Here is a 576,716-nt window from a genome sequence, read left to right as displayed (position 1 = left end):
TGTGATAATTCTTCCCCTGAGCCATAAAAGTTTTCATTATATTAAAATTGTCTTGATGAATTTTACATTCTCACAGAACATTAGGATCACAACTTATGTTTCACAATTAATTTACAGAGCTGATTCCTGTAGCCATTTCATGTTCTATCATATTTCTGTCAATTAAAATGTGTGCGTATGCAAATCACTAGAATATTGTAATGCCATACTGAGATACCAAAAGTTTGTGGTGAGACAGGGTAATGTGGCCCCTGCTCCTAGGTGTCCACCCAAAAGTGAGATTATACTGGCATTGATAAGCCTAGTGTGTAATGCAAAATCAAGAGGCAGAATAGCTTATCTCAGTCCCAAACACATTGATTTCTGTGCTGTGGTTAGTCGCTCAGTCGTGTCCGACTCTTCATTACCCCATGGACTGTAGCCTGCCAGGCTCCTCTGTCCATGGGGATTCTCCAGGCAAGAATTACTGGAGTGGGTTGCCATGCCCTCCTCCAAGGGATCTTCCCAACCCAGGGATAGAACCCAGGTCTCCTGCATTTCAGGCAGATTCTTTACTGTCTGACCCACCAGGGAAACCCAAGAATACTGAACTGGGTAACCTATCCCTTCTCCAGGGATCTCCCCAACCCAGGAATCAAACTGGGGTCTCCTGCATTGTAGGTGGATTCTTTACCAACTAAGCTACCAGGGAAGCCCAAACACATTGATTATTCTCTTGTAAAAGAATAAAAACTTCAGGGTCCATTTTTTATCCTCTACCAAAATGTAAATGAATACACTTCTGCTGTGCTCTTTTCTTGACCATAACCCTATCCCACTCGCTCCCTTTCACCATCTCCAACAAGTAGGTAATTTTATGATGTGTGTATCCTGGCTCTGTTTGCTTTCATATCCTTTCCTTGCTCTTCCCCTGGTCTGCTCTTTATTAAGAGGTAACACTGGTTCCCATGCTTTGCTGTCTTCAGACTGGATTGTGGAGGAGGTGGTGGGGAGCAGTAAGCCAGGGTATCTCTCTCCTTCTTCCCTGCCAGCAGCTTCATGAATCCAACTCTTGGCAGGCGGGCCAAATGATAGTTCCAGCTTCCACTAGTGCTGGGAACACTGCCTTTGCCTTTTATCCCATCAGTTGTGGGCGAGGGTGGCTTCCTGCTGTTGTTAATCTTTGGATTGCCCCAGTGTCCTTGTTTAGTATCTCAGCTCTTTCATCACCCACGGAATCAATTTTCTGCATTAAAGTCTCTTTAACTACTCAGGTGGTTTCTGTTTCCTGGCTAGACTTTGATGATACACATAATTTCTTCAGTACATATGAAATAACCTTTCAGGCTTTAAAAAAATTCTCTATAAAGACTGAAAAATTATTCAGTCACCCACAGAGAGCAAGTCCAAAAATACAACTGTAACTGGGGAAGCCCAGGAATGTGCAACTTTTTAATTTACTCTAATACATCTGCTGACTTGCTCTATTTAGAATGTATTTATTTAAGTATTTTTTCATTAAAGATGGTGTAATAAAGGAATTTGTACTTTAATAAAATTCAAGAAGTTGTAAAATAAAGTTTTACAAAGAGAATTATTTCAGGAGTTTGTGGAGAAGCGAAAATCAGCATATAACATTTTGCATTACTTTTCTCTGATTAGCTGGTACAAAATATGAACCCAGTAACAATGAAAGTAGTTTCCAAGGTTTCTCACTTAATTTGAAACTGAAACAATGACTTAGAATAGAGCCCTTTCAAAGCTATGTATGGAAACATGTATTATTTAATTATAAATACTGACTTTCAGTAAATTGCATCTTGACGTTATTCCTCTGTTTTATAGTGTGAGATGCCAGAAATTTGTATAAAATAAGGAATAATATTGGGCATGTATGTGTGTTTGTATGTGCACGCCTGTGTGTCACACTTCCTGTTTGTTGCTATATATTCCCCTTGAAATAAATGATGAGAGTTCCAAGGAAAAGATGGCACTGATGAGGAGGACTCAGACATGACAGTGTAATACAAATAATAAGAGTCTGAAATAACATTTTTAACTATTTAAATTGCTTCCATTCTCCCTTTTTATTTATTTATAAATCAAAAACTCTAAGCCTAGTTTTTTAATTGCCACATCGCTCTTACAATAATGAAAGCACATGCCCTGTATCAATGCCTGCCATGGGCTGTATGTTTTACTTGCCTATTTCTGATCTTTATTATTAATGTTAGACATTTTTACTCTCATTTTACAGATGGAAAAGCTGAGGCTCAGATGTAAATTATTAATCACGCAACATACAGAATTTAGGTGGCAAAGCCAGGATTCAAGACCATGTAGTACTCCTTTCATTTCACTGAATTACTTCTCTGTGAAAGGATGAAAACAAACGGAAAGCATTTTTTGAACCATTTATTTACACATAAGATTCCATTAGGATTTTTTGAAAACTTTAAAGTTGAAAATATTAACCATATTCAACAAAGCTTACAATTTAATTTGAATAATAAAGTGTCCCAAATCACAAGCAGTATTAGGATAAATGGTAATCCAAACTGTGACCTTGAGTGTGTCAGAGTAGTGTGGATTAAAAAAGTAATCTCTGGATAGTAGGGTCATATTAATCAGGGATGTTTTCTTTGAAGGATTAAATTATGAAAGACTCTAAAGATAACAGAAGATGCAAAGTACTAAAAGAGAGAGTTAGGGGATTGGTTTGATCAAACCGAGTTAGTAAATACTGCATAAAAGAGAAATGGAATACAGAATAGATAAATTTTGAGAACTAAGCAGACCTTACCAGGGCAATTAGGTAAGAAGGTGACATAAAAACATCCAGATGGAAAACAATAAAATAGGAATAAACTTAACAAAAGAAGTACAAAAGTTGTACTCTGAAAACTATAAAACATAGTTGAAAGAAATTTAAAAATACCTAAATAAATGGAAAAACATCCCATACTCATGGATCAGAAGACAATATTATAATAGCAATATCCTTGGAATTGATCTACAAATTCAGTGTAGTCCCTGCCAAAATCTATCTGGGATTATTGCAGAAATTGACAAGCTGCTTCTAAAATTCATTTGGAAATTCAAGGGATCTAGAATAAGCCAAAAAACAAAAACAAATCTTGATAAAGGCGAATAAAGTTGAAGGATTCACATTTACAGATTTCAAAAGTATTACAAAGCTATAGTAATCAATGCTGTGTGGTACTAATACATATAAATCAAGGGAATAGAATTGATAGTCCAGAAATAAACCCTCATATTTATAACCAGCTAATTTTTGACAGAATGCCAAGACAATTTAATAAGGAAAGAATATTCATTCAACAAATGGTGCTGGGACAACAGTTCACACAGACCACATAGTTCTCCATTGTCTTTCTCTTGGCCCAGTTTACACATTTCTCATACCTGCTTTGTGTCTGTAAGCATTTGATTTTTCAACCTTGATCAAATCCAGCCATTAACCCAGTGCTTGAATTCTGCCTACCATTTTTGTGCAGAGGTTCTAGCATATGCTTGAGTATGTCTTATGGTAGGGATCTCCCTTACATTGAGCTCCATTACTTAAACCAGTAGTTCTTTACAGGTACAATTTTTAAGTGATATGATTGTTTTAATTTTTCATAGCAAGTGGAGGATGATGTTGGTTTTTATAGGGTGTGAGTAGACAGAGATGGTAGCTGTCCCTCTATACATATGTCAGTTTTACCAATAGAGAGTTATGGTATATGACTTTCAAATTTTTGGAATTTGAAATTAATATTTGTGTAGGGGAAAATGGTTTACAATTATTTGAGAGACTGGAAAATAATTTTATACATCACAGCAAAATTTCTTCCTTACATTTATAAACTCAAATTTCCAGGAATGTGATATGGTTTATATCACAGGAATATTACCGTCTGTTTTCTGAGTGCAGTTTGCCATTTCAGAAAATCACATCAACAAAGCAATGCCACTCATTATAATTGAGTCACCAATATAACATACCAGCATCAGTTGGCATATTTAGCTGCCACGTGCAAATATAAAACAAAGGAAATCTGAGACTCATTTTAACAGACTTAGAATTAATGATTTTTAAATTAGTGAAGACACACAAAATGCAAGGATCTCAATGGATGTTATTAATAAACATTGTTTTTATATTTCATGTTATTGCTATCACATATATTAAAAAATGTGAATAACAATAATAAGAAATCAAGATTATAAATTACATGTTGCAGTTATTTATTCTGAGGGTTGTCTGTGTTTGCCAGTGTACACAGATTCTCTATCATAGTTGTTCTGTGGTTTCTTGTATTTCTGCTTCTTTACACAGTGTACCCTCCATTCCCCATAGCGTACCAAAGGATATGATCTCCTGGGACTTTCTAAGTGCCAGAGACTGATTGTGAGCCTCAACATGTGAAGGAATTCAAGGCAGGAGATATGTTTTCAGAGATACTTTGTCACTATCCCGTCATAACATTGGGAATTATTTTGACATTGTGCTTATAAATAAGGCCCGGCTCATTTGTGCTAATATCATACTTCATCGTTTTCTCTGTTTCCAAAGTCTGTAATTTGTCTTGGCATGTTATCCTTATTTCAATTAAGATTATTTCCTTCTTTTTCTAATAGACAAACAAGTCTGGTCTATTAGAACTTATTTTTAGTTTAGTGACCATTAATATGTCTACTCTTTCATCTTCTGAATTTCTTTTGATGATAGATTTCTGATTTTAACTTTCTTAAATCTTGAATGTGTTCATTACCAGTAAATGCAAGCATCTAACTACATCATCAAGTCTTCTGGGTTAATCTTGACTGAGTATCTGCATATTGAAATATATAATATTTTATTATAAATAATGTTTTTATTCCACTAACGGTTCTGTGCTGAGCCATAGTGGAACTGAGGCTTCTTCATGCTACTTATTAATATTATTGGCTTCTGAACTGGACCAAAATACAAGCATTCCTGAGCTCTGTTCATATCTTTGTTTATTCTCTCCCACCTTGCAGCCCAAAGCAGCCTCTGAAGTCTGGCCTAGTACAGCAACAAAAAGAGTCTATCCTTGAGTTTTCTCTTCATGGTAAAATTCCCAGTTCCTTTAGCCACTCCTTGTGTGATGTAGTTTCAACTGATGAAATATCAGTAACAAGGTGCTTTCAACTCTGTCTCTACAATGATTTTTGAGTCAATCCCCTAATGCTCTCTGATGTATTCTTAAGTTTCATGTGAGTTATTTCAATAACATCCTAATTCATGTTTTCACTTATTTCTCCACTTTCAATTCTGCTTCCATAGAAGCTAGGTTACCTCTGAAACACAAGTGTGATCACATAACTTTTCTACTTAAAGACCTCCTATATATATATATATATATTGAATGTATATGCATATGTGTAGATATAATGTATATACTGCATGTAACATATAAGTACGCTTCCCTAGTGGCTCAGACAGTATAGAATCTGCCTGCCAATGCAGGAGACAAGGGTTCGATCCCTGGGTCTGAAAGATCCCCTGGAGGAGGAAATGGCCACCACCTCCAATATTCAACAGTTAGAACTGGACATGGAACAACAGACTGGTTCCAAATAGGAAAAGGAATACGTCAAGGCCATATATTGTCACCCTGCTTATTTAACTTATATGCAGAGTACATCATGAAAAATGCTGGGCTGGAGGAAGCACAAGCTGGAATCAAGATTGCCAGGAGAAATACCAATAACCTCAGATATGCAGATGACATCACCCTTATGGCACAAAGTGAAGAGGAACTCAAAAGCCTCTTGATGAAAGTGAAAGAGGAGAGTGAAAAAGTTGGCTTAAAGCTCAACATTCAGAAAACTAAGATCATGGCATCTGGTCCCATCACTTCATGTCAAATAGATGGGGAAACAGTGGAAACAGTGTCAGACTTTATTTTGGGGGGGCTCCAAAATCACTGCAGATGGTGATTGCAGCCATGAAATTAAAAGACGCTTCCTCCTTGGAAGGAAAGTTATGACCAACCTAGATAGCATATTCAAAAGCAGAGACATTACTTGGTCAACAGAAGTCCGTCTAGTCAAGGCTATGGTTTTTCCAGTGGTCATGTATGAATGTGAGAGTTGGACTGTGAAGAAAGCTGAGCGCTGAAGAATTGATGCTTTTGAACTGTGGTGTTGGAGAAGACTCTTGAGAGCCCCTTGGACTGCAAGGAGATCCAGCCAGTCCATTCTAAAGGAGATCAGTCCTGGGTGTTGTTTGGAAGGAATGATGGTAAAGCTGAAACTCCAGTACTTTGGCCACCTGATACGAAGAGTTGACTCATTGGAAGACTCTGATGCTGGGAGGGATTGGGGCAGGAGGAGAAGGGGACGACAGAAGATGAGATGGCTGGATGGCATCACCGACTCGATGGATGTGAGTTTGAATGAACTCCAGGAGTTGGTGATGGACAGTTAGGCCTGGCATGCTGCAATTCATGGGGTCGCAAAGAGTCGGACATGACTGAGTGACTGAACTGAACTAAACTGAACATATAAATACATATATAAAAATGCTATATTACACCTCTGTTTCTCATTTTTCCCCTGAATTAAGTCCAGATCCCTTATTATTTCACTCATGACCTAATGCTGATTACAAATAACTTTCCCAGTATCATTTCCATCAATCTCCCATGCACAGACTTTGCTTCTGCCATGCAGGGGGTTTGCAACTCCTTGAATCCATTCATTGGCTTCATATCTTCATACTTTTGTTCAGGCAATTCTATTTGCCCGGAATGATCTTTTCACATCTGTGGGCATCTTTGCTACCCTTCAAATGCACATTCAATTAGTGTTTCTCCTGAAATTTTGAATTTGATTGCCAATCTGATTGCCATCCCTGTCCACTGAGTTCTGAAGCCTCTTTTAACTTTTACAGCACTTAGATGACATCATGTACATTTTTTATTTCCTTTACAAAAATCCAAGTTCCTTGGTGAAGCAGCATGGCATAGAATTAAGAATGTGAGTTCTGGAGCCAAACCTACTGGGCCCAAATCTGGACTCAATCACTTAACAGATATGTGGCTTTGCTAATACTAGTACTATGCCTCTAGGGTGTATTGCACACTTATTTTTATTCTGAAATGATATGTGGGACCCTATTGGCACTGGAGACCTACCTGCCCATCCCAGAGCTAGCCTTCAGAGCATTAATGTAATTAATGTAATGTAATGTAAATGACTGGTCTATGAGTGTGTCCCCAATCCAAAGCCTGCACCCTCTCCTGCCTCCTCTGTCAGTCTCTTACAATGCAGGCCAATTTCCATGCCTCAGTCATATCAAGGCCAGGCATCAGGCAACTTGGGATAGCCCCTACACCCAAGAGCTCCCTGAAATCATTCAAACTAATCAAAGCCAATCTTAAGCCTGTTTACCATGCCTTGCTTGTTTCCCACAATGGAAACCACAGTAAAGGCTCTTGTCCACATTCTCCTTCTACTTGTTTTATCTTCTGGTTGATCCTGGTGCTCCCTCCACAGTGTGATGAGTTCCCCTCTGTTGGGAACTATGAGTAACAAACTGGTCTTTCAGTGGCAGTCATCTGCTGATTTGTTGGCCTCACTATACCTGAATAATAAAACCTGCTTATTAAAATGTAGGGATTATTGGGAGGGCCAAGTGAGTTGATGTTTGTTACCACATAGATCAGTGTTGGACACACAGTTGGTGCTATTTGAGCATCAGCTGCTATGAAGAGAAGTGATGGTGTAGACAGCACTCTGTGTTCTCCCACAATGTTGTGCACATAGTAAATTCTCATTAAATCTGTGATTAACGAATAAATACAGCTGTTCTTCTGCTGTCCTCTCTAAGAAGTCTCCATTAATGAAGAGCAGGAGCAAGTTCATGAATGGTTTATAGAATAGAATAATCAAAAGGGAAATAAAACAATAACTGAAGGAAAACATTAGAATTGATCATTTAAGGCAGAGTTTGAGAGGGAGCAAGGGAGCTGAATAAATAAAGCTGAAATCAGAGTAGACTGCTGTGAAGGAGGAGAGGTAAGAGCTAATGGGAGATAAAAATCTAAGGGATGTGAAACGTCAGAGAGGAATCCAAAAGACAAAAATCAGCACATAGGAAAATTAAATCCAAAGCTTTTATTGTTACAGCCTAATTACAAACTACTTAGGGTATTCAGGTGTGACTTGCCCATCTGCAGACTTTGATTCTTACAAAACAGGGGGAATGAAGAGTGAAGTTATTCATTGCATGTGCTTGGGGCCAAAGTAAGAACTGTGTGAAATGATTCCATTTTCACTACATGAATTTTCACTTATGAAAAATTAGACTTTTGCAGAAACTATGAATTTGATGAGAACTAAAATCATGTCATTTCTACCACAAAACAGTAGGTTGTCACAGCACAGAAAATAAATACAAGTGGCAAAATTCCATGTCAGTAATACATCCAGAAATCGCTAATATTGCCCCTGGCAGAAAAATTTGCTGAGCTGTATAACGTTAGAGGAGAAAGAACTCTTGAGGAAAAATGACAGATTTCACCTGTGAGAAGTCACCTGTCATGGCAGAGGGAAAGAATCTAAAAACTTCCAGAAAAAAAATGCAAGTTGATTTTGTTAGGCATAGATCACATTTTTCTCACCAACAGTGAGAATTTTTTTTTCTCACAGTTCTAGAAGAGAAAGCTGAACCCAGCCAAAGTGTCCTGTATGAAAAACAACAACAACAATGAAAAACTGTGTCCATAAGCTTGGAAAAACACAGTGTTTAATTTTCTATTTTTTTTTTAAGAAAATATGACAACTACAAAAACAGAACAGATGTTATGTCTCTAAGCAACATCATCTTTGACACATCTTGAAGCTTTGTGAAACCTGCTTTATTTTATTTCCTACTTTTTAATGTCATAAATGGAGGAAGACGGAAATGTTTGGTTTTCCCATTCCCGTGGGCTGTTAGTTAATTCTTTGCTCTTTTTCTACCACACCACAAGCGTATACTTGCGCTTAAGCTTTCTCAATCTATAATCAAAGGGTCGTTTGAGTGCAGTTACTCATTTTATTTAATTTAACTGTGTAGCATAATTATTATTTATAGACTGTGAAGAAATACCTAAAGAAAACTATGCCAGTGCTAAGCATATTATGGTATGGTATAAATGTATTATTGTGTCACCTCTGCATCCCTTTAGGCAAAATTACTGTTTATTTTCAAAAATAAATTTATGAGTCACAAAAAGAAAATATACACAGAAAATTTGAGTCTTTACCTGGCACAACAAATCAATGCTATAGTCAACAGCTTTGTTCTTTATTTATTAAGATCTACCATACAATGATGAAATTATTAGACAACGTAATGAGTCTCTATCAATCTGTCTTTAGTTTTATAAAACCCAGGTTTACTCTGTCAGCCTTGTCAATGCTACTGAATATTAATGGGAATAAGTTAATTGCTGGGTGGAAAAAGGTCTTACTCAGAGTGAAAAGGAAGCACCTTGTTGAAATGTGTCATTTTTGACAAGCCATAATTTATTTCTACCTAGTGATATGTACCGACAGGTTTCAAACCTCACTCTTATCTTTACCACAAATCTAATTATTTTCATTCGGAATGCTGTTGGAAGCCTTTGACCACTTTCATCATTTAGAAATAAATTATTTCATGAAAGTTAGTAACACATTGTTAGCAGAAGGAAGTTTGTGTAGAATATAGGGAAGCAACTGCCTTCTGCAAACTACAGAAAACATATAAATGTATTTATTATATTTCCATAACCTCAGAGAGGAAAGAAATGACCTGCAGAACAAGAAAGGGTTACATGTGAACATAATAACTTGCTAGCATAGCTCCATGCTATTTAAACCATTTCATTCAAAGAAAATGAATAATGAATAATCACTTAGGGTTCATCTTGATTAGATTGTCACCTGATTGGAAACACAACACTCAGTTGTGTTAAGAATCTTAAGCAGTTTCCATTAACTTTAAACAGTTATAACTTTAAAACAATACATATTTTACATCAGTAGCCTATCAAAAGCAATACCTTTCATCACTCAGTAGAATTTAGGAAATAAATTAACCTTGGAAATAAGCACTGGCCAGCTTATAAAGTTCCTATTCCAAAGGACCAAATTAAAACAAGGTGGTAAGATGAAAATACATCGAGTATTGCCCATTTCCCTTTCATATATTCTGGTAGTTGCTTTTTATGAGACTCTGCATTTATTGTTGGAAACTTTGAATTACATATCATTAGCTGAAGGTTAAAGATTTCCAGGAAAAATATCAATAACCTCAGATATGCAGATGACACCACCCTTATGGCACAAAGTGAAGAGGAACTCAAAAGCCTCTTGATGAAAGTGAAAGAGGAGAGTGAAAAAGTTGACTTAAAGCTCAACATTCAGAAAACGAAGATCATGGCAATTGGTCCCATCACTTCATGTCAAATAGATGGGGAAACAGTGGAAACAGTGTCAGACTTTATTTTGGGGGGCTCCAAAATCACTGCAGATGGTGATTGCAGCCATGAAATTAAAAGACACTTCCTCCTTGGAAGGAAAGTTATGACCAACCTAGATAGCATATTCAAAAGCAGACACATTACTTTGCCAAAAAAGGTCCGTCTAGTCAAGGCTATGGTTTTTCCAGTGGTCATGTATGGATGTGGGAGTTGGACAGTGAAGAAAGCTGAGCGCTGAAGAATTGATGCTTTTGAACTGTGGTGTTGGAGAAGACTCTTGAGAGTCCCTTGGACTGCAAGGAGATCCAACCAGTCCATTCTGAAGGAGATCAGTCCTGGGATTTCTTTGGAGGGAATAATGCTGAAGCTGAAACTCCAGTACTTTGGCCACCTCATGAGAAGAGTTGACTCATTGGAAAAGACCCTGATACTGGGAGGGATTGGGGGTAGGAGGAGAAGGGGATGACAGAGGATGAGATGGCTGGATGGCATCACTGACTCGATGGATGTGAGTCTGAGTAAACTCCGGGAGTTGGTGATGGACAGGGAGGCCTGGCGTGCTGCGATTCATAGGGTTGCAAAGAGTCGGACACGACTGAGCAACTGAACTGAACTGAGCTCAAGGTTCATTGTGGTCCTTACAAAAATAATTAAAAAAAAAAAAAAGAAAACAAGGGAGAGAAGAAACAGCTAAGAGGAAAGGGGTAGTTCTATGAGGTCAACACATGATTTTATTTTTAACAATTAGACTTTGTGGCCTGATGATTTTAGTAATGGTTTAATAAATGAAATTCATCTGTCCTCATGACTTGGTCTCTGATAGTTGTCTGTAGATTCTTCATTATATTTGACATCTATATCTAATAACATTTCAGGAACCTGCTCTTTTCCCTTGACTGAATGTAAGTGCCACATGTGACTGGCCAACAGATTGGGTGGCGTTTATGTTGTGGTTCTTAGTCATCCCAATTTTTCTCCACCACATCCCAGTCACAATGGGGAAAAATGAAAAGCAGCTGCTAACAGCCTCACAACAGTTCTGTAATTACTTTCCTGGGCTGGCATTATATGATTTGACAATGGCCTGGGGATGTAACAAATAAGAAAAACCTTGTCATTCAATTTAAAAGGCTTCCCACCAGGCCAACACACTCCCCACTTCATCAGAATGACAGTACTCAACTCTGACACAGCCAGTGTGTTTAGTGCTGAGCGATGTAACTGCAGCCAGGTGGTGCCAAGCACAAACAGCCAACTTGCTCTCCTAGTGACACTGCCATTGAATTCAAAGAGGAATCCTAACTTAGGCCAGAGATTCACATCTCAGGTCCAGAAAGCAGCAACCTATTTATTCCAAGAAGAAATGCCAATATATTGGAGCATTTTAGTTAAAAACAAAGATTTTTGCCAAAATATTTCAAGTTTCCTTCATGCTAACACATGTCATTTTCATAGCTTTAGGTAATCAAGTTTCATACTACCTTTCCGAGATGATGTGAGGAACTGACTCTGTTGGCCATGTGGACTAGACCTAAAAATCAACCCCAATTATCAGTACATTAAAAATATAAAGATTTTAGCCATCATTCATTTCATTGTCCAATAAAGAGTTTGGTGAGACATCTTCTACCCTGTGATTTAGAGACTCAGCCTCCTTTCATGCAGTGATTCCATCAGCTTCTACATCGTCTGAATCCTCCGCTGCATCCTCTCCTTCGGAGCAGGGACCAGAAGGAGAAATCAAAAGGGAAGTTTCAGGACTCAGCCTGAAAAGTGCGATTCTATTCTATTGAATGTCTACTTCTACTGTACAGAACTACTCTCATGACCTACTTAAGACTGCCGTGGCTGAGAAGTGGAGTCCAACTGTACACCAAGGATACAGTGTCACCCCTGCCATGGTGCAATGCACAATAAGGTAAAGGACCATTAATCACTGCAGCTTACAACCGCTTAACAGTAACCTTTCCGAGACCCATAAATTGTTGTGCCCCTCAGCATACTCTGAAGCTGTTCTCTGCTAGTATCAGTGATGAGGTCTAGTTTTGAAGCCAATTTTTGGTGTTATACTAGTCATAATTATATATCAATTGGTGAGATCACTAGAGGAAAAAGAAAAGTTATTTTTGCCTTCAGAAGCTATTGCTATGCTATGGTATGCTAAGTTGCTTCAGTTGTGTCCGACTCTATGTGACCCTATAGACGGCAGCCCACCAGGCTCCACCATCCCTGGGATCCTCCAGGCAAGAATACTGGAGTGGGTTGCCATTTCCTTCTCCAATGCATGAAAGTGAAAAGTGAAAGTGAAGTCGCTCAGTCATGTCCGACTCCTAGCGACCCCATGGACTGCAGCCCACCAGGCCCCTCCATCCATGGGATTTTCCAGGCAAGAGTGCTGGAGTGGGGTGCCCTTGCCTTCTCCATCAGAAGCTATTAGTCTAGCCTTAAAAGTTAGACAAAGCATTCATTCACTTAACAAGCATTCATTGTTCTTGTTGCTTGAAATGCATCAGCAACCAGATAAAATTTCCTGTCCTCACGAAACTTATATTCTGGAGGAAGAAGGTAATAGACAATAAACAAAGGAAAATAAATACAGTATATTGTATAAATAAGATTGTAGTACAAAATAATGACTATTTAGAGGAGGTGTTGATGTAGGTTGGGATAAGGCTCATTGAAAAGTGAATAATTACTCAGACTTGAAGGATGAGGAGCTAGAAATTGCAAGTATCCGGAGAAGAGGCATTTTGCTACTGCTGCTAAGTCACTTCAATTGTGTCTGACTCTGAGTGACCCCATAGACATCAGCCCACCAGGCTCCCACATCCCTGGGATTCTCCAGGCAGGAACACTGGAGTGGGTTGCCATTTCCTTCTCCAATGCATGAACTGAAAAGTGAAAGTGAAGTTGCTCAGTTGTGTCCGACTTTTAGCAACCCCATGGACTGCAGCCCACCAGGCTCCTCCGTCCATGGGATTTTCCAGGCAAGAGTACTGGAGTGGGGTGCCATTGCCTTCTCCAAGAGGCATTTTAGGCAGAAAGAAAAGTGGTTTCAAAGGGCCTAGGGCAAGGGAAAACCTGACACATTTGATAAATGTTAAGAAGAGATAAGAAAGCCTTTTTCAGTGATCAATGCAAAGAAATAGAGGAAAACAACAGAATGGGAAAGACTAGGGATCTCTTCAAGAAAATCAGAGATACCAAAGGAACATTTCATGCAAAGATGAGCTCGATAAAGGTCAGAAATGGTATGGACCTAAAAGAAGCAGAAGATATTAAGAAGAGGTGGCAAGAATACACAGAAGAACTGTACAAAAAAGATCTTCACGACCCAGATAATCACAATGGTGTGATCACTGACCTAGAGCCAGACATCCTGGAATGTGAAGTCAAGTGGGCCTTAGAAAGCATCACTACATACAAAGCTAGTGGAGGTGATGGAATTCCAGTTGAGCTATTCCAAATCCTGAAAGATGATGCTGTGAAAGTGCTGCACTCAATATGCCAGCAAATTCGGAAAACTCAGCAGTGGCCACAGGACTGGAAAAGGTCAGTTTTCATTCCAATCCCAAAGAAAGGCAATACCAAAGAGTGCTCAAACTACCGCACAATTGCACTCATCTCAAACGCTAGTAAAGTAATGCTCAAAATTCTCCAAGCCAGGCTTCAGCGATATGTGAACAGTGAACTTTCTGATGTTCAAGCTGGTTTTAGAAAAGGCAGAGGAACCAGAGATCAAATTGCCAACATCTGCTGGATCATAGAAAAAGCAAGAGAGTTCCAGAAAAACATCTATTTCTGTTTTATTGACTGTGCCAAAGCCTTTGACTGTGTGGATCACAATAAACTGTGGAAAATTCTTCAAGAGATGGGAATACCTGATCATCTGCCTCTTGAGAAATTTGTATGCAGGTCAGGAAGCAACAGTTAGAACTGGACATGGAACAACAGACTGGTTCCAAATAGGAAAAGGAGTTCATCAAGGCTGTATATTGTCACCCTGTTTATTTAACTTATATGCAGAGTACATCATGAGAAACGCTGGACTGGAAGAAGCACAAGCTGGAATCAAGATTGCCAGGAGAAATATCAATAACCTCAGATATGCAGATGACACCACCCTTATGGCAGAAAGTGAAGAGGAACTCAAAAGGCTCTTGATGGAAGTGAAAGTAGAGAGTGAAAAAGTTGGCTTAAAGCTCAACATTCAGAAAACTAAGATCATGGCATCTGGTCCCATCACTTCATGTCAAATAGATGGGGAAACAGTGGAAACAGTGTCAGACTTTATTTTGGGGGGCTCCAAAATCACTGCAGATGGTGACTGCAGCCATGAAATTAAAAGACACTTCCTCCTTGGAAGGAAAGTTATGACCAACCTAGATAGCATATTCAGAAGCAGACACATTACTTTGCCAACAAAGGTTCGTCTAGTCAAGGCTATGGTTTTTCCTGTGGTCATGTATGGATGTGAGAGTTGGACTGTGAAGAAAGCTGAACGCCGAAGAATTGATGCTTTTGAACTGTGGTGTTGGAGAAGACTATTGAGAGTCCCTTGGACTGCAAGGAGATCCAGCCAGTCCATTCTGAAAGAGATCAGCCCTGGGATTTCTGTGGAAGGAATGATGGTAAAGCTGAAACTCCAGTACTTTGGCCACCTCATGCGAAGAGTTGACTCATTGGAAAAGACTGTGATGCTGGGAGGGATTGGGGGCAGGAGGAGAAGGGGATGACAGAGGATGAGATGGCTGGATGGCATCACCGACTCGATGGACGTGAGTCTAAGTGAACTCCAGGAGTTGGTGATGGACAGGGAGGCCTGGCATGCTGCGATTCATGGGGTCGCAAATGTTGGACATGACTGAGCGACTGATCTGATCTGATCTGAAGAGGACATTATGGCTGGTGTGAAGCTAGTGACCGGGCCACTGTAAAGAAATTAGATTTTACTCTACATGAGGTGAGGGCATGGGAAGATTTTAAGAAGAGAGATGTTATATTAAGTTCTAGCAACTTTACTCTGGCTGCTATGTTATTAATAAACTGTAGAAAGATAAGGGTAGAAAAGGGGCAGTCAGAGGAACATTAAAATAATAATTTAAGTGAGAGATGATAGTGGGTTTATGAGTATAAATCAGTGGAGATAGAGGAAGTGGTTGGATTCTGATTACATCATGAATCTACTTTATATTTTGAACAACAAATCTGTGTAGATTTTATATGGGGTGTGAGAAAAAAGAAGAAGCCAAGATAGACTATGATTGGTGGCACAAATGACTGAAAGAATGGAATTGCCATCATCAGAGATGGAGATGCTATAAGCAGAGCGGGTATGCTGGCAGGATGACTTCAGCTTTGGACATAGTGAGTTTGAAGTGTCTATTTCACATCCAAGCATATTGAAATGGCAGTTAGATATGTGAGTCTAAAGTACAGGAGAGGGGTCTGGACTGATGATATAAATTTTGGAGTCATTAGCATACAGATGTTAAGGCCAAGAAATTGGATGAGATACCAGAAGTGTGTGAGTGTGTGTGTGTGTGTGCATGCGTGCATGTATGAAAAGAGATTCAAGGATACTCTCGTATGCTCAAATATTAAGAAGCTAAAGAAGAATCACCAGAAAAGAAAACTAGAAGGAGTAACTAGTGAAGTGAAATGAAATTGAGAAGAGTGTGCTGTCCCGGAAGGCACGTGTATCTACAAGACAAGAGTAGTCAACTGTGTCACTTGCTGTTGAATGGTCAAGAAAGATGAAGCTTAAGAATTGACTGTTGGAGTTAGTAATGTGGAAGTTATTTAATAACCATGACTAGAACATTTTGAGTGGAATGGTGGAGTGAGAGTCAAATAGGAATGTGTAGGTAGGACTTGGTGAAGGGAATATAGATATGTTTCAAGGAATTTTGTTACAAAGGGAATAAAATCTTTTGTGCAGCATCTGGCAGATAAAATGGGCTCAACAGTTCTTTTGAGATGTGCAAAATAAAAGTATCTTTATTTGTGTTGCTGGCAATGATCCAGTTGAGAGTAAAAATAGGAATATCAGGGAGGGATATTGGCTGAATTAGAGGATTTAGGGTAGAGAGTTACAGACAGGCTTTAGATAAAGAGACTAGACAGTATAACTGTGGTAACATTCAAAAATAGGAAATATTGGGGAAAATCTAGGAAAATCTTTGGAAATGCCCAGCGAAGTAGAAAGAAGAAACAAAAGCATCAAAGAATAATCAAACAAATCTCAAAACTGTTGAAGAGTTCTAGAAAATATTTCTAATACTTCAAATTTATGTAGGCTATTTTGGGAAAGACACCTTTGGAATTGATTAATATGGTGTTGCATCTGCACAATGAATATTTATGACCCAGGTCTCATGATTTCCATTTTCATGATTATCATCATTTTTTCCGTAGTATATGTCCTCCATTTCATTCAGGCTAGTTTCCTAACTGGATTTGTGTGGGTTGAATTGTGTCTCCCAGAAATATTTGTTGAAGTCCTAACCCCTGGTTAGGGGCTTCCCTGGGAGATCAGATGGTAAAGCCTCTGCCTGCAATGTGGGAGACCTGAGTTTGATCCCTGGGTTGGGAAGATCCCCTGGAGAAGGAAATGACAACCCACTCCAGTATTCTTGCCTGAAAAATCCCGTGGACAGAGGACCCTTGTAGGCTACAGTCCATCAGGTTGCAAAGAGTCGGACACGACTGAATGACTTCACTTTCACTTAACCACTGGTACCTGTGAATATGATCATGTGTGGAAATGGTATCTTTGCAGATGTTTATATGAGTTTATACTGAGTTAGTTCTTTTGGCAAAACTCTATTAGCCTTTGCCCTGCATCACTCCGTACTCCAAGGCCAAATTTGACTGTTACTCCAGGTGTTTCTTAACTTCCTACTTTTGAATTCCAGTCCCCTATAATGACAAGGACATCTTTTCTGGGTGTTCTAAACGGTCTTGTAGGTCTTCATAGAACCATTCAACTTCAGCTTCTTTAGCATTACTGGTTACGGCATAGGCTTGAATTACCGTGATATTGAATGGTTTGCCTTGGAAATGAACAGAGATCATTCTGTCGTTTTTGAGATTGCATCCAAGTACTGCATTTCACTCTTGTATACCATGATGGCTACTCCATTTCTTCTATGGGATTCCTGCCCACAGTACTAGATATAATGATCATCTGAGTTAAATTCACCCATTCCAGTCCATTTTGCCTTTTCATACTGTTCATGCAGGTCAGGAAGCAACAGTTAGAACTGGACATGGAGCAACAGACTGGTTCCAAATAGGAAAAGGAGTTCGTCAAGGCTGTATATTGTCACCCTGCTTTTTTAACTTATATGCAGAGTACATCATGAGAAACGCTGGACTGGAAAAAGCACAAGCTGGAATCAAGATTGCCGGGAGAAATATCAGTAACCTCAGATATGCAGATGACACCACCCTTATGGCAGAAAGTGAAGAGGAACTCAAAAGCCTCTTGATGAAGTGAAAGAGGAGAGTGAAAAAGTTGGCTTAAAGCTCAACATTCAGAAAACTAAGATCATGGCATCTGGTCCCATCACTTCATGTCAAATAGATGGGGAAACAGTGGAAACAGTGTCAGACTTTATTTTGGGGGGGCTCCAAAATCACTGCAGATGGTGACTGCAGCCATGAAATTAAAAGACGCTTACTCCTTGGAAGGAAAGTTATGACCAACCTAGATAGCATATTCAAAAGCAGACACATTACTTGGTCAACAAAAGTCCATCTAGTCAAGGCTATGGTTTTTCCAGTGGTCATGTATGGATGTGAGAGTTGGACTGTGAAGAAAGTTGAGTGCTGAAGAATTGATGCTTTTGAACTGTGGTGTTGGAGAAGACTCTTGAGAGTCCCTTGGACTGCAAGGAGATCCAGCCAGTCCATTCTAAAGGAGATCAGTCCTGGGTGTTGTTTGGAAGGAATGATGGTAAAGCTGAAACTCCAGTACTTTGGCCACCTCATGCGAAGAGTTGACTCATTGGAAAAGACTCTGATGCTGGGAGGGATTGGGGGCAGGAGGAGAAGGGGACGACAGAGGATGAGATGGCTGGATGGCATCACTGACTCGATGGACATGAGTTTGGGTAGACTACGGGAGTTGGTGATGGACAGGGAGGCCTGGCGTGCTGCAATTCATGGGGTCGCAAAGAGTTGGACATGACTGAGTGACTGAGCTGAACATACTGAGTTAGAGCCTTAAATCCAAGAATTAGTATCCTTATAAGGAAAAAGAGATTTGGACAGACACAGACATGCAGAACAAAGACAACCTTATAAAGACAGAAGCAAACTTGGAGTACTGAAAATCAAAGAACATGAATTGCCAATTACCAGAAGCTAGGAGGTATCAAAGAGCCTCTTGATGAAAGTGAAAGAGGAGAGTGAAAAAGTTGGCTTAAAGCTCAACATTCAGAAAACAAAGATCATGGCATCTGGTGCCATCATTTCATGGTAAATAGCTGGGGAGACAATGGAAACACTGACAGACTTTATTTTGGGGGGCTCCAAAATCACTGAAGATGGTGACTACAGCCATGAAATTAAAAGGCGCTTGTTCCTTGGAAGAAAAATTATGACTAACCAAGACAGCATGTTAAAAAGCAGAGACATTACTTTGCCAACAAAGGTCCATCTAGTGAAAATATGATTTTTCCAGTATGGATGTGAGAGTTGGACTATAAATAAAGCTGAGCACCGAAGAGTTGATGCTTTTTAACTGTGATGTTGGAGAAGACTCTTGAGAGTCCCTTGGACAGGAAGGAGATCAAATCAGTCAATCCTAAAGGGAATCAAGCCTGAATATTCATTGGAAGGACTGATGCTGAAGCTCTAATACTTTGGCCACCTGATGTGAAGAGCTGACTCATTGGAAAAGACCCTGATGCTGGGAAAGATTGAAGGCAGGTGCAGAAGGGGATGATAGAGGATGAAATGTTTGGATGGCATCACTGACTGGACGTGAGTTTGAGCAAACTCCAGGAGATAGTTTAGGACAGGGAAGTCTGGTGCTCTGCAGTCCATGGGGTCACAAAGAGTTGGACATGATTTAGTAACAGAACAACAACAAAGATGAGATGGAAAAGTAAGCTCTGGCAAGTTGAAATTAAAGCAGTGTATAATATTTGTTATCAAAGTCATTCTAAGAGCTCACTGCAAGCAATTTCTGAGTGTATATGCCTTAGAAAAAGTCCAGCAAAGTTTTTGGCACTTGAGGAATAGAGAAACTCACTTAGGAAGAAACATTATATTATAGATGTCAGTCATTGCCTTCATTGCTGGTCTCTGCACCTTCCTAACGAGATCTCCACCACATGGCCCCTGATGAAAGGGTGGCCATAGAAAGTCATAATTACATAAATAGCCTTGACCCACTGGCCAGAGACTATTGACCCAAAGTGGATGAATCAGATTTTTTTCTTTTGAGAATTGTAAAGTGAACACTAAATGACTAAGTTAGTTTTTGAAGAAGAGCTGTAATATCTGTAAAGATGGGTAAAAGTCAGTTCTTGCCAAGCCAAAGTCCTGTGGCCTTTTGTGGGAGCAGAGAGACCATGAGCTAACAAAAAAAAACTGGTTTATAGAGGAAAGTAGGCAGACAAATGAGATAAGGGGAGAAGCAGAGACCCACTAGCATGAACCTACATTAAAGCCAGGGTGAACAGCCTTGTCCTGACCTTTTGGATTTCATCCCCTAAATCCTGATGTTATTGTTTCCCATTCTTGAATTCCTGTGAGCCTGTCTGTTCATCTGTAAGCCAAACTCCTCTATTGATCCCCTTTCAAATCAAACGCCTACACATTTTTGCAGAGAATAGGCTGACATGCTGTTTTTCATGAGGAATATGTGTTTCTGGAAGCAGACATGGAGCAGAACTAGGACTATTGGGGGACAGAGATAGGTAACCCCAAGCTTGAACAGCAGCAATAATCCTTTCTCTTAAAATTCTCAGCAATCATATTTTATGTCTTTTTTTTAGCCACCATTTCACACAATTACTGGTCAGTGCTTCTGGGTTGCTATGCTCTTAGTGTGCCATAATGTCATGGTGCCTTTCATAATAACAAGGATATTGTGAATCCCCATTAATAATATTCCGATTTTCTAGCCTTTACCATCCTTGATAGACCCTTTACTAGTCCCAAACCACTGATAAGGGAACTTACCTATAAAATTTGCATTTTGAAATCCATCATGATTCTCTTGCTTTGTTTATTTGGGACAGGCTCAGCCCTGTCTCTTGCACCACTGTAGTCAGGCATATGTGTCAAAATTGGCCCCCAGGACAGAAACTAGATGGTGAAAAAGGGGTCCACTGTAGAATAAGGAAATGCATGATCTGAAGGTAGAACTCTGAACCGTGGGGGAAGGAGGAAGTCAGCAAATCCTATTCTCAAAAGCTGATTGTAAAACTGTACCAAGTTGTCAAAGCCCCCAAGTATTTCTGGGCTTTAGAAATCAACCAAAGGCAAACAATAAAGAGAGATCCATTTATTTATGAAAAGCTGTTGGAGTTTAGGTAAAAACAATGGGAGACAGTGGCCTTCTTGCCTGTGGCTGCTTGTATCTCTCTCGCACCCCAGGTCAACTGGCACACTGTTTAGACAAGGATAAGATTTTCTATGAAACCAGCAACTTCCCTGCCAGAAGGAGTGAAATTGGTCTGTAACTGAAAGCAAAATCCCACGGCTGAGAGGTGTTTTCGGAAAAAGCAGCAAACTTGGTAAGAAATTAATGAAACAAGCTTCTAGCTTTGCTAGCCGGAGTTTGAGGTCCTTCCTGACTGTGATGGGTGGCAGGCCCACAGACCAGTCAAAAATTTAACAGGGAGATCTTTGAATTGAGAGAACTGTAGCAAGGCTATATATGTTCTCCACACACCCCCAGCTGACATCTGTGTGAAAACGCAGAGGGACTCCAGAGAGCTGAGAGGAAAATAAAATCTGGGTCAGACATTAAAACTGTCTGAACTTTGAATCAGTTCAGCTCAGTTCAGTCGTTTATTTGTGTCCGACTCTGTGACCCATGGGCTGCAGCACGCCAGGCTTCCCTGTCCATCACCAACTCCCAGAGCTTGCTCAAACTCATGTTCATAGAGTCGGTGATGCCATCCAACCATCTCATCCTCTGTCATCCCCTTCTCCTGCCTTCAATCTTTCCCAGCATCAGGGTCTTTTCTAATGAGTCAATTCTTTGCATTAGGTGGCCAAAGTATTGAAGTTTCAGCTTCAGCATCAGTCCTTCCAAAGAATATTCAGGACTGATTTCCCATCTTCTTCAAATCACACAGAGATCCATTGGCAGAAGAAAAGTTTATGGGCTTAAAGTATTTGAGCACAATATCTGACCACTAACCTGTAGCTTATTGACTGGCCACTAAGCTATTCAGGGTGACCCCTGGGAAGCCAGGCTCACAAATAGAAATAAGAATTTAAAAATCTTAGCAGAAACATTAGTGCTGGCACATTACAGAAGAGATAGCTACTACAGAATAAATTCAACGAAGTTACATATGAAAAGAGCGAAAGGGAAGGAAGGAGAGAGAAAGGGAAGGGAGAGAGGGCTGAAAGAGACAGAAGAACAACTCAAAAGGGAAAATCAGGAAAACAAGAATTGAGAGTTGCTATATAATATAATAATCAGATTGATTATATTCTTTGCAGCCAAAGATGGAGAAGCTTTATACAGTCAGCAAAAACAAGACCGGGAGCTGACTGTGGCTCAGATCTTGAACTCCTTATTGCCAAATTCAGACTTAAATTGAAGAAAGTAGGGAAAACCACTAGACCATTCAGGTATGACCTAAATCAAATCCCTTATGATTATACAGTGGAAGTGAGAAATAGATTTCAGGGACTAGATCTGATAGATAGAGCGCCTGATGAACTATGGACAGAGGAGGTTCATGACATTGTGCAGGAGACAGGGATCAAGACCATCCCCAAGAAAAAGAAATGCAAAAAAGCAAAATGGCTGTCTGGGGAGACCTTACAAATAGCTGTGAAAAGAAGAGAAGCAAAATGCAAAGGAGAAAAGGAAAGATATAAGCATCTGAATACAGAGTTCCAAAGAATAGCAAGAAGAAATAAGAAAGCCTTCCTCAGCGATCAATGTAAAGAAATAGAGGAAAACAACAGAATGAGAAAGATGAGAGATCTCTTCAAGAAAATCAGAGATACCAAGGGAACATTAGAGATACCAAGGGCTCAATAAAGGACAGAAATTGTATGGACCTAACAGAAGCAGAAGATATTAAGAAGAGGTGGCGAGAATACACAGAATAACTGTACAAAAAAGATCTTCATGACCCAGATAATCACGATGGTGTGATCACTGACCTAGAGCTAGACATCCTGGAATGCAAAGTCAAGTGGGCCTTAGAAAGCATCACTACAAACAAAGCTAGTGGAGGTGATGGAATTCCAGTTGAGCTATTCCAAATCCTGAAAGACGATGCTGTGAAAGTGCTGCACTCAATATGCCAGCAAATTCGGAAAACTCAGCAGTGGCCACAGGACTGGAAAAGGTCAGTTTTCATTCCAATCCCAAAGAAAGGCAATGCCAAAGAATGGTCAAACTACCGCACAATTGCATTCATCTCAAACACTAGTAAAGTAATGCTCAAAATTCTCCAAGCCAGGCTTCAGCAATACGTGAACCATGAACTCTAAGATGTTCAAGCTGGTTTTAGAAAAGGCAGGGGAACCAGAGATCAAATTGCCAACATCTGCTGGATCATGGAAAAAGCAAGAGAGTTCCAGAAAAACATCTATTTCTGCTTTATTGACTATGCCAAAGCCTTTGACTGTGTGGATCACAGCAAACTGTGGAAAATTCTGAAAGAGATGGGAATACCAGACGACCTGACCTGCCTTTTGAGAAACGTATATGCAGGTCAGGAAGCAATAGTTAGAACTGGACATGGAACAACAGACTGGTTCCAAATAGGCAAGGAGAACATCAAGGCTGTATATTGTCACCCTGCTTATTTAACTTATATGCAGAATACATCATGAGAAATGCTGGGCTGGAAGAAGCACAAGCTGGAATCAAGATTGCAGGGAGAAATATCAATAACCTCAGATATGCAAATGACACCATCCTTATGGCAGAAAGTGAAGACGAACTAAAAAGCCTCTTGATGAAAGTGAAAGTGGAGAAAGAAAAAGTTGGCTTAAAGCTCAACATTCAGAAAACGAAGATCATGGCATCCGGTCCCATCACTTCATGGGAAATAGATGGGGAAACAGTGGAAACTGTGTCAGACTTTATTTTTCAGGGCTCCAAAATCACTGCAGATGGTGATTGAGCCATGAAATTAAAAGACGCTTACTCCTTGGAAGGAAAGTTATGACCAACCTAGACAGCATATTCAAAAGCAGAGACATTACTTGGTCAACAAAAGTCTGTCTAGTCAAGGCTATAGTTTTTCCAGTAGACATGTATGGATGTGAAAGTTGGACTGTGAAGAAAGCTGAGCGCCAAAGAATTGATGCTTTTGAACTGTGGTGTTGGAGAAGACCCTTGAGAGTCCCTTGGACTGCAAGGAGATCCAACCAGTCCATTCTAAAGATCAGCCCTGGGATTTCTTTGGAAGGAATGATGCTAAAGCTGAAACTCCAGTACTTTGGCCACCTGATGTGAAGAGTTGACTCATTGGAAAAGACTCTGATGCTGGGAGGGATTGGGGGCAGGAGGAGAAGGGGATGACAGAGGATGAGATGGCTGGATGGCATCACTGACTCGATGCACATGAGTTTGGGTGAACTCTGGGAGTTGGTGATGGACAGGGAGGCCTGGTGTGCTGCAATTCATGGGGTTGCAAAGAGTCGGACACGACTGAGTGACTGAACTGAACTGTACTCAAAATATGCTGTCTAGAATGTTTGGGCTTCCTTGGTGGTCTAATGGCTAAGAATCTGCCTTTCAATGCAGGGAACATGGGTTTGATCTTCTATCCTTGGTCCAAGAAGATCCCACATGCTTCGGAGCAGCTAAGTCCATGAGCTACAACTACTGAGACTGCTTTCTAGAGCCCAGGATGCGCAACTACTGAAGCCCAGTGCTATTCAGCCCATGCTCCTCAGCAAGAGAAGCCTCTGCTCTTTAACAAGAGAAGACCCCACTTTACGCAACTAGAGAAAGCCAGTACACAATGAAGATCCAGCACAGCTGAAATAAATAAAATAGATAAAATCTTAAAAAAATAAAATATAATATCCTGTACAACAACAACAACAAATAAATAGGACATGCAAAAAACCAGGTAAATGTGATATGTACAGAGGTGATGGTGAACAAGAAGCAGAAACTATCTTTGAGTGAGCTTATACAATATTTTGGATTTACCAGATACAGACTTCAAAGCCGCTGTTATAAATGCTGAAAGACTGAAAGAAATAATGTTCAGGTAATATAAATATAAGTGTTTAAAAGAAAATATGATGACAGTGACACACCATGAAGCTCAGTAAAGAAACAGAAACTATAAAAAAGAAACAAGTGGATGTTCTAGAGATGAAAAGTAAAATAAGCAAACTAGAAAACTCACTAAGCCTTCCCTGTTGGCTCCGTGATAAAGAGTCTGCCATGAGTTTGATTGCCTGGCGGGCTACAGTCTATAGAGTCACAGAGAATTGAACACCACTGAGTGACTTTCACTTTGGGAAGATGCCAAGTGCCCGTGGAGCAACTAAGCTTGTGCACAGCTACTGAACCTGCCCTCTAGAGCCCAGGAACTGCAAGTACCAAAGCCCGCACATGCTAGAGCCTATGCTCTGCATCAAGAGAAGCCACCTCAGTAAGAAGCCCACGCACCACAGCTGGAGTAGCCCCCGCTTGCCACAACCGGAGAAAAGTCCACACATCAGTGAAGACCCAGCACAGCCAATAAATAAAATAAATAATTATGGTTTTTAAAAAAGTAGAAAATTCACTAAAGGGATTCAACAACAGATTTCAGATAATAGGAGAAATAATCAGAGAACATGAAGACAATCAGTAGAAAAACCAAAAAAGGTTTTTTGAAAGAAGAGAAAAATGACTCATTACATACAGGGGAAACAATATGATTAATAACTAATTTCTCATCAGAAACAATAGAGGCCAGAAGATAATGGACTGGTATTATCAAAGTAGTGAAAGAAATGGAAAGCTACTCTCTACATATAATTCTACATCCAGAAATGTTCTAAAATTGATTGTGGTGACAGTCACACAACTCTCTGATTATACTAAAAGCCATTGACATATATACTTTAAATGGATAAATTATGTATAAATTATATCACAATAAAGCTGTTAAAAACAGACACACAAATTTCTATATACAGCAAAATTATCCTTCAAAAATGAAGGCAAAGCAGATATTTCCTCAACAATGAAGACTGGAAGAACTCATTACTAGCAGATCTTCCTGACAAGAAATACTAAAGCTAGTTCTTCAGGCTGAAAGGAAATGACACCAGAGAGTAACTTGAATCCACAGGAAGAAATAAATAATGTCAGAAATGGTAAATATGTGGGTAAATACAGGACCGTGCAAACATTTTTTTTCTTCTTTCTTCAGTTTTTCAGAAGGCATAAGATTATGTGTAAAACAGGAATGAATGATGTCAAGCACACTCAGTTTAAAAGGGTACAATAGAGCTTTCATTGAAAGCCGTGGAATCGGGATGTGCTGTGCCCACCGCCCGATAGTTTACATGATAGTTTGCCTTAAAAGTGCTCATTAACTCAGAGAAAACAACTCAGAACATGAAAACATACTATAAATGTTTATGAATATACCTATTTGATGTGCATTTAATTGTTTGAGGCTACCCTGGTGGCTCAGTGGTAAAAAATTGTCTGCAATGCAGGAGACGTGGATTCAATCCCTGGGTCGGGAAGATCCCCTGGAGAACAAAATGGCAGCCCACTCCAGTACTCTTGCCTGGGAAATCCCATGGACAGGGGAGATTTAAATGGACAGTACTAAATTTCTAAATACCTATTAGGATAGCTAACAGGTATTTTACCGGTGTCTACAGTCCACGGGGATTGCAAAAGAGTTGGACTTAGCAATTCAACAACAACAACAACATAATTGTTTCATATGGTTGGGCTTCTGTATCCATGGGTTCGACATCCTCAAACAACCAAAAACTGAAAATATTCCAGAAAAAAATTATAGAAAGTTCCAAAAAACAAAAGTTGAATTTTTGGCAACTATTTATATAACACACTGTAGTTGCAACTATTTACATAGCATTTATATTATATTAATATTAGATATTAAAAGTAATCTAGAAATGATTTGACATACAGAGGAAGATGTACTTAAGTTATATGCAAATACTAGGCCACTTTATTTAAGGGACTTGAGCATTCTCAGATTTTAGTATCTGCAGGAGTCCTGAAATCAATCCCACATAGATACCAAGGATGACTAGATTCCAGCTTCAGGAACTGGACTGTCTGATTTATCACCAGCTGTCTTCTCAGGGCAGGGATCTGAGGGAATGGGACACAGGAGGGGAAAATGTTGATGGAAGAAAATACATGGAGAAGATTGGGAACGTGAGTTAGTGCCAAAGCCCTCAAAATCTTGTGTGGTGATAGAGGCATGGGAGATGGTGATGATGGTGGTGGCACTGAAGCCTAGGGGAGCAGCCACAGGTAACAAGATGGGAGCTCTCAAAACCTGTAGAAGTCTTCTAAAAGTAACTCCTCATATTTTCTAGTTTTGCCTTGGGATGACCTTATCGATAAAGTTTGATGACAATAATGGTAGTAGGCAGGTGAGTAAACAGTAATTGTAAGCTCAGGTAGGGAGTTGCAACACCTTTTACCCCTCATGAATAGGTTCTTGCGCTTTTTTCCCTCTATGAAGTCAGTAAAATTGACCTATTCAGGGCTTTTCTAACTTTAACAAGTGTGATTTAGTCATACTGTTCTGAATTCTTGTTCCTTTCCGTACATCATCTGTCACCTTGGGGAGAAGAAAGAATGGAGCCATTAAATAGGAGAGGGTTTATCCTTAACTACTTCTATTCTCATCTCATCATCAAAGAACTACACACCTCCCTGACTAACAACAGGAACAAAACAAAGTGGATATGTGACATCAGGCCTTTCTGGATGTTAAAAGGGATGGATTGAGCAAAGATGTTTTTCTGGCAATTATTTGCCTTTGTTTCTTTTTTCTCTGTTCTGTGAAAGTGTCCTAACAGCAGTCATTAACAATAAATATCTATGTGCTAAACAAATGCCTAATAGATAGCTAATAGGTATTTTTACTATTGAGAATATACCCTTTCCTTTGCATCCCACTTTAATCTGCTTCCCTAAGGCAGATATGCAGTGGCAAACCAAAGAGGAGGGAGTTGGGAGAGGATTAGAGGCCTGCCCTGGGAAGGAGCAGTATTCTATCACCTATGTGATTTAGAAATGCATGGTGGTAAGAAAAAGGAAGCAGATTTTTAGTTGGTTTTATTATGATTTTTCAATTCCCTATAGACAGTGTGCCTCCTTACAATCTATACCTGGGGGAGACCATGCTCCTATCCCACCCTCACCTTATTCTGCTGCTGGCATTAAGGAGAATAGACAAGACACGCATATAGAGTCCCAGGAGAGTAGACACTTCATATGCCCCTTTATACAAATGAATGTGCTTTACACATGAAAAGACAGTTGTTTTAATAGAGCTACATATCTATAAATGAACTCTTTCATTGTAACCTCTAGTTCTGCTTCTGAGAAAATATGTAATGTATGGACACATATATATCTTATATTTGTAACTGTACACACATTCAAAGTTAAGTGCAAAGTTAATAATTCTTATTCCTAACTATCTATCTAGGAAGAGGAGGGAGATAATTAGAAAGCCAGCAGTCGGATAAACTAGTCCCAGCTCTTCATGTATAAGTTGTATCATTTTCACATCTCAGTGTCTCATTTTCCTCAGTGGTAAACTGCGGATAATAGTCATGCCTGCTCATAGAGTTATTAGAGAACTCAGTGAAATGATACACATAAAGCGCCCACTGCAGCAGAAGCCTATGTCCAATAATCATTAACTGTTATTATTATATTATATAGCTCTGTATTACAGTGAATTGGGTGTGTTTTTATATGCTCCATTTTTCTCTTGCCAGATTTCCTCACACTGCATATTTATTCATCAGGCAGAGGAAGGAAAAGTAGAAGCATTCCTTCGTGCCAAAAGAACTCATGTGTGTGTGTACAGGCCCACGCCAGGGGCTACTTCAGTGCCACCGTGCACCACTGCTGCTCGGAGAGGAGCACATTTTCTACGGGCCATGCATTTTTCTGAGTGTTTTATCAATATCGACTACTTCAGTCCTCCCAACCACCTTATGAGGATGAGGAAACAGATGAGGAAACTGAAACCTAGGCACAGGCGTTTTGCTGGAAAGCACGCTAACACGTGACAGAGGCAGGAAGTAAGCACAGGCAGTTGGCACAACCAGCCCCCTGCACTGCCTCACATCCTGCAGAGATACACACTGTGCAGGGACCTGTCTGTTTTCTCAGGATGTGGACGCTTAGACAGAGATACTAATAAGGCAGGTTAAACAGTTCTGAAGACAGGGCAGTACCATAAAGCGAGTGCCTCTCCACCTTATGAGCTGCTGCTTCTGCTTGTGAGAAGCACTGCAGAATGCTTCACCACAAGAAGGGAAAGAAATCCCAACTCACATTTTATTATTCCCAGGTGTGAGAAGTACCATTATTGTGTATGAAATAGGAGACATTATTTCCTGGACTAGATTCTCTCCTCTTTGTCTTAAAACAGCCTGTCATTTTTCTAGTCATCACTGGGCCTTTTTCTGAGCCTTTCTTTGGGAGGAATTCCTCCAGATTACACCCCCCTCTTTAACTCCCCTAGGGAGAAAAACAAAATAAGAGCAAAACCCTCTTTAGTATTATAAACTAAACTTCAAAAGAAAATCCATCCCCAGAGAGTACAGTAATACAGTAATATCTTACTTTGGGGATCTATTTGCCTTCTCTAGGCTAGAGCTCTCCTCACATTTCGGTTCAGAGTACATTGCTCCTTTTTATGTGACCACCTGCATGGCTCTGTGCACCTTTAGTGCCAAGAAGCATGAGAAGATTTTATAACAAGAGTAATTGTAATAGGATTTAATCATGTTGTTGGCAGCAAAGGGCCAGCAACCCTAATGATAATGTTACAATAGAGAGCCTGGAAATGGTATAAGTAGGTAAAATACTGTAAATTGACGGTGCCTTATGCCTGTAATATACACTTTAATAGCCATTCAAAGCCAGGCATCATAAAAATATGCCCAGCGTTCTATATAAGGCATTAAACATGAAGCAAACCTCTGACAAAAATCCAAAGCCCCAAAGGATGCCATCGTGCTAAAACCCCATCTGTGAGAAAACTGAATTACAATGCATCAAGAACAGTTAAGAAATCAACAGTGAAACAAAGGGAAAATTATGATTCACAACTTATTAGATGATTACAAAATTCTGAACAAATGAAACTTCGTGGCACATTAGTTCACCTTTCTAGATGGAGTGGGTAGACTGGCATCATGAGTTTAGATGGCAAAATAGATATATATGTATAATCTTTTGGCAAATGCTTTGGGTGACTGAGAGTCTGGTATAAGCTTAATACCAGGTAGATAAGGAAGATACCACTTGTAGGTTTTCTGCATGTTCTTTAAGGGATAATTTATGCATTAAATAATACCAACACTGTTTATTCCAACCCTTTCAGTAGAATATTGCAAGTGTTATTTCATCAGCCTCCACAATACCCTTTTGGAATAACATAAAAAGTAATATTAATAGCACTTTGGGCTTATCTAGTGCTTTTATCTGAAAATCCCAGAAGGCATCATAAACATTAATAACATGAACAAAAGTCCTAATAATCCTAGCTGGGTCTCAAACAGAAAAGATTCCTAACCTCATTTTGTAGATGCTGAGATTTAGTCACAAATAGGCTAGGAAAATTGCCTCTGACTACAGAAGCAGTCACCAGCTGAGCCAGCAATAGAAATCAATGCTTTTTGATTCTCACGTCCCCATTCCAGACACTGGACTTTTTCCTATAGAAGCAAATCGATCTTTACTCTTGAATGTAACATTTCACGTTCACAAAACTGTCTAAAACTGTCTTGAACTCTCTTTCCTGCCTACATCCGTCATCCTCAGCATCGGGAACTGCTTGGAAGTTCACTCGAGGTGTCTGTTTTAGGAATGGACACAGATATTGTAATGGCTGTCTTTCATGTTCCCAGTCATACTTGCCTGTACTAGATCTTGTAGATGCTTCAACTTTAACAAGATTAGGAACGGTTTGGTTCTCTTTTACCACACCTAAACTTGGAGCCTTTATTAAATTTGAAACTTGCTTTAGCAAGTTTCACACACACACACATACACACACACAAATCTAATTCATTAGATGATCTTACTAAATAAGATTTTTTTTTCCCCTACAAACTTTTGGTAAATATTTACCTTAAACTTTATTTGTGTTAAATCCAACTTGTACTCTGAGTGTCTAATATCTTTCAGAGCAGATCCAAATCTACTGAAAGTCAGCTAACTAGTTTCTTCTCCCATTCTAGGTCTTGATGACTTTTTAGTATTTTCCCCTTAGAGCTGCTTTTATGAAAGGATATGGAGCTTTTCAGCTTTACTTTTGAAGAAAGGTGATGCTTTGCTTCCCTTTCATATTTGTCTGAAAGCACCTTCGCCATCCAGCTTGCATCTGTGCTACATGTGAACTTTTCTACAGAATCTCCCAAACAAGGTGAAAAAAAAATCATTAGTAGTCCAGATTTCAATCTTCTGCACAGCTCAGGTAACAATAAATGAGTAATTTGCCGCCCTTCGCTTTGGCAAGCTGATGCCTAATGATTACCCAGGGACAGGATAATGGTACCATAGTGATTACACTATGTTTTTCTAACCACTTTCAAGGCCTTTGCTTTCAGACCTGCTCTAATGAAAAGAAAGCTCTGAAATTGGGCCAGGTTTTTATTAAAAATGTTCTGATAGGCTCTGCTTAGATAAAATGTATTCACTTCTTGGATTTGAACCTTCTTCAGAGGATTTAGAAGGCCCGGGCTTCAGAGTGGGTATGATTGCCTGAACACTTTCATAATGGGGAAATGAGGTGTTGGTTAATTCCAGAAGCCACTGAAAAGATTTATTTAAAGAAGATATAATGATAAACCATCTCTAGACAGTTTACTGGATAAGGGAAGACTACACAAGACAAGGAGTCAGAAAATCATAAAAATCTGATCTTTGTTTATATTACTGAGTTATTGTGTGATTTCACAAAAGTTAATTAATATTTCTGAGTTTCTTGGTCACTGTGGGCAGTCAGCACAGATGTTAATAATCTATTTTATAGTTAGAAGAGACTGATAGCTGATAATGATAGGAATACAGGTAGATTTACTATTGACAAGGACCACTATCTGTGTATGTAGTGGTACCTTTAACATTTTTATCTTCAAGAAAACATGTGGGCAACATTTAGTCAGCCTCTAGTCCAGCCTGCAGACTGCTTCCTGAACTTTCCAAAGCACAATGTTATATGCAACATCATTGTTTAACACTTCACCAAGAGCCAGTATTTATCAGACAGTAGTTTACTTGATAATCAGCTGGGAAATTTTTAAAATGCAGAATATTTCTATCCCCTTTCTTACTCAATATGTTTAAGGTGGGAGACAGATAGGTGTACAAATAACAAACCTGTATTTTTAAATAATCTTCCTCAGGTTCTCTGGGTAAATCAGATTTGGAAACCACTGACTACAGTATATATCCCAAACTCTTTGGAGGACTAAAGACCCTTTAATGGAGGCCTCTGCTGCTGCTGCTGCTAAGTCGCTTCAGTCGTGTCCGACTCTGTGCGACCCCATAGACCGCAGCTCACCAGGCTCCCCCGTCCCTGGGATTCTCCAGGCAAGAACACTGGCGTGGGTTGCCATGTCCTTCTCCAATGCATGAAAGTGAAAAGTGAAAGTGAAGTCGCTCAGTCGTGTCCGACTCTCAGCGACCCCATGGACTGCAGCCCACCAGGCTCCTCCATCCATGGGATTTTCCAGGCAAGAGTACTGGAGTGGGGTGCCATGGCCTTCTCTGAATGGAGGACTCTAGGAAACTATTATAAGAATCCACTCTGAAGTAGACGAATAAAGACATAAAAATAGAGGACAAAGGTAGGAGGAGATCTGGATATTACTCAGGATTTTGGATTAGGGGATAGGAGAATAAAAAACAAAGCAGGGATGTAAAATGAAGTAGAGACATCTTTGAAGGATGAAGTAGAAAGCAAATGTATGGGAAGAGGGGTGAGTTTAACGTGTGCAGAATCTGAAGCACTTGGTGATAATTAGTAGCCCGTCAGGATGAGAGATCTGGAGCTCAGGGAAAAGCTCTGGGTAAGACATATGCTTTAAGAGTCAGCATTCATGGAGTATGGATAAGAGGACCTAAGGAACATAGCTGAGAATTGAACCCTGAGCAGCTCCCAACATTCAGGGCAGGTAGAGGATAGCGAGCAGAGGAAGACATGACTGAAAACAAGTGGTTGGAGAATTAGGAGCTTGCATGTAGGGATGTGGAGTTGACAACATCCCATGTTCTAGAGGGCCCCAGGATAGACTGAAAGGCCTACACTAGGTTTGATGAGAGCCAATTTATTGATGTATGTTGACTGATTGTTGCTGCAAGTCACTGAGAATGAATGGGGCTGGAGGATATTTAATTATTCATGTATTTGTCTTTACTAAAGTGTAGTTGATTTATGATGTTGTTTATCACGTGTAGAGCAAAGGGATTGAGTTATATGTGTGTGTGTGTGTGTCTCTGTGTGCATGTGCATGCTAAATTGCTTCAATTGTGTCCGACTCTTTGCTACCCTATGGGCTTGCAGCCCACCAGGCTCCTCTGCCCATGGTATTCTCCAGTCAAGAATACTGGAGTGGGCTGCCATTCCCTCCTCCAGGAGATCTTCCCAACCCAAGGACTGAACCCTTACCTCTTATGTCTCCTGTATTGGCAGGCCGGTTCTTTACTGCCAGCACCACCTGGGAAGCCCGTGTGTGTGTGTGTGTGTGTGTGTGTGTATTCTTTTTCAGTTTATGTATATCTGTATGTTAGTTGCTCAGTCATCTCTGACTCTTTCTGATGCTATGGACGGTAGCCAGCCAGGCTCCTCTGTCCATGGAATTCTCCAAACAAGCATACTGGAGTGGGTAGCCATGCCCTTCTGCAGGTGATCTTACTGACCCAGGGGTTGAATCCAGGTCTCCTGCATTGCAGGCAGATTCTTTACCACCTGAGCCACTAGAGAAACCCATATATATGTGTATATATAGATATGTATATGTATATATGTACACATATATATGTGTATATACATATATATTGTATGTATATATATATATATTCTTTTTCAGATTCTTTTTTCTTATAGATTATTGCAAAATACTCATTTATTTCCCTGTGCTACACAGTAAGGCCTTGTTGATTGTCTGTTTTATATATATATTTTATATATAGTAGTATGTATATGTTGATCCCAAACTTCCTTTTTTATTTTCCATTCCTGTGCCATGTTTGTTTTCTTTTTAAAAAATTAATTAATTTATTTTTATTGAGGAATACTTGATTTACAATATTGTATTAGTGTCAGGTGTACAGAAAGTGATTCAGATTTATATACATATGTATCTATTTTTTTCAGATTCTTTTTCCTTATAGGTTATTACAAAATACCAAGATTAGTTTCCTGTGCTATACAATTGGTCCTTGCTGATTATCTATTTTATATATAGTAGTGTGTATATGTTCGGAGAAGGCAATGACACCCCACTCCAGTACTCTTGCCTGGAAAATCCCATGGATGGAGGAGCCTGGTGGGCTGCAGTCCATGGGGTCACTAAGAGTCAGACACGACTGAAGCGACTTAGCAGCAGTAGCAGCAGCAGCAAAAGAAAGGGCCCTTCTTCTGCTTAAGGTGCATGGCTGTGTAGATAGAATTCTTATCTCAGATGCTTTGATAAGCACGACTGGGGAAAGGTTAGGTAGGACCTTGAAAATAGCAGTGAAATGTGGAACAGCTTCTCTGTGAATTGAAAGAACAAGGCTGTGAGATTCTAGGCAATATTAATAATCCACTGACAGTTAAAGACAATGACAATATAACAGCAGAAATCTCATCTGCCATGCGGTTTTTATCCCGTAGTTCTCAGAAGAATATACAGTAGATTCAGAGCTGAGTTTTTTTCCCAGGGAGGAAATGGCAGAGCAATAAGACAGAACTCTAAAGATAATAAAAAGTGGGAGGTTTTATACATAAAGCTGATACTTTGTTGTATAGCAGAAAGTAACACAACATTGTAAAGCAATTATACTCCAATTAAAAAAAATAAGTGGGAGGTTGGAAATTATTATTCTGAGCTTTAGACTGGAAATATAAGCCCTATCAACGTAGAACAGAAGTGAAAGTCCTTGAAATTAGGAGTTAAAGGAATTTTGAGTTTGTGGGGAATAAAGCCTAAAATTAAGGCTGAATATGATGTGCTGCCTTGACATCTGGTAAAATAAGAAGGGCCTCAAATACCCTAACCACAAACTCCCCCCACCCGCACTCTGCTCTCAGAGCCAAGAGCCCCTAGCCAAACAGCTATCCTTATCATGAAGACCAGATGCGGTTCCTGCTTATCCCTGAGTAGCAGATTTCGGTTCCCTGCCATCCCATAGAATTATTCCAGCAAGTCAATCACTCTCTCCTAGGAACCATGGGGTACTAGCCCTCTAGCTACTCTCATGGCTGCTTCCCCCTGTCCCTGGAAGTTCACTCTGCTCCCAAGCACAAACCCGTGTGGCCCGGCCTGGCAGGTAGTGTCACGCTTTCCTGAACTGTGAGGACCAGGAGTATCATATGTTCTTTGGGACCATCCTTACAACTAACTCCATGGTGGGAGTCCCTCCCTCATCAACAGGGTTCTGAATAGAAGGTGATTAAAACAGTTAGTTGTATTGTTCACCTGGACAAGATGATACCCAGTGAATGGAAGTGGTGTTTTTTCCTGAAGGAAATGAATGTTCCCACGGTCAGTCATCCAGAGGAATGATTAATCTTGGGGCAGAAATTAAGAAAGCTTTGTATATCAAACTTTGAAAGATGTAAAGTTACATAGCTCACCATGATCATTCACATTTTAATTGTGTTAACCTGGAGATGGTAAAGGGATGAAAGCAGTCAGGTTTATATGGCAGAGAGGAGGAAAGAGTCAGCAGGTACATGGGAGAGAGAGTGGAGAGAGTGGAGCCCTGAAAAGTTGAGGCAAATCATGATTCTGGTGGGAAAAGCCAGATAGACAAGAAAAGCATGTGTGATATGACATCAGGACTTGAGTAGGAGGGAAATTGAGAGTCAGAGGCCAAAGTTTTAGTAAATGTTGGAAAGGAATTTTGAGGCAAATGGAGCATTAAGATAAGAGCAGACAGATAACAGGTAACATGAGCCATGTGCCTGGGGTCTAAGATTGTCAGAAACTGCTGACCTTCTTAATCCTCAGCTGAGACATATAGCAGAGTTGTAGGAGGTAGGAAAAAAAGGACTTGGGTCTTAAGAGACAGATCTATGCCAGATGTTATCCTGAACACAGATACTTCACTTAATTCTTCCCCAAACCAATTAAGATGGATATTATTGCCTCCTTCTTTTCAGAGGTGGGAGTGAGGCCCATAGAGATAGGGAAACCTGGCCAAATTCTCAAAGTCTAGACAGAGAACTTAGAACATTAATCTCCTGAGTCCCACTTCTGTCCTACTGTGACCCCTTCAATTCCTATCATTGAACATTTTATTTGGAGATGCTATCACGTTCAAAACTACTTTAGACACTGAGGATATAGGACATCCGTGGATACAAGAGTTCTTGGCTTTCAAAGAGCCTCCAACACAATGGAAAATGTTGTCATTGTCATTCCTGCAGGAGAAACAATGGCTTATGCCAGGTCTGTCTTTACTGAATACTGGATTATGTTATTTTCAAGCCTAGTGTAATAATCCCTTTGCCAAACATGAGAAGAGGGATCACTTTTACCAATGAATATAGAAGCATCTATATTTAATCACCCTTTTGTTTTTGGATCTTGTACCCACCCATGCAACTTAAAGCTGTGTCTGTTTCTCTTATAAGCAGCCTAGCTACAGGCATTTTATGTGATTCTTTAAGAGCCTTATGATTTTTTATTATCCCTTTGTGACAGTTTTCTCAGAGTTATGCAAATGGTATGCCAAGTGTAGTAGACTGAAATTTCTTCCATTTTATCTCTGTCCAAATAGAAGTTGCCTCATCTGCATATAACAGTTCCCTTTGCAACTCAGTTGTAGCAGAAAATTGGAATTCGTTTGTATTTGCATTTCCTGGGGATACAGACAAGAGCAGATGCCAATAATGGATGTCATAATTTGCTGCCTTCTCTTTGCTGCCTATAAATCTTTGAATATTTTTCCTACAATAGCAAGTAAAGAGATTCAGCAAGCATAATGGGAAGAGAGGAGATGTAAATCTCAGCAGTGGTGGTGGACTCCAGCTATGAATATTTCAGAAACAAGACACTCTCTCTAAATGAAACACTAATGGTTTTTAAGATGTTGATCGGCCTGATATGCTTTTGATTTCACTTAATAACCAAAGCTTCTGACTGTATAGCACTAGTTCCAGGTTGGTAGCTTCTAAAGAAAGTCTTTTCTCCTCTTCTAATTTCAAATGCTGGCCTTATTGTGGTGTTAAATCTTGATTACCTACACATTACACCAGAGATACACAGGTATGCACAGTTCAAAATGGAGATTATTTGTATTTGGTTTTGAAATGGCACAGATGCAAAAAGTCTCTCTCACTTCACAGACAGTCATACAAATATGCGCACTCACCCAACTGCTATGTCACTTCAGTCGTGTCTGACTCTGTGTGACCCCATAGACGGCAGCCCACCAGGTTTCCCGTCCCTGGGATTCTCCAGGCAAGAACACTGGAATGGGTTGCCATTGCCTTCTCCAATGCATGCAAGTGAAAAGTGAAAGTGAAGTCGCTCAGTCATGTCTGACTCTTAGTGACCCCATGGACTGCAGCCCACCAGGCTCCTCCGTCCATGGGATTCTCCAGGCAAGAGTACTGGAGTGGGGTGCCATTGCCTTCTCCGAATGCACCTGCAAATACCTAGCCTTGAGTCTTTCCTTCCCTGCCCCTTTTCCCAGAAGGCTGTAACTCAACTGAATGATGGTGATTATCTGAATATCTATATGAAGGACAGCATTTTTACTCAAATTATCAGTCCCAAATGTGGAGATTTCAAAATGTAATGCTATTGGTCAAATGTCAGTTTTGTGGTTTTTCTTATGTGCTATATCTTGCAAGTAATAAATTGGGATAATCCAAAAGTATACAGTCTCCTCTTTTTCTAACCCAGTTTGGCCATTTTGCTACAGTTTTACTTTAAATATAAACTTTTATATACTACACTGTTTCAGAAATTCTGGAGGCCCTGGCAAGACTACCTCCCATACACAGTTTTTCCTTTTTAACATCTGCCAAAGTATACAGCCTTTCTATACGGTGTCTATTATTATTCTAGTGAGATGTTTAAATACCTTAATTAGTATAAATGTTGTAAACTAACCCCAGCATACCTCATTAACTAGCTGTATTCAGTAATACTACTGCCAGGAAGAATTGGCAGCCTATAGCTTAAAGAAAATAATCCAAAAAGGAAAAAATGGAAAAGAAAAAGAAACAAAGAAAAGAAACTAAATAAAAATAAAAATTAACACCTAGTAGACGAGCTTCCACTGAGTTCAGAAGAATGTTGAAATCAAGTACATATGATTCTGAGCACAAATCTCCTTCAGATTTGAAGTCAGTGATCTTGTGCCTGAATTACTCTTCACCCCCTATTTTGGCTACTCCACTTTTAGCCTAATTACATTACCTCTTTTCTCTTCCTAACAAGACAAGTGTCATCTTCATGACAAAATCTTTTCTAATTCCTAGCAAAGAGTTTCTCATTCCTCCTATAGGAGAGCTGCTGGTGCCCAGACCAGATCCCTTTTATTAATACCAGGAGATTGCATCCCACCAACAGAATCCTTCTCACTCAAAAATATCTGAAATGTCCTCAGTCCCAGAACTGATGACATGGGGAGATGAAAGGCTACCCTCTTGCCTCAAGGTGGGACTACTTAGCATGCCCTTCATGCTGTAGAGTTTACCAGGTTATTGCTAAGGCTAGACCTCTGCTATCTCTCTGCCTAGCTTCATTCTCTGCCTTATTCTGCTTTCCTCACTAACTTAAGGTTTCTTCTGAGAGAATTTCCTCACCAAATCATTTGCACAAGAATCCCTATCTCTGGCTCTGCTTTCAGAAAAGCCAACTTCAGATAGTCGGTACCAGGAATGATCTTAGAAAGTAGTCTCTAAGGATGGGAGGCTGAGGTCAGATCATTCACCAGCCAGATGGCCACAGTGTCTGACCTTCTGTAACAATACAACTGCTAAGACTTTCACTTCTGGTGATCTTGGATGGGGTACAGGTGGACATAGCTTGTGTAATGTTCTGAGGCTTAAGAATTTCAGGTCAGTAATAACTACAAAGATTGAGGTATTGGGAATGGATGCTAAGCGCCGTTAATGCCTTAAAGAGAGAAATGACAGGCTTAGACTCCATCTCCAATTTAAAGTAAAACATACTTCCTTGACTCCAGTTAGAGACCTATGCCTCTTGTTGCCAAAGTGCAGGCTGAACTGACAACCAGACATAGGATTTAACTGTTAAGAGTGGCAAACATTTAAAGGAGGCTAATTTCATAGCCTCAGCAAGCCTGTGGTACGAGTCAGAGCCCTGATAGGGATGGGCCCGTTAAAACAGGCTCCATCTCAGCACAGTTCATCTGGCTACTACCATGGCTGACTATCTAACTCGTCAGCCCCAAAGACCAGCACTGAGCCCCCAATCAATTTAAGCAAACTGATAAAAGTGGACCCCTTTCACCCAAGAAAGAGAAACCATTTAATCTGATGGTGATTCATTCATGTTCTGGATATAAGATTGCATCTCCTATTCACTGTGCTTCAGCCAGCACCCACAATTCAAAGGTCTGATCTACCAGCATGAAATCCAGTATGATATTGCTGTGAACCAAGACCCATATATGACAAATGAGATGTATTGTTCCTACTATGTACTACCATTCAGAAGCTGCCAGCTGGACAGAGTGCTGGAATGGCCTCTTGAAGGTGAGCTGAGGCTTGAAGATGACACGCTGTGACATGGTGCTGTGTCCCCAACAGGTGGGATATGTGGATCTGGTAATCAAGGCATGGAGGTTAAGTGGGAGTCAGCCAACACCTGTAACTGACAGTAACCCACTTGACGAATCTGTGCTTTCTGATCCTGCATATTCAGGCTTTGTGTGTCTAGAGGCCTCAAGAAGAGGACTGCTTTTTAAGTTTTCCACTGAAATTAAAGCTGCAGCTGCCACTGGTTAATCTGGGCTCCTTGTACCAATAGACCAGCAGGAAAAAAAGGAAATTTCCATACTGGGAGGGATAACAACTCTGATAAGCAGGAAGTAAGACATGTTGTGCTGTGGGGTAGGGAGGGATATTTTTGGTACACAAGTGACCCCATGAGTCATCCCTTGGTATTCCCATGCTCCACTTTAATAGTGCATGTGTGACGGTAAGTGGGTTAATAAAGCAACCATGACCTAGAATGGTCAGGGTAACCAGGGATTCAGATCTGCCAGGGCTGACAGTGTTGGTCACCTTACTGGCAAGCTACCTGAATCAACAAAAATATTATCCAAGGCAGAAAGGACTCTAGAATAGAATGGGTGAGTAGAGAAGGCAACTGGCCAGTACTAGTACAGTGGGGACTGTAGTTTGTCTCACTAACCCTCCTCCTGGAAGTTTCTCCAGGACTTTTGAACAACCCAGATCCTGGAGAAGTTGTGCCATCGTGATATGAATGTAATGTGAGAACCAAGTGGGTCTGAATGGTGTAAATAGTGGAATGCAGTAGACACAGATTCTATTTCCTGGGCCAGTGCACCCATCCCCCATCGGCTGTGAGTGATGACAGCTAATGGACTACAGGGATATGCCTGAGTTGTCCCTGGTCAACAGAAGCCTCCACATTTGAAAATGCCTGGGTGCTTATGCCCTCTCCCCAGGGCCATCCTGGAAACTGGGCCTTAATGATACAAGGTCTGGGCCTTTATTTGAAGGCGGGATAACTTTATCACACTGCTCACGACCCAAAGCTTCTTGAAGAATCAGGCAAAAGTGAAACTATTGAACTTACCTCTTTGCCTAGTTTCTTGCTGCCCTCACTGTACATTATGCTTCACTTGAACATACTCCCTCAATAAATCACTTGCACAAGAATCCTTGTCTCTTAGGCTCTGCTTTTAAGAAATCCACCCTCAGAAATTCTCTTTTGTGTTCTCATAGCCCCTTTCACTTTGTATCAAATGCCTCCTATCATATTGTGTAAGACTTCATATTTGTCTTCATTACTATGAGTTCCAGAAGGAATTTGCCTCTGGGTATCTATTATCTCAAACAATTCTTGACATAGACTACATAAAAGTACATCGAATGAACCAAACAAACAACTGAACAAGTGAGTAAATAATCATTGTTGTAGGATTTTGCCAAATCTGGGCTAGACTATGCTTTGAATCTTTATGTCTTAATTGGAAAAAAAATTCAAGATATTAATACTCACTGTGACTGATCAATAGTTTCAATGTATGTAACTCTCAATTGGATGTAATTTCCAAGTAATAATAAGGCATTTTTCTTCTTCATTTTTAGCTCTATACTTGGAGGTGGCGAAATTCAACCGATCAAACTGTACTAGTCTCAGGAGCTACAAATTGCTCCCTCTGTGATGGGAGGACTATACCATACTCCTGCAGCATAGAGGAAATCCTCTAGGGTAAGTAAATTGTTTTTTTACAATTTCTGCTGATGGTAAAATCCCCCTAGGCTTTTTCTAATGGGGAAATCCCACTAGCTTTTATTTTGATTTATTAAGGAAACAATGGTTCCTGCCTCTTCCAAAATAGTTTAGGCATACCTATCAAAAGGAGCAAACAGTACCAAACAAAGGTTTGCAAATTTTCTCCATATTTCCTTTGTGCAGATGTTACAGATATCTTATCGGAAAATCTCAGAGACTTTATTTAGCAAAACTACTGTGTGAGATATTTTCTATTTGGTCCCTCAGATTCTTTCTTCATTTTCTCACCCTTCTCTGTGACCTAAGAGTCTGACTTGTTTGAACTGCATCAATGATAGAAATTTTTTTCTTAAATCATTCATGAGGATAAATATTTTTCACATCTTTATTAGATATGTGTATTTTATTGATAATCTGTTCATGAACTTATTCCCTTGGAATGTTTAGTTTTATCTTAATGATTCATAAGTTGTTTTTATTTTAGGGTTATTAATCCATCATCTTACATATATGTTACAAATTATGCCTAGTTTTCTGTTTATCTTTCAGTCTTTTCAAACAGTACATGAATCTTTATTTTTATTTTCTTTAGTGGTTTATGTGTTTTATATCTGACTTAGAGATGTGTTATCCATGAAAAATTCTGGTTATGAGTCAAATAAATGAAGGATCCCTAATAATATTTAGCTGCCAGGCACAGTGCCTGTTGTTTTAAGGGGCTACTTGGACACTAGAAGACAGAAGAGTATCAGATTTCTTTCATTCATCTGTCGTAGGATAGGTTATATTCATTCATTTTTTAAAATAACTTTATTTGTTTATTTATGACTATGCTGGGTCTTTGTTGCTGCATGAACTTCTCTCTAGTTGCAGGGAACGGGTACTACTCTCCTGTTGCAGAGCACTGGCTCTAGGGTGAGCGGGCTTCAGTAGTTGTGACGCATGGGCTCAGTAATTGCAGCTCCCAGGCTCTAGAACACGGGCTCAATAGTTGTGATGCTTAAGCTTAGTTGATCTGAGATATGTAGGATCTTCCTGGAATCAGGGATGGAGTGTGTGTCTTCTTCACTGGCAGACAGATTCTGTACCACTGAGTTACCAGGGAAGCCTGCCATTGATTTTTCTTTTGAAAATTATTCCCTCTGTTTTATTGGAGCTATCCAGTTGCAGTGCTTTCCCGTTATTTTGTGGAGGCTGAAGGCAAGTGCACCTATGAAATTCCTCAAGCACTTCATTCCCTAATCCACGATTACTAGCAACTTTTCAGATCACTCAGTAAATGGGCCAGAATAACACACCCAAGTGTGGAATATGTTTCTTCAAAATTCCAAAGAAGTCCACTAGGCATTATGTCTCTGTTTCAGTTGTTGCATAACTTACCCTTCATCTTCAGTTCAATTCAGTTCAGTCGCTCAGTTGTGTCCAACTCTTTGTGACACCATGGACTGCAGCATGCTAGGCTTCCCTGTCCATCCCCAACACCTGGAGCTTATTCAAACTCATGTCCATTGAGTCAGTGATGCCATCCAACCATCTCATCCTCTGTTGTCCCCTTCTCCTCCCACCTTCAATCCTTCCCAGCATCAGGATCTTTTCCAATGAGTCATTTCTTCCCATCAGATGGCCAAAGTATTGGAGCTTCAGCTTCAGCATCAGTCCTTCCAATGAATATTCAGGACTGATTTCCTTTAGGATGGACTGGTTGATCTCCGTGCAGTCCAAGGGACTCTCAAGAGTCTTCTTCAACACCGCAGTTCAAAAGCATCAATTCTCCGGCATTCAGCTTTCTTAGAAGGCATATTTCAACATGGCCTACAGTAATGAAGCCCTAGAAATTTCACTGATGTAGAAGGTCCCTGAATTCCTGTAGGATTTATTTTCACCCTCTGACACTAGTGTCTTACCCATAAGTCTAGAGTAGTTGTTATTTTTTGCTGACTAGGTCCAATCAGCTTAATGTTATCAATGTCGTAAATCAGAGTGATTTCTTGTGGAAAGGAAAGGCAGCCAAGATTCTTGCAAACTAAATTATGACATAGGATTGGAGAGTTGATGCACCCCGAAGGTAAGAAAGTGAAATTGTATTGCTGGCTTTGCCAACTGAAAGCAAGCTGCTTCTGGTGATCTTTATTGATAGCTATGCAGAAAAAAAACATTTGCCAAATCAAAGCTGTATACCTGATTACCAGATACCAGAGTGTATTGGTAAAACAATGAAACCCCATCTGCAATTGGAGTAATTACTCAGTTAAACGTACCATAATCCACTAACTTTCCCATGATCCCTCTGACTTCTTCACAGATCAAGTAGGAAAGTTGAATGGGAATGTGTTGGAAATAAGCACATCTGCATCTTTTAAGCTACTGATAGTGGTGCTAATCTCTGCATTCTCTCCAGGAATGTAGAATTGCTTTTGGTTGACTATTTTCCTAGGTAGAGGCAGTTCTGCTGGTTTCCAATTGACCTTTCCCACCAGGACAGCCTTCTTACCACGGATCAGAGGGCCAATCTGAGCAATCTCTCAGCTGCAGAGTATGTTTATTTCAATTATTATGTTCCAGAACTGGAGAAATAGCCTTAGTATAGACATGGGGGCCCACATCCATATCTAGCTTCACTGTGAGTCACACCTGAACTAAAATTGATCACCTGACCTCCATAAGGCCTTACTCTAACTGGTGGACCACAGTGATGCTTTACTCCTGGAATGAGTGTCAGTTCAGAGCCTGGAAAGTTCTGATTATTTCTTTTCCCCCAGTGCACAGCTATCCTGCTAAAAGGCTATAGATCCTTTGAGGAAAGGACTGAGATAAAGATTAGCAGTATAAATTTCTAGCAGTGTATCAGGGTCTTTCTGAAGACTCTTGCATTTAAAAGGTTCTATGTCTGTAAAATTTAGGCTAAAGTCTGGGAACTGATTGAAGGGCTGTGACTGTTTTTATATTCAAATTAAACTTTTAGTCACTTAACATAGACTTTTTCTGCTTATACAGATCAAGAATTTAGTAGGCTTGCTATTTAGTTCACATCTAGGAATACCCTGGTCAGCTACTTGATTCGTACTATTCCAATTGCTGCTTCGACTCTGCTGTTCACTGCAGTAGCCACAGTTACTTTCTTTGGCAGCTGAGTGGTGTCATTTGGCCCCTGCCACTGGGATTCATTCTGTTCATCCTCAAGTTCCAGGAGCTGGTGATGGACAAGGAAGCCTGGCAGCTGCTGCAGTCCATGGGGTCACAGAGCCTAGTGACTGAACTGAACTGAACCGGGATTCAGTTACTCTTGCATTTAGGTTTCAAAATGACAGCAGATCCCAATGTAAGGTCTGGTTTAGAAAGATGAGCAAACAGAGCTATTCAGGGCTGTTGGGTTCACCTCACAGATTTATTCCTTGTAGCTGTGTTGAAAAGTGTGTCTTCCAAACGTTTCTATGGTGAATGAATAGCTCTTAAGTGACAAATCCACTCTAGCAGTCCAGTCTCCCTAAGCCTTTGGTTCCCTTCACCTACATTAAACCAAAGTTGGTCCAGCATTTCTAACTTGCTTACTGTAGGCCACTTTTGATCTGTTTTAGCCAACCAACCAACCAACCAAATTGTTAGATCCCTATCTAACTCCCTAAGATGTATAATTAAATGCAGAATCTCTGCTTAGTCAGCCCATATTGATGAAGTTGGCCTGATCCAACTTTGTATTTCTGACGTCATTACCCCACATCCTTATCCATTCCTACACATGTTATCCAAATTTCTGTCTGTACAAATTGGAAAACTATGTCTGTTTGTTTGCTTTTGGAATGAAGTGCACATCCTCATGGGTCACACTTTGTACTTCAGCTTCAGGGGCCTTGGGACTTGAGTCTAGTTGTAGGTCTGGAAGCATGGAGGAGTAGAGAACAATCTGCACTGTCCTGTGTGCAGCCACCTCAGGGTAGGCCTTTACTGTTTCATCAGGCCTTGCAGGGTTAATCCCCTCAAATAGGGATGGAGAGGCTGCTTCTACTGGGGTTGAAAGGGCCTCTTCCATTGTGAGTAGAGAGACTTCTTCCTTTGGCAAAATGATTCATCAAAATTAGGGACTAAGTGTCCCTAGCTTCATCAAGATTTTTTTGTGTGTCCCCATTCCACCTTTCAGTATCCGGATCCCTTCCAATCAATGCCCTTTAATAGTAGACACCCTACCAGGCTGGGAGTTGTAAGGCAGCTAGCTGCAAGTTGAGATTCTGCTTTAGATTTTCAGCCCTACAGCTAAAGGAGCACACATCGAGCTTTCAGATCATCTCCGTGGCACTTGAGTTAGGAATTTGAACCCCTGAGCTCATTCTTTTCTTTTCCCATCTTGTCCACCAACATTAGGAGCAATGAGTCCATCTCCTTATATTTGTTAGTTTGACAAAAATGTTCAAAAGTATCACATACACAGATACTTAGATCCTTGCTTCTTGTAAGTGACTGTTTAGGAGTCTCCAGTGGTGATACTTTGCTTATCTTTGTTGCCAGATCATGCCTGATCATGAACTATCAGTGCTGTCTTTACTGATGGAGATGGAATCATTAGCATCTTTAAATCTAATCAGATTAGAAAGTCAATTTCAGAAACCCCACAACCAAATCAGCTTATTCTATTCAGTCGTGTCCTCGATTATGCAACCCCATGGACTGTAGCCCGCCAGGCTCCTCTGTCCATTGGGATTCTCCAGGCAAGAATACTAGAGTGGGTTGCCATGCCCTCCTCCAGGGGATCTTTCCAACCCAGGGATCAAACCAGGGTCTCCTGCATTACAGGCAGATTCTTTACAAGCTGAGCTGCCAGGGAACCCCAAAATCTAATCATATTAGAAAGCCAATTCAAGAAACCCCAGAACCAATTCAATTTATAATTCTATTCCTCTAGAACCACTGTTGGTAAAATCTGTTTTAGTCCGAGTTCCCCAGAGAAACAGAATTGGTAGGATAGAGATACAGAGGGAGATAAAGATGGATTTAGAGATTCAGCTAGAACTAGAGTGAGAGAGAAATCAAGAGAGAGAGAGATTGAGAATGAAAGAGATTTATTATAAGGAATCAACTCTCATGAAAATGGAGGTTGGTAAATCTCAGATATGCAGGGTTAATCACACAAATGGAGGCTTAGGAAGGCAACTGTTTAGCTTCAGTCTCAATCTGAAGGTCTGAGAGCCTGAAATACTGATGGTATAGTTTTAGTCCAAAGCCCAGTGGGCTTGAGACCCCAAAAGAACTGATTGTTTCAGTTTGAGTACAAAGGTAGGAAAAAAAGCCAATATCCCAGAGCTCAAACTTTTAAAAACTCTTTTATTCATTGGAAGGTCAGCCTTTTTGTTCTAGACAGGCTTCAAATGATTGAATAAGGCTCATTCACTTTAGAGAGAGCAGTCTGCTTCATCCAGTCTACTAAATGCTAATCTCATCCAGAAATACTTTCATGGGAATATCCAGAACAATGTTGACTAAATATTTGGCTACTCTGTGGTCCAGTCAAGTTAACACATAAAATTAATCATCACATCAGACTTTCCCCAAATAAAAAGGCCTTACTCTTTAATACCACTCCAACTTATATGTTGTTTGTTGGGTATTTAAGCTCATTTGTTCTTTTCCTCCTCCCCAAATTAATCATTATTATCCTTATATTAAAAAAGTCAGTACTCTTTTAGATTTATCTACTTTTTACCTGGTGGCTCAGATGGTAAAGCATCTGCCTACAATGCAGGAGACTTGAGTTCGATCCCTGGGTTGGGAAGATCCTCTGGAGAAGAAAATGGCAACCCTCTCCAGTATTCTTGTGGAAAATCCCATGGTCAGAGGAGCCTGATAGGTTATAGTCCATGGGGTCGCAAAGAGTTGGACACGACTAAGCAACTTCATTTTCACTACTTTTTACCAATTTATTTGTTCACCTTCCTTTTTTTGATCTCAATCCCTCTTTAAAAATTCAGTATTCTTTTCTTCATGACGAATAGTCATTAGCAATTCCTTTAGTGATAGTTATGAGCTTTCCTGGTGGCTCAGATAGTAAAGAATCTGCTTGTAATGCAGGAGACCCAGGTTTGATCCCTGGGTTGGGAAGACCTCCTGTTGAAGGGAATGGCTACCCACTTCAGTATTCTTGCCTAGAATATCCATGGACAGAGGAGCCTGGTGGGCTACAGTCCATGGGGTCACAAATTGTCAGACATGACTGAGTGGCTAACACTTTAGTGATAGTTATTGATAGTAAATATAATCCATTTGGATATCATTCCTAAATGATGTTACATGAGCGTAAAATATTGATTTTTGTGAGAATTTAATTTTTTCTCAGCTCAGTGAAGGAGGTAATTTACTGTCTTTCCTTTTTTCATTATTGCTACTGAGAAACACGTGTCTAATTGTTGCTTCTGGTCTGACTATTCTCTTGGTTTAAAAATCATTTATTTGCATTTGCTGCTTTAGAGACTGCTTGGGATTTACTTCTTAAATCTGAGGACTGAAGTGTTTTATAACTTCTGGAAAATTCTCAGCCATTCTTTTAATAGATAAGTTTTTTACCATTTTCTCTCTATTCCCCCTGAAATTTCTTTTGCAAATATCTGTGACTTTCTCATTTTACTTCACATCTCTTAATCATTTTTTTATATTTTTCTCTCTCCTTGGTCTCTCTGTGTTTCTTCAAATTTATCTTTCTATTCACTAGCTCAATCCTTAGCCATATCTAATCCCTTTTTTAAAAAAATTTCAGAGACTAAATTTTTAATTTATTTTTTCCTATAATTTTTATTTGTAAAAGTTATTTTCCATTATTTTTTTCAAATTTACCTGGCCTAATTTTTTTCATTATAAATCATCTTGCATTATATTTTAAAATTGTAGGGAGCAAAACAATTGACTGAGGCCAAATATAAGGAAACTGAACGTCCTTTGTGGTGAAAAGTGAACTCTTATGAACATTTGGTGGTATTGTAAATTGGTGTAGCCACTGTGGAAAAAAGTATGGAGGTTCCTCAGAAAATTAAAAATAAGACTGCTATATCAATCAGCAATTTGACTTCCGGGTATCTATATGCACACCGATGTTCATTGCAACATTATTTACAATAGGCATGATACAGAAACAACCTGAATGTTCATCAATAGAAGAAAGGATAAAGAAGATGTAGTATATATATATATATGTATATAATATTACTCAACCATACAAAATGATATCTTGCCATTTGGAACAACATGGATGGATCCAGAGGCTATTATGCTAAGTGAAATAATTTAGACAGAGAAAGACAAATCCAATATGATCTCAATTTTATGTGAAATCTAAAAAACTAAATAAGTAAAACAGTATGAAAAGAGACTCATAGATACAGAGAAAAAATGGGTTGTTTAGAGGGGAGAAGGGTTGGTTGGGGCAAAATAGGGGAAGGAAATTAAGAGGTATAAACATCCAATTATTAAATAATAAGGCACAAAGATGTAGTATACAGCATAAGGAATATGGTCAATATTATTATACTAACTTTGTATAGGGACAGATGGTTACTAGATATTGTGGTAATCATTTCATCATGTAGGCAAATATCAAGTCATCCTGTAGAATATCTGAAACTAACATAATATTGTTCATTAATTAGTTCAGTTCAGTTCAGTTGCTCAGTCATGTCTGACTCTTTGCAACCCCACAGTCAGCAGTACACCAGGCTTCCAAGTCCATCACCAACTCCTGGAGCTGGCTCAAACTCATGTCCATCCAGTTGGTGATGCCATCCAACCATCTCATCCTCTGTCATCCCTTTCTCCTCCTGCCTTCAATCTTTCCCAGCATCAGGGTCTTTTCCAATGAGTCAGTTCTTCTCATCAAGTGGCCAAAGTATTGGAGTTTCAGCTTCAGCATCAGTCCTTCCAATTGAATATTCAGGACTGATCTCCTTTAGGATTGACTGGCTTGATCTCCTTTCAGTCCCAGGGACTCTCAAGAGTCTTCTCCAGCACCGCAGTTCAAAAGCATCAATTCTTCAGTGCTCAGCTTTCTTTATGGTCCAACTCCCACATCCATATATGACTACTGGAAAAACCATAGCTTTGACCGGATGGACCTTTGTCAGCAAAGTAATGTCTCTTTGTTTATTAATTATATTTCAATAAAAAATTTTCAAATAAAAAAGAGAATGAATATCCTTAAAGGAAACAGATAAGTGCCTTTTTAATTCTTTAAAACAACAATGTATTTATACTACATGATGCTTTTGTAACTAGCATTTTTATAAGAAAATTTGGAGATCTTTATAAGCATATATAGATCTACCTAATCTTTTTTTATTGCTGCAAAGTAATCTATTATATGCATTATTGATAGTATTTTATTAATTTCTTAGATATTTTAGTTCTATTTATTTACTTTTTAAAATTTACTTTATAATTGAAGGAAAATTGCTTTATGATGTTGTGTTGGTTTCTACCATGCTGTGCTGTGCTTAGTTGCTCAGTCCTTCTGACCCTTTGTGACCCCATGAACTGTAGCCTGTCAGGCTCCTCTGTCCAAGGGGATTCTCCAGGCAAGAATACTGGAATGGGTTCCCATGCCCTCCTCCAGGGTTTCTACCATACAACAGCCATAATTATACATGTATCACCTCCCTCTTGAGCCTCCTTTCCCACCCTCCTCTATTTATTGTAATCCATTTAAATGTACTTATTTTTTTAGTGTTTTTCAATCTTATTATCTAAAGCACCCAGGGTCATATTCTGCAATTTGCTTTTTCTGTGGATGCAGATTTTTTATAGACTTTTTTTTCCTACCTAGATCCCAGGTCAACCAACAAAATTTCTCTCATTTCACTTTGCCAGTACACAAACTTTTCCCTAGCTACTCTTGCCCTGAGAACATAACCCTTCATGTGTCCTGGACTTATATATGCATCTGTGAGGGGAAAGTTTGCTGGTCCAACTCCCCAACTCAAGCATTTCCAATGTTTTGGTACATAATGTTCATTAAATTACTTTCAATAACATAAGTGACTAATGTTCCTCACTCCCTCAAGCTGCTGAACTATCAGCACCAATTCACTAATCTGGTTTCCAATTTTCTCTTTGCTTTTAGCCCCTAGGGATTTTACAACTTCTCTATGAATTTGACTATGCATTTTCAACAGCATTTGTTAAGTTATTATCTCATACTTATAAGTGTTTGCAGTTGAAGATTTTCAGGGTCTCTAATCTGTAATGTTGCTAGACACAAAGTCCTACTGTTTCATCAGTTAGGCTTAGAAATGTCTGGGTGCTGCTTGTCTCTGAAACTCTCTAACTGTGAACATCCCTTGTCTCTATATGTTCTCACTGATATGTTTAAGAAGAGGTGGATTAATTTAAGTCTAAAAATTTGACATGGGTTAGTGATCGCCTTGTTTGAATTTCAAAGTAAAAGTGAATATGCTTAATGTACAGTAATAAGAACATACCTGGCAAATATCTTTATTCTTCCTTACTTGTCTTCCCTTTTTTCACATGACAATAGCTCAAGCTCCCTGTTTCAATTTCAAGTCCAATATCTATTTTATAATTACATCTGAGGCAGTGCAAAGTAGTAGAAATAATAGTGACTAGAGCGAAACAACTTGAATTACAGTTTAAATTCTACCACTAAATTGTACGTCCTTGAATTAAATTATTCTACCTCTTAGTGCCACTGTTAATCTGTATGAAACCCTGCCGCTCTGTCTATGATCATGTAATTCTAGAGCTTATTACTTCTAAGAATTACTTCTAGCCACCAGAAATGTAGAGTGATTAAAAGCTGGGAGGTTTTATGTTTTTAAGTTTTTTAAATTATAATTTTTAAAGGAGTTCAATAAAAACTTAATTAAAGGGTAACTCAATGTCTGGGGCTTTCCTATAAATCAGGAGAAAGTGATCATTAGATATATTATATCAAAATTATTTAGGGTGAGAAAATAGACTGCCATGATTTGAATAGGAAAATCTAGGCATCTGAACATGTAAGTCTCTAGACATCTGAACATGTAAGTCCTTGTAGGGCTGGAGCTAACCATTCTGATCCAGAGCATAGATGAAGGAATTAAATAGAGTCAAAAAGAATGTAATTAAACAACTGACTGTGGTGTTTCATTCTTTGCAGTCATTCAACATTTCAGCTGCAGACTCAGTTTATCCTGTCTTCTTCCCCATTACCCTTTTCTGTATTCACATAATTCGCTAAAGCCCAGAAATAGACAAAAGTCACTAGAGAAGGCTTCAGAATCCTGACTCCCTTGATCTTAAAAGCTACTTGTAATAGTTAGGAATTGTATACACATATTCCTATGGCCAGAACACTTCCTTTAATACAAATGCTGGGAAGGAAATTTGTAGATCTTTTTGCTCATGGCCTTTTTAGTACTTTTGACATTTCAGATGTGAATCTCTAGCTTGCCTACTCAAATTTATATGGGTTCCTTCTGTATTTTCACCAGTGATGAATGAGGTTATTTTAATTTTCTTTAAAGGACCTTAAAACCTGTGGTATGATTTCCACAAATAGCACTGAGAGCCTTTTCTAGACTGCTCTCTTGGAGGCCTTGAGTTGCTAGTGGCAAAATGTACCTCCCATAGACTTCCAGTAGATGGCAGGTACAGTACTCCAAACCTCGCAGAATATGAAAAATATCCAAACAGCTCAACGTGTAAATATAGATTGTTACTGTGTTTTAAATCTCAAGAGCAAGGAGAAAAATGAGTAAAACTTTTGTTTATGGATCTAGTATCATATTACCATATAAGTATCTTTTTATTTTTGTCTTCTACTAAAAATACAAGTGCAACAAATGAAAATATGTCTTTATCAAGGAATGCCTGCAATTCCAGATTGCAAATTAAGCATTTAAATGTTGAATAATATAATCACCATGTTATAGCTGTTAATTAAAGTGCTTAGTGAACAAAGATACATTTAGCAATTTTTAAATATAAATTTTAGAGGATGAGAAACTATTGTTTTATAGCAATTATAGTTTAATAAGCTTCCATTTACACTTTATTTATTCAGGTTTTTTCTTTTACAGATTCGTAGATGGCAGAAGTGTAGCCATAGCTAGTTAAATACATACATATGTAAATGCATATGTATGTATACACATACGTACAAAGACAGATTGCTCAATCTGTTTTTTGTTTCCTTTGACTAACTAATCCCATAGTGTTTCCTTCAGTTTACTATAGAAATTAATTTTTACAGTCCCTTTGGAAAGAAATTCCTCTCTACTATCTACGATAAAAAAACAGAGAATGCTTAAACTGGCCCCTTATAGATGGGAAATGAGTACTCAGGCAGATCATACATCTCCTGATTAGTATGACAGATGTTTGTTCTGAGATGAATAACTGTGAAAGCTGCGAAATATTCCATTACAAATTCAGATGCACACTTTCATTAAAAGTATATCCAGGTGTGACACATCTAAGATTCCCAGGACTTTCAGAAGTATTTTTTATGAACTCAGTAAAGTCCTTTCAAAGGCTTTAAAAGTAGTTTTAATTTTACCATATAACTTGATTCCTTATAAATTTATCATATCTGTGTAACACAGAAGGTGTTCAATGTGACTTGTTTGAATGAAACTTAGCCAAAATAGACTTTGGGCTGTTTACTTGATTTTTCCAACTTTAATACTATATGTTTTACTATGTTTATGTTCTATCCTTCCCCTTAAATTGTTAACAATTAAGAAGATTCTAAGGCAATTAGTGCATACAATAATGTTTGAGAAGCACTGATCTGAGTCATTGTGTTTCTTCTTCCACATGTCCTAGATTTCCCCCTCTCTCTAATCACTGTCAGAGAGAAACCATCTTCCAAGTCAGTTAGTTCACTTGCCTCTGAACTGTACAGCATACCACAACCAGATTTAACTTTGTATACAAACATTTGGTCACAATACACCTTTGCTTAAGGATCTACAACTCCTTCCTTTTATCTGGTTACAGGAAGTCCAGACAGCTCCTGTCATTCTCAGCTCATTCTTTATATCCTAATCTAGAACACGTTTTTATTTAACCAATTTTTTTATCTAACCAAACTCTACTCATCGTTCAATGTTTAACACAAAAAACTGCAACTCTAAGATCTTCCCTCTTTGCTGAAGCCCACATGGATTTCTCTGTTGTTTACTGCACATAATTATACCGCCTAATGTTCATTATGGAATAAGCTGCATTGTTTTAGAGAGTTTTGTTCGTCTGTTTCCCTAATAAGATTTTATGTTAATCAAAAGCAGAAATTTTGTGTCTTGATTTCTTTGGTGTCAGTCATGAATGATTTAGATACTTAAGTAAATGCTTAGGTTCCACTTTAAACTAGTCAACTTACAGGACTCTCTGGGTTTCCAGAAATACAAAGCAAAGTTAATCGGCTTAAGTATAAGGAAGTATCTCACAGAACCAAAGGACAGTTCTGTAGAGCCTGAAAGATATAGGAACTACAGCGTGCAAAGCTGTGCAGAGTTCCTTCTCTGCTCAGATCCCTTTTCTTTCTGCCTAGTCTGTTAATTTGCATATACTTGCTTCACACTTTTCGCTTTCTGCCTGTGTGTTTGCTGTCTCTGCTTCTCTGATCTATGTGGAAGGCCGATCACGCTCACAGGTAGCTCGATCTTTGAGCCTGCGTATTTCAAGACTCAAAGAAATTGAGTCAGGCTCCTGTCACCCCAATCTCAAATTCCTGATTGTTCCAGCTTAGACCTATCCAGTCAGTCAGTGTCAGAAAGAGAAATAGTTGCTTCCAGGGCTTCAGTGTTTTTGTGATAGAGAGGAATCATAACTTAGGAAGTTGTTTCAAGTACGTGCATTATAACCTGCTAAAATAGAGTCATAGCCTATTTCTATTTAGGTAAGAAGAGAAGAAAGCTTTTTTTGTTTTTTCCCCAGTTAGTATAGAAAATATAATTAATTCAATTTTGTAGACTTCTCTTTTCTCAAAATCTTCCATGATAACTTTTGTTTAGTCATTTCATCAGTAATATATATGTTTTATTCTCTATTTAATCAGGGCCATAGGAAAAAAGTTCCAGGAGTCACTATGCCATCCTGCTTTCATTCGGAAAAATCTGCATTTTTAAAAAGCTTTCTAGGGTTGAAAATCTCTCAGCTTCAGTTAAGAATCTATGGTACGATTCCAAAAACCTTAAATATACTCTTCTGCTACTTAAAAAAAAAAAAGGTGACAGAAATAGTTTTATTCATAAAAAAGTGTTGCAGGAGGATTTTTGTAATACTTAGAACTTTGAAGTAGGTGAACTCTGTTGTGACTTACACACACACAGGCACATACAAACACACAGAGAGACTGAGGTCATTGAGTGGGGAAAAATGAAAGCAGGGGTTAACCCTAACGTGTGGGCTTCTTCATTAACTAAAAAATGTAATTATGATTTGAAGCTGTAGTCAAAAGAAGTACTTTGGGATGATGAAAATGTTCTAAAATTAGATTATGGTGATGGTTACATAACTCTGTAAATACATCAAATGATACTGGATTACATGCTTTGAAGGGTGAGCTCAGTAAAGTTATTAAAATGCATTGTATAAGATTAAAAATAAAATTTAAAGAAACCTGAAAAGTGCAGGTGCAAAGTTGTTTAGATCACTCTTTGTACACCGAAATGTCACTTAGTATGTATGACTCATCGTTTTGGTAATGTCGTAGAATTACAAGCAAAATTGTTGACTTGCTTTTAGGTTGTTGAATATTTGAAAAAGGTGAATTATTAAATAAAGGCTAGAGATACAGGAAAATTATAGCTGTGCCATTGTAATGGGTGGTATAAATGAAACAATTGACTTGTTTCAGATGACTGAAACAGATGACTTGTAGTTTTCATTAAAGTGATATATGAATGAAGCTAAGTATAAGGTTAAGGAGCAGCTGGCTCTTACTATCTGGATACACGAGGGTTGAATATCAGGGGACATTGAGCTAATCATAGAAACAAGCTCTTCAAGAAGAATTATATGTAGGTGTTTTGTGTATGAATTATCCTGAATGACCAGCTACTTTGAATTTGGTTGATTGATTATTCAGTTTTTCATTTCACTTTGCTCACATAGTCTCAACTTCAGCAATCAGTGCTCATAGACTAAGTGAAAAAGATCTTAACACTGGCACTTACTTAATGCTTCAGTGAAGCTCTAACAAGGCTGTTACACTGGGTCTCTCTCTGGATCATTAAACAGATCATACAACCTTTAATTCCAGTTATCAGTGTAGGCAAATGAAAAATCTTGCAGACAAATGTAAAAGAAAAAAAAAATGTCCCTCGCTGTTTTACAAAGTGTTTTCTACTCTGCAGTATAGTGGTGCCTTGTTCTTATGCCATGCTCTTCAATTCTGTAAACTGATTTTCTATTTTCTCATTGTTCACCAGAGATAATCCTGGGTCTAGTGATTTCCGGTTTCTTCTGATAGTATAACCTGTAATTGTCATTGACTACTGCTTCTCAACAGGTTCCTCTACATTTTTCTTCCTTCTTCCATCACTTCGTAGAGGAAGCCGCATTTACTTGCATGCCACAGCCTGTATTTACCTGTCTACTTCATCAGTGTCTATGGACCATGCTATCTGTTCTTTTTTTTTTTTTTAATCTGTTCTTATTTATTCCTTCAATAGCCAATGCTCTACCCCCACTGACTAAATGAGCCAAATTTATGTGTTATCAGAGAAACATGTGATGCCCTGTAAAAGTTTATTTGAATACTGTACTTACTGAAATATTTTTATTGTATACTTTATTTTTGTTTAGGGCAAAAACAAAAACAGATAAATAAATTGTGTTATAGTCATAGAGTAGGATACCATACAGCAGTGAAAAAAAAAGTATGCTTTTCACACACAAGATCATTAAATGTACACGCATAATATTAAGTGAAATAATTATTCCATTTATATCAAGTTTTAAAAGAGGCAAAACTAAGCTATGAAGATAAAAGTAAAATAGGTATACTCTTTTCCCATTGGGTAACAAGGGCAAACAGACATAAGGGATGTTTCTGGGTTGTTATTTTAATATTCTATTTCTTCATGTCGGTATTGGTTTCACTGGTGTATCTCTTTGTAAAACTCATTGAGCTGTACACTTTACTTAATATTGTGTACTTTATGTGTATTATATTTCTTTCTCCCCACTCTTTCTCTTTAATATTATTTCATACAAATAATACTAATAATGTTATTTTATATTCATCAAGATGGCCCACAAAGATGTGGTTTCAGATAGCTTTTTATTTATTTATTTTTTCTTTTTTTAATTTAATTGGAAGCTAATTATTTTACAATATTGTGGTGCTTTTTGCCATACATTCACATGAATCAGCCATGGGTTTACATGTGTTCCCCATCCTGATCCTCCCTCCCACCTCCCTCCCCATCGCATCCCTCACGGTCATCCCAGTGCACCAGCCCTGAGCACCCCGTCTCATGCATCGAACCTGGACTGGCGATCTATTTCACATATGATAATATGCATGTTTCAATGTTATTCTCTCAAATCATCCCACCCTCGCCTTCTCCCACAGAATCCAAAAGTCTGTTCTTTATATCTGTGTCTCTTTTGCTGTCTCGCATATAGGGTCATTGTTGCTGTCTTTCTAAATTCCATATATATGCATTAATATACTGTATTGGTGTTTTTCTTTCTGACTTACTTTGCTCTGTATAATAGGCTCCAGTTTCATCCACCTCATTAGAACTGATTCAAATGCATTCTTTTTAATACCTGAGTAATATTCCATTGTGTATATGTACCACAGCTTTCTTATCCATTCATCTGTTGATGGACATCTAGGTTGCTTCCATGTCCTGGCTACTGTAAACAGTGCTGCAATGAACATTGAGGTACACGTGGCTCTTTCAATTCTGCTTTCCTCGGTGTGTATGCCCAGCAGTGGGATTGCTGGGTCGTATGGCAGTTCTATTTCCAGTTTTTTAAGGAATGTCCACACTGTTCTCCATAGTGGCTGTACTAGTTTGCATGCCCACCAACAGTGTAAGAGGGTTCCTTTTACTCCGCACCCTCTCCAGCATTTATTGTTTGTAGACTTTTTGATAGCAGCCCTTCTGACCGGCATGAGATGGTACCTCATTGTGGTTTTGATTTGCATTTTTATCTGATAATGAGTGATATTGAGCATCCTTTCATTTGTTTGTTAGCCATCTGTATGTCTTCTTTGGAGAAATATCTGTTTAGTTCTTTGGCCCATTTTTTGATAGCTTTTTAGTATTAAATTTAAATTTCCTTTCTTAAACCTTTGACCCCATTCACTTGTTTCTCTCAACTTTTACCTCCACCTTTCCCCTCTGCCTCAACCCTCAGCCACCTCTGGCATCTACCAATCATTGTGTGTATCTGTGAGCTTGGTTGGTTTGTTTTAGATCCATATATAAGAGAGATAATATGCTATCTGTCTTACTACATGCCTAAACCAGTGCTTGGGAAACAAAGGGAAAATAGCTTACCCCTAAGCTCAGAGGAATCTGCCTGCAATGCAGGAGACCTGGGTTCAACCCATGGATCAGGAAGATCCGTGGAGAAGGAAATGGCAACCCACTCCAATACTCTTGCCTGGAAAAATCCCACGGACGGAGAAGCCTGGTAGGCTACAGTCCATGGGGTGGCAAAGAGTCAGACATGACTAAGTGATTCACTTTCACTTTCTAATCTCAAGAAGTTCACAATTAATTAGAGGAGACATTTACAATCAGATAACATGAAGATATGTGTCATGCTCTTGGTTCCCAATCCCACGACTCTATATCCTTCTATAACTTTAGATGTGAAAGCACAACCAAAACTTCTTGCCTTTAAGCACTGTTAGTTGAAAAGCATGAAATCCCAGATAATAGAAATGTTACTACATGAGGAAATTCCTTAATCAGCTAAAAGAAATTAGGATTCCTGGCTATCCAAAGTGACTAATCAGACATTTAATCCTTTGGTAAAGACGGTCATAAAATACTACTTCTAAGAACTTTGTCAGAATTAAAATAAGTATCCCCCCAAATTTGGAATAAATGATTACTTTACTATAGTACAAATACATATAGTAGTTCTAAGTTCGGTTCAGTCACTCAGCCGTGTCCGACTCTTTATGACCCCATGAATTGCAGCATGCCAGGCCTTCCTGTCCATCACCAGCTCCCGGAGTTTACTCAAACTCATGTCCATTGAGTTGGTGATGCCATCCAGCCATCTCATCCTCTGTCGTCCCCTTCTCCTCCTGCCCCCAATCCCTCCCAGCATCAGTCTTTTCCAATGAGTCAACTCTCTGCATGAGGTGGCCAGAGCACTGGAGTTTCAGCTTTAGCATCATTCCTTCCAAAGAACACCCAGGACTGATCTCCTTTAGAATGGACTGGCTGGATCTCCTTGAAGTCCAAGGGACTCTCAAGAGTCTTCTCCAACACCACAGTTGGAAAACATCAATTCTTTGGCGCTCAGCTTTCATCACAGTCCAACTCTCACATCCATACATGACCACTGGAAAAACCATAGCCTTGATAGACAGACCTTTGTTGGCAAGGTAATGTCTCTGCTTTTCAATATGCTATCTAGGTTGGTCATAACTTTCCTTCCAAGGAGTAAGCATCTTTTAATTTCATGCCTGCATCACCATCTGCAGTGATTTTGGAGCCCCCCCAAATAAAGTCTGACAGTTTCCACTGTTTCCCCATCTATTTCCCATGAAATGATAAGACCAGATGCCATGATCTTCGTTTTCTGAATGTTGAGCTTTAAGCCAACATTTTCACTCTCCACTTTCACTTTCATCAAGAGGCTTTTTAGTTCCTCTTCACTTTCTGCCATAAAGGTGGTGTCATCTGAATATCTGAGGTTATTGATATTTCTCCCGGAAATCTTGATTCCAGCTTGTGCTTCTTCCAGCCCAGCGTTTCTCATGATGTACTCTGCATAAGTTAAATATGCAGGATGACAATATACAGCCTTGACGTACTCCTTTTCCTATTTGGAACCAGTCTATTGTCCATGTCCAGTTCTAACTGTTGCTTCCTGACCTGCATATAGGTTTCTCAAGAGGTATGTCAGGTGGTCTGGTATTCCCATCTCTTGAAGAATTTTCCACAGTTTATTGTGATCCACACAATCAAAGGCTTTGTCATAGTCAATAAAGCAGAAATAGATGTTTTTTTCTGGAACTTTCTTTTTCCATGATCCGGCAGATGTTGGCAATTTGATCTCTGATTCCTCTGCCTTTTCTAAAACCAGCTTGTACATCTGGAAGTTTATGGTTCACGTACTGCTGAAGCCTGGCTTGGAGAATTTTGAGCATTACTTTACTAGCGTTTGAGATGAGTGCAATTGTGCAGTAGTTTGAACATTCTTTGGCATTGCCTTTCTTTGGGATTGGAATGAAAACTGACCTTTTCCAGTCCTGTGGCCACTGCTGAATTGTCCAAATTTGCTGGCATATTGAGTGCAGCACTTTCACAGCATCATCTTTCAGGATTTGAAATAGCTCCACTGGATTCCATCACCTCCACTAGTTTGTTCCTAGTGATGCTTTCTAAGGCCCACTTGACTTCACATTCCAGGATGTCTGGCTCTAGGTCAGTGATCACACCATAGTGGTTATCTTGGCCATGAAGATCTTTTTTGTACAGTTCTTCTGTATATTCTTGCCACCTCTTCTTAATATCTTCTGCTTCTGTTAGGTGCATACCATTTCTGTCCTTTATTGAGCCCATCTTTGCATGAACTGTTCCCTTGGTATCTCTAATTTTCTTGAAGAGATCGCCAGTCTTTCCCATTCTGCTGTTTTCCTCTATTTCTTTGCATTTTTTACTGAGGAAGGCTTTCTTATCTCTCCTTGCTATTGTTTTGAACTCTGCATTCAAATGGGGATATTTTTCCTTTACTCCTTTGTTTTTCCTTCCTGTCTTTTCACAGCTATTTGTAAGGCCTCCTCAGACAGCCATTTTGCTTTTTTGCATTTCTTTTCCATGGGGATGGTCTTGATTCCTGTCTCCTGTACAATGTCACGAACCTCTCTCCATTGTTCATCAGGCACCCCGTCTATCAGATCTAGTCTCTGAAATCTATTTCTCACTTCCACTGTATAATCATAAGGGATTTGATTTAGGTCATACCTGAATGGTCTAGTGGTTTTTCCTATTTTCTTCAATTTAAGTCTGAATTTGGCAATAAGGAGTTCATGATCTGAGCCACAGTCAGCTCCTGGTCTATTTTTTTTTTTTTGCTGACTGTATAGAGTTTCTCCATCTTGGCTGCAAAGAATATAATCAGTCTGATTTTGGTGTTGGCCATCTGATGACGTCCATGTGTAGAGTCTTCTCTTGTATAATTGTTCTAAGTAACTGTAAAACAAATTTTAATTTCAATTGTATGAATTTAAAGGTAAAATATGGACAGAAAAATCACATATATGTTGTTTTTTAAGCATTTAAGTAATCTGTTATATTTGTTCCCATTATCATTGTTTGCAAATGTATTGCCTGTTTTTAGTCTTCAAAATCATGAGCATGATATCTAGGTAATTTGGGAAAATTCTCTTTTTCCATTCAGTTATGATTCTAAGCCTCCAACCTGGTGGCAAGATTCCCTTCACCCTCTAACTAGTCAGTCATCTTTTACAATACAGCCCGGCAGCCAAGATTGCCCTAGACAGATTCACTCTATCATCAGGAAGAGGAAAATGCTCAAGTCTGTAGGAATCACTGCAAGGATAGCAGTCATCACAGGAATCTAGCTATATTTCCACTGTCACAAGCTGTGCAACCTTGGATATATTTCTTTGAAACTGTGATTTCTTGCTTTTAAAATGAGGAACAATGTGGTTTTGCCATAAATAAAAATGCCAATTAAAAAAGGTACATACCAAAAATTGTTTGTAAATGTTATTTTAGCATCCTCATTTCATTTAGGCCCTCTGGACACACAAGTTCACATTATTTTGTGTTGCTGGGTTTATTGGAGATTTAGTGTGTCCTGATCATAAGGTCTTTTTCCAGAGTCCTGGTGATTATAAGAATTAGATATTTCTTTGATAAATTTTTGCTTACTTATTAATTAATTATATTATACATTACCTGATTCTGTACTGTGTGCTTCATATAGTTTCTACAGAATTTAGCTTGTAAGTAGTAGGCAACTAAGAAAAGATGAATGAATTATTGAATAGAAAACATTGTATCCTAACTGTCAAGAAACTGGCACATAAGGTGAAAGTATTTATGTCCCTGCATTCCCACCCCATATGCTGTGATTCCCCTTGACCAGGCTCTACCCACCCACATAGCACCTTTGTGGTAATTAGAAAAAAACACACTTCTTCCTCAAGGAAAAAATAGGTATGTCATATAGTTTCTCATTTATCAATAGCAGATTTACCACAGATTGAATCATTACCCAATTGGACTTGTTACAAATAGATTGTTGTTATTAAGTATTAGTTATGAAATATAGGAGAAGGGGACAACAGAGGATGAGATGGCTAGATGGTATCACTGACTCGATGGATGTGAGTCTGAGTGAACTCCAGGAGTTGGTGATGGACAGGGAGGCCTGGCGTGCGGAGATTCATGGGGTCGCAAAGAATCGGACACGACTGAGCAACTGAATTGAACTGATAATTACATATGAATCATGTCAACATGAAAGCACTTACGGATTTAAAGTGGAAACTTAGCATACATTCTGGTGGGGTAAATGTAGATGATATTAACTGCAAAATGAAACATTAGAATTATCTGGATTAAACCATCAGGCAATTTTTAAAAAATATAGAGGTATGCCCCCTAACTAGTACATCTGTCAGAAAAGAAGCTCCTCTTTTAGAAGCACAGATTGTAAGAATGTTGTCAGATCAACAGGACTTTTCTTGATTTCACATCACCCTTGCAAGTCAAAATGGAGAAATCAAGACCAACTCTATAGGAATAAGCCTAATCATTTCACTTATTTACTATGATAAAAGCCAAAAAATTGCCATAAATATACAGATTGCCCATCTGTAGATTAAATAATTATAATGAAAACATGAAAAAGTGAGAAATATTAAAAACATGAATTATGACCCATTGATATGGTGCTTTTGTGCGGTACACAACCGGAACAAGTGTTTGCCACAGGCCTGTCTGACACGTGACTGTCTCAGCAGTCTCACATGCAACGCCCTCTCTTGGAATGCTATGACAACCTTCATAATTCTGACACAAACTTTTTTTCCTCTTTTGGCCAAATCAAACTCAACTGATCTAGGAGGATATTCTGGAACTTTCTTTTCCTGATTGGTTAAGCATTGTGTATGCTTCCACAGCACTAGTTCATTTTGTATTGCAAAATACTCCTCAGGTTGTTTTATAGGGTAGTCAATAGTATGCTAATAAATAAGCTCCCTGTAGGGTGTGGAGAAGCCCTGATTAGTAGTATTTGTTGATTTCCATGGTGTAAGTTCTCCCACCATGGCCAATTTGAAGCTATCAATGGTTTAACAACTGGCTGGCAAAAATTCCCAAATGTTTAACAGTTGGCACTCATGAGCCTGTATCAGCCCACTCCAGCACACCAGTGCATATCATTGTTTTAAATATCAGTCTCCTCTACCAGATTGTGAATTTCTCAAATCCAGAAAGCCTATATTATGTTGCTGCTGTTGCTGCTGCTGCTAAGTCACTTCAGTCATGTCCGACTCTGTGTGACCCCATAGACAGACGTCAGCCCACCAGGCTCTCCTGCCCCTGGGATTCTCCAGGCAAGAACACTGGAGTGGGTTGCCATTTCCTTCTCCAATGCATGAAAATGAAAAAGTGAAAGTGAAGTCGCTCAGTCATGTCCGACTCTTAGTGACCCCATGGACTGCAGCCCACCAGGCTCCTCCATCCGTGGGATTTTCCAGGCAAGAGTACTGGAGTGGGGTGCCATTGCCTTTTAAGCTAATAAGGTGCTTGGTACAAGATATCGCTTAATAAATATGTTGAGATGTTAATTTAGAATAATTTTCTACCTGGAGTTCCCATTTTCTATTCCACAGTTCAGGTAATTGACTTTGAGTTCATTGATTCAAAGAATATGTTATAGGGTATAAAAAAGATATAAATGCATGTGTCTAGTTTTTATAAACAAAAAACTTATGCTCCAGAGAGGGGAAAGGATTTAGAGTGCAGAGTGAATGTTAATATATTCAATCTGGATAAATTTTATAAACATTTCCGTATGCTTAAAATATTGGTTACAGTTGTTAATTGTGTTGTCCAAATTTCCTGTTGCCTCAGCCTTTTTTTTGTTTGTTTGATTTATCAGTTATTGGTAGAGGTGTCTTAAAGTCTTCATCATAGAAAATCAGTTCAGTTCAGTCACTCAGTCATGTCCGACTCTTTGTGACCCCATGGACTGCAGCACGCCAGGCTTCCCTGTCCATCACCAACCCCTGGAGCTTACTCAAACTCATGTCCATAGAGTTGATGATGACATCCCATCCCACCGTCTCATCCTGTGTCATCCCCTTCTCCTCCTGCCTTCAATCTTTTCCAGCATCAAGGTCTTTTACAATGAGTCAGTTCTACACACCAGGTGGTGCGAAGAGATCATAGAGAATGGATTTGCCAATTTCTCTTGAAGTTCTTATCATTAAAAAAAATCACCTTTTCAGTTATATAATGTACATAGAAGAAAGTGCACCTGTTACTCATATCAAGCCATAGTGTTCAACCTCATGAACTTTGACAAAGAGAATACACCCAGGCTAAGAACCTCAGAAGTCCCCCTTAGACCCCTCCTTATCAGTTGCCCATCTTCTTTTTCAAACCACCATCCAAGCTTATAATACCACAGGTTAAGTTCTGTCCATCTTTGAGATTCATGCAAATGAAATCTGTTTTATATACTGATCTTTTAAATCAAACTTATGTTTTTGAGGTTCACAAATGCTATTACATGGAGCTTAATTTTTAAAAATTTTCACCATGGTGTAACATTTCCTTCTATGAATATACTATACTATATTCCTTGTACTGTTGATGAGCATTTAAATTGTTTCTAGTTTGAGAAAATTAACAAAAATGTTTGTTCTTTGGAACACATTTCTAAACATCTCTGCTGGATATGTATACTAGAGTGAAACTGCTGGTCATATGGCATACATATGTTCAACTTCAGTGGATAATGCCAAGTAGTTTCCCAAAGTAGTTACACCAATCTACAATCCTACCTGCAGTGTAATGAAAGTTTCAGTTCAGTTCAGTTCAGTTCAGTCGCTCAGTCGTGTCCAACTCTTTGCGACCCCATGAATTGCAGCATGCCAGGCCTCCCTGTCCATCACCAACTCCCGGAATTCACTCAAACTCACGTCCATTGAGTCATTGATGCCATCCAGCCATCTCATCCTCTGTCGTCCCCTCCTCCTCCTGCCCCCAATCCCTCCCAGCATCAGAGTCTTTTCCAACGAGTCAACTCTCCGCATGAGGTGGCCAAAGTACTGGAGTTTCAGCTTAAGCATCATTCCTTCCAAAGAACACCCAGGACTGGTCTCCTTTAGAATGGACTGGTTGGATCTCCTTGCAGTCCAAGGCACTTTCAAGAGTCTTGTTTTATATCCTTAGAGACACTTGATATTTTCAGCTTTTTTAGTTTTAGTCATTCTAGTATTATGTATTATTCTCTCATTTTATTATACTTTTTATTTTGAGATAATTGTAGATTTATATGTAGTTGTAAGAACTTAAAGAGATCTTGTATTCTCTTTGTCCTGATTCCCCCAAAGATAACATCTTCCAAAACTATAATATTGTATCACAGTGCAGGTATTAACACTGATGTGGTCAAGATGAAGAACATTTCCATCACTATAAGGAAATTGCCATCACTACTCATTCTGTACTTCTATAGCCATATCTGATTCCTTTCTACCCCACCTCCTCTTTAACCCCTTACAACTGCTAGTCTATTCTCCATTTCTATAATTTGTCATTTCAGGAAAGCTATATAAATAAAATCATTCAGTACATAATCTCCAGAGATTTGCATTTTTACCCAGATTGTTACTCATTCCTTTGGGAGGGGGGCGAATAATAGTTCCTAGTACATATGTACCACCGTTTGTTTAACCATTCACCCACTGAAGGACATTTGTTTGCAATTTTTGTCTATTACAAATAAAGCTGCTGTAAACATTCATGTGTAATTTTTCATATGGATTGAAGTTTTCAGTTCTCTAGGGTAAACACCCAGGACAGCAACTGTTGACTCATGTGACAGTTGCTTGTTTAGATTTTTTAAGAAAACGAACTGTTTGCATAAGTGATCCAGTTTCTTCACTCCCTTGCCTTTGTTTCTGTCATTATTATTTTTCAATCATACTTATTTGTGTCTAATGATATATTGTTGTGATTTTAATGTGTTGGCCTTAGTGATTAATGATGTTGGACATTTTTATGTGCTTATTTGCCACCTATTCATCTTCTTCAGTAAAATATCTCTTCAAGTCTTTTGCCCATTTTCTAATTGGATTTTTAGTTTTTATGGTGAATTTTGAGAGTTCTGTATATAGTCCTTTATTAAATATGTGATTTGCAAATATTTTCCCCCAGTCTGTAGTTTGACATCTTATCCTTTAATAGGATCTTTTGCAGAGAATTTGCCTGTTACTGGTTGAATTTATTGCCAAATTCAGACTTAAATTGAAAAAAGTAGGCAAAACCACTAGACCATTCAGGTATGACCTAAATCAAATCCCTTATGATTATACACTGGAAGTGAGAAATAGATTTAAGGGCCTAGATCTGATAGACTGCCTGATGAACTATGGAATGAGGTTCATGACACTGTACAGGAGACAGGGATCAAGACCATCCCCATGGAAAAGAAATGCAAAAAAGCAAAATGGCTGTCTGGGGAGGCCTTACAAATAGCTGTGAAAAGAAGAGAAGTGAAAAGCAAAGGAGAAAAGGAAAGATATAAGCATCTGAATGCAGAGTCCAAAGAATAGCAAGAAGAGATAAGAAAGCCTTCTTCAGCAATCAATGCAAAGAAATAGAGGAAAACAACAGAATGGGAAAGACTAGAGATCTCTTCAAGAAAATTAGAGATACCAAGGGAACATTTCATGCAAAGATGGGCTCAATAAAGGACAGAAATTGTATGCACCTAACAGAAGCAGAAAATATTAAGAAGAGATGGCAAGAATACACAGAAGAACTGTACAAAAAAGATCTTCATGACCCACATAACCACGATGGTGTGATCACTGACCTAGAGCCAGACATCCTGGAATGTGAAGTCAAATGGGCCTTAGAAAGCATCACTACGAACAAAGCTAGTGGAGGTAATGGAATTCCAGTTGGCTATTTCAAATCCTGAAAGATGATGCTGTGAAAGTGCTGCACTCAATAGGCCAGCAAATTTGGACAACTCAGCAGTGGCCACAGGACTGGAAAAGGTCAGTTTTCATTCCAATCCCAAAGAAGGGCAATGCCAAAGAATGTTCAAACTACCGCACAATTGCACTCATCTCACACACTAGTAAAGTAATGCTCAAAATTCTCCAAGCTAGGCTTCAGCAATATGTGAACCATGAACTTCCTGATGTTCAAGCTGGTTTTAGAAAAGGCAGAGGAACCAGAGATCAAATTGCCAACATCTGCTGGATCATGGAAAAAGCAAGAGAGTCCCAGAAAAACATCTATTTCTGCTTTATTGACTATGCCAAAGTCTTTGACTGTGTGGATCACAATAAACTGTGGAAAATTCTTCAAGAGATGGGAATACCAGATCACCTGATCTGCCTCTTGAGAAACCTATATGCAGGTCAGGAAGCAACAGTTAGAACTGGACATGGAACAACAGACTGGCTCCAAATAGGAAAAGGAGTATGTCAGGGCTGTATATTGTCACCCTGTTTATTTAACTTATATGCAGAGTACATCATGAGAAACCCTGGACTGGAAGAAACACAAGCTGGAATCAAGATTGCCGGGAGAAATATCAATAACCTCAGATATGCAGATGACACCACCCTTATGGCAGAAAGTGAGGAGGAACTAAAAAGCCTCTTGATGAAAGTGAAAGTGGAGAGTGAAAAAGTTGGCTTAAAGCTCCACATTCAGAAAACAAAGATCATGGCATCTGGTCCCATCACTTCATGGGAAATAGATGGGGAAACAGTGGAAACAGTGTCAGACTTTATTTTTCTGGGCTCCAAAATCACTGCAGGTGGTGACTGCAGGCATGAAATTAAAAGATGCTTATTCCTTGGAAGGAAAGTTATGACCAACCTAGATAGCATATTCAAAAGCAGAGACATTACTTTGCCCACAAAGGTCCCTCTAGTCAAGGCTATGGTTTTTCCTGTGGTCATGTATGGATGGGAGAGTTGGACTGTGAAGAAGGCTGAGCACTGAAGAATTGATGCTTTTGAACTGTGGTGTTGGAGAAGACTCTTGAGAGTCCCTTGGACTGCAAGGAGATCCAACCAGTCCATCCTGAAGGAGATCAGCCCTGGGATTTCTTTGGAAGGAATGATGCTTAAGCTGAAACTCCAGTACTTTGGCCACCTCATGCAAAGGGTTGACTCATTGGAAAAGACTCTGATGCTGAGAAGGATTGGGGGCAGGAGGAGGAGGGGACGACAGAGGATGAGATGGCTGGATGGCATCACTGACTCGATGGACGTGAGTCTGAGTGAACTCCGGGAGTTGGTGATGGACAGGGAGGCCTGGCGTGCTGCAATTCATGGGGTTGCAAAGAGTCGGACACAACTGAGGGACTGAACTGACTGATTGACTTTGCAGAGAAAAAGTGTTCAAATTTGATGGAGTCAAACTTATCAATTCTCCCTTCTACAGACTGTACATTTGGTGTCAAGTTTAAGAACTGTTTGCTTGGCGCTAGATCAAAGATTTTCTCCTATTTTTTTTCTTGGTAGAAGTTTTATAATTTTACACCTTATATTTAAATTCATTCAAATTACGTGTTTGTATAAGTTATGATATTTAGGTTGAGATTTTTCTTTTTATTTGTCTATGGATTGCAACTGCTCTAGCACTATTTGTTGAAAAGGTTTCCTTTCCTTCACTTAATGTTTTTTTCACCTTTGTCAAGAATCAGTTGGGCAAATTGGTATGGTTTATTTCTCTTTCTCCATTTTGTTCCATTAGTCTATGTGTCTATCTCTGCTAGTGGCACACAGTTCTGATTATTATGTGTGCATGTTAAGTTGCTTCAGTGGTATCTGACTCTTTGCAGCCCTATGGACTGTAGCCCACCAGACTCCTCTGTTCTTGGGATTCTCCAGGCAAGAATGCTGGAGTGGGTTGCCATGCCCTCCACCAAAGGATATTCCCAACCCATAGACTGAACCTGAGTCTCTTGTGTCTTCAGCATTGTTTGGCAGGTTCTTTATCAATAACACCACCTGGAAGGTCCTAATAAGTCTTAAAATTAGGTGGACTGACTCCTTCTATTTCATTTTTGGTTTCATAATTGTTTCTTCTAGTCTAGTCCCTTTGCCTTTCCAAATATGTTTTTTTTAAATAATAATTTTGTCTGTAATATATTATATATATTTAATTTTGGATATAAAATATTTTGGGGATTTTGATAGCAATTGTGTCAAACCTATGTATAAATTTGGAGAAAATTAACATTTTTACTATGTTGAGTCTCCTAATGAAAATTATACTTCTCTTCATTAATTTAGATTGTCTTTGATTTCTTTCATCAGTTTTGTGTGGACTTTAGTATATAAACCCTCTATATTTTAATGTTTACATCTAAGTATTTCATTTTAATGATTATAAATGGTATTATATTTTTAATTTCAGTGTTCATATGTCCTTTGTACTATATAGAAATACAACTGGTTTTTGTAATCCCCTAACCTTGATGATCTCACTTATTAACCAGTAATGTTTTTGTAGATTTCTTGGAACTTTTTTTGTGTGTATAGACAGTTATGTCATTTGCAAAAGGGAAAGTTCTATATCTTTTTTTCTAATCTGTATGTATTTTATTTCCTTGTCTTATACATGGGCTAAAACTTCTAGTACTGATTTAATAAGAGTAATGAAGCATACATTGTTATTCCCAATCATGGGAGAAAAGCATTCGTGTTTCAACCTTTCTCTATTAAATAGCATTTTCTGTATGGTATTTGTAGATGCTCTTTATCAAGTTGAAGTTGTACCTAGACCACTATTTAGGATATGAAGGTAAATTGCATAATTTACATCCTCAAGGAACTCAAATTTTAATGGAGGAAATAAATGCAAACAGACAACTAAAATACAGTGATGAAAATGTGTAAGCCATTACAGGAACTCAAGGAAATGGCAAATGGTACTGTTATACTCAGAGAAGGTGATGGCACCCCACTCCAGTACTCTTGCCTGGAAAATCCCATGGGCAGAGGAGCCTGGTAGGCTGCAGTCCATGGGGTCACGAAGAGTCGGACACGACTGAGCAACTTCACTTTCACTTTTCACTTTCATGCATTGGAAAAGGAAATGGCAACCCACTCCAGTGTTATTGCCTTGAGAATCCCAGGGATGGGGGAGCCTGGTGGGCTGCCCTCCATGGGGTCGCACAGAATCAGACACGACTGAAGCGACTTAGCAGCAGCAGCAGCAGCAGTGTTTATACTAGAGTGGAGATAGATATGAAGGTCAAGAAGGATATGTGAAAAGGCCCATGCTTTAGTTGATTTCCCCTCCCAACGTTTTATTATGGCAATTTTCAAATATACAACTAAGTCGAGAGAATTTTAGAGCTTTCACCTCAAGAATCTAGAAAAAGAAAAGCAAAGTAAACCCCAAGTAATCAGAAAGAAGGAAATAATTAAGATTAGAAACAAAAGCAGTAACATTTAAAACATAGACTGAGTCAATGAAACCAAGATCTGGTTCTTTGAAATATCAGTAAATGTGACAAATTTCTAGAAAGACTAACAAAGGAAAAAGAGAGAAGTCACAAATTACCAATATCAGGAATGAAACAGCCTATCAGTACATACCCTGCAGACATCCAAAGAATAATAAAGGAACAACAATATTATGGAACAACTCTATACAGATAAATGTGGGAACTTAACTGACATGGATTATTTCAATGAAAAATACAAATTACCTCCACTCACCTAATATGAAATAGATAATTTACATAGACCCATAGCTATTAAAGAAAATGAATTAATGATTTTAAAACTATCAGAAATCTCCAGACCCATATGGTGAATTCTGCAAACTCTTAAATAATTAACACAAATTCTACACAGTCTCGTCCAAAAAAATAGAAAGGGAAGAAACAATTTACAATTTATTGAATGAAAAGTATTACCATCATATTGAAACCAGAGAAAGATAATACAAAAAAAAAGAAGAAGAAAACTACAAACCAATATCCCTCATGAATATGGACAAAAAATTTCTTACTGTAGTATTAGCAAAAAAAGCTAACAATATATATAAAGGATTACACACAATAACCAAGTAGGATTTATCTCACTGGTGTCTCAATATGTATTTTCTTGAAGAGTAAAGTTTAAGGACCTTCTTAAATATTTATTTTTCTGTTGTAGTGTCTGTCTTTGGTTACTGATTGATAGGAGTTCCTTTTATATTCTGGAAAAAACTCTTTACCATTTAAAGGTGTTACAAATAATTTTTTCCCTGTGACCTGCCATATCCCTCTCTTAATGGTGTCTTTTGTAGAAGAGAAGTGCTTAATTTTAGTGTATTAATAGTATATTGGATTGGCCAAAAAGTTTATTTGAATTTTGCTGTAAGATCTTACAAAAAACCTGAATGAACTTTCAGGCCAACCTAAGAGTTTGATAATCATTTCCCTTACCATCAGTATTTTTTGTATCCTAGTTAAGATTTTTTTTTTCTGTTATTAAGATATGTTCCATTACTATTTTCTAGGCTTTTTTTTAAACTTTGCCTTTATTATTTAATTTGTACTCCCTTGATTCTTGTATGTGGCTTGAAGTAGAGGTATCTTTTTTCAAATTAATATCTAATTGCTCCAGCACAATTTATTGTATATACTACTTTATTCCCGCTGCCTTTCAGGCTTCCTTTGTCATTATATGCATGGGTCTATTTCTGGATTTGCTATACTGTTCTACTAGTCCATTAATCTACCCTGTGACAATTCCACAAAGTCTCTATTTTTTTTCTTAAAAATGGTCTTGCTATCTTTAATCCCTTACATTTCCGTGTAAATTTTTGGATTTTCTTGTCAACTTCCACAAAAAAAAAATATATATATATATATGCTTCTGTCACCTGGGTTGAAATTATGTTTAATCATATTTTATCATTTTATTTGGCTTTTCTCTTATTTTTCTCAGTAGTGCTGGCATGTATCTGGAAGTCTTATATATCACTAGATTTATTCTTAGGTATTTAATTTTTTTATGTTATTATAAATGTATCATTAGTCACTTAAATTTTCAATGTCATATTTTCCATATTTTTACCCCATGTGGTGGGTACAGCTACTTTAGATGAAGAAAAGAAAGCTGAAAACAACAACAAATTAAGGAGGTTGATTATCTTATGCAAGGTCACACTTCTAATAATTGGTGGAGTTGGGATTTAAATTCAAGCAATTTGACTGTGGAGCTTATACCCTTAACCACCACCTTGTAAGGTCTCATCGGTCATTGCTTATTTCAGAAATACCAGTGGACTATGATGAGACTGGCCATAGAGAGTCCTACAAAATGCCGTGTAACTCTGGGCATATGTAAGATGGCAGGCACAGAAAAGAAGAAAAGGAAATGCAGCCTTATCGATTTGCTGACAAAATTAAATTCTCAGATTCCCAAGAAAATAGCTTAAAAAAGAAGGATTAAAGGTGATTTTTAAAACCTTATTTTCAACTCTAAGGTTTTTTTTTTTTTTTTTCCCTTAATGTGAGGTGGAGTAGTACCAACTCAGTAGTACCAGCTCAGGCTCTAATACTTAGATGGATTCTTACTCAGTTAAAAGTCCTGGGTGGCATTTTTCTGGCTTAATGGGAAGCCTGGTGGAGCAACCACAGAGCTTTCAAGGCTGGTCCAGGGCAAAGGGACTCATGGGTTTCTCCACTGTACAAACACTAAATTTGTTTTCCATGGGGTGGCCTGGGGCACAAATGCAGAAACTAAGACCAAGGTGAGAATTCCTCCGGGGAACACTGCTCATCCTGATGGAATAATATTTCTAAGATTTAGGGAAGTGGAAATACTCCTCTTTTTGCTTTGATTACGGAGAAGATGAGTAATTTTTATGGTCAGCAACCCTCTTCAAAAGACTGCAGGGCTGCAGCATGGATTTGTTGGTTGGTGAACAGACTGTAGATGCTGCGATTTCTGATGTGTTGATACAGTGGTTGTGGGGATCTGAAGAAACCAGAGCTGAAACAGAGCCCCAGGGGCCCCAGGGGCCCCACAAGAGCCAGGCTGAACCAAATCTGTTTGCTTCTTGTACCAGATGTCTGATCTATGAGAAAGACTAAGTAATGCGTGATGTCAGTTTGGAGAACTGCTCATTGGTCTTCTCCAGTTCTCTGCGTCACTCTCTCACCAATTATGTGAAAACTGCTGCAGGCATATCCCAAACAAAGAGCATTCCATCTGCCCCTCTAGCTTAGCTTCCTGGAAGGCAAGACTGAGACCCTCCAAGGGACAGTAGTGACCCACAAACAAAGGAAAAAAGAGATCTATCTTAAATGAGACTCCCCTACTCCACCATTAGGGAAAGATTGCCACACAGCCAGCCAGTGCTAAGAGAGTGGGAGTTATAGTCCTCAGAACCCGCTGGGGATAAAGACACAAGTTCTATACTCCAGAGATGGAGGTTTGGGGTGATATCTGGATGAAAGAGTAAATTTATTTGCAGAAAACAGAGAATTTCTAGAAAAATATATCAAGTTGAAATTTTATTCTGATATTTACTTATATATCCTGTTCAAGTATTTCCTCCCTCCATTGCCCCCATTGAGACAGAAAAAAAACAAAAATAGTCTTTATAGCCTCAGGGAAGGGATAGGAGAGGTTTTAGGGCACATATTAAATAGCTAAAACAGAAACATGAGAGAAAAAATGCCCAGAGACTATAAAAAGTAGATGGGAGGAGAAAAGGAGGTTACATCTTTCTGAAAGCATGTCTAAAGACAGACAGGACCCCAGGTAGCCTCACATAGGGTTCCCAGAGTGGCACAGAAGCTAAAGGGGTTTTCTGGACTCTAAGGCCTTGCTTGACTGGATCGATGAGTTTCTTAGAAGCAACTTATGTATCCCTTTCCCTCTGCCTTGTTGCCACATCACTTGGAACATAACCTGTCCCTGGGACATAACATATCCCTGGAGAGGATTATTGAGACAGATGCTAGAATTTCTGAACACGACTCAGTGTAACAGGGTTTAGAAAGTTCTGTTTTATTTCTTGGACCTCTGAGTTTGTGGTCTGAGGCACATTAACTATTACGTTCTATTCTACCATACCTAAAAAGACTAATATTTCCTATAATGTGTCTTTAGGGTACAAATGGGGGTTCCCCGATTAAACAGTTCTGTGGAATATTGTTCAACTGTTCAGTGGTTATTTCTATTGTTCATGACCAGGTAGTTGTTAAAAGATTAGTACTGGAATTGGCTCGGGTCCATTGCAGACAAACAAAGGCACTGGAAGTTCATAGTCTGAATTCAGAGAAAGCTGGCTATCAGGGCCAGCCATCTCTCCAAAGGCATACTGAGAAGTGGTTCTCAATGGAACCCAAGGAAGTCAGCCAGGACTTCCCCTTCTCCAAGCTGTCAGTTCCCCAGGAAGACTGAAGCTCAAGAGTTGGCCACAATATGTAGATGAGACTGGGGCTCTAACCTCCCAGGGGACCATCACAACACAACACAAACACATTCTTCAGAGGAAGACAATATGATGTCGCTAACCAAGAATCAACACAAAGATACAGCTGAGTCTCATGGACCACCAAAGCCAGAAGCTGATGGGAGGGAGTCCCTCAACTGGGGCTGAGAACAAGTGGAAACTTCCCCAGCAGTTTAGTCATTAAGATTCTGAGCTTCCACTGCAGGGGGACTGGATTCCCTTCCTGGTTGAGGAACCAAGATCCTGCATGTTGCACAGTATGACCAAAAGAGAAAGAAAAATAGAGATGATGAAAATAAGCTGGAACAGAAGTTATAACCACTTGCAAGGCAATGTATTAAGCACCTTCTTTTTTGAGGAAGGAAGGTAGAAAATGGTGTGAAGACAGATTGTGTTTCTTAAAAAATAATTTCATGGTCAAAGACATTTGGGTGCACGCCTGCTCACTCATGTACAACTCTTAATGACCCCATGGACTATTGCCTGCCAGGCTGCTCAGTCCATGGGATACTCCAGGAAAGAATACTGGAGTGGGTTGCCATTTCCTTTTCCAGAGGATCTTCCAACCCAGGTCTCGAACCCACATCACCTGAGTGTCCTGCATTTGCAGGCAGATTCTTTGCCACTGAGTCACCAAGAGCCCCAGAAACGTTTGGGAGACATTATATTAAGCAAACTAAAGCTTCTTTATTGCACTGCTTCTGGGAGCAATTAATCACATGAAAGAAATCCTGAGAAAGGTAATGTTATGCACAATGTACCAAACTCATTTAGCCACCTAATTCTTTTTTCATGCCTGGTATAAAGGTCTAGTGAACTGCTAAACACCTTTTGAGAAATGTTATTTATAGACAGTGAGCAGCAGGGTTGAGGAGGTGTGTTGTTTCACAGAATACAAGGGAAATATCCAAGTTCATGCTAAACCTGATTAAAAAGTAATTAGGCAAGTGTTTTTCTCTTCACAGCTGAAACGGTAGTAAGTTTCAAAAGGTTGAAAGTCCTTTCATCTGCGTATAGTCTACAAATATTTTAGGTCTTCCGTAGGTTATCAAGTGTTTAAATGACCCTGTTTTCCAGAACAAAACATTCTGGAGAAATATTTCTTTATGAGCCTTTGGGTGCTGTAGAACAAGATAAACAGGTTTCATTGACAGAGATAAAAGGTAACTTTTATTTCAAGAAGTCAGCACATTAAAAAACAAGTATATTTGTTATAAAGAATGTCTAATTGTATTCCAAACTTCAGTTTTACAAATGTATTCACATTTATTTCCCATTGGCTTTTCTACCTTACTGTGAAACACTTTTTTTTTAAGATAAAATATTTTGCATAGTCAATTATTCCCCAACATGTTTTTATTTTTAGCATTGTTTAAAAATGTGAAGCATTTTTTGTCTTTATTGAATTTGTTACAAGATTGTTTCTGTTTCGGGTTTTGTTTTTTGGTCATGAGGCATGTGGGATCTTAGCTCCCTGACCAAGGATTGAACCTGCACTTCCTGCATTGGAAGGTAAAGTCTTAATCATTGGACCCCCCGGGACGTCCCTCCCCAACGTACTTACACACACAAACATACCCACACACTTATCTCTGTCTCTCTAAAAATCCATATAAGGTCATTTCTTACCATCAAACCCTTTCCTGTTAAGAATCGGTTGTATTCGCTAACATGTTTGTCGCCTGGACAAACATATAATTAAAAGTGACCACTTATTAATTATTGGATTCCTGAGAGGGAAGAGTTCATCAGTGTAAAGCCTTCTACTTAATCTGTTGTTATGTACAACTTTGTTGAAAAGACACAAAGTCAAGCTGCAACCATTAATTTGTTCTCATTTCCCGAACTTCTGGGATTCAATGGAGGTGAAATTCTGTCTGTACAGCACAGTTTTCAATCATGTGCACTTTACTTATTGTTCCCATCAAAACACACAAAACTCTTCCCAAGGAAGAGTTATGGCTGGAAGGACAAGTCTTCTGGTACTCAATCGGTTTTTATCCGTGAGTGACATGTCACTTTGAAAAATGGTGAACCAAACAATTGCCAAGAATGATAAACGGACCATAACATACACATTGTACATGCTCATCTCTGATTTTCAGGTGAAAATATCAGAGAATAAGATGAGAGAATGTGCAGTGCAGTGTAGAGAAGATTGGCAAGTGTCACATCTTATCTTAGGGCAGCATCTCTCCTTTGAAGCACCTCTGTCCCTTCAGATGGCTTCAGCGTCTGAGTCATCTTAATAAACTGAGATGCATTCAACACACAGGAAAGCACAGGATTTCAGGCATGGGACCACCTTCCCACTGTTTCTCAGTCACACCATAAACATACACAAGGCCCGATCTAGTGGTGGAAAGATGGAAAGGTGTTACACATCTTACTTATCAGTTGTCATTTTTTGTGCTTTTCTTTGATTTGTCTGCTAATTTTTATAACTTATTATGGCAGCTACTCAATTATTTCATAGTCAAGAAATAAACTATGACTGGAAAGACAAAACAGATCGTTAATATCCAAATTGACTACTTATCCCAGCATTGATAGATTTTTTTAATTGACAATTTTAGAGTGGAAAAAAATCAAAGTGGGATGTAACGAGCTGACACATTGAGTAAGTCCCACAAAATAATATGGCCACAAGAAACTCAACACACAAAAATGTCTGTTTCGTATGACTTGCTCTAATAACAAAGCACACAACCCTTGTCTAAACCAACTTGTTGCTGCCCTTCCAGATCCCAAAGATGAAGAGCCCATGTGTAAATGAAGGCATTCTGAGGGACTTCCTGTAATTGTAAAGCTCTGTAATGCAGAACCATGGTAACAAGGATGATGGTAGCTACCACTGTGTGTGCGTGCACACATGTGCTTAGTCACATCTGACTCTTTGCAACCCCATGACTGTAGCCCCCCAGGCTCCTCTGTTCACGGAATTTTCCAGGCAAGAATTCTAGAACAGGTTGCCATTTCCTACTCCAGAGGATCTTCCCCATCCAGGGATCAAACCTGAGTCTCTTGTATCACCTGCATTGGCAGGCAGATTCCCAGGCCACTACGCCACCTGGGGAGAAGCCCAGCTATCACTTATCACTTACCAAGTGCTACTACATGCAAGGAATCTTTTCTTTTTTATCATATTTAATCTTTACATTTTTACATTTAATATTTTCCATTTTTATTATATTCAATCATTACAAAACATTGGCATATCCATTTTGCCAGTAAAGCTCAAAGAAGTTAAATATTTTGCCAATTCACACTAGCAAGGAGGTTGTAGTGGTGATGATTTAGTTTTGCCTAAAATGTGCATATCACAGTTCCTTCCTCCTACATTAAGTTTGCCATTATTTTTCAGTTTTTTTCTGAAAGACAATCTGTTCTATTGTGTTTTCAAGGTGTCAACTTGAAGTTAAAAATAATGTCTTCTCATTCACTGCTATAAATGTTAACAGGAAAACAAACAGGCAATAGTTGAAATATGAGTTCAAAACGAAATTAATAGTTGGAAAACTTATCTAACCTAACTAAAATGTAATAGAAAGTGAGAACAGTTTAAATTTCCACTTTACTCCCTGGTTTCCTCTGACTGTGGTTAAAACTGTCACTTGCAATTCTTCAAATGACAAGTAATAGAGACCAGCCTAAATAATCCCCTTTTTCGAAGTACTTTTTAGTATAGATTCTGGTGCGCTTAATGGTTTTAAAAAAACAAAAACCCTCTAGATGTCAAGGGTAGCCAGGTAGAATGCCTCTTTGAAGTTTACTCTTTTCTTAAGGTTCAGTACTTCATAGAAGCAGCCAGGGATGCTTCTAGGCTTGTACTGTCTGGCCCAAGTGTGATCTGTCAGAGAAAGTGCACATCACAGTTCCTGTAAAAGTGCCGAGGGAAGGAACTACAGAGAGCCACCATACACTTTCCAATCAGACGTATATACACTGCATTATTAACAGATTTACCTCAAGAATCTTGCTGCTGCTGCTAAGTCACTTCAGTCGTGTCCAACTCTGTGCGACCCCATAGACGGCAGTCCACCAGGCTCCCCCATCCCTGGGATTCTCTAGGCAAGAATACTGGAGTGGGTTGCCATTTCCTTCTCCAATGCATGAAAGTGAAAAGTGAAAAGTGAAAGTGAAGTCGCTCAGTCGTGTCCGACTCTTAGTGACCCCATGGACTGCAGCCCACCAGGCTCCTCTGTCCATGGGATTTTCCAGGCAAGAGTACTGGAGTGGGGTGCCACTGCCTTCTCCACCCAAGAATCTTACTAAAACATTATATCACATAATTTAAGGAAGCATATGTTCAAAATGTCTATTATCACTTATTCCTCTAAAATATTCTGAGAACTATACATACTATTTGTGTTTCTAGTATAACAATGAAACAATTTAATTTGAATCTTTAATATCCCTCTGATGCCTGTCTTATTTAATGTCATCATCCCCACATTTCATCAATTCTAAAGCACACTCCCACTCATTTTAACATCTCTGAAATCAGGATGCTTCTCATAATTAATGACTTCTAATTGTTGGCCCAGGACACAGTTGTAATATAATTTTCATTACCGGTCCCCGAATGAACATCTTAATTATTCCTCTCAGTAGAGCTGGACAATGGCAATTCCCTGACCTTTTAGTCAAGAAAAATTTTAAGGATCACTTGAAGGCATATAAATCCTAGACATTGTCTAAAAGCCTTCCTTTGACATGCTCTTATAATATCAACAAAATGCCAGCTTCAAAGCTTACAACTTCAAAGAAAATTTCAAAAACAATAGTAGAGGACTCTTGTTGGCCCAGAAGACAATACTGTATGAAAAAAATGAATTTTGACAATTTTGAGTAGAAAAAATGATTTATAAGAGTTAGAATTCTGATTGGGAAAATAGTTTTAGAAATGCCTTAAGCAATCTATTTTGCTTATGTTTTCCTTTTCAGAAGAGTAAACTATGGTTTTTAAGTCTTCTGTCTAAATACATCTGAAGTAACTTTTTCAGTTGCTTCAAAATAAAAAATTATAAGAGATTAGAAAGCATTATGTCATAGTTTAATGAGGGTTTTTTTCCTTCCTTAGTGACAAATCAAATAATGGTGCATTCTACAACCAGAGTGGACATAGACTGGTAATAATATAAGCTAAAGACAATCAGAGGCTTCCACAACATTTTCACTCCCATTTCACTCTAATTAATTATAAGCTTTATCAACTTTATTTGTGGAATATGATTTTAATCCAGGCATCCTCCCCCATTTCCACTGTTTCTTCCCTAATTATGATGATCATAGTTTCTTCCAAGATTGTTAATAGTGTTTCACAGATCCTTTGGTCTCTGGTCTCTTCCCAGCCCAGTTTGTCCTTCCCAACAACTGAGCAATCCCCGTGAAATACAGTTACATTCAGGTCACTGCTCAAGTTGTTGCTGTTGTTCAGTCACTAAGTCGTGTCCAACTCTTTGTGACCGCATGGACTGCAGCATGCCAGGGTTCCCTGTCCTTCACTGTCTCCTGGAGTTTGCCCAAGTTCATATCTAGTGAATCAGTGATGCTATCCAACCATCTTATCCTCTGCCACCCTCTTCTCCTTTTGCTTTCAATCTTTCCCAGTATCAGGTTGCAACCCCTCAACAGCTCCCCGTGTCCTAAAGCATAGTTAATGAGTGTTCTGTGAAAGCATATATTCTCCCCAGTGTCCATGGCTAATCAATCAAGGTTTTTTTCCCCCTCTCCTTTAGTTTATATACTCAGTAAGGACTGTTGTTTCTACCTTGCCAACCACTAAATTCCATATCCTTAGCATATCGCTAACATACAATATGATCTCAATAAATTTTTGGTGAATGAATAAGTAAGTCAAATAAGCTTCATAATTCATCTAAACACCAAACTCCAGGTAGCAACTATCTGTCTCTTGGAGTTGGTGCTTAAAGTTAACAAAGCCTAACCTTCAGAATGAAATACTAAACTCTTTAAAAATAATAATTAAGGTCATTCAAAGTCTATTCCTCTGTTTTTTTTACAGTTTCATCTTTTGTCTCTCTCCATCATGCATCCTTGTACTCCAACTTCATCCATCATACCACTTGACAGTACTTGAATAGTCTTGCCAAAATTCATAACTTCTGCCTCTGTGCTCCCCTCATATTGCAAATTCAACATTATTTCCCTGAGTTAATTGAATGTGTCTGCTTGCCCTTTTAGAAAATGAAGGAATTATGCCATAGTCATTTTTTATGCCCTGAGTGCCTAGCATCATTTCCACCAGAAAAATGTGCTGAAGTGAGATGTTTATGGATGTCTATATTTGTTTCCTAGGGCTGCCATAACAAATCACACAAATTTGGTGACTTAAAACAACAGAAATTTATTCTCTCACAGTTCTGGACGCCAGAAATCTGAAATCAAGTTGTTGGCAGGGCTGTGCTCCTTTCAAAGGATCTAGGGGAGAATCCTTCCTCTCTTAAGAGTTCCTGGTGGCTCCAGATGTTTCTTAGGCTCCATCTTCATTGGCCATCTTGTCTTTTTTTTGTATCTCTCCTCTAAGTATCTCTTTTTGAGATAATTTCATTTGGAAGTTCTTAGTTTAATTACATCTGCAAAAATCCCTTTTCCAAATAAGATTACATTCACAGGTTCTGGAATGTGGATGTATCTTTTTGAGGGCCACCATTAAACCCATTAAATTACTTTCTAGCATATACACTGTCCCCACAAATATTTTTAAGGGTGTGAAATCAATAAAATGTAAAGGTAGATCTTAAAGTGACCACATACAAAAAGACTGCACAGTTTGAATAATACTAATATGTACTCATGCTGTTTAAATCTCAGGCTAGTGTTGACATTGGCATTAAAGGATTTTTATTGATGGTAAAGTTATGGCCATTCTATGGTATCACTAAAATGCAAGTAAGTGATTCTATTACAGACTTTTAAATATAATCTTGTCTCTCAAAGTAAGCATGTGTTTTATTCATGTACTTTCCAAAGACAAGTCAGTTATCTGTCTAAAAGCTATATATGTATAGTTATACAGATATCTATCTATCTATCTGTCTATCCATCTATCAATGAGTGTTATCAGCTTCCTGCTGTTTGTAACCCAAGGAAACATTACCATCTCTCGTTGGTTTCCCTTAACCTTGCCCACAAATTTTAAATAGTCCCTGCAGTAATTTCTCTTTAGTCTCTCATGCTTTTAAAAGATTTTTTTGATGTGGACCATTTTAATGTCATTATTGAATTTATTACCTTATTATTTCTGTTTTTTATATGTTTTGGTTTTTTGGTCCCGAGGCATGTGGAATCTTAGCTCCCAAAACCAGGGATCAAACCCACACCCGATTGAAACCACTGGACCGCCAGGGAAGTCCCTAGTCTCTTGGTTTGAATTTGACATTTTTTTTTTCCTTCTAAGATTCTAAAAAAATGATTGGCATCAAGAGTGATCACAGGAAATAAATCTTTGAAATGGGATTCTGTAACTGAGTTGTTAACACATTTGTGAAGGGTGCAGATAACCTCCTTATCATAGGGAAATGTGACAAGTAATTGTGGCATGTCGTGACATCACTATTACTCAAATTATCACCCTTGGTGGCACAGAAGAGAGAGTATGTCAAAGGCAAAATATTTGAAGATCAGGTGACTTTGACACTTGATCACTTTGGGGACAATGGTGATTACAAAATTGTGGCTTGAGCTGGTTATTTCTCACTGTTCTCTGGTGTTTAAAGTATGTACATATGTACTAAGTTGCTTCAGTCATGTCCGACTCTTTGCCACCCTTTGGACTGTAGCCTGCCAGGCTCCTCTGTCCATGGGATTTCCCAGGCAAGAGTACTGGAGTGGGTTGCCATTTCCTCCGCCAGGGGATCTTCCTGACCCAGGGATCAAACCCACGTCTCTTGTTTCTCCTGCTTTGGCTGGTGGGTTCTTTACCACTAGCGCCACCTGGGAAGCCCAGTGTGTAAAGTGCAGAGGACAGATTGAAAGGCTTGAATGCTGGAGTCCTTGCAAAAAGGAAAATCACAAAGCCTGTATGGTTAAAGGAATGTCTATCACCTATTGCTGCAGAGCAGACATGGCAGAGGACAAAGCCCATGGCCTGACTCTAAGTTGCCAAGTCGCGGTGCCAATTAAATATGCAGTCTTATTAGGTCTTTTAGGCCCATTTGATCTGGTGAGTAGGAACTGGCAAGCACCCTAAGTGCTTTACTGAAACACAGATATGCCATAGGATAGGAGGTCAACCCCATGAAAGTGCTGGTTTCTTCACATAAGTGAAGTTTCTAGGCCTTTGTGTTATCTTAAGCATGTGGTGAGAACCTTTCTAAAATGAGAGGCACATCACCCACCACAAAGAAAAAGGCACAATTTAGTGAGTCTCTTTGGATTATCAGAGGCTACCTATAACACATTTGGGCATGTCGTTCCAGTTTAATTACTGAATAATCTATCAGGCAATGTTGAATGATATAATTAGAGCCTAAAAATATTCTAATACTTGTAATATTCTAGTTACAAGTGTGGTGTAAACGGTTTCGCCACCTAAGCCTTAGGACTCAGCAGACCAATTTGTATTCAGAGAGTTTGTGGCAGATGGAAAGGATCTATGGAGTATTGATAGGAAAGCTCTAGGATTTTGGAGTAAGGTCATGTCCTCTTCTGCCATTAACCATTTTCCATTTGAAAATCAGTTCCTGACTGGCTTTAGTTGAGACTGAAGATCTGAGCATGGGACACTGAGCAATTATGGACTCCTAATTGCCCGTGTTAAATTCCACTGCATCATAAACTGGTATATGTACAGACACATTCCAGTGTTAAATCAAAATGGTCTGAATGAGACAGAGTTTCAGCAGATCCAGAAGGCTCTGCAAAAATGAATGAGTGGGCAGCTCAGAATCCCATGGTATCTATTTCTGCCACCTTGTCACTTCTTTGTTAACTTGCATGTCTGGCTCAGCACTGTGTGTTAACAAATGTCTGAAAATTGACAGGCATTGCATTATGGTTCCACTCAGGTGGCCCTGAAAGACAGTGGCTGAGGAAAATCCTTCAAAAGAATAGAACATCTAGTTGTCTAGTTGGTAGGGAAGGAGTGATGGCCTGAGATGCAGATCTATGTTGAGTCATAAGAATAGCTCGCAAGTTTATCATATGAGTTGGCAAGGGACCTGGAAAGAACAACATTGGAAGAATGGTAACAAAGAGGAATGGGGAGAGACATGTGGATGAGCTCGTCACAAGTTGGTAAGTAAAGCTTTTAATAAATCAATGAGTAAGATGACCTGATTCATGAATATCAGTTTTTAATCCGAGCCACTGTTAATGCTTGTTGAATGAGCCCCTGAACAAAGTGCCAAGGGGGCAGGGATAGAGGCCTTACCTGGAATTCTCAATGTGGACGTTCCCTCACTTATGCTGAACACCAGATACTCTAATCTAATCCTGTACACCCCACACAGTCTCTCATTTCATCCCTGAATCTCATCGCATCCCTGGGAGAAAGGCCTCCCTCCCACGGCAGATAGGAAAATTTGAAGCAACAGAAAGACTGGTGTTTGAAAGACAGATGCTACCCACTTTGAAGTATGCCCAGAATCATATCCCGCTCCCTGCCAGGTCCTTAAAGTGTTATTTTATAATGATAGGGGATCGGTTTTCTACTCAGTTCTACTCATTTCATTCATAGAAGATAAGAATTCAAGTCTTTTTAGAAGAAAGCTGTTTTAGTGAAAATGACAACTCTTTGGTGAGTCATCATTTTTAAAATTTATTTAACGTACTGCTATAAATATCTGAAAAATTCAGCAAGTTGAAGAATAAATTTTTCTGCTGATGTGAACCCTGAAGGTGCTCCAAATATCCCACTTAGCATTCTGAAGCCCCTGCTCTGACTCTGCCTTTGTGTCAACTGGAATGCCTGTATCGTAGTCCAAAGAAAACTTGAGATTGGGAAACACCGCTGTGGAATTAATCTAGATGATGGGCTTCATTTACAACTAAAGAACCTGGATCTCAGTCAGATACCACTGGTTTGATGAAGGTCATATGGATTTGAGAGTTAGGATTTAGCCCCACTCTTCTGTCTCCAGGCTACTCAGGGTAACACAGGCAGGGATGTTTGGCTGGCTTCTCTGGAGCATACTCCACAATTTTTATGAACAAACCAACAAATCCAACTAATCAACAAAAAATTAATAATGAAGAGAAAGTGCCAGGTCTTAATTAGCGACATGAGAATCCAGTTTCACATAGTCACTGAACACATCAGTGTAACTTTATCCTTTCTCTGAGCGTAAATGCCTGCGAATGTTAATGTCTGATGTATTGCCCGCTAGCAGCTCTGCCCCTTCAGAATTCAGTGCTTCTCACATGAACAGAACTGTCCATGAAATCCACTGATAGATGGGTATAGTGCATTCATTTGTTTGCCAGGAAGTTAGAAAATTAGAGTTTGACAGCAGGTGCGGGGGGTGTTAAGCACTCACTGTCACTTTTGTCTGTTGAGTTCAAGATATATAGTGATGCTGCTGCTGCTGCTGCTAAGTCGCTTCAGTCGTGTCCAACTCTGTGCAACCCCATAGACAGCAGCCCACCAGGTTCCGCCGTCCCTGGGATTCTCCAGGCAAGAACACTGGAGTGGGTTGCCATTTCTTTCTCCAATGCATGAAAGTGAAAAGTGAAAGTGAAGTCACTCGGTCGTGTCCGACTCTTCTGGACTCCATGGACTGCAGCCTACCAGGCTCCTCCACCCATGGGATTTTCCAGGCAAGAGTACTGCAGTGGGTTGCCATTGCCTTCTCTGATATAGTGACGCTAGCCTTGCATAACTTTATCTTTAATCTTTTTGTTAAAATTCAAAGTCTTATAAGCTAGCAAAAGCAGAAGAAAAATTTTTATCCATTTATGTATGTATTTTTAAAATTCAGCATCAGAAACTTCATGCCAGTTTCCTCTCCTTGAGCCTTTATTTATTGGTCCCATAGCATCTTCAGTTTCAGTCTCCGTATTTAGGTTTCCACAAGCTAGTCATCATTTAGAGTCTGCATTTTTACTTTGTGAGAAGGTCCTATGATTCTTTTTAAATTTAGGTTGTTTGAGCTGTGAAAATGCTTACAAAAATAAACATGCTTTGTTTAATCTGCTCTAGTTGTTGGAAAACTGCACCCGATTCATGCTTTTGTTTTGTTCATTGTCTTTGTTTATTTTTCTGATGGAGTAAAGCCTATGATTTCTAGTCTAAATTTTTTTATAATAAGCTTGTGATTATTTTGTCTCCATTATAGTCTATGCTCATCTCATTTAGCTTGCAAAGGATCTTTTGGGATATATAGGGGCTAAAAACTAAATATTAAATGGGAATTTAATTTTCATTCTTGAATTTGTTGACAAAATATTTGTTGACAGCTCAAATATTTTTTATTTCCCTGTGTCCATGTCAAATAATTAAAATAGTTTAAGTTATTGATTCAGAGAAGGCAATGGCAACCCACTCCAGTACTCTTGCCTGGAAAATCCCATGGATGGAGGAGCCTGGTAGGCCATGGGGTCATGAGGAGTCGGACATGACTGAGCGACTTCACTTTCACTTTTCACTTTTTATGCATTGGAGAAGGAAATGGCAACCTACTCCAGCGTTCTTGCCTGGAGAATCCCAGGGACAGGGGAGCCTGGTGGGCTGCCATCTCTGGGGTTGCACAGAGTCAGACCCAACTGAAGCGACTTACCAGCAGCAGCAGCAAGTTATTGATTATGTCCATTTGAGCAATATAAACTGAATTATGTATACTTTTAAATAAATCTCTTTAGCTGTCAATCCTGATTTAAAGTACATATATTAAATGAATTAATTAAATCATATTATTAGACTTAGCATAAGCAATACAGATCAGTTTCCAGATTTCCAGAAAGACTCTCTTGGTTACTACTTCATGCCAGATAGCCTCTTAAGGACAAATGAAAACATCCACCTGATATAGTCAGAAAATTTGTTTCTAATGACAGTATGTCTGCTTAGATTGAAAACCCTGTAATATTCATATGTCTGAAAGTAATTAAGAACAATTCCCCAGAAGATCATATGCCTTCAATTCCATTTTTTTCCCAAACACACTAGAATATTAATATTTATTTAAAAGAATTTTTGAAATGGTTTCTTTTAACTTAGCTTTCCAATCAATTATTAAAGCGTGCATAATTGTTCAAATATTAGCATATGCAAATTTGAATATGTGGCGTATGGAATAAGCCATTTACTCCAACATTTGGGGAGTAATGCATGTAAAGTCTAGTGCTAATTCTAACTTGATTAATATCTAGCTCATCAGTCTAGACATTTCCATTTTCAGTGTTGATGTGTATAAACAACAGGTGCTATGCCAATACACATCCAATAAATGTTTTTTTCATTACACCGTTACTCTCATCATAGAAGAGTTGTGTCTGTCTACATAAACACATGCACATTCACTAGCAGTTAAGGAAAATGATTTTAAACCAACTAAAATAGAGACCCAAAAATCCTTTAGTAACAGCATTTGAGATAAAGAGGATGCATTAATAGAAGAGTGTTCTACTGATTACCAATTGCACTGTTGTTCAATGAAATTTTTTAAATAGAATGCAATGGACAACTATGAATAAAAACAAATTTGTTTAGTTTCTGTCAATATAATAGTTAGCAAGCTAAATGGCACATACCATGATCATTTCTGGAGTCAAGTCTCTCATGCTCATGGTTAAAAATCAGAGATGAGAATGAAGTTGTCGAAATACACCAGAAATCAATAGCTGACCAAAACTAATTTGGCATTATTTATTCTCATCACAAAATTTTAGGTGCTTTTTTTTTATTCCTTTGGGAAAGTCTGACTAAAAAAAGTAAACCCTGTTTCAAATTTAGAAATTCTGAGGAGTGGGGCTTGCCAAATTAGAGATTTATTTAAAAAAAAAAAAAAAGACTTGCGAAAAATCACATCCTTGGGATCTCAAAGCATACATTTGGTAATTGTATACTGACCTTAACCCCTTTGATTCTCTCTGGAATATTGCCTCACACATCAGTCCCTGTTCATGGGCGTCTTAAACCTGTTCTGCCCCAGGAGCTCTCTTCTCTTTTCTTTCAGGAATGTGCTATATAAGTCTTCCTCATCTCGAAAATATCTTTCCTCAACCAGTCTTCTCTCTAGATACTTCCGCTGCTCTCCTGTTCCCTTCATTAACCAGCCTTCTTGAAAGAATGTCTATATTGGTTGCTTCATTTCCTCAGAATTTATTCTTTTTATCCCCTTTCAATCTTGGCTCTGCTTCTACCACTTTACTGAAAACTGCTCTCCTTAGGGTCACCAAAAAGATTCTTCAAGAGGTTAGGAGGGGTTACTCTTGAAACCTCAAATAGGATGGTAATTGAATTCAGACCTCAAATGGGGCAATTTAAAGAAAGACAACCTAGCTTTTCACTGGGGCTTGTCTAGAAGTCATGAAACAATCTGTACCGCCCACACCCCACAAAGTTAAGGAGGCACTTTTAACTTTCTGAAATGTTATGTCCTCTAACTCAAAGAGAGGTTAAATTTCAAGAGTGTTACCCAGTCAAGTTAAGGCGGCAGAGAAACAATTTGAAATATATAAGAAATCTGAAAATAGAAATGTCACATATTTTATGGAAAAAAATATTATCCCAAAGGTACATAATTTCAACTGAGAAATGAAGGAAAATTAACAGCTCTTACAGTTCTAATGAGGTGGATGAAACTGGAGCCTATTATACAGAGCGAAGTAAGCCAGAAGGAAAAACATAAATACAGTATACTAATGCATATATATAGAATTTAGAAAGATGGTAACAATAACCCTGTGTACGAGACAGCAAAAGAGACACTGATGTATAGAACAGTCTTATGGACTCTGTGGGAGAGGGAGAGGGTGGGAAGATTTGGGAGAATGACATTGAAACATGTAAAATATCATGTAAGAAACGAGTTGCTAGTCCAGGTTCGATGCACGATACTGGATGCTTGGGGCTAGTGCACTGGGACGACCCAGAGGGATGGTATGGGGAGGGAGGAGGGAGGAGGGTTCAGGATGGGGAACACATGTATACCTGTGGCGGATTCATTTTGATATTTGGCAAAACTAATACAATTATATAAAGTTTAAAAATAAAATAAAATTAAGAAAAAACTTACATTCTTAAGAATAAAAAAAAAGAATAAGGAATTTGTAATAATTTATATAAAATGATAAATAGTGAAACAAGGGAAAAATAGAACTAAGTCTAAAGATTTAAAATTTCATTGCAAAACTAATATCAAGGGCTTCCCTGGTGGCTCAGTGGTAAAGAATCCACCTGCCAGTGAAGGAGACATGGGTTCAATCCCTGGTCAGGGAACTAAGACCCCACATACCAAGGAGCAACTAAGTCCATGTGCCACAACCGTTGAGCCTGTGCTCTAGAACCTCGGAGCAGGAACTACTGAAGCCCGTGCCCTAGAACCTGAGCTCCACAAAAAGAGAAGCTGCTGCAGTGAGAAGCCCCTGCCTCACAACTAGGAAGTAGCCCCTGCTCAGGGCAACCACAGAGAAGCCTGCACGGCCGCAAAGACCTAGAACAGCCAAAAAGGAATAAAATAAATGAAATTTAAAAAATCAAAAATGAATATTGCAAAAGAAGCTATGTAATATATATTATTTTATATGTATATGTATATATATGTATATATAGACAGAGGCTCATAACATTGTAGAGGAGGCAGTGATCTAAACCATCCCCAAGAAAAAGAAATGCAGAAAGGCAAAATGGTTGCTGAGGAGGCCTTACAAATAGCCGAGAAAAGAAGAGAAGCTAAAGGCAAAGGAGGAAAGGAAAGATATACTCATCTGAATGCAGAGTTCCAAAGAATAGCAAGGAGAGAAAAAAATATCCTTCCTAAAGTGAACAATGCAAAGAAAGAGATGAAAAGAATAGAATGGGAAAAACTGCAGATCTCCTCAAGAAAATTATCCAAGGGAATATTTCATGCAAATATGGGCACAATAAAGGACAGAAATGGTATGGACCTAACAGAAACGGAATATATTAAGAAGAGGTGGCAAGAATACACAGAACTATGCAAAAAAGATGTTAATGACCTAAATAACCCTGATGGTGTGGTCACTCACCTAGAGCCAGAACATCCTGGAATGTAAAGTCAAATGGGCCTTAGGAAGCATCACTATGAACAAAGCTAGTGGAGGTGATGGAATTCCAGCTGAGCTATTTTAAATCCTAAAAGATATGTTGTTAAAGTACTGCACTCAATATGCCAACAAATTTGGGGAACTCAGCAGTGCCCACAGGACTGGAAAAGGTTAGTTTTCATTCCAGTGTTAAAGAGAGGCAATGCCAAAGAATGTTCAAACTTCCACACAATTGCTCTCATTTCACATGCTAGCAAAGTAATGCTCAAAATTCTCCAAGCTAGGCTTCAACAGTACGTGAACTGAGAATTTCCAGATATTCAAGCTGGATTTAAAAAAGGCAAAAGAACTAGAGATCAAATCGCCAACATCCGTTGGATCATAGAAAAAGTAAGAGAGTTCCAGAAAACCATCTACTTCTGCTTTATTGACTACACTAAAGCCTTTGACTGTGTGGATCACAACAAACTGTGGAAAACCCTTCAAGAGATGGGAATACCAGATCACCTTACCTACTCCTGCGAAATCTGTATGCAGGTCAAGAAGCAACAGATAGAACCGGACATGGAACAGTGAACTGGTTCCAAACTGGGAAAGGAGTATGTCAGGGCTGTATATTGTTACCTTGCTTATTTAACTTATATGCAGAGGACATCATGTGAAATGCGAGGCTGGATGAAGCACAAGCTGGAATCAAGGTTGCCGGGAGAAATATCAATAACCTCAGATATGCAGATGACACCACCCTTATGGGAGAAAGCAAAGAACTAATGAGCCTCTAGATGAAAGTGAAAGAGGAGAGTGAAAAAGCTGGCTTAAAACTCAACATTCAGAAAACTAAGATCATAGCATCTGGTCCCATCACTTCATGGCAAATAGATGGGAAAACAATGGAAACAGTGACAGACTATTTTAGGGGGCTCCAAAAGCACTGCAGATGGTAGCTGCAGTCATGAAATTAACAGATGCTTGCTCCTTGGAAGAAAAGCTATGACCAACCTAGATAGCATATTAAAAAGCAGAGACATTACTTTGCTGACAAGGGTCTGTCTAGCAAAGCTATGGTTTTCCCAGTGGTCATGTATGGATGTGAGAGTTGGACTGTAAAGAAAGCTGAGCACCAAAGAATTGATGGTTTTGAACTGTAGTGTTGGAGAAGACTCTTGAGAGTCCCTTGGACTACAAGGAGATCCAACCAGTCCATCCTAAAGGAAATCAGTCTTAAATATTCATTGGAAGGACTGATGCTAAAGCTGAACCTCCAATATTTTGGCCACCTGATGCAAAGAGCTGACTCATTAGAAAATCACCTGATGCTGAGAAATATTAAAGGCAGGAGGAGAAGGGGACAACAGAGGTTGAGATGATTGGATGGCGTCACTGACTCAATGCACATGAGTTTGAGCAAGCTCTGGGAGATAGTGAAGGACAGGGAAGCCTGGCATGCTGCAGTCAGTGGGGTCACAAAGAGCCAGACATTACTGAGTGACTGAACAACAACAATATGTTTGTAATGGGCATTATCAGTGCTTCACACAGGTCTACTCAGATCTATTACCATTTCTGTGAATGGCCTGCCTCTATAATTCCTCTTCTAGAAGCTGACTTTTCAGCTAATGGAGCCACTTAGCCTGCAGATGCAAAGAACCAAAATATCTGAAAGTGTACAGCTGAATCCCAGGGTGGGCTTTAGCCAGTGTCTGTGGATATAAAAATACTGATGCCATCTCTCTCGCTCCCTTTTCCTGAGGTGGGAAAACTCTGAGGTTCAGTTTATCTTCCAGAGATCCTTCAGGGTGAAACTGAGGCTGTTCTTCTTCCAGGTCCAGCCTCCCCACCCCTTTCTTGGCTTCTCCTGGAAGCACTTTTAAAATATACCACTTGTATAGGAATCTTCACTTCGAGTGTGCCTCTGAAGGAAATCAGTCTCAGACAATGCCATCATCGAGTTCCTTCTCAAGAATTCCGAGCCTCCTCTGCATTCAAGAAATTCTGTGCTGTGGATTGACTGATGGAGCCATGGCATGGAGGCTCAATTCTGGACTCTGTTTTCTATATGGAGGTGGTGGTGTTTGTTTCTTTTGCTTATACAGATAATGGGGTACTTTAGTGAGTACATAACTTTTTTCAGAGCCAAGCACGTCCTAATCAATCAGCAAGGCAAAGTGACGGGCATCAAATGACTGATTATCACTATGTGGGTTAAGTGCTGCTAATGGGGTTCATATTGATGGCAGCATCTCTCACTATTGTTTTCAGCTTGCAGAGAATAGACACCACTTACTTTCAAAGATAGCTTTGTCTATTTTTCTGCTTTTTTAAAAAAAATCATGAGTTTTCTTTTTTCTAAACCCATATCTAAAATTTTGTCTCAAAAAATGATTATATTCCTTTTTTTTTTCTGATTCAGAACCTCAGAATCCATCCTCACATATACTCCTGCGGGTCTTTGGCAATATAATTTGGCAATATACTGCATTTTTTTTGGTGTATAAGCTTTTTATTCATGGGTTTAATTTCACAATAGTATCTTGGAGCTTGCTCCTCTGACACTGGTTATGAGCCTAAGGCATTAATGGTATTGGGAATAGGTTGTGAGAAAATTTATACTACCTTGCAAGGTAACTGCCCCCAGGCAACATGCTTACACAATTCTAGGAGGGCAGGAAAAGCTCATTAAGCACTGGTGGGAAAGCTTTTTCTTCCAGTAAGGGATGTTTAGTGACTTAAAGTATTCAAGATGCTCTGAGTTTTCAGGGGTTTCCCATTTGTCCCAATTACAACAGGAATTTCAGTGTCTTAACTTTCAACGAGCGACGTGGTACTGACTGAATTCAACGGATGCAATTCAAAAGCCACAGGATTAGACTGTTTATCTAATTTTCAGTTTCATCAGCTCTGTAGAGATGAGAGCTAATTTTAGGGTAATCATTTTGTCACCCTGACTTTTTGACTCTCTAAGCCTAAACACTTAAAAGCATAAATATGTCATTTCCTTTCTTTCAAAGCTCAGCACTTTTAGAAGTAGTTGACTCATGTTAAAACTCTTGCATTCTTCAGGCCCATTTTACTGTTCTAAAGCAGCAGCCATTCATTCTTCCCATTCCTGGCCTTTAATAGTCACTGTATTCCAGGTGCTCAGTGGCACAGATGATAAAATAAGGAATTGTTTCATTACAGTATGCACCAGGTACCAGTGCTTTTCTCGCTAAGATTAACTGGATCCTCCAAACCTTTACACTCAATCTGCCAGATAATGAATCCCAAATATCCATTTCCTTGAGGGTTCCTTGCATTTCTAATACAAAGTATTCTATTGTTAAGAATCTAAGTTTCAAGCAACAACATTCATTCTGCTTAATTTAAGCAGAAAAGGCTTTATTTATTTATTAAGGTACTAGATAGCTTTTACATTCATTAAGAGGGCTAGAAGAAGAAATGGGCTAACCTCACCAGGATGTTACCCATAGTCTATTACCAACTTCTGAACTCCTTTAAAAACAGGCCCAAGGGAAAAACTGCTTATGGCACTGCCAATTCCACAATCACTAGGAAAAAAAAAGAAAAAAAAAATGCTGCTCTTCAGAGCCTGTCCTTACTTAATTACTTCCAAACTGGAGACTCATGTGGATGCAAATGATTGCCGGTGTCTGGTTTTTAATTGGTATCCTGTACTTAGACTGTTTATATTTAACATAACTTTTGATATGTTAGGGATTTTTTTTTCAAGTTTTATTATTTGCTGTCTTTTTTTTATCCTTCTTCTCTTCTTTCATTATCTTCTTGTGAGTTACCTGAAGATTTTTGAGGACTCCATCTGGATTTACTTTAGTGTTTATTAATATATGATTTGTATAATTTTTAAAGTTATTTCCCTTGATCGTATGTACACACATAACTTACCATAACCTACTATTACTCACATGTTACTCCTCTGAGGGGAGTGTATGAGACTTACTTCCACATAGGTCCCTACATTCTCCCAACTTTTAAAATATAATTGTCTCAAGTATTTCCTCTATATTCATTGAGTACCATATCATATACTGTTATAGTTTTGACTTCAATCAAGTAAGATTTTAAAAACTCAGGACTCAGGACTCAAGTAATAGAGTCTATTATATCAATCCTTCCTCTTACCCATTCCAGTGTTCTTTCTGTTCTGAAATTTCGAGTCTTCAGTTACAACGTCGTTTCTTTTCAGAGAACTCCTTATAGCCATTTTTTACAGGTGGGTTTCTTGGAAACAAATTCTGTTTGTTTTTTTTTTTTAATTTATTAGGGTCCCCATACCCTCTTCATTCACGTTTTTGTAGCTAGCCTTTTATCAGCTTTAGTGAAGTATAATGATAAAATTATAAAATATTTAAAGCAAAGAATGCATGATTTGATAGATGTATATGTTGTGAAAAATTCCCACAATTGAGTTGCAATTCTCAATTGGAAAAAACCTTTCAGTGCTTTAAAAATGTTGTACTGCTTCCTCTGGCCTCCATGGTTTTTGATGAAAAATCTGCTGTCATTTGAAATTGCTTTTCTCCAAAGGTAAAGTGTCATTTCTCTCTGGATGCTTTCAAAATACTTTCTTTGTATTTACTTCACAGAAATTGAATTATGATATGTTTTGGTATGAAATTCTTTGGTTTTATTTTACCTGGGGCTCATTCAACTTCTTGAATCTATCTGTTTGTGTATTTCACCAAGTTTTAAAGGTTTTTAGCCATTATTTCTTTGAATACTTAAGTTTCGTTTTCTCTTTCTAAAAATTGTGTGATCGAAGTAGTAGCTCTTTTGAATTGTCCCAGCAGTCTGAAAATTTATTTTTTTGTTTAGTCCTTCTTTTCTTTGTTGTTCAACATAAATTGTCTTGATCTACCCTCGGGTACAATGATTCTAGCCTCTTTGATCTCCACTCTGTAACTGAGCCCGTTAAATAAGTTTTTATTTTTGATATTACATTCTTCAGTTCTATACTTTTCATTTGCTTTTTTAAAGTAATTTATTTTTTTTGCTGAGATTGTCTGTCTTTTCATTTGTTCCAACAAAATTTATAATAGCTTGTTGAAGCATTTTATAATGGTTGCTTTAAAATTCTTGTCAGATAATTCCAATATCTGATTATTTTTAGTATTGGAATCTATTGATCATTGTTTCTCATTCATGTGATTTTCCTGGTACAATGAGTGATTTTCTATCGTATCCGGGCTATGCTGGGTACTATTTAATCTTCTATTAGAAACTAATCTCCTGGTGAGATATAGCCCAAGAGTTGGCTGAATGTGTACATTCACCTTCCTGCTGGGCTTCACTGACACCACCCAGACAAAAAGAGGAGCACTGACTCACACTGCCTCATCTGTCACGCCAGAATTCTGTATCTAGTGAAAATGTCTTTTAGGAATTAAGGTGAATAAAAATAGTCTCCAGTGAAGGAAGACTAAGAGAAAATGGGAGTAGTCAATGGACTTGTTCTAAAAGAATTGCTAAAGGAAGCTCTTCAGACAGAAGGGAAATGATTCCAGAAGGAAATGTTAAACACTTGGAGAGAAGGAAGAGCAATTAAATCCATGGAGAAAGTTACACAGAAGCTGGGGTTGTGGGGGCAATAAGAGACAGTGGAGCCACACGAAGTGCAGGCCAGTGATAAGAATGTGAAACTTAGGGAGACAGGGTGAGGGCCTGAGCCAGCAGGCTCTGCAGGTAAGAGTGCAGGTAATGAAGAAGGTTGGGAGGGCACACAGAGATGGACCAGCAGGCTTTCTGGCCAAGGACACAGTGGTGCTGGTGGCACTGTGTGGAGGTGGAGGGCAAGCCAGCATAGTAGAGAGGCTGGTTACATTGGGAAAAATGAGTGATTTACTTGAGCAAATGAATAAAGATATTGAGAATGATGGGAACCAAGTTTTTCATGTTGAAGCCCACATTAACAAACTCAGAAAAGGAGAAAATTAGAAAACCATGAAAGGCAGAAAAGTGGATTATAGTTGAAGGTATCACAATAAACTGGAAAATTCTGAAAGAGGTTGGAATACCAGACCATCTGACCTGCCTCTTGAGAAACCTGTATGCAGGTCAGGAAGCAACAGTTAGAACTGGACATGGAACAACAGATTGGTTCCAAATAGGAAAAGGAGTACTTAAAGGCTGTATATTTAAGGCTGTCACCCTGCTTATTTAACTTATATGCAGGCTACATCATGAGAAACGCTGGGCTGGAGGAAGCACAGGCTGGAATCAAGATTGCCGGGAGAAATACCAATAACCTCAGATATGCAGATGACACCACCCTTATGGCAGAAAGTGAAGAAGAACTAAAGAGCCTCTTGATGAAAGTGAGAGAGGAGAGTGAAAATTTGGCTTAAAACTCAACATTCAGAAAACTAAGATCATGGCAACTGGTCCCATCACTTCATGGGCAAGAGACGGGGAAACGGTGAAAACAGTGGCTGACTTTATTTTCCTGGGCTCCAAAATCACTGCAGATGGTGACTGAAGCCATGAAATTAAAAGATGCTTACTCCTTGGAAGGAAAGTTATGACCAACCTAGACAGCATATTGAAAAGCAGAGACATTACTTTGTCAACAAAGGTCCATCTAGTCAAGGCTATGGTTTTTCCAGTGGTCATGTATGGATGTGAGAGTTGGACTATAAAGAAAGCTGAGCACCAAAGAATTGATGCTTTTGAATTGTGGTGTTGGAGAAGACTTTTGAGAGTCCCTTGGACTGCACAGAGATCCAACCAGTCCATCCTAAAGGAAATCAGTCCTGAATATTCATTGGAAGGACTGATGCTGAAGCTGAAACTCCAATACTTTGGCCACCTGATGCGAAGAACTGACTCATTGGAAAAGACCCTGATGCTGGGAAAGATTGAGGGCAGGAGGAGAAGGGGACAACAGAGGATGAGATGGTTAGATGACATCACTGACTCAATGGACATGGGTTTGGGTGAACTCCGGGAGTTGGTGATGGCCAGGGAGGCCTGGCATGCTGTGGTACATGGGGTCGCACAGAGTCGGACACAACTGAGTGACTGAACTGAACTGATTAATGTGAATTCATTGTTTTATAATATATACTGCTACTGCTACTGCTAAGCCGCTTCAGTCGTATCCGACTCTGTGTGACCCCATAGACGGCAGCCCACCAGGCTTCCCCATCCCTGGGATTCTCCAGGCAAGAACACTGGAGTGGGTTGCCATTTCCTTCTCCAATTCGTGAAAGTGAAAAGTGAAAGTGAAGTCACTCAGTCGTGTCCGACCCCCAGTGACCCCATGGACTGCAGCCTACCAGGCTCCTCCGTCCATGGGATTTTCCAGGCAAGAGTACTGGAGTAGGGTGCCGTTGCCTTCTCCGATACAAACGAGTATAAATAGTTATAGAAGTATGAGTGTATTTATGCTGCTGCTGCTGCTGCTAAGTTGCTTCAGTTGTGTCAGACTCTGTGCGACCCCATGGACTGCAGCCTACCAGGCTTCTCCGTCCAGGGATTTTCCAGGCAAGAACACTGGAGTGGGTTGCCCATTTCCTTCTCCAGAATGTATTTATACTCATGTGTATATATATATATATATAATGTGTATATAAATATATACATAATGTATTTCCTAGCTCTGTCTGCTAAGAAAGACTAGAGGGAATGACCCAATGGACACTACCAGACAGGGCCCTAATCTTGATTTCTAGCAACTTATTCTGCACTAACAGAACCAGAACTTCTTGGAGAAATAACTAATTCCAGGGCTGAAGATGGAGGAGAAAGTGAGCCTGGATTATCTTCTTGTGCCAGAAGACTAGTCAATGAGCAGGATACACCAGAAGGACTCAGGCATCGACTGGAAAGGATTCACTGGCCAAGTACAAGAAAATTTGAGCATCAGACTAAATAATAATAAAGAAAAGGTTTCAGTATCATAAAGAAATAAGAAAATCCATGAGCTCACAGTCATAAATTTTAAAAAATTGAATAGAGTACCTTCTAGGACAAAAGAAAACATGACTAACAGTGAGCTTTATTAAATCCCTTGAGAGGAAACCTCCATTAGTGTAGTGCAGTCGCTCAGTCGTGTCCAACTCTTTGCGACCCAATGGACTGTAGCCCACGAGGCTTCACTGTCGGTGGAATTCTCTAGGCAAGAATACTGGAGTGGATTGCTATTTCCTTCTCCAGGGGATTTTCCTGACCCAGGGATCGAACCTGGGTCTCCAGCATTGCAGGCAGATTCTTTACCATCTGAGCCACAAGGGAAGCCAAAACTTCCATTAGAGGCACGTAAGTTCTTTTCCATAAATGTTTAAACCTCCATTAAAGGCGCATGAAAACTTATGCAGAACTTCCTGAGGTCTCCAGAGCTGAGATAAACTTTTACATCTTCGATTTGAAGTTGGCAAAATGTGACAAACACATCCATTTATCACTCTTTAATATATATGAATTTTATTGAGAAAGAAAATTCAGCTCTTTAAGAAGCTGATTTTGTAGGGTTTTTTCTAGTTTTCTGTTTTCTGCTTTTTATTATTTCCTTTCTTCTGCTTGCTTTGGATTTATTTTCTTGTTTTTCTAGATTCCTGAGCTTGGAGTTTAGATTATTGCTTTGAGATTTTCCTCTTTTCTAACATATACCTTTAGTGCTATAAATCTCTCTCTCAGCAATGCTTAAGCTGTATCCAACAAATTGTTAGATATAGACATTTTTTAAAAAACTTAAATCAGTATGCTTCTTGATCTCCCTCACTTGTTTGGTTTCCGAGTATTGTGAACTTTTCATGGTATTATTCTGTAATTGATTTCTAGTTTGATTCCATTATATCAGAGAATGCCATCTGTGTGATTTTGATTCTTTTAAGTTTGTTGAGCTGTGTCTATGGCCTAGGACATGGTGGATCTTGATAAATGCCCTATTAATATTTTAAATATTTCAGAAAACTAAGATCATGGCATCTGGTCCCATCTCTTCATGGGAAATAGATGGGGAAACAGTGGAAACAGTGTCAGACTTTATTTTTTGTGGCTCCAAAATCACTGCAGATGATGACTGCAGCCATGAAATTAAAAGACGCTTCCTCCTTGGAAGGAAAGTTATGACCAACCTAGATAGCATATTCAAAAGCAGAGACATTACTTTGCCAACAAAGGTTCGTCTAGTCAAGGCTATGGTTTTTCCAGTGGTCATGTATGGATGTGAGAGTTGGACTGTGAAGAAGGCTGAGCGCCGAAGAATTGATGCTTTTGAACTGTGGTGTTGGAGAAGACTCTTGAGAGTCCCTTGGACTGCAAGGAGATCCAACCAGTCCATTCTGAAGGAGATCAGCCCTGGGATTTCTTTGGAAGGACTGATGCTAAAGCTGAAACTCCAATACTTTGGCCACCTCATGCGAAGAGTTGACTCATTGGAAAAGACTCTGATGCTGGGACGTATTGGGGGCAGGAGGAAAAGGGAACGACAGAGGATGAGATGGCTGGATGGCATCACTGACTCGATGGACGTGAGTCTGAGTGAACTCCAGGAGTTGGTGATGGACAGGGAGGCCTGGCATGCTTCGATTCATGGGGTCGCAAAGAGTCGGACACAACTGAGTGACTGAACTGAACTGAACTGAATATTTTAAAAGAATGTGTACTCTGTTCTTGTTGGGTAGAGTGTTTTACAATTGTGAATTCATTGTTGTTGGTTGATAGTATTGTTTATTTCTTTTATATACTTGATGATTTTCTGCCTAGATGTTCTATCATTTCTTAAGAGTGGGATATTGACATCTCCAGCTCTCTAAGTGTGAATTTGTCTATTTCTCCTTTCACTTTTATCAGTCCTCTTACCCTACTCATTTTGCAGTTCTGATGTTTAGACCCTCCACCTTTAGGACTGTTATGTCTTCTTAGTGGACTGACCTTTTTATTATTATGTAATGTCCCTCTCTGTCCCTGGAAATTTTTTTCACTTTTAACTCTAAGTGACCTGATATCAATATAGTCCCTCTTTCTTTTCATTAATGTTTGAATAAGATATCTTTTCCATCCTTTTACTTTATATTTTTCTATAGTATTATAACTAAGTCAGTTTTGTAGATAGCCTATATTGAGTGTTGATTTTTAATTCACCCTGCCTATCTCTTGTCTTTTAATTAGTATATTTAGACAAACTACATTTAATGTAATTACTGATACATTAGGGTTTACATTTTCCATTTTATTTCTCATTTTCCGTTTTTCTTTTCCATTTTATTCCTGCTGTCCTGTGTGTTACCTAAACTTTAAAAAATAACTTTATTTTGATTTATCTGAATAAAGTGTTTTTAAGTGTATATATTTGTAATTTTAGTGGTTGCATTATATTTTATACTATACATGCATAACTTATACAGTATAATGGTATCAGCCTTTTGATACCAAATACCAAATGATACCAAATGATACCACTGATACTCAAATGATACCAAATACCAAATGATACCATTGATACTCAAATGAAGCACTTCACTTCATTTGAGTGAAGTGTAATAAACTTGAAGTGAAGCGAAGTGTTAGTTGCTCAATTGTGTCCAACTTTTTGCAACCCCATGGACTGTAGCCCACCAGGCTCCTCTGCCCATGGAGTTCTCCAGGCAGGAGTGGGTAGCCACTCCGTTCTGTAGGGGATCTTCCCAACCCAGGGATTGAACTTGTGTCTCCTGCATTGGCAAGTGGGTTCTTTATCTTTGAGTCACCTGGGAAGCCCTTCCTTTAGTACTTAAACAATGTTGTGCTTCTTTCTTCTAGCTTCCATGGCTCCTAAGGAGAACCCACTATCAATTGAATCATTTTTCTCCTAGAGGTGAGGTATCATTTTTCTCTGCTTTCAAGATATTTTGTCTTTAGTTTTCAGAGGTTTGATTATAATGTGTCTTGGTATGAAATTCCTTGGGCTTATACTTTTAGGAATTTGCTTAGTTCCTTAAATTTGTAGGCTTATGTCTTTTGCCAAATTTGGGAAACATTCAGCCGTCATTTCTTTGAATACTTCTCAAGATCTACCTTCTTCTCTCCATATGTGACTCCATTGAATAAACGTTAGATCTTCCTCTCTTTTCATGGATAACTTAGTCTCTGTTCATTTCTTTGTTTCAGTCTGTATTTCCTCTGGTTTAGACTGGGTAATTTCTATCTTCAAGCACACCAGTTCTTTCCCCTGACCTTTTTAATTCTGCTAAGTTCATTCAGTGAAAGTTTACTGGATATTCAGTTAATGTTTCTTTCAGTTGTAAAATTTTCATTTTTCTTTCTCCTCTTCTTCCTCCTCATTGTTCTTCTTTTATTGTTAAAGCTTTCTGTTTCTTTTTGAGTCTTTCTATTTTTTTCTTTTGTTTCAAGCATATTTTTAGTTGTTCATTGAAGCCTTTTTATAGTGTCTCATTTAAAAATCATTGCCAGATACTTTCAGTATCTTTGACATCTGGGTGGCATTATCTGTTTATTTTCTTTTCTCGTTTATGTTAGGGTTTCCTGATGCTAGCTATGACAGTGATTTTTAGTTGTATCCTGGACATTTTGAGTATTGTGTTAGGATACTCTGGATCTTATTTAGATCTTCTATTTTAGCAGACCTCCTCCGGCACTGTGTGAGAAGAGGGAGAGGCAGTGTAATTACTGCTAGGTAGAGGTGGACGTTCGATTCCCTGGTCAGTCTTCACTGTTACTACAGTGAGGAGGCTTACCTCATTGCTGGATGGGTGTGGAATTTCACTCTTCACTAGGCTTCTGCTAGTGCCACTGTAGCAGTAGGGAAAGGGATGCCTCATTACCATTCAGATGGTATGGAAGTCTAGGCTCACCATGTGCTCTCTACTGATAGGAGATTGTGGAGAGCTGGAAGAAGAGAAAATCCAAGCTCTGCATTGGCTTCCTCTGATATCATTCCAGGGGTAGAATGGTGGATATTTTATGTGTACTGGGAGTGTTTCTTGTTACAGTGGGGTGATGAGAGTTGAAGTCTAGGCTTTCTGCTCAGCCTTTAATGATGGATGTGGATCACAGGTTTTCCATGGTGTTAGACTAGAATAAGGCAGTTATTATCTCAGAATTTGCTGTCTCATTGGGCTTCTACTTTCCTGGTCTTTTGGCGACAGAAAGCAGGCTTTCCTTTGGGCTGTTATGTTTATATCTATTGGTATTTCCAGGCTGGAGGCCTCTCTAGCACCCAGTCCAGATGTATGAGGCAATAAAACGACAGTGAACTGAATTTTGTGTTATTTCTTGGCTGTCAAAATACCTAGTTGGCCTGTTTTCTTCTCCCTACTTTACAGAGTCCCCCTTTGTTTCATTAATATATGATGTTCAGGGGTTTTAGTTGTAGCAAGAAAACTATAGAATAAGTGTTATCCAGACCTGGAAGTCCTGTTTGTAAATGCTCTTTTGAATTTCTATTTTTGTATACATTTTACACTAATCATATAACATTAATATAAGTATACATATATTAAGTTACAAGTAAGTATGCAACCACATGTATAGAAGGTACATGCCCTTCTACTATGTACTAATGGAGTACATAGCCGAATTCAGATTGCAGACCACTGGTGGGATGAAAGCGCTGCAGCATGAAGGCACTCTTTCCTTGGCCCTTCTACTAACTTATATGACCTAGAGTATTCCTTTTTTAACCTCTAAAATGAAGCAATTGGGTAAAGTTGAAGTTTGTCAGTCGTGTCTGACTCTTTGTGACCCCATGGACTATACAATCCATGGAATTCCCCAGGCCAGAATACTGGAGTGGGTAGCCATTCCCTTCTCCAGGGGAACTTCCCAACCTAGGGACTGAACCCAGGTCTCCCACATTGCAGGCGGATTCTTTACCAGCTGAGCCACAAGGGAAGCCCAATTAGGTAGGATGGTCTATAATACCACTTCTACCTCTAAAACTCTTCAAATAAAACCAGCTAGTATCAATTCTTGCCTGGAAAATCCCATGGACGGAGGAGCCTGGTAGGCTGCAGTCCATGGGGTTGCTAAGAGTTGGACATGACTGAGCAACTTCATTTTCACTCTTCACTTTCATGCATTGGAGAAGGAAATGGCAACCCACTCCAGTGTTCTTGCCTGGAGAATCCCAGGGACGGGGAAGCCTGGTGGGCTGCCGTCTATGGTGTCACACAGAGTCGGACACGACTGAAGCGGCTTAGCAGCAGCAGCAGCAGCAGCAGTATCGATTCTAAAAGATGTAAAATACCACATGAAAATCGTTTCCCTCTTTCTTTTTTTTTTAAAATTATATGACATTTTTATTTTAGGATGAAAAAACAAAAATGAGAAAACAAACAACAAAAAACTTGAAATAGGCTTGTCAAATGATGTAAATTCATCCCTTCCATGGAAGCAGAAGGTAGATCAGTGCAGGTTATACTCAGGCCTCATACATCCTGCTTCACTACTGCTTGCGCTCTGCTGGGTTTTGATCCTTCTTTGGGTCATAGTCTGGATCATTTTCCTCATCTCCTTCTTCTTCCCCTTCCTCATCCGCTTCTTCACCTTCTTCATCATAATCGTCATCATCTTCAATAGCTTCTCCAGTAAAGCATAACACTGATCTTGGGATTATATGCTCACGTAAAAAGTGACCAATTTCAAAGTCTGCAGTGAGGATAGCTTCAGAATCATCATCCACATCTCCACTCTCAGGAACTTCGGGAGGGGCAAAAAAATTAAAGAAAGAGTCATTAGAAACTGTTTTGGTCACAGTACGAACTGTCCCATGTCCCTTGTGTTTCTGCTTCTTCTTAATCATTTTCAAAGTGACATTCTTCCCTTTTTTCCAGTCTATCTGGCACCCTGTACAACCCATAATTTCCGGTCCATCAAAAGAAAAGGGATCAGAATCATCTGGTTCTGACCTCATCCTGTATGTCTTTGTCAACACTTCATTTGTGATATATTCATTGGGTTCAAAGTGAAATTCTAAGACAAAACTCATAGGTTGACCAGCATCTGAGAACTTCACTTTAATATCTTTCAAGTGCTTCAGAATAGGCTCATCATGTTCCTAAACCATATCACTGAGCAAGTCAACATTCTTAAAAACGGTCAACCAAAACTCAGGAAGTCCCTTGGGATCTTCTTTTTCTTCATCCTTTTTCTCATCTTCAATCTTGGCCTTTTCTTTTAGCTCTTCCGAAATTTCATCTTCCTCATCTGGTTTCCATTCACATTCTTCTTCCGTAGGTTCATAAATGGCATTAATGATCACAAATCGTTTATCAAACAGAGGCTGATAAAGAACAGCGTACTTTTCTTTCAAGATCATGAACTTCCTCATAGAATTTGGCTTCTATCTGTGCACATTTAACTTGAAGGTTTTTGAGAGCATTCACTCGTCTTTTAACTACCCTAGGCAAGTTGTCGATGTGCGCCATGTTGTACAAATGCCAAGTATCGGTGGCGAGGGTGGGGAGCCGAGCGGCGGAGCTGCGCAGGCAGTGAGTGACTCAGGGCTGCGGCGGGAGGAGCAGGAGGCGGCACCGTGAGCAGATGACACTAAAAGAGCCGTTTCCCCTTTTCATATTTTATTTAAAGCACTTTTTAAATCCTGAAAAGTATTCATTCCCTCAGGGATAAGCTTTTATCCAATTTGTAATTACAGTAATAATTAAGATTGATATCAAAAACAGCAAAATTAATTTTCTTAAAAAGAGTCTATTATTCTATTCAGTAGGTTGTCTTGTTTCATCGATGGTTAACTTTGCTGTGTGAAAGCTTTTAAGTTTAATTAGGTCCCATTTGTTTATTTTTGCTTTTATTTCCTTTGCTTCTGGAGAAGAGATCCAAAAAAAAATTGCTTTGATTTATGTCAAGGACTGTCCTGCCTTTTTTTTCCCTCTAATTTTATAGTATCCAGTCTTACCTTTAGATCTTTAATCCATTTTGAGTTTATTTTTGTATATTTTTATTAGATCATGTTCTAATTTCATTCTTTTGTATATAGCTGTCCAGTTTTCCCAGCACCGCTTATTGAAGGGACTATCTTTTCTCCATTCTATATTCTTGCCTCTTTTATTATAGATAAATTAACCACAAGTATCACACTGTTTGGTGACCCTAGCTTTGTAGTACAATCTGAAGACAGGGAGCATGATTCCTCCAGCTTCTGATATTTGCAAATGATATGATTGATAAGGGATTCATATCCAACATATATAAACAGCTCATACAACTCAACATCAAAAAACTAAACAAGCTGATTTACAGTGGATAGAAGAACTGAATAGACATTTTTCCAAAGAGGAAATTCTGGTAGCCAACAGCCACATGAACAGATCAAGAACTCAGCATCGCTAATCACCAGGGAAGTGCAAATCAAACCTTCACACTGGTCAAAATGGCAATCACCAAAAAAACACAAATAACAAACGTTGGCAAGGATGTAAAGCAAAGGGAACCCTCTGGCACACTGTTGTGCATGTGTGCTCAGTAGCTTCAGTTGTATCCAACTCTTCACGGCCCCATGAACTGTAGCCCGCCAGGCTCCTCTGTCCATGGGGTTCTCCAGGCAAGAATACTGGAGTGGATTGCCATGCCCTCCTCCAGGGGATCTTCCCAAAGCCAGGGATCTCTTATGTCTTCTGCATTGGCAGACGGGTTATTCACAAGGAGCGCCACCTGGGAAGTCCCATACACTATTGGTGGAATATAAATTGGTGCAGCCACTGTAGAAAGCAGTATGGAGAGTTCTCAAAAAACCTAAAAATGGAACCACCATATGACCCAGTAATTCCACTCCTTGGTGTGTATGTGGGGGAGGAAAACCCCACTAATTCGAAAGGATCCATGCACCCCAGAGTTCCTAGCAGCATTATTTTCAATTGCCTTGGTGTGAAATCAACCTAAGCATTCATGGACAGATGAATGGATAAAGAAGATGTGGCATGGAGTGGAATATATATAAAGGAATTCTACTCAGTGATAAAAAGAATGAAATTCTGCCGTTTGCAGCACCAGGGATGGACTTGGAGGAAGAGAGCTACTGTATGATGTCACTTATATGTGGTTTCTAAAAAGTACAACAAGCTAGTGAATAAGAAAAAAAAAAAGAAGCAGACTCACAGATACAGAGAACAAACTGGAATTACCAATGGGGAGAGAAATGGAAGACAGGCAATATGGAGGTAGGGGAAAACAGAGTTATTACGGGATTCCATTAAATCATGTGTGTGAAACCTTTGAAAATTGTTAAGCACTGTAGAATTTAAAGAGTCTCTCATTCAACTAAAAAAAGAGAAAAATTAAAGAGTCTATTATCCTAATTATCTGTGAATTGTTAAGTTCAGGGTTATATTATCTTATTAAGTAATTTCATATTTTTCCTTGACATTTTTCAGTAACATGCTCCCCTCCCACACTTTTCTGATTAAATTAAAAAGGTCAAACATCAGAAAGAGAGGCTATTGTACTGTATGTCTAGTGGTCCAAGAAAAGAGACTTTTGTTTTTTGGCTCTGTATGTACACATGAAACATATTCATTCTATCCTAACGTATTATGTGTGATTGTGTTAGTTTGCTAGGTCTAGCATAGCATAATACTGTAGACCGGATCGCTTAAGCGATATGAATTTATTTTCTCACACTTATGGAGCTAGATGGCTGTTCTCTTGCTACCACTTCACATGGTGGTACCTCTGGGCATGAATGCTCTGTAGATCTTTCTACTTAGGACTCTTCTTGTTAGGACTCCAGTCTGATTGGATTAGAGGCTTCCCTAAAGGCTTAATTTTTAACTGTAAGGCCCTACCTCTAAATGCAACCACATCCTGAGGTCCTGGGGGTTAGGGCTTCAATATAGGGATTTTAATGGGAAACAATTCATCCCATAACAAGTACATTCACCATTCTGCCATTAAAAAGTAAATTCTTTAAGATTTTGAGATTATACCCAAAAGGGCTATTTTGTAATGACCCTAGTTTTAGTTTTGCTAATACAATACTGGAATGTATGTGTATGTGTCTGTGTATGTGACATATTTATTCCAAAGAAGCTAGCTTTCCTCAGATTGTTTCAAGGCTATGGACGGTCAAAATGCTCCACAAACATGCAGTTTAACAGTGACTACTGGTGAACTGCCGTCTATGGAGTCGCACAGAGTCGGACATGACTGAAGTGACTTAGCAGCAGCAGCAGCAGCAAAAACATAGGTCAACATTCAGAAAACTAAGATCATTGCATCTGGTCCCATCATTTCATGGGAAATAGATGGGGAAACAGTGGAAACAGTGTCAGACTTTATTTTTGGGGGCTCCAAAATCACTGCAGATGGTGATTGCAGCCATGAAATTAAAAGACGCTTACTCCTTGGAAGGAAAGTTATGACCAACCTAGACAGCATATTCAAAAGCAGAGACATGACTTTGCCAACAAAGGTTCATCTAGTCAAGGCTATGGTTTTTCCAGTTGTTATGTATGGATGTGAGAGTTGGACTGTGAAGAAAGCTGAGTGCCTAAGAATTGATGCTTTTGAACTGTGGTGTTGGAGAAGACTCTTGAGAGTCCCTTGGACTTCAAGGAGATCCAACCAGTCCATTCTAAAGGAGATCAGTCCTGGGTGTTCTTTGGAAGGACTGATGCTAAAGCTGAAACTCCAATACTTTGGCCACCTCATGTGAAGAGTTGACTCATTGGAAAAGACTCTGATGCTGGGAGGGATTGGGGGCAGGAGGAGAACGGGACGACAGAGGATGAGATGGCTGGATGGCATCACCGACTTGATGGACATGAGTTTGGGTGATCTCTGGGAGTTGGTGATGGACAGGGAGGCTGGCGTGCTGCAATTCATGGGGTCTCGAAGAGTCGGACATGACTGAGCGACTGAATTGAACTGAACTGAAGAACATAGGTCACTTAGAGATGCTGTACTGACATAATTTGGGAATGAGGAAGCAAATTTTATAGGTCCAATAGAATAATATTGCTTAATTATTGTTTTATCTAAAAACTAGATTATTTAACCAATTTTATCATTACCCAATAATCCATGATTTTGTTATCTTGAAAATGGGATTGGTTTGTTAAAATAGAAATTTAAAAAAAAAGTTTTACTAGGTTTAAAAAATCAATTTTAAACATCCTTTATTCCATCAGCTTTTGAATCATGTGCTTATAATTTTAAAAGCACTATACTTTAGCATTAAGAAAATTAGATTGGCACTTATATTTCTAGCCAATTAACAAAAAGTATGGTTAGAAAGTAGCAAAGCAAATACTTTACAATTTCACTTGTCAATGATATTTCATGAAGTTAATTAAATTCTGTCATAATAAAATACAGTAAAAAATATATATTCTATCACTTACTTTCTAAATATAGCATACATCACTGTTTTGATTTCTGACAGCAGAACTGATGTTCTCCTGAGGTGTCAAATTTGATTTGAATATTCAATTTAAAAAGCTACCAAGTGTCTTGCTAATTTTAAAGAAATGGTTTTTCAGATTTTATGTCAGCTTAATATATGTCACCATTATGAATTCTTTGAAATTTTGTGCATTTTTAAATGATTCTATTTTAAAAGCCTCTAGATATAATCCTTGTTAGCAGAGCCAATACCGCCCACAATTTATTAATCTTATTTATACATTTTTTCCTGCAGATATTCAATTTGTGAATATCTTTATTGCCCAAGTAATAGTGCTATTATTCACATTTTTAAAAGTGTCCTAGGGAAAACAAAAATAAAGTAAATGTCACAATAGCAAGTCACAAAATTTATTCTAGAATACTCTGCAGCTATCCCATATGATGTTTCTGAAGAATATTTAATGACTTCAGAAAAATATTTTGGTATATTAAATTTGAAATCATATTAGAAAACAACTACTTTTAATATTACTTTATATACATACTCACATAGGAGAAATAGAAGATTAATATTAACTGAGTTAGTAGCTGATAGATTATTTTTATTTTGATTTTTCTTCTTTCCAAATGTTCTAAATTAGCAAATACCACTTTTATAATCTCCAAAAAACAATGCATGTTATTCCATGTTAGAAGCACAGCTGAAGTACTTGATTTTGGAAAAAGCTAGGCCATTAGATTATGCAATTCATTTTATTTATTTTGAGCCATTTCAAACTCAAGTTACTGATTCCTTCAATAAACAATTATTAAACTGTTACCAAGTATCAGCATTTATTCTGTATCAGTTTTAATAATTGGTTCTGGAAATACCCACAGGTATAAGATGCAAGTTAAAATCCTTATAATGTGATAGATGCTAGAGAAATAGCACTGAGAAAATGCTATGAACATATCAGGCCAGGGGAGCTAACTATGTCAGACTAGGTCACAAGAATAGAATTTATCTGAATCTCATTAACTGAGTGCCGTGAGGAAATGTCTGAAGTAGAGTTGGTTTCTGTGACTTGAGCTTTTGAGCAGAGTGGATATAAAAGACTATTATCTTGAAAAAAATTTGCTGTATTTATAATCTTCTGATTGTAGTTGAACAGTTTTATTCAAAAAAAGCACAATAACAAACATTTGCTATGTTTGGGTGCTAAGGGATAGAAGGGTAGGTAAAACAAGAGTCTTGCCCTTGAAGCTCAGATTCTAAACCAAGTGCTTTTCTGTCCTATGTAATATGAACACGTGATAAAATTTTTGTTTAAAATCAGACAGTAAGAATTAGAAAATACATTACTTTCCTTCTTTTGTAGTGACTGTGAGGAGGATGAGGGCTAAATGCTTCAGCAGAAATCATGGATATTAGTTGAGATTTTTGCACTGAGTGCTCAGTTGCTCAGTCCTGTCCAACTCTTTGTGATTCCATGGACTATAGCCCACAAGGCTCCTCTGTCCATGAGATTTTCCTGGCAAGAATACTGTAGTGGGTTGCCATTTTCTCCTCCAGGGGATCTTCCCTATCCAGAGAGAGAACCTGTGTCTCTTGTGTCTCCTGCATTGCAAGCAGATTCTTTACTGGTGAGCTAGCTGGGGAAACCCCATTTTTGCACTGCTTTATTTTAATATAAATGTTTCTGATGATTAAAATGGCTTTTTTTTTTTTTTTGAAAAGATGCAGGGGATATGTCACAAGTTAACACCATGTAAATCCATTTATCATTCCATTATGAGATATTCAAAATTGTATATAAAAACAAAGAAAATATTGGTTAAGGAAATAAATGTTAAAATGAATCTTCCTCATAGGTGACTTAAATCATTCTATTTCTCCAAAGAAAGTGAAAGTGTTAGTCACTCAGTTGTTTCTGACTCTTTGCGACCCCATGGACTATAGCCCACCAGGCTCCTCTGTCCATGGAATTCTCCAGGCAAGAATACTAGAGTGGATTGCCATCTCCTCCTCCAGGGGATCTTCTTGACCGAGGGATGAAACCTGGGTCTCCTGCACTGCAAGCGGATTCTTTACTGCCTGAACCACCAGGGAAGGTCCTAAGCAAGTAAAATTTATTTCAGTAACTAATTTTTTAAAAAAATTCAACTTGCAAGGTTAGATATAGTTGAATATGTACTAATAAAGAGAAGAGAAAGATATGCTGGGCAGTGATAGGACTGCTGTGATATGGACAAACCAACGAGCATTCACATCTCATTGTCTATACTTGTTGACTTTGGCATTCAAGCAGGGCAGCAAAGTGTAAAAGTTAAGACATTCTAGAATGCTCTTCATTTATCTAAAAGAGTAAGTACATAATTCTTTTCTTGAATACATTCTGAAACAAGTCAAAAACATAATGATTTTTTTCCAGTTTATGAGGACTTCAATTTTCTTTAGTCTGGATGACAAATTATTGAACAAAACAAAATATACTTATAACAATATATAAAATCATATAAAGAATTTATATATTTAAAATAAATACAAAATATATAATTCAAGAAGTGAATATTCTAATTTGAGCTGTATGAGGTAGAGATGTTTACTTTGATGATATGTGAGATCAAATGTGTAAATTCAGTTTAAAATAGTAGAGTATGGGTAAGAAGTTTACTGTGGTTGCAATAATATGATTTTTTATGATGTTATGTTTGAGGATAAGAAATAATAAAATATAGCTTTAATTTCATATAAATGACTTAATTTAAATTACGCAGCCTTTTATCCTAGTGGAATATGAATTTTATAGTAATAAGTGAGTTTTAGAAATAAAGTCATTAAAAATTTTTCTAAGCCAAGAAAAGCAAATTATTTTTTTCTCAAACTATTAAAACTATTTTTCCTGGTTATGTCACGAAGAAAAAAAATCTGCCAAATTCTTTCTCTTAAAAAGTTTATTTTCCAAATAAAGCATTAGAAACCACACACAAGAAATTTCAGCTCAAAAAATATTTTTTTCCAGGAAGGAACCCAAACAGCAACTTTGTATTAATTGTACCTCCTTTACTCTTTCCTATTAGTTTTTCAGGATTTAGTCAGTGCTTTATAAAAAATACTGAATAAACAGCATGTAAAGTGTCACAAAATAACATGTACTAAACAGAGTAAGTTATGGAATTGTATCAACTGATGGGATGTATTTGATATTCATAGTTATAAAATATTTGGCTATGAAAACTTGTAAGATCCAGTAAGAATGGAGGAACAGTTTGTATCCCTAGAACCAATGGGTCTTGAAAAATAAGATTAGAAGAATTGCATCTTTATATATTGTTAAAAAAATGCTGCTACTAATGGTTTCTGAATTTGAATGTTGGATCGACATGATGAAAGCTGATGTGCACAAACAGAGTTGGCAACTGTAAGCAACAGCCTTCTGAGTATACTGAAGTCCAAGGAAAGTGTTTCATTCTGTTTTCTACAGGAGACTTGAGCAAATTTTGTAATGCCTTGGAGCCAGTAGATTTTAGTTCTCATTAGAACAGCAGAGTCAAAGTTATTGCTGTCCAGGAAGGAATGATGTTTAGGGGAAAAAGTCTAGCAAAAGAACATAGATTTAAATAGAAATATTTGTAAATGCAGGTATTTTGAATGTGTGCAACATTTTGGACAAAAAAATTTTAAAGTTCACTCATGACTTTAAACAGAGAGATATAGGTAAAAAAATAAAAAAACTTCAAGCTAAATCCTGGAAGCTGGATCTATTTTTTCTAGCCCACTGATGAATATAAAAAAAATAAAAATGTCCTCCAATAGCTGAGACAATTGATATTTTAGAAAAAATAGGTCTAGAAATCAGTACATGTACTCAGATAGCTCCCAGATTGATTAAATTTCTTATAAAGCAAAATTATAGAGTAATAATGGAAAATAAAAACTACAGATGAATATTTTTTCTGATCTCAGATTGCTGCTGCTGCTAAGTCGCGTCAGTCGTGTCCGACTCCTAGCGACCCCATGGACTGCAGCCCACCAGGCTCCTCCGTCCATGGGATTTTCCAGGCAAGAGTACTGGAGTGGGGTGCCACTGCCTTCTCCCGATCTCAGATTAGGGAGAGCCTTTCTAAGCAATACACACAAAGGCAGAAAAAGAAAAAACATAGATAAAGCAGCTTGAAAGATACAACCCCATAAAAAGTTAAAAGATGAGTGACAAAAAGCATTTGCCTCTGTGTGTCTGCCCAGCACGCTATCTGCCCAGGTGGGCACGCTATCTGCCCAGGTGGCGCTGGTGGTAAAGAACAAGCCTGCCAGCGCAGGAGATGCAAGTGATATGGGTTTGATCCCATCTGATCCCTGGGTCGGGAAGCTGCCCAGGAGGAGAGCATGGCAATCCACTCCAGTACTCTTGCCTGGAGAATCCCATGGACAGAATATCCTGGTGGGCTACAACCCATAGGGTCGCAAAGAGTCAGACACAACTAAATCGACTTAGCATGCATAAGAAAGGAATGGCATTCCTTATATATGACAATCTCTTATTCATTAATAGCAGGAAATATTCCAATATAAAAATGTATGAGGAACTTAGAACATAATATTTGAAAAGAAGATATACATGTGATCTATGAACACATTAAAATGTGTAACCTCACACATAAGCAAAAATTAAATAGAAAAATTCAGTTATTGCCTACAAGTTAATTCTTTGGGGGAAAGAATGTTTAAAAAACTTGGCAATCTCGTATTGCTAGTACATGTTTTTAGCTTAGTTCAGTTCACTCGCTCAGTCGTGTCTGACTCTTTGCGACCCCATGAACCGCAGCACGCCAGGCCTCCCTGTCCATCACCAACTCCCGGAGTTCACCCAAACCCATCTCCATCAAGTCGATGATGCCATCCAACCACCTCATCCTCTGTCGTCCCCTTCTCTTCCTGCTCTCAATCTTTCCCAGCATCAGGGGCTTTTCCAATGAGTCAGCTCTCTGCATCAGGTGGCCAAAGTATTGGAGTTTCAGCTTCAACATCAGTCCTTCCAATGAACACCCAGGACTGATCTCCTTTAGGATGCACTGGTTGGATCTCCTTGCAGTCCAAGGGACTCTCAAGAGTCCTCTCCAGCACCACAGTTCAAAAGCATTTAATTGATGCTTTTCAACTCTCACATCCATACATGACTACTGGAAAAACCATAGCCTTGACTAGATGGACATTTGTTGGCAAAGTAATGTCTCTGCTTTTGAATATGCTGTCTAGGTTGGTCATAACTTTCCTTCCAAGGAGTAAGCGTCTTTTAATTTCATGGCTGCAGTCACCATCTGCAGTGATTTTGGAGCCCAGAAAAATAAAGTCTGACACTGTTTCCACTGTTTCCCCATTTATCTCCCATGAAGTGATGGGACTGGATGCCATGATCTTCGTTTTCTGAATGTTGAGCTTTAAGCCAGCATTTTCACTCTCCTCTTTCACTTTTATCAAGAGGCTCTTTAGTTCCTCTTCACTTTCTGCCATAAGGGTGGTGTCATCTGCATATCTAAGGTTATTGATATTTCTCCCGGCAATCCTGATTCCAACTTGTGCTTCTTCCAGCCCAGCGTTTCTCATGATGTACTCTGCATAGAAGTTAAATAAGCAGGGTGACAATATACAGCCTTGATGTACTCTTTTTCCTATTTGGAACCAGTCTGTTGTTCCATGTCCAGTTCTAACTGTTGCTTCCTGATCTGCACACAGGTTTCTCAAGAGGCAGGTCAGGTGGTCTGGTATGCCCATCTCTTTCAGAATTTTTCACAGTTTATTGTGATCCACACAGTCAAAGGCTTTGGCATAGTCAATAAAGTAGAAATGGATGTTCTTCTGGAACTCTCTTGCTTTTTTGATGACCCAGCGGATGTTGGCAATTTGATCTCTGGTTCCTCTGCCTTTTCTAAAACCAGCTTGAACATCTGGAAGTTCAAGGGGAAGTTCATGGTTCACGAATAACCTTTATTTTCATTTACTCTTTCTAATACAGCTTATGTCTACTCATTCATTCTCTTTGCAGATATGTACTCATTCAAAACTTAAAGTGTAGTCATACTGCTGTAAATTTATTCCTCACCTTGATCATTTGTCATTTTATAGTTAAGTGCTTTTCTTTGAAGGCCTCCTGTCCTTTTGAGGGTCTCTGACTCTAGGATCATATTTGTTTTTTCTTTGCAGTTTTGAAATTTGCTTTCTTAAATAATAAATTAGTTTTACTTCTTGGTAAAAATGAACTTCACTTCTTTTCTGTTTTATTTGCCACAAAATTATCAATAAGACAAGGTAACATTTTGTCACAAGCTCAGGCTTTAGCAGAACAATACTTTGGCAGATAATTGTATGGTTGATATCTTCATTAGGACATTATTTTTCTGTTGTGCCAGCTTTGTATCATTAACTTTATTTAACCTGATCTTGCACACTATCATTTATGAACTCTTGTAAGGAGACAAACAATATAAAATAGTTGTCATATACATTAATCATCTATCGTCCATTCATCATCCGTTATCTTCATGCTTATAGCTTCCAATGATCAGTTGTGTAAAAAGGAGGCCGTTCTGGGACCATACTTTCTCTTTCAAATTTCAATTTTCCACATTAGTATATAATTTCTCTGCTTTCAGTTTTTTAGGCTGTAAAATGATTGTACTTGGGGATAGATAGGATCCTTTCAGCCTAATTACATTATGTTTCTTACTCATTTTTCTTTCTCCACTGTCTGTTTCATCTGGACAAGGTATATTGTGCTTCCAAACTGACAACTATTCAAATCAGGTTATTCTGAATTCTCTTTCTGATTACGGATTGTGAACTGCTGGACACTCAGTATGCATCTGTTTTTGCCATTTGTGGTGTTCTTCAAAGTATCTGCTTTTAATTCTGAGCAATTTTCTTTACCTTCAAAATTTAACTGAAATTCTTTTACATTTGTTGAATAGTACTCCATTTCCCAAAGTGTGTTCTGTGGGACCCTTTCTGAGACTCTTTTTCTTCTTGTTTCTCTTTATTCACTCTCTTGCATCCAGTAATTTACCAGCTTCTTAAAAGTGATTCTAATTCTCCAGAATTACAGTTCCTTAGAATTCTCTCTCCTGCCCCTGGTTTTCTTCTCAATTACTTCCAACATCCTTCAAACTATTGAGAAATCAGAGTATAGGAAACAAGTTATTGTTCCACAGCTTTCTTCCTATGTAGGACATCTAAGTTCCTGTCTCATATAACTGATGACTGCCTCAATCCCTCCCTTTCTAGTGAGCTCATCTAATCTCACTTTGAAACATCTCCACACTTAATGATTTTCAAGTGTATTTCTGACCATCCTCTCTTTCCTGAACTCTAGACTCAAATACTCAACTGTAACTGTTATTTCTAAGTTGAATACCCAGTGGCATCTCAAATTCAACACAAAGCAGAAATCTTATTTCTCCCCAAACTTGCTTCCTCCCTGTCTTCTCTGTATCAGTTATCAGCACTACCATGAGGCTAATTGCTCAGAAATCTAGGAGTCTTTTACAACTCTGCTGTTTTGTTACTTCTCATAAACATCTGATTCATCATTAAGACCTTCAGATCTGACTCCAAATTAGATCCTGCAACTTTACATTTTTTAGTATCTGAACTTAACGACCAGAGTCATCCAAGCCATATATGTCTTTAGACTGGACAACTGCTAATATCCAACCTGGTGTCTCTGCTTTGACTCTTTTCTCCTATACACAGAGCCAGAGAGTGATTTTTTTAAAATGCTAATTAAATCTTATCATTCCCTGCTTTAAAATCTTCCAGTGGTTGGACAGTGCACTGAGAATAGAATGAAAGCTCTTTTACAATGGGCTTTCAAGACATTTTGTGATCTGGCTTCAACCACGTCTCTGACCTCATCTCAGGTACTTGCCCTTCTTTTCCTGTGCCTTGAAAATGCTAAGTACATTCTTGTGTTAGTTCCTTTACACCAGCTGTTTCCTATGCCTAGTTCGTAATTCCCCCTGATCTTCTTAAGGGCCTTTTCTGTCATTCAGGTTTTGGCTCCAAGTTAAGCAAAACTAGCTTTTTGTAAGGCCTTGTAAACTGACCAGCAGACTTTTTTGTCTGGTAATAGGAAATTGTGGGAATATTGACTTTATTCAGACTTTAAAAGAAAATGAAATACATTTTCTGACATTAAAAAACAGCTGAGAACCAAAAGGCATAGCATTAAGAATAATTCCACTCTTCTCCTTGTTGTTCCGTCACTAAATTATGTCCAACACGTTTGAGACCGCATGGACTGTAGCCCACCAGGCTCTTCTGTCCATGGGATTTCCCAGGCAAGAATACTGGAGTGAATTGCCATTTCTTTCTACGGGGGATCTTCCTGACCTGGCGATAGAAGGTGAATCTCCTGCATTGACAGGCAGATTCTTTACTGCTGAGCCACTGGGAAAGCCCATGCTTCTTCTAGCTTAGCTGAATCTGGTATATTAGGGAAATTGCTTCCGCAATGGCTCAAGGGGTAAAGAATCCACCTGCAATGCAGGAGACGTGGGTTTAATCCCTGGATCAGGAAGATCCCCTGGATGAGGAAATGGCTACTCACTCTAGTATTCTTGCCTGGAGGACCAGTGGACAGAGGAGCCTGGCAGGCTAAGTCCTTGGGGTCGCAAAGAGTCGGACTCCACAGGAGCATGTGATGGATGGATGGAGGGATGGATGGAGGGATGGATGGATAGATGAAGTGAACCACTTTTTAAGTAAGAAAACGGAAACTGCCAACACATATGTAGACCTTCTCACACCATCAAATCCAGAGACAGAAAAATTCAGGTCTCTTCTAGAGCAGTGAGTGACAATGCCTTTGAGGACATTCAGGTCTCCATTACTGACCGTGGGGAAGAGGATTGAAGAGAAAATCACCTTGAAATGTCATGTCTTGGGTCAGAAACAGAGGCCAAGACATAAACAATGTAACAGTACAAAATAAAACATACATTATTAGTTTGCCTGTGTGTGTTTGCACATGCGTGGGTGCTTGTGCCATATAAGGGGAAGGACTAGGGAAGTGGAAAAGTGGGCTACATAATTTGTCTGTCTCCCAGGCTTCCCTGGTGGCGCAGTGGTAAAGAATCTGCCTGCAATGCAGGAGACATGGGTTTGATCTCTGAGTGGGGAAGATGCCCTGGAGAAGGAAATGACTACCCACTCCAGTATTCTTGCCTAGAGAATTCCAAGGATAGAGGAGACTGGCAGGCTAAGTCGATGGGGTTGCAAAGATTCGGACACGACTGAGCAACTAACACACTGCAAAATGAAACAAACAAACAAACAAACAAAAAACCATTAAGTATTCCAAGATGGTGACAGTCAGCACATCAGTGTGGCAGGGCCTTTCAAAGGTGAGGCCCTGTGCATCTGCACCGTCACCCACCCTGTGCAGTGTGCGAAGCATACCCTGGTAGGAGGAGAAGAGTAGAATTCCTCTCCAAGCACCCTTCCCACCTCCCCAACCCCGCCAAAACTACAAGAAGGGCAACAGCAGGGAACAACTATCAAAACTAAAGCCGATGGTGCCCAACCTAGCTGGTAGCGCCGCTGGGAGCATCACTGGTATATATAAAGCTGACTTTACAATGAAGGAACGGATTCTGAGGACTTTGCGGGGTAGAAGCTTCAGACACAAAGAATAAGGGTAAGGGACAGAGACTGCATCAGACCTTCCTCTTTTTTTAAAATGTAGACAATGAATGCCTTCTCTTTCAAAAGAGAACTTAGTCTGAGTTTAGCAACTTATGTCTGGTGCCTTGGGAGCTGCGGTGGAATGTGTGGGCTTTGGTATCAGGGTGTGTCAGTGTCAAAAAAAGTAAAGACAGGTTAAATATATTTCCGTGGATTGGCTTCCCACCCTCTTTGGCAACGAACCCAAGGGTTCCTGGAAGGACCCGGGATGTAAGTGGGTTTCCGAAGACCCTCTATTTTCATCCTCCCTCCGAAGGTAAGACCCACGGAGAACCGCAGGGCTTGGCATTCTTGAGTTTAGCACAGGCCACCTCACGGGTAGAAGTGCGTCGTCCTCGGACATTTGGATGATGTGGCGAGGACTGTGGGGACCGTGAAGCTCCTAGTACCGGGCAGCGGGCCGTAGGAAGGGCGCCCCGTCCCGTCCGTCCGCAGTCGGGCAGCCGGGACAGCGAAGAGAGCGGGGTCCCGGAGGGAGGGAGGGAAGGGTCGAACCATGCTCGCGGAGGCGGCCTCATTCCCTGCCGCTCAGCCCTGCCCGAGCCAGGGGAGGCTCAGGCCCAGGGAACCTCGGGCGCAGGGGGCGGCCACCGGGCACACTGTGGCCAGTGCGGCCGCGCGGCCGCGGCTCTTGCGGCTCCGGCGCCCGCCGGGTGGTGGCTCCGCAGTGCCCGCCCCTCGCTCCCCTACCCCGCCCCTCGCGCCCCCTTCCCCGCCCCCGCCCGGCGCCCAGGCCTCGCAGACCCGCCGCCCCGTCCCTCCGCGCGCGCCGCAGCTGCTGCTCCTCCGCGCGGCGGCGCCGCCCGCGGTGCCGGCGGCGCGGCCCTCCCGCCGGCGCAGCCCTCCCGCCTCGGCCATTTTCTCTCCACCCCCTCCCCTCCCGATCCTCATCCCTCGCCCTTCCCCCCGCGCGGGGACTTTTCCGGAAAGTTTTTATTTTCCGCCTCGACTCTTGAAGAAAGAAGCTCCCGGCTCGGCGGCAGCAAAACTTTTCAGCCGCCGGGCCCCGCGGCCCTTGGCGCGCCTGGCCGAGCGATGAGCGCCCCTCCGGTCCTGCGGCCGCCCAGCCCGCTGCTGCCCGTGGCGGCGGCAGCGGCGGCGGCGGCGGCCGCGCTGGTCCCGGGGTCCGGGCCGGGGCCCGCGCCGTTCCTAAGTCCCGTCGCGGCCCCGGCCGGGGGCATCTCCTTCCATCTGCAGATCGGCTTGAGCCGCGAGCCGGTGCTGCTGCTGCAGGACTCGTCCGGGGACTACAGCCTGGCGCACGTCCGCGAGATGGCTTGCTCTATCGTCGACCAGAAGGTAAGGCGCCGCGCGACTCAGCCCGGCGCCTCCCCGCCGCGCTGGGGGCACTGCCCTCCGGCCGCCCCTCGCCGCGCCAACTTTCCGGCTCCGGGGGCTCGGCCGGCAGCCAGGCTAGCCGGCGCTCTGGAAGGGTCCCACACCGGCCGAGGTTGGAAGCCCGCATCCGAGGCTCTGCACTTCGTGTTGTCCAGTTCTCCCCTTGCCCCAACCTCTTTCTATTCCCGATTTCTCACCAGTCTGCATCCTTCTCCCCCAATTCCATCCCTTTCAGGACATTTCCAGGTATCTTCTATTTTCCGGTCGCACCTCTCCCTCTCACTAAAGACTTCCTGGCTCTCCCCTCTCTTCGCTCTGGACCCTGGACCAGCACATTCCTGGCGCCGAAATCCTCCTCCTGCACTAGAGTTTCCCCGGGGACATGCTCAGCACGATTTCAGCACCACTCCCTTCCCCTTCAGGCCCCTCTCCCAGCTCAGATTGATGCTGAGGAGTTCCTGGAATGATCTAGAGAGGAGGAATTTCTCACCTGTCAAATAAGCTTTTAAGAGAGAATGATTGACTCCGCCAGCTGTGAAAACAAATGACCAGACCACAGCTCCCCATCTCCTTGTGGTCTTCTATTCCCAACTCTGAACATGGGCGCAATTTTTTCAATGATAAATCTGAAAGTTGCAGCCTTCTGGATTTTGATTCCCAGGGCACTGATAGTGGAGCTTTGGAGCCAGGACACAGGCATGTGAATGGGAGGGGTTCTGTCCAGGAGCACCCCAGGCTGGCTGTGCCCCTAAGTTTGAGGCTGTGGGACTTTGGACAGCGGCCACCAAAGGCAGGGTGGAAAAAGGGCCATTATCCTGGACCATGCCGCCCAGGGAGGAGACCTGGCCCGCCTATCGCTGTTTATAGCGCGATTCTGAATTTCAGGTTGTTTCTGTGGCGGTCCACAGGGGAGTCGCATGGAAGGGGATGATAAGAGTGTAAAGGAAAGGGGGCCGTGGCGCCAGTCTTCTTAGTGTAAACAGCAAGGGTTTCTGGGTGGAGACAGAGGTCTCTAAAGGTGCTGAATTTCCACCCTGAAGGACTGACTGGTACTTGCCTTATAAAGGTCCCTTGAATAATCATGAAAGCTTTCTTTAAACTGTTTGGAACAGAATTTGCTAAACCTGTGTGTTGTGAATTGTAGCACTGAGCACAGAGATATTAGGAAAAATCCCTAGGGAGAAATCACTAGTTTAAAAGTTGTGAAAGTTCTGGAGGCCAGACTAAGTTAACAGGGAGTGTCAGGAGTTTTTGTTTATTGGAAGGAGTGACATTTTATAATACGTGTGACTCTTAGTTTTTTGCATCTTCCACGTAAATGGCAGATACTGCCTAATTCTGTTTTAAGTCCTATCGTATGCCTTCTCCTCATCAATACTGTTGGAGAAGGCAATGGCAACCCCTCCAGTACTCTTGCCTGGAGAATCCCAGGGACTGCGGAGCCTGGTGGGCTGCCGTCTATGGGGTCGCACAGAGTCGGACACGACTGAAAGCGACTTGGCAGCAGCAGCAGCATCAATACTGTGAAGTGTCCGTTGCAGGTTAACAGGAGCCTGCTCCTGGGCACTGAAAGCCTTCCCTTAATGGAAGTTGCAGTCTACAACAATTTCCATTGGAGTGCAAGCCAGTTAATTAAAGGATAATACTGAATAAGCACATAAAGAACCTAAGATAAAGTTTCTTAAAGAGCTAATGTGATTGTATAGAATTTTAGCTGAAAGCAAGTGAGTTACAGATAATATTCAATGGGTCAAATTAATATGGACAGACTATCTTTGAACAGTTTTTAAAGGGCGTGCCTGTGCACACACCCGCACACACACACATACACACATGCATATAGCCACACCTTGATGGAATTTAGAATGAGGAGAAATATGCATGTTTCAAGCGGTTTGAGACTAGAAATTGAATGAAGAGTGAATTCTTCTCTCTGTAACTACCAAGAGGAATGCTTTGTGGAGGGGATGATATATGTTCTGGAGAGCAGCAGAAAGCACCTATGGAATACAGAGGACCTGAGGATAGTGACTAGAGTATTTAGAGAAAGTAAAATTATGAAAAGACTTTTCAACTAAGATGAACTCAAATTACTAGGAGTCTCTGTATCTTCTACACAGAGACGTCAAATCAAGGACAGCTGAAAGATGGATTTACTTTGTGGAATATGTTTTAGAAGGCCAAAAATATTATGGCAGAAGGAAAACTGGAGTTCATGAGCTAATAGAATCCTGAGCCAAAGCTCTGGAGGAGAGACCTGGAGAAACACTGGCAAAGGGAAATCACCAGTCCTGGTGACTGATTTACAAGGGGAACCCCTTCCTTTTCTTTTTATTCTAGTAGTTCTGTCTCTAAGAGTTTGAGAGTTTGTTTGGGATAGCCGAATAAAGATCTCACTTACACTATTTTTTTTTGTGGGGGGGAATGTTGTGGCTAAGAGAGAGATTGAGAGATGTGTGTGAATTTGAGAGTTATGTATATACAGGATACTGTAATTAGGTATTTATTTGATAGGAAAATTTTTCATCTATCTGTTTTCTGTCATCTATCTTGAGATACAATTATACCTCAAGATTAAGAGGGCTGAGTATCCATCACAGGATAGCAGAAATGGAGAAGGGGGTCAGTGTGGAGTCAAGGAAATGGGAAGAATTTCTTTGTCCCTTATTTCAGATTCTCTTGAATTACTTTCTCAAGATACTAACTCAGAGATAGGATGACAGGAGAGAAAAAGAAAGGGAGGAAGGGAGAGAAATGAATGTTTTAGGACAGTGCTGGGATTTAGAAGTCATTTACAATTTACTATGTAGAATGGAGTCCTGTTCTCAGAGATTCTCAGAGTTCTCAGCAGATTTGTCTAGATTTTCCAAGCCCTCCACATTCATTGCGTTGTAACATGTTAAGAAGGTTTTCACGTGATAGCTTTGAGAGTTTCCTAAATGCTAACAGAGATCAGACTATCTTAAATCTTTGGAAGTATTAGCTGACAGTTCAGTTTCTATCAGCAATATTCATGGGACATTTTCCATGGGATGAACGACTGTGGAATGAGCTAAATAAGAGAGGTCTGTCTCTGAGAAATAGTATTTTAAGTTATTGTTGCTATTACTTAGAATTTATGGTTTTTCGTTCATCATGTAGTTTGCTAAGTGGCAGATATATAATTATGCTTAAAATTTTTTGATGGTTATTGAGCAAAAATATTCTGATTTTAAGATAAATGTACCTAAGTATGTACTGAATTATATAGCTAAAGAATTTAAAAAAATATTTTGTAATATTTAATATAGTTTTTATATTATATTGGAGCATAGTTCATTTACAGTGTGTTTCAGGTATACAGCAAAGTGATTCAGTTGATTTTTTAAAAATAGTTTAGGTGAAAAATCTAAAGTGTCACATACATCTTGGTATGTAACACTTTATGAATATAGAGACTATATTTGGGAAAATATTAGTTTAATGTTTTCTCTATATTAATGCTTATTTCTTTACTTTGTAAGCATGTAACCTTGAAGGCTGGTTGTATATGAAGATATATATCATGTTAGATAACATTCATGACTATTATTTTCTGGAGGGTAAAAAAATAGTTACAGTAATTGACTTCATTTTGAAACATTGTTACTTTCTACTATCAAAAGAACCTTGAATATGTGCATCTGTGTGCGCACACACACTTTTTAAAAACAAGCAGTATTAATTTAGGGATGTGGAATGCAGTTAATAGGACTATCCATTCATTTTGCCTGTTATCTTACTAGATAGACAAGTCATATTTCCCTTTTGAATTTACTTAAATGAAGTAATAGCATCTCTAAGGCTCCTGGCATATTTTCACTTTGCATAGTCATTTTTCTGACCAAGGAAACTAAGAAGTGAAATTTTAGGGAAGAGAGCTCATTAAAGGTATAACAAAGGATAGTGCCTTAGTTTGAGAGCAGCTGTGCTCTGTTTATAGTTGTTTTGCTTTCTTAATTATAAACTGTTGTCTTAACACTTGTAGTGTCACTTTAATTTTTATTGTTAATTTTAGCTATGCTACTTCTACACAGATTGAAGAAACTGGGAGTGTCTAGCTGTTTGACCAAGTCAGCACACATAGACCAACAAAATCCTTTTAAGCAAATAGATGTTTGGGTTGTAGGTTTGTATATTTTTATTCAGAATTTACATTTATCATCACTGTATTGTCATCATTTATACTGTCATCATTGTCATTTACAGTTGTCATCATTTCTGTTATTTCTAATTTAATGATGAAGTATAGAATGTGTCAGTTCATTATGTGATTCTTAAAGTAATATAATGCTTTAATACGGTGTATTTACAATTTTCAAGTTTAGTTTACAATACGATTATATTTTGATATATATGTAATGCCTGTTAATACATGTCTACTATATACATATGTAGTATATTGTCTAAGTATCTAAGTGTGTTTTGAAACATAATTTTGAAAGCCTAATTATCCGTGTATAGCCACCATATGTTAAAGTATTGTTTTATAATTTGCATTATAGGCTGCAAAATTGAGGCCTCATTATGTATCTTATAATGCAAAAGAGAAACTCTGCTTTATGTTTTTTCTATCAATACACAGAACTAAAAACCTTTTCATATCAGTGTATGCTGTTGAACACTTTTCCCAAGGAAATATTTGAGTAAGCCTTCCAAACTTTGGGCTGGGAGAATTGGACAATTGGCTGTTTTGACAAATATATGAATTACTTTAAATCTTTAGCTCCAGGATTAAAATAAATTGGAAAGACTTTTCTGTGCCAGCTATAGTCTGTGTGTATGTAAGAGAGGAGGTTAGAGGCAGAGCTGGAAACTATTAGTACTTTATGAATGTGTTGCTCTGTATCACCAAACTCCTGTCATAACCATTAAGAGAGATTTGAAACTTTATTTTGCCAATTACTTTTACTCTATTTGTGAGATGATTGTATGTAGGTCTTCACTATTTATTCATGGATGCCTTTTAATGACCTTACTAGACAAATCAAAATCCTATAAATGTATGGTTGTCACTTATCTAAGATTACTTTGAAGAGTAAAGATAATATGTGTAGAGGATTAAATATACTCTCGGTATATAGGTGACTAATAAATAGTATTACAGCCCTGGGATTTCTTTGGAGGGAATGATGCTAAAGCTGAAACTCCAGTACTTTGGCCACCTCATGCGAAGAGTTGACTCATTGGAAAAGACTCTGATGCTGGGAGGGATTGGGGCCAAGAGGAGAAGGGGACGACAGAGGATGAGATGGCTGGATGGCATCACTGACTCGATGGACATGAGTCTGAGTGAACTCCAGGAGTTGGTGATGGACAGGGAGGCCTGGCGTGCTGCGATTCACGGGGTTGCAAAGAGTAGGACACGACTGAGCGACTGATCTGATCTGATCTGATCTGATCTGTGAGGCTTTATAGACTAGCATACTGTTTTATTAACGAAAGAAATGTATACTCTGTTGTCTTATTCTTATCTCAATATAAAATTAAAATTGTATTAAAAAGCAATATGGCCCTAAGGCCAAGGTAACATTTTTTTTTTTTGCCCTCTACAACAGGGCAAATGTTATGAGTAGTTGCTTTTTTATACTGCCTCTCAATTTTCAACCTCTCAAAATTTGTCAAGGAGCCATTTGATTATTATCAAGTGAAAAACACAAATGTTGATAAAGATCATTATATTGCTTTTTATTATTTTTGACAAGTTGATTTAATTCCTTTTAAATTGCAAGTGGAATTCCAATGATATCTCGTTTGACAAAAAGCAAAATAAAACAGGTAATGATACCCCATTTGACAGTATAATGATTCTCAGATCTGGTCCTCAAGACAAATAAAAAGTTATTGTTCAAATTGATGTGAGGAGGAACACACTTGGAAATGGCTTATAGAGATCACACTTTGCTGTCTTGCTAGCATCTAGAGCTAGTGTGTAAACTGTTAACATCTGACGAATAGCTGATAGTAACATAGTTGTGCATGTGCAAAAGTGTTAGACTGGGGCTGGAGGCGATTTTACTGGGGAACAGTTAAGGTAGAAGTTTGGCTAAGCCAGTCACAAGTCTTTCTCCAGATCTTTTCACCAGCTACTACTTAACACTCATGGAAGTTCATGCTCCATTATAAAACCTTCAGACAACAATGATCAGTAGTTATTCATCCAGCCTTTGAAGAAAAAAAGTGGAATGCATAATTATATGAAACCTATATATTAATGTGTATTACACAGGAATCATTGAATAAGTTCTCAGTTCAGTTCAGTTGTTCAGTCGTGTCCGACTGTGACCCCATGAACTGCAGCACGTCAGGCCTCCCTGTCCATCACCAACTCCCCGAGTGCACCCAAACTCATGTCCATTGAGTTGGTGATGCCATCCCGCCATCTTATTCTCTGTCGTCCCCTTCTCCTCCTGCCCTCAATCTTTCCCAGCATCACGGTCTTTTCAAATGAGTCAGCTCTTTGCATCAGGTGGCCAAAGTATTGGAGTTTCAGCTTCAACATCAGTCCTTCCAGTGAAAACCCAGGACTGATCCCCTTTAGGATGGACTGGTTGGATCTCCTTGCAGTCCAAGGGACTCTCAAGAATCTTCTCCAACATCACAGTTCAAAAGCATCAATTCTTCTGTACTCAGCTTTCTTCACAGTCCAACTCTCACATCCATACATGACTACTGGAAAAACCATAGCCTTGACTAGATGGACCTTTGTTGACAATATGCTGTCATATTTTAATATGACATATTTTATGACATATTTTAATTTTAATATGCTGTCTAGGTTGGTCATAACTTTCCTTCCAAAGAGTAAGCGTCTTTAATTTCATGGCTACAATCACCATCTGCAGTGATTTTGGAGCCCCCAAAAAAGTCAGCCACTGTTTCCACTGTTTCCTCATCTCTTTGCCATGAAGTGATGGGACCAGATGCCATGATCTTCGTTTTCTGAGTGTTGAGCTTTAAGCCAACTTTTTCACTCTCCTCTTTCACTTTCATCAAGAGGCTCTTTAGTTTCTTTAGTTTAGTTTAGATACACAGTTTCATCTGTGTATCTGAGATTATTGATATTTCTCCCGGCAATCTTGATTCCAGCTTGTGCTTCTTCCAGCCCAGCGTTTCTCATGATGTACTCTGCATAGAAGTTAAATAAGCAGGGTGACAATATACAGCCTTAACATGCTCCTTTTCCTAATAAGTTCTCAAGCTGTAGTGAAAGACTAGTATAATCATCAAGATAGCAGGGCTGGACTCAGATTGGATTAGAAATGAGTAAAATTCAGTCCCATTGGAGTTGATCATAACATAGAGGTTCTTTTTAAAAATATATTTGTTTGCATTGTTTTTGTGTGTTGAAAATAGCTAATGTTTTTGACTTTGGATAGTCACCTCAGTTCATCTGTAAGATCTAAGCCCAAGTGTGGAAATACAGGTTAAAAATGTAGGATGCTTTTAAAGATAGTGCTCATCTTTTAATGTCCCCAGTATTATTCTAGAGATGTTTTGAAAATAAGATTTAAGTTTCTTAAGTCTTTCCTTGAGGCTGAAATATGTTAGAACAACATAAAACAAAAAGAAAAAGTGCATCAACTTTTTCTTTCTTTTGATAGAACTTAGATACAGAGAAAATGGTTGTCTTGCTCACAGATATTAAAAGTTCTTTTCCATCTACAAGAATATGTGAAATTTCCCCCAGGAATTCCTCTGATACTGTCAACCAAGTATTTTTTCCCATTAAAAACCAGTAGTGACAGCACCACTTGAAGTGATTTGGTAGCAGAGAAACCCACATTATGCTGTTTCTTACTTTGTCTTTCTAGCCTCACAGAAAACAGGTAATTAAATAAATAAGGCCTTTAGTTACATGGCCACTGTGGCCATTTTGGAATTTCTTACAATTTATATGCTTAAAAAGGTGAAAATTGGTATAAGAATACTGCATATTGAGACACAGTTATGCCTGTCCAAATTTATAATTTCCTATATAGAGATTTCTTCCAGAGTTTCAAAAAGGGTTTATTAGACTAAAGCTAGACAGTTGATACAGCAGCTAAGCAGTGTTGGCAAATATGAAGATTAGATTTTTAAATATGCAATCACACACAGATTTTGTTCAACTTATTTTAGGGAAAAGGAAAAAAAGTTATGTACTTTTCATTGCTGCACTGGTTCATTGGCTTTTATTCTCTCTAGGTCACTGATTGTTGAGGAATTTGTTGAATTTACTGCTTGTATTTAGGCACAGTTTCAAAAATGTCTGAATTCCTTGCTTCATAATTGTCAGCAGTCGTTTTTTTTTTCGCATACATGTCATGAAATGAAGGAAAAATACGAATATGATCATGAAAAAATGAGCCACAAGCCGCTGCGGTTTTCAGCATTGTTAAAAGCAGGAAGGAATTGAGGGAATGGTTGGGTACAAAAAGGGCGGCAGCTAAGCTGTGGTGATGGCATTGAATCCAGGGGGACTGAGTGGATTCGAGTGGGTTACCAACAGTGAGGCCTGTGGGGTTTTGAGACTAGAGGCACCTGAGGGCAGCAAAGGAGGGTGACAGCACAGCCCTGACCCCTCACGGATTCAGTCAGCAGGAATGGTCCCATCGGGGAAGCGGTTGGAAGGGGTCTGGAAGTGGCTTTTTACACGCAGATAGTCCTCTTGGGAAGTTTTCAGAATGTCACACATGAGGGGTTCAAATAGCAACTCCGTGAGGACTTGACCGTGAGAGTTTCAGGAAGGGTTCTGCTCATGGTAACAGACGCCCACAAAAGGGAGCCTCCAGGAGCCACACCTTCCTGGCACGGACTCTGTGTGCCTGTCTGTATCTTAGCTTCTTGGCATTTGTCGTGTCTGATTTTCACAGTAGCTCTTTGTGATAGTCATTTTCTCTCCATTTTAAGGTCGAAGGAGCTGAATAAGGGTCAGAGAGGTTAAATCATTTACTACTCCAATCAGGTAACTATTAAGTAAAAAGCAAAACCACTCAATTCTTTTTTCCCATCACTGTAGGTAATCCTAAGAACAGGGAGAGCTGGAATGGCCATAGGTCTATACAGAGTCTGAAATTACCAAGTTGAGAGGGAGGGGAATGTTAAACTCCCTTACATTAAACTGCCTACTTAAAAACACTTCAGCTTTGACAGTGTGATATTATTTCTGTTAGTTTAAATTATTTCTTAGTCTGGAAGACTTGCCTTATTTTGGTTCACATCCCAGTTAGTGGTCAGGTCAGCTGAGATTCTAACCACTTTGGGGAATACCACTGCATGTCCCCCATCTTATCAGTGGCAAGATACGCATAAGGGACATGAAATATGGACTCTCTTTGGGGATATTAGGGCCTTGAGAGATACATGATTGCCTGAAGTAGTGATATTTTAGAAACATGGATTACCCTTGAGTCATATAAACTGCAGTGTATCTACTTGTTATTTATATATTTATTTATTTAAATAAATATCTACGTAGCAGAATCTGGTTTGGTGTTTGCTTTCATTGTACTCCGGTAAGAAGATGTAAGGATAGCCAATCCTTACCCATCTTTATAAATTTCCAGACACCACTGTTGTTTATCCAGAGAAGTTAATTATCCTGTGTGATTAAATTTCCTGGGTTGGTTCACAGCACTTCCTTCCTAGGAAATGTGGACATGAAGGTGTTTTGGAAGAAGCGATTATGGTAAGAATATATATTGGTCAAGTGTGGCTCAAGACTAGTGGATGTAAAGTATCTTAGCTACCTGTGAAAATCAGTGAATCATTTCTTCTTAAATAGGACATTGATTGTGAGAAGATTCTGAGAAAATAGTTAAGGGTCTTAAGAAAACTGCCTGTCAGTGGTTGCTTTTCATTTGAGAAGTGTGTGGATTGACTGTGTGCATATGCTAAGGATTGTGGTTTGCATGTATGATTCCTCTTTTCTATAAATTTAATGTATTTGTCTATTTTTGGTCGCTTATGAATTAGCCTACCATAAGGTAAACTCGCACTTATACATAATCAATTGCAGGCCACAATAAAGTTTTCCTTTCCACTTTAGTTCAGTCTGGATTGTGAATTGCTCCTTTGCATTGTCTGTGTACAGGGCTAAGGCCAGCACTTCCTGTGTAGACTAATGGTACTGTCTTTAGGCTTTACAGAAATGTAATTGCTTGTATAAGTGACATGATTTGATTTAAAGTATGACATAACTCAGTTTTATACTAAGGGTTCCTGCCCTGAATGACTGTTGGGAAGCATATAGGAAAGTAGTTATATTCAGCCCTGATGGATTGGAAATGTACCTGAAATATTGCCTGTCTTTGATATATTTTGGACTTTGCAGCTTTAGTGTAATGGACAAGTTCCTAGGGAATTCTCTTTTGACATTTCTCACTGGTGATCTCTTGGGTGACAAGAAGGCAAAGACCTATCTGGCTGTAGTAGAAATCTGAATTTACTAGATGTTTCCTAGTGTAAGTACTATGCCTGTAAGCCTTATCTTGAGATAACCCATCTTGAATTAGGAGAACATAGCATCAGTTGCTGTTCAAGGAGTAGTAAAGTGAATTGTTCATGCCTAGCTCTTCTCTCGGAGAAGGAAATGGCAACCAACTCCAGTACTCTTGCCTGGAAAATCCCATGGATGGAGGGGCCTGGTGGGCTTCAGTCCATGGGTCGCTAGGAGTCGGACACGACTGAGCGACTTCACTTTCACTTTTCACTTTCATGCATTGGAAAAGGAAATGGCAACCCACTCCAGTGTTCTTGCCTGGAGAATCCCAGGGACGGGGGAGCCTGGTGGGCTGCCGTCTATGGGGTTGCACGGAGTTGGACACGACTGAAGCGACTTAGCAGCAGCAGCAGCAGCTCTTCTCTATCAATGATCAGTGCTGAGAAAAAATTACTTAGGTTTAGAGTAGTTTCTTGACAGGAAGGTTCTATGCCCTTCCCTTTGATACATGGTAATTCCATCTGCTACTGTGGCACCTATTGGCAGGCAGTGGTGGCTCAGAGGTTAAAGCATCTGCCCGCAATGCTGGAGACCTGGGTTTGCTCCCTGGGTCTGGAAGGTTCTCTGGAGAAGGAAATGGCAACCCACTCCAGTACTCTTGCCTGGAGAATCCCATGGATGGAGGAGCCTGGTGGGCTATAGTCCATGGGGTCGAAAAGAGTGGGACACAACTGAGTGACTTCATTTCACTCACTGTGGCACCTATTGTCACCTGGGATGTAGATTTTTAGAGTATTTAAAGAAATCCAACAGCTTGCATAGATTTGCAAAGAATGAAAGACTAGATCTTGCATGATCTTAGCTTTTATTCAATTCTCTGGGAAGAAGATGGAGCAAAAGTGAACATACAATAAGAATGGACTAATTTAATTGAGTGGAGTTACATAGAGTGACCGGATGCCCACTTACCTGGGACAGTCCCAGTTGTGTCTGTTGTCCTGGAAATCCTTTAAATTATATGTTTACTGATAAAAACGGTGGACTTTTAAGTTAAAAACAAGCAACAGACAAAAACAGAAAGAAAACTTTACTTAGGGCAGACATTGTGTTGCCTTTTGGCCAAATGTCCTTGTATATTTAAAGATAAAAGCAAAACTTACATGTCAAATCTATTTCATGGAGTCTTCAGATTATATATATTAACTATGTCACTGTGAGTAACTATTTTAAGTGGATTCTTGGGCTACAAACAAAAACCTTACTTTGATTAGGTTACTATCCCCTTTGATCAAAAGTTTCTGTGTAACTTTAAGATATAGCCAATATTTAGAATTGATTTCATAAACCAGTTAATTAGATCTGACTTTGAATATAGTATCTAAAATAATTTGCACTCTATTTTTCCAACCAGTCAGTGTAAATCAAGGTGCCATGATACTTATGTATGTGTTTTTGTATCAAACAGCAAATAATTGTACTTATTTTGGTGATTCATGCTACCCTTATTAATTCAAGTAGGTAAACAGAAAGGCCTGCCTTGAAGCTCCTGTACCCTTGGCAACCATCACAAAGGCAGAATACTCTGACTTACATGCAGAGGGATAACATTATCATAGTTTCACGTTGTACTGTCTTTTATTCTCTGGTCTGCAGAAAATATAATGTGGTTAGCAGAAAGAAAAATTGCAAATCAATATCCTTGATTACTTAGAAAACTTGTCTTATATTTAAAAAACAAGTAGGCAAATAAGGGAGATAATTTTTTTGAAATTGTGTTGTCCCATGATAATAATGTGTAGGTTATAGCTCATATTTTCTTAAGATATTCACAGGTTGAGCCTGGAAGAAGCAAATATATGAGTTATACCTAGTCCTCTATGCTTGACTTCTATTGATGATTATACTGTTGAAGTAATAGTAAGAATTTTAGGTTCAGAAATTACAGTGTTGAAAATAATGCAAGTAAATGGGGTCTAAAGCCATTTGAAAAGAAATTTGATTTTGTATGATCATTTGTTTAGAATTTTCCACGCATGAACTATTATAATTTTATACTTCAATTAAATAATTGTTTTTCTTTTTTTTTTGAAACCTATGTTTTTCTTTTATTTTGAAAATTATAGAATTGCCACATATAATGGCTGAATAGTTATCCTCAAAGATGTCCACATCTTAACTCCTGGAACCTGCAAATGATACGGCAGAAGGGACTTGACAGATGTTGGCTGAGGATTTTGAGGTCAGGAGAGATCCTGGATTCTCTAAAGTAATATTAAGAATTTTATATGGGTGGCCAGTCCCATCATGTAAACCCCTAAACGTGGTGAATCTTCTAGGATAAGTCAGAAGGATGAGACTCAGAAGCAGGAAAGATTACAAGCATAAGAAGGACTGGATTCCTGTTGCTGACTTTGAAGGAGGAAACGGGCTGGGAACCAAGGAATGCTGGGGTCGTTATGAGGGGAAAACAGGAGGAGACCGAGCATAATAATAGGAAGAGATGTGACAGGAGAAACTGGGGTGGGGGGTGGTATTTGAAAAACAGGTCTTGAGCCAAGCCATGCAGTTGAAGCTAGAAGCTGAAAAAGACAGGAAAAATGATTCTCCCCTAGAACCTCTAGAAGAACCACACATTGACTTTAACTCTGTGAAATTGACTTTGGACTCCAGAACTCTGAGAGGATAAATTTGTGTTTTTCAAAGTTGCTAAGTTTGTGGTAGTTTATTACAGAAGTGACAGGATACTAATATACCACGTTAACGGCCGAAAAGGTGAGAAAGTCAGATCAATTACAAAATGAGAGTTCTCATTCTATAAATGAATATGCTCATCATAACTCACATATTGTTCTTTTCTCTTTTCATACGGTACTTTCTATGTCAAGTTTTAAATATAAAATGTTCAGGGCCTTGGGGATAATTTTTGTGTGAAGGCTATTCAGATATTTACATTGGTTTTAGAATTTAGTTTTCAAGTTTTTAAAGTTACAAATTCAGCTGTTAGTCTTAATCTTTCTAGTGCAACTTATATTTTAAATTTTTACTCTAGGAGACAATCACATATAAGAATCTTTGAAGAATTAATATCCTTTGCAAATCCAATTATTTGGATACTTTCAAACATTTTAATGTATTTGATTTCCTTTAAATACTGCAATCACCTGCTTGATAAACCTTTATATCTTCTTAAGTAATTTTTATACATTTGATAAATGAAACTTATAAATACACAAATATGGTAAAATTTAAGTTCTCAAGTATTCCATTGCCATATACATAAGCCAAAATTAAAATTAATTGCCTAATTATATTTACATAATATATAAGAAAAAGTATTAATAAAAGCATTAATATGATGTTTTTGACTCTCTTAAACTTTCCCCTATTTAATTACAAATATCCCCATTTTGAAAGATCTTTTTCTACCTGTGAAATAATTATGTGATTTCACATAGTTTGTGGAGTTCCCTTTCCATGTAAATTCTACAGTTGTCTTCTCTTAGTTAAGTTTGCATAAACAAACGCCGGTGCTTTTAGCTGGGACAGAAAGTGGATTCTTGTTGGAAGTTTAGGTCAGTTCCATGGAATCTTGTTTCAATTCCATTACTTCAGGAGGTAATCGTGTCCCCCACATCCCTGAATCTAATTTATATATTACTTCTGTGTGCTGAAAATTCTCTAGTTCCTACCCAGATCGATCATTTGATTGGATTTTTAATTACTTCAGCTCCTAAGATAAATGAAACCCTTCTGTATCTACACTAAAGAATTTTGAACCTGATAGGATAACTGCTTTTTCATACTTACACATTTTTAAGGCTCTTAAGAAAATAACTTCTTAGGGATATTAAATGTGTGATTGAACATTGGCCCTCTCTCAGGGCTTTTCCTGACCACCTAGTCACGACTCATAAGATGATTCTTCTAACTTGGTATCTTTCCTTATAAATAAAAAAACACTCTAGGGCACCAATATGTATATCTGAATATCTGAATACAATTTGTGTATGGATTTAATACAATATGTTTAACTTGTCAACTGTTCTTGGGTATTTAAGATTCTATCAATTTTTTTAATGTCTTTATGCATATAGTATGGCAGACTTTTCCCCAGTTACATATATAAGATTTATATTTGAACTTGTCTGTTAAAATTCCTAAGATTAATATTGTCTTTAATATTTTAGTATTGTCTGTTAATAATTCTAACATTAATATTTATAGTTTTTATTTTAGAATTATAGTGGTTCTTTGCTTTCTTCAGTTTGAAAATTACAAACACATATGGTTTGGGGCTTTTGCTCTGTTTTAAAAGAGAAAGTTTCAGAATAAACTGTTACATTTAATAGCGAGTGCTTAAATCCATCAGTGGGTAGACTGTATGGAATATATCTAGCAAATTCACAATGAGCAAATAATAAAATAGAAAAGGAAACAACACTTTCCATTTTCCAGCTTTCTTTTATAACAACTGGCCTGTTATTTTCTCTATATCTAAATTCATTTTAATCTTTAAAAAAGTAGTTTGAAAAATATACATTCCTATAAATATTTAGGAAAATTCCATAGGATAATTTCTTAAAATTTCACCCTTGCTTGCTATTACCATTCTCTGTAATGTTCATTAGATACCTGAAATACAAAAAGAGATTCTTAATGACGTAAATGTGAAGTCATCTTTGACATGTCCATTTTCTCCAAAAGTCCTTTTTGCAAAATAAACATTTGCATTGTTTATTCAATACTGTAGACCTGTCTTTGATAATTTAAAATATCTTTTGATTGATAAAACTTTGATTTACACACAAAGGCTCAGGGAAATCTTTATTTAGTAAATTGAATAAGATTAAGAAAATCACATGAGAGTGTAACAGGCAACCATCTTTGCCTGTTTTTCTTCTGTTATATCCCAGAAATCTAGAACAGTGTGTGACACTGAATGATTTAAACTAATGATTTATCCCATTATGGTAAAGTTTCTAGAAGCAGAACCCTGTGTGGTCAGGCTTTATGCAAATTAAGTCTTTAGTTATATCTGGGCTATTTGCTTTCTAGGAAATCCTCATTTCTTCCTTTGTTCCATAATTATTATTCAAATAATTGTTTTTTTAACTGAATTAGAAGTGTTTTGGAATATAGGATGTACTTCAGAAGAAAGTTGGAATGTTATTTGAGGAGACAAGCACACACACACACAACACTCTGGGATCTGAATCTTTTCTGAGGAGTTGGTATTCCTCTCATCTGACTGACTGGGCCAAGGATTTGAAGCCAGTGAAAGCCTCCTTCCTGAAAACATTTTATGATAGGGCCTGAATAAATGTTTGTTGAATTGAATGGAGAACAGAAAGGAGTCTTTTGTGGTTGTTAGTGGATGCCTAGTTGAAGTGTTAAGAAAGACACTTAGTGTTTTACTTGTCATATCAGCCTCATTTACCTGTAGATTTTAAGAACATAATTGGGGAAATAATAAAAAGCCTGACATACAAAAGATAGCTGTAGGTGAGATGGTGATGGAGAGGGAAGTATAATGTGTTTGCCCAGGATGGGGAGTGTGGGGCGGTGGCGGGGGGGTGGGTAGGGGGTGGGTGTGAATCAAAAAATAACACAGATTCAACGAATGTTAGCTGACTGTTCCTTTGCTTTTTTTTTTTGCTTCTCACTGGTTTATGGAGTGAACTTGAGAAACTCAGATGGGCCAGGCCGACAGGGGACACTCAAGGGTGGTCTCCAGCAGGGAACTTTTTAGATAATTAATAGTCACTAGTTTTTCAGTAGAATTACAGTTGAAAAATATTTACCTTTTCTTTCGTTCCTGTCAATTCTTAACCTTAGCTACTTTCATTTTTTTTTTTAATATTTTTATGTCACATTTATGTGACAATTATGTTTTAGATTTCTTAAGTCAGATTTTAGGCTTTTAAAATGATTTAAGGTTATGCTTGTTTTTGAAAATCATTTTTATTCATACTTTGTTACTTATTTATTGTATACTGGAGAAGGAAATGGCAACCCACTCCAGTGTTCTTGCCTGGAGAATCCCAGGGATGGTGGAGCCTGGTGGACTGCCGTCTAGGGGGTTGCACAGAGTCGGACAGAACTGAAGCGACTTCGCAGCAGCAGCAGCAGCAGCAGAAGCTGGTGTTAAATTATATATCTATATCTATCCATGTGTATGTGTGTATGTTTGCTTCTTATTTCATGGGGGGGGGTTGTCTTTTCTAAGTTCTTTTTATTTTCTCTTCATAATTTTAGCTCTTGACAACCCAGATTTATTCCTCATATGTTTTAAATTTTCTGTCCTGCTGTTTGTATCCTGTTTGCTTCATAATTTACTTTTTCATGCAGTTTTAAGCCTTCTTGGACATTCTTAAATATCTGAGTTGACTTTCCCCAGAGTCTTAAACACCTCTCTGTGGATATCATATTTGATTTTCTGGAATCCTGTTGCTTTTTAACATAACATCCAGTCCTTGGATGTGGGATGTGTGATCACCCAAGTATTATATGTAACAACCATGTTTGGGCAAAAGAGTTGCATGCTGTGAGCTAAAAGTTTGTATAACCTCAACAGTCACTCCTGGGGAGGGCTTCTCTCAGCCCTTGGTGCCAAGCTGGGGGCGATGATATCCCTATATCTCTCATTAATGACAAAACAGTAGCGACTGTGTACCTGTGTTTCTGTTTAAAATGATCATGCTTCCAGGTTACTTATGCAAAGATGCTTCCCACCTTTACTGACAAGATTTTACAGAGAACAAAATAACTGGTTGAGTACAGGAGTTATCTGAACTTGGATTTTTCACAGTGAAATTTTCTTCCACTGGCAAATACTTATTTAAAGTCAACAAGTATATCTTTTATCCAGAATTTTAAGTGTTGAGCTCTTGATATACAAAAAACCCTTCCTTCCTATTTACTTTTGGATTAGTGACCCAAGTCACCCTCCTCTCCCACTCCTCATTCCTTGTGGTTCAAGAATATGGAAGGCTAGAGTTGCTGGAGGGAAACTTGGTTAAATTTCATAAATTAGGCCAAGTTTCAACACTCTTGATAGTGTGGTGTGATCTTCCTGCCTTTCCCCTCCAAGAATTTTCTTTCTGACTCCCTTGAAGGTGTGCTCTTTCACCTTGATAGGGTGTATCTCACACAGCCAGTGTGTTGTGCAATTGAAAATCAACTTAAGAGGCGACATCACTCATCTGGCAGTCCTGGAGTATGATTAAACTGTCTTCATAAAAAGTATCTTGTGTTCTCCACAAACTATTGATTTATTTCCCTTTTTTCTAAACTGGTTTCCATTTAAAAATCTAATTCTGCCGTCAGAATGGGAGAAAATAATAGCAACTGAAGCAACTGGCAAAGAATTAATCTCCAAAATATACAAGCAGCTCATGCAGCTCAATACCAGAAAAATAAATGACCCAGTCAAAAAGTGGGCCAAAAAACTAAACAGCATTCCTCCAAAGAAGACATACAGGTGGCTAACAAACACATGAAAAAATGCTCAACATCACTCATTATCAGAGAAATGCAAATCAGAACCACAATGAGGTACCATCTCACACCAGTCAGAATGGCTGCCATCAAAAAGTCTACAAATAATAAATGCTGGAGAGGGTATGGGGAAAAGGGAACCCTCATATACTGTTGGTGGGAATGCAAACTTGTACAGCCACTTTGGAGAACAGTGTGGAGATTCCCTAAAAAACAGGAACTAGAACTGCCGTATGACCCAGCAATCCCACTACTGGGCATACACACCGAGGAAACCAGAAGGGAAAGAGACACGTGCACCCTAGTGTTCACTGCAGCACTATTTACAGTGCTAGGACATGGAAGCAGCCAGTGTACATTGGCAGATGAATGGATAAGAAAGTTGCGGTACATATACACATGGAATAGTACTCAGCTATAAAAAGAACGCATTTGAGTCAGTTCTAATGAGGTGGATAAAACTGGAGCCTATTATACAGAGTGAAGTAAGTCAGAAAGAGAGACACCAATACAGTATCTTAACGCATATATATGGAATTTAGAAAGACGGTAATGATGACCCTATATGCAAGACAGCAAAAGAGACACAGATGTAAAGAACAGACTTTTGGACTCTGTGAGAGAAGGCAAGGTTGGGATGATTTGAGAGAAAAGCATTGAAACATGTATATTACCATATGTAAAACAGATGACCAGTGCAAGTTTGATGCATGAAGCAGGGTGCTCAAAGCCAGGGCTCTGGGACCATGCAGACGGATGGGGTAGGGAGGGAGGTGGGAGGGAGGTTCAGGATGGAGGGGACACATGTACACCCATGGCTGATTCATGTTGACGTGTAGCAGAAACAACCACAATATTGTAAAGTAATTAATGTCTAATTAAAATAAATTAATAAAAAATCTAATTCTGATTATTTTAGGCTACTGATTTTATACTAGGGGCAGTCAGGAGTTAGATCCTATTTTCATACCCCCTCTTTTAACTGGGAATGATACCAAATGACTTTTAGTTTTTATTAATCTTACCTTAAGGTTTGAATTCATGAATAAAAATCAGTTATGATTTGATTTTTTGAACTCATCTTGTACCCCTGATCATTTAAGCTCTGTCAAAACCTGCTCAGTAAGGCACTACTGGTATAAACATCATTAGGAATCAACTTCTGATAGAACAGTTAATATAAGCAATTGTTACTATTATTGTGAATTTTATCATTGATACAGCTGACATTTGTCAGCCATTACTATACCACTCTTTTAAAAGATTAGCTTATTTGTTTACCCTAGAAATAGATAACAACATTTACCCTCATTTTTTTAGGTGAGGGAACTGTCACTGGAAGAATTATCCAGCATTACATAGGCACTGACAGAGTTGGGATTTAAATTTAGGCATCTAGGCTCCAAAGTTCATGTCCTTTTAACACCCAGACTATATGTATAGAACATCTTTAACATTTCCAGGCCAGGAAAAGCAGTGAGTTACACCTCATCTCTTTATGGTTGTTTCATAATCATTTGATAATACTTTTGAATTAGCTAGATGCCTGTTACAAAAAATACAAAGAAAATATTTTTTCTAAATAAGATCAACTATTTGAAATTATGAGGAACCCAGACTAGGGATTGATCCTTTTAATTAATTATTACCACAAAGACAGGTGCACAAAAACTTTTCTAAATTAGACTTATGTTTCCAAGCTTATAATTGACTTAAACAGTTATATATGTACATGTGTATTTGTACCTGTAAAACATATGTATTTGTTAAAAAGATGAAATTATATAAAAAATTAAAGAGATGGGAATACCAGACCACCTGATCTGCCTCCTAAGAAATCTGTGTGCAGGTCAAGAAGCAATGGTTAGAACTGGACATGGAACAAGAGAACAAGTTCCAAATTGGGAAAGGAGTACGTCAAGGCTGTGTATTGTCACCTTGCTTATTAACTTATATGCAGACTACATTATGAGAAACGCTGGACTGGATGAAGCACAAGCTGGAATCAAGATTGCCGGGAGAAATATCAATAACCTCAGATACGCAGATGACACCACACTTATGGCAGAAAGCAAAGTAAGAACTAAAGAGTCTCTTGATGAAAGTGAAAGAGGAGAGTGAAAAAGTTTGCTTAAAGCTCAACATTCAGAAAACTAAGATCATGGCATCTGGTCTTATCATTTCATGGCAAATAGATGAGGAAACAATGGAAACAGTGACAGATTTTATTTTGGGGGGCTCCTAAATGCAGGTCAGGAAGCAACAGTTAGAACTGGACATGGAACAACAGATGGTTCCAAATAGGAAAAGGAGTACGTCAAGGCTGTATACTGTCACCCTGCTTATTTAACTTCTATGCAGAGTACATAATGAGAAACGCTGGGCTGGAAGAAGCACAAGCTGGAATCAAGATGGCCGGGAGAAATATCAATAACCTCAGATATGCATATGACACCACCCTTATGGCAGAAAGTGAAGAGGAACTCAAAAGCCTCTTGATGAAGGTGAAAGTGGAGAGTGAAAAGATTGGCTTAAAGCTCAACATTCAGAAAACGAAGATCATAGCATCTGGTCCCATCACTTCATGGGAAATAGATGGGGAAACAGTGGAAACAATGTCAGACTTTATTTTTTTGGGCTCCAAAATCACTACAGATGGTGACTGCAGCCATGAAATTAAAAGACGCTTACTCTTTGGAAGGAAAGTTATGACCAACCTAGATAGCATATTGAAAAGCAGAGACATTACCTTGCCAACAAAGGTCTGTCTAGTCAAGGCTATGGTTTTTCCAGTGGTCATGCATGGATGTGAGAGTTGGACTGTGAAGAAAGCTGAGCGTCGAAGAATTTATGATTTTGAACTGTGGCCTTGGAGAACACTCTTGAGAGTCCCTTGGACTGCAAGGAGATCCAACCAGTCATTCTAAAGGAGATCAGCCCTGGGATTTCTTTGGAAGGAATGATGCTAAAGCTGAAACTCCAGTACTTTGGCCACCTCATGTGAAGAGTTGACTCATTGGAAAAGACTCTGATGCTGGGAGGGATTGGGGGCATGAAGAAAAGGGGACGACAGAGGATGAGATGTCTGGATGGCATCACTGACTCCATGGACGTATGTTTGAGTGAACTGTGGGAGTTGGTGATGGACAGGGAGGCCTGGCATGCTGGGATTCATGGGGTTGCAAAGAGTCGGACACGACTGAGTGACTGAACTGAACTGAACTTAAATCACTACAGATGGTGATTACAGCCATGAAGTAAAAGACACTTACTCCTTGGAAGGGAAGTTATGACCAACCTAGACAGCATATTGAAAAGCAGAGACGTTACTTTGCTAACAAAGGTCCGTCTAGTCAAAGCTATGGTTTTTCCAGTAGTCGTGTATGGATGTGAGTTGAACTATAAAGAAAGCTGAATGCCAAAGAATTGATGCTTTTGAATTTTGGTGTTGTAGAAGACTCTTGATAGTTCCTTGGACAACAAGGAGATCCAGGTAGTCCATCCTAAAGGAAATCAGTCCTGAATATTCATTGGAAGGACTGATGCTGAAGCTGAAACTCCAATAGTTTGGCCACCTGATGCAAAACACTGACTCATTGGACAAACCCATGATGCTGGAAAAGACTGAAGGCGGGAGAAGGGGTCAACAGAGGATGAGATGGTTGGATGGCATCACCGACTCAATGGATATGAGTTTGGGTGAACTCTGGGAGTTGGTGGTGGACAGGGATACCTGGAGTGCTGTGGTTCATAGGGTCGCAAAGAGTTGGACACGACTGAGTGACTGAACTGAACTGATTGTCAAACCAGTCAATCTTAAAGGAAATCAGTCCTGAATATTCATTGGAAGGACTGATGTTGAAGCTGAAGCTCCAGTACTTGGCCACCTGATGCGAAGAACTGGCTCATTAAAAAAGACCCTGTTGTTGGGAAAGATGAAGGCAAGAGGAGAAGGGGATGATAGGGGATGAGATGGTTGAGTAGCATCACCAACTCGATGAACATGAATTTTGAGCAAGCTCCGGAAGTTGGTGATGGACAGGGAAGCCTGGCATGCTGCAATCTGTGGGGTAGCAAAGAGTTGGACACGATTGAGCAACTAAACTGAACTGAATGGATACACATACACACACACACACATATATTTATCTATATCTATATATGGACTTCTCAGGTGGCTCTAGTGGTAAAGAACCCACCTACCAATGCAAGAGATACAGGTATGATACCTGAGTCTGGGAGATCCCCTGGAGAAGAAAATGGCAACCCACTCTAGTAGTCTTGCCTGGGAAATGCCATGAGAAGCCTGGTGGGCTACAGTCCATAGGGTCACAGAAGAGTTGGACAAAACTTAGTGACTAAACAACAACAACAACAACAAAAATGTATATGTAGTAATGAAATCTTAGCCAAGCAATCAAGTCACTTCACTGAGAGCTTTTTGTTACTGAGAGTTTTTAGCATAAGTGGAAGATGAGTTTTGTCAGTTGCTTTTTTTTTTACTTCTGTTGAAATGATTAAATTATTTATATCCTTCATTTTACTAATAGGATATATATTATTGATTGACTTAAAGATATCAAATCATCCTTGTATTTTTGAACTCTATCCCACAATTACAGTGTATGATCCTTTTAAACTATTATTTTAGTTGGTTTGCTAATATTTTGTCAAAAGATTTTTGCATCTGTGTTTATCAGGGATATTGGCCTGTAATTTTCTTCTTTGTGTACTGTCTTTGTTTGGTTTTGGTATCAGAGAAATGCTAGCTACATAAATTGAGTTTAACAGTGATCCTTCCTCTTCAGTTTTTGGAATAATTTGAGAACGATAGGTGTGAATTCTTCTTAAAGTGTTTGATAGAATTTACCTGTGAAACCATCTGGACCTGGAGTTTGGTTTTGCAGGAGTTTTTTGATTACTGATATAATTATTTCATTTCTAGTAATTGATTTATTCAGATTTTCTATTTCTTCATTATTTAATCTTGGAAGATTATTATGCTTTTAGGAGTCTGTCCATTTCTTCTATGTTATCTAATTTGTGGGCATATCACTGTTCATAGTATTCTCTTAACCATCTTTTGTATTTCTGTGGTGTTGGCTTAATTTCTTCTCTCTCATTTTTTATTTGATTTATTTAGGTTCTCTCCTTTTTCTTGATGAGTCTGGCTAAAGATTTGTTGATTTCATTTATCTTTTCCAAGAACAAACTTCGTTTCATTGAGTTCTCCTATGGCTTTTTAAGACTATTTCATTTAATTCCACTCTAATATTATTTTCTTACTTCTACTAACTTTGGGCTTTGCTTGTTCTTCTTCTAGTTCCTTTAAATGTGTATTTAAAGTTACTTATTTCAGATTTTTCTTGTTTCTGCAGGTAGATCTATCTCACTGTGAATTTTCCCCTTAGAACTGCTTTTGCTGCATCCCATATATATTGGGCAATTGTGTTTCCATTTTCATTTGTCTCAAGGGTTTTTAAAATTTTCTTTTTATTTTCTGTGGTGACCCATTGGTTGTAGAGTAGCATGCTGTTTATTCTCCATATTATTATTTCCTTTTCTAGTTTTCTTGTGGTTGACTTCAATTCATACCATTGTGGTCTAAAAGATTCTTGATATGATTTTAGTCTTCTTAAATATATTGAGATTTGTTTTGTGGCCTAAAATATAATCTATCCTGAAGAATGTTCCATGTGTACTTGAAAAGGATGTGCATTTTGCTTCTTTTGGCTGTGTGGTTCTCTCTCTATATCGTTTATTTCATCTAATGTGTTATTATAGGCCAGTGTTTCCTTATTGATTTTCTGTCTCAGTGATGTGTCCCTTGACCTAAGTGAGATATCCAAGTCCCATATTATTCTTGTATTACTGTCTATTTCTTCCTTTATTTATTTAGTGTTTGTTTTATACATTTAGGTACTCCTATGTTGAGTGAGTAAATATTTACAAATATTATATCTTCTTATTATATTGACCCCTTTTTCATTAGGTAATATCCTTACCTTTTTTTAATAGTCTTTGTTTTATAGGCTCAATTTGAAGGCATTCCAAAAGCATCACCTTTTTAGTACCCTTTTCCTCTACATTTTCTGTTTTTGATTTCATATTTTACACCTTTTTATTTTGGGTATCCCTTAACTACTTATTGGAATTCCTTGTGGCTCAGACGGTAAAGCGTCTGCCTACAATGCAGGAGACCTGGGTTTGATCCCTGGGTCGGGAACGTCCTCTGTTGAAGGAAATGGCAATCCACTCCAGCACTCTTGCCTGGAAAATCCCATGGATGGAGGAGCGTGGTAGGCTACAGTCCATGGGGTCGCAAAGAGTCAGACACGACTGGGCGACTTCACTTGGTCTAACTAGTTATTGAAGTTATAGTTAATGATAGTACTTTTTTCTTTTAACCTTCATGTTAGCTTTTTAAGTGGCTGATTCACTGACTTTACTATATATAAGTGAGATTTTCCCTATATTTTCTTGTTTATTGTTGTGGCCTTTTCCTTTCTACTTAAAGAAGACCCTTACTATTTCTTGTAAATCTGTTTTGGTTGTGTTGGCTCTTTTAGTTTTTACATCTGAGAAACTGTTTCTCCTTCATTTCTGAATGACAGCTTTACCAGATGGAGTATTCCAGGTTATAGTTTTTTTCTTTCAGTATTTCAGATACATCTTGCCACTTCCTCTGGCTGGCCTGTAAATTTCTGCTGAAAAATCAGCTGATAGTCTTATGAGATTTCTGTTATATTTAGTTAGTTGTTTTTCTTCTTCTACTTTTAAATTCTATTTTTATTGGGTTGGTCAAAAAGTTCATTCAGGTTTTCTCATACTATCTGAAGGAACGTTTTGGCTAACCCAATATTTTAAGTTTGTGCTGTTTGAATTAGAATATGTCTTGGTGTAGATATCTTTAGACGCATCTTGCTTGGGAGTTCTGGTGCTTTCTGGACCTGGATGTCTGTTTCCTTCCCCATGCTAAAGAAGTTTTCAGTCATTATTTTTTTTCAAAAACGGTTTCTGCCCCTTTCTCTCTCTTGTCTTCTGGGAACTCTGTAATGCAAATGTTAGTGTACTTGATGTTGTCCCTTAAACTCTCCTCATTTCTAAATATTCTTTTTTTTTTTTTTTGCTGTTCTGATTGGGTTGTCTGCACCATTCTTTCTTCCACATTGCTTATACTTCTTGTGTGTCATCTAGTATGCTTTTGAGCCCTTCTGTGCATTTTTTAAATTACAGTTACTGTATTTTTTAGTTCTAATCTGGTCTTTCTTATATTTTCTAATTTCTTTTTTAAAGTTCTCATTGAGTTTCTTCATTCTCCTCAGAAAGCATGGGCATTCTTAGGACTACTTTTTTGAACTCTTGATCAGATAAATTACTTATCTGTATTTCATTAGGGTGTTTTCTGGGAGTTTTATTTTTCCTTTTGTAAGAAACATACTCCTTGGTCTCCTTATTTTGTTTGACTTTAGATTTTTGTTTCTATGAATTAGGCAAAACAGCTGCCTCTCCTGGTCTTGAAGAATCGGCTGTATATGGGAATGTCCCCTATGCAGATTACTTGTGCTTGGTGGCTTTGACTGGCCGGCTGGAGCTGGAACAGGTCCTGGCCAGGTGTAGTCCTTGGGTGAACGCACCCCAGGGCAGCTGGAGATGGAGCAGCCTGGGCTGGGGGCAGTCCCTGAGGAGTCCTGTGCCTGTGTCCACTTTGACAGGAAGGCCGGGGCTAGGGGGAGTCCTAAGGGGCCTCAAACTGTGGTTCTTGCTGGTACTTCCAACCTCAGAGCTGACTCTGGTAATTTCCTGGCTGTTTGGCAGAACCTCTAGTACTAGTAAATGGATTTCCTTCCTGTATAGTCCAGCTTTTTAACACATTATTTTTTTTAATGTTATTTTATCACTATGTCCCAGGGCAGGTGAGTCTGCACTCAGGCCCCTTAGCAATATCCCTCCCTATTGTAGTTCATAGCATCAGGATTTGGGTTCCAGGGGATACTGTGTCTCTGTCTTTCCTACCCATTTATATCTAGTTTTTTTATTTGCAGAAACTGTATGTAAAAAATGAATCAACCCTCAGGTCTTCAGGTTGAATTGTTCTCTATGTAGGTGACGTTCTGCGTATCTGTGGAAGGACATGAATTCAGAGGTCTTCCTACGCTGCCATCTTGGACCCTGTTCGTGATCCTAAAATTTTTTGACAAGATTTGAGAATTGGTAAATTGATTTATATCATAGAAACTCTCATAAGGAGATGTTTGATTTTTATTTACAAATGTGTCTAAATTCAGTGTTATGAAAACACTGTGTTTGTTTGATGTAAACTGCCTTCTACTGGTGTGTGCTTGTATTGATTCTTAGTGAATTGTGGTTTGAATTCAAAATAGCAAGTGCTAACCTTGATATAAATATTTTCACATTTGCATCATAAGTATGAGAATTTGCACTTTGAGCATTTCATAAATATTAATCAATTAAACTTCAGAACACTCCAGTGATCAAGATATTGTAAATCAACCTTCTGGATGAGTCTTCAAATTTTTCAGCCCACTGAGATATTCTCTGGTTTCTCTCCTCTAAAAAAGATAAGAGCCTTAATGTTGATTCATTCTTTAAAATATATCTCACTTTATTTTAAAAGGAATATCTTAAAATATAGTAAGTGTAGCAAAGGAAGGCTCAAGCAATTTGTCCTGTGGACACACCCAATCATTTGGAGTGAATTGTAGTAGCCTATTTAGTCCGGTTTTAAGCCAGCTCAATTAAAAACAAAAGCAACATGAGTAGTGATAACAGTATCTTGAATTATCAATCTAATTACGTTTGAAGATATAATGATGAGTGTTTTAAGAAGTCTAATAATCAAGTGATATATAGTATATCTTATCCATCAAAAGCGTCAGTATTTGAGTAATGTTGGATTCATTTATTCAGTAAAGATTTTGTAATGAATCTTTATTGCCCTAGGCAAAAAGATGTAAAAACAGAAAAAGACCATGCCTTGCCTAAAGGAGTTCACAGACCACATCATAGCTTCCTTAGGCACATTAGCTAAAATGTAGTTAAATTTTTGAATCCTTTTAAAAATGAAGTAGCCTCTGTGGCTGTTTCAAACTGAGATGATTATTACATTTAATGACCTGAATAAACATTATACAGTGAGTCTCTGACATTCTTGTCTTAATGTAGAAAAATACAAATAAATGTAGAACTGCAAAATCCAGAGTTGAAAAGTTAGATATACTGTTTTGGAACCATGATGAATAATAAAAACTTAATTTTTTAAATTTGTGAAATAAAGAAACAGTAGTGTTTTTAGGATAGATTTATTTCAGTTGTAACCTGTTTTAAATTTAAAGGGGTACATAATGTTGAGGTATATCGTATATTCCTTTACATTTCAGTGAACTTAAGTAGCTCTATATTAGTATACTAGATTGTTTTTGAGAAAGTACCTCAATATATAAGAAAATGCTAACTACTATTTCTTGAATATTAGTACTCATAATTTATCTTTTCTCAAAAATTACTGAGAAAAATAATTTATCCTGGAGAAAGGACTTACCAAATTATTTTTTTAAACTCTATTTTCCCTCACACATTAAAGTATTATATGTCTGTCTTTAGTGATACAAAATACATGACTAGTATCCGTTCCATACTTTACACTTAAGCTCATTTATGTCTTCATGAAAGTAAAGTGGTTTTAGTTTTCTGGGGTATTTTGTGTGTGTGTGTGTGAAAAAGACTCCTGGTGGCTCAGGTGGTAAAGAATCTGCCTGCAATGTGGGAGACCCAGGTTCTATTCCTGTGTTGGAAAGATCCTCTGGAGAAGGGAGTGGCAACCCACTCCAGGATCCTTGCCTGGAAAATCCCATGGACAGAGGAGCCTGGAGGGCTACCTGCCATGGGGTTGCAAGGAGTCAGACACGACTGAGCAACTAACACACGCCATCCAAATTAAACTTCATATGCAGATGATATTTTGAAAATTACAAAAGTATTTTCTTCAAATAACTAGACATGGCACTCTCTTCAGCAATAACTGAACTTCTCTTTGAAGGTTTAATAGATTTATTAGTGGTTCCTGTTTTGCTTGATTGCCTACTACAGCTATTGTGCACTGAACAGTTAGTTAAGCTGTCAAAATACTAAGAGATCATATGGAAGCAGTCAGTTTCTGCCAGGTTAGTAAGTCAGTCTTTCAATAATGCAACTCTAATTTTTAATCATATATTTATAAAAATTTAGAATAACTAGGCACTTACCAGATACAGATCATCTTTCTTATTTTCTTTCCTTTTTTCTTTTTATCTCCATAAAAATGCTCCGAGATTGAAACTATTCTTACCTGATAAATTAGGAAGTTGTGACAAAAAGAATTTGATAACAAGTCTGAATAATTAATAAATGGCAAAGGTCTTTTTGCTTCAGAACACTTGTTTTCTCACTGGATCGTGATTCCACATCAAAGATCATTGGACTGGAATGCACAGGATTACTTTCATGTGGCATTCGTCCTCTCGTTATAGAAAATACCCACTTTTCAAAATGATCGAATCTATTGTAGCCTCTCATGGGGTTACAGCAGCGTAGAAAGTTCGTGAGGGTTTTGGCCCACACCTTCCTCCCTAACACATGCTTCATCTTTGCTTTCTCTATTAGAGTGTTTCTTTTTAATTCCTGTCTAAAAATATCAGTTTGAAACATAAAAAACATTATATAATACTTCTTCCCTACGTGGTGACTTTTAGCTTAAGGTTAAATCTGAATTAGCTGAGTAACATAATTTTATTTCCAAATATTCTGCAACTTAAGATGCATCATTTTAAGATTTGTGAAATTGGAAGATTTCTTATCTCTGTTGTGTAGCATTATGAAAACTTCTTTCTTTTGTTAGCTGTGGGACTTTGGACAAGTTATTAAGCCTCTCTGAGCCTTATTATTATTTATTTTTTTTTTTAGTTTTTGAAAGTGTCTCCTGATCTTCCTCTTCTTCCTGCTGCTTGGGTATATCTATTGAGACAAAGTAAGCCAAACATTTTGTAAACTTTTCAGCACTAATTTACAGGCTAGTGATTCTCAGATTTGAGTGTTCATGAGGATTATCTTTCAAGTGTGTTAAAAATGCAGTCCTGGGGCCCACTCCCAGTGATTCTACTGTGGATTTGAAGAATAAAAATAGGTCATTTGGAAAAAAAGGTCTTGCCAGTAGCTTGGGAAATTTTGTAACAAAAATGCACATGAAACATCTTTAAGAGATTGGTTTTCACCTTTTACCTGGGTAAAGATGCAAACAGTCATACTTGGTGATGGAAAAGAACTGCTCTTGTGTTTCACTGATGCGAATATAAACTTGGAACCACCTGACTAGAGGATATAAATTAAAATACATAGAAATTATTCTTGCTCTTTGATCTAGCAATTCCATTTCTTAGATTTTTATAAGATGAAAATCTCACATATACACAATCATATGTGCAGGAATATCCAACCATATGTGCAGTGATATCCAGCATAGTTGTTTATCCGAGGATATATACATTAGACAACTGAAATATGTCACAAAAAGGATAGGTAAATGAATTATGTTATATTCACACTATCGAGAATTATGTAGGCATTAAAATGTGGATGTAGAACTATGTTTTTATTTATAAAAAGGAATCTGTGTTACATGGTAAAGTGAAAAAAGGTTTATAAAACAGGTATAAAGTGAGCCAATTAAAATTTGTATATATACATAGAAGTCTGAAAAGATAATCTGATCATCTAAAATATACATAAATGGCCTTTCTTGGCTGATGAGATTGTATTTTTATTTTTATTGTATTTAATTTTTAACAGTATATGACAAATGAAAAAAATTTATAATCAGAGCTAAAAGAAAGCATGCTTTAAAAAAAAACATTTAGGAGACTTACATATTAATATCATTATTTTCTCTCATACTTTGTATCTATAGTCCCACTGCCCATTTTTTTGCTAAACATTATAGTTACTGGATTTGTTTTCTTCTTAGGCTCTTACAAGAAGACTCATTTTTGTGCTAGTTGTAGTTGCAGAAGCCAATGTCTTTCCTGCCTCTCTCTCTTACTTTTTAAATTTAATTCTCACGATAAATTGAAGCATCAGCATTTTTGTATCATGTTCTGTAACTAAGGCTTAGCCACCAAGATGTAATATACTTTAACTTTGTTGTCACACGTCTTGTTTATTTTGTATTGTGTTGGCCCAGCATTATAATCGTATCAAAAGGTTTTGCTGATGGAGAAATACATTCTCTTTTTTTATTTTCCTGATGGCTTACTAATTGTCAGGGAGAGAAAACCACTGAATCCACTTCTGTTCCTGTCACCTAAGTGAATATTAGAAAAGGGAAGAACATATCTCTGTGGAGGCTAACAGTTTTGATGGGGAATATCTGAGAGTATGTGTTTGGGTGCCCATGTTAAAACATGATGACTAGGAAGCATAAAAATTGATTCACCTGACTTAAGAGTCAGGAAGTCTGGATTTAAGTTCTGGCCTAGTATATTTGCTACATACAAAAATCATTTAAATTCTCATAACTTTTGTTTTCTCATAAACAAAATGGAGATCCTTGTTCCCTTATTACCACTGAGGCTTGGGACATGATTCAGTGAGATAATACTTTGTCCTTCCTCCATTCATTTGTTCTATAAATGTATATTGAGCACTACCTTAGATGGAGCACTAATCTAGGACATGGATCTTTTAGTGAACAAAATGGATAGAATCCCTGTTCCCTTTGAATTTACATTCTAGTGGGTAGAAATGGAATGAAAAATAAGCATAATAAATAGTGAATTATATGAATTCCAGTGAGAGATGACAGTGGCTTGGAGGAGAATGAGCAATCCAAGTAGTGAGAGTAATCTGAGAAGCATAATACACATAAAGGTGTATTTATTCTTATAAACGTGGTATTGAGCCAGAGGGTATCCACTTTTCAAAGCTTTTCTTCAGGACTTTGAATTTAAATATGTACTGTTATTTGAATGTTCACATCTTAATGTCATATGGCTAGAAATTAAGTAGGACATCTTCGTTTTAGACTGACTTTACTAAAGCCCTGGGGAAGAAACAACATTTCAAGCTCAATAAAGATTGTCTTTGTTCTTCCTTTGACAGTAGAGATAGCACTTGATTCAGGGTGATTCAGTGTTGCCCATGCTTATTTCAAAAATTGAGAAGTCGTACTCAATACCACCCTCTCTCTCTTCCCTCTCTACTTTATAATCACCATGTCTAATTTATTGTGTTTCCAAATGTTAGTTGCTCATCTGTTCACTTCTGTCCATCTCCACTGTTATCTCCGCAGTCCTGCACATCATCAATTTTGCTTGTATTGCAGGTATTCTCATCTCTTCTCTGAGCAAGAAGAGACTTTTGTACAAACACAAGTCTCATTAAAGCATAGCTCTTTGTAAACCCTCCAGTGACGTCTTCTGTAGCTCATTCTCCACAGACCCCTGTCCCGTTTTTGCCTTCTTCTGTTTCTCAGAAGGCACAGACTACATCACTGGAACTCCTCTGGCTCTGACTTCCCAGTGAAGATGGTCTGCTTCTCCTTGCACCTAGGATGAAGTCCACAATCCATGACACTGACAGTAATCTGCCAGGAAGGCCCTGCACCATCGACTGATCCACCCAGGACATCCTTCTTGCCTCTTTCCTTGTTTTTGGCTCTGATGGTTTTCTTTAGTTCCTTAAAGACCCCAAGCCCCTCCCACCTCCTTGCATTCATACATCTCATCCCTTCTGACTGGACCTCCCTTCCCCTTTGCTTGTCTCACCTTTGCTCATCCCGAATGTCTCAGTTTTTAATGTCTCTTCCTCAGAAAAAGCCTCCCTGGTTATACAATTCCATTTCTCACTAAATTTTCCCTTTGAAGCAAGTGGCATGACTGTATATAAATAGTCATGTCATTATTTGTATAGTATTTCTTTTCTCTGCTGGATTCCAGGCTTCATGAGGTCCAAGATACAAAAGTTTTTGTTTATCTTTTGAATCTCGGCCTCAGATGGTGTATTTGGTAAATAAAGAGCACTCACTGCCTGGTGAATGCATTCAGGAAGTGAAGATAGCTTCACAGATAGTTCCTAGTAATTATCAAAGAAATTTTGTTAGTGTAGGGTGAGACCTAAGGGCAGGTCTAGGATTCAGAATTACAAGGTGACCTTGGACTAGAATCCAAGGACATGCACTCTTTCCTGCACTGTAATCGATAGCCATGAATCCAGTGGTAATAGGTAAGACACTAAGAACCATATGCTAAAGAAAATAATGGCAACAGACATTTCTCCTCTTTCAGTTTTGAAATTGAAAGATTATAAAATATTTTTTCATCACATGTGCTTATACATTTTGTGACTGGAATTATTGACATTTTTTTCCTAACTTTAAGAGAAGTTATATTTAACAAATGTAAATGAGGGAGGGAAAACTTTGGCACCATATATGTCGGTGAAGACAAAAAGTATGACATTAATATTTGAAAAACAAACCTATAAAGCTATACTATTAATTTTTTAAAATTTAAATTCCAGTTATTTTTAAAACCATTAACTTTGGTCATTAACACCCACAATAAAATATAACCTTTAAACAATAAAATTTGGTTTTGCTGGTAATGAACTGCTCTGTTGTGTCCATTTTGAAATCTTATCTTTTACATTTTTGTTATTATGAAATGTATTTTCTACTAGGAAATGAAAATCTACTAATATCATTATTGTAACTTAGTTTTATATCATTGATGCATTTTTAAAAGTTTGAATTGTACGCTGAGATATCGCATCAGTCGCCATTCCGGAAGTAAAAACAGATACGTTATTGAAATATATATGCTATTTTAAGTATTTCCCCAGTGGCTCAGTGGTAAAAGAATCTGCCTGCAATGCTGAAGACCTGGGTTCAATCCTTGGATGGGGAAGATCTCCTGCAGAAGGAAATGGCAACCCACTCCAGTATTGTTGCCTGGGAAATTCCATGGACAGAGAAGCTTGGTGGGCTGCAGTCCATGGGGTCATGAAAGAGTTGGACGCAACTTAGTGACAAAACAAAACATGGTATTCTATGTATTTCAGATTCATAGAGCTGAATGGAACTTATTTTTAACATTATGAAGAAATAGTCTTTGATGGACATTCTTAATGGTGCCTCTATTCCAAAATAACTTTTGTGGCTGTAACATTCTATAAATAGATGTGTTTGATGGAAATGTTGACAGATTCTTATTTGTAAGTAATGAATGAAGCCACCTAGAATTTTAGTGACCTCCCTTTTAGTGAATGGCTATTCATATTTATTATTATCAGCTCTAACATTTTGAAGTGCCAGCTGGGCACTGTATAACATTTGATGTGCTCTCATTCTAATGGGTCCCCTTCTAAAGTTCCACAGTTCAGCACACTAAAGCCAGTGCACACCAGGAGCTTTGAGTTAATATGTAATGGGAGGTCAGGACGTATATGTAATAGACCTCGGAGCGTTAAGTCATTTTTAGCCCTGCAAAGAAAGTTAATTTGGTTAAAACTTTTATTGTAAGGCAGAAACTACAAAACAAACTTCTGAAGGAGATGATGTCCAATGTCGGTACTCTTCTGTCCTTTATTTATTTGTTTATTTTGGTATCGGTGGCCAGTAATAATTCCAAATTTAGTGGAAAAGGCACAGAAATTTGATTTTGATACATAGATAAATTTCTTCAATAATTTGGCGAAGGTATTTGGGAAATTTGAATCTTGAAATGAAAAGAGAAAGCCCAGTTAATTATTTATCTAGTATCTACCATATACTTATCAAGGGTGCTATACTGAGTACAATGGTATGTTTTAAATGAAAGAAAGATTGGTTGTATGTATAGACATGGATGATGAGATGAAAAAAAGGTGTTGAAGAGCTGTGTGTAAAAAAAACATCTGGAGGGTTCAGGATGGGAAACGTGGGTATACCTGTGGCAGATTCATTTCGATATTTGGCAAAACTAATACAATATTGTAAAGTTTAAAAATAAAATAAAATTTAAAAAAAAAACAAAAAAAAAACATCTGGAGAATGTAGGATCTGTAAGAAGTGTGTGGTGTTACATCCCCCATATATTAAGAGGAGAGGTGGATTTGTGAACTTAATAATTCCTAATTTATGCCAAATTAAGTCATTACTATTAATACCAATGTGATAATTTAAGTGATTTATTTGTCAACATCAGTGGGCCTTAAAACTTTTGATAAAAACATTTTAGAAATTTTGAGAAGTAGCTAGGGAAATCCTTTAGAAGGTTTTATAAAAAATAAATTTCGATTATTTTGGTATTATATATACATGTATGTATCTATAAATAGCTAGCTATATGTAATGGAGAAGGAAATGGCAACCCACTCCAGTGTTCTTGCCTGGAGAATCCCAGGGATGGGGGAGCCTGGTGGGCTGCCGTCTATGGGGTCTCATAGAGTTGGACACGACTGAAGCGACTTAGCAGCAGTAGCAGCAGCAGCAGCAGCAGCAGCAGCAGCTATATGTAAACTCTGTTTCTGAATCTAATTCTGCAGCTATCTCTCAAGTACCTTCTTTTTTTCACACAGTGTATATTTTCTGTAAGGACTAAATAGAGGTAAGGTACACAGTTTTTTTTTTTGTTTGTTTTGTTTTTTTTAGAAATTTACTGCATATGTGGCAAACAGAATAATCTAGAAGGAGATTTGTAAAAAAAAAAAACACTAAAAATGTACCATCTAGTAGTAAAGGCAGTTTGGGAGAGACTATGCCTTGGCAGAGATAAACAAGGACAAGATCCTACTAATTAGAGGGATCAGGAAAGCTTACCTCTTGGAATAGGTAAGCACTGGCATAGACCTTGAAGAAAGAGCCTTCTTTGTATATATGAAGATGGAGGAGGAAGAGACATGGTGACTTTAGATAATGGACTATAATAGTGCATGGGAGGGAGGAAGAAGGGAAATTGGTATCTAACCAAATATTTCACTTGTGGCTTCTGCTTTTGCTGCTGAATTGGTTAGAGAATGTTGCCATCCATGGTGGCTCTGTTTTATATGGGGAAAGGTTGCTCCATTTCTGAGCAACCAGTACCTTTGCCACAGCAATGATATTTATCCCTTTCAAAGGCATTTTTTTTGTCCACTCATTTTGCTTTTGCTTCTTAATACATAGCTGTGGGTTGGGCATCCTGCCAGCATCCCTTGACCCTGTGTGATGGGAGGTGTGCACTGGTGCTTCTTCCTTGGTAAGTCTCCAGTGTCTAGAACACAGTTCCTGGGATAGAACAGTTCAGTTCAGTCATTAGGTCACGTCTGACTCTGAAACCCCATGGACTGCAGCATGCCAGGCTTCCCTGTCCATCACCAACTCCCAGAGTTTGTTCAAATTCTTGTCCATCAAGTCGGTGATGCCATCCAACAAACTTATCCTCTGTTGTCCCCTTCTCCTGCCTTCAATCTTTCCCAGCATGAAGGTCTTTTCATAACAGTCAGCTCTTCCCATCAGGTGACCAAAGTATTAGAGATTGAACTTCAGCATCAATCATTCCAATGAATATTCAGGACTGATTTCCTTTAAGATGGACTGGTTGGATCTCCTTGCAGTCCAAGGGACTCTCAAGAGTCTTCTCCAGCACCACAGTTCAAAAGCATCAATTCTTCGTGCTCAGCTTTCTTTATGGTCCACCTCCCACATCCATACATGACTACTGGAAAAACCATAGCTTTGACTAGACGGACCTTTGTTGGCAAAGTAATGCCTCTGCTTTTTAAAATGCTGTCTAGGTTGGTCATAGCTTTTCTTCCAAGGAGTAAGCATCTTTTAATTTTATGGCTGCAGTCACCATCTGCAGTGATTTTGGAGCCCAGGAAAATAAAGTCTCTCACTGTTTCCATTGTTTCCCCGTCTTTTTGTCATGAAGTGATGGGACTGGATGCCGTGATCTTAGTTTTCTGAATGTTGAGTTTTAAGCCAACTTTTTGACTCTCCTCTTTCACTTTCTTCAAGAGGCTCTTTAGTTCTTCTTTGCTTTCTGCCATAAGGGTGGTGTCATCTGTATATCTGAGGTTATTGATATTTCTCCCAGCAATCTTGATTCTAGCTTATGCTTCATACAGGCACTTGTTAAATATTTGGCTGATGTTCTTGATATTCTCTCTTACTTTTAGTATCAGGTATTGGTCAGACAGTAAAGAATCTGCCTGCCGTGCAGAAGACTCGGGTTTGATCCCTGGATGAGGAAGATCCCCTGGAGAAGGAAATGGCAACACACTCCAGTATTCTTGCCTGGAGAATCCCATGGACAGAGGAGTCTGGTGAGCTACAGTCCATGGGATCACAAAAAGTCAGATACGACTGAGCTACTTTCATTTTTTTTATTACTGAAATGTAGGTTAAGCTCATCAGAAGAAGCTATGACCTGTGACCTTGGTAATAGATACAGTTTTTAATCTTGTGAGGCATCTAACAGGAAGCTTTATAGCAGTGGATGAACTTCATAAAAAATTAGGCATCTTTTATTGTCAGAGAATGTAGTGTCAAATAGCTGTCAGGTTTCTTTGATAATTGGTTTCAGGTTTGCATTCTCATCCATCCACATGCTATTTAGGCAATGTCTTTTCTTGGAAGAGTTATTATATTAGAATATTGCCTTTCCTTGGAAGATACTTAGAATATGTTATCTTTAACCATTTTATTTAAGAAAAAAAGACAAGTCAAGGGGCTTGTTTCAGTCCTTTGATAGTCCTTAAAGTATATCTGAATTTTCTAAGGTTATTGTCAAACTCACTCTCATTCTTCACATTGTCATGAGTTTATTATCATATACCTACCTACACACGCACACACTCACACACACACACACACACACACTCTGACCCACATGTATTTATTTTAGGACAACATTTATCATGTCAGGTGCTGGGCTGCATTTGTTATTCCTCCCAGCCTTGAGCCTTAGAAATCAAGAACTGAGAATTTATAGGCTTGGCTTTCTTGTACAAATGTAAAACAGTGAGTTATGGGCAGGGATTGACTCTGAGATTATTTGATGAGGTTTTCTCACGTTCACAGTTGCCTTTCAGTGATTTATTCTTCTACTTATAACAGATTGGGAGAATTAATAAAAGTTCTCAATAGTAAGGAAAAAAAAACCATTGAAATATCTGAGCATATCAGAAACTAGCAGCTCTTTGGAGAACAGAATGGTGTCAGGAGAGAACAACATTTGATAAAAATTGGCAAAAATTGTAAAATACTTACTATGGTAGGATAAATAATATAATTAGAGATTTTTAAAGCTCAGACATACAGTAAAAGTGACACAAATTATTTGAGAACCTTGTTAGAGAATTACCAAGAAAGGGTTTTTAGTTTAAGTGATTTCCTATATTTTTCAGGGCTAAAAGTTTTCCAAAAGTTTCCCTTTGAAGAGTTGGGGAGAATGGGCAGGATTGAAGAGGAGGATGGGCAGGATTGAAGTGTATCTATGAGCACCTTAGTGGTTGACATCTTCAGATTAGAATTCCCTAAATATCTGAACTATTGCCAGCCATTATTGCAATTTTCTCAGTTTGCAGTCTGAGGTACACTTTGTGATTCTGGAAACTTGGGGGAGAGGGTATGACTGTGTCATATTATTCATCTGCAAAGAGAAAAGTTATAATAGTAAAATGATCTTGGTTATTTTATGGTAGAATAGTGTAGACTTTTTTTTTTTACTTTTTCTGTGTGTCTCCTTTTTAAAGTAGCATTTATCACATTATTGTCTTACCACAATGTAATTTCACACTGAATTGTAGATTCTTTCATTGATGTCTGTCTTTTCTATTGGACTCTGTACTCAAGGATACTTTTCTGCTTCTTTCTGTGTCTGCAGAGCTTAGATGAGTGTCTGCATACAATATATGCTCTGTAAATTCTTATTGGATGCATGGAAGGACCTTTGAAGTATTTTTTAGAGTAGGCTAGGTAATAATCCATTTTTCAGCATTACTGACTGCGTTATTTTGTAAATGCTCAAAAAGCATTTGTAAGGAATGGAATTTTAATTTAATAGTCTGTAGCTTTTATTTATTTTTTTATCTTTTAAAATTATAACTCTTTGTACAAAGTAATTTCTTATATTCAAAATGGTTACATTTCTCATCAAAAATACCATATATTATTTTTTAATAGACTTTATTTTTTAGAAAAGTTTTAGGTTCACAAAAAGTTAACTTGAAAATGTCGAGATTTATGGGGCTTCCCGAGTGGCACAGGGTCAAAGAATCTGCCTGCTAGTGCAGGAGACACAAGCGATGTGGGTTCAACCCTTGGGTCAGAAAGACTCCCTCAAGTAGGAAATGGCAACCCACTCCAGTCTTCTTGCCTGGAAGTTTCCATGGACAGAAGAGCCTGGTGGGCTGCACTGCATGGGGTCGAAAAGAGTCAGACATGACTGAGCACACATGCATAGAGATTTATATTATTTCTAAAACCTTTGACATATGCTTGATTTACAAAGTTGTGTTAGTTTCAGGTGTATAACAAAGTAAGTCAGTTATACAAATACGTATATCCACTCTTTTTTTTTAGATTGCTTTTTCATCTAGACCATTACAGAGTATTGAGTAGAGTTCCCTGTGTTTAAAGTAGGAACTTGCTAGTTATCTGTTTTATTTATTTTTAATTTAAATTTATTTATTTTAATTGGAGGCTACTTACCTTACAATATTGTATTGGTTTTGCCATACGTTATCTTTATAGCACAGTGTGTATGTCAACCCCAGGGTTCCTATTTACCCTTCCCCTTGGTACCTTTGGTCACCATAAGTTCGTTTTCTGTATCTGTAAGTCTATTTCAGATTCATATTATTTTAAAATGATACTTGGACTACATGAGACATTTAATCATATGCATTATATATAGCATATAAATTGATATGCTACTATGAAATTCCGAAAATTTACCTTTGTTTGGAGATATTGTTCCAGACATCTCTAGTTTTTAATGGACTATTAGAACACCATAAGGATAGTTTTTAAATTTTGAAACTTCTGTTTTGAAAATCTTTGATTTACTTGAATTTACTTACAATTACCACCACTTAGATATGTTGACTTCTTCTCTGGTTTCCCAATGGCTTGTTTTCCTTGAAGAAAATAACACATTAGACACTTGCATCTGTATTCGCAGATGAAGAAATTGAGGTGAAGTGATTTTTTATGATCACTTGCTAATAATTAATAGGACGTTACAATTATATTCTTCTACTTTGTTGTTGTTGCTGTTGCAAAGAAGAAAATAACCACTCATGTCGTAGTTTTTTCATTGGTTCTCTATGCAGAAGCATTATACTCAAATAGTTATACTGTCATTTCATTTTTAATACATAAGCTCTTTTATTTGTTTTTTCAAATGTGCAGGACGTTAGTCAAAACTTCAGGAGAAAAGTTTAAAATGTGAATGACAGTTTTACAGACGAAAACTCCTAGTGTGTCATTATTAAGTAATGATGTAGCGGTTGTTTTCTATATATTTTCATGTATTAATAAATAGAAACTTCTTTTTACCCCATATACAATAGATGTTCGTATATTACTTGAAGAAGCATTGGTAGAACTCATTGCAACTACAAATTATTTTTTAAATTTATTTTTTATTAAAGTATAGTTGATTTACAATGTTGCATTAGTTTCTGATGTATGGCAAATGATTCAGTTATATTTGTGTATATATGTGTATTCAGCTTTCATATATATATGTACATAATAGATATATATGTATTCTTTTTCACACTTTTTCATTATAATTTATTACAAGATATTGAATATAGTTCCAGATGGAACTACAAATCTTAATCAGAACCTTGGTTTGAAAATAGTCTTTCTGATATAGATATGAGACATAATTGCCTTTAAAAATCATACTTTTGATCATATTAGGCCAACAGAATTTATAATTTTAAATTGCATTAAAGTTAAAATGAGTTTAAGAAATAGTATCAGAGTTCACAGGCTAGAGGGTTAATGCTGCTAATTTTGTAGTAATCTTCCTCTGAGGAGAACCCAAAGTCTGAAGGCTTGCAGTTGGGGTGGTGTTTGTACACGTTAGGAACACAGCAACTCGGGGGGTGGGGGAAGACAGATGTTTCAAAGTTTAGGTCACTATCACTATTTACGTAATCAAGGACTGATTTTGCTCCACTTTACTCACCAAATTATTTTCACCTTATACATTGTATGCTTTTTTGTGTGTGAATTCTTTTAAGATCATTTTAGAAAAAGGGTTCAGTAGGTACCAGTGAATACTGGGGATTTTGGAACTAGATGAGCTATAAATAACTTAATGTTGTATAAATTATGCATTACCTAGGAACTGAATTTCTGATTCATATGGTGTACCTGTTATTTTCATCACTCCTCTTGTCTTTTTCTATTTCATTGCTATGTAGAGTTTTATTCCCATTACTCACCTGTGTCAACCCTGTTGGTTGCTGTGAATGCAGCAAATTTCCTCAAATGACACTTGAGTTTTGCTGTCCTGTTAACCTTGCATTAAGCCATTTAGATCTGAATTTTTTCTTCTTCTCTTGAATATAATGCTTGCTAAAATACAGCCTAGTTTCCAGGTCTTGAGTATGGTGTCTCCCTTCATGAGGCCTTTTCAAAGAGAAAACTGATAAATCTTTTTATACCTTCTTCATTGTTAATGTTTTATGAGGCATTTATACATTGCCTCAAGTCATATGGAATAGGACTCATGTCACTTATGACGTATGACACCATATATTAATAAATTGAGCTTTTCTTCTTGATTTTAAAAGCTTTGAGGAAAGGCTCTTGTATTCTTTTATATCTCTCAAGGAGCCTAATGTTCCTCCTGTAATTAATTGGATGCCCAGTTTTTCCTTAGTATTATCCTCACAGAACATATAGCTTATTTAATGCTGATTTGAAAGAAATATTGGCTCCTACTGCAGCATGGACATATTAAGTACACACACGTACTTGACACACATACTTGACACATACATGACACAGATCAGATCTTCATTATAGGAGAGGCGTGCGTCATGTTAACTCCCCATTGTGTACCTGTCGTACCCCTAGTGGGAGACTTGACCACCTTTGTGCTCATAAAAATTAATTAATTCATATTCACTACCCACCCCACCCCACAGACAGTCAAGATTGCTTCCTGAGTTTTTTCCCTCTAGTTTAAGCTGATAGTAAGCGTTAGAACCATCTCTAGAAGATTTTATATTAACGTTGGCGAGAAACAAACAATTGACATCAGGCATAAGTCTTATTTTGCGTTATGCTTTTGGCGCATTATTGCTGGAAAAGTTATGCTAATCCACACCATCTGCAGATACCAGATGTGCCATTGAGAGGTGCACAAGTTCCTTTCCAGAAAGCTGCTTGATGTCGAATGTCAATCATTCGTGTTAAAATGACGGCACCTATCATCAAAGGAGGGAGAATCACTACAATTCGTGTTTTTTTCTTTAGCATCACATACCAGTCTGGATGATGTTTAATGCTATGATAAATTCAGTGTGGCCAACAGGGGAAATGTAACAAATGCAATTGCTCAGTCCATCTTTTGTTCCTTTGCAAAATAGCTACAGAATCTGTTGAAGACTGTCTCATTGAGCACACATGTACAGTGGGTGTGGTTACATGTTGCTCACTGCCTTACATTTCTTAGCTTATGGGGTTTATTGTATTAGAAGAATTGCCTGGAAGGGTATCAGATGGTGCGAGGCACAGAGTAAGTTTTGTCATTGCATAGTTGCATATGCTTCTGGAATCCTCTCCCAAATATGATTCTTGAAAAGAAGCTTGTTCATTTGAAAACAGTAATAGGTTCTTCATTCATAATATTATGTCTTAAAAGATGTTGCCATCAATTTAGTGAAACTATGATTTTGTGTCTTTTGTTTTTGGGAAAGAGGCAGAGAGAGTAAGAAGCAGTAACAATCGCCTGGGTCTGGATATATCTTCATTTAGTGGTAATAAAATTATTTATGTTCTCTTTTCATATCTTTTCAATTTTTGGCAGCTACTGCTATATATTAAAAACATGTCAGGGTACAGTTTGGTTTGAACTCTTGAACATGTCAGGTACACTAAAATTCCTTTTATTTCTAGGATATTAATGAGTAACATTGTTTGCCAGCAGCTAGAACTTACTGTAAGCTTTCTTTGTGTAGGGGCTTCCTTGGTGGCTCAGCTGGTAAAGACTCTGCCTGCCATGCAGGAGACCTCGGTTCGATCCCTAGGTTGGGAAGATTCCCTAAAGAAGGGAATGGCTACCCACTCCAGTATTCTGGCCTGGAGTATTCCATGGACTGTATAGTCCATGGGGTCGCAGAGTTGGACACGACTGAGTGACTTTCACTTTCAGCTTTCACTCTTCCTTGTGTAGAGATTGTGTGGGAGCAAGTCTCATTCTCTCCTTTCTCTTGTCCTTGTTTTAAAGTTCCTGCAGCCACACTGCACTGTCGCCTGAAGGGACTTTGTAGGGATTTTGTCTGCACATCAGATAGTGTTCCTCATAGTTCACGTATTTTATAAACATGTTCCAGCCATTGTATCAGAAAAAAAAGTATACTTAGATTTAAATTTTCTTCCTTAGGGAAATTCCCCCTTCCTCCTCCTCCTCCTAAGTCACTTCAGTCGTGTCCGACTCTGTGTGACCCCATAGACGGCAGCCCACCAGGCTCCCCCATCCCTGGGATTCTCCAGGCAAGAACACTGGAGTGGGTTGCCATTTCCTTCTCCAATGCATGAAAGTGAAAAGTGAAAGTGAAGTCGCTCAGTCGTGTCCGACTCTGTGCGACCTCATAGACGGCAGCCCACCAGGCTCCCCCGTCCCTGGGATTCTCCAGGCAAGAGTACTGGAGTGGGTTGCCATTTCCTTCTCCAGTGCATGAAAGTGGAAAGTCAAAGTGAAGTCGCTCAGTCGTGTCTGACTCTTAGCGACCCCATGGACTGCAGCCTACCAGGCACCTCTGTCCATGGGATTTTCCAGGCAAGAGTACTGAAGTGGGGTGCCATTGCCTTCTCTGAAGTCTGCCTCAGTGCTGTTCTTATTTAGGTTTTGCCAGGAAAGGAGACATATTTTTAAGTCTTCCCTGGTGGCTCAGATGGTAAAGACTCTGCTTGCAACGCGGGAGATCTGGGTTCTATCCCTGGGTTGGGAAGATACCCTGGAGAAGGAAATAACAACCCACTCCAGTATTCTTGCCTGGAGAATTCCATGGACAGAGGACTCTGGCGGGCTACAGTCCATGGAGTCTCACTGAGTCGGACATGACTGAGCGACTAACAGTAAGTACTGAAACAGTTTTTTAAGTTATAATTATTTCTACAAACTGTCTTGAATAAATATCTAGTCACTCTTTGGTCCTATAATTGGTATATGATGTTGTTCCCAAGTGTTGAGCAAATGTGAATTTATAAAGAAAAGGAAAGAAGAGCCAACTGAATTCAAAAATATGAGGTCCCTGGGGATGAGTAGGAGACCATGAGTGTTAAAAGTATTATACTGTTTTGCTTTTTTGATTAATAGTACCCATTGAAATCTCATCTCAGATAAATTCTACATTTTATTGTCTCAGCAATGATGAATAGAGCCTACAAAAAAACATGTTTTAAGCATTTTGACTGGATTTTGTGTCTGTCTTCTCTTGTTTCTTCTGCCGAGAGACTTGTCGCTTTACCCACCAAACTCTGGGCTCAACCCCTGGTGAATTTACCAGTGAATTATGTACTAGTCTTTGTAGAATGCTCTTTGTTCACTTCTCAGGAAAGAATTCTGTGCTTGTTCTATTCTGTACTCCCAGTCTCCTTCCTTCCCTTCCTCTCTCAGTGAACCGCTTACATGCTCTAATAATATCCTAACTTTTGTCTTTACCACCTGACTAAAGTCCTTGATGTGTTGAGAATTTCGTCTCTTCTGTTTTTTTTTTTGTTGTTGTTACATGTTTCTTTGAATGTGTATTTGGCACATAATGGATGTCTATGTTTGTTGAATAAATGGATGGATGAATAATTTTATGTTTTTATTGAAATATAGTTGGTTAATAACTATACGTTAGTTGTATGGCACAGTGATTCAGTTATGTATACATATATATATATATATCTGTTCTTTTTCAGATTATTTTCCCTTATAGGTTACTGAAAAATATTGGGTATGGTTCTCTATGCTGTGTTGTAGATCCTTGTTTGGTTACGGGTAGGCGTTCCCTTCTCCAGGGGATGTTCACTTCTCCAGGGGATCTTCGCAACCCAGGGATTGAACCCAGGTCTTCAGCATTGCAGGTGGATTCTTTACCATCTGAACCACCAGGGAAGCCTAAGAATACTGGAGTGGGTAGCCTCTCCCTTACCCACTGGATCTTCCTGATCCAGTAATTGAACGAGGGTCTCCTGCATTGCAGGTGGATCTTTATCAGCTGAGCTGCTAAGGAAGCCCGTTTGATATATAGTAGTCTGTATATGTTAATACCAAACTTCTAATTGAACCCCCCTCTCTTTCTCCTTTGTAAGAAAACAAACTTACACCATAAGTTTGTGTTCTATGTCTGTGAGTTTACTCCTATTTTGTGTTTAAGTTCATTTCTCTATATATATTTTTAGATTTCATATATAAGTGATAGCACGTGATATTTTTCTTTCTTTATTTGGCTTACTTGACTTAGTATGATAATCTCTAGGTCCATCCATATGGCTGCAAATGGCAGTTTTGGATTCTTTTTTATGGCTGAGTAATATTCCAATGTATAAATATACTACACCTTCTTTATCCATTCATCTGTCCATGTATATTTAGGTTGCTTCTGTGTCTTGGCTATTGTAAATAGAGCTTTAATGAACATTTGGGTGCATGGATCTTTTTGAATTATAGTTTTCTCCAAATATATGTCCTAGAGTGGGATTGCCGGGTCATGTGGTAACTCTATTTTTAGTTTTTTAAGGAGCATCACACTGTTCTCCATAGTGGCTCTACCAATTTACATTCCCACCAACAGTGTAGAAGGGTTCCTTTTTCTCCACACCCTATTCAGTGTTCATTATTTTTACAGTTTTTGGTGATAGCCATTCTGACTGGTATGAGGTGATCTCTCTTTGTAGTTTTGATGTGCCTTTCTCTAGCAAATTAGCAATATTGATCATCTTTTAATGTGCCCTTTGGCCTTAAGAATGTTATATTATTCTTATATGCAAAACTTTCATATATGGAAAACCATATTTGCCATCTGTATCTTCAGAGTTCAAGAGGGTATAAAACTGTGGACCATGAATTGCAATAAAATTATTATCTCTTTTAATTTTGAAAAATGTTATAGCCTAATGTGTTGTTCATTGATATTGCTAATATTAGACTTGAAATATTAATACATTGGTACGCATTTGAAAATTTTTTATAAAACCTTATTACCTTGTTTTTTAGTTATTTTAAACTTGATATATTGCTTCATATTAAAAAAGAACTTTGCTGATTGAAAAATCTTACCAGCAAAAGCTACTGCTACACTTTTATACATTATACAAGCAGAATGTTGCATATAGTTTGAAAAACTACTTTTAATCCTAATGTCAGTAAATTATTTTTGTCTATAGCCCTGCAAAACTTAAAAAATGTATTTGTGGCAGAGAGACCTTTTACAATGTATTTGTGTACAGACTTTAAAGTACAAAGAAGATCACATATTGTTCTTTAACTGAGCATCACTTTTGAGTTGACCAAATTACCCAAAACATTTTAGGGTAGAAGTTGCCATTTGATGATCATCTCTGCAGATGATGCTCACATTGGAACTAGAAGGTCAACCATATGGAGAGGTTAAAAATAAAATCTGCTGGCCTTCAAAATCCTCTTATCAGCCACCTAACGGGGTCAGATGCTGACAATGATGCATCTGAGAGCAGTGAGTAAAGACAGATTGCAGAAGTTTCATTATTGTGAATTGTGTTCTCAATCTATTTAATTCTGCTTATCTTTGTTCCCAGTCTTGGTTTCTCTGAACTGTGCAAATCTCAGATGCAGCCCCAAAGGCCAGTAGTTTGTTACATATTCATGCATGAAATAAAGTATTCTATGATATGTCAATTGAATATACTACCAAATCAGAAAACAAGTGTTTTCCCCAAAGTAAGTTCCTTCTAAATGTAACAAAAAAGAGCTACTTTGTCATTAAAGTGAATGAATATTCATTTTTAGAACAGACATTATGTTTGGATCGTGTAAACATATGTCTGTTAGTGAAAGTGTAAGTCACAAAAATAAAATTTTATCTAAAGATAATATCTGGAAAAAAGCAATAAATATACACACTTTAAAATACTTCTCTTTTGAAATGCAAATCAAAACCACTATGAGGTACCATTTCACACCAGTCAGAATGGCTGCAATCCAAAAGTCTACAAATAATAAATGCTGGAGAGGGTGTGGAGAAAAGGGAACCCTCTTACACTGTTGGTGGGAATGCAAACTAGTACAGCCACTATGGAGAACAGTGTGGAGATTCCTTAAAAAAATGGAAATAGAACTGCCTTATGATCCAGCAACCCCACTGCTGGGCATACACACTGAGGAAACCAGAAGGGAAAGAGACACGTGTACCCCAATGTTCATCGCAGCACTGTTTATAATAGCCAAGACATGGAAGCAACCTAGATGTCCATCAGCAGATGAATGGATAAGAAAGCTGTGGTACATATACACAATGGAGTATTACTCAGCCATTAAAAAGAATACATTTGAATCAGTTCTAATGAGGTGGATGAAACTGGAGCCTATTATACAGAGTGAAGTAAGCCAGAAGGAAAAACATAAATACAGTATTCTAACGCATATATATGGAATTTAGAAAGATGGTAACAATAACCCTGTGTACGAGACAGCAAAAGAGACACTGATGTATAGAACAGTCTTATGGACTCTATGGGAGAGGGAGAGGGTGGGAAGATTTGGGAGAATGACATTGTAACATGTAAAATATCATGTAAGAAACGAGTTGCCAGTCCAGGTTCGATGCACGATACTGGATGCTTGGGGCTAGTGCACTGGGACGACCCAGAGGGATGGTATGGGGAGGGAGGAGGGAGGAGGGTTCAGGATGGGGAACACATGTATACCTGTGGTGGATTCATTTTGATGTTTGGCAAAACTAATACAATTATGTAAAGTTTAAAAATAAAATAAAATTTAAAAAAAAAAAAAAGTAAAAGCAAGCAAAAAAAAAAAATAAATAAATAAAATACTTCTCTTTTATGTAAGCCTTTCCATCTTTGGTTTTAATGATTGTAATATTTATTTCCTGCTATTAAAAGAAACTGGTGACCATGTTCATAATAGTGTTTCTCACAATAGCCAAGAGGTGGAAGCAACACAAGTGTCCATTAATGGATTAATGAATAAATAAAACATGAAATATACATACAGTAATATATTATTCAAGTGTAAGTTGAAATTATGACATGTATTATAAAATGAATGAACTGTTATGCTAGGTTTAAATATGTGAGTCACAGAAAAATAAATACTGCATTATATGAGATATTGAGATTTGTTAAGTTCATTGGTTTCCAGAGGCTGGAGAAATGGGAAATAGAGAATTGTGTAATGGATACAGAGTTTTAGATATGCATGATGAAAAAGTTTAGGCAGTTGAATATACCTAACCCTACTGATCTGTACAGTAAAATAGTTAATGGTACCATCTTAAAAATGGGATGATAAATTTTATATTATGTATATTACCATAATAAAAGCAGAGAAACTATATAGAACATACAATTTTATACCAAAGCTTATTTATTTTTAATCCTAATTGTTTCTACAGAATAAATGCCTAGGATTGGTCTTTGAGCCCCTAACAGGATTATGATACGCTACATGATTACAAATCAAATAGAAGTATACAATAGATATAGTAAATTATTATTTGTAGAATAATTTAAAGCTGACTAAAGTACTGAAATCACTATGTCCAAATATGTATTTAAAAGAGATTCCTTGGTTTTATAGTTATCAATTCATAATTTTGAAACATGAATTTATTCAAATATTTATTGAGTGTTTATTATAATGCCAGAGACTAAGCTGGACTCAGATATACAGTGTTAGTAAGTCTGGTCCTCAAGGAGTGTAAAGTCAATTGCAGTGGAGTAGAGGGAGAGTTTACAAATAAACAGAAAATTACAGTAAAGTACCATGAAGATTATGAAAGGAGTAAATAAAGAGTGAAGTGGGAAAAGGTAGGAAGTTTTGGGATTCCAGAGTTTCTGTTCTGGGGCTTCAGGGGAAACTTTATGGAAGAAGCAATAGTTCAGTTCAGTGAGAACTGGAAGTTAATTAGGTGAAATGGTTGGAGGAGAAATTGGAGTGCACAGTAAGGGCAGAGGCCTTGTGGGCTGAGAAAGCATCTTCCTGTTTTCCTGGGATAGTCTTTTAGTCCTGGAGTCCTATTTGGATTGTTCCTTTTCACTCTCCCAAGTCCAGTTTCAGTGGTCTGCCTGCAGGTCTTAGGGAACCTGGCATCCTAACTGGGAGGAGTTTACTTTGCTTGAAACATTAAGTTTCGTGGTGGGGATAGAAGAGACACCTTAGAAGTTATGTAGTGAAGATATATGTCACCTTTTACATGATTCTCATGACATTGAGGAACCACACAAGATTTTCATAGAGGAGAAGAATATAAAAAGAGATGTATTTACTTGAGAAACTTAAGTCTGGCTGCATTGATGAGAAGAGATCAGAATGGAACAAGAGGCACTGCCGTCCCTTATTAAGTACAGTACCATGGGGTAGTAACTGACACTGGTGGTGGGCATGGGCATAGAAAAGAGTGAATGAATTCCAGAGCTATTCAAAAGCTGGCTTCCACAAGAGTTAAGAACACTGCATGTGATTTTGTGTGCTTGTGTGTGTGTGGGTGTGCTGTATGGCAGGGTGGGGAGGGAAAAGCAAAAATGGCATAATGTCTTGGAGTACTGAGTGATGGAACAGTTCACCGTGGTAAGGACATAAAAGGAAGGGGAAGTTTTGGGAAACCACGTGCATTTCACCGTGGTCGTGAAGGGGAGAAATAAGCCTAGTGAGAGTCCATGGATTGGACTAGAGAAGTCTAAAATGTGGAACTAGAGGACAAAATTAAAAAATTAATGAAGGATGAACAGCCCAGAACCAAACCTAACCAAACAAACAACAACAGCAATAATGAAAACCCCCGAAACAAACAAATGGCTGAATTGTCAGGAGTGGGTCAGAGAGCAAGGAGGAAAACCTAGTATATCATTTGATGATACCCAGGAGCAAGGTGTTTTTCGAATGAGGCCAGGTCAGTGGGCATGTCAGGGAAGAATTTGGCAGGGGGTGATGGTTCTGGACGGAGTTCTTTGTGAAGACGTTTTAGGAGTCCTGTGGGGCCCAGGCCAAACTGAAAGGAGTTGCGGAGATAGATCAGAAGTGGAGGCTAAACAAAAAAAGAAGAAATTGAGGCTGTGAGTGAAGACAACTGTTTTAGTAATTTTCACTAAAAGAGGAGGAGAATAGCATAGGAAGAATTATACTGGAGAGGATGTAATAATGCAATTTTATATTTATTAAGTGCTTTATTGTGGTAAAATGAACATAAATTTACCACTTAAATCATTTTCAAGTGTAGAATTTAGTGTTATTAAGTACATTCATGATGTTGAATGTACCACTAATTCCAGAACTTTTTCATCACCCTAAACAGAATCTCCACTCATTAATTAAGCAGTAACTCTCTGTTCCCGCCTCCCTATTTCTAATTTTTGGTCTCTGTGAATTTACCTATTCTAGGTATTTCATAAAAGTGGAAGCATAAGATGTTCTTGAGTGTCTGGTTTATTTCACTTAGCATATATGTTTTAAAGGCTTATCTAGGTTGTCCCATATTATCAGAACTTCATTCCAGTTTATAGTTGCATGATACCCCATTATAATATATATATATATATATGCCACAGTTTGGTTATACACTTGTCCATGGACACTTGGGTTGTTTCTCCCTTGTGGCTGTTGTAAGTAATACTGCTGTGAGCATGGATGTACAGGTATCTGAGTTACTGTTCTTTTGGGTATATGCCTAGGAGTGGAATTCTGGGTCATAAGGTAATTCTGTGTTTAACTTTATGAAGAGCTGCCTAACAGTTTTCCACAGTGACTGCAGCATTTTACATTTTCACCAGCAATGTGTCAAGGTTCCAGTTTTTCCACAGTATTGCAAGCACTTGTTACTTTCTATTTTGCATATGACTCCTGGAAATTAATAATGATAATTCATCCTATCACCCTGGCTTTGTGAACCTTCCCCTGCAAAAAAAAAAAAAAAATCTGTGAAGCATTATCTCTGTGTTATACACGTGAAAACTTAGATTTCAGAAAGTTCAGAGGTTTGCCTAACATATTTGCATTACTTCTATCAGAATAAAAATCTTTACAGCTATAAGGACAATATACATATCATATTCAGGATTGTTTTTTATTTTTCCTCTCCATGAACATCAGCTATAACTTGAAGCTGAAATGTGTGTGACAAAGCAGTTAGTCTGTGCAAGATACATGAAGCTTTTATTGTATATATTACCAAGCAATGAAATATATATGATGAAACTATTAAACCTGTAGCAAGTAAATCTTAATAATATGTAAAATAACTTCACGAATTCAATTGGAGAATGAAGAGCTTCCACTTTGTGTGGTCTTCAGACTCTCTTGAACAACACACCATTGGTGAAAACAAATTGAATCACATATTCTACATAGCTATATTAATAAATGCATATATTATAAATTAAAAACTATACATATTTTATAAAGATAGGAATAAAGTTAATATGAAATTATTTAATAAGAACATATTCTTTACTACATTCTCTACACTGGTTTTTCTTGCATATTTCTGGGTTATACATAAGGTTCTCCCTTACATGTGTGTATTACTGATTAAAAAGTGGCTAACAGCCATTTTGTATGATATGTTCAGGCACTTTTAAAAACAAACATTTAAAAGTCTCTTGTACGGGAAGGATATTACTTACATCAATTCACAAATGCATATTGGTTATGTATTATGTACAAAATATTTTTGAAAATGTCATGATCTGCTTTGCTATCCTCAAAATATTCAGTACAGCAATGAAGGCTGTTTTTCTAAATCAGTAACCTCTTATAAAATCTAATTTTAACTTAATACATAGCTAAAGTTTCAAAAGCTTGTCCTTGAGGAAATGCCTCTAATTATAAGAGAAAAATAGTATAAGCAACATCAAATTTACTTGTGAAGCAATATTTTGCCTTCATTTTAACTTGTATGTAAATTATTTTTGAAAACGTGAACAAGTGATAATTTAAGTCATGTAGTCATTTGTGCTGATGCTTTGACATTTTGAAGAAAAACACAAATACAGAAAATCTAATAAAATGCTAAGGGGAACTAGCAAATGACTCTTTGTTATCTCTGGAAAACAACATCTAAATACATATATTGTTTTTCATAGCCTAAATTTACTTGATTGTGTTTTCGTTTTGATTGCTTTGGTATATTGATTTGCTCCAAGGCAGCTATCAAATAGAAATATTCCAAAAGGAAGGAAATAAAAGGAAGATACTTGGTGTGGAGACAGTATTTTTTGAGTCAGGTCAGTCGGATGTTTTCCTTATGGTTATAGTAATTATTTAAGAAGATTTGAAATGTATTTTTGTGGTTACATTTTAAGTATATTTTAAAGGTTTTTCCTGAATAGTGTGTTTTTGTTTCTTTGTTTGAATTTCCTCACCTGAAACAGTGTCAGAATCAAATTTTCAATGTCAGAATGTGTAAACTTTTTCCCTCAGCGGCTCCTGAAAATCTAATAGCTAAATAGAGGTGACTGAATAGCTAAATTCCTGAGACTGATGAGTGAGAATAAAAACATCATGGGAACAGTTTATCGGTGAATATTGGTATTATTTAGAAGCTAAGTCATGTCCTACTCTCTGCGACACCATCAACTGTAGCCCGCCAGGCTCCTCCGCCCCTGGCGGATTTCCCAGGCAAGAATACTGGACTGGGTTACCATTTCCTTCTCCAGAAGATCTTTCTGATTCAGGGATCGAACCCACATTTCCTGCATTGGCAGGTGAATTCTTCATCAGTAAGCCCAGGGGAGCCCATCAGTGAATAAAACTACTGTTATATTAGGTCTGGGATAAGCAAAAGATGACAGTTTTCTGTTTGTGCAGAAGAGTGAAGATCACACTTTCTAAGTGTGTTTCCTATATTTTATGTACCTTATTCAACCTTATTTTACCACGATTAGTAGATGGTAATTTGGACCAAGAGCTTTACTGTCTCATGCGTACTGCTTTGATTGTTATCATCTCTTTTGGAAAATAGGTTAATTTATGTTATACATAAGGACTCAGACCTAGAAACAAACATTTGGCAAATAAGTCAGGTAAGAGTGTTCATGACTCTTTGAAATGATGATACCGATGATGCTGATAAGAGTAGCTAACATTTATTAAGGATTGACTGGACCTTGCTTTGCTAAGCACTTTGCATGTATTATCTCATTTAGCCCTTAGAATTTTGCATATGTTAATGATCTCACTACACCCTGAGCTACATACTCTCTCTTCTTTTATAGATGAGGAAGCTGAGACATGGTGAGGACAAATCACTTGTTCAAGGTCACCTATTTAAGGACAGAATCAACATGAGAACTTGGGCTTTCTGACTGCAGAGCCTGAGTCAACTATACTTTGTTTCCTGTGATTCTGGCAACATTTTTTGGCAGATGGTAATCACAGAAGTTGCTTAAAGTCACAACTTTTATGTACTCTTTTTTTTTTTTTCTAAAGCCAAATTTTGTAGCTTTTATTCCCCCCAAATTATATTATCACTTTCGTAGCTTTGAAGAGGAAGGTGTGAAAATTCGAAATGTTATCTATTCTCATATAATTTCTTACTTTGCACGGAGAGCATACCGTACTCAGATCTAAATGTCATTACCGATTGTTTCTCACACTTAACGGAAGGGAAAGTATATGCTCAGTTTTGAGCAGAGGCTCCCTTGTAGGAGTGCGACAGTCCTCAGCAAAGTTCTGGCACTTGTGTTTGGCAAAACATCCTGGGCAGATGAGTGAATCATATGGCAGGAGTACTGCTACTCGAAAAGGTGCATTAATATGAATATTAGCACCTTGAAGTGTTTGTGAAATAACCTTAATGGAAGGACTAGAATATTGACAAAACATTTTTTTAAAAATTACACTTCATTTACTGGTTAAAGATATAGACAAAGAGTAATATATTGCAGAAGTCTGTGATGATTCAATTCCAAGTTGTATGTGATGTCTGTAATTATATTTTAGAGGAATATTAAGTAATATGGATGTGATATCTGATTCTTAAACATCATCACTACACTGAATTCTAAATATAATCCATCTATAACCATATTTAAACAACAGATATTACTATGTGGAAAGCAATGACTTAGATGTAATAAGAAAAATTGGGAATTTCCAATGTAACTGATTTCAAAATAATTTTTATCATTTCTTCAGGGAATATTAAGGCAAATGAAAGGGATTTTTTAATAAGGTATATAGTTCAGATGCAGTTTTCCTCTTCAGAATTCAATTATTGCCACAGTCTATGAAAGACAAACATTTGTGGACTATGGCAGCAATCTGTTGGGTGTTTCAATCTATTTTGAGCTGAAATTGATTAGCACTTTATGAAAAGTGTACAGAAAATTGCCATGCTTATCAAGGCAAATCAAGCCATAATTCTGCCTTTTTTTTTTGTACACCTGCAGCTATGAATATTTTTTGGTGGATACATTGAGATGTACTCAAGAATATACATATTGGACTGCATATCATGCAATTTATTCGGATCTTACTGACAGTTTGCAAACAAAAACTCAAAACAAGATGCAACTGTGTACAGCTCCCGAACTGTAGGTTCTGATTTTGGCAGCAATGAATGCACGAGGAAAGGGGCTGCAGCTGAAGAGGAGGTGTGCTTTTTGCTCATCTTACTGTGAAATATAATCTGGGCAGTTGTTTAATGGATTTTATGAAATATGGAGGAAATCTAAAGGGTTTTACCTGATTGCCTTTTTTTTGTTTCACCTTGGAAATAATGAAAAGTTAAAATATTTCACTGTTGATGACTGTAATGACAGGAGTTCCTCATATTCAAAGAAAGTTAAGAGTGAGGAAATGGAGTGAGCAACAATGATGAGCTTCATATTTTGAGAAGAAGAGCCCTCTTGGTTGGTAATACCTTCAAAGAAAAACAGGTATCAGGCCAAAAGAAAAGGAGGGACACCATGAATTACATTGAATTCTGTTAGATAGAGAGCGCCACCTGGGAAGCCCATATAGTTTTTTTAATCATATGGACTTTCCAACATTATCATATGGATTTTCAACATCTAGTCTGAAGGCAATGGCAAGCCACTCCAGTACTCTTGCCTATAAAATCCCATGGATGGAGGAGCCTGGTAGGCTGCAGTCCATGGGGTCCTGCAAGTCGGACGCGACTGAGTGACTTCACTTTCACTTTTCACTTTCACACAATGGAGAAGGCAATGGCAACCCACTCCAATGTTCTTGCCTGGAGAATCCCAGGGATGGGGGAGCCTGGTGGGCTACCGTCTATGGGGTTGCACAGAGTCAGACACGACTGAAGTGACTTAGCGGCAGCAGCAGCAGTCTCTAAGGGGTTGGGTGTTTAGATGTTTCCAGTGTTTTTGTAATTAATGATAATAATTTTTGTCATCATCAACATTAACACAATATAAAATTCACATAATACTTGGTTTTGGCATCCGTTACCTCTCTCTAGTTTCAAAGTATTGTCATCACTTCAAAGTAAGACCCCTTAGCCAGTAAAAGGTATTTTTCTATCAGCCTCAGCCTACCTTCCCATCATTGTTTCCAGTTCCCTCAAAATTAAACTCAGGTCTTATCAGGACCCAAACCAGAGTTGTAAATTCCTGCCCTATCACCTTTGTTAACTGCATTCACTTTTCAATTTCTCTTCATTTTTTTCAAGCCCAAGTCAGTTGTCATCTCCTTTGTGAAACTTCTCTGATCGACTAAGCTTATTAAATTGTCTCTCTTATGAAAGCTCTTGGCACACATATCTGTACAGTTTATTTGGCCCATTTTTTCATCTTAGCCAATAATGCCTGTTTAGTAGCATGTGTTGCCCATAAATTATATTGAAAACAATGTCTTGTTTTGCTGGAGTGGTATCTTGGTATCTTATCTATTGTGTATCCTCTGATGATTATCTTAGTACATGGCGCAACAGAAGTGCACAGTAAATTCTTGTCAAAATGAATTAAAATTTAGTTTTGTTCCCTTACAGATCTTAGCATATTGCTTAGCACATAGTAGAACACCAACAAATATTTGCTGATTGATTTTAACATATTTGTGCTTTTATCTAATTCTCTGTCTTGAGGTTACAAGTCCTGAATAACTAACAGATTTATAATAAAAGTATGTACTCTTATTTATGTGACCTTATTTAAGAGATTCGTATTCCTTTTTAGGGGCTTCCAGGTGACTCCATGGTAAATAATGCAGGCAATGTAGGAGACACAGGTTAGATCCCTGGGTCAGGAAGATCCCCTGGAGAAGGAAATGGGAACCCACTCCAGTATTCTTGCTGGAAAATGCCATGGATAGAGGAGCTTGGCGAGCTATAGTAGGTGGGGTTGCAAAGAGTTAGACACGACTGAGCATGCACGCACATTCCTTTTTAGATATTTCCTTCTTTCTTTCCTTTCTTCCTTCCTTTGAGTTTGGCCTTAATCCTTCTATGTGTGATGTTTATTTGCACATGGCAAATTCCAAATGTGGGATTCTGAAATGTAGGATTATGTTTTTGCTTTTGTTTTCATATTGGTACTGATGGCTAATAACTTTGGAGAGCTTGTGGGTGACTTGTGGGTCCTTTTTGGCTATTTTATCTGATATCTCAACTCATTTTACAAGAGTAATAAATTATATGATTCTTTGTTAATGTATTTGCTTTGCACTTGTGTCCATATCAATTAGCTTCCATAAGTTGAGTGCATGTTTCCATAGGAACTAGAAATAATAAATTGGTATTACTATGCTGAGTTTCATTGTTCCATGAAAACCTTTGCAAAACAAGAGAATGTGAATCTATGTGCTAAGTAAGCTATCTGTTTTACTTTTAAAAATGATGCACACTTTTGAAAAGCTCAACTGTACTCCAAGAAAATGTCTTTTTCTTTATTACTTCTGAGGAAAAAAATTGTACTAAGAACTGATGATGTTTCATCTCCTTTTCCCCCTCTTCTATGATTCCATGAAAAAACAAAAGGAAAAAAATGCAGTGAAGATCAGATTCAGAGCTAGATCTCTCAAAGTGCACCTGCATGTATTAATATTTCTGATAGACTTGTTTTACAGAATAAGGGCCACCATAGTTTTTATTGTTCTTCAGTTCAGTTCAGTTCAGTCGCTCAGTTGTGTCTGGCTCTTTGCAACCCCATGAACTGCAGCACACCAGGCCTCCCTGTCCATCAGTAACTCCTGGAGTTCACCGAAACCCATGTCTATTGAGTCGGTGATGCCATCCAACCATCTCATCCTCTGTCGTCCCCTTCTCCTCCTGCCCTCAATCTTTCCCAGCATCAGGGTCTTTTCAAATGAGTCAGCTCTTCGCATCAGGTGGCCAGAGTATTGGAGTTTCAGCTTCAGCCTCAGTCCTTCCAATGAATATTCAGGACTGATTTCCTTCAGGATGGACTGGTTGGATCTCCTTGCAGTCCAAGGGACTCTCAAGGATCTTCTCCAACACCATAGTTCAAAAGCATCAGTTCTTTGGCTCTAAGCTTTCTTTATAGTCCAACTCTCACAATCCATACGTGACTACTGGAAAAACCATAGCCTTGACTAGACGAACCTTTGTTGACAAAGTAATATCTCTGGTTTTTAATATGCTGTCTAGGTTGGTCATAACTTTTCTTCCAAGGAGTAAACATCTTTTAATTTCATGGCTGCAATCATCATCTGCAGTGATTTTGGAGCCCCCAAAACTAAAATCAGCCACCGTTTCCACTGTTTCCCCATCTATTTCCCATGAAGTGATGGGACTAGATGCCATGATCTTCGTTTTCTGAATGTTGAGTTTTAAGCCAACTTTTTCACTCTCCTCTTTCACTTTCATCAAGAGGCTCTGTAGTTCTTCACTTTCTGCCATAAGGGTGGTGTCATCTGCATATCTGAGGTTATTGATATTTCTCCCGGCAATTTTCCAGCTTGTGCTTCTTCCAGCCTAGCATTTCTCATGATGTACTCTGCATAGAAGTTAAATAAACAGGGTGACAATATACAGCCTTGACATACTTCTTTTCCTATTTATTTTACCTTTTAATCAGTCAAATAGTTTGAGCTTAATTTTATTGACATTCTTTTTTAACACAACCGAGCCTGATTTCAGAAGTGATAGCTCTTGCATCAGAAAGGACTAAACTGTGCCAAGCGGTGGTGCCCTTTGAGGGATGCTTCTGGCCAGAATGGCTACAGGGCACTCAGTTCAAGCAGTTCCTATGGTGATTGCAAACTGCTTCTTGTCCCAGCCCTTAATAATTTCAACTTGAGTTTTTCTTGATTGCCCATCAGTCATTAGCATCTCTAAACACATTATATTATACACACACACAGTTGGCCAGACACAAAATAAATAAGACTTCTATTAAACTTGAGGAATGGTTTACACGGAATGATTTAATCCTTTCTGGATAAATAAGACCCCTGTTCTGTTCCATTGATTTTGGAAATCATATAAAGCTTGACTGAATTTTCAGAAGGCATGGTCAACTGCAAAATATTCTGTAAAATTCCAGATATTCAGGGTGTATGACTAACACAGTCCCAGCACAGGTTCTCTGTAGTCTAAAACACAGTGCTGGACTAATCATTCTAAAATTAATTCGTGACTACCACTTCCCTGCTTCAAAGTTGTTGGCTCATTTATTTGTTAATTCTGTCATCAGTTTTTGGGACATTCATCATATGCCAGGTTTTATACTAGCTGGAGTGTCAAAAACTTCCTTGTATGCCCATCCTGCATCTAACACCACTTCTGCATGCCACAGTCATGGTCATCTTTTACCAACAAATTTGACCATCTTATCCTCCTGCTTCAAATTATCTTAAGTTCCAAACTCCGTATCACAGCTTACAGTCTGTGTCACATGGTCCCTGTCACCTTTTCTGACCTCCTTTTCTGTCTGTTCCACCCTTTGACCACTGTGTTCCAGTCACACTGGCTGCCTTTCTGTACCTAGATGAAGCCATGATCTTTCTCATTTAGAAACCTTTGTATGTACTGTTCCCTCTGGCTAGAACATCCTGTTCTGTGTCCTTCCCAGAGTCAGCTTCTTCTCTTCCTTCATGTCTCATCTTAAATGTCACTCCTCAGAACGTTTTCCTCTGACCAAACTGTGAGAATTGGTCTCCCTATAACTCTCTTCTGGTTACATTCTATTTTTGTTATAGCGTATTCAAAGTTCTGAGTTTATATTTGTTTGCTTTATTATTTTCTTCCTCCTCCAGTAGGAAAAGGGGAGTTTGCAGACTGTGAAAATAAGATTCCTATTGAATAATGATATAGTGGGAATGGAAGTTTTAGAGATCCAGAAATGTGGAAGATTGTGGCCAGATTGGCTTCTAAGATTTTAAATGTATAGTGGTTCTCAGGACAACTTTTAGGGTAGGTATGTAGGAATCCAGTGTCAGATGGAGAAGAAGTGAAGGCTGTTAGAGTTGAGAGTCTGCTATGAGCCGGGCTTCACTGGGTACATAAGCCTTGAAACAAACTCTGAAGCTCAAGTCTGCTACAGTATTTTTCTCACTGTTTCTAACTTCTCTCCCCAATGGTATTTATTAATGCCTTTCCTCTACCACATTCTTTTCCTATGTCCTTTCTTAATTTAGTCCAGCCTGTAGGCCTCAACTCTTAAATGCCCTTTCCAATGATCTCTTTCCCAGTTGCCCCATCCCCGTGCTAGCATACATCATCTGTTTTTTCCCTAGGCATGTAGAGAATTGTACCTCTCTTTGTGCTGCCATTGTGTTTTATCCTTTCTCTAACAGATTCATCTTTGCAAGTAGACATAAGCATCTAGAATGCATAAGTTTCTCCTGTATCTTTGTAATATGCCTCAATGAAGCATGCTAGAGAAGACATAGGGAAAGCTTTTGATAATGATAAATTAAATGAGAATTTTTTCTCATGTACATAAGTGCCAAAGTGTTATATGGTGCTGGTACATAGCTGACTAAGAAATTAGCTACTTGACTGCATTGTTTGTAAAATCCTTGTATGGTCTGCTATTTCAGTAAGAAACCGATGGGGAGAGATATGCTAGACCTCTTACGACGCCATTGCCACGTGCACGCATGCTCTCGCGGGTGTGCTCAGAGGCCCGCTGGGCCTCTTTGTCCATGGAATTTTTCAGGCAAGAATACTGAAGTGGGTTTCCTTTTCCTACTGCAGGGGATCTTCGTGACTCAGGGATTGAACCTGCCTCTCTTGTGTCTCCCGCATTGGCAGGCGGGCTCTTTACCACCGTGCCACCTGGGAAGCACCCAGATGTACTGTCTGTTGTCTCAGTAAGAAAATGTTGGAGAGAGATGCTAGACCCCTAAGTGACATAGTTGCTATATCAAGGCTAGTCCATTTTCTTTTTTTTTGGTCTGAAATAATACCAGTATACTTTCTAAATTTCCATGTCTTATTTGCTGTCCATTACTTTATCTTACCATGTGAATTTTCACATTGACTAACGTATAATTTACATTATCATTCAACATGGTTGAATAATGGTACTTTTTGTTCATTTTAGTTTGCTGCTGCTGCTACTTCTAAGTCACTTCAGTCGTGTCCGACTCTGTGCGACCCCATAGACGGCAGCCCTCCAGGCTCCCCCGTCCCTGGGATTCTCCAGGCAAGAACACTGGAGTGGGTTGCCATTTCCTTCTCCAGTGCATGAAAGGGAAAAGTGAAAGTGAAGTCGCTCAGCCGTGTCTGACTCTTAGCGACCCCATGGACTGCAGCCTACCAGGCTCCTCCGTCCATGGGTTTTTCCAGGCGAGAGTACTGGAGTGGAGTGCCGTTGCCTTCTCCCATTTTAGTTTGGGGTAATATAAAGTTGTGGACTCAAAGAAAATTAAATACATTCAAAGCATAAGGTAACCTTTGTTGCTTAAAAAGTAATTTAAGGTCTAGCAAACCAATAATTAGAGAAGGCAATGGCACCCCACTCTAGTACTCTTGCCTGGAAAATCCCATGGATGGAGGAGCCTGGTAGGCTGCAGACCATGGAGTCGCGAAGAGTCGGACACGACTGAGCGACTTCACTTTCACTTTTCCCTCTCATGCACTGGAGAAGGAAATGGCAACCCACTCCAGTGTTCTTGCCTGGAGAATCCCAGGGATGGGGGAGCCTGGTGGGCCACTGTCTATGGGGTTGCACAGAGTTGGACATGACTGAAGCGACTTGGCAGCAGCAAGCCAATAATTATTATTGTATCCCAGACATATGGGAGTTAATGGATTATTCTGCTCAGTCAAACACAGGATTAATAGAAGGTTTGTTGTAATAAGTAATCTGAAGAGTAAGCCAGGTGACTGGGATTTGAGATTTCCTGCCCTTACCAGAAAGCAGCAGAGAGATACGGCAAATGAAAGACACAGAGATGAGTGAAACAATCATGCCCATTTTAATTTCCTTGTTTGCAGCATTTTTTAAGACTTATTTACTCAACACATGTTTATTCAGTGCCTGTTCTGTTGTGCTGGAGGCTAGAGATAATGACAAAGGGAATAAGACAAGCACAGTCCTTTACCCTCATAATGTTTACATTATCTTCAGTGTGCATTATCTTGAGCGTGACATTTTTTGGCATCTATACCTCCCTTGCATTTTGTGTATTAATTTCATATGATCACTGAGTACTTCCTGACTGATTGATACTATCATAAATATACATTGGTAGCAGTTTTTTGTATATTTTTAAAAATTAGATGTTGCTTGCACATGTGACTTATGCCCCAGGAAAATACAGAAAATAGTTGAAGATCTGAAAAGTCTACCTCAATATCCAGTTCAATAAAGATGCAGCTATTTGAGGAAAACCTGATGAACTAATTTGAGTGTGTGACTTAAAGATCAAACCTAGAGAGAATTCAAGAGCATCTACCTGCAAACAGGTTTCAGAGAGAGAAATCCAATAGATCTGTGCTGTTTATTCACATGGGCTAACTCTCCTCTGTTTCCTTTATTTCCCTTGTCCTTAGTAATACCTTAATCCTTGGCTCTTGGGATATTAACTAAATTGCACCTTTTTAGAGTCATCTTCCAGAGAAGGCAACGGCAACCCACTCCAGTACTCTTGCCTGGAAAATCCCATGGACGGAGGAGCCTGGTAGGCTGCAGTCCATGGGGTCTCTAAGAGTCGGGCATGACTGAGCAATTTCACTTTCACTTTTCACTTTAATGCATTGGAGAAGGAAATGGCAGCCTACTCCAGTATTCTTGCCTGGAGAATCCCAGGGACAGAGGAGCCTAGTGGGCTGCCATCTATTGGGTCGCACAGAGTCGGATACAACTGAAGCGACTTAGCAGCAGCAGCAGCAGAGTCATCTTCAAAATGATTCGTTTTGGGTGCCAAACTGTCACTCAACTTATCTATACACCCATACTCATAACCCTACTCCTTTTGGCTTGCCTGTGTGATAGGGGACATTCTAAATGTGTGTTCTGAGCCTTTGAAATGCAAAAGTAACAATAATTGTTGATAAGAAGAAGTGACATTGTTAGAGAAAAAGTAGCTATGCTTAATTTTTTCTTTTCTTCATGCTGTCAGTACTGAGAATCTATGGGGAAGAATAAGCATTGAACTCTGAACTTTGGGCTATAAGGTGTACTGTGGATATACTTCAAAGTCAGATAGAATGTGTCTTTTTAAGATCAGAGTCTACATTTGAAAAAAGAGAATTGGATTAATTGGTAGGTAAATTGTCATAGCTTTTCTTCTAAGGAGCAGGCGTCTTTTAATTTCATGGCTCTAGTCACTGTCCGCAGTGAGTTTGGAGCCCAAGAAAATAAAATCTGCCACTGTTTCTACTTTTACGAACCTAGACAGCATATTAATAGTCAAAGCTGTGATTTTTCCAGTAATCATGTACGAATATGAGAGGTGGGCCTTAAAGAAGGCCAAGAGTTAAGAATTGATGCTTTTGAGTTGTGGTGCTGGAGAAGACTTTTGAGAGTCCCTTGTCAGCAGGGAGATCAAACCCGTGAATCCTAAAGGAAATCAACCCTGGATATTCATTGGAAGGATTTATGCTGCAGATCCATTATTTTGGCCACCTGATGCGAAGATCTGACTCATTGGAAAAGACCCTGATGCTGGAAAAGATGAAGAGCAGGAGGAGAAGGGGTGACAGGATGAGATGGTTGGATGGCATCACCGACTCATTGGACATGAGTTTGAGCAAACTCTGGGAGCTGGTGAAGGACAGGAAGCCTGGCGTGTTGCAGTCCGTGGGGTTGCAGAGTGGGACGTGACTAAATGACAGAACAAGAACAACTGAGATGCCATATTCAGGAACCCTTAGGGACTTTTAAATGCAAGCTCTACTCATTGAGTGTAGAGTGGAACTTCCCATACGTGTTTTCTTTGGTTCCTTCTGTAGAGTTACAGGGATGTTTTCTGACTGAGTTACAATGGCAGGAATATTAATATGTGACCAGTTGAATTCACATCTAGTCATTGCCTAGTAGTGACAAAAATGTCCCAAATAATATGATTTAGTTTTGTATTGTTTTTAAAGATTTGTTTATCTACGTATGGTGTCCCTGGGTCTTCACTGTTGCTCTCGCAGGCTACTCTGTAGCTCTGGTGTGTGGGCTTCGCGTGCGGTGGCTTCTCTTGTGGAGCACAGACCCCAGATGCGTGGACTTCAGTAGTCGCAGCCAGCGGGCTCTGCAGCGTGGGTGCAGTGGTTGTGGGACGGGGCCCAGTTGCCCTCAGGCATGTGGGATCTCTGGGACCAGGGATGGAACCTATGTCTCCTGCCTTGTCTCACCACCAGGGAAGCCCTAGTTCTGCTTTTTAATTAATGAAATACATATTCTCTCTAGTATTTTGCTTTAGAGTTAGAGTCATTGCTTTAACTTAATACCATACATCTGTATTTTAAAAGCAAACTTTTAAAGTTTCAAAACAGTATTATACCATTTTAGGATTACCTTAAAATTATTTTGGCTGTTCTTGCATCCCCTCTGTTTCCTAGAAATAGCTAAAACTGCTGTTCTTTTCTGGGTTTTGAGATTATATGATTTTACCTTAGAGTCTGTGAAAAACTCTGTATGCTTTACTGATTTTTGTTGGGGAAAAAGTACATTTGAGGATATAGTTCTCTAGGGTAATGGACATCTTATCCGAATATGAAGAATAAGAATGTAGAATGCTCCAAGGAGCCTTGAAAACAAAGAACAAGAGAATGCTGGTCAGATTTTCTTTGTCGTATATTTTGCTTGATGTTTCACTGTATATTAACGTATTTATATTTCTTCTTTTTCTCTCAGTTGTAAGAAGTCACTTTGCGACCAGAGCAGATAGGAATAGTCTTAAGCTTATTTAGTTTTCAGTGGGCTTCCCTGGTAGCTCAGGTGGTAAAGAATCTGCCCGCAATGCATGAGACCCTGGTTCGATCCCTGGTTCAGGAAGATCCCCTGGAGAAGCGATGGGGTTACCCACTCCTGTATTCATGGGCTTTCTTGGTGGCTCAGATGGTAAAGAATAGCCTGCAATGTAGCAGAACTGGGTATGATCCCTTGGTTGGGAAGATCCCCTGGAGGAGGGCACGGCAACCCACTCTAGTCTTTTTGCCTGGAGAATCCCGATGGACAGAGGAGCCTGGGGAGCTACAGTTCATGGGGTCACAAAGAGTCGGACAGACTGTGGGACTAAGCACAGCACAGCACAGCACACAGCTTTGAACAGTTAGTTCTAAAAGCTCCTCATTCCTGTAACCTAAAGTCTTTATGTTCTTTTTTTGTTCGTTTGTTCGTTTTAAAGGAAATAGAGTGAGAAATTTAGAGAAAGAGGCAAAATGTGAATCGAAAATTTAAAAAAAATGAAATTTATTTCAATAGTATCAAGTTAGGATTGGAAGAGAGAAAAGCAAGAGCATTTCTAGAACACTAATGAATAGAAACTATGGATCTTATACTTGCAAGCAAAAACTGAAAAAAAGAATTCGTATGTTTAAATATTTTTTCCTTATGGAAACCTTCCCCATCCTCTTAGACTTGGTCAAGCATGACTCTTCTACTTGCCCATAGTACTACATACCTTTTCCTTCATGGCAGCTATTGCATTAGTAAATGTAAACTGTTTAATGACTGTCTCTCCCCATTATCCTTTTTTTCATGGGTATTCCAGTAAGCACCATGGAGTGTGGCATATGGGATCAGTGAATTAAAAATAAAACAAAATTAAAAAGTTGGACAGAGAAAATTAGTACAATGGAAAGTAAGTTGTATGTACATTATCATGTGAGAACGGAAGAATAACAGCTTCTGTTATGGTTCCCAAATGGACAACCGGTAACAATTGAACTGAAAACTAAGGTGGCTTGTTTTCAGCTCTCTAGGGGAGTGGTGTATTTTCTTCATACAGATGAAGCATTCAGTTAAGAACACTTTGTTTTTGATTCCTTTGTTTTCAAAATACTTTCCTGTCTGAGATCTTGTTTTTACCTTATTCTACCGTAAGAAGGTATGAGTAGAAATTTATGCTCACTTTATGGATTAAAACACAAAAAGAACAATATTGAAAAGATACTACATATCCAGAGTTGGAAATAAAATACTTTTGAATTTTAACTCCTAAAGGAACGCTTTTCTGCCAAATTTACTCATTATGTGTGTCTTCCCACTTGAGAGGTCAGTGAAAGGAAACCCTTGAACCTGAGTGACTGGTCTTCGGATTCTCAATGGAGAGCGGCAGCTTAATCCAGCTAGTAAGATGTTGCTGTCTTTATCAAAGCCAAAGTTGATTTTGCTCTATGAAGCTGCCAAAGAAGAAAACTCTTGGTGAACAGGTAGGATAGAAATTGTGTATGGTATAAAAACTTCTAGAAATGGTGTGCCAGGATTGTGAGTCACGGCCCATCTTAGTAGAGGAAAACAAGCTAAAAACAACTCATTGCCTGAGAAGTGGCACCAATCAAACTGAGAACTCTCTTCCCTGCCGCCATTTTCCCCCCACAGCTATCACTCAGTAAAAGTTATAGTTGGTTTGGGTGGTACCAGTTATAGTTTATTTGGACAACTTTTATAATTTATTCTGGCTGAAAAATGAGTTTAATTTGGCTTGCTTAGTGTATTATCACTATATTAAAAAATAAAGGGAGGGCCTGTTTCGTGTAGGCTTGAAATCAGGCTAGTCTGTTTTTTTAGTGAATGTGGAAAATGTAACCTGTCTGATTACGGACTTAACATATAATTGGGTGAGATAAAGATCTTGGAAACCTGAGATGTTGATTTGGTGGAAAGTTTGTTGGCCCTGGAGTCAAACGACAGAAATTTAAGTTTAGGTTTTATTAAGTGACCTCAGGAATGACATTTAAGTTATTTAAGCCTCAGTTGCCTTGTTTTTAAAGAGCATAGAAGGTAAATATTTATAAGCTTACTCTGTAAATTACGGATAGTTAAAACACTGTCTGTAAGGTATGTAAGGTATGGCTTGTGCTCGTGCTTGGTCGCTTTCGACTCTTTGCGACCCCATGGACTGCAGGCTCTTCTGTCCATGGAATTCTCCAGGCAATAATACTGGAGTGGGTTGCCATTTCTTCCTCCAGGGGATCTTCCTGACCCAGTGATCGAACCTGTGTCTCTTGAGTTTCCTGCATTGGCAGGCAGATTCTTTACCACGGTCTCACCTGGCAAGATCCAAGCAGAAGCAGTAGCTAGAATATGGTCTTCTTTCTAGAGTTACAGGTATAGAAGTATCTCTCTGCCAACTTTGGGCAACATCTCAGATGAGATTAGAGTTAAAGACACAAGTTTGAACTCCCCTGAAATCTCCATGCACTGCTCCTTGGCTTGGTTGCAGCTAGTCTGAGACATCTGGTTTGACTTCTGCCTTGCAGTGTCCACTGTTAGCAATGCTGTTATCGTCTGTCTTGCCTTCTGTTAAGAAGAGTGTCTGCATGTCCCCTTCTGAGCGATACATTGCCTATGCAGTTTACTTTGGATTTCATTCTTCCAGAAAAGTGTAGCCACATATTTTCTTCAGTAGACCTCTGCTCTTCCAGGCTTTCAGTGCAATGCAGCTAATCATGTTGGAAACAAAATTCCCTGTCATGTAATTTTTTTTTTTCAGGAATAACATTGAGGAGAAGTGTACTTATTTTGGAGATTGTAGACATGGTATATCAATTTATGTATATTTTGAGTGAAGTGTTTATTTTCCAAAGCCACTTCTTACTCCTCCTGTCTTGCATTTAATTTTCTAGGAATAGAGCTAATTTGACTAGGACTGAATTACATAGAACTCATAAAATAGTTTAAAAACCCACAAGAATACCTTATTCATTCAGATTATGAAAAATATTAATTATATATTGTTTTAAAGAAATATCTTAGACTCAGTTATTAGAGTTAATTATTTTTTAAAAAACAGTTTATTTCCTAATTCTTATCTCCAACTGAAGAAGAATTACAGATCTCTTTCTAGGCCTTGAATGTTTTCTACCAAATGATGTAACTTTTTGAGTATTAGTAATTGATTACTTACTAAATTCCTCTTTCCATCTTTGAATTTTTATAATGAGACAAGGTTATAAAATGAAGCTTATTTTATTTTACCCACTTATCTACATGAGGAAGCTGGGTGACTGAATATAAGGAAGTCATTAGTGCCAGGCTTATAAATATGGTTTATGAAGAAGCTGGGCTTTGACTATTGGTAGCCTGATTTATTTTGAGAATTACCATGTGCTTCATGTGAGAGTCTTCAAGTGGGGAAATGATTTACTACTTCATAGCAGTCAGTATAAGCAATGAATACATTGGTCTGGAAATATAGATTTGACCAGACTTTTGCATTGGTTTAATTGTCATGGCCTTTTTGAAACCAAAAAGACAATAACTAATTAGAAATAAATGATACTGTGCCGTTATTTGGATAGAAGAGACTTCTCTAATATCAGAAGGAGATGGTTAGCAGTGATTTCAGACACTCCATGTGAAATAGGTGTCGCCTCCCTCATTTTTCTAGGTATCAGTAGCTTTTTTCTACAGAAAAAAGTAATGGAAAGATCTTACAGTTCCGTTTATGGGATTTGGCTTCGGAAGTCTTTTCAAAGAGAGAAGATAGGGGGTTTATGACGCTGGAAAAGAAAAAAAACAAAAAACCAGAGAGATCTATTATATACGTGGAATTGTCTACTTTTGGTGCAGGTGGAATCTCTTTTTGAAGGCTTGCTATTTTTCTAAAAAAAAAAAAAAAAAGTCTGGGGGAGATTTGGTGCCAAGGACAATCACTCATATCATGACAGGGGTTCTGCAGTGCTTCCAAGTGGTCAGTGGAACATTATTTAAAAGGAAGCGGTCACACCATATAGCAGTCAGGTACTTGTGTGAAACAAGAAGTGGAGACTGAGTGAGCGAGGGGCCCAGAGTGCTGCTCCTCGAGGCCTAGTGTTCAATCTTACAGTGTCTTATGAAGACATTGCCTTTTCAGATCAGCCATCCACTCATTCAGCAAGTGTTTACTGAGCATCTGCAGTTGCCAGACTTCATTTTAGGTGGGGACTTTAGCAAACCAAAAAGCAGTGTGTACCCTCATAAGAGTTTATGCTATAGTAGAGAAGGCAGACAATCAACTGACAAATATGTATTATAAGGTCAGATAATGATACATACTTAGAAGAATACCAGACTGAGATCAGGAAGAGAAAGAGATTGGTCAAACTGCTCCTCATGCTGGCTTGTCATGAAGGCTTTCCCTTCATGTATTCATTCTTCCCTACATTTGCTCATCTATTAGTTTAGTGAAATATGTGTGTGTGCTCACTCAGTCATGTCCAACTCTTGGTGGCCCATAGACTGTAACCTGCCAGACTCCTTTGTCCATGGAATTTTCCAGGCAAGAATACTGAAGTGGGTTGCCATTTCCTTCTCCTGGGGATCTTCCCAATCCAGAGATTGAACCGTGTCTCTTCCATCTCCTGCATTGACAAGTGGATTCTTTATCACTAGTGCCACATGGGAAGCCCAGCTTAATGAAATAAATTAAGACAGACTGTAGGTTCTGTTGTCAGGGAGTCATGTGAGTGAGTTCTGTGGAACTTAGAACTCAATTTACTTCCATGAAAAAAAGTTAAATGAAGTTAAGATTCTTAGCTGTCTCAGAGAAATCCCCTGTAACCTGTTACTAAAGCTTCACTGTGGTACTAATGATAGAAGAATGCCTTCTAATTCTTGAGAGAAGGAAGAAACCAAGTCGTAGGAGTGAAAAGAAGAAGACCTCTCTGCCCCAGATCCCTGGCAGCTACCTTGTGGAGGCATTTTTAACTTGGCTGGTTGTGGTTTTCTGTGCTTCTACCAGACTTGCAGCACCCTAGGTTACCCTCACTTCCCACACTGCCCTTTTCTGCTGCACTCAGCCTGCTCTGCATTCCAGCATTTTGGCTTTGGTTCTCCCTCAGGTACCCTGTGAGGAGAGCAGTTTAACTGAACAACTTCTCATAAGTGTATAGATGAGGCATAATATGAGCATAACCATAAACTGAATTCAGGAATTTGTGTTTTTCTGAGGAAATTGCTGGGGCTTTATGGTTTCAAACCTAAATGAAAACACTCGGGGAGCATTAGAGGAGCTACTCTGGGCCAGGGGCCGCTGGGTTTCAAAGGCCAACACTTCCTTCCACCACAGAGTAAGGTCTGGATGGAGCCTTACTTTTCACTTTTTTCTCTTCCTTCTATGAAAAGACTGGAGTTTTCTTCTCTGATGACAACAGAGAGACAGAGGAGGGACAGAAGGTATATTTTTTAGTAAGCTACTTTGTAAATATATTTATTTATTTGCTTTGCTGTACAGAGTCTCAGTTGTCACATGCAAACTCTTAGTTGTAGCATGTGGAATCTAGTTCTCTGACTAGGGATTGAACCCGGGCCCCTTGCCTTGGGGAGTGTGGAGTCTTAGCCACTGGACCACCAGGGAAGTCCCTGCCTTTTATCTCCTGCCTTTTGTAAGTTGGACATTTGTAAATCAAGGGTCAGGGGATGTGGGAGAGTTGGTTGTATCAAGGTAAGTTGTCTAGCCTGCCACCACCACATGTGGATAGGGAGCCGGTAACAGCGATGGCAGTGTTTATTTTAGAGACTGTTTCCTGACTGTCTGATATACTGGGTATTTCACATGCATTCATGATTCCATTCAGTCTTTACCACAGTCCTGAAGAGTGTATAATGAAACAGTTTACACATAAAGATGACTAAGAGGTGGAGTAACCTGCCCAAGGTCACATATTTAGTAGTACAGTTGATCTTCAAGCCTCTTTCCCCCCTTCCCTGTTATCCGAGAAATAAGCAAGTGATGATTCCAGGGAAACTAGTCCCTGCTAGTTAGACACAGGCTCTGTTAACCGAGGATTAATAAGGGGCTTCTTGTGCCCTGCATATGAAGGCAGATGGGCTAGGATGGGGAAAGGAAAGCCTGGTGCCTTGAGTTCCGTTTGACTGCTTCGTCTCCTGTCAGCTGACCAGAGGCTCAGGGCTGTGTGTAGGGGGTCATTCCCACCTTAGCTAGACTCCCATCGGCTCTGGACCCCTGTGCTTGCACTCTGACCCGAGCTTGCATCTTCCCTCTTTTAAGTATTAAAATAGAAACAGCACTAAAATGGCACAGTGATGAGAGTATGGGGCTGACAACCCTGTTGTTCCATCTCATGCTCACTGTTGATAGGACCTCCTGCTGCAGACTTTAGATACAGTTTTGTCTATTATTCACGCCCTTTAGCTGTTTGTATTCCTTATTCCTGGGGGACACTTTTGCTGTTTGTTCTCTTTTATTCCCCCAAAACACCTAATGAGAACTCTGCTTTTAGTGTCCTTGTTGTTGTGCTTAGGGCACCTGATAGATCTTTGGTTGTGGTTGTGCTACCAGTTATTCAAGTATTTCAGCAATTGGCTGAATTAATTTTTTTGTTTTGTTTTTTGAGGGGGTTGGGGGTAGGCAGTGATGCTTAAGTTTCTATATTTGGGATGTAAAGTTATCTGCTTGGATCAAATGAAAAAATGTCTTCTTGTAGACTTGGCAGAAGGATTTTTCTTTTACTGTATAGGCCGGCAGGTGCTTTTTGGTTTTCTGTTTTTTTTTTTTCCCCAGTTGGCCAATTTCAGCTTCCTTTTATTCCCTCTGTGGTGTGAGGTTTAGGATGCAGCATTCTTCACAGTGTGTGACTCTTCATCCAGACACACATGTTTTAGTGAAGCCACAGCTGAAGGAGTAGAACAATTCCATTATGAGGGGTCAGTTCAGTTCAGTCGTGTCCGACTCTTTGCAACCCCATGAATCGCAGCATGCCAGGCCGCCCTGTCCATCACAAACTCCCATAGCTCACTCAGACTCACATCCATCGAGTCAGTGATGCCATCCAGCCATCTCATGCTCTGTTGTCCCCTTCTCCTCTTGCCCCCAATCCCTCCCAGCATCAGAGTCTTTTCCAATGAGTCAGCTCTTCGCATGAGGTGGCCAAAGTACTGGAGTTTCAGCTTTAGCATCATTCCTTCCAAAGAAATCCCAGGGCTGATCTCCTTCAGAATGGACTGGTTGGATCTCCTTGCAGTCCAAAGGACTCTCAAGAGTCTTCTCCAATACCACATTTCAAAAGCATCGATTCTTCGGCGCTCAGCCTTCTTCACAGTCCAACTCTCACATCCATACATGACCACTGGAAAAACCATAGCCTTGACTAGACAGACCTTTGTTGGCAAAGTAATGTCTCTGCTTTTCAATATGCTATCTAGGTTGGTCATAACTTTCCTTCCAAGGAGTAAGCGTCTTTTAACTTCATGGCTGCAGACACCATCTGCAGTGATTTTGGAGCCCCAAAAAATAAACTCTGACACCGTTTCCACTGTTTCCCCATCTATTTCCCATGAAGTGATGGGACCGGATGCCATGATCTGCGTTTTCTGAATGTTGAGCTTTAAGCCAACTTTTTCACTCTCTACTTTCACTTTCATCAAGAGGCTTTTGAGTTCCTCTTCACTTTCTGCCATAAGGGTGGTGTCATCTGCATATCTGAGGTTATTGATATTTCTCCCGGCAATCTTGATTCCAGCTTGTTTCTTCCAGCCCAGCCTTTCTCATGTTGTACTCTGCATAGAAGTTAAATAAGCAGGGTGACAATATATAGCCTTGACGTACTCCTTGTCCTATTTGGAACCAGTCTGTTGTTCCATTTCCAGTTCTAACTGTTCTCAGATACATTAAAAAATAAGCAATGTTTACCATGTCTACTTTAGATGAAGATGCTGACAAAACAACAAATCAGCCAGATAATCATGATAGTGTGATCACTGACCTAGAGCCAGACATCCTGGAATGCAAAGTCAAGTGGGCCCTAAGAAGCATCAGCACGAGCAATGCTAGTGGAGGTGATGGAATTCCAGTTGAGCTATTTCAAATCCTAAAAGATGATGCTGTGAAAGTGCTACACTCAATATGCTAGCAGATTTGGAAAAGTCAGCAGTGGCCACAGGACTGGAAAAGGTCAGTTTTCATTCCAATCCCAAAGAAAGGCAATGCCAAAGAATGTTCAAACTACCACACAATTGCACTCATCTTACACTCTAGCAAAGTAATGCTCAAAATTCTCCAAGCCAGGCTTCAACAGTATGTGAACTGAGAACTTCCAGATGTTCAAGCTGGATCTAGAAAAGGCAGAGGAACCAGAGATCAAATTGCCAACATGCGTTGGATCATAGAAAATGCAAGAGAGTTGCAGGAAAACATCTATTTTTGCTTTATTGATTATGCCAAAGTCTTTGACTGTGTGCAGCACAACAAACTCTGGAAAATTCTTCAAGAGATGGGAATACCAAGCCACCCTACCTGCCTCCTGAGAAGTCTGTATACAAGTCAAGAAGCAACAGTTAGAACTTGACATGAAACAATAGACTGGTTCCAAATCAGGAAAGGAGTACATCAAGGCTGTATATTGTCACCCTGCTTATTTAACTTACAGTCAGAGTACATCATGCAAAATGCTGGGCTGGATGAAGCCAAAGCTGGGATCAAGATTGCAGGGAGAAATACCAATAACTTCAGATACACAGATGACACCACCCCTATGGCAGAAAGTGAAGAAGAGCTAAAGGCCTTTTGAAAGTGAAAGAGGGGATTGAAAAAGGTTGGCTTAAAACTCAACATTCAGAAAACTAAGATCATGGCATCTGGTCTTATCACTTCATGGCAAATAGATGGGCAAAGAGTTGAAACAGTGAGAAACTTCATTTGTGGGGGCTCTAAAATCACTGCAGATGGTGACTGTAGCCATCAAGTTAGAAGATGCTTGCTCCATGGAAGAGAAGCTATGACCAACCTAGACAGCATATTAAAAAGCAGACACATTACTTGGCCAACAAAGTCCATCTAATCAAAGCTATGGTTTTTCCAGCAGTCATGTGTGAGTTAGACTATAAAGAAAGCTGAGTGCTGAGGAATTGATGCTTTTGAACTGTGATGTTGGAGAAGACTCTTGAGAGTCCCTTGAACTGCGAGGAGATCAAACCAGTCCATCCTGAAGGAAATCAGTCCTGAATACTCATTGGAAGGACTGATGTTGAAACTGAAACTCCAATACTTTGGCCACGTGATGAGAACTGACTCATTGGAAAAGGCTGTGATGCTGGTAAAGATTAAGGGCAGGAGGAGAAGGGGACAACAGTGGATTAGTTGGTTGGATGGCATCACCGACAATGGACATGAGTTTGAGCAAGCTTCGGTAGTTGGTGAAGGACAGGAGAGCCTGGCGTGCTGCAGTCCATGGGGTCATAAAGAGTAGATATGACTGAGTGACCCAATTGGACTGAACTGGTAGAGATTTACAGGAACATCCTTTCCTGACCATGACCTGACCTCAAGAACAAAGGCTTTGACAATGAGAATTTTGCAACAACTGACCACGCCTCTGCCTCCGTTTTTGTAGAAAATGGGTTTGCTGAAAGCTTTCGGAGAGTTTGGAGTTTTTCAGGCATGAGCCACCGTCTCCCTGCAGGGCCCTCAATAAACGTTTCTCTGTTCCAAACTCTTGATATTTTGGTATTGTTTGCTCTCTTTGTGCGCTGGGCACACGAACTTGCATTTCAGTAACAAGTGCCCGAATTGTATTTTTATTGGTGAAATTCTTAGCTTGTTAGTTAGCATAATAGATTTTAGAATTAGTTTATTTCCTACATATTTAATGGTATTCAAGATTCATGGATTGGCTGCAATATTCTTAGACATACATCCTGCCCATGCCATATCATGGCATAGGAATCAGGGTGGCTTTCAGGAGAGATGGAAGCATGAATCCCTAACTTGGACCGCAGATAATCAGATGTAGTTGCTTACTGCTTGTGTAAGGATAACAAAATCCTTTGTCTAGATTGCTGCATGGCATGTGTGATCTATGATCCTATAAATTTAGAAACCTGGGACCTCATTGAACTCATAAACAGGCTTAAAGAACTTATTTTGTTTGCTTGCTTTTGTATCTCTTATAGCTACTTGATGTTATAAGTGGGTCACAATTTATTCTAAGGCTTGCTTTCATACCTACTTGTGATGTCCAGAGACAAAAATCCAAACCTTTCAGTTCTAACTATTGGTAGTAACAGTCAAAAAGAGCTTCATATTGTGCATGGCCAAATTGTCTTGGGTCAGTTTTCATACAAGATTCTGAAAATCTCAGCTTTGCCACTTAATCAGCTGTGAAATGAGTTATTTAGCACTTATGCATCTCATCTATATATTACCTTAACTGGTGGTTGTCATTACTGGGATAATATATGCACCGTCCTTAGAACAGCTCTTGGAACAATAGTCAGTATGCCAGCAGGCATTTGTTACCGTTAGGATTTGTCCAACACATTCTTGCTTGATCAGGTCCTGGACGAAGCCAGTGATGTTAGACATGCCCCCACTGTAGGAGTCACAGAAACTGCAGTTGGTCTTTATGCACAGCTGGAAGTGTAGAGCATGTTGAAATTTGGAAGCCATGGGATGGCCTTCTTTCTCCATTTCTGCCTCAGCTGCAGGAGAGACTTTTGTGTCTGCCTAATGAACACCATAAAATACATAAAAGATTTTGTTTAAATTTGCTCAGATTAGTTTCTATTGTGGTTGTGGTGGTGGTGTTCAGTCACCAAGTCGTGTCAGACTCTTTGCAACCCCATGAACTGCAGCACATCAGGCTTTCATAGTCAAAAGAAATAAAGCTATTTTCAAGGTCACCACTTGAGCTAGTCGCATCTTTTTCAATGCTGTCAGTGGCATTTGATGTGGTTTTAATTGTCCTTGTCTTTCTTAAGATAAATTCTCACTGGGTGTCCATTATATTGCATTTTCTTCCTACAGCAGTGCTGATTCTTTTTCAGTCTCTTACTGGATTCACTTTCTCTTACCAAACTCTCAATGTTGAGCTCCTACAGGACTCAGTTGGCCTTCTCTTTATCTACACTTATTCCTAGTTATTTCATCTAGTTTGATGGTATCAAGTGCTGTCTAATTAATTATTATCTATATAGTGATGATACCCAATTTTAATTTTTGCCTCAGCCTCCTCCCTGAGCTCCAGACCTGTATATCCAGCTGTGTAATCAGTATGTCCTCTTGAATACCTGTTAGGCATCTCAACTTCATGTGTCCAAAACTGAACTCTTGATTTCTTCCAGTGTCTTGTTGATCGTCATAAATGGCATCAGTGTTTATCCGGTTGCTTGGGCTGACACACTGGTGGCATGCTTGACTCTCCGCTTTCACGGTCATCCCATATCCAGTCCAGTGAGTGCTGGCAGTTCTAGCCTGTCCTCCAGCTCTGCCTGCCCTTCTCTGCCACCTCCTTGTCTTTGCCACTGCCGCTCTCAGTTGCCTGTCTGCCACTTGTTGGTTTCTCTGCTTGTGCCCTTGTCTGTCTGTGGTCCCTTTTCTTCTTAGTGACCAGAAGGATACTTCTATTGTGTCCTGTCGCGTCACTGCTCTACTGTAAACTTGCCCAGTGGCTTCTGCTTGCACCCTGATTATACCTGAACACCATAGCGTGGCTCATGGGGCCTTGCTTGGTCTGGCCACCAGCTGCCCTTCTGACTCATCGCCTCTGTCTTCCCTCCCCTCTCCTTCCAGTCCCTCTCCTTACTGTTTAAGCATGTATGCCTCAGGGTGTTTGTACTTGTGGACTCCTCTGTCTGGACTGTCCTTCCCTTGGGTATTAATGTGGCACCCAAGCTCCTTTCAGTTGAAACTTTACCTAAGCGTTATTTCCCTGGAGAGATTTGCCTTGCCCAAATTCAAAATACCCCTTCCTTCTCCTCATGCTTGATTATTTTCTTCTTCAGTTTTATTTTTCCTTGTAGCACTTATTGCTGCCTGCAGTTGTACTTTATTTGTTAATTGTCTCCACAGTAAAATGTAAGCTCCACAAGCCAGGGATTTGTCTTGTTTATACCTGTATCCTCAGGGCTTGGGAGAATGCCTGACATTGATAATTTTTGATTTTAGTTTGAAATGAATAAATAAATAATACCAGCAACTATCACCTGTTAGATGTTGAAAGAAATGCAACTTACTTGGTTAGATGCAAAATACTGATAGTATATTTCCTTAAATTTAAGAGTTTTTTTTTCATATTTTATTATTTGAAATCAAGTTGCATCTTATAATTGATATGTGTATTTAATATAGTAGTTGTAACATCCTGAGCTGATATTAAATTAATTCATCAACTTCTCACCCTAGATTATAAATTTTAAGCATTATATTGGGTCTGTGGTTGGTGAGGGTAAACAATATACTTCTGGTCCTCTTCAAATATTTAATAACAGTAAATGCATCGTTTGTTGTTGGGAAATATTTTTTTTCTCAACTGGGTAGAGGGTTTTTTTTTGCTAATTATTCTTTGTTATTCTGTAATTATTTCCATTGTACTGTATACTGTAGATCATACTACAAATACCATGTAGACAGTGATTTTGATTCTTTTTGTTTTTAATCTTTTTGTTTTACCATTGTACTAGCTTTATCAATTTAGCAAAATATGCTGCTATGCAAAGTGTGACTTATTTTCTAAGTCATGTACTGTTAAAATCTTATGCTGTCTTAAATTTGCTCTTATTTTGGGAATTTTATTAATACATTAATCTTGATCCCATTGTCTTGTGTTCAGAATTTATCTAAATGTTTCCAAGAATACTGGAGTGGGTAGCCATTCCCTTCTGCAGGGGACTCTTCCCAACCTAGGTATCAAACCCGAGTCTCCTGCACTCAGGGCAGATTCTTTACTGACTGAGCTTTCCAGGCAAGAATACTGGTACTCTTGCCAGTACTCTTGCCTGGAAAATCCTATGGACAGAGGAGCCTGGCGGGCTACAGTCCATGGGGTTGCAAGAGTTGGACATGACTTAGAGACTAAACCACCACCAGCTGTTTCCAAATGTCCTAAAAGTGCTAAAGAACTTCATCCTAAAGTATGTAATTTTGCAACTCTTTTAAAAGTATATTTTATAACCTAATAGGCCTTTCTGGGAATAATTATTTTTGTAGTATGCTTATAGACAGAAAACACATTAAACATGCCTGGATTTGGTATCTAAGGTAGTATATAGTTCCTTAATATTTATGATGAGTAGACATTAGCCTGTCAATAATTTAGTTTTTTCTCTTTAAGCCCTTTCTTTACAGATTGCTTATGTTTTGGTATCACTTAACAACTTGAGTATCCAAGTTCAAAAACCTTTGAAAACTTTCAAAATTATAAATATTAGCCATGGTTTCTATGAACTTTAGAGAATATAGAAAAGTCTATGACAGGAACTACTAGGTGCTTTCTTGCCCCTGTTTTTCTTCGGAAAAAGAGCAACAACAACAGTTAGATTGGACTTCTGCCACCCAAGTAAAGTTGATGTATCGTGCTGTGCTGTAGATGGCTGGCTGTGTTATGGGTAGAAATGTTATGTGGTCTTGATGAGAAATGATCTTAAGCAGGAGGGTACCCTTCCTCTTCACACTTTTCTTCCATGTTGCTGACTAGAATAGATATCTGTTGGATAGTGCTTCTCAGTCTCACTGGACTTGAGGATGAGGGTCATACTGTAAGGATGGCAGAGTGATAAACTAGGAGTCTGGGTCGTTGATAGCTTCATGAAATCTTCATACCAACTCAGGGCTGCCAGCCTCTAGATGTCTTTTAAGTGTGTAAGAAAAAAAAAAACTTTTGTTTAAACCACTGTTCTTTGCAGATGATCATCTGTTATCCTGCTATGCTAATATAAAAACTGCTTCCCTTCTAGTCTTTCCCTGTGTCTGTGTATCTGATGCACACCCATGCATATACCACATGTACAAACTTATACAGAGCTAAAGCAAAACTGTTGATAGTGTATTTATATGTTTTCGTCTCAATAGCATATCCTCATTTTCTCATATCAAAATTATTTTTAGACATTTTAATATCTACTTAACATGACTATATACTATAGTTTGTTTAATTGGCCCATTATCTTTGACAATTATTTTCTTTAACTGTTTAGCAGTCTCTTGATCTATCTTAGGAGTATTTTGATCTGCATTTTAACTTGCTGAGTATATGTTGTGTTAAAAACACTATTTAAACACAGTACCTGAAATTCACTTTCACTTCTCTAAGGGTTCTTCCCTTTGAAAAAGATGCCCTAGCTTTGCTACACCTTCTTTCTCCTGTAATCTCTTACACTTCTCTCTCATTCTGCACTTGGCATTCCTACTATATTTACTTATTTTCTTCCATGTTTCCCTCGTTTGCCCTTGAGGAACGTCTGGAGTTGGGTTTGGTTACTCACTAGATATTTGGTTTACTCAGTTAATCCTGGTCCCTCCAGACAATAATTCCATATTTTCCTAAGCTTGAGTTTCTTTACCTGTAAAATAGGTATAGTATATTTTTCCACTCTAAGTATCTTGAGGATAAGTTAGATAATCTCTGTATATGGCTTAATATAGTACCAGACCCAAGGTCAGTAATGCCTCTAAGTCTTTGCTCAGATTTCTCCTCTTCAGTGAAGCCTATCCTGGAGCTATATTTAAATTGTAAACAACCCTTAATCCCCCTTACTGTGTTTGCTCTATAGCATTTATCATTTCCAATACACTGTATGATCATTCATGTATTTAATAGCTCTGTTGTTCACTGTTGTTACTTGCCACCAGAGTGGATGTTTTAGAGAAGGCTGGAATGTTAACCTTTTTGTTTACTGCAGAATCCCAAATCCAACAGCGCCTGGCACACAGTAGGTGCTCAATAAATATTTGTTGAAAAGTAGTGATATTAGTACATTTAAGATGTTTTGAATGAACATGTTTGAGGAGCATTTTGTGATGTTCTGTTTATTTGTGGTTTCAGAGACTCTGTAAAAAGCATTTATAACTTTTCCAGGTTCCAGAGGTTATTTTTCAGGGTCAGTATCCTGTCCTTGGTCAATATCTGCTATCGTTTTGGTATGGAGTCTTTGTTTTCCATCCTGAGCTTATCTTCTTTATTCGTTTTCTAAGGATGCCATTACAAAGTACCATAGACTTGGTAGGTTAAACAACAGAAGTCTATTTTCTGAGGATTCTGGAGGCTAGAAGTCCAAGATCAAGGTGTCAGCAGGGTTGATCATCTTCTGAGGGCTTCTCCTTGGCGTGTAGATAGCCATCTTCCCTGTGTGTCTTCATGTCCTCCGTCCCAATCTCCTCTTCCAATAAGGACACCAGTCATAACTGAATTAGGGATCACCCACATGGCTTCTTTTTTTCTTTGGTTGCCTCTTTAAAGCCCTTATCTCCAAATATAATCACATTTTGTATTAGGAGATTAGGACTTAAACATAGGAATTTTGACATTTGGGCATGGAGCCAGGACAATTCAGTTCACAACATCTTCTCTTTCTCTGACTAGCCCTTTCTGTAAGTTTCATGATGGGACAATCTATCTGAATTTTCTTGTTTCATTTCACTTTTGGACTTTTGTCTTTTTGATGACCTTTTCCTCAAAGCCTTTAGTTGGCCAGTTTTCTCCCAATATCCAACCTGGGGCCCAGTCTGTATTTCCCAAAGTCTTTCAGAAAATGAGGTTCAAAGGAAAGATAGTGTTCATGCCTGATTTACTCACAGTCCTGTGGACATAACAGTTTGGTTTGGTTTTGGAGGGTCATGGGTCAAAGATGGACAGTTAGTATACAGAAAGGATTATCCTGTTACATGTTAAAGAAACAGTTTGCCAGGACAGTAGACTGATTTGGATATTATATACTCCCAAATAACATAGCTATTAAATAGCTAAAGAAAAACAGATTTACAAGGAAAAAAATGATAAATCCACAGTCAGAATTGATGCATATAAATATATAGTTAGCCTGTATCCATGAGTTCCACATCCTCAAATTCAACCAATTGTGACTTGAAAATATTTGGGAAAGGAAATTTGAAGAGAGTTCTAAAAAGCAAAACTTAGCATTTACATTGTATTTACAACTGTCTACATATTATTTGCATTGTATTAGGTATTATAGATAATGTAAAGATGATTTAAAATGTATGGGAGGACATATATAGTTTATATGCAAATACTACATCATTTTTATTCAGAGGTATGTAGTTCAAGCCAGTACTTTTTCTCCTGTATCATACACCAGGATAACTTGTAGGTTAAAACAGATTGCTTTGCCTTACTCCCTGTCCCCACTGGGTTTCTGGTTCAGTAGATCTGGGGTGACCTGAGCATTTACCTTGCCAACAATCCCAGGAAACTGATGCTGCTGGACTGGGGATCACACTTTTAGAGTCACTGGATCAAACAGTTAAAAATGAAAAATTAATAAAAATGTAGAAGACCTTGACAGCGGTTAACAGACCTGATCTAATGGACATATTAGAGTCCTGAACCCAGCAATTGGAAAATAAACCATATTTTCAATCATACAGTGACTGTTTACAAAGTGGATCATATATTGTGGCATCAAGCCAACTCTGTAAGCACCAAATGTTGATGTAATACAGAATTTTTGATCACTGTATAGTTAAAAACCTGTGATGGCGGAGAACCCGTCCTCCTGAGGCACAGGGCACGGCCGGAAATGCAGCTCCTTCCTCACCTGTCTCACACTACACATTCGTGGGCAGCCTGGTGCAACAGAAGGTGCCATGCTTTTTGCCGACAACCTGCTTCTAGGTCAGAGTTTTATACATAGCAGAGCAGCTTCCTTGCAGCAATCTATTGAAAGCCAACCCTCCACACAAGAGTTTGAAAAAAAAAGAAAAAAAAAAACATTGATAAATAACTTAAAAACCTCATGTATCTGAAAAGTATTTTTACAGAATTCTCTACTTCTAAGTAATTTCTTGATAGCTTTATGTAGAGGGCCTGAATTCTGTCTATAACTTAATGAACAAGAGATCTGAAGCACATATGGCACAGTGTTAAGAATGGACAAACTGGGATGGTAGTTTCATTAAGGTTTGTGTTATGTTACTCTGCAGTTTTTGTTTAAGTGTTTCTAATTTTAAAAATAAGTGGTTTATAAGCCTATACCTATATACATGAACTCTCTGTGGGAGGGCCAGAGACATTTTCCTAGACTTAAGGGCCCAGAACATTCACCACCAAAGGAACCTGTTTGAAAGAATTATAAAATCAGAAAACTCAGAATCCCTTTCACTTCACTAAATATCCTTAGATTTTCACTTATGAAAACTAGAATGTGAATGCAAGCAGGGAGTTTTGTGCCCTGCACTTTTGTGATCTGCTGAGAACAAAAGGTAGCAGCCATGGAGTAACAGCTAATGGAGTACAACATTGACTAATGTTTGAAAAATAGGTATACTGATAAAGTAAATCTGGCATTCCCAAAATTAGTCAGTAAGCTTTTTATTGCAATGTTTGAAATTCTTTAAAAATACAGGTCTACAGTATTTTGTACGTGTGTCACAATAAGTACTGTGAGCAAAGCTAAATGAATCATTTTATTGATTGAGAATCAATATTTTATTCATATAAAATACTATTACACTATTACTGTAATTAATGATAACTAATTAATGATAATACTTTACATTTGATTTTACTTATATAAGCTTTAGGTACAAAATGTAGCCTTATATTAAATTTATATCCTAGATTATAAGTGCCCATTTAAAAGAAATCTTAAAAAAAAATCTTTAATGCTACTATATTTCATCATAAATTGTCTTCCGTGAAAATAGGTTTTAGTTACCCAAGGGTTTATACAAATGAATTTGATTAAGTTTCTACTTTTACAGCATTAAATATTAAGCTTCTCTGAATACAAAGAAGAAAGGTGAATAAAGTTTCTTAGCACTAATGACTAATATTTATCAGAAAACGATTGAAAGTGCAAGGTTTATGCATTATGAACAAAATTCCATTTTTTAAAAGCAGACCAACCATGTACTTCAGGCTGCCGCAAAACAACCTGATCTAAAAGTAGTGTTTTTATTTGTTTGCTTGTTGTTATTTTTCTTTTAGTTTTGGAAATAGTATGATTTTAATGACTTTGGTCATCATGAGAAAAAAGGGTACTTAATTGCCTTTCTTTTCTTCTTTTCTATATAGTCAATGTGTTTATTGGAATTACTTAGGGTGTGGAGGTGCATGATCCCTTTATTCAGTTCTTAGGACCATTTAAAGTCTAAATTCAACCAAAGATCTTTTACTGTGCAAGGAACTAGATGGAATCATTTTGTCTATACTCACAGCCAGAAGCAGCTAACCATCCTGGGGCTAGGGCTATGATTATGACTTTATTTTTTTGGCCTTTATTTTTCTGAGCTCCAGAATCACTGCAGATGGTGACTGCAGCCATGAAATTAAAAGACGTTTGCTCCTTGGAAGAAAAGCTATGACCAACCTAGACAGCATATTAAAAAGCAGAGACATTACCTTGCCAACAAAGGTCTGTCTAGTCAAAGCTATGGGTTTTCGAGTACTCATGTATGGATGTGAAAGTTGGACTATAAAGAAAGCTGAGCACCAAAGAATCGATGCTTTGGCACTGTGGTGTTGGAGAAGACTCTTGAGAGTCCCTTGGACTGCAAGAAGATCCAACCAGTCCATCCTGAAGGAAATCAGTCCTGAATATTCATTGGAAGTATTGATGTTGAAGCTGAAACTGCAATACTTTGGCCACCTGATGTGAAGAACTGACTCCTTGGGAAAGACCCTGATACTAGGAAAGATTGAAGGTGGGAGGACAAGGGGACGACAGAGGATAAGATGGTTGGATGGCATCACTCACTCGATGGACATGAGTTTTAGCAAGCTCCGGGAGTTGGTGATGGATGGGGAACGGCATGCTACAGTCCATGGGTTCACAAAGAGTCGGACACGACTGAGTGACTGAACTGAACTGTGACTTTATTATATTTTTTAGGAGTATTTTATGGAATCATATGGCCTGTCATTTCTTCCTCTAACTTACTTGCCACTAAACTTCATCCTAACCCTGTCTAGCTCACTCATATGGCCTTCCCCCCTACTGGTCTTTTCATTGTCCCAAGAAATGCTTGTTTCATTGCTTACCACATCTGGGCATCATTATTCCCACTTGCTCCCCTTAATTGAAAGTGAACCCTCTGATGACACTGGTCTTCCTCCCTGAGCCCTCTTCAAGGAGGCTGGTTTCCTTGCTGCCCCTGACTTAAGATGGGGAGATGTTGACAAACCTTTGCTCCCAAGGGCTGAGTCCTGGATATGTGATTTTTCAGTAGTTCCTCTCTGCATTCTGTTTACTGATGCCAGCTGCTGCTGTTCACCTTCACTAGTGCAGTCTGGTGACCTCTTAAGGCATTGTTCTAACTCCCAAGGCTGTAAGGACGTGAGCTCCGTATCTACAGCGTCTCTTTATTGTTCTTCAAGATCCTCAATACTAGTGACCACTTTCTTAGCCGCTAATTTTTGTAGTAAACATCCCTGGATTCCATTCTACTCTTGATTACTATATTAATTTTTCAAGTTCACTCCTCTGGTTTAAGACTGAATGGTTCAGAATATTCTGTGACTCCTTAAGATTTACCAAATAGAATATCAAAACCTCAGTTTGACAGTCCAGGTTCAGCATGCCCTCTCCCCCATTCATCTCAGATTTACTTTGTAAACACCTTTACTTTCCAGCTGGCTGGAGTTTGTTTCCAGGCACAGTCCATTTTGTTTGAAATATCCCCTTCCCTCCAGTCTGTTTGAATTTAGTCATGCTCCAGTGAAAACCTGGCATAAACACCAGCTTCTCAGTGAAGCCTCTCTTGATTGCCTCATCTGGAGAGTCCTGTCTTCCAGTCTCCTATGGCATTTGGTGGTGGTGGTTTAGTCACTAAGTCCTGTCTGACTCTTGCGATCCTGTGGATTGTAGCCTGCCAGGCTCTCCTATCCATGGGATTCTCCAGGCAAGAATACTGGAGTGGGTTGCCATTTCCTTCTCCAGAGGATCTTCCCAACCCAAGAATCAAACCCAGGTCTCCTGCATTGCAGACAGATGATTTACCAGCTGAGCTATGGGGGAAGCCCTGTGGTATTTAGTTCATATCTTTTAAGTGCTAGGAGAGATATCAACAACCTCAAATATGCAGATGATAACCACTCTAATGGCAGAGAGTGAAGAGGAGCTAAAGAGCTTCTTGATGAGGGTGAAAGAAGAGAGTGAAAAAGCTAGCTTACAGCTCAGCATTCAAAACCAAGATCATGGCATACGGTCCCATCACTTACTTCATGGCAAATAGAAGGGGAAAAAGTGGAAACAGTGACAGATTTTCTTTTCTCGGGCTCCAAAATCACTGAGGGCAGTGACTGCAGCCAGAAAATTAAAAGACGCTCCCTGAAAGGAAAGCTATGACAAGCTTAGTGTGTTAAAAAGCAGAGGCGTCACATTGTCGACAAAGGTCTATATAGTCAAAGCTATGTTTTTTTTCCCAGTAGTCATGTATGGATGTGAGAGTTGGTCCATAAAGAAGGCTGAGCACCAAAGAATTGATGGCTTTTGAACTGTTGTGCTAGAGAACACCCTTGAGAGTCCCTTGGGCAGCAAGGAGATCAAACCTATCAATTCTTAAAGGAAATCAGCCCTGAATATTCATTGGAAGGACTGATGCTGAAGCTCTAATACTTTGGCCACCTGATGTGAAGAGCTGACTCATTGGAAAAGACCCTGATGCTGGGAAAGATCGAGGGCGGGAGAAGAAGGGGACGACAGAGGATGAGATGGTTGGATAAGTGACTCAGTGGACATGAATTTGAGCAAATATTAGGAGTCAGTGGAGGACTGAGGAGCCTGGAGTGCTGCAGTTTGTGGGATTGCAAAGAGTTGGACATAACTTAGCAACTGAACAACAGCAACAAAAAAGTGTTATTTATTTTACCTTTTTATTTCTAGAGTGTTTTATTGGGTTTTGTGATGGCATGAAATATGAAAAGATGTCTTGGACCTCAGGAAGAATATATTATTGGTTATGCCTGAATTTTAAAATACTTTGTCCAAAAGGCAAGCCCAGAGGTGAGAAACTTTGAGAGTCTGGTCGGTCAGCACAGATTGAGGAAAGGAGTCTTTGAACAAGAAACAACAGATTTTTAATTAAGTTAGTCTGAAATAACAATCAGTTGCTTTAAATCTGTGCTGTTATGCCTGTTGAGGTAAACTGTACTATGTAATTATAAGAGTTTTTACCCAATAAAAAGGCAAAAGCCAAACCCGTCATCCAGTTTTTAATTATTTAAGCCAGTAAAGGCAAGAAATAAAATGTGAGCTGGAAAATGTTATTAGTGTTCATCAGCACAAGTTGCTAGGTAAAAGCAATTAAGAGTTTTGATCTTTTCATTTTTTAACTGCTCCAGTAGTTCTACAAAATAAATTTATTTTTTATTGCATTCGAGCAGCATTCACAGCATGAGTACATTTTTAATTAAGTGTACTTGTTAGTTCATATTCATATGTTTGTTTGTATTTTTGTGTGTTAATATTAATCAAATTGTAAAGTCACCAGTGGAAAAGGATAAGTTCAAGAAAAAAAGTAGGTCTCTCTATAGCACTATGGACTAGAAGGTAGTAATTCATAGCGTTTAAAAGCATTGACTCTGGAACCCACTGCCTGGCTGTGACTTTTGGCTGTACCATCTTTAGCTGTATGACCTTTGGCTAATTACTTAGCAGATATGAGTCAGTTTCCTTCTTCCTACAATGGGGATAATATTTACTTCTTAGGATGTAGCAGCATTGATGAACTAATCCTTTGTAAAATGTTTAGTGAAGTGCTAGGTAGGACACATAATGATTGACATGTAATGTTAGTAACTTATTGTTACTGCTTTTTGTGTGTGTGTTTTTTTTTAATTTGTTTTTATTTACTTATTTTTGGCTTTGCTGGGTTTTCGTTGCTGCATGGGCTTGTCTCTAGTTCCTGGGAGCAGGGGCTGCTCTAGTTGCGGTGCATGAGTTTCTCATTGTGGTGGCTTCTCTTAGTTGAGGTTCCTGGGCTTAGAGCATAGGCTCAATCGTTGGGTGCTCGGGCTTAGTTGCTGTGGGGCATGTGGGATCTTCCTGGATCAGGGATCAAACCCATGTCTCCTGTATTAGCAGACATTCTTTATGACTGAGACACCAGGGAAACCCTGATAATTGCTTTTTGAATAAATATTTTATACAATAGTGCCACTAATATTTAGTTAAATAGAAAACAATAGTGTTGGGAGAAGAATCATTTATATGTTAATTGTCTGTAAACTAGAAGACCAAAGATTAAATTATTAAGAATGTGCTTTGGTTAAATTGCTTTGTCCTAAGATTTAGGGCAAGCTAAACCTGGAACTTAGTTACATGTGAGGACTAATGAAGGTCTTATTGTAATATTAGTGATGTTTGCATTGGATGAAAAAGCTAGACAGAATTATCTTACAGTGAAAAAAATCAATGAAAAGAATCAAGCCTCTATTTCAAACAAAACAAGAAAAGTGAGACAATAGTATGTTAACACAAGCAAACTAAATACATGGTACAGTTATATTTTGCCCAAATCACAACTTGGATTTATGAGTTTTCCCAGCCAAAACAATGAATGGCTGACACCTTCTGTCTCCATTAGAGCCATTTTCATGAAACTTATTAATAATTTTTTTCCCTGAGAAAATCTGCTTTAAAAGATTTGAGTAGTTTAAACCAAATTAAAGGTTTAGGAATCCATATAATTTAATATTAAAACCCATGTAATTACTTTTAAAAGGAGGAATAGGTCTATTGCAGTAGGAAATCTGTAAAGAGGATCTCCATTGGGAAGAGGACTTGCTCGTTCAGAAGAGAGCTGTCTTCCTTGCTCTGTATTTTATCTTGAGAGGTTTGAATAGCTACTCTCCCGAGAGTTTTTCATTTTCTTTTTTTTTTTTTCAAACTCACTACTATCTATTCAGTAATGGGTCTGATGGATAGAAAATGGAAGAGTAAAAGGCATAGATTTTTATATATGAAATTGAAATTGGTTGAATTCCACAAATAGCAATTTCAATGTATAGGAAATAAAGTTTTTTCAGAGATAACACAGAAAATGGATAAATAGGGTCACTTGTACAGAGACCTGTGTTATACATATTCTTATACTGAAATGTTTCCTGCTTTACGGGGAAGGAAAGACTCTTCAATTCTTTCTGTTCTGGAAGCAACAATAAATATCTGACATCATCAGAATCCATTTCTTCTGAGGCACTCTGCCTTTGGGTTGTGAGTAATGGTTTTTATTTCAGTAGATACATTGAAGAAAGGAAGTTGCCTATCCCATTCTGGGCAGCTGAATGTCAAAATGAAATTTTAGTTTCATTGCTGCTGTTGAAACCCTTTAGAATTTGTGTGTGTGTGTGTATGTGTGTGTGTAGGTTAACAAACTTATAAAAGAATAGAATTTTGAAGATTATTTTGCCTAATGTACTATTTTATTACACATAAATGGAAAATGAGGTTTAGTGACTTACTATAGTTACATAGGTAATGGCAGGATGTTTGATGTGTAGAACTATATAAGGAACTATTAAGTATTCCACAGAATTTCCAAAAGAATAATATAGGCTAGAGAAAGTACTCATTAGGTGCTACCTTTCAAAATTGGATTGTTGCCAACTTCTATATTTTTGAGATACATTATATTTAAAAGATATTTTATAGATCATGAATTATAGGGAAATATATTTTGTCCTTATAGTATCTTTATTTATATAACATTTTTCAGTTGTACATGGAATTTGTATTTCCACCTTCTCTGAAAGCTTAAAAATGTAAGATACCTCAGTAATAAGAAAAACTGACTGAAGGAGGCATATATATGTGATATATATATACCTAACTGTGATACCCAGGTACAAATAGGATAAAATGAAATACTACAGATGGGTCAGTTGATAAAATATATAATCATATAAGTTATGGTGGTCCTTATGATGATGGAAAATGTTACCTTAATAAAAATGATAAATATTTTTACTTAAAACAGTGTAAAATAAAAAAGTGCCACTGAAAATGAAGTGATGAATTCTGAATTTTATTGATAATTATCAAGGATGTAAACAGTCACTTTGAGGAGCACTTGGCTCAGTGCAAAGAAGGAATTAGTCCAGTTCTTATTTTTCTCTTAATTTTCTTTGAGATAGTTACAAATAAGGGGGCCATTTCAAAAAATCTTGGGTGAAAAATACATCCATTTATAAGAATTTGAATTTATTGTGCTAGTCAATAAGAAAAAAATAGATAAGCTTTACTATCTTTAAATCAGAGTCCTTCTGTAATAAAGGATACTGTGAATAAAGCTAAAGCCAACTTTGTCTGAGAAAGAACAACATATATGACAAACAAATAGAAAAAGTTTTTTAGATCAGTAAGAATATAAACTAGCCAGTGGAGGAATTGGTGAATGATAAATGAATTAAGGAAGAAGAAATCAAAGCAATTAAGAAACTAGTAATCAAGGAAATGCATAAAAAGAGTAAGAATACAACTTCATAGCCTTGAACAAGGTCTTCCCTGGTGGCTCAGGTGGTAAAGAATCTGCTTGCAGTGCAGTAGACCCAGGTCCGATCCCTGGGTCGGGAAGATCTCCTGGAGGAGAGAATGGCTACCCACTCCAGTATTCTTTCCTGGAGAATCCCATGGACAGAGGAGCCTGGCAGGCTACTGTCATGGGGTTGCAAAGAGTTGGCCATGACTGAGTGACTTTCACACAGACACAGCCTCGAACAAAATTTGAAGGTTTGGACAATATACATTAGGGAAAATTTGATGAGGTATCTGGTAGGGATAACTGTGTAGTGGGTGAAAGTGTGAATTTGTATACAACCGCTTTGGAAAAGCATCTGGCCATATATATAGTGAGGTTGAAAAATACACATGTGCACTGAACCAGAAACTTCTGTAAATTAGCCCAAAGAGACATGTACAGGTATGTTGATATAGCATTGTTTTTTTATGATGAAAAAGAGAAACAACTAAAATAATACAGTATGTTTATAGGATAGATATAGCTAGAAATGAAAAGTAACGGCCCATATACATACATATATTACATACACAAATCCCCTAAGCATAATTTTGAGTGGCAAAGCAACATACTTACAGAGCATAACGTGTACGTAAATAAAAGGTAATTCTATGAATGTCAGCTGTGAACACCTGTAACAAGTGATGATTGAATGATCATTGGATGATTAATACACTGGCTGGAAGAACACAGCATATTTAGGAAGAGATGCTACAAATGAGAACAAACGGGACTTAACAATTAAAGACCCCTACACAGAATGTGAAATAAAAAGCATTTAATTCACCGTGATTGAGAAGAGCATGGTTGGATCATGTTCTGCTACTAATGTATTTGTGACCTTAAACTGTCTGGCCTCGCTTTCCTTGCCTACAAAGCAAGACAATGATAAATACTTTTTATAAACTTGAACATTTTAGGAGCTTTGTAATTGTATGACTCTAGGTCTGTTTTGTAAACTTTGTCTCAGTTTCGTCATCTGTAAAATGGAAACTGTTAGTAGTACCTACTTAACAGCATTGTTCTGAAGAGTATATGAAATAGTCCATGTGGAGCACTTCTCGCTATGCCTAGCGTGTATGCTTAAATATATACATACTTGAGTAAGACTGAACTCTATAAATGTTAGCTACTTCAGTCGTAAATTTTTGAAATAAACTGACTCTGGGATACTTCAGTCATAAATATTTTCCTCTTTGGAAACTACTTTTAGATAACAAGTTTTTCTAGGATATTACAATAAACTTGATATATATGACCCCCAGGGACTTGCATCTTACATCATGTAAGCGGATCATATTTTTGTCTAAATTTTTATTACATCATAGTTTTTAATTTAGAAAGGAATATATATTATATATCTGAAATAAGGAAAAATTTTGAACATTGGGTTACATGTGATTTTTTTTTTCTGTGTGTTGATTAGAAGGTTGACTGTCTACTTGAACAATGTCCTTTATTAAAGTCTGCTGATTGTTATGGTTAAATATTCACAGGCTTGAGTAATAATGGGAAAAAAAATCTATTGAGAAAAAAAATTGAGAGTTGGCCTTTAATCCTCTTAACAGGAGAATGGAGACACATGGAGTACCTCCAGGGCAGACCTGACTTAACTCTTAGATATGATTCAGTAAAATATAGATTTCTTAAATGAGAAGATTTGACAATGTGCATAATTTAATTGTACAAAGACAAACTCTACTCTGAGTGTCTTCTTGGCAAATGAAGGCCCATTAAGGCATGTTTCAATACACATGCTGGGGTGGAGGGTAGGGAGGGGGGAGGGACAATTTGTAGTACACTGTATCTACTTTATGGCTACTGATTTTAAACAAATTTCAGATTACCCTTATTGTCTAATCATATGTTTGGGAGGATGGGCTATTTATGAGATGTTAGCTTTCCAGATGCTCGAACAATGTGCTTTAAATGCTGTATTCATAAAGCAGCCCCCAAAATGCAGCAGATTAGCTGTTTCTAATCTTTGAATTCAGAACAAATGTTAGAAAAAGGAACACTTGCAGAGCTGTGTAGTCTCTATTACCTCATTAAAATGTATTTATAAATGAAGTAGACAGAGGAGCAAATGTCTGCACAAAACATTGCTACTTCATTAATATTTTTTTATTACAAAAGCACTTTCTATGAAATCTGTCAGCCTGAAGGAAATAAGTGAATCAGTTGTCTTTCATTTTTGTGTTTTGTTTATTTTCCCTGATATACAAAGGCAAGTTTAAAAGAAACATTTTAGCAGTAAATATGAACTTAGTAAAATAAAGAAAGAGTACACGTGACTAGAACAACATCTGTTTCAAAGTATGCATAATGCTAGAATTCAAGTGGGGAAGTTGTCTGAACTTAAAGGAGGTTCTATTTTTCTTAAATGTGAGGGTTCTGTGTTAGTGGAGAAATATTATACTATGATGGGCTTAATGCCTAAGGGTAATTCTGTAAAAGATTTCCTGTTATATCAAGAATGGATAGAAACAAACATACAACAAACAAACCATCTTCCCTCTCTCTCCAAATTAGAAATTTTAAAATACTTAGGTTTAAAAACTACATAATAGAAAAGTTTTTTTTTTTTTTTAAAGGGAGTAAAAAATACTCTGAATGATACTGAAACGATTGATACCTGTCATTGCCCATGAATATAATCCATAGAATGTACCACCAAGAATGTATCCTAAGGTAAACTGTGGACTTGAGGTGATAATGGTTTGTTAGTGTAGGTTTATCAGTTGCAATCAATGTACACTTTGGTGGGGGATGTTGCTAATAGAGGACATTGTGCATGTATGGGGCAGGGAGTTTGTGTAGATCTCTCTGTACCTTCCTCACTTCTGCTGAGGAAGTGATCTTAAAAAAGTAAAGTCTTTAACAAAAGTGAAATCTAAAAGCATACATGACACTCTTCCCTATTGCATTTGTATAGATCTGATCAGATCAGTCGCTCAGTCGTGTCCGACTCTTTGCAACCCCATGAATCGCAGCACACCAGGCCTCCCTGTCCATCACCAACTCCCGGAGTTCACCCAGACTCACGTCTATCGAGTCAGTGATGCCATCCAGCCATCTCATCCTCTGTCGTCCCCTTCTCCTCCTGCCCCCAATCCCTCCCAGCATCAGAGTCTTTTCCAGTGAGTCAACTCTTCGCATGAGGTGGCCAAAGTACTGGAGTTTCAGCTTTAGCATTATTTGTATGAGGCAGTGTATTTTGGATTCTACTTAAGGAAGAGCTGAGCGTGAACTACCTGAAAAATAATGTAATGGATCTTGTTTTAAATGTGGACCTTATTCCACTTACCTATTTCCATGTAACAATCATCCCCAAATTTAATGACATTAAACAGGTTTTAAAAAATTATGTTAATAAATTCTGTAGCTCAGGATTAAGAAAGGGTGCAGGGAGTCTTTTTGGTCTCTGTTCCATGATGTTTGTGGTGACAGCTAGGAAAAATCAAGTGGCTGGGGTCTAGAGGCATTTGGAGGCTTTTTTAGTATTATGTCAGTGGTTATGTATGGATGTGAGAGTTGGACTGAAGAAAGCGGAGTGCCAAAGAATTGATACTTTTGAACTGTGATGTTGGAGAAGACTCTTGAGAGTCCCTTGGACTGCAAGGAGATCCAACCAATCCATCCTAAAGGAGATCAGCCCTGGGATTTCTTTGGAAGGAATGATGCTAAAGCTGAAACTCCAGTACTTTGGCCACCTCATGCGAAGAGTTGACTCATTGGAAAAGACTCTGATGCTGGGAGGGATTGGGGGCAGGAGGAGAAGGGGATGACAGAGGATGAGATGGCTGGATGGCATCACCAGCTCGATGGACGTGAATTTGAGTGAACTCAGGGAGTTGGTGACGGACAGGGAGGCCTGGCGTGCTGCGATTCATGGGGTCGCAAAGAGTCAGACATGACTGAACAACTGAACTGAACTGAACTGGCTCCCTGGCAAGATGGCTGAAGACTGTCTATGTCTATGCCATGTAGTTTAGGCTTCTCACAACATGGCGGCTGGCTTCCAAGAGAGGTCTCCTAAGAACTGTGATGCCCAAAGGAAAGGGAGGTCCTTTCCCTTGAGGAGAAGCATAGCAAATTACATATCATTACTTAACTGCACTCTATTGCTTGAAGTAATAACAGGCCTGTCTAGATTTCAGGGAGAGTTGCAGACTCCACTTCTTTGTCTTTTTTTTTTTAATTAATATATTTTAATCAGAGGATAATTTCTTTACAGTGTTGTGGTGGTTTTTGCCATACATCGACATGAATCACCCATGTCTGTACATGTGTCTCTGCATCCTGATCCCCTCCCTCCTCCCTCCCCACCCTATCCCTCTGGGTCATCCCAGATCACCAGCTTTGAGTGCCCTGCTTCATCCACCAAACTTGCAGTGGTCATCTATTTTACATAGGGTAATATACATGTTTCAGAGCTGTTCTCTCAAATCATCCCACCCTTGCCTTCTCCCACATAATCCAAAAGTCTGTTCTTTACATCCGTGTCTCTTTTGCTGCCTTGTATATAGGATCATCGTTATCGTCTTTCTGAATTCCATATTTATGCATTAATATACTGTATTGGTGTTTCTCCTTTGAGTTACTTCACTTTGTATAACAGGATCCAGTTTCATCCACCTCATTAGAACTTACTCAAATGTGTTCTTTTTTATAGCTGAGTAATATTCCATTGCATATATGTACTAAAACTTCCTTATCCTTTTGTCTGCCAATGGACATCTGGGAGACTCCACTTCTTGATGGGAGTGTTGCCAAAATATTGGTGGTCCTTTTCAGAAAGTTACTGTTGATCCACAGTCCAGTCTTTAAAACCCCACTTGATACAATACAACTGAAATATAAATCAAGCCATGTCATGATTCCTTTTATAATCTTTATATAATGTCCCCTTTAGAAATTAGGTCCATACCTTTGTATAAAGTTTCTTTAAAAGTCTTTATGATCTGGAAAATCTGTTTTTCTCAATCTTTATCCCATTGAAATTGATGCCACTTTTACTAGAGGGTATTTTCACTGCCTTGTGGCAGTGACCTTTCTTTCACACACGTACATTCATACAAATCATACATGCACACTCACACGCATTCAAAGATATGGCTCTCAGCCTAACCAGTTGCTCCTTATTGTTTGTCAAGTATCAGTTACAGTATCACTTTTTCAGACCTTATACCTGCCATACATCCTGCTTTCTATACATACCTTTGTTATAGTAATCATGGCATTACAAAGAAACAGTGTTTTTATACACTATTTTCCCGTAAGTCTTTATTCTTATTTCATCAGGAAGCATCCATTTCCTGACACATCTGAGAAAATCTCTTTTCTGAAACTCAGAAAAAAACACTTTACCTTTGGATTCCTCACTGAGGAAAACTAGAGACCCACTATATTTTGGAACCAAAAGTAATATCTCTATTTGGAAAAGTCTTATATACAGTGAAATTTTAAAATATGGATGTTCTGGTCCTCCCATAGGATCCCCTGTTGAAGTGATTAATTCTTGGGCTTTTTCAGTATGTTCTGACAAGTGGATGACTGCTGAGTTTATGTCCAGTTGAAGTAAAAAATATATTGTCATCATTACTGACAAACACTGGGCTATTTGTAACCACAAGTTTCTCTTAATTAAAAACAAACCTGAACTAAACACATCCTCGGTTATCTACATAGGGATTTCTTATGGCCAATTATATAAACTATCTCCAAGTCATTTAGAATGACAACCAGTTAAAGAATATACTTAACAGAGTTCCTGCTAGAATTTCATTGGTATGATGAATATATTTCTTGCATATTAATATACTCCATTGATGTCAGTCAAGTTGTTTGTTTTTCAAGTAACATTTTGACAGGTCATTTGATACTTCAGTTATAATCAGAGAGACTTAACGTTGTGCCCAATTATTGGTATACGGCCCTAAACAGAAAATGATACTGACTCTAAATTGAGTTCCTATGGCTAGATCTCATTTAGTAGGGAAAAGAAGGCGCTGCAAAGGGTTGCTGCCTCTTAAAAAAATTGTGGTTTTTGAAGTGGGGGTGGGAGAATCAAGTTTACTTATGACATCATGTTGGTTGTTCAGAACGCTAAGATATAGTTCCCACCTTTATTTTTTCTGAGTGGAAATTGTGAATGCTTGTTTTGGAAACTTGGACAAAACGTTATTTAGCTTAGTCTGCTACCACTAAGTTTGATCTTTGTAGCCTTTGGCAGAAGGTAGCAAGTGTGACAGAGGCTGTTTCTCTAAAATGAATAAAGGAGCATTAGGACATTCGGATCCCATTCCTTCCATTTAAGAACTTTCCAAATACAGAATTGCGTGCCCTGACCATAACTGATAACTCATTTAAAATTTACACAAACTGATTAAAATATGCATGAACCTCCAGCAGTGTTTTCCAACTGTGTATCTTCTGATTAAACTGAATGCGTGCAGTGTGTCTGAGAATGTGCTGGCTTATGGAAAACTGGGGGGTTCCTAAGGCTCACCCTCAGGGTTCTCAAATGGAACATTTGGAAAGCCAAAATACACGATGGAAAATACACACAGTCTTGCTGTTTCCAATTAAAAGTGGGCTTCTGTTTCTTTGACTTCAGCAGGTGGCTATTCATCATTAAGATGGAAAAATCTTTATTAATGAGATATATTTTGAAATGGTTACAATTGAGAATCAAAGACTCAAAACCATGTTTTTCCTCTTCCATCAACAACTTGTAAAGATCTCATCCTGATGTTTCTGTCCTCTGATTACCTAAGAGCTTTGAAAAAGTGGACTTGACCTTCTTCCTTTTCATGTCAGCTCTTGGGTTATGTAATGGAGACTGTGTCCCATTAAATAGAGTTTTATATTTGATCCAGTTTACTAGATAGTACAAAGGAGGTGATAATGTGGATTTCACTTAATCATTTTTGACATATGTGTCAGTTGATCTGATGGCACTGGGAGCCCAGATATTTTTAAAATTATGAGCCTTTTTTCATTTATTAATCACAAACATACTTTAATGTGTGTATTGGAATAGTTTTCCTTTGTTATTATTCTGTGAATACATAGGCAATGGAAGTAACTAACAATTAAACATAACTTATGAATCCACTTGTGATAGTTATTTGTCATGTATCACAATGGGATATTTGTGATGTTCTCTTTCTACAGAAACATAAGCCACACACATGTATAATGAAAAAATTATAGAATTCCCTAACAGTTTTGTTATTTACAGTATCAAAATGGAGAGTCAAGATGGAAGGTAATATTTATTGAGAGCCTATGCTAGATTTAGTTTACTCACACATTATATTTAGTTATTTCCATCTGGATGCTCGGCATACTCAAATAACTTGTCTAAAGCCGTCGAGCCTGTAAACCTGGGAATTCAGGTCAGTTTGAATTCAAATGTGACTTTCAAACCTGCCTGCACTGTTTCCTATCTTGAATTAGTCTTTGGTATAATTTATTATTGGCATAACTTTAAAATTTCTATGGAAAAAAAATTTTTGGTGTGTTGATTCTTCACAGAAATGCCCAGCTCTTCTTTAATCAGAATAACCTTCAGGAATGTGGCAGTACTGAGCCAAGAACTGCCTGTGGGAGTATTTTCTTAGCAGCAATGCACAGTAAAGAATGCTTTGCATCCTCATTGCTCGTGGGATAGTCCCTGAACAGAATAGTTTCCAGATATGCATGAGCAAAACCCAGGATTCTGTACTTAGAGCAACATTTGAAAAATGTCGATTAAAATCTAGATATTATGTACCTAAAGTAAAGGGCAGAACATTAACTGCCAGCAAACATAGTGATTGCTTTCTTCCTTTGGAAGCTAAGGACTTCTTAGCATGAGATTTTATTTATAAACAATACTGTTTGTCTTACAGGAGTTTCATAATAAAGTCGTCTTTTTGACTGTCCATGTTGAAGCACTGAAATAATCATTGCTCTATTAACATGCTAGACCAACAGCAAAGCCATTTTGAATCTGAGCTTTTATTTGCTGAGTTAGAAAGGCATGAAGTGAATACTGACCCAAGCGAAATATTCACAAAATGCAAAAGAAGGTTGTATAATGCACATAGGATAAATTTCAGATCATTTCTGGACAAAAGAAACTCCTGGAAGGCTTCTGTATAAATCCTACCTATGTCATTTGTTTTGAAGCTACTAAACTTGATCCATGACTGATTATTTTCTATAGCTCATATGTAATGAATACTTGTAGTCAGATGACTGGGTATTACTTATTCAAATGATTGTATAAGAAAAACAGATTACTTTCTGTAGTGACCTGGGAGGCTCAGAACATCGCAGATTCAGGCAGTACATTAGTCGTGAAATTTAGAAAGAAAAAAATTGTACAGAAACCAAATTGGCTCAGGGAGGTAGTTGTAAAACCTGGTTGCTATGCTGAGTTACTGATTACAGATATCACTGTTTCTGTGAGAGGATTGGTGATTGCACCAGACCGGTGGTCACTGTGGGTGACAAAGGCAGAGTGCTAAAAAGGTCACTCTGATGATGAAGTCTGTGTGAATGAGGAGGTTGTGTGTGGGTGTGTGTACACGTATGCTGTCACACGTGCATCTGCAAGCATCCCCTGTGGAGGATGATGCTTGTCGTTTAGCCCAGTCACCTGGCAGTGCTCTGTTGAAATCAGAAGTTTACATTATTTTAATCATGGTTTATTATATTTTCCACATAAATATAATAATTCTTAAAGAAGGGTGAATGTGTTCAAGAATAAGTTTGTGAGCTTTTTTATCTTTTATCTTTATTTTTTATCTTTATAGTCCTGAATGTCCACAAAGGCTCTAGTGTGTCCATGGTTATAGTTCCTTTTAATATAATAATATAAAGTCTTTTGTTTAATTTTGTAGCTCAGTGTGTAAGGAGAGAGTGAATAGTACGAGAATGTCACTTGAACTGTATCTGAATTTGAAAGTGACTGTCCTGTTCCGATGTAGTAGGAAATTAAGATAGTGTAATAATCAGGATGTGGGCTTCCCTGGTTCGAATCCTGGGTCAGAAAGATCCCCTGGAGAAGGGATAGGCTACCCACTCCAGTATTTTGGGCTTCCCTCATGGCTCAGATGGTAAAGAATCTGCTGGCAATGCGGGAGACCGAAGTTTGATTCCTGGGTTGGGAAGATCCACTGGAGGCTATAATACTTGAGTAGTATTCTGCTCTAGTATTCTTGCCTGGAGAATCCCCATGGACAGAGGAGCCTGGGGGGCTACAGTCCATGGTGTCATCGCAAAGAGTAAGACAGGACTTGAGTGACTTTTACGTTCAACTTTTTTCAACTTCCACAGTCAGGAGGTAGCAAGCGTCTGGTGCCTAATTGGCCGCAGTGATTGTGTGGTGAGTGCTGTTTAAACTCTGTTGACTGAGCATCTGATTCTACCATGTAATACCAGTTACCATAGAATTCTGTCCTGTCGTTCCTTTTCCCTCTCTTGGCTTGTTTTTCTCCTGATCATCTTTGGATGAATATATATCTTTATCTTCTCGATCTGCACAATTCTCCTTAAAGAATACAAGAAGGCTATCATTGTCAACATGATTCCAGCATCTTCACATTTACCCTAACTTCTCTCCTGCATTTCAGTGCACTTCTCAGAATCCGGTATTCTATAATGAACGTCTTGACGCTTACTACACTGAAATTTCAGACTCAGTCACTGTTAGTAATTCTCCAAGTTTAAGGAAGCAAGTTGCATCTTCACTCTCATCCCTGTCATATCTCACTGCACACAATCAGTTGGCTGCTGAGCTCTACTAATTCTGCTTCCTTTAATATCTCTTCCCTTGCCATTGTCTCAGTTCCAGCCCTGGTCATACCTAACTCTTGAAGGCTGAGGCAATTGCATGTGAACTCTTCTCCTTGACTCCATCATTTTGTGGCAATAAATACTAACATTTGCATCAGAAATGTCTTTCTAAAATATCTGGGGGACTTCCCTGATGCTCCAGTGGTTAAGACTGTGCAGAGGGCATGGGTTCAGTCCCTGGTCAGGGAAATAAGATCCCACATACTGCACAGCCAAAATGTAAAACAAATAAATAGATAAATAATATTTAAAAAATTCTGCTATTCCATTTGTGTAAATGTTATCTTGTAGTTCCTTAGCATGCTATACAAGGTCATTCAGGAACTGTTTCTAACTGGCTTTATCTCCCTCGTTAACCACAGTCACAGGAGATGCTCTGCCCCAGCCATGGTGATTCCCTTCCTATAGTCATTGAAAACAGCTTACATTTTCATGCCTCTATGCCATTGTCTCATTTTATTAGTTGCTTTTGCCAGAAATTCCCTTCTCACTTTTTTTTCTGTCAGCTGAAGGTCGTCATCCCAACTTTAAGGTTCCTTTCTCTGACACAAACTAAATGTTTGAATGAAGCTGTCTCACATGTTCACTGGGTTCTCAGAACACTTGATATACACTTGTATTACAGGAGTATTTTATATATTATACTAAAATTACAGAATTAGGTCCTTTTCACCTTAGGTTATGAGTTCCTTAAGATTAGTAGCAAAGCTTATTCATCTTTTTATTCCTAGCATGTAGCCCAGTGCCTACATGCGGTAGGCATTAAGTAGACATTCACTTAGTCAGACCACTGGAGTTGTCACCCTAAGGTGTGGCCTCTGGACTGGTGATGTGGGTGAACCGTATTTCCAGGTCTGATAAGGTGTGGATTTGTGATCTTGCAACCATTGTGTTTAAGGTAGATGGTTCTCTCCATCTCATGGAGACTGTAAGCTTATAGTGGCCAAGGAACTGAAATGTATCCAGGAGTAACTTTTTGGAGAGACCTTCATGGTTAGAAAAAACTGGCACTCCATAGGGACCATCGTCTTCTGAGACTCAAATGACTCTGTTAGTCTATGACATAAAATCAATACCTTGAGGGCAGGCTTCAAGGACTCTACTTCTGTGTCCTGTAAAGAGTGAGCTCAATCTGTGGGATTTAATTCATGCTTCTGGTTCAGGTCAATAGTTTCTCATTGTTGGTTTTGTTTGGTTTTTTAACTTGGAAATAATTTCAGCCTCATATAAAATTTGCAAACGATAAAAGTAATACAAAGAACACTTCTCTACTTTTTACCCAGATTGACCTAAACATTTTTTCTCATAAAGTCTCACACTTTTTTTTTCCACTCTGAACCATCTGAGGATGTTGCAAACATCTTTCCATCTTATGCAGGTCTTTCCATCTTATGCAGGTTGCATTTCCTAAGGATAGGGTATTCTTTTATACAACCAGAGTATATCAACTTCAATAAATGTATTACCAAGAAAAACTATATTCTATCTTTCATATTGCAGTTTTATCCACTGAGTCAATAACTTTCTTTGGAGCATTTTTCCTTCTTGTACAGGATCTTCCCTGGGGTCAGGGATTGTGTTTAGTGATTGTCTACCTCCTTTGTCTGTGTGTGTGTGTGTGTGTGTGTGTGTGCGCGTGCACCCGTGCCAAGTTGCTTCGGTCGTGTCAGACTCTTTGTGACCCCATGAATGATAGACTCTATGCCACGCTCTTCTGTCTAAGGAATTCTCCAGGCAAGAAAACTGGAGTGGGTTGCCATGCCCTCCTCAAGGGGATCATCCTGACCCAGGGATCAAAACCTGTGTCTCTTAGGCCTCCTGAATTGGCAGGTGAGTTCTTTTACCATTAGTGCCACTTGGGAAGCTGTTTTGGAGGTGATGGAATTCCAATTGAGCTATTTCAAATCCTGAAAGATGATGCTGTGAAAGTGCTGCACTCAATATGCCAGCAAATTTGGAAAACTCAGCAGTGGCCACAGGACTGGAAAAGGTCAATTTTCATTCCAATCCCAAAGAAAGGCAATGCCAAGGAATGCTCAAACTACTGCACAATTGCACTCATCTCACATGCTAGTAAAGTAATGCTCAAAGTTCTCCAAGCCAGGCTTCAGCAATACGTGAACTGTGAACTTCCTGATGTTCAAGCTGGTTTTAGAAAAGGCAGAGGAATCAGAGATCAAATTGCCAACATCCACTGGATCATGGAAAAAGCAAGAGAGTTCCAGAAACATCTATTTCTGCTTTATTGACTATGCCAAAGCCTTTGACTGTGTGGATCACAATAAACTGTGGGAAATTCTTCAAGAGATGGGAATACCAGACCACCTGACCTGCCTCTTGAGAAATTTATATGCAGGTCGGGAAGCAGCAGTTAGAACTGGACATGGAACAACAGACTGGTTCCAAATAGGAAAAGGAGTACGTCAAGGCTGTATATTGTCACCCTGCTTATTTAACTTCTATGCAGAGTACATCATTAGAAAGGCTGGACTACAAGAAGCACAAGCTGGAATCAAGATTGCCGGGAGAAATATCAATAACCTCAGATATGCAGATGACACCACCCTTATGGCAGAAAGTGAAGAGGAACTCAAAAGCCTCTTGATGAAAGTGAAAGAGGAGAATGAAAAAGTTGGCTTAAAACTCAACATTCAGAAAACGAAGATCATGGCATCTGGTCCCATCACTTCATGGGAAATAGATGGGGAAACAGTGGAAACAGTGTCAGACTTTATTTTTCTGGGCTCCAAAATCACTACAGATGGTGACTGCAGCCATGAAATTAAAAGACGCTTACTCTTTGGGAGAAAAGTTATGACAACCTAGATAGCATATTCAAAAGCAGAGACATTACTTTGCCAACAAAGGTCCGTCTAGTCAAGGCTATGGTTTTTCCAGTGGTCATGTATGGATGTGAGAGTTGGACTGTGAAGAAAGCTGAGTGCCGAAGAATTGATGCTTTTGAACTGTGGTGTTGGAGAAGAGTCTTGAGAGTCCCTTGGACTGCAAGGAGATCCAACCAGTCCATTCTGATGCTTTTGAACTGTGGTTTTGGAGAAGACTCTTGAGAGTCCCTTGGACTGCAAGGAGATCCAGCCAGTCCATTCAAATCAGCCCTGGGATTTCTTTGGAAGGAATGATGCTGAAGCTGAAAGTCCAGTACTTTGGCCACCTCATGCGAAGAGTTGACTCACTGGGAAAGACTCTGATGCTGGGAGGGATTGGGGGCAGGAGGAGAAGAGGATGACAGAGGATGAAATGGCTGGATGGCATCACTGACTTGATGGACATGAGTCTGAGTGAACTCCGGGAGTTGGTGATGGACAGGGAGGCCTGACGTGCTGTGATTCATGGGGTTGCAAAGAGTCGGACATGACTGAGCAACTGAACTGAACTGAACTTACCTCCTTTAATGTGGACATTTCCACAACCTTCTTTTGTATGTTACAACATTCGCTTTTGAATAATACACTGTTCAGCCTCTTTTTTTAGTAGAACATTTCTTATTTGGAGCTTTGATATATCTGTAGATTTTGTGTAATCATTTTTGTTTCCTTAACCTAACAGTGAGTGATTTGAGCTAAGTTATTATCACATCTAATACAATAATAACTACATTAAAACTATTTATAATTTAATTTTTTTATTAAGTTGATAATATTTGTTAAACTTTACACAAAAAGCATGTATTTTAAAATATGTATACTTTAAAAAATATGTTTACTTACCCATTGAGGTGGTTGGGATTCCCAGGTAGCTCTGTAGTAAAGAACAGGAAACACAGAAGATAGCAGTTCGATCCCTGGATCAGGAAGATCACCTGAAGGAGGAAACTGCAATCCACTCCAGTATTCTTGCTAGGAAAATCCCATGGACAGAGGAGCCTGGTGGGCTACAGTCTACAGGGTTACAAAAGATTCAGACATGACTGAGCTCCTGAGCGCACACACATGCAATCCAGGTGGCTAGGGGAGAATGGATACTTGCATATGTAAGGCTGAGTCCCTTTGCTGTACACCTGAAACTGACACAACATTGTTAATTGGCTGTGTGCGTGCATGCTAAGGCGCTTCAGTTGTGTCCAACTCTTTGTGACCCTGTGGACTATAGCCCATCAGGCTCCTCTGTCCATGGGATTCTGCATGGACAGGAGTCCTGGAATGGGTTTCCATGCCCTCCTCCAGGGATCTTCCTGACCCAGGAATCGAACTCATGTCTCTTAGGTTTTCTGCATTGGCAGACAGGTTCTTTGCCACTAGCACCACCTGGGAAGCCCTGTTAATTGGCTATCCTCCAATATAAAATAAAAAGTTATATTAAAAAGTAAAAAAAAAAATTATACCTAAAAGATGGAGATTGAAGAAACCAATTTTTGGTGTTTAAATAATGTTCTTTGTGGTACTGCAAAGAAAAAAAGTGCCATCTATTGGGTTTCCTTAAAATGAAACAAAAGTATTGCAAAATGGAACAAAAATAATTATATTGAAAAAGAGGTAAAATTTTTGTTTTATTTTAAAATAAAATGAAGTATGTATTTCAAGAGTACTGTTCATTACGCAATTAGAAATTTTACCTGTCAGGAGGATTGAATTCACCTCCAGTTCCATGTGATGTCTAATTAATTAATATTAAGTCTTTAAATAAAAACTTTTGCTGTTATTTTGAGGAAGTTCTGCTATTTTTAACTATAGGTACTTCTAAATTCCTTGAAGAATAAAACCCTCAAGGTATTAAAACACAATACATGAATATTTCGTAGATAACAAATATTTAGAATGTTTAAACAAGAAAGTAAATTGGCATCAGATTAAGTAAGCGGCTCTGGGCATTTGTTCCCACGACCGGAGGGAATCGTGCAGTTACATTTCTGTTTGTTGCTGTTTGTCATCTGTTCTGCTGTTTCCGCTAAACTCATGAATTGAGAAGCAGCCTGGGCTTATTTCCACAACATTCAGACCTTACAGTGCTTTTACATTTTCTTACAATATGCTTCTCTTTTCTTTCCAAGCACGGTCATCTCTTGTTTTCACACCGTAGAGCTCCCTGCACAGCCTCTAGGTACAGTGCCGTCAAACGGTCATGGGCAGCAAGGTAGAAAGGATAGTGTCAAATGCCATTTCTTAAAAAACTTTAATTTGTTTTTCTCTCTTCATTGTTTATGATAACCTCCTAGAAGCTTGAAAATAGCTTTTCCTTCCCTGCTGTTTTTGTCATTTGTGTTTGGAAGTCTTTTTTTTTTTTTTTTTTTAAGTGAAAAATTGTTACATTGCCTTTAAGTGAGAAGGAAAACTCCAAACCTCTATATGCTTTCATTCTCTTCTGTAATAAGGATGTTGTCCTGGTTTCTTAGTGGATTGGATTTTTTGGTGGAGTTTATGAGAAGAATAAGGGAAGCGATGGCTAGAAGACGGCAATTATGAAGAGCACAGTCTCTGAGGTCTTAGTACTTGGGTTCAGATATTGGCCCAAGCAGTTTACTGGCCAAGTGACCTTGGACAAGTTACTACCTCTCTCTGTTCTTCTACATTCTCATCTGTAAAATGGGAATTATGTAACAGTACCAACTCATAAAGTTGTTGTGAAGATTTATTGAGTTAATATTTGTAAAATACTTAAAAATAGTGCCTAGAATATAGTGAATGATATGAGTTTGTTAAATAAAAACAAATGTCTCCTCCTCTCCCAGTTTTATTACACTTATTCTTTTTTCGTGGTTTGACTTAGTAAAAACCAGAATGCACAGCTCTATAGACAGTCCCCCTCAGAGAAGTAGGGGGACTTGCATATGTCCCCCTAAATTAAAGAACTGTAGCTATTTTTGAAGTTTAACCTTCTTAAAAGTTGAAATGTGTCAATTTGCCTTTCCTACCTGTGCTTTGGTTGACAGAAGGCATTGTTAGAAGGTTAACCATATTTATTTACCCATTCACTTGTACTTGCTCATACGTGTCTTCATTTTTATTTAGAAGAAGTCACACTCTGTATTCTTGTGAAGAACATTTAGTTTAAAATTTCACAGATGTTAGGTATGTAAGCTTGAAAGAAAAAAAAAAACACACATTTTTAAAGATGATCCTAGCTTTCCTGGTGGCTCAGATGGTAAAGAATCTGCCTGCAATATAGGAGATAAAAGTTCGATCCCTGGGTTGGGAAGATCCCCTGAAGAAGGAAATGGCTACCCACTCCAGTATTCTTGCCTGGAGAATTCCATGGACAGAGGAGCCTGGTGGGCTATGGTCCATGGGCTGGCAAAGAGTCTGACACGACTGAGCGACTAACACTTCAGAGATATAACTTCATTCTTTGAAAAAACAAAATAAGAAACCCAGCTAGCACGAGAGTATATAAATGTGAATTAACCCTCAGGCCTTAAGATGTCTCTTTTGTTTGAAGTGAGTGATTGAAAGTCCCTCAGTCATGCCTGACTCTTTGTGAACCATGGACTTTTAGTGCCCTCCCCACCCCCCAGCCCCCACCCCACCCCACACCGCCCCAGGCTCCTCTGTCCATGGAATTTTCCAAGCAAGAGTACTGGAGTGGTTTGCCATCCCCTTCTCCAGGGGATCTTCCTGACCCAGGGATCAAACCCAGGTCTCCTGCACTGCAGGCAGATTCTTTACTGTCTGAACCACCAGGGAATGTAGTTTAAATGAGTCATTTTTGAAACCTAGTGGATCAACAGTAGTTTGTTTTATACTGAAGGTAGCAACAGAGAAAGCATGGAATGTTGGGGCATTTCATTGTGTGGAAACCACTTTGAGTAGTCACAGGGTTACATGGAATAGGTTAATTACCTTATTGAGGACCTAATATCGTAGATGGCAACTGTCTTAGTTCTGGTTGCCAAACGACCATAGACTGAGTGGCTTAAACAAGAAACATTTATTTCTCACAGTTTTGGAGACTGGGAAGTGGATGATCAAAGTGCCAATATATCTGTTGTCTTCAGATCAGTCGCTCAGTCGTGTCCGACTCTTTGCGACCCCATGAATTGCAGCACGCCAGGCCTCCCTGTCCATCACCAACTCCCGGAGTTCACTGAGACTCACGTCCATTGAGTCAGTGATGCCATCCAGCCATCTCATCCTCTGTCGTCCCCTTCTCCTCTTGCCCCCAATCCCTCCCAGCATCAGAGTCTTTTCCAATGAGTCAGCTCTTCGCATGAGGTGGCCAAAGTACTGGAGTTTCCGCTTTAGCATCATTCCTTCCAAAGAAATCCCAGGGCTGATCTCCTTCAGAATGGACTGGTTGGATCTCCTTGCAGTCCAAGGGACTCTCAAGAGTCTTCTCCAACACCACAGTTCAAAAGCATCAATTCTTCGGCGCTCAGCCTTCTTCACAGTCCAACTCTCACATCCATACATGACCACAGGAAAAACCATAGCCTTGACTAGATGAACCTTTGTTGGCAAAGTAATGTCTCTGCTTTTGAATATGCTGTCTAGGTTGGTCATAACTTTCCTTCCAAGGAGTAAGCGTCTTTTAATTTCATGGCTGCAGTCACCATCTGTAGTGATTTTGGAGCCCAGAAAAATAAAGTCTGACACTGTTTCCACTGTTTCCCCGTCTGTTGTCTTATGAGAGCCCATTTCTTGGTTTGCAAATGGCCATCTCTTTGCTGTGTCCTTAGTTGCAGGGAAAGAGTAAGGAAGAACAAGCTCTCTTGTGTCTCTTCATGTAAGGATGCTAATCCTATCATGAGGGCACCACCCTCATGACCAGTTACCTTCCAAAGGCTCCATCTCCTAATACCATCACATTGGGGATTTAGAGTTTGAAGATACAAAGTTTTGTGGGGGGACACACACACATTCAGTCCAAAGCAAGGACTTTTACACTCCATTGAAATATAAGACTGTCAGCAAAACTAAAGAAGCCTAAACCAACATCTTCATAAAGGGCAGAGTCAGAATAAATTAAACTTCTGAAGATTACTAATTATGTGGCTGAGTGTATATATATATATACTATTAGTATATATATATAGTATATATATATATATACTATTAGAAAAATTACCTGAGTAAATAAGGACTAATAAACTTTTTCATTAACTAATAGTTAATGAAAAGATGTTCAAATGTTGGGCAGTAAATAATGAGAATTTAAAAAGGAAGTAACTTTCCAGATTATGTAAATGTTGCATTCATGGGTAATACTTTTTCTATTATGTTACTATATAGGTTTCATAGCAATAAATTTAAGTAACAATAAAATATCTTTTAAAACAATGAAAATCAACTCCGTACTATTTGGTTCTGTTGTCATTCCGGAGTTTGTGGAGCATGGCTGTTTCTTTTGTTAGGTAGTGATGGTAGTACCTCAGGGAGCATGGCTTTCTCTCTGTGCTGATTTCCATAAATTACTGATAAAAGGCTTCTAAGAGGAGTATTGATTAATTACTGACATGGCTATGTTTCATTTATTAAAGTGTTCCCTTTTTTTCAAATACCTCCACTGAGGGCAGAATTAATTTTTTAACTTAATGAAGACATGAATATTATTAATATGTAGAAAACTGGCACTAAATTTAAACTGATAGGCATAGGAGATATTATAATTTCTGTAGTTTACCTGGGAGAAAAAGGGAGTCTGAAATGTGCTATTCTGACTCATAGTTGGAAGTATTAGTGGATTGTGAGTATATAGACTTGGAAAGACATATATTGTTTACGGTCTAGGAAGTGCCCTGTGATGAGTAGGCATGTCCCACTCTCCAGAGACATGGATGCTACAAGATGTATCAGGCTGAGTTCTCAGTGACCGTGCCACTGCAGAGTCTGTAAATTGTTCCAGCCTCTCTAATTAAGTACCACTTGGATTAATGGCTAGAATGTTATCAATAAATGTCTCCTCATTTTTTACGTTCGTATTTGGACCTCAGTGTGTGCCAAAGGCTTGTATTTTGTTCTTCACGTTTCTTCTCATCATCGTGTTTAACATCTTGCTCTCAACAGTTACCCTCCAACGACATTTTGAAACTGAATTTCTGAAATGGAGAGGTGATAATATGCTGGGAACAGATAAATCATAAAACTCTTCATGGCATTCATGTCAGCTATGATGTACTAGTGGGTCAGAAAGAAATAGCGAATTACCATATGTTTGATTTATCTTAAATAATTTAAGTATTTTATAATGGGAGTTTTGCCATGTCACGATTAATTATTTAATGGTATAGTAATGTTCACTCAACTGGTAATTTTTCTTTGATGACTAAAAGGTCATTTGTTGCACTTTTTAAAGTAGTAGCTTTTTAAGTTTTCAAGGCAGAGGGATACCTCTGAAATAGAGCTTGGAAGAAAAGCAGGAAGGTTGGAGCAGCAAATTATTTCAATGGGAAATTTTAGAAAACTATTTTTTAAGAATCAACACAGAGTACTTTGCATTGTTTATCTATGTTAAGCCACACGTTCTGTCATCTTTTAGACTGATATTTATTTAATATTAAACCATTCTTTACACTGTTTATATAGTGAAACAATTCAAGTTTTTGCTTCCCTCTGTTTTGATAGTCATTAAAACTTCTGCATGTAGTTAATTAAATTTCATGAAATAAAATTAGCTTCATTTCAAGTGCTGGGGAACCAGTGATAGAATAGAACAGAGTCAAGGTTTTTGTGGTAAGCAGATACAGAGCTGCATTTGTGTCCGTGCCAGCCCTGGAGGCAGCAGGGAATCACTGAGACGGGCACGCTGCCAGCCTGGGATCCGAGCCTAACGCCAAGTGGAGACGGTTTTTAATATACCTTTGCAAAAGTGTATGGAGGTCAGGTGTGCGGGCTGTGGCTAGGGCACAGGCAGACGTAAGAGGTGAGCTTTCCTGAATTTGAAGACCCTAGATGAGACAGAGAAAGCCTGGTTCTTTAGTGCCCTGGCACAGTAAGAAGCCGAGGGATCCATAGGACTTGGAGACTGCCAGAACAAACTAGGGCAACCACGAGAAGGAGACATTGATAGCCAGCCAGTGCTGCTCTCTGCCTGGGGAGGTTCTTAAGTGCTTTTTGTTAAAGACTCCCAGGCTCAAAGCTTGGCTAGACGAAGCCTCAGTAATTTGCCACACCTGGCAAAGCCTGACAGGGAGTTGTTGGCAGATCCACGTCCGACTGGCGCTGACAATGATTAATTATGTAGCTGAGCCCGCACGATACAGTCAAGTGAGGTCGTGAGCAAAGTGCTGTTTTATTTGTGGTTCTTCCCCCTCTACTTTGATATGTTAACTCCAAAATGAAGCTGAAAGGGAATTTAGCAAGTAAAGAGAAAAAAAAAAACAGGTTGGAGAAATGTCTGTACAGATCCATTCATTAATTCAGTCTTTCATTCAACAAATACTTTTTGAATGCCTTAGTATGTAATTAGCCAAAGTGAATGAATATTCATCTATCTTTGAAATTCAAATTCCATTTAACTAATGAACAGCCCAGTGTTTTACCAGAGGTGCAGAGTTAGCAGTGGCAAAATGAATTTGAATCTCAAACTTCTTTCGTTGCTTAATCAGTTCTTCATGTCTCTGCAAAATTCTGGCTTGAACCAAAAGTGGGTTTATCTTGACCCTGAGCACTGTCTGGCAGAGCACGAAATAGTAATTAGATGCATAATTCATACGGTGTTGGTGCTGGGCATTAGAGAGGTCACAGCGGGAACAGGCTGCAAAGATTGATACAGACTGTTAGAGTCTGGTATTTCCAATGTGTTGGGCTCTGTGATATTAAGATCTGTATTAAGAGATATAACATCTCTTCTGTTACCTTATTTATGGAAGTCAGGGTGGAATTAGATGCCCAGTGGGCAGTGTCTGTCTCTGAGGCCCTACAGAAGTGGCCTTTCCCTTCCCCTCTTGTTACCGAGTCCAATCTCGCTCTGCTCACTGCGCAGTAGGCCAGTGAAGCCGAGAGAGTAGTGTTGAGGCAAGGAAGAGACTTTAATTGGTGAGCCGGCAGACGGAGAAGATGGCAGGCTAGCGCCTCAAAATAACCATTTTACTGGGGTCTGGATGCCAGGTTCTTTTGTAGATTAGAGGTGAAGGGAGGTGAGCAGCAAAATAAGACCGTTAATCTTCCAAACGTTTCCTAGAATGGCAGGCCTCACGCAGGGGATGTGTTAATTTCTTCCTTCCTGCCATCCACAGGTGGACAGGGTTCTGAACAAAGGCACTGTAGTTTAACACTCAGGCAGAGGGGCAGGATTCTCTGAGGCAAACAATTCTGTACGATTATAATAACAAAAGCAACGAAAGGCAAGTCAAAGAAACAGTTCCAACATGGTGACAGAATTGGCCTCCTCGCTGCAACACTCCCCTTTGGGTATTTGCACGCATGTACGTGCACGCTAAGTCGCTTCAGTCCTGTCCGACTCTTTGTGACCCCATGGACCAGAGCCCACCAGATTCCTCTGCCCGTGTGATTCTCCAGGCAAGAATACTGGAGTGGGTGGCCATGCTCTCCTCCAGGGGATCTTCCTGACCCAGGGATTGGACCATGTCTCTTTTGTTTCCTGCATAGGCAGGCAGATTCCTTACCACTAGAGCCACCTGAGAAGCCCATTTGCTCACATACACAGACCTAAAGAGCAGCATGGAATTCTCACCTGGCTCAGTCCCATGGGAACTCAGCCTGGAGAATTCAAAGGTTTCTCATTATATTTGTGATGTTTCTGCATCTAACAGGCAAGATGTTTTTATCTTTTAGTGTAAAAATTAAGTTACTGTACCAGCAGCAGATACGTCCTTTCAGTTGGAAATGGTAGGACCGGCCTACTTCTGGATGCAAGAAGTTAAATTTGCTTTTGAACTTAAAGTTGAATTTGTGTTTTTCCACACACACTTCTCCCCCTTTTGTGCATAAAGGCATGCCTTTGAGTAGGCCACTTCAGTTTCCAGAGTATTTCTGTAGTTTCTCAATTTGTGTTTTCATTTTATCTCAAGCAGATAAGAGAAGTTTCAATAAGAGGTAAAGCTGAACACATTCGTCCTGATAGTACACTGTGTGGTTAATATGCTGATTGCAGATTTTTATTTGAGCTAGTTATTTCAAGGATCGCTCTTTTACATCATGTCAAGTCAAATTATATACAATTTAATGTTCTGAATATATCCAGGTATAGGTAGGTGTAGTGATGATTGCCTGTATGCTATATTTTGTCCATTTAATAGGCCTTGGATCTTTTTTCAAATTTGAGATAATTGCAGTATTCGGTTTTAAGAAATAACGCAGAGAATCTCTTGTACAGTTTACATGGTTTCTCCCAAAGGTAACGTTTTGCAGGGTTGTATTATAGTATCACAAGTAAGATACTGACATTGGTAATGTCCACCTATACCCAGGGTTACTCAGGTTGTCTTAGTTTTATGTGTACTGATTTGTGTGCATGTGTTCATGTGTGTGTGTGTATTTAAGGAGCACATGATGAATTTGTGTGTTGTCCTTGTGCAGCAGGCATGCTGGTGTCTCTTTTGGCCAGTTTTAGTGCACATCCTGCAGACGTGAGCGCAGACCTTGGGTTTTTACATGAATCAGTGCCAGCTTCATGGGCTTGTGACCAGAGCTTTCGGTTGGGGTTCAATATCCTGACTTTCCTGACTTGAAGTCCTTAGTTTTTTGTTTGAATTTGCGTTTTGTAAGTGCAGTCTGACAAGACGATGGAGCTGCGTCCCGGAGCTGGAAGCCTTGGTTTGGGTGACTGCCTCCTTGGGATGGGTTCTCCTGTGTTCTCCACTGCTCACACCCCCACCTCATAGGACCCCAAAGACCTGTGCTCTTCCTCTGTGCTCCTGCCAACTGCTGCCTTTAGCCCCTGGAAGGGCACGCTCGGGATCTGGAACAAGAGCCTTCTATGTCTCAGGACAGGACACTGATACAGTTGTCTGCATCCTGGAGTGTCACTGCGGTACCTCAGTAGGGTGACACCTCTCACCCAGCCCAGTCTAGGAACCCAGTCCAGGTCCCTCCTTGTGTGGAGATTGCAGTGTTCCTGGGGTCTGTGTGGAGCTTGCTGCGCCTGTGGGAGGGGAGATGCCTGACTGACTGACCCTCCCCAGTTGCTGTACAGAGCGCTCACTCTGCAGGTATTCCTGTGCCGCAAGGATTGTAACATTGAATAGCAAATAAACAACACTGTGGCATGTTGAGAGAGAAACTGCAGGAGAAAGGGAAAACCTGCATTCTATAGTACCTTTACTGGAACTTTTCTTCTGTCGTTTGAACAGGGGAAGGCCTCACTTTTTCATCTTGCATGGGGCCCTGAAAATTATGGAGCCCATATGGATAGGCATAGTGTTAACTTCAGCAGTCATGTAGTGTACACAGTGCCCACTTGTTTCTACTGCATCCTCCTATATTTGCTTCAGATTCTGTTGACATAATAAGAAGATATTCAGTGAGACTGTATGGGGGACTAGAGCAGCACAAAACCCATAATGATATAAATATGTGGTGGAAAATTACAATAAAACCCTTGCATCTTCCACTTTAATTTTGCCTCAAGGAAATGGCAAAATGCCCAGCTGGCAATAACCAGTTCCAAATGAGCTGCCAACATGGCTAGGTGCTGAAATACATAGTTTGTTGCTCTTCCCCATTTCAGTGCTTGACTATAGGTTTTGAGGTTGGTGTTTCAAAGCCAGAGCAGGTGCCTGCCACCTGGAAGCATTTTCTTGAGAGCTCTGCTAATATCAACACAATGAGACCTATTGAAGTGTATTTTTAAATAACACTGAAACTACTTTACATGTGTATACTTGTCTATTGAAATACAATCATAAATAGGCCTAACATGTTTTCATCTGGAATTCAAAGGGATACGGTTTGTGTCTTGGAACAATGAAGGATTCTTATTTTTTTAAAAAAGAAACGTGCTGATGGCAAACATTCAGATATAATTAAAATATGTGAGAAGTTTGTAAATGTGGGTTGAAGTCCTAACATAACAGAATTATACTGCTTCATCTCAGAGCCCTACTAATAGAGGTCCCTCATAAATACCAGGCATCAGTGCTCCTGGGGGAGGCGATGATGAAGAGTAAGTACAGTTGTTAGGATACATCTCAGTACAGAAGCAAAGGCCCTCTCTTGTTCCATTTGAAAAAAACAAAAACAAAAAAAAAACCTTCATTTTAGCACTTGTAAATACACTTACATATCAGATCTTTTCCGGACTCTGAAAGGCAGTTCCTCATCTCCAGTTAAGGTTTTGCTTTTCCTTAAGTTAGTGCTAGCGTTTTCCTGAGTATCTGTGCATATATATTGCATTAGGGATCAGTGAATGTCAGAAGTTTCCGAGGTCAGTTTTTGTTTTAATGCTTGTCTGAACAATCTGAACTGTTTCCTAGGACTCATCTAACCAAACAACTGCTTTGTTTATGGTTCTGCCTGACCTGGAATATACTCTGCATAATGTGCTGGCTGTGGTCTGACCACGTACTTCAGGCTGGGTACATTCAGTGCATTTCTTCTCCGGCAATGTGAAGGCCAAGCAAAGCGGGTGCATTGAAAACTAGGCTTAATGAGAGTGTATTTTCATCATTAGTTTCACATCCTAATCTCCCAACTCCTAACCTATTGCTGGATCCTTAGATGAGAACAAAAAAAAGCAAAAACAAACCAAAAAACCCCCAAACCCTGATTTAATCTTCTCCCCACTCACTCTCACAAAGTTGCTAATTAGAAGCAAAATATCCAAACAATCTTGTAAGAAGAAGAAAGAGGCCTAGCAGGGGGCCCAGAGAATCTGTAAATTAGGTAATTAGTGTAAGGATAAGCATGACTCTTATCTGTGAGGGCTTCTCAGTATACTTCGTGGAAGTAAAGCGTTCCTGTCCTCCTGTGGTTGGTGAGATCTGCAACTTGACTTGCTTTCCTCTCTTGGACGTTATTTGCCAAGCAGATCGGTCTTTATTCCATGCGTCAGTGTCTGGATGGATGACACTGCATTTTTCTCAATCTATTTTTCTCCAAATATTATTTACATTTTCTAAATTTTTGCTTCTCTAGCTTGTTCTCTTGTCCTGTCTTACCCTAACTTTTCAGTTTTCCTCTTTCCTCTCCATCCTCTGTTCCCCTTCATTGGCAGCTTACAAGTACTTCTGTCACCTTGCAGTGATTCACACTTCCCAGCAGCACTGAAATGTGCTTATTTATGTTCCAGAGATCAGAATCTCTGTTCTGGAGGCAGCCTGCCAGAGGTGGCATCCTGGCTCTGCAACTCACCAGAGTTGTGACTTTGGGCTACTTACTTAACCTCTTCTTGCTTTTTTTCCATGTCTATAAAATGGGGATGATAATATACTTTCTACCTCATAGTGTTGCTGTGAAGATTAAATAACTTATTCCATATTAAGCATTTAGAACAATGCCTGACATACAGTGTTTTAACGAACATTAGCAATATTGTTTAGTTAAACAAAATGATCACTGAGCCTCTTATTAGCATCTTATTTTTCTGACAACACCTATTAATATCCCAAATAACTAGGGCTCCTTTGGATACATTTGGAAAATGCTACTCTTCAAGGTAAGTTGAGTATTGCCATTTTCTCATTTTCATAGAGGGCAGTATGGGGTAGAAAATCTAGAAGTAGAATCTCTTTTGCAGTCAAGTTCTTCTTTTGTAAGCATCCCTCTGCCTGTGTACTGCCTTTGGCTGTTTTCTGTTGACCAGTCAGTAATGGATTCTGCCATCTTGCCACTTCAGGGATGGTCTGCTGACATCACCCGAGAACTTGCAAAGATGCAGATATCAGGCCTCACCCAAATCAACTGACTCAAAATCTGCATTTTAACAAGATCCACAGGTGATTCTTAAACACATTAATGTTCATAATGCACCAGGCTAATGTTCTGGGTTTTTAGCACCCAAATTCTGCTCTGGGGAAATAGGAAGAAAATCAACCTGCATTATATTTTACAACATGAAATATTGACTATTTCCACAAGTATAGCAGTTTAAGCCCTACTAGACTCCCTGAAGAACCTATGCTGTCATTCTCTTGGGTGCAATTTTTATTGATTAATGTCATGATTAAAAGCGTAGCTTAGGTCTACTGTGAGCTTTAGCTCATTGGGGGAAAAAAAAAAACAAAACACCTCATTGATCTGAAGTCCTCAGTCTGTGATTCTTACCTTTTCAGAAAACACTTCAGATAAATAGCAATAATTTTAGCAGTGAGAGATTTGTCTCAGGGGATAATCTTTTCAACAATGACTTGCATTGATTAAGTTCGTAGCTTTTTAACTGTTCACTTTGTTGCTCTGGTAACTCAGTTTTAAAAATTAGGCTGTGTTTTCTTAGTTAGGCTGATGCACAGGGCTGGGTGCACAAAGCAGCGCATTCGGGCGTTTGGCACTCGCGGAGAGTTCAGTGCTTCTTGATGTTTTCGAGTTAGTGCTTCCTTGAAACAAGTTTCTAAAAAGAGAAGACAGTGGACACATTTATGGAGTAGACAGCATACAGAAGAGTCAGGCAAGTATTACGATTCTTGGTTTCTCTGTCAGCTGTCAAGAAAGGACCGAAAGTACTGGACTGTTAGCTGGAAAAGTGCTTTTAAACAGTTTGGTCTTGTCAGCCATGCAGAGTGGTGTTGTTAGATTGTTGCCTTGCCCTTTACATATGCCTATCTTTAAGGGTGGGTGGAACATTTGGAAAATCTCCAGCTTGCTGTGGCTGTGAAGAGTAAAGACTCAGCTTGCTAGATTGAATTTTGACTTATGTACCACTAAAGGGTATATTAACTCAACTTCCTCAGCTACCATGCATTCTTTGTAATTGCAACCATGATTATTAATAAAGAAATTTACTCAGGTTTTTAATATCATTTACTGTAAAGAGAGACAGCAGAAGTATAACACTAATACCTGTCTCCTATACTTTGCCTCACAAAAGCGGTCTTTCTAAAATATAATTCAGATCATGTCTCATCCTTACTTAAAATTCACCTGTGTCTCCAGTTGCCCCTGGGCAGAGCATGACTCATTCAGACAGATCTTGTGCCCCTCTTGTGCCTGCAGTTTCTGCTTTGGACACATAGTTAGCCTTTGCCTGCATATAGTGATACTCTCAAACCTCTGGACCTCTGACTATCTTGGTCCTTCTACGTAGATTACACTACACCCCTCACCTGGCTACCTTCCTTCCCTGCCTGGTGCCATAGCTTCAAGATTCAGCCAAATGAAACCACCTCAGGGGAACCTTCACCACCCTCACAGATTGTTCAGCTATGGTGCTCATACCTCTGCTAAGCTGTCAAGAAAGGACCGAAAGTACTGGATTGTTAGCTGGAAAAGTGGAAATACAACATTTGTCATGTTGTATTAGTCAGGGTTCTCTAGAGAAACAGATCAATAAGGTGTGTGTGTGTGTGTGTGTGTGTGTGAGAAGAAGTATCTCAAAGAATTGGCTTACTTGATTGTAGGAGTAAGTCTGGCAAGTCTGAAATATATAATCTATCAGGCAGGGAAACCTCCATTTTGCTCTTAGGCTTTTAGACTCTTTGGAGAAAGTTCATCCAGATGATTGAGGGTGATTTTCTTACTGAAAGTCAAAGGACTGTAGATATGAATTGTATCTACACAACACCTTTACAGCGACATTTGTATTCTTGTTTGATTAAATAACTGGGTACTATAGCCTAGCCAGGGTGACGTGTAAAAATATCCACCACATGTGTCATCTTATAATTATGTACCTGTGTTTTCACGTTAGGGTTATGAGTTTTCTCAGTCATAAACAAAAATACCTTTAAATAATTAAAATATTATTTTATAAATGGTTCAAATTGTGAAATAAAAAGCAGGATAGTTCTACCATTTAAATGTATAATCCTAGAAAACTTGAGTCAGTTTGCCCATGATTTATAATAAAGTTATCCATTAATACCTTGCTAATATTTTTAATTGAAGGGGAACAACAGAAACAGTATATTTATTAACAATATTTTAGACACACATACATAGACATACTTTATTAAATTATTAAACTTGCACTATATGGGTATAAAAATGAAAGAAAAAGATCTGTGTAAATTTAAGATTCAGCTTGTTTTAAAATTTAAATCTGTATCATCTTACTTATAATATTACTTATATGCTACCTTTATTTTCATTGATAAGTACCATTGTTTAATAAATATTTATTGTCAGCTTTTTACCGTGTATGTCAGCACTGAAAAGGCAATCCCTGTATTTTCATCCTATCTTTGTAATGTAAATTTTGAAACTATAGCTCAAAACACCTTTGTCTTGTGAAAACTTCCAGGATTAATTGGTATATTTTAATTTTCCTTTCTTCTCCTTAGTACATGTATATCGGTTTTTTAAAAATCATTGATGTGCTATTCGATACATTTCAAACATCATTTTACATTAATAGTTTGAATCTCTTAATATCAATATTTAGCATAGCATGTGCAACTGGGTTTGTTACTTAAGACCAAATACTGGATTGTCTAAACGCAACCTTTTTGTCTTTCCTGCTACCGTATGCCTGCTTTCCCCCCCCTGGCATGTGCATTTCCCTCAGTGGCACTGGTATACTGTTACTCCTAACCTTGGAGTACGTATCAACCTTACGGGGTCCCTCATCTTTCACATTCAATCAGATGCACAGTGAATGCCAATGATTATCCTTTCTTCAGGGTCTGATCTTTACTTTCTTTGGTTTTGACAATCATCTTTCCAACTAGTATTCTTACTACCTACTATGTAGACTGTTCGGAGAAGGCAATGGCACCCCACTCCAGTACTCTTGCCTGGAAAATCCCATGGATGGAGGACCCTGGAGGGCTGCAGCCCATGGGGTGGCTAAGAGTCAGACACGACTGAGCGACTTCACTTTCACTTTTCACTTTTATGCACTGGGGAAGGAAATGGCAACCCACTCGTGTTCTTGCCTGGAGAATCCGAGGGACGGGGGAGCCTGGTGGACTGCCATCTATGGGGTCGCACAGAGTCGGACACGACTGAAGCGACTTAGCAGCAGGAGCATGTAGACTGTTGGAATAAGCTTCATGGATCAGCCACTCTCTCCTCCAAGAAATCAATTATCCTCTTAATTATGTAATTGTACTTAAAATTTTGATATTCACCTCAAAGGAAAACTTGGAGGCTTCCCATTGCCAATAAAATAAAAACCATTATCTAATCTGGTCACTTACAATGGTCTAAATGGCCAGTCAACGTGTACAGTTTTCTTGTTCAGTCTTCCTGTGTATGGACATCAAAGTTGGACTGTTTGTTCTAATCAGTATGTACATTTTGTTTCCCCATCTTTGAACCTTAGCTATACTTTTCTTTCCATCTGGAATGGTCTACTCAAAATTTCTACCCATTGGAATACTTCTTATCCTCTTTTTTTTTTTTTTTCCTGAAGTCTCTGGGTCTTTTCAGCCTTCAACATACAGGAATGATTCAAAGATCTGTATTAGGGAGGAATATAGAAAGGGCTTCCATGCATGGCCTGTCAGGCTGGCCTACCCCAAGACTGACTCAATGAGATGCAGTTTCTGGTTCTCAAATTTTAAACTCCAGAAATTTTGTTTCCCTTTTAGCCAGAGTTGCTATATCTCCTAAAAAAACAAACCCTGTGCTGATAAAACTCCTCAAAAATTATTTTTATGAACCAGAATGCCTGTTTACCAGTTTATGATGAATGATATGCTTTCCATGGCATTGCTTCTCCATAGCAAGATAACTGTGAAGCAGAATCAGTAGCCAGATAGTTGCTAAACTGGCTCAAAATTGAAACATAAGGAATTGATTAGTCTTGAAGGATATTCCATCTAGGCTATGGGAAAACCTCATTGCCTTACTGGGTCACCTGATAAGGTTCTTTTCCTTGGATAATTTGATATAAACATTAATGGATCTTCAGGTTCTAATCTCTTATCTGTCACTCCAACTGACTGTATTACAGTTCTCCTTTACACTTTCCATTCCAGCAGTGTCATTCTCAAGATGTTGCTTTTTAACCTTGTTTTAAATTTAGCAACACTCTATCCTTATCAATTAATTTGTAAGGTAAGCCAGGTTTACAAAGCACAATTAGATCCCTCTACAGTGATGTCTTCAGGTGACTATCTCATACGTTGTGTTTGGTTTTTGACCCTTCATAGGCTCAGAATGTGCCTTTTATTTGTCTTAAAGCAGAATGCTTTATGCATTAAATTCATTCACTTCTGTATCTCTTTCTTAATGTTTGCATTATGTTTATAAATGTTTGTATTTGCGAACTGGCCTTCTTTACCACTCCAGGTCTAAATTTTTGGAAATAAGGGACTGGTTTTTTTTTTTTTTTGGTGTGTGTGTGTTTTTCCTGTAGTCTCAAGAACTGTGATTTTAGGTTTTTTCCAGAAGTGAACTTTGATATTTATTTCTTCATTCATTTTTTCTTTCTTCCTTCTTTCTTCCCTCCCTCCCCTCTTTTCCGCCTTGTTTCTTCCTTTCTTTCTTACACACACATTTATGAAGCAGTTACTGTGTGTTAGGAATATACTAGTGACATATATTTAATACAGTTATAAAAGACATAGACACTAATAGCACTGTACTGCCACTCCTTGATTGCCTTAAGCTCTTTATCAAATCTGTAAAATACCAACACTGTAAAAAACCAGTGTTTGGTTTTTGTTTTGCAAATAAGCATACCAAGGTTCAGGAAAATAAAGTGATTTTCTTAAAACCATACAGTTAGTGAAAGAGCTGAGATTTCATCCCAGGACTCTTGCCTCAGTTCATTTTGTTTCCCTGTTGCTTATTGGTATTTACTGGAGGCAACTTTATGGGGTAGAGTACTGTGATGGTTATTTATGTGTGTTACCTTGATGTAACTGTGGTGTCCAGTTCAGTTCAGTTCAGTCGCTGAGTTGTGTCCGACTCTTTGCGGCCCCATGAATCCTGCATGCCAGGCCTCCCTGTCCATCACCATCTCCTGGAGTTCACTCAAACTCATGTCCATCGAGTCGGTGATGCCATCCAGCCATCTCATCCTCTGTCGTCCCCTTTTCCTCCTGACCCCAATCCCTCCCAGCATCAGAGTCTTTTCCAATGGTGTCCAGTTGGTTAAACATTAATATGAGTCTTGGTGTGAAGAGGTATTTTGTAGTTGTGGTTTACATCCACAGTCAGTTGACTTAAATAATACTGTGGATGAACCTCATCAATTCAGTTGAAGGCCTAAAGAGCAAATACTGAGAAGAAATTTTGCCTCAAGATTATAGCATCAGCTCCTGCCTGAGTTTCCAGCTTTCCTGTCTGATTGATAATTTTTGGATTTGCCAGCCCCGGCAACCACATAATACACACAGAGAGAATATATATACACACACATGCCACACACAACTCTATTGGGCTCTGTTTCTCTGGAGACAAAGATTGGTTGCTTAACCTCGTACAGGTCCTGACAATTAAGTAGACAAAGGTATTACACAGAAGTGTTTATTGCCTTATCTTAAATTCCAAATTAAAAAAATATTCTAAATTTAATTAATATGGCATATAGTAATTTTTTAAATAAGAATTGGAGCCAGTGTTCTTATCGGATAGGGAGCAAATGTGGAGAGAGAAGGAAAAGGGTATGAAGGATGAATGAAATAGAGGCTGAAACAGCCCAATGATATTCATGTGATAGCCTTCCAGGGACAGATGTATAAAATTGCTGAAGTCTTTTTCTTTCAAGGAAATCCAGCAGCAACAGAAACACAGTATTTTTTTCAGAAACAGGTATTTTTCCCCTCCTTTCTGATGTTGGCATCTAGCCATATACAGAATTTACAGTGTTCACAGTTTTGCTTGTGGGTTTTATAAGGTAGAACATGTTAACTATTTTCCTGAAACATGGTCTTTGCAAATAAGAAGACATTGGAAAGGAAGAAGAGTGATGAGTTTAGGGATCCGGATTTCACTAGAAAAGTAATATCATTACTAGACCCAAAATTACCATGGTCAATCCATAGAAGTCAAGTTTTTTGTTTGTTTGGTTACTGTAGATTAGAGATAACACTCTTAATAAGTCAGCAAATGTGAACATTCTGCTTTATTCCCAGTGCTGCCTATCCTTGGGATGGTATGGGTGCGTGTGTGCGAAGTCACTTCAGTTGTGTCCAACTCTGTGCAGCCTTTTGACTGCAGCCTGCCAGGCTTCTCAGTCCATGGGATTCTCCAGGCAAAAATACTGGAGTGGGTTGTCATGCCCTCCTCCAATGGATCTTCCTGAGCTGGGGATCCAAACCCGACCTCTTAACCATCTATCTGCATTGGCGTGTGGGATCTTTACCACTAGCGCCACCTGGGAAGCCCAGGGTGGTATATCACAGTCGATTGATTAGAAATAACACAGTTGGTAGTAGTTATATTCTACAAAGTTACTTTGAACACTGACTTAGCAATCCTGAACCACTGTTCATACAGGAAATGCCGGATTGGGTCCTGTAAGCCTCTGGCCACATTTGTCAACGAGTCAATACATAATCTTGTTTATGTGTGTTTTTGTTTAAAGATACCTTGTTTAATGGGGCTTAATATACTCGTTGGCCACCACTCTAACTCATGCCTGAATGAAGCTAATCTGACTCACATATTTTTCTACTTAAGGCCCATTGCAACTTCCTTTCTTACACTCAGGCACACTGGACAGCACTTCTGCATTATGCTTGGGGGACATTTTAAACAGTGAAATCATTGACAGAAACACAGGATATGAAGGCAGAGCTTCAACTGGGGATGTGCATGTCCTGTGACTCAGAAATTTGCTGCTCTATGAAACACCGAGAAGTGTCTGCAAATGACCCCAGAAGCATCGTGAATACTGGCTTGGGGATTACAAATACATTTTAGCCAGTAAGTGAATTTACAAATACAGACTCTGCAAATGATGAGGATCTACTACTACTATCTGTAAATCCTTTGGGACTTTCTGGAAGATCCATATATTTGTTGCAGAGCCACTCTCTAAGAGAGTACAGTGCTGCCCAAGCAAGTTGTTGAACTTCTAAACATTCTATGTTCATTTGCAAGATACTTTAATAAACATTGTTTTAATAGTAAACAATTTTTAAATCTTGCTCCTGCAACCTTTTAGAAAGAGGAAATAAGTGTTATAAATAACACAACTCCAAATATACCGATAGGCTTTCCTCAGGAAATCCTAGCAATTTCAGGTGTCTGTTTTGAACCACTGGCATGGTTAATAAAATCAACAAAAATAAACAATCAAAATCTGAGCAAAGGAATTTGTTATCTTTTCTGAATATTAGCGAGAAGCAATTTTTTTCCCCACTGATTTACAAAGTTAATTCATTAACATGTCGCGTGTTTAACTACGTTAAGACAATTTACTTGTTTAATTGAGGTTTTCACCTTTTAATGATTTTTGTCATATTGAAATTTGCCAAGAAATTAGCAAGTCTACAATTTTGATGCTTGCAAACTGTGTATGTGCTTTTAGATTGATGCCAGTCCTTTAATTATTTATTTTTCAAGCACTTATGTACAAATTTCTGTGCTTTAAAGTCCTGAGTTAGCAAACTAGGGCCATTCTTGGCTTAAGTAGCCACCCCCCCCCCCCCCGGCTGTGCACCCAAGAAAGAGGAGTAAAAGGGAAATCTGCTCATTTAGAGTTCAGTTCAGTTGCTCAGTTGTGTCCCATGGACTGCAGCACACCAGGCCTCCCTGTCTATCATCAATTCCCAGAGTTTACTCAAACTCATGTCCATAGAGTGGGTGATGCCATCCAACCATCTCTTCCTCTGTCGTCCCCTTCTCCTACTGCCTTTAATCTTTCCCAGCATCAGGGTCTTTTCAAATAAATCGGTTCTTTGCATCAGGTGGCCAAAGTATTAGAGTTTCAGCTTCAGCATCAATCCTTCCAGTGAATATTCAGGACCGATTTCCTTTAGGATGAACTGGTTGGATCTCCTTACAGTCCAAGGGACTCTTAAGGGTCTTCCACAACACCACAGTTCAGAAGCATCAATTCTTTGGTGCTCAGCTTTCTTTATGGTCCAAACTCTCACATCCGTACATGACTACTGGAAAAACCATAGCTTTGATTAGACAGACCTTTGTTGGCAAAGTAATGTCTCTGCTTTTTAAAATGCTGTCTAGGTTGGTCATAGCTTTTCTTCCGAGGAGCAGGCGTCTTTTAATTTCATGGCTGCAGTCACCATCTGCAGTGATTTTGGACCCCCCCAAAATAAAATCTGTCATTGTTTCCATTGTTTCCCCATCTATTTGCCATGAAGTGATGGGACCAGATGCCATGATCTTAGTTTTCTGAATGTTGAGTTTTAAGCCAGCCTTTTCCTCTCCTCTTTCACTCTCATCAAGAGAAGACTTTCATCAAAACTGGAGAAGGGAATGGCAAACCACTTCAATATTCTTGCCTTGAGAACCCTATGAACATTTATAGTTACTAGAGTAGAATTAGAACTCAAGGACAGAAGTAGATCAGCTCAACCACTGATGAGATTATTACCAAAAAAAAAAAAAGGGAAAAAGAAAAATGAGGAATCAGTGATACGTAAGATGCTTTGAATTATCTGTATTTCAACTAGCCCATTATACACTGAAATGAAAGGTTGTTTCTTTGTTTGGAATAGATACTGCCAACTACTTTTCTTAGCCGTTTGATAAATTAGGATGGGAGAAAATAGATTTGTGTTATACAAAGTAGAATTTAGTTTAGACTAATGGAAGGGGATACTATCAGAGGACTTTGGTTATGAATATTTATAACCTGAAATACATATATGAAGTAAATTAGAGAAATTAGCATTGACAATAATCAGATTCATATAGTGACACTCTGACTTGGAGAGAATTATATTAGGTAGTCAGAAAACTTAAATCTATTGCTGCTTGAAATTATGTATACGTGGATCCCTAATATTCTGGGCTTGAATTTGAAAGACTCACTCATCAAGATTTTTAGACACATTATATTTGCTTTTGCAAATTAGAAGCTCCAACCACAGATGCAAGTATACATTGCCATGTGTGGAATTAATGCTTCAGACAGCTTATGAATATGTATGTGTATTGGTGGCGCTTCTGCTACATAAGTCTGAAAAGCAGTGGGAAGTGGGTGGATCTGCGTGGAACTGCATATTGCTGTCAGAAAAGTGCAATTCTCAAAGAAAAAAAAAATTATAGGGGCAAAATTTCATTTCAGACATGTCTTGAAAGACATCAAATTTTCCAAAAGAGGAAAGCTGATATTTGTCCATTTTAATTGTTAAAATTTCTGTTGACAGTTTCATAACAACTTGGAAATGATCTGAGGACAATTCTTTGTATTTAAGTGTGCATACATCTTCATGATGGTGTCTAGAATGCCTTAAGTATTAATATGCAGTGAGATTTGGATGATATTTAGCTCTGTAGGTACAGTTGTACCTGATTGAATGTCTCCATTACTGGAATTCATGAGTTGGGTTCAGTTTAAATTTTAGTGTGAAGGTTTGTTTCTGTATGTCATCTGGGTTTTGGTATTAACTGGTGATAATCTCAAAATTCTTTGTTTTGGGGAAAGAAAAGGAAAGTAAATGTAGTGCAGTTATAATCTGTCTGTTTTACAGTCCCCCACCTTGATCCTGATCCCTGGACAGATCAGGACAGGAGAGAGGAGAAAGGGAGAAAGGACAGGAGAGCTGGAATGAACAGCTGGCCCTCCAGTGATGTGTATTTCTGCAGTGGTGGATGTGCCATGAGATTTCCTGAGTTCAGTGGGACACAGGATCTCCACCAGTAAGGCCCCCGTGTATAGTTTGAATTAATTACCCATTACAGTCAGTGCAAAGTAGCCTCTTTCATACAAGTTTTAGATGTTCTGAGAAACCTTGTTACTTAGTGACAAGTTGGTATAAAGTGAAAGTGTGTGTTAGGCACTCAGTCATGTCTGACTATTTGTGACCCCATGGGCTGTCCATGGAATTCTCCAGGCAGGAAGACTGGAGTGGTCTGCCACTCCCTTCTTCTGGGGATCTTCCCAACCCAGGGATTGAACCCAGGTTTCCTGCATTGCAGGCAGATTTTTGCCATCTGACCTACCAGGGAAGCCCCAAATTGTTGTAAGGGTGTGGCTAACCGTATAATCACATTATCGGTACATGTTTTATATGTTCTATTGGTATAATTCTGATACTTCAGACAGACATTTAAATAACCATTCCTTCCAGAAGACGTTTTAAATATCAAATTGAACTTGTGTTAATAACATCATCCTAGAGCTGTATTTTATTGAATTAAGCTTATTATGTTTGACCAATCAATCAAGATTTTAATTTATTATTTACATACAGATAGTTGATATACATGGCATACTAATATTTTCCCTAAAAGCCCACCTGATACAGCTTTGCTTTTTAACCTGTTCTGGGATAAGTGTCCCTCAGGAGATTTCCCATTACTCCCATATCATTTATGAAAGGGAGAAGAGCACTTGACTGTTGCTTTTGATATATAGTTAGATTCCTGTAAATTTTAACTACTTTGAAAATAGGGCTGGCCTAATTGAGAGTTATTAATAAAAGTTTTCTGGACAAAATCATTTTCTTCTTATTAGCTTAGGTCATCATTTTGTAATGCCCTTCCTCATTAGAACTTTACATTGGATTAGGAAAATATGTTGTCTCGGGACTTTATAATTGTTAAAAAATTTCCATTGTGTTGAAAACAAAACAAAAAAACCCCACACAAAACCGTCTTGCTCTCTCCTCTCTCTGCCCCACTAGCTGTTTTTTGTTTCTCTTGGCAGTGAAATTCACAACAAGTCTATACTTCTTGTCTCTAGTTTTCCTTTAATTGTCTCCTAAACATTCTTTAATCAGACTGAGGTTCCCACTGCTCCACCAGAAGTCGGATCGGGTTCATCGTGCCCTCCCAGGCCCTGCCCTTGCACTGGCCAGTGTTTTGGTCGTCTTCCTTGATCTGCCCCAGAGCCTCAGAGCCAGTGTGTTATCATGGATGTCTGTGACTCGTTTCTCCCTCCTGTTTCTTTGCCAGACCTCTTCACATGGGCGTGCCCGAAGGATCAGTACTTGGTCCTCTTCTCTCTTTTATTTGCACTTACCACTGGGGACATCACTCAGCCTCGTGACATTAAGTATAATTTATAGACTGATGACTGCCAAGTATGTGTCATTAATGCACAACTCTTTCCCAAACGTTCAATTTTCCTATTTCAGAAGTCATTGGAATTTCTGGTTCTGCACCCTAAAATTTCAACAGACTAGTTTTGCATCTTCCCTCAAAAAGGAAAAGCCATCTATAAGATGATAAATAAAGAACAAAATTCTAAAACATTGGTATCATTATAATTAAACATTCATTCTAATTTCTGTATTCAGAAATTGGAACATTTAACTTCAGATAGACAAACTGGAATCACTCAATTCAGGAAAACATCATACACATTTAAATGATTTTTATGCATACTTGTTGATTACTATTTCATGTTTAAAGTTATTTATCTAACAAACTAATTCATACCAACATAATACACCATGTAATCCCTTTGGGAGATATCATTTAATCAGAGAAATCATTTGCTCATGTAAAAAAGTGTTACAAATATGCATAGCACTGTTACTTATATATCAATAGATAAATTAAGGAATATAACATTTATAATTAAAGAAGAAACATATGTACTAATTATGAACAGCTAACACATTTAAAATGATCTTAGTACCTTATCTGGTTTTTCTTTTTTTGCCTCCATTGTAAGCATTGTTCACTTTTGCCTACCTACCAATACAAAAGTAGCTTACTATTTTAACCAAGTTGAGATATACAGTCAACAGTATACTTTTATTTTCAGTTATAATGATGAGCATCCTAGAACATTTTGTGTCACATGTCTTAAATGATTATTTTAATACCAAGAATTTGGGAGTATTCCAAAATATTTTATCATTGTTAACTACTTGGTCAGTTTGGTTATAATTTCTCACTGGAAAATAACTCTAATTTGAAAGCAATTCCAGATAACTTCATTTCAATGTTAGTCACCAAAACGTTACTCATTCACTGAGTTACACATGTACTACTTATTTTGAAGAAAAGACAAGTTAAATTGAAGATTTCAGAAAATGTTTGTTGAATTTAAGATGAAAATTAGGTGAGAATATAGTGAGAACATGAGTTATTTAATGCACCATTTACAAAACTGAGATAAGACTATAGAAGTAAATACATTTTCCCTATATCTCATGTGATTCAAAAAAGACATATGTAATGTAAAAAACATTAAAAGTTACATATATATATATAGATATGTTATATTTAAAAATATAAAAATATAAAAATTGAAAAAAGCAAAATGATTTAGGGGTGAAATTTTCTGCTTTCTCTGTATTCAAAATTGTAGTCAATTTAATAACATGAAGAACTATTGATGGAGTCGATAACTAGGAAATTGACATTGATGTCATTTTTGAGAATTCATGCAAATTATGAATGATATTCAGAGGAAACATAGATGAAAATAAATTTTCATGTAAGTGAGAACAGAAATATCAAAATTGAAAAGAAAAATATTCGTCTTAGTAATATTACAAAATTAAAATAAGTGTGGGGTGTGTGCTACAGTCTGAAATTATTAAATAACTAAAAATTATAAGTCCATTTTAGATAAAGCTGTAGGGATATATGTGAACTCACACATTGCTGCTAGTATTATAAATTGGAAGAGTTTATCAGTATATTGGGAAGGTTGCAACTGTGATCATGCCTTTGATTACCATTTAACTTCTGATTCTAAGACTTTTACTCAAGAAACTAACCCCCAAATTAAATATAGTTGCAAAAAATAAATAAATAAATAAATATAGTTGCAGAAAGAGAGGGGGAGAGGGAGAGTACCTAATTTTTTCTTACATTTATACTGCTTTTATTTCAGTAAATTAAAATTATTTCTTTATAATGGAGTATAGTTGATTAACAATATTATTTTAGTTTCAGGTGTACAGAAAATAATTCAGTTACAATATACATATATATTCTCTTTCAAGTCATTTTCCTGCTTAGCTTATTATAGAATATTTAGCAGAGTATCCTGTGCTATTATACACAGTAGGTCCTTCTTGAATATCTGTTTTAAATATAGCAATGTGTATAAATTTTTTATATTTATTATGAAGATGTAGTAAAAATTGATAAACAGCCATATTTCTAATAAATTTTTCAGCATGCAGCATTTTGTCTGCACAATAATTATAAATATCTAAGAGTCTCTATGTAGAAGGGTAGTGAAAGGAATAGGCTAAGGAAAAAAAAAAAAGCCCTATAATTTACAGATGGTGTGAGTATGAAAGTTGCTTAGTCGTGTCTGACTCTTTGCGATCCCATGGACTGTCCATGGAATCCTCTAGGCCAGAATACTGGAGTGGGTTGCCTTCCCCTTCTCCAGGGGATCTTCCCAACCCAGGGATCAAACCCAGGTCTCCCGCATTGCAGGCGGATTCTTTACCAGCTGAGCCACAAGGGTATTTAGTATAATTTAGCTTTGTTTATTTCTTCATTAATTTAAGATTGTGCCTATAATAATTGTTGCATACATTAAAAAGAATTCATATATTAAAAAGAAATACACTTACTTTTATATACTTAAGTATATTCTACCATATACTGTAATATATGATATGAACTATGGCCCTATTTTATATGAATAAAATTAAAATTTGAAAATAATTTAAAGTAATTTTTTAAAATTCGAAGTCACCTTTTTGAATGTTAACCGTAAATTGCAAGTTTGATTTGAACCCCAAATATCTGTTAATATATCTGCCTTTTATGGCAACAGAAGAAGCTTAACCGCTTTTGCACAGAAGAAATTTGCAAACTGCTAACAGCCTAACTTACAATGGCCACAGCAAAAATCTGTATTGGAAGGAACATTTGATAGTAAACTCACAGCATGACCTGTGAATTGCCATGATTAGAGAAGGTACTCCTCTAGATTGCTTGTTTTCTGTCTCTCTCTAGCATTCCCATGAATGCAAAATAAACCCATTCGAGGAATAAAAATAATATTATGTATTTAAGAAAAAAAAACTTATAAATTATCAATGTTCTGTTCTGTTCAGTTCAGTTCAGTCTCTTGGTCATGTCCTACTCTGCGACCCCATGGACTGCAGCACGCCAGCCTTCCCTGTCCATCACCAACTCCCAGAGTCTACTCAAATTCATGTCCATAGAGTCGGTGATGCCATCCAAACAACACATCCTCTGTCATCTCCTTCTCCTCCTGTCTTCAATCTTTCCCAGCATCAGGGTCTTTTCACATGAGTCAGTTCTCTGCATCAGGTGGCCAGAGTATTGGAGTTTCAGCTTCAGCATTAATCCTTCCAATGAATATTCAGGACTGATTTCCTTTAGGATGGACTGGTTGGATCTCCTTGCAGTCCAAGGGACTCTCAAGAGTCTTCTCCAACACCACAGTTCCAAAGCATCAATTCTTTAGTGCTCAGCTTTCTTTATAGTCCAACTCTCACATCCATACACGACCACTGGAAAAACCATAGCTTTGACTAGATGGACCTTTGTTGGTAAAGTAACGTCTCTGCTTTTTAATATGCTGTCTAGGTTTTTCATAGCTTTTCTTCCAAGGAGTAAGCATCTTTTAATTTCATGGCTGCAATCACCATCTGCAGTGATTTTGGAGCCCCAAAATAGAAAGTCTGTCACTGTTTCCACCGTTTCCCCATCTATTTGCCATAAAGTGATGGGACCGGATGCCATGATCTTAGTTTTCTGAATGTTGAGTTTTAAGCCAACTTTTTCACTCTCCTCTTTCGACTCCTTCCTTTCAACTCCTTCAGGTGACTTATACAGAGTGCTGGAGACCAGGTTCATTTTTCAAAGCTTAAGCAACTGAAAACAAATGGAATACCTCCTTCCCCAAACAAAAACAAACCAAAAGACCAAACTTGTACTCTTCTCTGTTTGAATCAGAAATATCCACTGTTTATGGATATGATTATTTTAAACATTGTACCTATTTAAGTGTAAGAAACTTAATTGTTCAAATAAAATAGTGTTTTTACCTTCCCAACTTTCCACAGAACACACATTTTAAAGGTGGCTGTTATTTTTTTTTTTTTTTTACAGGATGGGATGTAGGATTTAGGTACTCAAGTATCTTAGAACAAACCAGATTCTTGATAGTGGTTTTTGTTTTCTCTAAGGAGAGCAAATCTCAAATTTACCTGAAAGGGGGAAATAAGCAGTTTCTTTGGTTATTGTAGTTTGGAAGATTTTTAAATAGTTTGCTTCTTTTATTTTTCATGTGGACAATTTTTTTTCTTGCCAAAATTTAAAGGTGACTACTGTATAATGGGTATAAATTTGATATTTTTTTAAGTGCAGTCCCATTTCCTATTCTGCAGAAACACCTACCATTTAAATAAAATTACAGTGCTCCTACAAGCAAAAAATAGTCTTTTGTAATCCTTGTATATGTATGCATATTTTGTTTTTATATTAACCACAAGAACTTTCTCCAGTTTTGGCAGCGCTAATAATCTGCAGATTGTCATGTTTTTCATGATGCTAGTGGAAGTTAAAAAAGACTGATTTGTAGCTGTCTCTTTTTTGCCATTCCATTCTCTTTTGTTTTTGAAGGCATTTTATTTTGTGATTAGGTCACTTTTGATCCAGTGAATGTTAGAAGGATGTTTGCCTTTTTTAAAGCAGTGGCTTCAAATTGGCAGCACTTTAATGTTGGCTGTTTTACTAAAACTTTGCAAAGTGATTTTGAATTAGTTTTCCTGTCTGCTTTCCATCATGTCATTGCTTTCTTTGCAAGTATTGCTGTGTCCAGGTATTTGGGAGTTGGTTGAAAGTTTCCATATAAGATAATAAACTTTTCTTTTTCCTGAGTTCTTCAACAATGTCATGTTCTGGCACTTATAATGTTTTAGCAATTTTCCTGGCTGCTGCTATTACTAAGATGGCAAATTATTTCCTCACATTTTTTTTTTCTCTAGTTATCATGGTCATCAAATTTCAGCATCCTGGTCAAAATTTCACAAGCTCATACTGTGCCAAGTATTGGCCTTGGAAACTTTAAATATTGAATACATTTTTTTTCTACAAAAGAATTACTCATAATAACATGAGATAAATTGATATGTGAAACATTTGAAATATTACTAATATTTGATAATTGTACTAACAAAGGATCTCATCCTACCCAACTCTGTAGGGTTACAGTACAAAATTTGGACCTTCTGAGTTTGTAGAAGGTATTTTGTTTTAATATTTCATGATGTGGTCTATGTTTGGGATTAAAACTTATTTGGTTACCAGTTTTACTATGATTCAAGTCTACAGTATGAAAGTTCAGTTATAAAATCAAATTGCGTAAGAATTTTGACATTTTTTTGTTTTATGTTTTTGTATTAGAATAGAATTTGGGGTACTCTGAAGGAGCTTTTTGTGATTTATCTCCTTGGGAGGAAAACATGAGCAGAGCTTCATTGTTATGATCTATGACATGGAGATTCTTTTTCATGGGGGAATTAAACAAGGTTTACTTTTAGAATGGCTAAAATTAAAATAATTTACCATACTTAGTGTTGGTGAGAACATAAAGGAAGTAAAACTCATCCGCTGCTGGTTGAGAATATAAAATGGTGCATTCACTTTGGAAAACAGTTTGGCAGTTTCTTTAAAAGTCATATATACCAGCTACTCCATTCCTGGGTATTTACCCATGAGAAATCTGTTACATCTTGGTATGGTATGACCATACAAATTATTATATACAAATACCTACAAAAGTTTATTTGCAGTAGCCTTAGATGTCCATTTCAGTAGGTGAATGTATAAACAAACTATGGTATACCCACACAATGGAATAATACTTGGCAGTAAGAAGGAATGGAGTATTGATAATATGGTATAATATGGATTTAGCCACTGAACAACATGGATGAAGCTCCAAATAATTATACTAAGTGAAAGATGCCCCACACATAAAGTACATGATGAATGATTCTGTTTGTAGAAAGTCTCAGAAAGTGCAAGCTAATCCATAGTGCAGAACTGTAGATCACTGGTTGCTTGGAATGAGAGGGTGGGGAGATGCTAAGGGAGGAATTGGGAAGGAGCATGAGATGTGATGCATATGTTCTTGTCTTGGCTGGTGTGGGCTTCTGTAATACGATATGGCAAACCAAGTGGCTTGCACAATATAAATTAGTTTCTCACAGTTCTGGAGGCTGGGAAGTCTGAAATCATGGTGCTGGCATGGCCAGGTTCTGGTGAGGTCTCTCTCCCTGGCTTGCACACAGTATTCCTTGCTGCATCCTCAAATGGTGGAGTGAAAGATCATCTCTTTCATGTGTCTTCTTATCAGGGTCACTAAGCCCATTCAAGAGGACTTCATCCTCATAGCCTAACTACTTCTCACCTTCTTGTACTGTTACACTGGGGATTAGGGCTTAAATATGTGAACTGGAGGGTGGCACAAACGTTTAGTCTATAGCAGTTCCTTTGGGATAAAGCACATGTTCATTATCTTGATTTTTGGTGGTGATTCCGGTGAGGTATTCATATGCCAAAACTTATCAAGCTGTGAACTTTCTATGATAATAATGAGTATTATAATACATGAGTATTATGTCAACTACTCCTTAGTTAAGCTGTTAAAAAATTTTTTAAAGTAACACATATGAAAGCAGCTACCATGTTGCCTGAGAGATGGCAATCTCATAATGCATGGCATTAAATGAAAAGGATAAAATGATGAAGTGAGCAAAAATCAGTTTCACTTTTACTACAAGAAGAAAACGGTCAAACAGTAGTTTCTCTTGTGGTGAGAAGGTTGCTGTGTGTATTTCAGGCTTGTTGTATACGCTGATTCATATTTATTTCTGTGTTTGCATTCATTGAAGCCACCCTCAGCCTATTTTAGTCATTTGGTTGTCCACACACGTGAATGCATACACTAGCAGGCCCTGGGCTGTACTGCTGAAGATGAGTTCACTGAAACGGCCCTTGAAAGGGGAGCTGCATGATGGAGGCATGCAAGGGCAGAAGTGAACAGGTCAAGGATGCTAAGCTTCTCAATGGCTTGATGCGAACTGAAGGAATGAGGGACCTACTATGATTGGCCCTTCTTGACCACAGCCCAAGCTCTTCTCTTGACTGAGTAGCATAGTAGTAGATTCCCATGTGAATCTCGAACAACATTTCAGAATAGGAGAACTAGACCTATTCTGGGAAGACACACACTGTTAAGCCTCTGATGAGGAGAATCTATAATAATGATAAAGACAATGAACGGACAGTTACAGACTCTAAGGCCCTTTGTTGTTATTCTTCATGCAATAGGCAACATACTAGCACATCTGGTTCTATTCTTAATATATTCTAAACTTGCCTGGTCTGGAGGACTAGAACGATATAGAGCTGAATGACTTTAATTGTGTCATACCATCATCATTATCACCATCACTTCACTACATGCTGCTATGTTCTGGGACCCAGGCCCGATGCTTCTCAAATATTTAATTTTCACAGTAGCCCTCAGAGAAGACTTCCTGGAAAGTCCTTTTCTCCAGTCCCTCTTCCCCAAATTAAGTTGGAACTTTGTTTTATATGGTTTCATAGCATCATGTACACCTCTGTAATACTTATGACTATTGCAGTCATAAAATGGATTACTTCATTAATATCTATATCTCCTATAGAATGTGGAGCTAGATATATCTTGTCCACAGCATCTTGTACACACTTAAAGCTTAAGATTCTTTGTTGAGTGAGTGAATGAATAAAATATCATATTGTTAAGTTTTATAATATGGGAATAAAGACCCTGTGATACAGTGATTCCTTGTTCTGTTTAAAGATGTTTAATCTAGAGATAATTTTAAACAATGAAATAACCAGAGATAAGAGCTGTGAATTGGAAAACAAGAATAGAGATTGAGAAATTGGTATGTTGTAAATAAGTTAAATCAGAGAAATCCTCTGGGTCTCACTAGGTCCCGGGATTGTTAAACTCAAGTCAGTTGATGAATACCTTTATCACTGAGAGGCATCAAGTATTTTGTTCAAAGAAGTAAAAACCTAATGGTATTGTGGCATATGATCTGTATATTGTTTGAATAAATTACAAGTCTTCTGTTAAATTACAGCTGGCAAAGTAAATAATAATTATATGGTATACACAGTATACATCTTTCTTTTTGTTATAATATGCTCTTTCAGCCAAGCATACATCATTAGCAAGTAGATGTTACGTATCTAATGATATGTATCTAAAGCTACAATGCAGGAAACTAAGGTTCCATCCCTGGGTCAGGAAGATCCCCTGGAGAAGGAAATAGCAACTCACTTCAGTATTCTTGCCTGGGAGATCCCATGGACAGAGGAACCTGGTGGGCTACGGTCCATGGGGTCTCAAAAGAGTCAAACATGACTTTGTCACTAAACAACAACAACAAAATCTTTAGGTACAACAATACTTGATGATGCTTCTAACCAGTTTTTATCCTGACTATTAAATAGTGAAGAGTTTCCAAACCAAATACAGCAGAAGATAATTTAAATATTAAAATTGTTCAAAGGAGAGGTTCATAGTTATAATTCATCTAAAATGTATAATGTATACATGATATAAAATCAAATTTTGTATTTTGCTTCAGGACTGTTTTCTTTGTTGTTAGTAATACTCAAAACTCAGGAGGAAATCATTAAAGTAAAAGAGTCTTTAAGATAAAGCAGATGACCCAAAATGCATTTATGAATCAGACCGGAACATACTAATGCAAGAGCTCTTGAAAGCAGAACACTTGGCTAAGACACAGAGAAGCATTGATAGTGGTCAGAAATGTTCACTTGTACTTCAGAGCATCTTTGATAACATCTCTTCTCCATTGTCCAGAACCTTCTTTAAACAAGCAGCTTTTCATTTTTTTATTCTTCAACAGAACCGAGCCTCATGATAACAGTCTTAGGAAAGCAAATGTTTTTAGGTATTCAAGAAATATAAGGGCATTAAGAATGCATAGTAGGTATATTTCTGGATACATAAACCCTATGGGTATTCTTGATAAGACAAAAGAAAATGGCAATTAAAAAATGAGGAATATAAAATGGTCACTTTATAGAAGTGGCTGCAGAAGTGAATCAGATACCTGAGTGCATTTTCCAAGAATATTCATAGATAATACAATTGTCTCCATTTCAGTGCTTTTCAGAAAGAATATGCTGACTGCTCTTCTTTCCTTTGTCAGGTTATTCAGTAAAAGTGTGTTCTAAGATTATGTTATGGAAGTGTTCCTATAAACTAAAATCTCTGAATGTACAACATATACAGTGAGCCTTAAAAAAAACCCCAAATTTAGTCAAGCACTTTAAGCCCATCATGACCTTATTCCGTCTCCCCCTACGAAGTGCCCGTTCTCCCTACGCGTTCTTGGCCTGTTCTCTAGCATGTGCCGCAGTCATTACCATCCCCTTGTCATTTTCATGATCAATCCTACTTTCAGTACAAATAGAGAAGGTTTTTGGTTTTGTGATTGGTTCCCCCATGAGCTTATTATTCACATCATAATTTTTTTTAGACTTTGTTCATATTTTACCTTTTCTAGGAAGCCTTTTTCACATAATCCAGCTCAACTGATCTTTTCTTTCTCTGATGTAATATTTATGGTACTTAAAACTTAATACTTCAGTTCTCTGCTGTTCCTTATGAATGTATATTAGTTTGTGGATTTCTGGCTTGAAGTATGAGGTCTTGTAGGTGGAGGCCTTAGTGGCTCCTTAGTCATAATGGTTAGTTTTCATTAAGCATATAGTCTTCAATTAGTCAGTTTGGAATAATTTCTAGATTGTAGGAATCTGTCTCATCGTCTCATGGCTAGCTTGTGGTCCCTTATCAATTTACTTTTCTCAAAATAGGAAAAATCAATGTTTGAAACTAGTGAAACTTGGAGTAATTTATTATGTTTCTCTCTGTAGAAATAACATATCAAATGTGGTTGAATTATAGAAGTGTATATTTATATTTTTAAAAGAAGTAACAAACAGCACAAATGGCTGTGATGCGTACAACTACTCATCAGAAAAATAGACCTGATCATAATTTATGTATCACATAGAAACACATGTATATACCTGTGTAATATAATGTTCTTGAGTTGTCTTTACCACTCAAAGAGTTGTCTCTCTTTTTTTTAAGTTAATTATTTCTAAAAGGACTATCTAAAGCATTGGCAGAAAGATTTGTCAAAAGTATTTTAATCAGTTTTCCGACCCTTATTTTATAACTATTTTAAGCAGTCCAAAAAATTAAGATTTTATAAGGACATTTTAACATTTAGGAAATTTAAAGCCACTGAGCACCAAAAAATTGAATTAAAACAAAAGATGACCCTAAACAAGAAGTCATATCAAGTGAAGGTAAAGAATAGGCCATCATTACATAATATATAAAATAGATAACTAATAAGAACCTACTGGTGTGCTGCGATTCATGGGGTTGCAAAGAGTCGGACACGACTGAGCGACTGATCTGATCTGATGTAGTATGATGGGAAGTTATTGATATTTCTCCCGGCAATCTTGATTCCAGCTTGTGTTTCTTCCAGTCCAGCGTTTCTCATGATGTACTCTGCATATACGTTAAATAAACAGGGTGACAATATACAGCCTTGATGTACCTTTTCCTATTTGGAACCAGTCTGTTGTTCCATGTCCAGTTCTAACTGTTGCTTCCTGACCTGCATACAGATTTCTCAAGAGGCAGATCAGGTGGTCTGGTATTCCCATCTCTTTCAGAATTTTCCGTAGTTTATTGTGATCCACACAGTCAAAGGCTCTGTGAAGAAGGCTGAGTGCCGAAGAATTAATGCTTTTGAACTGTGGTGTTGGAGAAGACTCTTGAGAGTCCCTTGGACTGCAAGGAGATCCAACCAGTCCATTCAAATCAGCCCTGGGATTTCTTTGGAGGGAATGATGCTGAAGCTGAAACTCCAGTACTTTGGCCACCTCATGCGAAGAGCTGACTCATTGGAAAAGACTCTGATGCTGGGAGGGATTGGGGGCAGGAGGAGAAGGGGACGCCAGAGGATGAGATGGCTGGATGGCATCACTGACTCGATGGACTTGAGTCTGAGTGAACTCCGGGAGTTGGTGATGGACAGGGAGGCCTGGCGTGCTGCGATTCATGGGGTCGCAAAGAGTTGGACACGACTGAGGGACTGAACTGAACTGAACTGATGTAGTATGAGGAACTCTACTCAGTGACCTATATGAGAAAAGAATCTAAAAAAGAGTGGATATATGTATATGTATAACTGATTCACTTTGTTATGCCCCTGATACTAACACAACATTGTAAAGCAACTGTGCTCCAGTAACATTTTTTTTAAAAGAATGCAATCACTAAGGTTTCTCTAGGATAAAATCTTAAGAAGAATATTCTTATCAGTTGTACTTACTAAGGAATTGTAGAGGATTGAAAAGTGTGTGGGTAACAGGCAAGGGGTAACAGAGAAATGGACACTATTTTTGCAGAAAAGGTGAAAGAAGCTAAGATTTTTGAGAAACCAAATCCTGTGGTCTTTGAATGCAGGGAAGTATTCTTTAATTTTTTGTTGATAAGCCAATGGCACCCCACTCCAGCACTCTTGCCTGGAAAATCCCATGGATGGAGGAGCCTGGTGGGCTGCAGTCCATGGGGTCGAGAAGAGTCAGACACGACTGAGCGACTTCCCTTTCACTTTTCACTTTCCTGCATTGGAGAAGGAAATGGCAACCCACTCCAGTGTTCTTGCCTGGCAAATCCCAGGGACGGCGGAGCCTCGTGGGCTGCTGTCTATGGGGTCGCACAGAGTCGGACACGACTGAAGTGACTTAGCAGCAGCAGCAATGCATATAATCACATAATGTTTTATCTTGGGCAGAGCTTTGCAACCTATGGGCAATTATGAAATGTCAGTAAAGACAGGATTGGTATTAAGTAGATGTCAGGAACATTTCAGATGATAATGGAAGAAAAATGTATACTCAAACACGTAATTATGAAATGTATAATATATAAGGTATAATAAATGAAATATGATTTCTAATGTGACATATAACACATAATATACATCATTTATTGAGAATTATTTTCTATAATATACATAGTATTTAAAAATATATTAATAGGACGTTTTGTTTATGTTCATATAGGTGATGAAATTTCCTTGTATAATAGTCCATCCCACTGTCTTCCTATATACTTGTATGTAGGTATGTGTATATGGTATATAGCTTCTTTGTTAGTTTCCTTAATAAACCAGTGAGTTGGGGGTTGAGATGGTAAACTGCTGCTTTTTTCCTCATTAAGTAAAATATGGACTCTTCCTCAAGAAATGTTTACATAAATTCCAAGGGACCTTAGATGTTCCGTATTTTAAAAAATATGAGGAGAAAAGAGCACCATATGGAGTCCCTCTGGATATATCTCTGCAGATAGACCCTGCAGTGGGGCTTGGTTTCCCCAGTTGGTGATGTGTGAGAGCTCCCATAACCTGCATTTCTGTCTTTTTTTTTTCACGACTCTTATCTGTTTGCCGCTTCTGTTATTTCCTGGTATTTGTACAAGTTACTGTAATGCTTTTAGTTTCCTTCTTATCAGCTAACATTTGGCCCAGGTTCAGCATTTTGAAGTGTGGGGGGCAGAAGGAAATGTACAGGTCAGGGATTACAAGTAACTTGGTCTCCCGGATTCAGAATGATGCATATCATGCTGGCCTTGAGATATAGGTAAATTAAGGATGTTTATAATAGAGGAAGAGCATCTTTTAAAAACTGGTTTCAGAAAGTTTAAGCATAATCCAAAATACAGGACATCTTGCCAAGAAACAATGTATTTGAAACTAGTTTCATAATGAAATCATAGAAGAAGTAGACTGTTTGAATGACTGCTGTATGGTGTTCCTTGATGATAAAGAGAAAGCAGAGGTACTTAATAATTATTTTACTTGGATTTTTTTTTTTTTTTAATCAAGAAGAAAGAGCTTCAAGTTCTAGAGGTAGAACAAAACTGGCTAACAGGAATTTGATGTCTTAAATGATGTGGAAATAGTTAGCCCTTTGGTAACAAAGATGTTTTGTCTTGAGTCCAAGATTTACCACACAAGGGATTTTGGAAAATCACTAATCATCTTTACAAAAAATTGAAGAGTTCTAAGTGATTAAAGATAATTTTCCAGAGGAGTAATAGAAGAATTTATAAATTACCAATTAATTATTGTAGTCTCAATTTTTAGCAGAATTTCAAAAACAACTTGTGAACCTGTGAGCACTTAGAAAAGTAGCAGTGATTAATAGAAGGTGGTGCACTGTCCAGAATCCAAGAGGAAATCATACCATACCAAGTTAATTAGACAAGGAGTCCATTAGACTGAAATGGTTCAAGTGCCTTAGTCGCCTATATAAACAAACCCAAACTTAAGCCTGTAATGCCTCAAGGTTAAGAAATCAAAACCTAAGGACAACCAATCGTAAAGCACAAACAGGACTTTCCCAAATAAGGCAGCAGTTTATAGCCAATGGCGTAATTCCACTATAAAAGTCTTGTCTTCCCTATAAAAATCTTGCCCCTAGCTCCTGTCAGTGAACATCTCCTCACCACTTCTTGATTTACATTGTCCTGTTTCAATGGATTTTTGCTTCAGTTTCTTTATCTTTCAACAGTTGACACCTCTTTTCAAACAGTTATTTGATTGGGGATGCAGGGAATTTTGTGTATGTTGTGAGTCTGGATTGTTTTACAAAATTTCTTTTGATATTCTTACAAAGTAGGTGGAAAAGTGTGGACTTCCTGGGAATGGTTAGCTTAGTTCTTAGTTGTGAAATTAACCCATCAAGGACTGTTGTTGAATGGATCAGTGTGTCTTCCTGTGGGAGGTTCCTCGTTTGTTGCCAGATGCCTTCTTGGTTTTGCCCTATTCACAAGGTTATCAGAGACTTGGGTAGACTCAAGGCCTGTTTGTCAAGTCAGTTTATCTGAAGTCCTGGAATGAGTGGTAAAGAGAGGGAGGTAAGAGCACAGTCAGGAGTCAGATGCAGTCTGAATGCTGATTCCAAGGCATGTTACTTTTGTGATTTTGTACGTCTGTTTCCTTATCTTTAAAATAACAAACAGTTTTCTGTGTTACAGACAGTAGGCACTCATCAAATACTAATTTACCTCTTGCTTAAAAGAATAAAGGTACCTATTAAAAGCTACTCAAAAGTTGTTTAATAATAACTATTATTAATAATTATATAATAATAACTATAGGGTTGTATTATGTATAAATATAAAATAGATATAACTTTATTGAAATTGATCACACTTATACAAATATAAATATGTGTATGAAAGAGAAAAAGAGAAATTCTGAAGGTTTGCTTAGCTTCAGATAACAGTATAATAATGCTGACAAAAACAGGGTTGATTCCAGTCTGCATTAATAGTGACATGGTGGAGGTGTGACGTACCATGTTGAGCTTGCTCACTTTATTTTGGAAATAACACTGACAAAATGATTTCAGTCCAGTGATGGTTCTTGAAACCACGTTGGTTGAAAAACAGCTGAAAAAATGGAGTATGTTTAACCTGAGGATTAGAAGATAGAATCCTCTCTCTCCCTCTCTCTCTCTATATATATGTATGTATGTGTGTGTGTATATATATATATCTGTCTCAATCTGCATGAGGTTGAGAGCTTGAAGATATTTTGCATGGCTCAAAAATGCACATGGGCCAGGTGTGGGACTAGTCACAAAAAATAATTACAATATCCTTACTATTACTCAGATTATGGATTTTCTCTCATTGAAGTTTGGGTTCACTGTTGCTGAGGTTTTCAAGCTGGATGAGCATTCCACAGAGATGAATTTGGTAGTATTATTGTATAGGTTTAAGGATGCTCTTGGAGTTGGAGAAAGTGAACAGGTTGCACGGGAAATCTGGGCAGGTTTTCTGTTGAAGGCAGAAATGATTGAGGAGAGTCTTATAACATGAAAATCAGGATTTAGGGGTAAGGGTTGGGGACTATAATTAGCAATAATATAAAATTGTCTACAAATAACTTTTGAAAACTTAATCATGACATGGAATACAAACCATTCCTTTTTGGACAGTGTATTTTAAATAAAACCTGATTCACTTGGAAGAAGGAACAAATTCCTAACCTTAAGTAGAATTTCTTCCTCAGAACAGCCAGAGAATGATTAGTTAATTTTCAAGTCCAGTGCATTGAGTGATACCAAAGTGTCCCCTAAGAATAAGAAGTATGTTGAATAAATACTTAGGCGTATTTCTTCCTTTCCCCCAAAATCTATGATCTAAATTCCTCATTTAAAAGAATCACATTGTTTGGCCCCTAAAATGTTATCTAAAAATCTGTGAGAAGCCATAAGTTATGTTTACTGACTACATTTTCCCCAACTACATTTTTAAAAGTTATTAAAAAAAAAACAAAAAAACAAAACTCTGTGGGAATACTCCTGCTGAGGTTGAGGAGAGAAAATTCAGACCTGCTGTCGTAGTTTATCTGGAGAACATGGCACTGGTGATCATATATTCTATCAGGACTGTTCAGCATCGGTGAAACTCATGGACAATATCCATGAAAGCAAAGCCACAGCTGAGGAGGTATTTATCATACCTGTAAGAATGATATCTATAAGATTAAATGAAGCTGAAATTATATTGAGTAAGTCTCATCCTGTGGTATCCTGCGCATATTTCTGCTCCTTGTTGTAGGATGTATTGTGTCACAGTTTTTGGCTGATTGAGAAGGCTATCAAAGAGAACCAAAAATCAGGACAATAGCTGAATTCAGAGCACAGTGAACAGTGGGGCAGCAGAGAGTGTTTGCAGAAAGGGGCTGTATGGTAAGAACTGATCTGACACTTGTGCACTCAAAGGAAAATACATGGTCACTGGTTTTACCGAACCTGGGATTTAAGTTGGTGTTAAACCTTCTTCCTCTTCACCTCCTTCTCCCTCTGCTTCTCTGCCACCTCCAATTCTGCCTCCTCCTCCTCCTCCTCCTCCTTGTTTGTGCTTCTCTTCTTCCCTCTTGTTATTACTCCTCTTTCCTCTTCTTTTTAAATAGCTTCATTATGAAATATGACATGTGATCAAGAGAGTATATAAGGCTGGAAGTATGGTTTAAAGGATTATTGTAAACATAAATCCTGGCAGTCATCACCAGGTCAGGAAAAAGAACATTACCAGCTTTCCTGTGTGTCCCATCCCAATTATAATCCCCTCCAGCTCCCCAGTTCTTTTCCTTTCTCTTTAGAATTTTGCCACTCACTATGTGTGCATATTGGAGAAGGAAATGGCAACCCACTCCAGTGTTTTTGCCTGGAGAATCCCAGGGATGGGGGAGCCTGGTGGGCTGCCGTCTCTGGGGTTGCACAGAGTCGGACACGACTGAAGTGACTTAGCAGCAGCAGCAGCATGTGTGCATATCTAAACAATATTATTTGATCATACTTGGTTTTGACTTTTATGTAAGTATAATCATACTATAGGAACTTTAGTGATTTGTGCTTTTTTAATTTACTATAATAATCTATGGTTATTGATGAGGTTGAGCACCTTTTCATGTATTTATTCACTATTTGGATTTCCTCTTTTGTGAAGTATCTGTATAGATCTTATATAGGACTGTGTATATTCTAGATTCTAGTCCTTTATCTATTATGTATATTACAATTTTTTCTTCCATTCAGTGGCTTGTCTTTGTTTTTCTTGACATCTTTTGATCAACGGACTGAGAAGGCAATGGCACCCCACTCCATTACTCTTGCCTGGAAAATCCCATGGATGGAGGAGCCTGGTAGGCTGCAGTCCATGGGGTCGCGAAGAGTCGGACATGACTGAGTGACTTCACTTTCACTTTTCACTTTCATGCATTGGAGAAGGAAATAGCAACCCACTCCAGTGTTCTTGCCTGGAGAATCCCAGGGACAGGGGAGCCTATTGGGCTGCCGTCTCTGGGGTCGCACAGAGTCAGACATGACTGAAGTGACTTAGCAGCAGTTAGCAGTTTGATCAGCAGAAGTACTTTAGTTGAATATGGTCATGTTTACTTGTGACATCTTCCTCCAGAGAGAATCTGTATTTGCTTCTACCTTCTGGAGGCACTTTGAGTCTGGTACCACCAAGTTCAAGGCTTGAGCTTCTTTGGATGACTGTCATAATGCTGATCACAGCTGCAAATCTATTCTATTTCACCTGTACTCTTGAATTAGGGTTCCATAGGGAATCTATTTTTTCTTCTTCCAGTGTGGTCTCCTATTAGAAGCCTCACCCTGTGTCACCTTGGGACTTCAAACACCTGCTAGTGAACCCATTAAGAGGAAATTCAGATCTATAGGAATTTTGAAATTTGCATTCAAGGAAAGTTGTGTTTCCATGCTAGCTTATCTCTCTGGGTTCTTGTTTTTCCTTCAATAATTATCAGATTGCTCTGATAATTCCTTATTATCTTGTCACCTGTTTGATGATTTTAAAATGATTTATTAAACAAAAATGACCAGCATTTTTAAGAATTTTTTTTTTCTTTTTTTGCTGGTGGAGGGAGACTGGTTTGAAAACCTACTTCATCATTATTGCGCACTGGCACTTCTCTAGTGGTTCTTTATCAAGGGTGTATACCTGCCTCAAATAGCATGCATTCTTAGTCATTCAGTTGTGTCTGACTCTTTGCAACCCTGGACTGTAGCCCACCAGGCTCCGCTGTCCATGGGACTCTTTCCAGGCAAAAATCCTGGAGTGTGTTGCCGTTTCCTCCTCCAGACCATCTTCCTGACTCAACAGTTGAACCTGCGTCTCCTGCATCTTCAACATTGCAGGCAGGTTCTTTACCACTGAGCCACCAGGGAAGCCCTGATCCAAATAGTAACTTTCTTTAACCCCCAACATACCCATGCTTGGGTCCCACCACAGAGATTCTGATTCAGTATGTCTGTGGGATGGCATGTCTAATTTTGAAAGTCTTCCTGGGTGATTCTTTTCTGTAGAATGATTGAAGTATCATTGTAAAACAAAATCAGTCTATCTGTCTACCTGTTGACAAAGAAACTATACAGGCTATCCTAATTTATACATTTAAAGGAGATTGAAATCAACAATATTATTGGAGGGCAGGGGTAATTCAGGTTTCCTGGATTGCTTTGGGATCCAGAGTGAGCCAAAACTCAGCAGACAGTATGTTCTAACTAGAGCAGGAGCTGCTGCAGCCAGTTCTCTACTCTGTACATACTCTTAAGCAGGAAGAATAGCAGGGAGAAGGGAAGTTTTGGCTGCTGGGTTCCCAGTCCATTGATTTTTTTTTTTTTTTTTGTGGCTCCTCCCATGAGGTACAAACCAAATCACCAGTCCCTTAAACACCTATAGAAGCTCCTGGTGCACCACCCACAGCTACAGGATCTATGTTTCCTGTCTTTGAAGCTTCTGCCTTTTATTCTCCAATCCTTCTTCCACCCAAACCAGAAACTTAACAACAATCAAACCCCTCCATTCTGCTTGTTACTGATCATAATTTACTTTTGATATATTTCAGTATAGTCAGTAATACATGTGTGTGCTCAAGTTATCTTCCCCTGTACACATGGTTGGTTATATAAGATGAACCCTAAGGGGAGTCTGCCATCTAAAGTGGTCACTAAGAACACTTCAGATACTGCTTGATAAGTATGAGCCACAAAATTAGTCAATGAAATGAATGTTAGAAGTAATTCTCCATTAGTGAGATGAATGTGGTCTGTTAGGAGTTATATAGATATCTCCATCCTTTGCATGGAGAGAGTATAAGAATCTTGCAAGTGAAACAGCTAACATCTGCAGAATAAACCCCTGAATTGAGAATTCAGTGTTTTCACTCAGAGGAGCATTCTGCTTCCTGATTTGACTAGATTAGCTGATCCTCCGGGAATGGTGAGTCTCCATGCAGAGTGGTGATTGGAGTGCCTAAAAAGTCAAACAGGGGAGTTTAAGAGTCAAAGCAACAGGTGACATGGTGGTGTTATGTCTGTCTGCTAATGCTTGTTTGAACTTGCAGTCAGGTTCATTGCAAAAAGGTCTTGCTGATTATTCTAGGATACATCTAACGTTTATCAAAAGAACTAGACTGTTGTGATGGGCCCAGTGGTATAAATCAGTTTGTAGCACTGGTTCTTCCCCCCATCTCCATGTAGGAAGCTCTTTATTTTGGGGAACCCATTTCTTTGCTTACAAGAGAAGGAGCAGAACTCCTTTCTGTTTTATATTGGAAGGTTCCTTTTATTTGTTGTATCCTGTATCCCGTTTTTTTCATTTGTTAGATCACTGGCTAACATAATGATAGCAGTGATAGCTTCAGCCTACATCAGTTCAGTCGCTCAGTTGTGTCCAACTCTCTGCAACCCCATGGACTGCAGCACGCCAACCTTCCCTCTCCATCACCAACTCCTGGAGCTTCCTCAAACTCATGTCCATTGATTGAGTTGGTGATGCCATCCAGCCATCTCATCCTCTGTTGTCTCCTCCTCCTGCCTTCAGTCTTTCCCAGCATCAGGGTCTTTTCCAGCGAGTCAGCTCTTCGCATCAGGTGGCCAAAGTAGTGGAGTTTCAGCTTCAGCATCAGTCCTTCCAATGAATATTTAGGACTGCTTTCCTTTAGGATGGACTGGTTGGATCTCCTTGCAGTCCAAGGGACTCTCAAGAGTCTTCCACAACACCACAGTTCAAAACCATCAATTCTTTGGCGCTCAGCTTTCTTCACAGTCCAACTCTCACATCCATACATGACCACTGGAAAAACCATAGCTTTGACTAGAGGGACCTTTATCCTCAGGTTAGACAACAGGGAGAGAACACAGCCCCCCCATCAACAGAAAATTGGATTAAAGATTTACTGAGCATGACCCTGCCCATCAGAACAAGACCCAGTTTCCCCTTCAGTTCAGTCTCTCCCATCAGGAAGCTTCCATAAGCCTCTTATCCTTATCCATCAGAGGGCAGACAGAATGAAAACCACAATCACAGAAAACTAATCAGCCTACATAGCACAGGCAAATAGACATAATGATCAAGTCAAGCATGAGAACTCCCTGTCCTGGTCTGGAACTATGAGACTAGAGGCAGAAGTTTCACCTGTCTCATCAGATTTTGGGAGCATTCCCGTTTCTAGAGGAATGATGCAGACGTGTGTTTTATGAGTGGTCTTAATTATCTATTCAGTCATCCCCACAACAGTATGAGAAATGTGTTCTTATTCCCATTTTGTGCATAAGGAGTCCAATGGTCAGGCAGTCCTCAGTAACCTGATAAATTTGAGCAGTGAGCCCAGGACTTTAAAATGCTTCTGACTTTGATGCTCTATTGTGTTGCTTCCACACTCAAAAGCAGGTCTGGCTCAGTCTCTGTGGAGTCTCCTGGTGCGCACAAGGTTTTGTTTGAGCCCTCTGAGTGTCTCAGCTGGGTATTGGGTTTGATTCTAATTGTGATTTTGTCCCTCCTACCGTCTTGCTGCGGCTTCTTCTTTGCCCTTGGACATGGGGTATATTGTTTTTTGGTGGGTTCCAACATTCTCCTGTCAACAGTTGTTCAGCAGCGAGTTGTAATTTTGGAGTTCCCACGGGAGAAGATGAGGGCATGTCCTTTTACTCCACCATCTTAAATGTCATCAGTCATGGTAGAGAGTTCTGACAAAATGTGGTCCACTGGAGAAAGGAATGCCAAACCACTTCTGCGTTCTTGCCTTGAGAACTCCATGAACACTATGAAAAGGCAAAAGGATAGGACACTGAAAGAGAAACTCCCAGGTCAGTAGGTGCTCAATAAACTACAGGAGATCAGTGGAGAAATAACTCCAGAAAGAATGAAGAGATGGAGCCAAAGCAAAAACAGCACCCAGGATGTGACTGTTGATGAAAGTAAAGTCCAATGTTGTGTAGAACAGTATTGCATAGGAACCTGGAATGTTAAGTCCATGCTGCTGCTGCTAAGTCCCTTCAGTCGTGTCTGACTCGGTGTGACCCCATAGATGGCAGCCCATCAGGCTCTTCTGTCCCCAGGAATCTCCAGGCAAGAATAATGGAGTGGGTTGCCTTTCCCTCTCCAACGCATGCATGCATGCTAAGTCGGTTCAGTCGTGTCCGACTCTGTGCAACCCTATGGGCAGCGGCCCACCAGGCTCCTCTGTCCACAGTATTCTCTAGGCAAGGATACTGGAGTGGGTTGCGATTTCCTTCTCCAGTTAGGTCCATGAATCAAGGTAAATTGGAAGTGGTCCAACAGGAGATGGCAAGAGTGAACATCAACATTTTAGGAATCAGTGAACTAAAATGGACTGGAATGAGTGAATTTAACTCAGATGACCATTATATCTACTACTGTGGGCAAAAATCCCTTAGAAGAAATGGAGTAACCCTCATAGTCAACAAAAGAGTCCAAAATGCAGTACTTGGGTACAATCTCAAAAACGACAGAATGATCTCTGTTTGTTTCCAAGGCAAACCATTCAGTATCACAGTAATCTAAGTCTTATGCCCCAACCAATGATGCTGAAGAAGCTGAAGTTGAATGGTTCTATGAAGACCTACAAGACCTTCTAAACTAACACCCCAAAAAGATGTCTTTTTCATTATAGGGGACTGGAATGCAAAAGTAGGAAGTCCAGAGATACCTGGAGTAACAGGCAAATTTGGCCTTGGAGCAGAGAAGGAAGCAGGGCAAAGGCTAACAGAGTTTTGCCTAGAGAATGCACTGGTCATAGCAAACACCCTCTTCCAACAACACAAGAGAAGACTCTACACATGGAGATCACCAGATGATCAATACCAAAATTAGACTGATTATATTCTTTGCAGCCATAGACAGAGAAGCTATATACAGTCAACAAAAACAAGACTGGGAGCTGACTGTGGCTCAGATCATGAACTCCTTATTGCCAAATTCAGACTTAAATTGAAGAAAGTAGGGAAAACCACTAGACGATTCAGATATGACCTTTATCAAATCCCTTACAGTTATACAGTGGAAGTGACAAATAGATTCAAGAGATTAGATCTAATAGACAGAGTGCCTGAAGAACTATGGATGGAGGTTTGTGATGGTGTATAGGAGGCAGTGATCAAGATCATCCCCAAGAAAAAGAAATGCAAAAAGGCAAAATGGCTGTCTGAGGAGGCCTTACAAAACGCTGAGAAAAGAAGAGAAGCTAAAGGCAAAGAAGAAAAGGAAATATATACCCATTTGAATGTAGAGTTCCAAAGAATAGCAAGGAGAGGTAAGAAAGCCTTCTTCAGTGATCAATGCAAAGAAATAGAGGAAAACATACAATGGGAAAGACTAGAGATTTCTCCAAGAAAATTAGAGACACCAAAGGAACATTTCACGCAAAGATGGGCACGAGAAAGGACAGAAACAATATGGACCTAACAGAAGCAGAAAATATTAAGAAGAGGCGGCAAGAATACACCGAAGAACTGTACAAAAAAGATCTTCATGACCCAGATAACCACGATGGTGTGAGTGGGATCACTCACCTAGAGCCAGACACCCTGGAATGCAAAGTCAAGTGGCCTTTGGCAGTGTTACTGGAAAAAAAATCTAGTGGAGGTGATGAAATTCCAGTTGAGCTATTTCAAATCCTAAAAGATGATGCTGTGAAAGTGCTGCACTCAATATGCCAGCAATTTGGGGGAACTCAGCAGTGGCCACAGGACTGGAAAAGAAGGTCAGTTTTCATTTCAATCTTAAAGAATGGCATTGCCAAAGAATGCTCAAACTATTACGCAATTGCACTCATCTCAAACGCTAGCAAAGTAATGCTCAAAATTCTCCAAGCCAGGCTTCAACAGTACGTGAACTGTGAACTTCCACATGTTCAAGCTGGTTTTAGAAAAGGCAGAAGAACCAGAGATCAAATTGCCAACATCCGTTGGATCATCAAAAAAGCAAAAGACTTCCAGAAAAACATCTACTTCTGCTTTATTGACTACACCAAAGTCTTTGACTGTGTGGATCACAACAAACTGGAAAATTCTTAAAGAGCTGGTAATACCAGACCACCTTAGCTATCTCCTGAGAAATCTGTATGCAGGTCAAGAAGCAACAATAAGAACTGGACATGGAACAGCAGACTGGTTTCAGATTGGGAAAGGAATGTGTCAAGGCTGTATATTGTCACTCTGTTTATTTAACTTATTTGCAGAGTACATCATGGGAAATGTTGGGCGGGATGAAGCATAAGCTGGAATCAAGATTGCCGGGAGAAATATCAATAACCTCAGGTATGCAGATGACAGCACCTTTAAGACAGAAAGTGAAGAACTAAAGAGCCTCTTGATGAAAGTGAAAGAGGAGAGTGAAAAAGTTGGGTTAAAACTCAACATTCAGAAAACTAAGATCATGGCATCTAGTCCCATCACTTCATGGCAAATAGATGGGGAAGCAATGGAAATAGTGAGAAACTTTATTTTGGGGGGCTCCAAAATCACTGCAGAAGGTGACTGCAGCCGTGAAATTAAAAGACGCTTGCTTCTTGGAAGAAAAGCTATGACCAACTTTGACAGCATATTGTAAAGCAGAGGCATTACTATGCCAACAAAGGCTCATCTAGTCAAAACTATGGTTTTTCCAGTAGTCGTGTATGGATACAGAGAAGGCAATGGCAACCCACTCCAGTACTCTTGCCTGGAAAATCTCATGGATGGAGGAGCCTGGTAGCCTGCATTCCATGGGGTTGCTAAGAGTCGGACATGACTGAGTGACTTCACTTTCCCTTTTCACTTTCATTCTTTTGAGAAGGGAATGGCAACCCACTCCAGTTTTCTTGCCGGGAGAATCCCAGGGACAGGGGAGCCTGGTGGGCTGCTGTCTATGGGTTCGCACAGAGTCGGACACGACTGAAGCGACTTAGCAGCAGCAGCAGCAGCATGTATGGATGTAGAGTTGGAGTATAACAAAAGCTGAGCACTGAAGAATTGATGGTTTTGAATTGTGGTGTTGTGGAAGCCTCTTGAGTGTCCCTTGGACAGGAAGGAGATCCAACCAGTCCATCGTAAAGGAAATCGGTCCTGAATATTCATTGGAAGGACTGATGCTGAAGTTGAAGCTCTAGTACTTTCACCACCTGATGAGAAGAACTGACTCTTTGGAAAAGACCCTGATGCTGGGAAAGATTGATGGTGGGAAGAGAAGGGGATGACAGAGGATGAGATTGTTGGATGTCATCACTGACTTGATGGACATGAGTTTGAGTAAGCTCCGGGAGTTGGTGATAGACCGGAAGCCTGGCGAGCTGCAGTCCATTTTGCAGTCATTGGGGTCTGAGTAACTGAACTGAACTGTGTCGCTTCCAGTAATGACTGATGTTTATTATGATGGCTTCAAGTAATGTTCAAAATTTAAGTTACATTCAACAAAATATCTTTTGGAGGTGAGGAAGCATGTTCTGTATGTTAGAAATATTTCAGTACTGGTTGCTTGAAATTAAAAGTAGAACCTTAGGAAGTCTAGCCAACCAAGATATGCCTAGGACCACCAAGTCTACATGCACTTTGTTAGGATGAACTTTTATTGTGTAACTGGATAAATACAAGCTACCAGTTGTTAGGGTAGATATCTGTGTTACAAAGAATCTAGAAAGGCTGAAGAACAAAGTGGAGTGACTTACCCTGTAGGGCCGCTAGAATGGAGCTACAAGGTAGTCATCAACAAGTAATTCACTTGTATGCATTTTAACTAGCATGCTTAGTGTTGGTTAAGGTGAGAAGATTCCAGATCGTGAGGCTTAAGTGCACCTTTATAGTGATTTTGGGATCCAGAAGCTGTTCTAATCACCACTGTTGTGAGCAGGAGTCAATGGTGTGTGGTCTCTCATTGGCAACTCGGCAACTCTGCAAACTGGAATACAGAACAGTTTCTCCACTATGAAGAAAGAGGGCATTGGGGGTTGTCTGAGTGGAATGCTGCCTATTAAAAGGAAAATAAGAGAGCTATTGAAAACCGCTATCATACAAAAATAGTAAACAATGATTCTTGACCATTAACTGGACACAACAGTCTCTTATTGGATAACATTGGGGAGGTCTATATTTCTAAAGCCTTTGCATGTGTTTAGTCAAGGGTCTGTTCAGCCAGATTATTTTAACTGTTGACCATTACCCTGAATTTGAAAAAGCTGAAATTAATTTTTGTAAATAGAAAATATTTTGCCAGTGATTAATATGTAGTGTCTTTGTCACAGAGAAAATATATGTACAGAACTTGTATGCATGAGTGCCTCTGTGAGAGTTTTCACCTAGTGAATTTTGCCATAATGTTTCAGCTTTTCATTTACACAAGGTTGGCACCTAACTGCAGACAATACCAGTTTCTAACACTGTGCCTGTGGCTCTTATGATGTTTTCTGTGTCCTTGGTGGGTTCTCATATTTCTTGCATTAAAATACAATGTTATACATTTTAATAGAAGCCCTCTCTTTTGTGCTTATTCTGAGTATCACTAAATTGCTCAACCTTCAGACTGCTGACAAAATGCAGAGGGCTAGGATTGCAGTTTCTTCCTCATGTGAAGTGGCTTCTGGAATGTTTATATTTTTAAGTTTGTGTTAGGCCAGAGTTTAAAGTTACCTAAAGTGTGACAATGCTTAACACATTTTAGCAATGTGACCTGTTTTGTAATTAGCGTCCTTTCCAGGGCCCTGTACTTTTCACACACCAAGTGATTCACGTGTTCTTTCCGATGAATTCCGTGTGCACTTGCATAGTCCCAGCTACTACTCTCCTTTTTCATTTTTTTTCCTCTTCTTTTGCTTGCTTCCTGATAGCATGGAATCATCTCACTAGCATCTTCCACACTCACTGCCTTTGCATATAATCTTGATATTGGATGCTCACAAAACCCAGCCCATGGAGCCCACAGAACCCAGCATGTTTCCATCAGTCTCCTTAGACTAGAGACCCCTGTGATGGTTAAGACCAAAAGACCACATAATACTAATGAACACCAACTGTAAAATTTTGAGATGTTTTTCCTCTGGAACCCAGCTTTATTCTTACTTAGAAAGTTTATAAGTTGACAGTTTGTAAGAGTAGTATTTAAGATGTATTTCTACTGGAAGTGAATGTGCTTTTATCAAAGGAATATGATTACAGTATGGAAGATAATTGTGTGACAAGAAGATCCTTTTCTTCAAGAGCAATAGACCAAGTTTCCAAAATTAGAAAGTTTTCCATCTGAAGAGGGAGGCTTTTACTTAGTCCCAACTCTGGATGTCATAGGGTGGGCCTCATATCAAGATCTTCCAATTTCTGAAATCAGAAATGATGCAGAACCTCCCAATTTTTAAATATTGGTCAAAAAAACATGTGGACTACACCCAACACCTTGGTGGAATTGACCTCTTGTGCTCTAAAGTTCAGTTGAGGAATTTCTTTGCAGATATGATACAAGTGAGTACTGATATTGCAATTAAACTTCTCCAGTTATGTATCAGTATTTGCTAACTATCAGCCATCTGTGGAAAAAGGAGTAAAGTAAGCCCTGTGACCCGTGGTTGCCTCGGGTCCCTCAGGGAGAGAACAGGCTTTTGTTAACAAGACGAGCCTGAGGTCTGTGACCTCCTGCTGAACTGCCAGCCTTCTCTGACAGTTTTACTTCCATGGGTTTCTGGTCTCACTGTATTTTATTACTATTTTATATTTTGGCCACTTTTGCATGTACTACAGGATCTTAGAATCCCCAACCAGGGATCGATCCCCTGCCCCCTGAAGTGGATACTCTTTGTCTTAACCACTGCACCACCAGGAAGTCCCCTTGCTGGTCTCATTGTATTTTTTATCATTATTAGTTTATGTTTTTGCCACCTCTACAAGGGCTGCAGGGTCTTAGTATCTGCAACCAGGGATCGATCCTGTGCCCCCTGCAGTGGAAGCACTGTGTCTTAACCACTGGACTGCCAGGGAAGTCCCCTTGCTGGTCTCACTGGAGCCACCCTGAAGTCCAGCCTTGCACAGCTGCAAAGGTTTGGTTCACTCTTGCTGATGCTAATGATTCTCTTTCCACTTTCTGTGGATATCATTTCCCTCTTCTTCCACATTGTTCATTCTGCTCATCGAAGGATCTTCTGTTTTCTCTTTATCCTTTTCATGCTTTCTTCCCCACCCCCACCCCCACGTTGGTAAGAAGAGATTTTTATTTATCCCGCAGGAAACTATAATTTTGGCCGAAAATTACTAGCTTCTGAGCAGTGCAGTCAGAAAGACAGGCACACCCAGGAAGCAAAGCTCGCATCCTGGCTTTTCGTACTTCCAAGAACAGTTATTCGTCTTCTCCCTTAATTCTTCCTCCTGTGTTCATAATTTCGGAGATGATCAACGTGATCTACCTGGTGGGTCAACCCTCAGACGTGACAGTCCTCCTGTGTTCACAGTTTCGGAGATGATCAACGTGATCTACCTGGTGGGACAACCCTCAGATGTGGCAGTTGTCCTGCCCCTGCCTTTTCCCTAGGCACACTGCACCCTCCTGATTAGAGCTGCGTCCCTTCACTGTGTTCTCACTGCTCTGCCCTTGGATGGCTGTGAGCAATTGCAGTTTGGATCCCAGCCGCTGCAGCTCTCACTCTTCTATAGCAGTCCATGGGATACCTTACTTAGGATGACATATGTTTCTGTTGGAAAAAAACTAAACTCTTTTGCACTCACACTGAAACAAAACGGGCTTATTGTAATAATCAAGGACTTCTCCCTGCTTACCTTTCCTGCCATTTTCCTGAAGTATGATTTGTTACAGCCATACATCATTCTCCAGAAACTCTGTGTATTTTCACATGCCCCTCTCTCTTTGCCCAATGATGCCTCATGCCTCAAAACTGAGCTGAGATGACACTTCTGCTTTGTTGTCTTTAGGTGGGCTGGCTCTGCATCTCTGCATGTAGCTTTATCATTGTGTAACTACTGCTTGGTTTGCCAACTCTCTCACTAGACTGTGAGCTCCTTGGAAGCAGGAAATATCTTTCAGCCCGAAATGCTTAGGTTCTAGTGTGATGCTTGTCTGTATGCCCAGGCACTGTATTAGAACTTAAGAATGGTTTTGCCAAATATCAAAATGAATCTGCCACAGGTATACATGTGTTCCCCATCCTGAACCCTCCTACCTCCTCCCTCCCCGTACCATCCCTCTGGGTCGTATTTGGCAAAACTAATACAATTATGTAAAGTTTTAAAAATAAAATTAAAAAAAAATACAGAAAGCTGAGCACCAAAAAAAATAAATAAATAAATAAATAAAATAAAATGAAGAACTCAAAAAAAAAAAAAAAAAAAAAAAAGAATGGTGAAACAGCTAACAGACTTCAGTTATTCAGTCTCTAAGAGTATGGAGTTGATGCAGTTTGCTAGCAATTGGACATGTTAGCTCTGATGATCTTTATTAAGACTCACGCACAATAGGTTAATTTCAGTTCAGTTCAGTCAGTCAGTCATGTCCAACTCTTTGTGACCCCATGAACCGCAGCACGCCAGGACTCCGTCTCCATCACCAACTCCCGGAGTTCACCCAAACTCATGTGCATTGAGTCAGTGATGCCATCCAACCATCTTATCCTCTGTCGTCCCCTTTTCCTCCTGCCCTCAGTCTTTCCCAGCATCAGGGTCTTTTTAAATGAGTCAGTTCTTCGCATCAGGTGGCCAAAGTACTGGAGTTTCAGCTTCAACATCAGTCCTTCCAATGAACTATCAGGACTGATCTCCTTTAGGATGGACTGGTTGGATCTCCTTGCAGTCCAAGGGACTCTCAAGAGTCTTCAACACCACAGTTCAAAAGCATCAATTCTTTGGTGCTCAGCTTTCTTTATATGTTAATTTAGCCTCTATCTTTTTATTATTTTTACTATTTAAACTTGGAGTTATAATTACTTACAGTCTTTTAACTACTAAGATAAACAAATCTAAAATTAAAATCATGGAGTTTATATGATATAAGGATGGTATGGCCTGAATGTTTGTGTCCCTCCAAAATCCATATGCTAAAATCCTAATGCCCAATATGACAGTGTTAGGAGACAAGGCCTTTGGGAGGTACCTAAGTCATAAGGGTGGAACTCTCATGAGTTAAGAGTAGTAGCTCTTATAAAAGAGACCTCACAGAGCTCCCTAACCTCTTCTATCATGTGAGGAAACTGTGAGAAGTCTGTGACATAGAAGAGAGGTGTCACCTGCCTCCCATCATGCTGGCATCCTGATCTCGAACTGTCAGCCTTTAGAACTGTATGAAATAAATTTCTATTGTTCTTAAACCACATGACCTTAATAGACTAGGACAAAAGGACTTTAAAATCAAATCATCTGTTTTACCAGAGAGCATTCAAGTTAAAAGAAGCATTGAAGTTGGGTTTAGCCACTCTGCTCTTTTTGTGAAACTCAACGAACAGCTGACTCAAAGGGCAGTTCCTGATGATGACTCCTGAGTCTTTCAGGTAGTTTCTGAAATACCTTGTCTCCTGTCTGTTGTGGTTTTGCCACTGCGCAGGCTCACAGCTTTGCCTGCAGGACCTCAGACTTCCTGACTACATGGTGGTGACTTCAGTCTGCAATGAAGGAAGGACCAGTAGTGTAGTTCCTGAAATGAGTGTTCATTTCCATCAGGGTCAGAATAAAGGACAGACACTAGGCAGTTTTGGTGGAAATTTTGTCTTGCTTTAAAGCAATGTTCTAAAGAACTATCTATACTATTAGTATTAGAGGGCTTTTTAAAAATTTAACCTTGCTTTTTATTCTTGAAAGCATGATTGGTAAGAGATGAACTGCTGTGTGCATATTTTCAAATTCTTTTTTACCTCCCTCCCCAAATCATCAAAATATTGGGTATACCTTTATTACTGAGTAAATTTTGATTTAAAAACAGAAAATCTTTATACATATTACAGGGAAAGAACACTTCAAACAGACTTTGGCAGCATGTGTCATTGTTTCTAAATGTAAAGTTTTTAAACATAGCTTGGTACAACAGTTTGTTACAGTTAAAATTCAGTTTGTGTCACTTTTAGAAATCTAAACATTGTTTCTCTGTCATATGTCTTTGAAATGATATCATATGTTCTGGAAACTCAATAGGGATATTGAGAGTGCCAGAACTTACTAGAGGAAAAAAATACATATGTATAACCACTATAGATATAGATATGACTATATATGAATATCTTTTTCTTTCTTTCTCATTAGGCTTATGAAACTGCAAAGTCACAACTGGGGACTATCTGGGAAAACTGAGTGATAAATGTGTATGATAACTGGTAAATTTCTCTTTTATCTGATGCTGTGACCTGGGCACCGGGGTTGTGGTGGTCAGGTGGAGAGCTAGAAAGAGAGCTTGGTTGTCCAGAGTGTAAAAGAAAGCTGAGTTCTGAAAGTGAGATCAAGGCTTCTACTTCAGAGGGCTCTGTTGGGCACAGCCGAGACCAAGCAGAGACTGTGGGCTCAGAATATCACGCTAGAGGCCACAGAGTCAACGGTTGCCCTCAGGCAGCATTTTCAGGGCAGGAGTTTACAGGCCAAAGTATTAGGACCAGAAGTTTAGGAATTGTATGACTGCAAATGTCAGAAACTAAGAAATGTTTCCTTGAGGATCTCTTGACACACTAAACTACACTGACTGGGGATAGATTTGCTTTTATCCAGAACTCAGCCTCACCAGGATTTATCTCTTGTCTTTGTTGGCTCACATTTGGGTCCAACCTATGCGGCGAGTCTCTAAAATCCATCCTCTCCCATTATGATTCCATACTCATATTATGCTGTGAAGCCAGGCAATGAAGAGCTTTGTTTATTCCTCTTCACAGAAAAGTTCTGAGTTTTCTGTCTGGGCCAGTTAAGGTAATACAGCTAATCCCGACTACTCACTGTAGCAAAGATAACATTTTTGCTGATTGGTAGCTTTAAAATACATGGTCTACCTTTAGAGCAGGGGAAGAGTTAATTCTCCAAGGAACAATGTCTGATTTGTAAACTAAGATGAAGTTAATCTATTTCCAGAAAGATAGAGTAGTTGTTCAGTTGCTCAGTCGTGTCTGACTCTTTGCAACCCCATGGACTAAAGCACATCAGGCTTCTCTGTCCTTTACTATCTCCCAGAGTTTGCTCAAACTCATGTCCATCGAGTCGATAATGCCATCTAACCATCTCATCCTCTGTCTGGAAGGTATAAAATGCTCAAATTAGTACAAGATACAGTAAAGGGTTGAAATTGATCAGTTAACTATTAAGAACGCATAATCTAGGATGGATGAGTTTATGTTAATTGGACCCAACTTTTAAAGAACACTAGTTCCTGTTCTTGAAAGTTGCTCTAGAAATTGAAAATGAGAAAAAGTTACCAGCTAATTTAAGTAACTCTAAAGGCAATGGCACCCCACTCCAGTACTCTTGCCTGGAAAATCCCTCGGGCGGAGGAGCCTGGTAGGCTGCAGTCCATGGGGTAGCGAAGAGTCAGACACGACTGAGTGACTTCACTTTCAGTTTTCACTTTCATGCATTGGAGAAGGAAATGGCATCCCATTCCAGTGTTCTTGCCTGGAGTATCCCAGGGACGGGGGAGCCTGGTGGGCTGCCGTCTATGGGGTCACACAGAGTCGGACACGACTGAAGCGACTTAGCAGCAGTAGCAGCAGTATAATTTTAAACCTAAAGCCCGATGAGCATAACAGGAAAATAAAATCACTATAGGCCTGTTTCTCGTATGAGTATAGATACCGCAATCCACACAAAGTAAAACTTTGGCTAAGCATATCCTGTGGTATAATACAAATAATCCATCATGATCAAGTAAGACTTTATATTGATACTTAAAAATGTGAGAACAGTTCATCATACTGTTAGATCAAAGGAGAAATAAAATCAAATGATCATCTTTATTGATCCCAAGAAAGCATTTGATAAGGTTCTCTATCTGTTTATGAAAAATATATCTTGGGACTAAAGGCTTAGAAGGGTACTTCTTAGTTTGGTAAAGGTTATATATAAAAAACTACAGAAATGATTATATTTTATGGAAAAATTTAGTATATATTTTGGATTGTGTAAAGGTTAATGGTAAAGAACAACACTTAAAGAAATGGAAGTATTGAAACAAGAGTAAAGACACCTTATTTGCAGATAGCCATCTACCTTACAAAAAAATTAACAGGCAAACTATTAGAAGTATTAAAAGAGTTAACCAAGGTCCTAGATGCAAGATTAATTTTTAGAAATCACTACTATGCTATGAAGAGTAATCACTAAAAATCACAATGTAAAAACAGCAGTACAAAGTAGTAAATATCTGGGGATTAACAACTGAGTTTATACAAGACTTTCATAGGAAATGTTAAATAGAAAGCATAATAGGTGATGTGTATGAAAAGAGATCGTCCATACTCTTGGGATCATATAATTTAATTCTATAAACATGTCAAATCTGCCAAAATTAATCGATCTCAATTTCAATTGGATTAAAAATATTAATTTTATTAAAAATATTTAGGGAGAATAGAATTCCAGAAATAACTGAATTAACCTTAAGAAGAGGATAGAAGAGAGATTTGGCCATCAAATATTAAGACATAATAGAAAGTCTTAGTTGAATTTCTTTGAAGGTTTTTTTTTTTTTTTTTTTTGATACAAGAATAGACAAATAGACTGAAGGAATTGAATGGAGAGCTCAGAAATGAACTGATATATATGGATAAGTTTTTTATGTGGTAAAACATTGTAAATCCTTGGGGAACAAATGGATTGTTTAATAGATGACCTTGGGAAAATTGGCTCACAACATTATAAAAAGAAACCTAATACTTTTTAATACCACGTACAAAAGATGTACCTTTTCCAAGTAGGTGAAAGACCTAAGTATGAAAGCTAGAATTATCAAATGAATTGAACACAATTTAAGAGATTTTAGAGAGAGGGAAGAGGGCCCTCTTAAACAAAATTTCAAAAACAAAACCATAAAATTATAAACTGATGAATTTTTATCATCAGTTATAGGATTTCTGCTCATCAAAGGTTACCACGGACAGCATTAATAAACCTGTAACTAAATGGGGGAAATTATTTAAAATATCTAAAACCCAACAAGGGACCAATATATAGAATACAAGGAGTTTCAAAAAATCAACTAAAGAGGGAAAGAGACACTGATAGAAAAACAGGCAAAGAATATATGAACAGCTAATTTATAGAGGAAGATACCCCGAATGCCCACAACTTCAAATTATTTTTTAATTAGAAACATTGAAGTTGGGTAATGCCAGGTATTGAAGATTTGTATAGTGAGGAAGCCTCAGATACTGCTGGTGAAAATGTAGACTGGTACAACTATCCTAGAGAGCTGCTGCTGCTGCTGCTAAGTCGCTTCAGTCGTGTCTGGCTCTGTGCAACCCCATAGACGGCAGCCCACCAGGCTCCCCCGTTCCTGGGATTCTCCAGGCAAGAACACTGGAGTGGGTTGCCATTTCCTTCTCCAGTGCATGAAAGTGAAAAGTGAAAGTGAAGTTGCTCAGTCGTCTCTGACTCTCAGCAACCCCATGGACTGCAGCCTACCAGGCTCCTCCATCCATGGGATTTTCCAGGCAAGAGTACTGGAGTGGGGTGCCATTGCCTTCTCCATCCTAGAGAGCATCTTCTACTATTCAGTCAAAAAGTATCATAACTCAGCATTTTTGGGTACAGACATCCTCAAAAAATTTCTTGCATTGGTAAATGAGGAGGCCTGAATCAGCATATTTATTACTGTGTTATTTGTAGAGGCAGTGAGTTTGTAGATGTACGGGTGTCATCACCAGAAAAGTGGATAAATAGATTTTAGTGGACATCAGGGAACATTGGCAGCAAGTGGATATTGTGGTTTGATGTGCAATGTGGATACATCTCAAAAGCAAAAAAATAATGAAGTATTTTATATAGTCCTATTTATGTAAATCAAAACATGTGCATATACATACAAACTAAAGATACCCATGAACCACATTATGGTGGCTTTACCTGGGGTGAAAAGAGAAAAGGAAGTTGTTGGTATAAAAGAGAAGGGGAAAAAAGACATATCCCAAGGGAAGCAGGAAATGTAGGTATACTTAAAGACCAAAGAATGAATCCTGTCTGGCCAAAAAAGGCAAGTGTCTACCGGCTCAAGGATGTTCAAGAGATCAGGACACGAAAAGTAGACTCTAATAGAGTATGAGAGAGTACCATGTAAACACCAACCTAAGACACAGAGTGTTGACTTCATTTATAGATATTATCAAATTAGCCACCCAAAGACCTGAGTCCTCCAGACGTGGAGAAAATGGCTGACTATTTAAATTGGAGGAGAAGGTTTAGCAAGCATTTGCAGGATGGATTCTGAAATATCATGGCACAGAAAGCTAGAAATGAATGATGTCATATGTAGAAGAAGTTTCTCCCTAGCTCTATTAAAACTGGTTTCATTGTGATTGTTTCCTTCTTTCTTTTTCTTTCTGCTCTTCCTGCTTCTTTTATATGCCTCCTAGTTTTTTGTATATTGTCATTCACATTTCTTGGCTCTGTGCTTTCACAATCTTTCTTCACAACATCTGTTTGCTTTTTCCGCTTTTTCCCTTTATCTCTGTGTTAAGAAATGACTGTCTTGTTGTTTCTTTTTCTATGTTTTTTCCTCTTCCAAACAGTTGTTCCTCTGTCCCCATTTTTTTCTAATAAAAGATGGTTTTTCCTCAGCCTGCAGATCTATCCTGCACACCTCCCACACTCTGTTCCTAACATGACTTTGAGAGGAAAATGGTAGGAGGGAATAAACTGCCAGGTTCCTTAATCTTATTTTCATGTACATATTTTAGCAATAGAAAGTAAAGGTTATGAAAAAACTCAGGAAATCAGAAACATTTATTTCTCCATATATTTATCTTTAACTTTTTTTTAGTACTGTAGGTTGTTCTTTGACGATTTCATAGAAATGAAAAGAATTTAATCACAGTATCAACTAATAATCATTTTTTAGCTGTTGACATAAGTTGTTGACACCCTCATGGATCTTCAGAAATGAGGCTCATGTAAGAAATAGTTAACTGATTCCTATTTCTAATTGAGGCAAACATTTCAATAAATGTGGTTATAATAATAAATTTTAAAAATTACCCAGTCCTGGGATGAATGAAAATAAAAAGTCCTTGTGTTTGTAAATCCCCCTCCTCACCCCACCTCCCACCATTATTCTAGCTTTACCTGCATGTTTCTAAGGAAGTTGAAACCTACTTTCACTGATGATATCATGTTTTTCCTATAGAGCTGAACAGCATTCTCTTGGGGAAAACAATTTATTATCTTTTTTTATGATGGAAAAATAGAAAAGTCTCTTTTCTGTCTCAGCCTTTTGGAGTTCAGAGGACGAGGCATGTTATATCATACTCAGTAGTATATTGGTAAATGTTTAACACCCCAATCTTTGGAAAAAAAGTATTGTCAATTTTATGATGTAAAAGGTGTAGCATATAATTTACAAATAATAAAATGTAAAATACCTTTTATTATAAATTCACATAGCCAATTATATCTCAGAGAATAATTTTGTCTTTTTTTCCGCTTAAACTCTTACATCCTGAAGTGCAACTATGGTTGCAAATGATGAATAAGTATAGTTGTGACATGACTGTTGGTTTATAATTTTTTATCTGAACAAGTAAGATGAAAATGAAACAACAAAGAAGGAGGTCAGAACTTTGCATGTTCATCAGTGACTTGAATGAATTTTTTGCTGAGTTGAATAGTGGTTTTGAATAGTGGAAAAAAATTTCCTCTTTGTAGATGTGTATGTATATGCATGTATGTGATGTTCACATGGCAGTGACAGGTGTAGCGAAAGAGGACAAATTCTTACCTCCAGATCTTGAATCATGTTTGCTTACATCCTGTTGGCCAAAGCAAGTTACATGGTCAATCTCAGAGTCAGAGGAAGAAGGCCTAGAAATTACTGGGTAACTGAATGGACATGGATATAAGAAGGGCAGTAGTTGCTAGTCATTTTTATGTACTCATTCTATAGGTGTACTCAGCTCCATCATGAAAAATCCACAGAACAGTAATAAACTATGAAAGTGAAAAGTGAGAGTGTTAGTTGCTCAGTCATGTCCGACTCTTTACAACCCACCAGGCTCCTCTGTCCATGGAATTCTTCAGGCAAGAATGCTGGAGTGGGTTGCCATTCCCTTCTCCAGGGAATCTTCCCGACCCAGGGATCAAACTCAGCTCTCTGATGTTGCAGGCAGATTCTTTACCATTTGAGCCACCAGGGAAGCCCCATTAAACGTAATGACATGGAAATGTATTTAGTATGGAGTTTGTAAGTAGCAGTTTCTAAGGTTTCTCCTACTGCTCCACAGTATCAGGTTGAGGGCTGGTATCTCTCTGATTCTCTTTATCCTCTTGGTCCTAAGATAGCTGCCCACAAACAAAATCTTGTGTGCACCAAGACCCAGGGAAAAAGATCAGTGACCCCACAGGAGACTGAACGAACACTACCTGCTAATATTGGAGGCTTTCTTATGGAGGTGTGGATCCGCAGTGGCTCACTGCAGAGATGGGGGCACTGACAACAGCAGTCTTGGGAGGTGCCCCTTGGTGTGAGCCCTCTTGGAGGGAGGTTGCTATTAACCCTACCATGGGGGGCCTGTAGACTCCTGGGCTGGGTTGCTTCAGGTGAAACAGCTAACAGGGAGGGACCACAGCCCCACCCATCAGCAGACAATCAGATTAAAGTTTTACTGAGCATAGCCCTGCCCACCAGAGCAAGACCCAGTTTTCCCAGTAGCATTTTCTCCTATCATGAAGCTAACACAAACCTCTTAGCCTGATCTGCTGGTGGGCAGACAAAAGAAACTATAGAGCTATAATCCTGAGGCTGCCAGACTGAAAACCACATCACAGAAAATTAATCAAAGTGAAAAGGCAGAGATTATGTCCCAGATGAAGAGACAAGATAAAATTCTGGAAAAACAACAGAATGAAGTGGAGGTGGGCAACCTTCTAGAAAAAAGAATTCTGAATAATGATAGTGAAGATGATCCACAATCTTGGAAAAAGAATGGAGAAAATGCAATAAATATTTACTAAAGACCTAAAAGAACTAAAAACAAACAAACAAGAAAAGAACAATACACTAGAAGGAATCAATAGCAGAATAACTGAGGCAGAAGAACAGATAAGTGACCTGGAAGACAAGAATGATGTAAATTACTGTTGTAAAGCAGAATATAGAAAAAAGAATGAAAAAAAAAAAAATGAATACAGCCTAAGAGACATTGGGGACAAGGTTAAACACACCAACATTTGCATTATAGGGTTCCCAGAAGGAGAAGGGAGAGAGAAAGGACCCAAAAAAATATTCAGAGAGATAATAACTGAAAACGTCCCTAACGTGGGAAAGGAAATAGCCAACCGAGTCCAGGAAGTGCAGAGTCCCAGGCAAGATAAACCCAAGGAGGAACATACCGAAGCACATAATAATCAAACTGACAACAATTTAAGACAAAGATGAAATATTAAAAGCTGCAAGGGAGAATGACAAATACAAGAAATTCCCATAAGGTGATTGCTGATTTCTCAACAGAAATTTTCCAAGTCAGAAGGGAATGGCGTGATATATGTTTTAAGTGATGAAAGGGAAGAACCTGCAACCAAGAACACTCTATCCAGAAAGACTCTTCATTCAGATTTGATGGAGAAACCAAAAGCTTTATGTAGAAGCAAAAGTTAAGAGAGTTCAGCACCACCAAAACAGCTTTACAACACTAAGGAACTTCTCTAGGCAGCAAACACAAGAGAAAGAAAAGACCTACAGAAAAGAACCCCAAACAATTAAGAAGATGGTAATAGGATCGTACATACCAATAATTACCTTAAATGTAAATGATTTAAATGCACCAAGCAAAAAACATAGGCTGACTTGGTGGATGAAAACATGTGCGTGTATGCATTTCCACTATTCAACATCCCCCACCTTCCGTTGTATGTAATTAATTTATATTGTTAGGTTAATCATGTTTCTATTATGGCTTGCAGTTGCAATTATCTTTTATTTTTTGTCTGGCTATTGATTATGAAAACTGACAAACATCTTTTACTATTATGATTAGGTACCTGTTTATTCATTTTAATAATATTGTATCATGATTGGTCAACAGAAAATAATGGAATTCTATAACACTAAAACTACCATTTAATAGAAAAACGTGTAATCAGTTGTTTAAATCCAAATGCACATTAGATTTATCTTGGAATTTTTTGAAAAATACAAATGCCCAGGTATTGTTTTTTTTCTCCAAAGCTCCTGATATGATTCTAATGAGCAGCCACATTTAAAAACAACTGAGCTATATAATGGTCTTCTACTTTTATCTAGCTTGTGTCACTTTTTCTACTTCATATATTCAGTGCTCCCATTCATTTAGTTTATGTTTTCCAATTCTCTGTCTCTTGTTTGTTGTTCTTTCTCAAGTCTTTATCGTAGAAAAGCTTGTGTGTGTGTGTGTGTGTGTGTGTGTGTGTGTCTGTGTATAGTATATATATAGTACGTACAATGTAATATATTTTAGAAAACTTGTGAATTTTTGCTTAGCTAAAAATTTATGACATTTTGGTTCCACTTGTTTGACTAAGTGTGAAGAGAATGCTATATTTCTAATTTATATTCACTCAGAACTTTGATATAGTTCAGTTTATTCTGGCATGTAGTATTACTGGTAAAAGTCTAGAAAGCTAACTATGTTAGTGATTTAAAATTTTTTTAAATGAGGCTTTATGTCTAATCCAATTCTGAGACTATAAAGAAATTCTATATTTTAAAAAAATCAATAAATTAACATGTGATACAGTATTATTAACTAAACTGTAGATTTTGTTCAAATTGCACAAAATTCTATGCTAGCATCCATTATTTGTTTTCATTCAGTCTTATTCAAGATTCCGTATTGTATTTAGTTGCACTGAGCAACTTAAGTTGTGTGCAACAAACTCTGATAAATTCTCTTTCCATTTTTATTGTTACAAATATTTTTTTTAATTTTCCTTGTTATGGCTTCTTAGACACACCCATCATTTAAAAGTGGACATTGGATTTCCAAATACATGGGGTTTTTAAAGTATCCTTGATACTAATTTCTCAGTTTGATACTAATTTCTCATTTAAATGTTTTCTTCTCTGCAATCACCCTCTGTGTTTTTTCACTCTAACTTTATTAAGTTTCAAAGTCTTAAGTCAAATATCTCTCTTGATAAATGTCACATTGCACTTGAAAAATATGTGGGCTATTTTTAAATATATTTTGATATTGATATCTAACATAATTCCATAGTGATAAGAGACAGACTCTGGGTGATTTCAATACCTTTAGACCATGAAATTTTTGCACCTTGTTTTATGTCACTGAATATGTTCCTGTGTCTCCTGGTTTATAGTCTGTGGGAACTTGAGTTGATTTTGTATTCTGATGTTGTGTGAAAATTGTATAAATATTACTGATGTTGGATTGGTTCATAGTGCTTTTCAGATCTATTATATCTTTCTCCTTTTCTGTCTATTCATTCTATTAATTTTTAAGAATTTGATATTGAAACTACAACTACAAATCTTAATTTGTCTACTTAAAATAATCATAATATATATTGTTTTCCAAGCATCCTGTGAATGTTATCATACTTTCATAATTTAAAAAGAAAGAGAGCTGCCTACATTCTAGACATCCTAGACTTACAAAACTCTGAATAAAGCCATAAGGTATCTGAGAGATCATGTCAGTGAGAGAGCTTACTTTGCATGCCTCATTCTTTCATGAGGAAAGGAAAAGTGTTCCCCGAAGCAGCCAGTAGATTGCCCCTGTGTCACAGGCCAGAATTAAGTCACATGATCTCCCTTAGCTTGACGATGAGGGAAATACTGATTTTCAGACTTTTGTCATAAAGGGATGCGAATACCCGTGATAGGCAACTGTGACTGAGCAGGATCCACTAATAGCCTAGGATGCCTTGATTAAGACCTATGTCAGTGTCTCCTCTCATGTCCTTGTATCACTTAGTTTAAATATTAGACACACAGCAGACTTCAGTCTGCACAACTTGGGTAATGTCATTACCCTTTTACCAGAGGAGGAATGAAATGTTCTTTATTTTGTTCATCCAATAGACCAAAGATGTAACAGTAATTCCCTCTACCAAAAAGTGAAATGCTATTTCTCCAAGAGAGGAATGGATAAAGAATGACAAAAACCATTATACCACCACCACAGCACATATTCTCCATGATGGCGGATATAGATCTTAGAGTGGGAAGATACACTTTTCTGACTGACTAACTACAAATATTTTCTCTGCTCACATACTCTCCTGGCACAAATGTAGATGATATGAACTTATGAAGCTAAATAAAAGTTGAAATCCATAGCTGATTGTTCACAGATTTTGTTTGCTAGAATGAACTGATTCTCTTCCGGGCATCCCTTTGTTCACATTTGTTAGAATGTTGATCACACCTCTGAGGGAGACCTGTAATGAACTGTGATTCAGTGACCCTTGTTCCAGACGGTGCAAGGACAAGGTAATAATTCTCTTGGCAGTTTTTCAGACCTGTCCCTTATAATACCTCTTTTATGTGATCTGGAATACATTTTCTATTATTTTCTGGAATACATTTTTCTAATATTTTTGCTGTGTCATTTTTCATATTTGTATGGTATACAGCCCCCAACAAATTCTGCCAGCTAGTTATATTGTCCCTAAAGCAGTCTTGTAGATGCAGGAGGAAAATAAATATTGGATTTGTGATTAAATAAGAGTTTAGAGCTACAGGGTTTCATCTTTCAGTCACTGTTTTTATAGCATCTTCTTATCTTATTTATTAATAAGTAATTATAATAATGTCAATTATTGATTACACTTTACTACATTCCAGGCCCTGTTTCAGAACTTTAAAGACAGCCACATGATTTATTTGTATAGGTAAGGAAGCTGATACCAAGCACGGGTTGGTAATGACTGTTGAATAATTGAGTTAACTGGGCCTGACCTGTTCTTCCTGACCTCAGCTATACTTGTGACCTATGGTTCTAGCTTGGTGCTGGGGACTGTACTGTGGTAAAGAAGTCCCTGGAGGAGTGACCTGTATATACTGTTCCAACATGGACATGTATACACGCATACAGATACATCTGGTACATGTTCCAACCTGAAGAGGCTGTAAAATTCTATGCTGGAAGGCAGGCTACAGTCTGTTGCCTGGCCCTTGCCTGTCTCTGTAATAACAGCCTGCTCGCCATGCCTCTGTTTTTCTCTCCTCCATTCCTGTGTGTTTGAAGAATGGGGCTACAGTCTGGCACATAATGTAGTATGAGTTGGCTGGCTAGAGAGTGGGTGAAGAGATAGCAAGCAAAGTACTTTTTGGAGAATAGCAGAACTAAGTCCTTCTGTTGTACAATAGCTTTTTCCTCTCCTTGATTATGAAGAGATTACATATTCACAGTGTAAAGTTTAAAAAAATGCAAAAACAAAAGCATAAAAGATAATGCAGCCTTTCACAATCCCATTCCTAGATATATCTACGGTTAATGGGTTTTTTTGTTTGTTTGTTCTCTTCAAATCCTTTTTCTATGAACCCATTCTTTTTTTTTTTTAACAAAATAGGGGCTTCATTGTCTATACTGTTTTATAATCTTCTTTTTTGCTTACCAGAGCATCATGACAGATTTACAGCATTAAAGATTTCTTTTCCCACTATCCATTCATTTATTCATTCATTCAGGACATATTTATTGAGAACTTCGTGTATGATTGGCATTTGATTTTAAAGGTGGCATAGTGGTACATTGTGCCTTCATGCAGTCACTTCAGTCATGTCTGACGCTTTGTGACCCTGTGGACTATAGCCCACCAGCCCTGTCCATGGGATTCTTCAGGAAGAATACTGGTGTGGGTTGCCATTTCTTCCTCCAGGGAATCTTCCAGACCCAGGGATCAAACCCACGTCTCTTTAAGTCTCCTGCATTGGCAGGTGGGTTCTTTACCACCAGCACCGCCTGGGAAGCCTCAGTGGTATGTTAAAATGACTCATTGTATTTCTTTAGTTTTCTGTTAAATGGCTATTAATGCATTGAGGAGACAAATATATATTGAGCACCTATTATCTACCTGCCCTGTGCTGGATGCTGAGGATAGAGTGATGGATGATGGAGATAAGATCCTTGCTCCTTGGAAGCTTACCCTGAGGGGAACAGTAGTCAGTCTCTGTAAATAAATACACCGGAAATGCAAGGGCCTATATGAGATTTGTTTCCATCAGATTTCTATCTCTTTGATACTTGTCAACAGTTTTGGTTCATTGATGGCTCTTTCCACTTCCATGTTCAGTAGTGATATGACTTAAATTCACTTTCTATTTTACTGTTCTTTCAGTGGGATTCATGGAAACAAACATTAATGTTTATGTTTCATCTGTCATCTTGAACCAGAAGTCTGCTTGTCATAAATGATTAGGAAGGTATTTCATAATCAGATAAATATACTCTTAGAGTTCTTTCTGATTTATTTTTTAACTATTTATTTTATATTTAATTCCTTTAGCATGTGTTTTGGCTGGTTGTATAGATTTCATTTTCCCCCAGTATTTTGTAATCCAAAGTTAGAGCATGTTTTATGTATTCATTAATTATAGATGTGGCTCTGATTGTTATTAGAGTCAGAATATTTTCTGTTATATTTTCTGTTGGGAAATAGTTCAAATAGTAATCTGCCGCCAGATTACGCAGTGCCCATAGACATGTTCTGTGAAGTATTTGAAGTGGTTTTGATACATATGTTTAAGAAGAAATGTATTTTTAAAGTACAATTCTTTAAAGCTTACTTACATTGAAATTATTTAAAGTATATTGACTGTAGGAACTTAATGTTGAGAAATTATTTCAGAGAAGTAGTGAAAAAGAATCATAGATAAAATCACATCAATTCACAGATTAATGAAATATATTAATAATTGTTAGCTATGAGTCATATTTATTTACATTTCAGTAATGTTCTCCAGATCAATAAAGTGAGTCATTTTGTAACTGAGAAAGAAAATTAGATTCTCAAGTAGGTTTCAGTATAGCCTGTTCTTAATAGTTTTGAAATAAATGAAACATGTTCTCAGTGAATAATGAGAGGAATTGGTGTGAATATATGCTGTTTATGGAGCATTAATTTAACAACCATTTATTGACTATTTGCTCTTAGCCTGGCCTTGCCCTGGGTGCTGGAATAGAGCAGTCAACCAAACACATAGTTTGTGCTCAAATGAGGTCACATTTCAGCGATTGGAGAGATAGAATACAGGCACACAGTGATGTAGATAATATAAAGATATTCATGTGAAATTTACCAGAATCAGATGGTATGCGCCAGTGGACTGTTAGATGGAAGAGTGTTCCAGGCAAAGGGAGCAGCAAGAATGAAGACCATGACTGCAGCCGTGCCTGGTGGTTGAAGCTTCCTGAGAAGAGAGACTGTGGGGAGTGTGGTAGTTGATAAGAGACAGAGGTGAACTGAGCCAAGATCGTGTAGTTAGCTGTTGATTTTGTAAAGCAGCATAGTCAGTACTCGTTGCTTAATCTAAAGTTTTATAGGAATGATAAGGTCAAAATTCTCTGATAAATCAATGGGCGAAATACTGAAAGTGGCACAAAATCTAAGAATTAGGTTCTAGAAGTCTGGAGTTTCTATACTGGGGAAGCATGCTTCTCCAGGGTGAGCTGTCTGCCAAAGTCATTGTAAACATTTGAGTATTCAGATGTGTCTGGGCTGTAACCTCTGCAGGGAAAGGAAATCCTGATTTCTAAAAATAAATTCCATTTTATTTTAAGAGTCAAAGGGGAACAGACTGTCCCAGTAAATACAGGTCATTGACAAGTCTTAATTGTGGAATTAGTATATAAAGACAGATCATAACTTTAAATCCATGGATCACTAATACGAGTTCTTAAAATGTCTCCGGATAGATTTTATAACCTCCATTGAGAAGTCATAAATTGGTTTTCAATACTGATAGGCTATAATATTAAAGAAAAATGTAAGAATGGTTAACACATTCCTGTCATACTTTTGTGAGGTAAAATATCTCACTTTTTGGTGACTTCTTTATTTATGCATTCAGTATTACATATTGAACACAAACTATGCATTAGACAGTATTGACACCATTCTAGGTTCTTGAGTTATAATAATGAATAGGATGGGAAAAGTCCCTGATTTAATGGAACTTTTGTTCTAGTTGGGAAACATAATTTTTAAAAAATGAAGACAGATACATTATATAAATTTATATAGTGATGACTTCTCTGAAGTAGCAGAGGGCAGGATAAAAGATGTATTAGAGGAACTGTTATTTTACTTAGGGAAAGCTTTGCTGAGGAGGGGACACTTGCGCAACATAAAGGAATTGGTCACTTGAACGAACATCAGGAAGGGTAGTATTTCAAGCAGGAGGAGAAGAATGGGTACAAGAGCTCAGAGGTAGAACTGTTTATGGTTTATTTGAAGGATAATAATGGGGCGAAGAGCAGCAGATGAGATCAGAGAGGTAATAGCTGGGGTAAGAGCGTTGTAGGCTCTGATTACCACTGTGAGGTGACTGTAAGTATGAAGGGAAGCCTTTGCAGGGCTTTGATCTGATGCAGATTGTAAAAGGATGATTCCATGTCCTGTGTGTAGAGTAGGTTGTGGGACCAAGGAGAAGAGCAGGTGGCTTGAGCAGTTATTGGGGTTTCTGTGAGAGATGGTGGCTTTGACTAGGAAGATGGCAATGGAGACGGTGAAACGTTTTTAATTTGGAGTATGGTGTACTTTTTTGTAGAGCTAACAGAATTTGTTAATGGAGTGCATCTGAAGTAAGAGAGAGAGAGAGGAAATTTAATCATTCTGAAGTTTTTGACTTGACAACTGGATGTTGGTGCCATTTCTTCAGGTGGTAAGCAGTGGGGAGAATAATCAAAAGTTCTGTTCTGAACATGCTAACGTGAATACCTCATAGATGTATCAATGCAGTGATATTGTGTATCATTAGATAGGTGAATCTGTGTTTCAGGGAAGAGCTCGTTGATAAAGATAAACAAATTAATAGAGATGATACCAATGTCCATCATCATCAAAGCGAGAAGACTGGATGAGGTCCTCTAGGGAAATGATTATAAACAGAGAAAGTAAACTTTCTGAAAAATGAGCCCTGAGCATTCCAGCATCTAAGAGGTTGGAAAGAAGACAAGGTTTCAGTAAAAATGGCTGAAAAGTTATAGCATAGCAAGTAATTGGAAAAGCAAGAGAATGTGCTATTGCAGAATCAAGGCAAGGTGTTTTGCTGAGAGGAGGGAATGACCCACTGAGTCAAATGCTGCTGAGATAGTGCTTCTGGGGACTGAAAGTCAAACAAAGAATCTGGCAATGTGAAGGTCATTGCCAGTCTTACGAGACTGGCTTGAGAGCAGAGGTTGGGCAGATAGCTCACCTGCAGTCAGTTCATGTGAGAGTGTATGTACTGAGCACCAGTACTTCTTGTGAGATTGTTGTTGTTCGTTCGCTCAATTGTGTCTGACTTTTGCGAATGCATGGACTGCCCCATGCCAGGCTTCTCTGCCCTTCACCATCTCCTGGAGCTTGCTCAAACCCATGTCCATTGAGTCAGTGATGCCATCCAACCATCTGTCCTCTGTCATCCCCTTCTCTTCCTGCCTTCAATCTTTCCCAGCATCAGGGTCTTTTCTTGTGAGGAAGACATCTATAAATGGGGTGAGGAAAATGGGATGGACTTTGGAGTACAATATATCTTGAGTGTTTTGTGGGCAATCTAAATTTGATTGTTGAGTTTGGAGTTTCATAAAACATGGTGGTCTGATTTTACACATGTTCTAGTCTCAGCTAAAGAATTTTCCTTTCAATGAGTTTGAAGTGAGATATCGAATTTCTTTTACTTCTGATTTTCTTGGTTCTCTGTGTTCCACAAATCACAGTTTATTTTCAGTGCTAATATAATCGGTATAGTACACATATTGTGGTGAACTTTAAAATATCCTGTTCGATTCAGATGTTGTTTTAATTTTTATATGCATTTATCAGTGAAAAGGAATGTGAACTAGTGCAATGACTGGATCTAGATCAAATGATATATCAACTTTTTGCACTCGTGACTTCCAGTTGTTTTGAGAATACAATAGAGTTTTGACAACTCACGGTAACTGGGCTATTCAGATGGCCTGGATTTCTCTGCTGTCACACTGTAAACCAAACTCCTTTCAGGAAGATTTTGTCCTGCCCTCTTTTAAAGGTAAAGAGAAACTTCTCTCAAAATGTCTCACTTAAAACATTCCCAATACTGACTACCATTTTTCCTGTTCTGTGATTAGTATAAGCAAATAAGATTATAAAATGCCAAGAGAACAAGATGAAGAATGTCAAGAAATTAGCTGTTGGAGGATTGTCTATGATAAACTCATGAATTTTAGGCAGGGAAAATGAGTATCTTAGATTTTCATGAAGGTGGGGACTGTTCATCTGCTGTTTACCACTGTGTCTCCAGACACCTAATAAAATAAAAATAGAGGCTTGTACTGGAAAAACTTATGCTGTGATATGTTAGTGTAATTATTGGTAGGTTAGCTATCACTGTTTTTGTTATTAAAAAATTCAAGTTATCTTATATTAGCATACATATATATTTGTAGGCAACCTTTGTTATACATGAGTACCCTGGTGGCTCAGACAGTAAAGAAACTTCCTGCAATGCAGAAGACCTGGGTTCGATCCCTGGATTGGGATGATCCCCTGGAGAAGGAAATGGCAACCCATTCCAGTGTTTTTGTCTGGAGAATTCCATGGACAGAGGAGCCTTGAAGGCTTCAGTTCAGGGGGTCGCAAAGAATAGGACATGACTAACACTAACATTTGAGCAACTAATACTAACATTTTGATATGTATGAAAAATAAAAAAAAATTAATGTAATGCTAACTCATACTGTTTAACCTTTATATTCATCTGTATGGTACTCTAAATCAAAGAACACAGACATATATAATTTTTTTTCTCAATGTTCATCTTTTAATTCCACCTCTCTTGGGATCAGCTGTGCTTGTTCTGTCTCACCGTGTTTGATATTTAGTCTTCTCAGATTATCTATATTTGCCTTTATGAGTGACAGCAACAGAAGACCGGTCAGTTTTGCTGGAAATATAATACATTTCTCTATGACTCAGTAACCTGAACCATGATCCAAGGCATCACAGGTATCTGTAAGAGCCTCTGCAGATATCCTTGTAATACAGGCTTAGTGGGTGGGGCCAAAACCTTTTCCTGACAAAGAACTCAGCTGAGGACATCTGGCCACTTTGAAATGAACTGAAAGGCCAGTTTACTAAATGGTTACTTTTGGTAGAGTGGCAGGTGATTTTATTATCTTTGGCCACTCCTGACCCTTCCCCAAGTTACAGCATTCTTTCCAGAAGCTGTATAGCATTTTACAAGAGGAGAAAAAAATTCTTGCCTATCTTGGGGAACATCAAAGTAAATGAGAGAAATTGTTTTCATTTTGATCCTATAAATCAGATGCACTGCCTGCTTAGTACAAAGAATGGAAAAAAAAAAAATACACCAGCTCCTTGGGGATTTGGTTTTCAGGAAATGAGCATTTTATCCATGGAGCCAAAAGATCATTAGCACAATCATAACAATGGAATTCCACAGTATTGATGCCAGCATTCAAATCTATGGCCCTTGCTTGGTTCTAGTACAGTACTTGAAATTAATGCAGTAACGTTAGAGTATAAATAAATACAAGGAAGGGAGTTGATTAAAAATCATTTTATTAAATTATTTTCACCAAAAATAGGTTAGTTTCAGGATCTGGCTAGAGTCAATTGGAAATCACGTGAGCTCCATTGGAGCTATAGAAACCAAGCAGAAATAGCAGAATTCTGAGCATGCCTAACGGATGTGGCTGAATTGGCCCTCCTCTGTAGTGGCTTGGAAATGTTGGTTTTCTTAGTTACTTACTTATAACTAACTTTTAACTAAGTGTTGTAAGTATCATCTCTGATAACACCAATAAACACTTACCATTTACCGTGGGTCTGACCCTATTAGAAATACTTTATATGTGCTGCTACTGCTGCTAAGTCACTTCAGTCATGTCCGACTCTGTGAAACCCCATAGACGACAGCCCACCAGGCTCCTCTGCCCCTGAGATTCTCCAGGCAAGAATACTGGAGTGGGTTGCCATTTCCTTCTCCAGTGCATGCATGCCAAATCGCTTCAGTTGTGTCCAACTCTGTGCGACTCCATAGACGGCAGCCCACCTGGCTCCTCTGTCCACGGAATTGTCTAAGCAAGAATACTGGAGTGGGTTGCCATTTCCTTCTCCATTACATGTGTTAATTTAATCTCTACAGTGGCTCCTGGAGGCAATCAATCAATCAATAAACAAGTATATGTCTGTGTGTATATATTAAAATCTGCATATACAAATATGGTATATATCACATACGTACACACATATATATCACATACACACATATATGATATATATCACGTAGGTACACACATATATACAAATATGATTGGGAAACAAGTTTCTTTATAAACATTAATTATGATAATATGCATGATGGGTTTTCAAGAAGGGCATAGTGGATGCCACATTTTCTAAATTGATTTCAAACCTTATTGTCATAGAGCTTCTCATAGAGTAAGTGTATATGATTTAAGATATACTAATTTAGTTGTTGAACTCAGGTCTGTGTCTAAGTCCAGGGGATTCTTGAATGAATGAGTGTTTTGTTGGGTCTTACACGAAATCAGAGCTACAAAGTTGCAGGCATTGGGCCCAGTGTGTATGATGTATCTGCAGATGTGTTGATGTGGGAACCAACGATAGTTCTTCTACCCTTAATCAAAGGAGACTTAGAACCATCATTTTTAAAAATAATAAAGAACGTGAAAGATTCCTACACAAAGGCTTGCTCTGCTTGGAACTCCAGCCTCCTGCCTCCCTCCATCTGAAGTTACTGCTTTTGAGCATTGGCTCTGGGCTAAAATACTATCTCTTCAGGGAGGTCTTTCCTACTTCCCTGTCTAGTCCTTTGTCATAGTCCTTGATTATAATGCTCTCTTAGGATGGCACTCCATTTCTTTATAACATTGATTTTACTGTGCTGTTACATAAGTGCAATATTGCCTTGTCGGTCTCCCCTACCTGTGCTCTCCTGATGATGCATCCTCTCGAATCATCTCGTGACAACAGGGACTATCTCTGGTTTGATTTATCATCATGCCTCTAGTTAGAGATACAATGTCTGAGCGTGTGTGCTCAGTATTTTTTGAGGGACCATGAGCCCTTGTGGTGTGCCCCGGTCCGTACCTACCTTTTGTGAGAGATGTTCTGTGTGCGTGGTGATCTAGGTGAGCACTCATCATGATCACTGAATTCACGGCATTAAGCTTTTCAACTTCATTTAGAAAGTCAGTATCTATACTCATTCCTCCTTCCTCTATGGTATATCATTTAGATAGCTTTGGTAAGAAAAGTATTGAGTTGGTCAGAAAGTTCGTTCGGGTCTTTTCCGTAACATCTTTTTGACCAGCCCAATATTGTATCTCCAAACTTCTTTTCTGAATTTGTGATCTAGGGTGTAACTCAGCCAGATGTCCTCTCTCTCACACCTATCTCCAGTGTTGTTATAATCTCTGATTATTACGCATACTTAGATCTATACCATTATTCTTTTTAATGAAAATTACCTAGAATAAAATTAATTTAGTAAAATTTAAACATTTTAGAACATGAGAGTAAACAGTTAAAAAGGAGATGGTTTACTTAGTTATTTTACTGAAGATTGATTTTTTTTAATTGAGTTTCATAAATTGACAAACTGTGTATGAGGTCCTTTAATTATTTGAGGGTTAGTATCATCTTTAAGGATTACATAAATACTTGGTGCAAGTGTGTGCTATTAAATTAAACCTCCTGTTAAACCTGGTAAATGGTCTATGCATGTTTATTGTTCAAATTTAGTTTTAACATAGTGGAAAATTATACTTCATGCATCCAAAATAAATACTAATAGAGTTAACCTTTATATATACTAATAGAGTTAACTAATTGTTTGGCCTTGGAATATGGAATGAAGCAGGGCAAAGACTAATAGAGTTTTGCCAATAAAATGCACTGGTCATAACAAACACCCTCTTCCAACAACACAAGAGAAAACTCTATACATGGACATCACCAGATGGTCAACACTGAAATCAGATTGATTATATTCTTTGCAGCCAAAGATGGAGAAGCTCTATACAGTCAGCAACAAGACCAGGAGCTGACTGTGGCTCAGATCATGAACTCCTTATTGCCACATTCAGACTGAAATTGAAGAAAGTGGGGAAAACCACTAGACCATTCAGGTATGACCTAAATCAAATCCCTTATGATTATACAGTGGAAGTGAGAAATAGATTTAAGGGCCTAGATCTGATAGATAGAGTGCCTGATGAACTATGGAATGAGGTTCGTGACATTGTACAGGAGACAGGGATCAAGACCATCCCCATGGAAAAGAAGCGCAAAAAAGCAAAATGGCTGTCTGGGGAGGCCTTACAAATAGCTGTGAAAAGAAGAGAAGTGAAAAGCAAAGGAGAAAAGGAAAGATATAAACATCTGAATGCAGAGTTCCAAAGAATAGCAAGAAGAGATAAGAAAGCCTTCCTCAGCGATCAATGCAAAGAAATAGAGGAAAACAACAGAATGGGAAAGACTAGGGATCTCTTCAAGAAAATCAGAGATATCAAAGGAACATTTCATGCAAAGATGAGCTCGATAAAGGACAGACAGAAATGGTATGGACCTAACAGAAGCGGAAGATATTAAGAAGAGATGGCAAGAATACACAGAAGAACTGTACAAAAAAGATCTTCATGACCCAGATAATCACAATGGTGTGATCACTGACCTAGAGCCAGACATCCTGGAATGTGAAGTCAAGTGGGCCTTCAAAGCATCACTATGAACAAAGCTAGTGGGGGTGATGGAATTCCAGTTGAGCTATTCCAAATCCTGAAAGATGATGCTGTGAAAGTGCTGCACTCAATATGCCAGCAAATTTGGACAACTCAGCAGTGGCCACAGGACTGGAAAAGATAAGTTTTCATTCCGATCCCAAAGAAAGGCAATGCCAAAGAATGCTCAAACTACCGCACAGTTGCACTCATCTCACATGCTAGTAAAGTAATGCTCAAAATTCTCCAAGCCAGGCTTCAGCAATATGTGAACCATGAACTTCCTGATGTTCAAGCTGGTTTTAGAAAAGGCAGAGGAACCAGAGATCAAATTGCCAACATCTGCTGGATCATAGAAAAAGCAAGAGAGTTCCAGAAAAACATCTATTTCTGTTTTATTGACTATGCCAAAGCCTTTGACTGTGTGGATCACAATAAACTGGAAAATTCTTCAAGAAATGGGAATACCAGACCACCTGATCTGCCTCTTGAGAAATTTGTATGCAGGTCAGGAAGCAACAGTTAGAACTGGACATGGAACAACAGACTGGTTCCAAATAGGCAAAGAAGTTCGTCAAGGCTGTATATTGTCACCCTGTTTATTTAACTCATATGCAGAGTACATCATGAGAAATGCTGGACTGGAAGAAACACAAGCTGGAATCAAGATTGCCGGGAGAAATATCAATAACCTCAGATATGCAGATGACACAACCCTTATGGCAGAAAGTGAAGAGGAACTCAAAACCTCTTGATGAAAGTGAAAGTGGAGAGTAAAACAGTTGGCTTAAAGCTCAACATTCAGAAAATGAAGATTATGGCATCTGGTCCCACCACTTCATGGGAAATAGATGGGGAAACAGTGGAAACAGTGTCAGACTTTATTTTTCTGGGCTCCAAAATCACTGCAGATGGTGACTGCAGCCATGAAATTAAAAGACGCTTACTCCTTGGAAGGAAAGTTATGACCAACCTAGATAGCATATTGAAAAGCAGAGACATTACTTTGCCAACAAAGGTTCGTCTAGTCAAGGCTATGGTTTTTCCTGTGGTCATGTATGGATGGGAGAGTTGGACTGTGAAGAAGGCTGAGCGCCGAAGAATTGATGTTTTCGAACTGTGGTGTTGGAGAAGACTCTTGAGAGTCCCTTGGACTGCAAGGAGATCCAACCAGTCCATTCTGAAGGAGGTCAGCCCTGGGATTTCTTTGGAAGGACTGATGCTAAAGCTGAAACTCCAGTACTTTGGCCACCTCATGCGAAGTGTTGAGTCATTGGAAAAGACTCTGATGCTGGGAGGGATTGGGGGCAGGAGGAGAAGGGGATGATAGAGGATGAGATGGCTGGATAGCATCGCTGACTCGATGGACGTGAGTCTCAGTGAACTCCGGGAGTTGGTGATGGACAGGGAAGCCTGGCGTGCTGTGATTCATGGGGTTGCAAAGAGTTGGACATGACTGAGCGACTGATCTGAATCTGATCTGATAAACTAATAGAGTTAACCTTTGTTTATTATCATTAATGAAGACAGTAGTCAGATGTACAAATTTTCCAAGTACATTTTATTTTTCAATTTTATTTTACAAAATTTAATAGAAATCTTTTCCAATGTATTAATCAGTACTATGTATGTGTTTCTTTTTATCTAAAAGATCAATTGCTCTATAAATATTAGTTGCAATCCCATGTAATGCAATATTCCTTTGAGGGTGGGATGTGGAAAGGCTGACAGCCCCTTGTCTCAATGATCCCAACCAGTTTTTCCACTGCTGTAAGCTGACCTCTCCGCTGTCAGCCAGTCTTCCCCGGGCTACTTCACTCTACTGTTTGAATGACTTGTCTATCTAGTAAGAACTGGAGATTGCCAGGGAATAGCTGCTATAAAGCTCATTAAGCCCATTACCTTGGTTTGTTCAAAATCTATAATCTGTAGGCCTAGATTTGTACTTTCTGGCCAAGAAAAGCGCTCAGGGTTTTCAACTCTGACTCACTGTTTGCTGGACATTTGACTACACTTACTGTATTTTTTTTTTTCTAAGAGAAGCAGAACTGAGAGAAAAGATCAAGGAGTATATTTTAAGAGACTTGGCTGCTCATCCTTGTTCTGACATCACCTAATATTGCCACCTTGGTAATATGTTCTGGACATCAATCTACTTATCTCCAAATGAGAGGATAAATAATCTCTGGGAGTTTATCTTTCCCAAAGTTTCTGATTCTTAAACCTTTTTAGTTGCTGTCACATTGTTCATTTTATCCAATATATGTATCAGTTGTCATTAGTTCATTAATAAACAAACATGTAGCTTTATTATACAATGTAAAAAATCCACAGTATGCTATAATGACAGTTTTATTCACAGTGAGACAAAGAGTGTGAAGTATATATATTTTTTCCATTTCCAAGCTGCACATCCACACACATAATTACTGTTGTGTGAATAATTTCAGAGTACCTACTAAGTCTTCTAATAGCTATCACTGACTAGTAATCTGTCAGGGTATAATGTAGGATAATATGTTTTTACACAACAATGGTGAGGATCTCATTAATTATTACCACCTATAATTGCTTGATATGAACATTTATTCTAAAACTTAAAAATTATATACAACAAAATAATGATTTAAAATACTTCTAGGAAGTCTATATGCAGAAGTTGCTGCATTAGAGTTAATGATGTATTAAGTCATTTCTTATTGCTTTTGTCTTTTTAATAGGTGGCATATTATTCAAATTAAAATAGAAGAAAAGTCTCTGCCAACAATTAAGCATCACACTGAGTCACACCTGCTGCCTTAAAGATAAGCATATAATTTATTAGACAGACTTCTTGAGCAATATCTGATACTGAACATCAGTATATTTATATGCCCAGGGAAGAAGAATTAAAGTCTAGCTTTATTCTCTAAAGGTATTGCAAGTTCAGGTTTTATGCATGTTTCTATGTCTTTTAGTATGGCTGAATTTCAAAGTTCATAATCAAAATCTACCATTTCACTTTTAATCTAAACTTTAATTTCAAAAGATTTCAAGTCCCTTTCATTGATACTTTCGTTGATAAAGTATATTCTTTCTTTTCTCAGGTATCTTTTTTTCTTTTATACTGTACAGCATATAGAGGGTAAGGCTAAGTCCAGATTCAAAATTATGAATGAAAATGATTGTTTAAATGATGGGTTTTGACTTTAATGAAAAGGAGAGAGGCTTAAAAAAAAATCTAAGCAGAAGACAGTCCATGGGTCAGATTCTAATCTGCCTGTCGGAAAGTAAGAATGGATAAATTAAAGTTCTTTCTAGGATGAGAAAAGGAAATTTTTGGCAGTAGAGTGGAGAAAAGAGGACTAACTGAAGTGACTTGTTTCTGAGCTTGGACCAGGAAGATTTCTGACATTGATAGCATCCCTTTCCAAAGGAAGCATTAAGTTTGTGGAATAGTTGCTCATGTGAGAGAAGAAACTACCAAGGGAGCAAGGCAAGGATTGTGACTTTTGGCCGTGGTGATCTGCATTTGGACAGCATGCCAGTGGCCCAGAAAAATAGCAAAGTCATATGGAGAGCGATATGTCACTGGCTCTGCAGTGGACAGTGGTGCCTTTTTCATAGCTGGAAAATGTATAATGAATCTTCTTAGAATCAGCACTGTAATTATCATTTAGTCTTTATTGTTTTGGAAACTGAAAATTTTCATATACTTTAAAAAAAATATTGTATGAAAATAGGCATTGCAAATTTATTTACATGAATCACATCTCTAAGACTAAGACATGATTGATTGGACCAAGAATCTCTAGGAAAATAGGTTGCCGCTAGGAGAGATAGTAAAGTGCTATCTTTAAGGGTTTGTTTGTTTTAGTCACCAAGTCTCATCTGACTCTTTTGCCACCCCATGGACCATAGCCTGCCAGATTCCTCTGTTTATGAGATTTCCCAGGCAAGAATACTGGAGTGGATTGCCATTTCCTTCTCCAGGGGATCTTCTTGACCCAGGGATCGAACCTACGTCTCCTGCTTGGCAGACAGATTCTTTACCGCTAAGCCACCTGGGAAACCTACCTTTAAGAGTAGTTCTTAGTTATTTTGATGGAACAGTATGCTTTTCTGCCTAACTTGGATCAGAGTAGCATTGGGTGGAGGTGGGAGCGAGCGAAGAGAAAAGAAAAGTTAAAAATTTTTTTCTGCTTTCTGTTTCCTAAGATTACATTCAGAAACTAGTCACATAGTTATGTGGTCATAGTGTGGAATTCTTTTCAAGTGCCTCCTTTTGAGGATATGAAATCACCAAATAAAAGAGCCTGTGCCCAAATCTGAACACATTTCAGAAGGATGCCTGCAAATAATATAGATTATTCACTTTTCCTTTTTTGCTCTAATTGACTTACATAAACTTGTGTTTCTAAGTGAAAATATAGTGTTCATGCTTTAGTAGGCTTCAGCCATCTCATAATTTGTTGTCATTCTACCTGTAGTGCTATGTGTGTGATAATCACCCAGTGGTTATTCACTAAGTGTTTGTTGTTTTTTCATTGACTTAATCTTTTTTTATACTTCATTTTTCAATCTTTTATTAGGTGATTTTTTTTAAAGGGGGATTGTTTAATTCCCTAGGCAAAGTTAATAAGACAAGTTTATGAATGATGGGGGCTTCCCTAGTGTCTCATATGGTAAAGAATCTGCCTGCAATGCAGGAAGCCCGTGTTTGATCCCTGTGTTGAGACTATCCCCTGGAGAAGGGAATGGCAACCCACTCCAGTACTCTTGCCTGGAGAATTCCATGGACAGAGGAGCCTGGAAGACTACAGTCCATGGGGTTGCAAAGAGTCAGATACGACTGAGCAACTAACACTTTCACTCTTGTGAGCTGATGTCTTGGATCTCGCTGAAGATACCTCTTGGAAAGATCCTACTGGCCTAAGTGTCTGAAGCTTTCAGAACCATCTAAATGCCTGACCTTTGTGCTGCTTATAGTTCCACAGCAGCCTCACTCCGGTGCAACTCCTCTGAGGGAGGTCCTAGTTCTCGTGAAAATAGTTGCTTGCAACGTGTCCTCATTGTCCCTGTACTCTTGGAACAAAACTTGGGGAGGAGTTTGGCTAGGAAGTGGTAGTACCTTTTTAATTTCTTTGCTGACTAAGGGTGACCAGTCATGGCACTGCTTGTTGTAAACAAGAGAGTTCTTGGAAAATGATTTGAGAATCATCTTTGATGAGGAGAGTGCCATCTTCAGCTGCCTGATGTGTTCTCTTATTGAGCAGAAAAACTTAATTCCAGGCCTTTATTCATCACCTTTTAGCGAAAGTGAGCTGCAGTGTATTTTCATTTCCTAATCAGGCCATTCCTCTCTCTTTCTCTCCGATTTTTTTTTTTTTTCTGCTTGACTGAGTCATGGATTAATTTGTTTCTGGTATTGCTTGTTCCTCGCCCTTTGTGATTGGCCTCAACTATGGAAAAGCACCCTTTGTTCCTTAGAGTTCCCGTTGGCCAGGTCGCATTTCAGCTACTCATTAAAACATGTATTTATTCTACTCTGGAGCACATTGTCTGGCCAGCCTTGAATTTATAGTGAAATGTAACAGTAAATTGTGCTCTGTGGTCAAAAAATGCCAAATGATACACACAGCAGCACAGAGGTTTCCAGCATAGGGTAGAATTAAAGAGCTTACGACCAATGCCGGGATTGTTGGCCATATTTTCACAGTGGCCAGTGTTGTTAGAGTCGAACTTGGAGAGAGCTTGAAATCACTTATCTCAGATGTTTGCGCTCACAACCACAAAGCCCCTGAGAAACATAGAACTGATCTTGTAATAAGCTCCAGCTGAGTTTACAAGCCTCTGAGCCTTTCTGAAAGCCTGTTTAGTTTAATGAGGGTTTTCAGATTTCAAAGCTCATACACCTTCACATAAAAACAGATGATTATGACCAAATTAGGGAATGTTGTTCCCTGAGTGTTTTCCCCAATATGTTCTCTTCTCAGTTGTCAGTCATTGTTCCATTACACTTTTCACCTTGCAGACATCATTTTTAAATATAATTTTTGAAAGTCTTATTGTATATAGTTTCTATTCAAGCAGAACATTACATTGCAAAAAAGAAAAGGTTTTCTCGTAATAGGAACAGACAAATATGCATCTGTTTTATTCTGGCCAATAAAAAAAGAAGGTACAATCTAAAAAAAAAAAAAATCAAACCCTTAGCTCCTGCTGCCATGACAACTGTCCCGAGAGACTAGATCTCCATGTTCACCCCTGTGCCCTGTTTCACAAGGCTCTGCAACTTGTTTCTGAATGTCTTGTTAGTGAAGAGAGAACAGCCATGTCTGTGACCCAGTAAGAAGGAAAATGGGAGAGTGGATCTCCCCACCTCAGTCATTTATATATTGGAGAAACCACCTTCAAAAACATTTAGAACTCTACCTTCATTTTTTAAATTTATTCTTTTAAAATAATGGTTTTATTGTGTGGCATATATTGGTATTTTTGTACTTATTCTGACTTTTCCAAATGTTTTCTGAGTCACCCTTGGAAAGACCTATAATAATTAGGATATGAGGCATTTAAGCCTTGCTGCTGCTGCTGCTAAGTCGCTTCAGTCGTGTCCGACTCTGTGTGACCCCATAGACGGCAGCCCACCAGGCTCCCCCGTCCCTGGGATTCTCCAGACAAGAACACTGGGTTGCCATTTCCTTCTCCAGTGCATGAAAGTGAAAAGTGAAAGTGAAAGTGAAATCGCTCAGTCGTGTCCGACTCTTTGCGACCCCATGGACTGCAGCCTACCAGGCTCTTCCATCCATGGGATTTTCCAGGCAAGAGTACTGGAGTGCCTTCTCCGATTCAAGCCTTACTTGAATACCAAATCTTTGATTACATTACATTACACCCATGGTTTTATAAGGAGGCATGTCACAGAGTGTGAGGTCCATATGTCAGCAGTACTGAACCACAAGGATGGTATCTAGAGGTGACTAAGAGGCGTGTTGCCTGGAAAATTCCATGGATGGAGGAGCCTGGTAGGCTGTAGTCCATGGGGTCGTGAAGAGTTGGACACGACTGAGTGACTTCCCTTTCACTTTTCACTTTCATGCACTGGAGAAGGCAATGGCAACCCACTCCAGTGTTCTTGCCTGGAGAATCCCAGGGATGGCGGAGCCTGGCGGGCTGCCGTCTATGGGGTCGCACAGAGTCGGACACGACTGAAGCGACTCAGCAGCAGCAGCAGCAGCAAGAGGCGTGTGGATAAGGTCAGGCTGCACCAAAATTGTGATGAGCCAGTAGAATCCTTGTCTCCTAAGCCCCTCTTTAGTATTCCTACCTATCCTTCTACCACACGAGCACATTAACAATGCATTTGCTTAGAAGATGGTAAAGTTTGGATTTTCTTAGGGGAAACAGTTGCTGTTTCATTTCTTCCTTTCCAGCTGTTACTTTCTATTCACCCCAGCTCAAGCACTGAATCCCTTGAATTTCCTCTTCTCTCTTGAGTCAGAATCAGCCACCCATAGTTTTTCAAAGAATGTGGTAAGAGGAACTGTGAATTAATTAATGTATTATATTTGGGAAATATTTATATTCTAATCAAGGGCAATCCTTTAACAGTTAGTTTCACTCAATAGGTCAAACTGTGTTTTGAGGGTTATGTGATAATTACTAAATTTATTTATTCTTATTTTATTAAATATACTTTGCATATTTATTTCAATGTCACATTAAATTTGTATTCTTACTACCTGTAGGTATTTTATTTTTCTTTAATTTACTTTTCTTACAAATGCTATTTACATGGAATTAAATAGCAAAGAGTTTGGGTAGAAAATATTGATATTCTATATTTAAAAACACATGAGAGTTTGGCTTTCCTTCACAAGGAGTATCTGGTATGGGGCCTGCTTACCTGCCACAAACAAATAGAAAATAATGCAGAAAATGTGAAATGCCTGTTACAGACACTGGCCCATAGGCAATGCAGGTGATCCCTGAGAAAAGGAAACAAACAAGGTAGTTGAAACAAGTACAGTCACATGAGGCTTCTGCCTGGAACCTGATCCAGAGTGTAGTATAGGGAGAAAGAACCCAAGAGCTTAGTTATCTGGTTGTATGGAGGAAACAGGTAACAGAGCTCAAGGTGACCACGTCAAAAGAATTTTCACGGGAAGAATACTGGCAAGGTAGGAGCTATACAAAGGAAGAGCTCCAGAAAACTGCTTAAGGGTCCAGTTGAATAGTAAAGTGAATACAAGTCCATAGAGTAAAAGTCTATGAGGCAGAAGAAAGAGCAACAGTGGGAACCTGTAAAATGAACTCTCCAGAGCCTATAGAAGACTGAGAGACAGTCAAGTTTCTCCAGACAGACAGAAATTTCACTGAACATTTGAGGTGTTCTGTAGAGATAGAGTCATGCATTAGTTGTTGTTCGGTTGCTCTGTCGTGTGTGACTCTTTGTGACGCCATGGACTGCAGCACGCTAGGCTTCCCTCTCCTTCACTATCTCCCTGAGTTTGCTCAAATCCATGTCTATTGAGTTGATGATGCCATCCAGCCATCTCATCCTCTGTTGCCTCCTTCTTCTTCTGCCCTCAAACTTTCCTAGCATCAAGGTTGTCTCCAATGAGTTGGCTCTTTGCATCTGGTGCCCAATGGATTGGAGCTTCAGCATCAGTCTTTCCAATGAATGTTCAGGGTTGATATCCTTTAAGATTGACTGGTTTGATGTCCATCTTTGCTGGCATCACAGTTCGAAAGCATCAATTCTTCAGCTCTCACCCTTCTTTATGGTCCAACTTTCACATCTGTGTGTGACTACTGGCAAAACCATACCTTTGACTAGACGGACCTTTGTTGGCAAACTGATGTCGACATGCATTATTAGTAGTTCAGTCACTCAGTTGTGTCCGACTCTTTGTGACCCCGTGGACTGCAGCATGCCAGGCCTCCCTGTCCATCACCAACTCCTGGAGTTTACTCAAACTCATGTCCATTGAGTCAGTGATGCCATCCAATTATCTCATCTTCTGTCATCCCCTCCTCCTCTTGCCTTCAATCTTTCCCAGCATCAGGGTCTTTTCAAATCAGGTGGCCAAAGTATTGGAGTTTCGTAGGGCTAAATTATCCCTAGACCAAGTACTGTTCTAAAGCTCCCATAACAAATCTTAAAAGTACACCTTAGAAGGATAAAACCAGTCTGCAAGTACTTTAATGTTTTGCCAAAACAAATATCAGTGTTTTTTAAAGGAAGACAAAGGCCAACTGTTCATGTTAATTCATAAAACCTGGTATCAAATTTTAAAAGTTATTGTTCAGTTGCTAAGTTGTGTCCGACTCTTTGTGATCTCATAGAGTGTAGCATGCCAGCTCCTCTGTCCTCTCCTGTCTCCTGGAGTTTGCTCAAACTTATGTCCACTGAGTCCATGATGCTATCTAACCATCCTTTGCAACCCTCTTCTTTTGCCTTATTCATTTCCAACATCAGGGTATTTTCCATTTAGTTGGCTCTTTTCATCAGGTGGCCAAAGTATTGGAGCTTCAGCTTCAGCATCAGTCCTTACAGTGAATATTCAAGATTGATTTCCTTTAAGATTGACCAGTTTGATATCCTTGCAGTCCAGGGGATTCTGAGGAGTCTTCTCCAGCACCATGAGTAGAAAGCATCAATTCTTTGGTGCTCAGCCTTCTTTATGATCCAACTTTCACATCTGTACATGACTACTGGCAAAACTATAGCTTTGACTAGTGGCAAAACCATATCTCTGACTAGACAGATCTTTGTCAGCAAGGTGATGTCTCTGCTTTTGAATACACTATCTAGGTTTGTCATAGCTTTCCTTCCAAGGAGCAAGCATCTTTTGATTTCATGGGTGCAGTCACCATCCATAGTTATTTTGGAACCCAAGAAAATAAAATCTGTCTGCTTCCACTTTTTCCTCTTCTGCTTGTCTTGAAGTGATGGGACCAGATGCAGTGATCTTAAATTTTTTAGTGTTGAGTTTCAAGCCAGCTTTTTCACTCTCCTCTTTCACCTTCAACAAAAACACTTTAGTTCCTCTTCACTTTCTGCCATTTGAGTGGTATCATCTACATATCTGAGGTTGTTGGTATTTCTCCTGGAAATCTTGATTCCAGTTTGTGGTTCATCCAGCCCAGCATTTTGTATGATGTACTCTGCATATAAGTTAAATAAGCTGGGTGACAATATATAGCTTTGTTATACTCCTTTCACCGTGTTGAACCAGTCATTTGTTCCGTGTCTGATTCTAACTGTTGGTTCCTGATGTGCATACAGGTTTCTCAGGAGACAGGTAAAGTGGTCTGATACTCCCATCTCTTTCAGAATTTTCCAGTTTGCTGTGATCCGCCCAGTCAAAAGTTTAGTGTAGTCAGTGGTAGAAGTAGGTGTGTACTTGTGGAACTCCCTTGCTTTTTCCATAATACAACGAATTTTGGCAATTTGATCTCTGGTTCCTCTGCCACTTCAAAACCCAGCTTGTACATCTGGAATTTCTCAGTTCACATACTGCTGAAACCTAGCTTGAATTTAAAAAGTAGGCATATAAAAAAGCAGGAAAATGTGACCCATAACTGGGATTAAAAGAGCTAATTGAAACAGATCAGAAATGGTAGAGGTGATGGACTTTGATGAAAAGAACTTTCATGGTTACACGAGAAATACGAAGTGAAATGCTTGTATGCTGAAAACAAATACCTCTGAGCAAAAGCAAAGGCAAATAAATAGAAAAGCATTGCATAATCATGCATTGGGAGAATTAACGTTGTTAGCATGTCAAACTACGATAAGTAATCTACAGATTCAACGCAATCCCTATCAAAATTCCAAGGAGGTTTTTTACAGAGGTAGAAAAACAACTTTAAAATTCATATGGAATCACAGAAGACCCCTGAAAAGCCCAAGCAATTAGGCTGCTGCGGCTGCTAAGTCACTTCAATCGTGTCCGACTCTATGTGACCCCATAGATGGCAGCCCACCAGGCTCCCCCCGTCCCTGGGATTCTCCAGGCAAGAACACTGGAGTGGGTTGCCACTTCCTTCTCCATGCGTGAAAGTGAAAAGTGAAAATGAAGTCGCTCAGTTGTGTCCGACTGTTAGCGACCCCATGGACTGCAGCCCACTAGGCTCCTCCATCCATGGGATTTTCCAGGCAAGAGTACTGAAGTGGGGTGCCATTGCCTTCTTCAATGAGAAGCAATTATGAGCCAGAAGAATAAACCTGGAGACATGACACTTTCTGACTCAAAATAGATTGTAGTAATCAAAACAATATGACATAAAAAAGATATATAAACCAATGGCTAGACTAATCAAAACAGAAAGAGGACACAAATAACAGATATGAGAAAATAGTAGAGAGAAATCACTTCAGACCCTGCAGACATTAAGTCAGATTAAAAGTTATTTATTGTATGATACCATTTATATGACATTCTTAAAAAGACTAAATTATAGTAAAAGGAACTGTTTTCTATTTTGGTCGTGATGTGTATAGCACATATATGTCATGTGGTTATGGTATACAGTTTTCAAAACTTGCAGAATTTCACACCAAAAAGGAGAGATTTTACTTTATGTTCAGTTCAGTTCAGTTGCTTAGTTGTGTCTGACTCTTTGCGACCCCATGAATTGCAGGACGCCAGGTCTCCCTGTCCATCACCAACTCCCGGAGTTCACCCAAACTCATGTGCATCAAGTCAGTGATGCCACCCAGCCATCTCATCCTCTGTCATTCTCTTCTCCTCCTGCCCCCAGTCCCTCCCAGCATCAGGGTCTTTTCCACTGAGTCAACTCTTCGCATGAGGTGGCCAAAGTATTGGAGTTTCAGCCTCAGCATCAGTCCTTCCAATGAACACCCAGGACCGATCTCCTTAGGATGGACTGGTTGGATCTCCTTGCAGTCCAAGGGACTCTCAAAAGTCTTCTCCAACACCACAGTTTAAAAGCATCAATTCTTCGGCGCTCAGCTTTCTTCACAGTCTAACTCTCATATCCATACATGACTACTGGAAAAACCATAGCCTTGAGTAGACGGACCTTTGTTGGCAAAGTAGTATCTCTGCTTTTGAATATTCTATGTAGGTTGGTCATAACTTTCCTTCCAAGGAGTAAGCGTCTTTTAATTTCATGGCTGCAGTCACCATCTGCAGTGATTTTGGAGCCCAGAAAAATAAAGTCTGACATTGTTTCCACTGTTTCTCCATCTATTTCCCATGAAGTGATGGGACCAGATGCCATGATCTTAGTTTTCTGAATGTTGAGCTTGAAGCCAGCTTTTTCACTCTCACTTTCAGTTCCTCTTCACCTTCTGCCATAAGGGTGGTGCCATCTGCATATCAGGCTATTGATATTTCTCCTGGCAGTCTTGATTCCAGCTTGTGCTTCTTCCAGCCCAGGATTTCTCATGATGTACTCTGCATATAAGTTGAATAAGCAGGGTGACAATATACAGCCTTGATGTACTCCTTTTCCTATTTAGCCATTTATGATAGCATAAAATATGAAAACTTAGAGATAAATTTAGCAAATATATCTAAGACATATATACGGAAAACTACAAAAAAATTTTGAGAGAAATTTTAAAGAAACTAATATATTAAGCAGTATACCACCTTATTCATAACAAAACAAATGTCTCCGCATTCTTAGAATATACATCTACTGAAGTTGGTTGATCTATGTTTCAGTGTAATATCATTGAAAAATCACCGCAGATCTATTTTGTACAAATTGACAAAGTGGTTCTAAAATGAGTATGGAAATTCAGAAAACATATAATATTCAAAGCAGTCTCAAAAAGGAAGAACATGAAGCACTTAACACTAACTATATTCAGCCTAATATAAAGTTTCAGTAATAAGTATAATGTGTTATTGACATAGTGATATTTATATAGTCAAACATACACTTATGTGACCCAGAAATTCTCTTCCTAAATTTTTAGTCATAGAAAATGAAAATATATACCCACTGAAACATTTGTACATAAGTTTTCATAGCATTATTATTTATAGTATCCACAAACCGAGGGGAAAACACTAATGTCTGTCTGTGGGAGCACAGAGAAGCAAATATCCTTGAGCCATGTAATGAAATGCTAATAACTAAGAGTAAAAAGAGATGAATCTCAAATATAGAGTGTGCAGACAAATCTCAAAAAGATTCTAATGAACAAAATAAGCCACTTAAAGAGCACACAGTACATGTTGTATGATTTCATTTATATGAAATTCTGTAGCTGGTGAGCTAATCTTTGGTGATAGGGTAAATCTATGTTGAGTCAAAATGGTGTGTAGCATCAACTACAAGGGAGTACTATAAAGCTTAAGAGGTTGATGAATATGTTTCCTGTTGTTATAATTTTTGTTGCATTGGTGTTGATGAAGAGTCAGAACTTAAGACTTTTACACTTATGTCCATTTCATTTACTGTAAATTGCCCATCAAGTGGAGTTGATTTTTAAAGTAATATGTGAACTGTTCACTGTTTTAGTTTAGAAAATGGTATTTTAGTTCTTTCTTTCTTTTCACTCAATTAATATTGTTGGAGAAATTACCAAAAAAGGAAGTATTAGTTTTAATTAGCACAGTGGAAGCAGTGACATCATTTCAGCTCTTGCGTTTATTTTAAGGAAGCCAACTTTACTAAGTGATATACAGATATATACCTGTATATATACTAAGTGTATATATATAGATAGATAGATAGATATACTAAGTGTATACAGATATACAGATAAATCCTACTTGTCAGCAAACTCTTAAGAGCAAGAGGATGTTCTGTATATACTTATTTTCAGTTCACACAAAATATCTTAAAATGATTGTAGCCCCTAATTTTATTAACATGGAAAAAGAAAGAAGAATGCATAATAAATTTATTTTTAGAAGATACCATATTCTGGACATTTCTTCATGACAGTACCTCCTTAAAATCAGCCTTTATTGACATACGTGTCAGACACATCACAAGTTTCAGGAACAAGACAATTTTTTCTCTTTGACTTATGACCTTTTCCCACACAAGACAAATATAGATTTATAAAGCAAATAGCAGTTGCTGATTATGTGAAAATATCACATACAAGAAAAGAGCCATTTTCACATGCAACATTAGCCTAGGTTCTTTGTTTTAGTAAAAATCTTCCAATACTAATACAGAATGCTCTTTGTAATAAACTTAAAATTGACTTTAAGGTTTTTCTCTTTTTAATATCTTTATATTGATTTTTATTTTAAAAAATTATTTCATATTTCAGTAGAGCCAGTTAACAATGTTGTGATATAATTTTGGGTGAACAGCAAAAGGACTCAGCCATACATGTATCCATTCTCCCCCAAACTCCCCTCCCAGCTAGGCTGTGCATAATGTTGGGCAGCATTCCACGTGCTATACAGTAGGTCCTTGTTGGTTATCCATTTTAAATATAGCAGTGTGTACATGTCCATCCCAACTCCTTAACTATCTCTTCCTCACATTCTCCCCCTCCTCCAGCAACTGTAAGTTCATTTTCTAAGTCTGTGAGCCTCTTCTGTTTTGTAAGTAAGTTCACTTGTATCATTTCTTTTTAGATTCCACATGTAAGGGATGTCATACGATATCTCTTCTTCTCTCTTTGGCTTACTTCAGTAAGTATGACAGTCTCTGGGTCCATCCATGTCGCTGCCATTGGCATTATTACGTCCTTTTTAATGGCTGAGGAATGTTCCATGGTATATATTTACTACATCTTCTTTATCCTTTCCTCTGTCCATTGACATTTAAGTTGCTTCCGTGTCTTGGATGTTTTAAACGGTGCTGCAGTGAACTCTGGGGAGATTCTTAAGGACGTTTCTATCCTTTGATCAAATAATTTTACTTTTAAAACAAAATTGATCAGCCAGTACTGTGGTTTGAATTTAATACTCTTTCTTGCATTAGAAGGAAGAGAGGAAATGTAAGGAATAATATTGATTGTTAATATTCTGATAGTAATTGTTAATATCAGAGTTTTTATAGACTTGCTCAGTATAAAATGTCATTCAGTTAGCTTTCATTATATGCCTGCTACTGGGAGATAATCTTGGGTAATAAACTTGGATTTATCCTTGTGAGGAGAATATTAACTATGTATACTTGAATTGACTTTTAGCTGTTGTGTTAATACTTACCTATTTCATCTAGATTGCATGGAAACTAAATGCACTGTATGAGCAGCAGCAACAGGGAGAGTTGGATTGTTTCCTCTGGTGCTTCCCTGAATCAAAGGATCTAGATAACACCTTTGCCCACACACAGAACATATTTAGATTTATTGAGTCATCTCTTATTTTTGAATATGCCAAAATGGACTGGCCTCTTTTTTTTGCAGACAAATTGCAACAACATTTGTAATGGAATTGTAACATAGTTCCATTTTAATGTTATTGAATTGCTGTAAGTCATGTGAAAAGACTCAGTTCTTAGAACTCACTGTAATTCTTAACCACTTTACTGCCACAAATGTCTTTGAATCTTATCTCAGATTCTCCTGTTTTTTTGCTCCGTAATTAGAAGAGCATTTTGTTGTTATTGCTTTTATGAACTGTGATTTCTTTCCTCCTGCTTTGGAGTCATTTCAGTATCTACTTGGCCATTCGTTTTTATTTGTTAATGTTCTAGATATTTTGAACTTTGGTAATTAGCTTGTATTTGTGCTCTGACATTTATTTATTTGATCTTTATTTTAAATTTAGGAAGATTTTGACGCTTAACCTGTTGTGGTGTTTGTATTTACAGTTTCCTGAATGTGGTTTCTATGGAATGTATGATAAGATCCTGCTTTTTCGCCATGACCCTACCTCTGAAAACATCCTTCAGCTGGTGAAAACAGCTAGCGATATCCAAGAAGGCGATCTCATTGAAGTTGTCTTGTCAGGTAGTGTACTTTTTCCTTGTTAGATTAATACTTTGCATCTGGAGAATTCTTGGCCATAAGTTTTACTTTTTTTTTGGTTTTGATTTCATTAATTTATATTAAACACTTGATTTTGTATTGGGTATAGTCAATAAACAATGTTGGGTTAGTTTCAGATGAACAGCAAAGGGACTCAGCCATACATATATATGTATCCTATTCCCCCAAACTTCCCTGCCATCCAGGCTTGGCCATAAATTTTTAAGGCAGCATTAAAAAAAAAAAAATTACATCAAACCCAACCTCAAGAGGAAATTTTAGGGCTTTATCTATATGAACTTTCAACATTATTTTGAAAAAGAGCAAAAGGTTTCTCTTGAATTGGCTGTTTCCCCACCCAGTTCTGTCCCGGTCACTTTTCCCAACTTTGCACTCTCCCCAAATCCCCCAAAACACACATGAATACTTTCATTCATTATTTAAATCACTTGAAACAGCAAAAGCAAATGAAAACACACTCACCAACATTGAAGTTAAGACAGATGTCAGGGCCCCAAATCTACTGAGTGTCTGAAAGCCAAGGCCTGGAAACCGTTGCTTTAGTCCAGTCGAAACTCCAGTAGCTACTAGCCAAGATCAAATTGGAAACCAGAGCTCAGGAGTTACAGCAGGTCAGGCCATGTTGTGCGACTTTAGCTAACTCACTCCCTGAGAAACAGCTGCATTTCCTCTGCCCAGATTGTTATTTCTTGTTTAGGATTTATATTTCTTGTTTAGGATTGGACTGTGCCTGTCACAAAAATTTAACTTTTAAAAAAATGCCAGAGAACTCATGTAGCAGGGACCTTAACAACAGTAGTCAGTCCAATATTCTAAAGAGGTCTAGATTTTTATTGTTTATCTTTGTTAAAATTGAGTCATTATTGAGAAATTCAGATTGTACTGCTCCTTTTTCCCTTCTGGCCTTCTTAAAGGAAATCTGTTCACTTTAAAAATGTTTCCAGGCTTCATTTTCCTCAAGTTCCAGAGCCCTGTACTTGGATGCACTGATTATAATTCACCTGGCCTTTGGTTTGATGAAGTCCAGTTCGCATTGTCTGTATTGATTCTCCTTGATAGGAGACCCTGAGAGGTCTTGGGATTGCCACATTTTCATTGGGTAGATAGAGCCTGTAAAACAGCTGGTTTCACTAGATAAAAATAATAATTTTCCTGTTGCTTATAGTTTTGCCAGTTGCTAAACAAACCAAAAAAGGAAAGGTTTCCCTTTTTTAAATTTGAGGGGGAATCACTTGCTTGTGTCCTCCCTTTTCCTTTTCTTTGACTCTTTGGACATTGGCTCACTGCGCCTGGCCTCACAGCACGAGTGCCTCGCCATGTTGTCCTCTAAGTTTCCTGTTTCTGAACACTGGAGGCAGCCTGAAATAAATTATTCAGAGACAGCATGCACCGGATCTATCGTCACCATAATTCATGTTAGACTCAAAGCCAGTCGGCTTTGCAAAGAATATGTTTTATGAGCCCTTTTCCTGTGGCTGTGCCCAGAAATATATGAAGATTTTCATAACTGGATTTCTAAATTATTTCTTTTTCTTCCCATTTTACATTTGTGGTCAAGTCCTCAGAGTAACACCCTACAGATTGAATGCAAGCTATATGTGTGTGTTCTGACGGGGAGAGCTGCTGCCCATTTGCATGTTATCCCCATGCCTTCCATGAGCCAGACTTGCTGTGCCCCATGCTGACCTGACGTAACAGTGTTCTGCCTTTCCTCTCCATCTATGCAAACCCAGAACCTTGCTATGCCTATACTCCACCTCTTTTGTCAACCACCCTGGATGTTCTCTGTCCCGCCTCTCCTATCTCCCTGGCCACAGTGCTGAGGGGTGTTTAAAGGTGTCCCTTTTCCTCACTTGCTGCCCGATCACCTGGCTCAGATGATCGGGCAGCTCAGGAAAGCCTCTTCCACTCTTTCAGCAGCTGTCTGGTTGGTATTTAAAAGAAGCCATTTTATAACAGCCTGATCTCATTCTTCTCCTGAACTGTAACCTTTGAACCCTTTTCACATTTCACGTAGTTCCACTTCCCTGACACATTTAACCCTTATATTATTCACATATATATGCATATATTACACACGTATGTACATATAGTGCATATATACAGTATGTGCCTACACATGCAATTATGTTTGGATCTCCAGCATTTGCCTGTAAACATCTTTGGCAGCTATATTCTTCTACCTCTTCTCCCTCTCTAATGCTCAGTATTTTGCTTTTCTCAGTACATATTAAGAATAGCGTTTACTTAAAACCTCCCACCCCTCCGTTTTATACCCCTGTTTCCCCCCACACTGCTTACCTTTGCTCACTGTTGTCAGTCACCCACAGCATAGCCTCAACTCTGACCTCACCGGTAAGGCGCAGCCCCAGCTCGGAGATCTCCACTTGGCAGCACTCCTTCTCCAGCTTGTCAGTCGCCACCAAATACACAATTCCTGTCTTTTTCACTGTAGTTTTTAATCATTAACTCTCTACCATTTTCAGACTAGATTTCCTCCTTTATTCTTCTTTCCCCACAGCTCATGGCCCTCTGTATTCATGTCTTACATCACTTTGATGCAATATTGACTACTTGATATTCTGTTACATCATAGCAGTTCCTGCTATACCTGTCTGTAATCTGAATTGCTTTAACAATCTTTTTTGCCATCCCTGTTCCTGAACCACACATGACTGCCAGACACACATCCCTTGCCAGCACGGCTCAGGGCAGATCTGTCCTTCACCTGGCTTTACTGTTGTGTTGCAGGCTTCTCTCCCTATCCTTTTGTTACCATAGACATGAGGTTCTCAGTAAACATATATGGCTTGCTTGATTGGCTATTGGCTATCACATTAGAAGTTATCACATATACACAATTTTGTAAAAATACTTACTTGTTGTAAAAATATTATTTCTAGATATATCCTCAAAAGTAAACTGAACTTCAAGTCTCCTTGCTATGCATTTACCTAGCCCTGACATGGAATTAGTGCCTGTGATGTGGGCAGGATTGTATTACATTATAATTTGAGGCAAGACAAATGATAGCTACTAAGACACTGCAGGTCATGGTGCAAGGAAGCTCATAAACATACTCATTCCTGAACCAGTCCTTGAAGAGAATGGATGCTATGATTGGCCAGAGAAATATGCCATTTCCTGGAGGTGTGGTAGAGGATCCGCTTCATTCAAAATGTAATGGGTAAGTGGAGCAGAGGAGCCAAACACTGGACATCCCCGCTATGGCCTTTTGACCAGTTCCAGAACATAAACTTGCTGTGGAAATTTCCCTCCTGGAGACTATAATTTTACTGTTAAAATTCATTTATCCAAGCTTTCTGTTTTTCCTCATGAAAAATTAAATTTTACTCTGTAGTGACATAAACATAATCTGATTCTTTTCATGTTTGATCAACATTCCACTAACAGGAACATTTTCTGACATAGTATGGTAATAAAATGTCAGAAAATATGGAAAGTATTAATTTTCAGTAAGGTTAAATCCTCTTGTCTCTTCAGACGACATCAAAGATTTTCTTGTGCTTATGTCATTTTCTGCTGAGACCTTTCCTCATCTGTAAGTACTAACTGGACTGCTCCTGGCTAATTCACTGGTTCCCCCCTCTTTTTTTTTTTTTTTTTAATTTTGGAAAACATGGCTTGGTTGAGCTAGTGCTTTTATACCCAGTAAGCCAGGAAAAGATTGCTCATGGGTGGATGGGAGTAGGTTATAGAGAAAAAGAAAAAACAACTCCATGGAAGTGCCCCACCATATACACTCCCACAGCTGGCAAACTTCGTCTGCTGTTATTGTTATGAAGTAAGAAAACACTGCAAATGGAAATTTCTTTTACTAAAGGCAAAGTCAAGTTCAAGTATATGGTACTGAGCTGTGAAAGTTAATGAAATTTATCTGAAGTCTTCTTCATGATGAATCTCTACTGAAGCCTGGTAATTCAGCCATAGTCAAGCATATTAATAATAGGACTGAGTTCATATGACTCAACTCTTTTTGCTTTGTTTTGTTTGGACTTGATCTCTAATAATTGTGTATTTGTGTGTATGTATCTATCTTGTAGGTGATTAAATAGAAAATAGACAAGGACTGTAAGAACTTACCAAATAAAATCACAATTTAAAGTCTTAGAGCTAAATATTAAGTCTTTCTTTTATTAACATAAATTAAGAGCTAAATATTAAGTCTTTCTTTTATTATATTTTTTCTGGGAAATTTTCATTACCCTTCACAGTAGATTGTCCTGATTATGTATACCTTTGCAAAGTGTTGTTTATACATGTGGTTATTTGTTCCCAGCTGTTGAGGGATGGGAGCTTCCTTGGAAAGCTAGTGCTATAGCCCAGTTAGAAGGATTTGGGCCTGTTCTTGGGCAGTGACAAAAGAGCTGGAAATGAGGTAGAGATCAAGATATAGTTTAAAAGTAAAATAGATATAGTAACCATATGGGTATAGTTTATGAAGGAGATGAGAAAAAGAAGGGGACACCAAGGAGATCTATAGCTGCCTTAGCACGATCTCACTTCCTTTTCGTCTTCCTAAGTCTTGTCCTCATACATTGTTCAGCGCATCTGCCAAATGGTTTGGGGATTCCCCTGAGGGGCTGAAGAACTGATTTTATGGCCGTATAGTACCATTGACTTCCTTCGTGATTTTGTACAAGTTGTATGTGTGTGTGTTAGTGGCTCAGTCCTGTCCCGACTCTTTGCAACCCCGTGAACTGGGGCCCTCCAGGATCCTCTGTCCATGGAATTCTCCAGGCAAGGTGAAGGCGCTCAGTCGTGTCGGACTCTTTGCAACCCCATGGACTGTGGCCTGCCAGGCTCCTCCGTCCATGGGATTTTACAGGCAAGAATACTGGAGTGGGTTGCCATTTCCTTCTCCAGGGGATCTTCCTGACCTAGGGATCAAATCCGGGTCTTCCACACTGCAGACTGTACCGTCTGAGCCACCAGGGAAGCCCAAGAATACTAGAGTGGGTAGCCATTCCTTTCTCCTAAGAGTCTTCCCAACCAAAGGATTGAACCTGGTTCTCCTGCATTGCAGGCAGATTCTTTACCATCTGAACCACCGGAGAAGTCAACCTCGGGGATTCAGAGATTCTGTTTGTTTGTTTTTGTTTTTATCTAAAAAGTAGCTTATACTGGATGAAAGTATCATACGGTGATGATAAAACATAGATTCCATGTTTTATTCAGTTTGCAAGTAAAGCAGTATGCCTAAGCATTGAGTACAGTTTCCAGGGCCAGATTATCTGGGTTTATAGTGTGTATGTATGGTACTCACCTCTTAACATCTTTGCTAAGACATTAAATAATTCTGTGGTCCAGTTACCTCATCTATAAGATGGGGAAAACAATAGTACCTACATTGTACGGTTATTATAAAAATTAAGATAAATTAATGTGTGTAAAGCACTTTAGAGAATTTCTGTGCTTAGCAGCAGCAGAGTTGATGTTAGCTGTTAGACTCTTAAGTGGCCTTTTCCCATGATGTTCATGGTTGTTAAACATACCACAGAAGGAGATCCTGTTCTTTCATTACTTTGAGAAATGTTGTTTTAAGCAATGTTTAAAGAATTATTTACTGCAGGACTCTTCACAACTTTGGTGAATGCTAACAGGAAAGATAATTCTCCAAGATCACTTCTCAGTTTCATTGTATCACAGAATACTACCCCCTACCCCACCCCGCCCACTCTATCTGGTGAGTCTTGGGTTCAGTGGTTCACATGGGTCATGCCCACGGACCGGTGATGTGAGAGGGTATATTCATTCTCTCTGTAGAGGCCACTGCTCTCTCACAGAGAGCAGTGTTTGAACCACGGGAAAGCAGGAGTTAAGAAGCAATAACTTTTTGTTTACATAGTAGCATAGGCTTTTGAAGCAGTTTGCACAAGCACTGATGTTTCCTTTGCAATGACTTTGTGACATAGTGAAATCAGATACCTTAAAAGCTATGGAATATAAATTTTAACTTGCCCATATCCTGCAGTGAGTAGGGGTAGTGTCAACCAGAGCTTGAATCTAAGTGACTAAACTCTTCATACTGCTTCAAGTTAGCCCTTTGAACTTGGACCAGTAAATAGGATTTCTTGAGAATCTGTTCAGAGAATTCCTACTATAGTAAGACAGTTTATATTTCAGGGAAACACTGATGATAGTTGAACAACAAAACCAGCAACGAACTAGCTACAAGTTCTATTGACGTGATCTTTATCACAGGGCCAGTATTTTCCCTCTTCCTCATAAAAATAGATACTTAATAAATGTACAAATTGTGATCAGGTTAAGAAAATTCTGGAGGCTTTTCTCTGTAGAGTTATGATACAAAATATGAAATAAAAAGTAACTGTGCCCTTGTTTAAATAGGATCCATTCATATAATTTCTTGGTTCTAATCAAAATTGAAATAGTGTCTTAGGATCAATATATTTAAGGTATCCTTATAACTGTTTTTCTGTTAGTAAGATTCATTGCCTAAACCATAAGTCAGAAAAAAAAAATGTAACAAAATTCTAACTAGTTCTTTATTTTATAGTAAGTGTAAATTATTGATTTAATGGTGCTGTGCAAGTAACATCTATTTCTCTCAGATATAGTACATTCCTTAGTAGTATGTTCCCCCTCTGAAATACGGATGGAAGGAATAAACCTTGAGAGTGATATATTAGGTCCCTGCATTATTATTCATCCAGGAGTACATTATATAGACATAAGCTTGTTTGTTTGCTTTTAATAAAGTGGAATTAGTCATAGGAAGCACCTCCTCAACCCTAATATTGCTTCGGTAACTAGATTGTAAAAGTCCTGGCCTTTACTGCTCAGTTTCTATTTCTTTGTAGTTGTTCTGGAGTATCTAGCTCTGCCAGGCTAAGTGGTCTCAGTTCCTGTCCAAGTTTAGTTGCAGTTATCTGTGTAGGTGGTTTTGTAACAATGGAAACCCTGAAAAATAAGATTATAGGTCATTACTCTTTTCTTCTAAGTATGGTTTATGTTAACTGTGTCTTCAGCATTTCTATTTATTAGTGTTATTAATTCTCTTCCATTGTTACCTTTCAAATAAACCTGGTTTGGGTCTCATTGTGACACCCTTAACCGTTTTCAATGAAAAGTGAATGCAAAGAGCAGACTGTCGGATTTCCCACCCTTTCTTACTTGTGACCTCGTGGGGAGGTGAGGCCTCAGAGCACTCCTCCCGTACTTTGGTAGTTTTCTCGATTATTTGTCCTTTTGTGGTGGGTTCTCCAAGGAGATACAGTATAAGAGTGCATTGCTTCTCTTTTTTTAACCTAACTATCCTTAATTTCAAGTCAAAGAGAAGACATTCTCCCCAGGTCACATGGGGCATAAGACAAACCCTAAAGAAATGTTTTTTGAAGAATCTTCATTTGAAAATTTCATACATAAGTTGCATTTTTCCTACATTATATTTCTCTTTAATTTTTTAATGAAGTATTGTTGATTTACAATGTTATGCTTCAAGTATACAGCAAAGTGACTCCGTTACACATACATACATTTTTTTTCAGATTCTTTTCCCTTATGAAAGTGAAGTCACTCAGTCGTGTCTGACTCTTTGTGACCCCATGGACTGAAGCCCACCAGGCTCCTCGGTACATGGGATTCTCCAGGCAAGAATACTCGAGTGTGTTGCCATTTCCTTCTCCAGGGGATCTTCCTGACCCAGGGATCGAACCCAGGTCTCCCACACTGCAGGCAGATGCTTTAACCTCTGAGCCGCCAGGGAAGCCCCTTTTCCCTTATTAGATCAGATCAGATCAGTCGCTCAGTCGTGTCCGACTCTTTGCAACTCCATGAATCGCAGCACGCCAGACCTCCCTGTCCCTCACCATCTCCCGGAGTTCACTTAGACTCACATCCATCGAGTCAGCGATGCCATCCAGCCATCTCATCCTCTGTCGTCCCCTTCTCCTCCTGCCCCCAATCCCTCCCAGCATCACAGTCTTTTCCAATGAGTCAACTCTTCACATCAGGTGGCCAAAGTACTGGAGTTTCAGCTTTAGCATCATTCTTTCCAAAGAAATCCCAGGGCTGATCTCCTTCAGAATGGACTGGTTGGATCTCCTTGCAGTCCAAGGGACTCTCAAGAGTCTTCTCCAACACCACAGTTCAAAAGCATCAATTCTTCAGCGCTCAGCCTTCTTCACAGTCCAACTCTCACATCCATACATGACCACAGGAAAAATCATAGCCTTGACTAGACGAACCTTTGTTGGCAAAGTAATGTCTCTGCTTTTGAATATGCTATCAATATTGAGTATAGTTCCATAGCTATATAGTAGGTCCTTGTCAGTTTTCTATTTTATATATAGTAATGTGTATACATTAATCCCAAACTCTCAGGCTAACACAGTTTTGAATAAATAATGTTTCTTCCCCATGTTGTTCTTTAAGAAATAGGTTAGTGATAGTGATATAAGGACATACAGCATTTATGATGTGTTTGGCACTGTTCTAAGTGCTTTACATATATTCTTTCAAAAATATGGATATTTCTTTTGTAGCATCCACATAACTTCAATTTGATAAATAGTGACTTCTAATCAAAGATTGTAGTGTAAGCCCTAGAGCTGCCATTTATTTCTTACATAGTGTTGGGCAAGTCACCTCATTCCTCTGAGTCTTTTGTGTGCTGTGCTTAGTCGCTTGGTCATGTCTGACTCTTTGCGACCCTATGGACTGTCGCCTGCCAGGCTTCTCTTTCCATGGGGATTCTCCAGGCAGTAGAACTGGAATGGGTTGCCATGCCCTCCTCCAGGGGATCTTCCCAACCTGGGATTGAACCCAGGTTTTATCACCTGTCAAATAGCAATATCAGTGTCTCCAGTATAGGGTTGGGTTCTAGATTTCATGAGAATAAATAGAAAACATTCATAAGATGCCTGGCACATGTGAAGTTTTCTTTCTTTGTGCCCCTCTTGACCCCACCAGGCTGCACATTGTTTGAAACAGGAACTGTTTATTTTGATATTGAATCCTCATGATCCAACATATGACATTCAATCAATGTCTATTTGTTTAGTAAGTAAACACATACTTAAAATGAACAGACCAAGAAACAAATGAATACTTAAATAGTTGCTCCATGTAAGATATCCAAAATTGCTGTTGTTCTGTTGGAATTGAATTTCAGTGCTTACTGTTGACATTTCTTGGCCTAATCTGTTAGTAAGATCTATATTATCATATGAGTAATCCTTTTTTTCTGATTTCTTGCTATCATCTATATATTCTTAAAAGCTAGTTATAATTGGAAATTATTTTTGAAATTCAGTTCTTCCTTCAAAGCATTGCAATGTCTTTTACAACATTTCTCATGTAAAATGAGACCTAATTCATAAAATACAAATTGTTTTCTTATCTAGTTTTTGCAAATCCTGGATTATGCTCATCTCTGTGACCAAGTAAGCTCATTTACTATCAAAGGCCATTCATTCTTGCTTGAATCAGCTTTCCTACACATTGCTCTTTTCTTACAGATATCCTTGCTTTCTATCTAAAACCTGTTTCATAGTCACTTCTTTTTAGTGCACTCCCCCTCCATATTAATCTCACTTTCCTTCATCAATTTACTGTCATTTCTTCATCTGATGCCTCAGTGTTCCATACCTGGCATTAGAGCTCAGAGAGGTGACCCTGGAGCTGGCCTTGGGCTCTGCTTTCTGTTGCAGTGTGTGGAAGGAATAAAGAGTGATATCCTGAGGTGCTGGCTGACCTTGCCTGCTGCTCCCCCTCCTCCTTCCTCTCCTCACACTGAAGCTCTATGGTTTTATCCATCCAGCAGAACAGCTGTCTGTGCCTAAGGGTCAGCTGGCAAGATCTATAGAACACCTGAGTCATGCACTCCAAAACTGGAGTCTCAGTCTCTATAAATATCTCTATACCTGTACATACTGTGGTTTTCAGAGGACGACATATCAAGCCCCTCTGTTTACACAGAATTAGCCTAATGAGTAATTCTTTACCATTTGGCAAGTGAATATCCAGCCAGAAATCATGCTTTTTCCTTCTCTTCTCATCTACTACGTCTGTAACTGAGGACAGTATTGTAAGTCATCCAGATCAACAGGAAAAGAACACATGGATAGAGAAAACCACACAAAGGAGTTTTTTAAACTCTATATTGCCTGGCCTCTGTGTAACCAAAAATTCCTTATAATTGCTTCTTGGAGTGGAGATTGATCACTGTATATAAATCTTACCATGTTAGCACCTCAATGGTATAACAGAGTCTCAGAAGACTTGCGTATTTAGAATCCTTCTGTTGTAGAAGACATAATGAGATGTTCTTGTTCTTTTTGTCTTTTTACGTTAATTTTGTCTTTACAATTGGTTTATAAAGCATATAAAATATCTTATTAATTTCTTATTTACCAGATTTAACTTAGAATTATTTGGAGCTTATCTCCAAAAATCACATTCCAACCCAAAAACAAAAACTTTGACGCATCAAAGATACTAAAATAGATGAGTTACAGGATCTGACCATAATATAAAAAACATTTTAGGCAATAATAGTATCTTGTAAATAAGTATGTTCTTGTGCATATGTGTGCTTAGTCACTCAGTCAAGTCCAACTCTTTGCGACCCCACGGACTGTAGCCTGCCAGGCTCCTCTATCCATGGGGATTCTCCAGGCAAAAATACTAGAGTGGGTTTCCATGCCCCCCTTCAGGGGATCTTCCCAAACCAGGGATCAAACCCAGGTCTCCTGTATTGCAGGCTGATTCTTTACCATCTGAGCTACTGGGGAAGCCCAGGAATACTGGAGTGGGTAGCCTATCCCTTCTTCAGGGGATCTTCCTGAGCCAGGAATCAAACTGGGGTCTCCTTCATTGCAGGCAGATTCTTTACCAGCTGAGCTACCAGCAAAGCCCACACAACTGTTCTTGGATCTGTTCTGAACAGAGATGGTACGGATTCTTTTTGAGTCAGAAACTTTGAAAAAATGGTTAGTTTTCTGCTGAGGTAAATAACACAGAACTCTTGTGCTTGGGCTCAAACTAGAAAATAGAAGCATTTGAGTTTTTATTTTGTCCATCTGTTATAAAAATATGAAATTGTAGTCATGAGAATCGGCTGAGGGATATGTATCCCACCAGGGCTCTGACTGTGCCCTGTCTGGTGTTGTAGCCACTAACTATGTGTGGCTAATTTCAGTTGAATACAACTAAACTAAACTTTTTTTGTGGGGTGGGGGGAGGGATGGCGGCAAGAATAATGGAGTGGGTTGCCATTCCCTTCTCCAGGAGTTCTCCCTGACCCAGGGATTGAACCTGGGTCTCCCACATTGTAGGCAATAAAAATTTAATTCCTTGGTCACACTGACTATTTTAAGTGTTTAATAGGCACGTTGGCTAATAACTGTCATATTGATATAGAAGATTTTGATAATCAAAAAAAGTTCTCTTGGACAGAGCAGCTATATAGATACATTTTACTAAGACTCCGAAACACTTTATACACACACACACACACACACACACACAATGCAAAAACACTTTCAACTGAAATGTTATTTGATATGGCAAATTGAGAGATGTTATAAATAAGACAACTGAAAATTCTGGTAGCATATTTTTACCAAAATGTCATGAGAGAAACTTTCTACTGTATCATCCTGTGACTTCCTTATTGGATAAATTCCTCAGATTTCAATATTGAAAGCAGCTCGATTTTGTGAATAATATTGCTCTTCAGTTCAGTTCAGTCGCTCAGTCATGTCCAACTCTTTGTGACCCCATAAATTGCATCACGCCAGGCCTCCTTGTCCTTCTTGCTTTAGCGTTGGCCTCTCAAATCTGAGTTCATGGGCCACCTTTATGGTACAAGTCAGTACTACATCACTTCCACTATATGAATTCTTTTATTTGGCACAACATTCACTTTCCTCAGGGCATCTTGATCTGTTTATCTTATTTCATTTTGTGCTACACAGAATATCCTAGTATTAACTCTGGTTAAAGGCACAGATTATGGCACCAAACTGCCTGAATCCAGTTCCTATCAGCCCATTTAATAGCTGTGGCACTGGAAAAGCTATTTAGAGTTTGTGTGCCTTCAGACTAAGGCTTGACAATGATAATAATGTACAGTAACTAACACATTATCTAAGACATCCAGATCTTATAAAGTCATCTTAGTAAGGAAGGACATGCGAAAAGAAATAGATCAGGAAGGAAGCATCCTGGTATAGTATATAGACTATTTGTACAGTATTTTAATAACTTCATTTCTTTATTTCACATTTTCTCAGTGTTTATGTATAGTGGTTTATAAAAACATACAAAATATAGTAAAATATCAGGGGTTAACAATGGATCTTATCCAAGTTATAAAGAACAGCATTTACTTAAGAATGTAAATTCTAAAATATTTATTTAAAAAGTTATATAGCTTTGATCTCATACTTCATAAGATGCCTTGAATAGAGAAAGTCCTGATTTTGAAGCCCAAACCGTTCTTTGATATAGTGCCCATCTGTTTATTCTCTGGAAAGTCATCTCTGGATTTGCAAGAATTTACATGGTAACATTCTAAATGCAGTTTTAAAATGTATTGATCAAGATGGACCTATGAAGATTAATATTGATCAGTATTATCTCATTATCTTATATGGGTATTTTATTTTTCACTATGATCATATATTGAAAAGCCTTCTTGACTTCTAAGATAATCCCCTTAGAAGTAGGAGAAATTGTTTCCATATTCCTTCTCTCTCTGTCTCTCAACACACACACACACACACACACACACACACACATGCACAGTCACAGGAGAACCTAGAGGAGGAAAGGAAGGAAGGACAGAATTGTATATACCATCAAAATCTGGAAAATAAAGTCATTGAAGGCTGCCTGTGTTAACAAAGGCCAATTGGAGAATGGCTACTGAAGATCTTTGGTTCATACTGGCTATCTGAAGATCTTGTGGACACATAAATTATTTTTGCTTGAGGTAAAGGATTGGGCTTCACTTGAAAAGCTGCCAAATATCTCTTTTTGATGTTCCATGATTGGTAGCACATAGCACTTCAATTCAGTAACTCAGCCGTGCCACCATCTGCCCAGCACTCTCATTTTGCTGGTTGGCATGTCATTTATTTGCTTTTAACATGCAACCCATATAAAAATCCCTCATAATCTGCCAGAATTAGAAATGCAGCTGTTTTAAGTCTTAAACAGCAATAGACTATTCATTATGCCAGTATGGAGGAATAAAATAGAAAGAAAAGAGCAGTACTACACCAGAATGTATTTGTACCTCCACTTTTCTAAGTATTTTAAAGACGTCTATAGCCTCTTACCAGTGTTGATTTCAAAAAGAAGTCAACACACAAATATACCAAGTATCACTTTTCCTACATATACTGTAATACAAGAATTGGGATTTGAGTCAAACTCTAAATTCCTGTTTTTTCATTTTATGAAGCAATTTCAGCATTTTGGTTCCTAGAAAATGAAGAATTTCTGGCTAACTCTGGGTCTCATCTTATTCTAATTTTATTTTCCCCAGGAATTTTTTTAAGGTTCTGATCATTATAACTTGTTAATCCTTAGAATGTGATAACGTAGAGCTGTGTGGAGAATTCTTGATGAGAACAAGCAGTTGGTCCTCTGTTAAAAAATAAAGATGAGAAAAAAGATTTTTCTTCACATAGTAATCCTGTGATGCTGAAAAAATGTAAAGAAAAAACTACCCCTGTATCTCTATTTATCCACAGTCATATTATTTAGGAATGATGTACATGAGGAAATAAAAAAGCTCTGGTATGGAGCACTCCATCCGAAAGCACCTTTCTTAACAGTGACTAGATGTAATCATTACAAAACTCAAGTTGGATAGTTTGAAATTGAGTTGCCCCAGCCTTGCACTTTGACATTCATATCAGTAAAGGTCTAAGTTGAATTCATTTGGTTATATGTTGTGTTGCCCTCATGTGAGACCTCTCACCATGTGAATTTTGAGCAGTTAAAAAAATCACTTACATTTCTGAGAATTAACCTATAAAAAATTACTTCCTGTGGATTGGGGCATGAAAAGCAATGATAGAGCAAGTCACAAGTTTGCTAACATGAGTGTACTTGATAAGCATTTATCTTATGTATCAAACAAGATTAGTGATATTAAAGAACAGGGACAATATGTTATAGTTCTTCAGAAATACATATAATAGTAAGCTCAGTTCCAGACATACAGTATTCACTCTGCAACTACTTGTTCATGATTGATATACTTTGCTTGGCAACTTAAGCCTTCATAGTGAAAGTGAACTCGCTCAGTCGTGTCCGACTCTTTGCGACCCCATGGACTGTAGCCTACCAGGCTCCTCTGTCCATGGGATTTTCCAGGCAACAGTACTGGAGTGGATTGCCATTTCCTTCTCCAGGGGATCTTCCCAACCCAGGGCTCAAACCTTGGTCTCCCGCATTGTAGACAGATGCTTTACCATCTGAGCCACCATGGATCTCAATTTGAAAGGAAAAATTTAATTTTGGTTTTAAGGACTTAAAATGCTTGGAAAATTCCAAAGTTGAAAGACACACTAGACCATATGACATGTTGTTATAACAATTATTGTGACAATTTTAACGAAAAATGTTTGTTTAATTCTCTATCCTTAATATATAACCTTTTCCCTGAGAACAAACATGTAATGTTTACATATCCAGCCAAATAGATTCATCTTGTTGTCCTACAAGCTTAATGGCAACCTCCGGATTATCTCCTGTGTAAATCTCCACTCTTGCTGATTGTATGCTTTTAAGATATTTAGTGCTGAGCAGAGGTCTTGGGTTGCTATTGCTAATGTCTGAAATCTATTTTTGGTCTCCTGGAGTACTTAACACTCAGAACTAGTGAGACAAGCATCAGTGCCTCATTCCTGCTTGGAAATGAGACTGACCTCCTTAAATGATACCTCCCTAGCAACTGACTCAGTTGTCAAGCCGGGTAGGTTTTTACCTAAATTTTTTATTTTTTGAATAGAAATACAGAAAAGTTGCAAAGACAGTACAGAAAGTTCACCTCACCCATATTTACTTTCCTCTAATGTCGTCATCTTTGTCCTGGTACGTTTATCAAAACTGAGAAATCAGCATTGGTCAGTGGTTTGAACTTAGCAGCATTTTCCCAGTAACGTCCTGTTTCTGCTACAGGGCCGAATCCATAGCATCACACGGCATCAGTTGGTACATTTCTTCCAGTCTCATATGGTCTGCTCCAGTGTCTCAGACATCCCTTGTTTTTTATGACCTTGGTGATTGTGAGATGTATTTCTTCTTCCTTTTATTCAAAACCAAGTTTTAGGTTTTTATCTATTTTTGTTTTACTATTAATACATTAGATAACACATTCTAATGTCACCTGTCATAGTAGTATCTTTGAGTTCAGCTTTTCCTATTAAACATATAAAGAGCATACACATATACATAAATATTTATACTTTAAAAAGGTAATTCTGAATACCAGTATAGTGAACCATGATGATTAATTTTATATGTCTATTTGAATGGGCCATGGGTGCCCATATATTTGGTTAAATATCATAGTGGGTATGTCTATGAGGGTGAGATTATTCTGGATGAGATTAAAATTTAAGTCAATAGACTGAGTAAAGTTTATTGCTCTCCCTGGAATGAGTTGGCCTCATCTAATCCCTGTAGTCTTGATTAGAGCAAAAATGTAGGGCAGGAGAGGTCATGTTTGAGCTGGGACATTGGTCTTCTCCTGCCTTTAGACTGGACTGGAACTACATCATTGGCTCTCCAGTTTGATTATTGCTAATCTTGGGACTTGTTAGCCCCTATAATTGTGTGAGCCAGTACTCTCTTTGTATATATAGATAATAGAGATGGATATAGATGGGGCTTCCCTGGTGGCTCAGTTGTGAGGAATCTGCCTGCAGTGCAGGAGATATGGGTTCGATCCTTGAATCAAGAAGATCCTCTGAGGAGGAAATGGCAACCCACTCCAGTATTCTTGCTGGAATAATCTCATAGACAGAGGAGCCTAGCAGGCTGCAGTCCACAGGATTGCAAAGAGTCGGATATGACTGAGCACGCACACATGGATATGGTAACAGTTATAAAGACAGATATAGATTATCTATATTCTGTTGATTCTTTTTCTCTGAAGAGAACTGTATCTACTATACCAACCATCTCACCGAAGAGTTAGAGAAATACCATAAACATGAAAACCTTTGGGTGCCTCTTCCCTGACTGGGTCCCTTTCTTTGGTCCTGAATTTAAGTTAATCATCTCCTTGCATTTATTGTTTTATATGATCATATTTTATAACTTTTAAATTGGAATTCTTCTGGGATGGTTAAGTAGGTATGGTTCTTAGCCAGGGAAAACTGTAAAATATTTTTTTACACTTTTGAGATTTTTTTCCCCCCCTTAGTTTGGGAAAATAAAATACATCTCTTCCTTAAATTCCTTAGTAGTAAAAATGATAAATCAAACACTGTATACTGAATAAACTAACTTTCATGGAGTTTCTTTATTCTATAAGAGTCTGCTTCTGTAGCAGGTGCTAATCAATGGGTAAGGATCCTGTCATCTTTAGATCTGAATTTGCCATGAAAAGAAACTTGGCTTAATAGCATTTTTTTCAAGTATTGTAGTTCAAATTGAAGAAACGTGACACATTAATACTACAGGAAAGGTTAAGCTGTGTAAATATATATCTTGGAATAAATATATAAGTGTTTATTATCTTGCTGTAAAAGAAGTTATTGTAGCTTTACCTCAGTTTAAAGACCTATAGTTTTTGTAAAATAAAGATTATAAATATACTTCATGTCTTTATCTTACTGAAACTAATAGTTAAATCAGAAAGCTAAAATATGTTTGACATCATGACCACCATATAAGTTTTGAAATACTTAAAAAAATTCATATATTTATGTATTTACAACAATAGTCTGGCTTCTCTGGTGGCTCAGACAGTAAAGAATCTGCCTGCAGTGCAAGAGACTTGGGTTCGATCCCTGGATCTGGAAGATCCCCTGGAGAAGGGAATGGCTACCCACTCCAGTATTATTGCCTGGAGAACTCCATGGACAGAAGAGCTTGAGAGGCTAAGGCCTAGGAGGTCTCAAAGAGTCAGACATGACTGAGTGCCTAACACTTTGACTTTCACATAGCAATAGTAACCAAAACAAAGACTTGCTGGATCAAACCCTAGTAGTTACCTCAACTCTCTAAATTATTTAATTTAATTTGTGAAGACACGCAAAACAATCCTAATTATGCTTTTTAATGTTATCCTTTAAATATTTGATCCCCTAAAGTCTCCTCCGTTCTAGGTTTGTTTTATTTTTTCACTTTACAGGTACAATTTATTTCTTTGTTTTATCCCCACTGCCTATAGGAGAGCCTGACCCCTAGTAAGCACAATACATATAAGTTGAATAAATGAATGAATGAATATAATAAATTGGCAAGTTCTGTGGATATTACCTTTTACTAAATATCTGCATCTCTTACTATTTTCTAGTTCAGGTCACAATAGTTGCCCACCTGTATCATCAGAATAGTTTCCTAATTGGTGTCCTTGCCTCTGGTCTTGTCCCCTCTCATCCATTCTCTTCCATCACACAACCCTCATAAATTCTAAAGCCTAAACTGGATCATGCCATTCTTCTATATAATACCCTTCAGTAGTACAAGGATAAATCCTCCTACGTGTCTTAGAAAAACTGTGATTTGCCTTCTGCTTATTTCTCCAGCCACATAGCCCCCTATTGCACTCCCTACCCACTCTAGAGACATATGGAACTTCTTTCATTTCTTTCCATGTTTGTAATATCCTGTCTTACTTTCAGTGTCCCATCATACCTAATAGCCTTACAGCCTGTGCTTTTCATATGCATCTCCATTCTCTTTTGACTTGCCTGGCCAACTTCTGTTCATCTTTTATGACTTGGTATATGCATCTTCCTCCTGGAAATCATACCAAAACACTAGATTTGAGTCAAGCAACTCTTCCTCTCAGGTGCTCCCTTCACTAACACTCTGTTTAGAACACGTTTATTGGTTTAAAGTAAATGATACTCTGAGTAAGGGGGCCATGGTTATCTAATTTTAAATGTAGTAATATTATAGAACTGTTGATAAAGATTATATGAGACTGCTGTCAACTTCTTAACATGTTTTAACTTGTTTCTTTTGTTTTATTATCTTCAGAGCCTTGTGTACCATATGGCAGTAAGTGTTCACTAAATTGTTGAATATATTAAACTTCTGCACTGATTATCATCATAGGCACTTGGGTCAGATTTGGATTTAAATATGATACAGATGATAATCAGTTTAGGACATTAGCATTATTACTTATCAACCCAAAATGAAACTTTTCAGATGAGTGTTTGAGTTTTTTCAATTCATAACTTGAATAGCGTCTAACAACAGTGTTCCTAAAAAGCACTTGTTAGTGAACAAGTAGAGTAAGTTTTCATTAATGTTAATAGGCTTAAATGAGCCTCAGTTGAAGTTAAAAGGCTTAAAAGGACATGGGGGAACCAAATTTTTTAAATGGGCAAAAATTTGAACAGAAGTTTCTTCAAAGAGGTTACATAAATGACCAATAAGCACATGAAAAGATGGTTAACATCATCTGTCTTTAGGGAAATGCAAACCAAACCATGTGAGGTAACACTTCATACCCACTAGAATGGCCATAATCAAACAGGCAGTGATACATTTTCTACAAAGATGTAGAAAAATTGGAACCTTCATGTTTTGCTAATGAAAATGTAAAATGGTGCAGCTGCATTGGAAAAGAATTTATCAGTTCCTCAGAATTTCCCAGCAATTCTGCTCCTAGGCATAAACCCAAGAGAAAACTAGTTCCTACAAAGTCCTGTACACAGTTGTTCATAGCAGCATTATTCACCGAAGCCAAAATATAGAAAACAAAAATTTCATTAAATGATGAAAAGATAAAAAAAGGGGTATATCCATTCATAGGATACTATACATAGTCATAAAAATGAATGAAGTGCTTGCTATATGTGCCATATGTTAAATGAACTTTGAAGCCATTATCCTAAATGAAAGAAACTAGACATGAGTGTGGCATATTGCATGATTTATATGAAATTTCATTTATATGAAATGTCCAGAATAGTCACAGTTTTAGAGACAGAAAGTAGATGAAATATAAAAGAAGAAATAAAGATAAGGGACTTGACTTTTGTGTTCACCTAGAGGATAAAGGTTTGGTGAAGTGAGGATTAAGGAAAGTATTAGTGTATAAGGAAATACCATGGGGGTCTTTCATAAATAATTTCAGTTGCTCTAAGAACTTTTAATTTCTTATGATCTTTAGAATATAAGGATTAAAGAGGCAAGAAGTTGAAAATAAGCTTTATTCTGGGAAATACCTAAGTATTGTATTGAAATTGCATTATTGAAATTATCCTCTTCTGAGGACAACCTGTTAATAAAATTTGGAGGATTTGGCTGTAGCACCTTGTAGTTCTGAAGTACAATGTGCTTTGATCCTTCTGCAGCAGGGATTTGCCATTCTTGCCAATGCAAAGCCTTCTTTTCTTCTTAACTTATACATGTTTATGCAGTGATATGATATTCTTGATGGAATAATATTGCATCTTTAGCTTCGACAGGACAAAAATTGAATGGACTGAATTGTGTGTGAGTCTGTGCCTGCACGTTTATGTACGTGTGTGTGTACAATAATTAGTTGGTGCTCTAATTATTTCCAGTGGTGTTTAAAAGGTATTTATTTTTTCTTTTTCACTCTATCTTTGTTTTATGTACTAGAGCTCATAGATATTTATATACTAATTTCAGTTAAGAGCACTGGAAACTCCCTCAAATCCAGTGGAGTATGATGATTCACATGTAGCACTCTGCATGATCTGCATACCAAAGCAGGGGCGACAAAACTTAATTAGCATACTTGATATAGTGGGGGCTTCACAGAGGTGAAGTAGATTTCTTGACAGATGAAAGGCACAAAATAAAAAGGAGACATTAACTTTAGTCCACAGTCTTGAAGATGCAGTCATAAACATTATCATCATTTTTGCATGGAAGGTGATGGCAGACTTCTGGATTTAAATGATAGCTTTATGAGCTGAGAATCAGTAAATGGAGATGAAGTAGCTTAAGAGAAAGCACAGGCAAAGGATGATCAAAAACCTATGGGGAAAAAATCAGGGATTGACCACATAGCAAAGAAAATCTTAATAAATTTCTCCAAGTAGAAACCAGCCAGGCTATGTTCCAATATAACCTCAGTGCAGTAAGGGAAAATAAAAATCTAAAGGACAAACAAAATTTATCAACTTGGAAATTTTAGAATATTACACTAGAAATTAAAGTTAAAGAAAAAAAGCAACGAAATGATAGACTATTTGAAAATGAATGATAGAGAGCACTGTATATCATGTACTTTCAGGATATTGTCAGTGCAGTCTCAAGAAGAAAATGTATATTTTTAAATTCATTTATTAGAATACAAGAATGTTTGGAAATAGTGAGTTCCTAATTCCACTCAAAAGCATGTAAAAGGCACAGTAAAATAAAGGAATTGCCAAAGATTAAAGAGGATACTCTGCATCACTTTTATTTTAGGAGTGAAGGATTGTATATGCTTTCTAAAGATTTATTAATGTAATTTCTTATGTTAATAGTTTGAAAGAGAAAAATGATATGATCAGCTCAATAGGTACTAGAAAAGCTTTGCATCCTTTTTTTGCAGTAAATCTAGCAAGTTAGAAATAAAGATAAACTCCTTAACTTTATAAACCATATTTTAAGGAACCTGTATCAAGCATCCCATGTAACAGTGGAATAAAAAGGAATCATTTTCATAAAAGTCTGGAATGAAACACAGTAGGCTAATCGAATGCATCATTATTAAGTATTGCACAAGAGGTCTTAGCTAATGACATATGTAAAACAATTTGTAAATAAATATTAAAAACAAAACTAGTAATCTTTAAAACAATTCATTCTCTAGTAGTGAAGTCTAAGGAATTTAGCTGAAAAATTATTTGAGTGATTAATGTTTAAAATAAGGTGAGATAATAAATCATAAATCATGAGAAAAATCCATAAAGTACATAGAATTGCACCTTAGAAATGTTAATGCTTCTAAAAGAAAACTACTATACCTGCTAGAAGACATTAAAATAAGAGCAAAAGAGATATTTTCATATTCCTAGATAGGAAGTATCAATAAAATAAATATTTCCATTCTTCCTAGAGTAAGCATGTATTCATTGCAATCTAATTATTTGTAATGTTTAAAAGACTTATTTAATCTGAAAAAGCTGAATTGGAAGGGAAAATGTACAGGAATAAGCCTATTCAGATTATGGCCTTCTTATGTGATTCTCAGAAGGTTGGTATGTGATTCTTGGAAGGTTGGAGAATTTATGTTTAAGACAGGAAATATACAAGATGAGCCTGTGATATTTTGTTGTGCCAGGAAGTAAGATCAGATCAGATCAGTCACTCAGTCGTGTCCGACTCTTTGCAACCCCGTGAATCGCAGCACGCCAGGCCTCCCTGTCCATCGCCAACTCCTGGAGTTCACTCAGACTCACACCCATCGAGTCAGTGATGCCATCCAGCCTTCTCATCCTCTGTCATCCCCTTCTCCTCCTGCCCTCAATCCCTCCCAGCATCAGAGTCTTTTCCAATGAGTCAGCTCTTCACATGAGGTGGCCAAAGTACTGGAGTTTCAGCTTTAGCATCAGTCCTTCCAAAGAAATCCCAGGGCTGATCCCCTTCAGAATGGACTGGTTGGATCTCCTTGCAGTCCAAGGGACTCTCGAGAGTCTTCTCCAACACCGCAGTTCAAAAGCATCAATTCTTCGGCACTCAGCCTTCTTCACAGTCCAACTCTCACATCCATACATGACCACAGGAAAAATCATAGCCTTGACTAGACGAACCTTTGTTGGCAAAGTAATGTCTCTGCTTTTGAATATGCTATCTAGGTTGGTCATAACTTTCCTTCCAAGGAGTAAGCATCTTTTAATTTCATGGCTGCAATCACCATCTGCAGTGATTTTGGAGCCCAGAAAAATAAAGTCTGACACTGTTTCCACTGTTTCCCCATCTATTTCCCATGAAGTGATGGGACCGGATGCCATGATCTTCGTTTTCTGAATGTTGAGCTTTAAGCCAACTTTTTCACTTTCCTCTTTCACTTTCATCAAGAGGCTTTTTAGTTCCTCTTCACTTACTGCCATAAGGGGTGGTGTCATCTGCATATCTGAGGTTATTGATATTTCTCCCGGCAGTCTTGATTCCAGCTTGTGTTTCTTCCAGTCCAGCGTTTCTCATGATGTACTCTGCATATACGTTAAATAAACAGGGTGACAATATACAGCCTTGACGTACTCCTTTTCCTATTTGGAACCAGTCTGTTGTTCCATGTCCAGTTCTAACTGTTGCTTCCTGACCTGCATGCAAATTTCTCAAGAGGCAGATCAGGTGGTCTGGTATTCCCATCTCTTTCAGAATTTTCCACAGTTTATTGTGATCCACACAGTCAAAGGCTAAGAAGTCATCAAAACCTAGTGAGTCTTGTCAAAAAGATACAGGAGCCAACATGAAGAGTCTCCCACTGAGTAAAGGTGGCACAGTTTAAGCATCAAAAAGAAATAAGTCAAATTGATGGAAACATTGAATAAATGCAAATTGGTGAGCTCATGATATTTAAAACAAAGAGTGAAAAAGAAAAGCAGATATTTATTGAACACTACTGGAAATAGAGTACTAATTAATTATTGAAAATAATAGCAAGTAAAAGGAAAAAAATAAGAATTTATTTTGCCTTCCCTATACAAACTGTATTGCAAAATAGCCAAATAGCACCACTTTATGAGAAAAAGATATTCTTTATATAAATTTTCCAACTAACATGATAGAACGAATGATAGAATTAAAATCACTATTTTGCAGCCTCTAATGAGATAATTGATTCAGGCAGTGTTCACCAGTGGATGAAACCATTACAGCATTGGTTCTAAAAATTTTAGTGTGCTTCAAAATCTCCCAGGGGACTTGTTAAAAAAAAGATTGCTGGGCTTCACCCCCAGTATCTCTGATTTAGTACATTTAGGGTATGGCCAAGAACATACAGTTCTAACAAGTTTCCAAGTGATGCTGCTGCTGCTGGTCTGAGGACCACATTGTTGAGAGCCTCTGCATTAATGAAATTTTTGTGGAGAACCAAAACATGGAAAAACCAGGCTGTCATCTCTTGAATCTATTCATCAATCAGCAAAACTCAAGTAGGGCAACCAGATATTGTGAGTCTCCAGATGTTATGCAAAGTGAAATACATGGTACTGAACTATACACAGGGTTCTCTAGGGAAACATAACCAGTAGAAAGAGATAAAAAGAGAGATGGAAAGAGATTGATTTATTTTAAGGAATTAGTTCATGTGATTGAGACTGGCAAGTCTAAAAGTCTAAAATCTTCAAGCTAGGCCAGCAGGCTGGAGACCCACAGAAGAGTAGATGTTTCAACTTAAGTCTGAAGGCAGTCTGCAGGCAGAATTTTCTTCCTCAGAGGAGGTCTTTATTTTCCTTTAAGGCCTTCAGCTGATTGGATGAGGCCCACTTACATTATGAAGAGTAATCTGTTCTACTCAATGTCTACTGATGTTAATGTTAGTTTCACCTTTAAAATGCCTTTATAGAAACACCTAAAATAAATGTTTGCTCAACTATCTGGGTACTATGGCCTAGCCAAGTTGCCATATAAAAATTAACTATGACATGGTTTCCTCAGGGTGTATGCCTAGGAGTCGGATTGCTGATTTGACAGAAAACAACAAAATTCTGTAAAGCACTTATCCTTCAATTAAAAAATAATAAAAATTAACTATGACATGAGCATAAAGTATTCTTGCCAACAAAGTTGAACCTGAATCCAACCAAGCCTCCAGAGCTAACTTTCCTTTAATAAGCAACATGTGATGAAGAAGAGTAAGTTAAATGAGGAAATAAGATGTAGAAGCACTTAGGCTTCTTCAGCCTATCAGTGGTGTGAAAAAAGGGAGAAAGAGAAGAAGGAAGGAAAGGAAGAAGAGGGGGATCTTCCCTCAAAAAGAGAATTTTTCAACCACGTGTGATGTACTGAACTTGTTTGGACCTCTTCAGATTAATCAATTTTAAAAAGCAGTTGAAACTATTGAAGATGTTTGTTTGTGGAATGAAAATAATGAAGAAATGTAGCTGTTGTTAGTTTCATTTAGATGTTATTATAGCATTTGTTCTTATGTATGCTGCTGCTGCTGCTAAGTCTCTTCAGTCGTGTCTGACTTTGTGCGACCCCATAGACAGCAGCCCACCAGGCTCCTCTGTCCACAGGATTCTCTAGGCAAGAATACTAGAGTAGGTTGCCGTTTCTTTCTCCTCCTATGTATGAAAATGTCATTTTTTATTTTAAGAAATATGCTCAAGAATACTTCAACTGTAATTATGAAATGTGTGGAATCTGCAAGTCGGTCGGTTGTGTCTGACTCTTTGCGACCCCATGGGCTGCAGCCTCCAGGATCCTCCGTCCATGGGATTTTCCAGGCAAGAGTACTGGAGTGGGGTGCCATCGCCTTCTCCATGATAAAATACTGCAGCAGAGGTTTAAAAAAAAGAATTGAAAGGAGTAGTTGTGAAGCAAATGTCACAAAATCCTGATACTTTTTGAATCTGGTGTTGGGAATGGAAGTTTCCTGTATTGTTCTTTCTTCAGGCTTAAAAGTTTTCATAATAAAATTATAAAATGCCTTGTAAAAGAAAATTATAGTAGAGGGGCAGGGTACTTACTCTTCCAGGTATCAAAACATTCTATACATCTAAATAATTAAAATGGTGTGATTTTAACTTGTAGATAGGCAAATAAGTAGAAAAATATAATCAAGAAGAAACATATTTGCATAGAAAAAATTAATATAATTTTGATTAAATAGAAAAAAAGTGGATTATACAATAGGTGATGTTCAAACAATTGGATATCCACTTAGAAAATAAATTCTAAACTAGTCAAAAGCAAAGAAGCAAATCTATAAATTGTAGATAAAGCCTTCTAAAGTGTGACATGGCACTCTAAATCCATAAGGGAAGTTGTTATCAAATTCAAACTTACTAAAATATTTAACTTCTGAACAATTTAAAAAGCCATAAATATAAAACACTAATACAAGAATCAGCAAATGTTCTGCCATAATAGACAAAGGATTGAGAGTTTGTATTTTTGTAGAGCTCCTTCAGAAATCACAAGTGAAATTAATCAATGGAAAAGTTTGAAAAGACCTAGACAAGTCACAAAAGTAGAACTAAAAGAACATGAATACAAGTGGGAAACTTAATAAACATTTGAAATGATGACAAAGCTCATTTTTTTTTCAGACTTTAAACATTTTATTTTGTATTGGAGCATAGCCGATTCACAGTGTTATGGTTATTTCAGGTGAGCAGTGAAGGGACTCAGCCACACGTACATGTATCTCCCCGGAATGCCCCTCCCATCCAGGCTGCCACATAGCATTGTGTAGAGTTCCATGTGCTCTACGATAGGTCCTTACTGGTCATCCATTTTGAGTACAGCAGAGTATATGTGAAAGTTCCAAATTCCCTAACCTATCCCTTTCGCCACCCTCTGTCCCGCGCTACAACCATAAGTTTGTTTTCCAGGTCTGTGAGTTTCTTTCTGTTTTGCAAGTTCATTTGTATCATTTCTTTTTAGATTCCATCCATAAAGGATGTCATATGATATTTCTCATCCTATGTCTGATTTACTTCAGAGTATGACACTCTCTAGGTCCATCTCTGTTGCTGCAAATGGCCTTATTTCATTCTTTTTTAATGGTTGGGTAATATTCCATTGTATATATGTATCACATATTCTTTATCTATTCATCTGTTCGGAGAAGGCAATGGCAACCCACTCCAGTACTCTTGCCTGGAAAATCCCATGGACGGAGGAGCTTGGTGGGCTGCAGTCCATGGGGTCGCTAAGAGTTGGACACGACTGAGCGACTTCACTTTCACTTTTCACTTTCATGCATTGGAGAAGGAAATGGCAACCCACTCCAGTGTTCTTGCCTGGAGAATCCCAGGGACGGGGGAGCCTGGTGGGCTGCCGTCTCTGGGGTCGTGCAGAGTCAGACATGACTGAAGCGGCTTAGCAGCAGCATTCATCTGTTGATTAGATAAAGTTGCTTCCATGTCTTGACTATTGTAAACAGTGCTGTAGTGAACACTGGGGTGCATGTATCTTTTCAGATCTGCTTTTCTCCAGATATATGCCCAGGAGTGGGATTAGCTCTATTTTTAATTTTCAAAGGAATTTCCATACTGTTTTCCATAGTGGCTGTACCAATTTACATTCCCACAAACAGTGTAGGAGGATTCCTTTCTCTCCACACCCTCTCCAGGATTTGTTGTTTGTGGATTTTTTGATGATAGCCATTCTGTCTGATGTGAGATGATATTGTAGTTTTGATTTGCATTTCTCTAATAACTAGTGATGTTGAACATCTTTTCATGTGCCTATTGGACATCTGTATGTCCTCTTTGGAGAAATCTCTATTCAGGTCTTCTGCCCATTTTTTGAGTGGGCTACTTGTTTTGATACTGTTGAGCATCATATGCTGTTTGTGAATTTTAGAGACTAATCCCTTACTGTTCACATCATTTATAATTATTTTCTCCCAGTCTGTGGGTTGTCTTTTCATTTTGTTTATTGTTTTCTTTGCTGTGCAAAAGCTTTTGAGTTTAAGTAGGTCATAGTTGTTTACTTTTGTTCTTATTTCCATTTTTCTGGGAGATGAACCGATAAAGATATTGCTGTAATTCATGTCAGAGAGTGTTCTGTCTATGTTTTCCTCTAGGAATTTTATTGTATCCAGTCTCACATTTAGGTCTTTAATTCAGTTTGAGCTTATTTTTATGTATGGAGTTAAAGAATGATCTAATTTCACTTTTTACATGTGTCTGTCCATATTTCCCAGCACCATTTGTTGAATAGGCTGTCTTTCCAATATTGTGTATTCTTGTCTCTTTTGTCATAGATTAATTGATCATAGGTGCATGGGCTAATGTCTGGGTTTTCTATCCTGTTCCATTGATCTGTATTTCTATTTTTGTGCCAGTACCATACTGTTTTGATGGCTGTAGCTTTGTAGTATAGTCTGAAGTCAGGGAGCCTGATTCCTCCAACTCTGTTTTTCTTTTTCAAGATTGCTTTGGCTCTTCAGGGTCTTTTGTGTCTCCATACAAATTTTGAGATTTCTTTTTTTTGTTCTAGTTCAATGAAAAATGCCATTGATAATTTGATAGGGGTTGCATTGTATCTGTAGGTTTCCTTTGGTAGTATAGCCATTTTGACAATATTAATTCCTCTAGCCCATGAACATGGCATATCTTTTCATCTGTTTATATCTTCTTCAATTTCTTTCATCAGTGTCTTACAGTTTTTGGAGTATAGGTCTTTTGTCTCCTTAGGTAGGTTTATTCCTAGGTATTTTATGCTTTTTGATGCAATGGTAAAGGAAATTGCTTCTTGAATTTCTCTTTCTGACCTTTTGTTGTTAGTGTATAGAAATGCAACAGATTTCTTTTGCATTTTTAATTAAAAAATGCAGATTAATATAATATAATCTTCACCTAGCAGATTCTCAAAACTTAGAAGCTCCACAATGTCCAGTACAGGTAATGCTTGAGAGAAATAGACAACCTCATATATTATTGGTTGGAAAACAAAATGGTAAACTTATTTTGTTGGTAACTTGGTAGTTCCTTTTAACATCCTTACAAAGTAAACCCACTGACCAAACTATTCTGCTTCTAGCAATACATCCTTTAGTAATACTTTTGCATGTAGAAATACTCTTTCAAGGTTTTTTGCAACCAATTAGAAATCCACTATAATAAGTGCTCAGTAACCAAATAAATTTTTGTACTTTATTACCAGGAAATATTATTTAATAGAAGGTAGAATGGAAGAGATCTGTTTTTAGGGACATGGAAGTATTAACATTAAATTAAATGAAAAAAGTAAGCAAACCGTTGGTTATGCACTTTGTCAAAGGCTGTACTTGACCACATAAATCTATGGTTGAACTTGAGCATCTAACAGGAAAAGACCTTCCTCACTCGTCCCATACAAAATTTCTTTTACTTCATGAGGACGTTGCAGGCTGAACTTTGTGTTTTGTGATTTATTTATAGAGTCCTAGCTGCTGTTGATTTTGTCTTTGACTTTAGGGCAAGTGGATCATGATTAAATAGACTGTCAGGACTCACAAACCAGCAGTCGGCTCACAAACTAGTCAGCAGTTAAAGATAGTGGGTGGAGTTGTGTCTGGAAGTCTTTTGCATTGTCAGATGGCTCTACATACTTTTATGCAGAGGGTTAGGATGAAGTTCCTCAAATAAGCAGGGCAGACCCTCTCCCACTTTTAACAGTAATCTTTCATGGTTAGAAAGCTAGAAAGGAATTGGAAAAGCCAGGGTTTCCTTATGGCATTGAAACTTTATTGACACCCGAGAAAGGCAAGAATTGATTCAGAAGGCCAAACTATCTATGGTCTAGAATTTCTTTTAATAGATCATTTTTTTATTATTTTGTTTCTTCCCTGTCATACTTGATAGAGCTTGATAAAGCTTGCTTTATGAAATTTCAAAACTGTAAAAAGCTTTCCTTGTAAATAAAACTGTTAAGCTTGTTACTTTGCTCTCTTCATTAAAAAATTGCATCCTAGGGAACCATATCTACTTACTTTTAGTAATTTAAAAGGTTTTACATAGTATCTCATGATCCAGATAATAGTAATTAGAAACATTTACTTATGTTTTGAATGTCATTTTTTCAATTTTTCTAAAATTTAGCTTCAAATATCCAAATCTTTGATGTGAGGAAACACTAGGTTATTGCTCCAAATATCAATGCTTGACAGATCCCATGTCACTAATGATGATAGGTTTTAGGAAATTTTTAAATATAAGGTATAATCAGAAGGGCATATTTCAGTAAAATTTTTTTGAGCATCTCTTGTTTTCTTGTGAATTTTGACCTCAGGTTAAAGTAGACATTTCTAAAGTAGAAATGCATAGTACATCTTCACATATTGCTCTACAAGTTTGAATAGGCATTTATTCTCAGGTGCTCTGTCTTCTCTGGCATATAAAATTACAGGGTTCTTATATAATATCAAAAAAGTAGAAAGCTGTAGGAGTTCTACAATTACATTATGTCAAACAGGAATACATTAAGGCTTACTGTTTGTTAAAGTTAAAAATACATGTGCTGAAATTTCTGGAGAAATTCAAGCACATCATGTCAAAAAAAAAAAAAAGTGGAAAAGAACTGAAGTCTGATTACCTAAAATTTCTTTAGTCCAATTCATGAAACAGAATTTTGTATTACAGCCTTATTGCCTTCTCCCCAAAGTCATTTTGCACATAGGTTTTAATAGATCAGATGTTTGCAGTAGGAGAAAATACTGTTAATCAGGGGCTACCCTAAAACATTTTGCTTCATGAAATTTAAAATGTTACTAAAAGCATATCTGCATTCATGATACAGACCATCCTTATTTTAGAAAATAGTAATTCAGATGACATTTTAACTTTTTATTAAATGTTTAATCTTGTGTACATATATTCACTTATGCAGTAGTAACACTGGGAGCTGTGTTGGTGTCATCTGAGTAGAAGTGGCTGTCTCCCTAGGAACACAATGTAAGAATAGTTTTCAAAAGATGCAGCCCCCCATGTTTTAGCTTCTGACACTGAGGTTTTAAATTATCTGGTCAGAGTAGGAGTCACCTTGAATATGGGCACGTGATTTTTATGTTCATTGACTATATATCAAAATGCGGCAACAAACTGGCAGAGCACGGGCTGGATGCAGCCTGTAGACGTGCGTTATTAATCCAGCAAAGTGTCCTTTCCAGAAAATTAGAGTGAATATTTCAAAATGTAAAGATTTCCCGTAAAATCTGGATTTCAGGGTTTTCTGAAAATCCAGAGGGCCTGGGGCTCGGACCCAGCATCCCAAGCAGCCGCCACCCAGAGCAGGTAGCCACTCTCCAGATGCATCTTCCCCTGTGCTGTCTCCGCCACTCTCTATCGTCTTCCCTACACTGAGGCTGAGTGTCAGTTAACACTCATCTTTGCAACTGCAAGTCGTATCTCATAATTCAGAAATACTTAGTGGCAACTATGTCTGTGGCAAATGACAGAAAACAAAAAAACTGAAACAACTGAATGTTTCAAGCAGAATCTGTTAGGGTAATATAAGTGGTTCACCTCATTTATTTTTATTTTCAATAGGTCTTAGAGACATGTAAATTACCTTTATTGACTTGTAATTCATATACCATAAATTTCAGTCATTTAGAATGTGTAATTCAATGGTATAGCCACAAAATTTTGTGGCCATCACCATCTAATTTTAGAAATTTTCATCACCTCCAAACCATGTAACCGTTAGCAGCTTTATAAACATCTATAAGTATGAACCTGATAGAAGGTGTGAAACAAAGGAATCAGCTTTAGTCTGTAATCTGAGTTTTATTTCATAATTTGGGAAACTTAATTTTCATGTCTCATAAACACCTGGCATTTCCTAACTTTGTATATACTTCAGATTTCATCTCTCCATCCAAAATAATGATTTGAAAAAAAAGCAAAACCAAAAAACCATGTACATATGTGCAAATACAGACAAGTATATGGTTTTATGGAGTATGACTGAATGCTTTACTGGTGATATATACGAATTCATTACTTTATGTATTAGTCAGCAGTTTATATAAGCTTAATGTTCAACCCTTGGGGTTTTCTTTTGTTTTTTTATTTGGCTAACCCAAGCCACGTTTTTCTATGCTTTGCAGAAAACAAGATGCTTTAGGCCCTCATGTTCCTGTATATACTGAAAAGAACATTTACAGAAGACTTACTTTTAGGACAAAGTGAATATATCTGGCTAATCCATGAACTGAGCCCTGTTTTTATTTTCCTCAGTGCTCTTAGCTTGTTTAATAATCCAGTGAGAAATTTATATTGTAAGTTTATGGTCTACCATTTCCCCCACTTTGTTACCCCTTTTAAAATCTGGGATAATATGTGCCAGTTTTCCTGGCCTGGCAGTTTCCCTCTTCTCTGATATTTCCCTAAAGATTCGCTCTAAACTTTTTCCAGTTTGAAGATGTCCCCCATGAACTCCAGACTCTGTTAGCCAGCTGCCTCCTCATCATGTCCATCTGGAATGTCTAATAAGCTTTGCAAAGGTAACATGTCTACAACTGGACTCCTCTTAGCTTTCTGTAGGCCTGCGGCTCATACCCTCCTCTTCTAGGTGAATGGCAACTCTGTGCTCAGCCTATGAATTTGGAGTCATGCTTGCTTCCTCTCTTTCATACCTTCCATCTGCTTGTCTGTCATGTCTGTTCTGCTTTCAGCATATATGCAGGTGCTGATCACATTTCCCTTTCTCTCCTGTTTTCACTGGTGCAAGCCAACATCGTCTCTCTTACCTGCTTCTGCCCTTGATCCTGTACAGTCAGCCCGCAGTATAGCAGCTAGATGATCTAATTACATTCTAGAAGTTACTGCTTGTGAAGTAGCATTCAGGGTGTCCTGAATTGGAGGAAGTTGAGACCATGAGCTGAGGAATGCCTGCCACCAACTAGAGGCTGGAAAGGCAAGAAAACAGATTCTCCTCTGAGGACTCAAGGAGGAAAACTGCTTGCTGACATCTTGATTTTGCCCACTGAGACTTATTTTGGATTTCTGATTTATTAAACTGTAAGATAATAAATGTGTGTTGTTCCAAGCCACTAAGTGTGTGGTACAACAGCAATAGGGAACCAATGTAAATGTTGGGCAGATGAAATGAAATTATGGATATGAAATAGTTTTAAGGACAGCAAATGGATATACAAGTGGATGTGCTTATGAAGGCATGTTTATGTTTTCCTCTGCTGATTTCAGTGATAGATATTGAGCACTAGTTTGGGGTGAATTGTGTTAATGTGATTGGTTTTAACATTAGACTCTTAAGTAGTTAGTAAGTAACTGGGAAAATGATCAGGAGACAAATGTCACATGAATATACAATCAGTGATGATAATTCTGGTATTAAGGTATCTGTAAAGTGGCAAGTGGGCTTCCCTGCTGGCTCAGCAGTACAGAATCCATCTGTAATGCAGGAGATGCAAGAGACTCCTGTTTGGTCCATGGCTGGGGAAGATCCCCTGGAGGAGGGCATGGCAACCCATTACAGTATTCTTGCCTGGAGACTTCCCATGGACAGAGGAGCCTGGTGGCTGCAGTCCATGGGTTTGCTGAGTCAGACACGACTGAAGCAACTAAGCACAACAGCACACAGTGGCGAATAGTGTGTCCCGGTGGTTGTAATAACTGAAGACGGCTTCTCCTCCCCAAGCCAGGAGTGTCCACTGTCAGGACCCCCTTTCCTCCTGCAGCAAATTGTGCTGGAGTCTTAGGTGAACTTGGACCTCACACTGTTGACCTTAAAGAAATTAGCAAAATATTTTGAGCCTCAGATGTTTATTGGCCTGTGACTCTGTTGTGAAGAGATAAGTATATACTTAACGCCTATTCCCTTTGTCTCTCCTCTTCACTACTAATCTCAAACAGTTTTTCTTCCCACCAAAAATATGAAGACACCTAGTTTTAACTGGATTTTTAACACAGCTGGTTAAATAGATTTGAGTACTTTATTTCTCATACATCATGAGAGACTAAGGTGCATTTTCTAAGAAAACACAAGAAGTTTTCTATTCTGATAAAAAATTTTAAGCCCATATTATGAAAAGAAATATGTTGTAGATGATGAAACGCCCAAAGAGTATGAGTGGCTGAATGCCTCAGCAGGGCTTAGGCTAGTAGGGGCAGGCAGGGAGTGGCGAAGGAAGGTCACGCTATGGAGAATGAATAAAAGAGTCTGAGCTTTAAGAACTGGGGAAAAGGCTCTGACAACAATGAGAGTGAAAGTGAAAGTCGCTCAGTCATGTCTTACTCTTTGTGACGCCATGGACTGTAGCCTGCCAAGCTCCTCTGTCCATGGAATTCTCCAGGCAAGAATACTAGAGTGGTTGCCATTCCCTTCTCCAGGGGATCTTTCCAAGCTAGAAATCGAACTCAGGTCTCCTACATTACAGGCAGATTCTTTACCGGTTAGCTACCAGGGAAACCCATACTGTGGCATATTCTTAACAATCCACTGGTGATAAGTTCTGTGTGGTGGTCAGCACCAGCCCTGTTGAACCTCAGGTAGAAAGAATACTAATGATAATGGATTTGCTTCTTGAGTGTTTACTTGAGTACTAAATATTGGCTTAATCACCTAAGAATCCTCAAAATACTCTGTTAGGTAAGTGATGATCATTTCCATTTTTACAGATGAAAAGACTGAGGCACAGAGATGTTTATGAATCCAACCAAGGTCACACAGCTGGTAATTGGCTAGTAGAGTTACATAGTGTATAGACAAAGCCCTTGACTGGGAATCCAGACCATCTTGTCAGATAATAGCAGGGCCCCAGCCCGTGGTTAGAGTTCATGGTTTAACCAATGAAGGGAAACCTGGTACAAACAACATTAGGCAACAGATTTAGAGGGGATTGTCTGTATCCTAGTACAGAAAATGGGAAGAAGATCCAGCCATGGGAACTGGGTGCTTGGAGCACCCTGAGTGTCAAGAAGACTGCAAAAGCATGTTTGTCACAGTTGACTAATGAAGATAGCTGGATATCATGTTGGATTGTGAAGTACCAGCTTAAAGTGCCCCCAACCCTCTCCCAGCTGACCATACTTCCGGTAGTCATTCCCCTAAGTGCCTCATCAAGAAGCCTTGTGAGAATCCTGGTGTTTGCCTGTCCACTTAATCAGAGTCAGGTACATCAAGCAAAAATGTCACCAGTTAAATTGGGAAGCAACTCTCTACTCAAGAAAGAATCCCAAAGGATTCAAATTAAGGTAAAGGAAGTTTCAAGCCACCAGTTGGACAGGAGCTCTATCCCATTTCACAAAATTGATAAAGAAAGTAGGAAGCCCCTTGAATAATTGTACACACCATCTCCAAAACTGCATCATGTCTTCCCCCTGTTAATATTGTTACTGTGGAAAGTTATTATATGTGTGTCTTTGAAGACTTTAAAATGGAAATAAAAAATTTCCCCAAATCAGCTGTCATCATCAAAATGAGAATCTGTCTTACTGTTAGAAATTCTGAGTTTAAAAAGTTTCTATTTCTAAAACTAAATGCTGATGAGAGCTATACAGTCCAAAATAGAAACATTTTTCCCCTAAGAATAAACATCTGAAGTTTGAGTTATAGTTAGCTGGTCCAGTATTGCATAGAAAAGACTGTTAGCACACACAGAGAGTGAGCATAAAGATACATCTTTGTTCATTCTCTGAATTATAGCTATCCATCTTTCTAAAGTATTAAAGATCCACAAAGAATGCTGTTTGTTTCCAAAGCTTTATCACCTTTCTTGAAAAATATGTCAGAATGTTGACCACAGAATTAGAAATTCTAACCACCCACATTTTTGTTCATGTGAACAAAGTGGAGCTAAAGCTAAGTAAGGTGGTCCCCTTGTCATAATAGTTTGTAATACCAGATTCATTTCCATGCAATTAAAGGAACTTGACTTTTTCCCTTGAAGAGGACATGAACTGTATTTTTGTAAGAACATTATTCCGTTTAATATTTCAGAGAGATAAATACTGATGATTTACAGAAAAATTTAAGATAAAAACTTAACGGTGTATAAGGAAAGTTCAGTGGTAAAAAGCTTCATTGCTATAGTCTTTTTTTCTTAACCAAATAAAACTTTTCAATATTTCTGTGTGGTATCCTGTCAATTCTATCAAGCTGAAGTTCCATTGCAGATGATGAAAGGAACAGTGTTTTTAAATGCATTTACTTTGGCATTTGCTTTCTCAAGTACGTTTGGAATAACACTGTAGATGGAGCATATTTAGACAAGCTTAAAACAAGCTCTCAAAGCAGGAAAAAGATATACTTCTGGCAGTCATCAAGTTGGATATTCTGGATACAGATAAGGCGTCCCAAGGGGCTTCAGGTGGCTCAGTGGTAAAGAATTGCCTGCCAGTACAGGAGACACTGGAGCTGTGGGTTCAGTCCCTGGCTTGGGAAGATTTGCTGGAGGAGGGCATGGCAATCCACTCCAGTATTCCTGCCTGGGAAATCCCATGGGCAGAGGAGCCTGGTGGGCTACAGTCCATGGGGTCACAAAGAGTCAGACATGACCGAGTGACTGAGGACACATGCAGTCCCAAGGTAGCAGTCAGGCTTCTGCCTAGTGGACTGCTCCTTTGCACTTTGAGTGAGAAAGGAGTCACGTTGAATCTGTGCTTGAGAAGTGCTGCTAGGTGGATATGAGCCAAGGAATGGGAGGGCTTTACATTTTGGAGTTGGCCTAAATCTTCCTTATAAGAGGAGTCCATCTTTCCTTTTTTAACAAAAAGTAAAATAAAATAAATGAATAAATAATGCTTTTGTTGGAGAGACTTTTTTTGTAGAATACTCTATAGAAAGGGGAAAAAATTCTTTCATATTTCAAAAATCAAAGAACAAAAGGCAAGAAAATCTTCTAAAGTAAGCTTAAATGTCTCATCAGTTGGAAAGATTGTCTGCCTTAATTTGCTAACAGTCTCAGTGGTGTGATAACTGAGAAGCCAGGTATATTTTCAGAACTTCTAGCTCAGAGCAGTCCTCTTCAGCCCTACCCAATGAGCAGGGTCCTTCCTTCTTAGTCACTGTCCATTCTGTCTTTTTGGTGGGCTGAGAATATCTTACTGTTCTCTTACTACACTGGTAAATCCATGTAACTGAAAATGTTTCTGCTCCCTTGACTCTCAACCCAATTCTGATTTCTTTTAGAGTCTGGAGTCATGGGTTCAGATCAGATCAGATCAGCCGCTCAGTCGTGTCCAACTCTTTGCGACCCCATGAATCGCAGCACACCAGGCCTCCCTGTCCATCACCAACTCCTGGAGTTCACTGAGACTCATGTCCATCGAGTCAGTGATGCCATCCAGCCATCTCATCCTCTGTCGTCCCCTTCCCGTCCTGCCCCCAATCCCTCCCAGCATCAGAGTTTTTTCCAGTGAGTCAGCTCTTCGCATGAGGTGGCCAAAGTACTGGAGTTTCAGCTTTAGCATCCTTCCTTCCAAAGAAATCCCAGGGCTGATCTCCTTCAGAATGGACTGGTTGGATCTCCTTGCAGTCCAAGGGACTCTCAAGAGTCTTCTCCAACACCACAGTTCAAAAGCATCAATTCTTCCACACTCAGCCTTCTTCATAGTCCAACTCTCACATCCATACATGACCACAGGAAAAACCATAGCCTTGACTAGATGAACCTTTGTTGGCAAAGTAATGTCTCTGCTTTTGAATATGCTATCTAGGTTGGTCATAACTTTCCTTCCAAGGAGTAAGCGTCTTTTAATTTCATGGCTGCAGTCACCGTCTGTAGTGATTTTGGAGCCCAGAAAAATAAAGTCTGACACTTTTCCCCCTGTTGCCCCATCTATTTCCCACAAAGTGATGAGACCGGATGCCATGATCTTCGTTTTCTGAATGTTGAGCTTTAAGCCAACTTTTTCACTTTCACTTTCATCAAGAGGCTTTTTAGTTCCTCTTCACTTTCTGCCATAAGGGTGGTGTCATCTGCATATCTGAGGTTATTGATATTTCTCCCGGCAATCTTGATTCCAGCTTGTGTTTCTTCCAGTCCAGCGTTTCTCATGATGTACACTGCATATAAGTTAAATAAGCAGGGTGACAGTATACAGCCTTGATGAACTCCTTTTTCTATTTGGAACCAGTCTGTTGTTCCATGTCCAGTACTAACTGTTGCTTCCTGACCTGCATACAAATTTCTCAAGAGGCAGATCAGGTGGTCTGGTATTCCCATCTCTTTCAGAATTTTCCACGGTTTCTTGTGATCCACACAGTCAAAGGCTTTGGCATAGTCAATAAAGCAGAAATAGATGTTTTTCTGGAACTCGCTTGCTTTTTCCATGATCCAGCGGATGTTGGCAATTTGATCTCTGGTTCCTCTGCCTTTTCTAAAACCAGCTTGAACATCCGGAAGTTCACGGTTCACGTATTGCTGAAGCCTGGCTTGGAGAATTTTGAGCATTACTTTACTAGCGTTTGAGATGAGTGCAATTGTGCGGTAGTTTGAGCATTCTTTGGCATTGCTTTTCTTTGGGATTGGAATGAAAACTGACCTTTTCCAGTCCTGTGGCCACTGCTGAGTTGTCCAAATTTGCTGGCATATTGAGTGCAGCATCATCTTTCAGGATTTGGAATAGCTCAACTGGAATTCCATCACCTCCACTAGCTTTGTTTGTAGTGATGCTTTGAAGGCCCACTTGACTTCACATTCCAGGATGTCTGGCTCTAGGTCAGTGATCACACCATTGTGATTATCTGGGTCATGAAGATCTTTTTTGTACAGTTCTTCTGTGTATTCTTGCCATCTCTTCTTAATATCTTCTGCTTCTGTTAGGTCCATACCATTTCTGTCCTTTATCGAGCTCATCTTTGCATGAAATGTTCCTTTGGTATCTCTGATTTTCTTGAAGAGATCCCTAGTCTTTCCCATTCTGTTGTTTTCCTCTATTTCTTTGCATTGATCGCTGAAGAAGGCTTTCTTATTTCGTCTTGCTGGAGTCATGGGTTAATTCACAACAAATATTTCCTCACTGAAATTACCACATCTGTCACAAGTTGCTTTGTAGGATACAGTGGAAGTATACAAAGTGATAAATCTGTCTGAAGGCATTAGTTACTTAGTTGAGGAGAGAACAATGCACTTAAATTGTTGGTGCATAACATGGGACATTACCTAAAACTTTCTTGTCTTCTGCATCTTGAAGGGTAGATGCTATGAATGTTATAAAAAAGAATATTAGAGAAGACTTTCTGGGAATGATGGTTCTGGAACTGAGCTCTGAGGGCTGGTTTTGAGGGATGTGAAGGACATTTTAGCCAAAGAAATCTCACAGCAATTGGGCATATGAGCCCAAAGAATTGGTTAACTGTGAGAAAATGATCATTGGTGTCCAGCCGCTCTGATTTGTCAGTAACAATTAGCACTACGATCTTGGATAATTCCTTTAAATTCTAAAAGCCTTAGTTTTTTTCATCTGTACGATGACAGTAGAATCTGCTTGTGTTTTGGTGTCGGGAATAAAAGATATTGTACACATAAATTGACGTAGTATCAGATGTTGTACTGTGTGTGATAAATGTTAGTTATTATTTCTCAGTCCATGTCCTACTTCATAGTCATCTTTGCAGTATCTGCTAGTGGTTTAAAAGTTGCTCCATTTAGACATCAGTTTCTCCTTAGCTTCTACTGAACTGCTGCCTCCTCTTTGACCATGACTCTTCCATCCCTCAGAAGACCTCCAGTTGGCCTCTTTACTGTCTCTGTTGGGGACCTTTTCACTCCCGGTTTAAGAACCGCCTGCATGGTGGGTGACTTCTTCAGTCCTGAAAAACATTTCTAACTACTTGCTGGTATTTCTGCTTCCATATCCCACTGGCACTCTTGGTGCAGTATATCCAGAGCAGAAGAATCCACTTTTTCTCCAACTCAGCTCACACCTGCTGGTCATAGCTATCCTCGATGGTACCAACAGGTTACCAGTCAGATGTCAGGGCTCAGTGTCACCATTGACTGTTTTCTCAGTGACTCCTCATCACATAAGTTGTCAAGTTTATAGCATTTAAATCATATATATATCTAACACTTATAGCATTTATATCTATATGTGGACATTTGTTTTTCTCTCCTTTGTTTCCACTGTTAGACCCCTTGTAACTCTTTCTAGCTGGTGCCTCTGCAGTCCATTTTCTCTGCAGACCATCAACATACTTAGCTTCTGAAGCCTGGCCACATTCTGGCATCACCTCTCCTCCCAGGCCTGTGGTTCCTCCCTGTTCACTGTCTGCTGAATATAGCTTCCCTAAGCAAGTATCCAGTCCACACAAGCCCTGACTAATCTCCCACCTTTTCCCTGGCACACTTCTGTAGACCCCGTTTGGGTAATCCACGATCCAATCAAACTGGCTGTGCTCTGAACTGCCCTTTGCTTTTCTGCTTCTGGGCAATTCTCTCTGCCTGGAATACCTGTCCCGTCCTAACTTTGCCTCTCACATTTCATATTTACCCTTCAAGACCCGCCTGAGATCCCAGACTCTGCATGAAGTTTTCCCTCCTCTTCTACAGTATTTATCACAGTCTATTTATGGTAGAGTGTATGCACATGTTATGCCTTCTACTAGACCCTAAGCACCTCAACCATGTTTTACTTCTCCCTCTTAATATCCCCACCACCCTTTCCCTGCCCACTTCCTAGCACTGTGTATTCTGTATAGTTGCTGTTCAGCAGATGTTTCTTGAATCAATAATGAAGTGAGAAAGATAGAGCCATTGAATTTTAAGCAGGGGAGGAGTATTGATGAAAATGGTTTTGCAGAAAGATTAGTCTGATACTTATTACATGACGGATCTGAGCTATGTTTTCAGAAGATTTGAAAGTTAAAAAGGGAAGTAAAATTGTTTTATTGGCACCCTGAACCCAATTTATCCTTTTAGGCATAGGGAACATCTAGAAAAAGCCTTTGAGATAGAGGTTAAAGGAAATTTCTCTAATCTGTACTTTTCTCCTATTGATGTACATAATTCAGCTTCCTCACTTGAGCTAGTGCTCAATAAATAAGTGCAAAATGTTTGCCAAACCTTGTTGATACTCTCAGATATGACTTTCACATTTTAGATGACCTAGTATGATAGAGAACCATAAGTCACACTGCATTCCTAAATACTTAATTACATGAATACTCACACACACACATACACACCTTATGATCAGTGGATATCAAGTTATGCACAATGATCCATGACCATTTTGCCAGTTTTCACTTTCCATTTGTTGATTATCTTTAGGTTCAGTGTAGTGTTTACCATGGAAAATGTCATTGGTAGTGTGATTGAGAATTACATCTATACTCAGCAATTTTGAAAGCCTAACTGCTCATTTTCTCAGCATCCTGTTAGTGTTATTGGCTTGTTCTAATCCTTCTGAAAGCGTTTCAGCATTAAGTATGTGAATTTGTGAGTACAGTTTGTGCCACATTGCAGGCTTATAATCAAAATTACAGAATCAATACTATGATCCATGAGGGCAGGTTTTGGTTTTACACAAAGGACACTGGAACTGTGACAAAAGGGAAGTGTTTCTCAGAAATACTATTTTTTTTCTCATTTTAGTTAAAGATAGTCAAGTATATGATTACTTGACATATACTTGACTATCTTTAAGTGCCCTCCCAGTAATTTCTCTATCATACCAGGTGATCTAATGTGAATGTTATATCTGAGAATATCATCAAGGTTTGGCAGATACTATGCACTTAATTTGTTCCATAAAAGTACATTGAAACAGTTATATAATTTCTCCTCCAAAATCATGTTTGCTGCTGCTGCGTCACTTCAATCATGTCTGACTCTGTGCGACCCCATAGAGGGCAGCCCATCAGGCTGTGCTGTCCCTGGGATTCTCCAGGCAAGAACACTGGAGTGGGTTGCCATTTCCTTCTCCAGTGCATGAAAGTGAAAGTGAAAGGGAGGTTGCTCAGTCGTGTCCAACCCTTATCGACCCCTTGGACTCCAGCCTTCCCAGCTGCTCCATCCATGGTATTTTCCAGGCAAGAGCACTGGAGTGGGGTGCCATTGCCTTCTCTGTCCCATATCCTAGGATCCACAAAAGTCATTATAGAATCAACTCAAATTCCAAAGCCTCATCAGCTCCCTCAAAAGCCCCAAATCTAATTATATGCACTTGAATCTTGTGCTTATCTTGTTAAAACATAGGTACTGATTCAGTATGTCTGGCAGGGCAGGGAGAGGTGTGAAGGGTATGGATGACTATGGTTCTGCATCTCTGATAAGCTTCCAGGTGATGTTATATTGATGCTGTAGACTCCATGGACCACTTTTAAAATAACAAGGATTTAACTTCTTTTCCAGAATCTTTGATGGGTATTCTTATAAAACTGTTCCTGAAATTTGGATTTAGACTTTTAGATTGAATACATAGAGCAAATCTTTGACAAACATTAACGCTGTGTTGTCCTCCAACACACACACACACTCAGAGTAAGGAAGGGAGAGAGGAAGGACAAAAGTAAAGAAAAAAATTATTATAAACAACAACAAAAAATAGTTTATACTTTTTGCATGTTTACCATTTGCCAGGCACTATTCTAAGAGCTCATTCAAACCTCTAAACCAACTAGGTCTTATTTTTGCTTCAATTCCTTTGTCACATGAGGAAACTGATGCACAGAGAACTCACCTAAAGTCATGTAGCAGATGAGTGATGGAAGGACCAAAGGGTTGTGCCCAAGGTTCCAACCCCAGAGCATGCGCTCTTTGGTTGTGTCTTAAACTCTCATATTTACTCTATGCCCATCTTTGCTATACTGCAGTGAATATACTAGCTTAAAATAAGGTCAAATTGATGAGGGTGGTAGTTTAAGCCATAGGCTGCCACAGGAGACTAGAGAGAATACTGTAGAAGGCTGTCTTCACCTCTCACATGCAAGGTAGGCTACAAGGAAGACTGGAGAGAAGAGACCACACCCTCACCCACAACAGATTTTATTCCTCTAAGTGCTGTTCTGGCCAAGAGCAAAGAATTACTCACATATGTTTGTTAGAATCCAGAGAGGGAACTTAGTTGTCCTTACTTCAGTTCAGTCGCTCAGTCATGTCCACCTCTTTGCGACCCCTATAGCACACCAGGCTTCTCTGTCCATCACCAACTCCCAGAACTTGCTCAAACTCATGTCCCTCAAGTTGGTGATGCCATCCAACCATCTCATCCTCTGTCGTCCCCTTCTCCTCTTGCCTTCAGTCTTTCCCAGCATCAGGGTCTTTTCCAAGGAGTCAGTTCTTAGCATCAGATGGCCAAAGTATTGGGAATTTCAACCTCAGCATCAGTCCTTCCAATGAACATTCAGGACTGATTTCCTTTCAGATTGACTGGTTTGATCTCCTTGCAGTCCAAGAATCACTGTGGACTTCTGTTGCCCTTTAATGCCAATTGCTGTGGATAAGAGAAGCTTAAACATACGAGAATCCTGTGGCATTCTAAGTGAGGGGAGAAGTCCCTGCACAATCACTTTCTCTTTTTTCATCCTTTTCTTTGTCAGTGTCCATCAGGCTGGACTCTGCCCCTTCACTCTGTCTCACAAAAGTCTCTAACTGACCTCACATGAAAAAGTATGCGGGTGTGTTCTCAGGCCACACAGCTCGCCCTTCTCCCACAGCTCTTTTCTTTCCTTGCTAGTGGCACAGGGAGCTTCTGGTGCCACTCTGCCCTGTATTTCTACTTCTGACAATCCCTCCGTCTGGCTCTTCCTTAGCTCTCTGGCCTCAAATCTTAACTCTTTACTTCTTACTCCTCAGAGGACTCATGTCAAGTCTCAAATTCTTCCACAGGCATTTCTGGAAAATTGTTTTTTGAATCCTTGTCCCTCACCTTGGCTTCATTGTGCATTTTCTTCTACTGATGTAATTTTCACACTTAAATGCCTCAATGCTGGATCTAAAACATGGGCTTTCCCTTCAAACCTTCCTTTCTCTCCCTGTTTTTATTAGGAGTACCAATATTTTGTTTCATTCATGCCAGAACAAGTCAAATTAAAACAGCTTCAAAAATAAACAAGCAAAATAAACAACAGCTTGAGTCATACTTGCCTTCTGATTGTTTCATCACAGTGTACTGAAGGTTTTTCCTCTCTTCTGTATTCCCACTGCTTCTTTCTTAGTCTGAGGCCCACAGGATTCGTGTTGTCATCGTTGTTGTTGTTGTTCAGTCGCTAAGTTGTGTCAGACTCTTTGTGACCCCGTGAACTCTAAATATTCTTGCTGCAAGAACCATATGACCAGTATAAAAAAGGTAGGATTCATGTTGCCCTCTGAAGTTTATTTTTTTGTATCTCCCTGGAAATGCTCCTGAACATACTTGACTACTTTAACCAAAACATGGACACTTCTCGTTTAATTACCTAGCTGGGAAGGGAATCATAAGGCAACTTCAGAAGTAATGATGATTTTTCTTTCTCTTCAGTTCAATGGAAAGTACAATGACTGTTTATTATTATTCTTTAAACCACACATATGTTACATATGTTCTCTTGTATATGTGATACTTTAACTGAATTAAAGTCATTTTTTGACAGTTCAAAACTATGTATAATTGTGTTCTTGAGCCTAAGCTTGATATATCAAAGTTGGCCATCAGCTACTCTCAAATAAACTATTCCCTGTCTTTCCCACTGCTTGACAATAGAAACCTTCCCTCCTACTCACACTGTTGCTATTGCTGCTGATTAGTCGCTAAGTTGTGTCTGACTCTGCGACCCCATGGACTGTAGCCAGCCAGGTTCCTCTGCCCATGGAATTTTCCAAGTGAGAATACTGGAGTGGGTTGCCATTTCCTTCTCCAGGGGATCTTCCTGACCTAGGGATTGCACCAACAGGCAGATTCTTTACCACTGAGCCACCTGCGAAGCTCCTAGTTGCATTCATTCCTTCAGTGACCCTCGTTTTCCATGTTTATTTCCTCTTCTGAACTGTATTCCTATGTGTTTCTATCTGAGAAATTCTGTTGCTTCTTCTTTCTAAGATGTATATTTTCCTTCATCTTTTATAGCAAATCTTTCTGCACACTCTTCCCTCTCCTTGCCTGGAACTCTTGTTTATCTTCAAATCTCCAAACCCACGTTTGGTCACATGCTGTGTGATGGTCTACTTGACCTAGTTTGTTTTTTTTAGTTTATCATTTTGCTTCAGTTAGGATATAAAATACTAGGAGATTAACTGTAAATCTTATCTACTTTGTTTTATATATGCTGGAGATTACTGTTTTTTGTTTGGTTTAATCATGTATGTCGAAGTAATTTGGAGAATGTTACAGTAAATGTGGAGTGAGCCAGAAATGTTGAAGGCCAGATACAATCTTTGAGTGTTGAGAACAGTGACCTTTGAAAAATGACTTCAAAGCTCTACCAAATGTAATAATCCTGCAGGCAAAATCACCTTTTGGAACGTTTTGCACAGAATCACTTGTGCTAATGTTATGTTTATAGCACACTTTAGGAAGATGGACTAAAATTGCCATATGGTACATGTTTAATCTATTCTCTGCTTATCATCAAATCAGTTTTATTCCATTTTAAATTTCCATTTATAGGTTCATTTTCATCAGCTTCTTTGATAAACATAGCACATGACTTGGTTTTGGAATTTTGCAATTTTTTTCTTTATCATTTTAATCTAGCAAAATTACTAAAAAGTGTCCAGGAAAATGATTGCATTCTCTCATGACAAGTGGTCTTCTGATTAACAGGCAGCTTTTAATAATGGCTGAAGCTTTTAACTTACCTAAAGCTGAAAGTTGATGTACAAATTGCCCTTTTTAATGTTTATTTTATTACTTACTTATTATCATTTCAAATAATATCTTCTGATTTAAGATGAGGATTATCATGGTTCAGTTCAGTTCAGCCGCCCAGTCATGTCTGACTGCAACCCCATGGACTACAGCATGCCAGGCTTCCTTGTCCATCACCAACTCCCGGAGCTTACTCAAACTCATGTCCACTGAGTCGGTGATGCCATCCAACCATCTCGTCCTCTGTTGTCCCCTTCTCATCCTCTTAAAATAATTTTTTTTTAAATCCACTGTGAAAGAGACGAATTGTCTCTTGAGAATCCATCCTCTCCTTCATATGAACCCCTATTTTTTAAATTTTGGGGCACATTTTCTGTAGGAATCCTGCAGTTAATGGCTTCCAGCAAATGTGAGTGAAGGGAAGTATGCTCTCCTGTTTCTGTAACCCTCTGTCTAGAAGTAGTGGCCATGTTAGAGCTACAGAAAGAACAGACTGAGGAGATACCCAGGTGGTGAGCTGAAAGGAGCACAGGTTCCCGGATAGCCACAGCAGCATGGAGCTTCCTTCCTCTTTGTGTGAGCATGTAACATATTCCCATGTTGTTTATGCCACTGTTATTTCAGGTTTCTTTGAAATAAACAGTGAACCTAATCCCAACCTAGGACAAGTACAGATCCACCATTATGAAAACATTAAGGACTTTAAAAATCGAATAAATGGAAAGTCGTACAAAACAACATTAATAATGATCATCATATTAATGTCTGATTGACATCTAACCTGAAAATACAATAAGTGCTAAATAAATTTTTGTTTATGTCAGAACAATAAATGGCTGTTGAATGAATTAATGTTCCTTTAAGAAAGAGATACTGCATTCATTCAACATATATGTACTGAGTAGCTGAAATGCCAGGCAATATGCTGTATTAAGAATAAACATAAAACAAACAAAAAAAAAAGGCAAACAAAACAAAAACAGGAAATTAAGAATCAGTACCTAAGTATAGTTCTTTTCATTGATGATTTGAAAATGTTGACCAGAGTGTTATCTCTGATGACTTACAATGTAGAAACATCATTTTAAAAATTATTTATGAAAGCTGAATGAAAAACTTTTACACTGTTCCACTTCTGCAATTTTCACATAACTTAAAAATGAATTATGAAATAATATGGACAGAGCCAGACAGGACAAACTCACTTTGCAAATATCGTAGTTTGTTAACAATACGGTGAGCTCAGAGAAACAAAAAATTTTCCGAATTATTAGCAAACTTCTTATTGTTATGGTTATTGTATGCCAGGTACTGGTATAAATGCTTATATACGTATTTAATACTAAAGCATTCCTAAGGGAATTCCTTTTGTATTTATCACTCTCATTTTACAGATGTGGTAGCTAAGACCTACAGAGTTAAGGAATATGGCCAGGCTGACACTAAGTGATGAAGCTGGGTTTCAAAACCCAGGCATTCATGCTCCAGAACTGGCATTCCTAACCCATTACATAAAATCAGACAACCCAGTCCTTTCTGCTTCTCTGTTATCTACCTGCTCAGCACAAAATAAACTCTGCCATTACATGAAATAATAGCCAGTCACAGGAGAATGTTCCTCTAGATGAGGAAAGGACCTATTACCATAATGTCAAGGATTCATATATAATTTGAAGATTACTTTGTTCCCTTCCCTTCCAATTCTAGAATATCACTAGGAAAATATTACTACTGTGTGAGCATCTCTTAACCTGAGCAAACCATAACAGGAAACTTCAAATTTAGATTAAAATTTATATCTATCTCCTTTAAAACTTTTATCGTACACTATTTATCTTGTATTGTCCAGAAACCACTAGATTCAGAACTCTGGTAGAGAATTTGACAGTGAAATTATCCCCTTGTTGCCTACAATAATAATGACATTGTGATTTGTGACTTTAAAAGGGAGAGGGGGTGGTATTAAATAAAAGACTAAAATCAGGTATAATTGTAATAGAACTACCTGAGAATAAAATGTACATTAAGTGAGTAAATGAACAAAGTTGAAATAATTCATTTACTGTACACATGCAGAGCATTTTGATAATCAAAAATGAATGTTGTCATACAAAATTAATTAAGGGCTATCCAAACATAGTTAAAATTTTAGATTAAAAAATCATATAGTCTCCAGTTCTTTATGATGTTTTCTAAAAAATTGTTTGGCAATGATGACTTTATCTTCCAAGTGTTAGTCTCTCAGTCATGTCCAATTCTTTGCCACCCCGTGGACTGTTACCTGCCAAGCTCCTCTGTCAATGGGATTCTCCAGGTAAGAGTATTGGAGTGGGTTGCCATGTCCTTCTCCAGGGGATCTTCCTGACACAAGGAATGAACCCATGTCTCCGGTATTGCAGGCGGATTCTTTACCAATTGAGCTATTTGGGAAGCCCCTAATCTTCCAAAATATTCTCTTAAGTAGGATCATAGACTGTGATTTCTGTTACAAAGAAGAAATGCAATATTCTAAGATAGATATATACAGCCCTGTGTATTTGTGAGTTATATCCCCAAATGTATTAATTTGTAAGGTAATGCGTAGAACATGAATGCTTTTGTGATTGAAGAGTATCATAAATGGTAATAATGATCCCAGACTAGTTTACTAAAGACCACCAGACCCCAGTGTACTGCAGTGAACTAGGTTTCCTGTGTTTTCATCCATGTAACTTCTCTGGTCAACTTGTCTTTTTAGACCTTTTACTGATTTTTGAATATGTTCTTTTCTTAACATTGCTGACAGTTTTTAACAAGTCCTTTATCAGAAATGTATTTTGCAAATATTTTTTCCCAGATTATAGCTTTTCTCTTCATTTTTTAATCAGGGTTTTCAAGGACAAGAAGTTTTTAACCTTGCTAAAGTCTATCAATTTTTATTTTATTTTCTGCTTTGTTTTTACTTTAAAATTTTTGTGTGTATCATACTTGATTAGCAGTGATAATTAGCCATGTTTAGGTATACAGCAGAGTGATTCAGTTGTACAAATACGTGTTTCTGTTCTTTTTCAAATTTTTTTTTCCAATTTAAGTTATTACAGAATATTGAGAGAATTCCCTGTGCTGTATAGTAGGTCCCTGTTAATTTTCTGTTTTAAATATAGCAGTGTATGCATGTCAGTCCCAAACTCCCAACCTACCCTTTCCCCTCTTCTCTCCAATAATCATATATTCCTACTCTAAGTCTGTGAAGCTGTTTCTGTTTTGGAAATAAGTTCATTTGTATCATTTTTTAAAGATTCCACATCTTAGCAATATCGTATAACTCTCTCTCTCTGTCTGACTCACTTCACTGAGTATGATAATCTCTAGGTCTCTCCATGTTGCTGCAAATGGTGTTATTTCATTCTTTTTTTAATGGCTACGTGTGGGCTTCCCAGGTGGCTCAGTGATAAAAGAATCTACTTTCTAAGACACAGGTTTGATCCTTGTGTAGGGAGGATCCTCTGGAGAAAGAAATGGCAACCCACTCCAGTATTCTTGCCTGGGAAATCCCATGGACAGAGAATCCTGCTAGGCTACAGTCCAGGGGTCATAAAAGAGTTGGACACAAGTTAGAAACTAAACAGCAACAACAGTATTTCATTGTGTGTGTGTGTATCACGTCTTCTTTATCCATTCCTCTGTTGATAGACATTTAGGTTGCTTCCATGTCTAGGCTTTTATAAACAAGGCTGCAGTCAACAGTGGTGTGCATGTATCCGTTCAAACCACGTTTTTCTCCAGACACATGCCAAAAAGTGGAATTACTGGATCATGTGGTAGCTCTATTTTTAGTTTTTTGAGGAACCTCCTTACTGTTCTTCATAGTGATTGTACCAGTTTACAGTCCCACAAACAGTGTAGGAGGCTTCTCTTTTCTCCACCCCTTCTCCAATATTTATTGTTTGTAGATTTTTTGATGATGGCCATTCTGACTTGTGTGAGGTAATATCTAATTTTAGTTTCCATTTGCATTTCTCTAATAATTAGTGATGTTAAGCATCTTTCATGTGCCACACAGCCATCTGTATTTCTTCTTTAGAGGAGTGTCTATTTAGGTCTTCTGCCCATTTTTTGATTGGGTTCTTTGTTTTTATGATATTGAGCTAAATGAGCTGTTTTTATTTTTATTTTTTTCAGTTTATTTATTTATTTTTTTACTTTACAATATTGTATTGGTTTTGCCATACATTGACATGAATCCGCCATGGGTGTACATGTGTCCCCATCCTGAAACCCCCTCCCACCTCCCTCCCCATACCATCCCTCTGGGTCATCCCAGTGCACCAGCCCTGAACATCCTGTATCAAGCATTGAATCTGGACTGGTGAAACATTTCACATGTGATAATTTACATGTTTCAATGCCATTCTCCCATATCATCCCACCTTCACCCTCTCCCACAGAGTCCAAAAGACTATTCTATACATCTGTGTCTCTTTTGCTGTCTTGCATACAGGGTTATCGTTACCATCTTTCTAAATTCCATATATGTATACGTTAGTATAATGTATTGGTGCTTTTCTTTCTGGCTTACTTCACTCTGTATAATAGGCTCCAGTTTCATCCACCTCATTACAACCGATTCAAATGTATTCTTTTTAATGGCTGAGTGATATTCCATTGTGTATATGTACCACAGCTTTCTTATCCATTCGTCTGCTGATGGACATCTAGGTTGCTTCTATGTCCTGCCTATTATTAACAGTGCTGCGATGAACATTGGGGTACACGTGTCTCTTTCAATTCTGGTTTCCTCAGTGTGTATGCCCAGCAGTGGGATTGCTGGGTCATATGGCAGTTCTCTTTCCAGTTTTTTAAGGAATCTCCACACTGCTCCATAGAGGCTGTACTAGTTTGCATTCCCACCAACACTGTAAGAGGGTTCCCTTTTCTCCACACCCTCTCCAGCATTTATTGCTTGTAGACTTTTGGATAGCAGCCATTCTGACTGGCAGGAAATAGTACCTCATTGTGGTTTTGATTTGCATTTCTCTGGTAATGAGTGATGTTGAGCATCTTTTCATGTGTTTGTTAGCCATCTGTATGTCTTCCTTGAAGAAATGTCTGTTTAGTTCTTTGGCCCACTTTTTGATTTGTTCATTTATTTTTCTGGAATTGACCTGCAAGAGTTGCTTGTATATTTTTGAGATTAGTTGTTTGTTGGTTGCTTCATTTGCTATTATTTTCTCCCATTCTGAAGGCTGTCTTTTCACCTTGCTTATAGTTTCCTTTGTTGTGCAGAAGCTTTTAAATTTAATTAGGTCCCATTTGTTTATTTTTGCTTTTATTTCCAATATTCTGGGAGGTGGGTCATAGAGGATCCTGCTGTGGTTTATGTCAGAGAGTGTTTTGCCTATGTTTTCCTCTAGGAGTTTTATAGTTTCTGGTCTTACATTTAGATCTTTAGTCCATTTGAGTTTCTTTTTGTGTATGGTGTTAGAAAGTGATCTAGTTTCATTCTTTTACAAGTGGTTGACCAGTTTTCCCAGCACCACTTGTTAAAGAGATTGTCTTTTCTCCATTGTATATTCTTGCCTCCTTTGTCAAAGATAAGGTGTCCATAGGTGCATGGATTTATCTCTGGGCTTTCTATTTTGTTCCACTGATCTATATTTCTGTCTTTGTGCCAGTACCATACTGTCTTGATGACTGTGGCTTTGTAGTAGAGACTGAAGTCAGGGAGGTTGATTCCTCCAGTTCCATTCTTCTTTCTCAAGATTGCTTTGGCTATTTGAGGTTTTTTGTATTTCCATACAAATTGTGAAATTATTTGTTCTACTTCTGGGAAAAATACCGTTGGTAGCTTGATAGGGATTGCACTGAATCTATAGATTGCTTTAGATGGTATACACATTTTCACTATATTGATTCTTCTGATCCATGAACACGATATATTTCTCCATCTATTTGTATCCTCTTTTATTTCTTTCACCAGTGTTTTATAGTTTTCTATATATAGGTCTTTTGTTTCTTTAGGTAGATATATTCCTAAGTATTTTATTCTTTTCTTTGCAGTGGTGACTGGAATTGTTTCCTTAATTTCTCTTTCTGTTTTCTCATTTTTAGTTTATAGGAATGCAAGGGATTTCTGTGTGTTGATATTTTATATCCTGCAACTTTACTATATTCATTGATTAGCTCTAGTAATTTTCTGGTGGTGTCTTTAGGGTTTTCTATGTAGAGGATCATGTCATCTGCAAACAGTAAGAGTTTTACTTCTTCTTTTCCAATCTGGATTCCTTTTATTTCTTTTTCTGCTCTGATTGCTATGCCAAAAACTTCCAAAACTGTGTTGAATAATAGTGGTGAAAGTGGGCACCCTTGTCTTGTTCCTGACTTTAGTGAAATGCTTTCAATTTTTCACCATTGAGGATAATGTTTGCTGAGGGGTTGTCATATATAGCTTTTATTAAGTTGAGGTATGTTCCTTCTATTCCTGCTTTCTGGAGGGTTTTTATCATAAATAGATGTTGAATTTTGTCAAAGGCTTTCTCTACATCTATTGAGATAATCATATGCTTTTTATCTTTCAATTTGTTAATTTGGTGTATTATGTTGATTGATTTGCGGATATTGAAGAATCCTTGCATCCCTGGGATAAAGCCTACTTTGTCTTGATATATGATCTTTTTAATATGTTGTTGGATTCTGTTTACTAGAATTTTGTTAAGGATTTTTGCATCTATGTTCATCCGTGATATTGGCCTGTAGTTTTCTTTTTTTGTGACATCTTTGTCAGGTTTTGGTATTAGGGTGATGGTGGCCTCATAGAATGAGTTTGGAAGTTTACCTTCCTCTGAAAGCAGGAGTAGCAATACTCATATCAGATAAAATAGACTTTAAAACAAAGGCTGTGAAAAGAGACAAAGAAGGACACTATATAATGATCAAAGGATCAATCCAAGAAGATGTAACAATTATAAATATATATGCACCCAATATAGGAGCACCACAATATATAAGACAAATGCTAACAAGTATGAAAGGGGAAATTAACAATAACACAATAATAGTGGGAGACTTTAATACCCCACTCACACCTATGCATAGATCAACTAAACAGAAAATTAACAATGAAATACAAACTTTAAATGATACAGTAGACCAGTAAGACCTAATTGATATCTATAGGACATTTCACCCCCAAACAATGAATTTCACATTTTTCTCAAGTGTACACGGAACCTTCTCCTGGGCCATAAGAAGAATCTTCTTCTATGTGACAGATCACATCCTGGGCCATAAATCTAGCCTTGATAAATTCAAAAAACCTGAAATCATTCCAAGCATCTTTTCTGACCACCATGCAGTAGGATTTGATCTCAATTACAGGAGAAAAACTAGTAAAAATTCCAACATATGGAAGCTGAACAACACGCTGCTGAATAACCAACAAATCACAGAAGAAATCAAAAAAGAAATTAAAATATGCATAGAAACGAATGAAAATGACAACAACCCAAAACCTATGGGACACTGTAAAAGCAGTGCTGAGGGGAAAGTTCATAGCAATACAGGCTTACCTCAAGAAACAAGACAAAAGTCAAATAAATAACCTGACTCTACGCCAAAGCAACTAGAAAAGGAAGAAATGAAGAATCCCAGGGTTAGTAGAAGGAAAGAAATCTTAAAAATTAGGGCAGAAATAAATGCAAAAGAAACAAAAGAGACCATAGCAAAAATCAATAAAGCCAAAAGCTGGTTCTTTGAAAGGATAAATAAAATTGACAAACCATTAGCCAGACTCATCAAGAAACAAAGGGAGAAAAATCAAATCAACAAAATTAGAAATGTAAATGGAGAGATCACAACAGACAACACAGAAATACAAAGGATCATAAGAGACTACTATCAGCAACTATATGCCAATAAAATGGACAACTTGGAAGAAATGGACAAATTCTTAGAAAAGTACAACTTTCCAAAACTGAACCAGTAAGAAATAGAAAATCTTAACAGACCCATCACAAGCACAGAAATTGAAACTGTAATCAGAAACCTTCTAAGAACAAAAGCCCAGGACCAGACCAGACGGCTTCACAGCTGAATTCTACCAAAAATTTAGAGACGAGCTAACACCTATCCTACTCAAACTCTTCCAGAAAATCACATGAGCTGTTTTTAAATTTTGGAGACTAATCCTTTGAAAAAAATAAAGCAATAGCCTATCATTTTTTTTAAATGAGTTATATTTTTGGCATTGTATTTAAGCAATCTTTGCTTAAACCAAGCTTATAAACATTTTCTCTGAGGCTTTCAGGCTTCATATTTAGGTCTGTAGTCTATTTTGAGTTATTTTTTGCAAATAATGCAAAAACGTAAGATTATCATAAATCTGCATATGCATCATTGAGAAAATGTGTTCTGTGTTTTACAGTACTTCAGGGACTACCACAGTATAGTGACAAGTGCAATGCTATTATTTCACAATGTTTTCTCAATGAAATAATTATGCAGCTATTCTTTAATAGTTATACCTATTTCGAAGATGAGGGAAATGAGATACAGAGAGATCGTGCAGCTTAGAAGAGATGGGTGTAAACAGCAATGAAACCACCTTACCTCACTCTGAAAGTCATACACTTTCCAGAGTTGTAAAAAGAAAATTGTTTTCAGCAATAAATTTCCCATGCTGTGAATAACCTGTACAGATCACAAATAAACATTCCTTTCCACCTCTGCCTCCCCACTGGAGCCTGGACATCCTGGATTCTGAACCCTCGATCCCTACTGCCCTCAAACCCAGCTTGACCCTTGGCCGTAATGCCCAGGTGAATGGATAAACTGATGCCCTATTGAAAAGATTCAACTGGTATATGGATGAACAAACTGTAGCATATCAGCCAAATGGAATTTGACTTAGCACACAACAGAGATGAATTTCAAATGCATTATGCTGATAGAAGCTACAGTCAAAAGGCTACATTTATATGACATTTTTGAAAGTCACTCAGTTGTGTCCAACTCTGTGCGACCCCATGGACTGTAGCCTGCCAGGCTGCTTTGTCCATGGAATTCTCTAGGCCAGAATACTGGAGTAGGTAGCCTTTCCCTTCTCCAAAGGGAGAGGTGATCTTCCCAATTCAGGGGTTGAACCCAGGTCTCCCAAATTGCAGGTGAATTCTTCACTATCTGGGCACCAGGGAAGCCCACAAATACTGGAGTAGGAAGCCTACCCCTTCTCCAGGATATCTTCCCAACACAGGATCAAACCCAGGTCTTCTGCATTGCAGGCAGATTCTTTACCAGCTGAGCTACCAGGAAAGGCCTTAGAAAAGGCACAGAAAATAAATCAGTGGTTGCCAAGGAATGAATGGACTTGCGGAAGAGATTATCTCCAAAGGAGCCCAAGGGAATTTGGGAATAGTTGAAAAAAAATTGTTTCATGTTTCCATTAGGGTGTTGTCTAGACAATTGTAGGGTTTCCCTGGTGGCCTGCAATGCAGGATCTTCCCTAGGTTGGGAAGATCCCCTGAAGGGGAGGGCATGGCAACCCACTCCAGTATTCTTGCCTGGAGAATCCCCATGGATTGAGGAGCCTGGTGGCTACGGTCTATGGGGTCGCAAAGAGTCAGAACTGTTCTCAATAAAGTTTAGATTTTACTTTATGTAAAAAAATGTACTCAATAGACATGACTAAAAGGCATAAATGCAGATTTTTAATTAATAAAACTCTTTTATTCTGATAAACCAGAATGGACCAACTGAGTTAATCAGCCTGATTATTCTAAAAGAATATGAGGAGTCCCTAAGCAATGAAAATCCTTCTCTGGGCGCCCCTAAGCAGCAGGCAGATCTATTCCTGCTCACAGCAAGTGCTTGGTCAATGGGCATTGATTTGACTTCAGCCAGGATTCAGCTGTTGCTTCTTTGGGAGTGGGAATACCCAGGAAATTTCACAGCTTTTAAGTTTTGTTTTGTTTATGAATCAAAAGCAAGCATCTGTTTATAAGAAAAGTTCAGTAAGACTTAAAGAAACTTGAAGCAGAGCATATAGGATCTCGGCCTGGTGTCTCTACGTGCAGAGATATTTGACAACAGTGATGCTCTTTGTTGCCAGAAACCCTGCTGCGTATTAGAACATTTCAGTATATTACCATACCTAGCTTTTGTCTACCAGCCTTTTGTAAGTAGTCTTAATGGGCAGTTTGTACGCTGGTGTTCCTCATGTAAATGAGGTCATTATCCTTTTAAAGGTATGAAGTCTCCTGTATGTGATGGAGCTTTCTGAGAAACAGATTTGACCTTTCTTTCCCCTATTCTGGATGCCTGCAGAGCCTGCACTCATTAGCTAGAATGTGACTCCATGACATTTTTACTTAATTTTCTTTTCCCTCTATGCTGGACACATGGGGCCACCATTTATGTTCTTTCTTGACCTGAGATGCTCTCTAATCCCTTTCCAGCTGTGGCATTTGTCATTCAGTCACATCAGGATGTGGTGACCCTTCTTTCCCCACTGCAATTCCCAACTGTTAATTGATTCATTTTAGAGAAGGAACTAGACACAGTCCTATGGACTTAGCACCATTTAATTTGCATTAGCCAGAACAGTGGAGAGAAAAGCAATTTCCTCTGGAGTGGAAACATATTCTTTGCAAGGTAGTAGAGGAAACAAATAATATTTTTTAAAGGTTTTAATGTTTTAAGTGCTGTGGATGATAAGTTGAAAGGCATTATTTCCCTCTATTGGTGTTGATGATGATGACAATAATTGTAAAAAGCATAAGTAATAATTGTAATTCAAACTCAGATCTTTTTTTATTACAAAGTCCATACTGTAAATCACTATACTAAGAAATTACTGTGATATCTACCATCAATCTGCCAAAAACTGTGCTGACCACCTTGTGTCCTCAGAGCCTAACTAGGTGAGCTTCAGTAAGCCAATTTGAAGGGAGAGGGACACAGATTCAGAGAGAGGAAGTAACTTGCTCAAGGTCGCCCCTTTGCCATGACAAGGACCAGAGCTCCAGTATGCTCTGACACTCAGTGCATGGTTCTCACCACTGCCTGCCCCACACTGCCTGTAGAATAATAAGGCACTAACAAAGATATCCATCGAAGAGTCAAGGACGTTGTTAGACACTTTTAAAAATGTGTAAATTGTGATCCATGCTATGATTCTGATGGACTTTGTTTCTGGACTTGGGATACTCTATTTACAGGTTATTAGAACTTAATAAAATGTAGAACCTTAGAACTGTAGGCTAGCACTATGAGTTTTAAAGGCATTGCTCCATTTATTCAAACATGGGCTTTGATCATTTCATATATGCATATAGACTCATAAGGTAAATGATCTATCCTTCATCAATCTGCTCATCTTAAGGTGTGAATGGATAAAGGGATAGGAGATTTCCCTAGAGCCTGATACATTTTATGATACAAGTGTACTCAGGAACTTACCAAAGAAGAGGGCAGTTTATGCCAGGTGTGTGTGTGCGTGCTCAGTCGCTCACCCACGTTTGATTCTTTGAGACCCCTGTGGACTATAGCCCTCCAGGCTCCTCTGTCCATGGGATTCTCCAGGCAAGAATGCTAGAGTGGGTTGCCATTTCCTTTTCCAGGGGATCTTCCCAACCCAGGGATTGAACCCACATCTCCCACGTCTTTGGCCTTGGCAGGCAAATTCTTTACCACGGGGTGGGCTTATCGCTGAAGGTGTTCCAGAGCAGGTGATTCAAGCTGAGTTATGGGATGGGAAGCAGAAGGGAAGGTTTGTGTGAAAGGCAGGGAGGCATGCATCAGTAATGACTGGATCAAAAGGTGTGCTGGAGGGAGTGTTAATGTGAGTGTCTTTGGTGTCTTCTTAATGTGGAGGGGGATGAACATAGTAACTTGTTCTTATAACTGTCTTGCTTAAGTTGCACAGAGCACCCTTTTGTATGTCTTTTATTCTGGTAGCATTTTCCTGGCAGGAGACATTGCTAGTTCTGTGGCAGATGCTCCCCATCAGCCACAGGGCTCAGTTGCCTGGGAGGGAAACAAAGGATGGATTGCTCAAACGTTATCTGTAACTCTCCAAGTTCACGAATACATCTTGTTTCGTGAGCAGAATTTTAGCCCTTAAAACTCCTACTGTCCTGCTGCTTGTTTCTAGTTGAAAAGAAAAATGAAGGAAGACTAAGAAGAAGGATCTGTTTCTTTCTGAGCAGGAATGAATGAATATTGGGATTTTTCCTAATTTTCATGCTAGAACATAGGCCTTGTCACCTCCCTGCCTGACATCTAAGAAGTGTAGAGATCTTTCCTTGAATGTTGACGATTATAGTCTAGATACTTAGAACTATTAAACGTAATTCTGTGACCTAGCCTATATAATTATTATAAATAAACCTATGCTAAATAAAAGAGACTATTACATAACTCTTAGGCCAAGTCAGTCAGTAGTGCCAGCTACATTATCCTGCTAATAATAAACCGTTCCATTTGATTTCTTCCATTACTTTGAAGATTTATAAATGTCTCTTACTTTCCAAAGTCTTTTTTCCTTCAAGAGATTGATAAACACTTTTATTTCCTTCTAGTTTTTCCATGGTTTGTTATTTTAACTTTTTACTCATCAGGTATTTTATATATATATATTATATATGTATATTTATCTATTTGTATAACATAGGAAATAAGTATCTAAATTGTTTTCCCCCAAGTAATTATTAAATCATTTGTTAAATTGTGTTTCCCTGCTGTATTGATTTATAATATCTCTTCTATCATATTTTGAGTTCATACACGGAATGGAGAAGGAAATGGCACCCCACTCCAGTTCTCTTGCCTGGAAAATCCTATGGACAGAGGAGCCTGGTAGGCTACAGTCCATGGGGTTGCAAAGAGTACGACTGAGCAACTTCGCTCACTTACTCACACAGAATAGATTTCTGGGTGATCAGCTCTATCATATTTATCTTGTTTTTCTTATACAACCACCACTTATTTTAAAGGTCATAGTTTTATAAAGTTTTTTGATATGAACTAGGGCTAAATTTCTTCATTAACTCTCCTTTAAAACTTCTCCATTCTTATCAGGGCATCTTCTGTTTTTCTTAGCATAATTCCACAAGCCCAACAAGATTCTCTAAGAATATTATGGTAGATGTTTTCATAAGATTATAAATTTATATAACTTGCCAGGGTCAATTGAAAACAGTTCATCTAAAGCCTTTAGATAATCTTTGTTCTCTACCCTAGACTTGTTTCCTTCTTGAGTATATTTGATGTTTCTTCTTCCCTTTGTTTAGTTTGAATATAGATAGTCCACTTCTAGAAAACTATAGTTGAATAATTTGGCTTTTCCTACTTTATTAGCATTAAACTATTTTTCCATAGTTCAGGCCTGTCTCTGCTTCATTCTTTCCACATACAACATACAACTAAAAGACCTTTTCTTCTGTTCCAGCTTTTTAAAAGATTCCACTCTCTCCTGCTGTTGGCGTTCTTAGAGTGGTTCTCACTGGCCTGGCCACTGTTTGCTGTCACCCTGAGGCTGCTGCTCCTTCTGTAGTTAATGCCCTCTCTTGCTTAATTTGAGCCCATCAGAGTTCCCTGGGAAGTTACATCAGTTTCTCTAGGTACCACCCCCCTCTTCTCCCTAATTAGGGTAACTTGTTATTGTGCTGTCACTCTAGCTTGTGAGACCCTTTTATTCCTCTTGGAGGCATATATGTTTTTTAAGAGTCTCTGGCCACAGACTTATAAAATATTTTCCCAGAACTCTCTGAACTGCCTGATCAGCATAGCTAAATAAATTTTATGATTCTTCCCTTGGCTGCTATAATCTTTGGAATGATATAGTCCCAGCCTCCCAAGTTCCCATCATTGTTCCTCACTAATAATTTTTCGGGTCATATGTGAGTGAAAATTTGAAATGTTCATTTTTCTTTTCCCTCCAGTCATCTAAAAGATACTATTGCAGTGTCTCAACAAGAATTTGTTGAATGCTCTTGTTTCTGGAGAGGTAAAGGACTTTCCCAACTCTAGATGTCTCCAGGTATAACAAAAACATGAACCATGAGATTAACTTGAACAGTGGATGGAGGAAAAGAATATCTGGTACAGCAGTATCTTGGAGAGACTGGGACCAGTGGAGAAGCACAGAGAAATTACCAATCTCAGGGTGTTAGTGTGTGTGTATTAGGTAAGTGGAGTAGGGGAGGGGAGGGGAAGTGCACATGCCCAGGCGGAATTTTACCAGTGTCGTCAGATATCCGGGCCACAACAGCATGCAAATGATCTGTTGCAAGCTCTCAGTGACCTATACTATGGACAATGTTGCAGTCACCCTTGCTAACTGTGTTGACACTACACCAAGGATGATGAAGTGTCAAGAACCCACAAAATTATATTTATGGAGAAATATGTAGATAATTTTAAATAAAATCAAGCTGTATAAAGTGTTTCCTCTTTTCCTTTATCCTCTTTTCTGCTTTTCAAAATATTCCTCACTCTTGAGATTTCTCTTCAGTGATTCCCTCATGATGGAGCTTTACCTGATAGACCGAGGTGGTCTCAGCTACCTTCTCCTTTGTGTTTTCACCTCTGCATCTTGTATTATGATTATTTATGGGTCTCTCATCCTCATTTTGACTTTGAACCCTCAACATCAGATACCATTCCTTGTTATTTTTCTATTTCCAATATATACTGTGTGACAATATATGTGTATATATATACACACATTATTATATAGTAGTTTCTAGATACATTAGTAAATCATAATGTTAATCAATTATGTGCTTAAAGGTATTTGGCCTGCTTGACCTACATGAATTAAGACACAAAAATGTCTTAATTTTAAGTGGTTGCTTTTAAACTGTCACCACCAAATAGAAGATACAAAGTTGTATTTGGGCTCAATATTAAAAATTTTTTTTTCTGAAGATTTGAGATGTTTACAATGCAATAAACTTATTCGTCAATAGTTCTCACACGAATGAACACTCTCAGATGGCAGAGGATTTTGTCCATGACTGGCAGAGGATTACTTATGTATATCTATTATGTGTGTGTAGATAGCGTATTGAAAAGCAGAGACATTACTTTGCCAACAAAGGTTCATCTAGTCAAGGCTATGGTTTTTCCTGTGGTTATGTATGGATGGGAGAGTTGGACTGTGAAGAAGGCTGAACGCCGAAGAATTGATGCTTTTGAACTGTGGTGTTGGAGAAGACTCTTGAGAGTTCCTTGGACTGCAAGGAGATCCAACCAGTCCATTCTGAAGGAGATCAGCCCTGGGATTTCTTTGGAAGGAATGATGCTAAAGCTGAAACTCCAGTACTTTGGCCACCTCATGCGAAGAGTTGACTCATTGGAAAAGACTCTGATGCTGGGAGGGATTGGGGGCAGGAGGAGAAGGGGATGACAGAGGATGAGATGGCTGGATGGCATCACTGACTCGATGGACGTGAGTCTGAGTGAACTCCAGGAGTTGGTGATGGACAGGGAGGCCTGGCGTGCTGCGATTCATGGGGTCGCAAAGAGTCGGACACGACTGAGCAACTGATCTGATCTCATCTGATGGATGAATGATAGGATGTTAAATTGGATATGGTTTCTTATCCTTTGGATGCATTAAAACTGATGAGTATGTATATTTAACTTGGGGGTGTGGTATTTAGAAGCTATTTTCAATATTCTAGAAGTTAAGAAAAAAACAAATTTATTTACAACAAATCTTAACAGCTTTTAAAGCTTTATAACATTTTGCTTTGGGTCAGACTTACCAATTGAATAACACTGGCTATCACGTAGAAACAAAACTCCAGTTGGCTGTTAATTATGCATCACCTTTGATTTTGTAAAAATTTTAAATCCAGTTGTTGTTACTAACTCCAGTTTGTTTAGAGGGAGGAGGATTTCAAAAAATGAAGAATATGCAGAAAGCATATTAAAAGAATTTTTGATCATCAGTTCAGTTCAGTTGCTCAGTTGTATCCGACTCTTTGTGAACCCCATGAACTGCAGCACACCAGGCCTCCCTGGTCATCACCAACTCCCGGAGGTTACACAGACTCGTGTCCATTGAGTTGGCAATGCCATCCAGCCATCTCATCCTCTGTATTCCCTTTCTCCTCCTGCCCTCAATCTTTCCCAGCATCAGGATATTTTCAAATGAGTCAGCTCTTCACATCAGGTGGCCAAAGTATTGGAGTTTCAGCTTCAACATCAGTCCTTCCATCAGTCCGTCCAGACCCAGGACTGATCTCCTTTAGGATGGACTGATTGGATCTCCTTGCAGTCCAAGGGACTCTCAAGAGTCTTCTCCAACACCACAGTTCAAAATCATCAATTCTTCGGTGCTCAGCTTTCTTTATAGTCCAACTCTCACATCTGTACATGACTACAGGAAAAACCATAGCCTTGACTAGATGGACCTTTGTTGACAAAGTAATGTCTCTGCTTTTTAATATGCTGTCTAGGTTGGTCATAACTTTCCTTCCAAGGAGCAAGCGTCTTTTAATTTCATGGCTGCAATCACAATCTGCAGTGATTTTGGAGCCCCCAAAAATAAAGTCAGCCACTGTTTCCACTGTTTCCCATCTCTTTGCCATGAAATGATGGGACCGGATGCCATGATCTTAGTTTTCTGAATGTTGATCATAAGCTGAATTAATTTCATTCTATATGTTATTTCATGGACTTTTTTACTCAGTATTTTTTTTTTTTTTTTTGCAAGTCTGAGGTAAGGATGCATCTTACAATGTGCTTATCGCTCAGTCGTGTCCAAGTTTTGCGACCCCATGGACTGTAGCTCCCGCCAGTCTCCTCTGTCTATGGGGATTCCCCAGGAATCCCCAAGAATACTAGAGTGGGTTGTCATGCCCTCCTCCAGCAGATCTTTACCCAGGTCCCTTCCATTGCAGGCAAATTCTTTACCGTCTGAGCCACCAGGGAAACCTTTAGTGGTGTGTTATATTTTCTTACAGTGTTTCTTTCTTTCTTTCTTTCTTTTTTTTTTTTTTTGAATCTTTTCCTATTGATTCAGTAAATATGCAGGTAATTTATAATCCACAGAATTTTAATGGTCAGAGAATATGATTATTTTATTCAGAGTTCGTATGGTTCAGGTGTCAGATTGTCTGAATCAAGATCCTGTGTCACCTAGGACAGCTCCTTAATTTTTCTGGGACTCAATTTTCTCATCTGTAAATTGGGGATGATAATACCTACTTCATAAAGTCCTTGTGAAAATTGAATGAGATGATACTTGAAATGTGTTAAGCTTTTCTTCTTATACCTGTTCCAACCTGTCAGTGCCAGAAAGAGTTAATGCTTCTCCCCCGTTGCCAAAATTACCAGTAAGAGAAATTAACTGAAAATCTTGCAAGATGGGACATTATTTTATTTTATTATGCAAATAAATTTGACCTCCAGAGATTATTTATTTTGCTTCAGAAGCTGTACTGCTAACCAAACAGTTTATTCCATTTTTGTGCAACAATTTATAATGAGCCTAAAAAGAAGTACTGATTATCTTAGAGTTTTTGGCTCAATTACCTGTTTCAAATGCTCAATGACTAAGGAAAGCATGTCATTTTCTCCTCTCCTGCACCATGGAGTATAACAATAGACTGTGAATAGAGCAAATCAGAGATACAAATACCAGTATAAGGGGCCCATTGTGTTTAGTGTGTAGCCTGGTCATATGGTTTTAATTTAGGTCACCTGATTGATTGTGACATCCAGACAGATAGCACATTGTCCTCTCTTGGATCCCTAAACACGTTAATATTCCTGTTCTTCTCTGCCCATTTTGCTTCCAAACCTTAAGTGAAATGGAATTACAGCATGCACTTTGTTTTCCTGTGCTAAGTGATTATCTCTGCAGTGCAATTTTGTGATTAGGCAAGATGGCATGCATACACTCAGCTAATGCTGATTTCCCCCAGGGTGCAGAAACAGGTAAATTCATAATGAATTGATGTTGTGCTTTGATTTCAAATGCATGTGAAACCTCACCATACTTAGTAGTTTTATTTTAAAAATGTGTTTAATTATTCTAAAATTAAAATTGAACTTTAGAAAATGGCATTTAAACATAAGTCAAGGGTGCTAACTGCTTATGAATGTTAATCCCCTTCAAAAAGTGAAAAAAACAAATGTACCTGACATAAATTGGGTTGGGGGTGTCTTTGAAAATCTTTTTAATTATTTATATTCATTCTGATTAATTCAAAAAATCTGAATGCAGCTAGGTATTAGTATTGTCAGGTACTAAGATTCCTTATTTTGAAAACTACCGTAATTATTTAACTAATTGCTATCATGGTATTGCCACAGTTGTTTGGGTGTCATTCAGTGGGAGTAGGGGGTGGAGGGAGAGGCAGGGGAGAAGTGAGGAGTTAATGGTTGGCACAAAATATTTTCTTTAGCTATTTTCTTTGATGTTTTAAAAACAATTTTTGTCCATGATGGTGAGAGACCAATTTTAAGGAGGATTTAGCATTTACAAAATTAGACACATTTTGACCAGATTATAAAAGCAAATTGATTGGTACTCAAACCATACCTTTTACTGATTTACTTAGAATAAGCACTGACTGTAATATTGTGAAACTTGAAGTGAGAAACATAATAATGCAATTTCTCAATCTTATTTCAATTGAAATTCTTTTTGTAAGAAATATTAACATTAATCAGAACTCCTTGTAGGTAATGCTAGAGCAGGTTACTTGGCTACAGTTCTTTGATTAGCTCCTTCTTCCCACACTTTAATCTCTTAGTGTCGTGTCCAGTATACAGTAAGAGTACAATAAACCTTAACCGTATTATCATTCTCATTATCTTTCCATTGAGTAAAAATTGTACGTTTAATAAGTTGATAGTTTATTTCCAGTAATAAAGCACATTAATTTGGAATAAAGTACTTTTATTCAAGATTCAAGGGGAAACCAACCCATTAAATTTTTTCATCTCCTTTCATGGTTCAGTTATATGTTCTGTGAACCGCCAGTCATATTCTTTCTGATGGAAGTGTTTCACTTTCCTGCATGTTCTATCTTCATTTGCCCTGAGGGATACGATACTCTCAAAGTTGTGCTCCTAGTTTGGACACCTGTCTAGCAGGGGTGAACTGCCTACAGCTTCAGCATTCACTCTGCCACACTTTGCACGCTTAGCAAGGTAAGCACTTCGTGAGTCTTCTCCACAGGCGATTCGTTGGCCCGTACCTGCTGTCCAAGTCACCAGCAGGAAAACTGCAGATACTTGTTTCTCGCACAGTGGGGCTGTTGGATATAACTCTCGGGGTAGAGTTAGGAAAGACAAGATGTAACACAAGAATGATGAAAAGGAGCCTGGACTGGAGACAAAACACTTCCGGATTGTAGTCTTAGTCCTATTTAGTAACTTAGGCCAAACTTTGTAGCTTCTTTGAACCTTAAAAAGTTATTTTAAGGTATTTAAATGTTACTATGGAGTTGTAAAAATTTGTTTTTATCTGTCTCCTGCTTATCTGGAAGGCTCTGTAAATATGTCTTACTTATCTTTACGTTTTTAAACTGGATTGGTGCCATTGACAGATAACATGGAAAAGGCATTTAATAAGTGTTGAAAAAGCGAGGCAAGAAGACAAACAGGAGGCAGAGAAAGGAAGGCAGAATAGAATCATCTATGTAAGACCTAAGTTTGCCGCAAAATTCTCTTTGCATAAAACCTTACGAAATTAAGTGCACCTGGTCCTCTTCTAAGATTAATGGAAGTTTACACTTCGGGGTTAAGAGAAGTCACCATCAGTCAGACCTTTCTTCTAATGTGTGGGAAACTGAGACTCATGACGATTAAGTGAGGTGTCACTCAGGTAATGGCAAAGCCTCCCCTAGCTCTTCTCAGTCTATGGTCAGCTCTTCCTGGGCTATACTCGACAGCCTCGAGATCAGGCTATGTGTGCAAATAGGTCTAGAAAATACAGCCCCACTCATTCGAATTTGGGAGAAAGGGGTGGCCTTTCACTTTGTATTCTCTGTACCTTTCTATTTCTTGATTTAAGCAACACCAAAAGAAACATATTTTTATAACATAATTAAAAAGTCCTATGGAAAAGTATAATTAAAAATAATGAATTTCAACACTCTGTATGAATAACATATAGAATAAATAACAATAAGCAATAATAAAAATACCCTATAGCATGAATGTGATTTACTAAAGTATATTTTTCAAAGTGAACTGAAGTTCAGCAGTATGTATATTAAATCCCTCTGGCATATTGGTGAAGAGGCTGCTTGTTATTTTTAGGTCAGGATTTAAATGCTTGGTTATATTGCATAAGAGTTCAAACAACTTGATCTCTCCAAAAGAGGCCGCATAGATTTCTTGTGTTCCAGTTAGACCCCACCCTTCTACTGTACCTCTCTTCAAGGTCATATTCAAGTATACTTTCTTCTGATCTGTCTAAATAAAATTCATCAAGAGTTTCTTTTCCTTTAATACTTCTGAATACCTCAGGTTCATTTCAAGTAAGAGAAGAAGCAAAGTGTTTTCAAGTAACATCCCCTATCTATAAATCAAGTTGACTTACCCTTTCATTGATTCTTCTAGTGTTTTGGCTATTTTTTAAAACTTTTTATTTTATGTTGGAGTATAGCTGATTAACAACCTTGTGATAGTTTCAGGTGAAAAGCAAACAGACTCAGCCATACATATACAAGTATCCATTTGGCTATTTTTGAAGTGGTCTGAGACCTTAAGAAGCAGGAAGACAAGAAAGAGGTTCCTGTGCCACCACTTATAAAGCTGTGGTTGGGAAGAATGCAGTGGAATGGCTAAAAGTCAGGCAGTGTTGCATCTGTCCTAACTTTGCCGAGAGTTATATACATACTTGCATAGTAGTTATCATGCATACAAATTATCTACAGATCAGGGTGTTCATTCAACTTATTTTTCAATGTTTTTTATTTTTACAGCTTCCGCCACCTTTGAAGACTTTCAGATTCGCCCCCACACTCTCTTTGTTCATTCATACAGAGCTCCAGCTTTCTGTGATCACTGTGGAGAAATGCTGTGGGGGCTGGTGCGTCAAGGCCTTAAATGTGAAGGTAAAGTGATTTCCCTTCCTGGCCCAATGGAATACATGCTGGGGTTACCTGTCTGTGTTGTGACCTTTTCTGCAATTTCTTCTTTCCTTCAGATATCTTCCATGGATCTGGGGAGTGCGTGGATTCTGTTCTGTTCATTTCCTGTCTTCAACATATTAGCTCTGATCTGGGAAACCAGATTCTCCTATCTTTTCCCCTGTATTGTATGGATATGTTTCTCTCTTATAAGGTGTTGATTATTTTGCTAACAGACTAAACATTACAATTTATATCTTAAGCTAGAACTTGGAATAATAAGCATTCAATAAATGTTGAAATGAGCTAAGATTCAGAAGTTTAATCAAACCATCCAAGATCGCTCAGCTTTTAAGTGACCGACTGGAACATGTACCAAGCTTTCCACACCAAGGTCATAGTTGTATCATCTTCTATGGACAGAACTCCTTGAACTACTCAATCCGATTTCTAGAACACCATGATGTATTCTTAAAAACAAATCAGATTATACCCTGATCTTACTATTTAAGAGGTGGAGTAGGGAGGGATAGAGCTGTTTGAATGTTGACCAGAAAACCTAAGCTTTCATGATGAATCCTATAAATAAGGTAACCATAATTTCTGAATTTTTGTTCGTAAAAAGGTAGAAGAAAGTCTACCTAAAGGGTAGGTGTATGAAAATTTGTCTACTGTGTGACACATGGGAGAATTTTGAGGTAAGACTACAATGCGAGAACTATGAACAGTAGAAATGTTGAGAGAAAAACAGTGCTTTCCTAATTATTTACCTGTGGAAGCTAGCATGTGAAATATTTTACATATTTTCTTAATGATTTTACAAGGTGGTAGTTATCCCCATTTTACCAACAGAAAGACTGAGGTGAAGTTAATTGTCCAAGGCCAGGTAGACAAATAAGTTTTGTGGAGTCTTGACTCAAATCAATATAGTTCAGAAGTTATGAGACATTATGATTAATTTTCTCTCACAATAGAACTTATAGCAGCTAAAAATAGGTCATCTCTTTGGAGTTTTGTTCCTGGACCCCTCAAAGACCAAGTCCTTTATGTTAGAAAACATTTTTAAAACTGATAACCAGACTGGTTGCTGAGCTCATCCAATAACATCAGATTTCAAAACCCCGCTTATTGACATATTGAGATGATAAAGCTCAGAAAAACCTTAAGAGAAAATTTAAATTTTCAAACAGCCTGAAGAAAAATGGAAGCAGTACTATTTCTCAAAATTCATAATTTATACCATAGACTCGAGTAGCTTTTAATTTATCATTGAACAAAAGTCATTTTTGCTGTCTCCTTCTAGGATGTGGGCTGAATTACCACAAGAGATGTGCATTTAAAATCCCCAACAACTGCAGTGGCGTGAGGCGGAGAAGGCTCTCAAATGTCTCCCTTACTGGGCTCAGCACTGTCCGCACAGCATCTGCCGAGCTCTCCACCAGTGCCCTTGATGAGCCCCTTCTGGTATGGCCTCTTTGTTTATCTGTTTCCCAGTTTACATGAGAAATCTGAAGGATGATGTGGTAACAGTGTCAATCCAAGACAGTGTCCTGGGAGGAAGAACACAGCCAGGGTGTTGATGACTGTGTTTCTTCAGGGCCTGTGCTGTAGATTGGTCAGTGCCTCAGCAAATATCCAACAGCTTTGAGTTTGCTCTTATCTGTGAGCTTAGAGCAGTTTTAAAATCTGTGAGGTTTCATCATGGTCATGGAGCCAGAGCAGCACAAGCTAATGTGTGAATGTTGCAAAACATAGTTTGTCAAAATTTGGAAACCAGAGATAAAAGATGTTCTTTACTGAAGATTATTAGAGTACTTTGTAGTATAGCTGACTGTTTATTGTGGGAGAAAATTTGCAATTTTCTCTGAAAAGATGAAGGTATTTACTTGTTTGGCATTAATGGCATATGTGCCGATGTATTGTCACAGTCACACTGATTGACAAATGTCATGAGAAAAACAGCACGTAGTACTTTAAATATTCCCATAAATATCTGTGGATATGACTTAAATATTTTCTTTAAGAAAGTTAAATTTTGATTTTCCAGACACTCAAAGCAAAGCAAAAATTGTGATAATCATGTGCAACGTTTAAAATAAGAACTTTTTTTTCTGAAATAAGCTAACGGTGTGAGCTTAGAAATCCTACGTTTACTTGCTCTGACAGTAGATATTACAAAAAAACATTTTATAATCTAATTAGTGTATCAATTAAAGAGAAAAAATAAAAATTATGAAACATTTAGGTTAAATATAATCCATGGAGTGGAGAGGGGTAATGCATTTTGAAACCATCTCTACAAAGGTCATATTAATTAATTTATTGTTTGGAAACTATTTTATTGTGATCTTTATATCACTTAAATTTTGTTATAGCATAAACTAGATTATCTAAGTCAAATGAATGCTTATTTCGATAAATAGGAAAAGTCCATACTCTGTTACTATGACTTTTTTGGGGGGAGTTTCTTGTATTTTCATGAAGTGAACCTGTTAGGGTAAGGCAGGCAGTAAATCCCATCAGTAGCTAGTACTATATATTATATTCTGGTGACTATTCAGAATACATGTGTGTGATTATATATTTATTCTAGAAAGTTGTATTAGAATTAGTGATACTCTTACTGAAAGGTGCTTAAGTCAAATTCTATTTACTTTTTCAAATAATTCTCATATTATCTTTCCAACTCTGAAGTTTCTTGATTTCATTTGAATTTTTCTAAGTATTGATTTTACAAGTTAGCGGTTATTCTTGCTTCAGGATAGACGCTTTTAAACAAGTTTAAGAAACAGAATTGTAAATTGGTTTGTATTGTTTTGAGTTTTACCAGGAAAAGATTTTTAAAAATTAGTTAACATTTCATAAGGTTAAACTCTAAAGTTATTCATCATTAGAATAGACTAGAATCTAGATAATTAATGCTGAATATTTTTCTTTTAAAGCTATCTCAGTTTTTAATAATATATACATATATGCACATATATATGTGTATATATACATCCAAAGATCATATATATATCATTTAGAGTTTATAAATATGAATTAAATTATTATATGCTTGCATATGTATAATTTATATACAAATTTAATTTAGATTACCAAAGTCTTTAAGCAGGTTTTTGTGTTTTTCACCCAGATCATTTAATTGCTTTAATTGCTTTATTTAATCAAATTACTTAATTATTTAATTGTTCAAATTACTTGATTATAAACTATATTGTACACCAGGTGTCAAATTCATTAGTGATTTATTACTGAATGAAAATTTTATCATAAATGCTTAAAAATATGTTTGAAAAATGCATTTTAAAAATGAGATTTTCAACTATATTTGCCAAGAATGCTTATAAAAGTTTGATCTAATAAGATATTTATGAGGTGGGAAAATTTGGGGCCACAAGATACTTTGAAAAGTATTACATAAACTTTCATAACCTTGTGTAAAATGCTTTTCAGGTAATCTTTAAATGAAAAATGCCTGTGGGAATAGTGTGTGTGACATACCGGCTCTCAAATGTGTGTTTTACATCATCATAGCCCTTTGTGTCCCTGACGGGTGCCTGTGTGTCTCTCTTTGCTTACTCGGAGTACAGCAAATATGTCTCTTTTCATCTCTGGACAAAACACCTAAGACCAGTAACTATAGTTTAAAAGTTATAGTGAATGCCTGCTGCTGCTGCTGCTGCTAAGTCGCTTCAGTCGTGTCCGACTCCGTGCGACCCCATAGACGGCAGCCCACCAGGCTCCCCCGTCCCTGGGATTCTCCAGGCAAGAACACTGGAGTGGGTTGCCATTTCCTCCTCCAATGCATGAAAGTGAAAAGTGAAAGTGAACTCGCTCAGTCGTGCCCGACTCTTAGCAACCCCATGGACTGCAGCCCACCAGGCTCCTCCGTCCATGGGATTTTCCAGGCAAGAGTACTGGAGTGGGGTGCCATTGCCTTCTCTGTGAATGCCTAGACAAAGATAATATTATGGTAATGATTTAGAATATTTTAGTCCCATATACAGTAAAGAATATTTCCCACTTCTGAAAAGAGTAACGGCCTGTATAAAGGTGGCGTCGCTAACTAATGCCACTAGACCACCCGTGCTGCATGTCTGCCGTCAGTATGGATTTTGTCCCAAATGTAAGAAAATGACTTTCTCTTCCACAATAGATTCCTTGTTTTTACCTTAAAAATCATCACTTCACATACAAATTAAAATATTGCTAATCCTATTAATTTACCCATTTCTGGCAATTATGTTGAACTTGGATTTCTATAGTGCTGCTAAAATAGAAAGAAAAGTATAACAATATAGATCTTCAGTTCAGTTCAGTCGCTCAGTCGTGTCCGACTCTTTGCGACCCCATGAATCGCAGCACGCCAGGCCTCCCTGTCCATCACCAACTCCCAGAGTTCACTCAGACTCACATCCATCAAGTCAGTGATGCCATCCAGCCATCTCATCCTCTGTCGTCCCCTTCTCCTCCTGCCCCCAATCCCTCCCAGAATCAGGGTCTTTTCCAATGAGTCAACTCTTCGCATGAGGTGGCCAAAGTACTGGAGTTTCAGCTTTAGCATCATTCCTTCCAAAGAAATCCCAGGGCTGATCTCCTTCAGAATGGACTGGTTGGATCTCCTTGCAGTCCAAGGAACTCTCAAGAGTCTTCTCCAACACCACAGTTCAAAAGCATCAATTCTTTGGTGCTCAGCCTTCTTCACAGTCCAACTCTCACATCCATACATGACCACAGGTCTGAGTTCTTGGAGATGTTTGTTGGTGTGGGTCCAGCTAGAGTCCGTGACTTATTCACCCTTGCTCGGAAGAACGCCCCTTGCATCCTCTTCATCGATGAAATAGATGCGGTGGGAAGGAAGAGAGGCAGGGGCAACTTCGGCGGGCAGAGTGAGCAGGAGAACACGCTCAACCAGCTGCTTGTGGAGATGGATGGATTCAACACAACCACCAATGTGGTCATCTTCGCGGGCAGCAACCGACCGGATATCGTAGACCCAGCTCTGGTGAGGCCGGCCCGCTTCGACAGGCAGATCTTCTTTGTTTCTCAAGGACCGCTGGACATTAAGGGAAGAGCTTCTATTTTCAAAGTTCACCCCCAACCTCTGAAGCTGGATAGCGTCCTGGAAAAGGAGAAGCTGGCGAGGAAATCGCATCATTGACCCCGGGGTTTTCAGGAGCCGATGTTGCCAACGTGTGCAACGGAGCTGCTTTGATCGCCGTGAGACACCTTTCAGATTCCATAAACCAGAAACACTTTGAACAAGCAATTGAACGAGTGATTGGCAGCTTAGAGAAGAAAACGCAGGTCCTACAGCCCGAGGAGAAGAAGACAGTGGCATACCACGAGGCAGGCCACGCAGTTGCCAATTGGTACCTGGAGCACGCAGACCCCCTCTTGAAGGTGTCCATCATCCCATGAGGCAAAGGGCTGGGCTACGCTCAGTACCTGCCCCGGGAGCAGTACCTCTTCACCCGGCAGCAGCTCCTAAACCGCATGTGCATGACCCTGGGCGGCCGTGTGGCCGAGGAGATCTTCTTTGGCAGGATCACTACCAGCGCCCAGGACGACTTTTGCGCAAAGGGACCCAGAGTGCCTACTCCCAGATTGTTCAGTTTGGCATGAACGAGAAGGTCGGGCAGATCTCCTTTGACCTCCCACGTCAGGGGGATGTGGTGTTAGAGAAGCCTTACAGCGAGGCTACTGCCAGACTCATAGATGATGAAGTACGAATCCTTATCAACGATGCTTACAAGAGGACAGTAGCCCTCCTCACAGAGAAGAAAGCTGATGTGGAGAAGGTTGCTCTGCTGTTGTTAGAAAAAGAAGTGTTAGACAAGAACCACATGGTGGAACTTCTGGGATCCAGGCCATTTGCGGAGAATTCTATATACGAGGAGTTTGTGGAAGGCACCGGCAGCTTGGACGAGGACACCTCACTCCCCGAGGGCGTGAAGGACTGAAACAGGGAGCGTGAGGGCTCGGAGGAGCCCGCGGGAGAGAAGGTGACCAGCCTGGTCCAGGGCGCCAGCCCTGCATAGCTCCTGGTGCTGCACCCTCAGAGCCGCCCCAAGGGCACGGCGGGAAGGGGTGCTTCGTCCTTGGCCTCGGAGGTCACGGGGCGGGAGTGCGTCCCCAGCCTCCAGTCTCCTGTGCCCTCACATGGGGGTGTGCTCACCATCACCCGCCCATCACTCCCACCTCCCTCAGAGTCTCCCTCTGTGATGGGCTATGAAATTAAAGAGTATTTCTATTTGATTTAATATTTTAAAGTAGGAACCCAAGCTACATGCTGCTGTTCTGTGATGGAGTGGTTTTCTAGGAGAGCTGTGTAACATATTTAAAAATATGAATGTACTGTGTAAATACGGCTTCCTTATGTCACAAATAAAGTGTAAATGCTGCGTTTTTCCTTCTGAAAAAAAAAAAAAAGGAAAAACCATAGCCTTGACTAGATGGACCTTTGTTGGCAAAGTAATGTCTTCTGCTTTTTAATATGCTGTCTAGGTTGTTCATAACTTTCCTTCCAAGGAGCAAGCGTCTTTTAATTTTATGGCTGCAGTCACCATCTGCAGTGATTTTGGAGCCCCCAAAAATAAAAGTCTGACACTGTTTCCACTGTTTCCCCATCTGTTTCCCATGAAGTGATGTGACTGGATGCCATGATCTTCGTTTTCTGAATGTTGAGTTTTAAGACAACTTTTTCACTCTCCACTTTCACTTTCATCAAGAGGCTTTTTAGTTCCTCTTCACTTTCTGCCATAAGGGTGGTATCATCTGCATATATCAGGTTATTGATATTTCTCCCACCTATCTTGATTCCAGCTTGTGCTTCTTCCAGCCCAGCGTTTCTCATGATGTACTCTGCATATAAGTGAAATAAGCAGGGTGACAATATACAGCCTTGACGTGCTCCTTTTCCTATTTGGAACCAGTCTGTTGTTCCATGTCCAGTTGTAACTGTTGCTTCCTGACCTGCATACAGATTTCTCAAGAGGCAGGTCAGGTGGTCTGGTATTCCCATCTCTTTCAGAATTTTCCATAGTTTATTGTGATCCACACAGTCAAAGGCTTTGGCATAGTCAATAAAGCAGAAATAGATGTTTTTCTGGAACTCTCTTGGCTTTTTCCATGATCCAGCGGATGTTGGCAATTTGATCTCTGGTTCCTCTGCCTTTTCTAAAACCAGCTTGAACATCCGGAAGTTCACGGTTCACGTATTGCTGAAGCCTGGCTTGGAGAATTTTGAGCGTTACTTTACTAGCATGTGAGATGAGTGCAATTGTGCGGTAGTTTGAGCATTCTTTGGCATTGCCTTTCTTTGGGATCAGAATGAAAACTGACCTTTTCCAGTCCTGTGGCCACTGCTGAGTTGTCCAAATTTGCTGGCATATTGAGTGCAGCACTTTCACAGCATCATCTTTCAGGATTTGAAATAGCTCAACTGGAATTCCATCACCTCCACTAGCTTTGTTCATAGTAATGCTTTCTAAGGCCCACTTGACTTCATATTCTAGGATATCTGTCTCTAGGTCAGTGATCACATCATCGTGATTATCTTGGTCATGAAGATCTTTTTTGTACAGTTATTCTGTGTATTCTTGCCACCTCTTCTTAATATCTTCTGCTTCTGTTAGGTCCATACCATTTCTGTCCTTTATCGAGCCCACCTTTTCATGAAATGTTCCCTTGGTATCTCTAATCTTCTTGAAGAGATCTCTAGTCTTTCCCATTCTGTTGTTTTCCTCTATTTCTTTGCATTGATTGCCGAGGAAGGCTTTCTTATCTCTTCTTGCTATTCTTTGGAACTCTGCATTCAGATGCTTGTATCTTTCCTTTTCTCCTTTGCTTTTCGCTTCTCTTCTTTTCACAGCTATTTGTAAGGCCTCCCCAGACAGCCATTTTACTTTTTTGTATTTCTTTTCCATGGGGATGATCTTAATCCCTGTCTCCTGTACAATGTCACAAACCTCCGTCCATAGTTCATCAGGCACTCTTATCTATCAGATCTAGGCCCTTAAATCTATTTCTTACTTCCACTGTATAATCTTAAGGGATTTGATTTAGGTCATACCCAAATGGTCTAGTGGTTTTCCCTACTTTCTTCAATTTAAGTCTGAATCTGGCAATAAGGAGTTCGTGATCTGAGCCACAGTCAGCTCCCAGTCTTGTTTTTGTTGACTGTATAGAGCTTCTCCATCTTTGGTTGCAAAGAACATAATCAGTCTGATTTCGGTGTTGACTATCTGGTGATGTCCATGTGTAGAGTCTTCTCTTGTGTTGTTGGAAGAGGGTGTTTGTTATGACCAGTGCATTTTCTTGGCAAAACTCTATTAGTCTTTGCCCTGCTTCATTCTGTATTCCAAGGCCAAATTTGCCTGATACTCCAGGTGTTGCTTGACTTCCTATTTTTGCATTCCAGTCCCCTATAATGAAAAGGACATCTTTTTTGGGTGTTAGTTCTAAAAGGTCTTGTAGGTCTTCATAGAACTGTTCAACCTCAGCTTCTTCAGCGTTGTCATCAACTTTGACAGTAAACTGTATCCATTTTTCTAGCTATGATGTAGTCCATTTTTAAGAAAATCCAAAATGTAGATAATTAATGGCTTAATATCCCTGCAAGAGTGTATATCTTTTTGTACATCATCACTTGTGTTAGAAGGAAACAAGAAAAACTCAGTAGGTACTTAAGAGGGCACACTAATATGTTTTTCATTATGTATAAGTAAACTTATTAAGACTAAATCAGTTTTATAAACTTTTAGACAGTTGCAGAAGGGAAGTCAAGATTCAGTCAGTTCAGTCGCTCAGTCATGTCCGACTCTTTGCAACCCCATGGACTGCAGCACGCCAGGCTTCCCTGTCCATCACCAACTCCTGGAGCCTACTCAAACTCATGTGCATTGCGTTGGTGATGCCATCCAACCACCTGTCCTCTGCTGTCCCCTTTTCCTCCTGCCTTCAATCTTTCCCAGCATCAGGGTCTTTTCAGATGAGTCAGCTCTTTGCATCAGGTGGCCAAAGTATTGGAATTTCAGCTTGAGTATCAGTACTTCCAATGAATATTCAGGACTGATTTCCTTTAGGAAGGACTGGTTGGATCTCCTTGCAGTCCAAGGGATTCTCAAGAGTCTTCTCCAATACCACTGTTCAAAAGCGTCAGTTCTTTGGTACTCAGCTTTCTTCACAGTCCAACTCTCACGTCCATACATAACCACAGGAAAAACCATAGCCTGGACTAGACGGACCTTTGTTGACAAACTAATGTGCTTTTTAATATGCTGTCTAGGTTGGTCATAGCTTTTCTTCCAAGGAGCAAAAGTCTTTGAATTTTATGGCTCAGTCACCATCTGCAGTGATTTTGGAGCCTCCCAAAATAGTCTCTCACGGTTTCTATTGTTTCCCCATCTATTTGCCATGAAGTGATGGGACCGGATCTTAGTTTTCTGCATGTTGAGTTTTAAACCAACTTTTTCACTCTCCTCTTTCACTTTCATCAAGAGGCTCTTTAGTTCTTCTTTTCTTTCTGCCATAAGGGTGGTGTCATTTGCCTATCTGAGGTTATTGATATTTTTCCTAGCAATCTTGACTCCAGCTTAAATGATCCAATTAGTTTATTTGTGACTTACACATCATTTTTTAAAAAGTTACAGATGTTTGTGTGGTATTACGGAAAAGTTAAAGAAAGTCATTTATTTGAAATCATGTTACGCAAGGCTTAGACTTAGGCAAAAAGTTAATAATTTACTCCAGAAGTTTTGCTCCTAGCTATGAAAAAGCTTGTATCAATCAACTCTCCTATAAGGGACAATTATAAAAGCTGAATAAAGTATAACAGAACATAATAAAACAACATTTAAAGGTACCCAAGAACAACCAAGACTGTTAGGATTTGAGGGACCAATGCACCAGACAGCCCCCCCCAGCTAAGAAGTACCTGGCTCAGAATGTCAGTAGTGTGGAGTTTGAGAACCCCTGATGTAGAACAAAGCTGGAGAATTCCCAGACATACCAGCATTAAGTCATAGTTAAAACAATGTGGTGTTACACAAGATTAAGTATAAAGACAATGTGGTATTACACAGGAGCAGAAAAATATTAATAAACCAATGAACCAGAACAGGAGGAGTCCAGAAGCTATGTGCATGTACAGACCAACTAAGTTTTGACAATTATACCTCTGCTGTGAGAAAAAGATTTTTTCCAACAAGTATTTCTGTATATATATGTGGGAAATATGAATCGTGACCTTACCTTATACCACATGAAAATAACTTCTAGGCAGATTAGAAGCTTCTAGGAAATAACATAGAAGAATATCTACAAGAATTTGAGTCATGAGAAACTTTTAAAAATAGGACTCAAACACAGACAAAGGGAAAAAACTGATAAAGGCACCATTAAAAGTAACAAATTGTTTTCAGTGAAATATACCATTAAAAACTTGGAAAAGCAAATCATAAAAGAAGACGTTTTCAATATATATAATATGTGTGTGTATATATATATCTTATAAAAGACTCATATCCAAATGTATGAAGACCATCTGTGAAACTTCAGAAGACAGACAACCTTATTTAAGATATAAGCAAAGTACTTGAACAGCACTTTACAAAAGAAGACAGCTGATAAGCATTGAAAATATATTTTGCATCATTCGTTGTCAAACAGTCTAAAGTTAATCTACAGTAAAATATCTCTACACCAGGGGTTCTCTGGTAGCTCAGCTGGTAAAGAATCTACCTGCAATGCAGGAGACACTGGTTTGATTCCTGAATTGGGAAGATCCCCTGGAGAAGGGATAGGCTACCCACTCCAGTATTCATGGGCTTCCCTGGTGGCTCAGATGGTAAAGAATCTGTAAAGAATCCGCCTGCAATGCGGGAGACCTGGGCTCAGTCCCTGGGTTGAAAAGATCCCCTGAAGGAGGGTACAGCAGCCCTCTCCAGTATTCTCGCCTGGAGAATCCCCATGAACAGAGGAACCTGGCGGTCTACAATCCAAGGGATTGCAAAGAGTCAGACACAACTGTCTAAGCACAGCACGGAGTACCTAACATTGGGAGAAAACAACTGATAGTAACAAGCATTGTTGAAGATATTGAACAACTGGAACTCACATACACTACTAATGGAGATATAATTTCGTTTAACAACTTTGGCATTCTGGTTGGCAATTATCTTCTAAAGCTGAATATATACATATCATGTGACTCAGCAGTTTTACTCCCAGGTATATATTTACCGGAAATGTGTATAGACATACATGGAAAGATATATGCAAGCATTTAAAAATCTTTTTAGACTTCACTTTTTAAAGCAGCTTTAGGTTCATGGCAAAATCAAAAGGAAGGCATAAAGAGTTCCCATATACCCCCACGTTTTATCATAGCCCCCATACATGCAAAGCTCCCACACATTATCACCATCACTCAACAGAGTGGTACTTGTGCTAATACTGATGAACATACATTGATACATCATAATCACACAAAGGCCACGGTTTGCTTTAGTTCATTCATGGTGTTATACATTCTGTGGATCTGGACAAATGTATAATGACATTTACTCATCATCATGGTATCATATAGAATATTTTCACTGCCCTAAAAAGTCCTCTTAGCTCTATCTATTCTTCCTTCATCCCCTCCACCTAACCCCTACAATTAATGATTTTTTTTTTCACTGTCTTTGTGGTTTTGGCTTTTTTAAAACATCATATAGTTGAAATCATACAGTACGTACCCTTTCCACTTTGGCTTCTTTCACTTAGTAGGACATATTTAAGTATCTTCTGTGTCTTTTCATGTCTTGACAGCTCACTTAATTTTAATGTGGAATAAGTTATTATTCCATTGTTGTGCTGTCCAGAGTTGTCCCAATTTATCCATTCACCTAACAAAGGACATCTTGGTTGCTTCGACATGTTGGCAGTTATGAGTAAGGATACTATAAGCATCGTGCATAGGTTTTTGTGTAAACATAACTTTTCAGCTCTTCTAGGTAAGTATCACAGAGCGTATTTGCCGGATCATATGGTAAGTTTTATCAGAAACTGCCAGTCTTCTAGCTAGTTGCACCATTTTGCATTCCCACCAGCAATGAATGAGAATCCTATTGCTGTACATCTTTGCCAGCATTTTGTGTCGTTGCTCTGGATTTCACATTCTGAGAGGTGTGTTGTAGTGGTTTCTTGTTGTTTTAACTGGCATTTTCTTGATGACATATTATAATATGAAACTTTTTTCATATGCTTACTTGCCATCTGTATATCTTCTTTGGTAAAGTGTTTATTAAGGTCTTTGGCCCAGTTTTAAATTGGGTTGTTTTCTTATTGTAGAATTTCAAGAGTCCTTTGTATATTTTGGATAACAGTCTTTATTAGATGTGTTTTTTGCTAATATTGCACAAACGTTTTATCCTAGTCTGTGACTTGTCTTCTGATTCTCTTGACATTGTCTTCTGCAGAGCAGAAGTTTTTCATTTTAATGAAGTCGGGCTTATCTTTCATGTATTGTCTCTTTGGTTATGTATTTTAGAAGGCATCACCATATCCAGGGTTACCTAGGTTTTCTTTTATACTATCTTGCTGTCTTCTGTGATTTTTATAGTGTTGTGTTTTACATTTAGGTCTGTGATTCATGTAGAATTAAAATGACTTAAATTAATTCACTTCTCATATCCAAGTACTAACCAGGCCCAACCCTGCTTAGCTTGTGAGATCAGACAAGGCCGGACACAGTCCGGGTGGAATGGGCATAGACAAATTAATTCACTTCTTAATTTAAGTTAATTAATTTAATTATGTAATGTTTGTGTCTAAATTCGTTTGTTTATATGTGAGTCACCAGTACCATTTATTGAAGAGACCATCTTTTCTCCATTTTATTGCCTTTGATCCTTTGTCAAAGGTGAATTGACTGTATTTATGGGAACCTGTTTGGGGACTCACTATTCTGATTCATTGATCTACTTTTCATTCTTACACCACACTGTATTGATTATTATAACTTTATAGTAACTCTTGAAGTTGAATAGTATCGGTCCTTTAACTTTGTTGTTCTTTTCAGTGTGGCATTGGCTATACTCCGTCTTTTGCCTCTCCAGATAAAATGTAGAATCACTTTCTTAATATCCATAAAATAATTTGCTGCAATTTTTATTGGGATTGCATTGAATTTATTGGTGAAGTTGAGAATAACTGAGGAATTGACAGTATTGAGTCTTCCTAAATGTGAATGTGGGATATCTCTATTATTTAGCTCTATGATGTCACTCATCAAAGTTTTGTATTTTTCCTCTTATAAATCTTATTCATATTTTTTACATGGATACCTAACGATTTCATCTTGTGGGGCAGGGGAGTGGTGTCAATGTGAATCCTACTGTTACAAGCATGTTTTTAGCATTTTTATTGATCAGAGCTAAAAGCTAGAAACACGTAAATAATGGTAGAGTCATACAATGGGATAGTAGTATATAGCAATACAGCAATAGAATTGAGGAACTGTTGATTCCTTCAGCACCATAAATGAATCTCACAAAATAATATTTGGGGAAAAAATGGACACAAAGTTTATATGGTTATGAATCCAGTGTCTGAAGTTCTGATCAATAAAGACTAAAAGGAATCAGGAGAGAACCATTCTGGATGCTGGAAATATTCTGTATCTTGATCTGCGGAGAGGTCCGTGCTTTTATGTTCATCAAGAGGTACACCTAGAATTTTCTGTACTTTATGCCATAAAAATTGTACCTCAGTAAAGATATTTTTAAATGACAATAGTGAGTACGTATCCTAATAGAAAGTTACAAAGTCACTACGATTCTTCATCCCAAGTCATGTGAGAAAAGAATGAAATGTTGTATCAGAATAATTAATAATTAAATTTAACTCTGAGACTCCTGTCAATCAAGTTAAAGTTATAGAAATTGCATTGTTCAGTCACAAAAATCATAAATTCTCTGGTAAATGAAAGTAATATGCCACAACATCCTAATATATATAGTATTCATTTACATAGTAAACATTTTCTATAGTAGTCTTCACCACAGATATAAAACTGTTATTCATATGATCTGCCTTCAAGGAGGAAACAAAAATAAAAACAAAGCTCTAGTAAAATATTCCAACCACCTTCAGAAAGAACAGGTGGTTCTCTTTTTCTTGGTGACCTATGGACATTTCTGGTGATTCTAATTTGATAGCAAGGGAGAAATACAGAGGTGTGTGATTCCCCAAATTTTTTTCTTTAAGATAATGGTGCTATAAAATACTATCCAAAAACTCATTGTCCTAGTCAGGTAAGATTAGGAAATGCTTTTTTGTCCATCCAAGTACTGGCATTCAGAGTATTCATTGAGCATAGTTATGGTTCACAGAAGTCCTACGATAATGAAATCAGTGCTCCTAAACTTACTCAAATATGGAATCCCCTTTTCTCACAAACCCCGGAAATAACCTAATGGGAAAAAATACTCTTTTAGACATGGCAACTTAAAGGAGTAAGTCAATGCATGTTGCCTAGTCCATCTTCAAGTACCGAGCACTGAACCAGCAGTAAGCTAGAGTTGAATTCTGATGATAGCCCAGCATAAAGACATTCAGAGCTACACTGGAAGAATATCCTGTGCTTTGGATATGAAATATGTTGATGACAAGGATCATATCTTATTTTAGAAATTGAGGAAATTTGATTGGCTTCTCTCAAAGAGAAAGTTTTGCCTCTGTGTAAAAATGTTCCATAAAAGTACATTGAAACAGTTATATAATTTCTCCTCCAAAATCATGTTTGCTGCTGCTGTGTCACTTCATTCATGTCCAACTCTGTGCGACCCCATAGAGGGCAGCCCACCAGGCTCTGCTGTCCCTGGGATTCTCCAGGCAAGAACACTGGAGTGGGTTGCCATTTCCTTCTCCAATGCATGAAAGTGAAAAGTGAAAGTGAAGTCGCTCAGTCGTGTCTGACTCTTAGCGACCCCATGGACTGCAGCCTACCAGGCTCCTCCATCCATGGGATTTTCCAGGCAAGAGTACTGGAGTAGGGTGCCATTGCCTTCTCCGAAAATCATGTTTGGATCTGGCCAAATGAGCCGTTGTTGTCCCTGAGTTGTGCTCATGCTTCATGTTAATCCAGTAATCTAACACAGGTATTACTGAGTAACAGTTAATCTTAGCAGAACCTCAGTGTGAATATACATCACTTTCCAAAGTCTCTGACAAAATGGTTTAGCAGTAGATTGCTTAGAATACTTAGGGATTGAGAGAAGAAATACTGGGATTTTTCTCAAAGTGTAATGATTTATTCCATACCAGAAATATTAGTGATTTCAAAACACAGTCGTGCATTTTTTGTTTAAGAAAGTCAACTATTTTTAGTTTAGATTTGATTTCTAGTTATCAAATAGAGGTGACCCCCAAAGCTTGAGGAAACAGAGATGAAAAAAAGTGTATTCAGCATAAATTATCAGATACTTGTTTACTTAACTAAAATGTTTTTTTCATGGATATTCCTCCTCTTAAAATTTTTTTAATAACCTTTCAACTTTTGAAAGTATATTTCAAAGTATATTTCAAGTATATTTCAAACTTGGATGAAATCAGACAGGAAAGCAATGCTATGCATCAAGGACTCTAAAATGAGCAAAGAATACACCACAGACATATTTCTCTCATTAAAACTCTAAGCCTGTATTGGACTTCCCAGGTTTGTACAGCACTGACTGATACTGATTATTCATCAGCTTATTCTTGCCTGAAGGCAGATAACAACTGTGTCACGTTTGATTACTTGGATGACCTTTTCCTTTCTTTTCCCATTGAGAGGATGAATTACAGTGAAGAAGATCTCATCTTTCACTTAAAGGTCAAAATGCTTCGTTCTGTCTCTGATTCATTTTCAACAAGGTGAATGAACTGTCTCTCATCACTGACACTGATATGTAGATATTTTTTTCACCTCTACCAGCGCAAAACTATAAACTCTGTTTTTGCCATCTTAAAGTCTCCACTCCCATTTAAATATTAAAAAGTAATTTCTAACCCAGATGTTTCTGTTCCACAAAGACTGATGAGTATCACATTTTGCTTTTTGTTGAAAACAGATCTATTATTTGCTAATAATATTGTTGAGCAACATGCTTTGCTTTATTCTAATAACATGGTTCTCTTATCTTTTTCCTTCCTTTATTCTGCACCGTTGTCTGCTTTTTGCTTTTTACAACTTCATGTTTCAGTCTCCTGTGAGTCCTGGCTTTGAGGTAGGTACTATCTCTACTTAGAAATGTGCTTCACTATCTTTTTGTAAACCAGCATTATAATACTAAATTAACATCAGACAGTTATCTGTTTTGATTCTGTGATACTCAGGTCGGAATTTTAGCTCAGAATCCAACCTGTTGAACTGCAGAAAGCCCACAGGTGGTGTTGGTGGTTGTTTTCTTTTCCTGATGTTATTGTTCAAATTTTCACAGTCTTCGGTAAGACAAAGAGCAGTGCAGGCTTTAGACCAATAGATGGTTCGTTAGATTAAATTTTGCCCTTAGATTCCTTGATTCCATAACATTGTTGTCTTTTCTACGAAACTGAGCAGACCAGCTGAGAAGAGTATAGAACACAAAAAAGAACGGAACACTGGTAGCGCATTTACTGAAATGCACATATTAGAGCTGTGTGCTGGTGCCGGGGCCACAGAACCATGCCAAGTGAGGTCATGGTCCTGATAACCACCAGTTTTGGTTGGCACAGTAAGGCACAGAGCAGCCACTGTCTGAAAATGACTATAATTTTTTAGGAAAGGAGCTTTTTCTTAATGTATCATCACAGTCTATTTAATTTATAGTCTAATCACAGTCTATTTAAAAAGGATGGTATGCAACTGTATGTATTAACGTCTCAATCCAAGAAGAAATTATATATGGAAAAGAAGCTCTGTTTCTTTCACAAAGGTTTTAAGAAATACCCCCTCAAAAATTGACTTTTTATCCATCTTAGGCAATTAACGACCTAAACACTGGGGAGAAGTCAAGTGTTAAAGCAGGATACACAGCAGTGCTCTTATTGTGATAACTTGTTTTGACCAGTTGACTTGTTAATGTTTCATTTTTCTTTTCTGTACTTCTGGTGAATTGAGGGTTGACATATTATTATTTTCCTTCATGAGACTATAAATGTCAAATACCGTTATCAGTGTCCATTCTAAAATGGTCTTGTTAAGGTAACTCTAACAAAGGACGCTAATGAAAACACAACCAGAACATGTTCTGGGTTAAATAAAATTGAGAAGTCAAGATACCTTGATTCATAAGATGTAAAATGAAGAGATCTTCTTCAATAATAGTAAATTCCCATGTTTGAAAAATCAACCTAGTTCAAAATGTGCCCTACTTAGAAAAGTCCAGAGTAAATGCTAGGTCAATGATATTCTTATAAATTTAAATTTTGTAATTTACAGTGCCTTCCAGACATAATTTTAAATGTGGAGTAGTATTTTTCCCTTCAAATTATCCTTTGGGAATAAAGCCAAACAAGGATAGGAAGCATTTTCCACTTCACCCTCCTGCACTAAACTCAGAGCAGATTGTGTAAAAGAAGACTGAAGAGTAGTTGGCTTTTCTATGCAAGTTGTATAGCTTACAGGCAACTAGGCCTTCATGGATTAGCTCCCGAGGGAAACAAAATGCAAACAAAAAGTTTTTGTAGAAGCTCCTGGTATTATATTGCAATGATGCATATTAATTAATCTCTATCGATTAGATTGGTTCCTCTTTAAAAAACAATACTGAAATAGGTGTTCTTGTCTGTATTTTTTGCACATTTGTAAACTTATTACAGATTTAATTATAGGTTTATCAGTAAGTATTTGTTGAATGACTCCAGAAGGTTATATCCTTAGAATCCAAGTAGGCTAAAGAATATATGCATTTTGTGGCCAACTAGTTCTTCAAAACGTTGTAAAAGTTTAAATTTATAACTTCACTGACTACAGTGTATGAGAGTCTGTTTCCTTATACTCTTCCCAACAGTCAATTTTATCAGTATTTTTAAATTATCCAATTATCCACTAATTGGATAGGTAAAATAATTTCTATTAATAAATATCATTTCTTTACTAGAGAAGAGAAACAGCTTTTCATATATTTATTGGCCATTTGTATTTTACCCATGGTGAATTCCCTGTCTCTTTCTCTATTGAGTTGCTTGTTGGTTGTTGTTTAGAATACGTACTGTTCTGTCTGTTAATCAATGGTGGAAGTATATCTTCAATTTTACATGTGTTTTTGATGGCTTTTCCCCATACTGATATTTTAAAACAGAGAAAACATATTTTCACTCCTTATCTAACTGTAAGTGGAGTACTATTGAAAATAAATCATTGTAGGCAGATTAAATATTATATTCTTTTCAAATGATTCAGAAGAATAGTTTTCTCTTTACATGAGTGAGCTGAAGTCAAGTTAGAAAACGGAACAGAATTTAAAGCACAGGTGTCCTTTGTAATCACAGGATACAGTCATGGCTTGATTGTTTGTTTTAAAGTTAGGTAGGCCTTATGGAATTTTTTAAAAATTTAAGAACTTTGCTGAAGTTATTTTAAATGTTTTAAAATGTCTTTAAGGAAACATTTACTATTACAGCTTTGAAGTTAAGAGGCTCTAGAATTGTGTATGTGTGTGTGAAATTAAATGCTTTTAGACAAGTCTTTTTGGTAATTCTTAACATTCAGACTGCACAGATATTGTTAGAATATAAATTGCTTATTTAAGAAGCTTTTCCTGTGTCTGACTGTTTACATTTCACTTTTTTTTATAAAATTTGGAAAATATTCAGTTTAACTTTTTATGAGAGGGTACATATTTTCTAAATAATAATTTGCTGTAAACTGCTATTATTTTTTTATAAAGTTTACTGACTCCCATTTAATTAAGACAAGAATTGTACCAAGGAACTCTTTGCTGCATACTTCCTAAAAACTCTCCCCACAAAATGACTCATTCAGTTACTGTTTCTGTTCATTAATAAATTAAAAAAAAAGCATACCAGTATTACATTATCTACCTGTAATTGGATATGATCCTGATATGCCTTATAATAGTCAAGATAGATTCCTTTCAAATGAGCAAATAATGGGGGGAAAGTTATTTCTAATCCTGAATGTAACTATGGTGAAATTTCTGGCCAAATATTTTCCAGGATAGTTTCCAAAGTAGCAAAAGTCTATCTAGAGGTAGAGACTTTTCTTGTTATGCTTGTATTCTGGAGTTCCAGGAATCCTGGTGATTAATCTGAATGAATAAGTCGTTTTTCCATTTCAATATGTGCCATGACGTCTACATTAGTACATTAGCCAGATATTTCGAGATTTCTTTTGATGATTGTGTAAACTAGTTCTCCAGTGTATACTTCCAGTGAGGAAAAGACATCCAAGAATTCTTCAAGCAGCCCTTCTCCTGAGAGTCAGAAGAGTATGTGTAGTGATAGGTTTGTCAGGAAGGAGCTGGTCAGTAAAATTAAGAGTGTGAGGCCTACTTTGCTGTGCTGTTAATCAGCTGTTGCCTGGTTTCATCCAATGTGTCTAGCTTATCATACGCACGTTATTATTTCGTACTCTACACATAGACTTCCAGCTGTGTAATTCTGAATGTGAACACAGCTGGAGAGTCCTTCATGAACTCCGCTGAGGAGGGGACATCATATGCCCCTTGTCCACATGTACCGGCTGATCTTTTACACAAATGAATCTTTAGTGAAGACTCGTGCAGTCATATCGCAAAGATACTTTGGCCTCTTTAATGCTCCTCCACAGCCGTGCCTTAAGACCCAAAGCATTGTTCTCTGCTTTAAGATACACCCACCCCGTTCCCAGGGACAAGCGTTTGCTCAGTGGCTGGCTGTGCCCGTCTAGTGTCACATCCAGCCTGCCATAGTCATCGTTGTGACCACAGCGCTCCTAGAGGAGTACTATGAAAGAGGGTTGCTCGTTTTTACTTGGAGAGTTTCTGTATCCTCATAAATGTTCTGACCCAGGAAAAAAATAAAGGTTTGTATAGAAGAAATGAGGAGTGAAGAGAGTGGATGATTGAAATTGGTACTATAAATTAAACTTCTAGAAACTTTAGAAATAATTCAGTTTCTAAAATGTTTTATCAGTGTGTTCACAAATATTTAGATACATCATTTTATTTGATCCACAAGACCTGGTTCTAACCATTAGATTGGTTCTGTCCGGTGAGATGAAGTCATCACTCCCTTCTCAAGAAGAGTAATAAGCATATTGCAATTTTGGTAATAAATATAGTGAGATACAAGATGCAACAGAGTCCAGAAGTTATGAACAAATGGACTTTTCACCAAATAGCCCAGTTTTTGGAAGTGTCTGTTTCTCTGTAGCTGTGTACACTGACATAATTTCACTGAGTTAATTCTTTCCTGTACTTTTAAAAGTCAGCTTCTTCTTTTTTTTCTTCTTCTTCTTTTGGTAGGTAAAGAAAAAAGTCTCATACTTTTCTTTCTCTGTTTTAAGTTGCATTAAAATCTACTCTTTGATTCTTGCAAAAGCACATGTGCACGTACATATACACACATGCTATATATTCATCATTGATTGTTACAGGCTAAGATTCTATAAACTACTGTGGAGTTATCCTTGTGGGCCATTTTTGAAGGGAGAGGCAAATTTGCAGCTTTGCACTGTTTACGTCATGCTTTTTCCAGCTTCTCCTTGGTGTGTCCAAGGCAGTAATCGATAGGAAAGCATCTTTCCAGATTGTTTCATTCAGCTTTCCCATGAACTCATAAGCTGAGGCCAGGCCCACTGTCAATTCAATCAGGGTCAAATACCCTTCTCTAGGGGATCTTTCCTACCCAGGGATTGAACCCGAGTCTCCTGCACTTCCCTGGTGGCTCCGATGGTAAAAGCATTTGCTTGCAACGCAATGCGGGAGACCTGGGTTCGATCCCTGGGTGGGGAAGATCCCCTGGAGAAGAAAATGACAACCCACTCCAGTATTCTTGCCTGGAAAATTCCATGGATGGAGGAGCCTCGTAGGCTACAGTCCATGGGGTCGAAAAGAAGTAGACACGACTGAGCGACTTCACTTTCACTTTCTCCTGCATTGCAGGCAGATTCTTGACATTCTGAGCCACCACGGAAGCCCACTATGAGAATATGTATCCCTAAAATCGCTATTCTTGGATTTTCCACATGATCTGCTTACCTTCCAGTTCACATTCTATATGTAGATGAAATCTGACAGTCAAAGCCCTCCACTTGTTGACATGCAAAGTTATTTTCTTCCACCGTGGAAATGCTCCATTTTTATTTTGTGAATGTATAGCATGTGACGTTAAGGTTACACTGCCCTCAAGTTTATCCTTATGGAGAGGTGGTCTTATGTTTCCCCTTTACTCCAAGAACCCACAGATTTACAGGCTGTAAGTAACTGACATTTTGGAAGAACAGTGCATGCAATTTGTAACAACTCTCCAACAGGTCTAGTGCTTTCCCTGGAAAGGGTGGATTGCTTAAGAAAATAGTTAGATTCCTTTATCCTTCATTTCTGTTTACTTAAAAAGAGTGAGGCAATATAAAAGTTAATGTAACTTCCAAGACTGCTTTAGCACTCAGCAAATCCAGATCACCTTGTATTTTTAAGAGATTATATATTTTATTAGTGTGAAAGCTTTCACAAATTGCTTCAAACATTAAAAGTGGATTCTCTACTGTGAAACAGCATCCATCACCTCTGAGCAGGGGGTACACTTTTTTTCTGCCCTGTAGCAGTCCTTTTCAATGTTTTGAAAAGGTGTTGATTAGATTTTATTTATGCCGTATATTTAGGGTATCCAACTGAGTAGCCAAACTCATTTATCTGCACACTTGGCAGGTAGTTCCAGGCCTATAGAGTCAAAATTGTAACAGAATAGCACCAAACAATTTAAAATTCACCAAACACCGTACCCTCCACTCAGGGAATTACAGGGCATCACACCAGAGTGTTCATATGTGAACTCCATTTTACAGGGGTGTTGAGACTTGCCTGTTGCCCAGGAACTGCTCTGGAAAATCCCAGATTCCCCATTTTTGAGATGAAATACTCATCTAAGTGTTGTGGAAAGACGTCAATCGTTTCTTTTCCCTTCATAAAATAGCCTGAGACTAAGCATTCACTGTCCTGTTTCACTAGTAGTGATGATGGGTGAGGTCAGATAATCATTTCCAAGTGGGATAAACAGGCTTCAGAGTATATAAAAGAAATCTCCAGTCAGTCCAAACGCTGGGAGGACTGAATTGTCCTAAACAGAATTTTGGCTGCTAATACTAGTTAACATAGCCATTGCATGGCAAGACTCACTCCAGGGTCCATACCCAGTACCTCTTCCTCAGGAAACTCCTTTTCTGAATGACCCCTTCATCTCCACCACGGAAATGGTTTATTTTTTCTTTGCACCTGGATGCATATGGGCACTTACTCTGTGTGAGGCAGTTTTCCAGAAGTTGATGATACAGTGATGAACAAAATTGTCAAGTTCCCATTCTCCTGGAACTTATATTCTACTGAAGGGAGATGGTTTTGTTTACCTAATAAACAGGTAAGTAAGACACGTTGTAGGCTGCAGTAATTGCCCTGGATGAGAAAGTATGATGTGCCAGAGAGTAAAAGAGTGTGGAAGGAATGTGGGCAGGAAATGAGGTAGTCTGGAGGCCTTTTGGAGAAGGTGATATATGACCTGGAATCTGAAGAGTAAGGCAGAACCTAAAGAAGGAAAGGGCACAAGTCAATAACAACAGTTATGTTGTGTCCAGAATTCTGTTAGGTAGTAAGCTTATTGGGCACAGAGATTGTTACTGATTAATCTTTATATGTCCTATAGCATCTGACTTGAGCCTTTGGGTAGAATTTGTCCTAGGAAATACTTGTTAAATTAGGTAGATCCATCTTGATAGCAGTAGGGGCAAATTGTTATAAGGCACTAATCTGCCCAGTTCTTTGATAATCAGAAAGGCTAGGTCTTAACACTTCAGTAAAAAAAGGTTAATGTTTGCTTGGCTTGGTGTCACACAGTGGTTCTTGTATCTTTTAAGCGTAACAGCAGCTGGATAGGAAAGTAGGCAGGCAACTGAGGGATTCTTAAACAATAGAAGCTATATATTCTGCTAGCCATAATGTTCTGGAACACATGTTTGATGCTATCCTCTGAGCACAGGCAGACTGCTTGAAAATCTCTTCTGTGGTTTAAGGTTAAATGGTTCACAATATTTTCACGGTGCACTTGGCATGTAGAACGTACTATTGCTTTGTTATTCTCATTTCCGTGAACTCTTCTTTCGTGACTTAAATGAAGGGAAGAAAATATTTTCTATTTTTATATTAGTATAAAATCAGGGGATATGAGAGCTGGGAGAGACTAAGAAAAGAGGAAGCAAGCCCGGAACAAGACTACCTGAGTTCATGGTTCTGCATTTTACAGGCTGTATGATCTTGGGCAGATGATGTAATCTTTCTATGGTTCAGTTTCCTTATCTTTAAAAAACCTGGTGATCATGAGATTGAAATGAGTTGAAATAAAGTGCCATGAAAAGAATCTGGTACATACAAAAGTTATAGAAAGTATTTTATGTCTTTATCTAATCCTGAGGTCTCAAACTCCTCCCCATGACCAGATTTATTCCCCAGTTCTGTTGACTGAATGTTTCAGAATTGTTTTCAGAGTCGCTGATATTTAGAAATAGAGTTATTTCATAAAGTGCCTAGATTTTCTGCTGCTTTTGTAAAACTAAAAAAGCTGAAAACATAAGGCTTTTTCAGTCACATGGCAGCCATTAGAAGTATTTGAGCCACAGCCATCCCTTTTAAACTGAACCTGTCCTCTCCAGTTTTCCATAAGCTCCAACATTCTCTGTTGCATTCCTGCACCCATTAATATTAACAGCCTACAGGTACATATTTGAGCTTTCTACCTGTCCTCTTTTTAGAGCAGAAGGGTTGTGATAGATATTGTATACATGTTGTATATGGTAAGTAGGGATGAGGAGCAGGCAGACAAGTACAGAGAACAGTTCCAGTGAAAAACATTGCTTAGTCAACTGTCCTTTCTCAAAACTGAAATTCTGTAGAGCAAGTGTGTTGGTGTTACCAGTGCATGTAGTACTATGTCAGTGTTACAGTGCATGTAATCCTAATTTGTTTTTAAATGCTTGTGTTAACAGTCTATATTTTGAACATCTCTATTGAAATGTCTCATCCATTATTTGCATACATTTATTTCTTGAAAACATTCATTATTGTTCAAGCATTGCTTATTACTTACATTGTACCAGGTTCTTCTTTCTACTAGCAGAAGACAAATGTGATTAAGACACTGTCCTTCCCTTAGGAGCTTACTGTGTAGTGAAAAGTGCAAATGTGAAAGTGTTACTCACTCAGTTGTGTCCGACTCTTTGTGACCCCGTGGACTGTAGCCCACCAGGCTCCTCTGTCCATGGAATTTTCCAGGCAAGAATACTAGAGTGGGTAGTCATTCCCTTCTCCAAGGGATCTTCCTGACCCTGTAGTTGAACCTGGGTCTCCTGCATTGCAGGTGAATTTATTACTGTCTGAGCCACCAGGGAAGCCCCATTGTGTTAATGATTAAGACCAAAAGGAGTCCTGAAAATGATAAATCCAGAAAGACACTTCAAAGTATACACAAAAGTATTAACTTTTCCATTTCTCTTTAAGTCAGTAGGAATTTATGTCACTCCAAATTCAGTTGCCATTATGGGTCTATATTTTAATACTGGATAAAGTTTCATTTGAATGCTGTTTTTTATAAAGTGACTTTTATCTCTCAGGAAATCTTATTTTTAATTTTTATGTAAATGACAAGAAACCACAAGTAAAGGCAGTTTTCCCCCTCTGTTTTTTAGATTTATTAATAAAGAGAATTCATTTTGAACTGCGAAGTGGAATATACCTTGTTGGGAAATTGTTTCAGAGTCCTGTTGAATGTTTAAAGATGTGCTGGCAGTTGGAGTTTCCATAATGTAATCTAAGCAGTCATTTCCTGGGAGGGTTCCAAACTTGCTGAGTCATTATTTAATATACCAGGTTAAAAACCAGATTCTGTGTCTAGAAAAGCAAGATGCATTGTCTCCATAAGTAGATGTTCAGTGCCTGCACTTTTAACTTTGGCAGTCGTTTCACACGAAACACTGTTAACATGTGGATGTTACAGACACGTCAGGAAACCACAGTCTTGAAAACATTGTAATCTCTTGAATCTTTAATATCTAATCTTGGCTTTAAAATTCAGCTCTCATCATTTTTCTGTTCTCATATTCTCTCCCATTCATGACCGTGATCCTTCTTACAATGAGAATAAGAGAGACCTTTATACTTTTCATCATCTGCAATTTGCCAGATCAGATCATTGATGTCAGTCCATACAAATACCATGTCATACAGCGATGTCAGCTCTCAAAAAAGTTTCACACCTACAATTTGATCCAAACTCCTCCACTCAGGAAAAGAACAATACATAAGACCAATGGCTAATGTAAACATGTAAATTTTTAGAAGTGCATCCTCTGGTATGTGCTTACTGTAATTATAGAGAAGAGAATGCTATATCTGTTCAGAGTTTTAAGCCAGTCATTGCTCTACACATAATAATGAAGCAGAATGAAACAAAATGTTGCTGTTTACTTCTTCCTTTCCAAAACATTTCAACTTTCCTCTCTATTCCCAGGGAGAAAAAAAACCACAACACTCATTCTGCAGATTGTCCAGGTTCCCCAAATACTGGAACAGCAAGTAACAGTGGAGATTAATTTAAACACCATTTAGTTAAACTAGTAAGCCTAATCAAAACTTCACTAGTGTTGATAGGTAAGCGAGAATTTTCTCTACCATAATTAAAGATCTTACTTACAAGTGTAAAGTAATGTACTCATAATGATTAAGTATACAAATATACTTCCTTGGTGGCTCAGACAGTAAAGAATCTGCCCATAATGCAGGAGTTCCAGGTTTGATCCCTGGGTCGGGAAGATCCCCAGAAGAAGGGAATGTCTACCCACTCCCATATTCTTGCCTGGAGAATTCCATGGATGGAGGAGCCTGGCGGGCTACAGTCCATGGGGTTACAAAGAGTCAGACAGTGTTGAGCAACTAACACTTTCACTTCACTTTATACAAATATACAAGTACATAAAAAATATTAAAATGAAGTAAGTTAATGAAGAAATATAATGATACCATATCTCTTTACTTTGTATAATAATGCACAACATCCATGTACTGTGCTTAGTCGCTCCGTCGTGTCTCACTCGTTGCGACCATGTGGACTGTAGCCCGCCAGGCTCCTCTGTCCATGGGCTTCTCCAGGTAAGAATACTGGAGTGGGTTGCCATGCCCTCTTCCAGGAGATCTTCCCAACCCAGGGATCAAACCCAGGGCTTATGCATTGCAGGCAGATTCTTCCATAAAAACTAGTTATTTAAGTCAGCATTACCCTTTGAATTGTAAGTCTGCTTTCCTATTGAAATTATCTTAAAGTCCAAGCTAGTTTAATTTAGATCAATGCGATTTGTAAAACCATCCTCTATTTCTTTTAAAATTACTAACTTCTGAATTTTTGCCTACTCCATAGCTTGATGCATCAAACAAAAAAAATATGGTAATGTGGATTTTGGGCATTATACCTTCAAATAAAATTTCACATAAAAATGGAAATTACAACTAGTAACTTTCTTAAAATGGTAACTGAATGTGAATTATTAATCAAAATGTATCACTGATTCTGAAAACCCTTAGGAGCATTTTATTTGCTTTTATATTATTAGAAACGATGATTGGCAGGATTCCAGAAATAATGGTTGTTAAACATTTATGTAACCAATGATATATAGATAAATATTATAAATATAAATTTATATTACAGGTCAATGGCCTTATAGGATCTTATTTTTATGTTTGTTTTACAATCTCTTATATATCAGTAAAGCTTTTTTTCACACTTTGAAGAATGGATAAATATTTCAATAAGCATTTACAAAGTCATAAGATAGTAACCCAGTCTTCTTTTTTTGTCTTAGCTCTTAATTTTGCTGCATAACAGGGAAAAGCAGGTATAAATGTATATGTGTAAACTCTCAGAAACATAGAATACAGTTCAGTCTCCATTACATCAGTTACCACATGCATGCACCCCGTCTCATGATTTTTAAACTTCACTTTTTCATTTAGAAATAGAGGCCACATTGAAAATGACTGATTCTATTTGGAACTGTAAGAAAAGGGAATCATGAGAATGTCTGGTTGTGTTGCTAGTTGATTTTGCTGCTGCTGCTGCTAAGTCGCTTCAGTCATGTCCAACTCTGTGTGACCCCATAGACGGCAGCCCACCAGGCTCCCCTGTCCCTGGGATTCTCCAGGCAAGAACACTGGAGTGGGTTGCCATTTCCTTCTCCAATGCATGGAAATGAAAAGTGAAAGTGAAGTCGCTCAGTCGTGTCTGATCCTCAGTGACCCCATGGACTGCAGCCTTCCAGGCTCCTCCATCCATGGGATTTTCCAGGCAAGAGTACTGGAGTGGGGTACCATTGCCTTCTCCAGTTGATTTTAAGATGTCATAAATGACAAGAGGACGCTTTGATAATGTTGTTAAAATCTTAAATTGCTATTGTATCTTAAATGCTGTTAGTTTTCATTTTGACACTATAAATCTGCAGTTTATTGTTATTCAGTGCCAAGGACACATGTGGCTGTGTGAATCTCATCTTTGCCTGAGTGTGTAGTACAGACTCGGCCACAAAATAACAGCCAGTTTCTTTTCCCCAAAATCATGTAAGGTTTTAAAATGTCTTAGGTAATCCTGCCTTGAAGGTAATAAATGACTTCTCAGGAATAATTCTGGTTCTTGTAGTTTGTGGTAGTGTTTATGTGAATGTTAACATGTTGGGTGAGAACATTGAGCTTTATCTGATTGCCTCTTGCTCATCTAAGTGAATTTGCCCCATGGTATACTGAATAATCCAACATCAAACTGGCTTTGTCTACACATCTTAGAATCAAGTCTCTTAAGTTAAGAAAAATAACTGAAAAGTCATTTGGTCAACTTTTCATACGATTTTCCAAATTTGAGAACATTGTAAGTCTGCTAAGAAAGTGTGACAACAGATCAGCTTTTATTTTGAGTGGTGAAACTTTCCAACTGTGGAAAAATACCACTTTTCATTTTAGTGCACTTAAAACTGGCCCATTGGATTGTTAAAACAGGACCTAACCCAATGAACTTAATTATTTTCCAGTAGAATTAAATTCCACTGAAGGTATTTATTCAATATATTTATGATTCTGATTTGGCAAACCTTAGACTCAGTTTTAAAAGCTCCCATGATGTCTCTGCAAGAGTTGAGCCCTTCCAGAATAATTCTGCTTCATAGTTTTTTATGGAATTGAAGGTATAAATGTAACTGTAGACATAATATCCCTAAGTAGAACCTCATTTCAAATTTATTTTTATTGCAGCTAGTGAATCTGTAAATCAAAATTTTCCCATTTGATGCAGATAGACATTGAAAGGGATAGAAATTATATGTATATATGATTTGTTTCTCATCTTTTCAGTAATTACCGGAATTAGACATTAACTAAGTAAGGTGATAATACAAGGGCTCTAGAAGCAGACAAACGTAGATTCATGTTTTGACTGTACTATATACTAGCATTTGACCCCAAAATTAGATGCCTCAACTATAGATAACAAGGCCTGTCTTATAAGGTACCTAAAACAGTGATTATTCAGAGTTAATACTAAGTTAAGAGCTTAATAAATGAATTATATAATTATAATGACTATTAAAAAGTAATTCAGTTCTTTTATTCCAATGATTATTATTTCTGATGATTCCCAAGTATATTTCCATGATATCAAGAGATACCATGAAATTGTTCAAAAACACTGGAAACACAGTTCATTTTAATTCGTTTGTTTTTTTAAATCTATATAGAGCTGATGATGTAATTACAAAATGAGAAACAGGAGTGTACAGAGGTATAATTGTAACCAAAACATTAATATTTGTGACTGTTATATAATCTAGTAGTCACTGTTTCTCATTTTATAAATGATAGTATAAGTTTAACTCTACTTTTATATGGTTGAGGAATAATGTTAAATTATGTATATTTTTTTCTTGGAGAAAATCCAAAGAAACTATCGGCCCTTTTCAGATGAGGTACTGTATGGGACAGACTGGGGGGATTTGCTTTTCATTTATTATCCTCCTGAATTTCTTACATTTTGTACCTGTGAATCTTTAGTAAATATCAGTAAAGTAGTATATGCAGTGAGATTTAGAACCATATTTTTGTTTGCTTTCAACTTTATATTTCTCCATTAAAACTAATGAAACTAAAAAGCTGAAAATTAAAGTCCCAGAAATCAGTTTCAAATATTCTGATCTCCAATTCTGGTTTCAGATGTAAAAGCAAAGTACTCAAGTAAGACATAAAGGGGAAATAAATTACATTAATAAACAGAAACATAGTTTTAGTTTATTCCTCTGACATTCTTAACAATCAGTCCACTAAATACAATAGTAAAACAAAAAGCAATTTAAAAATACATAAATATATTATGCTGCATCAAGGTCACTTGCATCTTACCGTATCACTCTGGGAACATCACTACCATCTGAAAAGCTGGATGTGTTTTATTGGGAAAATGATTTTTCTCTCTGTGTCAGTTTTACTGCACTAGAGCCTTGGCTCAGTAATAATGTGAACCCTTTTGTCGAAAAATTAAATCAAAGTGAAAATAAAAATACATAAACATATAAATCAGTCTTTTACAACTTATTGTGCTCTGTTGTCTTTCAAACATATAGCAAAAGTCACCTTCTGAGTCCTTCATTGGTCGAGAGAAGAGGTCAAATTCCCAGTCGTACATTGGGCGACCCATCCAGCTCGACAAGATCTTGCTGTCCAAAGTTAAAGTGCCGCACACATTCGTCATCCACTCATACACCCGGCCCACCGTGTGCCAGTATTGCAAGAAGCTTCTCAAGGGGCTCTTCAGGCAGGGCCTGCAGTGCAAAGGTAAGGATGACTTTGCCACCAGCCAACACTTGATCCTCATCCATTTGAAATAACTGTTTTCCTCATCACTTTTCTTTCTGGATGAATGCTTGGTTTTAATATTTTCTTCTAAAATCATTGTGATTACAACATCAGCACCAAATAAAACAGCCTTCAAGGCCTTCACCTCCTGCTCCTCTGTCCACCTCCTGACCGTTTCGGTGGAGCTAGCCCACTGAGATAATACATGACGGATGGATGGCTATAAAAACCTACCCACGGGGAGCAGTGAAGCCCATGCTGGATCTTACCTAAGCCTCCTTCAGCCTCCCATTTGGACCGGGGAGCTCCTTAACCTCACTCGCCCTGCTTCTTGCACCCTACTGGACATGCTTATTCCAACATCTGTGGTGGTGCAAGCTCTGTGTAGACCTAAGGGGCCTCATTAGATTTGTGTTAACTACAGTACTTTCCCTGAAAGTGTGCTTGCTCTTACAATACTAGTATGCTAATAATACTTTTCCAAGGCTGATAGTGAAGCGTCTAGAGAAAGGGGTGTGTTTTCTGATTCACTCACAGGTCAGTATAGATGAATGGCTTACCCTTCCTTCCCCCACTGCCTCAGTGGCCTTCCCTGGCTCAACCTCACACTCCCCTAATGGCAGGATTCTGTCATTTGTCTGCTGTTTGCTACTCTGGCCTGGAGGGACCAGCCAGAACTTGCATGGTTAGCCTCATCTCAGGCAGGCTTCCTTACCGCCCTTGTTCCTTTTGATGCTGATCCCAGGTTGATTCCTGTGAACAGTCCCTCCTCCCCTCACCATGTACACATAGCTCTCCACCTTGCTCCTCTGGCTCTGATCTTAGCCTCCTTTCTGATCATCATCTAACCTTTCCCCTGTGTCCATACTTGTGGTGGCTGATAATGGCCTTTAAAGGTGTCCTAGTACTAATCCCCAGAACCTGTAAATGGTACCTTATATAGAAAAGGGGTCTCTGTGGATGTGATTAACTTAAGGCTTTTGAGATGGGAAGTTTAGCCTGGATTATCCAGGAGAGTTCAATGTAATCACAGCATCTTTACCAGACAGAGACAGGGATATTTGACACAGAGGAAGACAAGGTGACATGACCACAGAAGCAAACATTAGAGTGATGTGGCCACAAGCCAAGGAATGCCAGCCACCATCAGAATCCAGTCATCAGGATTCTCCCCTGGAGCTTCTGGAGGAAGATTTTGGATTTCTATCTTCCAGACCTGTGTGAGAATAAATTTCTGTTGTTTTGAAAGTGAAAGTGTTAGTCTCTCAGTTGTATCTGACTGTCTGCAACCCCATGGACTGTAGCCCACTAGGCTCCTTTGTCCATGGAACTCTCCAGGCAAGAATCCTGGAGTGGGTAGCAGTTCCCTTCTCCAGGGGATATTCCAGACCCAGGGATCCAACCCAGGTCTCCTGTATTTGTTGTTTAAGCCACCAAAAATAAAATCATTGTGATTAGATTGCAGATTCAACTGTCATAAACGCTGTGCACCAAAAGTGCCCAACAACTGCCTTGGCGAAGTGACCATTAACGGAGGTAGGTAGAAGGTCAGCCTTCTCTCCCTCTTAAGGCATGTGTCATATAGGACTTAGTGGGATTTTCTTTACTTTTGTTTCTATTCAGATACTTGTGACTCAGTAAATTACAGCCTCTGTCCTACTTTACTGTAGAAAAGTACCCGTCATTGTATTATGATAAAGACCAGAGATTATCTGGATTTTTACATGGTGAACCACCTCATACTGAAAACCTGGATATCCAGGATTTCTTCCCCAACTGCCTCATTTTCTACATCTATCCTAGTTCATTCAGAAATGTAGAAATTGTTGTAATGTCTGCAAGTTATACCTATCTGTCTTTTCCTCCATCCTTTTTATTCCAAGCATTGAAACAGAAGTTAACTTTTATTCCCTGTTGGTCAAGGGAAGAATCACAGAAATTGACTGACTGGAAACAGTTACCTACTTTCTTCATCCATCCAGTTACTATTTTCATTGTGTGTGTACTTGTTAATATGCATCTTTAATAATAATAAAAGGAAATTTAATTCAGCCAGTTAAAAGCTCCATATCCTTTTCTATATTGAGGAATATTCCTTTGGGAAGACTTGAACTGCATAGATTAAGTTTGAAGGAATCCTAAGAAAAATGTTGTGTTCTAAAGGAACAGCTCTCATTTTCTTCCCTGGTAGAATTCCTTATGGATTCTGAACAAAACATTTGACACAGAGTCCCAGGTTGACTTTACCCATAGATAGTAGACTGCATTAGACTTTCAGCCTGTTATCAGATTGTTGATTCCTCTGAGAAGAAAACTGGTGGTAAAAGATGGGAGAAACTGGTTGAGTATTTCTGTGTTACTAAAATCCTGAAGAACAAGTGATTATCTGTGTTCTCCACTTTCTTCTCTAGAAGAAGAGAAAGCTCTCTAGGAAAACATTCCCATAGTAGTTTCTGGCTTTGCAGTGCTGCCAAAGATAAAAACTTGGCAGTCTTCCCAGTTTAAGTGGCATGTGGTATTGATTTTATTCAGGCCCAGGAAATGTCAACCTGTACTAGATAACTGGAACTAAGGGGAAACAGTATAGTTTTTGTTATATTGATTAATTTGAAATCGCATTTTTCCATACAGTCTGAAAAATCTGGGAAAATGCGCGTTTTCCAAACTTGGCAGGCTATTTAAACCATCAGCCTTAAATAGGCTCTAATCAGTCTTTTTTCTAATTTTAAAGTAAGAACTTTATATTAGTAAGTAATTATACTGCATTAGCATCAACAGCAGCAGCATCAACTGTGTAATGGCAGGATTCAGTATTATTTCAAACATCAAATATTTGTTTGATAGTTATTTAAACAGTGCTGCTTATGTGACCAACTTAATCTATTGAAATTCATGATTTTAAAAGTTACTGAGTGGAGTATCAGGAGTCAGTGACATTCCGTGTTCGTGCATGTGAAAGTTTCCCACATCCTCCCACATGTTTCTCTTTCCCACCAGGGTGCTGTGCTGCTGAAATAAGATTAGTTTCCTCTTCCTGGTATCACGTTGCTTCCTAGCACTTTGTTTCTGCATCACCCTTGGCGTCCTTCCAAGGCTCCCCATGACGTATTTATGCTTCTAGGCTTAGGGGCCTAAAAAATGAGCATCTACTTGTAAAATTATATATTTATCCTCTCATAAATTCAGATACTTATGAGCTAAAGTTTAAAAGGAAAGTGAAAGAAAGGAAGAATTATTCACATGACTGTATTTTTAGGGCTTCCAATTGATTTGTTTTAGGATTGCCTAACTTTCTCTTAAGTCTTGGCTCTAGGATACTAGGCTTATCTTCATGGGTGCAAAACAATTTTGTAGATTTGCTTAGCCCTGGGGCAGAGTCTGACGTAGTCATGGAAGAAGGGAGCGATGACAATGACAGTGAAAGAAACAGTGGGCTCATGGATGACATGGAAGAGGCAATGGTCCAGGACGCTGAGATGGTGATGGCCGAGTGCCAGAACGACAGTGGGGAGATGCAGGATCCAGACCCGGACCACGAGGACTCCAACAGAACCATCAGGTGAGGGTGCTCTCCCAGGCTTGGTCAGACAGGCGAGCCCCAAGCGGTATTTACTTTTTAAAGCTCTTTGATATTTTAATCAATTACAGAGAAAACTTAAAGTTGTGTTTACAGGCATACCTGGTTTTATTACTTTATTGCATGTCATAGGTATTCCTTTTTTTTTTTTAAACAAATTGAACCTCTGTGGCCACCTTGGGTAGGGACACCTATCAGTACCACTTTCCCAACAGCTTTTACTCACTTTGCATCTCTGTGTCACATTTTGGTAATTCTCTCAATATTTCACACGTGTTCACTATTATTATGTTTGTTAGGGTGATCTATGTTTAGTAAATTTTGAGGTTACTGTTGTAATTGTTTGGGGGCACCACAAACCATGCCTATATAAAACAGTAAGCTTAATCAATAAACATTACGTGTTATGACATCTCTACAAGCCAGCCATTTTCCTGTCTCTCTCCATCTCCTCAGGCCTCCCTATTTCCTGAGACACAACAGTATTGAAATTAAGCTAGTTAATAACCCTTCAATTGCTTTTAAGTGTTCAAATGAAACATTCATGTGTCTCTCACTTTAAATCAAAAGCTGGAAATGATTAAGCTTAGTGAGGAAGGCATGTTGTAAGCCAAGATGGGTCAGAAGCTCAGCCTCTTGAGGTAAAACCATCAGCCAGGTTGTCAAAGTTCTTGATAGAATTAAAAGTGCTACTCCAATAAACACATGAATGATAAGACAGCAAAACAGCACCGTTGCTGATGGAGATAGTTTAACCTTGATAGAAGTTCAGACCAACAGCAGCATTCCCTCACAGCGAAACCTAATCCAGATCAAGGTCCTAACTCTTCAATTCTATGAAGACTGAGCAGTGGAAGATGCAGAAGAAGAGTTTGAAGCTATTAAAGATTGGATAAGCCATCGCCATAACATCAAAGTATGAAGTGAAGCATCAAGTGCTGATGTACAAACTGCAGCAAGTTACCAAAAACTCTAGCTAAGTTAATGAAGATAGCTACACATAGCATTTTCAGTATAGACAAAGCAGCCTTGTATTTGAAGCCAGTGTCATCTAAGACTTTCACAGCTAGAAGATGAAAGCTTCAAAGGACAGGCTGACTCTGAAGCTGGTAACTTTAAGTTGAAGCCAGTGCTCATTTACCATTCTGAAGAATCTTACAACCCTTAGTAATTATACCAAATCCACTCTGCTTATGTTCTGTAAGTGGAACAACAAAGCCTGGATGACATTGCATCTGTTTATAGCATAGTTTACTGAATATTTTAAGTCCACTGTTGAAACTTATTGCTCAGGAAAAAAAAAAAATTCCTTTCAAAATGCTGCTGCTCATTTACGATGCACCTGGTCACCCAAGACCTCTGATGGAGATGGATGGTAAGATTCTCGTTGTTTTCATGCCTTCTGACACAGAATCTGTTCTACAGCCCATGGATCAAGGGCTAATTTTAACTTCTATTATTTTTAGAGACACATTTTGTAAGATTGCCATATAGATAGTGATTCTTCTGATAGATCTAGACAAAGTCAACTGAAAACCTGAAAAGGATTTACTCTTCAGATACCATTAAGAATATTCATGATGAATGAGAAGAGATCAGAATATCAGCATTAACAGGAGTTTGGAAGAAGTTGTTTCCAAACCTCACAGATGACTTTGAGTGGAGGAAGTAGCTGCTGATGTGGTGCAAATAACGTGAGAACTGGAATTAGAAATGGAGCCTGAGACTGTGACTGCAGTGTCATGATAAACTGTAAGAGTTGAGCAGAGGAAGTGGCTTCTTGAGATGGAATCTACTCCTGATGAAGATGCTGTGAAGATTGTTGAAATGACAACAAAGGATTTAGAGTAATACTAGCACACACATTTAATTTATAATGCAGTATATAGTTTGAGTCCAATTTTGAAAGAAGTTCTGTGGGTAAAATGCTATAAAACAGCATTGTGTGCTACAGGGAAATCATTTGTGAAAGGAAGCATCAATTGATGTGGCAGGCTTTGCTGTTGTCCTGTTTTTAAAATTGACATAGTCACACCAGCTTTCAACAAACACCATCCTCATGAGTCAGCAGCCATCAACAATAAGGCAAGACTTTCCACCAGCAAAAAGACTGCATCTTGCCCGAAGGCTGAGATGATGGTTAGCCATTTTTAGCAATAAGCTAATCTTTAATTAAAGAATATACATTGATTTTTTTAGGCATAGTGCTATATAATACATTTAATAGACCACAGTATAGTGTAAACATAACATATATACACCGGGAAACCACAAAATTCACGTGACTTGCTTTTTTGCCATGTTTGTTTTATCTCTGTGGTCTGGAATCAAGCTGAACCATGTCCAGACTTTTCCTGTAATTTGTTTATAAATGAGCTGTGTACTGTAGAAGAAGCTCCTAAGTTTGGAGCTAGGCAGTCGGGATTCCCCTGGAGAAGTGTAGCTTGCATCCTTTCCTGATATTGCCTCATTTTTTGACCTATTTTCTTTTGCATGTGAGGGTTACACATACTTTCAAACAGAAAATTTACTACTAAGTTAATATTTATTCAAAGCTTGTTGTGTGCAAATACATAGATCAGGGATCAACCTTAGCAAACACCATCTACTTTATAGTTGGCCTGCAATGTAGATAATATGGGTTTGATTCCTGGGTGGGGAAGATCCCCTGGAGGAGGAAATGGCAACCCACTTGGAACCTGGTGGGCCACAGCCCATGGGGTCAGTAAGAGTCGGACACGACTGAGCCACTAACACTTTATTACAAGAATCACATTATGTCTGGACCTTACTGTTCTTGATTTTGTTGCAGAAGTGTGTGGAGTTTCATATTTGTGATTTGATTGTCTGTACTTTTGATTTGTAGATGATCCCCATTTTTTATATTAGTGGTCAGCACACTATAGCCAAATCAATCTGTTGCCTTTTGTGTTATAAAGTTTTATTGGAACATAGCCATGCCCATCCATAGCTATGGCTGTGGCTGCTTTTGCACTACAATGGCAGAGTTAAGTATTCTGCAGAGCCTGAAATGTGTATTACCTGACTCTACAAAGATAGCTCCCAAACCTCTGATTTATAAAGTATATTCAAACTTTTATGTCCATTTTATAAGTGCCATATTCATTGGCACTTCGTAACTAAAATTTATAACTAAAATTGTTCATAAGAGGAGAGCAATAAAATAATTGGATTTTATTTCATTTAATAACATGAGAAATATTTTTCAAATACTGGAAAATGCCTATGCCCCCACTTTCCTTTGAAGATGAACATTTCTTTAGTATCAAAATATTGGTGGCATGTAAGTGGTGGGTCAGTGCAGACATAGAGGTAGAAAAGAAGGACATGAAGGAGAGGCATAATTCCATGAGCAGTAGTTATTTAAAAGACAGTTTGAACAGCAGATTCTGATTTTTGTGAAATTGTTTAGACAGAGACTGAAGTTCATGTTAACATATTACATCTAAATGATTAATATTGTGGCTATAATATTTATTAAGCAAATGATCATTCACGTGTGACTGTGAACTGTGGCGTCTGTACACTATGATAGTAATCTACCCAATGTTTACCCCAATACTGAGCACCAAGTGTTTAGTTCACCTGAAAACCTAGGTGCTTACTCTTCTGCTCAGGGATTGTTAAGATGTACATATAAAGCCCCTCTCACTCTTCAGAGCCGAGTCTGAACCATGGTACTCTGACACTGTATGTATGTATGTGAAGTTGCTCAGTTGTGCCCGACTCTTTTCGACCCCATGGACTGTAGCCTACCAGGCTCCTCTGTCCATGGGATTTTCCAGGCAATAGTACTGGAGTGGATTGCCATTTCCTTCTCCAGGGGATCTTCCCAACCCAGGGATCGAACCTGGGTCTCCTGCATTGTAGACAGATGCTTTACTGTCTGAACCACCAGGGAAGGATACCTTTCACTAAAAATGGGGTGTGAAATTTTCTTTTGCCTTTCACTTTGAAATAGCTTTCACTTTGAAATAGCTGAAATAAGGCTTTAGGCAGGAAAAGAAGATCTGTATCTAAAAACATTTCTTTCTTAAACTGTTTTGGCTTTTCAAGTCCATCAACAAGCAACAACATCCCACTCATGAGAGTAGTACAGTCTGTCAAACACACGAAGAGGAAAAGCAGCACAGTGATGAAGGAAGGATGGATGGTCCACTACACCAGCAAGGACACGCTGGTAAGGTCCACACCAAGCTCTTGTCTGGTCTTGTGAGCTTTAATTAGAGGGGCTTCTGGTGCTCTGTCAAGACTGTGGGATATCTGGGTTAGCAGGAGCAAACCTTAGTGCAGGCAGGCTTCAGGATCAGGGGAGAATATTCATAGTCTCTGAGTGTTCATGTAGCTGAGCAAACAACTGAGTTAGAAAAGACTGTAGACAGCAATTTCAGGGAAACAAAGTCATTTCCCTGTATTACTTGAGATGATTCCCAAACAACTTGAGTGTCTACCTATCTTTTTATAGCAGCCTTGAAAACTTTCAGAATGCTCATCTGTGATTCAAAAAATTTTTGAGCACTGCATTTTAGGGAGAGAAAAAATGATAATAACTGTTATATACTTCTTAAATCCTTAAGTGTTCACTTAAAAATTGACCTATTCAGAAACATAGTAATCTTATATTTTATTAGATAAAAGACAGCACATTTACAAGTTTTATTATACTCTGAGTTTCTCACTACTTCTTATTTTCCTAATAGTTGATGCATGAGGTGTGCATGTATTGACGTATGTTTCAATTAAACTAACTGACCTTTAGTAATAAGCTTCTTTCTCAGCTATTGGTAGTGTTTTCCTCATCACTTCCTAGCCATAGAATTCCTATCATTTCTTTAGGTAAATGGACACCTATAACCTAACAGCTGTGTCTAATCTCAACCTTCTCTTCCAGAGAGAGCTTTACATGACTTACTGTAGGACTCAACTGAATTCCATCCAGTCTTTCCTAGATGTGGTAAAATATTTGAAGCGTATTTAGTATATTTGACTGGTATAAGACAGGTTGTAGAAGAGACCAAGAATAGTATTAGGACATTTTAGTCTGAAAAGAAGAAATACATGCATTCATACAGACACACAAGGACCTGATCACCAAATCATGGATGTTTAGATCTGCAGTAAGCTTAAGAGAAAGTCAAGCTATTGATGCATTCCTCTAATGTTAGGTTGATGCCCTGGAGTCAGCCTTGCCATCCTACTCAACATTCTTTAGTTCTACTGTGCCATCTCTAATGGAAGCCAGAATGCCTGGCTGGATCAGCATGGCATGCCTTATGTTCTAAAACAATAGAATATAAATATTACGTTGCCCATTAAGCCCTTTTATTACAGCTATTAATCCACCTTTAGCTCTTCAAGCCATCAAGTACATTTTAAAATGATGTTTTCTATTTATTCTACTTGCACTAAGTGCCAGGCACTGCTCTGGGTGCTAATATATCATCTCTTTTAATATTTATAACTCAAATGTAGGTGCAGAAACTCACTGTATACATTTGCTGAATAGACACCCTCTAGAGTCTTGAAATTGTTAGTCTTCCTCTTCCAAAGGCCGCACACTTTCCCCCATCAAATCTTATGCCCCAGTGGGAAAATGTTTTGATTATATCTGTCTTGAATTTTTTTAAGTTTTTAAAAGATACTGTATCAAACTTCTGTTTCAGCGGAAGCGGCACTATTGGAGATTGGATAGCAAATGTATCACCCTCTTTCAGAATGACACAGGAAGCAGGTACTACAAGGTAAGGGTGACTCTTTCCTTGACTGAGGTCTCATGCCCTCTCTTGCTTTCTTGTGGGAATGTAGAGTATCAGAAATACAAAATTACACCCAACAAACGTGACTCTTCTGAAGCTTGCTCCCAGAGATATTTTTTTTCTTCTCTGTAGTTTTTAGATTTGGGAGAAATCAGGTTGTGAGCTGATTAGTCATCTGTGAATTTCAAATTTCACTGTGGAATGCTTCTGGCCCCATGGGATGGTGGGGTAGGGGGAGGGGGAGAAGAAGCTTAACCATCTATTTTAGCAGGGATGCGTGATTTAACTAGCAAGTTCAGGGTCACAGAAGATTAGTGAAAAGTGAATTCCTGAAGTCTGTTCTATCCAACTTTCTTTGTTTTGTTTTGCATTGGTAGTCCTGCAAGTATGTCACCAGGGGTTAAGAAACATTGTATGACTCCTCCATGTATTGCCAATATCATAAGGAGCACTTTCTGCTAGAAAAATAATTTGGCAGTTGTTTTCATTCTGTCTCTCTACATGAAATAATACAGATGTCACATAACATATCACCCAGTGAAACATGGTTCCAAAAGAAATTTAGAGTGAAAAAGTATATATTTGCTCCATCAAGAATAATGAAGGCTCAGCGATAGTAGGTGTTCTCCATGGCCCCTTTACACAGACCTAACAGAAAAAGGAAACCTCATTAACTTTTAAATTAAAAATTTGTTTTAAAAGTTATTATTTCTTAAGAGTTATTTAAAAGTTATTATTTCTTCTCCATCCGAAAAGACAATACGGTGATTAATTTTTTAAATATCAAAACTGTCGTAAAAGCAACTGCTTTTAAAACCACTCTCTGTGGTGTTCCTCACTAAAACTGTTCATGTGGCTATATTATTATATTAACATCTATCAAGTCAAATTACATGATTCATTTTCAGTGCTTTAAAGAATAGTTGAAATTTAAAAACAGCTGTGCATACCCAAATGCATTTCAAAAGGGTTGTGATTTTACCTCACAGTTATTAAAATTATCATTTATAGTCTAAGACTTAGATTTTGATGCAGGTTCAAAATTATTCATATTTATTCTTATTGCATGGACATACTAAAAAGCCACTTGAATTTTTCTGGAAAAAGGAAATGATAATTTTATTTTTGTGTTTTTCTTGGTTATAGTCTGTGTCTTATAAAACTGTTTTATAGAAATGATAGCTGATTGTAATGTCATTTCTTACATGTCCCTGGCATGAGTTTTATTTGAAAGTTTTATCCTTTTGATAAACTCCATTAAGTACACACTTTTTTGCCATAGGAAATACCTTTATCAGAAATTTTATCTCTGGAACCAGCAAAACCATCAGCTTTAATTCCCAGTGGGGCCAACCCTCACTGCTTTGAGATCACTACAGCAAACATCGTGTATTATGTGGGAGAAAATGTGGTCAACCCCTCCAGCCCGCCACCAAACAGCAGTGTCCTCACCAGTGGCGTTGGTGCCGATGTGGCCAGGATGTGGGAGATGGCAATCCAGCACGCTCTCATGCCCGTCATACCCAAGGGGTCTTCTGTGGGCTCAGGAACCAGCGTGCACAGTGAGTCTGCTGGTTTTCTGTCTGTCTTTGGAACAGGTGAAGAGAACCCCTTTAGGGATGTTTAGTTTATTGGAAGACCCTGATCCTGGGAAAAATCGATGGCAGGAGGAGAAGCGGGTGACAGAGGATAATACAGTTGGATAGCATCACCAACTCAGTGGACATGTGTTTGAGAAAACTCTGGGAGATAGTAAAGGACAGGGAAGCCTGGTGTACTACAGTCCATGGGTTCACAAAGAGTTGGACATGACTTAGTGACTGAACAAACAAAAAGGACGGGGTGGTCTCCAAATAAAAGCTTCTACATATACTAAGGTGTTTTATTTTATAGTAAAAATTTGAACAGATGCTTGTCAACCCAGTATATCCAATAATAGCAGAAACTTGGGCTATTGGTGATAAAAGAAGTAATCTCGTTGGTGATAAAAGAAGAAGTAATCTTGTCAGCTCGAGCTTGACTGGAATGCCAGTTTTGCCATCTGCAAATCTGAGTTAACACAAGTCCTCCAAAACCACCAAATGTGCTACTCTTTGCAGGTGACTTAGTGTTCAGAGTACTTGCTGCTGCTGCTGCTAAGTTGCTTCAGTCGTGTCCGACTCTGTGCGACCCTGTAGGTGGCAGCCACCAGGCTCCCCTGTCCCTGGGATTCTCCAGGCAAGAACACTGGAGTGGGTTGCCATTTCCTTCTCCAATGCATGAAAGTGAAAAGTGAAAGTGAAGTCGCTCAGTTTTGTCTGACTCTTAGCAACCCCATGCACTGCAGCCTACCAGGCTTCTCCGGCCACGGGATTCTTCAGGCAAGAGCACTGGAGTGGGGTGCCAGTGCCTTCTCTGTGCTCAGAGTACTTGGAAAGTCTTAAAAATCATTTTTTCCTAGGTAGATCTCTCTGTTCATTGTAGCATGAGATACATTTTACCAGAATTCAATCAAGATCAAAAATGGAGGATGCATTTTCAAAAGATATTTTAGAGGAGTATCTGTATATAAATGTAACTTTACAGTCTCATAATGGCTATTAATAGAGCCTGTGGCAAAGCACCCTCTGTTTTCACATCACAGTGACTGATGATCTGTGATAGATTTGATTTGTCACGACTTTTTAGTTGATCTCTACAACCAGTGTATATATTGCATGCATGTATGCTAAGTAGCTTCGGCTACGGCTAAGTCACTTCAGTCATGTCCGACTCTGTGCAGCCCCATAGACAGCAGCCCACCAGGCTCCCCCATCCCTAGGATTCTCCAGGCAAGAACACTGGAGTGGGTTGCCATTTCCTTCTCCAATGCATGAAAGTGAAAGTGAAGTCTCTCAGTCATGTCCGACTCTTAGCGACCCCATGGACTGCAGCCTACCAGGCTCCTCCGTCCATGGGATTTTCCAGGCAAGAGTACTGGAGTGGGGTGCCATTGCCTTCTCCATAAGTAGCTTCAGTCATGTTCAACTCTGTGCCACCCTATGGACTATAGCCTGCCAGGCTCCTCCGTCCATGGGACTCACCAGGCAGGTTCTTTACCACGAGCACCACCTGGGAAGCTCAGTACATGTCAATAGGGGATATATATGCCTATTTGAGTGCTAACCATTTTATGTGAGAGCTCTATTTTTAAAATAACCCCAGTAGGTGGATGTTAATGTTTTGCCTGCTTTACAGGTAAGGGAATCAGACCCTAGTCGCATTAAGTTGTTTCTGCTTGTACCAGAGTTAAAAATGGCAAACCAGAATTTGAACCCGAATCTTTATGACTTCAACTCTAAACTGACAAAATACTGTTATTTTTCAAAGCCAAGTACAGAGTGAATCTGTAACTGTAAAAGCAAACAAATATTCTAATAGGCATTTTCTTAGAAAAATCTAATTGCTATGATTTAAAAACACCCCTGCAGCTTGATTAATAAGCATGTGTTTACCTGTTTTGTGATTACCTCTCTTACTTCTTTTGTGTATTTTTTAATGTGTTTTTCTAGGAGATATTTCTGTGAGTATTTCAGTATCAAACTGCCAGATTCAAGAAAATGTGGTGAGTATATACCTACTAATATAAAACTTGGTACTATGATCTTTTATTGGAAAATAAGAGCATCATAAAATGCATTTTTATTGATCTGATATTTTAATTTTTTAGTATTTTCTAGAAAATAAAATAGGGTCCCCTTGGATGTTTTTCCTCTATAAAATTTTAGAAACATTGCATTGTATCAATTCTTTAGTGATTTTCTGTAATCTGTTCTGTAGTGTGGAGAGTTAAATAACTATTTTTCATTTCAGGTAAGCAATTAGAATTCAGTGCCTGATTTTTTATGTATTTGACCCATCTTGATACTGGAATTTTAAATGGTTGATGTTACGTAATATCAGATAAAATAGATAAATTATTTGAATTTCATGAGTAGCTTAAATGTGCCCTTATTCCCTTTCCTTGATTGCTACCCATGAGTGCTATCATATGACAGGGAGTTGCAAATACACTTACAATCACTTGTACTTACCAAGGAGACCTGATAAACTGCATAAATGAGATTTTATGGATCCGCATTCCAGCACCCTAGTCAACTGTACCACCTAATTCCATCAGCCCAGTTTTTGAAAATTCTGTGTAGATCATATACATATTATGAAGTAATTTACACTCTGTCATATGTTTGCTTTTTTTATTATACTTTGTCACTGTGGCAAGAAGCCCAAAAGTAATGAGGCCTTTCCTACCTCATCCTGTGACTCAGATTTTTCCCTCAATTTTGACTGCTATGCCTGTGACCAAAAGGAAAACATTTGTAGCCTTAAACTGATCTGAGTTTACTTTTCAAAAAGTAAACTCCGTGAAACTTAATTTATCACCAGCATAACTTTGCAACCTTTACTAAATTGGCATAAAGTAAACTGAAAACCAATATGATTGAGAATATTAGGAAAAGTTCGTGACAAAAATTAGCTGTATTCTTATTCTGTCAGTCACAAGATAAAGACCTCTTTTTCTATTAGTCACAAGATAGATAAAGATTTCTGTTGCTCTTACTTAGCCAGAGAAGACTTTGAGAAATACTTATCTACCTATAAATCTCTTGGGAAATTCTAGATTCCTTTGTGGTTCTTCCACCCACAAATTCTAGGTGGCCATTGAGCTATCAGGAAAAAAATGAAGTAGCACTTGGACTCAGACTACTAGAGTAGTATTAATTTCTTTTCTTGTCTTCAGACAACCTTGAACTCTGAACCATAGATACTCTGAAGGGATCAGAGTATAGAGAGGACTTACAGTTTTTTCCTGGAGGAGGGACAAAGGAAAAGGATAGGAATATATAGAATATGCAAAGGGTAAGATGTGATGTAAAGGGACTTTTGGTTTTGAAAGGACAACAGTAAAACGATAGAGGATTGGCAGAAAATTCCATGGTATGTCATAGCAATACTGAAAGTGAAAAAGTATTACATTATACTTTCATGATTGTCATCATCAAATCACAGGTTGTAAACACAGTCATTTAAAATAGAATATTTTACTTAGCAATTATTACTTCAAAGAGGAAAGAGTAGACGCTTGGAAACTTGAACCTCTATAAGTGGAAAAAGTGAAACAGTTTGGTCACCTTATAAATGAGAATTTCATTATCTGTTTGTTGTGTCTCTGGCTCATTCACAGTGATTCAGCCCCTTTTCCTTCTAATTTAAATTCATCTGATGTAGATGATTGAAGAAGAAGCAGCCTTACCATTTTAGCCGTAAAGAATGAAATGGGTTGGAATCAGGACTCACACAGACGTGATTGGGAATCATGATTATTTAATGTGAAATTTCTAAATAACCATCTCAATAAGCAAATCCATTTTTAAATATTGGCATTATATATATTTATGACATTTTATATATATATATATATATATATATATATGACATTATATAGTTTTAAGTCTTTTTTTCTTCCTAATGAAACCTATTTACTTGAAAACTGAAAAATTTCTGCTGCTTAAGAGCAGAATAGTTTTCAAACATTACAACATTAAATTGAAGGGTGAGTTTTTAATATTATCATTATATTGTAGATTTCATCTGGCATTTAAATTATGTTTAAATTCATTAAGTATTAATGATATATTTAATAAAATTATAGAATTTATTAGGACTAATACGTTGTTCCACTTAATGTTTGTTTTTCTCTGGACTTGCACCTATAGGACATCAGCACAGTTTATCAGATTTTTCCTGATGAAGTACTGGGTTCTGGACAGTTTGGAATTGTGTATGGAGGTATGTTGAATCACCAAGTATTTTTATTAATTTAAAGTTTTGGCTACTTGTGTTAAAATTAATATCTCCAAGAAGAATATAAAAACCTATATGTTGATGTGTTTTGTATGTTAGGTCTTTCTGTGACTTACGTTTTTAGAAATTTCTCTTGAGATGATTGCTAACTGGAAAATTAGCACATGTCTGTTTTGAATGAGAAATTTCTCTACTCCTAAAAAATTTGTTTTACTTAAATATGGATTAAACTCTGTACACAATAATGGTTAAATACTGGTTTATACAGGCAAAATATTGAGAAACAAGGAAACTATAATTTGGAAACATTCTTTTTCCTCTTAGCATATTTTGTCCAGAATGCTATAGAAATCCATTCATGTAACCAGGGAAAAACTAGTCTATTCTAACGTCTTTATTAGATGTTAGAATCTAACATCTTCTATTCTAACGTCTTTAGCAATGTAATGTATTTTGTTAAGGTTTGTATTGTTTATATGTATGAAGTAAAATACTAAATTTTTACATTTTTCTTATTCTCAGGTTATTTGGTGAATTTAGTTAAAACTTCTGTCTTAGATTCTAGTCAGTTCAATCACATTTTTCAGATCCTTAGAAAAGATATCAGTTTTTTTATCTGCCCTGTAAAATGGCCTTATAACTTTGAATTGCTCAATATAATCACTAACAGATTATCTTTTTTGTGAGATGGGGTGCTCTGAAATAATCACAATGTTTGATTCTATTATCATGGTATAATATTGTGCTCTTTAATTTAAAAACTAATTAAATTCTACTTTGTTTTACAAAGTAATTTTGATTCTTATAAAATGTACAAATCATTTTTTTTGACAGAAAACCTGTCAGTGAGTCAGCAACCATTGTATTTTCTGTCAAGGCCTAACAGTGTGATCGGGGAGACTAAGTACAACCCAAGGAATTGTTCTGCAGTGTAATAATTGCATACAAAAAAAAAAATCATGGTGTATAGAGCATGGTGCTGTGCTTAGTCGCTCAGTCATGTCCAACTCTTTGAGACCCCGTGGACTGTAGCCCACCAGGCTCCTCTGTCCATGGGAACTCTGCAGACAAGAATACAGGAGTGAGTAGCCAGTCCCTTCTCCAGGGCATCTTCCTGACCCAGGAATTGAACCAGGGTCTCCTGCATTGCAGGTGGATTCTTTACCAACTGAGCTACCAGGGAAGCCCATGAAGTATGGTAAATATACATGACTGAATATAGTGTGGGGGTGAAATGGGTAAGAAACGAGATTAGAGAAACCGGCATGTGCCAGATAGTTGGTAACATCCAGCAGTGGAGGAGCGGGTTTAGAAGGAGGCCTCCACAAGGAAGGCTAGAAAGTTATACCTGGACACGTATGGATGAAGCGGATAAGAACAGTCACGGAAGACAGGCAAGTGCCATAGAGACAGAAACAGGGAGACTAAAACACCCACAGTCTTGGAGACAGTAGTTGCAGTAAAAAGTCTGAATTGGAATAGAGATTGCAGCCAGTCAAAGGAAAGAACATGAAAACAAGACAATAGTTTTGTCAGTTGTGAAGGGAAGCGCTCTCGGAGGAGTTGGAAGGAATGGTGAAAGTGGTTTTAGGGAGAAGGGGCTCTAGAATTACACCAAATGTAAAAATAATCGAGTTTTGAATTAGTTTATATGTGACCAAAAATAGTGAGTGATTAGTTTCACTTCCAAATTCAATTAGCATGACTATATTCTGTATCTTCTATAATCTAGTAGTGTAGAAGTGAACAGCTTGAGGGGACCCTTTGATTCCCTAGAAGGTTTATTGTGCGAATTAAATTGGATATGATATATGTAAAGGGCCTGTCAGATGTTGACGATGGTGATAATAATGATGATAACATGTTTTTTGAGTGTGTATAGTTATCTGGGCACTCTGTGTACTGTACATATCTTCTTACATCTCATTCTCACAACAGTGCTGCCATTGAAGATGAGGAACCCAGAAAGCTTTAGTGGTTTGCTCAAGACCATGAAGCTATTCGTGCCAAGATTTTTATTCTTTCTGTTATAACATACATTAGTTTATCAGGACTTCATCCTTTCTTAAGGAGAGTAGTCTTGCCAGTGGTATGAATATTTTCTATATTAAGTAGCTCAATATCCTGTTTCTAATACATATGTTTTGTAAGAAAATATCAGATTGTTCATATGAATAGCTTTTAATGTCCTAATTCTTTTGTGTTTTGAATTTGGCTAAGTTTATAGTGTATATTTGATCTATAATAATGGAGCTAAGAAATGAAATCTTGATGGGCATAAGTCAGTGCCCACCAGAAATGTTAATTTTTTCAGTAAAACATTTTTATAATTCTAAAATGTCCTTATAAATTCTGGTATTCTTCAGTAGAGATGATATTTAATAAGATTATGCTACTATTTCTTTTTTATTTTAAAGGAAAACATCGTAAAACAGGAAGAGATGTAGCTATTAAGATCATTGACAAGTTAAGGTTTCCAACAAAACAAGAAAGCCAGCTTCGTAATGAGGTTGCAATTCTTCAGGTACTTTTTGTTTTTTATGTGGGGGCTATAATATATTCCATTAACTTCTGCAAAACAAAGAAAAGTTACCCATTATCTGTGGCATAGATATTTAGGAACATGTTTAAATAAGTGAAAAGGCGGATCAAGCATCAAACCACTGCCTGCCTGGTATCTTCCCTGAGACGAGGCAGCAGCTTTTCCTTTCTATGTGCTTAATTCTAGGTTTTAATGTGTTATTAATTCTCATTAAATGAATAATGTTTCAGCATTTGCCCATAGTGGACATGCTGCAACCATTTTGTTTTACATTATCCATGACCTTGCCTTCATAAACATTCTTCCTTTATGCTGTGATAATTATATGAATCAAGTATATGTCAGTATGTAGCTGTCAGCATATCAAGGAAAAAAGTAATACATGCCTGACAATCAGATGATCATGATCTTATTAATGTCCTCTTTGTGTCTCACTGTAAGCCTTTTATTTAATATTGAGACTTCCTTAACTCTTCTCATTTTTTAAGCCAGTCCCTTTTTAAAGCCAGAATTTGCTAATGAAAAGTATTATGTGATATACATAATTTTTTAAATTATTAAAACTTTTTATGCAGATCAAAAGGAAATGGAGCAGTTGTTTACTAAATGTGGCCAACCTAGCCATCCAGTCTGGACAGTTTAGATCCTTGATAAATGCCCATTTTTATATAACTCCCATAATTATCTACTTGTCATACAAGCTAATCATAATTTCTGATTTATAGTTTTATTAAATAATTTTCATCTGAGCATTGCTAGCAAAACAAAACAGACTGCATTTCTTCATTTATTGTTTCATATAAATGCCATTTATTGAGTTTATACAATAAAAAAGTTGGAAAAGATATGATTTTCTGCCCTAAAGGATCTCATGTGTACAGACAACCAAAATAATTGTTGCTGTATATTAAAAAATGACATAGACTTTTCTGAGACTCATACGTTCTAAACATGGTGTTTTTGTGCTTTTGGACAACTAATGTAACACAAAGAACTACCACAGTGTTCTCTGCCTTCTTGGAAGAAGATAACCACAGATCTTAAGCTGACAATTCATGCATAGTTTAGTGCTTGCTACTCAAATTCTTTTGCAAAAAATTCTTGACAACACTGAGTTGTCACATCTGAAAACTTAGTGACACCTTTCCATACTTGGACCCCCCTCTTCCAGTCTCCACCCTCACCTGATGTCCTGAAGGCCGACTCCTTCGCAGCCTTGCCACAGTTGGCATAAGGATAAGACATTTCTCCTTCTTTACAGGACATAAGAGGAGTTTCAATTAACATGGTTATATACCTTTCTACTTTTTATTGGAACTGCAGAGGAACATCAAATTCTCTCTGTATAGCCTTTTAATTAGCTTTCCTGAGCATGACAACACATTATCAGCTGCTGACTCTGTAGTAAGGTAGAAAAATAAAATATACCATAAACTGACTCCATCTCCTTTGCAAAAGAGTAGCTGCAATCAACAACTCAGATGCAGTAAACATGTATTTGGCAAAAATTTCATTATAATGTGATTTTCTATAAAGAATTTGGTTAGGTTGAAAGTGAGATTTTGTCTCTTGAGCATACAAAGAGTTTGAACAGTTCACATATTATGGCCTGAAATCTCAAGAATCCTCATCAGTTATCATTCATCCCCATTGTCCCCAATTGTTCTTCACTTCCTTCATCAAACTCATATTTATTGAGTAAATATCATGAGCTAAGCTCTGTTCTTGGCTCAGTGGATACAGTGGGGACAAAGACACTCAAGTCCTTCCTGTCATGAGTCTTTAAATTGTATTTAAATTGTCTTTAAATTGTATTTTCAGGTCTACTTTTAGTCTGATGTTTACAACATACTTAAATGTTTAATTTTTAATTACAAAACCTGTAGAAGGAATCTTATTAAAGCTTGGTTTATGTATATGAGGTTTGAGAGTTCATACTTTACCAAAAGTTGACATTTGTTTCAAACTTGTTCACCAGAAATTAGTCTGATCTATATTCTCTTTTTCCATAGCACTTACCATATTCTGGCCTATTACAGAATTTTATTTATTATATTTGCTGTGGGTTTCTTTCCCCATCCCCAATGCCAATCCCTGCTGTAGAATATATATGTTTCAAAAGGGCAGATGCTGTTATTTGCCAACAGTATCAAATAACTGATATATATTCCAAAATATATACATCCCAAACACCAAAGATTGTTCCTGACAAACATTAGATGTTTAGCCAATATTTGTTGGATGAATGCTTGTTGAATTAAAACTGTACAGAGACATCATCCTGTCACATAAGAAGTCATAGTATCCAACCAGGAAGCAAATGTCTGGACTCTGTTTGCTATTAATGGTTAATTGGTTAGTTAAGAAGGATTGTTAGTTCTTTGAAAGCCCTCACTATCCTGGTTTATATTTCTTATAAAAATAAGTAATTCATTTTTTAAACCTGAAAAGAAAATACGGTAATAAGCAGAGAGATGCAGGGAGGATTCTGACTCACTAACTGATAAGTTCGGAAAAAGTACCGTGATTGAAATCAGCTGAATGGTGCAGAAGGTTTTCTTTTCCTAATCTTGAGGAGCAGAATCCTCTCCCTCTGGAGTGATACGCAGAAGCATTTGGTATCCTCTGCCCGCGGTCTCTCACTTATGAAAGCTAGTTTCCTCGTTTATGCTTATACCTGGAGTCTGACTAGTTCTGCCCCATCCTGTTCTTTCTTCTGAGGTTGTCCGGAGAGGACCAAGTGGGCTGGAAATGGCTGATGGGAGAACATTCTCCTCGTGTAGTTCTGTTAGTTTTTTTGTTGTTGTTGAACTCTGATTTGTTTCTGTTTTGTTGTTGTTGTTGTTTTTGTTTTAAATTAAAAAACCTTAGCTTGTAGAAGACTTCAAAGTTGTAAAAATGAATGTGTGAAAAAGTAGGCTTCTCCTTTCTTTTTCTCATTCATCTTTTTTACTGGGCGAAGGCTTTCAAGAGACTGATTTAGTCATGAGAAAGCTACACTCTTGAGATATCTTTGAACAGTTGAAAAATTAAGGCAAGTGTGAATCTTTTGGCATAGTTATCCCTGATTTACATCATTTCAAATAGCTGTTTTCATTATCTCTAAATGCTTTGTTGTTATTATTATATTTTAGAAGGATGATAAATTAATGTAGATGTTAAACTTCATTCCATATAAAATTGTGTAGTAGGCCAGAATATGGTAAGTGCTATGGAAAAAGAGAATATAGATCAGACTAAAAATTACCAAGAGATCTTATTTATAGTATGATTTTATAAGTTGTATCTTGATTTTTAAAAAAGGTAAATCTGAAATTTTTGGTTTTTTTTTCTATTCATGTTAACAAGATAGGGATAAAAAGATAGTTTATGATTATTGGGGATATTACAGAAAACTGACTTTTGTAAGAAGATGCAATTAATCTTAGAAGGCTTAGAAACTTACAATCTAAAGTAAGTGATACTGGCATGATATATTTAATACAATTTAAGTTATCAGCATAGGCTTGTTCAGTCTAAATTCGTTTTTATTTTCTCACATAATGTCACAATGCACAAAAGCTTTAGGACAATGCTAATGAATGTATATAATTCTAATCGATATACTATTTGGTCCTTATCTTAAATATCAGCTTATTTTTTTCTAAGGAACAATACTAGAGCTTGTTTATGATACATTATATTAAAGCATTTTGGAATACTAAAGGTACTGAGTACAGAATGTGGGAAAAGATATGTAAGAATTTTACAGGCCATAGATTAAGCATATCGCCTTTTACTTATCTCCTAAAATTCCACCATCATTCTTATTTCTCTGTTGCGAGGCACTCTTCTTTCCATCAAAGTATCTCATAACTTTATTTTTTTCTTTTTTTTTTTTCTCATAACTTTAAAACAAAAGAACAGCAACAGCAAACTGTGTTCTTGATTTGTCTAGGCCATCTCTCATGGCTGCAGCACATTTTCTATTGATGTACTTTAAATTTGTGCTCTATGCTGCTTTCCATTCTTATTCATAAATATCTGTCTTTGGTTTTCACGCCTTTTTACAGTGTAAGGAACTTTTGCCATACTCCTGTCTTCTACCTCTGCCCAACTATCACTCTTTAGCTATGTTTTAGTCTTTACCCTACTTGATTAGCCTCAGTGCTTCAACAGCATTGATCATTTCTCGCTTCTCACTCATCCCTGCCCTCATCAGGCCCCACTTCACCTTCCCTGCTAGCTCTGTTCTTCTTACTGACCTTCTTCCCTTCGTCTAAATGGTTTATGCCAATCTGGGACTCATTCCAGAGTGAGCTCATCCACTTTAAGAGGCACATCTGTCATTGTTTCTCAGGTTATTTCCTTAATTTATCTTGTGAGCTCTGTTCTTTCACAGACACTGCAGTCTCCTGTTTCTGACGTTAGGACATCTCCATTTTGCTGTGCCAGTCTTATCCAAACCAACTAACCAAAAACCAAATGATTATTCCTAACATCTTTCCCCGCAAGTTATTCTCTAATTTTGTCCATTTTGCTATCATTTCTCCAGTTTCAAAGGAACTTCAATTAATTTCCTTCAATTAATAAAAATATTAAGTCATTCAACAGTACTCTTGAAGCCCTTCCTTTTTTGATACAAAGCAATTTATTAGGTTGTATAACAGTGAATGAAACCTTTTAGAATATTTATCATATATTTGGACAGACAGATACAAGTAACTGCAAGTCAGGATAGCTGTGGAAACAGAACATAGTGAAAGAAGGCATGAGTTATGGCAAAGGTCAGGGTACTGGAATGAGGGAGATTTTCAAACGGAAATATAGCATTGGTGAAATCTTGAAAGGGTCATGATTCTTGATGACCAAAGAAATGTTAGAAAGGGTTATTAGGCTGAGGGACCACCTTAATAAAATAAATACACTATGAAATATAAGTAGAAAACTAGATCATTTAAAAAGGGTGGCTTCAAATCACTTCATGTGGTTTGAAAAAATAATACTAAAAATTCTTCAAATTCTAAACACTTAGAATTCTCAGAAAGAATTCTAAAAATCTTTGTATCTGCTCGTATATTTTTAAGTTGACAGCTAGAACTATTTTGTCAGAAGTCCAAAGAATTTTAATTTTGTACTATAGTGAAAATCCCGGTATTTGAAAATAAAGCTGTTGTATAACTCATTTAAATATATGCATTACAATCTAAATATCAAAAACATTTTATATCTTTAAACAGTCATTTAAAAATACATGCATAGGCTTTTTAAGCAATAGCGTATTTTACAGTATTTTTGTTTTCTTTGACTACATTATACTTTTTTACCACAGAAATATATTCCAACGTTATATATATTTTTTTACTTTAAAGTCTTTTATTGGTTCCCCCTTCATATTTATTTACAATAAAAATCATTGTGTATTTTTAAATTTCTTGATTATAACACTGAATGTGTAAAGCATTCTCCTGAATTCATTTATCATTACAGTTATTAGGAAAACCTTTGTCTAGTAAGATAAATATTCTGTAAAGTTTGATCTATGCTTGTTAACATAAAAAGTGAAATGTTACTGAAAGCACATTATTTAATGAGGTTTATTTTTTTAATATAGTTAATAAATTTTAAGTGATTATTATTTTTTGTTTAAATTAAACAGTTCAGCAGTTTTATTCCTTTTGTTAAATTGTAGAAGCCAAGTTGTAAGCGCCACCCCCTCCAGATAAGATAGAAACAGTCCAAGTGATTTATCTTCGGAAATTCATCCTCTTTTAATTCTATTAATAGATCCATTAAATCCTTCTCTGATTTTGGTGAAAGCATGCATAAGAAGCTAAGTTGCCAAAGAATTGAGTTCCAAGTTATTAGAGTTATTCCGTTCATACCAACACAATATTTCATAATTTCCCTTTATTTTTTTCCTAGACAATTTTCTTCCCCATGGCAAGGTACCTTAGTAGTGTTTGGAATGTATAAGAAACATACCTTCCTTTTGAAAAATGGGGAAAAAATATTGTGAAAGGCAACTTGGGAATTGAGAATTTGAAGAACATGGAGATTTTCTCAAATAGATCTGTATTAGAAAATTATTTATGGATTAAGATTCATTCATTCAAAGTATAATTATTGAGTACTTCCCATGTGCCAGGTAGTAGGGGTACAAATATAAACAAAGCGAATTTTCCTTAACACTATTCCTCTGCTCATACATCTCTTAATTTTCCATTTCCCCAAGAGTTTGCCTCCCTTAGTTTAGAGACTGCTGTGAAAGGACCGAGTACACTTAGGTAAGGCTAGGAAATGGCTTTTGTGAGAGTTCATGGAGAACCATAGATACCGTGCCAAGTCAACTGGATTTTATTATGCTTGGGTGATTGTGAATTATTGAAATATTTTCAAAAAATTATTACAATCAGATCAATATTGAGGGATGATATAGAGAAAAAAGTTTAAAAAACAAGAAAACTTTTTTGGAGGCTCTACTAGTTATAATAATCAAAGCTGGTTTTAACAGTCAGAACGCCCCCATTCTGTATAAATAAGTAATTAAATTTTAGGCTCCAGTTAGAAAACTATGATATTTTATGAGAAGGAAGAGTGTAGATGGGCTGCTCATTGTTCCAGATGTTACAGCTACCTCTAAAGCTTAGCCCTGGGAGGAAGACTGGGCATTGGGTGTGAAAGAAACCAGACAGTAAGTCAGAGTGATACCTTTAAAGGCAATGAATCTTCAAGATCAGGAGTGGAACTGGTAACAGAGAACAACACTGGGGTGGGGGTGGGGTGGTACACCAGCTTAAAAACAGATTAAGCTATAGGGAAGACATTTTATCAGTCAGGAAGGCAAGGAATCCAAATTGTCAGTGTGGTTGTCGTAACAGGTTTAGGGGACACTGTGGTGAGAAGACTGATGAGGCAGCGTTCAGAAATCCAGAGAACATGCTCAAATGGGTTGTGAAAGTAAGATGAGGAGGCTTAAGTAGCATAGCCCCGGATGCATACTGGTTAGAACAGGCAGCACTGGTTCTAAATGGATTTAATCCAAGGAAAATACTAAGATAACAGATAGCATAATGTTTAAAGAGCATAGGTTCTGGGCTTAGACTGCCAGGGTTCTCACATCAGGCTTAAGAGTCTCAGAAGCTTGGATAAGTTACTTAGGTTCTCTGAGTCTCAATTTCCTTATCCATAAAATTTTGTACAGATGTTATAAGAATTGAGTATGATAATTTGTTGAAATTCTTAGTGCCTGGCATATAGTAAAGATTCCATACTTATCTTACTATTAATAGTATTGAAACCACTTGTCTAGCTCCTAGGAATGATTTCAAATAACTTGATATTGAATTTCTTAAATAGAGAACATAGAGACATGTAATTTTGTGTTAACAAAGAGCACGGTTGACTCAAAGCCTGGGGTACAGCTGAAAATATATTAACATATGCCTGGCCCCTAGTAAACACTCAGTAAATATTTGTTGAACAAATTATATTGCCACAGCTGAAGGAAACAGAGTGGTATAGAATTGCAGAGCATGCCAGTAAGATAATAAAGTATACTTTACCTTCATTCCTGTTTGACTACAAAACATGGTAATTTATCTTCACAGAACAAGATTAAATATATATCTTGTAAATACCTGGCTTTGTTCTCTTAGTCTAAAAAGATGATCAAGAGTAGGTGGAAAGAGATAATCATAACAGGAAACCAGAGAATAATATTGCTAAGTATGAGTGGGAAAATGAAAATTTGCAGAAACTGGTGATTTTATTTAAAGCATGAAGGAGTCAACTTTTCTTTCTCAGGAGAAAAATATTCAAAAAGTGAGTACTTTATCTTTTATGTTTAATAAAAAGTTTATACTTCTGTTGTTTCACCTTATATGTTCATATTTCTTCAAATATTTTTTCATTTTTATATTACTATGTGAACAATTTTCATGAAATTGTTTCTTTTGAAGACATGTTTTACAACTCTAAAGTTATCTTCTGCATGCTCCAATTAAGTCTGTAAATTATGTATATATGTGTCTAAAACAAAAGAAAAAACATTTTAAAATCTATTATAATAAAAAGAAAACAAACTTGAAAAATTTTCTGACTAGATATTGTGTTCCATAACAATTTAGTCATAATGAGAACCTAGTGTCAGATGGCCAGGATCCAGTCAGAGCTTTTCAGTTTTTTCATAAGTTTCTTTTAATCTTGGTTTCCTTAATTATGGATTAGAATTCATCTGACTCAATGTGCTTGCTTCACAGGAATGTTTAGTGGGGGTCAAATTAAATAATATATAAAGTGTTTTTAATGTTTTAATATTTATTTTTGTTTATTTATTTGGCTACACCAGGTCTATTTTATTTATTGCTTATTTGGTTTATTTTTGGCACACAGGATCTTAGGTCTTCATCATGGCATGCAGGATCTTTAGTTGCCACATGCATTCTCTTAGTTGGGCATGTGGGATCTAGTTCCCCTGCATTGAGAGTGCAGAGTCAGCTTCTGGACCACCAGGGAAGTCCCTAAAGTGTTTTTTTAAAATCAATGTTCCCCAACCTATTTTTGGAAGATCATGTCTTCTGAGTTCCTTCATGGAAGAAGGTGAGGATTAAGATGTGCTCTAAAAGAAAGCTTAGAAAATACTGCATACTACATCCAGGTCATCTACATCTTGGAAGTGAATAGTCTTTCGCTTAAAGATTCTGAGATGCCCCATAATTAAAAACCTGTTCAATTTTGATAATATGCCATCTAAGGGCCACAAAATCCTTATCCAATGTAAGATAACACAATCTGACTTTTTTGCACATGACGTTCTGTCCTCTGACCCTCTCCAGTACACCTGGTATGCTCGCTCCAGTTCCCAGTATCCAGTAGTTAAGACTTCAGGTAGATTCTGCGTCTGTACGGGTCATTTAACCTCATAATAGAATGTTATGCTTTCTGGAGTGGTGACCTCTCAAGTATAGTAATTGGGTTACAGTGATACACTTTGTTAAAAGTTATACTTTAAATCTAACATTGGGATGAGATTGGATTCATGTGTTCATGTTTCCAGCCAGGTAGGTTAGCAGGAAATAAAAAAATGTTCCAATGTGTGTCTATTGCCATGCATTTGTAGCAAATAGAAAAAAAAAAAAAATCGAGCTATTTGATCCAATTTTTAACCTTTATGTTCAGTAAACACACCTTGATCTACAAATTCCAACTTCCTTGTTTTAACATGCCATTCTTTTAATTCATGCCTTTTCACTAAACACAAGCTGAGTAATGGCATGGAGGAAAGAGGGTCACACTTTATGGGTGGAATGTTTACTAACACTGATTTTTTTTTTTTTTTTTTTAAGTAACAACCAGTTACTGATTTTTTTTGTCTTTTAAGCCTTTGTTCTTATTCTCAAATATTGGATCCTTTTGCCTAAATTCAGCTTGAAACTGGCCTTGGTCAGGGGTTTTGGGGGTAGATGCCTGGATGTGTACAGTATTCTTGCTGTGTAAGGGCCTTTCATTTGGTAGAAGTCACTCCCTCAACTCTCCAAAATTATAGTAACAACTTTAGTCATATACAGACAGTGCCAGTGGAACCTCAGTGTATGAGTCCACATGGTGGGTTTAGGAATCTAGGTTTCGCTTTTTAGATTTCCCATTCGTACGCCCTACAAGATTCCTGGTGATGAGTAGAAAATAGCACATATTTTTTATGCTAATTGGGCTAGAAACATGAGAGGTGATGAGAGGGTTTTGTAAGTATGTTTTTTGCATACTCCTCTCTCTCTGCATTCAGTCTCTTCTCCTTTTATAAGGAAAGGAGAGAACTCATTCTATTTATCATGTGTCTGCATGGCCTTGAAATCTAAAGCTAGATTAAATCAGTCCCAGAAAAGATTAAGTTCAGAATGATAGAGAGGGTTGTAGATAGGTTTATGGATATATGTGAATACAGGAATTATATATCAGGCCTGACCTGATTTTTTTTTCTTCTATGCAAATATTGAACTGATTCTTTAAAAAATTTTTCTTGGGCCAGTGTTACTTAATAGGATGCACAGAACTTGTAGCTAACTTAAGATGGAAAAAATAATGGTAAATTGTGTATTGTAAGCTAGCCATCTAAAAGCTGACTCCCCTTCTTGATATCTGGGCACAATATATATATTTTGTTAACAGACAGTAGAGATGCTTCAACTTATTTCTTCCACAAAATTTTGAACTATTTAAACCAGGGTCAATCTGAGCCAATTAATGCCACACAAAAATATAATATTACATTGCAAATTCTGATGGATGGTATATGCAAACAGTTTTACCAGGAATGATCAGATCATTTCTGAGTTCACAGAGTCTAATAGGTTAAATTTGGTTGTGACTCCATTGATCTAAATGTCACCCAGTAATTTACAGGAGGGTGGATTGTTACATTTGGTCTTACTGAAGTAATATTGGTGCATTTATTCCTCTGACATTATATGTTAGCTTTATTGGTTCTGAGTTATTATCAGTGTGCATTCCCAAAATGTTACCTCCTAAAAAATAAGTTCTAGAGTATGAAACTGTTTATAAATTGTAGGCTTTAGTCAACCAATCGTGAAATAAGGACACATTTGCATGCAACAACCAAATGATCCCCACCCCGTGTTAAATCAGGAGGGCTCTCATGTGGTGACACATTTGCATGCAACAACCAAATGATCCCCACCCCGTGTTAAATCAGGAGGGCTCTCATGTGGTGTAACACAGCCCTCACCTGTTGACATCAGAGTAGAAGCACGTCTGTCATCACTGAAGTTTAAAAATACAGCATGAGGGAAGATGCTGTTGTTGTTTAGTCACTAAGTCATGCCCAGCTCTTTTGCAACTCCATGGACTGTAGCCCACCAGGCTCCTCCGTCCTTGTGTTTCTTCAGGCAAGAATACTGGAGTGGGTTGCCATTCCTTCTCCAGGGGAGCTTCCTGACCCAGGGATCTAACCCATGTCTCCTAAATTGGCAGGCACATTCTTTACTGTTGAGCCATCAGGGAAGCCCATGAGGGAAGATGTGTGCATACTGCATGCTAAGTTGCTTCAGTCATGTCCGACTGTCTGTGACCCTGTGGACTGTAACCCACCAGGCTCCTCTGTCCATGGGATTCTCCAGGCAAGAATGCTAGAGTGAGTTGCCATGTCCTCCTCCAGGGGATCTTCCTGACCCAGGGATTGAACCTGCATTTCTTCAGTCTGCTGCATTGGCAAGCGAGTTCTTTATCATTAGAGCAACCTAGGAAGATAGGAGAGGACAGAGTAGAAGGCGTTAAGTGTGGGCTTCATACTTAATACAACTTCCTTTAGGTGAAAGACAAAAGGAAATTTTCTTTTCTTCCACTTTAAATTTCTGGTTATCAAACTAAAGAGAAAATTTAGGCAAGATAGCTGAGTTTACCACATGAATTTGGAATATTATCTTTCACACGTCTTCTTATAATTATCTCCTCTCTACACTGAATTTTTAGCAACTATCAAGGTATCCCCTTCATAAGGTATTAAGTGATTGTGAATTCTAGGGTTAGTAAGTGAAGCATAAATTTTAAAAGACTGTAATTAGAAGATGTGTAAGATGGTGTGTTCTTTCAGTTCAGGAGTGACTATCAATAGTCACTGCCATGTTGCTGTAGCTCAATTCCCCATTCTTGCCACTGTACACTCTGTGCTGGTGTATTCTGTCTGCTCTGTGTGCTACTTAGAACTTAGATCCTGGATTCTTCACTTAATTTTCTTCCTTTTGGTCTTAGTATGACCTAAATCACTTAGTTGTTTGATAGGAAAGTAGTCAGAAGTTCCCACATTAAGGCTGACTCCTAAATAATCTGTTGAATAGATACATTGAATCTAATTTTTCTCTTTCCTACCTCTCATATATTTGAGTATAATAATCCTGAAGGTAGAAGAAGGGGAAAACATGACATTAATTTATCATAGCTAGATGTTTGGAATGAATTCACAATGTGAGGTTTACAATAAGGCAACACTATTAGAATTAAAGATTATGAGTAAAGTAAAATAACTCTCAATGCAAATGTAAAATGTGTAATATAAAATAGAATACATGTATAAACTAAAATTTTTAATTAAATATTATTTATAAAGTATTACTGCTTTTATAAAATCTTTTGCTTTTAATGACTAGCTTCCATTAATTATATAAGAACTCTCTAGGCAGTTTGAGTCAGAAAATTTTTGTCTTGATCTCCAAATGGCATTTCCTCCCAGACTTCAAAATAACTCATATTCACCCCATGGATATGTCATCAATCTGTAATGTGTGAATGGACACTATTCTTTCCTATATTTGACCAAATGTTTCATTTCCTGAAAATTAGATTACTTAAATGCAACAAACAGATGGCCACAAAGTCCTGTAATAGCTTACTCTGCCATGAAATTTATTATCCAAATCTATGAGCTAGGCCTGAGAAGTTAACAAAAGTTCTTTCTGAACACGACTGTGCCATAGTTAATGTTATAATCATCAAATCATTTTAAGTTAATTAATTTACTTTAGACTTTAAAAGGAAAATTTTGAAAAGCTATTTCATAGTTTCTATAAAAAGTTAAAATTGTGAACAAGTCATATCAGCTACTTTGGTTAAAGCTCATCTTAGAGTTGACCTTAAGGTATTAAAAAGGCAATATGAATGATACATGATACAAAATAGTAACTTTAATTTTTTTTTTCCCTCTCTTATAGTCTTCAGATATCTTCTCTAGGCTAAATAAATTAACTTCTCATCAGGATAGAGACTTTTGTTAATGAAGACATGATTCTGTATATTCTGCTTACTTTTGTTATTGTTGAATGTAAAAGCAAGTTAGGTCATTTGATTGAGTCCAAAAGCATACAGCTTTTGAGTAGGCATCTGTGATGGCTTTGTCTCAACCATACATAATGAACTCAAGAAGTATCAACTTACTACATATCCGCTATGCAGAAAAAATAAAGTCATTTTGCTATTGGAAAGGTTTTTCAGCTACCATTCAATATATTCTTTAGCAGACCTGTAAAACATAAAGGTTTTGGTGAAAGATCAAGGACCAAGTGCGATGAATGTAGGAGCTGAAACTTTTCCAAGACATATTTCTTTTACCAGTTTGCATTCAGGTGACCTTTAATTCAATGAATTCATTGAATATATTTTATTTCCTAAAATATATACCTAAGTATATTCAAAGTCCTTTACCAAGAAATAGCCAAATTTTCCTTGATCTTTTACATAAAGAAGCTATTAGAGGACATTTATACAGTCCTTCAGAGTCCACGGGGAAATCATTGACAGAAAACAATCTCATTAATTCATTTTCTACTTTTGGTCTAGAACATTCTGGAAAAATACAAATTAAATAAGCACATATTAAAGTCCCATCTGATGTCTAAGGCAGAGAGCAGAATTGCAGAGTAGTGGATGGGGTTCTCATCCATCGAGGCAGGTTCTCATCATGGGAGCTACTGCCAACCACAGCGTATGTCCGTGTTGAGTCAATGCCAGGCTCTCTGCGCTGAGGAGTAGCGTGGAGGACAGTGACAGTTCCAGATTCACTCACGTCCCCTCTGCTGCTCACCACCCAGCATCTGTCCGTGAGGTCTGAAGACCGAGCCATTTCAGGTTTCCAATAATTTGTGAACATTTCATTTTGCATTTAATTTTATGGCTAAGATTTTTTCCCTTGGAATAAAGGATTTATTTTCTTCCCTGTGTTCAGCTGTTAACACATTTAAGTCAGTCCATGTTTTTTTCTTTCAGTAATTTTTATTCAAGATGTATGTTTTTTCCCCATTTTTCATTGAAATATTAATGGAATATATAATACTTCTTTTAATTTTTGGATTTTTTTGTTGTGTGCAGGGGAAAAAAAATAAAGGTCAAATGATCAAAGGCTTTTGTTGACGACCCCAGACCAACATTCAGAGTTAAGCATCATTACAAGGGCCCAACTAATGTTAAGAGTAATTTTACTTGACATGTGTGACAATTAACATGTCAAGCCAAATGCAGCCTATCATTATTGGCCATTAGTTTATTGTGGAAATATTTATTGAGTGCTTGAGAACTGTGAAGCACTATCACATAGCATGATGTCCTGAACAAAACAGAGGCTCAATAATATTTGCTGTTTTCATGGGGATCTTTACTCTTGTGTAAGAGCTTTTATAGCAAACGAGAGCAGCCTCCGAGAGCACGGCAGCAGCTCCAAAAGCACTGATTAATGTGCTTCATCAGTGCAGTCAGATGCACTCCATGAACGTATTTCATCTTGTCTACATTAAATTTCTACTAAGTGTGTACGGATGGCCTAGTAAACTTATTTAGGACAGTATGCTTAATATTGGAGATGATCCTAAGAAACTACAGATTTTTCAATATGATATTCTAATTAAAACCTAATTAGCAATTCACTGTGCTGGAATTTTGATTTATAGCATAGAAAAAAATACTCACTGTGCACAGAAAGTCAAGATGTATTTTTTGGAGACATTAGAATTTCAAAAATATAAGGCAGCACATGTGGAATTTAGAGGTGTTAAAAATCTAAAGTGTGGGTTTCTCCATAGCTTTAAGCTTGAACAGTTTTGTATAATCAGTGAGCTTGCCAAACAGTATCAAAAACTCATTTTCTTCAAGTGCTTTATTTATCTTTAATAGAACCTTCATCACCCTGGTGTTGTAAATTTGGAGTGTATGTTTGAGACGCCTGAAAGAGTGTTTGTTGTTATGGAAAAACTCCATGGAGACATGCTGGAGATGATCTTGTCAAGTGAAAAGGGCAGGTTGCCAGAGCATATAACGAAGTTTTTAATTACTCAGGTAAGAAATCAATTAGAGTCAGGAAATAAAAAAGGTAATATTTAATATCAGATGTTATCACTATTTAACTAGAGCTTTCTAGGCCTGTTGTTTAGACCCTACCTCCAGAGTCTGAACTACACTAAAAAAAAAAACGTGGAATGGCTTATTTTATTATCTAATTTATATCTGTAGTAGTCAGGGTTTAGGATAGTACCAAATGAATAATGTATATGCAGGCACAGGTATTAAAACTGCTCATGAAATTTTAAAATGCACAGTGGCTGAGTCCTGAATCTTTGAAAATATTCAGGAATGTGTAGCCTGTTAGATATTATTGAATTCTTTTATCTTTACCTGTTTCGGTTGCCATCTAGTTACCATAATATAGTACTTTTTCCAATAAAGTTTCCTTAGAAACATGCTGGCTTATTTCAGGGTCTGAAGCATAAAGAAATGTCACTGTTCATTTTGAGTTTTCTCTTGACCCTCTAAATTTATGTCCTAGTAGAGAACATTTTGAACCGACCTTTTAGATTAAAATAAGCTGATGTTGATGATTTTCTCCTTTATAGATACTTGTGGCTTTGCGACATCTACACTTTAAAAATATTGTTCATTGTGACCTCAAACCAGAAAACGTGTTGCTAGCATCCGCTGATCCTTTTCCTCAGGCAAGTATGAAAGCCTCTCAGCAAAAAGGCTGCCGAGAGCATCACTGGCTCCCTTGCTGCATTCTGTCACCCTTTCTCCTCAAAACTTTGCCTGTCTGTCTTCATCCATTTGTTACCTTCTTGTACTATGGGGACTGCCTCTGTCATTCTGCATCTCAGTTCAGCCTGCCTTTATAATATAATGCACACCAGGCCTCTCATCCTGCTTCTGCTGCCGTGGTGTGGACATCCTGGGGAACCGACAGCACTAGGTCAGTGCTGGGAGCACTGGCCTGAGAGGGAGACAACTTCAGAGTCCCAGGGATGCTGCCAGCTCTCTAATGTTAGGCAGGGTATTGCAGTTCAGTGTTGTTCCCAGGGATGAAGACAGAAGTTTCTTCTTTTCCTCAACTCAGAGAATGCAAAACAACTGATCTCTTTCCAGATACCCTCGTGTGTGAAGTGACCTGACCAAGGTGGCTGTTCTGTGTTGCTTCCATGATGCCCTCAGATCCTGGCTACCTTTCCATGCAGAGCTAATTTTGAGGATATTGTGAATGATGGCGTGTGCTTATCCTTCAGCCTTTACATATAATAAGTCCTTGAGTTAAATCCATCACTTTGCATGATGTTTTCCTGCCTTGTAAAACAGAATAACCTACTTTTATGTATACATATTTTCACATTTGTCTCTCAGTTCTAGGAGGAGAAAGGGAAAATGTTTAGATGATATTTTTATGAATAAAAATATACTTTTGTGTCTTTTCATGAATTGCTATCCTCCAAGTACATAAAATGGAAAATAGCTGTTCTACCATGAGAAATCCATACAATATATATAAAGTATTATAGTTGTTTTTTAGCTGTTGTGGACCAAGACAGACTGATATACAAATTAGTGACCTGACTGTATCTTCAAACCATTATTATCAACAGGTGAAACTTTGTGATTTTGGTTTTGCCCGGATCATTGGAGAGAAGTCTTTCCGGAGGTCAGTGGTGGGTACCCCAGCTTACCTGGCTCCTGAAGTTCTAAGGAACAAGGGCTATAATCGCTCTCTAGACATGTGGTCTGTTGGGGTCATCATCTATGTAAGCTTAAGTGGCACGTTCCCATTTAATGAAGATGAGGACATTCATGACCAAATCCAGAATGCAGCTTTCATGTATCCACCGAATCCTTGGAAGGAAATCTCTCACGAAGGTAATATCTCCTATTCAGAAGTGATAATGATTTCCTCATTAAGTGTTACATTATTGATTCAGTCATGAAATTTAAATTGATAAATGCTCATGGCAAATTGCCCACCAGAGTAGGGGCACAAATTGATTGAGGTGGGTTGAGAAGTAAAGGAAATGGAGACAAAAATATCTACTGGTGAAACTTACATATAGAGAAATTAAGAAATAAAAATTAAGAGGTAAATGAAATAAAGAGAAACTGTTCATCATTGGTTATTTCCTAAGAACTTATGAATATTTATACATAGATACAATGGCAATACTTGATCTTTACTAACAGTAATCTTTGATTTACTATATGCCTATTTATGTTTTAAGCACTTTTAACTTACAGTGGACACAAGAACCTTATGATACTGATATTTTAGTTATCACATTACATATATTAGTATACCGAGTTCTTTGTATACTGTTTTCCTGTACGTGGCTTTAGAGCATGTATATAATATTTTATTTAGTCATTTCCCTAGTGTTATACTTTAGATTATTTCTGTTTATTCAGTGTTAGATAATTTCATGTATAATTTCTTATATATATCCTGATGATTTTTTAGGGTAGATTACCTTGGCAGTGTTTCATTATTTAAAATTAAGTTCTCCTTAATAAATATTTACTTCTTAAAGGAAGAGTGATAGTTTAAAAAGAAGTGGTGGGCCCAGTCAGGCTAGAGAAAATGGCTCACTGCATGCTTCACAAAGGAGTTCTTCATTAACATGCTTTGGAGTTTATTTAATTCTCACCCCAAAAAATCCTTAAGATAGATTTTACTATTATATCTAGATTTCAGGCAAGGACATTGAGGCAAAAGGAGTGAACCCCCACCAAAATCACAAAGCTGGTAAATGGCAGAGCCAGGATTTATGCTCAGATGGTCTGAACATCCATTCTTTAACCCTTAGTCATGCTTCCTTTTTAGTTTTCAGGCAACATCTAGTTCTACATTTGTTGAGACTTTTTAACCACTTGAAAAGGCAAATACATTCATAGATAAATATCTGCTTGATACCTGTTATTACACATGGTGGTATAGAAATTGGAAAAAAGCATGTATAAACTGCCTGGATAATTAGTTCTTAGACTACTGTTCATTGTAAATGGCACAGTCCATCCATTATCAAAGCTTTGAGTTACTATTGGCTGCAACTTTCTTTAAATTTTATTGAAAGATAGTTGATTTACAATGTTGTGTTAATTTCTTCTATGTAGTAAAGTGACTCACTTTCATTATATATTTTTTCATATTATTTTCCATTATAATTGTCACGGGATATTGAATATAGCTCTCTGAGCTACACAGTAGGACCCTGTTTATCCATCGTATATATAATAGTTTGCCTCTCCTAATGCCAAACTCCCATTCCTTCCTTCCCCTACTTTCCTTCCACCTTGGCAACCACAGTTCTGTTCTCTGTATCTGTGAGTCTGTTACTGTTTCACAGATATGTTGATTTCTATCATGTTTTAGATTCCACATATAAGTGATCATCATACGGTATTTGTCTTTCTCTGACTTACTTCACTTAGTGTGATAATTTCTGTGTCTGTCCATGTTTCTATAAGAGGCATTATTGCATTCTTTTTGATGGCTGAGTAGTATTCCATTGTATGTATACTTATCTTCTTTATCCATTTATCTGTTGATGGACATTTAGGTTGCTTCCACGTCTTGGCTATTGTAAATAGTGCTGCTCTTAACATAGGCGTGCATATATCTTCTTGAATAATAGTTTTGTCTGGGTATATACACAGGAGTAGGTTGCTGGATCATATGGCAACTCTGTTTTTAGTTTTTTGAGGAACCTCCATAATGCTCTCCACAGTGGCCACACCAGTTTACATTCCCACCACAGTGTAGGAAGGTTCCCCTTTCTCCATATCGTCTCCAGCATTTATTATTTATAGACTTTTTGATGATGACCATTCTGACTGCTACCTCACTGTAGTTTTGACTTTGACTAACATTGTCTAATTAGCTGAAATTACAGCTAGGTGGATATATCTTAATGGAATCTTTGACCTTCAAAAGAATTACCATGTAGCTGAAAGACTAATGAAATATATTTAGGATAAGTCAACAGAGGCAAAAAGGGAAGTGTAATTCTTTTTCTTATCCAGGAGGCAGAAAAGAGGGAATTGTCAAATAACCTTGTGACCTGAACTTGCCGGGGAACATTACCTTTAAATGCAGTTAACATTATGTTTGATACCTGTAATCTAGAAATCCAGTAAAAATAAATCGATGTTGTTAACCACAGCACAAATGTGAAATATCTCTACAGCCAGTCGGACATTTTCCTGTTCTGCAGGAATATTTGGAAAATTAGGAAAATAGCCTTCACATTAAAATGTTTTTTCCTTGGAGTAGTAGAGTACTTTGCTTGAAGAAGTGGAACAAATCATGCCTGGTCTCTGGTATCATGTAAATATGCTGGCCTTCTATGTGGATGTAATCTTCTTAGCTATAGGCTGTAAATGTTTAATTATCACTTGTATTAGAAAGCAAAAGAATGGATATCAACAGCTCAAGGAACTTTTGCTGGGAAACTACAATATACATGTGTAAGTAATGTGAAAGTAAAAGACAAAACATAAAATATCTTTCAAACAACGTGAAAGTTTATAGGGGAGATGAGTTATATGAACTTGGGAAAATGATCATATATTTTCTTGAATTGTTAGCTTGGTATAAAATCAGGGTCTCCAAGTTCAGAGGAGAAGGAATCACTATGGACTTGACTAGTCAGAATTGAATTTTCAGAGGAGATGGAACTTAGGCCAGTCAGTAAAGAATGAAGAGATACAGCATTGCACAAAAGAGAATTACATGGGCTAATTCAAGAAGCATTTATATTTGACCAGAAAGAATACATTTTACTTGGCTATAGAAATGTCTAAGCACTAAAAATTTCCTGCCACTCAAAATGATATGGTAACCAGCTCATGTAGAATCTTGTTCTTGTAAATGACTCAAGTATCAGTTTGCACATTTATTGTCCTTTCTTCTCAGCATCTTTTTCCAGCTCATTTCCGCATTTGAGGCACAGGAGTTGTACTGTTTGCTAACAGAAGCCCTGACAGCAAATGAGTTATCTACCTGCTGGTATACAACCAGAAGTAATATTGAATATAAAGAAAAGCTGGCCAAATTATGTCGTAATATTAACTGAGGTGTTACAACAGTAATTATTGGCTTAGATTCTATTCCATTATCTTGTTGGGAACAAATACTTTCCAGATTAGGTATAATCACAGGGCCAGTACCAAATAATATTAAGCACGTAGGATCTGATGAGTACACAAGCAAACTAGGATCTGGCAAAGAGTGGTCACAGCTGATATTACAATATACTGCAAACCACACCAGAACCAGCAAAAATTCAAAATCAAGGAAGTAAAAATCTAGGCACCTCAGTGACTCTAATAAATCAGAGGTAAGGATCAGCAGTGAAGTAGTTTGAGATGTTGTACTTCCTGCCATTCTAATTAGCTATCACTTACCTCTTTGGGCTTCAGTTTCTCATCTGTAAAACAGAGTAATGATTCCTGCCCATGTAATGAAGTTGTAATAGAGACTGAAAGAGATAAAGGATGTGAAAGGCATTTATAGAATGCAGGTGTGGGGTGAGCCAAGGACTTGGATCTAGGAAAAGGATAGCAGAACAGTAAGCTACGCAGTTGCTCTGGCGGGTAACCAAGAATTGATTGTATAATTTTAGAAATTATATGCAAACTTCTGTGTGCATTTCCCAAGTGTTCTTCAGTCATACTGTTAGTTGTACTTTTTATTTCTTGGCATGAAAAAGCAAAAGATAGAAGAAAGTTGTAAGGTCTTTGCAGCATACATAGACGGGTCAGAATGAGAAAATTCCTTTATCATGCTTTTTTCTCTGTTAATATAGACATGGATTCAATACAGTACTATATATTGGTGTGTTTGAGCTCTTATTGTGCTATTTGATCCTCACAGCAGTCCTCTAATAAGCATTTTAGTCTCTGTATTAGTGAGAAACTGAAAAGGTTAAATGACTTGCCTAAGGTCACAGAGTGGCGTGGACTTGAAGTCATTGATTGTCGTTTTTTTTCTTTCTTAGACAATTGATTTCTGTTTATTTACTGTTTTATTTTTGCTGCACTGGGTCTCTGTGACACTGGCGGGCTTAGTCACCTGTGGCATGTGATGTTTTAGTTCCCTGACCAGGGATTGAACTGCATTCCCTGTATTGGAAGGCAGATTCTTAACCACTGTACTGCCAGGGAAGTCCCTGTTTCCATTCTTTATAGCTCACAGTTTTGCACACCAAAGGGTGCTTGTTTCTAATGTCTTGATATTTAAGAACCTATAGGCGTTCCCTTGTGGCTCAGACAGTAAAGAATTGAGAGAGTCATTTCCTAGGCAGGTTGATAAGGAGTCTAGGGGTCCCCAAGGAGAGAGGGGTCTGGAATTCTCAAGGAGGAAGAAAGGACAAACTTTTTTTTCCTTCTCTACATTTCCTTAGGATTATATAACAATAATGTATCCTGCCTGAGGACAGTCTCTAGATTAAGGACAGTCTCTGGATTAAACCTTCTGGCTAATTCTGTTATCTTAAAATGTAAATTATGGAAATAGACCTAGTCTTTACGTGGGAGAACTGGGTTCGATCCCTGGGTTGGGAAGATGTCCTGGAGAAGAAAATGGCACCCCACTCCAGTATTCTTGCCTGGAAAATCCCATGGACGGAGGAACCTGGTAGGCTACAATCCATGGGATCGCAAAGAGCCGACACGACTAAGCGACATTTACTTTTACTTTACAAGGATTATATAACAATAATGTATCCTGCCTGAGGACAGTCTCTGGATTAAACCTTCTGGCTAATTCTGTTATCCTAAAATGTAAACTATGGGAGTAGGTCTGGTGAGGTCTTTTCAACCTCCAGACATTCTTTGGATTCATTGGAGAGTATATAATTTCATTGATAACACTAGCAAGTGGGTACTCTTTCTGCACCCTTCTGATGCCTATGTCAGAAGCTTTCTCTATCTCCTTTATTAATAAAAGTTTATTACACTAAAGCTCTGAGCGATCAAGCCTCGTCTCTGGCCCCGGATTGAATTCTTCTCCTCTGGGGGCCAAGAATCCCGGTGTCTTCGTGTGATTCAACAACAACCTTTCAGAATCTGCCTGCAGTGCGAGAGACCTAGGTTCGATCCCTGGGTCAGGAAGATCCCCTGGAGAAGGGAATGGCAACTCACTCCAGCATTCTGTCTGGAGAATTCCTTGGACAGAAGAGCTTAGCAGGATACAGTACATGGAGTTGTAAAGAGCCAGATGCAACTGAGCAACTAACACTTTCAATTTCAAGGAATATTTTAAACTTATTAATTATTTATGCTATTATAATAAGTTGAGTACCAGCATTATAGAGATATTCTTACCAATAATATATCAGTGAATTAATCAGGATTTGTGTGCAAATAGTATAAACTTATCTCTCACTAACTTAGATAATTTATTGACTCACACAGTGGGGTAGGTCCAGAAGGTGAGCCCCATTCATCTGGAACCTGTGGTTCAAGTGACACATTTCTCCATCTCTCACTCTGCTTTACCTTACGGTGTCTTCCTTCTCAGGTAGACTTTTCATGTGGTGCAAAGTGATCTCCCAGCAGCTCCAGGCTAACATGCTACCCATTGTATATGACTCAGAATGGAAGCATAATTATCTCAGTAGCTGTAGATTCTCTGAAAGGGGCACTGATTGGCTGTGCTTAATCCCGTAATACCCTGGGAACAATCACATTGTCACCGCAGGAGCCAGGCTCTGATTGGCCGTGTGGATGATGGAGAGCCCCTCCAGGTTGGAGAGAGGTAGTTCCTGCAGTGAAAAGATACTAGGCTGAAAACAAACACAAAAGCATTAACAGGCGTCCACTATAAAAATAGATTTTTTTGTGCAAATTGAAGTGTGCTTTGAAAACTAAGAAAAAAATTTTTTGAGGAAAACCTAACACAGCAAATATTACAGGTAAATTGGTGATAGTAAAAGTAATTAAATTTTGAAAGAAAAAGATCACTGATCTTCTGTAACATTTGCCTTGTAGCCAAGCACTGCTTAACACACTTTACATATATGAACTTAGTTGTCCCAAGCCTTTGAGTAGATACTATAATTGTTTTCATTTTAAAGATGAGGCAGTGTGGACATAGAGGGTTAAGTGGCTTCCCTTAGTGGGCTAGGTTGCAAATCCTATCAGCCTGCTCCAAGCTAGATGCTCTTACCCACTGCATTTATAGCTACTTGATTATCCTTCTAATAGATTTAGCCATGCTGTCACATTAAAATCTTAATATGCTTTCCCTAGCTTAGAGCTAATACAGCAACATAATTTTTACTAATGTCTAAAAAGACAGGGAAAAGCGATCCTGTAGTGACAAAGACCTGAATTGAGAACTCTCCCACTCAGCATCTTGGTGACCTCATCCAAGTTACTTACTCTCTCAGGTCTCAGTTTTCTTGTTTGAAATATGGTGATACAAGTTCCTAATTGACTAGGTTAATTGTTAAATGAAATTGCACTGGCAAGTAGTTAGCAGAGTGATTGACATAACTATATTACCTTAAATGTATCGAACACTGTCCATTTCAATCACTTTACGTGATCAATCGATCTGTGTATATGCACATATATATATTTATTTGTTTATGCACAGACATATATAATTAATGTAACTAAACACATATATTTAATTATAGTTACATATATAACCAAATATTTATATAAATTATATATAGCTAAACAAATGTAGTCAACTACTTGTGGCTCATATGGTAAAGAATCTGTCTGCAAGGTGAGAGACCTGGGTTCCATCTCTGGGTCAGGAAGATCCCCTGGAAAAGGAAAGGGCAACCCACTCTAGTATTCTTGGCTGGAGAATCTCATGACAGAGGAGCCTGGTGGGTTACAGTCCACAGGGATGCAAAGAGTCAGGCACAACTGAGTGACTTAACACTTTCACTTCCATATAAATATAACTAAATAAGAACGTATATATATGGAATTTAGAAAGATGGTAATGATGACCCTATATGTGAGACAGCAAAAGAGACACAGATGTAAAGAACAGACTTCTGGACTCTTGGGAGAAGGCGAGGGTGGGATGATTTGAGAGAATAGCATTGAAACATGTATACTACTGTATGTGAAATAGATCGCCAGTCCAGGTTCAATGCCTGAGACAGGGTGCTCAGGGCCAGTGCACTGGGATGACCCTGAGGGATAGGATGGGGAGAAAGGTGGGAGGGGGGTTCAGGATGGGGGACACATGAGCACCCATGGCTGATTCATGTGAATGTATGGCAAAAACGACTACAATATTGTAAAGTAATTAGCCTTCAATTGAAATAAATAAATTTACAAACAAAAGAATGCATATATACAATAAAACACTCCAGAATGAATCATATGATTACAGATTATTGCACAAGAGGAGACTTCAGGTAATCATGGAAAGAGAGGAGTTCAAGAACATTTCTGTTCATTTTAGGGCGGTGTTGTGAGTTGCACTTTAATCATTGTGAGCATTTGACCTTTACTGTACTATGTGCTCTTCTGTCGCTCAGTTGTGTCCAACTCTTTGCAGCCCCATGGATGGTAGCGCGCCAGGCTCCTCTGTCCATGGGATTTTCCAGGCAAGAATACTGGACTGGGTTGCCATTTCCTACTCAGGGAATTTTCCCAACCCAGGTACGGAACCCGTGTTTCTTGCACCTCCTGTATAGGCATGCAGATTCTTTATCACTGCACCAGTTGGGAAGCTTATCCAATACCACTTGTCAGTAAGTAGACATAGCCTCATTCTCACCCCCAGCTTTAATCTTGTACTAGGTTAAGCTTAGTCCCAGCACACAGAGGCTATGACCTTTCTCAGTTCCTTGAAAGGACTCTGCACCTATTTTAAAGTAGTTGCTTGATTAGCAAATTTACTTTGTCTTATGGAAAGGACAGCCCATTATCACTTACACATTTTTTAAATTGTTTTTGTTGTCCAGTCGTTGTCATGTCCAACTCTTTGCGACCCCATGGACTGCAACACACCAGGCCTCCCTGTCCCTTACGGTCTCCTGGAGTTCGCCCTAGTTCATGTCCATTGAATTGATGATGCTAGCCATCCTTTGCCTCCCTCTTCTCCTTTTGCCTTCAGTCATTCCCAGCATCAGGGTCTTTGTCAATGAGCTGGCTATTCACATCAGGTGACCAAAATATTGGAGCTTGAGCTTCAGCATCAGTAATCAGATGAATTTAAAAAGGATTGCACCTTACTATGGGGTCGTGCAGAGTCGGACACAACTGAAGCGACTTAGCAGCAGCAGCAGCACCTTACTTGATCATGTTCCCATATGCCATTTCTTTCATTGCATTTTTAGCATTGCCACAGGAGCAAGAGTTAGGCCAGGCTATCCTCCCTGTTTGTCATATCTGGTGCATAGTAAGAGTGACTTGGGTGGATACTGCCAAAAAGAAACCCAGAAAATTGCAAGCAACACTTGCAATAAGAAATAGGGACCAAGGATATAGAGCTTAGAATCAGGAAATGGAAAAACTAGCTAATGGTCAGAAAAATAGGAATATTCACAAGTAGGCAAGGTAGGGGTTTACTAAAAATTTTGCCAAAGAACCTCCTTGATTATGGCTCATTTTAAACTACCTGTAATTGTCTAGTTCTGAGCCTATAGCAGACATATTTTAAGTTTGGCATGTCAAGAGGAGCTAGTTAATAATGAAGATTCCCAGACTGCACCCCCATAAACTGCCATCTTGCTCTGAGAATGAAAGAAGCCCATGAAACACACTTTCTAAAACACTGCTCAGATCTCCTAAAAGACATGATGGCTGACAGCGCTCTAAAAAATGTTTAGTAGGTTTCTAATGTTCAAATTTAGATAAATTAAAAGTTTCTCTCATTTGTAACATTTTTTGTATTCACGTCATTTTCTTTATCAGATATTTAATATCAGGATATATAATTTGTTCCAAATGTTGAATGTATTTCAACATAAACTTCCATGATAATAGTAAGAAAAATTAGTAAGGAAAAGCTTCTTGATAAGCTTCCACTGTCAAGACTAAAGGAGAAAAAACACCCCAGGAAATGCAAAAAGTTGTACAATAGTTATGTGTAATAAAGAAGAAACTAACTTGTGTCAAGATTTTGAGCAATGAAAGAAATATAAGGAAAGAGAATCCTTTTAATACTTGAAAATTTTCTTTTGAGTGGACATAGGTGTAGAAATTTGATGCTACAGAATGTAGGTTTATAGGTTATAGGCTATAGGGGACATGAGATGTAATCATATAATTCATAATTGTTATATATAAATTGTTCCACATATTGTTTATTAGTTTTAAATTTTAGAAAACCTTTAGACCATGCATGTCTAACTTCATGATACTTCTGTGATGTGAATGTGTGTGCTCAGTCACTTGTGTCTGAGTGTCTGACTCCTTGCTATCCCATGGACTATACAGTCCATGGAATTCTCCAGGCCAAAATACTGGAGTGGGTAGCCTTTCCCTTCTCCAGGGGATATTCCCAACTCAGGGATCAAACCTAGGTCTCTCACATTGCGGTCAGATTCTTTACCAGCTGAGCCACAAGGAAAGCCCAAGAATACTAGGGTAGCCTAGATCCCTTCGCCAGCAGATCTTCCCAACCCAGGAATCAAACCGGGGTCTGCTGCATTGCAGGAGGATTCTTTACCACCTGGGCTATCAGGCAAGTATGAAGGTCAAATGAATTCTCCTTTCTGCATTCCTTCAGCTGGTCAAGATCCTAACACATGCAATTTAAGTTATTCTGTTTTATAAATGACTTTATTATACAGCTTTGTTTACCCTTGAGTATATTCTCAGAATAAGAAGCGAGGTGACACTGGTAACCATGTGAAGTGGATTATATAGCTAATGAGGTGAGATATAATTTGCCTCAGTGCAAGTCATCTTACCAGGAGAATGATGACAAACCTGCAATGATAGGAAAGCCTCTGTTAGAGTAAAAATGCATTTCCATCATCAGATTGAATTGATGTGTTCAGTTAGAGACACACGGTAAATTTGAGGAAGGTTAGTAATAGACCATGACGATCACCAGATAAATTACTATTTTTTCCTTCTGAGTTTTGATATTCCTTTATATGCCATTAGGGAGGCAAGCAGGCAGTAATCAACACAGAGGCAACCTCGGAAATTGTCTCACAACGAGCTCACGACCCCTGCAGACAGGGATCATTTTCTGTGCTCGCAGGTGAAGCCTGAAGAAGCACCTATTCTCAACTCACCTGCTGTGTTGTCACTGCTCAGCTTCAGAGTCACATGGTTAGTTGGTGTAATCAAGAATTAAGATCAGACATAAAGCCTTGACATATGTGATAAGGAAGAAAAGAAAGGAAATGTCCTTGCATTAATCCTATAACTTGTCTTTAATTCAAAATTATCAACCTGTGATGGTGCGCCCGTGACACAGGTTTTTTCCACTGTGTGATCTGACAGTCTCAATGGTAATATTTCTTCTGCATCTTTCCCCTGATAAGCACAGCTATAGTTTATTCTTCCATTTGGTCTCAGTCCTCTGCTGACATTTATGTTCAGTCCAGAATATATGGCATCCCAAGGCATAGAATGGCTATAATAATATACCACTAAATTTATCCAAGCATCTAAATTTTATTTTAAAAGCATTTTTTTTTTTTTGCCATTCAGTGTGGTAAATTCAAATAAAATTGTTCACAAGTGTGTTTTTCCCCCAGAAATTGGAGATGAAAAATACAGCCAGTACAAACACAAAGCAAAGCTAAATAAAAGCCTAGCGCCATTACCACATGGTATGTTTTCAAAATCCAACAGCGTTCCAGAACGCTAAGCACTTAAGTTGGAAGTAGCACTTTGCCATGAAAAGGAACCAGCTGTAGGTCCCTCTTTCACTACATATTGTTCAAAACAAAAAATAACCCCATTGAAAATAAGCCTTGGGTAGATGAGACCGAGAAATCCAATGGTATGAGAAACAAAAGAAAGACAATTGTCATTTAAAAATTAAACTGTGTTTGTAACAGTTTATGAGGCTTGCAGATCCAGCAAGCCTGCTGAATATTAATGAATAGATTGATTTGTCAACATATTAGCACCACTGTCAGACGTAACAGCATGGAGGAGATGCGAGGGGACAAGGCAGCGAACTACTTAAAACTGCTTGACTGGGTACAACGAGCTTCTATCCTGATTGATCAACTAAAGTAAAGGATGTGGGTCAGGACTTCCACTGGGTGTTAACACTTTAAACAACCTCTATTAGATATTCTGGAATTACTTGTGTTTAATTTTCTTTAAAAACAGTCTGCTTTTTGTTCACTAATAAGAAACTTAAAAATTTTGAGCCAAAGGTATACAATGGCTTAAATAATATCTACTTAGTAGACTACATTTTTAAATATATGTATGTTTATATAATATAATTTTACATAGTGTATATATATATATATATATTATTTATAAACATATTTCAAATTCCAAATTAATATCTTAAAAGGTGTCTTACCAGGAAAGGAACCATTTGATAACAAATAAAATATAATTAATGAGGTTTTTCTCTAACAAATGATAATTTGTAGAGAGAAACTGACCTGAAGAAGTTTTAGCAAGAACATTGGCTTTATAAATGCTCAAAATTGACTGTTTATTATGATCCAAATTGAAATGTTTTCTATGTATCCCAATCATAAAAATAAAATGTCAGTTCTGAATGTATAATACATCCTGGTTGAATTGAAATGTGACATCTAAATATATGTGGAGGTATCAGGATATAGGAACAAGAAATGTTAAATCTTCTGTAAGTTTGCTTTCTTTCACCATAACAATAATATTTCAAAACATAGAATGTTAAAAATCTTACCTTAACCCTATACTCCACAGTACCAATACACTGAGCAGTTATCCAGAATACTCCTAAGTTGCTACAGTAATAGAAAATACACAGTTGTATGAGGAGCCCTACTTTTTTTTCAGTTTGAACCTAGCACAGTGAACAAAATGTCTCTGGGTTTTTATCCACTGGTAGAAACAAGCCCAGTCCTTTCTCTAAATAAAAGCTCTTCTCAGAGGTTTGAAAACAGCCATCGTGTCAGTCCAATCTTCTCTTCTCCTGGGCAGTCAGTTTTTCCTTGAACCACCTGTTTTACATCGGTCCAAACACTCTCCTCTTTGTGTTCTTTTTAAATCAAAACTCAAAACTGATCTGACTCAAGGTTTAATGAGCCTGAAGTAACATGAATTCACCATTCCTTTATTATAAAGAACTCATTTCTTTTAGCAGGGCTTAAAATAACACTTGATTTATGGATTAAATGTAGAATCATGTTGAGTTTACTGTGCCTTTAGAATTCTGGATTTTTTCTTGTAAATATTGATAAGCCACATTCTTCAATTCTGTACATAGCCTGGGTTGTTTTTAAATTTCTTTTGTGGGGTGCATGTGTGCTCAGTTATGTCTGACTCTTTGTGACCCCATGGACTGTAGCCCACCAGGCTTCTCTGTCCATGGGATTCTCCAGGTAAGAATACTGGGGTAGGTTGCCATTGCCTTCTCCAAAGAGTCTTGCTGACACAGAGATTAAACCTATGTCTCTGGCATCTCCTGCATTAGCAGGTTGATTCTTTACCACTAGCGCCACCTGGGAAGCCCTCTTTTGTGGGGGCAGGAAGCTAAATAGAGGACTCTGTTTCATTTGTCTCTGTTAAACTTTATCTTGACAATACATCTGTATATGTATATAGTTATTTTAGAACTTATTTGTGTAATCCAACTTATTTACTCTTCCTGTCGGCATCCTCTGAGTAGAAGCTATCCTAAAACCTTTCCGTTACCTTCAGTATGTCTTCATTCCAGAATTCTGAACAAGATGGGATTGAGGACAGATACTTTTGTCTATGTATATAGCCATCTATTCCAGGGCACTTTGGGCAATATTAAACTGTTAACTGGCTACTTTTAGTGTTATTCAAAACACTAGTGTTTTCGTTATTCAAAATGCGGTGTGAGGATCCACCTGGGACTCTTAGGTTCCAACCCAGACTTATCTAATCAGAATTTCAGTATAAGATCCCTGGATTGTTCATATGCATGTAAAAGTCCAGGAAGCACTGCTTCAGCACCGTCTTTCTCAGCCAGAAAGAAATGTGAAAAGTGTTAGTCGCTAAGTTGTGTCTGACTCTTCCGCAACCCCATAACTGTAGCCCGCCAGACTGCTTTGTCCACGGAATTCTCCAGGCAAGAATGCTGGAGTGGGCAGGCATCCCCTTCTTCATGGGATCTTCCTGACACAGGGATCGAGCCCAGGTCTTCTGCATTGCAGACAGATTCTTTACCATCTGAACCACGTATTAGAAACCTTAGCTGCCTGGTGAGAAACCTGTATGCAGATCAAGAAGCAACAGTTAGATTGAGACATGGAACAACAAACGGAAAGGAGTATGTCAAGGCTATATATTGTCATTCTGTTTATTTAACTCATATGCAGAGTACATCATGCAAAATGCTGGGCTGGATGAAGCTAAAACTGGAGTCAAAATTGCGGGGAGAAATATCAGTAACCTCAGAAATGCAGATGATACTACCCTTATGGCAGAAAGCAAAGAGGAACTAAAGAGCCTCTTGATGAGGGTGAAAGAAAAGAGTGAAAAAGCTGGCTTAAGACCCCAACATTCAGAAAACTAAGATCATAGCATTTGATCCCATCACTTCCTGGCAAATCAATGGAGAAGCAATGAAAACAGTGAGAGACTTTATTTTCTTGGGCTCCCAAATCACTGCAGATGGTGACTGCAGCCATGAAATTAAAAGAGGCTTGCTCTTTGGGAAAAAAGCTATGACAAACATAGACAACAAATTAAAAAGCAGAGATATCACTTTGCCAACAAAGGTCTATACAGTCACAGCTACGGTTGTTCCAGTGGTCATGTATGGATGTGAGAGTTGGACCATAAAGAAGGCTGAGTGCCGAAGAATCGATGCTTTTGAACTGTTGTGCTGGAGAACACTCTTGAGAGTTCCTTGGACAGCAAGGAGATCGAACCAGTCAATCTTAAAGGAAATCAACCCTGAATATCCACTGTAAGTACTGATGCTGAAGCTCCGATACTTTGTACAAGTGATGTGAAAATCTTGGTGCTGGGAAAGATTGAGGGCAAGAGAAGGGGGTGACAGAGGATGAGATGTTTGCATGGGATCATCAACTCAATGGACATGAGTTTGAACAAACTCCAGGAGATAGTGAAGGACAGGGAAGCCTGGCATGCTGCAGTCCATAGAGTCGCAAGAGTTGGATATGACTGAGCAACTGAATGAGGTTCTTCCAAAACTGCTGATACCTGGAAGTTGCTCCTCTGAAGATTTTTTAGTTTGCCTTTGACTTGAGTATCTGCATTTAAAAAAACACCCAAAAGCCAAAAATCTCTTTGAAGTGAAAATGAAAGAAAGAAAAAAAACCACCTAAAACTTCATTAGAATAATATAAGTATATTTTAATTGAGATTTTTAAATTTAGTATCAATTTGGTATCAGTTTGGGAGCTGCTGTATGCTGCATTTAAACAATTCATGATTTCCAGTATTGTTTTTCTAGTCTTCAGAAGGAAATTAAATTCAATGTGAAGCAAAGGAGTACCCAAGGATGGAGTAACCTTCTACAGAGGAGAGAACTGGGAAAGACCCGGCTTGAGTCTCTAAAGGCCTTGCACTTCATTGGATTGCAATAATTGACTCAGGAACGAGTGAGATGATGATTTCCAGCGGCCTTGTTTGCTGCTGGCAGCCTCTGGTTTCAGCCCCTGAGAGGAGAGTCCCAGTTAGTGTTGCTGGGCAACAGCTTGCTGGGTTGAGAGCTGGAATGTGAAGGGTTGCAAAACGATTTTTTAAATAAACACACAACTTACCATCAGCATGAAGCAAGCCAAAGGGAGAAGTACTGAGCCTACAGGATGACAGGCAGTGAAGCAGAATGGAAAGGGGGAAAGAAAACAAGGCGCTCAGTGGTGACCAATGATGACTCCAACACAGGAGTGATAGTTTTGATCTAGCTTCTAATTTGAAAAGCTGTACCTCACTAATCTGCAGCTGGACAGAAGACAGTATGGAAAAGCAATTCTTTAAACTGCCTTGTCTGTACAAAACAGGTCAGCCCCAGAGTTTCACAGATAATTTCTTTTGTGTCAAATAAACGCTGTAAAATAAACATGATCTGTATTGCAGATACTCTCAGCGTTGTTCTGATTTTCTGAAGGAAGCCACTGATCCTGTGATCCGTTTGTAGAGATGTGATGTCCTGCCATCCAGGAGTATTTTTAGCCAAAATATACAAACCATATGCACAGAATGCAGATATTAAAACTTAGAGCTGAGAAAATGCATATTTAAATTTCTAATTAATGTATTCAGTCTACCAAATGCTATTTAGCAAGCATTTTCCTAATACATTAAATGATGCGTTTTATTTTAAATATTTATGAAATTGTGCAAAAATGAATATACAATCTGGGCAAGCTTAAAGAAGCTAAAATCTAGTAGGGAAAATGGGGAGACAGGTAGGTACCAAAATGATAAAAGATGGGAAATGCTGGACTTCTGTGGCAGTCCTGGGCCCTGTGGCAGTCCTGGGCCCTTTCACCTCAGAGGGCAGTTCTGTTCAGACCTGGCCCTTTCACCTCAGAGGCCCAGGTTTCATCCCAGGTCAGGGACTAAAATCCCATAGGCCAAACAGCACATTCAAAAAAATTTTTTTTTTGCAAAATGTAAGGTGACTGAGAGGGGTGACCTGAGGGACCTATAATGTCTTAAAAAATATTCAGTTCCATTCTTTTTCTGGCCTGTTCTCCAAGTTTGGGAGTCCTTTCGGTTTAGCTGTAACACGTGCCACTGTGCCTTCTACGCACTCAGAGCCTGTTGTGACGATATACGTGGTATTTACTTTGAAATGGAGAATGACTGCAATATAGATTCCACAGTTTCAGAGATGATTCTGAATTTTGACACCTGAAGAAAATAGAATCCATACAATTAAGAGTCTGATGGAACATTTCTTTTCATATTAAGGTATGAAGCCCTTCAGCACCTGTGTACACCTTTTAATTTTATTCTTGTTCAGATACACTTGTACACCTGCCAGACAGGCTGCACAGAACTTCAGCTATCCCCACGTCTGCTCAAAGGCCATTCTGGTTAAAAAAAAAAAAAAGGAATGTTTGATAAATTTTTCAAATTATTTTACAGGACATTAGGAGAAAAATAACTGTGCTAGCCAAGAACTTGTTGTAGCAAAAAAGAAACATTAGGCACCATAAAACAGATTTTCTTTGCTTTTATTTTAATTTATGGGAAACATTAATATAAATCCATGGCTAGAGACATTTTAGAAAACACAAAATGCTATACTTTTGAGAGGAGATTCTTTAAAATAAAAATATGAACCATGCAGTTGTTTAAAATTTTCCTGTGAAAAAGGAAAAGACTTCTCACATTGTCCCAATGTCGCTATTTGAGGTGCTCAGAGAGCTTGCTTTTAAGACTATTTATTAGTAATATGGAAGGAAGAGATTGAGTTTAAGGGTGAATCAGAGAACAGAGCTCTCAGGATAAGAGTAGAAAGGCTAACTCTCAGAGTAAATGGGCAGGTACAATCGGAAAGTAATTCTACTACTGTCTGAAAAAGTTGATGACATATTTACTGCAAGAGAAGGAGGAACCAGCCACTGATAGGGAGGAGGGCCTCAAATTGATAAAATAAGGGAAAGATTGTTTAAAAGGAAAAAAATGTAACTCAAGAGAATGGAGGATTTTCCTGCACATATTTGGCCCCAGACACAACAACAGCTATTCCAAATTACATCTGCTTATTGCCCCGAACTGTGGAGAATCCAGCCCTGTGTAGCAATCAACTTTACCTCATGAAAAGCAGATACTTCAGTATGTGGTGGTGTGTGCGCTCAGTTGCATCTGACTCTGCAGCCCTATGGACTGTAGCCTGCCAGGCTCTCTGTCCATGGGATTCACCAGCAAGAAGACTGGAGTGGTTTGCCATTTCCTACTCGAGAGGTTCAAACTCACATCTCCATTTAGGAGGCAGATTCTTTACCACTGAGCCACCTGGGAAGCCCACTGGAATAGGTACTTTTTGCTGTATCTATGGAAGGAAGTAATAGGTATCAGGAATTTGAGACTTTCTCTGCTTCCCCAAATATCTCTTTATCATGGGGCTCTATATCTTCCTGGAGCTCCAGGAAACCTGGAGTTTTCTGCTTCCTTCTAACCTTCCGCCTTGGGTGCCAGTATCCTGTTCTGACATGCCAGCCTGTCAATTTTCCTTCTGACTTCCCATTCTGCTGCAGTCCTCTTTGTCACTTCTTATTTCCCACTGCCAAACCATGGTCCCTTCCTCCTTTGCTTTGTTTTTGAAAGAAGTTCTCAGAATGGCTCAATTTTGTATCTGTCTTTCCCATTGTCTCCTTTCTCCCACCCTGCACATCCTTCAGTTTCAGAGGCAAGTCCTATCAAATTCCCTCTGGATCAGAATTCCCAGTCTTGACTTGAGTTTTGGAACTGGAGTTGAGGTCCCATTTGGAATTATTTCCCTGATGTCGGCTCTTTTGGGGGACCGCCATAGCTTCTCCAGTTTTACTAGTCTTTTTACTCCATTACTATTGGCTTCCTTCTCCTCTTAGCTCAGATCTTCACATTTGAGGCTTACACTTAACAGTCCCTGCTGGGAGCTAGTACTTGGGGAGAGGGTGGGGGATAGTGGTGTCACAGAACACTCAGTAGCAACTGTAAACAATGATGTTCAGAGCAGGACATACTATATGTTGAAGAAGCTGACAGAGGTGTTCTTAGAGCCATTGTGGATAATTATATTAGTAAATCCTGAATAAATTGGGAGAGATACCAGGATACTTAGAACAGACCAGAGTTTTCTGAATTTCTAAAAGAGGGAAAGAATGGATTCTGTAATCATTCAGGAAGCAGCTTAATAGTTGTTCTTGTCTAAATCCTAGAATGAGTGATGAAAAGTTTGCAAACATTTAGAAAACTCTGGTATTAAGAAGGAAATGACTAAAAACCAGTACTAGTCAATATTAGTATACTTAGAATCTATTACCTTAGAATAATTACATTCTTTTTAAATAGTATTGACAGATTAATAGAGTGAGTAATACCAAGGACTGATGTTTCTTAACTATAAGAAAGCATTCGGAAAAAAATCTACCATGGTAGCCTTTAGAGAAGACAATTGCATATGGACTGAATGAGAGGAAGGAAAACATTGGGAGGAAACATTACTCATTTATCAGTGTGTTCAGATAATTTATAGGCATGGCAGTTGTGAGTTTAATCTGTCATAGAGTCATCAAGTTCTGTGTTTAAGCTTTATCCTGAAAAAAGATTCTTAGTAATTTGATTAATACGTAGCAGACAGGCTTATTCAGTTTGGAAATGGTAGAAAGGTAGAGGATTAGTCCTTTCAATGGCAGAGGATCACATCACATTCAGAATAGTCTTTGAAAGCCAAAATGTTGAACTAAAGTCAGAAAGATTAAGATTAGAGAGATAGATCTGTCTATATCTGCACATTTGTGTACACAGGAGTGTGGTAGAAACATAACTAAGAAGAATTTAATGTTTATTGTTGGAAAATTTTTTAATTTAATTAGATTTTTACATAATCATCAGTTAATAATGACGAGTTAATGGTATGACGTGGATGCGGCATGCCACAGTATTTAAGAGCATGGGTTTGGAATCCGTTCCCCTGGGTTTCATCTTCAGCTGTTACCTGGAAACTGTCTGACCAAATTTTGTGACCTTTTGAAGTTCCAGTTTTTCCTTTTATATAAAATTGAGGTAAAATAATAACTACTTCTATATGCTTGTTATGAGGACTACCTAAGACTATGAATGTGAAATTTTTTAAAAAAGGAAAAATTTCATCCTAAGCCTTATGAATAATACCTGTGTGTTCATATCAAGTTGGCAGCTAATTGTGAGAAAAATTCTGGCCTATTGTGAACAAGAACAGCTGGTAGACATACAAGTTAGGGTGCACAGAGAAACTGGGGAGGCTGAAGGGCAGCAGAAAGAACTGCCGAGAGCAAGGGTAAAGTGAATCACAGTCCCCAGGACTTGAAGAGCTGTCACGTGGGATAGTCAAGTTCTCCATTGCATCTAAAACATAAGTAGGATTAATGTGGGTAAGTTGTAAAAATGACAACTTTGGGCACAACATAGGAGAAAATAATTCTTGTCACTAGTATCATGAAATATTATTGACATGTGAAATAGTTGGGACCACTGGAGTTAGTCGCTAGGACTCTAACTAGTTACATTTCAGAAATGCTGAAGAAAGCACTTTTTCTTTGAGGAGGGTATTAATAAAGGTCAAAGATTGAGAATGGTGCATTTTGTCATTTTGTGTATATGCATATTTTGCCTTTGGAATTGCCTTTGCACTTGGGAGCTTTTCAGAGCTTTATCATTAACTTTTTTATTGCCAGTGTCATTGCCAACAGTAATCCCTTAAGGAAGATTTGGTGAATAAACGGATAAGCAAATGACATATACATGTGATGGATGTAGTCAATAAAGAGAATATGTTTAAAACACACACACATACACACACGCACACACACTTTAGAGTCTTTTTAAAAAATGAGCTCAGTGAAAGTATTTTGGACGGTGCATTTAATGTTGGGTTATGTGAAACTTGATTAATGAAAAGGAAAGGATTTAGGAGTTCCAGAAATAGTGGCCAGTGGAATGGAGCTCTCAAACACTGGTGATGGGCCTATTTTCTCAGCAACATCAAGTTCCCAATATTTAACTAATGTCCAACATTTAATAGTTATTTCTGCTGCCAAGAGCCACAAAATGTATTTGTAAATGCACAGACAGACACACGTGTATAGACACACACATCCTGTCTAATTCTCTCCTGTGTCCTAAAGTCTATTCTCTTGGAGGTGCTTGTCACTGGCTTGCTGTGCAAATTCAGGTCAGCTGGGTACTGCGGCTGTAGTCGGACTTGTGATTACATGCTTCACTCAGCAGAGCAATTTTTTCATCTTCATATATTTCATTCCCTTCACACACGTCGAGTTTCTCCTCTGGCAGTACTTCCCTCCCCATTAGGCAGTGTGGTTCACTGTTGGGGCCCATTTGGGCACAAACCAGACTTTTTGTCAAGTTACTGTACTCCTACCTTCCTAATTACAGAATTCAAAGCAGAAGGAGTGAATTAATAACATGTCCTTATCCCCTGTGGTGTCCAGGGTGGTGTAATGTTGCGACATGCTTGCCGGAGCACACGCACTCTCCTTTCTCCCCTTATTCTCCATTTTTTGCTGTGTGACTTCACAGCAGCCAGAATGGAAGGTGTACTTTACTCACCAGTGAGTAAATCATGTGAATGGATGTTTTAAAGCCCAGGCCCGATACACAGTTCACTGAGAGAACTATACTTTCAAAAGCTCTCTGAGAACACATGCTTGGAATTTGAAATTGTACTAAATACTGTGTTTCCTAAGGTATCCTAGCTAAGGCAAGGGTGTAAGGGCATAGACAGCATTTAAATGTGTGTTGTTACATTTACTTTCTCCAGTGAAAAAATTCTTAGCAGTTTCATTCTGCAGTCCTTCCATGCAAGCAAATACTTTGAATATTAGTATCAAGAGCTACAATTCTGGATTACCAAAAGCCTGTAGGAATCATTTCTCTTTGCCAGATAACAGAATTCTGATTCATTCTGATAGAATAAAGTTACTTTTATTTTACAGGGACTTCTGTAAATGAAGTGTTTTCAGATCCATTCAGAGTGAGTGATGTAGACCAAGCAATTGGGTCAGAGCGCCCTCATTCAGGACTTGGTACTTGAGCAAGTTGGGGAGTGAATTTGCATCTTTGTCAGATACCTATTTAAGGTATTTGGTAGGAAGATCCATCTCTTAAGAAACTTAATGACCAGGATACATTAAGGGAGGGAATGTATTCTTTGGCAAAATGTGAATGTTTCCATTAGTTTGGCAGATTTCACTAAATTCTTTTGGGGAGGAAAATGCTAGTGGAAAGAAAGAAATGGGAAGTTATTATCGGAGTGAATGGGAAGCATAAGCTAATGAACTTAATAAAGAGTGAACTGTTAATGTCAGGACCAGCCCAACAATGAACCGCCCCAAGGGAGCGGTGCCATAGCAGAATAAAGAAAAAGAAGAGTCAGAAATAAACTGGGGATCAGGGGGCTGATGCCATTCGCAGGCAAAAGCCCAGATCCTAATCCTTGCATGCCTTTATTGTTAACTTCTGCTTTCTTATTCGTGCTCTAGAGGTATCTGTTCTTTACCATCTCAGATCAGGGATAAAGATATACAATGCACAGTCCTCAACGTCAAACCTTGAGGCCTTTCATGACTTTGTTTAGCCCTTCAGCTAGTGACGCCCTTTCTCAGCAAACTCCCTCAAGGCTCTGGTTAGGGGAACAGTCACTAATGGTTTTCCGTCAGTCACATCAGTACTCAAGATCTTGTTTTCAAGGTGTCTTTCCAGGATGTACTTTTTACTGCTCCCAGCCCTTTGCCTGGGAGTGATGAGAAAGTTACTTTTATAGTTCAAAGAGGCCCTGTTAATCATAGTACAGGCCTGTGCATTGCATATTCCCTATAGTTAGTGGTATAGGCTGAAAATATAGTTTTTGGAAAGGCGATTGACACATGATACTCTAGGTAAAATGCTCTGTAGACTAGATAACTAGAAGAATCACCTTTTTCCTAAATTACACTGTGTTAAAGTCCCCATCAGAGGCTGAGTACAAGGCTGGATGGTTTGTGATTGTAACTTCTTGGAAGAATTGCTGTTAGGTTGCTTCCCTGTCTTCCCTGTGAAACCATGAAGGCTGATAAAATTGTAATTCAGTGGTTAATTTTAAAAGCAAATAGAAAGAGACAAGTGTTTCACCACCGTATCATTGGGTTTTTAAGTTGATCATGAGTCATGTCTATGTTGTGCTTATTTTCTTCCTTTTAAATGCGATGTGCAGATATCTGTCACTTAATTCAAACACTATAAAGCCAATTATGTGTATTCAAACTTTAAACACATTTTATAAAAAAATTAGTAAATGCTGTCTCTTGAATATTAGTTATATCCTGCCATTAGTGCAACACCTTTAAATGATATATATTTAAACAAAATTCCAACTTCAGAAAAGTGTATTTAAAACTAAACCAAAAGAATTCACATCATACTCACAAAGACTCATACGCCTTCCTCTACAGTTATTTTCAGATTCATTTTTTTAGGATCCAAAATAAAGTTAAGGCCAAGGTTTTAGAATTCTCAAGAGGATTTTTCTTCAGGTTCTAGTGTCTGTTATCACTGTGTTGCATTTAACTGTGTGAAGGAGCAGATGTGAAATAAACTATAAATAAATTATGCATATGTTTCAGATATATCATCTATTTTTACCAATAATTTTTTTTCAGCCATTGATCTTATCAATAATTTGCTGCAAGTGAAAATGAGAAAGCGCTATAGTGTGGATAAGACCTTGAGTCACCCTTGGCTACAGGTAAAAATTAATCATTGGATATTTTCTCAGTTGAATAAGCTTCTAAATATTTAAAGATCTGGATACTATGTGTTAAAAAATCTTGTATTATATTTTTGAAGTATAATTATATCAGTGTGTTTGCCAAAATTCATGCAACTTCTTAGGATTTAATAGTTTCTAACTGTATCGGGAAAAATTGAATAAAAGATAAACACATCACACACACACACCACAGCACACACACCCCAAAAACAAAAAACAAGAAGGAAGGGTCATAACATAACTTCAAGAACCAGATTTCAGAAGCATCTGTATGTGTAATCCTGATAAATATCCAAGTAGATGCCCATCTGGTCATGCACTGTACTCGTTTGGGAGCTGCATATTTAAATCCTAGTTAATACTTGTAAAACAAATTTATAGTAGATATAAAGCATATGCATCTGTTTGTTCTCTTTAATTTTTTAAAATATTTTCACATTGAAAATTAAAGTTTAGAAAAACAACCCTCTGAAATACTGAAGGATTATTTGTGGGCTTTGAATTCTAAAGAACACCAACATTCTACATTGCTTAACTGCAAATATCAACTGCACACCTTCTGATGCATGATATCCTATAAACAATATGCATTTGCAAAGTTTAGGCAAATAAGGTGGCTTCGGTGCTGATGCTCTTACTTCATGGTGCCTGTGGAAAGGCACAGCACGGTTGGAGTGGAAGAGAAGAGGGTAACATGTATGTTGTGGGAACTGGTAAGAAAGAATGCTTTAATGAGTTACAGTCGTATCTGGGGTAACACTTTGCAATGTCTTCCTCAGGATTATCAGACCTGGTTAGATTTACGAGAGCTGGAATGCAAAATCGGGGAGCGCTACATCACCCATGAGAGCGATGACTCAAGGTGGGAGCAGTTTGCAGGCGAGCAGGGGCTGCAGTACCCCACACACCTTATCGACCCAAGCGCGGGCCACAGTGACAGTCCTGAGGCCGAAGAAACAGAAATGAAAGCCCTCAGTGAGCGTGTCAGCATCCTCTGAGTTCCATCCCCTATAATCTGTCAAAACACTGTGGAATTAATAAATACATACGGTCAGGTTTAACATTTGCCTTGCAGAACTGCCATTATTTTCTGTCAGATGAGAACAAAGCTGTTAAACTGTTAGCACTGTTGATGTATCTGAGTTGCCAAGACAAATCAACAGAAGCATTTGTATTTTGTGTGACCAACTGTGTTGTATTAACAAAAGTTCCCTGAAACACTAAACTTGTTATTGTGAAGGATTCATGTTATATTTAATGCATTAAACCTGTCTCCACTGTGCCTTTGCAAATTGGTGTTTTTCTTACTGGAGCCTCAATTTGGTAAGAGTCTACAGAACCTGCCCATGAAATAGTTCTGTGCGTCCCATTGTTGTCACTATAAGCAAACTCTTGAAGAGTAGATTATTACCAGTGTTCTATGAACAACTCCAAAACTCACGTGGAAAAAATGAGTGATGGAGGCTGGGGGGATCAGGGGATGAATATGCAATCCTAAGACGCAAGTACATGGAAAAGTTTTACTGTATATTTTAAAATCCTTTGCCTGCCTGGTGTGCCTCAGTATATTTAAACTCAAGTAAATGGGCCTACATGTGCCTACTACTCTAAAGCCCAAATGCCTTAGAAATGTAACTGCCATTTATAGAACAGGTGTATGTCCCCCTTTCTTACAATACCCTGCTGTATTTTAGGAAATCAGCAGCTAAGCAACCTTTTGCCTTTGTGTATTTTTCAACAATAACAAATAAATATTCTTGTGAAAATCTGTGTCCATCTGACTGAATTATTTTCATGTGTGATTGACGCTAGTGTTTTCAGGCCAAATAGGAGTCACGGTTATCTTATGGCCTACAACATAGCTTTATCCACTCTGCAGCCACAAAAGTATGATTCCAAAGGTACTGAAACCTTTCTGTCTTGCATGTCATCTAGTTTCCTATAGAAAAGTGAAAAATTACCAAAACCAAACAGTATACTTGGAGACATAAGAGTATTACAGACAGCAATCTTGGTGTAACTTCCTGATTGATTAGAAAAATGGCTCTAATTTCTTTTTAAACAGGTAGGTTTGGAGGTGAACTGCAGTAGCACATCAACACTGGAAAATTCCTCACGTGAGAGCCAACTTAAGTAATGTTCTATAGCCTGGGGAAAATAAAACTAGTATTGGGCTTTAACAGGCTTCAAGTGTGTAAAGTCAATACTTGTGGACTGTTTTTCTTTGTAGCAGGATGACAGTGAATTAGCATGAATTACTGTTAACTATATCCCAGAAAAAAATTGTGATGTTTAGAATAATTTTATGTGTAGTGAGCCAGCTGAATGTATTTAAAAAGTATGTTAAGACACAAGCTTTATTTATACTTGGAGGAATAGGAGAATAGTTGATCTTTCCAATGGTTAATCACTATATATTTTGTTATTATTTTAAGGAATGTGGAATTTATTCTGTGTAAGTCAGAGGACACCAAACTTCTTAAGCAGAAGGATAAGCAACATCAGCAAGCTCACTCTGCCAGCAAGAGAGTGGATTGAAGCCAGGGTAGGGATGAGCCAAAAGACCAGGTAAACCATTGTAATAACACACAGGGGATGATGAGAGCCATGAAGAAATGCAGTAATAAATAGGGAGCTAGGTGGAGAGGTGTGTATAAAGATGTTGATAGATGGAATCAATGAAACTTAGTTACTGGTTGAATGTAAAATTTAGGGGAGTCCAGAGTGAATCCAGTATTCTTGCCTGGAGAATCCCAGGGACAGGGAAGCCTGGTGGGCTGCCGTCTATGGAGTCGCACAGAGTCAGACACGACTGAAGCGACTTAGCAGCAGCAGCAGCAGAGTGAATCCTAGTTTTTGGCTTGGGTGATTGATGGGACTATTAATCAGAAGGACTTACACCCTTAGGAAGGGTAAGATCACATTTGAGTATGTTGAATATAAAGTTCCTTGATGTTAAGCATCAACTTTGAGATATCCTGAAGATATTTAAATATGTATGTAGAGTTTAGGGAAGAATTCTGGAGTTGAAGGTATATATCTGAAATTCAAAAGCCACAAACTGATTGGAATGACTCAAGTCCTTCAGGATAGGATGAGAAAGAATGGTCTTAGGGACATAAACCTGAGAAATATCAGTAGAATGGTTCAGTCAGAATAAAAAGAATGTTTAAAAATAGAATGATATGGAATAATATTATGCAACTTGAGGAAAGAAGTAAGTTCAGGAGTGAAGTAGATAATAGTAGAAAATATTTATGGAGGAATAATGGTTTCAGCCTTTTGTGGGGGGCAGCCTTACCAACTGTTCCAGCAGTTTGTAACAGACATGACTATTTCTGTTACATTCAGAGTAGCATGTCAAAAAGATATCTGTGTGGCCATGCTATTGAGACAACTTATTCTTCGATGACATCAAGCACAGGAAAGAGTAAGTAACTGCTAATGCTCAGAAAAATAGTGGGCCACTGAAAGTCACACCACTTTCTTCCATCAGCTGATGCTGCAAACACTCCAGTGTCACTGAAGTAGCAACCACATTTTATGCTAAATATCATCAGTGTGGTTGTCCAGACTTCACATCAGTGGTACATCATCATGTTCAATGACATATGGGCAGTAGACTGTGTTTAATGTAAGAGGCAGAACAACGTTTTTAGTACAGAAATATCTTCTGATTCTGACAAAAATAAGAGAAATAACCGAAGTGTGATTCAGGGAGGATGTGTCCTCTGTCGTTACATAGGCAGTATTCCTTGAACAGTGACATTATCAGTCCACTCAGGATGCCATAAAAATTGCTCTTCTCTATATGTCCTGAACCATTAGAGCAACCCCCACCACCCACTCTTTCTGCTTTTGGTCTGAGCAAAAGGACTGTGCCGAGAAAAATGTTTTGATCAGTGATGCTGTTGATTTGTCTGTTAGCCCTGAGGGATCTTTGAGTTTAGTGAATACTCACTTTCATGGCGACTTTAAAAAAAACAAAACATGGTCAGCCATTGTATTGCATGTGTAGAATAAGTATAGCAATGAGAATAAGAGTTATTTGTATCCTCATTGCTTTTTTCAGTTAATGTTGTTTGACTACCTCTGACATGATTGCATTTTACATACTGTCTATTTAGACTGACTTTAAAGAACCAAATACTGGTTCATCTGAAGTCACACTGAGGCCCATGGAGAAAGGTTGACTGCTTTTTGTGGCCAAAAGGGAACAAGCTCTTTTATTTCAGTCTTTTTCACTCTGTTTGAAACACTGTTCTCTCCACCCCATCCCCTTGCCTTGTTAAGCCCTGTTTAACCTTTCACCATGCATTTGACTTGTATTTCATGTCTTTTTGTGTTCCTCTTCTCCTCTTTAATTACCTTCTTTTTTGTCAGCAAGATATTATTAGTATAGAATCATAATTCCTTCATTGTGTTTTTCTTATTTTATCTTTTAGTGATTACTCTAGAGCTAATTTGCATCTGTACTTACCACAGTCTATTAACATCAATACTAACTTAATTCTGGTGAAATATACAAACTGTGCTCCCATACACCTCCATTCCCTCCACCCTTATTTGTGACGTCACTATCCTATATGTTATATACGTATATGTTACAACTCAATAATACTGTTTTATAATCATCATTTCATACAATTATCCTTTAAATCAGTTGAGAGAAGAAAGGTTTTTAAAAAAGTTTTTTAAATTTAACTACCATTTCCATTGCTCTTTATTTCTTCATATGAATTCAGAGTACCATCTAGTGCCATTTCCTTTCTGCCTGAATGACTCTCTTGAGTTTTTTATGGCATGTCTGCTAGCAACAAGTTCTCTCAGTCTTTGCATATCTTGGAATGCCTTTATCTCACCTTTTTTTTTGAAGGAAAGTTTTGGTGGATATAGAATTCTTGGTTCACAGGGTTTTTTGTTTGTTTGTTTGTTTTGTTTTCATCCCACTGCTTTGTAGCCTTGATTGTTTCTGATGAAAACTCACCTTTAATCATATTGTGGTTCCCTTGTACGTGATGCATGTTGTCTTGCTGCTTTTGCTGTTTTGTCTTTGTCTTTCAGCACTTTCAGATGATGTACTAGGTATGAATTTCTTTGTTTCTATCCTATTTGAGTTTAAGCTTAGATCTGTAGATAATTTTTTTTCCTACAGTTGGAAATAGTCAGACCATTGTTTCTTCAAATACTTTTCTGCCCTTCATCTCTCTCTTCTCTGGGTATCCTTTTACATGTAGTTTGGTATGCTTAGTGAGTCTACCGGTCTCTCAAACTCTGTTTTGGTTTTGTTTTCTTTATTTTCTTCTTGTTCTTCAGATTGTGTAATCTGTTTTATCTTCAGGTTAACTTATTATTTTTTTTTCCCCCCAAATCAGATATGATGTTGGGTGTCTCCAATGAATTTTTTATTTCATTTTTTCCAAATGTAAATTTTCTCTTTGATTTTTATTATGCTTATCTTTCTAAAAAGTATTTTCCATCAGGTGGGTCATGGTTATACTTTTTTCAATTCTGTAAATGAGGTTTCCCTAAGTTCTTTGAACATGTTTGTAATAGCTACTTTGAAGCCATTGTTCAGTCCAATTTCTGGGCTCTCTCCCCCATCTTCTACCCTACTGGAGACAGTTTCCATCACGTGCTTTTTTATCCTCTCTATGCATCACAGTTTCCTGTTGCTTTACGTGTCAAAATTAGTTTAACTAACATAGCAACTTGGTATCATGATTCATCTGTCCCTTCCCCCTCAGTCATAGTTAGAGTCCTTGCTTTTGTTTGTTCAGTAACTTTCCAGGATTAATACTCTGGAAACTGCCTTCTCTGAAGTACACAGCTGCTTATGTCTGCTCATTTTTGTGTTTGTTTGTTTTTTGCTTCTGTTTTTTGAAGACTGGCCTCCTAGATGCCACGTCTAGGACAGCATAGGTTAGTAGTCAGTGATGGGTATGATGAACTACTAAACCATCACGTCATTAAATTTCAGTTATATGTGAAATTGAAGCATCTCATTTAAATTTTTCACTTAATCCATTTCTCCCTCGTTTGGGCTCTGAGTGTCTGAACAACATGACTCCCTATACTCAAGTGGATAAAAACATTCCCTATCTCCCCAGTAAGGGATAAGTAGGTGGGGGTGTCCTCTGTATGATCCTTCAAACCCTTAATACTAACTTCGGCTAACAGCAGCATGCTGCTTGAGGACAATGTTCCATGTTATTTTTCCAAAGACAAAGACTTGGCACTTGTGATAGCTGTTCTGCGGGTTTTCTTCAGGATCTTGAGCTTCTTTGCTCCTTTGTTCCTTTGGCTTGTTTGTTTCTCTTTCTCCCAACTCTGAACTTTTCTTGCAGGTTCAAAGAAAGAATTTTTTTTTTTTTTAAATCTGCTCAAAAGCTGAGTAACCCTTTTATCTGACTCTTCTGATTTGTTTGCCTATTTTCAGACAGAACGCTGCCCCCAATTAAACTTGCTTTGATAACCACAAAATATCTTTGTATTTAAAAAAGTTCACCTTCCCACCCTCAGCAAAACCTCAACAAATCAAGTTAGACCGTTTTCATTCTAGCCAACATCTAATTAGTATCTCTTTTTTGTCTTTATTTTTATTATCATCGAATCTCTTCTCAATGAGTCATCATTGTCTTTTTACTCAAAACTGATGGACTTCCTCAAGATAGCATAGAAGTTAGAAATGAAGAGACAGACCAACTTTGTCTTGAATTCTTGGTGACCATTAAAGCATTTTAATCTCTCATGTATCCAGGGGCGTTGTAAGAGGTTAAGTAGAATAATGCCTATAAAACTCTTCAGTGTATCCTTGGCCTAAGACATCAATAAAGCCATTAGTAAGTAATATGTATTATTCTTTAGTCATTCAACAACTGTTTTTGACCACTTTCTATGTGCTAGGAATATAGCAAATGAAAAAACAGGTATGAGTACTGCCCATATTCCCTGTAACTTCCTTCTCTGGTGTCCTGCCTACATTTGTTTTGATGGACTACCTGAAAGGCCTGAATTCTGAACTTAAACATGGGTCCAGATCCCAACTCCATGCCTTACTGAATGAATTTAGACAAGTTATTCCCACAGCCTCTGAATCTACTCAGGAGTAGAGTGGCATATATGTTTTAGAGTGCAATTGGGATAACTAACGGAGAAGGCAATGGCACCCCACTCCAGTACTCTTGCCTGGAAAATCCCATGGATGGAGGAGCCTGGAAGGCTGCAGTCCATGGGGTCGCTGAGGGTCGGACACGACTGAGCGACTTCACTTTCACTTTTCACTTTCATGCATTGGAGAAGGAAATGGCAACCCACTCCAGTGTTCTTGCCTGGAGAATCCCAGGGACGGGGGAGCCTGGTGGGCTGCTGTCTATGGGGTAGCACAGAGTCGGACATGACTGAAGCGACTTAGCAGCAGGGATAACTAAGGTAAGTATTTCAATTTCTTAGCCAAATTGCTGGCATGTGTTGTAGCTAAACACATGTGAGCTTCTTCCTCTCTCCTACCTGTATGTGCATTTCCCAAGGTTTTCTCACTTTTCTTTTCTAATATTTTCTTCTGATATGATTTATTTGCATGAATTCAACCGTTACATTAGCTAATATTCCCAAATCTATATTGACTGCTTCCAACTCTCAACATTCCAGTTACGTCTCTCCATAAATCTATAGATAAGCTCAATAATCTATAATCTATCTAGAGGTCCACGATGACTTAAATTCCACATGTCTAAAATCACTGTTATCCATTTACTTTCAAATCAACCACACTGTAGGCATTTCCTTTCTGTGTCATTGCTCTACACACCTCTGCCAGATTTACATTCCCCCAAATTGCTTTCATCGTTGTACTCACATGTTCAGAAATCTTCAAAGACTCTACTGCCAGTTATCTACAAGATGAATTCGAATTACTTACTGTTACAAAAGCTGTGTGGTCTAAAAATTAATAAAGCGCTATTCAAAGAATTCCATGTATTCCACAGATTTCTGAGTCATATGAACATCAGGGCTTAGAAACAATTTTCATGTCTTTGAAGTTTATTTCTTATTTCTTATTAAGACAAGAAACTGGGCAAGCTGACTTCTAACTTACTTTCTTTTTCATAGATTTCATGAAAGAATGGTTTAAGTTGAATGTCAACAAGGTGTCAATGATGCATACATTTTCTAATTCTCTGAGGCAAATTCTGTTTTGAAAAAGGAAAAGTCACCTTCTTCCCTGGACCTCTTTTGTGTCATAGATTGTGCCTAGGAACTTTTCACAGTGATGGTTTCTTTAAGTGATTCTGGGCTACCAGCTAATTTCTGCTGCAAAGTGTGAACATTTGCCTCAAAACTTCTTTCTGTACCTTGAATGAAATGGTAAGATTTTGAATTAAGATTTATTTTTTCTTCATGTTGTATGCTATTGATATTTCTTTTATATATCCAAACCCCTTGGATCTTCTCCTTTTTAAGTATTTAGTCTGACTTGGTCTGAGAACTGAGGTTATACTTTAGTTGAGTGTTGGACACTTAGTGATGTCAGTTTTCAAGGAGATTCAAATAGATTGTTTTTCTTTTCTCTCAATAGATTATTTTCTTTTCTCTCATAATGTTATCTCCACTCTTGAAGGTAGTTAACTATCTAATATTGATTGACTACTGGATTCTGCTTCCTTTCCTGAAGACATGGTGTTAGTTGCTCAGTCCTGTCCGAATCTTTGAAACCCCTTGTCTGAAGCCCCTCAGGCTCCTCTGTACATGAAATTTTCTAGACAAGAATACTGGGGCGGGTAGCCATTCCCTTTTCCAGGGCATCTTCCTGGACCAGAGATTGAACCCAGGTCTCCTACATTGCAGGCAGATTCTTTACTGTCTGAGCCACCAGGGAAGCCCCCCATAGAGACAAGAGTTTGACCTATATATAGGTCTCCTCCAAAATCTCCAAAAAAAAACTGGATTCTTTGCGGATACTTTCATCCTTCTATATGCAGAGGAGTAGGAGGAATCATTTGAGTAAAGAGAAAAAAGTGAGTATGAACTTGAACAGGGGAAAAGCTCCCAACGAAGCAGAGGGTTATTATGGAGGTAGACTCAGGAAATAACATGGTTCAGGTTAACTAGAGCTAGATTAACAAAGGCCTCAAAAACCAGGAAGAAGAATTCACACTTTGTCCCAAAATATGTAGGAAGCTGTAGGTCATTTTGTCAAGAGGAACTGAAATTCCTTGTTTTACATTTAAGAAAGGGGTAATAAAAAGTTTGTTTGGAGTCCAATAATTTAAATATCAAATCATGCTTATGTTCATAATGAGGTTAAAAGGCTTTTTAAAAATAATAGTCTAAAATAAAACTGACTACACTTTGATTACTCCCTTTTAAAGACAGAGTACTCTTACTATCTGATGTGAATTTTTTCCTCATTTTTGATAACCTTTATTCAGGCATCCAGATAAACTAGGAATGTCTCAGAGGAGATAGTGACTTGAAGTATGCTCTGTAGGCAAAACTGCAGAATAAGCTTAACTTGGACATCATAAAATTGTAGCTTGTGTACATAGAGAAATAATCATTAGATCCAATTATCTTTAGACTGATGTTTCAAATTCTAATTGCAAAGTTTTAGTCTCATTAGCACATGTGTTTCATTTTGTATGTTGGCTACCACATTTTATTGTTACAATTCATTAAAAATAATGTGAAAAATGAAGATGATCCTAAACTTCATCATATAAGCAAAAGAAAAAAATACTGCCTGAGTAATGATAGCAACACTTTATATTTGCATAGCAACTTCCTTTTAAGGAGCTCAAAACATTTCACAAATATTATCTCATTAATCCTATGAGTACAGCAATACAAAATAATTTTTTAAACTCCAAGCTGGGGAAATTGATTCCTTAAAATAGCTACAGTTTGTTTCCAGTGTTGTACATTGAATTATGAACAAATTAAGATGTTCAGATTCATTTATTATTATTTTAAAATTTACATAGACTAAGATAGATGTTTTTTGGTCTAGGTTTCTGTCAGTTTTAACACATACAGATTAATGTAGCTACTATTACCGTCAGAATATAAAACAGTTCTATTGCCCCAAAAAATTACTGTGTGATCTTCTTCTATAGTCACACTATCTTCCACATTTACTTCTGGTAAACACTAATCTGTTCTCCATCTCTACTGACTTGCCTTTTTCAGAATTATATGTAACCTTCTAAGCCCTAGTTCCTTTCCCTCAACATCTGTGTTGTTATGTGAATCAATAATTCATTATTTATTGCTGAGTAGTATTCCATTGCATGGATATATCCAGTTTGTTTATCCATTCACCTATTGCAAGATATTTACATTATTTCTAGTGTGAGTTAATTTTTCATAGAGCTCCTATATATATTTGTAATACATTTTTTTTTAATGTTCCTTCCGTAAGGTTAAACATCTTTGAATGGGATTGCTGGTGAGTGCCTGTTAACTTTATAATAAAACTGACAAAACAAAATACCTAAGAATAAACTTAACCATAGAGGTAAAAGACCTAGACTCTGAAAACTATAAAACATTGATGAATGAAATTGGAAATGCTACAAAGAAATGGAAAGATGGACTGGTTCAAAATTGGGAAAATATGTCAAGGCTGTATATTGTCATCCTGCATATTTAACTTCCATGCAGAGTACTGTGGTATTGGATAGGACTCTTGAGAGTCTCGTGGACTGCAAGGAGATCAAACCAGTCAATTCTAAAGGAAATCAGTCCTGAATATTCATTGAAAGTACTGATGCTGAAGCTCCAAATACTTTGGCCATCTGATGTGAAGAACTGACTCATTAGAAAAGAAAGACCCTAATGCTGGGAAAGATTGAAGGCAGGAGAAGGGGACGACAGAGGATGAGCTGTTTGGATGGCATCACCGATTTGATGAACATGAGTTTGAGCAGGCCCCGGGAATTGGTAATGAACAGGGAGACTTGGCATGCTGTAGTCCATGGGGTCGCTAAGAGTCAGACACCACTGAGCAATTGAACTGAACTGAACCAAGACATGGAAAGATATCTTGTACTATTGGATTGAAAAAGTTAATATTTTTATCATGGTCACACTACCAAAGAAATCTAAAGATGTAATGCAATCCCTTTCAAGTATCCATGACATTTTTCACAGAACTAGAACAAATAATACTAAAATTTATATGGAAACACAAAGACCTCAAATTGCCAAAGCAGTCTTGAGAAAAAAGAATAAAATAGGAGATAACATCCTCCCAGACTCAGACTATTCTTCTAAACTGCAGTAATCAAAACAGCCTGGTGGTGGTGGTAGTTGTTCAGTGGCTCAGTCACGTCCGACTCTTTGAGACCCCATGGACTGCAGCATGCCAGGCTTTCCTGCCCTTCACTGTCTCCTGGAGTTTGCTCAAACTCATGTCCATTGAGTTGGTGATGCCATCCAACCATCTCATCTTCTGTCACCCCGTTCTCTTCCTGCCCTCCTTTCCCAGCATCAGAGTCTTTGCCAGTGAGTCTTTGTCACATCAGGCAAAGACTTGGAGCATCAGGCAAAATATTGGAGCTTCAGCATCAGTCCTTCCAATGAATATTCAGGTTTGATTTCCTTTAGGATCAACTGGTTTCATCTCTTAACTGTCCAAGGACCTCTCAAGACTGTTCTCCAGCACCACAGTTTGAAATCATCAATTCTTTAGTGCTCAGCCCTCTTTATGGTCCAACTGTCACATCTGTAAATGACTTGCACAAAAAACAGACACAGATCAGTGGAACCAAGTAGAGACCAAGAAATAAAGCCACACATCTATGGTCGATTAATGACAAATAAGGTAAGAATATACAACGGAGAAAAGACAATCTCTCAAGAAGTGGTGCTAGGAAAACTGGACAGGTCCATGTAAAATAATGAGATCAGGACATTTCCTCACACCATGTACAAAAATAAGTGGAAAATGAGCAAAGACCTAAATGGAAGACCTGAAACCATAGAACCCTCAGAAGACATAATCAGAACACCCTTTGACATAAATTGTAGCAATAATCTTGTGGATATGTCACCTAAGGCAAAATAAAAGCAAAGATAAACAAATAGTACCTAATTAAACTTAAAAGCTTTTGTACAGAAAAAGATACCATCAATAAACAGACAACCTACACATAGAATGTCAGAGAATATTTGCAAATAATGTGATCAACAAAGGGTTAATATACAAACTATATAAATAGCTCATACAACTCTATCAAAAAATGCAAACAATCCAATCAAAAAATGGCTGCTGCTGAGCTGCTGCTGAGTCACTTCAGTCGTGTCTGACTCTGTGTGACCCCATAGACGGCAGCCCACCAGAATGCCCCGTCCCTGGGATTCTCCAGGCAAGAACACTGGAGTGGGTTGCCATTTCCTTCTCCAATGCATGAAAGTGAAAAGTGAAACTGAAGTCGCTCAGTCATGTCCGACCCTCAGCGACCCCATGGACTGCAGCCTTCTGCATGGGCTCCTCCATGCAGATGGAGGGCTCCTCCATGGGATTTTCCAGGCAAGAGTACTGGAGTGGGGTGCCATTGCCTTCTCTGCAAAAAATGGCTAGAAGACCTGAATAAACATTCAGATGGCTAACAGGCACATGAAAAGATGCTCAACATCACTAATTTATTAGAAAAATGCAAATGTGATATTAATGCAACAAACAGATACCACCTCACAGCTGTCAGAATGGCTTTCGTCAAAAAGTCTACAGATAACAAATATTGGTGAGAATGTGGAAAAAGTGAACCCTGTACATCATTGGTATGAAAGTAAATTGGTGCTGCTATTATGGAAGTAAAACTAGAAATAGAACTACCATATGATCCAGTGGCTCCACTCTTGGGAGTATATCCAGAAAAGAAAAAAAAAAAAAACTAATTTGAAGATGTATACACTCTAATAGTAACAGCAGTACTGTTTACAATAGCTAAGGGATGGAAGCGACCCAAATGTCTATCAACAAGAATGGATTAAAGAAGATGATCTGTAAAAATACTGAACCATTATGCTGTTCATCTGAAACTAATATAATATTGTTAATCAACTATACTCCAATAAAAAAGTATGTTTTTAAATTTCCAAATGTTTGGAGTTTTTCAGTTCTTTCTGTTATCCTTAGTTTAATTCCATAATGATCAAGAAATATACTTTGTATGATTTCAATTCTCTTGAATTTGTTAATTTTTTTTATGACCACATGATAGCCAGTCTTGAGAGTGTTCCATGTGTACTTGAACAGAATATGTATTCTGCTGTTGTCGGGTAGAGTGTCCTACAAAGGGCAACTGAATCCAATTAATTGATGATTTTGTTTAGTATTTTTATATCCTTCTGGTTAATGGTCCATGTTTTTCTGTCCTATGGAAAGGATATACATAGAGTTTCTTACGTATACCATGTAGTTGGTCTTGGATTTTAAAAATTCATTGTGAAAACCTTTGGCTTCTAATTGGTATGTTTAGAGAACTTAAATTACTGATATTTTTGCATTTAGGTTTACTATGACATCATGTTTTCCTATTCATTCCTCCTGTTTTTTCATTCTTTCCCCTTTCCCGCCTTCTGTTGAATTATTAGAATATTTATGTTTTAGTATTAGTTTTCGGTTTGTATGTTGAGTATTTTACTATGTGTTTATGCTCGGTCTGTTCTGTTGTGTCTGATTCTTTGCAACCCTATGGACTGTAGCCCTCCAGGCTCCTCTGTCCATGAGACTTTCCAGGCAAGAACACTGGAGTGATTTGTCATGTCCTTCTTCAGAGGATCTTCCCTACCCAACCTGTATCTCCTGTGTCTCTGCTGGATACAGGGATCCAACCTGTATCTCCTGTGTCTCTGGCATTGCATATGGATTCTTTACCACAGAGCCACCAGAGAAGCCCAGTATTGTACTATATCTCTTTGTAACCTTCATTAGTAGTTGATCTGAGTATTAAAATATACATACTTAACTTTTTACACTGCACTTAAACTAATATTTTACCACTTCAAGTGGAATATAAAAATGTTACCACCTTAGAGGTCCCTTTAGCTTTCACTTTTTATGTTGTAGTTGTAATATGTATTATATCTACATATATTGAAAACCCTATCAGACTGCTACTAATTGCTGCTTTTAATCATCAAACATATTTTTTAAAAGCTGAAAGTGGATATTCTTATATTTCCACTGATGTTTACTTTCTGTTCCTTGTCCTTCATTGATGACATTCCAAGTTGGCCTGCAGTGCCATTTTTATTTAATCTGGAGAACTCCCTTTTGCATTTCTTTAAGAGGACTACTGCTGGTACAAACTCTCTAGTTTTCCTTCATCTGAGAATATCTTTATTTTGCCTCACTGATGGATAGTTTTACTGGATACAGAATTCTCAGTTGGCAGTTCTTTTGTTTCAGTACTTAAACATGTAAACCCATGGCATTCATATCAATGTATGTCAGAAACCACTACAATATTGTAAGGTAATTAGCCTCCAACTAAAATAAATAAATTTAAAAAAAATTTTTCATAGGTTATTAAAAAAAAAAGTAGTCTGAAAGTAGACAACTGTTTTCTGGATTGTAATAAGAAATCTGCTGTCATTCAAATTGTCTCCATATATGCATGTAATGTTTCATATTTGGGGGGAAGCTTTCATGATTTTTTGCTCATCATTTGTTTTCAGGATTTTGATTAGGGTGTTTCTGGGTGTGGATATTTTTGTATTTACCCTCTTTAGACTTCACTGACTTTCATAATTCTCTAGGTTTATGTCTTTGGTCAAATTTGTAAAGTATTCAGTCATTTCTTAAAGCAGTTTTTCTTAAAGTACACTGTTTCTATTATCCTTCTGAGACTCAAGTCATGTGAATGCTCAGCCTTTTGGTATTATATCACAGATCCCCAATACTCTATTCATTTTTTAAAAATCTTTTTTTTCCTTTCTATCAGTCTATGTTCAAATTTATTGACTCCTCTGTCATCTCCATTTTTTTCTTTAATCCCTCCAGTGAGTTTTCAGTTTTTGTTGTTGTGTTTTTCACATCTAAAGCTTGCCTTTGGTTCTGCTTTTATATCTTCTATTATCTTGCTGCATTCAGATGTTTGTATCTTTCCTTTTCTCCTTTGCTTTTCGCTTCTCTTCTTTTCACAGCTACTTTTAAGGCCTCCCCAGACAGCCATTTTGCTTTTTTGCATTTCTTTTCCATGGGGATGGTCTTGATCCCTGTCTCCTATACAATGTCACGAACCTCATTCCATAGTTCATCAGGCACTCTATCTATCAGATCTAGGCCCTTAAATCTATTTCTCACTTCCACTGTATAATCATAAGGGATTTGATTTAGGTCCTACCTGAATGGTCTAGTGGTTTTCCCTACTTTCTTCAATTTAAGTCTGAATTTGGTAATAAGGAGTTCATGGTCTGAGCCACAGTCAGCTCCTGGTCTTGTTTTTGCTGACTGTATAGAACTTCTCCATCTTTGGCTGCAAAGAATATAATCAATCTGATTTCAGTGTTGACCATCTGGTGATGTCCATATATAGAGTCTTCTCTTGTGTTGTTGGAAGAGGGTGTTTGCTATGACCAGTGCATTTTCTTGGCAAAACTCTCTTAGTCTTTGCCCTGCTTCATTCCGTATTCCAAGGCCAAATTTGCCTGTTACTCCAGGTGTTTCTTGACTTCCTACTTTTGCATTCCAGTCCCCTATAATGAAAAGGACATCTTTTTTGGTGGGAGAAATATCAATAACCTCAGATATGCAGATGACACAACCCTTATGGCAGAAAGTGAAGAGGAACTAAAAAGCCTCTTGATGAAAGTGAAAGTGGAGAGTGAAAAAGTTGGCTTAAAGCTCAACATTCAGAAAATGAAGATCATGGCATCCGGTCCCATCACTTCATGGGAAATAGATGGGGAAACAGTGGAAACAGTGTCAGACTTTATTTTTCTGGGCTCCAAAATCACTGCAGGTGGTGACTGCAGCCATGAAATTAAAAGATGCTTACTCCTTGGAAGGAAAGTTATGACTAACCTAGATAGCATATTGAAAAGCAGAGACATTACTTTGCCAACAAAGGTTCGTCTAGTCAAGGCTATGGTTTTTCCTGTGGTCATGTGTGGATGTGAGAGTTGGACTGTGAAGAAGGCTGAGCACCAAAGAATTGATGCTTTTGAACTGTGGTGTTGGAGAAGACTCTTGAGAGTCCCTTGGAGTGCAAGGAGATCCAACCAGTCCATTCTGAAGGAGATCAGCCCTGGAATTTCTTTGGAAGGAATGATTCTAAAGCTGAAACTCCAGTACTTTGGCCACCTGATGCGAAGAGTTGACTCATTGGGAAAGACTCTGATGCTGGGAGGGATTGGGGGCAGGAGGAGAAGGGGACGACAGACAGAGGATGAGATGGCTGGATGGCATCACCAGCTCGATGGATGTGAATTTGAGCGAACTCAGGGAGTTGGTGACGGACAGGGAGGCCTGGCATGCAGCGATCCATGGGGTCGCAAAGAGTCAGGACACGACTGAGCGAATGATCTGATCTGTTTATCTTGCTGAGACTTTCTATCTTTCCCTTCATTTCAAGAATATTTGGCATTACTTTTGGGAATACACTTAAAATACCTACTTTAAAGTCTTTCTCCATTAATTTTTACATCTGTGCCATCTCAGGTTTGACATCTGTTGATTGTCATTTTTCTTGTGTGATACTGAGATTTTATTTTTCTATTTTAAGTTATTTTAAGATTTTATACTGAACATTTTTAATATTATGATTTTGTTTTGTTTAAGTCTATTAGGAACATTGATTGTATTACTCCTTTTTGATTTTAGTAGCTATTGATCCTATAGATTCAGGCTATAAATTTCTACTTGTTGTCCTTGGGCTATAATTTCAAAGTCAGTGCCGTTTTTAAAGCCTTTACAAAACATGCTGTCTGAACCTGTCTTCTCTGTCCTCTACTCAGGAACATTCTAGCATCTGGAAAGTGGTTCTACCCCACAATTTAGTTCTCAAAGTCTTTCCTATGCTGGTAAGAGTCAGATTTAAGCATGTACAACTTGTGACTGAACCTAAGAGTACAAATACAACTTTCTGGAATTATTTTCCTGAGCTACCTTCCCTCTGTGGTCTCCTTGACACCTCTATACCACAGGAACACCTTTCATGGTCCTTGGGCTAGTAAGCCAGAGCTCTAGACGTCCCCATTGCTGCCTAATTGCTGTTACTGTGTCTGTCTGCAGGGCCAAACAGCAAGAGGATATACAAAGAAAAAGAGCCAATGGGGCTACAGTCTTGGGACCAGTGTCCCTATGGTCAAAACTCAATGTCACCTCATTTGAGTTTTAGGTGCCTGCCTGACAGTCTCTGCTTTTGTTGCTGCTTTGGGATTGTCTAGGGCTAGGGTAAAAGACAACAGAAAGAAAACCACAACATTGGGTTTTCTTCGCTTTCTCTGACTCTAGGGAGCGCCTTTCCTGCTTAGTAGCCTGAAAATAGCTTCTCTTGGTACTGTTTCTAGTAACATTCAATGCAGAGTCCCAGGTTTGGGGCTGCCTTTGAGTTTTCATTACCAACAAATACTGGGAAAAAATTGAAAAAGTGGGGGCTGGTGGGGGTCATCACTGATTATGACAGTGCTTCAAGTTTTGATTACCTTTCCCAATCTGTCTGCTACCATTTACTTTTTAGAGTCCTCAGAGAGCTGCTCCCTATGTATTATATCCAGGGTTTTTAGTTGCATTTGAAGGAAGAAGTAGGCTGGTATGTGTTTACTCCCGCATGATTAGAACCAGAAACCAAGGTTTAGATTTCTTGAATCCTAGTAATCAAATGAATCTTGAAAGTATGCTTTAGTCTGGAGGCTGAAACAAATGTCCAAACAATAATAGCATGTAAGATTTAAGCAACGAAGGTGCCAAAAACTCAAGCATTTCATTTAATACCTGTATGAGGATTCCATGATAGGTGTTTTATCTATTTTTACTTTACAAATAGGGGACTGAGGTACAAGGATATTGAGTAACTTCCCCCAGGTTACACAGTAACTGATGGGAGTCAGGATTTGGATCCTTGTCATCTGGCTCCAGACAGGAAGTTCCTAATGATATACATGTGTGTTTTGTTCACTATTTATATTTATTTTTTGTTTTGCTTTAGTGCATAAGATTTTGTACATTTTGGGGAGAACATTAAGTGTGATTGCTATGGCTACAAGCATAGCTTATTTTACTCTAAGTTTAGAAAAGAGTGAAGATTAGTGGACAAACAAGTGATATTACTACTTCTCAGAGAGACTAAGGGAAAAATTGGGGGATCAAAGTAGTTTTAAAGTACCAATTGATGAGTGTGTATCAGCTAGATTTATTCACATAGTCCTTCCTTTCCTTTCACATTTTTAAACTCTAATCTTAATGGAAGAATATACGAAGGGTAGGAGAGTTCTACAAGAATCAGCTTCTACTGGAAAAAAAAAAAAAACCACCTTTTTAAAATTAAAACAAACAATAGCTTTCAATCATCCATAAAATTAAAACTCCAACCAAAGAACTCTATGAATATATGCTCAGTTGTGTCCAGCTTTTGCAACCCAGTGGACTATAGCCCCCTAGGCTTCTCTGTTCATGGAATTTTCCAGGCAAGAATACTGGAGTGGGTTGCCATTTCTTCCTCCAGGAGACCTTCCCAACCCAGGAATCATACCTTCATCTCCTATTTTGGCAGGTGGATTCTTTACCACTGTGCTACCTGGGAAGCCCCAACCAAAGCACTGTATATATATAATGTAGTGCTGTAAAAAGTGAATTAAGGCTGATCTTGGGCCGCTGGAAGATGAGTACAGAGATTAAGAGTTTAGGAATTTTTATGGCAATTTGCTAAAGCAACTTTATGTTGAATATAATTAAAAAGTAGACTAAAATTTTATTGTCTTTTTTATTTTATCATAGTAATTCATATTTACATTTTTCAAAAGTGCATCTGTGGATTGAAAATTAAAAGCAATGAAAAGCTGAGTCTTTACCATAACCATTTTGAGAAATGCTGCAGTAAAGCACAGTGACTGCCTTCTAATTTAAAATGAAACAATGGCAAAATTAATTCAAACACAGGGTTGCTGACATAATTTTCTTTTTTCAGTGATTCTTGCCATTTCTAAAAAGTATGTCTGGCATTTTAAATAAAGTTATGTTTGTTTTTAAGAGACAAAGACCTAGAGAAAGATCCCAGGAGTTGATTTTGAATCTGACTGAAAGCTGGTGTTTTATATATTTCTTTTCCTTCAAATTTTAGAATTGGAAGGTAAGCCCCTATAGTCCCATAATGAAGAGCTGAAAAAAATGCTGCATCAGGAAAGATCACTGAAGTCAGGCAAGGCGCCAGCCTGGTGCTTCTCAGGTGGTTGGAGGACCCTTTGGACCCCTGTAGTCTCAACCCTTGCAAGATAAAAGGGGATGAAGACAAGAGTGAGGGTAGTGGAAGCAAGTGCGTCCCAGCACATATTCACTGTTTTTCTTATTAGCTCAGTGAGAGGCAAACAGCTCTTACTCCTTGAATCTAATCTGCTCAATTAACAGCCTACTAATACTTTTTGACAAGTATGCTATATAAACATCCATGTCTAGTTAAAAATGGCAATCAGTCAACTTCCCTGGAAGTTCCCTTAAGTATCTAGAATTAGATCTTAATGTAAGATAATGTGGGCTTGTCTGATGCTGCAGGGGTAAAGAATCTGCTTGCAATACAGAGGACTTGGGAGGTGTGGGTTCAATTTCTGGGTTGAGAAGATTCTCCCAGGGAAGAAAATGGCAACCCACTCCAGTATTCTTGCCTGGGAAATCCCATGCACAGAGGAGCCTGATAGGCTACAGTCCATAGATTTGCAAAGAGATTGAGCAACTGAGCATGCACACATGTGAAATAATGTGACACACACTAAATATGTTCTTAGAAGAATGTTAGGGTTTGGCAACTGTTCCTTTTGATAAAGCTGTACATCAGCATTTAGTCAGAAACTGTGTGTGTTAGTTGCTCAGTCGTGTCTAACTCTGTGCATTCCCATGGACTGTAGCCCGCCAGACTTCTCTGTCCATGCAAATTCTATCTACATTTGTGCAAGACTTCTTTTCTTTTTTCACTGTAATTAATCCAAATCTTAGTATTCTAAAAATAAGTATTTGCAGAAATGGAAAATTGGGATGTATAAATGTCTCAATTTGTTCTAAGCAAAGTACTAAGCAGAATTAACCAAAAATACAGAAAAGAAAAATGTCATTAGTTGTATATGTATATATATATACACCATGTTCTATGAACTAGTCCATCCGTGTTGGTTTATAGCCTTCAGCTATCAGTTGTCTCAGTATATTCAAGTATTTTAATTGACTTGAGCCCCTCTAGTTTGTAAAAATTTAATGTTCTTTGTAAGGTAGAAAGTACAATGTTTCCTGGAAATTCTTGGGTTAGTCGGATATTTCTCTCACTGTGACATCGCTTCCTGCTTGCAGTAAGTGTTTTGGATCTCCCTATGTTTTCTCTAGTCTGCATTTACCCAAATGTGGATGGAATACAGCCTTTAATTTCTCCAGATTGTCACTTCCGTGAGGCACCCGCATGTTGTTAATCTTCCCTGAAGACTGGGGTTCACAGTAGTTCCTACTTCATAGAACTGTAAACAGTGGAGTTATGAAAGTAAACTGCCTGGTTTACAGTAAGCGTCTCAAGAATGTTGGCTGTTATTATTTGTTGATGGATAATGGTGTGGGGTTACATCACAGCAGATAGAATGAAGTGAAATATTAGACATCTTTGTTCTCTTTGACATAGCCTGCTCAACCACGCGGATTTCTCACTAGTTTGAACTTACTTCCATAACATGCTTATTACTATTTCAGTCTAGCTGTCCATGTGTCAACTCCAGCTACTTTCTTTAGGTGGAAGAACTTACTGTTCTCATTCTCTTGCTCTCACTTGTCTCATAGCATCCCTGTCCTGTGGTGTGGTGGAGAGGAGAGAGGATTGGGTCAGATATGGGACCGTGAATCTTTGGATGGACCCTTTCATCTTCCAAACTCAAGTGACCTTTCAAGGAGGAATTGTTCTACCGCATCAACAGCTAAAACCAGGCCAATTAGTTATGTGATTAGTTAAACTAGCTCTCAAATTATTATTTGATTTTACCCAAAACTGTTTCCAGTAATGAATTCATCATTGAAACAAGGAGAGTTTGATACTATGGAAAATTATTCTTAGAAAAGTAATGTCAAATACCATTCCACATTTAATCTTCTAATAAGTGTCTAATATATCTCTTATGAGGATATATTTCATTGAGTTTAGTGCACATTTTAATCCAGAATGGTCTCATCTTTATACCTCTAGCTTTATTACATCTGCAAAGAACGTTTCTCCAAATAAGTTGCCATCCACAAATTTGAGGAATTAGAATATAGACACATCTTTTTGAGACTGTAAGTCAACCAGTTATAGCTCAGAAGATGGATAATGCACTGAGTTGGTAAAAAAATTTTTTCTAGCAAAAGTTCATTAATTGGGTAGAATTAAGGTAAGTATCGGAGAAGGCAATGGCACCCCACTCCAGTACTCTTGCCTGGAAAATCCCATGGATGGAGGAGCCTGGTGGGCTACAGTCCATGGGGTCGCTAAGAGTCAGACATGACTGAGAGACTTCACTTTCACTTTTTACTTTCATGCATTGGAGAAGGAAATGGCAACCCACTCCAGTGTTCTTGCCTGGAGAATCCCAGGGACAGGGGAGCCTGGTGGGCTGCCATCTATGGGGTCTCACAGAGTTGGACATGACTGAAGCAACTTAGCAGCAGCAGCAAGGTAAGTATGAAATAATAAAAAATACTTGAACACCTGATTATATTTTAGTATATATAACAATTTTAGCAAAGCTATTAACATATTAAATAAATTATGGTACTAGTGAAATTAAAATGGTATCCTGCAAAGCAAGTTCTTTTTTTCCCTTGAGGTTATTCTTTGTATTATTATGTATAGTTTTTATATTATTATCAGATAATGTCATCAAAGGTCAAATGAATTTGAGCTCTTTTGAATGAGAAAAACTAGTTAAATTTTAATTTATAAAATACAACTAATAATTTTTTAAAGTTGAATGAAGAATTCCATAGTTGAATAATTAAAAATTATCTAAATTCCTTGGAAATTTTGCTTATGTCAGTACATATTTCTCTTGGTTAATCTTATTCCATGTTGTGGAATAAGTCCAAGTTTGATGAGCTTAAAAGGGGATAAGAGAATATGAAAGTCTTAAATCTTGACCTACAATATCACAGGTATATTTGAGTATCAGTAAACCAACTGGCTGAGCAAACTAAAATTCCTGACTTTTTACATAAGAAGATAATTAACAGAAACATGAGGCCTTTCGTATCTACTTGTCTAAGTTAGATTTTGTTCTAAAAAATTCTCAGTCACCTTCAGAGTAAATCAGTAGACTATCATAATGTGACTTTAATTATGTTCATTAATATTCATTTGGGAAAAGCTTATCAGTTTCTATTTCAAGAACAAAAGCTAGAATATTAAACCCTTCTTTTGTCTGGAACATTGAGTTTGAGAGTTATCTTTTCAAGATCTTTCTCTGAAGAGATTATTGTGGTTTAACTGTTGAGTTACTGAAATGTACCAAATTTGTTCTTTTGAATTATAAACAATTTTTCTAGGGAGTACCCTATTTAGACTGAAGGTGAATAATTTTAACTTGGTTTAATAATTTGCCTCAACATTTTCCTGAGACACATAAGCATGGGGAGTTAATCAAAGGGTATGGATCAAAACAACTTATCATCATAGGACGTCAGCGGTTTCATAGCCACCAGCAAAATCTCAGAACTCCAATCCTGAACAGACTTTAGCACTTACTTTGTGTCACCCACTGTCAGCACTTTATATGCATTAGTTCATGTAATCCTTGTAACAGCTCTATTATTGTCATTTCTATTTTGTAGTGAGGAAACTGAGGAGCAGAGATAATAAATACTTTGTAGTGAGAAAGTAACAGAATGAAGATATGAACCAGGTAGTTTAGCTCCAGAGTCCTCCCAATACAGGCCCCCAACCTTTGTATTTACATTATACATCAAGTATGTTTCTGAAATGAAATGTTATTTGAAAATGTTATTTACATAGCTATACAACATTCTTAGAGTTTTACTGTAACTTATTTTGCAATTTCCATATATTCTTAGTGTTCTGGGGATTGTTTTTGCTGTTGTAAATAATATTTATACAAATGTCAGACCAGCTTTTAGATGATTTACTTTTTAAAATAGTGAATTTGACAAAATATAAGACTGTGAATTTTTTTAAAGCACTTAATACATTATGCCAGAAGCTTCCTGAAAGCTTCTCTGGATCTATATAACCTCGGGAGTACTAACTAGATGACAACAAAATAGCGTAAGCAAAGGCAAATAAGGGTGAGGAAATGTGGCAAGTTTAGGATAAGGGCATGGAATAGTGGCAGAGGCTGAAACCAAAGAAGTGGGCAGGATCCAGACTATGAAGGGGACAAGGAAACCAAAGAATAGATATTAAGCCATCCCAGGTTTCTGACTTGGATGTCACTATCCATTGGATTATCAGAAGTGAAATCAGATAAAAGTAGTAGGTATTTTGGGAAGAAAAAAATAAGATCAGTTTAAATATAGTAAATATAAATTGTGTATGGCTTATCCAATGGCTATCTGAGATTTTCTGGTTTAGGACTCAGGGAAGCCAGAGCTTCAGCTGTAGATTTGAGAGTCCGTATTATGTATTAGGTCACTGAAAATTGGTTGATCACTCAAAGTACGTTACAGCGAAAAGATAAGCCAGAGCATGGTGTTTTGGAAACAACACTATTAAGAAGTCTTATAATCTAGCTTTTCTAAACCCCAAATTTTTGAACTATAAATAACTATAATTTTGTGATAACTAGCACTAATCGTATAATCACATCATGGTTCTGAATTTGTGTAGCAATAGCACCCACTTTCTGACTAACTCGTGTATACATATCAAATGGGTTTAAAACGTTGACAAAGACCCAATCATTTTCCCTTTAAAATACACATGTAAGATTTAAGAAATTCAACTTTGCTTTAAAAAGGAAAAATTTATAATAAATTAGAATAGTAACATGATACCAACACTCATCTCAAGAACCAGGAATTTGGAGTAATTACCAACTTTTGAGAAATTAGTATAATTTTGCTATTCTTTAGCCAGCAGACAATCATAAGAGAAGCTTTCCCCTACTCACCCCTCCCCCATGCTGAAAGACATCTTTTTCTACAGGAAGATCCTATCTAAGTGATGTAGATTTGTGTACTTTGCCACCTTGTGGTCATTGTAGTTATTTACATGACTCCATCTCTACTGTGGCTTGAAGGTTTTTCTGTTAAAATGGCTAGATGTTCTTATATATTTAATAACAATACCAGCAAAAATTTATTAGAATGAACTTAAATGACCTTGATTTAAAAAGAAGGACCATGTCCAAAATGAATACCTACGAGATGAATTTCTTATGGGCTGATACGGCTGCTTAATAAACTTTTCTGGGCCTTTCTTCGATGTATTTTTCTACATGTTGCTACAGTAGTTATTTTGAAACAACAAATATTAATAAAAATAAGAAAAGGGTTATTACCCTTGACAGTGTGAATATTGGCATAATCTCTCTTTTTTGTATTTCACTGAAGTTTTAAACAGAAAGAAAACTCAAGACATTGTATATAGAGCCAGCGTGTGAATAAATGACAGCCTTCTATGAAACTCAAACCAAAGCCTCCATGAACCTTGAGGCCAAACTCTAGTTTAATCTATAAGAAGTAAATGTGCTGATGAAATGAAATTTTAAGATGTTTCTAAAGGTTCAGTAGCTATTGCCAGATAACTAATGTGGTACAGATACATTTTTAAGAGGTTTGGGTTACTTGCAAGATAATAATTACTGTATATTTCATTATATTGTTTAACTTTCTGATTGCTTTTAATATGAGATTTGATTTTCCTATGTTTGTAAATCTACAAAGTATTCAAACATTTGTTTTCAAAGCAATTCAGAGAATCATCATAGTTTTACTGTTCCTTCTTTAGCATGCTGCTGCTGCATCGCTTCAGTCGTGTCCAGCTCTGCACCACCCCATAGATGGCAGCCCACCAGGTTCCCCCGTCCCTGGGATTCTCCAGGCAAGAACACTAGAGTGGGTTGCCATTTCCTTCTCTAATGCATGAAAGTGAAAAGTGAAAGTGAAGTCGCTCAGTCGTGTCCGACTCTTAGCGACCCCATGGACTGCAACCTACCAGGCTCCTCCGTCCATGGGATTTTCCAGGCAAGAGTACTGGAGTGGGGTGCCATTGCCTTGGCATAAACAGACATTTTTTCTATTTCAAGTCACTAGTTCTCTGTATCTTGAGGCAATAAACTGTCAAACAAGTTTCATAGGCATAGTCATTCTTAAGCTGTATTTTATTTCAGAATACTGGAAGTGTTGTTTAAATATAGTAAGCTGAATGGTTTGGCTAAATTTAAAAAAATTTTTTTCCCTTAAATCTATACACTTTTGACTCATTTAAGCTTTGGTGATAAGAGTTGATAGGCTGCATATCTAACCATGTTATTTAACAAAAGGGACTTTTTCAAAATTATACGTATAGGGATCCCTGTACAAAACACATAGCCTTGACTACAAGAGAAATTATGGAGATAAATGACTATCATTCTGTTACTAGAAAACCAACCCAAATTATAGATGCTCTTGATGTTAGGTCCACAGTGGCTCTCCTCCATCACGGGCTCTCAAGAATCATTTTGGCTTGTGTGCCCAACAGGGTCAAGGCCCTCCAGCAAGCAGCCAGGGCGACAGGCTTCTGCCACATGTGTTTTCCTCAGTTACTCATCAGCTTTAACTGGAATGAGGAGGGAGATTTCTGATAGACTATTATATGCTTGTGGATTGTTATTCTCTGTGGATTGGAAACAAATTGTGGTATCTTCTTTAACTCAGTTAAAGAGGTTGGGTCTTGTCTCACAGAGGAGGAGACTTCTGCTGTGAGGATGGTCAAAGCAGGTCACTGAAAAACATAAGAATAATAAGGGATGAAAGGAATTGCTTTTGTTCACATACCAAGGAGCTTGGATGCAAAAATAGTAGCTCAATTCACATGTAAGTCACATTATATGTAATATAATAAAGAATAGGTTAAGTGAAAAAAATCAGTTCAAAGGAAAGCTCGATTCATATTCCAGCTCAGCCATTTCCTTTTTAGGCAAGTACTTAAATGTCTCCGGCTTCCCTGGTGGCTCAGAGGTTAAAGCGTCTGCCTGCAATGCAGGAGACCTGGGTTCATTCCCTGGGTCGGGAGGATCCCCCTGGAAAAGGAAATGGCAACCCACTCCAGTATTCTTGCCTGGAGAATCCCATGGACAGAGGAGCCTGGTGGGCTACAGTCCATGGGGTCCCAAAGAGTCGGACACGACTGAGTGACTTCACTTTCTTAGATGTCTCCAAGTCTCAGCTTTCTCCTATGTAATATAAAAATGATTATATTTGCCTCAAGTGAATGCATAAACATTAAATAGAAAAAAATATTGAAAATTGCACAAATATATGAGTCAGGATAGCATAGACTATGCTGTGTTAAGAAATAAACCCCCAAGTCTCCATAACTTAATAAAAAAAAATGTTTATTTCTTACTCATGTTACAGTCTGATGCAAATCTGGTGAGATTCCTTTTCAAGCAGTTTCTAGCAGCACAAACGGGACAGAGCACATAATAGAAACTCAACCAATTTTTGCTGTCCAAGATGGAAGGTGACATAGCACTTCTATTTGATTGCTGAGAGGTAGTCACGTGATCTTATGTAAATGCGTGGGAGCTAAGAATTGCATATAAACGTGGATATATTGCAAAACCTGACAAGCTCTACCATAAATATTGTATTTTTATTGTTGGTAAATTAGAGAGTACGGGTGCACATAAAGAAAAAAAACACATTAAACATAATGCCATTGTCCTTTCAATATTTCATTATCTTGTTGAACTTTTCTACAAATGCATTTTCATATAATTTTTAATGAGCACAGGTTTTCAATAAATACAGTTTCCTTCTCCTTTGAAGACTCCACCCATTTCCCTTCTATGCAAGAAAAGCATGCAAATTGGGCACAAGAATGACACTATAGGTATACACTTAAATCTGCTCTAATTTCCTTAAAATGCACATTAAAATGCATTTTAATTTCCTTAAAATTACACATTTCTATAATTATTGACGGGGCTTCCCAAATGGCACTACTGGTAAAGAACCTGCCTGCCAATGCAGGAGACATAAGAGATGCAGGTTTGATTCCTGGGTCAGGACGATCCCGTGGAGGAGGGCATGGCAACCCACTCCAGTATTCTTGGTTGGGAAATCCCATGGACAAAGGAGCCTGCTGGGCTACGGTCCATAGCGTTGCAGAGTTGAACACAACTGAAGTGATTTTGCATGCATGCATGCATACCTAATTATTGGCAAAAGATTACTTGTGATCCAACTTTACCCCAGGACCATGAAACAATGTGTTCTGATTCAGAGGGTGAAAACCCCTGCTTGTAGAACTTGCCAGAAGAGTTGGGTGGTGATGGAAAGTCATTAAATCTGGAACATATCTCCATGGCTTCCCAAGTTATACCTTAATTTTCTGTGACAAAGTAGTGTATACAGTTTATCATTGTTTCCTAATGATGTGTGCATATGCAGTAAATCAAACTGCAGCATTCAATGAATTCTATGTTCCAGTTCAAAACAAATTACACTGCACACGTTTGTTTTCTTTCTCTGATCTCACTTCAAATCAGGTAGCTATTATAAATAGTACAAAACAAACACTTTATTTTAGAAAATTACAGAAAATAGCATCACCTCTTATTATGTTACAGAAATCTGTGGCCATTTGGAAACCCTAAATCAAAACTCTTATGAATAAATACCCAAAGGACTCAGGAGAAATAAGACTGATTTTTTAAAAATCATCTTTGCCAATTTTTAATGCTAAGGTAGATGTTTCACTGTAGATTAAGCATGGCTATAGAGATGTATAGACAAACAAGACATGGCATATATTTCTGCCACCAGGACAGTGAAAATAATGGTTAAACAGTCAAAGCAGTTTACTTTTTGTAAAAAATAATTAAGTACTGAGAACAAGATAGTGGAGGAGTCGGTGGACGTGGAGTACATCTCTCCCCACGGATACATCAGGAATGCACCTTCAGACACAGGAGTGCATGCAGACACCAGCTGAGAGCAGAAAGGAGTACCAGACTAGAGGAAAAGAATATATAGAACCACGCAAAACTTGGTAGGATGAAGGAACTAGGGGGAAAACAGGAGTGTAACCAAGGACTGCACCTGCCCTTGGTGGGTGGGGGACTGAAGCAGGGCTCTGATCTTCACAGCAGGGCAGTCGTCTGAATAAGAGGAGAAACATTAAAGGCTGACAGTGAAACAGCTGATCTGTGGCAGCCTAAATGGAATGAGAATCAGACAGTCCTTGCCACAGCCATACATACCCCGGATACAGGTCCCCTGGAAGGCACAGCATGGGAGTTGGAGTTTAGGGATTGTGGGGCAATCCCAGGGTGAGGGCTGCTGTTGACTGTAGAGACACAGATCAAGGGGAGGCGAAATGCCTGTGGAGGAAAGCCAGGCAGCCATGGAAGCAAGGTGATACTGTTGAGTCACGCGTAGTGGGTGGGGCCATCACCATAGCCTCTGTCCCCCCACCAGCATTAGCAGCTGAACAATAAAGAGGCTGGCCCATCAAATGCCTGATGCACTGAGCTGCAGAGTAGGATTCCACCCAGGGTGCCCCTTTAAGTGCCTGACATGCCAATCTACAGAGTAGGAGCCCAGCCAGGGGTCCCCTCTATATGCCTGAAGCACCGAACCCAAACAACAGAGAGGGACCCCAGGCAAGGGAACCCTCTGAGTGCCTGAATGGGTGGAGCTACAGAGAAAGACTGGCCAAAGAAGCCTTCTGATCGCCAGCTACAAGAGACTCAAAGAAAGACTGATGGGGCCATAACTCCTGTAGCAGAAGCAGTCCATGTCCCTGCACACTTGGCACCGCCAGGGTACCCACAAACCAAGCAGCTGCACCACCTTCATACTCAACTCTCACTGGGGCAGAGCTGCCACAGGTAAAAAATGTCTTGAGTCTATGCGTGCAGGGTCGCTTCAGTAGTATCTGACTCTTTGCAACCTGTAGACTGTGGTCTGCCAGGCTTCTCTGTCAGGGAGGTGGGGTTCTCCAGGCAAGAATACTGGCGCGTATTGGCCAATACAGGTTGCCATAGCCTTCTGCTGCTGCTGCTGCTTGCTGCTAAGTCGCTTCCGTCGTGTCCAACTCTGTGCGACCCCAGAGACGGCAGCCCACCAGGCTCCCCCCGTCCCTGGGATTTTCCAGGCAAGAACACTGGAGTGGGTTGCCATTTCCTTCTCCAATGCATGAAAGTGAAAAGTGAAAGGGAAGTCGCTCAGTCGTGTCTGACTCCTAGCAACCCCATGGACTGCAGCCTACCAGGCCCCTCCATCCACGGGATTTTCCAGGCAAGAGTACATACCCTTCTAGAGCACTATATTTCCTGCTACCCTAGCTGCCAACTCCCCTGAGTACCTGGTGCTGCCAGAACCCCTGCGACCCAAGCAGCTGCACCACCTCCACACCTGGCCCTCACAGGGGCAAACCCAAGCCCTCCAGGGCAGCGTCAGGAGGAAATCCCAGTGGGCAACCCACATGCAGAGGTGGAAATTAAACCACAGTCGAAACCCAGGGGCAGTGTGGCTAAGGAAGAAGACCCGAAACCTTCCCACCAGCTGTACAAACTGCATATTAAATCCACATGATCAACTAGGCAGACTCTGTGTTAATGGAATATATAAAAGGTCATTGAGAGCGTCCACAAAAAAAAAAAAAAACCTCACTAGTTCCGATAACTGTGGGCATTGGAGGCAAGAACACATAAGAGTAGGACCAGATTAGAAGCTGAGATGCCCCCACATCAGGTCCAAAGATCAGCACGGTGTTGGAGGGCATCCTAGGGAGGTGAGGTGGACTGTGACTCCCAATGAGGAAAGGACGCTGACAGCAGTGACTGAAGAAAAGCATTTATTATTCTTCTCTTTTGACTTGTTCTGTAGATTCTTTTGGATTTTTTTTCCTTTTTCCTCCCCACCCCCTCCCTGCCATTGACACTCTTAAATCTAATTAAGCTTTTGAGCTTTTTTCCCCCCTCAGTCACATTTTTAAATTGTTGTTATAAACCTCTGTCTCTACATTGGGCTTTTGCAGTTCTGTGGAGTTTTCCTCTTTTTTTTTTTTCTTCTAATTTTAATTTTTTAAACGTATTATTACTTTTTCTACATTTATTCCTTTGTTTGCTTTTCCTACTGTTCTTTTCCCCTTGTGGTTAATCTTTAATATATATAAATCTTCTTCCAGTTCAGTTCAGTCACTCAGTCATGTCTGACTCTGCGACCCCATGGACTGCAGGATGCCAGACCTCCCTGTCCATCACCAATTCCTGGAGTTTACTCAAACTCATGTCCACTGAGTCATGATGCAATCCAAAATCTTCATCTACCTCTATTTAACTTTGCATATCTAATCTATCTTTCTTTACTTTCTTTCCTTTCCTCTCAACATATTTGTTAGTTTTATTTTCATTGCTTTCTTCCCCACTTGGTACCTTGCTTTAGTTTTGCTTTCCAGTTTGTGCTTTAGTTTCCTATATGTATAAATATATATACACACATATATATGTGTATATATTTATATACATTAAAGGTTAACTGAAAGGAGATTTACATACATATAAATACATTATATAATATACATAATGTATATAATATACATATACATATAATGTATTTATATGTATATAAATCCCCTTCAGTTAATCTTTATATAAATTTTCATCTACCTCTATTTAATTTGCATATCTATTCTTTCTTTTCTTTTCTTTCTTTCCTTTCCTCTCAACATTTTGTTAGCTTTATTTTCATTGCTTTATTCCCCACTTGGCACCTCGCTTTAGTTTTGTTTTCCAGTTTATGCTTTAGTTAGTTTTGTTCTTAACTGGTAACTATAATTTTTGATTTCCTTTGTTTGCCAGGTCAATCTACTATATTTTTGTTGGGCTGTTTTGAATTTGCTCATGGGTGTATATGTATATGTGTATAGTCCATTATTTTAATTATTTGCCTGATTTTGTAACTGCCATTTGTCTGGGGTTCATCTTTGTTTTTTTGTTTGTTTGTTTGTTTTCAGATATTTGTTTTAATCTCACTTAATGCCATAAAAAACCACTTGTGGAATCTTCGTTCCTGACCAGAGATGAATTCCTGAGCCTTTGCAGTGGGAGCAATGATTCCAGTACCCTAGACTACCAGAGAACAAACCCTAGGGAGTATCAAATTTTTGAAGAGATTACAGTTGGAAATTTCCCCAACATGGGAAAGGAAATGGTCAATCAAGTCCAAGAGGCACCAAGAGGCCCATACAGGATAAACCCAAGGAGAAACACACCAAGACACATACTAATCAAACTAAAAAAGACTAAAAACAAAGAAAGAACATTAAAAGCAGCAAGGGTGAAGCATGTAACGGAATGCTTGTATGGGGTTTCCCTTGTATGTTACTTAACAGCTGATCTTTCAGCAGAAACTCTGCAGGCCAGAAGGGAAGGGCAGGATACTGAAAGGGAAAAATCTATAACCAAGTTTACTGTACCTGGCAAGGATCTCATTCAAAATTGATGGAGAAGTAAAAAGCTTTTCAGACAAGCAAAAGTTCAGAGAATTCAGTACCACCAAACCAGGTTTACAACAAATGTTAAAGGGACTTGTATAATCAAGAAATACAAGAGAAGAAAAAAAGATCTACAAAATCAACCCCAAACAATTAACAAAATGAAAACAGGAATATATATATCAATAATTAGTTTATATATAAATGGGTTATATGCTCCAACCAAAAGACACAGACTGGCTGAATATATATAAAAACAAGAGCCATATATATGCTGTCTATAAGAAACCCACTACAGACCTAAAGACACATATAGACTGAAAGTGAGAGGATGGAAAAATATTTTTAATGCAAATGGGAAGCAAAAGAAAGCTGGAGTAGCAATCCTCATATCAGCAAAATATAGCTTAAAGAAGATTGCAAGAGATAAGGAAGGCTACTACATAATGATCAAGGGATCAATCCAACAGGAAGACATAAAAATTGTAAATATATATGCACCAAGGCAATGCCAAAGAATGCTCAAACTACCACAAAATTACAGTCATCTCAAACACTAGCAAAGTAATGCTCAGAACTCTCCAAGCCAGGCTTCAATTCTACAAGCCAATATGTGAACCATGAACTTCCAGATTTTCAAGCTGGATTTAGAAAAGGGAGAGGAAACAGAGATCAAATTGCCCACATTCGTTGGATCATCAAAAAAGCAAGAGAGTTGCACAAAAACATCTGTTTCTACTTTATTGACTATGCCAAAGCCTTTGACTGTGTGGATCACAACAAACTGTGGAAAATTCTGAACGAGATGGGAATACCAGACCAGCTGACCTGCCTCCTGAGAAATCTGTATGCAGGTCAAGAAGCAACAGTTAGAACTGGACATGGAACTACAGACTAGTTCCAAATCAGGAAAGGAGTACGTCAAGGCTGTATATTGTCACCCTGCCCATTTAACTTATATGCAGAGTGTATCATGAGAAATGCCAGACTGGATGAAGCACAAGCTGGAATCAAGATTGCCAGGAGAAATATCAATATCCTCAGATATGCAGATGACACCACACTTATGGCAGAAAGCAAAGAAGAAGAACTAAAGAGCCAATTGATGAAAGTGAAAGAGGAGAATCAAAACGTTGGTTTAAAACTCAACATTCAGAAAACTAAGATCATGGCATCTGGTCCCATCACTTCTTGGCAAATAGGGAAACTGTGACAGACTTTATTTTTGGGGGCTCCAAAATCACTGCAGATGGTGACTGCAGCCGTGAAACTAAAAGACGCTTGCTCCTTGGAAGAAAAGCTATGACCAACCTAGATACCATATTAAAAAGCAGAGATATTACTTTTCCAACAAAGGTCCATCTAGTCAAAGCTATGGTTTTTCCAGTAGTCATGTATGGATGTGGCAGTTGGACTATAAAGAAAGCTGAGTGCCAAAGAATTGATGCTTTTGAACTATGGGGTTGGAGAAGACTCTTGAGAGTCCCTTGGACTGCAAGGAGATCCAACCAGTCCATCCTAAAGGAGATCAGTCCTGAATATTCATTGGAAGGACAGATGTTGAAGCTGAAGCTCCAATACTTTGGCCACCCGATGCGAAGAACTGACTCATTTGATAAGACCCTGATACTGGGAAAGATTGAATACTGGAGGAGAAGGGAACAACAGAGGCTGAAATGGTTGGATGGTATCACTGAATCAGTGGACATGAGTTTGAGTAAACTCCGGGAGTTGGTGATGGACAGGGAGGCCTGGCGTGCTGCAGTCCATGGGGTCACAAAGAGTCTTCTTCTCAAGTGCACATAGAACATTCTCCAGGATAGACCACATCTTGGGTCACAAATCAAACCTCAGTAAATTTAAGAAAACTGAAACCATATCAAGCATCTTCTCTGACCACAACACTATGAGACTAGATATCAATTACAAACAAACAACAACAAAAAAAAACCTGTAAGAAACACAAACACGTGGAGATTAAACAAAATGTTTCTAAATAGCCAACAGGTTACTGAAGAAATCAAAAGGGAAATCAAAACATTTCTGGAAACAAATGACAGTGAAAACATGACAACTCAAAACCTATGGGATACAATAAAAACAGTTCTAAGTGGGAAGTTTATAGCAATACAGTCCTACATCAAGAAAGAAGAAAAACATCGAATAGACAACCTAACCTTACACCTAAAACAACTGGAAAAAGAAAAACAAAAAAACCCAAAATTAGTAGAAGGAAACAAATCCTGAAGATCCAAGCAGAAATAAATGAAAAAGATATGGAAGAAACAGTAGTAAAGATTAATAAAACTAAAAGCTGGTTCTTTGAAAAGATAAACAAAAGTGGCAGACCTTTATCCAGACTCATCAAGAACCAGAATCAAAGCAACAAAATTTGAAATGAAAAAGGAGACGTTACAACAGACAATGCAGAAATACAAATGATCATTAAGAGACTATTATGAATGACTATATGACAATAAAATGGATAACCTGGAAGAAATGGATATTCTTAGAAAAGTTCAGGCTTCTAAGATCGAACCAGGAAGAAATAGAAATTATCAACAACCCAATTAAAAGAAATTGAGGCTGTGGTCAAAAATCTCCCAGAAAACAAAAGCCCAGGACTAGATGGCTTCACAGGAGAATTCTAGCAAACATTTAGAGAAGACCTAATGCCCTTCTAAAACTCTCAAAAATTGCAGAGGAAGGAACACTTCCAAACTCATTCTATGAGGCCACCATCACCCTGATACCAAAACCAGACAAAGACAACACACAAAAAGAAAACTATAAGCCAATATTACTGATGAACATAGACGCAAAAATCCTCAACAAAATTTTAGCAAACAGAATTCAGCAACACATCAAAAAGCTCATACACCGTTATCAAGTTGGGTTTATTCCAGGAATGTAACTATTCTTCAATATATGCAAATAAATCAATGTGATACATAATATTAACAAATTGAAAGATAAACCATATGATCATCTCAATAGATGCAGAAAAATCCTTTGACAAAATTCAGCACCCATTTATGATTAACACTCTTCAAAAAATGGGCATGGAATGAACCTACCTCAACATAGTAAAGGCCATATATGATAAGCCTACAGCAAACATTATTCCCAGTAGTAAAAAAATGAAAGAATTCCCCCTAAGATCAGAAACAAGAGAAGGGTGTCCACTTTCACCACTATTATTCAACATAGTTCTGGAAGTCCTAGCTACAGCAATCTGAGAAGAAAAAAGGAATCCAGATCAATAAAGAAGAAGTAAAGCTCTCACTGTTTGCAGATGACATAATTTTGTACATAGAAAACCCTAAAGATAGTATCAGAAAATTACTACAGCTAATCAGTGAAATTAGCAAAGTTGCAGGATACAAAATCAATACATAGAAGTCACTTGCATTTCTATATACTAACAATGAAAAATCAGAAAGAGAAATTAAAGAATCAATCCCATTCACCATTGCAACAAAAAGAATTAAATATATAGGAATAAACTTAACTAAGATAGCATATTGAAGAGCAGAGACATTACTTTGCCAACAAAGGTCCGTCTAGTCAAGGCTATGGTTTTTCCAGTGGTCATGTATGGATGTGAGAGTTGGACTGTGAAGAAAGCTGAGTGCCAAAGAACTGATGCTTTTGAACTGTGGTGTTGGAGAAGACTCCTGAGAGTCCCTTGGACTGCAAGGAAATCCAACCAGTCCATTCTAAAGGAGATCAGTCCTGGGTGTTCTTTGGAAGGAATGATGCTAAAGCTGAAACTCCAGTACTTTGGCCACTTCATGCAAAGAATTGACTCATTCAAAAAGACTCTGATGCTGGGAGGGATTGGGAGCAGGAGGAAAAGAGGACGACAGAGGATGAGATGGCTGGATGGCATCACCAACTCGATGGACGTGAGTTTGAGTGAACTCCGGGAGTTGGTGATGGACAGGGAGGCCTGGCGTCCTGCGATTCATGGGGTCACAAAGAGTCAGACATGACTGAGCAACTAAACTGAACTGAACTGAAGGAGACAAAATAACTATACACAGAAAATTATAAGACACTAATGAAAGAAATCAAAGATGGCATAAACAGATGGAGAGATATTCCATGTTCCTGGGTAGGAAGATTGTGAAATATTGTGAAAATTACTATACTGCCAAATGCAATCTACAGATTAAATGCAATCTCTATCAAATTACCAATGGCATTTTTCACAGAACTAGAACCAAAATTTTCACAATTCATATGGAAACACAAAAGATCCTGAATACCCAAAGCAGTCTTGAGAAAGAAGAATGGAGCTGGAGGAATCAACTTCAGATTATACTGAAGTTCCTTCCTTCCTGACTTCAGATTATACTACAAAGCTACAGTCATCAAGACAGTATGGTACAGGCACAAAAACAGAAATATAGACCAATGGAACAGGATAGAAAGCCCAGAAATAAACCCATGCACCTATGGGTACCTTATTTTTGACAAAGGAGGCAAGAATATGCAATGGGGCAAAGACAGTCTCTTCAATAAAGGGTGCTGGAACTGGACAGCTCCATGTAAAAGAATGAAATTAGAACACTTCCTAACACCATACACAAAGATAAACTCAAAATGGATTAAAGACCTAAATATAAGACCAGAAACTATAAAACTCGTAGAGGAAAATGTAGGCAGAATACTCGACATAAATCAAAGAAAGATCCTCTATGACTCACCTCCTACAGTAACAGAAATAAAAACAAATGTAAACAAATGGGACCTGACTAGACTTAAAATCTTTTGCACAGCAAATGAAACTATAAGCAAGGTGAAAAGACAACCCTCAGAATGGGAGAAAATAATAGCAAATGAAACAACTGACAAAGGACTATCCAAAATACAGAAGCAGCTCATGCAACTCAAAGCCAGAAAAACAAACAACCCAATCAAAAAGTGGGGAAAAGACCTAAACAGACATTTCTCCAAAGAAGACATTACAGATGGCTAACAAACACGTGAAAAGATGCTCAACATCGCTAATTATTAGAGAAATGCAAGTCAAAACTACAATGAGATATCACTTTACACCAGTCAGAAAGGCCATCATTAAAAATGTCTACAAACAATAAATGCTGGAGAGGGTGTGGAGAAAAAGGAATGCTCTTGCACTGTTGGTGGGAATGTAAATTGATACAACTACTATAGAAAACGGTATGGAGATTCCTTACAAAACTAGGAATAAAACCACCATATGATCCAGCAATCCCAGTCTTAGGCATATATCCTGAGGAAACCAAAATTGAAAAAGACACATTGTATCCCATTGTTCATTGCAGCACTATTTACATTAGCTAGAACACAGAAGCAACCTAGATGTCCATTGACAGATGAAAGGATAAAGAAGTGGTGATACATATACACAATGGAATATTACTCAACCATAAAATGGAATGCATTTGAGTCAGTTCTGATGATGTGGATGAACCTAGAACCTATTATACAGAGTGGAGTGAATCAGAAAAAGAAGGATAAACTGTATTCTAATGCATATAAATGGAATCTAGAAAAATGATACTGAATAATTTATTTACAGGGAAGCAGTGGAGAAACAGACATAGAGAATAGACTTATGGACATGGGGAGAGGGGAGGAGAGGGTGAGATGTATGGAAAGAGTAACATGGAAACTTGCATTGCTGCTGCTACTGCTGCTAAGTCGCTTCAGTCGTGTCCGACTCTGTGCAACCCCATAGACGGCAGCCCACCAGGCTCCCCCGTGTCTGGGATTCTCCAGGCAAGAACACTGGAGTGGGTTGCCATTTCCTTCTCCAATGCATGAAAGTGAAAAGTCCAAGTGAAGTCACTCAGTCGTGTCCAACTCTTAGCGACCCCATGGACTGCAGCCCACCAGGCTCCTGCATCCATGGGATTTTCCAGGCAAGAGTACTGGAGTGGGGTGCCATTGCCCATATGTAAAATAGACAGCCAATGGGAATTTTCTGTATGGCTCAGGAAACTCAAACAGGGGCTCTGTATCAAGCTAGAGGGGTGGGATGGGGCGGGAGATGGGAGGGAGGCTCAAAAGGGAGGGAATATCTGTATACCTATAGCTGATTCATGTTGAGGTTTGACAGAAAACAACAAAATTCTGTAAAGCAAATATCCTTCAATAAAAAATTAATAATAAAGCAACACATGAGTGAAGTTTGAAAAGTTCTTTATCATATTAAATTTATCATATTAAACTTAATTATTTTTTATTATATTAACAATTAAGTCCTGAGTGTTATTCTTAGAGCTGGTAAAATACATTATTGGCAGTCTCATGATTACACTCATCAGAATTAACTTAAATATTCTTTATTGAATTTAATTTAGGGTAATGATAGCAATAGATGCTCAGTCTCAGAAGGAAGCAGAACAGCCAAGATAGAATGTTCCTTATTAGAGAGAGTCAGTGTACATTCAAAGACAAGAGAGTAGCTTCAGGTCAGTTTCTCCCATGAGACTTCTCTATGTAACAATTCTCAATCTGGTTTCTTGAATGCTCTTATCTAGTTCTTTTTTCTTTTTTAACACCCTAAGTATGCAGGACAGGAAGCAACAGTTAGAACTGGACATGGAACAACAGACTGGTTCCAAATAGGAAAAGGAGTTTGTCAAGGCTGTATATTGTCACCCTGTTTATTTAACTCATATGCAGAGTACATCATGAGAAACGCTGGGCTGGAGGAAGCACAAGCTGGAATCAAGATTGCAGGGAGAAATATCAATAACCTCAGATATGCAGATGACACCACCCTTATGGCAGAAAGTGAAGAGGAATTCAAAAGCCTCTTGATGAAAGTGAAAGTGGAGAGTGAAAAAGTTGGCTTAAAGCTCAACATTCAGAAAACAAAGATCATGGCATCCAGTCCCACCACTTCATGGGAAATAGATGGGGAAACAGTGGAAATAGTGTCAGACTTTATTTTTCTGGGCTCCAAAATCACTGCAGATGGTGACTGCAGCCATGAAATTAAAAGGCACTTACTCCTTGGAAGAAAAGTTATGACCAACCTAGACAGCATATTAAAAAGTAGAGACATTACTTTGCCAACAAAGGTCCGTCTAGTCAAGGCTATGGTTTTTCCAGTGGTCATGTATGGATGTGAGAGTTGGACTGTGAAGAAAGCTGAGCACAGAAGAATTGATGCTTTTGAACTGTGGTGTTGGAGAAGACTCTTGAGAGTCCCTTGGACTGCAAGGAGATCCAACCAGTCCATTCTAAAGGAGATCAGCCCTGAGTGTTCTTTGGAGGGAATGATGCTAAAGCTGAAGCTCCAACACTTTACCCACCCCATGCAAAGAGTTGACTCATTGGAAAAGACTCTGACGCTGGGAGGGATTGGGGGCAGGAGGAGAAGGGGACAACAGAGGATGAGATGGCTGGATGGCATCACTGACTCAATGGACGTCAGTTTGAGTGAACTCTGGGAGTTGGTGATGGACAGGGAGGCCTGGTGTGCTGTGATTCATGAGGTCGCAAAGAGTCAGACAGGACTGAGCAACTGAACTGAACTGAACTGAATGGTGGTATAGATGAGTACTGAGCATTATGGGAGTCTAGGAAAGGATTATCTGATCCTTGCCTTGTGTGTATGTAGGTTAGTTGCTTGCTGCTGCTGCTGCTGCTGCGTCGCTTCAGTCGTGTACAACTCTGTGTGACCCCATAGACGGCAGCCCACCAGGCTCCCCCGTCCCTGGGATTCTCCAGGCAAGAACACTGGAGTGGGTTGCCATTTCCTTCTCCAATGCATGAAAGTGAAAAGTGAAAGTGAAGACACTCAGTCGTGTCCAACTCTTAGCGACCGCATGGACTGCAGCCTACCAGGCTCCTCTGTCCATGGGATTTTCCAGGCAAGTTGCTTAGTCATGCCTTAAAGGCTTCTTAACAGGAGAGCTAAGAGATAAGATAATGGGGGCAGGGCAGGGGGCGAAGATGTTCCAGGCACAGGGAGTCTGCACAAACCTGTGGAGAGTGAAAACATGGCTCACTCAGGCAACTGGAAGAGGTTCATTATGGCTGGAACAGAGTGAGAAATGGGGATGGAGAAGTACATAGGTCAGACCTTGAAAGGCTTTATATAAGATTTAAGGGAGCTGAGACTTCAAATCAGTTAAGTGCTCATAGAAAAGGGAGAAAAAAAAGGTAAGGAAATGATTAATTTTTCCATATTCTCCAAAGTATGAATACAAATAGACATTTTATATCTCCTGATTGGAAGGACGTTAAGGATCCCCCAAATTATGTAAAGCAATGGTTTTCTAGTTGATACTAACCCGTGTTCTTTATTTAAATAACAACTATGGTAAAGCCGCTAATATTATTGTGTTTTTACTATGACACAGGCAGTATTTTAAGAAACTTATAGATGTGATTTTTTTTAGCAATCAAAATAACTAGATAATTACTAATTATATCTGAAATTTACAGATAAGGAAGAAGTAAAGGGAAGTTAAATGTTTTGCTCAATGTCACATAGATAAGTGGTAAAGATTTTTAAGAAGGGAGGAAGTAAAGCAGTTGCTTTTCCTTACGTCTTATGAAGGTAGGCTGGGCATCGATATTGTACATGCATAATAAGGGCTACACTGATAAGCTTGCTTTAGAGAGAGGCAACACATTTTGCATGCATCTTATACCATGGCTTAGAGAACAAGCCCAGTGAATGGGTAAATTAAGATTTTATCTGTTGAAACCGATGTAATCACAAACACAGCAATTAAATTGCTTTTCTAAGGGAAAATTTAACAGAATTTTTTAAAGTCAGGGGAGCCATGGAAACTGAAAAATGAAGCTTGAATCCAAACAGATCAGGAACCAGGAAGTCAAGGCAATGTCTGATGCCTCCACTTTCTTCATTTTAGAATAAAGTCACTTTTTATCTTGCCATATTAAAAGTGTTTAAAAATTATGCACCAGACAACCATTTGAAAATAGTCTATATTATATCTATATATAATTTGAATTGAATAACTTCTAAGCCTTTAGTTTTAATTCATGCATAACATTTATCTTAAAAAAAAAAAAAGTCTTTGATTATTTGACACCAGCAGATGGCACCCTAACAAAATAATTTGTGTGCCATAGGTGAAATTTTTAGTATTATACACAAATCTTAGGTTCACTGGATCTGGACATGAGGGTACGAAAGAAAAACCAAAGATAAAACTTGATCTTTTAAAGTCAGACAACTCTTATTTTGAGAGGAAAACAGCAGAAAGAACATTTTTCTTATCATTCTTTATTTTCTGACTACCTAGCTAGTTTGAATCATTATTGTAGGAAACCCTCTATAAATTTGTATTAAAAACCTTACTATCATAGGTACTGTGATTACACTGAAAGAAATAAAATGGACTGATATATTTATTTTCCAGCCCCATCCCCCCCAAAATTTGAAGAACCAAATTTTTTTTTAATCTTTTTTTTCTTTATTTTATTTTATTTTTTATCTTTACAATATTGTATTGGTTTTGCCATATATCAAAATGAATCTGCCACAGGTATACATGTGTTCCCCATCCTGAACCCTCCTCCCTCCTCCCTCCTCCCTTCTCCCTCCTCCCTCCTCCCTCCTCCCTCCTCATACCCTCCTTCTGGGTCGTCCCAATGCACCAGCCCCAAGCATCCAGTGTCGTGCATTGAACCTGGACTGGCGACTTATTTCATATATGATATTCTACATGTTTCAATGCCATTCTCCCAAATCATCCCACCTCTCCCTCTCCCACAGAGTCCAAAAGACTGTTCTGTACATCAGTGTCTCTTACTGTCAAAGGTGACACTAGAATTTTGTTTGGCTTTGCAGTTTGCTGCTGCTGCTAAGTCACTTCAGTCATGTCTGACTCTGTGCAACCCCATAGACGGCAACCCACGAGGCTCCCCTGTCCCTGGGATTCTCCAGGCAAGAACACTGGAGTGGGGTGCCATTGCCTTCTCCAATGCATGAAAGTGAAAAGTGAAAGTGAAGTCGCTCAGTCATGTCCAACCCTTAACATGAACTGCAGCCTACCAGGCTCCTCTGTCTATGGGATTTTCCAGGCAAGAGTACTGGAGTGGGGTGCCATTGCCTTCTCCGGCTTTGCAGTTTAAATGAGAATAATTTAAAGAGAAGTCTACACAGAAACATTTCACCACAATATCCATTTCAACATCAGGCCTATTTAGTTGAATTGTTCCAGTTAGGTAACTGGTGTCTGAAAGCCCTCTCTGCTGTTAATGTGTTAATTGTTATTTTGAAAGCAAATGCAGGGATATTATGCAAAGATGCCTTTATCGTGATATTGTGTAAAGATCACAATAAAAGCATGTATCAGTGATGAGTATCTTCTTGTTTTGAAAGGCATCAGGCTTACTACTCTTCCTTTCTTATTCCTCTACTTATCCTTTTGCTTAATTCCAGGTATTTGAGCTAAGAAATCAACCACATTGATTATAATTTGCCTATCATTTACTTGTCTCTGAGAAGAGTAATGACATATGCTACTAGCCTTTTTACTAAGCCTTCTCACATGCCTCAGTTTCCCACCAAATAATTCTTTCCTCTATAAAGATATCAGTTGATAATTAACTTTGCGAGGTAACAAAGGAAGCAAACTTTGGCATAAAAAGATTCACCGGATCTAAGAGCAGCTCCCTCTCTAAGATGAAAACACCAGGTCTGAGGCGGCTGCATTCTACAAACAGGATCCATCCACCTCCCTTGCGCACTGCTGCAAAGAAGGAAGAAGGACATGGAGGGTTGTGTAGGGCTGACTTCTGAGCTGACACAAGAAGATGTGATCAGTTTGTGAAGATCAGCAAGGATCTGAAAGAAGAACTGAAGATTCTTCACTGCTTCTCTGCCTCAAGGTCTTGCTCAAGAGAAGGACTGAAATTAAATACTTAATTCCATCCTCTTTAAGATCTTGACTGAGAAGACAGAAAGGCTAGATAGCCCAATTATTTTTGGGATAGGAGTGTGTGGGAAGAAATCAGGATTTGCTTGTTGAGAAGAAGGAATGGTTACTGGAGGCAAAACCCTCCTAAGTGAAAAAAGCAGCTCACTTCTACCAAAACCTTGGCAAACACCTGAAGCCAGCACTTGGAAGACAAAATACGCTTTGAAGAAAATGAAGCTCAGTGAATCAACAACCTGACTTGAGAAGATCATTCAGCGGCAGATAATAATGGTTAACATTTATTGAATGCAAACTATGACCTCAGGACTCTTTTCAGTAAATATTTTAGATTAATTGATGGATTAATTAAATGCTTATAATAATCTATGTTCTTGGTGCTATTGTACTTATATTTTAAAGCCAATGAATCTGCAGCACAAACAGCTTTACCCAAAATCACCCAGGTGATCTGAGTCTACTTTTAACTACTAATACCTACCACCTCTCCAATAACTGTCTTTGAATCTTTTGTGAGTACTGAATTTATTCTGGAAGAAGTCTATCTCCTACTCTTATCACCACTGTCTAAATAAAGATGGAAAAGACGGGGGTTTTATACAGCCAACAGAGAAGGTGCTTCTTCTTAATTTGGGGGTGGTGGAACATTCTGGTTTGATCACCAAGCTCAACACGTCTAGGTGTTTTCACTATTGGGAAGTGTGGTTTAGCTGGCCCTGCCCCAGAGTGCCTGGTCAGCAGAGCAGATCCGCCGTCAGCGTCTGCCGAAGCGGAGAGTTTCTGCTCCTCAAGAGTGATGTCAAGGTAAGTGTGCTCTGAGAGACGGTGGGAGGCACAGAGAGGAATGTGACAGCAGGTGGGAAACTAGGTAAAGGAAACTGGTGCTTTAGACAAACGCAGGAGCGCCATTTTGGAGTCACTGGAAAGGAAGGGTCGGTCAGGAAATGTATCAGGATGGTCACAAGTCAGTGAAGTCAGGACTTCACCCTCCACACAGAGAAGCTGCTTTCTCTGCATAAGAGAAAAGGACTATCAGTCAAGTCTCTTGACAACTCTTCTAGCATTCTAAAGTGAGAATCATGTCTGAGGACTCCTTGGCCAAATATCGAGTTACCGGCGTCACTTGTGAGTCAATTCCTCCACCAAATAACACTTAACGCTTCCAGTCCTGCCAGGTAACTCCTGGATCAATAAAGAGCAATCTTAGGCCTATTTTCTTCACTTTTCTTTCCTTCTTGGGATGCCAAGATGGGGATGGTTTCTGGGTCTTCTTCTTAGCCACTATCTTTCACAACTCGCCTCCCATCAGCCCAACTTGTTTCCCACTTTATCCTCAAGTACTCCAATGAGGGAAGCGAATAAAAACCATGAAAGGCAGAAGTTGGATAACTACAGTCATTAGCGTCTCTGAAGTTTTTTTTTTTTTTTTTTCTCCTGTGTATTATCACCATCAAGGCTAGGCTGATGTTTAGCAAAGAGCACCTGTCAAAACAAAAGAAGAGTTTCACACCTCACAATTTTAAGCCCCAGGTAAGAAACTCAGCCTGGTGGATGGGCAAAAAGGAAGACGGGAAACCTGAAACTCTGAGACTTGAGAGTAGAGTTAAATGAGTTTCCTCTGGGTACCAACAGGCTTTTGTTTAACACGATTAAATCCTCTTTGTTTCATTACAGACATCAATGCGAAAACAAACAGTGTGATCAAGATAAGGGCCTGCAGCAGCATTCTGTTTCTCCTTTTCTTCTTTTTCTCAGAGAGCTATCACCACCTCTCAGTGGACAGGCTTAAAGGAACTTAACTGGCCCACAGAAAATTGATGAGCTGAGCTGAGCAGGTGTACAAGAAAGCTTTGGGCTGCAGGGTTAGGGGATTGGAAAAGTGTGAAACACTTATGTCCATGACCAGATCGAGTGATAAGACCACAGGCTTCCTTTGCTATCTAATTAATTGTCTTTCTTTTCAAAACACAGTCTTTGATTTTGAGAAGCATCTGAAAGAGATAAGACCTAGTCCTAGTGAAATACAACAAGCAAACCCAAAACTCATATTGAAATTTGAGGCAGGTGATGGGAGGATGAAGAGGGAAGGAGAGAGACTTAAACTGAGGCAATAAGCAGAACAACAAAACTATTGACCAGTCAGGAGACAGCAGTCAACTGAATTCTATCAGGGATGCAACAACATTGAAACCGGTGTGCATTTCCAAGGCAATCCTTTCCATATTATTAAATTGCTTCTCTTATTGTTGTTAGACAACACGAACGCCTCTTCCCAAACAAAACATGGACATTGTCGGCGTAACAGCTACACTGAGCTGACAGAAGCTGGGGTCATCCATATACACATTTTAATTACCTCTTTTTAGTTAGGAACATCATTAGAAGTTTATTATTACCAGCCACTATCTTGTGATCTTAATTGGCTTCCTTCACAGACGACACCGTGATGCCAATGCAGAAGCGCTGGCAGCCTCCCAGAGATAGTGACCAGATCGGTGACACTTTACACTGATACTGTCTTCAGCTGAATAACAACCGTCAGGTTAAGTTTTAATGCTAGACATGAGGTGGAAGCTTCTTTTAACACCTGTATGCAGAGATGTTCCTGATTCTGTGGTGTTGAAAAACACACTGAGAGGGAGCAACTTTTCACACGCCTTTTCTAGAGTTACAGGGAAATGGTCTATAGGATAGGACAGGGTTTATGCCAAGCAGCCAGTTATTCCCTGTGGCTCCCTTGGATACTGGTAAAATGAAAAAAGTTTGCTCACCGAATGGAAAAATCTAGATGCGTTGACTCACAAAGTAAATTTGCAACATGGGCCATGGTTATCTGTTTGCTTCCTATTCAGAAAGTATGCAAACACCCTTAAATTAACAGTTTTCATTAATAACACTGAGTTTGAATCATTAATAATTATTAATTTAGTTTTCAAAGCATTTGCGATCTTGTTTGGGGATAATGGCAAACTTTGAGGCGGGGGGAAGAAGAGAATGACTACCCATCCAGTCACGTCCTATAGCATAGATGGGAGACAGAAAGGTCTTTCTGTGAATAGAATTAGTATATTTCATTTTGCAAAAGGAAAAGACATGAGTTCTGAAGTTTTAAATACTGAAGTTAACTCTGTATGACCAGGCTTATGATATATCTGGGAACAAAGTTACTTGGCTACCTTCTCATTACAGATAACTATATTATTGATTCCTAGCCCTTTGGACAATTCTTCAGATATTGGTACAAAATGACTGAAGTCACATATATTCTAACTTTAGGTAGTTCTAAAAATTTGGTAAAATTTTGAACTTCACCAAAGAGAAAACAGTCGGTTTAAAAAGCTACAAATATCAATGGATTACTTATTCAGAATAATGATGTTTAGAAAGCTTGTTATTTTTATGGTTAAGATTCAAATAATTTTGGTATTATCAATGTATTCCTGACATCCTTTTAAACAAAGTTCTTTTTTATAATTTTATTTGTTTATTATTTTCAGCTATCTGGGTGTTTGCTGCTGCGCCTGGACTGTCTCTTGTCGCTGTGAGCAGGTGCTTCCCTTAGTTGCAGTGGGTGGGCTTTTCCTTGTGGCCGGGGCTCTAGAGTGTGTGGGCTCAGTGGTTGTAGTTCCCAGACTTAGTTGCCCTGCAGAATGTGAAATCTTAGTTCCCAGACCAGGGATAAAACCCGTGTCCCCTAAATTGGCAGGCAGATTCTTAACCACTGGACCATCAGGGAAATCCCTTAAAAGAGGTTCTTGTCATTTATGATGATCTGCAGATTTAAGGGATGCAGCTATTAATACAAACATGCAGAAAGAGCCTAGTAAATGGGTAAACTCTGAGGACTAAAATTTTCCTTTCAGCAAATTGAACTAGTGTAGACATTAAAGTCTTGAAAAGAACTGTCAGTTCACTGTTCTCTCTCTAGAGTTTTAGTTATCAGAATAGTATATCTGCTTTCTTTCCGGACTTTACTCGACAGCAACTCAGAACATGTAGGCTATTTCCACAGGGCTGTATATTAATATTTTACTTTTTAATTGTTCTCAACCTTTTAATTATAGGTAAATGCTATCAACATTTTTGAAGCATAAATGACAAAAATAACTTCAGTTTATGGGATTCCTGCAATATGAGGTCATATCATAGTTATCCATATATAAGTATAATTGCCATGCCATATTTATAGGTTTAAATTTTGAAATGTCTCTTAAGACACAGCATTGATAAATTTCATCTACAAATATAGCTGAATTCTCTGTGAGAAGAATTTTGAAATTTAAAAAATGGATGAAAAATTCGAATCACCATAATTACTATGAGCCTGCTACATATGGTTTATACTACATACATAGTATAAGCCTATGATGTGGGGACTTATAAAATAATTCTTTTCCTTCACTACCAATTATAACCTCTTGGTGGCTCTGCTTCTATTACTGGAATGGTCATCTTTTGCCTCCAGAAAAATAAAGGGTTTCCTTCTCATCCTCATTTTTTGTTTATCTGATGGCTTTAGTCTTTTAGGGAGACATGAAAATTTGCTTTACATTTCAACTGCTTTACTGTATTGAAACAGGCTGGTGAAAATACAGCTGTTTGAAACATACTGTGTGGAAAAAGGAAATATTATTTTTAAGAAGAGTTATCATAATCAGGGTGCCAATCACTCTTCGAAGCAGGGTAAAAATTACTTACACTTCAATATTTATATTTTTATTTATGATAAGAAAAAAGTTTTTGTTGTTTTTTTTTTTTTCGGTGGAAAGAAGGTGCAGAAAAGGGCACAGTATTAGCTAAATATTGTACCTTAGAACATCAGTCATTTCCTTCTCAATAGTACTGAAAGGGTCTAATTTATAAGTTTTTCCATCTCCCTGTTATGCTGGTTTGTAAGTTCTGACACTGCTACTGGTATGTTAATGAGAAGCTAGCGTTCCATTAAGAGAAAACCATATGCTCTGCTGCCTCCTGTGAAAGAGAAGCATGTAATGTGGCTGTTGCCTTAGTAACACATTAATTCATTTTGTCAGTGTTGGCACAGATCATTTCATTTATAAGAAAACAAGTATAATAGTTTACCACATCTATAATATTTACAGTGTTTCTGTTACAAAACAGTGACAAAATGAGTTTAAAAAATAGAGTTGGTATAATATCATTAAAATACGGAATTTGTGGTAAAATTTTCCCTGTAAAAATGAAAAAAAAAATAAAGATTGGTGTAAAATTTCCTTTCACAATTCTACTTAAAGCATTTTAACACCAAACTGTTTGCTTTTTAGCATATTTGTATTATACTAATAATGTGCGTCTGCTGCAAAAAAAATTTAGTCCATGAAAAACACAAGTGCATTAACAGTTTTTAATGAATGCTAAACAAAATATTTCATACAACAGTTTTGTTAAATTACAACCATTATAAACCTAATCGTATGCTAGTGTGTTACTCATAACAAGGCTAAACATTTATCTAGTTTTATCTGTTCTTCCAGATGTTTATTAGTATTCTAGCACTCCTAAAATATTTAAATTAAGCCACTCCATTTTCTCATGTGAATGCATTTTGGGTTTTATTCACAGAAAATCTAGTCACATGTATATCTAAATAAATATAGTACACTGTATATGCTTTATGCACAAGTGTTACTTAATGTGAATTGAAATAATCCAAAAGCATGATAAAGGAGAGAAGTGATTAGAGGAAAGACAAGTTCCTATTTATTAAAGTCTGCACCTGCAGCAGGATATCAGTTCTATCCATCCTTAGGGTATTCCACACCTGTAAACACACATTCTTAACAACAAAACAGTTTGCATCTGTGATGTTCACCTACCTTCTTTAACCAATAAAAAGGGACCTGTGTACAATATAGTGAGCAACTATCATTTACTAGTTTATGTAATGATCAAGTTTTATCTCATTTCAAAGGAAGCATTTATACATTTACATAACTCATACAAATGGGTGCAAAGCACCGCAGAGCTGGCCATCTATGTAATGAATGGCCAATTATACTTTGAACATTAAGAAATACCTTCCTAAAATATCAGTGTTCAGTGTGGGTTCATCCAAAGCTTCATGAACCATACGTGGGTGTTGCTGTTTTTGTTCTCTCAACTATATTCACAGCAATTCTCCAAGCTTGATGGGATTCTTTCTAATTAGAACCCAAGACCCAAGAGGACTTTTGAGAGTCTCCCTTACAGACCTGCAATGTGATTACTCTGGGAAACACTTTAGAAAATAAAATTTATGATTAGCTTTGATGAAAATGACTTCAGCTTTAACTTCATAATAATCTCTGCTTTGATATGAGTAAAATACTTTGAATGGCTACATCATGAGAAGAGAAAATATAACCAAACATCAATGTGATTTTATATGATGGGGAATTAAATATCTCTGAAATGTAATCATATCACATTGACTCACCCAATAAAAGTAACTTAATGAAGTATTTTATCTAATTCATATGTTTTTACTTATTAGTTTGTGGTGCTTGAAAAAATGAAGCTGAAAACTTTTCAAGATCCTTCTTTCAACTCAAGCTATTTCTATCAATAAAACTGGATTGTCAGCAGTTAAATGGCACCACATTTATGCTCTAAGTACACTAAATTATGGGTAGCTTTATAATAAGATTCACTGATTAGACTTACTATAAATAATGTGATAGATATTACTATGATTTTGGTTAAATAAAAAAATTATCTTGTGGTTGATAACACCTCAAGTTTTAAATTCCTTTAATTTTTTTTAGTTTGTTGCTTATCCCCCTCTTTAATTTGATAACTAATGTAAAGATAGAGATTAAGGTTATGAACTAGAAAATATACATATATAAGTGTATTTATATTTATACACATATTTTTATACTATTCCTTATATTATGTTCTTTTGATAAATCACATATTTTATATCTGTATGACCCTAGTGAATTCTCTTATCATTTTTCTCATGATTAGTTCCAACATCCACATACAATATTAAGAGCAAGTAAAGCTATTGTTGTATCTGCCTGACCATAACAAAGATAAAAATGCAGCAAAAAATTATTATGTTTACATATATTATAACCTGTAATCACATTAACTATCCTTTCCTCACTGGAACTATCAGTTTTGTTCACTTTGTTTCCACACAGAAATATGAATAATACAGAATGACAACTGTTAAAGTCAATTTTGCTCAAGGTCAGTTTTATGTATACTTTTGTTAATATATCTGACTCTAAGGAGTTCAATTTGGGTAATATTAAATTATTATGTTGCTTCATAACTGCTTACAATATTATGAAATGATATAATATTTGATCTATAAATAATATGTATTATAATCACTACTTTAAAATATACATGAAATACAATCAATACGTATCAAATAAAAGTAGATTTTTTTCAGCTTTTTGGAGTACTTTAAAAACTGTTCAGTTCAGTCGCTCAGTTGTGTCTGACTCTTTGCAACCCCATGGACTGCAGCAGAAAATGAAATAGTAAATATATATAAAAATCCCAACATTAAAATATTTAAAAACTCATGTCAAATAATAAATGCTTCATTAATATTTGTTCAATAAATGAATGAACATAAAATATATAAATATACTTGCATTTATATAAACCTTCTTAGTCACATATATGATACATTTATCATATAACTTTATTGGTGGACTATTTTGATTATAAGAGTGCTGAAAGTATTTAAAACTGAGCAGTAACTAATCAGGCTTAGCCTTTGGATTTAATCTTTTACAGAATAACGTTTCAGTCTAGTTTCATTCAATGTGAATTTGCTAAGTAGTGAAGAAGGGGAAATAATTAATGACCTCACAAATTCTTAAGAATTTTAAGGTTTGAACAGATAACCTTGCCATTATTTGGAGAAGGATTAAATAATATCAGCTGCACATTTATGCCTTTACAATATCTTCACTTTTGTTTGACATATAGTTCAACAAACTAGTTGGTCAGTAGTTTCAGATGAACTCAGATTAACAATGTAGTAAAAACTCAATTTGCCCAAGAGACAAATCATTTAAAATAAATGTCAGAATATGTATTATTCCTGAGTTAAGTAGATTAGCACATTTATATGATATTTTATACAAAGTGTGGAAAATGTACACATTACAAATTATTGTAAAATTAAAATGGAATAATAATGTAAACTTTAATAGCAAAGAATTTTAACCTGAGATATAATTTGTTATTGTCATAACACAAAATATGTAATATGATACAAATATTAAACTTTGAATAGTTGAATATTGAAAAAATTGGTCTGATGCATTATGGGAATAGAGACAGAAACATGTCAACATAATGCTAATGACAAGATTTGGGTTGTGTTGTTTTCTGGGAAAATCAAGACCCCTGTTTTGGCTGGTTTATTATCTACTTATATAAATAATATTTCCTAATCAAGTGAGAAATTAAAATTAATATATACACTAATATTTTAGTAGATATATGTAGCATTGTTCCATTAATTAATATGCTAATAATTACTGGCTATTAGCTTCCAGTGATTAGGCCATTTTAAAGAATCTAATCCTGAGATATTGTTTTCTAAGGTATATGGTACAGGAGGATACATTATAGCACCTGTGACCCACAAGCCACGTGTGCTATATGTTTACGATAAAACATATAGAAAGGCTTTCCAAAGGCTTGATTTAGAATTTTGGCATGCTAGATAGTTATCTCATATATTTAGTTAAGTTGACTTTAAAAGAATATGTTGTAGATTGAAATTTTTCAAAGTTGATGTAAAGACAGTTTAAACATCGACATTTTTTTGTTTTGTCTCCTATTTAACTCTTGGTCAAATTGATAAGCCGCCCAGCTTTATAGCAGTGTAATATGGAAGCATAATCATCTCTGAAGATAGGACTTTTGACTCTTAGAATCTTAAGTTCTAGTCAGTCCAGCAAAATTTTTTCTTTTGCTTGATTATTTTGTTTTTTCCTCTTTTATCTAGATAAAAGAATCGTATGTCTAAAGAAGATTCTTACAGGAAAAATTGTAGCAAAGAAAAATATACAATTCAAATTTGAACTATTCTCTAGAAAATAAAGTTTAGGCATTTATACATAAAACCGCTAATCAAACCTATGTGCCCATAAACTACACCTTATTTTATAAAATCAAAGAATAAAATCAAAGAATATTTTCATAAACAAAGAGTGTATACTGAAACACTCATGTCAGAACTGGACCTTTTCATCTTTATTAGACAAATGCTACTTCAGAACTTTCACCGTGATAAACTTTTCTCTTATGTTCAGTTCAGATGCTCAGTCATGTCTGACTCTGTGACCCCGTGGACTGCAGCACGCCAGGCCTCCGTGTCCATCACCAACTCCCAGAGTTCACTCAAACTCATGTCCATTGAGTCAGTGATACCATCCAAGGAGGTGATACCATGCAGTGATACCATGCAGGAGGAGAAGGGGACAACAGAAGATGTTGTTGTCCTCCTCCTGCAGTCAATCTTTCCCAGCATCAGGGTCTTTTCAAATGAGTCAGTTTTTCGCATCAGGTGGCCAAAGTACTGGAGTTTCAGCATTATCATCAGTCCTTCCAATGAATATTCAGGACTCTCTTATGTTAATAAAGGGCAATATAAATTTTTTTATAAATCCCAGTCTAAGTCCTCTGAAGGCTACTTTATTGGTCATATACAAACCTTTGGTTATAACACTCATGCTGATTTTTTTCTTTTTTGCAAATATGGTGCCACCCAAACCAATATGTAGTTATTTTAGATTTGATGTATGAAGAATGCTAGACCCATGACCTCACTGAAGAGTTAATCATAAAGACTTGAAAGGTGGTTCTCCGATTTGTGAAAGATTACTATTCATAAAGTAAATAACTTTTTCTTCATTTTCTTTTTGCTTGAAAAGCAGATCTCCAGTTCTTTTGCTCAGTTCACTCATGCTCCAAGAGGGTGGGAATTTTGTCTTCATCTCTGTATTCTTCATAGCACTAAGTCACTGCTCACTAAACGTTTGACAACATGAACTGAAACCCTGTGATAGGTGAGTTTGTCTTTACTTAAAAGAGATGATGTTGCACCTTATAGTAAAATATTTACTAAATTTAGAGAAACAATTAACTTGATAAGCTCAGTTCGGTTCAGTTGCTCAGTCGTGTCCAACTCTTTGCAACCACATGAATCTCAGCACGCCAGGCCTCCCTGTCCATCACCAACTCCCAGAGTTTACTCAAATGCATGTTCATTGAGTTGGTGATGCCATCCAGCCATCTCATCCTCTGTCGTCCCCTTCTCCTCTGCCCCCAATCCCTCTGAGCATCAGGGTCTTTCCAATGAGTCAGCTCTTCGTATGAGGTGGCCAAAGTACTGGAGTTTCAGCTTTAGCATCAGTACTTCCAATGAACACGCAGGACTGATCTCCTTTAGGATGGACTGGTTGTACCTTCTTGCAGTCCAAGGGACTCTCAAGAGTCTTCTCCAACACCACAGTTCAAAAGCATCAATTCTTCAGTGCTCAGCTTTCTTCACAGTCCAACTCTCACATCCATATATGACCACTGGAAAAACCATAGCCTTGACTAGATGGACTTTTGTTGGCAAAGTAATGTCTCTGCTTTTGAATATGCTATCTAGGTTGGCCATAAATTTTCTTCCAAGGAGTAAGCGTCTTTTAATTTCATGGCTGCAATCACCATCTGCAGTGATTTTGGAGCCCCAGAAAATAAAGTCTGACACTGTTTCCACTATTTTCCCATCTATTTCCCATGAAGTGATGGGACCAGATGCCATGATCTTCGTTTTCTGAATGTTGAGCTTTAAGCCAACTTTTTCACTCTCCTCTTTCACTTTCATCAAGAGGCTTTTTAGTTCCTCTTCCTTTCTGCCATAAGGGTGGTGTCATCTGTATATCTGAGGTGATTGATATTTCTCCCGGCAATCTTGATTCCAGCTTGTGCTCTTCCAGCCCAGTGTTTCTCATGATGTACTCTGCATATAAGTTAAATAAGCAGGGTGACAATATACAGCCTTGATGTACTCCTTTTCCTATTTGGAACCAGTCTGTTGTTCTATGTCCAGTTCTAACTGTTGCTTCCTGACCTGCATATAGGTTTCTCAAGAGGCAGGTCAGGTGTTCTGGTATTTCCATCTCTTTCAGAATTTTCGACAGTTTATTGTGATCCACACAGTCAAAGGCTTTGGTATAGTCAATAAAGCAGAAATAGAATTTTTTCTGGAACTCTCTTGCTTTTTCCATGATCCAGTGGATGTTGGCAATTTGATCTCTGGTTCCTCTGCCTTTTCTAAAACCAGCTTGAACATTTCAAAGTTCATGGTTCACGTATTGCTGAAGCCTGGCTTGGGGAAATTTGAAGTCCAGCTACTTCATAAGCTAGACCTAAACAAAGTGTAATTCCCCTTCTTGGTTGTCATGTCCTAAATATATGAGTAATTTTGGCCATAATTGTTTTAGTGAATTGTCAGCCTCTGTAAAAGTGTAAATAATATCCAGTTGATTGTATGTGAAAAGTTTAAAAAAATACAGATGTCATAATACCTCATGCTAGAGTAGGTAAGCAATCAATGCTCATATCAAATATTTTTCATGAAATTAACTTTGCCATTCATGAATTCTTATATATATATATATATATTTGTTATCAGTGTTGCTCAAAATACTTATAACCTATCCAATTACATAGGGAAGTTTCCACTCAATTTAACATCTATTTGTTGAGTTTCATATGTAATTCCAGAAAGATTGCATTATTTATTCATGATTAGAACTTAAATACTACTGGAAATACAAAACTTTTGCTAGTTTAGATTGTTTCTAGATACAGCGAATTAGAAATTTATAATTGTAAACTGGTAGCATTAAGTACAATGTGGTTGGGGTTAAGAAGTAAATAAATCTACACAGAAAATTTTAAAACAGACTTATTTCCCTCTCACTCTGTTTAATGTTTAAGGCCAGAATACTAGAGTGGGTAGCTGTTCCCTTCTCCAACAGATCTTTCCAAGCCAGAACTTGAACCAGGGTCTCCTGTGTTGCAGGCAGATTCTTTACCAACTGAGCTATCAGAGAAGCCCCTTCTGGTTATTAAGACCACAATAAATTTTCACTGAATATAGCACCACATAGGTAGTCAATCATGACTTACTAACACAGTAATTCATTGAGATTATATATTTTCTAAAGGTATTTATATGTTTGCCCTTAAAACTCAGTATTGCTATAAACATTTTTAGAATTTTAGGCTTTATCAGGATGCTAATGGGTCAAATACTTCCCATCTTGATTTTATAAGTCAAAGGTATTTTAGAGAGTCCTATCTTACAAATGGTTACAAGCTAAAATGTGGAAAGTGGATCTCTGGAATTTCAATATCTTTTTCTACATGTATAATATTATCATAACTAAAAAGGAAGAGGAAGAAGCCTATAGAGGAGGAAGGAGAAAGAGGGGTGAAGGAGGAAGGAAAAGGGAGAATGAGAAAAAGGAGTAGACGTAGGGAAACAGTCTTAGAGGAAATTTTTCTAAATTGCTAAAGAAAAGTGGGAATAGAAAAAAGAAAATTTAAAAAGATGTGTGTGTGTGTGAGAGAAAGAGATTAACTAAAGGTAAGTTAGGTTATGAGTTTAAAATGAGAGAGAAGGATGAGAGGCAAGAAGAACACTCTAAGGGTCTCATTCCCCTTAAAGGAGGAAGGAGATGGAGAGAAATGCATGAGGCAGATAAGGGCCAACAGGTGGCACCAATGGATTGAGACACTTGTGTGTTTTGGCAAGTGAGCCGATCAGGTTGGAACTGGAAAGAAGAGGAAAAGACTGAAACTATTGCAGAGACACATATTTGTCCTGAAGACAGATTAAACACAAAATGGTTTCTCCAGTTGAAAGAAAAGTAGGCAATTTAATTTATTTAACAAATAATCATTGAACCACCAACTAGATGCCAACTATTGCTACAGGCTTTGGCATTTACTGGTGAGCAGATAGACATGGCCTCATGGGAGTTTATAGTCTGTTGAGGTCAATAACCAGTACTTATCAACACGTCACCAAATAAGCATTTAAGTATAATGAGTGGTAAGTTGTTTGGAGGAAGTGACTTAGGAGTGTGTTTATAATACAAATACTATACTTGTCCTGGTGGTGGTGTTACTTCTCCATGGAAAGAATGTTCGAGCTGAACTGGAAGCAGAAGAGGCATGAACAAAATTAGGCAAAAGATGGTAGAAGAAAAAATTTCAGGAGAACCCTAAAACAGGAAAGAAATTAATGTATTTGGGGTACTAGACAGAGGCCAGTGTGGTCCAGAATTTGCTGAGAGGAGTGGTTAAACATGAGATTGGAGAAGTGGACAAGGAGGATCAGTAGAGGTTTTATGCAATTTTAGGGTTTTATGTATCATGGAAAAATGGTTGAAAGTTCCAAACTAATGCATTGTTTTATCATATTTGTGGTTTCAAAAAATCACCCTGTGATCTGGAGAAAGAATTTGGAGCCTGCATTTGGTGAGAGGTACAAGGGGTGGTAATGGGGGAACAGAGTGTAATTAGGAAAACTATTTTGGAGGCTCTTGGAGTAACTGAGAAGAAAGATGATGGTGGCTTCAAGTAGGGTGATAATGGTAAAGGTGGAGAAGAAAGGCAAGATTCAAGATATACTTAGGAAGTAAAATTTACAAGAATGGCATTACATTGGGTATGGGAAGTGAGGAGGAAAAGGAATGTCAAAAGCTACTTTGGGGATGAGGGACCTTTTCAGATACCATAACTAACAATTATTTTTTCACATTATCTTGCACTCTGGTATGGAATTCATACATGATTGTAAAATTTAAAAATGTGATTATTTGCAAGAGATCCCTAAAGAGAAAATCACACTGTATTGGTAGCTCTGCAATCATGTCCTTCTCTGAACTCTGAGTGACTAGGTGTTCTATTGCTCCTAAGGTTCCTTTCCTAAAGGTGAGAATTACAAGCATCCCTGTTCCCTGCTTTTTCCTCTTACATTCCATTGTTCAGGATGCCCCTAAATTCCATCATAGATCATTGACTTTTATTCTTTACAAGTGGTCCCCATTTGGTTATGGTAAGACTCTATAAGTTCAGGGTTGTATCAGCTTCAAGAAAAAAAAAAAGGCTCTTGGCTACTTATTATCCAATTTTACTGTCAAGATAATATAATTTAAAGTATTTAAGTTGACAAAAGTATAAATAGGATTCACATTATTGAATTATCTTATTCTCATTTGTTATGAACATTAAGCATGCCATATAAAATTATACAATTTTTAAATTTAAAGGATAAGGAATTAGCAGGTATTGAAATGTGGCCATCTAAATAAAGCCACTCAATTATGGCAAATGTGATTTCTTTTGAGTCCACAACACACATTTAAGCTTTTTGTCTAATAATTATTGTTCGACTCTTTGTGACTCCATGGACCACAGCAAGCCAGTATTCCCTGTCCTTCACTATCTCCTGGAGGTTGTTCCAACTCATGTCCATCGAGTCAGTGATGCCAACCAACCATCTTATCTTCTCTTGTCCCCTTCTCCCCCACCCTCAATCTTTCCTAGCATCAGGATCTTTTCCAATGAGTCAGTTCTTCACATCAGGTGGCCAAAGTATTGGAGTTTCAGCTTCAGTCCTTCTAGTGAATATTCAGGGTTGATTTCCTTTAGGATTGACTGATTTGATCTCCTTGCTGTCCAAGGGATTCTCAAGAGTCTCTATAATTTTTAACCTTCAGCTAAGGGCAAGGAAATTAATCTCATGTAAATCTTATTTATTCTTAGTCCCATATTTCAGAATAAGAAACTGAATTTTTTTTAAATCAAGTAATTTCCCCAGACATAGGACTGTCTTATTTCAAGGTTTTATGTCAGGTCATATTCTTAAGAAATTTAATGTTTATATCTTTATTGAAAACCTTTGTAGAATGAATCTTAGAAAACACTTTTCAGCATTCTTTTTGTGTTTTTAAATTATGTTAAGTATTCTTGGTCCAAAACAAAGTTTTAGAAATAAATTTTAAGAAGTACCCATCGCTTGCTATTTGAAAAGCTTTTGCTGATATGGGAGTTTCAAATATAGGTATAAGTAAAGCCAGTGGAAGTCACGTGTTGACCCACTGGGCGTACAGCGATGCACTCACTTTTGTCTCTGAGCAAGTCATTTAACTGCTTTAATCATGAATTGTTTCATTTCCAAATATGAATAGTAAAATTTTCTTTTAGGATATTCAGGATGACCAATGAATATAAAAGACAATTGGTTAAAAATGAAAAATAATTTATGAAAGAATGGTTCTAACTAATTTGATATATTAATTATCTTTTAGCTATCACATTGGGAAAGGTGCTATGACCCTAAAAATTCTCAAGAAAAGGTTGAAAAAGGATCTTTTCATAATATCTAGAGTTCTCTTACTGTGCACATCAAAGCAGAATACAATGACGGTAGAATTAGATTTTTCCTGTCTTTCCAATAATTACCGTACACAGGGAATAGTATAGTCACAAGTTTTCTGCCTCAATTTCAAAACATCACATAATAATAGCTTATTGAAAAAGAGATATGTTAATCTGATCCGATAAAATACAAAACTACTTTTTGTCATAACAGTTATAGCTTGGATGTATTAAATTACTTTAGAAAAAAACAAAATAAAGTAAATAGGGAAAAAGGCAGTTGCATTTTTGGAGACTGTCACAAGAGGGCATTTATGGATTAACTCAGTAAATTTTTCTATATTTGAAAACACTGAGATGCATTTCTAAATCCCAAAAGCAAACTAAGAATAATTAATTAATAAAGCAAAATAAAGACTCTAAAATTTTTATTTTATATTAATTCCACTCTAGGAAATTGGCTGTTCTTTTTCAGGTGTCTATCAAATGAAATGTAATATATACTTTCAAAGTGTTAGATGCTATTCATTTCTCCAAAGTATTGAGATCCTAAAAACCTTGTATTAACTAAAAGAAAAAAAGTCCATGCATGTTTTGTTTCTAGCATTTGTTTGTATACTAATACAAAACAAATATGTAAAATAAATCCTATTACTGCAACTGATAAAAGATAATTATGTTTTTAAAACATGATTTTATCTTTTGTGCTGAAAAACAAGCTAATTAATATTCCCAAGTATTTTGAAAACAGGTGCCATTTAGACAGTACAAGCACAAATGCCTTAATAAAATAATGAAAAGCTTGGTTTCATTAGGAAATACGTAAATTGAATTGCTGGAAAGAGAGTGTTTGGGGCCCCAGTTAAGGAAAAAAAATTGAAACTAATGTTAAAATATTTTTACTCATGATATCTTAAGCTCTTTAAAAGCAAGTTCTTTGACATCTTCATCTTTGTAATCCCAGCCCAGCATCGTGCTGAGCATACAGTAGGTACTCAATGAATAGAGCTAAATGAATAAATAAAAGAATGTCTTTAATTGAGGATAAATTTAGAAGTGGCAGGGCTAGGGAGAATTTTCAGTGATTATTAATTAAATTAATGACTTTCTTGTTGCATTAATTGATGTCAAACCTTCAAATACAAAGGGAAAACTTCATCCAATCACCTGGGGTTTCCAAATAACTGCAGAGTTGGTGCCATATAAACAAAACATCAGGAGAGCTAATGTGATGATTGGTGTATATTCAATTGGGAAGAACAAAGAAGATGCAAACACAGGAGCAACAATGTATATAATAAGCTCTGGGAATCCTAGAGCTATAAATATCTTCATGATCATCTAACATATCCCAATATTACCCAGTTTATATCCTGAAGAATCACTATAATTTTTACCCAGTTGATCAAATATTTTGTAATGTTTTCTTTTTATTCATCAAAGACCTGTAATGGGCTATAAGAATGTTTAATAAGCATTATATAATCCTTGTTATCATATGATTTTATATAGTTTCAATCAAAAGTAAAGAAATGTGACATTTTAGATAACCTGCAGTCATATTACAGATAAACATATAATTTCCTTTAGGCATTTTGACATAATTAAAACAAATTTCAGATTTGTTTTCCTACTTATGCCAAAGCACAAGTTGTCAAAAGCCATTCTTATTATACCATACTCAGGGAGGACACTGAGGTACAGAGAAACAGTCTTACTGTTTATTTGAGTTAATAGTCCTGGATTTAGGGCTCAACTCCAGTAGTTATCAGAAAAATTATTTACCTTGAATCTGTTTTTTATCTATAAGATTGGATAATATTGCCTACAATACTGGATAATATTGCCTAAGGTATATAGTTACAAATTTTAGTACTGCAGGTAATAAGTTTTAATTGCCTAATAAATGGAAGGTAGTCAGTAAATGCCAGCCTTTATGGTCAAAGATTTTAGAACCTCTGTTGAAAAATTTGAAATGGCAGATATAGAAATGATTACAAAATATCCCATGTGATCCTTTGTATTTCTCCAACATCTTTAGACCATAAGAATAGTTCTGGGCAATTGGCTGTAATGGGAATTGTGTGTATCACTTTCTGGCTGAGATAATTCAAAGCTATGTGCCCCCTCCACCAACATCCTTCCTTACCATGGTGCCCTGTGAAGTCTTGTCCTGCGATTCAGGTGGTGTCTCAACATAAAAAGACCTCTGCCAGCTGGGTTGCTGAGTGACTAAATGCAGCAGAATCTTTGCAGACCAATGTTGGACATTGAGGAAGATTTTACATTTGTGTGTTAGACCACTGATATTTAGGGTTAAATTATCAACTGCAGCATAATTAACAATCTGATTTAATACAAACACTTCATTTTATTAATAAGGATATTAAAGTCCAATGAATTCAGTTTTTTTAACAGCCGAGAAGACTAGACTGCAAGTGAATACATAGCTGTCATGTGTCCTTTCTTAAATTATATCTTATGAATCACAAAACACCTTATTAAGGTCCTGTGTATAAATATACTTGATATAAATTCCTCTACTGAAACTGATGTCTCAAGGTTTTTAAATCTTTTGTTTGTTTCCACCTATATTCAATATAAAGTCCTTCTGATCAAGTCAAATAGTCTTCTGGGGAAAAAACTTTCTGTTCATTTTGGTCTTCATCTCTTTCCAAATATCATCGTTATTTTGTGTTTTATGCTATGGTCCAGATTTCAAATCCTATTCATTAAGACATATTTGGAACCAGAAGTTTTTCACCCAGATGTTTTTCTCTGACTAATCATTTACTGACTTTGAAAAAAAATTAAATATGATTTTAAAGTACTTTTAAGTTCTAAATGAAATATGTCATCTATGTACTATATTTATATTTTAAATTTATAATTTATTGATTTTTCAGTTTGTATCTAATTTACATTTTTATGGTTACATTATCATAACTGATGACAGTTAGAGCTTAAATAGAATTTGCATTTGTGCACATTTAGGTGGCACAAAAATACAAATAATACCACCAGTATGTTAGAAGAGGGTTCTGTTATAAGAGGTACATATCTCAAATATAAGAAAACCTGTACAAAAGTTTGCTTCATACAGTAATGTAGGTGAAAGCTAGATTCCTTTCATCTATGGAGAGTTTATGGTAAGAAAACAGTGGTTATGATGATATAATGCATCCATTGGAGAGATGTGATGGGAAAAAGAATAAGAAAAGTAGAATAAATGGTAGAGAAATCAGCTGAGCTAAGCAGGCTGGGCCAAGACAGAGAAAGGAGGCCAATATGGTCAGAAAGTCATGGAGAGTCCAGGAAGAGCAGATTATGGTGGAACAAGATCCGTCCTGACACCTGCCGTATGGAAACAGCCTGATGCCACGTGGTAACTTGCCACTGGCTCCAACCATGAAGCGGTCCTATGCAAACACCTGGGGCTTCACCATGCTTGTCCTTCTCTGCTTTCTGCCGGAGGTCTCTTCTTGATGGGCATCCTCAAGCTTGCCTGGTGAGAAGTCATGGAGGATAACTGTTAAAGTAAAAATTCCCCAATCCCATGTCAAATATCCTGAATCAAAATCTTCAGGAGACTAGTCTTGGAAACTGTGTTATTAATGGGTTTCTAATGTGTTATGATCATCTGGTACTTTTTGTGGCATGGTGAAGAGCACTTCTCAAAACAGCAGTTCACAGAGCAGTGGTATCAGCCTTGTTGTTCAGTTGCCCAGTCATGCCCGAGTCTTTGCGACTAAGAGTGATGATGTAGATAGAAGTAACTTTGAGTCTGCTCTAATTTGTTTTAAAAAGTAATTATTTGGAAAATGTGGTGGTTTATTATTAGCAACAAATTACTTGAGGTCCATCACAATTCATCAAGGCATACCACATTACTGAGCTATTTCAAGACTGAGTACAACAAATTAACGTGTATGGAAACTGATCAGATTTTAGACTCCAGATTAGAGTCCTTCAGCCTGAGAAACATAAAATTATTTTGTCCGGGAAAGTGCATACAGAGAGATTAGGTCTTGGTGTCAATGGATTTAGAATGAGACTGAAAGCTTCCTTCATTACCCTAATTGCCATGGCCAGTATCCTTTAAAACTAGACTCTTCCTTTCTTGAGATTTAGGAGGACTTGCAAACAAAGAGTTATGCAGAGGGAAGAACTGTTCATTTTTCTCTATCTAGCGCAGACCTGGGATGAACTGGTACAGAGCAGTGGTTGGGTCATGTATCAGCATTGTCAGGATTATTGTATCAGAGACCCTCATTTTACATGTGAAGAAATAGACCACGAGAGTTTGTCCCTGCCCATCTTTTTGTGTGTGCCATTCTCTCTTAGTTATGAGTCAGTTCAGAGAAAATGTCGGTGAAGATGAGTAGGATGATTTCTTTTTTCTTTGTGACACATCTCCTGGGATTCTAACTCATTATCCAGAGCCTTGGAAAGATGAACTCATGACTTCTTTATTAGAAGATGGGAAGGATACTTGTCACTGAGAAAAAGAAAACTCCTAAATTGGATGGAAAAATAAGAAAAGGACTGGATAGATGAATAATAGGAAGGGAATAAAGGCAAGGAAAAAAAATGAGCATGAATTCCAGGTCATTTAATAGAAGGACACTATTTTTAGGTAATATGTCAAGTGTTACTTCCAGTTTCTGTGGAATTCTTTGTAAAAGAAGTTATTATATCTGCACAATCACACAAAATAGGTCATTATATCATACTGTCATAAACTTCACAGAGAAGCCTTGATAAATGAGTATAGAAGTTGGACCATCTGATGAAGATGGAACTCCAAAAACAGGGAATGGAATTTATTCATCCATTTACCAGTTCCCTTATTTTTTATTCACTCACTGAACAAAAATTTATCGAGAGCCTTTGTTGTCCAGTTGCCCAGTCCTGTCTGACTCTTTGCAACCCCCATGGACTGCAGCATGCCTGGCCTCCCTCTCCCTCACCATCTCCCGGAGTTTGCCCAAGTTCATGTCCATTGCATCAGTGATGCCATCCAGCCCTCTCATCCTCTCATGCCCTCTTCTTCTACCCTCAATCTTTCCCAGAATCAGGGACATTTGCAATGAGTCAGCTCTTTGCATCAGTGACCAAAACACTGGAGCTTCAGCTTCAGTCCTTCCAATGAGCATTCAGGGTTGATTTCCTTTAAGATTGATTGGTTTGATCTTGGTATCCATTGAGAGTCTACACAGACACAAACTCTGCTCTCATGAGTTTTACTGAGTACTGAAACTTAGAGGCTTGATGTAGTACAGCTTATTTAGAGAACTTTGAGGAGCATGGTTTGGTGTGACTAAGGGAAGAGATTCACAGGGCAGCACTGGGGGATGAAGTTGGAGAGTTAAGGAGAAACTTGGAGCTAACTTTAAAAAGATTATTCAAGCTATAATGTGGAGGGATCGATTAGAGATAGTACATTTGGAGGTATGGAGCCCACCTTGGGGAGCTCTTATAGTTGTCAGAGTCAGAATGGAGGAAGACTATTGTGGACTATTTCAGTGGGGAAGACTGAACAGGGTGGACACTACAGATGGAAAGGTTGATAAGCAGCCTAACTGGACACCCTTTTGCCGTTTTGTTCCCGATGTGGCTCTTGTATAGAAAACTCCCCACGTTGTTAGAGTTGTTGTTGTTGTTTGGTCCCTAAGTCTTGGCTGACTCTTTGTACCCTCACGAACTGCAGCATGTCAGGCTTCCCTGTCCTTCTCTATCTCCCAGAGTTTGCTCAAACTCATGTCCATTGAGTCAGTGGTGTTATCTAACCCTGTGATCCTCTGCCACCCTCTTCTCTTGCCCTCCATCTTTCCCAGCATCAGGGTCTTTTCCAATGCATTGTCTTTTAGCATGAGTGGCCAAAGTATTGGAGTTTTAGCTTCAGCATTCAGGATTGATTTCCTTTAGAATTGATTGGTTTGATCTACTTGCTGTCCAAGGGACTTTCAAGAGCCTGCACCATACTTCAAAAGCATCAGTTCTCAGCTCTCAGTCTTCTTTATGGTCCAACTCTCACATCCATACATACTGGAAAAACTATAGCTTTGACTAGACAGACCTTTTTGGGCAAAGTGATATCTCTGCTTTTTAATATGTTGTCTAGGTGTGTCATAGATTTTCTTCTAAGGAGCAAGTGTCTTTTAACTTCACGGCTGCAGTCACTGTCTGCAGTGATTTTGGAGCCCAAGAAAATAAAATTTATCATTGTTTCCATCTTTTCCCTGTCTCTTTGCCATGAAGTCATGGGCCTGGATGCCTTGATCTTAGTTTTTTGAATGCTGAGTTAATTCAGCAATATTTGGTTTTGAATATAGGAATTGAATCAGTTCATATTATTCTGGGTAATTAAATTTCTTTTAGTCCTACCATCTTTTTCTTTTCTATTTTGTTGCTATTTTATGATATTCTCTGCTACTCTTTTAATTCACTTTCTACTTTCCTCTCATCCAGTTTCTTGCATTTGCTAAGTTGATAAGGATGTGTTTGGAATTCTTTCTTTTTTATGGATATTTGGAAGTTCTACTATGCCATCTATTTTTCTAGTGGTTACCTTCATACATTTTTAACAAATATATTTCGATACCTTGCTTATTACTTACCTAATTTACATGCATAAGGACAGATTAAACTAAATGAAGAATAGAATAACATTAACCATCATCTTCCAAACAATCTAACAGTAGAATATCTATAATTTCTTAGAAATAAAAGTGTATAGTAATGTAATCACAGTCTAAGATTTTAATATATTACCTTAGAACAATTTAACAGATGAACTAGACAAAATATACTAATAAAAGATTTGAGCAACAAACATAAAAATATTAATTATATCCCTAAATACACACATGCACACATACCGCGGAAAAGGGAGCGCATGTATCCTCCAGAGGATACAGAGGTTTCATTTTCACAAAATATGTGTGAAAGTAAAAGAAACATTCCTTAGGAAAAAAGGTTACAAATAAAGCCTGAATTATCATTCTTAAAATGTTCATTTTATGAAATATTTTATCTACATGATTAAGAAATTAAAAATAAAAATATACCAAAAAATTAGAAAATTTAGAGAAAAAGAGTTATTCTAAATAACATATGGACTTAAAAACCAATCGAAAGTGAAGCAAATGATTTGAAGTTGAGTAAAATAAATGTGAATGTACCTATGACACAATGCAGGCTGTAGTTAGCCTCTATGGCCTTATATGGTTTGTTGTTAAATGAGCATTGAACAAAAAGTTAAAGATGAAAAGCAACAAAAAGCAAGGCACATGAGTGTAGATAAAGATAAGTTTTGAGAGATCTGCTGTACAGCAGTGTACCTATAACTAGCAATACTGTATTTTCAGTTAAAAATATATCAGAAGGGTTAATCTCATGTTAAGTGCTCTTACCTCTATATAGAAAACAACTAAACAGTAAAATAGGAAAAAATGTCAACCCGAGTTTTCACCTCAAACTGTTGAATACAGTATACAATGCCTGACATGCCTAAAAATGTATAATTTTATAATTTTAAATTTATATTATAAATGAAAATAGATATAATTATGTAAATATGATATTACCAGTATTATATGAAAATATAAGCACATGTCAATAAATTATAACAGTAACTGTGGAAGATATAAAAAATATGGTCAAAGATATAACACTAGGTAAAGTTGCAGTTCAAAATAATTTTGTGTGTACACTATATTTAATCTCTAAGGAAGCAGTAATCCCACGGTGTTTTAACTATTTCTGTGCACAGAAAAAGAGATCTTCCCAGTTCATTTTAGAAAAAGTAAGATATTAGTAATAATAAAATGTCATACATTTACTTTCCATACAAAACTCTACAGACCAATTTCATTTTTTCATGTACAATTAACAATATAAATTACACAGTTGTAGTCTATGCTACATTAAAAGTTTTTTTTGTTAACAATACATAGCAATAAAATATCATTTATTCCAGGAATGCAAAGACTGCAAAATTCTGGGAAATAGATCAACATGAGAAAAGAATAATTTATAGAGGTTATGAGTGTACATTCTGGGTATGAATCCAGACTGCCGAGTGTGAATCCTGATTGTTCCACTTGAAGCTGTGTGACCACTTTATGTATCAGCTTCTTCATTTTAAAGTTGGGGTGACATACCTCAATGAGTTCATAAATATAAAATGTTCATGTCTGGCATATAATGGAACTACAAAAGCAGTAGCTATTAATAAAATGATGGCCAAAAAAAATGATTATATATAAAGGTCCTGAAGAATACATGACAAAATTCAGTCATTTCTGATAAATTCCATATAGGTAAAGTAAGAATAATAGATACACACTAATCATTTAAAAAAAAATTATAAAAAACATCAAGAACCCACTTGCTAACACAGGAGACAACGAGACGTGGGTTTGATCCCTGGGAAGATCCCCTGGAGGAGGAAATGGCAACCCACTCCAGTATTCTTTTCTGGAGAATCCCATCGACAGAGGAGCCTGGCGGCCTACAGTCCACAGGGTCGCAAAGAGTCAGACATGACTGAAGCAACTTAATACATAATTTTTTTAAAAAGATATCAAAACATCAAACATGGAATCATATTAAATGCTGGAATAGTAAATACTTTCCATCTTAAATCTGTATCAAAATAGGATATCCACTATTATTTAACATTACTGGGAGTTCCAACTAATGTAATGTGAGTAAAATGGAAAAAGTTACCAACAGAAATAATTAACAATAGAAAATAAAATATACTAATTTTTTCAGTTGATAGTTACAAAATTTACTTAATGTGACAGACTTTACAAAAACAATTTTATAAAGTTGAAGGATACAAAATAAATATGCAAAACTAAATAAGTTTTTTATTTATACCAGTGAAAACTAGCTAAATACGGTGTCAGGAAAGATTTCAATCACGTTTGCATTAATAACTATAAAATGCATAGGAATTAGTTTTGTAAAAATGGTTTGTATGTGTGCATATACATAATACATTCATGTGTATGTGTGTACCTCAAAAACTTTACTGAAAGATGTATGAATCTGTCTACTTAAATAAATAGGTAATTAGGACTTCAGTTATATAGGGAAAATAAGGCTTTTCAGTGAATGGTTCGGGAAAAATTAACAACCATTGAGAAGAAAATTAAAATAGATCCCTGTCTCACTGCATAGTTGAATAAAAATTCTGGATGGATTAATGTGTAAATATGTTTTCTTATAGTATTTGAAATAATTAACTTTTTTGTTAAGATTATAGAGGCATAAGGGGAAATTTTACATTTTTTCAAGGTGGAGTTTATTTAATAAATTTCTAGGAAGAAGTCAGAAAAAACGAGGTTTGGACCATGGCCATGTAAGAGAATGATAAAAGGAATAAAGTCCCTGAGAAGGCATGAAGGATGGTGACACTGATCACACCATTGATGTGTGTGTGAGAAAGGATGATTCTTCATGGGCAGCCAGTGTTGAACTACCATATGTAAAGTTGTGTTTTCGGTTGTCTATAAAACAAAGAGGAGCTAAATGTGTATTTTCCACCATGAAAATTAAAGATAGGGATGAAAAATTATTTCTTTTGAAAAACAGGAAGAATCTTCTAGAAAAGCACTTAAGAGAATGGTCTTTATCTAGAAGAGAAGAGAAAGACATCAGAAAAGTGTGAACACTGGACACTCTGGTTTCAATGACCTAATGCTCTAAGCTGTTTCTGCTGTGGTGGGGTGTGGTTCTAGGAAGCAATTAACCAAGTGCAGTTATAATGTTTTCTGCTTATGTTTCTCTGGAATCATCCTTTTGAGATTTCTCTGACCATTTATGAAACATTCCTTATTTCTCTATTGTAGCACCAATACTGGGTACTACCCACCTGTGTACTGGGTTGGCTAAAAAGTTTTGGGGTTTTCTGTAACATCTTATGAAAACATCCAAATGAACTTTCTGGCCCAATATATGAACTGAGGAAGACTTGCCAGCCAAGTGGTTACTTTGGAAAGGAGTAATTATTTTCCCTTGAATATTTTAGGAGGCTTTCATAGATACGGGACTGGAGGGGTAAAACTCTCTTAGCACCAATGAGATTAGATAAAATGTTTGATGAATTAACTACTAGTTTGACATTTATTTCCTATAATTTATAGCACAAATTCTTCTTTTTCTTCTTTCTTTTACAAACCAAAGAGATGGCCAGCTGACTTCTTTTGCGACAAAATAGCTGGAAGAAAAATAGGAGCTGTTAAGCTGAAACTGCTATGCCAAGTTGTAAACTACAGCAAATTTTCATGGTTGAGTGGAAAAAAATCCTGAAAGACCGGACTTATAATGGAAGTGCTGACAAAAACCAGCTCTAGCTGCACAAACGCAGGACTATTACCAGGCCCTTAGGGTGGACTAGTTGATATCATTTGCACTTTAAGCAGTTTAGGTGTTAAATTGCATGCAATTGCACAGTGTGATAAAACACCCTTCAAAGATATGAAATAATCCCTCTTTTTTTCCTGCACTATTTTCTTACAGGAAATCTTAACTCATAAATGGTAGTATTGGGTAATTTGTTTCTAGTAAAATGCAGCATAATCCATTTAGTTACAATTCTTATCCTGTTTCAGTGGCAAAATGTAACAGGTGTAGGGTGTATTCAATAGACAGTGAGCCTAATTTCACAGATCTGAGTTTAGACTCTGATTTTCCTTCTTATTGTTCCTTTACTGATTTTTAATGGTGATTTATAACAAAACAGGAGTACAGCCAGAAGTGGATTTTTTTTAAATGTCAAAGTATTAATCTAACTGCTCTTCTCTCACCTCTTTTGCTAAGACTGAGAACACAATGAAAATACTCTCTCCCACTCTGGGATATATATGGTTAGCTTGTTCAGTTTTGTTCACTAGTGTCATTTTGGTTTAATTCAGTGAGCAACAGCTGTCATAGGATGATTAACCTACAGCTGGGCTGATAATACAGAAATAAAGTAAAAATGATTTTCGGTTTTTGGCAAAGGCTTCTTGAGAGTGACAGGCTCAAGAGGAGGATTTTCTCTATCACTTTATGGAGACTGTCAATCTTGAATTCAGACACATTATGGCAGGCTTAATGGAAATGTTGGTTAGAGGAGTTCAAAAACATTTTAGGACACCTTTGGAAATAAAATCTTAGCATTATTTGATGACCCTTGTTAGACATTGAGAAATAATTTTTTAGAGAAATGAGAAAAGGGGAATTGAAAGAACCAATGAAAATAATTGACCAGAAGATGGAAATATACTCAATTTCTCATAAATGAGGTTACTTGTTAATCACTTGGATTAACCTTTTTGGAGGGTGAAATTTTAAAACTGTATTCTTATTATAACATATCAACACAGTAAAGTCAGGACAATGCCTAAATGTTAGCAAAGGCTGTTTACTAATTCATTCATTTGTTCATACTAAGTCGCTTCAGTCATGTCCAACTCTTTGTGACTCTATGGACTGTAGCCTGCCAGGCACCTCTATCAGTGGGATTCTCCAGGCAAGAATACTGGAGAGGGTTGCCATATTCTTCTCCAGAGGACTAGAAATCCTTTACATTAAGTTCTCTCTGATGAAATAGAACTGAAAGTTGTAAGTGAATATAGCCATCCATCCATCTATCTATTCATCAATACTTCATTTCACCTACCCATCATTTAATCCACCAATAGAATATTTATTTTCTATTTTCTATGCCAGTCATAGATAGATAAATTGATGCTTTTGAAGTATGGTGTTGGAGAAGACTCTTGAGAGTCCCTTGGACTGCAAGGAGATCCAACCAGTCCATTCTGAAGGAGATCAGCCCTGGGATTTCTTTGGAAGGAATGATGCTAAAGCTGAAACTCCAGTACTTTGGCCACCTCATGCGAAGAGTTGACTCATTGGGAAAGACTCTGATGCTGGGAGGGATTGGGGGCAGGAGGAGAAGGGGACGACAGAGGATGAGATGGCTGGATGGCATCACCGACTCGATGGACATGAGTCTGGGTGAACTCCGGGAGTTAGTGATGGACCGGGAGGCCTGGCATGCTGCAATTCATGGGGTCGCAAAGAGTCGGACACGACTGAGCGACTGATCTGATCTGATCTGAAGGACAGAACAATGAAAAAATTTTGATCTTTATCCTCAAGGAATTTATTGAACAGTGACTGAGACATTCAAAAACAGTAAATTCATTGATAGCAAAACTGAAAAACAAGATTGTAAAAGTAGGCTATGTAGCAGGCAAATGCTGTTTGTTTTAATGAATGGGTTGGAAGTGAATAAGATGTGAGTGTTTGTGAGTGTTTACATGTATCACTTTCTAGGTAGCTATGTGACCTGCAGGAACTCAGAAATAACAACTCTCTCAACTCAGTGGGCTATCTTAAGAAACCACAGGAAATCACAATTGCTACTGCTGACTGAACCACAAATGTATGGACATGACAAAAATGTCGCAACAAAAGTTTTCAATTTTTAAAGAGGCATTTATGTATCACCGAAGCTACTACAGTGAACTTTAGCTAAGAAATTTGGCTAGAGGTCATGGCGATTTTCTAAATAATATTTTCCACTTAATTAGTCTGTGCATTGAAATAGCTTCAGACAAAGTTACCCTGACTTGAATACAGGTTCTTGTATATTTGAATTTTTTTCACTTAGCCTAATTATGTTGGCTAATTGCTGAGGATGGGGGATCCATACTGCTATCCTGTATGAGACGGGGACTATTCTTGAGCTCAGTAGTTTAGGTCTCACAAAGTTTTGAATATCCTTCATGTAACCACTCTTTATGTTTGTGTCCTTCCGGCTTCATTCTGTTTCTTTACACACAAACACACACACAAACACACACGCATAAGTTTCTTTTCAACATAAACAGAATCATTGTTCTGTAACTTGCTTCCAAACAAAAAAATTTCAAAATAATATTCAAGTCATGAATTGCATATTTCAATGCATTTTGAAAGGTACCTAATAAAGATGCAGAGGAGGATTGTAATAGACCTCAAGTGAATAGCTGCAGTGTTTGAAAGGGGACCTCAAAAAAAACCATGATCTCAGTTCATGGGTGAGTTTACCCAGAAGAGAAAGTACCCAGAGAATAAGTAGAAGGGAACTTTTAAGTGTTCTTTTCAGGTGAGATCTTTCTCATATGTTTAAATATTCAACATATTTATGATTATTAGGTTTTCAAAGTTTCAGGCTTGTGATTAGTAAGGTTAGCAGCCTTTGAAATAGAAACAAAGTTCGCAAGATATGTTTAGTCATGCTTCTCCTTTCATTTTGCTTGATACTAAGTGGGCTCTTTGATCTTGAACAATTGAGTCTTTAGAGAATTTTCTTTATTTGACTCTTCCTTCTGTTCCATTTTATTTTTCTTGAAAGATATATATATATATATATCTTCACACATATACATATATAATCTGTGTATATTATATATATTATCTTCTGGTGCTGTCTTCTTCTCGTTATCTTTGTTACTTCATTCTGCTGTAAGAATATATATAGCTGATATTTAAATGCATTTACTATCTCCACAGCACTTTGAAATTTAGTACGATTTTTCCTTCAGTTTTAGAATTTCTTCATTTTTGAAATGAAGATAATAACATCTCTCTTATAGTAGTATGTGAATTAAATTAGAATGCAAAATTAGTGCTTAGTGAATTCCAGTCATTATTGAATTGTGGTAAGAGAATGTGTTCTATAAATGTATTCTTTTGGAAATTACTGAGGCTTATTTTGTTTCTTAGTGGATGATTAATTTGTTTATGTGTCTTTAGAAAAAAAAAATGTTTCTCAGTTAGGTACAAAGCTCTTTGTATATGTTTACCAAGCACACTTGTCAATCATTCGTTCAGTTCTGGTCATGTCAAATTTTGAGCTATGTCTCTCCACAATCAAAGTTTCATCAGATTATTCTTACACTGTTGATGTCTTTTTGCCTTATATATTTCAGTGATACATTTACTGGTTCATAGAAGCTCCTGGCCATGTATTTTTGAAATTTTTAAACTAATAAAATATCCACCCCCATTTCTCTTCATTTAATGATTTTAAGTTGATTTTTACTCATTTTTTATGACTATCTCTCCTGGAAATCATATACTTTCCTCCCAGATCCACATGCCACCCTTTTCTGTTCTTCTCTGCCTCTTGTATGGACCACTCACATCAAGAAGTGACCCTGCCCCCTGGTTTCTGGTTGGGTTAGGCTGACAAGGACTGCTGGCAAGACATCTCAGGGAGGGAGGTGAGGGAAGTTGGGATGCCTCTTCCTCGTGGAGTTGCCATGTGACTCTATGTCTTGACCAAAGGTCACCACTCCTGTCAGACTGCCCTCTCCTTATAGCCTGTGTGTTCCCATAATAGCTCCTTCCCTTTACCCATGCAGACTTAGAGGGTGTAAGAATTTCTTGCTATAAATAGTGCTGGTCTTCCTAAACTCTGCCCATCCTTTCTTTTTATTAAACTCTCTTTTCAAATTTTATTTTATTTAAACTCCAAACTGACTATACTAAATAATTTTTGCCAGGACACTTACTGATATATTATTAATTTTCAAACTTGCTTTATTTTCATTTCTGATATCTTTTTACTTTTCTTGTTTTAATCTTTCCGTGTTATTTTAAGTATGTCTCTAAAAATAGCATTTATAGATTTTCCTTTTTGTTTATTCAAACTGAATGTTTGGTCTTTTAAAAGGGACTTTTTATAGTCCATTCATATTTATTATGACCTCTTATATATCTTTCCTAACATCTTATGTTTTGCTTTCTCTTAATGCTATTTGCATCCATTTAATTTTTGACTTATATGATCATGTAGACTTTGCCTTAAAATAGACTTAAACTAGACTTTCTCTAGTGGTTTGGAAATTTTCACATCCTATTTCTTTTTCCCCTCTATTTCTGTAAGATATTTGACCTCATATTTAATTATTATCATAAAGAATATTGATAATCTAATCCTCAAACAAGATCTGACTTTGGCATTCTTTTGTTGTCTACCACTCCAGACTCCAAATTTATCTAAAAATCAGAAATTTTACTTCCAAATTGCCATAAAAGTTTATTTTACAATGAGCACCAAAGGTGAGAAGACTGTCCAGGATAATTATAGTCTTGGAGGTGTTAGAAAAGATATCCATTTCTCTATATAAAAAGCTAAATGTAATTAATGCTAGACTTACTTGCTGTTATTTATTATTGGAATTTTTTTCCTGAAAATAATAACACTGTTATTGCCAATTTGAAATTCTACAGTCCAAGTTCCATTTTTTCTTAGTAAAAGTTAGTGCGTACGTGATGCTAAGTTGCTTCAATTGTGTCTGACTCTGTGCCACCCTGTGGAGAAGGGCATGGCAACTCACTCCAGTATTGTTCCCTGTAGCCTGCCAGGCTCCTCTGTCCATGGGATTCTCCAGGCAAGAATACTGGAGTGGGTTGCCATGCCCTCCTCAGGGGGATCTTCCCGACCCAGGGATCAAACGTGCATCTCTTATGTCTGCGGATTCTTTACCACCAGCACCACCTGGGAAGCCCAGTAAAAGATAGTATTGCCAAGTAATTTTTGACAGTAGATACTTTCTCATTGATGCACCAATTGTATTACAATACAGACTATTTTAAAATTTATTGACCTGATTTGTGAATTATTTATTCCTTAATCGACCACATAGTACTGAATGCCTACTGTGTGGCAAACATCAATGAATAAATTAAACAAAATATTCATGGGGTGAAAGACAAAAATAGTATACAAATGAATAAGACCATTCATTGGCTTGAACTATTTGCTTCAGGTTCTGAGTGAATCTTCCTGCTTTTCTTAAATCTTTGATGTCTTCTGAGGTCTTCCAGACCTCAGAAGCGTGACGGCAGCTGTGACCAGTGCACTAAGCACGGCCGAGAGGAGCTACCCCACGTCCGAGGTGAGGGGCAGCGGCCGAGACTGCCAGGCTGCAATGGTGCAGGAATGGCAGAGAAGAGGTACCCCACGTCTGAGGTCAGGGGCAGTGGCCGGGAGGAGCTACCCCACACCCAAGGCCAGGGGTGCAGGCCGGGAGAACCAACCCCACGTCCAAGAAGTGGTGGCTGCGTGGGTGCAGGAGGGCCTAGAGGTGCTATGCCATGTTGAAGGTCAGGAAGGGCGGCGGTGAGGAGATGCCCCTCGTCCAAGGTAAGGAGCAGCGGCTGCGCTTTGCTGGAGCAGCCATGAAGAAATACCCCATGTCCAAGGTAAGAGAAACCCAAGTAAGATGGTAGGTGTTGCAAGAGGGCATCAGAGGGCAGACACACTGAAACCATACTCACAGAAAACTAGTCAATCTAATCACACTAGGACCACAGCCTTGTCTAACTCAATGAAACTAAGCCATGCCCATGGGGCAACCCAAGATGGGTGGGTCATGGTGGAGAGATCTGACAGAATGTGGTCCACTGGAGAAGGGAATGGCAAACCACTTCAGTATTCTTGCCTTGAGAACCCCATGAACAGTATTAAAAGGCAAAATGATAGGATACTGAAAGAGGAACTCCCCAGGTCAGTGGGTGCCCAATATGCTACTGGAGATCAGTGGAGAAATAACTCCAGAAAGAATGAAGGGATGGAGCAGTCACGCGAGTGTATGTTCTTCGGTTCTTTGTCTCGTCACAACAAAGATTTGGAGCGACAGACAATGAAGCCCTCGGCACATCACAGCTCTTGGGTCTTGGACAAACCGTGTTATAGCTCTTAGGCAAATCAGTGTTACAGCTCTATTTTATTTAGAAGATAGCAGGAGAGAGAGAGAGAAAGAGAGAGAGAGAGCGCACGTGCACACACGTGGGAGAGAGAGAGTCTGTGAGAAAGTGCTTTGGCTGCTCCTTTTATATGTTTTTCCTCCACCTGGGCCTGCCCTATGCAAATTGGGCTTAGCCAGGAGTGCTGTTTGTTCTGCCTGAAGTCTTCACTCTGGTCCTTGGACCTTCCTTGTCTTTTAGCCACCGCCATTTTGGACTCCTTTTCCCTATTATACCTACCTAACAGAGCCAAAGCAAAAAGAATACCCAGCTATGGATGTGACTGGTGATAGAAGCAAAGTCCGATGCTGTAAAGAGCAATATTGCATAGGAACCTGGAATGTCAGGTCCATGAATCAAGGCAAATTGGAAATGGTCAAACAAGAGATGGCAACAAGTGAATGTCGACATTCTAGGAATCAGCGAACTCAAATGGACTGGAATGGATGAATTTAACTCAGATGACCATTATATCTACTATGGCAGGCAGGAATTCCTCAGAAGAAATGGAGTGGCCATCATGGTCAACAGAAGAGTCTGAAATGCAGTACTTGGGTGCAATCTCAAAAATGACAGAATGATTTCTGTTCATTTCCAAGGCAAACCATTCAATATCACAGTAATCCAAGTCTATGCCCCAACCAGTAATGCAGAAGAAGCTGAAGTTGAATGGTTCTATGAAGACCTACAAGACCTTTTAGAACTAACACCCAAAAAAGATGTCCTTTTCATTATAGGGGACTGGAATGCAAAAGTAGGAAGTCAAGAAACACCTGGAGTAACAGGCAAATTTGGCCTTGTAATATGGAATGAAGCAGGGCAAAGACTAATAGAGTTTTGCCAAGAAAATGCACTGGTCATAGCAAACACCCTCTTTCAACAACACAAGAGAAGACTCTACATATGGACATCACCAGATGGTCAACACCAAAATCAGATTGATTACGTTCTTTGCAGCCAAAGATGGAGAAGCTCTATACAGTCAACAAAAACAAGACCGGGAGCTGACTATAGCTCAGATCATGAACTCCTTATTACCAAATTCAGACTTAAATTGAAGAAAGTAGGGAAAATCACTAGACCATTCGGGTATGACCTAAATCAAATCCCTTATGATTATACAGTGGAAGTGAGAAATAGATTTAAGGGCCTAGATCTGATAGATAGAGTGCCTGATGAACTATGGAATGAGGTTCGTGACATTGTACAGGAGACAGGGATCAAGACCATCCCCATGGAAAAGAAATGCAGAAAAGCAAAATGGCTGTCTGGGGAGGCCTTACAAATAGCTGTGAAAAGAAGAGAAGCAAAAAGCAAAGGATAAAAGGAAAGATATAAGCATCTGAATGCAGAGTTCCAAAGAATAGCAAGAAGAGATAAGAAAGCCTTCCTCAGTGATCAGTGCAAAGAAATAGAGGAAAACAACAGAATGGGAAAGACTAGAGATCTCTTCAAGAAAATTAGAAGTACCAAGGGAACATTTCATGCAAAGATGAGCTCGATAAAGGACAGAAATGGTATGGACCTAACAGAAGCAGAAAATATTAAGAAGAGGTGGCAAGAATACACAGAAGAACTGTACAAAAAAGATCTTCACTACCCAGATAATCACAATGGTGTGATCACTGACCTAGAGTCAGACATCCTGGAATGTAAAGTCAAGTGGGCCTTAGAAAGCATCACTATGGACAAAGCTAGTGGAGGTGATGGAATTCCAGTTGAGCTATTCCAAATCCTGAAAGGTGATGCTGTGAAAGTGCTGCACTCAATATGCCAGCAAATTGGGAAAACTCAGCAGTGGCCACAGGACTGGAAAAGGTCAGTTTTCATTCCGATCCCAAAGAAAGGCAATGCCAAAGAATGCTCAAACTACCGCACAATTGCACTCATCTCACACACTAGTAAAGTAATGCTCAAAATTCTCCAAGGCAGCCTTCAGCAATACATGAACCGTGAACTTCCTGATGTTCAAGCTGGTTTTAGAAAAGGCAGAGGAACCAGAGATGAAATTGCCAACATCTGCTGGATCATAGAAAAAAGCAAGAGAGTTCCAGAAAAACATCTATTTCTGTTTTATTGACTATGCCAAAGCCTTTGACTGGTGAATCACAATAAACTGTGGGAAATTCTGAAAGAGATGGGAATACCAGACCATCTGATCTGCCTCTTGAGAAATCTGTATGCAGGTCAGGAAGCAACAGTTAGAACTGGACATGGAACAACAGACTGGTTCCAAATAGGAAAAGGAGTACGTCAAGGCTGTATATTGTCACCCTACTTATATAACTTATATGCCGAGTACATCATGAGAAACGCTGGACTGGAAGAAACACAAGCTGGGATCAAGACTGCCGGGAGAAATATCAATCACCTCAGATATGCAGATGACACCACCCTTATGGCTGAAAGTGAAAAGGAACTCAAAAGCCTCTTGATGAAAGTGAAAGTGGAGAGTGAAAAAGTTGGCTTAAAGCTCAACGTTCAGAAAACGAAGATCATGGCATCAGGTCCCATCACTTCATGGGAAATAGATGGGGAAACCGTGGAAACAGTGTCAGACTTCATTTTTGGAGGGCTCCAAAATCACTGCAGATGGTGACTGCAGCCATGAAATTAAAAGACGCTTACTCATTGGAAGGAAAGTATGACCAACCTAGACAGCATATTAAAAAGCAGAGACATTACTTTGCCAACAAAGGTCCGTCTAGTCAAGGCTATGGTTTTTCCTGTGGTCATGTGTGGATGTGAGAGTTGGAGTGTGAAGAAGGCTGAGCGCCGAAGAATTGATGCTTTTGAACTGTGGTGTTGGAGAAGACTCTTGAGAGTCCCTTGGAGTGCAAGGAGATCCAACCAGTCCATTCTGAAGGAGATCAGCCCTGGGATTTCTTTGTAGGGAATAATGCTGAAGCTGAAACTCCAGTACTTTGGCCACCTCATGCGAAGAGCTGACTCATTGGAAAAGACTCTGATGCTGGGAGGGATTGGGGGCAGGAGGAGAAGGGGACGACAGAGGATGAGATGGCTGGATGGCATCACTGACTCGATGGTCTTGAGTCTGAGTGAACTCTGGGAGTTGGTGATGGACAGGGAGGCCTGGTGTACTGCAATTCATGGGGTCGCAAAGAGTCAGACACAACTGAGCGACTGACCTGAACTAAACTGAACTGAGGTCTTCCATATGGCTGATCTCCTCTTTTTTTTTTTCTCTTCCATTCTGAGACTACAATAGCCTGATCAATTCTACATTTTTATTTCTTCTCTTCTTCTCCTTCATGAGGTTCTCTACCTTTTCCTACCCTTTAGGTGTGATTACTTTTCTAAATCTGAGGTCTTGACCCACTCCTTTCTCCACAGTCCCAGAGATTTTATTTATTTTCATATTTAAATCATTGCATCTACAAAAAGTTTTCTAATCTCATGTTGCCCAATTTCTGCTAGGTATTTTTTTCTTTGCTGATTATTTTTGGTCTTAAAAATTACTGTCCCCCCCCCCCCATTTTGTCAGTACCATAATTATTCTTTTCTTCAGCAACTCTCAATATAATAATAACACAATGATAATAAAAATGATGATAGTAATAAATAATACTTATTGTACTCTTTCTAAATGTCAAACACTGTTCTGAGAACAGTGTTCTAAGAAACACTTTACATTAATAACCCACTCTTAACAAAAAGCCTATGAGGAAGGCAAACTTGAGTTCAGCATTTTACAGATGTAGAAACCAAGGTACAGAGAGGTAAAAATTTTCTTATTAATCTCCCAATATCTATAACTTTCACTGCCTTATCCAAGCCAACTACCAAAAAGGCACTAAATCAGTGTTTTCTAGAACTTTCTTTTTAATTATGTAAAAGTCTTAAACTCTTAAATGTTTGTACATTGTACATTTACTTATATTTACTCATAAAATAATTATAATTTATTGAGGATTTACTACATGTAAGAACTAATCTAAACACATGGGCCAAAGTTGCATGTGTTTAGATGAAACTTGCATGTACTAGTAAGTGGTTTTTACTTTTTTTTTTTTATTTTAAGGAAACATTTTATTTTAGAATAGTTTTAGATTTACAGAAAGTTTTCAAAGGGAGTACAGAGAGTTCCAATATATTACTCTATTGCTAACACCTTACATTACTGTGATAGATTTGTCACAACTAATGAGCCAACTCTGATACATTATTGCGATCTAAATTTCATATTTTATTATTATTACTACTACTATTGACTAAACTCCACTGGCATTCATTAGTTTTGCTCTAAAGCCCCTTTTTCAGTTCTAGATGTTTCATATGGAAAAAATAAATGTGGAAAATATATTTTCCTCTAATGTCCAATAACCTATACATTTACTGTTAGAAACCCAATTTTTAAAATTCAATTTCCCCACCTAATATTTTTTGTTATCCCAGGGGAATTTAAATACTACACATTTATCATCTTGTCACATCTGCCTTCACTGAGCCACTTCATCATGAGCCCTTTTCTAGTTGACCCATTATCTTCTGAAAGCACAGACCAGGACTTCCACAGTAGCCTTGTAGGTTCTGATTTACTTTTCATTGTAGAAGCCAGCTCATCTGCCCTACTTTGTAATAATAGAATCCTAAAAACTTCTCCTTGTAAATATCTTGTTTTTCCTAGTGTCCATGAAGAGTTAAACAACTGTTAATATAATAAAACTTTAACATTAAATGATTTTCAGATCTTCAATACAATTTCAAGATATTTGTATTTTTACCTGCCCACTTTCCAGATCACCAGATCTTTTTCATTATTCATTTGCAACATCTTTGGAATTACCTATCCTTTTTTTTTTTTTTTTTCCCGTCCATAGACCAAACTTCTTTCTTTTGAAGCTTGATGTGTTTCTGCTGTGTGAAGAACTCACTATGAGTCTGTATTTATCTGAATAGTGTTTTGTGTTCTAATCAGATACAACTTTCACATTTAGAGGTGTGCTACAGTCCATGGGGTCACAAAGAGTCAGACACGACTGAATGACTTCACTTCACTTCACTTCATGCTCACTATTCAGGATTGATTTTCTTTAGGATTGACTTGTTTGAAGATCAAAGCTGTCAGTCCTAAAGGAAATCAACCCCAAGTACTTATAGGAAGGACTGATGCCGAAGTTCCAATACTTTGGCCACCTGATGAGAAGAACTGACTCTGGAAAAGACCCTAATGTTGGGACAGACTGAAGGCAGGAGGAGAAGGAGGTGACAGAGAATGAGATGGTTGGATGGTGTCACTGAGTCAGTGGACATGAGTTTGAGCCAATTCCAGGAGATAGTGAAGGACACGGGAGTCTGGTGTGCTGCAGTCCATGGGGTCACAGAGTCAGACATGTCTTAGTGACTGAACAACAACAATGCTCACTATTAAGCAGCATTACAGTTTAGGCATCTTATAAGCAGTAGGCATAAATGACTGGAACTGGTATTTCTTTTTGTTGTTGTTTGTTTTAGCAGCCTCCAAGATATAATCTACTGACTTACTGAGGACCCCTCCCAGAGTTTCAGGATTTGGCATAGAATTTTCATTTATAGAATGACTTGTACACATTTACACTGTTTATTATCGTAAGATAAGCTAGATGCTAGTGAAATGATGGAACTTCAACTATGAGCAGCATTGCCAGCTGTTACACTTGTGGATTTGAAGGAAATCGATACAAAAGACTAGAACAAGTTTAAGGTCATAATTCAAGAGTAACAGCCACTAGGAAAATGGTATGACACAGAGAAATGATCTTTCTATTTAGGTGTTGTATTTCAGGATTGTTTCAGTATATATAAAGTGAGCTTGGAGTAAAGTTCTTTGAACATAGTAGTGCTTTTTGTTTCTGCTTTGGAGCAATATGGCTTCCGTGTCATTCTGAGTAGATCCATATTAATCTAGATGGAAAAGAATTCCTTTGAAATATACATTTAATATGAGTAGACATGAAGGTAAGAGCATGAAGTCTTGTCAGTCAACTCTCTGCTCTCCTAGCCTTTAATAAACAAGTTTATTTCCAGTTTAACCAAAATTTAAGGAGTCAGCTTTGGTGTGTTTGTGTGTGTTCAGTGGTGAAGTTGTAGACCTGTCTAGAGTGCAGCCGATTCCCAGGTTCTGTCCCACAATGAGCTGAGGTCTGGTCAGATATCCTGGTTATTTTAAAGCACAATGGTTTGGTGAGAAAGAGAGGACAAAAACATCTTCTGTGTCCATTTCTTTCTTCATTTCCCCTCGAACAGGGAGCATTGCTATGGTTTCTTGCAGGTTGCAGGATTTTGAGTGAGATGCATTTGCCAGTGAGTATGGTCACTGGGGGTTAAGAAAATTTCCCCCTTGTCTTTATTGCCCTTATTTCTCTTTTTTCCTTTCCCTTTCCCCTGTTCTGCTCCCCATTCACCCCAATTTTATGCATTCAGTAAACTGGTTTAGGGCTTTCCTTGGGGCCAGATTTTTCTCCTGTCTCTTTCTTTACCTTACTGTATTAGTCACTGCTTTGCGTTTACAGATGTAGAAACCAAGGACAGCATGATCCTTCCCAGATCTAGATGGAGAATGGAGAGAGCTGGTTGGAAGTGGTGGGGGAGCTTTTCTTACATGTGTTCCCACCCAAGTTTTCCAGAGTTCTGTTCCCTGGAGAACTGAGTGCTGGTCCAACTATTTTAAATGTCCTTTGATTCCCATTTTGCAACTATTTCTTGCTTGTAGCACCGCACGTGGCACACTGTGAGAGCAAGTAACAGGTAGTTCTGGGGTCTAACCTTCCTAAACATAATCTCATCAAATTCCTGCAAAATTTCACCTCAGTTCTGAACAGTGGGATGGTTCAACTTGCTACCGAGGCTCCCAGAGGGAGAGTGGGGGTAGGCCGGCCTGGAGGTGGGGAGAGGAGCACTTCACTGCGTTCTCATTCGATGTTATCCCTCAAACTTCTGCTTAGTGCCTTTGCCTTGTGGGGAAAGCCCAGGTGGAGACTCTGAGAACAGACTTGTCATGGCACCTCCCTCCCTTATTTTGTTACCCTGAGAATGCCATTCCTCCCACCAAGGAGAAGTGTGATTGCTTGCATATGCCATCTGCTTACAAACCCCAGTGAGCTGAAATTCTCCCCCAAAAGGTTTATGTAAGCCCCCTGTGAACTCAAACCACTATGCTTTGCTCGCTCAAATAAACATCGAAAAAGTATCTAAGCATTTGAACTTATAATAACATATTTATCCCAACACATGAGGCTACTCATCATTGGTGTGTGTGTAATATATAATTGCAGCATGCAGAAAACAAACAGCTCTCGATCAGAGAAGTCTCTGGATCCCATGGGGCACTAATCATCTACCAAAAATAGAGATGGTTGGGGAAAATAACTTATAATTGCATTGGCAATCCACTATTAAAGTATAATTTCATGTTGTTTTCATTTCTAGCAAATAAATAATAAAAAACTGATTTGAAAAAATTGCTTATTGCACTTACCAGCAGACTCCAACATGAAATCTAGAAATTGAGTATGTATACATATTTTCATAAGTGTGCATTTAAAAAATCTAAGAAAAAATATGCACACACATATATATGAACTTGAACTCTTAATTTATAAATAAAATTTAGTTTATATTCATAAAATTTAAATTATACTCCTTAAAATATAAATTTATACTCAAGCTATGAATAAAATTATGAATCTATATTTCTCTTGAATGGTTTTAAAATATTTATATTTATAAAGACCTAGTTTTGCTATATGTTCTCAAAATAGGGAAATTGCATTTTAACTGTATTTTCATATGAAACGTTCAATTGCTGGTCAACCAAGAAGCAGAGCCAGAAATTACATAACAGTAATTGAACCTGGAATTATTTGAACCAGAATTTATGTTAATGAAAATCATATAGGCTTAATTAAGGTAGAATAAAAATGATGTCATAAGGCAGATAAAATAAAGGAAGCTAAACATCATGGGTGACCAGTGCCCACTGGCAAATATTTTGTCCATGTGTCCCCTTGTTGCTATTTCAGTGAAATTTGTTCATGAGATGGGTCAGGTCTGTAGCATGGTAGGGAATTATAATACCTATCATCTCTAAAATATTAACCATGTAAATCTCTTTTAAAGCTACCTATCTAATGGCTTGTTGTAAATATGAACAAAAAACAAAATAGCCATCTGTTACCACAACAGAATGATAGGTATCACTCTTAAAACAGTAGCTATAATAACAGATACTTAGGAATAAGACTTTATTTTCCAACTTATATGTTGGAAGAAAGAGTGCCCTCCAAGGCCTTTAAGCGGAGGTAGGCTGTTTGCTCTAGACATGGCCAGCAATGTCTCCCCAGTCCAATATGTCACTTCAAATAGTACCTTTTGGTGCTAGAATATACTCCTTAGAGCCGTTACCTTTAAAAAAGATGTAAGAATTTCTAGTTGCTGAGAAGAACTAGTAGGAAAAAACATCTTGCTGATGCATCCACCTGTAGCAGGAGGTTAAATACAGTTGACTCACAGGTCAAGGCAGGGATTCAAAGATGACCCTGAGGGTTTCCTATCAGAAAAAAAAAAAAAGCAACATTTTAAGGAATAAACCGCACTGTATATTGGTTTGATTTACTAGTCTATTAAAAAGATCCCCAGGAGTGTCACTTTTAAATTACAATTTGCCTATTGACTGGCTGGGGAAATGACTACTGAGTAGTAGGTTTATTGATGAACTGAGCTGAACTTCCAATGGTTAGGACCTCTGTAAGGTGGGCTATTAAAATGAACATTGTTTTATGGGAGACTATAAATCAGTCAGTCTATAGTTAAAGATGAAAAATATGGAGGAAACCCCGGAGAAGTCCAAGCAGGGGTAGAGAAAAATCTAAGACAGCTAGTTGTGTGGGTTTTACATAACATATAACCTTTTTAAATAAAGTGATCTGCATTGGCTCATGTAGACTGTGGGAAGGCTTGGCGAGGAATGCTTTTGGGTATATTCAAGTCTGTATAAATGACTCCCGATGTGTCATCTGAAAGCTGTTAGGATTGAAAAAGGCACTGGAACCAATTCTTTCTTTTGTCTCCAGGAGGATTTGAACAGCCCACTCTCCTGGACTCAGAGAGAAGTTTTTTCACACCTCTTCCAAAGACACTGGTGCCGGAAGCATGCTTTGGGCCATATGTAAGAAGCAGCTAGTGCAAAGATAGCCTTGCCCAAGTATTCCCAGCGGCCTTTAAAGGGCAGAGGTAAGTTGGTGTAACACCCTCATACCCACTCATGCTTTGTAGCCTTTCTGCCACGTATTGTGCCGCATTGGGGGTTTTTGCTCAGAATGGTTAAGGAAATCGTATGAAGCAGTTTTATTATTGCATAGGGGATGCAGTCTCTGAATCTGAGTTTCTCAATACCTTAAATGGGGGATCACATTACTCTAAAATGCAAATGAAATAATAAAAACATTTCAAACCTTGTCAGGTGCTAAAAATAAGATATTATGGGCTGATGTAAAAAACTGAGTTTCAAGAAGAAAATATAACAGCACTGCATTGTGACATGCACCCTGTCTCTAGCCAGCAAAAGTCTGAAGATTCTAGTTTTATAAGATCAGCAGAGATCCCCACCATGTCAGAATCAACTCATTCCAAGACACTGGACTGGTTTTGTGGTCCTTCAAGGAATTCTCCCTTTCAGTGTACCAGCTGTATTCCAGGGCCATCACATTTTACACAAATCAAAATTATTTGGTAAGACTATTTGAGCCCCACACAAGCAGCCCAGATTTGAACTGTACTGTTCTGTCGTTGTTGTTTTGTTTTTGTTTTTGGCTGTGCCGGAGGTTCAGTATGGCTTACGGCTTCAGGCTTTCTCTAGTTGCGGTGCTGGGGCTTCTCGTTTTGGAGGCTTCTCTGTTGCAGAGGTTTCTGTCGTTGCGGAGCACTGGCTCTAGAGCCCTCTGGCTTTGGTAGTTGCAGCACGTGGGCTCAGTTTAAAGCAGGGTTGCTCTAAAAGAGAGACAGGGACTCTTGGGAAAAACAGATCCCTAACCATTGAAGGCTCTGATGAATATGAACAGTAATGTGGCACTATTTCCGAAAATAGAGAAAAACAAGCAAAACCAACCCAGAGACTGACTCTTGGGTATTTGTGCTCCCAGAAGCTCATCCAACTAAGAAGGTGAACATTCTGCATCCATGCAGAAAACTCCAGGTGGTCTAGAAGGCTGGCATTAAGTATAGAGTTTTATAACAATTAGCCTGGAGGTTTGAAAAAAAAAAAGACTGAATGGATGGGTATTTCACCACATTTATGCAAACATCAGATGCTACTTAAAGGAAATGTGTATTTCTAGGTTTTAAACAAATATCTGACTTCTGTGTTTCTTTAATTTTATAATTTCTCTTCTGTTAAATATACTAAATGAGATTCATGGAAAAAAGAAAACTAAAAGCAAGCACTTTTTTAAGGTTTTTAATATATATGAATTTACTTTTCAGAAAGGTTATATTCCTATAAATTCAGTTGAAGATTCATTTCCTTGCACCTTTATCAACACTGAATATTATACTTAAAAAATGGCCAATTTAATAGATGAAAAATGCTACCTATCTTTATTGCTAATTTTTTTTTCATTTGTGAATTCAGACTTTATGTTATCTAAACTAATTTTAAGACTTCTGGTGGATGTTTACAATAGCCTGGACATGGAAACAACCTAGATACCCATCGACAGGCAAATGGATAAGAAAGCTGTGGTACATATACACAATGGAATATTACACAGCTATTAAAAAGTATGTATTTGAATCAGTTCTAATGAGGTAGATGAAACTGGAGCCTGTTATACAGAGTGAAGTAAGTCAGACAGAAAAATACCAATAGAGTATATTAACACATATATATGGAATTTAGAAAGATGGTAATCATGACCCTATACGTGAGACAGCAAAAGAGACACAGATGTAAAGAACAAACTTTTGGACTCTGTGGGAGAAGGTGAGGGTGGGATGATTTGAGAGAATAGCGTTGAAACATGTATATTATCATATGTGAAACAGATCACCAATCCAGGTTCAATGCATGAGACAGGGTGCTCAGGGCGGATGCACTGGGATGACTGAGAGGGATGGGATTGAGAGGGAAGGGGGAGGGGGGTTCAGGATGGGGAACACATGTACACCCATGGCTGATTCGTGTCAATGTATGGCAAAAACCACTACAATATTGTAAAGCAATTAGCCTCCAATTAAAAAAAAAAAAAGACTTCTGGTGGAAAATCCGTAACTCTCAGGTTCTGTGACAGCCCTTGTCAGTAAATTATTTTTTTTAATCCAAACTATTAAATTTAAATCTCACCTATCATCAAAAATAATGTATCATGTTTACTGAGCATTAACTATGTACCATACACTCTGGTTAGGGCTTTCAGACACCACACCTAAGTCTAATTCTTTGTTTTCCAGTCACTTGCCAACTTCTCAACTTTCCTGGACAGTAAAATTTAACAAAAGCCACACTTACTGCCTCCAGTTTGTAACTCTCCCCTCAATTTTTGCCTCAGTCCGCTTAAATACAGATTCCACCTTCCATTTCACTGAGTCTTAAGGACACAAACAATGTCCTTGTCACCTCATTTAAAAATCATTTTCTGTTTCTAATCTTTCTCCACACCTCAGCAGACATTTACAAAATTGAACTGTTGTTGAAAAAAGAATTTAAATGAGTGAGTCACTTTTTTCTCACGGCTTCTGTGACATCACAGTCTTCTCGTTTATTTTCTTCTCCGGGTAGGTTTTTCACTCTATTCTCCGTGGGCTTCTACTTGTCCTGTCATCCAGTCAGGGTAGGATGCCCTAGAGGTCAGCCCTGGATCCTCTTCTTGCCTTCTACATTTCTTTCTAGAGGATCTCTTCATAGAATATTAGCCCCACAAGGGCAAGAATCTTTATGTGATTTTTTTCAGTGTTGTTTTCCTACCACATAGAACAGTACCTCATTCATCAGAAATGCTCAGTAGATGTTTGTTGGATAGATGAATTGGAGAATGACTCTGAGCTCAAAGCACTAGTTGACAACCTTCTGCTGGGCTTCCCCACCTTGTGAACTCCAGATCTGTGATTCTGGTCCCCTCCTGTATCTCCACAGGAATGGGTCACAAGTACCTCCGACTTGTCACGTCTGAATCCCAGCTCTTGAAAAAATCCACCTGTCATCCTCAGTCTTCCTTATCTCACAGCAGTATTACGTGAAAAAATCTAGTATTCATTCTTGATTCCCCAGCCCCACTTGTAATCCATCAAAAGGTCCTTTAGAACTGTTTCCAGTATATCCTGGATCTGTCCATCCTGTACCATCTTTGCTGCCACCTCCTCTGGTGAACCCACCATCACCTCTCCTATGGACTGCCAACCCCACTTCCTCACACCTCATCCTCACATTTCTCTCTCCACACTAATCCATATAGAACCCTGACAGCGTGTTTCAAAAATGTTATTTCACTGTCTCCTGCTTAGTATTGTCTAATGGCTTTTCACTGCTTGATTATACAATCTAACTCCTTACTAAGACCAAAGAGATAATTATCCATAGCATCAACTCAGAATGTGCACTGGATTATAGAGTATGTCAATGTCTGCAAGATTTAGAAGTTTGCTGTGTTTTCAGGTGGAAGGTAGCAATAGCCTCACCTCCACAATAGCCTAGACTAACTAATCAGATTTTTAAGTTCCAGGCTTTATTTCCTAAAAGCTGGTGCTCTGTGGAGAGGAGGATATGAAAAGAGAACATTTCATAGCTATTAGGACAGGTACTAAAGGAATATTTATTGTAAATGAATACTACAATACTATAAGCAGTGCTTAAAGCAAATGTTTAAAGTAAATATTGTATTTATACTTAAGTAAATAGGAATACTGCAACATCAGAAATGACCACAGGCTGTTGTTATTTACCTACAATTTGGGGAATAGCATTTCTTATTGTACAGAAGTTTTTCAAAGTTATCACACATGGTATTATATGTACTTTTATTATTGTGAATATTGGATGTATGCATAACACAATCTGAACACTTTGGTTCTATTTGTTTACCTATGGAAATGAAAACTCTATTTTAATGTAGAAGCACACTAGACAAAAATAAGTTCAGAATATATGATTTTCACTTTTTTCACTCTTGATAAATTTTTAAGATATCTAATATTGTGTTAAAAGACGCTTACCCCTTGGAAGGAAAGTTATGACCAACCTAGATAGCATATTCAAAAGCAGAGACATTACTTTGCCAACAAAGGTCCATCTAGTCAAGGCTATGGTTTTTCCAGTAGTCATGTATGGATGTGAGAGTTGGACTGTGAAGAAAGCTGAGTGCCAAAGAATTGATGCTTTTGAACTGTGGTGTTGGAGAAGACTCTTGAGAGTCCCTTGGACTGCAAGGAGATCCAAGCAGACCACTCTAAAGGAAATCCATCCTGGGTGTTCATTGGAAGGACTGATGTTGAAACTGAAACTCCAGTACTTTGGCCACCTCATGTGAAGAGTTGACTCATTGGAAAAGACTCTGATGCTGGGAGGGATTGGGGGCAGGAGGAGAAGGGGACGACAGAGGATGAGATGGCTGGATGGCATCACCAACTCGATGGACGTGAGTCTGAGTGAACTCAGGGAGTTGGCAATGGACAGGGAGGCCTGGCGTGCTGCAATTCATGGGGGTCGCAAAGAGTCGGACACAACTGAGTGACTGAATTGAACTCAATATTGTGTTTAAGGTTTTACAAATTGATATGGAGGTATTTCATATGTTTACTATTTTCAAAAACAGGCATGTTGTCTCCTCAGGTGTATATTTTCACAATAATACATATCTCTACAGTAGATTCTCAAGATATCTGAAGTCCTGGCATTTTTAATTGTATTTGTTATTGTCATTTGCCTTGTTACTGAATGATGGACCTTTATTCACATTTAAATTGCCAGTCTCTTCAAACATGTCTAGTTTATTGTCTCTAGCCTTCTTTTACAACTTTACCGTATGTGTGAGAAGGAAATAAGAATTTAAAGCATTAACCAATCAATTTAATAATCAAGCTTGTCTACTTCATGTTTTATAAAGATAAATTAGCACACTGCTTTAGAACTCCTGTATCATCTGTTTTTAATCTCTAACAGTAGTATGAAAAATGAACTTCTTTTTGTGTTTGTTACTGTTCATTCAGTAGCAGTCTGCTATTAAAAAGATTTTTAAAATGACACTTTCTATTTATTATTGTTTTAATTTTGACATTATTGGACTATAGTTGATTTACAGTGTTGTGTTAGTTTCACATGTACAGCAAAGTGATTTAGTTATATGTATGCATTCAAGCTGGTTTCAGAAAAGGCAGAGGAACCAGAGATCAAATTGCCAACATCCACTGGATCATGGAAAAAGCAAGAGAGTTCCAGAAAAACATCTATTTCTGCTTTCTTGACTATGCCAAAGCCTTTGACTGTGTGGATCACAATAAACTGTGGGAAATTCTGAAAGAGATGGGAATACCAGACCACCTGACCTGCCTCCTGAGAAATTTGTATGCAGGTCAAGAAGCAACAGTTAGAACTGGACATGGAACAACAGACTGGTTCCAAATAGGCAAAGAAGTTCGTCAAGGCTGTATATTGTCACCCTACTTATTTAACTTATATGCTGAGTACATCATGAGAAATGCTGGACTGGAAGAAACACAAGCTGGAATCAGGATTGCCGGGAGAAATATCAATCACCTCAGATATGCAGATGACATCACCCTTATGGCAGAAAGTGAAGAGGAACTCAAAAGCCTCTTGATGAAAGTGAAAGTGGAGAGTGAAAAAGTTGGCTTAAAGCTCAACATTCAGAAAATGAAGATCATGGCATCCGGTCCCATCACTTCATGAGAAATAGATGGGGAAACAGTGGAAACAGTATCAGACTTTATTTTTCTGGGCTCCAAAATCACTGCAGATGGTGACTGCAGCCATGAAATTAAAAGATGCTTACTCCTTGGAAGGAAAGTTATGACCAACCTAGATAGCATATTCAAAAGCAGAGACATTACTTTGCCAACAAAGGTTCGTCTAGTCAAGGCTATGGTTTTTCCAGTGGTCATGTATGGATGTGAGAGCTGGAGTGTGAAGAAGGCTGAGTGCTGAAGAATTGATGCTTTTGAACTGTGGCGTTGGAGAAGACTCCTGAGGGTCCCTTGGAGATCCAACCAGTCCATTCTGAAGGAGATCAGCCCTGGGATTTCTTTGGAAGGAATGATGCTAAAGCTGAAACTCCAGTACTTTGGCCACCTCATGTGAAGAGTTGACTCATTGGAAAAGACTCTGATGCTGGGAGGGATTGGGGGCAGGAGGAGAAGGGGATGACAGAGGATGAGATGGCTGGATGGCATCACCGACTCGATGGACGTGAGTCTGAGTGAACTCCAGGAGTTGGTGATGGACAGCGAGGCCTGGCGTGCTGTGATTCATGGGGTTGCAAAGCGTCAGACACGACTGAGCGACTGAACTGAACTGAATGCATATATTAAGCCTTTTTTAGATTTTTTTCTCATATAGGTTATCACAGAATATTGAGTAGAGTTCCCTGTGCTATACAGTAGGTTCTTGTTGATTATCTTATACATAGTAGTACATGTATGTTTATTCTAAGCTCTTGATTTATCCCTCCCCCTCACATTTCTTCTTTGGAAACCATGTATTTTTTTTTTCCCCCTGTATTTGGAAATCTGTTTCTGTTTTGTGAATAAATTCGTTTGAATCACTTTAAAAATTAGATTCCATATATGAATGATACCATATATTTGTCTTTCTCTAACTTCACTTAGCACGATAATCTCTAGGTCCACCCCTGTTGTTGCAAGTGGCATTATTTCATTCTTTTCTGTGGTTGAGTAATATTCCACTGTACATATGTACCGCATCTTTATCCAGTCCTCGATGGACATTTAGGTTGCTTCCATGTCTTGGCTATTGTACACAATGCTGCAAAGAACATTGGGATGCATGTTATCTTTTGGAATATTCTCTGAATATATGCCCAGGAATGGGATTGTTGTATCATTGGGTAGTTCTGTTTTTCATTTTTTAAGGGACCTTCATACTGTGTGCCATAGTGGTTATACATTTACATTTAGGAATTTACATTCTTACCAACAGTATAGGAGGGTTCCCTTTCCTCCACACCCTCTCTAGCATTTATTATTATTATTTATATTATCTATTTAATTAATTTATTTTTTCTGTCCTGATCTTAGTTGCAGCATATGGGATCTTCAATCTCCTTTGTGGCATGCAGGATATTTAGTTCTGACATATGGGATCTCTTTCCTTGTCCAGGGATCAAACCTGCTGCTGCTAAGTCACTTCAGTTGTGTCCGACTCTGTGCGACCCCAGAGACTGCAGCCCACCAGGCTCCCCCGTCCCTGGGATTCTCCAGGCAAGAACACTGGAGTGGGTTGCCATTTCCTTCTCCAATACATGAAAGTGAAAAATGAAAATGAAGTCGCTCAGTCGTGTCCGACCCTCAGTGACCCCATGGACTGCAGCCTTCCAGGCTCCTCCATCCATGGGATTTTTAGGCAAGAGTACTGGAGTGGGGTGCCAAACCTGGGCCCCCTAAATTGGGAGCATGGAGTCTTAGCCACTGGACACCAGAGAAATCTCTTCAGCAATTATTTGTTTGTATACTTTCATGATGGTCATTCTGACTAGTGTGAAGTGATGTAGTTTTGACTAGTGTGTAGTTTTGATTTGCATTTCTCTGATAATTAGTTATGTTGAGTACCTTTTCATGTGCCTCTTAGCCATCTGTATGTCTTCTTTGGAGAAATGTCTGTTTAGATCTCTGCTTAATTTTTGATTTGTTTTTCTGATATTGAAGTTCATGAGCTGCTGTATATTTTGGGGATTAATCCTTTGTCAGTTGCTTCATTTGCAAATATTTTCTCCCATTCTGTGGTTGTCTTTTCATTTTGTTGATGATTTCCTTTGCTGTGTAGAAGATTTTAAATTTAATTGGGTTCCATTTATTTGTTTTTGTTTTTATTGTCATTGCTCTAGGAGGTGGATAAAAAATATTGCTCTGATTTATGTCAAATAATTTTCTCTCTCTGTTTTCCTCCAAGAGTTTTATAGTGTACAGTATTATACTTAGGTCTTTAATCTGTTTTGAGTTTATTGTTGTGTATGGTGCTAGAGAATGTTCTAATTTCATTTTTTTACATGTAGCTGATCCAGTTTCCTAGCCCCACTTTATTGAAGAGACTGTCTTTTCTCCATTGTATATTCTTGCATCCTTTGTTATAGATTAATTGACCATAGGTATGAGAGTGTATTTCTGGGCTTTCTATCCTGTCCCATTGATCTATATTTCTATTTTTGTCCCAATACCATACTGTTTTGATTACTGTAGCTTTGTAGTATAGTCTGAAGCCAGGCTGTCTGATTCCTCCAGTTCCATTTTTCTATCTTAGGATTGCTTTGTCTATTTAAAGTCTTTCTATTTGTTGTTAATTTAAGTGAGTTTCAAAATCAATCTCTTAAATTCTCTTGATATCTAATAATTTTTTAGTTCTTTAAAGTCATTAGTTAAACATTACACACAAAGGTAGCTTATCATTAATTCCATGTGTGCATGCTAAATTGCTTCAGCCATGTCCAACTCTTTGTGACTCTATGGACTATAGCCCTCCATGCTTCTCTGTCCGTGTGATTCTCCAGGCAAGAATACTGGAGTGAGGTGCCATTTCCTCCTACAGGGGCCTTCCCGACCCAGGGAATGAGCCCATGTCTCTTACATCTCCTGCACTGGCAGGCAGGTTCTTTATGACTAGCACCACCTGGGAAGCCCCATTAATTTCATACCAACTCACAAAGTAGTGTCTTCCACAATCACTAAGAAAAACTAAATGAAATCACAGCTCTATTGCTATTATTTTAAATACAGGAACATCTGTTGCCAATATGTAATGTACAGCCGAAATTTCAAATGTAGATTTGACTTTCCACATACACTATGTCAGCACACACTGATATTACATTGTTATTGACTATATTCCCTACACTGTACATCCCACACCTGTGATTCATTTTCTTTGCAAGTGTAATTTTGTACCTCTTAGTCCCCCTCATCTATTTCTTTCCTCTCATCTCCCCTTCTGGCTTCCACCTGTTTGTCTCCATGTCTATAATGATTTCTGTTTTGCTATGTTTGCTAATTTGTTTTGTTTTTAGATTCCACCTATAAATGAAATTATTCAATATTCCTCTTTTTCTGACTGACATTTCATTTAGCATAATACCCCCTCAGTCCATGCACAGTATCTCAAATGGCATGATTTCATTCTTTTTTATAGAATTACCTGATGATTCAGATGGTAAAAGAATCTGCTTGCAGTGCAGGAGACTCAGGTTCGATCCCTGGGTCAGGAAGAGCCCCTGGAGAAGGAAATAGCAACCCATCTCAATGTTCTTCCCTGGAGAATTCCATGGACAGAGGAGCCTGGTATTTATGCTGCTGCTGCTGCTAAGTCACTTCAGTTGTGTCCAACTCTGTGCGACCCCATAGACTGCAGCCTACCGGGCTCCTCTGTCCCTGGATTCTCCAGGCAAGAACACTGAAGTGGGTTGCCATTTCTTTCTCCAATGCATGAAAGTGAAAAGTGAAAATGCTGAGTAATATCCCATTGTGTGTATATACACCACATCTTCTTTAGCTATTGAACTAGTGGCTGCTTCCATATTTTGGCATATCATGAATATTTTTAAGATACACAAAAGTATAAAGGATCATAAAGCAATAACTCAAGTTTCATTTCTATGTTTCTAAGTCAAGATTTATATTGACTTTGATTATTAGATCAGATCAGTGAGAGAGTAAACTTAGAAATTCTTTTTTTCATAATCAGTGGACAATTATTTTTATTTTACAAAGGCTATATTAAAAAAATCTAAGATTCAAAAATGACTAATATTTAGTTAATAAAAAAAGTTTGGGTGATTAATAAAGCACAGAGTTTATAAAGAAGAATCAAAGGAATATTTTGGAGAATGAATCTTGGAAATATTTTCTTACTTGTTCTCAATTTTTATTTTTTTTAATATTTTATTATTATTTTTTAAATTTTATTTTATTTAACTTTACAATATTGTATTGGTTTTGCCATATATCAAAATGAATCTGCCACAGGTATACATGTGTTCCCCATCCTGAACCCTCCTCCCTCCTCCCTCCCCATACCATCCCTCTGGGTCATCCCAGTGCACCAGCCCTAAGCATCCAGTATTGTGCATTGAACCTGGACTGGCGACTCATTTCATATATGGTATTATACATATTTCAATGCCATTCTCCCAAATCATCCCACCCTCTCCCTCAATTTTTAAAATTTTATTCAGGTTTACTTTAGACTTGAAAGTACAAAGATCAAAATACAAACATAAAGACAGAGGGTTAGATGCTTCAAGTTTATTTAAGTTGTGACTGCTCTTGACAATAGAGTAAAACTTTATTGATTACAACTTCTAAATGCATTATCAGAATATGTACTAGACAGATGGTTAAGTGAGTGCTTTTTATTTGTGCAACAACTCATTAGCAGTTTCATTTCATTAACTGTGTGTTTCATTTTGATTTACAAAAATGAGACAAATATGTTATTCAACCTGAGACACTAAAGGCTCTGTGATCTGTTATAAAGATAGTTCATTACCCCTAGAATCTTGTTTTTGCCCATATTTTGGGGATGGAAATTTTTTAAGAAGTGTTCTAGGATAAATCTCATGGGACAGACAAAACTGATACAAAAGTTTTTTTTCTAGGCTCAGACAGCAAAGAATCTGCCTGAAGTGCAGAAGACCCAGGTTTGATCTCTGGGTTGGGAAGATCTCCTGGAAAAGGGAATGGTTATTCACTCCTGTATTCTTGCCTGGAGAAGTCCTTTGACAGAGGAGCCTGGCAGGCTATAGTCCATGGGGCAGCAAAGAGTTGGACATGACTGAGTGACCAACACTTTCACTTTTTATAACACAGTATTTTCAAAAATTGTGTACTTAGTGAAATAAGAGTAATTATTTTGATAAAATTATTAGACAAGATTTTTTCCAATATTAGTGATATCTCATATAATAAAAGTGCTTCTGAGAAGTTATAAAATCCATGATGATGTATTATAATAGCTCATTGACCTATAAAGTACTAATGAAATTCTAGGTATCAAATTCTAACTTAAAAATTACTCTATCAACCATGTCTTTCTTGATTTCCAGTGAAAAGTTCTGTTTCCTGTTTATCTTCATTGCTGAAGTTTAATTTGTAAGCCCTAATGACTCTGCATGTACTAGCTAATTTATATAGTCTTGACACTCTGTGAGGAATGTCCAACTTTATCACCTTTTATAGATGTGGATTTTGAGAGGAAGTGAATAGCCAGGATTATAGACCCACACAGTCCAGCTCTAGAACTAATGCTCTTAATGACTGCTGGTACTTTATTTCCTAGTTTAAGGATGATACCAGCCTTACCATTTACATTAAGTAGGGGAAAATTATATTGCATAATGCACTCCATGAAATCCCTCTGTCAGTATTCCTGATCTAGTAAAAGTTATCTGCATTTACTGAAGAATTACTGTGTAAAAGGCTTAGACTCAGATTCTGGGAAAATACAAAGGTACACATTTTGGTCTTAAAGAAACCTAGATGGAAAAATGGATGTGTTCACAAATAGAGATACAAGCAAAAGATTGTGATAGTATAGAGAAAATCATGAAAATTCCAATCTGAGGTGGCTGAAGGGAATGAGGAAGGAAAGAGAGCAATCACTATTAAGAAGACCTGCATAGAAATTGATAACATACAGTATTTGACAGCAATCAATATAGTTTCTTAAGCAAGTACAAGAAGTACAAAGAATTTAAATTCTCAATTGTTTTTCCAAAGGGACCATTAATCTGAAGATAGTATCTATGCTTGTCCTTTAATACACTCATATAAGCACACAGTATGAACAGTATGAAAAGGCAAAAAGATATGACACTGACAGATGAACACCCCGCCCCCCCCCCCCCCCAGTTTGGTAGATGTCCAACATGCTACTGGAGAAGAGGGGAGAATAGCTCCAGAAGGAATTAAGAAGCTGAGCCAAAGCAGAAACAGTGCCCAGCTGTGGCTGTGTCTGGTGGTGAAAATAAAGTGTGAGGCCATAAAGAATAATATTGCATAAGAGCCTGGAATGTTAGGTCCGTGAATCAAGGTAAATTGAAAGTAGTCAAACAGAAGGTGGCAAGAGTGAACACTGACATTTTAGGAATCAGCGAACTAAAATGGACTGGAGTGGGCAAATTTAATGCAGATGACCATTAGATCTATTACTGTGGGTAAGAATCCCTTAGAAGAAATGGAGTAGCCCTCACAGTCAACAAGAGAGTCCAAAATGCAGTGCTTGGATGCAATCTCAAAAACGGTAGAATGGTCTTGATTTGTTTCCAAGGCAAACCATTCAACGTCACAGTAATCCAAGTCTATGCTCCGACCACTAATGCCCAAGAAGCTGAACAATTCTCTGAAGACCCACAAGACCTTCTAGAACTAACACCAAAAAAAATGATGTTCTTTTCATCACAGGGGACTGGAATGGAAAAGTAGGAAGTCAAGAGATATCTGTCAAACAGACAAGTGTGGCCTTGGAGTACAAAATGAAGCAGGGCAAAGGCTAATAGTTTTGCCAAGAGAATGTATTGGTCATAGCAAACACCCTCTTCCAACAATGTAAGAGAAAACTCTATATGCAGACATCACCAGATGATCAATACGAAAATCGGATTGATTATAGTCTTTGTAGCTGAAGATGGAGCAGTTCCATACAGTCAGCAAAAACAAGACCAGGCGCTCCTTATTGCAAAATTCAGACTTAAATTGAAGAAAGTAGGGAACTCCACTAGGCCATTCAGGTATGACCTAAATCAAATCCCTTATGATTATACAGTGGAAGTGATAGATTCAATTAGATCTGAGGGACAGGGTGCCTGAAGAACTAGTGATGGATGTTCATAACATTGTACAGGAAGTGGTGATCAAAACCATACCCAAGAAAAAGAAATGCAAAAAGGTAAAATGGTTGTCTGAGGAGGCCTTCAAATAGCTGAGAAAATAAGAGAAGTGAAAGGCAAAGAAGAGAAGGAAAGATATATGCATCTGAATGCAGAGTTCCAGAGAATAGCAAGGAGAGATAAGTGAACTTCTTAAGTGATCAGTGCAAAGACATAGAGAAAAACAATAGTTTGAAAAAGACTAGAGATCTCTTCAAGAAAATTAGAGGTGCCAAGGAAACATTTTATGCAAGGATGGGCACAATAAAGGAAAGAAAGAGTATGGACCTAACAGAAGCAGAAGATATTAAGAAGAGGTGGCAAGAATACACAGAAGAACTGTACAAAAAAGGTCTTAATGACCTGAATAACCATGATAGAATGATCATTCAACTAGAGCCAGACATCCTGGGGTTTGAAGTCAAGTAGGCCTTAGGAAGCATTACTACAAACAAAGCTAGGGGACGTGATGAAATTCCAGTGGAGCTATTTCAAATCCTAAAATAGTTGCTGTTAAAGAGCTGCATCAACATGTCAGTAAATTTGGAAAACTCAACAGTGGGTGCTGGAATGGAAAAGGTCAGTTTTCATTCCAATCCCAAAGAAAGGCAATGTCAAAGAAAGTTCAAACTGCCTCACAATTGTGTTAATTCCAATGCTAGGAAGGTAATGCTCAAAATCTTTTAAGACAGACTTCAACAGTACCTGAACAGAAAACTTATGGATGTAAAATCTGGATTTAGAAAAGGCAGAGGAACCAGAGATCGATTTGCCAACGTCTGTTGGATCATAGGAAAAGCAAGAAAACTCCAGAAAAACATCTACTTCTCCTTCACTGACTACGGGAAATTCTCTGACAGTATGGATCATAGCAAACTGTGGAAAATATTTAAAGAGCTGGGAATACCAGACCACCTCACCTGCCTCCTGAGAAACCTGTATGCAGGTCAAGAAGCAACAGTTAGAACCAGACTTGAAATAATGGACTGGTTCAAAATTGGGAAAATAATATGACAGGGCTGTATACTGTCACCCTGCTTATTTAATTTATTTGCGGAGTAGGTCATGTGAAATGCTGGGCTGGATGAAGCTCAAGATTGCTGGGAGAAATATCAATAACCTCAGATATGCTGATGACACCACCCTAAAGACAGAAAGTGGACAAGAACTAAAGAGCCTCTTAGTGATGGTGAAAGAAGATAGTGATAAAGCTGGCTTAAAACTCAACATTTGCAAAACTATGATCATGGCATCTGGTCCCATCACTTCATTGCAAGTTGATGGGGGAAAAAAAAAATGGAAACAGTGACAGTCTTTATTTTCTTGAGCTCCAAAATCACTGTGAACGATGACTGCAGCCATGAAATTAAAAGACCCTTCTTGGAAGAAAAGCTAGACAGCGTATTAAAAAGCAGAGACCTTACTTTCCCAACAAAGATCCATCTAGTCAAAGCTATGGTTTTTCCAGTAGTCATGTACAGATGTGAGAGTTGGACCATAAAGAAGACTGAGAGCTGAAGAATAATGCTTTCAAACTGTTGTGCTATAGAAGACTCTTGAGAGTCCCTTGGACAGCAGGGAGATCAAACCAGTCAATCCTAAAGGAAAATTGACTGAATATTCATTGGAAGGACTGATGCTGAAGCCAAAGCTCTAATACTTTGGTCCTCTGATGCAAAGAGCTGACTCACTGGAAAAGACCCTGATGCTGGGAAAGATCAAAGGCAGGAGGAGAAGGGAACAGCAGAGGATGGGATGATTGGATGGCATCACTGATTCAATGGATGTGAGTTTTAGTAAACTCTGAGAGAGAGTGAAGGGCAGGGAAGCCTGGCATGCTGCAGTCCATCGGATCGCAAAGAGTCAGACACAGCTGAATGACTGAACAACGAAAAATACATTCACAAAGAGATCTATGAATTACCATTTTCTGAGATGAGTCATGGCCTCCCCTTCTTAATTTAATTCATGGGATAGGGACAATCTCCACAACATCAGAGTGAGTGGTGAGGCATTTCTAGTGTAGTTCTGTCATCGGATCTGCTTCCCTGCAACACTCACATCTCCAACTGTGTGGTACGAGGTTACCTGAGGTCCAGTGGAAGATGATTATGAAGAGTAGACCATCCCTACTTCTTGATTGAGAAGTGTGGTTTGCATATGTGTATGTATGTGTGTGTGTGTGTGTGTGTGTGTATATATATATATATAAAGTTTAATTTGTTTGCTTTCTTATTTATTTGGCTGCATTGGGTCTTTCTGCACATGGGATCTTCTTACTATGGTGTGTGGGTTCTCTAGTTGTGGCACAGGAATGCACCCCAGGGCTCTGGAATGCACAGACTCGATAGTTGTGGCATCTATGCTTAGCTGCTCTGCAGCATGTAGTATCTTATTTCCACGACCAGGAATCAACCTGTGTCCCCTGCACTGCAAGGTGGATTCGTAACTGCTGAAGCACCAGGACAGTCTTGGTATATTTTCATTTAATTTACATATCCTGTCTCCTCCCTGAAGTCACAGGTTGCAACACCTATGATGACCGATACTAATATTAATCATAAAACAAAAAACCCTTATTTCTCTGGATCAAGGTCACCCCTTTACTAGTCATGGATTATTAATAATTGCAGCTGGACCCAGGGGCTTCCAAGGTGGTGCTAGTGATACGGGATCCGCTTGCCAGTGCAGGAGGCATAAGAGACTAGGGTTCAGTCCCTGGGAAGATCCCCTGGAGAAATAAATGGCAACTTCACTCCAGTATTCTGGTCCAGGAAATCTCATGGACTGAGGAGGCTGGCAGGGGTCACAAAGAATCAGACATGACATAGTGAGTAACAAAAATAGGACAACAAAAAATAGGCTGTTAGCAGAAGTCATATGTGTCCGTTATGGTCTGAAGCACTTAAAAATGGGCTTAAGTTTTCCATACTCTTTGTTTCCCACCTGTGGTAAGCTTTGAATTCCTCTGTTGAAATGGTAAATCCACACAGTGTAAGCATATTGGATTGTCAGATCCCAGTGTGAAAGGAAGTTGTTCCACAAAACTGCTGGATGCTCAGAGCAACGTGTATGAATGAGAAATGAACTTCATGTTTAAAATCATTAAGACTTTAAGATTTACATATTTCTGCAGCATAGCCTAGTCTGACTGACTAATAATAGTGGGTTAAGAGCAAATTTGATAAAAAACACAACTAAAATATTAAATATTATGCTTCTTCAGAAGACAGTATTAATGCATTTTTTATAGTTTGGTTTTCACCCTCATATATAATCACATAAAGACAACTACATAATGCTTAAAGTTTTTATTTTTATCTTTAAATTTCATAAAGGTGATTTTATTGTAATTACATTTTTCACTACTGAAATTTTTTTCCGGGTAAGGGCATATTCAGGGCTACTATAGACTCAATAACAAAAAAATAAATACATCTCTGTATAAAACAATATTTACCTCATAAAAAAAAACTCTTAGTTAAATTCAGATATAGTCATTCTAATGCCCAAATACATATTTTGATACTAATGATGCATTGTCCTTTTATAGCAATGGATAGGTAGCTATTGTGGACTATTTCATTTCAATAGGGAACTGAATTATTGTAGCCATTTATCTGCCCAATGTCAGTGACTCTTTTGGACATATACATCAGGAAATATGAAATCTTTAGAGTTGAAATGTCTTTTGCCCATCAGATGTTAGTGCAGTGGAGTAGGCATTTGCAGATTGTTTTAATAGATTACTATGGAACACAGCAATGTAAACTATCTATGATGTTGTTGTTCAGTCCTAAGTCATGTCTGACTCTTTGTGACCCCATTAACATGCCAGGCTTCCCTGTGTTTCACTATCTCCTGGAGTTTGCTCAGATTCATGTCCATTGAGTCAGTGATGCCATCCAACCATCTCATCCTCTGCCACCCCTTCTTCTCCTGCCCTTAATCTTTCCCAGCATCAGGATTTTTCTGAGTGGACTCTTTGATTCAGGTGGTCAAAGTATTGGAGCTTCAGAAATTGTCCTTCCAATGAATATTCAGAGTTGATTTCCTTTAGGATTGACTGGTTTGATCTCTCCTCTCAAGAGTCTTTCCCAGCACCACAGTTCAAAAGCATCAGTTCTTCGAGGCTCAGCCTTCTCTATGGTCCAACTCTTACATCCGTAAATGACTTCTGAAAAAAACCACAGCTTTGACTATATGGACCTATATCAGCAAAGTGATGTCCCTACTTTTAATACGCTGTCTGGGTTTATCATAGCTCTCCCTCCAAGGAGCAAGCATCTTTAAATTTTATGGATGCTGTCACCGTCTGCAGATTTTAGAGCCCTGGACAATAAAAATCCATCACTGCTTCCACTTTTTCCCCTTCTGTTTGCCATGAAGTGATGGGACCAGATGCCATGGTATTAGTTTTTTGAAAGTTGAATTTCAAGCCAGTTTTTTAACTCTCCTTTTTTTTACCATCTTCAAGAGACCCTTTAGTGCCTCTTGGCTTTCTGCCATTATAGTGGTATAATCTGCATATCTGAGGCTGTTGATTTTTCTCCCAGCAATCTTGATGCCAGCTTGTGAGTCATCCAGCCTGGCATTTCACATGATGTACTCTGCATAGAAGTTAAATAAGCAGAGTGACAATATATAGCATTGTTATACTCTTTTCCAAGTTTGGAACCAGTCAGTTGTTCCATGTCTGATTCTGACTGCTGTTTCTTGACCTGCATATAGGTTTCTCAGGAAACAGGTAAAGTGGTCTGGTACTCCCATCTCATAAGGACTTTGCCACAGTTTGTTGTGATCCACACAGTCAAAGGTTTTAGTGTAATCAATGAAGCACAAGTAGATATTTTTCTGGGACTCCCTTATTTTCTCTATGATCCTACGAATGTTGGCAATTTGATCTCTGTTTCCTCTGCCTCTTCAAAACCCAGCTTGTACATCCAGCATTTCTTGGTTCCCATACTGCTGAAGCCAAGCTTGAAGGATTTTGAGCATAAACTTGCTAGCATGTGAAATGAGTTTAATTATGTGGTAGTTTGAACATTTTTTGGCATTGCCCTTCTTTGGGATTGGAATGAAAATGGACCTTTTCCAGTCCTGTGGTCACTGCTGCATTTTCCATATTTGGTGAAATATTTAGTGTAGCACTTAACAGCATCATCTTTTGGGATTTGAAATAGCTCAACTGGAATTCCATCACCTCCACTAGCTTTGGTGGTAGTAATGCTTCCTAAGGCCCACTTAAATTCACACTTCAGGATGTCTGGCACTAGGTAAATGACCACACCATTGTGGTTATCCAGGTTTTAAAGACCTTTTTTGTATAATTATTTGTATTTTTGCCACCTCTTATTAATTGCTTTTGCTTTTGTTAGGTCCTTACCATTTCTGTTCTTTATCGTGCCCCTTCTTGCATGAAATGTCCCCTTGATATCTCTGTTTTTCTTGAAGAGATCTTTTGTCTTTCCCATTCTGTTGTAGCACATTTCTAGGTGAAATAAGGACTTCAGTTGATTTATATCAGTGGTAACTTAGAACTGGTGGATAAAATGAAATGTTCTCTCATCCTAGATAATTTCTAGCAATGCTAAATCAACCCAATTGAAGTGAATTTTCTAATCAAGTCAAAGCCTTTGACTGATAAACCTGGAGATTTTTTAATGTGAATTTGTTTTATGTTTATTTTTGTTTACTTACACAGTGATCCCTTAGTAGAAATAGTACACATTCATAACCATAGTGAACAATAAAGTTCATGAGTCAGAAAAAACACATTTATTCTTTTGGTTGAAGTATATGTTTTTAAATGCAATTTAAACTAAAATAATAATAAAAATAACAAACATTTGTTGAAGTCTTACTCTAAGTGCTTTACATATATTGACATCTTACAGAAGAAGTAACTAAGTCAAAGAGAAGTAAGTAACCTGAAGTCACTCATACCACCCAGCTAGCAAGTAACTGAACTAAAATTAACATCTAGGCAGTTTCTTTTCAGAGGTCATTCTTTTAACTACTTCATAATGATGCATCTCAATTAAAAAATAATAAAATTAGAATATAATAATTACTAGTTACTCTGGCAAATAAAAATAGGGGAGGTATTAGGCTGTAAGAATTAGCAAAATTGTAGTACTGAGATTATTGATGGATCTTCTAGGTCGTTAGCAATTAGTGTTCCAGCCATCGCCTGCTGCTGCTGCTGCTAAGTCGCCTCAGTCGTGTCCGACTCTGTGCGACCCCATAGATGGCAGCCCACCAGGCTTCCCCGTCCCTGGGATTCTCCAGGCAAGAACACTGGAGTGGGTTGCCATTTCCTTCTCCAATGCATGAAAGTGTAAAGTGAAAGTGAAGTCGCTCAGTCGTGTCCGACTCTTAGCGACCCCATGGACTGCAGCCTACCAGCCTCCTCCGTCCATGGAATTTTCCAGGCAAAAGTACTGGAGTGGGGTACCATTGCCTTCTCCAGCCATCGCCTACCTCTAGTCAAAAGACTGAAAGTTGTATCAGGTATATCACACATTTGGTCAACTATAGACTGAAATATTAGCTGACATTAACTGAGATGAGGATTAAAACAAATTTCCCACTGCTTCACAAACTCTTCTCCTCAAGAACCTCAAATAAGAGAGAATAAAGAACTGGCACTCCATGGAGACCTAGCAAGGGACCATGCTTGAGCTTAAATATCATGTTGAAACTTATCTTACAGATATGAGAACTTCTTATGCAGAATATATTCAATTTCCCCCAAATCTGTTTTTATTAGTACAAAAATATGTTTTATCCAATACTTTGCAATAATTTGACATTCTGGGGAAAAACACCGTGTTGAATCTGGAAATGCAAATTGAGTTTTAAGAAACAGAGGATTCCACCGTACATCTATCAGGATGGCAACTATCAGAAAACCCCAGAAAATAACATGCGGTGGTAATGATATGAAGAAATTAGAACACTTTTGCACTGTTGGTGGAAATATATAATGCTACAGACTCTGTGGAAAACAATATGATGCTTTCTCAAAATATTAAAAATGAAATTACTATATGACTTGGCAATTCTATTTTTGAGTATATACCCAAAAGAACTGAAAGCAGAGTTAATACCCAAAAGAATATTGAAGATCTATTTGTACACCCATATTCACAGCAGCATTATTCACAATAGCCAAAAGTGGATGCACCCAAGTACTTATCAATGGCTGAATGGAGAAACAAAGTGTGGTATATACATACAATGGAATATTATTTAGCCTTAAAAAGGAAGGAAGTTCTGACACATGCTTCAATAGAAATGAACCTTGAGGATATTATGCTAAGTGAAATAAGCCAGTCACACAAAAAAAGGATAAATACTGTATGATTTTATTTATATGAGGTCAAATTCATAGAACATAAAGTCGAATGGTGATTACTAGGGGTTTGAGGGGAGGGAAAATGGGGGGTTATTGTTTAATAGACACAAAGTTTGAGTTTTGATGATGAAAAGAGTCCTGCAGTTGGATGATGGTGATGGTTGCACAACAGTGTGAGTGTACTTCAGTTCAGTTCTGTCGCTCAGTCGTGTGCGACTCTTTGTGACCCCATGAACTGCAACGCTTCAGGCCTCCCTGTCCATCACCAACTCCCAGAGTTTACCCAAACTCATGTCCATTGAGTTGGTGATGCCATCCAACCGTCTCATCCTCTGTCGTCCCCTTCTCCCCCTGCCTTCAATCTTTCCCAACATCAGGGTCTTTTCCAATGAGTCAGCTCTTTGCATTAGGTGGCCAAAAAATTGGAGTTTCAGCTTCAACATCAGTCCTTCCAATGAATACCCAGGATGGATTTCCTTTAGGATGGACTGGTTGGATCTCCTTGCAGTCCAAGGGACTCTCAAGAGTCTTCTCCAGCACCACAGTTCAAAAGCATTAATTCTTCTGTGCTCAGCTTTCTTTATAGTCCAACTCTCACATTCATACATGACTACTAGAAAAACCATAGCCTTGACTAGACGGACCTTTGTTGATAAAGTAATGTCTCTGCTTTTTAATATGCTGTCTAGTTTAGTCAAAACCTTCCTTCCAAGGAGTAAGCATCTTTTAATGTCATGGCTGCAATCACCATCTGGAGTGATTTTGGAGCCCCCCAAAATAAAGTCAGCCACTGTCTCCACTGTTTCCCCATCTATTTCCTATGAAGTGATGGGACAGGATGCCATGATCTTAGTTTTCTGAATGCTGAGCTTTAAGCCAACTTTTTCACTCTCCTCTTTCACTTTCATCAAGAGGCTCATTAGTTCCTCTTCGCTTTCTGCCATAAGGGTGGTGTCATCTGCATATCTGAGTGTACTTACTGTCACGTAGAAGTGAAGTTGCTCAGTTGTGTGTGGCTCTTTGTGATCTGATGGACTGTAGCCTACCAGGCTCCTCTGTCCATGCAATTTTCCAGGCAACACACTGGAGTGGGTTGTCATTTCCTTCTCCAGGGGATCTTCCTGACCTGGGGATTGAACCCAGGTCTCTCGCATTACAGGCAGATGCTGTACCCTTTGAGCCACCAAGAAAGCCCTACTGTCACTTAACTGCATCCCTAAAAGTGGGCAAAATGAAGACTTTTAGGGTCTGTATATTTTGCCACAATTAAAAATAAAAAGAAAGAAAAAGGGAGACATAGGGTTATGTAATAAAAATAGCAATTTCCCATGTGTAATATGCTTTACTTCACTGATACTTCATCCTATCCAAGCTGCCTGGACCAGTGTCTCACTAGCTGGCCCCCATCGCCTCAGACCCTCAAGTGACCATACGTTTGTCCCCCAAACCTTTGATAGTAAAACAGGGCACTATTAATAATCATCCCAAGACAATTTGTATAAACCAAGATTAGTCTATTCTCAACAGAGAAGCCACAGTGATCTTTGAAAAAAGTCAGGTCAGAATCTACTGAATACCTCTAGCAATCTCCTGTTTCCACAAGTATCTAATGGCTATCATATATGACAGTGTTGAGCTAGATGATTAGATACCTAAGCTCTTTATTTTTCCAAAAAAATGGCCTTTTCCTCACTCTGAGAAGTTTAATAGTTTTTATAACTTCAACTAGTACATTAGCTCCATGAGCACAGAGACTGCATGTTTATTCAGTCCTGTATGGCCAGTGTTGTCTCTCCTGTGATGTATCTCCAGAATTCAGTTAAGAGTCTGGCATGAAGTAAAGACTTAATATATATTGAAATAAACAATAATTGTATTAGCAATTGTTGTTGTTCAGTCGCCAAGTTGTGTCTGACTCTTTGCAACCCCATGGACTGTATGTAGCACACCAGGGTTCTCTGTCCCTTACCATTTCATAGATTTCGCCCAAGTTCATGTACATTGAATCAGTGATGCTATCCAACCATCTCATCCTCTGCCTCCCTCTTCTCCTATTGCCTTCAATCTTTCCAAGCATCAGAGTCTTTTCCAATAAGTCAGTGCTTCACATCAGGTGGCCAAAGTTTTGGAGCTTCAGCTTCAGCATCAGTCCTTCCACTGAATATTTGGGGTTGATTTCCTTTAGTATTGACTGGTTTGATCTCCTTGCTGTCCATAGGACTCTCAAGAATCTTCTCTTCTCTAGCACCACAATTCAAAAGCATCAATTCTTCAGTGCTCAGCCTTCTTTACAGTCCAACACTCACATCTGTACATGACTACAGAAAAGACCATAGCTTTGACTCTACAGACCTTTCTCGGCAAAGTCATGTCTCTACTTTTTAATATGCTGTCTAGGTTTGTCATAGCTTTCCTTCCAAGAAGCAATCATCTTTTAATTCATGGCTGCAGTCACCATCCAATACTGTATTAACAGTATTCAAACAGAACATGATTTTGTTTTCAGACCAGAAAATATTTAGAAATTCAGTACAATGTTTGAGGAATACTCCCCCAGAATTATATTTGTTTTCTATTTCCAATTTCTCTGATAAATATTGTGATAGATAACATGAAAATGTTTGGTCCAAAAGGTACATTAATAGACATAAAAATATCAAGGTGTTGATGTAACTGGTACATCCTGTTGGAAAAGTGAACACAATATATGAACCTTGTCTTTCCTTAGCCAGTACTGAGTTTTTCACTTTTTCCTGGTATTTCTTTTACACAAAGGAGATACCTGTTACAGTGGCTTCTACTGATCAATTGGATCACCTTTTGCTAATCACAACCTTTCATAACCTTCACTTCTGGAGAGAGAGGGAGGTGGGAATGGGAAATATTGGTGGTGTGCAGGACTCACAAATGCCAAGAAAGACCATGTAAAGTCCTACTTCTTCTCCTTGTTTTTATTTAAGTTGGCTCAGATAAGAAATGTGTAAAGCTTCCTATGGGGTCTGTGTGTGTGTGTGACAGAGAGAGAGGAAGAGTGGGAGGGAGGAACCTGTGCCTGCTCATGAAAGTCAGAGCCTGAAATCATGGTACAGGGACTTGTATCATTACGGCTGTGTGTTCTGGTCATACTTCTTAGAAATGAGTCAATGGATTTTTCCATTTCATCATACTATAAGTAAATTTTTAATAGTGTTTACATTTTATTTATTTCTGCATTATTCACAGCACCAAGCTCTCAGTAGGCTGTCCCAATATGTTTTTTTTTAAGTAAGAGATTCCCAATTAGCATTTGTTACCAACTGATAGCAACCAAAATTATATTTTAGTAGTAATAAGTGTATATTGCCCAAATGTGTAGAGATTAATTGGATGAGTATTACTACAGCCAGGGAGCATTTAAAAAGCTCAGCATTTCACATATGCAGTACAAGTATCTTCTTGATATTAGTGAATTATTATGATAAAAGTTTTATTATTGCTGAACAGATGACTAATCATGCAGTAAGAAATATTGAAAAATATTTTTTTTAACTGCATGGGCAATGCGTCTAAAAGCGTTTGAGGAAAGTGTTTACTAAACATTCGTCTACACATGACCTCAAGCACTGTAAGAAGAAATGTGTGTGCATGTGTGCATGTAGCAAGTAAAGACCAATGGGAAGACAGGTTTTTATCCTTTAATTCATGACATCAAATTCATAGTTAGCTCATGGGCACACAGGGCTTAAACTCTGTCCTCTTTGCCATTCTTTTCTTTAGTCATTTGTTTACCATGAAGAGGTTGGAGAAGCTTGTTAAAGTACAATGGCAGGAGAATAGAGGGTCACAGAAGAAATCCAAAAACCAAACCACTCTGCCTGGCAAGCAGCCCATTGGAAGGCATGGCGCTGAAGAAGTTGGTAGGGGCACTTAATTATTGCAGCCTTTAATTCATCTTGAGTTGCCCAAATACCAAGAGTTTGGATCTGTTATATATTAATCTAGTTAAAATAGGCACTTTTTTCCCTCAAAATAAACTGGGTGTACAATGTATGCCTCTCAAATCCTGATTTACAGCTGTTCCATACTTGAGAGATAAGGGTTTAGGTAGTGTTGCATTTAAAACAAACACTTTGCCATTATCTGTAAAAATGTGGTTATTCTGACTTCAGGATTGTCTTTCCAGAGTCTTTTCCCTTCACACACACGCGTACTCACACGTACACCTCATGAATGAGGATGACATATAATGAAATAATGTTACCTTCTCAAAGCCACTTACTTTTGAACCCACCGGAAACAATGCCCGTTTACTCTGATTACGTGGCGGTTGGACCAGATGCATTCTGACTTCTTCGCTATTGAAGTTGCATTCTATAAATGACAGAAGCTTTAACCTTTATTTAGCAGGAGAAGCCATTAATCTGTCTTCTGACTTTCCCCTACCTCCCCACAGAAAAAAACAATTTGCTCTTCAAAAGTTTGTTTGGAAATGAAACCAAATTCGGTGTTTCCTTTACAGATGGTTGACCTCTTTCAGTTGGTGGCTGCTTTACTCATTTAAACAATCATACAGGTCAATAATGTGTAATCTAAATTATTTAGTCTCTTAGTGTTTTTCAGACACTACTGACAGTTGGAGAAGCTCCAGCTGCTGGTTGTACCTGGATTTGAACTCCACCCAATGATAACAGAGTTTTAGTCTGAATTCCAGAGCCCATCCATGGACAGTGCCTACGAACCCACTTGACAGTCTTGTGCATCAGTCCAGAGGGATTATAGCTTAAGAATCTGTATGTCGACACGTGATGATTAATTATTTTCAGACAAAAAGTTTAAAATCTGAGTGATTTTCAAAGGCTCATTACTACCTGGACGGTCTTTCTTCTGAAGCCTAACTTTAAAACACCTTTCTTTTTTGTTTGTCCCCCACAGGGAGCAATTCAGCTCTACCAAATAGACTAGCAAAATATTATGATAACCTTTTCTATCCTAATTTGTACTGGAGGCTGAGTGCGTACTAAGATCAACATTAATTACTGTATAACGTTTCAGCAGTATGGTTCATGGAAATGTCAGGGGCTTGGCTAAAGGGGACTTGGGGTCTTGGAAACATCAGGGGGGAAAGCAACTAAAGAATGTGTACTCCACAGGACAATGGGGATTTACAATCACAAAATTTAGGGCTAAGGCGGAAAAAATAAATAAAAACAAAAACAAAACCCCAAGTCTGAGGTGTTAATGCCAGGCAAATCCAATATAAGTTAGGTTTATCAAGGTAGAGAAAAGGCACAGTGCAATACAATTTGGTGGTCTTTCTGCCATTTTTAAATAATTTAAAAATTAGTAAAAATGTAATTTCCAGCCATGAACACAGCAGCTTGTAAAAACCAATTATTTACCATAAGGCATCTAGTTTGTTAAAGTTAATATATCAGTTTGAATTAATGAATTTTCAATTCAGATTCCTTTTGCAGCTTGAATTCAGACTAATTACAGGTTTTAAATTGTCACTAGTCGGAGCTCAGCCAAGGCATATTTCCTCTCTTCTTTACTTGTACCCTGAGAATTCATGAATCAATTTTTTTCTGGGTCATGACTTTGCCCCACCAGGAGCAGAGAAAACCCTTCAGTGAGAAGAAAATTCAATGGCAGGGATCCCAGTCAGTCAGAATTTACACGTAAAATACAAGGAAGTAAATGACAGAGGAAATTTCCCAGCTATGAGGGGAAAAAGGCTAAAATCACATATATAATCGAAATAGGAATGAATTTAGTAAATACTTCCAAGCACAGCAGTACCCACTTCCATCCTTGTAATTTAGAATTACTGAATATTTTAGGAAAGGGGCTGCTTTTTGCAAGCCTTTTTTTTAAACAGCAGAGGTCACCTTAGTACAAACCTCTTCAGGGGGGAAATGCTTTCTGTTCAGTGGTGATAAATTAAGTACTTTTAAACCATCAGCAAGTCTTCTCTTATTTCATTGAAACTAAAAAATCAAACACATATGGTTAGCTGGATTTTTTTTTTAAGCTTAGACAAAGTGAATTTTTTTAAATTAAATTACTCTCCAAGTTTACATCCTTTAAAAATGATTATTTTCCAAAATGAATGTGCATGATAGGAAATAATATAAGGAATAATAGCATCAATTATATTTCCAATTTGCTTAACAATCTTAACAATTTTTTATTTACTATTAGAAAAATATCCAGTGAATCATTCTGATCCAGTCACTGTGCCTTATTTTTAAATATATAAAATATATCCATTAACAAAGAATAACTAATAAATAGCTGACTCAATGTAAAATTTTCCAAAAAGGGAAAAAAGTCATTTAATAAAACTTCGTTTAATAGAACATACATTAACTTTGATAAATTGATAGTAAGCTCAATTTTTGTTTTATGACTATTTTGATGTTGAACTGTAGTCCATCTAATCTTGCACTATAATCTACTATGGGCATTTGCTTTTCATATGTTTGAATACCAGAAGGTATACAATGGATTGCTGTTTTTACAAGATTTCACATAAAATATTCTTTTAGTTATCTAAAGTTCATTAGAATACAATTTTAATTAAAAATTATGTCTGGTTACATTACATCCTTTAAATATTTAATTCATATTTTCTAATGAGCTCATTACCTACAAGGTACAATCAATTTTAAACAAATATTTCTAATATCCTTTTAGTTACATGTGTCAGCATATTATTTTCATGTTATAATGAACAATAACCATTGACAACGAGAAAAAGATTTCTTAACATCCTCTCCTTTCCCTGCCCTTTCCTTTTCCTCCAACAGATGACAAAGTTGCTGTAACTTTCACGCTAAGATGGTGAAGACAATTGCCATTTTTAAGGGAATGAGAGGGAAATTCAAAGAAATAAAAATGCCCAGGAAATTCTTAAATGCTATTTTAGATTTTAATCACTTTATTAGATTTCTTGCTTGAGTGATTTGTGCAGAAAACATTTTATCTATTTTGTTTTCCTCTGATTACCAAACTGTGTTAGACACAAAAGTCTACTTGAAACCAGCTTACAGTTTAAAGACAGGTTTAATAACAGGTGAACACTGGAAAATATGCAAACAAAATGGCAGACATGAATGACTTCATTTAAGGCATAATTGCTTCTCATCAACCCAAGAAATCATGCAGAAACAGTCTCTGTTTTATCCAGCCAGGAAGAGACCAGAGAAATCACTCAGGCAGAGATACTAAAAAGAAGGTCCATTCTTGGGTCTCAGCCAGACAACCACTCCACACACAGATCCAAGCGTAAAGACAATAGTCCTTAGAATCACAGTTCATCATAACAGATAATTATACAGCAAGTAAGACAATAAGGTTTTTTGGCCTCTGACTATATAGACTAATTGCTGGCTATGGAGCTCTGCCTGGAAGGCACACAGCACTGCCTCTGCAGTGTCTTCTTATTATGTGAGGACTGGTGTAATTTGGGTGGACAAGAGCTTTAGTGTCTAGTGAATTCCATATGGTGGCTCTTTCTCTTCTGTTGATTTTCTTTTTTCCCTGACAGATATATAGCGGTATTCCAAACAGTTTCTGAGTTATCTATCTGGAAGGAGTTTTAAAATGAAATAATCCTGCCTACTATTCCAAAGAAGTTGATTTATAAAAAGAAAAAAGATTAAAAAAAAGACACAAGAAAATCTGGCCATTCAACTACAGTGTTTGCCTTCATACCTTACAAAATATTAAAATTAGGATATGATGTCAGGTTTTATTGAAATGCATATGGGTATCAGCAGATTTGCTGGGTAATATAGGCAAAATTCAGAGTTAACAAACAAACACTGCTTTCAAATATGCATCTGGAAGGAATAAATTCCTCCCTTCATTAATGTGGGTTTTATTGTCATTGTTCCCTTTACTCTCTAACAGGATCTATCATGATTGCATTTATTGTTTTTTTGTTTGTTTGTTTTAGTTTATTATCAGGAAATGTGTCTGTTTTATGAGTGAGTTCCTGGCAAGATAGTAAGGGATTCAGAGGCTCTGGGTTAGCAATCCCTTCTTTCCCCATCAGAAACAAATACCTCTCTGCAATTTGCACAGCTCCCAACCCCAGCCAATTAACTTGAAGTTGAGTTTTGACTCAAACTCGTGACCCTTCAAGCCATCGACCCCTATTCTACCTCTGGTGTCATTGAACCAAGTTAGGGTAAAAATAATCTCTGCTATTTGTGTGTGTGTGTGTGTTGCTTCTTTTCCTTTTTCTAGAAAAATAATAATAATTGATGTTTCTATGACCTACTGAGGTCTTTAGAATTCCTAAAAGCTT

At 38.1% G+C, this 576,716-nt stretch overlaps 1 protein-coding gene, 1 long non-coding RNA gene and 2 pseudogenes across 3 annotated transcripts; 3 read left to right on the top strand and 1 right to left on the bottom strand.

Annotated features, from left to right (window-relative positions):
- Positions 1 to 102,920: 102,920 nt before the first annotated feature.
- LOC784193 (nucleosome assembly protein 1-like 1) lies at positions 102,921 to 104,022 on the bottom strand (annotated as a pseudogene).
- A 14,587-nt stretch (positions 104,023 to 118,609) lies between these two features.
- PRKD1 (protein kinase D1) lies at positions 118,610 to 465,755 on the top strand. 2 transcript variants are annotated; one of them, XM_024982052.2, is made up of 19 exons: positions 118,610 to 118,961; positions 310,990 to 311,128; positions 376,662 to 376,793; positions 378,112 to 378,272; positions 393,047 to 393,070; positions 406,684 to 406,894; positions 408,374 to 408,451; positions 410,270 to 410,474; positions 414,570 to 414,693; positions 416,177 to 416,254; positions 417,552 to 417,831; positions 419,800 to 419,852; positions 422,005 to 422,077; positions 424,510 to 424,616; positions 439,287 to 439,448; positions 440,003 to 440,101; positions 441,017 to 441,284; positions 463,880 to 463,965; positions 464,769 to 465,755. In XM_024982052.2, the coding sequence occupies exons 1-19, from the start codon at positions 118,698 to 118,700 to the stop codon at positions 464,985 to 464,987; spliced, it is 2,763 nt and encodes a 920-aa protein (XP_024837820.1). In that variant the 5' UTR covers positions 118,610 to 118,697; the 3' UTR covers positions 464,988 to 465,755. The 2 variants fall into 2 exon arrangements, with proteins under 2 accessions (XP_024837820.1, XP_024837821.1); XM_024982053.2 differs by lacking the exon at positions 393,047 to 393,070.
- On the top strand, positions 145,147 to 276,831 carry LOC132343367 (uncharacterized). The gene is made up of 2 exons (XR_009492173.1): positions 145,147 to 232,703; positions 232,884 to 276,831. It is a non-coding gene; the product is annotated as an uncharacterized lncRNA (long non-coding RNA).
- Positions 378,510 to 393,039, top strand: LOC101905493 (AFG3-like protein 2; annotated as a pseudogene).
- Positions 465,756 to 576,716: the final 110,961 nt, after the last annotated feature.

The sequence above is a fragment of the Bos taurus genome, chromosome 21, assembly GCF_002263795.3.
Source record: "Bos taurus isolate L1 Dominette 01449 registration number 42190680 breed Hereford chromosome 21, ARS-UCD2.0, whole genome shotgun sequence".
NCBI lineage: Eukaryota > Metazoa > Chordata > Mammalia > Artiodactyla > Bovidae > Bos > Bos taurus.
Note: the sequence above shows the minus strand (reverse complement) of the source record. Positions and strands in the feature narration are given on the sequence as shown.

Coding starts and splice junctions, on each gene's coding strand:
- PRKD1 (XM_024982052.2), top strand. CDS start 118,698: ATGAGCGCCCCTCCGGTCCTGCGGCCGCCCAGCCCGCTGCTGCCCGTG. Junction 311,129..376,661: donor CATTGAAGTTGTCTTGTCAG/GTAGTGTACTTT, acceptor TTATTTTTACAG/CTTCCGCCACCTTTGAAGAC. Junction 441,285..463,879: donor GAAGGAAATCTCTCACGAAG/GTAATATCTCCT, acceptor ATTTTTTTTCAG/CCATTGATCTTATCAATAAT.